Below are 576,716 nucleotides of genomic sequence, written 5' to 3' on the forward strand. Positions count from 1 at the left end.
AAGAAAAGATACATTTACACAGGGAATCTATAGCATTTGAATCTACAGTAAGTGAATGGGTATGGAAGGCAAGGAAAGAGAGGAATCAAGGATGAGCCCCATGTTCTTGATTTGGGCAACAAAGTGACTGATGGCAATCAATATGAAAAGGGCTGGTTGGGATCTGTAACTGCGAAATGTGATAACAAAATAGATCACAAACGAAAGAAATGGAGGACAAAAAGCGTCTGGATATAGAGTTCAAATCTACGCTTATAAGGTTTTTCAAGAATTTCCTAGGAAAGATGGATAAGGCCTATGAGGATATGAAAAGAGATCAACTAGAATTAATAAGGAGTCAACAAGAAATGATAAGGGATCAACAAGAAATAAAGGATACATTGTCTGAAATAAAAAATATTTTACAGAGTCCTAAAAACAGAAGGGAAGATCGCAAGAATCAAGTCAAAGATTTGGAACATAAAGAGCCAGAACACACTCCTCCACAGAAGCTAGAAGGCAAGAGAATCCAGAAAATTGAAGATAATGTAAGAAACCTCTGGGACAACTTCAAGCGAACCAACATCAGAATTATGGAGGTCCCAGAAGATGAGAGAGAACAAGATATCGAAAACATACTGAAAGAAATAGTGACAGAAAACTTCCCCCACCTGGTGAAAGAATTAGACTTACAAGTCCAGGAAGCACACAGAACTCCAAACAAAAGGAATCCAAAGAGGACCACACCGAGACACATCATTATTAAAATTCCAAGAGCAAAAGACAAAGAGAGAATATTAAAAGAAGCAAGAGCAAAGAAGGTAGTAACCTATAAAGGAGCACCTATACGATTGTCAGCTGACTTCTCAACAGAAACCATGCAGGCCAGAAGGGAATGGCAAGAAATATTCAAGGTGATGAATAGCAAGAACCTACAGCCAAAAATAATCTACCCAGCAAAGCTATCACTCAGAATCGAAGGCCAGATAAAGGCCTTCACTAATAAAAAAAAGCTAAAGGAGTTCATCACCGCCAAACCAGAATTATATGAATTGCTGAAGGGGGTTCTTTCAGAAGAGAAAGTAAACAAAGATAAAAATTATGAACAACAAATACGTAATTATCAACAAGTGAATCTAAAAACCAAGGAAATTAAAAAAATCTGATGAACAATATTAACTGTTGAATATAATAGAATCAGAGGTATGGAAGGGGAGTGAACTGACGATTCTTGGGGAAAAGGGGGGGGGGAGTGTGGGAAGAGACTGAACATAAACTGTGCACCTATGGATGAGGACAATGGGGGGTGGGGAAAGGGCAGAGGGTGGGGTGGGAACCTGGTGGAGGAGAGCAATGGTGGGGGGGGGGAAAAAGGAACATTTGTAATAATATGAACAATAAAAACTTATTAAAAAAAAAGAAAAAAGAAAAGGGCTGGTTGGGATGGTGTCCAGTTTGGACATATTAAAGTATTCATGACCTGCCAAAACAGGTTTGACTCAGTGGATGGAACGTCAGCCTGCGGATTGAAAGGTCCCAGGTTCGATTCTAGTCAAGGGCATGTACCTTGGTTGTGGGCATATCCCCAGGAGGGGGTTTGCAGGAGGCAGCTGATTGATGTTTCTCTCTCATCAATGTTTCTAACTCTCTATCCACCTCCCTTCTTCTCTGTAAAAAAATCAATAAAATATATTTAAAAAATAAAAATATTCATGACCAGAAGACATATACATACCATATTTTCCAGCGTACAAGACGACCCCCTAATTTTACAATTAAAAAATAGGTTTAGGCCTCTTTCGCTGTATAAGACTACCCCCCACTTCCGAGGCAACACCAGTTCTTTTTTTTAATTAAATTTTTAATGAATGACATTTTTCGAACATACCGTAATATACCGTACATTGATACGATAAATGGAAGGTCTCTTCACAAATGGCAATGCCATGAACTTGACCGAAAAACAAGAAATCCAAAAGAGAACATTAACAATGATGGCATCATCTGGCAAGAAAATTACATGAAGAACTTGCAGAAAACGCTTGTTTGTGACTAACTGGGATGATAAGAGGTTTTTCTAGGCAGAGGAGCATTGTGAGCTTAAAATCCTTCAAAATCCTCATCATGTTCTTCTTCTGACATCATAAGTTCATCAATGACCTCTTGTGGTACATTTGTAAGACAGTCATCATATGGATCAAATTCCGAATCAGATGGTGTGGCTTCAGCTTCGGCTTCCCCTTCATCTTGCCACAAGAAGTCATCCTCCATACCGTCCAAAGAATTTGATATGCCACACTTCTTGAAAGACCTGATTACTGTTTCTTCAGTAATATCATTCCAGGCTTTTATGACAAAGTTACACAAAACATCCAATTGTGGCGCACGCATGTTTCCTCCTTTTGTGAATAACTTTTCGCCGCTAACCATCCACTCATTCCACTGTTCTCTAATGCGATCTTTAAATGACTTGTTTAGGCACACATCCAGTGGCTGTACTAATGATGTCAATCCTCCAGGAATAACTGCCGCATCTGTGTTTATTCTTGCCAGCCTGTTCTTTGTGCTGGTAGTTAAATGAGCCCTGAACATATCCCACACCAGTAGGCTACGTTCTTGACGAAGTCCACCTGTTCGCCTACTCCATACATTATCAAGCCATAGCTTTACCCCTTCTTCATTCATCCATCCTTTTTCATTCACATGTATAAAAACTCCAACAGGGAACTTGATTTTCGGCCTTGTTTTTCTTTTAAAAATAATCATTGGTCTTAGTTTGGCACCATCAGCTGTACTTGCTAGTACCACTGTAAAACTGGACTTCTCATGTCCTGTTATTTTAATTAACGCTGTTTTTGCACCTTTTGGATTAACAGTTTTGTTTCCAACCATATCAAAATTCATAGGAGTTTCATCCATATTTCCGATCTGACTTAATGCATAGCCATGTTTCTTGCGCTGTTGTATTACATATTGATGGAAAAGACTTACTTTGCCATCAAGATCTGCAGGTAATTTTTGTGCAATTTTGGTCTTTTGCCTCAGTACCAGATTGTGCCTTTCCAAGAACCTAGTACTCCAGGATACAGTGGCCTTAAATCCTTTGCTGTTATCTGGGTTAGATTTGGCCCACTGAAGTGCAAACATATGTATTTTGTTTTGTGTCACTACATAACCATTTTGACGATGCTCAAGAACTATGTCTGCTACATGCTTTTTGAGTTCTGGCCAATAAGGGGTGCCTCTTCTTAATGCACACTTACTCCTTGGCATACTCTTTAATGCATCTTCATTTGCTTTCCAGTCTCGGACCATCTTTTCTGTTACTCCATATTGTCTTGCCGCAGCACAGTTATTGTGTTCCTTGGCAAAGTTTACAACTTTCAGTTTGAAACTGGCTTCACATTTCCTTCTTGCTGGAGCCATGATGGGTTCTTTTCTACCAGCCATTTGTTGTACACTCACTAATCTTTTAGGCCGGGGTTATACAGTACTGTAGCTTCAGCTACACACAGAATGTTCTATTACGGTACCTTTTAACTCACTGTATGTGTCCTGATACAGCAGCTTTGGCTACACAGAACATTCCTGTGCTGCAACTGTATGTACCACAGTGAGCCAATCACAACAAGCAAAGGTTCAAAGGTTATAATAGACCGCCTCTCTGACTCTGGCCAATCTGAGCAGGCTTTTTACTAGAACATAGTGTAGCTTCGGGTACAGAACATGTATAATTTGCATGCATAAAAAGCCTGCTTGGATTGGCTGAGTTAGAGAGGCGGTCCGAGCAGCCTTGCAGTGATTGGTGCGGGATCGAGTTGGAAAATTCGTTTAGCGGCATATCGAGACGTTTTTCAGGATATACTCGGTGTATAAGACGACCCCCGATTTTCAGTTGACTTTTTTTGTTTCAAAACTCGTCTTATACGCCGGAAAATACGGTAAGTAAGTAGTTTGAGCCTGAAGCTCAGGAGGAGAGACAAGGAAAGAGGTAAAGATTTGAGTCAGACATAGAAGCTTTGAGGGTAGATGGAATGAGATTAATCTTTAGGAAAACTTGGGCCCAGAGAAGGCAAAAATATTACAAAGATAGTGTTATTGGAGCTGGGATCACAACCAAGGTCGTCTAACTCCTTGTGTAATGATTTTGCTTAAAAAGCGGAAGGGAGAGCAACCCAGCGTGGTAGTTGAGAGCCTGACTCAGGAAGCAGAGAGACGTTTACTGGTAAATCCCATCTTGGCCACCGAGAAGCCAAGGCACATTGGCCAAATGAGCGAGTCTTTTTACGCCTTTCTTCCTAAGCTATATGGTACAGAGACAATAATATCAGCTTCAAGGGTGTTGAAGATGAAATGAGAAAGTACTCCTGTAGCATGTAAGTTAGTGTATGACACATAGCAGAACATCAATAAACAGCAGTTCTTTTTTTTTTGTCTTGCTGTATTTTTTTTAATTAAATTATTATCTGTGAACATATTTTAACATTACCCCCCCTCCCGTCTATACCCTCCTTCCCCAGAGTTTTATGTCCATTGGTTGTACTTATATGCATGTATACAAGTCCTTTGGTTGATCTCTTATCTCCCCCAGATCTCCCTACCCTCCCCACTGTAATTTGACAGTCTGCTTGTTGCTTTACTGTCTTTATATCTGTCTTTTGGTTCATCAGTTTATAATGTTCTTTAATGTCCATAAATGAGTGAGGTCATGTGATATTTCTCTTTCATTGACTGGCTTATTTCACTCAGCATGATGTTCTCTAATTCTATCCAGGTTGCTGCAAATGATGAGAATTCCTTCTTTTTTATGGCAGCATAGTATTCCATTGTGTAGATCACATGTGTCAAACACAAGGCCCACGGGCCAAATCCGTCCCGCCAGGCCTTGCAATGTGGCCCGCACCGTGCTGTCATCACTGCACTCCGCTGCGTTTCCATCACAATGACAGTTTATGACTGTTCAGTAAACCATTCGGCCCGCGATTTAGGCTGCATTTTAGATTTTGGCCCCTTCTCTGATTGCGTTCGACACCCGTAGTGTAGATGTAACATAGTTTTTTGATCCAATCATCTGCTGACAGGCACCTAGGCAAACAGCAGTTCTTACTGTCATGTTCAATAAACAGAAGAAAAGGGTTTATTTGAAGGTCAGTAGTACAGATTATGCTTAAGAGTATTGATTTTAATATTTCAATTTAAACTCAGTCAAGTTCCACTTCCAGTTTTCATGTTAATGGCTTAATTTTAATCTATACAAATTGGCACTTTTCCTTTACACAATAGTTGGACTATTGGGGATTGCTTGGCCAAAGATCAAACTTTCTAGAGATGCCAATTTGCATTCTGTTTTGGAGAAGTTCTGCCTACGCTCAGAAAGACACAAGAACCACTTACAAGGTCACACTTATTTACATTAGGGGCTACTGGGATTATATGTAAAAAAGAGTCACTCTCTCTACAAGTAGTGAAGTGCCATATTGGAGGGGGAAGTGCCTATAGCATAGGCAATACTGTTTAATCTATTTTGGGGGAAGAAAAAGCCCGCACTGAAAGAACATGATAAATATGCTAAGTTTATACAATGTGTGCTCCGTGATAAATATGCTAAGCATGCACTTCAATAATCCTCTCATCAGAGCAGCCTTGTTACCCCCACCATCAGCAGATACTGATAATTAATCAACTGAAACGAGTCTTTACAGAATAAACAAATCTGTCTTACATGAATGATGATTATGCCTCTTTCAGTGGTGAAGGCTTTTCATAACTTATTCATGCCAGTGTTATGAAGACTTTTTGCTGGGGGAACAAAATCTTGTGGGGTTTTTTTGCAAGACTTCTTCTTAGACCATTTCTGGTGTGATCAGTGGCATTTCGGCCATGTCCTGGTGGAAGTAGAATATGGTTTTTGTAGAGAACATACGAGGGTACTTGGGAGGGGGTAGCATTCCTTTCTATCCCCAGAGGGAGAGAGTGGGCCCCTTAGTGTCACAAACATTTACAGCACTGCTGGCAGAGCAGAATGGTTTGTTCTCATGGAAGTGGACATGATAGCTATCGTCTCCTAATGAGAGCACCCAGTTCTACCCATAACTCTCTGCGGAGGACACTTTGCAGCTTATCCATGTAGACATTAACTTCTGTGGCTAAGAAATGTCAAAAGAAAGTAGATGATGCCTGATCAAGAGAGACTTCAGGTTGGTCCTGAAGAAAACAATAGTCCCATAAATAAAATATTTTCAATAGATATACTTTAGTTCATACCCTTTTCATGCTCATATTAAAGCTAATTCTCCACAGGCCTCTCACAGTTTTGCACTTCTTATGGGTAGATGGGTAATTTGCTCCAAATTATCTCATTAGGACATTTGTGTAACAACAGCTTCGGATGCTCCTGGACATGGAACAGCATGCTTACTGCCCTTTATAAAAGATTCAGGTTCTCTCTCGAATTCAGGGTTTCTCTCCTGTAGCGCATCTCACTGTAGTGTCACCTGGGCCTCTGTGTGTCGGCCTGTGGGAACCTGGGCTTGGGGGAATCCATCTGGTATTCTGGCTTTGCTAAGCTGTCTCGGACCAGGCGTTTCACGTCCTCTGCCAGCATCCATGCAACTTGTTAGCTTGCCAGAATGGGGGGTTGGATCAACAAGAGGTCAGCTCTCCTTTTAAAGGGCGGTTTGCAACTTAAGCACTGGGTCCATCACTGTCCTTAATGCATACCACCCTCCCTACCTTCACCAGAGTAAGTGGCTTCTGGGGTTGGCTGGCTGGCAGACTGGCTGGCTACCTTAATGAATTAGGCCAAGAAATAGAATGATGGTACTCGATTGTGCCCCTTCAAAATTAAGTAACGAAGACACTGAGTCCTGGAGTGAAGAATTCCATTTTAATTTTAAACTTTGATGTCTAAAGATCTTTGCTGCATTATGACCTACAGTGAGTTAGCTCTGTCCCCAGTAAGAGTGCCTGGAGGTCAACCGTCCCGGCATCTGTTTCTAGCAGTGGATCCCTAATGGATTCCGGCAGGAGCAGCAGGACTTAAGATAAAGCACTGCCAAGGCTGCTGGCCCTGGGGCTGATTGTGTCCAAATGATACACTAGTTCAGGCATGAAGTCTGGTCCAGTGTCCTCAGATTAGAAACCCAGAGCAAACCCTAATAGATCATTCTTTAAATACTCGAGTGCTTTTGGGTTCTCTGCCTTGTTGGAGTTTAAAGTTCTAGCTTTGAAAAGAGATTTTTTCAGTTCTTCTAAATTGATCTACCCTTCCCCCATTCCCCAATTGCCTACCTTTGAAAGATCCTGAGATGGTAAATTTACATAACCAGTCTTCTCTGGAGAAGACAATACTAGAAGGAATAACTCTTAAATAGAATCACAGACTACTAGAGCTCAAAGAACTCTCAGAGGACCTGAACCTTCCATTCTAGTAGTCTTAATTATGATTATTACACATTCTTACGTACCAAATGATTTATGTACATTAAATTCAATATCATAGTCACCTTGCAAAATGGGTATTTTTATCTCCGTTTGACAGGTCAGGAGACTGAGGCTCAGAGAGGTTAAGGACTGACCAAAGGTTGCACAGCCTAAGTGGCAAAGCTGGGACTCAAATAAAGGTCTGGTGGATTTCTAACTCTCTGTGCTAGCGGAAACTGGTTAGACAAAGAGAAAGACAGATGGATGGGGAAAACAGTAATAAGGAACAATGCTAGAATTTACCTAACACAATTAATTATTTTTTCCCCCTATAACTTGGTAAGCTTAAAAGGGAGTGCAAAAGAGGGAAATATTATCTAAATAAAGTTTTTGTTCTGTTTGTTTTTTATCTCATTAAACCAGTTTGGATAAGATGGTTTTACAGGGCATCTAATTTCTTAAAATATTATGGAACTCTCAATCAAGAGTTTTGGGAATTCCTGGGAAAGAAACTGCTACCCTAAAAAAAGTGCCCCATGCTCCAGACGGCCAGGGCCACAGAGCTGGCTGTATGCATCCCTGGCTGCTGCTCTCCTTGCTAGTCAGCCCCAGGCCAGCTGAAGCACCTGCCTGTCTCCATGTGTTCCTTCTGAGTGCACTGAGGGGCCAGGGTGGCCTCAGCTTGATTCGCTGCTTCTTTGAGTGGTAAAGCTGGGCCCATCAGCCGAATTCATGAACATCCTTGGGCTTGGCGCAAGGCCCTGGGGACTCTGGTTCCAGGCCGCTCAAACTCTTAAGACCTTTGCTGCAATTCCTCTGACCAGACAGTTTTCCTTTACTGAGATCATATGGGACTATAGTTAAAGGTAACAAACATTCTACTCTAAGAACTATTAGTTCTCTAAGATTTGCTATTCCAGTGATAATATTTTCAGAACAAGCATTGTGGTAGGCGGGATAATGGCTCTTTAAAGATGTTTATGTCTTGATCCCCAGAACCCATGAATGTGTTACCTTCTGTGGCAAAAGAGAATTGAGGTAGCAGATGGAATGACACTTGCTAATTGTCATGGGCTGAATTGTGTCCCCCTCAAAATTCATATGTTGAAATACTACCCCCCACCCTAGTACCTCAGAATGTGACTATATTTGGACATGGGGTTTTTAAAAAAGTAAGTTAAAGTGAGGTCATTAAGAGGGGAGAGTCCTAATCCAATATGCCTGGTGTCTTTAAAGGAAGAGGAGATTACAACACAGATATGCACACAAGAAAGAACAGGGCCGAAGACAGCCATCTACAAATCAAGCAGAGGGGCAGCAGGGTAAGCTCACCTGCCAATGCCTTGATCTCAGACATCAGCCCAGTGATTTTCAACCCTTTTCATCTCACGGCACACATAAGCCAACTACTAAAATTCTGCAGCACACCAAAAAATATATATATTTTTGCTGATATGACAAAAAATAGGTAAAATGTTGATTGACTTACAAAAAAAAATAATAATAATACGAATAGTAATTACCTACCCTTTTTGCTCCAAAGTAACTTTTTAAAAAATTAGGTGACTATAATTGTACATAAGGATTTCTGGTATCAAGAATTAACTAATCAGGCGCAACCTTATTATACAATACAAGATGCAACTCTATTATGTGATGTCTATATTTATGGTTCAAGGCATGGCGTTTACACCTGTCTGCTGCTGTTGTGTTGGCTGTTGTCATTTTTTTCATTTGACATCCGAAGGGAAAAGAGGTCAGTGCCCCTGATGACACAGCCAGGCATGGCATGTTATGAAAATTCTTGCGGCCAACCTGTTGCAAATGGCTGTTTCAGCCTCTAGAATGGCGAAAAAATAAGTTCCTGTTGTTTAAGCCACCCAGTCTGTGGTGCATTGTGATGGCAGCCCTAGGAAATAAGTATACTGGTCAACTGACCTTATCAGCGGAAGGTTATCCGGGATTATCTGGGTGAGCCTGATGTAGTCACAAGGGTCCCCACAAGTGAAAGAGTAAGGCAGCAGAGGAGATCAGAGCCTTGTGATAGGAGAACAATGGGACCCATTGTTGTTGGCTTTGCAAATGGAGTAGGAGGGCCATGAGCCAAGGAATGTGGTGGCTGCTCAAAGCTGAATTGAGCAAGGAAATAGATGCCCTCCGAGAGGTTCCAGAAAGCAACACAGCCCTGCTAATACCGCAATTTTACCCATTTCAGACTTCTGCACTATTAAATGATGAGGTAATAAACTTATATTGTTTAAGACACCAAGTTTGTGGTAATTTGTTACAGCAGCAATAGAAAACTCATACAGCAGGGTTCCCAGCCTGTGTATAATAGGATGTAAGGCAATGGACTTGCTTCATTTGCACATCTGTTGTACTTGTACCACTAGAAGCTCTCCAAAATTTTCTGCTATTTCTTCTTCATCCCCCTTTCTTGTCAGTGTTGCAGAAGAAATCAGACATATTTCTCTCAGGAACCGGTGGCTAGAATAAGGCTTTGGGAAAGGAAACTGCTCTGGTCTAATACCTTCATGTAGAAAATTCTGAATATAGCTTAACATTGTGAGTGAAACCAAATAATCACAATGGCTTTAAACTTCTACTCCTTGGCCCCTGTGGGATAACCATCCTCAGTCATTGTAGACCTTAGTGTCCTAAGCATAGTAGCTCATGTTTTCAGTGCATACAGTGAACACATTTTTACTAAGTACCTCATAGTGCTGCAGGCACAGGACAGACAATGGGCCAAGAGAGATGCAATCCCTTCTGTTTTAATGGGAGTGTCAGGTGACAAATACACGAATGTATGCCAGGCAATGATGATGAGGGTAGGATAAAATCATGAAGGGGTTGGTGAATGGCGTAAGCCAGGAGACTTCTATGATATGGTGACATTCAATGAAGACCTGAATGACAGATCTGTAAATTCTCTGAAGGCGAGGATTATGTCTTCTTCACATTTGCTTTAGTACCCAGTGATTAGTCCTTACAGTGGAGGGCAGGAAGGGTGTTTAATACTTGGATATGAGACTAAGTTGGCAGAGTCAGCAATAGTTAGACATTGTGGAAGTACAATGAGTACATATAACCTCAGGAATATTGGTCAGCATCAGCTACCTGCCCGATCTTACCTGAGTCCTTTCTGCTCTCAGAATACACAGCAACCTCATAACTCCTTCAGCCTAGAGCTTTTTAGGGTACTATGTGCCATACATCCCCCCAAATCCAATTTAAGATACTTTTTCCAAGGAAACACTATAGGCTGGGGGACTTGAATTGAAATTGGAAATGTGTATTTATTCCTCAAATTGCAATGGCTGTATCGTATTTTAAATACAGCCTCCTGAAAAGTGCTATATAATTCCATCATTTGTGAATGTAATCATTTATCACTGAATTGGGTTACATGGCTACTGGCTAGGATTTTGTGATGAATTACATTGTAAGATTAATAATGTTGATTCTTTTCCCCCTGGTAGTCACTATTCTGACCCCACTGGCATTTTGAATAACTTTCAGTGCCCGCATTTTACATTTGGTGAAACTGAGGCTCTACTGTGTTCTGCAGAGGGCGAGGACAGTGTTCACGTGCCTGTGTGTGCCTGCTCTGCTCTCAAAAATGAGCTGTTCAAGGCCTTGCTCTCAGAGTATCATATCTCAAAGCTCCGGGGATGTGTTTTCAGTCAGGGATGTGTATCTCAAGGTGTCTCAAGTTTCCTTGTCCTGGCTCACTTGCCCCCCTCCCCTTCCTTCCCTTTTCACTCTACAAATGTTGACATAGCTTTCTCTTTCGGATCCACTAAGACACTAGGTCAGATTCATTTCTGCCCTACCTATAGCTTCCTTTCAGAGAAGGTTTATTGTACTTGATCTGACACTTGGCAGGATCCCAAAAAATAATCTGATAATAAAATAAAAATGACTGCACAGAAGGGCTCTCTGTGCCCTTGTGTTGCTGTCTCAGCTGCAAGGCCAGAGCTTGGGAGGTTGTCATTTACTTATCTCACGGGGCTCCTCGCGCTCTGTCACACATGTCCTTTACCGGCCCTGGCAGCACCTTTGCCAAGTGCAATCCACACAAAGGGTCCCTATTGCATTCTGTCCTCACCTGCTTGCAGTTTCCTACCGATGACATTCTTTGCAAGCATTCCTGCTGGCTGTCTTCTCCAGCAATCTCTCTGGGCGCGTGCTGATGGTGGTGGCAGAGCCCTTGCTTGCTTGTTTGTGTTTCATGGGCCTCAAGAAAGCTGGATAGTATAAAAGCATGGCCACGGACATCTACTGTGGACAGCACCTGGGAAGGCACCTGGGCATTCTTTAATTATTGTCAGCTGAACCCAAGGCGACAGGCAAAGACATGCCCTGGGAACACCTTTGCCAAAAAGGCAAGTGTATGGGGGCCTTCATTTCAGCTCAGGTGTCCAGAAGTGTGTTTTGATATGTAAATCCAGTCAAGCACCAGGAATGCTTGAGGCCTACTCATGAATGCAAATAATCTCCTTTGTCTTAACCTTTTGATGAAACTTCCTGATATTGGGGGTACAAAATAAAAGTGCTGTTTCGTCTCTGGGTCACTGTCTCTCCAGCAGAAGAGGAACCCACAGATTGAGAACTGCTAGCAGGGTCACCTAAGACCCCTGGAAAACACAGATATTTACATTACAATTCATTAACAGTAGCAAAATTACAGTGATGAAGTAGAAACAAAAATAATTTTATGGTTGGGGATTACCACACAGGAGGAACTGTATTAAAGGGTCATGGCATTGGAAAGGTTGAGAACCACTGCTCTAATCTCTGCCTTTTTCTTCTCTCCCAGTATGTCCCTGTGTCTTCTTATTAGGACACCAGTCATAGTGGGGTAAGAACCCACCCTACTCTGGTGTGACCTCATTTTAACTAATTGCATCTCCAATTTCCAAAATAAGTCACTTTCTGAAGTCATGGGGTTGAGAGACATAACTCAACCCAAACAGGGCTTGAAACTCAGTGTCGGCTCCTTTGAAATGGTAGGGAAGAGGGTGCTCTGGGGACAGACAGGAGGAACAAGTTACTTATCAGGAGGGAATCTAAGCTGCCAGGACAAGACAAAGTGGCAGGCGCCCAGCCAACTTCTATGTTATTCTCTCTGATGATGTCTCCTGTCACTCTATTATTTCCAGGCCCTGTGGAAATCCCAGAACACCTTTCCTGTTTCAGGGCTTGGGACAACTTAATTTTGTGAATATTTTATGTTTGTGGAAAAAAAAAAAAAAAAAAAGAGGGAGCTGAATTAACTGAGTCTAACTCCAAATGTAAATTGAAATATGTTTTTTATCCATCTGTGTACGCACTAGCCTCCATAGTGTGGTTGGTTTGGTAGATGGACTCAGGGCCTTCTCAAAGCTGCCCATAGCCTCATCATCAGAGCCTATGTATGTTACCTTTTATGGGAGAGTCTCCGAAGATGGGATTAAATTAAGGTTCAGGAGGTGTAGAGATTATCCTGGATTATTGGGGTGGATCCTAAATGCCATCTCAAGTGTTCTTATCAGAAGGAGGTACAGGGAAATCACAGACAGAAGTCAGGTAAGGGATGCAGTGGCAGAGAGAAGATGCTATGTATCCTGGCTTTGAAGATGCAGGAAGGGGCCATGAGCCCCTGGAAAAAGCAAAGAGACAGATCCTTGCCTAACTCTTCTGGAGAGAGAGCATGGCCTTACTAACACCTTGATTTTAGCCCAAAAGGCTCCTTTTTGGAATTCTGATCTCTGGAACTGTCAGAGAATAAATTCTGGTTGTAAATGATCTTTGTTAGAGAAGCCATACAAAATGTATACACATGATATGATTCCTTGTATTTAAATGTAAAAATGTGACTCTACGTATACATATAAATACATCAAGATTTGAAGGTTAGGAGTGATTTTTTTGTCATTACTCTTTCTGAATTTTCTAGGGTTTTAAGGAAAGAATCTAACAGATTCGTTTTATTTTCCTTTAAAAGAAAAAGGAATATTATTGAGTCTTAAAGAGACTTAAAAATAGTGTATTAAAAGTGGTGTATTATTCTATTTTTATGAGGCTCCTAGAGGAGTCAGATTTACAGCAACAGAAAGTAGAATGGTGATTGCCAGGGCCTAGGGAGAAGGAAGAATGGGCATGGTAGTTTAATAGGCACAGAGCTTTAGTTTTGCAAGATGAAAAGAATGCTGCAGATAGTTTGCAGAACAATGAAAATGTGCTCCAAACTACTGAACTGTATACTTACAACTGGTTAGATTGATTTTTATATTATGTATACTTTGCCACATTTACATTTTTTAAAAGTTTCTTTTATAAAAGGAGAGCTTCAGTGAAGACTTAAAATACATATGCAATATATGATATGATCTTGGTTACATGAAGTTGTATTTTCCCTGCATTTTCTGGACCCCTATAGAGCAGCTAGGGCCAGCTCTTCACATAAGCTTTAGACTTGTCTCTGACATCCTTTTCTCTATCAGTTCTCGTGGTTTTGCTTTTGTCTTTACCCTTTCACTCTTTGTTGGTATTTTCTCTCTGTCTACTAACATGTTCAAGTGTTTCTGGGCTTTCTTAGATCTCTTGAGTGCATTAGTTAATTGTTCCTTTTTGAAATGCTTTCTTTGGCTTTTATAACATAACTAGAGGCCCAATGCAGGAAATTCAGGCAGGGTGCGGGGGGTGTTGTTCCTCAGCCCAGCCTGCACCCTCTCCAATTTGGGACCCCTCAAGGGATGTCCGACTGCCTGTTTAGGCCCGATCCCGACTGCAGGATCGGGCCTAAACGAGCAGTTGGACATCCCTCTCACAATTCAGAACTGCTAGCTCCCAAATGCTCGCCTTCCTGCCTTCCTGATTGCCCCTAACCACTTCTGCCTGCCAGTCTGATCACCCCCTAACCACTCCTCTGCCAGCCTGATTGATGCCTAACTGCTCCCTTGCCAGTCTGATTGCCCCTAACTGCCCTTCCCTGCAGTCCTGGACACCCCCAACTGCCCTCTCTTGCAGGCCTGGTCCCTCCCAACTGCCCTCCCCTGCTGGCCAACTTGTGGCAGCCATTTTGTGTCCACATGGGGGCAGCCATCTTGTGTATTGGAGTGATGGTCAATTTGCAAATTACTCTTTTATTAGATAGGATAAAGACCTGTTGCATGGGAGGGGGCCATCAGATTTGCCCTGAAGGGTGTCCTGGATCAGGGTGGGGGTTCCATTGGGGCACAGGGTGGCCTGGATGAGGGGCCTATGATGGTTTGCTGGCCAGACATGCCCCCCAGCAACCCAAGCGTATCTGGGATTTATTTCTCTTCTATAATTGAAACATGCCCCCCAGCAACCCAAGCGTATCTGGGATTTATTTCTCTTCTATAATTGAAACTTTGTATCCTTGAGCAGAGGCCTGGGCCATCCAGGGTGTGCAGGAAGCTTGGCTTCCTCCATTGCCAGGAAAACCCAAGCCTCCTGCTTGCTCCATGACTGTAGCCATTTTTGTTGGAATTTATTGAAACTTTGTAGCCTTGAGTGAAGTCCAGGGTCAGCCAGGGTGTACGGGAAGCTTGACTTCCTCCATTGTCAGGGAAACACAAACTTCCTGTTCTCTCTGTGGCCTCAGGGTTAATTTGCATACTCACTCCTGATTAACTGGTGGGCGTGGCTTGTGGGTGTAGCAGAGGTACCATCAATTTGCATATTACTCTTCTATTAGATAGGAGGATTCGAATATTGCACACACACTCTCCTTACAGACACACACACTTCAAAACTGATCTCTGGCCTGGCTGGCCTGGCTGAGTGGTTGAGCTCTGGCCTATGAACCAGGAGGTCACAGTCCGATTTCCAGTCAGGGTGGCTGATCGGGTTGTGCTCTCCATCTCCAGTGTGGAACGGGCAGGAGGCAGATGACGAAGGATTCTCTCTCATCCTTGATGTTTCTATATCTCTCTCTCCCTCTCTCTGTACAAAACAAAACAAAATAAAACAAAACTGATCACTGGTGTCTGTCCAACATCCACACCCGGGGCCCATGTGCAAGACAATATGACTTCTTTCTCTCTCCCACCCCCACCTACAATCAGTCATCAAGGCTGACTAATTTTATCTCGAGTAGTCCTCTCCCATTTCAGGTTGCAGCCAGTCTTGTCTGGGAATTCCAGTAGTTCTGTCTTGCCTCATCCTCCCCATTAGCAAGAGCTTTCCATGTATCTGATAACTTACCACTCTACCTTTTGCCTAAAATCCCTTTACTTAAGGTGCATGCCCTTCCTTCCGCAGGGCCTGGCACCAACACTTTCCAGGACATGGTCCATACCTGCTTGTCCAGACTCCTACCAGTCCCACAGCTCAAGTTACTTTTCATGATGAATTATTTTCATACCGTATTTTCCGGCGTATAAGACGACCCCCTAATTTTACAGTTAAAACATAGGTTTAGGCCTATATTCGCTGTATAGGACTACCCCACACTTCAAAGAAAAGACTTACTGCCGTCAAGATCTGCAGGTAATTTTTGTGCAATTTTGGTCTTTTGCCCCCGATTTTCGGTTAACTTTTTTTCCTTTCAAAAGTCGTCTTATACGCCAGAAAATACGGGTAACTTGCTGTGGCTCCCCCTCAATTTCGGGACCTCCAGTCTCTTCATTTTCTCTGGCTGGAAAACCCTTCCCTTCCACCTCATTGAACTTAAGACACAGCCCCTTTACTGCACTTAGCTTTGGCGTCCCGTCCTCTAAGAGGCTTCCCCTAGCCTCAATGTTCCCATAGTGCCCTGGGAACAAGTCACTGCCTTAACGGCAATTTACAACCAGTGAGCAGCAAGAATATTTAAACACATTCACTATCTGACTATTTAGTCAGGGGCACTGACTTCTTTTCCGATAGATTGTCAAATAAAATAATGACAATAGCCAACACACAGCTGTAGAGTGTGAATGAATCAAAATCATACCTACGTTTGTAAAATCAGCAATATATATATATATATATATATATATATATATATGTATATGTATGATGCCATAGAACTTTAGTATAGTGTATATGTGCCATCAGATGATAAGGGTTGAAAATCACTGCCGTAACAGATTATATCCAAGTTAACAATGTATGTGTCTGCCTTCCCACTAAACCCTAAGCTGTTGAAGGGCTGGGACCATCTCAAGTCTTGCTGATTTACCAGCAGGTAGCACATACTGTGCCTGCAGAGTAGGCACTCATTCAGTGTGTTGATTAAAATGATTAGTTAAAAAAAAATAACCCACTTTCACTGGTAGGTTATATCCATAATCCACATAACATTTAAAGCCACCATTACCTTGACTATAAATTTTGATGGCAGAGACAAATGAATGACATTCTGATGAAGAGGAATAAGACCGATGGAGATTATACGTTTTATTTTTTTATTAAAATTTTGACTTTATTTGTTTTAATAGGTTATTTTCCTCCTCCCCGCTCCCCTTCCCCCAGTCCTAATATGCTGGGCTGAAATAAAATAGCCCTACAATTATAAATATGTTCTGCCAAGGTGTTTATATATCTGTTTAGCACATGCGAGTTTACCAGATTTTGACTGAAAGTAGGCTTGCCAGGAAAAATCACTTTGCTATCTTCCCTTAGACCAGTGTTTCCCAAACTTCTCTCACGATGAGAATCACCTGGTGGAGTTGTTAAACTACAGATTCCTGAATCCCAACTAAGAAGTGCTAAACTAAAATTTTTGGGAACATATAGGCAATATTGTATATTTAACTAGTGCTCTAAGACAGAGCACTAATTGTATATTTAACTAGTGCTCTAAGACACAGCACTAATTGTATACTAATTGTATACTTCACTAGTGCTCTAAGACAGAGCACTAATTGTATATTTAACTAGTGCTCTAAGACACAGCACTAATTGTACACTTCACTAGTGCTCTAAGACAGTCTTAGAGCACTAGTTAAGTATACAATTTTACCTATATGTTCCCAAAAATTCTAGTTTAGCACTTCTTAGTTGGGATTCAGGAATCTGTAGTTTAACAACTCCACCAGGTGATTCTCATCGTGAGAGAAGTTTGGGAAACACTGCTTTAGACTGGTCCATGCTTTGAGGTCCCTTTCCTGACCATGCAGAATGGAGACCCCTTGGAGGGAAACTGACAAGGAAGAAGCTGGCTAACCATGGAACTTAGTGGAGCTGTCAACTTCCCCTGACCTAGTGGAGTTGTGTGTCTTCCGGGCCGGTACCAGTTGGGCAGCCTGTCCCGAGGCCACCTGACCAAAGGAGAGAGAGAGGCTGGCACCCTGCCACCGCCCCAGGGCCCTCGCCTCCGAGACTAGCCGGGGTCACGTGCCCGCGTGCAGTCCACCGGCCGCGGACCCTAGCCCGCCCCGGCCGCGGGGCAGAGGCCACCGGATCACGCGCCCGGCGGCCCGGGCCGGCCCAGCCAATGGGCGGGCGGCGACCGCAGGACCCGCGCGGGCGGGCCGGCGGGCGGAGGGCGTGGGGAGGCAGGCCGGGCGCGCACGCCGCCGGGCCCTATCGCCGCCTCCGCCGCCTCCCGGACGGGAAGTGAGCTGCCCGGGTCCGCAGTGCGAACGCGCCGAGGGGCAGAGGGTCCCGCAGGAGCCCGCACGCGGGGCGAAGCATGGCGGCCGCCAAGGTAAGCGCAGCCGATGGCCCCGGGGGAGCGCGCTGGTCGGACCGGGCCCGGGGGCGCGACCGCTCGGCGCGCACGTGCTGGGCGGGTGCCACCCGGGACGCACATGCAGAGGCGCGCGGGGCGGCCGGGCCACTTGGCAACGGCGGGCGGACGGAGGGGACCGCCGCTCCCGGGCAGCACGGGCGGCCTGGGCGTGCTCCGAGGTCGGATCTCGCCGCGGAAACTTTGCAGGGGACCCTCCCCGTGGTGCCGGATCGGCGCCCGGCGGCGGCGGGCTGGGCTTAGGCGGGCGGGGGGAACCGGTGCGCCCGGGGCGGGGAGGGCCTGGGGGGCAGCAGGTCCTTGGGGCCGCCCCAAGCCCTCTCCTGCGCCTGGACCCGGGGTGGGTGGACCTGGGCTTCTTCTTCCCGGGGACGCACCGGGGCTGGAGCCGGATCCTTTTAGGTTTTCAAGGCCCCGCCCTCCCGCGGGCGGGGAAGTCACCTTGACTTCCGCTTTGGAGATGGCTTTGGGAGAGTTTGGCCCACACTTCCAGAGCACCCCCGCCCCCCACTCCTTGCCCCAACCTTTCTCATCCTTTTCTCCCCAGTCTCCCCATCTGACAACACTTACGTGCAGGCATTCTGAGCGTTTGAGAGGCTTCTTTTTAGAAATGACAGAACAGATTGTCCGGGGAGCCGGCTAAGCCCTGTGAAGTTCTACTTAAAAGGAATTCTGCGGAATGTGAATCATTCACTCGCCCAGGAGGAAAGGCAGCTCGGACAGCCTGACCTTTCCTTTTTCACTTTCCCTCTCTCTCGCTCTCGAAACCTGGACACCATTTCCATCTCTTTGGACTCCATTTCAACTTTTCTGGCAGAATACCATGTTTAGTCCCAATCACTTGAATCATTGGCATGTATTGCTTAAAAAAAGTTCTGGAAGGCAGCCCTTTAATCAAGCCCGCGCAGCTTCTTAGCTCATTTTAAGTGCAGTGAACTTAAATATACCCAACATTTCAAACATTTGTCCTTAATCAAAACTTCGTGATAACCCTCAAGAGGAAAACATGGCCAACACATCATAGTCCTATTTATTCAAGCGAACTAATCACATTTGCATTGGAAATTGTAAGCAGACAAATAATATTTAAATGCTGTTCAATGACTTAAGTTGCTCCAGGCTCCCCAGATCTGTAGGCATCTTCATACTCCTAGACTCCGGGGCCCTAGGTGGCCTTTCCTGTTTCAGTAATTACGAGTTCCATCTTTAGGAGTGTGCTGTGTATTGAGTGTGAACAAATGGAAATATACATACATATATATATATATATATATATATATATATATATATTATATATCTCCTGTTTCCCCAAATATAAGACAGTGTCATATTAATTTTTACTCCCAAAGATGCGCTAGGTCTTATTTTCAGGGGATGTCTTATTTTTCCATGAAGAAGGATACAGTACACATTTATTGTTAAATGAAAATAAAGGAAATTTATTACCTGTATACGGTACAGTAGTACAGTAGTTGTCAACACAAATCAGACAGACTGTGAATCCTACAGTATCAAGAATTTACTCATTTAGTCAATGACAATCATGTCATCATCATCTGGAACATTATCATAACAATCCAATTCCTGAATTTCCTGGTGAATTTCTTGTGACTCCATTTCTTTCAGAATCAGTGGACCAAATCTCTCATGTTTAGCCTGGGGGGGGGCTTATTTTCAGGGGATGCCTTATATTTCACTCAGAAGGAAACCTGTAAGTAGGTCTTATTTTTGGGGAAACACTGTGTGTGTGTGTGTGTGTGTGTGTGTGTGTGTGTACACACACACACACACACATGTATACATATATACATATACATATGTATACATATACATATACGTGTGTGTGTGACACACACACATACATACACACACAAACACACACACATATCTGTTTTAGGTAGACTCTCAGAGGATCACTGGGATTCATTTTTGGAAGCTACGGTTGGTTAACCCTTTCAAACCTTGGCTGTTTCTTTGCATTAAATTTGCATGCAATCAGAATACAAGGCTTGGTATGAATTGTTCCCTCTAGGTGAGTTCTCCCAGGAGAGTGGGTGGGAGTGGATACCTATACTCGACTGTCATTTTTCATATGCAGATGAGTGAAATCATTTCACTTAATTTGGGGATAAAGTAATTGAACTTAAATTGAGGAATATGCATATAATTGGAGTATCAGATAAGACTGATTAGTATGAAGTAAAACAGTGACGTGGAAGCAGGTTTAACTTTTGGGTTGTACTTTTATTGAACTGTCACATCATATCAATAAGTGCAGTTGAATTTTAGCCAAGTGAGAGTCAGGGAAGATGAAACATTTCGTTTTTACTGTTCGGGAACTTGAGTTTTATTTCTTTATTCATTTAAACTTGCTTCTTTTCAGGATATTTAATGGCTCACGTCATATGTACATGTATTTACAATCCAGTAAGACATCAAAATCAAGTCAGAGTAGATGAGAAAAAACAGGATAAAAGGGGAACATAAGATGAAGCCAGGGCTAAGGTTCATGGAAAATATGGATCTACTTAGTAGAGATGACTGAATTTTCTCGCAGCTAAGGCAAAGAGAAAACGATCAGTGAGGTCAGCTACTTGGGAGAGAGGCCTCCTTGTATTGCTATCTGAGGGCAGTCTTTTCTCACATCCTCTCACACACTGTGAGCAAACTGCACTGCAAACTACCCCCTGACCACAAATATATGTATGCGGGTTCCATAAGGCCATTTCTTACAATGTCCATCATTGTACCTCAAGGGCAGTGCAGTACATGGAGTCTTAAAGTGCCCCCAATGAGCTGTGCTGGAGTACGTGCATTCAAGGGTGCCCCTTACTTAGTTGCCTTTGGGCACAATCCTTGGGTGATTCTGTCACCTACAATCAGTGCTGGGTAGCCCATGTGAGTGACCACCCTCTTTGCTTTTTGCTGAGGTGCAGATATTCCATGTTGCTGTGTTGAACACAGAGCCATAAGGTTAACATTCTCAACCAAGGTAAGGTTGACATTATTCCCTCTTAAAGCTAGGAGAGAAGCTCCCTTTAATGGAGGGTCTAAGAAATTGGGCCAAGAATCTGGGACTCAACAATTGTAGGTGAATGCCAGCTCTCACTATGGTGACTTGTTTGACTCTTTCCAGCAGATTTGTTATTTTCTGGATGCACTTAGCCACAACTAGCAGTGTCTTGATCTCTTGTCCATTTATTCTTAGTTTCCTTGGTCTTTTAATGTATTCAAATGCAATGAATTTAATAGGAAGGCTGAGAATTTAGTCATTGCTTTTTGTTTGGATTTCTGCATGAAAAATAACACTTAATGGTGCAAGAGGTGTTTGTTTTTCATGAAGTAACATTGATCTAAAACTCCTGGTGTTTTGAGATGAACTGGAAAGAGCTTCCATTTGCTTGCTGCCTACTTTTGTAGGAATAATGTTGGGCTGTTAGATGGTACATGATAAGTGATGTGCTTGTAGTATTTGGGTTGTCTTGTGTGTTTCTTTGAAAAACTTCCAAACACTGCCCTGTATTATTGATACAATGGAAATGAGTTTTTTTGTTTTGTTTTTTAAACTTCTCCTTTTCCCTCTGCCCCATTTTGGTTGTAGTGAACATTTTCTCTTTGTCACTGGCTGAGTTTATACATTCAGAATGATGAAATTAAACTAGATGAAACTGTTAACAGGGAATGCTCACTCAAGTTCAGGCATGAGAGGTAAAGCACTGGTAAAACTGGCATAAGCTGGACATACTGAGGTTTTGGTTCTAGACCACTGCAATAGCGCAAGTCATAACCTTTTTGCTGATGGAGGGTCTTTCCTTTGGTTTGTAAGAAATGCACATCTGTAAAGCATGATAAGTGACATACAATAAAATGAAGTGTGCCTGCTGTAATGGAGATTTGGTCTGTAGGACTAGTACGTTTAGTATTGGTATTCCATTCTTGGATGAATTGTTGCTATCATCATAGATACACTTAAAATTGTGTACTCATTGAGTTCTTTCTAAATTCCACATGGGACTAAGCTGAGGATATGAAAGTGAATTGGGCCTTTAAGAAAACCACAGCCATATTAGCGGTTTGGTCCTCTCCTGGAAGAGCCCTCCCTTTAGAGTGAGTGCCCTAACAAGGGCTGTGGGAGCATCCGGGGAGGAAGGAGCCCGTTGGGGGGGGGGGGGGGAAGGGTGAGAGCAAGAAATGTCTCAAGGGCGGTATTTCGGAAGAAATGAATGTACCAGTGATAGGAAACAGCAAATGGAAGGCAGAGAGGTGAGAGCACATGCTACATTTAGGGGATGGCAGGTAATAAAATGAATTAAGAGCAGCTAATAGTTATCGAGTGCTTACGAGTTAGGAGATTTAATTTTAAAGCTTTTCATTATTATCTCCCTTCAATTACTTTTAACAGTCTTATGAGTTATATACTACCATCCCAGGTTTACAGATGAAGACTGGGATACCAAGGGGTGATCTGATAAGCAGGAAGTAAGGAGCTGGAGTTCAAATCCAGCCAGTGTGGCTCCAGAGTCTGTACTTTCACCCTGTCTGCTATATTGCCTGTCTGTTGGGATAGCATGGTACACGGTAGAGTTTATGGGAGAAGGGAGGAGGGGAAATTAGGTACTTTAGTATAAACCAAACTTTTAGTTTAGGACTATTTACATAAGTGCCTACTATGTACCAGGCTTTTTCCCTAAGGCTTTACAAGTAATCACTCAATTTTCATAATGCCAAAAAGTAAGTGCTCTTTATTTTTGTCCTCATGTTACAGTTGAGAAAACTGAGGTTCAGAGAGATTATGTCATTGTCTCAAGGTTGTACAGCGAGTAAGTTATACGGCCTGAGTTTGAGCCCTTCTAGTCTGTATTCAGAGTCTCTGCTCTTAATCCTTCTCTTCCCAGGCCTTAAAAGGAGTTCCATCTGCAAAGGTGCATGTGAGGATTCACACACCATCAATTATGAACACGCATATTTCCTGATGGTCCCAGTTCAGTAATTAATCTCTGTAGAATGCTTTGGCACTCGGCATACCTTTCATTCATATACTGAGTGTGTATATTTGTTAAATGGCTTTCAAACCACATCACACAGGCCAGGGATTGTCATGTACCATTTGCCATACAACTCATATACCATACAGTTCACCCACTTAAAGTGTACAATTGAATGGCTTTTTGCCTCATTACAGAGTTGGGCAGCTATCATCACTGTCGTATACTTTTGTGAAAAATTTTAACCCAGTATTTAACCTCCATTTTATGTGTCTCACCTGTGGTTTGTTATTGAGGATAAAATAATACCCTCCTCAGTGGTTTGTTATTGAGGATAAAATGTGATTGAGTTTATTAAGGATATTCTGCAGATTGAAGGTTTGATCTTATTGATGGTAAAAAATGGTAGGCATTTGGTGGTATAATAATTTCATCACGAAGCAGACTAGTTGTTTGTGGTAGGCAGGAAGAACTGCTTAAGTTAGTTTCGTGCTAACATGAGATGGTACGTTTCTGTGGCTTCACTGATGTTTGCATTAAGGGTTTCTTAAATAGATGGAGTTGGGTAAACCTTGGGGTATATGTAACACTCCTCCCCTCATCAATTCTGTCCCCCTTGCCAGGTGAAGAAATGGGGTCTCAGAAAAATTTATAATTGGTCCAGTTTCCCTTGAAGTCCCTTTGCATTTTGCACTGTTGTAAGTGAAGGATTCTCAGCACATTGTAGTCATCTGAACAGGGATAAAAATGCCGGCACCTGGGTGCTACCCAAAGGTTCTGATTTCATTAGACTTCAGTGTGGCATGAGCCTCAGAGTTTTTTTAAAAGCTCTCCAGGTGAATGAAATGTGCTCTAAGGCCACTGCCCAAGGCTGTTCTTGTGCTCTTTGCTTCAATTGATCCTCAGATGGTTCCTTCTTGGGATAAGGAAGAATGAATGCAATGGTGTGTCCAATAAAAGGAAGGGTGTGTGTGTGGGGGATCCCTATAAGTCCTCTTCTTTCCTGGCTACTTAATTTCAGTCCTTCTGCCCATAGCACCTTGGTGTTCAGGCATCGAGTTTATACCCTTTTGTAATTATCCTAGAATATAGGTTTTCTCACCAAAGTGGTTGAAAGTTCCTTTTGTCTCCTGTGAAGCCTCGGTGGTGGTGGGCGCCCGAGGAGGGAAACGTTGCCAAGAACAGCGCTGGTATGGCAGCCTTTCCCCTGGCAAACCTAGTTCCGTGTGGTCCCTGCTCCCCGGCTAGGTCATCAGGCTTTATAAGCTTTGGCCAGCAAATACAGAAGTGGGGGCCGGGAAGGGTTGAAAGTCAGTGTGTCATGTAAGAAAATCAGGGAGCAGGTCTTTTTGAATATTGAGTTCTTTTCTAAGATTTCTGGCTGAACCTGACTCCTGCACCTTTGACCTTTTGTCCTGTGACCAGCCTCCGCTTCTGTTAAGTTCTTTCCTGCCATCATTCTTTCTGTTCTCCACTGCCGATGAGGACGAGGCCTGCTGAGTATGGTCCCTCCTGTGCTCCTGCAGCATAAGCACCTCTCTTCCTTGCCATGTGTGCTTGGTTGCCTCTGGTGGGGTCTTGGAACAGAGAAATGTGTGCATCTGCGGGTACGTGTTGATTAGCTTGGGAGTAAGGAGGATGTACCTTGTCTTGTCACAGGGATGTATAATAATTCCCTTAGAAAAATATTTAACAACTGAGCAAACCTCCCCCCCATCCCCCCACCCTTAATTGCCCATTTAACCAGAACTTCTGGTTGGGTCACACTGACCCAGCCAATGGTGACTTTGGTCTGTTGCCTCAGAATTATTCCCAGTGGCTATTTTGTAGACCTGGTGGTCTGACCTGTTGATTGGAAAACTTTAGAAGATAGAGTACTCTTACTCACCATTTCTTTTGGAAATCTGCTGCTTGAAAATAGGCCTGGATGGTTCCTTGTGACCTTAGGTGCTGACAACATAGCAAAGTGGGCAGCGTTGAAAGTCTTAGCAATTCAGCCTAAATAAGCCACTCTATTTAATGACGATTATTAGGCTGGTTGCTTTGTCTTGATTTCCACATGTAGTCACAGCTTCCACATGTTATCTGGGAACATTGTGGATATGAGTCGGATATGTCAAAGGACACAGTTTTAGGGTAAAATATCTTCCGCATAAGACATTTGCAGTACAATTTCTAAGAAAATTGTAAGTATAGAAAATATAAGTAAATGTAGGGGAAGAAAAAGTTTTCCTCAGTCCTCTTTGGGTCTCTGGCTGGGTCTGAAAATTAAACTGACCAAGACAAATTAACAGGAGAAAAAGCATATCAATTGTATTGAATATTTACAAGCACTTTGGAGCCTTCACCCTACCTAATAAAAGAGTAATATGTGAATTAACCACCATTCCACTACACCCACCAGCCACGCCCACCAACCAACCAATCAGAGCGAGTATGCAAATTAACCCCAACCAAGATGGCTGTGTCCACAGAGAGCAGGAGAGAGGCCAAGGCTACCTGTGGCTTTAGGAGAAGTCAAGCTCTGCAGCCCTGGCTGACCTAGGCCTACAGAGTTTCAATTATAGAAGGTAAACAAATCCAAACAGAAATGGCGGCAGCCACAGAACGAGCAGGAGGCTTGGCTCCATTCAAGGCTACAAAGTTTCAATTGTAGATGGTAAATAAATTCCATATACCAGGGCCTCAGCTTGGATCACCAGGGGGTGTGGCCGGCCTGAAAACCACCACAGGCCCCTCACCCAAGCCGTCCCACGCCCCAAGGGAATCCCACCCTGATCTGGGACACCCTTCAGGGCAAACCAACTAGTCCCCACCCATGCATCAGACCTCTATCCTATCTAATAAAAGAGTAACATACAGATTGACCATCACTCCAACACATAATATGGCTGCCCCCATGTGGCCAAAGATCCTGCCCCATGTGGACACAAGATGGCCAGCAGGGGAGAGCAGTTGGGAGGAATTAGGCCTGCAAGGGAGGGCAGTTGGGATTGATCAACCCTGCAGGGGAGGGCAGTTAGGGGTGACCGGGCCGGCAGAGGAGGGAAGTTGGGGACAAACAGGCTGGCAGGGGAGCAGTTAGACATCAATCAGGCTGGCATGGGAGTGGTTAGGGGGTGATCAGGCTGGCAGGCAGAAGTGGTTAGGGGCAATCAGGAAGGCAGGCAGGCAAGCAGTTAGGAGTCAACAGTCCTAGATTGTGAGAGGGATGTCAGACATCCCTTGAGGGGTCCCAGATTGGAGAGGGTGCAGGCTGGGCTGATGGACATCCCCTCCTCCCCTGATGCATGAATCTTGTGCACCAGGCCTCTAGTAGGCTAATAAGACCCCAGAAGAAGTGATCAGAGCAAGAAGCTGTTATTCCTTTTAGACTAAGAAATAGTACTTTTGTGAAGAATTGACAGGAAAAAGGGTGTTAGGTTAAGGTTAGTAGATGGTGAAGAACTAACCAGGCAGATAAGGGGTAGTTTAACAAGGCTTGCTTGTACAGGATTCTTGACCCCCAATTCCCTATCTCTAGTGATAAAAATGTCTTCCCTCCTCCTGGTACAGGGAGGGTAACCGTAACCTGGGAATTTTGCAAACAGTTTCAGAGAAGGAGGGCGTGTTGGTGGTTGGGTAGGAGGTCACAGTGACCTTCCTGTTTCTGCTGTTTTTTTTTTTTTGTTTTGTTTTGTTTTTTCAGATATCTTTAGCTTAAGATATTCAATATGCTAAGGTGCTATATTTTGGGGTGGTGTGTTTAGAACTCCATCATAAGCCTATTTTGATGCATCTTTAGTGTTTTCTTCAGGGTAGACCCAAGATCCTATTCCCCCTGGAAGGTGATGGCTCCTTATTCACACTGCTGGTTGGAAACCTCAGCTTGCCCGCCTCAGAGATATTGCAGAGTCCGCTTACCTAGAATTGAATTTATCTCCTTGGTCGTGTCTCCTGGTCAGCCCGCAACGTCGTTTTCCTAAGTACCAGGAGAGACAGCACCTGTGAGAATTTGGATGTTGGCAGAGATGGGTTAGGTCACCTCTTCTTCTTCCCCGAGAGGCGTGTCCTGTCTCCTCCATCGATGTCCAGGTTGCCAGTGCTTTTTAGCCACAGCATTGCCATAGCTTCTGAGCTGGTCTTGCCTTTAATTGTTTCCCTGGACTTCGTCTTCATTCTGTCCAGAACTGTCAAAAGAAGCTTCTAAGATGGGCTCTTGTAGTCTCGTTAGTAGCAGTATTGTGTTCCTGAGTATAGATCTTCACAGTTTTAAAAAAAATGCTTTGAAGTGTGTTACTGGGACCAACCGTCTGCCAGCTCCTATACTAAGTGCTGGGCTTCCCCAAATGCTAAGGGTGTGTGTGTTTTCAAGAACTTCAGAGTTTACAGGGATTAAAGTAAACAGATAATCTGAAGACCCAAGTTTCATTATTTGACCTTAATCATCATCTACATTGTAGCAGGGAAGGCGTAACCTCTTTTGACAGAGAAATTTAAGAGTGGCCACTTGCACTTTTTTTTTTTTTTGTATTTGCAAATTACACAGCACTTTATTTCTCACACATATTCCTGGTGCCGTGGGTACAGGCTTAACGGGGTCCCAAGATGTAGCTCTCGTCTAGCAGCAGCAGTGGCATCATCTCTGGTTGGCCAGTCAGGTCAGGTACGAAGTTTCAGTTTCTCGATGGTGTCACCATCAGAGATCCTTGCACCTCGATGTGGCGTAGCATGGCTCCATCCAAGGCTCAGCCGTTCGTCTGTCTTCCGGTGCAGAGCAAACTGCACCCAGACTGGAGGCGATTCGCAAAGGCAAGCTTCCAGTGATCGAGCCACCAGCACAGCGCAGGGGTCAATGCAGTCAAGGACAGCAGTGTGTCCAGTGATCAAGCAATGATCGAAGAGGTCTCTTGGGGGATCTGTTTTTATAGCCTGTTCATACCCACAGTAGTCCAGATGTTTATCTTTACTTACACTTTTGTAACACTCATAAAAGCCAGGCACTGTGTAGGAAATAATTTAATCTTCACTACAGCCCTATGATGTGTAGTGCTGTGTCGTCTCCATTGCACAGTTGGGGGAACTCATCCGCATACTAGTAGAGTGGTTAAGTCTCTTGAGGCACAGAGAGATTAAGTGACTTGTCCAAGGTCACACAGCTTCTACGTGGCAGCGCTGTGGTTTGAACACAGGCAGCCTGGCTCCAGAGCCCGGGCACATGACCCCTGTACCACGTTGTCCTCTTTACCTTGCTACACAGTGTGGATTCATGTTGCATACCAAATGCGATTTAATCTCTCCACCCTGCTAACACGTCCTTGGCCTTGGCTGTGGTCGAACAGTCATTCCCTTGTTATGTCCTTCACGGCAGTTTGTGAATGGGACCTATCCAAACCCTGTTCAAATTCCTCGCCATAAAGCTATGGCAACAGCGTAGTGGGGGGAAAGGAGCCTGCTTGTTTAGAGATAGGAATGTCTTGGGCCATTTCTCTATATTGGTGGGCAGATTTTGCTTATTTTTTTAAAAAAAATTCTTTCCTTCAATTTTAGGAAAAGGGGCCTTAGTTTTATTTCCCAATTCCTTGAAGCACCTGTCAGTATGTTAAAAACCCACGCTCCAAGTTCATAGTTTTTACAGTTGGTTGGTTTCAATCAAGATTCAGACACAGTCCCCACGTGGCATTTAGTTGCTTTGTCTTTTACGTCTTGCTAGCCCAGTCGTGGAGGTAGGTGGCTCGCAAGGAAAGGCCGGTGGTATGTCAGGTCTCTTATCTGACGCTGCCGGGCCCACCGGCAAGCACTTTCCTGTCCCGTGAGCATGCACACGCTATTTCATTGCAGGTGAAGTTAACGCTGCATTTGAGAGGATTCCACTTCCTCCCATTGTCTTCCACTCAGTTCTGGAAGCAAAAGCTCAGCCCCTGGTTCTTTTTGACGGCGGTGCTTGAAGACTTCTGTTGGTCCGTTTTTGGTATCCACCAGCACTTTGAGAAGAGCCTAGTTTTGACCGTTTGCCCAATTTCCCATCAGGTTGTTTGCTTTTTCACATTGATTTGTTCTAAGGGCATTCAAAAAATTAAGAACCTTGGCCCTCTGTCCTACCTGTTACACTTTTACTTATTTATTTTTTTGCAATTGATTTTTAAAGGGCTCACTCTCACTTTTGATTTAAAACATTTTTATATTGCATATCAATTGTTTCCTTTACTGAATTCTGGGGTTGTCTGTCATGTTTAAACACAGCTTCCCACTTTAATATTACCCAAGAAACCACTGGTGTTTTTCTAGTACTCTTTATAAGCGTCTCTCCCTCTTTTTAAAGATTATATCCGATTATCTGCAGTTATTTTGATACAAGATGAAAGGTTAGGGGACCAGTTTAGTTTTTGTAGTTGTCCTTCAGCCCCAGGAGGTCATGAACTGTCACTCCTGCCACATCACCAGCCAGAGTGGCTGCTGCCAGCTCAGCCCAGACCCTCTGCTGGTTCAGATGCTTAAGGTGGAATCTGATTCATTCAGAAGCTGAGAGCCATCCCCTAGGGCTCTGCTGTCCACTGCTGACTGAGCCAATGGGCTTCTGTGAACATGGAAAGTATACCAGTCACCGGGGAGCCAGGCACTGCCAGCTTCTCTCCCAAGTTACCCTCCTTTCGTGCAGTCCTCATACTCGTGTTCTCTCTCTCACAGATGAGAAAACAAGGAGGTCATATTAATGGTTAATGATGGAGTGAGAGCTTACGGTACAATTGTAAACCCCACGAAGTAGGTGTAAACAGCATTCTTTGAGGGGAATATGGTTGCAGAATCTGGAAAAACTTCCTGGAGGGACTGGCATTTTTCTTGGGCCTTTTAAATTTACTTTCAACAATCAAGATAAATGTAGGAAGAAAAGAATGGCAGCATTGCCCTGGCCAGTGTGGTTAAGTTGGTTGAACCTCATCCCATGCACCAGGAGGTCGCTGGTTCGATTCCTGGTCAGTCATGTCACCGTCCATGGACTGTGGGAGAGGGTGGAGGAGGTGCTCACCCGAGTGAAATCATGCAGAGTCTTTGGGATGAAGCCAGGCTGTGCAGGGGGCTCCTGTTCTTTTTTCTTTACACGTCCTCTGAATAGTCCTTGGCTGTTCTCCAGATGTATGATGTTGATGCACAGAAGAATTGTGAACAGGTAGGGTACCATTTAGTGGAAGCAACTTGTCCATTGTCTTTGATTAGCTGCTTTCCCCTGCATTTATTAAGTTAGCTGTTTGCTCTCCGAAGCCATTTTAACTCTCTGTGGCAGTATCTGGGCTCCAGCCACTTGTGTGATCTTCTAAGTAGAGCCTTTCAGCACTTTATAAATATGCCATATACTTTTTATATTCCTTTGTTCCCTGTCAGGAACACACATCCCAATCTTCAGAACAGCACAATCAGTTTTTATTCATTTAAGGAGCAGTAGTAATTTGACACTTGCTAATATGTAACAAATTATATTGGGAGTAGTAATTACAATTTCAGCTGGTGCCTAATTATACTGTAACCTTGATGCTTAAAAAAAATTGAGACTGAGTTCAGCATATAATTCTGGAGAATAATGCTCTACATTAGGCAGGTCTGCCTTCTACTGAACCCTGGGCATTCATGTATCACTAGAGGCCTGGTGCAAGAAATTTGTGCACAGAGAGGGGGTTGTGTCCCTCAGCCCAGCCTGCACCCTCTCCAATTTGGGACATCCCTCTCACAATCAAGGACTGCTGGCTCCCAATTGCTCACCTGCCTGCCTTTCTGATTGCCCTTAACCGCTTCTGCCTGCCAGCCCGATCACCCTCTAACCACTCCCCTGCCAGCCTGATTGATGCCTGACTGCTCCTCTGCCAGCCTTTTTGCCCCTAACTGCCCTTCTCTGCAGGCCTGGTCACTCCTAACTGCCCTCCCCTGCAGGCCTGTTCTCCCTCAACTTCCTTTCTCTGCTGGCCTGGTCACCCACAACTGCCCTCCCTTGCAGAACTGGTCCCTTCCAACTGCCCTTTCCCACTGACCATCTTGTGGCGGCCATCTTGTGTCCACATGGGGGCAGTTATCTTGTGTTGGAATCATGGTCATTTTGCATATTACTCTTTTATTAGATAGGATAGAGGCCTGGTGCATGGGTGGGGGCCAGCTGGTTTTCCCTAAAGGGTGTCCCAGATCAGGATAGGAGTTCCCTTGGGGCATGGGGCAGCCTGGGCAAGGGGCCCGTGTTGGTTTGCAAGCTGGCCACACCCACTCCAGCGACCCAAGCTGAGGTCCTGGTATCTGGGATTTATTTATCTTCTATAATTGAAACTTTGTAGCCTTGAGTGGAGCCAAGCCTCCTACTTGCTCTGTGGCTGCTGCCATTTTTGTTGGAATTTATTTATTTTCTATAATTGAAACTTTGTAGCCTTGAGTGGAAACCAAGGCAGGCCAGGGCTGTGGAATCTTAGCTCCCTCCATCACCCAGGGGCAACTCAAGCCTCTTGCTCTCTCCAGCTCTGTTGCTGCGCCATTTTTGTTGGGATTTATTTATTTTCTATAATTGAAAGTTTGTAGCCTTACGTGGAGGACTGGGCCAGCCAGTATGTGCAGAAAGCTTGGCTTCCTCCATTGCTGGGAAAACCCAAGCCTCCTGTTCACTCTGTGGCCGCAGCCATCTTGGTTGGGTTAATTTGCATACTCGTGCCTGTTTGGCTGGTGGGCATGGCTTATGGGTGTAGTGGAGTGATAGTTAATTTGCATATTACTCTTTTATTAGATAGGATTACTTTCAGCTACAGTGTTGTCCGGTAGCACGATTCATAAGGATTCCTTAAGGTCTTTGTCTTTGCTTGCCAAATTTTTGACACATCCTCCAAGTATTATAATTAGTGTCAAAAACTGGACTTCAGGTTATTTTTGCCTCTATGATTTACTACTGCTTATTTAAGACGAAGGGTAGTGAGCCCTGTGATATTTAAGACTAAGTGTCTTAAATGCCTCGAGCTTCCTTATCTGAAAAATGGAGATATTAATGATTCTTACAGTTTTAGAGATTTTTGAATGAGATCAGATGTAAAGTCATTAGCATTACGCCTAGCATAGTGTCCAGGGCCCAGTCAGAGTTAGCTGGTCAGTGTTAGTTGCTAAAATCAATAACAAATGACCCAGCTTCAAAGACTTTGCCTCCCTCCATGACCCCTGACTCCACCAGAATTACGATCTTAGTTCTGCAACCACTCTACCTTGTGATGATGGCATGTATCACCATACACTTTGTACTAACCGCTTGTTGATACGTCTGTCATTCTCTGTGCAGGCAGGGTCTCTGGCATTGTCTCCTCAATGCCTGGCACTGGGCCTGGCACACTGTAGGCTTTCCCTCGGCGATTGTGCAGCAAGCATGAGCTAGTGGAGCAGCACCATCTAAGGCTGTGGTTCTCAGCTGGGGCTGGGGTAGTTTTGCCCCCTGGGATATTTGGCAATGTCACATCTGGGAGGAGGGGATTACTACTGGTACCTAGTGAGTAAAGTCCAGGGATGTTGCTCAACATTCTACAAGGTACCAGACAGCTGCCTACAACAAACAGTAAGTAATCTGACCCCAAATGTCTGTAGGTCCAAGGTTGAGCAACATCCCTGCATGGCTGTGGCATTTTGGAAAAGGGATGGGCTTGGAGCAGATCAACGTGTTCGGCCCGCAGTTTTTTCCAATATAAAGGAAGATAATCCAACCTGCTGTAAGGATTCTCAGAAAGAAAGGGAGATTCTATGAGTGTGTGCCTAGTGACTGCTTAGTGAGGTTCATCTTGATGGTCCTGGCTACCCATGATTAAAAAAAAAAATAGACTTTAGTTTCATAGCAAAATTGAAAGGAAGGTTCAGAGATTTTCCATATACCACCTGCTTACCCATATTCCTAGTCTCCCCCATTATTGTTATCAGACACCAACAGTGTTAACATTTGTTACAATTGATGAACCTACATTGACACATCATTATTACCCAAAACCCATGGTTTATATTAGGGTTCACTCTTGATGTACATTCTGTGGGTTTAAACAAACTTTATAATGACATGTGTTCATACTGAGTACTTTCAGTGCTCTAACAATCCTCTGCGCTCTGCCTATTCTCTTTCTCTACACCCTAGCCCTGTGAACCGCTGATCTTTTTCTTCTTTGCCTTTTCCAGAATGTCGTACAGTTGGAACCATACAGAATATAGCCTTCTCAACTTGACTGCTTTCACCTAGTAATATGCATTTACATTTCCTCCATGTCTTTTCATGGCTTGATAGCTCACTTATTTTTAGGTCTCAATAATTTTCATTGTCTGGAGGTATCATAGTTTATGCACTAATTGTCAAGATGTTTGTCAAATGTGTGCAGGTGTTTGTATAAATATAAGTTTTCAACTCTTTGGGTAAATACTAAGAAGTACGAATGCTGGCCCAGCTGATGACCCAGTTGTTGAGCATCTATCTAGCTATGAACCAGGAGGTCACAGTTTCATTCACTGGTCAAGGCACATGCTTGATCCCCACTGTGGGGTGTGCAGGAGGCAGCTGATCAGTGATTCTCTCTCATCATTGATGCTTCTATCGCTCTCTCTCCTCCCTTCTCTGAAATCAATAAAAAATAAATTAAAAAAAAAGAAGCATGAATGCAGGATTGTGTGGTGAGAGTAAGTTTAGTTTTGCGAGAGACCTCCAGTCTGTCTTCTAGAGTGACGGTACTGTTTTTCATTCCTCAGTCTATGAGACTTCCTGTTGCTGCACATCCTCACCAGCATTTGGTGTTGATACTCTTCCAGATTTTGGCTCTTATAACAGTTGTGTAGTGATAGTTCATTGCTTTGATTTGTAATTCCTTGATTGCATATATGATGGGGAGCATCTTTTCACATGCTTGTTTGCCGTCTTTATTTTCTTTGGTTTGCTTTCTGTTAATGTCTTTTTTTTTTAAATTCTGTTAATGACTCATTTTTTTTCATTGGGATGTTTGTTTTCTTATTTTTAAGTTTTACAAGTTCTTTATATATTTTGAATAACAGTCCTTTATTTGCTATTCATTTGCAAATATTTTATCCCAGTCTTTTCATTCTCTCGATTCATTCGCTTATCTTTTCATTCTCTTGATAATGTCTTTCACAGAGCAGAAATTTCTATTTTAATGAAGTCCAGTTTATCAGTTTTTCCTTTCGTGGATCATGCCTTTGGTGTTCTATTTAAAAGTCTTTGCCAGATCCAAGGCCATCTAGGTTCCTACTATGTCTTCTTTTCTAAATTTATTGATTTCAGAGAGAGAGGAAGGGAGAGAGAGAAATATCCATTTGTTGTTCCACTTATTTATGCATTCAGTGGTTGATTCTTGCATGTGCCCTGTTTGGGGATTGGAACCCGCAGCCTTGGCATATTGGGGCGGCTCTCTAACCAATTGAGCTACACGGCCAGGGCTCGATCCCCAATCTTTTTACATTTTAGCTCTATGATCTCTATATAGCTTTGAGTTTTACATTTAGCTTTATGGTCCATTTTGTTCCACAGATCTTGGGTATCTGTTCTGGGGAGTGTGTGTGTGTGTGTGTGTGTGTGTGTGTGTGTGTGTGTGTTTTCTCCCAATCTTTTTTCTTTTTGCTTTTCAATTTTGGAAACTTCTATTGAAATATCCTTAGTCTCAGATTCTCTCCTCAGCTGTGTCCAGTCCACTAATAGGCTCATCAAAACATTCTTCTTTACTCTTTTCAGTAGTTTTTGATCTCTAGAATTTTTTTTTGTTCTTTCTTAGAATTACCATCTTTCTGCTTGAACATTGCCTCATTTGTTCTTGCATGCTGTCTACTTTATGCATTAAACCTTTAGCACATGAATCATAGTTGTTTTATATTCCTGGCTTGATAACTTCAACATTCCTGCCATATTTGAGTCTGATTTTGGTGGTGGTTGTGTCTCTTCACATTGTGGGTTTTTTTTGCCTTTTGGGATGCCTTGTCATCTCCCTTGGTAGGCAGACATGCTATCCTGGGCAACAGGAACTGCTCTACAGAGGCCTTTGGTGTTGTGATGGTCGGAAGGAGATTTGGTGTCAGTCCATTAGAGAGCCTGTGTCCCTGGATAGCATATTTCACACGTGTTTCTCAGTGTTTCCTTCCTCTTAGGCAGAGAGGATGGCTGGAGATGTCCAGAGTTTGGGATTGCCTTCCCTCCTGTCAGTTAGGCTCTGATCAATCCCCACAGGTTAGGCTGTCATTAGATCATTTCTCTGGAGGGCAACCTTGGCATAAAGAACAGAGAGGTCTGATGGATTTCAAAATGGTTTTCTTCTCCTCCTGCTGGAAGAGCAAGGTGTTTCTTTCTCCGATGATTCCCTGTGGGGACCAGGTGGAGCTCCAAGAGGCGAAGCTCACCAAATGTGGGGAACCCCCTATGAATGGGTCCCCTAGAGTTTTAAAACCTCCATCTTGTCCACTCTTAAGCCTCTAGCAGTTCATTGTTTCCTGCTCAGACACTGGCTCCCACTGAGGTGTCCATTCAGGGAGTTCTGCTCTGGTCAGCGGTGATTCCCTGGTTCTGCCTTTCTGTGTGTCTAGTTTTGGGGGCAGTGGTTTTCCCGGTGACCTCACTTTTCTGACGGATCTAGGAAGAGTTGTTGATTTTTCAGCTTTTCTGCTTTTCCCTTGTTGGATGGATAGAGTAGCAGCTTCTAGGCTCCTCACCTGCTGGACTGGAAGCCCAAAGTCTCCATCTTTTGTCTAACTTTTCTGTGTTGGAGAAAATCTTCACATTATAAGGCCTGCCTGCCAGAAAGAATGAGTCAGAACTCAGTTCCCACCTTTCCTTGCAGCCAGAACAAAAGCACGTGATCTAGCTCTGCCACTTAGAGGCTGAAGCTTGGCTTTGATTTGGAAGAAAGCAACAGGAGGAAGCTGCTTGTGTGTGAAGTTTCCATGGCAGCTGACCTGACCAGGAGCCAGGCTACCTGCTTTTGTTGTGAGATGGGAGAGAGATTGCTCAGCAGGTGATTCTGGGATAGTTTCCGAATTCTCTGGTGAAAACTTAGCCTCAAGCCTTCCTAACAAGACTGATTATCCAATAGAATTCTAATAAACTATTTTTTCATCATTTATTGTTTGTTGCTAAGTTGAATACATACTGGATCTCCTCGCCTTACATTCCTATTTGGGATTAGAAATATCCTGGAGCTGTGCTATCAGCTTACATTTTTTAAAGAGTACGTAGCTAATAATCACTACCACCGTTAGCTGTCACTTTAGGATTCACAAAGTTGGTTGTTGTCGTTGGTGTTTTTTTTTTTTCTTCTTCTTCATTCTAATTGATCTTTTTGATATATTTGTGACATAAATAAATAGATTTTGGCATTTTACCCATTTTATAGATGAGGAAAGTCAAACTCAGAGTTGTTAACTGACTTGTCCAATGTTCAATTTAGCAGCACACTGAGATCCAAATATTTATTCTAAAGCTGGGGATGTCTGCTTATGTCAAGGTGAGTAAGCACCTTCAACCATCTCCATAAGAAGTCAAAAATATAAACAGAAAAATTCCATAAGAAGTCAAAAATACCTATTTCAGAAAGACTCAAATTGTCTCTTGTCAAATTATTACTCTTGGGAACATTTACTGGAATATTGGCTTCAGCTTAATATCAATAATAATAAACTCTAAAATTAGTATGCTTAAAGCTATTTTGGCATAACAGAACTCAGCTAAAATGCTGACATTCATTTTTTAACTGGGATACTCTCCTTGTGAATATCAGAGTTTTATGGTGCTGACTTTATGGTTGTTTAATATTTGTCTACAATAGCACAGAGTTAAATCCAACACATTTCACAACCTACTGAATCCTTTGATAAACATCTCCCACAGCCTTGAAATGACCCGCTTGTGTAATTACCCAGTGGGTTAACATTTGTGATGTCTGGTGCTTTGTAAGTCAACTGTTGAGTGACATGAACTTTTGGGATGGATTACACAAAAACGTTGTGGTTTAAAGAATACTTAACAAGGCAACTTATCTGTATACTAATTTATATTTCAGTAACTTTTTCCCCCCATAATTCCTACTTTTTTTAATTGGAAATTAGGGAAACTATAGAATAAGGAATGAGTGACTCAGTGAATTTAATTAAAATTATTTTTCTTAAATTTTATTAGACACCTCTTTCTTCCTTGCAAGTTAATGGTAACTGTGGTTTTGGGGAATTCTAAACTTTCTTTTGTAATTACTGATTGTATCAGTCAAGGTTCACTTGCAGAGAACAGAATCCACTGTAGCTGGGTTAAGCAGAGGGAGTTTTATTACAGGGTATTAAATGGCTTCCAGAATTTGTTGGGAAGGTGAAGAAACAGACTTTAGGTTGAGCTCTCAGGAATGACTTCAAGAGCATCACAACAGAGCAGGCCACCAAGGAAGTAGCTGCCTCTTGTGCAGTCATGAAACCACCTGTCTAATGGAGAGTGTTTCAGAACCGTGCTGCCATTGGCATGGGTAGGAGGTTGCCACTGGAAAATCAGACACTTTGTATGATGGTGCTTGCTAAGAAACAGCAAAAGCATGGCCCCTAACTTCCCCATCTTTGCTTTCCAAAACTCTGGCTTTTAAATCTCACCCAACTTCATCTAATAGGACAGCACCGAGACCACATAGCTGCAAGGGAGTCTGGAAAAAAGCCTTCCAGTCTTTATATTTATAGAACAGGAAGATACATGGGAAGATGCTTTTAAGTTGTTAGGTCACACCAGTTGTACTTTCATTGAGATTTTGTTTTACCTACTACACTACTTCCACAGGTACAAAAAAACTATGCAGGAACATTTCTCTCTCCACCTCCTATTCCTGCTTGTCACTGCATGCCTGCATGTATGTATGTGCACATTTTTCTCCCCCACAACCACCATCTCCCCCCTCCCCTCGCCACACACACACACACACACACACACACACACACACACACACAGAGTAGCCTGCTTTTGATGAGCTGTAATTGCTCCATGACAGTAGGGTTTTCAGTGTAAGCCTGTGCTTGTCTTGGTTTTCAGACTTTTAGGTTTGGCGGGGATGTGGGGGGTGGTGTTGGGGGAAGTATTGCTAAGTGAAGGCTGTGTTGTGCAGTTGGTGAAGTAGCAAGCTGAGGTGACAACCTTGGGATCGAACCCAGTGGTTCTCAACCTAGCCAAACATTATACTCTCATGGGGAAGCTTTAAAGATAGCCTAATTCCATTGGCCTTTGGTATAGTATTGACAAAATTTAAAAGCCCCTCAGGTGACTTGGATGAAACACAATTGGACAGTAGCTAAAGTTGTGGTTCTTAAACTTTAACAGGACTAGGATCAACTAGAGGACTTGTTAAACCGTAGACAGCATTCCCTTAATAGTGTATATACTTTTGTCATTAAATATACCCATATTCCTTATGATTGAGCTTGAAATCCATTGAGATTTCAGACCGAGTCATATCAAACCAGGGAGAAAATTTCCTCATGGGATGAGCACATGTGCTCTGGCAATCAGAGCTGGTGAGTCAGACTGCTCAAAGTGGATTTAATTCTTACTTTAATATATATATATATATATATATATATATATATATATATATATATATATAAACAATATTGATTTCAGAGAGGAAGGGAAGAGGGAGAGAGGATAGAAAGAAACATCAATGATGTGAGACTCATTGATCAGCTGCCTCCTGCATGCCTGTACTGGTTATTAAGCTGGCAACCAGGAAGCTTGCACCCCCAATGGAGGGGTCTGGCACCAGGTGCTCTGACCACAGAGTAGAACTGTGACCTCCTGGTTCATAGGTCAATGCTCAACCACTGAGCCACACAGTCCTTGGCCATGGAATCTATTCTTATAATGCAAAATTAAGAAATGTAATGATAAAATCATGCAATTAAATGTTAAGATTTATAGCTTTAAGCAGTTATATGCTGTTAGTATATGAGAAAAAGATATATAACAATGAAAATAAGTCTTATGAAAATAATCTAAAGTTTGCTGACTCTTCCAAAGCCTAGTGAACTAAAGCTTATCAAGTGATGCACACTGTGCCTGCTGAGCAGTTATTCTGAGTTGGTTCAAAAGGGAGGCCTCCTCTCTATGGTTCCCTCTTTCTAGCTCATAGAACTATCTGGGAATTGCTTTCACCAGTAGGTAGAATACATCTCAACACACCTTCAGAACACTGGCACTTCTGACTGCAACTTTACATTGTCTTCTATGAAGCCATTGAAATGACACTAAAAAAGAAGAAGAGAACAGGAGGTAGAAGAGAAAAACGGACATTTTGAGTGGCCACACAACACTGTGGCAATAGATGGGATTGGTGCCGAGGTGAGGCTCAGGAGTATATCTGAATCCACTTCCTGTTGAACCGGAGTTATCTGTGCTTCAGTGGAAAGTGTCCAGGACCCAGTACACATTTCAGTGGGCCTCAGGGGAGTGCCACAGTGATCGTTCACTATGTGCTGTCCCTGGGACTTTGAGTCTGTTTTCAAGAAGTAGCCAGCGATGGAGCTAGGATAGCAGGTGGAATGATGAGTTAGGAAGGCCTGTAGGTTCCTTTAGAGCTTTGGTGAATATTTTTGAAGACCCATGAGTTACTTTCTCCTCTCTCCTGATTTCTCCCTTCTCAAGTTATGAGCCAGGTTAGTCATCATTTAGACATTTTTAGGAGTAAGAATGATAGGATATAAACGCGTGGGTAAATAATACAAGTAATATAACCACTTATTGAGTACTTTAACTGTTTGGGGGTGTTGATGCTCAGCACTTTATGTGATTGCCTCCTATCCCCCCTCTAACCACCCAGGGAGGAGTTCCTGCTTTGTAGGTGAGGACAGTGAGGCTGAGAGGTCAGGGAAGTAGCACAAGGTCACACAGCTAGTTGGTTTAGGTTGGACCTGGCCCCCAAACGAGGGTGGTCTGGCACTGAAGCCATGTTCTTCATCACAGCACTGGATGGACATGACACATTGGTGGTGGTAGGAGCAATTGGGAGAGTCTTGATTTCTAGGCATGTACTGTGTTATGTCAGTGATTATCACAAGTTACCATCAGTGTGAAGCTGTATGTAATGTGGATCAGTCAAAGATGGAAGATTTGAGATCTGATTTCAAATACATAGAAATGTGAGTACAGATTGGTGCTAATCTGGTTTTGGGGGAAATAGTTGACCCTTTCTGAGTCTTAGTTTTCCTTTGGTGAAATGAGGATAATGATAGGCTCTCTCTGAGTTCCAGGGTGGCTGTGAGGTTCCCATGAGGTGAGAGTCATGGTCTGAACACCATGAAATGCTCTGTTGACATTAGGCAACATGCCTTACACGTGTTGAGTCACTCACTGTATGGGTTTTCTCCTGCGTCCGGGGGAGGCTCTGGGAGTTACAAAGGCAGCGCTCTGTTCCTCTCTCCCTAGGAGGCCTGCAGCCCTGGTGGTGAGCGCTGAGTGTGCGGTGGGGATCAGCAAGGAGAGGAGCGCTGTGGGAATTCAGGGCAGGAGAAACCCACTCTGAAAGAGCACCGCCCAGGGAAGGCTTTATGACAGAGAGAATTAATTACATTTTAAAGGATGTGGTGTTCCGAGGGAGCAAGAATAGTTCACTTTGTGGACACTTTCCCTTGTTTTTAAAAGGAAAACCAACTAAGTGCCTCAGGTCACCATATGCCTTTTAACAAATGTTACTTATGGACTGTCCTGTGATGTGGAGCTCGGAGGTAATGTCTCTGCTCTTAAAAGTTGAGGTAGAGGCATTTTTATGCTGTTCCATCCCCTCCCTATAGTGTTCATTCTCTCCACTTTCCTCAGACTGGACCTGCAAGGGGGGATCTCCTCCTGCAGCCTTAGGTTGGTTAGCAGGCTATCCCCCCCTTCTTAATTGAACAGTAAAGAACACTACCTAATTCAGGATTTTTAAAAGATCACAAATTCTTATGGATTAAAAATAGCACTGGTGGTTACAAGTGCTCAGCTGAAATTAAAAGAGTTATCAGTCTTTCTTTGGGAAAGAAGGTGACCAACCACTGGTTTCCAAAGAGTACCTCTCCCATTCCAGTGATTAGTTAATAAAATTATTCCCAACAGTGGTGGGCAAAGGAACTCAGACATTACACACTGAGAGACAGAGAACCCATTGTCCAAAGATCTCAGAAGAGTCTTTGCAAACACACAGAAGGGATTTAGAACAATTTGCATAAATCTCCCCGTGGCTCGAGTATTGGGGTGGTTCCAGGAACCCCTTTTGGCTCTGTCGTGGGGTGACGCTGTGCTTGGTGAGTATTCAGTCTCATGACGGTTTTGCCAGCAGGACTGGGTGATGGGACGCTGAATAAGCCCACTGTTTGGTTCCACATAAGGACTCTTTTGTGTTGGCCTGGGGCAGCCACGTTCAAGTTTGCCTTGCTTTTTCCCTGGTGATGATTTTGGACTTTGTGGGCTGGAGAATTAAGCACAACACCTATTCTGAGCTAATCTGTTACATTTTGCTCTTGAAAGGTAGCCATAGCCCCTTGTATTTCCAGAATGTGGAGAATAATAGCCATGCCTTTGGAGACCTTTGTCTTCTTAAATTCAAAGCCAGGGAGAGGAGGAGATTTCGCTTGGCATGCCCAGAGAGCTGGGACACTCCCACCTGCTCCTGGTGGCACTGTGGGAAGTAACCCCTTTCTGTTTGTTAATATGATTTGCCTTATTCACTAACTTCTTTAAGAACTATCTTCTCTTGCAGAGTTAACCAACAGATTGTACTTTAATATTAACTACTCCCCTATGAAAGGGTAGGGGTCACTCTGGAGTATAGTTTTAAAATGCCAGATGATTAAAAATCTGTTTCAACTTTTCTTTTTTCTTCTTCTTTTTGAGGAAAAAAAAAAAAAAAGGTATGCATTCAACACTACTACATATTTGGAGCTTTACCGGTTGCTTGCCCAGAATGTTAGCATTCATGAAGCCACATATGGAGTCTAATTTAAAATTCAGGAAGTAGGTTTTGTTCTGGGGAACTTACTGTTTAAGTACAAAAACTGAAATCCTCTAATTTCTGACCTGGAGTTTATTTCTTTCAGTCGCTCGCTAGCCTGATTTCTCAGCTTTGTTCTAATAATACAAATGTCTTTATGTTTATTTGTAGGTGGCTTTAACCAAGCGAGCAGATCCCGCTGAACTCAGAACAATATTTTTGAAGGTCAGTATAAAGGAATCTATCTTGTTTCTTGGTTGATTTGTGTTTTGTAACTTTTAAAGACTATTCTTTTAAGCAGCTCTTTATTTTATTGTTGTAGTTCTTAAGAATCCCCCAAAGTATCTTTACTTGAGACTCATAAAAGAGATCCTTAACAATTATACCTATTGTTTTTTTAAAACTTGTGTTATTGGTTTGTGATATGTTTACATTTTCATTTCTCTTATTTCACATGGTGTCAGGTATTGAAAAGGAGTTCCTGGGGGATTTAGTCTCCAACCCATTTACCTTCCCAGGTTGACTTGTGCGGTTTGATGGTAATGCTTTTTCTCCTAAGCAGTTTAAAGCTCTTTGTAAACACTTCAGTAATCCTTCTTTCATCCAGAAGCCCATCATCATCATCATTGTCATCATCATCATTTTATTACAGCGGTGCTGCCTGGTGGGGAGGCCTCAGTATGAGTAATGCTAGATGTGAGATCACAACAGACACCATGCAAGTTTATAGCCTTAGTTTCTTCTAGTTTCGACTACTTTGCCATATTGCACAGCGAATGATTAATCCTCTAGTAAAAGTCTACCTCAGGTTCCAAAAACTGAACCACTTTTAATGCCATTCAACTGGAATCAAATTACTCAAAAAAAGAGAAGGCCACTTTTATAAAGATAAATTTAAAAGTATAATATTTATGTATCCTTCTTCTAAACATACAAAAGGTAACTGTGTTATAGTATATAAAGAAGACCCAGGCTTTGAATAAGAAACTTAATAATCTGCTGTGTACTGAGAATATATGTCTTTAAAAGTTAAATAATTTTATATGCATCACTTTCTTCATCAATATGCATTTCCATTAAAAAATAGAAAAAGCCAAGACCGGTTTGGCTCAGTGGATTGAGCGTCGACTTGGGGACTGAAGGGACCCGGGTTCGATTCCGGTCAAGGGCATGTACCTTAGTTGCGGGCATATCCCCAGTAGGGGGTGTGCAAGAGGCAGCTGATCGATGACTCTCTCATCGATGTTTCTAGCTTCCTATCTCTCTCCATTCCTCTCTGTACAAAATCAATAAAATATATTAAAAAAAAATAGAAAAAATCAGGGAATTTAAACACTGACAGGATTATTCGAGATTGAGTGTTTATGAGAGCCATAAAGAATCTTTTTCTCTTATAGATACACACTAAAGTATTTACAGAGATTATGATATCTGAGATTTGCTTTTAAAAATCCAGTTTTGGTGGGGTAGGGAAAAATGAGCAGGCAGTGTAAGGATAATTTTTGAAATTGAGAAATGCAATATTAAGTTTTTATACTATTCTCTCTACTTTGTGGGCTTGAACATTTTCATAAGTTCCGAAGATTGTAAAGGTTCAATGAAAAAAAACCTTGTGAAAGTGCCCAGCACCTGATTTACATTAGATATTGATTCAGTAAACGTTTACAATGAAATAATTCAAACACAGAGAGACAAAGTCTCCAAAGGAAAGTGATTAAAAATATGAGCAGTTTTGGGGAGAGGGGAAAAAAGGGTACATTTACAAGGAGGCTTGGATTATATATAAGAAAGCAGAAACCTTTTATAAATTTATTCTTGGCCCCAAAGGACAATACAATATAGAGATTCTAAGGTGGAAAGTGATTCTGGATACTTACAGTCTGGGAAACACCTAGACCAGTGTCTGTTATGCATTTCGGGCCCAGATTGGGATCAGGTGTAGATGAGGGAACCTCAGATATTTGTAGTATGTATATTTAAGGTCTTTATCGAAAAACTTGAATGATGTCATTCTAGAAGACCACTTGCAGAAGAGCATGTGAGTGGGTTGCCAAAGAACCTAGAGAAAAGAGTCAAGTTCATTACCTTGAGCTGGCAAAGCCATAAGACCTATCTTTGAACTCAAGACCTGTCTGTTACGCATTTCTGTTTTCTAAACCAGCAGTAGTCACAGACATCCTTTTAACAGCTTTCCGAGTGTCTCAGCAGATGGTGCATCTAGATGTACTCACAGAGAGGAAGGGCGAGGGATAGAGAGTTAGGAACATCAATGAGAGAGAAACATCGATCAGCTGCCTCCTGCACACCCCCCACTGGGGATGTGCCCTCAACTAAGGTACATGCCCTTGACCGGAATTGAACCTGGGATCCTTCAGTCTGCAGGTCGATGCTCTATCCACTGAGCCAAACCAGTCAGGGCCTCACTAGTCTTTTGGCGTAATCAGTGGAGAGGCTCCAGTTAAAAGCAGTGTCTACCTTTTGAGGCCATGTGGCAGCTGGCAAGGCTAGGTTAAGATCCTACTTTGGGACAATATGTCCTTTCCAGATGCAGTTTCTCAATGGCAGGCAAGTCTATATTAGAAACAAATCCGATTGGTCAAGCAGCCCCTGGGAAGGGTAGGAATTCCATGCGGGGTTTTGGAGTGCCAGCTCTGGGGTTGCCGGGTAAGTGGGCCTGTGGGCTGGGGTGGGATCTATGGAACCCAGTGGGGAAGTGTTGTCTGTCCTCCCTAGGGGGTGGCTAGGACTACCTGGCTATTGAGCCAGACTTCAGTATGACTTCGAGTCCGAGGGGATGATGTGGGGAGACCCGTCCCTGAAGAAAATAGCGGTCAGCAGTTTCTGGAAGGGATTGTGGATCTGGCAAAGGTTCGGGTGACCTCATCAGGCCTGGGTAGTGTGGTACCGATGCAAATCCTTGGCTCAGCACGCTGGGGATCTCTTGTTTACCATCTACCGCAGACGCAGACGCTTCTGTGGTGGAGGAAGAATAGGAGCGAGGCGCCCCGGGGACTGTGCCAGGCACGTCTCCGCGGTGGCTGGGTTTTATAGTTAATTACGGACCAGCCATCAGCGTTCTGTAAACCTGACTACTTGGCGGATTTTCTGACTTTCCCCCTGATATTTCTTTCTAATAAATATCCCAGCCTTCTCTCTGTTAACCTGGGTAGAGGATTCTTCCGTAGCTTGGGGGATGTGAAGAGAAGCATCATTGTACCCTTGGACAGAAGAGCAGGGGACCTGGCAGCTGTGGAGATGGGAGAGCTAGTGGAACCGAGGCAGATGAGGAGAGAGGGGTCCTAGAGGACTAAAAGGGGCCCAATCCCGGTTTATGTTGAGTTTTTGAGTTAATTTCTACTTCAGTTTTTTTCTTCTTTTTTTTTTTTTTTAAGGTGTTTACTGTATGTTAAGTAGTGTGAGAGGTATGGGGTATATAAAAGTGTTTAAATTATGGCTCCTGCACTTAAATATTTCACAGTGCAATAGAAAGGTAAAGTGTAATAAAAAGATAAAGCCATTATATGGATGATAAGCATTATATAGCATTAATTAGCAGGAAGATGATAAGGGGCTAATTATATCTCCCTGGAGAGAGTCATTGAAGTTAGAGGGAGGTGGTGGTGGTTGAGCTGCATTTGAAGATGAGTAGGCGTTTATTTATCAAACAGAGAAGGAAGAAGAGCTTTCTGGGACAAAGGAAGAACATTCTAGGCAAAGGAAGAGCTTGTGCTCTGTGAGTACCTGGAGTGTGGGGTGGCCCAGAGCATAGGGTTTTGGGCAATGATACTGGAATGGTAAGTAGGGCAGGACTTACTGTAAACATTTCTCCGTAAGGCCATTGAGCTTCACTGTGCAGGCTGTTCTTGAGGTAAGTGCCGGCTAATGTTTTGTCCAGGAGTGGAAATTAAATCTAGGTGTGGTCAGTTTTGCTTCTACCATGAATTTTGTTGTCTGCTTAACACTTTTGATGCTGATTCATGTTGATTTAAACAGATGTGTATTTGATACCACTGTAATTAAAGGGTGTTATTAAAGGGTTAGTTATTAATAACAGGAAAGGAGCAAAGGGAAGGCTATATAGTATAGGCATGTCAACCACGCAAATAAAAATCATTCTCCCGTGCAGTTTCAGAAAATTATTCTTCTCAAGATAGCATAAGGACCCCAGTAGGAGATATCTTCATGTCTAGCTCCAACCATCCACTCATCCATCCATCCATCCATCCATCCATCCATCCATATTTATTATGAAGAATTGGCCTACGCCATCTATTATAGAGGCTGTGCAGTCCCATGATGCCTGCAAGCTGGAGATCCAGAAAAACTGGTGATGTAACTTGTTCAAGTCGGAAGGCCTGAGAACCAAGGAAGCTGATGATGTAAATCTCAGGGTGAGGCCCAGAAAAGGTATGTCTCAGCTCAGGCAAGGGGGCAGGAAAAAACTTTTTCCAACTTTTGTTCTGTCAGGCCTTCGGTGGATTAAATGATGCCCGTCCAACCCTGGGAAAGGCAGTCCCGTTACTGAGTCCACAGATTCAGGTGCATGTCACCCAGATACACTTTTTATAAGCCACACTCAGAAATGTTTCATCTGGGCACCTGCTGGCCAGTCAGGTTGACACAAAATTAACCATCCCATTTATAGCATATTGGGTTGTGCAAGGAATCCTAAAAGCCTTCCTATTCCATATGTATATGTTTAATTGTATTAAAACGTCTCAAAATGGTTAAGGAGAGAGGCTCAGGTCACTTGGAAAAGCTGTTCACTGTGAGCTCCTTTCTCTTCGGCCATCAGTTTGGCTTCTGTCACCCGCCTATCCCTGTTCTTTGTGTAGCTCACTGTCCTCCCTCCTCCACATCCCTCAGATCACTGCAGTGTCTCCAGGACCAAGGGACCCTTCCCTGCGCCACAGGAAAACATACGATGCTAAGTCATTTATCAACATTTCCCACAGCACCCGGGCTCCTCAAAGCAGGAATGAGCAGGTCCCAGCTCCACGAGCTGGAGTGTAACACGCTGAAGGCCAGACCTGGGGAACTCTGTGAAAAACCATCACACGCCACCTAATCCTTACTGACCATTTCTGCTCTAGAATGAAGAGGACTCTACTAGAGCAGCATTTCCTACCCCCTTCCTACAGCCATGCTGTTAACAGTCTCTTCCAGCTCAGCCTGTTTGTCATCCTTCTTCCTTTGTTTGTTTTTTATTTTGAGGGTACATTTTTAAAATGGGGGATAGGGGAACAAGGAAGGGCTAAGCACAGAAGAAGCAACAGGAGAGAACTAGGCTCATCGGGAAATCAAGTGAAAAATGGGGCCTTGGAGACAGGTTCGAGGGTGAGCCTGGGCGAGCTGCCTCTGCCCATTGCTCTCCTGGTTGCAAGTCTCCTGGGTTCCTTAGAAGTTAGGGGATGCATGCCTGGGAGGACGAGGGGAGGAAAGGAGAAGGGGGAGAGAGGAGTGCGAGTGTGTTTCCTGGAGGGAGAGGGTGCCTTGCCACCCTTTCTTACATCCTTGATGTCCTTGAACAGAAATGGGCAAAAGAATTAGATTATATTCATCTATGACTTCATAATTAAATCCCACTTTTAATAAAAGCCCTATATCCTTGCTAAAGAACAAGAAATAGGTTGTAATCCAGAATTTCTCAACCTCAGCATTATTGATATTGTGGGTTGGATACTCTCTTGTGCCCTGTACCACATTCAGCAGAACCCCTGTCCTCCACTAGTGAGGTGCCAGTAGCATTCCTCTCCCTGAGATATGACAATCAAAACTGTCACCAGACACTGCCAGGTGTCCCCCGTGGGGGAAATATTGACAAGCAGAGGAAGCTCGGAGCTGGAGAACTCCAGCCCCATGAAGGCAGGTTAACACGCAGACAGCTCCTCCTCACTGGTTGTACTCAGGTACTAGGGGCCGTTGGCATTCGCAAGCTGTCCATCAGACTAAGCTTCCCCCAGGAGAACCACTGGTATAAACATGAACCTTGGCATACTTATGTTTTCGCTTTTTCTTTAAAGTGATGGAAAATAGCTTTTGTGAAGTGAATATTATCGTATCTGATATGTTATCCTTTGAATATTTCAGCTTTTCCACCTGTTCATCTTACAATTGTGTACTTTTGAGAATAAAATATCTCTTCTCTCTCTTTTTTAAAAACAGTATGCAAGCATTGAGAAGAATGGTGAATTTTTCATGTCTCCCGATGACTTTGTCACTCGATATTTGAAGATTTTTGGAGAAAGCAAGCCTAATCCAAAGACTGTGGAACTTTTAAGCGGTGTGGTGGATCAAACCAAGGATGGGTATGTTTATTTTTTATTATCTCATTTAATATTTTTGCTTGAAACAGCTTTCTGTTGCTTTAAAGATTAGGAAGTCTGCATATACTTCCCATCTCTTAAGAGCATTTTCCTCTACATATTACAAGTAATACATTATTTTAGAAACAGCAATTTTAATATTTTCTAACGCATTTGTATCACAGATGTGGATTTTGCATGTGTATTTCTTAATACAGTTTAAAGTACTATTTATTGTTTCATGGGACTGTTGTAGTTGATAAGTGGTACGAAGATATCCCAGAGTGTTTATATTTATGTTGGTATTTTTCAAAGGAACTGTAAAATTGTGAGTAAATATAAAAACATAGCTCTAAGAATATAACTTTTTTCTAATATTTCCCTCTGCTCCAATAACTTTTAAATCTAACATGTGATTAAATGCTACTAGTAACGGACTGAGTAATATGATTCCAAATCCCCATGCAAAGTGTGCTAACCACGCTGGAAAAGAAAGACCAAACCATCTAAAATTCAGTAGGACACTTGGCAAAATGCCTTGGGATTGTTTTTCCTGCCAGCCTTCTCGGTTTACATTTTAAACAGGAGTCTTGCCTAAGCTGTCTTAGATTGCAGTCAGCTTTTATCACAAAGCACAGAAGTTTGGACTCCGCACCCTTACTGATATGAACACCAGCAAAGTCCCCTCAGAGCCACCTATAACCTACAGGAACCAGCCTCTCTGCCTAAACCATGGTGGGCCTCCCAGTCTTCCGTTCTTGCTCCTTGGACAGAATACAGTTACCTGCCATTCTGAGGTGGCTTTTTTTTTCTTTCTTTTTCTAGCTCTATGCCTTTATCTGTCACTTGTCGGATTTTCCCACATGCATTGGCTTGAGATACAGCCAACATGAAATCTCTTGTTGTGCCATGAATGCTCTCTGTTCTTACCAGCACTTCCCTTTTTTTTTTTAGTTATCTATCGGTTGTCCCATCACTCTCAGAAATACTGTTCTAAAATGAAGGTTTTGCAGAGTGGGAAGGAGTGGGGTGGACGTCGGCAGTTACACTCGCTGTTGTTTCCTGGAGGATGCCTGTGTTATGCCTTTTCTCTCTGACCCAGTAGCAGTTATTGGGGTTACTCTGTGTTCTGTCCCCATCCCAAGGCGGGGTGATTGCTAGATGGTACAGGGAGAGGCTGAAATATATTTCATACTAGTCCACGAAAGCAAAACCTAGATAGGACATAGAATTAGTCTAGCAAACATTTTTTATTTATTTTTATTTTTGAGAAAATTTGGTTGCCTCCATACCTTCTGTGTGAATGATTCAGATGAAGGGTGACCAACTTATGCAACATAAATGATCTGACTCAGTGATTAAGATCTTTTTCTTTTCCTTGATAGTTTAAAATTTCTTAAAGTATACAAAAATTAGAAGAATGCAATGAACACCCAGTACATGCCATTCATCTGGATTGACTGATTGTTAACAGTTTTCCACCTTTGTCCTCTGCTTTTACATCCATACTTTCTGCACACAAACGTGCTCACGCATAAGTTCCTTTTTTGGCTGGACTATTAAATTGTAAGTTGCAGCCATCATGAGACTTGAGCATTTATCTTCTAAGACTTAAGAACATTCTTCTACACAACCACCACACTATGATCATACCTAGGAGAATTAATAATCATGCCAAATAACATTTGATATGTAGTCCATTTTCAAGCATGCCAGATCTCTCTGTCCATCTCCTCTCTCAAATGCCTCATCTCCTTTTTCTAAAATCCAGAATCCAGTTAAGGTTTTTATATTACATTTAGTTCTCTCTTTCTCTTTCTCTCTCTCTCTCTCTCTCCCCCACTGGAGGATTTTTCCTTTTTTTTTAGAATGGAAGGGAGGGTTGGGGGTAGAGAGAGAGAGAGAGAGGGGTTGGGGAGAGAGAGAGGGAGAGAGAAAGAGAAACATCAATGTGAGAGAGATGCAATGATTGGTTGCATCCTTACCTGGGGCCCAGAATGTACGTGCTCTTGACAGGGACTCGAACCCTTGACCCTTTGGTTTGTGGGCCAGTGCTCTACCATTGAGCTACCCTGGCCAGGGCTGTATTAATCTAGAACAGATCCTTGGCTTTTAATGTTTTTTCATGACATTAACTTTTATTTATCTATCTATCTATCTATCTATCTATTTATTTATTTATTTATTTTAATATATTTTATTGATTTTGTACAGATAGGAAGGGAGAGGGATAGAGAGTTAGAAACATCGATGAGAGAGAGTCATTGATCAGCTGCCTCTTGCACACCCCCTATGGGGATATGCCTGCAACCAAGGTGCATGCCCTTGACCGGAATCGAACCCAGGACCCTTCAGTCCCCAAGCTGACGCTCTATCCATTGAGCCAAACCGGTTTCGGCTCATGACATTAACTTTTAAAATCTTGGCCCAGTGATTTTGTTGAAGGTCCCACATTCTGGACTTGCCTGATTCTTTCTTCACACCTGCCTGTTCAAGTTTGGGGTGTAGATTAGGACAGACTCTGCTACTTGTTGCATCTTCTCAGGAGGCACACTGTCGCAGCGTTGATGATTTCAAGTTTGATCAGTTGCTAATGGTGGTACCATTAGGTATTTCCATTGTATGGGGCCGTTTTTGTTTTGTAATTAGCATATAGAATACTTTGAGAAAGTGTGGATTTATTGTTTCATAGCAACTTTTCACCCAATAGTTTCTGCATCCATGATAATCCTTTTCTGAATCAGTTATTACACTGGGGTTTGAAAAATGGTCATTAAAAAAAAAATCCTGTCTGTATTGTTTGCCATTCTTTGGTGAAGAAAAGCTTTCTTACATCCATTACCTTTTCTTTCTTTCTTTCTTCACTTTTCATATCAGTACAAATTCATGGATTTGTTTATTTTAAGTGCAGTGTATTATAATCTATTGCTGTTGTTCCCTTAGATGCTAAAATTGTTCCTGTGTGGTCGGTGGGTGTCCCTTCAGGCTGGCTCCTGCCCCCTTAGCCTTTGAGTGCTCCTTGTTCCTGGCAAATAAGATGCTCTAGGCCCACCGTGGGTTTTTCCTCCCTCGGACCTGGAAATCGCTATTTTTCTCTAAGAAGCCCTGATTCTTTTTAAATCAGAGTGGTGCTTAGAGGCAAAAATGGAGCACTGGCTTATTGTTACTAGGGTGTTATTGCACCTCTTTCTTTTCAGTGGGAAGAGCTGGGAGATACACTTTAAAAATGTCAGAAGTTCATCGTGACATTTCCTATTTAAACTTAGCATAGTAGGATTTTTTTCTGTCTTTTATTCTCTATTTCTCTCAGTGAGCATTTTAGTTTGTAATTAATGTATTTATGGCCATTAATTTATGTAATTGTTATACCTTCTAATGTACTTTGCCTTCTTTTCTGTCATCACCCCCATCCAATGAATGTAACATAACCTAATAAAAAGAACACATTTTTCCAAGAGCTTATAACGCATCTGAAATGCCGGCTTTGTTTCCTGGTTTCGCAGATAAGGTAGCTGAGGAGCTCAGCAATCAGGCAGTTTTCTGCCAAAAGTCGTCCAGGCTTGTCTGGCTGCAAAGACCTTGACCTTTCCAATGTTCCCAGCCGCATCTTCTTTCACAATCTCATAACCCTCCTTAACCTGACATTTCCTTTCAGGCTTCCTGTTATCTTAAACCCCAGGGTTTCTCTGTGACAGAGAAAATCTCTGGTGGCCTCAATTTGTTGCCCTCTGGCTAACTTTCTTCCCCCGGTGGCAAAAACAATAGTAAGAGTGGGCACCTCAGTTTCAAAAGGGAAAACAAAACAGCCACCTGTAATCTTACCTTGACACGGGTATTTGGAACGTTTTAGTATCTTCCATGATTTGTTAACATGTGCGTCGATATTTTTCATAATTTGAACCCACATTAATTATGACTCCCTTTTGTGATCTTTTAGACGGTGTCTGTTAATCTTTATATTTCCGTATGCTGTTCCTAGGAGCAGGGCTAAATAGCTTCAGCATTTTCTATCAAATTAATGTACACTACTGTATGAAATTCTGCCCTTACTGAGTTATTTCCATTTCTAGTTTTCTGAAATAGATAATATTGGAGTGAATATTCCCCCCTCCCTTTCATTTAACTACTTAGAAAAAAATTTGAAGAGAAAGATTCCTGGGTCTAAGGATACACTATTTTATAGCTCACTATATATATTATGATAAGTCTTTCCAAGGGGACTAAGCAAATTAAGGAATTTATCCAAGTTATTTAAGCTCACTGAGGTAGTCGGGCCAGTGTCTGAGGCTAGGCCTGCCCAAGGCCCATTCAGGTGTTCACATACCATTTTCCCTAACCCTGACCCTGACCCACAATGCCTCAGTGTTTATTTCACAGGTAGGGAGGCTTTGCGCTCAAAGGTTGTTGCCGCTAGGACCTGTTGTCCTCACCCGGAAAGATGAAGTGGGGCCTGGATAATCCGGAGGTGCTGGTGCCTGGCCTCCTGGATTCAGGATGCTCACTGCCTGTCACAGGTCCGATTCCTGCGTGTGTGGCTCCGGCATCTCTCCCACGTGTTAGGATCACGTACAAATTGACCACAAAAATGTTTTCTGTCTCAAGTGTTATGCATGGGGTAAAAGGCTTGTTTCTATCTTTGCACTCCACAATGAAACAAAAGTTGGCTCTTCTCTGCAAAAGGGGATGTCAGGAATTCTGGTTTCTCCCTCCCTCCCCTCCCCTCCCTTCTTTCCTTCCAATACCTCACCAGAGGATATATTTTTTTTTTTTTTTTGAGCGAGTGGAAGAGAGAGGGAAAGACAGAGAGAAATATTGATGTGAGAGACACATTGATTGTTTGCCTCCTGAATATGCTTGACCAGGTACCCAGCTGAGGTGGTGGGGGGAAGGCCAGGGAGCCTGCACCCAAGGTACGTGCCCTTGACTGGAATTGAACCTGTGACCCTTCGGTCCACAGGTCCACAGTCTGACACTTTATTCACTGAGCCAAACCGGCATGGACAGGAATTCTGGTTTCTCAATGACAAACTGGCATGTCCATCTTGTTACCTTGTCAGCACCCATTTTGTTGACTCAGAATGGTAGAAATGGAGTCAGCATGCACAAGTAATTCCTTTCTATTCCAAGTCCAGAGATGTAGACCTGGGACAAGTCCCATTTTGAGGCAGGAGGAATAAAGGCATCAAAGATGAAAAAGATAAAAAAGAAATCTAGGGTTTCAAAACGTGTGGTTGTATCCATAAAGTGTGTTGTCTGCCTTTTCTGTGTATGCTATTTATCCTTCTGAGAAAAAAACAAAACCACGGCCTTTTAAATACTTCACCAGGTGGAGGATCTTATAATGGTGATGATGATAAAATCATCTTTATATACCTGTTTGCACTTTGGGAGACTGTGGCGATGAAACCCAGGCCTGGCCTCATGCTGAGAGCTAATGAGGTTTACAGCGGCAGTGCTTAAAGAGTATTAGGGGAATGTATTGAAACATCAGCCGTGCACAGACTGAAATACTCATCCTCTGTCCAACATATAGTCCAGAATCCACACGAGGAGTTCTTTCACGCCGCTGACAAGGCACGTTTTTCTGCACTTCTAGGGTGGACACAGATTTCAGATAAACACACGACATTCATAAACTGTAGAATTAAGCAATGGCATCTCTTTATTTAAAAAAAAAAAACAAAAAACCTCGATCATAATCACCAGCAGTCACCTGCAAAGCTTAAATTTTCTCCTTAGTCATCAGACTCCCAAATTAATCCCCCAAAACAAAAAGCCTCATTAGCAGCTCTCATTGAATCAGTGTTATTTTTTTCCTTGTTCTCTCAAGGTGTCTGATTAACCCCTTTTCTTTGTGCATTACTCACTTGGTGTTAATATTTGATGTCTGAAATCATAGAGGGGGGTGTGTGTGCCATGTGGTGGCTAGACACTGTCTGCAAGGAGTAAATTAAAAAAGAATTCTTAAAAAGGTTTGTGTTATGTCTCTGGTATATTAGACAACCTTTAGGAATGTCAGGTGCCTGGGTTTATTTTTCATTTTAATTCCAGAAAGGGTTGATTAATGTCAAGGTGCTGATTTCACTTCTCATTCATATGTAGGACAGCCCTTCTCCTCCCGCCTCTGCTTCTGCATACAATCCAGGCCCTTTTGAGAGAGTTTTACTCTCAAGGGAAAGGTGAGAAGTGGGGCCCTAGCCGGAGTGGGAGGAAGGTGAAGGAAGGGTCTTTTAAGGTGGCTAGATGACCGTCAGGTATGCTGATGGGGTTGACTCTGTAGAAGAGAAGAGGAGGTACTTGCAGGGTGTTGTCTGCGAGGGGGTGGCCTCCTGTGAGGACACGGAGAGGTCAGACAAATCAGCTGTTCTCAGTGTGTGGGCAGTGGCACTGGGGGTTTCTGAGACCTTTTCCGGGAGTCCTGAGATCAGAACAGGTTATGATAACGTTAAGTTGTGATCTGCCTTTGTCGCTGTGCGTTCTTGAAAGGACAATCCTAAAAGCACTGGTGGGTAAAACTGCTGGCGCCCGAACGTCAACCATGCGGTGCCGGCAAGCCAGTCTGAGCATCAGTGTGTTCGTCTCCAGCACACATTCACAGTGACCACGGTCATGACGGTGAGGGTGCTGATCCCACTTCCAAATGTTTCTGAAGAAGCAGTAAAAATCACATATTTTTATTCCGTCTCACCCCCGAGTGCACGTCATTTTAGAATTCTCACTGTCCTGGGACGGTTGTCTGAGGAAGTGAACTTGATCAGTTGTTTTGAGTTGCTAGCTGAGTTAGTCATTTTCCATATCACGAATCATCCTTTTTATTTGAAAGAATTAAAATTTGGATGTGACAGCTTCCTAATAGTTAAAAACTTTTTTTTTGATATGATTAGTGATGATATTAATGATGTGATTTTTTAAGTACAGTGCAATGAAATCTGCCAACATTTGGGAGATCTACATAACTTCGGAAAAACATATTTTCCAATTGACAAGACATGGTGTTATGCATGGGGTAAAAAGTCTATTCAGAGTGCAGGCTAGCCGCTGGATTTTAATAAAACAGAATGGGAAGAGTTCACTGCTACCGTTTCAGATTCCACATTGCAACGGATCTTTAAGAAACTCCACTTTGAGGGATTTGGTGGTGTATTATAGAAGAATACCCACAGTGGTCTAAAACAGCCATGGAAATACACTGTCTCACTATGGTCTGTGGAAGGCTGAGCTGCTCTGTATCCCTCACCCAACACAACATATTATAGCAGATTGAATGCAGCTGCCTTCGACGTAGTCAGACATTTGAGAGATTTGCAAAGACATAAAAACTGCTTCTCCCCTCCCCTCACTACGTGTTTTAAAAAATAGTTATTTTTCTTTAAACAAATATTTCTATTGATTTTAGAGAGGTGTGGATGATAAAATGTAACCAGGGGGTCTTGGGTTGCCGGTGAAGGACACGAAAGGCTTAGTCCTGGTAGGCTCCAGGTTGTACGCTCTGGGAGATGAGGGTCTGCAGAGAAGCCTGGGGAGGGGCAATTTTGTTCCTTGAAAAACTTTCAAATAAAAATAATCTGTGGAATTGGAGTTCTGCTAATGTTTTCTTCCTAGATGGTTAGACTAAAGGATGAAGGAAGCAAATAGTTACTGGCCACATAGAAGATTCCAGATCTGGTGCTAATGATTGCCACCCATTTTTTTAAATTTTTATTTAATCCTCATAAATCCTTAAGATAGGTACTTTCACCTGTCACTGCCAGAGGGAGGTGCAGAGTTTAAATAATCTGCTCCAAGTTGTATAGCTAGTGAACTAGAATTTGGATCTAGTTTTTAAAAATATTTGTGCCCAATCTGCTCTACCATGAGCTTTCTGTGTAGAGAGAAGAATATTAAATATAGAGCTTTGGTTCAGCGAGCGTGGCTCTGCGGTTGAGCATTGAACTGTGAACCAGAAGGTCACAGTTTGATTCCTGATCAGGCAGCCGATCATTGATTCTCATTATTGATGATAATCTTCCTCTCCCTTTCTCTCTGAAATCAATAAAGATATATATTTAAAACAGATCTTTGCATGAGAAATTTGCTTCTGTCTTTGCTTACAAATTGTGATGCACTTTGCAGGTTTCTTAGCCTCTAAGACTATTTGGCCAATGTAAAAGTACCCCCCCAACTCATCCACACCCACAGACTTAGGAAAAACTGTTGCCACATTCCTCGCACATTTTTTAAACCTAGGAATCGTTTTTTGGACTACTTTCCCTTTTAATATTCTTAGACTCAACCTTGAGGTACCATTGCACACATGTTCTCAGAATACTTATCGTTACTGGCCCAACCCTTCTGTATTATTCCAGGCATGTGAAGGTGCCCCGAAAATGTTTGGCAGAGTAAATACTGTTCCTTCCCACTTTCCTTGTTTGGTTGTCTGCTCTTACTTTACCTTCACCACAGGTATTTAAAACTCAAATCTAGCCTGGGTGATGTGGCTCCGTGGCTGAGTGCCGAACTTTGAACCAGGAGGTCATGGTTCCATTCCTGGTTAAAGGCACATCCTCAGATTGTGGGTTTGACACCCCAGTGTGGGGCTTGCTGGAGGCAACTGATCAGTGATTCTCGTCATTGATGCTTCTCTCTCTCTCTCTCTCTCTCTCTCTCTCTCTCTCTCTCTCTCTCTCTGAAATCAATAAAAATATATTTAAAGAATAACAACTCAGATCTAAAATTATAAAGGAAGGGAAATCACGTGTAAGTTCTGTTTCCTGGCTACTTGCAAATCTGTTCCTCTAACAATGTGAGTGTCATAGGCACGGGTTGTGGCTGTTGCTTAAATTAAAAGTGTTGTGCTAAGCTGTAAGGTGTTCCTGAAGTGAAACCTGAGGAGATTTAGTGCCTATTACTTTCCCATTGATTGTGGCATACTTGTCAGTGAGTCACTTCCTACTAAATAGAGTGAAAGTCTCAGATTAAAATTAATGAAGGTTTTTAACTTTCACAGATATTGTGGAATAACTTTGTATCTGAAATAAAAGATGTATGGTAAGGTAACATGGTTTTGTGTTACAAATTGAGAGAATCTTAATATTGGAAAAACCTATAGGTTAATTTCATATTATTAATTCATTTTGTAGTAGGCAGACATGAGCAGAGCAAGGACGATGGACCAGGTGCAGAGGGTCACCAGGATGGAAAGTCTCAGGTGCCTGGCATCAGGCAAAATTAGAAAAACAAGGACCTCACCCCCAGGATAAGCTTTACTCCTCTAGCATATCACCCATCATGTGGTTTAGAACCCCTGACCTTTCACTTCACTGGCCATGTGGTTGGGACCCTTCCCTGGCCTTTCCTCCTCTGGCATGTTGCTAGTTATGTGTGGGAACAAACAGGGAGGCCAGAGAATAGCCCTTCAGCATTAAGCTCCCAGGACAATGAGGTTCTGACCCATAACTATGCCACAGCAGACATCTGGACCAGCTGCATTGACTAATGACCCCCTCCCTGGCTCCCACCAATCGGCAGAGACCATGACCCTGGAAGGGCACACCTGGAAAGCTGATGAATATTCTGTTGGGATCCCCTGAAGGCCGGGACTCAGCACTGCTCTCTATGGAGCACGCCAGCACCTTTCCCAACCCGTCTCCCCAGGCCCTTCCTTGCCTCTTTCCTTCTCCTAAGCTCCAGGGGCCCTTCTTTTGCCTCTAATGTTTCCTGAGCCCATTTCTTCTACCACTCACATTTTCTACCTGTGAGACTCTCTAAATAAGTTTTCTCTTATAGTTTGTGTCTTGGCTCTGAATTCTTTCCTAGTTAGAACTCAAGTACCAAGGTTGCTGAATCGAGGTTTGGTCTGACCCCACTGGCTAACACTTGGTGCTGTTCTCGCCGCCAACAATTTAACAGGTATTTATTGGCACATAGTTCTTCTGTAGTAAGTAGACGATGTAAACCAGTAGATATGTATGATATGGAGGCAGCTATCTATTAAAGCAAAGGAGAGTTTTAGAGACCATAATCTGGCAACTATCTGTGCTTCTTACTTTGGGGTGGTCGTTGCTTTTGGGTCTTTTCAATGGCTCGAGGGGGGAAAAAGTCTTCAGTTCATACAGGTATATCGATTTCAAAGTTAAACAATTGACAAAATGAAATTCAAAATATTTTTCATTATTATATCTTTATTCTTTCATTGAAAGTGTTTGTTACCAGCAGCATTTACATACTTACATATATGCAAGATATAGGTTATATTTAAAATAACACCAGTATTGCTGCTAACAGTTAATTAGTGAATGAAGTTTAAGATGTGTTTTCAGCTCTATTTGTGCTTAGAATGTATCCCACTAAATATGTACAGTGAAAAGACTGTGTTCTTAGGTTATCTATATATATATATAAAAGTCTAAGCAACCCTTGTACCATTCAACCAATAGCTAATGACTTGCACTGACCATCACAGGGCAGATGCTCAATGCACAGGCATGGAAACATGGAACAGAATGATGAATCTCAGGGGGAAAAGGGGAGGGAATTGGGTGGGAAGAGATTAACCAAAGATCTTACATGCATATACTAGAGGCCCGGTGCATGGATTCATGTACTGGTGGGATCCCTTGGCCTGGCCTGTCGTGACCTGAGCCAAAACTGGCAATCCAACATCCCCTAAGGGGTCGTGGATTGTGAGATGGTGCAGCCAGGTTGAGGGACCCCACCGGTGCACGAATCCATGCACCAGGTCTCTAGTTTAAAATAATTCATTTCTCTATGTGGTTTTGCCACCAACTTGCTGTATGGTTAGTTTCATTCATTTCAGTTTGTTTTCAGTTTTTAAGGTTTGTTTTTTTTTAGACAATTTAATTTTTGAATATGTAAAACATAATGCTTCCCAAGTGAAAACTATTGTATAACAGAAGCAGGTATCCTCAGAAAAGTCTGACTTAACATTCCTGTCCCTCTCACCCTGTCTTCTCTCACCCCCTTAGAGTTCATTCCCATTAACTTTAGTTTTTGGCTTCTCCTTTCATAGGATGTTTCTTCCCCAAATATAAGTAAGTTGGTATGTATGTATATTCATGTTTATAATTCTCTCCCTATTTATACCCAAAGACAGGTATGCAAGTTTTCTAAATTATGCTAGAGGACTGGTGTGCTGGTGGGGACCCTCGGCCTGGCCTGCAGGGATTGGGCCAAAATTGGCTCTCCAACATCCCTTAGGGGTCCTGGATTGCGAGAGGTAGGTTCTCGGGTGATGCACCCTGAAATCGGGCTCCCACCTCTCTGGTTCTGAGTGTGTCACTCAAGTACTGCAGCTGCCAAGTAACCACAGTTCTGCAGCTCCTGCATTGAGGGTCTGCCCCCTGGTGGTCAGTGCGCATTATAGCTACTGGTCGGACATTTGAAAGGTCAGATAGTTGCTTAGGCTTTTTTATATATAGATTATATTATATTACATTTTCCTATGAGAGAGTATATGTATATGCATATGTATTAATCAGGGATCTCAGTATAGTGAGAGAGGGTGGGGACAGAGTGGGGGAGGTGTAGAAATTGGTCATGAGATTATGGAGGGAAGTCAGTGGTACAGTTCAGTCTAAATTCAAGAGCCTGAGAACCAGAGGAGTTAATGGTGTAAGTCCCATTTTGAGGGCCTTACCACTTCTATTCCCCTAAGATGGTCACCTCCTTAAGGTCTGTTCTGATGATGCCTCAGGGAGGCTTTCCCTAAACACACTGTTTTAAATTGAACCCCAACACCCCCTTTTACCGTAGCATTTCTCATAGTGATTCTCTTGTAAGAAAGACCTTAATGTTTGATTGTTGTCTCTTCCTGAACCTCTCGCACACACTTGACTGGAAGCTTTGGGACGGTAGGGACTGTGCCTCTTTTGTTCACTGCTAAATCTGCAGGTCCTTGAACAGTGTGGCTGGCACATAGCTGCACCCCATCAGTGCTTTTGAATGAATTTGAATGGATGCATGCATAACAGGCCATGAGTGTGTGAGGCACTGTTATCAAGATGGTGAGAGGATGGGATTCTCAGGCTGTCTTTTCTGCTCCACATTGGAATTCGGCCTGTTCAAGTCCCTGGTAGTCATTCCCCCCGCCACCCCCCTGGAGCACTAACATTTTACACAGTCTGTCTCTGGAACAGGTGCTGCAACTTTCAGCAAATCTTCTTCCTTCCTTCACTTTTATCCTCACCCAATAGTCTGGTACCACATAGTCTAGGGTTGTTCTCGTTTTTCATAAAATCCATTCTTTGTACCAAGAAACTACCCATAGGATGAAGTTCTTGATCTTGATTGAAACACATACCCTTCCCCGTCAGCCCCCTGGGAAGGCCAAGATGTTTGCTGCAGCTTGTGGTCTGGGGAGTTACAGCCTTCTGCTGCGGAATTAAATAAATGCATCCCTGTCTCTGATCTTTTACGAAAATTTAGTTTACCTTATCCTTCCAGTTATTCCTTTAGAATGTAATATAATGTTTAAAACTCACTAAAGGAGTTGCATTTCCATTTGGGGAAGACTCCCCTTGAAAGTCCCTGAGAATTGGCTGGTCATGTGATTCATATTGAAACCCTCTTTCTATCGCTTTATGGTTTCCTGATCAGTGCTTTCTGTTTTTGAAAGTCAGGAAGTAAAACAGTCACCCACCTACTGAAGGAAAAAGCTCTGATGTAGCTTTTCCACAATGAACAATAATTGTACCTAGAAAAATCCAGAGAGCCTCGCAAGTCTTGTAGCTTAATTTGCTTTTGCAAAAATATCAAGTACTCCCACCACTTTCTGACTTTGATTGTTCTTTACTGTTGCTGTTCTGTGTTGTAATTGCCTGCTTTAAAAAAAGCTTGGTGTTGTATGAGACCCTTAGGAACAGTGCTTGCTAATGGGTGCAGAGATGGCGTGGAATAGGATCAGAAACCACGTGGGTCACTTGGGACAGAAAATTTTTCTTTCCTTACCTGTTTTTCAGCATTTATATAAGTACTTCCAGGCAGTAAAATAAAATTTACCTAGATAGACCAGGCTCAGACAGTTATAATGAATACTTTTCGTTATTTTCAGAAGACCTTAATGTTTGATTGTTGTTCCTCCCTGGACCTTCTCACACAAGCTTGACTATAAGCTTTGGGAATCTACATTCATGGGTGTGCCATGTGTTAATAGGTGAACTCATTGTTCATGATCATTAGTATCCTGAAACAAAGTTAAATATGAAAAATTTATGGTTTTTTTTTTTTCTTTATTGGATCTTGGCAAGTGCTTAGACAAGCAAATTATGCTCATATATTTAATTTTTAATTAATCTGTATTGGGGATAGGTATGGAAATAGCATTTTGTTTATTTTGAATTTGGGGTAAAAGCCAGAAAGGTTACTTACTCAGAATATTGTAAGCAGAAATCACTGTTTATTTCAGTTCTCATTAGTAACGTTTCTTGAGTTACTAGGCTACTTTTCCCAGTAATGATAGTTATATAATTTAGTTTTAAGTTTAAAGTTTTATTTGAAATCCTACTGCGTCTTAGATAATCATCATTCAGAACACGAATTGTCATGGAAGCTTCAGAGAAGTAACTAAATCTTTACTAATTCCAATATATCTTGAAAATATTTTACCTAAAATTTATTGTTGGTATCAATTTGTTCCTCATGATTAACCTCATTTCAAAGCAGAATGCTGAAACCAAAATGGAATATACATTTACTATCACATAATTTTTTCTTTGCTAACCACACCTCTACCCCTGCACTGAACATGGTGATTGAGGTTCTGTTCACCTTTGCAAACAGCTGCTTGAATAATTGTGGATCAGTGGGCGGTAAAAACATACCACTAGCCAAGACTAAGTCACTCCCTTTCCTGTGGCCATTTCTTCCTTACTTGGGATTAGGACACAGATGTTGGAAGAAGAAAAAAAAAATCCCAGTTCATCGCCATAATTGTAGAATCTGGGATTTCAATCCCAATACCAAGAACTCATTGGTTCTGGGCAGAGATTTCTCTTTTTGCTATTCTTAAATTGACTATGGACAGTTTGGGGGCTGCCTCCTGAACCATAACCAGTTCTTTCACCCCCACTTCTAGGATTTTGGAGCCCGCCTTTCTCCTGTAAAGGGAAAGGTGAGAAAATGTATTGGAAGTAGCTTTGCCTATTTTGTGTCCTTTATCAACGAAAAGTTGGAGGCTCTTTGTAATGCAGATGACAGAGCACAAGCTGCAGTTGCTCAGAGGCCGAGCGCCTTTAGCTTTACATGGAATTATGATGTATCTCAGGAGAATTATGATTTCAGGGCTTAAAAGTGGTAATGTTGTTTGGAAAGGGAGAGCACTCTTAGGGCTGAGTCTGTAAAGCAAGCACATGGTTTTCCCTACACACAGATGCTTGTTCGGGGTGGCACGGGCTGAGGGGCTGATGGAAATTATTGGGAATGGCTGCTACTCCTAATGCTGGCGTTGCTCCAGAACAGCCTGTGTAAACCATATATCACCATACCTTAACTAGAGGACACTCCATTACATTTTTAGTATTTAAGATACTTTAAGTAATGCACAGTGTATCCTGTGCCTTCTATTTATTACTATGTGCTTTGGTTTTTAAATGCCTTATTCAACAAATTTATTGTTACTGAACTCAAGTGACCCCTTCCCCCACCCTCAGAAGGAGGGTGAAACAGTCTTTGATTAAGATGAAATTGATGGAAATATTTTACAACTTTGGATAAATTTTTAAACCTGATCTTCCTATGCTTCCCTTAACTATTATGACTCTGTTGATGAGAATTGTTACCCCTAAAACTAGGTCTGAGATCTCTTTTGGTAACAGAAATTTCTGCAAATTCAATTTGGAATCAACACGTGGGCACTTTTTTTTCTTCTCTTCTTTTTCATGATCAATTTTAAGCTTCCTATAAATGATGGAGCACTTGTTTATATGGGTAAAATGACTCTATCTAAAGTAGTGTATTGAAGTTCATGTTAATGTTTGCTATTTAATGACAGCTAATGATATTCAATGAAGGGTTATGCTAAACTGGAGAGAAAATGTGTTACCCCGGCAACTGCGGCAGGCAGACTTGGAGATTCGGGCATATGGCTCTGTAGTACACATTATTTCAGCATCTTTAAGCATAAAGAACCACACACGTAATTGACTGTGAAAAATTACTGCTCAGTTACTGTATTGTATGGTCATAATAGAAGTAAATGAATATGTCATTGTTGTTGGAACAAGTCTGTTGGGAATCCCTTGTAGACTCTACTATTTAAGAAGGAAAAATACAATAAGAAGAAAATAGCTGGTTTAATTAACATGTAAAATTGGGTTAATTTGAATTCAGCTGGCGCAGCAGATATTAATGTTGGCTGTTGTGTGCATGTGTGATATTCTGGCTCAAGCCTGTGTTCTTCTATTTCTTCCTGCCCACACCATGAATAATTTTATTTTTAAAAACATGATAAAAGCTGCTTCAGTCACTTAATGTTTGCTTTGCCAGTAGCTTATGCTACAATTACATCAAAAAAGGTTTCTGTGTGGGTCCAAAACATAGGATTTGTAGCTGAATGGAAGAACATGTTAAAATGTTCCTGAGTCATTGATAATGTCTCTCAAAGAGGAATCAGTAAAAGTGATGTCATGTAGTTTTCAAAAACTGAAAGTGGCACTTTTGCTCCACACTTTCGTGTCCATGCTTAGGTGCCTTTTGTTTTCAGATCTTGTTTTACTCATCATTTCCTTGCTTAAGAGATTAAGATAAACACTTTGAGAAAGACATTATGTTCCAGTTAAAAAAATAATTTAACCCAATCTTTTTTCTTTTTCTTTTTTCTTTTAAAGTGTTATTTGAGCAAAGAACATGCATAGATGATATGGCCATCTTTATTTATTTATTTATTTATTTATTTATTTATTTATTATTTCTTTTTAAAAAGACCAGGAGACCTTTTCACACCAAGCAGATTGGCAGACGTTTATTTTAAAATATATTTTATTGATTTTTTTTTACATAGAGGAAGAGAGAAGGATAGAGAGAGTTAGAAACATCGATGAGAGAGAGTCATTTATAAGCTGCCTCTTGCATACCCCCTTCTGGGGATGTACCTGTAACCAAGGTACATGCCCTTGACCGGAATTGAACCCTGGACCTTTCAGTCTGCAAACCGAGGCTCTACCACTGAGCCAAACCCATTTCGGCAATATGGCCATCTTTAAAAGTATGCATGAGAAAGTTCTGTCCCTCGGGCTGTCCTCTGTGCCTTTGGCACCCATGGTCTCTTGAGCTGGAGGGCATTTTTTGTGCTTTTCAGCTCTAAACCAAGGGAACAAGCGAGCTGGAGACTGAAGTCAGATAAACAAAGGGGTTGGCAGTGCCTGCTCTACAGGAAGCGTTTGAAGCAGCTTGTTACCCAGTGGCAATTGAACAACTAACCTGCTACTTTTTGCAGTGTTTGCCAGTACACAGAGGTCACTTAAAAAATGCTAGTTAATAAATTTAATTTGTATGCCTGCTGGCTTTCAGGTACTGGTTTCTTATCTGTGGCTTATCTCACTGTTATTGTTCTTCATTTGCCATTTCAATAAATTCGAAGCCTCCTCATCCAGCCTTACTTAAAAGAATTGGGAAGATATAGAAAACCTACATTAAAAAAAAAATCTACTTTGCTTGCCTAATTGATTTTCCAATATGGCTTACAACTGCTTTCCCTCTTTTTATGCCAGTGGTCTTTCTTTCCCTTTTAAAGGCAATCCCCAATTAAAAATGATGTGTGTGTGTGTGTGTGTGTGTGTGTGTGTGTGTTTGTGTTAACTTAGTAGATTTTTCCTTTAAAAATATACCAAATCTGTGGATAGATCTCAAAATACTGTTTAACTCATGATGTAAGTAAAATACAGAATATTTAAAAAATATATATATTTTATTGATTTTTTTACAGAGAGGAAGGGAGAAGGATAGAGAGTTAGAAACATCGATGAGAGAAAAACATCGATCAGCTGCTTCCTGCACAACCCCCACTGGGGATGTGCCCGCAACCAAGGTACATGCCTTTGACCGGAATCGAACCTGGGACCCTTCAGTCCTCAGGCCGATGCTCTATCCACTGAGTCAAACCGGTTTTGGCGCTAGAATATTTTTAATGCACCTTAAATTCTGCTCTCAATATTGGTAATTTTATAAAATAGGAAATAATATAATATGATGAGATAGTTTTCTAGTTTTTAAATACTGTCTATTAGTGATCCCAGCTTGGTGGCTCAATTGGTTGGAGAATTGTCCGAGCCACCAAAAAGGTTGCGGGTTTGATTCCTGGTCAGGGCACGTACCTGGGTTGCAGTTTCAACCCCCAGTTGGGGTGCATACCTATCGATGTTTCTCTCTCTTCCCTTCTCCCTCCCTCCCTCCCTTCTTCTCTTCTAAAATATCCTTGGATGAGGATTTTAAAAAAGGATGTCTATTAGTATTTAAATAATAGAGTATCTATCTAGAGTCTTACGGAGATAGAGTATGATTTGTCTCTAGTTTTAAAAAGCTTGGTGATTCTTCTCCTTGCTGCAGTATCAGTCTTGTGGGGATTGGCCAGGATTAGAGTGTCTTTATGACTCCAAAGTCAAAAGATACGCCATTGTGAGGCATATAGCAGGACAAGGGAACCCATTCTCCTGAGGTCGCCTGGCAGCATTATTTAACAGAGAGGGGAAGGAGGATTGGGGATAGAAGATGTGTAAGTGCAAGACTTGTTCTAGGGTGTAATTGAATGAACTATTAGCAACAGTGAAGTAGAAGGGATGGGACTCATCTGGGAAAGATGTGCGATCCCTCGGGTAAGGGAGAAAATGCAGGCGGTATAAGGATGTCCTCCATAACTCCCACTCGTTGGCACAGCCAGCCTCCGGCCGCTCAGATGCTCTTGGAGTTGAAATACGAGGCAGCGGACAGACAGGTAGAGCTGGAAGTGTGGGTGTATCACTTACTGCATTAAGCTCCCAAATACGAGAGCCTATATATTTATCTTTTTGTTTTTTGGCAATATGGAGGCAATGATATGTGCAGAGGCTGTATTTATAGGCTAAATTCATGATAACAGTACAGTAAAGTCTCTAATAAAATCTTTAATAGGTTTTAAAAGGCAGGCAGTAGTAACCTACTTGTTTGAACGCTATTCAATCTGCCAGATTTCATTGGAGCCAATGAATTTAAATAGGCCCTTGGCAAACGCCGCAGTGAGATTTGAACCCGAGTGAGCAGTCGAGCTGAAGCCCAGCTGGCCTCAGAACAGATGGACTCCCGGGAATGCCAATGCCAAGGCCATGCCAGAGCCAGAGTAGCACGGGAGGCTCCCTGTAACGGAAAGTGGAAGAGAATGGGATTGTAGAGTGAAAGGCATGGGAGACAGCACCTTTTATATATATTTTATTGATTTTTTACAGAGAGGAAGGGAGAGTGATAGAGAGTTAGAAACATCGATGAGAGAAAAACATTGATCAGCTGCTTCCTGCACACCCCCTACTGGGGATGTGCCCGCAACCAAGGTACATGCCTTTGACCAGAATCGAACCTGGGACCCTTCAGTCTGCAAGCCGATGCTCTATCCACTGAGCCAAACCGGTTAGGGCAAGACAGCCATCTTTCATAGATAGGAAAGAAGGCCTCCTCCAACTTGCCTTGCAAGATCAGTCAGGCAAAGGGAGCACTAGAACTCAGGTCTCTTTCCCCTTACTACTGATGGTTTCTAGAATATAAAATTGGTGATAATGCATTGTCCCTGTTAATAAATTTACATATCGGGGCTGTGAAGCTTAGATTGTTTGCTCACTGACCATTAACAGGCATATGACATAAAATCTTTATGAGCTCCGTCATCATCTGCTTGAGTAATAGTGTTCATCTCTTCAGGAACCTCGGGGCCTTAGAGTCTGCCTGAGATTCTGGCTGCCATGGCCCCTGCAGCCACCGGCCACCCAGGGTTCCCAGCTGGCACCTGAATTTCCTGCTCCTGGGCTTTAAAAACTTCCAGGACAAACCCCCCCACTCCTCCCACCCCCAGCTCTGTCTAGAAAACATATCCTGGATTTAATCATTCTCATTTATGTCTCTCCTTCTACAACTCCAGTCCAGCCTACTTGAGCCACTTTCTTTTCTTTTAAATATATATATATATATATATATATATATATATATATATATATATATATATATATATTTTATTTGGGCAAAAGAGGAAAGGGAGAGAAACAACAATGTGAGAAACATGGATCAGCTGCTCTTGCACGCCTCCTACTGGAGATGAAGCCCGAAGCACCCGGGCATGTGCCCTGACCGGTTTGGAAGTCAAACCAGCAACCTTTCAGGGCACAGGACCACTGACGGAGCCAGGGCTACCACAGCCACTTTCCGGCTGTGGACTCACTGCTTGGCCCTGTAGTCTGTGTTCCACAGGCTTCTGAGTAGTCATTTCATGAGATCACATCACTCCCCTGCATAAAACCCTCCAACAGTGGCTATTTCCCATGTTCCCTGGGCATAAAATCCAAGGGCCTTGTACCCTGCACACTCCTTCATCCCATGTCCCTGTTCACTTCCCTTCTCTAGTCTCCAGCCACTCAGGTGTTTCCTGGCCCGTGGAGCTAGTCCCATGGAACTTGGCCTGTCTCAGGGCGAGCTCTTGAACTGTTTCTTCTGCCCCAAATACCCTTCCTCCCGGTCTTCCAGTGCTTCCTTCTTTTCATCATCCGGATCTTAATGCCTCCTCCTTAGAGGCATTTTCTGACCACCTTAGGCAAGCAGCTCCTGCTCTGCCATCCCCATCATTCTCAAGCTTGGCTGCATGGTAGAATCACTAGAGAAGTTTAAAAAAACAAATGGTGGCTCTAGTCCTTCTCAAACCAGTTCAGTGGAATAGGTCCTGAGGAATACTGGTTTAATGCATTCCACATCTTATACAACAGTTACCTGATTTTGGAATCATCTTATCTTTTTATTTGTATGTTTTTCCTCATTGCTTACCTTCCCCACTAGACTGTAATTCCTTAGGGATTCAGATTCTGTCAATCTTATTCATTTTCATGCTATCCTTACTGTCTGGGCTATTTCCTGGCATATATAGGTATAGGGTATGTAAGTGCTTGGTGGCCTGAACATTGTATATTTGCAAGGCTTTGGGGAGGGAGATAAAAGAACTGGAAAACGCCCAAAGCTAATAAAGATGTTCAAATAATGGAGGCCAAAGCTCTTTGGATAAATGCGATCACAGGAAAGCCCAGTTGTGTTTTTTTGTGTGCTTCCCCCACTCCCCACACCCTGACATTCGTGGAACCTGGGTGGTCTGGTGGTTGGAGCCCTGTTTTTGGAGTTGGATTTTACTTTTATCTCTGCCATTAATCCCGGACAATTGTTTGGCTTCTGTTATAGCACACAGAAGAGTGTTGTAAGGAGAAGTTATTCTTGCGAAGCACTCTTGTGGTTAGGGACCGTAAGGAAAAGTGGTAATTGGGTTTTGATATGGTGCATTGTCTGCAACCAAACTTCCTGAAGTCTGAACAGATCAGATCCTTATGTGCAGTGGCTTCTTAAACTTTCATAGCCGCAGAGTTGGCCTGGAGATAGGAGCCAGGCTGGAGATGAAAGTGACCACATAGGGTAGGAACCACTGCCTCGGGAGAATAAGCAACAGCAGGAGAAATAGGAGAATGGAGGTTGTCCCCCTAGATAGCCAGAGGTAGTATGATTGTTTCAGTCATTTGTTTCTTCTTTTTTTAGTCCCTTTCCCCCCTCCTTTCTTATTCAGTCCTTCAAGTCATTACCCAAGTCTTGGTCCTTGCTGTTTTGCTTTATATGCATTTGTATTTTTTTTATATTACAAAAATATTATACTGTGTGTATTATCGAAAAGATTAGTAAATATGTAGCAAAAAAAAAAAAGGAAGCAAATTTCTAATAATTTAACTCCTGAGAGATAATCACTGCCAATACTTTGGTTTGCATCCTTCAAGCCGTGTGAGTGTATAAAATATTACTTTGGTCCATTTTTAACAAAATAGGACCAACATGACAACCATTTTCAGTGGTTGGGTAGTATTGTTGTATTTAATCAATCACATACTGGTGCATATTGAGGTGGTTTGCACTTTTTCATGATTATCAGTTATGCTCCGTGGGTAAAAGTTTGCACACATTAATTATTTTTTAGGATAAGTTCCTAGAAGTGGGGTGTGTCAAAGAGTGTGGGCAGTTGTAAGTCTTGTTGTGTTGTCACATTGTCCTCTAGAGATCATGGCACTGTTGACTCTTGTCTCTTTGTCATAGCAGCACATCTTTCTCCTTCAGGCCTTCATGGCTCTTTCCAGCCCATCTCCCCAGCTCTGGGCTCTTATCCTTTCAGTTCATTTATCACTCCTCTGCTGGCTTAAGCACACTGGAACACAAATTCGCCATGTCATTGAACATTTCAGACCCTTGTCTACCCTCAGAGCATGACCACCATGCCTTGCATTGCATGCACTTGCCCTCACTTCAGCGAACCGCCATGTCAGGTGGGATTTCACCTCCGGCCTTTCTTCCTCCGTTCCTGGTTCACCATCCCCCTGGACCACCAGTTCTTGGGGAGATACTGCATTTTCATCTGTGTATTCCTAGCACTGGCCTTTGCCCAGCACATAGAGTAAGCACCAGAGCCCCAATGCAGTTGATAGCCTCTTCTTCTCCCACCACCAATTGTGACTTCTTTCGTCCCCTACAGATAAATTACTCAATGAATTTTGAAGATGGAGGGATTATGACTGTATTGAGACAAAGGAGGAGATGGGGAAATTAGGACATGTCCACTTGGTCACTTCTTTCTAATTTCCCCATCTCCTCCTTTGTCTCAATACAGTCATAATCCCTCCATCCTCAGAATTCATTGCGTAATTTACCTCCAGTTCTCTTATATTACTACCTTTTCCATAGTATCAAAAGTTTACTGTCTGTATTCTTTATTGAATTTAAAAGTATCAGGCTAAGAACTATCCCTTATAAAGTAGAGAAGGGCATGGGTAGGAGACCAAAAGTGGTGCTACGATAAAAAAACAAAACAAAACACACTGTGATCGTTTTGGCGTGTATCCCTCCAGTATTTTTCTATGTACGGTATACTAGAGACCTGGTGCACAAATTTGTGCATGGGTGGGATCCCTTGGCCTATATGACAAACAGAACTGATCGGGGCTATCGGGACCAGCCAGCCAGAAAAAGGGACCATTGGAAGTTGGCCAGCCAGCAGGGGAGAGGCTGTGGGAGGTTGGTTGGCTGTGGGAGTGTACTGACCACCAGGGGGCAGCTCCTGTATTGAGCGGCTGCCCCCCTGAGGTCAGTGCATCATCATAACAACTGGTTGTAATGGTCACTTAGGCTTTTATATATATAGATGATATTTATTAATCTTGTCATAGTTGAATCCACTTTTAATCCCTGTCCTCTTTGGCTCAATATTTGATAGTAGTATGCAGTGTTTTCCCTGCTTTACCTGGACTTTAACACGTTAAGTGCCCAGCCTGTTTTGTCTTCCAGACGGGAAAGTATAATGTCAGTGACTGACTGGGCGCTTAATGTGTTAAAGGAGTTCTTAAGTTGCTGCTGTTATAAATGGCTTTCAGGAGGAGAAAAACAGCTCGAGTTTGGAAAACAAACATGACTTACTTAAAAAAAAAAAAATCTGGTAGCAGCAGAACCATAAAATCGAGTAGTTAGAAACCTGATCTCTGAGCAGTGTAGGTCCATGAAAGCATGACTTCTTTGTTTGCTTCCATGTTAGCTGGCCCATGTCTCATTATTAGTTGTTGCAGGTAAGCTTTAATGTCAAATACTTTTCCTTCGAGAGGAGGTAGAGTTCATCAGAGCTGTGTGATTTATTTTAAAAGACATCTAACATTGTCAAAGGCGTTTAGGGAGTGGAGGGTGGGAAGGGAACGAAGCGAACTCAGCAGCCAGGTCTGAACTTGATTAAGCTTGTATTCTTTGTTGTAATTTTTGTTAATACCCATTAAATCTGTAAAGCAAGACTGAAGAACTGTTTATATGGAAAACATATATAAATGCTTTTAGATACCATGCCATAAATGAATATAGTACTATATAATTACTTTGGTAGCCTTCTTGTCAGATTACCTTGAAAATCCAAAATAATCTTAATGAACAGTAAGACATTGTGATTTCACGGTTCATCTGTGTACCTCCTACATTGATGTAGAGTACTTGTATCTAACAGGATTACCAAATCACATACCTGTGACATGCCTAAAATACCAGATTATTCATTGGCCTGTTGTGGTTATGAGAGCACTCTGACGTTGCCAGGGGATTTGTTCACGCACAGCCATAGCCTTCAGGTTTCTTGTACCATTTTGAGAGATGTAAGATGCTCTTTTTTGTTTTATTTAAGGCTTTTCTTTATTTAAATCATTAAATTTTTAAAAATGTCCCTTCTCTAGCCCGGTTGGTGTGGCTCAGGGATTGATCTCCGTCTTACGAACCAGGATGTCACAGTTGGATTCCCGGTCAGGGCACGTGCCTGGGTTGTGGGCTCATTAGGAGGTGTGCAGAAGGCAGCCGATCAATGATTCTCTCTCATCATTGCTGTCTTTCTCTTTCTCTTCCTCCCTTTCCCTTCCTCTCTGAAATCAATTTTAAAAATATATTAAAAAAAAAAATAAAGTGTGCCTTTTCTAGATACCACACTGTATGTGTGATTCACTCTTAACTACTCTATCATCTGTTCAGGAAAAATCGACCAAATCAGATTATTTTCTGCCTTTTACTTGGCAGCAAGTGAACCTGGTGAGCCATGTGGCTGTGTGGCTGCTGGGGCCTGCTCAGCGGGGGTCATGGGGTGTGAGGAGGGGTGGTGAGAAGGAAACAGACAATCAGAAACACATTTTTTTCCTGTACTTCTTCAGTAGTCTGAATGTGCATCTCTGATTGAAATGCTCTGGGCAGTTTCATTCACAGCTTTAAGTAGCCTTTATTTAAAGACTCCCAAATCTTGGCCCCTGTATTAGTTTGCTAGGGCTGCTGTAATAAAATACCACGAGTTGAGTGACTTAAAAAAAGTATTGTCTCACACTCTGTAGGCTAAGATTAAGGTGTTGGCAAGGTTGGTTCCTTCAGAGGCACAACCTGCTCCATGCCTCCCTTTCAGCTTCTGTGGTTTGCTGACAATTTTCGATGTACTTGGTTTATAGACGCATCACCCTGACCTCTGCCTTCATCTTCACCTGGCATTCTCCTGGTGCATGTCTGTGTCCACATTTCCTCTTTTGATAAGGACTGTATTCACATTGGATCAGGTGCCCTCTCACCACCCCCCTACTCCACTAGGAGCTCATCTTAACTAATTATATCTGCAACAACACTATCTAAATATATATATAAAAACCTAAGCGACCGTCCGACCATTCAGCCGGTAGCTATGAGGCACAATGACCACCAGGAGGCAGGTGCTCCAACCAGTTACGATGTGCACTGATCATCAGGGGGCAAATGTGACTTGGGAGCTGTAGTTCTTGGGTGACACATCTGGAATCAGAGAGGAGGGAGCCTGATTCTAGGGTTCATCACCTGAGAAGCACCCTCTCGTAATCAGGGATCCCCGGGTGGGATGTTGGAGAGCCAGTTTTGGTCTGATCCCCGCAGGCCAGGCTAAGGGAACGCACCAGTGCACAAATCTGTGCACCAGGCCTCTAGTTTTTAAATAAGCTCCTATTCTGAGGTACTAGAGGTTAGGACTTTAGCATTGGTCTTACTCTCTCATTTCTCTTCTCTCCACCTATTCCTCCCCCCCCCCCCCCCTTATCTTTGGTGGCATCATCATCCCACTCAGTCACCAAAGTTAGAAGTGGTGGAGTGACTTGGCCATTGACATACAGTAGCTCCCAGGTGTTGCCATTTCTGCCTCCACTATGTTGCTCTTGCCCTTCCTCGTTTTTCAGTCCTGGTCCTCTAGCCCTGGGTGAGAACCCCAAGCTAGCCCTCGCTCTCATGCTATCTTGTTATCCTCTGTTAAATTCATCTTCCACACCTGTTCCTTTTCGAAAATAAAGATGTGAATCTTATATTTATCAATCCTACAACTTTCAATGACTCCTCACTGCCTGCAGAAAAGTCAAGGTTCTGTAAATTGGCCTTGAAGGTCCCTCACAGGTTAGCTGCCATTACAGCTCAAGCCACTTGTTTACTCCTTGTGACTGACATCCTTCTGGAAACATAGCATTTGTCCTAGCTTTGCTCCATTTCTATCTCAGGTTGGCACAGCCTCTCTGGACCCTTCTCTCTTCTCCCCATCTTCCTATACCGGTTGGAATCCTCTCTCAGTGAAATGGAAACCAGGACACGTGGCTATTAGGCCCAAATGCCAGAAGCCAATTGTTCACTTGATACTAGTCATTAAGTTCCCTGTTTCCCCGAAAATAAGACAGTGTCTTATATTAATTTTTTCTCCCAAAGTTGCGCTAGGTCTTATTTTCAGGGGATGTCTTATCTTTCCATGTGCTAGGTCTTATTTTCGGAGGATGTCTTATTTTCGGGGAAACACGGTAGTTCTCTCAGAAGTAAAATGAGGAGGTTAAAGTAGATGAGCTCTAAGATCTTGTCAACTTTAAAATGTCTTCTTTAAATGCCAGAGCTCTATGAAGCATTGCCCAATTCTAGGCAAAATAAATCTCCTTCTTTTGTGCCCTTTGGTGGTTTTATTTCTTCTTTTACTGTGACCCTCAGCTCTTGCATTCTGGTGGGTATATATGCACATGACTTCCTCTCCTTCCCTAAAAGGTTATAAGCTCTTTTAGGCCAATTAGAAAGGTTTGACTGGAATTAGCTCTCCTCCCCCTCCCTCCCCACCCCTGATCTTGAGCATAGATTCCCAGTGGAATGGACTGTGTAGTAGAGGATAGAACGTTCTGGGCACATATTCTTCTGTAACACATGCTGTTCTTGAATGTTCCCATGCACTTGTCAGGATGGTTTTGGGTGGTGAATGACAGAGATCGTGCATTGGAATACAACATGAGGTTCTCCTTTCTTTGTGACATTATTATAACCAGGTGACATTTGTGGGAACAGCTAAGATAGCTTTGTAAGACATTCTATAAAATATGCTCTATCAGATGTTTAGAAGTAGTTAAGTATTCTGTGAAACATTGGAACATGCTCCTGATTTCTTCTCCTCTTTATTAGCATACAGAAACTTGGACTCTCTTAATGTACCATTGGCATAGTTGGATATTTAAAATACAAAAATAGTGGCAAAGAACATTTTTAGAAAAGATTTTGTGACTTTGTTTACCTCTTGAAAGTCAAAAGCATCTCTGGCCTGTCGTGCTCTTCCTGTCCGATAAATTTGATCATGTCATGACCTTGCTCAGAAACTTTCAATCACTCCTTGCTTCCTGTACTTGTCTTTAGACCCATCTGTGGTCTTATACTTCTAGTTTCATTTCACAGTGCTCTCTTTAATGCATCCCACCGTACAGACCCAGTCTGTTTCTCACCATTCTCCTCATACATGCCCAGCTTTCTTGCACCTGCCTTGCTGCAGGCATACTCCCTGCTGAAGGTATCCTCCCTTAAAAAAAAAAAAAAAAAAAAAAAAAAAAAAAAAAATATATATATATATATATATATATATATATATATATATATATATATATATATAATTATTGATTTCAAAGAGGAAAGGAGAGGAAGAGAGAGATATTTGCATCAGTGATGGAGAGAGAATAATTGATCAGTTGCTTCCTGCACACCCCACACTGGGGATCGAGCCCACAACCTGGGCATGTGCCCTGACCAGAATTGAACCGTGACCTCCTGATTCATAGGTCAATGCTCAACCAGTGAGCAACACTGGCCAGGCAGAAGCACCCTCCCTTTTGGGCGCATGACCGCATACTTGAATTTCACTAATTTTCCAGCTGCAACAAAGCCTTCTTTGATTTCTTAGCAGAATTCTGCTTTCACGCTGTTTCTCTGTCTTACATTTTATCTTTCCTGCATACTATTTCTACATCAGTGTTATATCTTCCTTACCAGACTGCAGGTTCCTCGCTGTCACATTTTTTGTTGGATTTATCTGTACTCTTCCCCCTTTGCCACTATCATCCCTAGTTTAATCCACTCGGGTCAGTAGATGTCAATAATGAATGAATCTCTGTGAAGCATTCTTCCATAGTGTATAAAGAAATTATTAATGAATGACAAAGCTGCTCTATTTGCTGTTGTACAATCACATCTTTATCACTGTATCCAAGCTTTAATTCTGGAATCCAAAACTATGCCTGAAACAAAAGTGATAATGTTGGGGAAAAGTTACATTTGAAATTACCATATAATGTATCTATAATGTGTCACTGTATTCTCCAACCTGTCACCCCTTTTGGGTTCCGCACCTTGTCATTTCAGCCACTGTATATAAAAGGAAATGCTAAGTGTTTTTAGCTTTGAGTTTTATTTATTTTTTTCCTTAGTACATGTTTGCGTATGCTTTTGTTTTCTGCAGGCTACTGACTTTATGCTTTGTGCTTGTTTTATGTTGCAGATTAATATCCTTTCAAGAATTTGTAGCCTTTGAATCTGTCCTGTGCGCCCCGGATGCTTTGTTCATGGTGGCCTTCCAGCTGTTTGACAAAGCTGGCAAAGGAGAGGTGACGTTTGGTAAGGGGTGTGAGTGTGTGCACACCTAAGCAAGTGCAGGCCTGTGGGAGCCTCTCTTTTTCCCCGTGGAACGGAATGTGTGGAAGTGCTTTTAAGAAATTAGCATATCCCTTTTAGCTAAGCTATCGGTGTTTGGGGGCTGCAGTTTAACTGTCTCCTTGCTTGAAAAGCTCAGTTTCTGGCTTAGTAGTTTGATGCTCTAGTTTTGTTTTTTTTATGGCGAGTTAGGATGTGGCAGGGCTTCTTCCCAGAGTCGTAGAGCGTGAGAGCTAGATGGGACTTCTGTTCGTATCTTCACAGTTAGCGCTGCTTTCTTTCCACTGACAGAATGAGGGAGTTCATCACCTGCCCGAGAACAGGAAGTACTCTTCCTGTCCTCACCTTGTGCTCAGGGGATAGCTTCAGGCCAGAGGTGCTGCACAGGATGGCACTTCGGAGTGGTGCACGGAGAACCCTGTTCTAAACAGCACGTTCCCCCCGCAGCTGGGCGGGCAGCGTCTGCTGTGCTGCTGCTGCTGTCTTTGTTCTGAAAGGCAGAACCATCTTCGTGGATTAGCTGCAAAGCCGCAGAAAACCCTGAAGTCTTTTAAGTATTAGAAGAAAGGGAAGACCAGGAAGTGGCTGGGGCAGTCGTAAGTTCTTTTTAAAAAGAAACAGCCCACCGAAACCAGATTGGACCGAGAGCACTAGGCGTCCCTGGACGATGGGGTGTCGGGCATAGGTTGCCTGTGCATGTGAGCCTTCATACACAGCAGTGCCCGTGAAGAGTTTGGGAGCCCTTTGGGGCATATGGATTGTGCATTCAAGGGAGATGGCTAGTGCACCCATTTTTAAGGTCTTTATTCATAGTTTCCAAAGCACTTAGACCTCTTGGGCTCGTCCTACTGGATGGATTATGAGAAATGGCAGGAACCACAGATGGTGTAATAGAACACCATCCATTTTGGAATGGTTTTGGAATAGTTCTGGAACTGGAGAAACTTAGCCCCCTCCAACTCTGCCACTTGTGCCTCTGAGCCAAGTTAATCATCCTCTCCGGTCTTCCTTTTCCTTAACGGAATCGAAGAGAGCTGCACAGTATAGGTGAGAAGTATTGTATAATAGGTTTATCCCAGCGGCTGCCCCCTTTCCCACCCACTGTTCCATGTTCATTTGACATGACAGTTACTTAAGGCTCCATACTCGAGGGCAGAGGCAAAACATATGAATTTGCTTGTTTCATATAATCTGGAAGCTCAGATGTTTTTCATGAACATTTTCTGAGGATTATTTAATATTTAAAAATCCCTTGAATAATTTTAGTTTTTTTTGTTTGTTTGTTTTGATTTTTATCACCTAATTCCTCTTACCATCGCTGTAAATGGAACACCAATGGAAAATGTCCCCATTGAAATATTTAAGTAATAAACGAGCAGCTAGCTCATGGTGGCATTGAGATACCCAGTGGAAGCCAGTTTGGGGAAAATGTCATGAGAGCATTTCCTGGGGGTACACAAGCCGGCCTGTGAGTTTGAGTGTGTTGAGCATAGGTGTGTTCTCGGTCTTCCTCCATCTGCAGCACATCGGGAAGGAGAGAGCGGGTTGAGACTGGACACTGAGAAACTAACTTCAGATGTTTTCCTGCACCGTGATCCATCTTCCCTTCACGGCATGAAGTGCCAAGGGGCGTTGCTGCCACCAGCCACACCACCAGCTGGTGGAGGAAGGAAACCAGGGACTTTCGCCAGTGCTGGGCAGATGGGTGTTAGTGTCATTAGAGGAAAAGAACAGGTGAAGAGGCAGATGTCACCTGGGACTTGTAGAAAGAAGAACAGTAGCATGAGAACTGTTTCCGTCTCTCACTCGTGGTTTGCAGATGGGCAGGTCATTTCAACATCCTGAGCTTTATTTAGCTCTGTAATAATCTACCTTATAGGACCGCGTAATGATGAAAAGATCTACTCATATGAAGGTGCTATCTGGAAAACAAAGGCCTTTATAAAAATAATATCGCTAAAGGAAATAACTTGCAAGAACAAGGACAGGTCTACTCTCTCCTCCTCCTCTTCCTCTTCCTCTTCCTCTTCTGTTCCCTCCTACCCCCTCTTCTCTCTTCCCTTCTCTTCTTGCCCACCTTTATTTTTAATTTTTATTTTTTTATCCTCATCCTAGGATACTTTTTCTTGCTTTTTTTTTTTTTTTTAGGAGAATGGAGGGGAGGAAAGTGCTTGGGGGGAAGAGAGAGAAAGACATAAATGTGAGAGAGACACATCGATTGGTTGCCTCCCCTTCACACCCCTACCAGGAGGGCAGGGATGGAGCCTTAAATGGGAATCCAGCCTGAGACACATAGGTCTGTGGGCCTACTACACTCTAACCACTGAGCAAACTGTCCGGGACACCCTTCCTCCCCCCTTTATTTTTTACTTGCAGTTTAACCGCTAGCCTTTTACCAGTAATTTGCTTACCACCTGTTCTGGGTTGAACACTGCCCCATCTCTGAAGGCATAAGAGATTGAAGTGAGAAATTGGGGCTCACCAGGATGTAACAGTCCAGTCACATCATCTGTTGCCTGTGGTTATTGGAGGAGAACGCCCCACCCTCTCCGGCGCTGTGCCTTCCACAGGTGACGTGCTTCACAGTCAGCCTCTCACAGAGACAGCAGGGCACACGCTGTATCCATTTGCGATGAGCTGATGGTCCTCACCTATGGGTGTCATCAAATGTGCCCTGGGCTTTTTTATGCTCTTAATCCTTGTGTAGGATTAAAATGAAAGTGCTAGGCGTAGTACAAAGAAGAAACCCAAATGACCATCCAATTCCAGAATAACAGCTGACTTTTCACCACTTTTCATATGATAGGGTAGAGTCATCCTGGAGGTGGGTGCTGTGGGTAACAGGCTTTTGTCCAGGTAAACAATCCCCCATGGGGATTAGGGGGACCCTAAGGAGTGTTTCGACAGCAGGTACCTTTTAGAAGAATCTAGCAATTAGTGTATTTTTCAGGAAACTTATAATAACATTGAAGAATTTCTTTCTTCCTTCCTTTCTTTCTTTTCTTTTCTTTTTTTCTTTTCTTTCTTTTCTTTCCCCTTCCTTCCTTCCTTCCTTCCTTCCTTCCTTCCTTCCTTCCTTCCTTCCTTCCTTCCTTCCTTCCTTCCTTCCCTCCCTCCCTCCCTCCCTCCCTCCCTCCCTCCCTCCCTCCCTCCCTCCCTCCCTCCCTCCTTCCTTCCTTCCCTTCCTTCCTTCTTTCTTTCCTTCCTTCTTTCTTCTTATGGAGTTGGGCAGAAAAGAGGACTTAGTCAATCCTGGTCTCATTGACCCCCAGTATGAAGAGAGCCTCAGTCTATGACATGCCTGTCTGTCCATATGAGGTTGTTTGAGATACATTCATTGTCACTCACTCTACCTCTGGTTACTTCCTTAGCCCTTGTCAGTACTTCACCCAAGAAGGAGCCTTTTGTATTTCTGAAGGCTATCTACCTGACTGTGCGTCTTTGGGCCGGGTGAAGCATGGAATGGTGAGAGAGGAAGGCCTCCCTTTTTTTACCCCTCAGAGGGATAGAGAGCTAGAAACGTCGATGAGAGAGAAAATCGACCAGCTGCCTCTTGCACACCCCCTACCGGGGATGTGCCTGCAACCAATGTACATGCCCCTGACCAGAATCGAATGTGGGACCTTTCAGTCCGCAGACCGACACTCTACCACTGAGCCAAACCGGTTTCGGCCTTTTGCTTATTTTTATTTGTGATATTCACCCAGGTCTTTTTGTAATTTTACTTTATGTTTTTTAGTCTGTCTGTCTGTCTGTCTGTTTGCTATATAGGATTCCATTGTGTGACCTTTACTCTATTTACTTTTTCTAAATGTTGACAGACATTTGCACAATTCTGATTCGGCTGCTGCAAATAATGTGCTTACGTATACATAGATTTGGTGTGTGTGTGTGTGTGTGTGTAGGCATTTCTAGGAGTAGAATTGCTGGATCATAGAAAATGTGTATATATAGCTTTGGTAGATACTGCCAAGCTGTTTTACAAAGCGGAGGGTCCCATTCTGGGCTCACAGTTAGATTTTTGTCCGGGAACACCTGCTGTGATGAAAGTGAGTTTGGTGTGCTCTGGGGAAAGGGACAGGCTAGGTGGCAGGAGGAAATATGTGGAAACAACCCACTTCAGTCGCTTTGGTTCAAGTTGCAGAAAATGATGAGGGTTAAAGGTATGGAAATGAGAAGTTTTGAAGGCAAGCACCCAGATTTAATAATAAACTAAAAAGCTAGAGGAATGTAAGTATGGAATAGAAGAAAACAAAATGTTTGATGTAATTTTTTAAGCTCTCTGGAAAGAGGGAAATTTATTTCTTATCTTTGTAAAGAGTCTTGGAAAAAGAAATACTATTCAGAAAGATAAGGGGGTGGGGTACGGGAGGCGGTAAAGGAACATTATCAGGGGAATTTTCTATTTTGTTAATATTCTGATTTTGGTGTTTTACACATACAAAAATGTGTTAATATAGTATCCTTGCCCTATAATGATTTTACTTTATATAATGTTGGGACCTGTATATATCAATATTTCTTACCCACATTCCAATGGAGAATAAGACTCCTGGGTGAGATCAATGTGCTTTTGGAAGTAAATGACCTCCACGCTGATAGAGGTTATGGCGTGTCCAGGTACCGAGAGTCTCCCTGATTTCCCTAGGCTGTTCAGAAACTGTTCCAATTCATCGGGTCAAAAACCCTCTGTTCACGAAAGGCTAAATACGGATTTGCACGATTGACCATAATGGCTTCAATTTTGCAAGATAGTAGTATCAGAGAGCCCGTCCAGGTGGTGGGATAATTTGAAAATGGCCCATGCTTCTTCAAATGGCTAAAATATTGTCCATTTTCTTACCTCATCACTCCACTTTAAAAATAGGGAGTGGGCTCGGGTGGCGGAGGCCTGCAGAGAAGGTGGGAAGGTGTCACCTGGAGAGGAAGTCTCCATAGCCCTGGAAGCCCCTCCTAAGGTAACATCTGCTGAAAGCTACCTCTCTTCAGAAGACTGTGGGTGTGGAGAGGCCGGATGAGGGGCTTCTTCGTGTGTGAGTGTGTGTGTGTGTGTGTGTGTGTGTGTGTGTGTCTGTGAAGATGAAAGGAGAAGAAAATTTGCAGTGAGGAAAGAAGGCGTGCAGAGCACAAAGCTAACAGTAAATCTTTAAGCTCGAGGCACTGGGAAAATGTGACTATTTTAAACTGTACTGCTCACTTAAAAATAGTCAAATTATACCATTATTCTTTCCGTGTGTGAGAGAGAGAGAGATAAAAATACAGTTTTTCTAAATTGGAAAATTTGCTGTAATCTCGCTGCTAATGACTGATTTCTCCCAACAGTCGCGAGGCCGTTTTTGCTCTGATAGGTCCATCAAGGAAACAAAATCAAGAGCATACTGCACTGCACATTCTCGGAGAAAATTACAGTTTAGGTATATGTTGGAGGTGGATAGTTAGACATTTTAATTGAAATAAAACAGCTTTTCACTAATATGGGATCGCTGTGAGTGTACGTTTGTGGTACCTCTGCTCTTGAAAGCATTTCAGATGGGTGAAATGTATGGTAAAGCTTTTGCAAGAAAATTCCTTTTTTATAACATCCGTCTGAGGAAACTAGCATCACTTGGTTTTTTTTAAACAATATAGATATTATGTTTGCATTTAGAGGATGCATTTGGATTCTTTGCAGCCCTATAAGCATTTCAAAGTGCTGGTGCTTTTTGGTTAAGGACTTCTCTCCTGGCCAGGGAGCGTTCGGGGCAATTAACACAGCCGGTGATTAAGGCCTGGGCACACACCTGGAGGGTGACCACAGCCGTCTCTATGCCTCCAAACACCATTTTCACTGACCTACTTTGGGTGTTTTGAAAGAACGCTAATGATTTATTCTGTCCGTTTCGAAATAACTTCTTTTAGCAGATGGGTTGGAAACATCTCGGTTGGCCTCTGTTGCTGTTGGTTTAGGTGATGCTCAGTCCCAGCCAGCCTTTAACTTTTCCTGTTGTTAACCATCATTTGCTACTCTGACTTCAGTAGCGTATTCATCTTGATGGTATGTAGACCTATCAGGTTTTCGAATAGGAAGGATTCTTATCTGGGTGGCAGACTGCGGGTTCTTCTTGGGAGAGTGAGGGGGTGTCCATTACAACTGTCGACTCCCTGGCTCCGTCTCAGACCCACAGAATCAGAATCCTTGGGCCTGGGGCTTGGGGAGGTGTTTGAAGGGAGCTGTGCCTGGGCACGGGGTTCACCCTGCAGTTGAACACTGGCTGGTGTGTAGCTCACAGCTTTCGTCCACGGATGTGGGGACAGGCCCACAGATGGGAAGGTGACTGGTTTTGTAAGAATCACAGCGTTGTCTGCTGACGCGACTCGAAGGATGATGTTCTTTTCTAGGATGTCCCATGAGCTCATGCCGGGGAGTCCCATCTTTCTCCAAGTCCAGAACTGGAAGTTTTTATTATAGCCCTAATTTTGACCTGTGCCAGCATCACCCGTCACTTCAATGTAATATTCGGGGTGTGCTTGTTTTTTGAAAGACGCTCTCCACCACCATACCTCCCTGTTCAGAACCAGAATAATAGAAAGCAGGACGGCGGTTCAGCGCGAACTCATTTGAATGAGAAGGGCTGCGCGTGCAAAGTGCTCGTTCCATCCTTATGCTGTTTTAATGGCACCCATTTCCCCCCTAGAACTTCCTTACTCGAGTCTGAATTGTAGCCAGAACACTTCTGTCCTCTTCAGACCCTTCACTGTGATTAATATAAAAAGGCACTTGTCAAAAGGGTTTGAAATGGCAACCTTGCTATGGGAGCCCGCGGCAGCAGAGATAGGTCTGCATCCACTTACTCCATTATGTCATTTAACTCACGAATTCAACAATTTGTCTTTGCTCCCTGCTTAAAAGGCGACGGCCGCCTAAGCTGTTGTTAACCACATCAGCAGGGTGGAATATTAGTGCCCTGAGAGCGAAACCACAACTTTCTGGGAGGATTGAGCACACACTGGCGGAGGCCCCCAGCAAAGCTGCTGAGATAAAGGGCAGCCGGCCTGGGCAGCCGCTCTCCTTTTGCCTCCAAAGCCATTGCTTTCTGGTTTAACCCAAACAGCCTTTTTTGTGTTTATTGTATTAATCCATGAGAGAGAGAGAGAGAGAAAGGGAGAGATTATGGTGCAGGGTTTGAAATAATGTAGCCTGATGAAAACCTTTTTTATTTTAATGGGAAACTTTTCCGTGGATTTGCAGCTTCAAAAAGGGAATCTTTGGGAAATTAAAGCGCATTCATTGTGTTATTCTGTATGGAAACAAAAACATAAAAAGTTAACATTTGCATAAGTGAAGACCTTGATGATTTCAGATTGCAGTGTGGCAGAGGCTAAGGAATAAGAGCCCATAGAATTTGTAAAAACAAATTCAGTCTAACCACTTAATGGCATGTGCAAGTAATTTGCCAATTAAATATTTCTAGTTATCTGAAAGATCTTCAAAGTAAAGAGTGGAGGATCTTAATCTTTTTTAATTTCATACTTTCAGAATCATAATAGAGAATTACTTAGTTTTTCAAATCACTTGTTATTCAAAATTTTAATATGTAAGTCAAGAGAATGATGGATTTTAAATATTTGAGGAAAATTACTGCTTTTTGAGAAACGTATAAACTATGATATTTTCAAATCACACTGTGCCTGATTCTTCTTTATAGCATTCATAAATATTTAGTTCCCGGAAAACATCTTTGATTAAAATGAAGACTTTAGATTTTGGAGTTTTACCATTTAATGGTCACCTACTATGTTTTAGAACACTGTGCTGGATATGCTGAGCCCTAGGACAACCCTCTAAGATACATATTTTAGTCCTACTTTGCAGATTAAGTAAATAATTTGAATCACTGTAGGTAATTTGCCTGATGTCACTCATTAGTAAGAAGTAGAGCTGACAGTTTCAGGTTTTTTAAAAGTAGCTTTATTGCACTCATTTAAAGTAAAATTCAGTGGGTTTTTATATACCATATTTTTCGGACCATAAGACGCACTTTTTTCCCCCCAGAAGTGGGGGGAAAAAGTCCCTGCATCTTATGGTCCAAATATAGCCTACACATATACTTTAAAAAAAAAGGTTTTTTACTTGCCCGGCTCTGTGTGGTCTCTGTGTGCTTGCCCGGCTCTAAAATGGTTCTAAATGCTGCTGTTTACTTTACAGGGTTGATTACATGTGTTTATGACTGTGATGTTGGTTTTAATGCACATAAAATATTTTAGGACACTATTTGTTTCAGAATCTTTTTTTCTTCATTTCCCTTCTCTAAAAACTGGTGCGTCTTATGGTCCGGAGCATCTTATGGTCCGAAAAATATGGTATTCACAGATTTGTGCAACCATCACCACAGTCAATTTTAGAATAGTCTTAGGCAATCACTAATTTGCCTTCTGTCTCTATGAACTTGCCTAGTCTGGACATCTATAATAATAAAAGGGTAATATGCTAATTAGACCCAATGTCCTTCCAGACAAAGCTGGGGCCGGAGCAAAGCAGCCTGGGTCCCCGGCACCTGCCAGAGGTGGCCAGAGTGAAAGCCAGGTCCCGGCTGCCAGAGGAAAGTAGGTGCCGGCAACTGGGGGAAGGAAGGCCTACTCTTGCACAAATTTTCATACATTAGGCCTCTAGTTTCATATAAATGGAATCATACAAAGGGTGATCTATTGTGACTGGCTTCTTAGCATAATGTTTTCAGGGTTCACTCATGTTGTCACATGTAACAGCACCATATTCCTTTTTATTAATGAATAGTATTTCATTGCTATGGATAATCATCACATTTTGTTTATCCATCCTTCAGTTAGTGGACATTTGGATTGTTTGTATGAATAATGCAGCTATGAACATTTGTGCACAAGCATTTGGGTGGACTTACATTTTCATGTATTGGATATATATCTAGAAATGGAATTGCCGAGTCATATGGTAACTGTATTTAACTTTTTGAAGAACTCCTAAATTGTCCCAAAGTAGCTGCATCATTTTACATTCCCACCAGCAGTGTGTAGGGGTTTCCATTTTTTCATATCCTCACCCCCCCACACACATCTTATTAGTGGAGGTTAAATGGTATCTCATTGTGGTTTTAATTTACATTTTCTTAAAGGCTCATAGTGTTAAGCATCTTGCCATGTTTATTGATCATTTGTATGTGTGGTGGGTTTTTTTGTTTTGTTTTGTTTTTTAGGAATATCTACTCTAGCATTGGCAGGCATTACTGACCAGTCAGAGCATCAACCCATGCGCCTAAGGGTCACGGGTTCAATTCCCAATCAAGGGTACCTGGGTTGCAGGTTCAATCCCCAGCCCTGAATGGGGCGTAATCGGGAGGCAACCAATTCATGTAACTCTCTCACATCAGTGTTTCTCTCTCTTCCCTTTCTCCTTCTTTCCCTCCCCCCTCTTTTCCACTCTCTCTCTCTCAAAACAATAAAATAAACAAATAAATGGAAAAAAAATATCCTTGGGTGAGGATTAACAAAAAAGAAAAGAAAGAAATATCTACTCAAAATTTTTTAAAATTGGGTGATTTTTCTTCTTTCATTGAGTTGTGATAATACCTGGTATGTTCCAGAGTGCTTTATCAGCTAATATGATTTGCAAAATTTTTCTCCAATTCTGTAGTCTATTTTCTCACTTTTGTTGAATACAAAACTTTTAAATTTTGAAGTCCAATTTATCTGTTATTTTCCTGCATTGCTTGTGTTTTTGGTATCATCTCTAAGAAACCATTTCCTAATGTGGAGTACAAAGATTTTTGTCTGTTTTCTCCTGTAAGAACATCTCAGTCTACCCTCTTTATATTTAGGTCTTTGCTCCATTTTGGGTTGGTTTCTGTATGTGGTGTAAGGTGAGGTTCTAACTTTTTTCTTCTACATGTGATATCCAGTTGTCCCAGCATCATTTGCTGAAAAGGCTAATCTTTCCCTATGAATTGTCTTATCATCCTTTATGAAAATCAATAGACCATAAGTACAAGACTTTGTTTCTTGACTCTCAATTCTGTTGCATTTGTCTGTATGTCTATCTTCATTCCAGTACCATAGAGTCTTGATTACTAGAGCTTTGTAATAAATTTGAAATACAACTTTGTAATCCCCCCCCAAGATTGTTTGATTATTCTGGGTCCCTTATGAATTTTAGGATGAGCTTGTCAATTTCTGCAAAAAGGCCAGTTTGAATTTTGATAAGGATTATACTGAATCTATAAGTCACTTTGGGGAATATTGCCATTTCAACGGCATTAAATCTTCCAATCTATGAGCATGAAATGTCTTTCTATTTACTTGGGTCTTCATTAATTTCTTTTAAATGTATTTTATAGTTTTTAGAGAATAGGATTAGCATATTTGTTAAATTTATCCTTAAGTATATGGAATTGCTTTCTTAATTTCATTTTTTTGGGTTGCTTATTTTCAGTGTATGGAAACACAATTGATTTTTATATGTTGGTCTTGTATCCTTCAATCTTGTTGGACTCATTTAATAGTGGATTCCTTAGGGCTGTCTCTATATAAGATCATGTCATCTGCAAACGGCTTTTAAAAATCACAATCTTTCTACTACAACCGGGCTCTGTAGCCTGGGAAATTTGTTAACTTGGAGGAAATTAGTTGACTTTGAGGTTATATTTAGGAAAGAAAAGTTGCCACTTTGTAGTTGTCTTTTTGTCACTGAGAAAGAAAAATACAGCAGACTTTTAGGTCAAAACATTTGTAGAGAAAGCAAAGTCCCACAAATAAACTCAAAGAATCTTTGAGCTTATTTGGTGAAGTCTTGCTTTAAATAATACACCATTATTGGTGTGTTATGGGAACTTCCTATAGTCCTTCCAAACATAATTTGTTTGGCACAGACTGAAATAACAATGATTATACTTTAAGAGATAAGCATTCTAATTTGTTTTTACTTTAAGCAAGATTGGGTGAGCTATGAAAAATATGACCTTGAATATCCAAAATGTATAGCTAGTGAGCTAATGCTTCATTCATATTCCAGTGCTAATTCAGTTTTGCTTCTTTGCCTATGTGACCGCAATCTGGTGAGATTTTAAGAACTTGTGTTTTAGGCCAGGAGAGACCTTCTAATTCTTTTGAAGTGAATGTTAAGTCTGCCAAACAATGTTTATTTGAAAGCTGTCAGCAGGTGAGTTATGAGTTATAGTTATGTATTTAGTACACTGAAAATAAATAACCAAGAAAACCTAAAACATTTTGCGTTTCCTCTTTCCTCTCTGGGACTACAAGTCAGGTTTGCAAAAGCCAGGGAAATGTAAGGTTTAGTGATAGTATGGCCCTAAGGTTGATGCCTGGAGTTTTTCTTGGTAAAGCTCATGGAATTTCCCACAGAAGCCTGAGTATAGAGCAGAATTTGAAAATCATTTTGGTTTATTTGTTTCTGATTTTACCACTATAAGATAGGAGGCATATTCTTACCTTTCATTGTCTCACAAGGCATGGAGAAATCTGAAACAGTACAGGTCTATAGCGTTGACAGTTTGTAGAGTTGAGATGATCTTAGGAATCACATATTGCTCTCTCCTGTAGTGTGACTAGATTTTAGTACTTCAGGCTGGCATTTGCATTAGAGGTGAGCTCTGTGGAAGAGTGGAAAAGGCTGCAGCCTTAATACCTTCTGTTACTTTCCTTCATGGAAAGGAAGGACCTTATTTTTCAAAGTTAGCCTATGATTATTACATTACAACTTAACTTCATCAGGATGCTTGATGGGAAGGAATATTTATTTCACCGGGAATGCAGAAAAAATGGCCAGAAAGCCATTATTGTTTGTATAATATTTCACTAATGTTTTATTATATTTTAAAATTTTATTTACAGTGTTTAAAAAATTGTGGGTTTTTTTTTTTTGTTTTTTTTTTGCATCCTGGTCATTGGCACATCAGTTCTCATTAGATAACTTATTGTACTAAATTAGAAGATTAAACCTCTATTGGGCCTGCTTTATATAGAGCTATAGAACTTGAGGACCAGACAGGAGCTACAGATCATCTGAGTTAATATCTATTTTTATCACTGAAGACATCCACATTGGTAGCCATGAGAACAATACCTGGCACAATGTGAGAGCCTACAAAATGGCAGCTACCAGTTAGTATAATCTGAACCCATTATTTGAATTTGGTAAATTTCTTCTAGGGTGTTTTATTTATTTATTTATTTAATTTATTTATTCCTTCCTTCTCGGGTGTTTTAGAGCTGAAGAAAACTTGTGGTGTCTCCCTCTCCCTAATTCTTTTTGCTGAGTACCAACCCTCCATCTCTACAGATCCTCGGGGAGTCTTTCTATTTGTAAAAAAAATTCCAATTCTTGATTCATTTCATTTTTCTTATGTCCTATCTCCTTCCCCCCCTTAAAAGTAGAGAAGACAGAATAAATTCAAAGAAATTGAAGGTTGCCCTTTAAAACTTTTTATTTTGCTGTCAGGGCCAGCCAGAGGTTTTCTGCCACCTTTCATAAAATTTATGCCTGGCATAATTCTGATTTTTACTACCTTCTCTGTGCAAATACACACCCAACCTTAATGCTGGTGGTGGCACTACTATTTCTTCATGGCAAGACTTTAAAATTTTCTGGAAACTTGAAACTCATGGGATAAAATCTTGTGGGTGTCATGGGGGTGGAAATAGGAAATTTGGGGGAAACAGTGGAAACATATGCCAAAGTTTTTGGCATCCTTTATAGGACTAACGAACTTTGCTCTTTTTTTTCTTATTTTAGAAACAGTTACAACCAAAAAACAAGGTAGCAGGCACAGTTTACTCATAAAAATAAGCAGATTTGGTAGTTATATTTAACAATGTGAAGTCCAGGACAAATTTCATTTATATAATAATAATCTGTATTCCCTCTAACCTTCAAACACACACTTTTTTTTTTTTTTTTTTTTTTTTTTTTTGGCGGGGGTGGGTGGGTAGGTGTTGAGATTAGCAATAAAGACATGAAGCTTTAGAAAAGTAAGGTTTTTTTATATTGTTGTTTTCTTTTCTCTATCAGTCCTCCTACAGTTTTATAGTAGAGGCTAAAAAGAGGTGAAGAATCAATACTAGCACATTTGGTAGCCCATCTTAAAATGAGATAATTTGAGCCATTTGAGAACTGTCAAGCTAAACGTATGCCACGGAAAGTTAAAGAATTGGGCTGCTGGCTTTTCCTCCCACCACCTTTGTCTTCAAGTGTAGCTTGATAAATAGTGGAAATTTCTAAAGTTCAAAAAGGGTCTTAGTGCTGTTGAAAATGTGCTTTCAGATTTATCTAACTGATTTCTAAATCCTCAAAAACGTTTCAATAACTCGATAAAAGACTGTATTTAAAGTGTCATTTGTGTTTCTGTATGCACAGGGCTGGGCAAAAGTAGGTTTATACTTGTAATACACATAAATAATACAGTAATTAATAAATAATAATACAAGAAAAAACTCTGTGTTTTGTGTATTTACAACTGCAAACCTGTTTTGGCCACCTTGTATATGTTTCCTGCTACCAAAGATTGAATTATATCCATTATGCCTAGAAAATAATTTTTGTTGAAACAAAATATATGAGATTATGATATTAGAGATATAGCTTATTACTTTGGTTTAGTTTCCTACTGCCTTTTACATAGAGGTGTGTGTGTTGTTTCCCTCCTTTTATATGGTGGGATTATTATTATTATTATTATTATTATATATTTTATGATTTTTTTGCAGAGAGGAAGAGAGAATGATAGAGAGTTAGAAACATCGATGAGAGAGAATCATCGATCAGCTGCCTCTTGCACACCTCCCCACTGGGGATGTGCCCGCAATCAAGGTACATGCCCTTGACCAGAATCGAACCCAGGACCCTTCAGTCCGCAGGCCGACGCTCTATCCACTGAGCCAAACCGGTTTCGGCATATGGTGGAATTATTAACTTTGATTTCTCAACTGATTCCAACTTTTATTTCTGCCATGGTTTTGTAATCTGTTTTTTTAAGTTGAGTTACCTTTTTAAAGAAGAAATTAGCAATGTCCATTTAATAGCAGATTTTATAAGGATGAACCTGAGTGGCTTTGTTTTAATCAACCTTCCTTTTCTCTTTTCAGAGGACGTTAAACAAGTCTTTGAACTGACCACGATTCATCAACGTATTCCATTCAACTGGGATTCAGAATTTGTGCAACTACATTTTGGAAAAGAAAGAAAGAGACACCTGACATATGCGGAATTCACTCAGTTCTTGCTGGTGGGTCTCACTCTTGAAAAGAGTAAATAAATGAAACTGGGGTCCTGGTTGACTTTGGAACTCTGGACCAGACCATCCCATCTGGAGATTTCTCTAGCAGGGTGTAGAATGGCTCTTACAGATTGGGTAGAACCCTTTCCCAGGAAATTAAGTTATTTGATCAAAGATCATGTAAGTCAGGGGGGGCAAATTTGGAACTTCAACTCTTGACTGTGACTAGTTCCACTGCTATTTACCAATACGTCATTTTCCCCTGAGAAATGGGTAGATGTCTTTATTAGCATCTAACAATATTGACATTTCATCTGAGGCCTTGTGTAGACAAGGCACAGAGTCTGGAACTTGGCTGCATGTTGGAGTTACCTGGTGAGCTTTAAAACTGTCTTTGCTTGGGCCCCCGCCTCTAGAGATTAGATTTGGTTTGATTTGGGTGGCTGGGGGGAGGCAGCCAATCTGGGCATTAGGACATTTCAAGCCTCTTAGGTGCTTCCTTTGAGAACCACTGTTGAAAGGGCACTGGCTGTCCATGTCCAGGGTTGAACATTTCTCTAGGATGTGTCTGGCCTTGTCACTCTTGCTCCTCTCTATCCCTCCTCCCCCCCCCCCTCCGCCCCCCCCCCCCACATTGTGATCATATCACTAGACCACTGATAGTGCCAAAGGAAGAGTAGTAGGATTATAGTATACTTTTCCTTTTGAAGCATATTTTTAAAAATGTTTCAACCATAACATTAACATTTAGCTCCAGATACCATTACCTATGTGACACGTGGGTCTATATGATAAACCACTCTTTCTTTTAGATTTTCAGGCATTTGTTTTGTTTTTCTTAACAATTAAATTTGATATTTTATTAAATGTAATATTTTATAAATGTTTTATTGACTAATTTTTTGGAGAGAGAGAGGGAGAGAAACATTGATTTGTTGTTCCACTCGATGTGAATGTCCTGACTGGGGATCAAACCCACAACCTCCGCATATTGGGACGACTCTCCAACAAACTGAGCTACCCAACCAGGGCTTTTAGTAAGTGTAATAGTTTGAAAGAGTCATTTAATGGGATTGGTTTGCTGTGTTTAAATTCAAGGTCTTCAGGAAGAGTTTTCTAGAGAAGCCACCTTCAGTACGTTATCACTAGTAATGTCAGCAGCAGGTACCCTGAGGTCCCTGCCTCTCTTGTGTGCCTGAGACCTTGTCGGAGCCTCCTGAGGAGTGGTTGGAAACAGAAGCGGGGTGAAGGTGGAGGATATCAGGGGCGCACACAGACACTGCGCCATGTGCTCATTAGTCAGCATTTTGAGCCATCCATACCTTGGCACCAGCCTGTGCAATAGGTTGACTTTAATAGGTGCTTCTCATTTCGACTTCCGCTGGTGGTGTTACGATGTATGAAATTGTCATGCTGTTTACTCTGCTTTTATTTTCCTGGCCTTTGGAAGCTTACAACAAGATGTCTTAAACCTGCTTTGGTAGTATTCTTAAAAAACATGGCCATGTCTATGACCGGACCCCGATACCCCATGCAGTTCTGTGTCAGCATAAACCTGTATGAATAACTCAGGTGGAGAATGGAATTCGACTTGGATTCTTGCTGTTGTTTATACAAGACACTGGCATGCAGTCGGAGGTGGTATTCATTTTGATGAGGAATAATTGCAATAATGCTATTGAGACAAATGCCTAAAATGGACTTTATGGAATACAGCCTAATTAACTTTGAGTCTTAATGGGATGGTCGCAGTAGTAAGGTTGATCACGTTTTTTCTTTAAGCAAGTATCAATTATGCAGCACTGAGTCGGCTGTCTACTGCTCCCGGTGGCGTCTATGTCTTTCTCAAAATATGGAGAAGTCAATCAAAGACGAGATGACTCGGGTTACTTTCGAGGTTTCCTGCTTCACGTGTAGGGCATTCACTAGAATTTGACTCTACTCTCTAATGGTGAGTGGGCCCATCCCACAGCGTCCTGCATAGGATAGTTTTGACTTTGTAGCCCAAATGCACATGATCAGCTTTTACTAGGTTAAAACAGCTCAGATTGGGCCTTGCTTTTATGTCCCACTCAAGGCCCAGGTTGAAAGGAAGGAAGGGATGCATCATAATAGACTTTATATGAACGCCAATGAAATGCCAGTTTTGATGTCTACCATTGGGTCAACTCCCCTCACCTCTCCCAACCGCTCCCTCCGTGTGCCCCCTCCTTCCCCCCCCCCCCCCCACACACACACACTAAATGTTTTTGTTTGCTTCCTTTGAACTTTTGTCTGGATTCAGGGAACTTCTTATATAATAGATAGAAGGGAACTCAATCTCCTGCGTTTCAGATTCTTGCTTTGTCAAGCACGTACCCGCCCTGCTGCTCTAGGGCAGGGCTTGGAGACACAGGCACCAGCTCCCTGGCTGGCGCCAGGCTTAGGAAGGCAGACACTCAGCTGCTCGAGACGTGAAAGAACTGCCCCCGTGCATGCTGCTACCTGTCACCTGCAGTCAGAGGAGCAAGCAGCCAAGATGTGCGTGTGGTTCAAGAGTCTGGGCAGTACACAGAGACAGCACTGCGCCATCCCACTGAAGGTTCTGGAAGGTAGAGAGCCTTCAGCCACTTGAATCCGTACACTCTTGAGTGTTACCTATGCTTGTGTGGTTGGTGGACAGTGTCATTCTCTGCACGGTCAGATTTTCTTTTCTTCCTTTAATAAACGTTTTTGCTCTGTGATAAGCCACCGTGTGTGGGGCTGTGAGGACATCACATGTGCATCTGTGTACAGTCCGGACCAGCTGCCCACCCACTGAGGCATCCATCTAGTGCTGAGATGGTGTGTTGTTTCCTATGTTTTGGTTGTAAAGTTCATAAAGTGGTGGATATGTTTGATATTCTTTGAACTAAATTTACCTTTGTATATACTTCGCATTTAAAGTATAGTATTGAAGTGCGCATATCCCCCTTCCTGGAATTTTCTCTAGGGAAGGATTTCAGAAGGGGATGGGGCCACAGTCCTGTTACTGCATCATTGACACCATGGCCCTCACTGCTGCTGGTTTTCATGCCCAGGTCTATCATCGCCACTTCACGCAGGAGTGATCGCATGTATGTGTGTGTGAATGTGAACACCGTGTTATATGTGGATAAGGATGTGCATTTTAAAATATCCTATAAACGTTCCACTCACCTCTCTCTCAGCTCCGAGAGCAAACTCTACTTTTATGGTGGCTAAGTTGAATAATTCATTGTGGCATACTGAAAACAGTATTCTTAGAAAAGAATTTGGAGAAGATTTTGTGTTCGATGTCTGCCAAAATCTCCTTTTCATGACTAATATTAACATCAAGAAATCAGCAATGCTGTGAATTGGAGGAGATTTTGAAGTTGGGGCTTTATTAGTTAGCTAAGAACAGGATGGCTGAGTTGGGAGGGAATCAGACTAAACATTATCCATAATGTCGTCTCATCAAATAGCATTTAAGAATGAAGTTACTGACCCAGTGTAGAGCCCCAATCACAAAGGTGGTGTGAGTGTTTACCTGTATTCTGGTTTCCCTTTTGTCAGAGGGGTGAATCATAGTGGGCAGAGCTCAGGGTAGAACCTAGGAATAGAGCTGCATCTGCTGTCGCAGATTGGCCACTCGTATTGGTAAAAACCCTTGATGTCAGATCACGTGATCCCCATGGCAATCCTGTTGGGTACCAAAGCATATTCATGCTAATATGCAGCTGAACAAGTTTGGTTCATATACATTGCTTATATATGTTTCAGAGAGGAAAGAAGAGGGATAGAGAGATAGAAGCATCAGTGATGAGAGAGTCATTGATTGGCTGCCTCCTGTATGCCCCTCATGGGGGAATCAAGCCCGCAGCCCAGGCATGTGCCCTTGATTGGAATCGAACGTGGGACCCTTCAGTCTGCAGGCCAATGCTCTTTCCAGCAAGGGCAAGTTTGGTTCTTTTTGTGAAGTCAAATTGACCATTACTTTGGCTTATGGGTCGCCATGACCTACTAATCTGCCCAAATCTTCTCTGGGTAAAATGGACATTTTGGTTATTCAGGTTGCCACATATCCCTCGGCCACTGCTCCTAGTCAGCTGTGGTCTGGATTTTCTAATCACCGTCACTGTGGTTTGCTAATATGTTTTCATGGCATGCTGGTTTAAGACAAAACTTTGAACACAGAAGTTGTAGATGTTAAAAAAAAAATTGTTCCTCTTTACCATCAATCAAAACAAAACATAATCTTCAATCCCTGCAACGTCAAATTCTCAAGCGTTGGAACTGATGGAACATTTAGGTGTTAACAAAAAGCAATCCCTTGTACTAGACTTTGCTGAAGCCACGATGTTTGAACAGGTCCGTGGGTAACTGGCAAGGTCCTTGCTTCGGATTGAGTAACCTGAGCCATTTGTGCCTCCCCGTTGTCCCCAAACTTGCCATTTGTATTAGTTAAACTATCGAGACCATGGATCTCTAGTAGCTGGAGATCTTGGTTATGTTTGCATTTTTAACATGTGAGTGCTTTTTATGTTGATTTTAAGTCGAACCAGACGGGATCTGCACTGCAGGTTGGCTACTGTTTCATCAATACAGCGCCATTTGAAGTTCCAAAATGAAATAATGAGTAAAAGGAGCTTTTATGAGTAAGAGTTGTTTGCTCTCAGCTCTTCCAGGAGATTAGGTTGTGTGTTGTGTCCAAACGAAAGGCATTGCTAGTTTGGTGATGGGTAACCACAGAGGTGATAAGATCTGGTCACTTGGAGAATCAGATGCAGGACATTTCGTTCACACTACGTTTTCTACTCTCAGGGAAAAAGAAATCAGTGTTTGTTGTGGTTGTGTCCATGGTGTTAGTCAGCTTGCTATTCTGTGGAACAGCCGGTTGTGCAGGCTTTTACAGTAACATCCTGGTAAAAATGAACCTTCCATATGGCATCTCCCCAGCCGTTACTGACTGTGAAGTTCAAGGTTAACTCAGAAGAGCAAGGAAATTTAGAGGGAAAAGCTCAGTTCTTTGTTTCTGCCGAAGTGTTGTTTGCTTGCAGTGCCACAAACCCTGCTTCTAAAGACCCTTTAATTCAAAGGCCCCGTCCAGTGAATTGGGGATAACATTTCAATGTGTACTGACTACACGGGCTGAATATGGGAAGCACAGGAAGATGTTAAGAACGGGAACTACTTGTCTCTCTACCTGTTCCATTGCTGAGCTCCATTGTTACTCTTTAAAAATAGGTGGATCTTTAACTAGAATTTTTTTTTTCTTCTTCAAATCAACCCAGGAAAACAAAAATGAAGTGAAAATGAAAATGAAATGAATATTCATATATTAAATAGTGTGCAAGTTCTGATACTGGATGTAATACAGAATTGATTTGAAATAGGGCTCAATGTGATGCCATATTTATAAGCACACCTTCTTTATACACTTTTGCTCCTTGTTTTATAGTGACTTGCCATTTCCCCAGAATTCTTCTACACCCTCTCTTTCCCCCACGAAAGGAATTCTTTTGAATCATATTGTTACTGGTAACTCCCTGCCTTTTTATTTTTTTATTTTTTTATTTTTATAAAGTTTTAGATTTTCTTTTAAATTTCAAAACTGTACAAAACACAAAAATGCCAACTTGCCAGGGGTCTTTTTTGTTGTTCGTGGCTTTATAATACAAATCATCTGGGTAGGCCGCTTGTCTTGAGGGGCTATTGGTCTAGGTGTTTTTGTTCCTGATACATTGTTCTCAGGCCGAAGCACACACTTGCATGTCTGAATAGAGGGCGGAGGGAGTTTTTGCATTCAAAATATACCCACTTGAAAATTGGAGATTATTAAGGAAATGACAGGCCTGGAACTATTAGAAGCGTGAATGTTAGACCTAACGTGGCATAACTCCTCTATATGTTTATTTCTGTATAGCTAGCAATTGTGAAGAGTTTGATTTTTCCCCCTCCCTACAGCAATCTGAATGGGTTTGTTGAAGTCTTTGGAAACAGTGGCCTTAAAAGCCTATTCCGTTAATTGTATGCACTGGAATGGAGGGAACGGAAACAGGCACTGGCAGATATTAAAGAGAACGTGGACCTCCTTGCCTGGGCTGGGGCAGAACTGCCGTGACGATAGCTGTGCAGCTCCCCGCTCCAGGGGCGGCCTCAGGTAGAGGAGGGCCCTTCTCTTCCAGCACCCCTTTACCTGGCACTCACAGGAGCTCTGTCTGCAGAGCTGGGCCACCTCCTCAGGGGTTGCACAGTTTCTCAGCCGGAGACGTCACTGTCAGTACTCACTTGTTTAGGGATCAGTTCCTTTTTTGTCTGCCTGCTCTTTGTATGTGCTGTGGCATGATCCCATCTATTTCTACAACGGTTACTTTTCTCCTCCTGGCTTTTGGTAGGCCTGCCTCTGAAAAGGAACGCGGAGGTCAGTTAACTGGGGCTTCAGAGCCAGACCGCACCGGTGGGAGGCTGAGGGGTGGGAATCCAATTCCATCCTAAGCGTCATGTAATCCACAGCTTGCTCTTTACCTCACACTTCCATCTGCAAATTCCATCTGCCAAATGGAGGTGAAGGTCGGCCTACCTTATAAGGATGTCGGATGGATGCGAAGAGATGAAGGAAGAAAGCACAGCAGTTCCTGGGGCATAGCAACACTTAAAAACACTTAAACATTAGCCCTTTGGATTTCTCCCTAAAATCCTGCTCTCTACATCTCCCAGATTTATGTTTCTACCCGTACCTCTAGCTTTCTTTTGTTTGTAGCTTACCTTTTATTTATAACTTAAACTCATCTCACCCCCAAGTTTCTCATCATGGTCAACCAACCACATCGCTTTCCCCTCAAGTATTCACCTTTGTGGTAAAGGCTTCTGTCTCCCCCATCATCCACAGTGGGGATTCTTTGATATACATCTTGCTCCTATTTTTACATACAATCGGGCACTGCAACTTTTTCTTTAAATCTCTTTTCCAGCTATTTGCCCAGATCGATTTAGGATCCTTGGACAGAGATTTTACCCAGGGCAGCTTAAGTCAGTCTTGGAAAAATCTGTTTTGGAATCAGGCTCCTACTGGCTGTGTGACTTTAGACCTGTTACTTAGCCTTGAAGAGCTTCAAGTGCCTCTGTCAGATGAAGATAAAATTATTACTTCGAAGAATGATTGTGAGGCTTAAACGAAATACCGCCTTTGGCGTTCTTGGCATCGCCTCTGGCCAGCAGTAGATACTTAAACCTCCAGCTGTTACTGTCATTCCCCACCCTGTCTGGTCTTCATCTCCCGTGGCTGTTCAAGATGACTCAGCACAATGGCTGTTTCTTACTCATGATTTTTTTTTTCTTTTGAAGGACTCAAATGGCTTATGTTGGAAAGGACTGTAGAGGTTTTGAAACCATTCACCTCTACAAAAATCAAAGCTACCATTTACTAAGCACCTGTAATGCATGATGCCTCATTTTTACAATCCAGTGTAGTAGGTGTTGCTCTAAGATGCATACACAAGGCCCTGAGCCCTCCCAGCTGGGTGTGCTGGGACTGATATTTGAGCTCTGCCCATTCATTCCTGTTTCAAACTGCAGCTTTTCAAACTTCGGATTGTTGTCATCATAACATATTGCTTCCATAACCCCCTATATTAAAGTAAATAAAATAATGTCTTGACATATGTTCCTTAGTCGAACAGATATTTCCCATAACTGGGAGAGAACCTGCTACTTTGCAAGGTAGTCAGTCCCATTTATTGCTGAATATTTAGACAGGTTAAACACTTCTGTGCTTTGTGCTAAAACCCGATCCCTATATTTTCTCTCCATTGATTGATTTTTAAGAACTACAGAAAGTCAGTATAACATGTTTCTTGTCTTTTTTTTTTTTTTTTTTTTTTTTAAATCTGATAGTCCTTTAAGCTTTAAATATTTGAATGTAATGATAGCTTCTCCCATTGTTCTTACCCCCGCCACATGGATGAGGAGTTTATCCATTCTGGTCCTCTTCGCTTTACAAATGAACGTTATCTTATGTATTTTCTATTCCATGCATAGCAAACATCCTCTGTCCCAGTTTTATCCCTCTGGGCTCAGATCTAGGAACCAGCCCTAAGTCCACATTAGGTTGTTTATAAATAGCTTCAGAGGTGCCAGTGGAGAGCTTGAAGTCACTGCCATGTGTATGGAGTCTGGATATTTATTGCCAATGTCATTCATTCTCTAAGTATTTATAGACCATCTATGTGTGAGCTCCCAGGGCCTCCTCATTTGTCTTTCTCCTTCTCGGTCTCTTGGGATTATGAGGAAATGAGTCAACAGTGAGCGAGGACAACAGAAGCCTTTTAGATGTGGTTTCTGCCCTCCCTGGTATCTGCTGTTGTTGGGCAGACAATGCTGGCACTCTGAGCGCATAGTTTTGTCTTAATGAAAAAGTGTCAAGAATTTTATTGTTTTCTCATGAAAATAGGCAATAGGAAAATCTAGAGCATTGAGAATAATTTAAAAGAAAATTGAATTTTATCTCTTCATAGCTATTAAGGTTTCTAAGCGTAAACTTTGTGATCCGATTCCTGCCAGCAGCATTACTGGACTCCCCGTGCAGTGTAATGCAGTGTTAGGAGCATTGTCCGAGGGGAGGAACTGCGTGGGTTTGAATTCCAGCTTTGCTGCTTCCTGTCTGTGAGGCCACATTTTCAACCGCCACAGAGAATGGCATGGACCTTGCAGGGTTGCCAGGAGCACTGAGTGAGTTTATTACTATAAACTGCTTGAGAACAGTGTCCAACACATAACAGATGCTCACTACATGCTGTATCGTGGTGATTTGTAGCGTTTGAGGTAACAGTTTTCATTTCTTCACCCAGCAGAAGAAACAGTCGCAGCATGAACAGCTGTTCTTCGGAAGGCACCCACATCTGTAGTAAGCTTCTTTTAAGTCTGTGGAAACACCTCAATGTTTTCACTCTGGCCCATTATGTCGAAGCCTAGGTAGGTGTGGCTTCTTGTTTTTTCAGGAATTTATAGTGTCCCGTCTTTAAGGGCTGTGAGAAATGCATTCTTAAGTTGTTCATCATTATTAGGGTTAAAGGCTTTCTTATTCCTTGATCGGGGATCCCTGCCAGTAAACGTTTACTCCCGGAAGCTCAGGCACTCAAACGTGTAGTGACCTCACCCTCAATACAGGTGTGCTCGCTGCTTTGCAGGGCAGGCGCCACCTTGCCCCCCTGACAGTGCTGTTCCTCTCCCACCTGACAGTCTGGTCAGGAGGGCCTTACTGTGCTTTCTGAGGAGGTGGGGTGGCCAGGGGAAGGGATGCTGTTTTGGGTATCATGGCCTGAGGATCCTTAAAACTCTTGAGTTATAAACAAGGGAAAAGGCACATAACCTAACACACCTACTACCGCTGAGGAGTCATCTTGGATTAGGATAGCTTTAGCATTGGGTCTGGATCGTGTGTTCATTTATTGTCAGTTGAACACAGGCAGTCCTTGGGTTATGTTGGACTCGATGTACATCTTTTCATGGTTATGTTGCCATCTCCCATTTATTTATATATATATATAAAAAAGGTTCCATCATTTCGACGTATGTACATACGTGCTTTATGTTTTTTATTATTTATTTACCACAAGTAAAGGTCAGGAATTGTTATCTTTCTTTTAAATGTTTGTTACTGTTTCACTTCATTGCTGCTTTGTATGTGTCCATGTGAGTGACATAGGTGGGTTCCAACTTACAGCAAAAATCCTGTTATGTCGCACCATAGAAATGGGTCTCCGACATAACCCGAGGACCTACTGTGCGTACTGTGGCCATTCTTCTTCACAGGGCCTTTTACGGTCATTGTTTTTTCCCCCTCTTAAATTGGAGGCAGTTGTTCAGAGAAAACCCCCCCCCCTTTTTTTTTCATGGAACATGATTTACTTATTCAATTGGCTTTATAGTTTTTTTCTGATTCTGTTTATTCTCTGGTTTACCGAGTGCCCACTCTCCCTGAAGCAGTCTGCCTACACCATGACTGGGATGAGCAGGGCATAGAGTCTCTTTTCCGCTACAAGGGCGTAAGGGAGGGAAAAGGCAAGTCATACCATTGACGTTCAAGCAGGGGGCCAGGTGAGCCGTTGCTCTCAGTTCAGAGGCCTAGATACGTTGACCTAAGAGGTGGCATCTGAGCTGCGCCTGGTGGAGGCGGTAGGATTTCAGGGACTAGAGAAAAAAGCTGCCGTCAGCGCGAGGTGGGGGAAGAGTGTAGACAAAGGCCCGCGTGTGTGGAAGTCTGGGGGCTGGGCGTGGGGTGCTGGAGACAAGGCTGAGAGTGGCTCCTTGGAGGACCGTGAGCACTGTGCCCCAGAGACGGGTCTTCATGACGAAAGGCTGTTGAAGGTTTCTGAGGAGGGGATGGAGGTCGGATCTGAGATTCTGAAAGGCAGCTGTCGATGCGTGTGTGTGTGTGCAGGAGGGACTGCAGAGGTCAAAGTGCTAGCTGGCAGGTGCACCCACGGTTGAAATCAGGCATGGTCCGGGGAGGACCGGGAACAGTGGCATCAAGAGTGAAAAAAGAAGATGCATTTGAGGGAACTTTCAAGGTTTTGGTAACTAGCTTTCCCTGGGGGAAAGGAAGCTTGAAGAATTAAAATGGACAGATTTCTAGGTTGGCTGACCAGAAAAAACAGCATGCCAATAATTAAGCTCTGAACATAGGAGCAGGACCAGGTTTGAGGGCTGGGTGGGGGACATCTAATAGTGGGTTTACTGATGCGTAATTTTATGGCTTTTATAAGATACACACATGGTTATATTCTCTAAGCAGTAGGAATTCTGGTCCAGCAGACAGGAGCGAGAGATTTGAATCTGGGACTCAAACCTTCTAAGAACTCTTTGAGGTCTTGGGAGGGAGGCCTTGGCCTTTTCCCATCTGTTCTCAAGTTTTCTCACTGAGGACAGAGGACCATTGGCTGACATATGCCTCTCATTTAAGGCGTGAATGGAAGGGGCATTACAAAGATTAGGGTTTCAGAAGAAAGTTTCGGCAAGGACAGGCTAAGTCAAAACCAGCAATGCTGCCCTGGCTGATATGGCTCACCTATTTAACTTGCCCAAACTACCAATTGCGTCAAGGCTGAGGAACCCCGTAGTAGAGGAATCACATATTTCAGAGGGGAACTGCCCTTTCCAATATGTTGTTGCGTCATATGTGTGTATGCTGGGTTTCCACTGAGAATTCTTCTCTCTTTGGAGAGAGATGATGTCCCTGCAGGTGTATTTTCTTTGATCTTCTGTGTCACCTAAGTTGTTTTTTACTAGATCTTGGAGCCTACCAACCTTCATCCCACTTTATTGCCTTCGTGTCCTATGACTCTAGCAGAGTATGGAGGTGATACGGTGTCTTTGGTGGGAGATGTAAGGTGGAATGCACTTCTAGGACACGTTCACTGGGCCAAGCAACATTCTGTCTTTGGAAGAAGACAATAGCTTGGGAAAGGGGAGTGCTATTTTAACAGGCTGATGAAGCCAGTGAATCCAAGATCTCTTTCTTTACCCTAACTTGAAGTTGAGCCATTATCTGTAGTAATTGAGAAACGTAAATTATTTTAACTTTTTCGTTTGTAGGAAATACAGTTGGAGCATGCAAAGCAAGCCTTTGTGCAGAGGGACAATGCCAGGACCGGAAAAGTCACAGCCATTGACTTCCGAGACATCATGGTCACCATCCGCCCCCATGTCTTGACACCTTTTGTAGAAGAATGTCTAGTAGCTGTAAGTGTAACTTGCCCTAATGAAGTAATGTATTCTACTTGGCATGAGCTCAGAGAATAAGGGATTATAAGGCCAGCTCTTACATATTATTTAGAAGTTTTTCTATTTAAAAACAAACATTTTGTTAATGTGATCGCATACATTACTCAAGTTAAAGACAGAATATGGTTTGGCTAGCTTTAGTGAGTAAGTTAATTTGTTATTTGGACAAGAATATCTTGAAGAAAACATATTAGCTGGTTTTTAAAAAAAGGAAAAACAGCCAAAGCTGGTTTGGCTCAGTGGATAGAGAGTCGGCCTGCAGACTGAAAGGTCCCAGGTTCGATTCCGGTCAAGGGCATGTACCTTGGTTGCGGGCACATCCCCAGTGGGCTATGTGCAAGAGGCTGCTGATTGATTGATTTTTCTCTCTCATCGATGTTTCTAACTCTCTATCCCTCTCTCTTCCTCCCTGTAAAAAAATCAAAATATATTAAAAAAATAATAATAAAAAAGGAAAAACAAATTTATGATTGCATATTCTGTTTTATATTTTGAGGTGTGTCAAATACTCATCTTTGCTTTTATCTCTTCTCCAAGGCAAAAATATAGATATATTTTTAGCTGTATGTATAGATATATTTGAGAGGTCAGCAGAACACAGACTCTCCATCTCATATTTACTTGGTCGGTCATTCAGCAGTGACTCCTGATGGGCAGAGCCCTGCTGGCCTGTGTTGCAGAGTTTCCTCCTCGTAGAGATCCAGCCAGAAGAATCACCACAGATAATTATAAAAAATACCAATTCTAAGGTTCTTCCCAGATCTAATTCACCATCTACAGGTGGTGAGACCCTAGAACCTACTTCTGAAGCTTCCTTGATAATTCTGATGGTCACACAGATTTGGGAACGCTTATGCAATGATATGGCTCTGTTCATCGCAGGGAGAAGATATTTTGGGTGTTTTCACCATCCTGGGGGTTTCTCACAATGTTTCCCACAGGCGGGAGATTAGGCTAGCTTTTCATTTTTCCTTTTCTTTTCCTGGTACCTCTTTTTGGAAATGTGGCATTCTGACAAGGCTCTTTCCGCTCTGGCACTGTTAATCTAGCCCTTTCTTTTTTTTGTTTTGTTTTTTTGTTGTTGTTGTTGTTCCCTACCCCTTCCCTACTCCCATGTCAGCTATTCGAAATGATTACTCAGTGGAGATTTATGTGGTTGTTACATTATAAAGAAGTGCTTTTCTAATAAAAATATTTTGCCTTGTTAGGGAAGGCTAGAATTTGAAACCCCCAAACAAGTTCCATTCATAATGGGACATGCTGTCTGTTTCCCTTGTCCCCGGTGAAGAAATATGGGTTCTTACAAATTTTGACTATCAGAATTCTGACCAGTCTTAACCTTCCATCAAAGCATATGGCATCTCATAATTTTACCATCATACGCCTGTTTGCTAGAAATCCCACTGCTGTAAAGTCTTTACATAAATGATTATTTATTGCTAGTTATGAGTAACATGACAAATCATGATATTAATGTCAAATTGACCACTTCTCATATCATGTTTGTATTGGTATAATAGAGTTTTGCATGTATAAGCACACACATGTGTGTAATATGGTTTTGCATGTCTGAGCCTTTAAGAATTGCTCATTAGATGAAATAAACAAACTTATAAAACATTTCCAATGGAAATTCGAACTCTGTAAATTACTACTGGTCCTGTTGTTATAACCCTACACATGTATTTATTTAGTTTTCTAGGACTGTGAATGGAGAGTACAAGTTCTGGTCATGATTAGTTGCAGTTACTTCTAAAAATCATTTATAGATTTTTTTTTAATGTAACAGAAAAACACTTTTGGCTCTTTCTTCTTATACATGTATTCCTGATCACTGGTGTTTGCTGTTTGTACTTTTGAATCTTCTTCATTCTATAAATACTTTATTTGTCTTTATTCTTCTCTCTGTTATTTTCAACTTATTTAAGGCTGCTGGAGGTACCACGTCCCATCAGGTCAGTTTCTCCTATTTTAATGGATTTAATTCACTTCTTAACAACATGGAACTCATTAGAAAGATCTACAGCACTCTGGCCGGCAACAGGAAAGACGTCGAGGTGACTAAGGGTGAGTGAGAATAAATCTGAACTCTTGCCTGCAAGTATCTTGGTGTATCATTATTAGAGTGAAAAAGGCAACAAGAAGTTTTGTAGATTTTTAAATTTCATTATTTTATCTATTTCATATTAGCCCTATGGTATATGTGTGTTCTCCATCCTTTGATTAGAAGCAAACAAAGCAATCTTTGGCAAGTTGTGTGTTTTTTAAAAACTTATTTTTATTGAGTTCTGAAAGAAAGGAAATAGGGAGAGATAGAAAGATATGAGAGAGAATCCTTGATGGGCTGCCTCCTGCATGCCCCCTACTGGGGATCAAACCCACAACCCAGGTGTGTGCCCTGACCAGGAATCCTATAGTGACCTCCTGGTTCATAGGTCTACTCTCACCCACTGAGCCACACTAGTCGGGCTTCAGCAAGTTTTAAATAAGCCAAAGACAGTCTTTGAGGGAGGGAACTGTGTAAAGTTTCTTAAATGTTTTCAAATCTTGCAATAAACTTACACTGGTAGCAGTGCAAATTGATCTACAGTCTTACAACCAGATACCAGCATTTTTTATTTTTATTTTTATTTTTAACAATTTGCTTAGGAATTCCACAGCCTCATTGATATAACCTCTTGGGATCTATGCATATGATATTTCATAGTTGTTTCCTAGTTTTCCTTGACCTACAGTTTGAAAAACATCCTTGTCATTTATTCAGAGTCATCAGATGACACCAGACTTTGAAGTCAATGTTAGAAACACTCCTGAGCTCCCTCTTCCCAAACAAATGGGAGCACTCTCCAAGTGCTTACCCTGTTTGGATTGACTTGAATTCTGCCACTAACGACAATAACGTTTTGTGATGTTCCCTCACTCCAGTGCCTTGAGTGAGTGCTGCATGTAGTGGCTACTCTTTGAATCTTTCCCTTTTTGACTCTTTTTCCACACAGAGGAGTTTGTTCTGGCAGCTCAGAAATTTGGTCAGATTACAGCCATGGAAGTTGACATCTTGTTTCAGTTAGCAGATTTATATGAGCCACGGGGGTAAGTTGTGCCCCCCTCTTTTTTTTTTTTTTTTTTTAATTAGCTTAATAAAAAGAGGTTAGGAGGCGGGGGTAGGAGGAGGGCAGCATACTGGGAGAAAAATAAGCCAGATTAAAGATGACTCTGAAATATGGGAACCGAAAAAGGGAATGTTTTAAGGTTCTGTAAGGTACATCATTTAAATCAATTTGCATGTTGTTGTTGCTTGTTCTTGTTTGTTTTCCTCCTTCCAGACGGATGACCTTAGCAGACATTGAGCGAATCGCTCCTCTGGCAGAGGGAACTCTGCCCTTCAAGTTGGCCGAGGCCCAGAGGCAGGTGGGTGTGAGCTTCCTGGTATCTCTTTGGGAGAGGACCCCGACATCCCTTTTCCTGTGCCTTTGCCTTTCTGACGCTGGTGTCTGACCTCCCATTTTTCCATGTTGCACCCCAAATCCAGACACTTTGTAGAGGCTGAAAAGAAAAATTACTTGGGGATGTTGTGCTTAGCAGCTAGTGGGCATTTTTGCTTATGCCCCCCCCCCCCCCCCCCCCCCCCCACACACACACACAAAGGTGAGGTGATTTCCCAGTTGTATGGGAAACCTAACCCTCCAAAAACAGGCAGGAGATCCTTGCCTCTTCCCTAAGTCTCGGTTGTGAGATGTGGGGCAGGAGCCCTGTTCTGGGGTCGCTGTCCCAGCAATGCGACCTGTCACTAAGTGAGAGTCGCCTTTGCTCTGCAGAGAGGTTCTTCGCCAGCGTGTTGCCCACGGCCATGCCTTCTGTTTCGCCGAGTATCAGAAGGAGATAATTTTGTTTAGTCTGGAGCCATAGTTTGAAGGCCTTTAGACCTCTTTTTTTTCTATGAAAGGATTCGTAAGTTATGCGGAAACAATTCGAGGAATGCTACGTTTTATTTTATGGTTAACAGAAACCAATCTCTTGCAGGGGTGGGCGTCGGAAACTGAAGACCTGGGGACCTCCTCATATAACTCTTGCTCGCCTCTCAGTAGATCAGGATTAGAGAATCAAAGCCTTCATGGGGTGGTTGCCCTTCCATGGTGTTTGTAAAATAAATCCACTCACAGACCAGCGGCATTTTAGAAAAAGAGATCCTTTAAGGCAAAGCCATCTCTGAATCCTGTGAGACTTAACAGTTTTTGGCTGGGAGCTCTGGGTCTGTGCAGAGACGCCAGTTTGACCACAATGGGTTGATGCGGGCTACATTTTTAGGACTGGCAGGCCTCGAGCCAGGACCCCCTCCTTTCCGCTCCTTCCCACCCCAGGGCAGCGGCGAGTCTTGTGTGCACCGTGTAACTCAGAGCTGTGGGTGTGTGCTCAGTAAATCCTCACGGGGCACCTCTGGGAAACCAGCTGGCTGCTGTTAAAAGAGGAAGCCGATCTACCGAGTGCAGGACAGGGAACAGGATAATCTGTGCAGAAATGGAAGCAACCTTCACTCTTCTCCCTCTGATTTTTAAACACTGCTGACCAGTGTCTCTGCTACTAGTTGTAGAAATTTGGGGATTAAGAAGTAGGACTTTTATTTGTTTGTTTGTTTAAATATATTTCTATTGATTTCAGAGAGGAAGGCAGAGAGAGAGAGATGGAAACATCAATGATGAGAGAGAGTCATTGACTGGCTGCCTCTTGCACTCTCCTTGGGGGGATTGAGCCCACAGCCCAGGCATGTGCCCAGACCAGGAATTGAAGCGTGGCCTCCTAGTTCATAGGTCGGCACTCAACCACTGAGCCATGCCGGCCGGGCAGGACTTTTATTTTTTGTATAACTTTTAGATTCCCTCCTGTTCTCCAGCGTTTGAGAGTTTGCAATGGGTGTTTATTGATACTGGCCCTGAGTGGGTTTGAGGGGGTTGATGAGCTTTACAGAGGGAGATGGCTGGCTGCTGCTGAGAGGTTCAGAGCAATTCATGAGGGCCTTGCCAAGAATGTTCTTTACTCTGAGCCCCACTGGGCCTGACCACATTGACAGAGGTCGTCCACCTGGTAGGCTCCATGCCAACATTCATCCTCAACACAGGCGTGCAGGAGGACCATTCTTGCTTGTCTCATTCATGACCTGCTGCACTACTAGTGTCAGAAAAGTTAAATATAAGTCTGGGGTTTCATTTATTTAATCTTTTAAATGAAGAGTTAGTGATAGTGGTAGATTCTTCCCACCCTATTATTTTCAGAATATGTTCACTTGTTATTTTGATACCAGAACTTTGCTAAGTATTGCACATTTTTTTTGTCTTTTTTTTTTTTAGTTAAAGTACAGTTGGCATAGAGTATTGTTTTAGTTTCAGGTGTACAACATAGTGATTTGACATGTATGTATCTTACAATGTGCTCACCACTCTCAGGCTGGTAACCTCCTGTCACCGTGCAGAGTTACTGATCATTATTGACAATATTCACCTTCACCACTTTTACCTGTGTCTCTCCACCCACTCCCTTCTGTTTGTTTTTTGTTTCTGAGTCTGTTTTTGTTCTGTTCTATTTGTTCATTCTCAGGGCATATTTGTATCCACGTGACTAAAACAAATACCTTTCTTATAGCTGCATCTGTTAAAATGAAGTTACTATTGATGTCCGTCTGTACAGGGATAGAGTTGGAAATACCCCATATAATTTGCAGAAGAAATGTTTTGTGTTCATAAAGATGCCTATTTCTATGTAAAGTTCTTTTCAGTGAAATGACTTTGAAGGATATTGCAAATTACCTCATTGTGTTAGAATCGTGTTACTTTAGATAACACTGCACTCGGACCAGCCTAGAATTGTGTTACTTTAATAGTGACTAAAATTCATTGGGTTGATGGCTGGGGTTGGTAATTATTTTTGTGGCTCACCAATTTTAATTATTGTGGCTTTTGAAAAACCAAATTTTACCTAATTTTTTTACTCATTCAATAGGCATTTAGTAATAGGCACTAACTGTATGCCACTTTCCTTTGACAACTCTGTATACATGTAAGGAGGCAACTGATCAATGTCTCTCTCACTCTGTAAAAATTAATAAAAGACATATCCTTAGGTGAGGATTTAAAAGTTAAAATAAAAAAAAAAAGAAAAGAAAAAAACACCACTTACTGAACCTAACCCATTTCCTCTTTGACATTTCAGTTGTATCATGAATTTAGAAACTAGCGGGTGATTTAAAAAAATAATAAGTGCTCATTTATGCTCTGTCTTCTGTCTCCCTCTTTCCCGCTCTCCATTCCTATGCATGGGAAGCAGAAGGCCCCAGTCGATTCATCTCGCCCAGTTCTCCAACAAGTCGCAGAATCAGCCTACAGATTTGGTCTGGGTTCTGTTGCTGGAGGTAAATCATAATGAGTTCACCTTTTTCATGTTTATTATTCCTCTTATATTTCCTCTGGCTTCCCATCTTGAAATATTAAAACCAAACACCCTCTAGCCTGTCCCTTAGCCACTTGTCAGTCTGGACCTGTGAAATGGGACAAGAGCAAAGGGAACTGCCCCCTCTCTGCACCTGATTAGGGACTTAGAAGTGGCTTTCTCTCTTATTTATCTGCAGATGGGCTTGCTAGAGACAGATATTTAACAGTGCAGTTAGACGGTAGGGATGTGCTTCTTGAAAACTGACACTTCTTAGCCTTTCACTCAAGTGGAAATCCATAATTGTTAAGGGTAATTGTTAATACGGTTTCAAAATTTGTTCACGCAAAATTACCTTTTTTCTTTGGCCAGTCTCCCCTTTGACTTTGTCCTCCCCCCCCCCCCCCCCCCTTTCCCTGGACAGACCTTCATTCCTTCTGAAATGGTGGTATTATTTGATTTCAGCTGTGGGAGCCACTGCCGTGTATCCCATCGATCTTGTCAAAACGCGAATGCAGAACCAGCGATCAACTGGCTCTTTTGTGGGAGAGCTTATGTATAAAAACAGCTTTGACTGCTTTAAGAAAGTGCTACGCTACGAAGGCTTCTTTGGACTGTACAGAGGTTAGTGCCGCGTGCTAAATTCGTGCAAGGTGAAGCCGTAGCGAGAGGTTTGGTTTTCCATCGGAGTGCCTGAAAGGTATTAGAGAGGCTGTGCTGAAATGGAAATGCAGCACATTCTCAATTATCCATGCTAATGAGAGTGGGCCCCAGGCATCTGGGGCATGGCTAATGAAAACAGCCCATCATCTGAAAGCTAGTTACATTGCTTGTAATATGTTTTATTCCTTAAAATAATTGCGTTTATAAACATCTTCAGTGAGTTTTTAAAAGGCTCGTCGTTTGTGTCCTTGAAATAGCTCCACTCACCAGATCATAGGGAAAGGCATCCTGGAGACAGGACAGAGCCTCCTGAGGTTAATGAGTCTCCTTGAATATACACAGGAAGTCCATCAGGCGGGAACCAAGGCTCAGTGGAGCTCTCTTTTCTGCCTCTCTCTGAGTTCAAGTTGCTCCTTCCCTGCCTCTACCTCTGTACCCAGTGGAGTTGATTCACACGCCAGCCCGGTAGTCCTTCTGGACCCAGCTGCTCCTTTAATCACCTCGGGTTCATTAAGCAGTGAGAACAGGAGCAAAAAGTATGCCATCGCTCACAGGAAGAATCCCACAGTCCCTGACGGCTTTTCCATGGGCCTTGCCTGCTTTCCAGCCTCTCTCCCTTTACGATGGCCATCTACAGAGAAAAGTAGCAGGAGTATTTGTATCAGCTAGAGGACGGTTTTGTAAGGCAGTTCAGGCTGAGCCACTCTGCCCTCCTCTCCCTCATCCCTGCTTGCTCTCTAGAAGAAGGAAATAGTACTGAGTGCCCTGCAGAGACAGGCCTTCAAACTGGCAGCCAGGTAAGCCTATGCCTCTGTGCTTCTTCTGCCATCTGCTGACTCCAGTCTTCCTCTTAAGCATCTAACTATTAAAAAGAAAAAGAGGAAAGGAAAATAAAAAGACCTCTCATGAAATCTCTCACCTTAGCAACTAGGAGGCTTCCAACTCCAGAGGAGTTCCATTTTACAGGTTCTGCTGTGTAGTGGATAACCCCCTTCAAAGGCCCTTTGATCTTTCCTTTGCCCCCTTCCCTTCACCCCTGCCTCTTCTGACAATCGGGAAGGTCTTTGACCCCAGGTGATTGATGATGACCCTTGCAGGGTCACTGCCTTCCATTTGAAATACTTTTCCCTCCTGGTGACAGCAAACCTGGCAAATGAAACGTCTCCCAAGTAGTGCAAGGTTAATGTCAGAGCTCCTGCTTCATGGTGATTCAGGCAAAGACGGCCACCTTCCCTGGTCCCCTGGGTTAGCATCTGTAGGGGGCCTTGGACCTCAGGTTGGGCAGACAGTGGAGCCTTGGCGTTGCTTCACAAACTACTTCTGTGAGCTTTCCTCGGTCTTGGGGAAATGTCAAGGCTGTCTTTAGATAATGCTGAGAAATACTGGCGCCCTCCTGGGTGTCCTTCATGTCCTCGTGTTGACCTGGTTTGTTTTTAAATCTGTTTCCAGCTCTTTGACTACGCCGGGCAGGTCTTGATTCTTGGTTGCATCTGCATTTCTTTCTTTGACCTGTCCTCTTGACCCCATGGACCCAGCAGCCTGAAGCATACCTGAGTGCTGAGCCATTGGGGGGGGGGGGGGGCATCCCACAAATGCCTTGCTGTTGGAGCTATGACTTGTGAGAGACAGGGAAGGGGGAGCGAGCCATCTATTAGATAGAGATGGAGGCTCATTCTGAAACCCTGTCCCTGGTTTAGAAATAGCCATTTATCTAACCTGTTTGGGGTGCCAGCACCCTGAGGGGTTCTCTGTCAGAAGATGCTAAGTAGAGTGTGAATATAAGGACATCAGTTCTGGAAGTTACTTATGTTCATGTCTCCCTGATTTTTTTTTTTTTTTTCTAATAGATGATTTTAAAACAAACGATTTACTATAAAACTTTGTTTACCTCTGTTCTATTACTGGGATCTTGAAAGCAAAGAGATGATTGACAGTTCAGGTTTAAAACAATGATTTTCAATCTTGCTTCATAAATTACTTATTGCTATTGATTGGTTGGGGACCAATTCCCTTTAGGGCCTTGCACTTGATCCTTCATTAATAATTGTATATAACTGTATTTGTGGAAATGCTTATTGCTGGGCAAGAGTAAGATTTGATGAAAATGGGAAACCATCATTGCTAGCAAAAAAAGAATAATAAAAACAAAAAAGACCTGAAGTATTTCTGAGAATCAGTATTCTAACCTTTGTGTATAAAGTCAGGCTATAAAACACCCTACATGCGATTCTTTGACTATAAATCTCTCACTAAGTGTAATTTTATTGTTGTAAAATGCTATTATTCCCGGGGAAAACTGTTAAATTTCAGTTTTGAGAATTTAAAATTGCTGCTGTTAACGCTTCACCTAGCAGTATTTGAGAAGGTGTCAGAGTACATCTCTAATTAATAAACATGTTTCGAAATATTGAGCATATTTTTTCCTGTTCTGGAATTTTGCTTAACCTGTAATTTTCTGCATCAAGACATATATAATTGTTAATATTTTCTGAATAATATAATTTGGGAATGTTGCATAAGTAAGGTCCCTTCCCCATTTTAACATAATTTATATTTGGGGGGAAAGTTGGCAGTTGGCTCTGGAAGAAGGTGACAGCTGCGTGTCTTCTTCTTATAAGGTTAATAAGGATCTCCCTCCCTCTTTTTTCTTCTAAAAATAATACAGATTTATAAGGGGAAGCTGTGTTTGTGTTTAGGAGTAAGTCCTCGTGAAACTATGAGAGTGTGGGTTATTTTTAAAGAACTTTTTCAGCACTCCACAAGTTGTTCTCTTTCCTTCTCTGGCGGTGGCCAGCAGCTGTCAGATAGCACAGCGTGCGACTGTTAGTAGTTGTACTCAGTGAACACGGAGCCCTGTGCCTCAATGCCCCGTGCGATATTAGTATTGTGGTTGGTTAGGTCTTATTCTTCATATCTCTGTACTTCTTGGTCTCTGGAAGTCTCTTAATTGGGTGGTGCTAAGTCTTGGTTATTAGAAAAAGATCCTCTTAGAAGTTCTATGAGTCTGACTCTGCAAACCTTCTCTACAACACACACTAGTCAAAGGGATTGTTTTTCCTAGTTTTTTCTTTAATTTTTGAAAACCAGGCCCCCAGGCTAAGTCTCTCTGTATGCAGGGAAACACCTGAGATAATCCAGAGCTCTCTGAAGTCACTTGTGAAAGTCTTTCTCTGTTTCCTCCCCAGTCTTCCAAGTGATTAAACACACTCAGGTGTTTAAAACCCTTAATGAATTACCTGACAGCTCATTTGGTTTGAATGAATCGCATGATCAAGTGAGTCAGTCATTGGTCTGCTCTAGACTTGGCATATTAAAGAAAAACAATTGATTGGGTAATCATCCATAATGAAATGCTCTTCACGTTCCAGGAATAGCTAATTTCTGCCTTGAAGCTTTGCTACACTCTCCTCCCTTCAGTTCTTTAGGTAATGGGATGAGTAGCCTGAGAAATTGGAAAATGTTTTGGGGAGGATCTTAGGGAGAAAGATGGATTCAAGAGAAATCAGGATCCATGAGAAATACTTTTGAAAGCAAGGTTTTGATTTTTGTTTCTGCTGAAGGGAGAAGAAAATCTGTCCAAAAGAAAAATTAGATCATTTTATGAATTAAAGTGAATGTGGAGCACTGCATTATCTTTGAGATAATTGGCAATATATATACACGTGTGTGTGTGTGTGTGTGTGTGTGTGTGTGTAGTATTATTAATAAGCCCATTGATCCAGGCGTGCAAGGTTTCCAATGAGTCTATTTCAGGTTGTCTGTGTGGTAGCAAATGCAGTCATCTTCCATCCTGGAATGTTCTCAAGGTGACATCTAGAGGATATTGTGGTGATATATCGGGAAGTTATTGATATGTGTGCATTCTAGAAGGAAGTTTTGTCAGACAGCTCTTTTCTGCCTTCTCTTCTTGTGGTTAATGGTTCTGTTGAAGGGAATATCCAAATGTATGATCCACAGTGAGATCTCTTCTTGCATAATTCTTGTGGGTAGACATAATTTTAAAAACTCCAGCACCAACAGGAAAAGATAGGAACTCCTACAACTTTGTTTTGCATAACTGAGGAACCCATACATCTGGGAACCAACCATCTCGAATCTGTGAACTGTACTGACTTGTGGATGCCCACACATGCCCACCAAAGCTTCTGATGAGTGCAGAATGATTGGCTCGCGTTTTGTCTTCGTGGTCAGTTTCTGCACATTTTGAGGGTATCAAACTGTGATAAGATCAAAAGGCAGATATTTGGATCATAGGAGACCAAGCAGAAATGAACAAAAGACTTGGGCAGTCCCTGAACTGAGTCATCAAATCTCAAGAAATCTACCTACAGCGAGCCAGCTGAAGTGAGCACAGGGCATTTAAGGAGAATAAGGTAACACTAACTCAAACTAGGGCGGGACAGAGCGTTGTCTGAGGTTTGAGAAGGCTAGATGAGCTTAGAAAATTGGGAAAGGTGACAAAAAGATGAAACTAGACCTAGCCTGGAGAAGATTAATGACCGAATTAGTTCCAGGCCTCAAGAATGACCATTGATAACTAACTAGCTACTGTCAGTTGCTGAGACCAAAATAAGGGAAATAGATTCAACTTCAGCACCAAGGAAATCGTTTAGGTAGAAGAAAACTTTGAAAGTAGCATAGACCAGAGTGAAAAACTGAAGGAGAGGGTCCGATCCTTTTCAATGATCTTCCGCTTCTAGAAGGCCCCCAGACAGAAGAGAACTCAGTTTTTCCTAGAGTCTAGGACCTAGACCATAATCATGCTTTGACACTCCCAAAGGCATCCTGAGCCAGAGGTAAGATAACAGATGTTGAGTAAAACATTTACCCCAGATAAAGGAGCGTTTTAACTCTAATATCTGCATCTTGCCTCCCCGCCCTCCTTTCCCCAGCCCAAGTGTGGTCACCTTGGGGTGGGACCCTGGATTGCAGCGAGCTCTGTGAAAGGGGGCAGTGTCCTTGGGAGGGTGGCAGTGCCTCATGCCCAGAGGCAATATGAGTCAGAAGCAGGCAGACAGACACGTGGGAGGGGGCGGAGAGAGGAAGGAATTCGTGAGCAAGTGAAGAGAGAAGGCCACAGAAATCAGAGCTGGAATAAAGGCCTGGAGGCTGGGCGCAAGGAGTGCTGAGAGCTCCCGAAGGAAGGTTAATCTATTGTTGACAGCCGGGAGGGCTCTCTGGGAGGATGGGGCAAGTGGAGTGGCCCCAGTGGTGAGGTCAGGAGGGTAAGAATGTAACATCGGAGGGCTTGCCTCCGGGGTGAAACTGGATAACGCAGAAAAGTGCTGGATGTGGCTTTCGCTGCAGGAATCGGGGTATCTCACGCTTTTAATTTCCCCTGCCAAAGCCTACTTGTCTCTGCCCGGAGTGCCTTCTTCCTCCTTTTTGCTGCTCTGAGCTACCTTCCCAGGGGCTGGGCTGGCCACTCCTGACCTTGCTTTTGTCTAAGACAGAAACGCGGCCTTAGTTAGGGGATTCCTTCCTTGCCCTAGCCGCTCCACACCTGTGCTCCTGCTTGTCTTGTGCAGTGTGCCCTGTGTGGACATTTCCTACACTGGTTCCAGCGGTCCCTGCGCCAGCCCTGGCCCTGCCCGGCTGCTTTCCCTGAGCCTGTGCCCAGTGGGTTCCCTGACGACTCTCACCTGGGCAACAGGTCAGCACTGCGGCTTGGCTCTTATGTTGAGAAGAGCCTTATGTTGAGAGCCTGGAGAGAGTGAATTCAAGAGCCGTATGGTGAGAGCCTGGGAGAGTGAAGGAGGCCTGCTGTGGAGGCCCGCACAGAGCGACCGTCCTTGTGTGAAAGGTGTGCAGGGTGCTGGCCGCCTGGGAGTCAGGCCCGGGAGAAATGCCTTCGTGGGGCAGGAAGTCCAAGGAGTGAACAGGGAAGAGCTGAGCATTCGGGGGGTAGAACCCTGGTGTGAGTGCCAAGGTGGACTTGGGTTCGCTGTGAGTGCCACTGCCTAGTCACCAGATAGTCAGTGATGTGGGACAAGCTGCTTCACCTCTCTAGATTTTGGTTTCCATGAAGGAAGAGGAGAGTGAGGGTGATGATGCTGGTGAGGAGCATAAACATAAACAGCAATAAACACCCCCACTCTGTGAGAGTTGCTATGTACTTGGCACTGTTCTGAGGGCTTCCTTTTATCTTTACCCCATGAAGACGGGTCTGCTTTTATCCCCGTGTACAGATGGAGGAACAAAGGCACAGAGAGATTGGGGAACTCGCCCACAGTTGCACAGCTAATAAAGAACAGCATCAGAAGCCAACCCCAGCAGCCTGGCAGCAGACTCGGTGCTCGCCTGCCATGCAGTGGAAATTACATTGTCAAATGTTGCTTAGCCTCAGAGGTGGAGAAATGCTTACATTCTTAACGAAAACATTTTATTGTAGCTTAAGGACGTAGTTGGTGTGCCATATGTGTGTTGCTTCCTTATCTTTGCCCAAAGTAACTAGGGCCACTCGATGCTGTGAGACCACATGTGCCCTCGCTGCCCAGGGACAGCTCCTCTTAGGATGGGCCTGATGCCATGGCAACAGCATCATACAGAGGCCTTTCTGCCTACAGAGGGGTTACATACCGAGAAACGCATCGTAAATAGAAAATACCCTAAGTCAAAAATATCCTAAGTCAAAAATGCACCTAACTTCCCAAACATCGCAGCTGGGCCCAGCAGTTTCTGCCGAACGTGTATCCCTTTCACAGCCACAGCACGGTCAAGTCGAAAGTCTGAAGTCAAGGGCCCTCTGACCTTCTTACCTGACTCTGGACTGTGGCCATTATTCGGGGCACATCACCTCTTGTAAGCAAGAAGAGAGAGGGGGATATACCTTGGTCAGATAGTCAGAGAAAAGCATCCCATTTTTAAATATCTGAGTTAGGTTGTGAACAGTGTCTGGCTCTTTATATGCATTTACTCATATGATTATCATGATAAACCAGGGAGCTGTAACTAGTATCCTTGGTTTATGTTGAGAACCCTGGAGTTCCAAGAACAACATCCCCGAGGTCACTCAGCACGAAGGAGGTGCAGGCCGAGGCTTGCAGTCCAGATCTGGCTTCCCACAGAGCCCTTGGTCCAAGCCATTCATTTTGGTAAAAGTGATTAAAAAGCAATGGTTTTAATTAGGCCAGCTTTGTTAATAAGTTGTTTTTTGTTTTTTTTCATAGTATCTCCCAACTCTGAGACTCTAAGCCATTTTCTAAAAAGGTTTTAAGTGATAGCCCTCTGTCCCAGTGCACTGCTACTTTTGCGGGTGCTGGATGAAGCGAAGTTCGGGGTTCCTGATGTGGGCTTCGTTACCACTCCTCCAGCTCAGTTCTCACTGTGTTGCACCAGGGACTGGAATCAAGGGGAGAGTGTGATTTATACCTCAGCCCCATGGAATTTGAAGACCAAACGCTGTATTAATATTGTACCCTGTAAATCTTTTCTCGCATTAGCAGCCTTCTGGTAAAGTTTGCCAAGGAAGCACTGCCATGTGTGTGGATGGAGCTGAACTAAAATGAGAAGATTAGAAAACTAACCACACTAATAAATTTCATTTGAGGCCGTTGGAAAACAGACTGCTATTTTGACAAGTTAGAAACAACACACACATCCATTCTCTGTTTCTAATGGTTAAAATGAATTTCCAGAACCCAACAGAAACGCCTCATATTAGAAGCCTAATTTTTCTTCGGAGTCACCCAGATGTCAAACCGAGCTGTGCTTTAGGCTTCAGTGTGATCGCGTTGACGAGCCTGAATGAGACCGGCAGCTTTAGGATTATGGAGCCACATTCCCCTTCCCCCTCTGCAGTCAGGGAACCAGGAGGGTTATTGAAACCCCACCTCTGACTTTTCATTGTCCCACAGATCACAGCCCTTCCCAAAGGACATTGACCCAGCATGAATGGTGCCAAGGCCACATCTGTAGTGCCACTCCGATTGTCGTCCACAGCCACCTTTGTTTCCCTACCCACAAGAATGGTACTTATCCAGTAGCCCCCTGAGCACCAACATCTGGCCCAGGTCTTTTTTTTTTTAATTAAAAATTAAAAAAAAAAATATTTTATTTATTTATTTATTTATTTATTTATTTATTTATTTATTTACAGAGAGAAAGGGAGAGAGAGAGAGTCAGAAACATCGATGAGAGAGAAACATCAATCAGCTGCCTCCTGCACACCCCCTACTGGGGAAATGCCCGCAACCAAGATATATGCCCCTGATCGAAATCGAACCCTGGACCCTTCAGTCTGCAGGTTGATACTCTATCCACTGAGCCAAACCAGTTTTAGCTGGCCCAGGTCTTAGGACTGGATTTGTACTTTGGTTTTATTCTTACTGAGTGGACATTATTCAGTAAATATGGTGAAACCGGGGGCCTTCCATTACTTTAACTTCCTGATTACTCTTCCGGCCCTTCCCCTGCCTCTAGAATATTTTACTGATATTCACTCTCGGTTTTAAAATGAATTTGGTTCAAGCTCCTTCCCATGGCCTAGGAGAGAAGCAGTGCAGCGGACCAAGTAGGAGCCCCCTTGCGGCCGGACCGCCTGGTTGAGCCCTGACCCCCACCTGACAGCTGAGTGACCTTAGGCAGGCTCCTTGAGGTCTGTGGATGGGGGCAAAAATAACAGGCGCTGGTGTATTGGTGTTGACTTCCTGTTGAGCGGATTGAATGGGTTGATTCACACGAAGCACAGAGCGTGGAGCCTGGTGTGTGATAAGTGCCCCCAAGCCCTGCCTGTTGTCATTATCTCTGGGACTGTCCCTTATTGCCAGGCCTGTGACCTCACCTTCCCTAGCCCTGGATGTGCCATGGCCTTGAGATTTTTGCACATCCTCTTCCCTCTGCCTGGATCACCCTGCCCTCCGTATCTCTTTTCCACAGCGAGTCTCTGCTTATCCTCACAGATCCAGGTCAAGTGTCTCCTCTCTGATGCGTTTCTCCCTGCTGCAGGCAGGATAAGTGGTTCTCTCTGCTGTGTTCCCATCGCACTGGACTGTCCCTGGGCTGAGGACCTACCGCTCTGTCCCCTTGCTGGCACTCAGGGACACCGAGGCTTCCCTTGTCTTCCAAACGGAGAATTTCCCCGGGGGTGCAGGGTTCCCACTGTGTTCATCGCCCGCGGCCAAGCACGCAGAAGGCATTTGGTAAATGTTTGCTGAACAAATAAACACACGGTTTTCCTTTTTGTTTTGTTTTGTGTGTGTGTGTGTGTTTGCTGTTCACAGTGCATTACTAAATTTACAGCGAGAAAGATGAGTCTCAATAGCTTAAAAGGCTGCCTGAAGTGATTGTGTCTAACCAAGTGTAGTCATTTGGCTCTGTGGGCTGGTTTTTAATAGTCATTTAAAAAAGACTGTCACCGGATAGTTACAGAGACAAGAGATCATCATTTAAATCACAGTGCTTTCAACCCATCCATGGTGTTGGTCTACAATTTAATGACGAGGAAAATACATCTAGCAAGTAAATATTTAACTAAACATTTGGGCACTTGACTTGAATGCAGAGGGCAACACGGCAGTTGTAAATGTTAAGATGTAGTTTAACCAACTTATCCCAGCATTTTACTGGTAGAAATTAATGTTCTTTCACGAAGCAATAATACGGCTTTCTTGTCATATTACAGATATCATATCATCTCGTGTTATGTGATATAAGAAAAATGCTATAAGTGATCGAAGTTTAGGAGAGAATGCTCCCTTTGAATAAGAGCCCTGGCTTTGCCCAGGTGGTTTCCTAGTCACATTTTCTGAGCTGCTTTGGTTCACTCCACCAGCCCACTTGCTTTTTGTACTCGTGGCACTGACACAGACCACTTTCCCCACTCCACACGGGATCTCTGCAGGGTGTGTCTCTGTGCTGACTGGCTGTCACCTCCAAGGATGCCATCCCACTCTCGGGAGAAGGATCCTGACTGGCCATCATCACTTTTGGAACCAAGGCCTAGGGCCCAGGTCACTGAAATAATTTGCCTGAATATCTTTTAAGAGTCTTCCCCAAGTTCAGTCAGCTTGGCCCAAGGGATGAAACAAGCTCAAAACAGGGCTGCCTAGAGAAGATGTCACAGACGCCAGTGTCCGCAGGACGCAGGCGAGTTGTGTGATTGGACAGATGAGTCTGGGTGTGAGAGGCACAGAGGCAGGTGTGGTCTACAAGCATTGATTCTTGAGAATGAGGGCTTAGGTTTGAATCCCAGTCTACTTGTCAGCTGGATAATTCAGACCAAATTACTTAATCTCAGTATGCCCTAGTGTCCTATCTGTAGGGCAGTTCTAAGAATTAAATGAGTTTGCAAAGTGCTTTGAAATGGTACCCAACACATCATAAACAATGTTAGCTCTTTCTTAAGAAAATTTTCACTCATATCAGCATGCTCATCATCATTTTGTCCCACAATGAAATGAGCTTCCTTTTTTAAAAATACATGAAGCTCTCTCGGTCTGTGTAGTTTTTCCTGTTTGTAGAGCCACAAGCACGGAGAAATGGTTTCCACAGAGCGAGAAAAATGATGAAGACAGCTGGTACTCCTCTTCATCACTATATGGGCTGTAGGGCAAGCTGGGCACCACGGTGGATGGGTGCCGGGGTCCTGAATAAAAGAGCAGGGCCTTCCCCAATGGAACTGATGCTGAGAAACGGGCCCAGGCCTCTCACATCCGTCTGTCTTTATAATAAGCTCATATTATGTTTGACACTTGACACATCTGCAGGCTGGTACCGCCCTGAATCTGGTGACTTTTGGCCCCAGGCTGCTGCTTCAGGAAGATGGTGTGGGCAGGGCTGGTCTCTCAGAACAGGCGCCAAGTGGCCCTTCTTGTATGAACTAGAAGATTGTACTTACAGAGGGTAGGACCATGAAGCCCCTCCCAGGGACAGCAGTGTGACCTGGGGAACTGTATGGTCTGATCTTCCCTGTGAGATTCCTGTGTGTTTCCAAGAAAAGGCATCTGACTTTGATTTTATGTTCAAACGATTATATTTTTTAGTTCAGATATTACATCCACTGCCTTTCCTAGAAGTAGCTCTTTCATGTCCCAGGCCATCCCCTCCGCTTTGGGCTCTGAGTGTTAATTCCCTCTTATCTGTTACCCCACACCCGTTAACTCCCCAGGGCCTTCCTCATTCTACCCTGGTATTCTGGTAACAACTGAACAAGAGCAGTCAAACCCAGTGTCTGTCTGGCGCGCTCGCTCTCTCTCTCTCTCTCTCTCTCTCTCTCTCTCTCTCTCTCTCTCTCTCTCTCTCTCTGTCTCTCTCTCTCTCTGTCTCCTTTCCTGACACACACATGTTCATGCACACACACACACATGCTGCACGTGCACACACACACACACACACACACACACACAACATCAGTGTATCCTGTTTATTTTCTACAGAGCATGTGAAGTGGTCTTTTAAAAATATGAATTAGCACCTTCCCGTTTTCATCTGACTTAGACATTCTCAAGCTCAGGATCCTGGCCTTGGATGTGGCTGTAGCCCCTGGCCCCTTGGGGCCTCTCCCGGGGCTTGCCCCATGCTTTGTGGCTGTAGCATCCGGCCCGCTCCCTGCCTCTCCTGTGCTGCCTCATGTGACACGGCACACTGCTGTCTTCCTGCTCTGCTCTCTTCGTCCCATCGATTCCCTTTTCTGGAATGCAGTTTTCCCCAGTGGTTACTGTCTCCTTCCATCTGAGACCTGTCAGAGCAAGAACCTTGTTTGCCTGGTGCTTGTCACTGAGTCATCGTTGCCGAATGAATGAATGAAGAATGAATGGTTGAACTGTGGGCATTTAGGGGTGGGGGTATGGGGAAAGTGTTAGAAAATAAAGTAATCTATTCACCAAAGTTCACTTATGCAGAGGCAGGAGGGAAAGGAGCAAACTTGCCATGGCATGGGATTTCCTACATCGCTAATCCTGTTGATTTGCCTAACGTGCAAACGATGCCGCATGTGAGAGGGGATTGACTTGGGCCTGATGTGGCTGTGAGACCTTAGTCCTCAAAACATTCCATTTTGAGTATTCTCATTAAAGGTAATAGCAGAAAATTGCCCCAAAGATTGCCCCGGTTTTTCGGTGGTGATCCCTTCTTGAGAGCTGTTAATTTGTTTAGCTAATGCTAATTTATTTCATATGCTTCTACGTTCTGTTGTTTTCTAGGTCTGTTGCCACAGCTATTGGGAGTCGCCCCAGAGAAGGCCATAAAACTCACAGTAAGTCTGTTGAGTGGATGCTTCTTATTAAAGGAGTTTGCACACTCAGGAATCCAGTAGACAGTTCGTTTGGGAAGCAGCAGGTTGGCGCTGCCTCAGAGCTGCTGACTGATAAAGTTTGAACATCGGGCGCTCACCACACCCAGCTTCTCCTTTTTCCCCACTTCACACTGACCATCCAAAAACAGGGTGATACATTTGAGCAAGACCCTTAGTGGTTGCCGCCAGTGTCATCCCCCGCGCCATTGTGGTATTTCAGTCCCTACCCTACGAGGTTCTTTGCATGAATTACCTGTGACTGTTTTCATCTCCAGGAAAGTATGACTCAGAGTTTGCAGACAAGGAAAGTGAGACTCATAGGGTTTAAGTATTTACCGTGTTCACACCAGTTGTGAGTGGGAAAACTGGAATTCCAGAGCAGATGTTTCTGCCTCCAGGGCGTGTACTCATTCAGTTACACGTGCTGTCTACAGGACTCCTGGGTAGGCCATGTTCTGCAAGCATTTGCCAGAGCCACGTGTTGAGGGCTCTGAGCTCTAGTTGAGGCTGATCCTTCATCGGGTGGTTTCTCCAGTGTCCGCTCCCATCGGGCAGACGTAGGGATTCACTGAGTGTCGCGGAACAGAGAGCTAATGCGTGCACAGCACCCAGGCCATGAAGCCCAGGAAGTCAACTCCACTTTCAGATTGGGCTTTGTAGCTTTGCTACTTGAAAGTCTCCTTTTGCCATCTTATTACATGACCTTGGAACAGCTAATCTTTCCTGGCTCACAGCTTCCAAAAACACGTGATCGATCCTTAAAACTGCTTTTAGCGCATACTATTTTGAGACTATTTTATACTTAGTTAATTAACGCTATTGACGTTTTTTGAGAATGCTTAAGAAAATTTTTAGATACTGAATTTTGACTTAAGTTGAAAGAAAAAATCTCCTGAGCCAAGTTTGTCTCAATGATGAATGTTATTTTAGATTAAATCTTGTTAGAAGACTTGAAAGTGGTTTTTAATCAAACCCCTTAAAGCAGTTTTTAAGTTATAAGGCACATGTTTTCATTTTGTCTCTATTGTTAACATGTTTCTCTTTTTAAAAAAAATTGTTTTATTGATTCTAGAGAGAAAGAGAAAGGCAGGGAGAGATAGAAACATCATTGATGAGAGAGAATCATTGATTGGCTGCCTCTAACACTGGGGATCGAGCTTGCAACCTGGGCAGGCGCTCTGACCAGGAATCGAACCGTGACCTCCTGGTTCACAGGTTGATGTTCAACCACTGAGCCATACCAGTCAGACAATATATATCTCTTTTTATGCTATTGTAATTGCAGGACATATTTGAATTTAAGGATTGTAAGCCATTAACATTTTAATTTTTTTCTCCTGGAACTATCAGGAATATATATTTATATATATATCCTTTTGAAAACTATCTATATGCTATTCAGAGCACTTTCCAAACTCCTTTTAAGATTCTTAGTTAATTTAGTGTATGATTACTGTAATAAAGTGACAGAAAACAGTCACATCTATTTAAAAATGTATGTTTACATGTGTTTAATGGCTTTATTTTTTTCATCGGCTTCTATACATATTTTTTCTTCAAGGTGAATGATTTCGTGAGGGATAAATTCATGCACAAAGATGGTTCGGTCCCACTTGCCGCAGAAATTCTGGCTGGAGGCTGCGTAAGTACCCTTTGCAGATCTCTGCATTGAACAGATTTGTTTTGCGCACCTATCACCACCGTGCTAAACCCGTGTGGACTCTGGCTTCTGTTCAACTACAGATCCTGTGCCAGGCAGAGTCTCCTAGGGCTCCTCGGCTTTCCCTTGCAAGTGAGCCATCCTGAGGTGGAAGGGTAAATGTTCCCGATCTTTTGCCTGCGAAGCCCTGCCTGTTCCATTTCTCACTGCTTGCGGGCGGGTCGGCCACAGAAGTCATTTGGGGCAGAAGTATTTGGCCTTTGGAAAACCTTTTCTGCTAACCTTTTTAGGACGTTCTTTCCTCGGGCCCTCTCTACCGGGTCAGGCGGTTTGAAGTCGGCGGCCATAGCTCTCTGCTTTGCTTTAGCTCCCCGATGTCGGCAGCTCTCCAGGCTTCCCCATGCCTCCGGGAGGGGGGTCCCGGGAAGTAACCGGCTGAGTGCGCACTGCATTATCAAAAGCGCTTGGAATGAGTTGTTTCTTTATGTGGATGAACACCCTGCATCTTGTTCTTAAGCTCAGCAAAACACGTCTCGTTTTATCTCATGTTCAGGTTTGTTCATGTGAATGTAAATACTTTGGGTAAATTAAACTCTTACACAAAGAATGGTGCTATTCCAAGATAAGGTTGGTTAAATAAATGGGCTTTGATCACCAGGGCAGTGCAATAGTGGTGTGTGTGTATATATGTATTTTTTTTTTCTTTTTTTCTTCATGTAAACCTATGTTTCTTATAAAGAAAGGTGAGGTCACATTTACTTTTTTTTTAATTAGCTCATTCTGTTCAGGCAACGGTTTTCATAAAATAATCTTTGCTTGAAAATTGTTGAGTTTAGAAGCCGGGCAAATACCTCAGACTATTATGCCTTTGTTTGGCAAGGGCTTATTGTCCTGTTTAACATTGAATGTAGCAGGAGTTGAGAAGTCCTGGCTCCCGGTAATTCATAAGAGGTGGACGGACTGGGGCTGTGCCTGCCTTTTTGTTTGATCACTGACCTGTTGTAGGCAGCCAGGTAGGAGCTCCTGGTCCGGTAACTTTAGGAGCATTTAGAAGGAAAAAGGGATCCTTTAATGTCCTCAATAAAAAGGGTACACAGAATAATAACCAAAAGGAATATTAGGAGCTGCAGAAACTGCTCTTCATTTAACACGGTTTCCATTTGAGTAATTAGGTTTTCTCATTTGAAACAGGCACATCCCCAGGATGTACCCAGCCTGTCCTGCAGGCTGTGCCAGGGGGCCCGGGTAGCAGGGCATTTCAGTAGGTCAGGTGGGTTTGTTTTATATTATATTATTTTTTTTTAATTAAAGTCTGGTTTTAAACCTGCTGAAAAGACATGATTATATATCTCTGTTAAGAATTTAAAATGTGAAATTAATGATGTGATGTGGCTCAAGATTTTGGCAATAATCTAGAGATTTATTTTCTTTTGAATGAAAGCATTTTGCCCACACAGGAGTCTGGGTGCCAAGGAGATTTGTTGTGGCACGTAGTGTCTCCCCTAGGTGGTCTTGTTGTCTCCTGCGTGGTCGCCCACTTCAAGCACAAAAGCCCAGGTTGGCATCTAGAGTGGTGCCTCGTCATTGTAAAGAGGTGCAGCCCTCCTTCAAGCCTGATCTAAACACGGGCTTAAAATTGGAGCCACTCGGGCTTTACAGCTACTTAAAATAGCTGTGAAATGAGGTCTGCCATCCTTCATCTCAAAGGCAGTGGTCCTCAGTGTTTCAAGTCTCCTGTTTTGTCTCTCCCTTCACCCTCCCCACTCTCCCTCCTCTCCCCCTGGCATGGCTTTAAAAAGTAAGAGTTTATTTTGCAGGTAAGCAGTCCTGTAGGTAGCAAACAATCCAGTCCTCTATAGCTCCCTGAGGAGCAGGATGGATGAGTCCACTTTTATGGTGTGTTTTTTTTAACAGCAGGAGCATCTCCCTTTGCAGACTTTGGCAGTTTTCCTGATCATCCGGGCCAGCTACACACCTTAGAAAGTCCCTGTGAGCCCACAGCCTAGCCTGTCCGTCCTATTGGGAATACAAAGGGTTTTGAGAAGTTGTGTCACATGAGCGGTTCCCCTGCTTAGTTCACCCAGGCATTTCCAGGCGCTGACTTTTAAGCCCCTGGGCAGCTCACCTTGCTTCATTATTACCGAGAATTAGTACACATGGCTGGCTTCTGCACGTGTAATCAAAGCCACTCATTTCTTTGAAGAGGGCCTTTTCTGTGTTATGCTCTGTTTTCTGTAAAAACAGAAAATATTCAGGGAGGTCTTGGTCTCATAACCTTCACAGTGCTTAGCTAAAGTAAGACTATACTATAAGGTTTGATTTCTTTTTTCTTTTTTTCTTTTTTTGAGGTACAACAAAAATGTTAATAAATTTGGAGGAAAACGGAATTAAATTATTTCCTATTCATTCATTTATGTTTGATATAATAATATCCTTGAGTGAAGTGATTTAAAAATACTCTTCTCTTTCATTGACACACACAAAAGGGTGAATCTATTTTAAAAACTCATTTTTTGCACACTTACAGTTTAGAACATTGAAAAATTTGACTTCAGTTTTCCGAGCATTTGTATAGATTCACACTTACCAGTAGTGTTATATCCAACACAGTTCAAATGAAGCTAAAATGCTGAGCCTGGGGTTTATAGACTCTAAATCTGAAAGGATCTTATTATGTGTGTTTTTTCCATATGTTGGTTTAGGCCAGAAATTGTAGGAGTTTGGACAGAGACCTGGACCCTCAGGTGACTGTAATTACCTATATAATTTCTGGGTACATTGTTGTTATTGCTGTGTTGCTGTTACTTTAGGAAAAAATAACATATGTCATGCCATGTGGTCTGTAGGTTACAGTCCCTAATTCCACAAAATAAGTATGAATTGACTGTCTTCTATGCATCTAGTGGTATATAGCCAGTTGGAATCCGAGGGGACTGGAATTTTTAGCTTGTGATCCTTTGATCTTAATGTCATCAGATAAAATGGGGCCATGACTGGTTTCAAGGAGATATAAATATGCTGATCAGCTTAGTAAATGAAAACAAATGGAATAATATTCACCAGAAAAAAATGTCAAAACATATGAACCTCTGTCTTATAAAGCTCATATTATTAAAAATTATTCACATACAAATAAAAATAGTATTCTATAATAATTTTTGGAAAGATAAGTGAGCATGACTTTTGAACAACAATCTATAATAATTAAAGCATAATATGCTAATTAGACTGGACAGCCTAACAATGTTCCAGAGGACCTTCCCTAGCTTACCAATGAAGCTGAGGCTGCAAGGGATGAGGCAAGCCACTACGACTCCGAGGACCAAGCCCCTTGCATGAATTTCGTGCATGAGGCCTCTAGTCTATATATATATAAAAGGCTAAGTGCATGGCTAACCGGCTGACCAGCTGGTAGCTATGACCACACTGACCACCAGGTGGCAGATGCTCAACGCAGGAGCTGCTGAGCGACAGCAACTTTACAGAGTGCCCTCTCACTCTAGGACCCTCGGGGATGTCAGACTGCCGGTTTTGGCCTGATCCCCGTAGTCCAGGCTGAGGGACCCTACCTTTCGAAGGGACCCCACTCCACAGATGCCCTTTGAGCCCCTATGCCACTCCAGGTGCGGCCAGCTGGGGAGGGAGTGAGGGAGGTTGGCTCCAGGGCATGTCAGCCTGTCTTGCCCAGCCCCACCAAGCCCCTGCCCGCCACCTTCTAATTAATTTCCTTTCAATGTGCATGAATCTGTGCCCTGAGCATCTAGTCCTTTGATAATAGGCTCACTGTATTTTTCCATTGAGATACATACACACATACATGCACGTGTGTGTGTGTGTGTGTGTGTGTGTGCGTGTGTGTAAATATATCTAATGCTAATGGGAGTTTATAGCCATTTTAACTGGAAAAAATAATTGATATGCTCATGTTATTGGTGAAATTTATTCTCTCATTAGAGATTTTTAAGCACAGAGGACCCATAAGCCTGGCTTTGTGCTTTTAAATGATATCTTAGTTTCTACAAGGAGAATGGTTTGTAGGAGGGGCAAGAGTGGGAAGCAGGGAGGCAGGTCAAGAAGGACTTGTTGAGGTCCAGATAGGAGATACATGATTAATGATGTTGAGCATCTTTAAATATATCTGTTAACCATTTGAATGCCCTCTTTTAGGAAATGTTTATTCAAGTGCTTGCCCCATTTTTTTTTGGAGTGGATTATTTTAAATCTTTTTTAAAATTCCAATGTGCATTCAATATTATTTTGTATCAGTTTTAGTGGACAGCATAATGGTTAGACAAGCTTATGCTTTACAAAGTGTTCTCTCGATATTTCAAGTACCTGCCTGGCACCATGCATAGTTGTTACAACATTATTGACTATATTCCCTATGCTGTACATTACATCCCCATGACTGTTTTATAATTATAAAAATAAATTTGTACCTTTTTAAAAAATATTTTTATTTGTTTCAGAGAAGAAAGGAGAGGAAGAGAGAAAGAGAAACATCAGTGATGAGAGAGAATCATTGATTGGCTGCCTCCTACATACCCCTACTGGGATCCAGCCTGCAACCTGGGCATGTACTCTGACCGGGCATCGAACCATGACCTTCTGGTTCATAGGTAGACACTCATAGGTAGACCGGCTACGCGAACTGGGCTAATTTCTGCTTTTGTGATCTTTCTCTCCCCAGGCTTTTCTGTGGACATGTGTCTTCACAGCAGTTTTCTTAAGACAGAGTTTTTATTTCTCTGTGCAAGTCTCTGTGCACATATCCTAGTTATAAATATTGAATGACATGAGGCTTACTCATTAAATTGAATTTCTTTGGGGTTACTCTTATGTAGCATGTCAAGTAGCCAAGATTTATTATGTATTATGTTGATGCTTGGGAAATAAGGTCATTTTTTAAATGCTTACATTTTTATAATTCATTTGTAGTTTAATGAAAATCTAATTGGTAGTTGTATCAAATTTTATTATTGCTATTATTTGGGATAATCTCTGGGGTGTATTTTCTGCCTACTCCGAAGAATGTAAGACCGTATTGTAAGGGTTTCTTTTTGTTTTTAGGGTGGTTTTTTTGTTGTTTTTGTTGTTGTTCATTAATGGCAATTTTTATTTTAGTAGTTGACTTACAGCAAGATTAAGTGAATTAAATTAACTTTGCTTTCCTAAGTTTTACATTATTTGCAATGCTTTTCATTCACTTCCATGCTTTTACAAACTTAAAACATACATATTTTAGTTAAGATCATATCACAGACATTTACTGTATTTCAGTATGTTGTAATTATGATTTTTAACTATGAAAAGAATAATCATATTAAAGCTGTGGTAGAAAACAAAGCAAAATAAGCTGCCCATATTTCCTCAGTTCTAATAGTGTAAATTTCCTTACTTTGTACTTAAGGTTTATTCCTGTTTTCCAACTCTATTGACTCTAAGGCTTAGAGTTTATATGACCTGTTATCTTGTTAGTTAGGGTCCTGCTGCCCTGGTCGGGTGACTCAGTTGGTTGGAGCATCATTCCTTGCAGGTTTGATTCCCAATCAGGTTGTTTCACAAGAAAGGATTTCCATGCTCACTCAGTGAAGGAACTAACCTTAAATATTTCCTATTTATTTTTTTTGTTTCTCAGAATGGCAAATAAATGAACCACCAGATAAATGTAGAATCTTAAGAATAGGATGCGGGCAAGCCACATGGGGTATTTGCTATAGCTTATTCATTATTGCCTATGTCTTTAGTAGAAAATATTTTATTGAGTGGGTAATGGGAAATTATGATGTCAGAGTCATGAAGGAATCATAAAAAAGAGTTGCTTTAAAGCAAAAAGAGACTAACAATAATGGCATACTACTGCACACCTATTAGAATGGCTAAGATCTGAAACACTGACAATAGAAGGCAAAGTATGAATGGGTGATTGTGATGTGTCAGTCACTTGTAATACAGATGCCACTCTGGTGGGAGATGTTGATAATGGGGAAGCTATGCATGTCTGGGACGGGGCATATGGGAAACCTCCATACCTGAAACTGCTCTAAAAAAGAAAGTCTTTAAAAAATAGAGAAAGAGAGAGGCAATAACTACCAATAATATAATAATAATAATAATAATAATAATAATAATAAAATTAGTCATGGCAATATCTAAATTTGGAGGTTTTTGAGAAGCCAATGAGGCATCTCCATCACAGTTTGCCCCAAAAGTCTTCTGGGACAGGAGTGGGACTAAGGCACTGGGCTGGAATAAGAATTATGTGGCCTGTCTTCTTCTATGAAACGTTCTTTCTCTAGACTTCTGCTTGGCTCTGGGCAAAAATAAAGAGATAGCTGATGACACTGAGGGTTCATAGGGGTGACCTGCCTGCCCAAGGGCTGCCTTGGGTGGTTCAGAAATGTCATTTTATTAGAGGGAAGTTCAGCTTTTGATGGACCCTGAGCCAGTGAGGTGTCTCCTTTCTGTTTTCCTCCCTTTCCCTCTTTGGGGAACGTCTTAGAGTTGTTTGATTTAACACAGTTCCAATGTCAGGCCATCGTTCTGGTGTTCTAATAAATGGGGGAGGGCTTTGTCGTGATATGAAAATATGAAGATAGATTGGGTCATAGCTCTCACACAGTTAAGGTACTGTAGACACTGAAGGTCTGTGAATCATTAAACGATTCTGGTCATAGTAGTCAAAATAGACATGTCTGCCAGGCAGAGCCCACGCGTGAATATATTTGACAAGTCTGTAACTTAATGGCTTTTTAGTGTCAGTCAAACAAATTCTACTTTGGTTTCTTGGCCTGGCTTCTATAGTCCTATGAAAACCCTACGATAGCAATTTTCAACTGGCGTGCTGCAAGAATTTTTAAAACATGCAATACCTGATGATGTAGTCAGGGCCATTGCCTCATTTCCCTTAGATTGTCAAATGGAAAAATGACAACAGCCAACACAATAATAGCTGTCCGGTGTGAATGAATCAAAATAATACTTTTTTTTTTTTTTCCAGATCAGCAAAAAGTATGTTTTTTTGATGTGCCACAGAATTTTAGTAATTAGGTTGTGTGCACCATGATGAAAAACGTTGAAAATAACTACCCTATGAAGTTGAAAATGTGAAATTTAATATTTATAAAAGGTGTAAACAGTATAGCCTTTTTCTGCCTTACCATGCAGTTAAGAAATTAAGAACGGGAAATTTCACTTTGGTGCCTGTCTCAAAAACATTAAAGTGGTGAGAATCTATTCTCTTTTCAAAGTTCTTAAAAAATGTAATGACAGATTTTTTTTTTCTTTCCTTCAGAGCTTAATTTACACAGCAAATCAAGGGAGAAAATTCTGTATTGCTTTATTGGAGATGTACATTTATGTACAGCCTAACTAGGTATATGTTAGTTTGTTGGGACTGCCATAACAAAGGACCACAGGCTATGTGGTGACTTAACAGAAATTTGCTTTCTTACACTTAAGGAAGCTAGAAGTCCAAGATCAAGGTGTCCACAGATTTGGTTTTTTCTGAAGCCCCTTAGCTTTGCTTGCAGATGGCCATGTTCTCACTGTGTCCTCACATGTTCCCTCCCCCTCCCTCCGCCTGTGTATTGTCTGTATCATAATCTCCTCCTCTTACAAGGACTCCAGTCTGATATGACCCGAGTTCTTATGACCCATATGATTCCATGTTACCCCAAATTACCTCTTTAAAGGTCCGACCTCCAAATACAGTCTCATTCTGTGATGCAAGGTTAGGACTTCAACAAAAAATTTGGAGGGACACGGTTTAGCCCATAACACTAAGGGTCAAAATGAAGTTGTTGTTTTCCTCAGCTGTCCAGGTGGACTTCTTCCTAATTACAGAAGAGGATGATGCTCTAGCAAGGCACCAAGTCTGACATTTCCTTGCAGAGCTGGTTGGAGCCGATGAACTCTGGGCCTCATGCTCCTTCAAGTTTGCTGGCTTCTCTGTGGGTTGGTCAGTGCTTGTTTTTAGTGCTTATGAACATCAGTTGACTTCTTTTGGGGACTACATTTTACTTTTATTTATTTATTTTAAATACATTTTTATTGATTTCAGAGAGGAAAGGAGAAAGAGAGAGGGAGGGAGAGAGAGAGAAACATCAATGATGAGAGAGATTCATTGACTGGCTGCCTCCTGCATGCCCCCTACTGGGGATAGAGCCCACAATCAGGTCATGTGCCTTGACCAAGAATCGATCCGTGACCTCCTGGTTCATAGGCCAGCCCTTAACCACTGAACCACACCAGCTGGGCAAGCACTGCATTTTATTTAATTTATGCACTGCTCTCTGCTGACTATTTGTTTTCTACTTGCGGTTTTTATGTATGATGATAATACCAGTACTACATACAAATTATTTTCAATTCTCCATTTAACACTGAGTTACTCAGAGGGTAAATGGGAAATGTGTCGAAGGTTAGATTTCTTAAGAAATCTTTATTTTTCAATTTATTAAAAAATCAAAAGTATCATCACATAAGCATGCATTTTATATGTAATGAAAATCATTATATATTTACTAGTGTAGACCTTTTTTGTAGTAACAAATTTATTTGTATCTAAATAATCAAAATAATGGACTTGGGTTTTAGTTTTTAAAAAATTCATATTTCATAACTTCATGTTAATCTATTTTTGACACATGTAAGCACACATTTTAGAATGTCAGTGTGCAATTACATATTCTTAGCACATGTCATTTGTGAAAAGCACTTTAAATCTAAGTACATTCAATTGAGCATAATTAAAATATCAAGATACATATTCTTCATATACATTTTGCCACTTAATTTTTTAAGTAGCTATAAGTATCTACCATGTGAATTCAAATTAAAGGGAGGTGATTAAATTACAGTTATCATTAATGCTTTTTAAAATATAGCAGGAATTACACTATGTTAAAAAAATACACTGCTATTTTCCGTGGACAGCAGATTAATGATGAAATTGACTTTTTAAAAATACAAGACTTAATATTCTCTGCGTAGTCTCAAGATTTGCCTCTAATGGTTGTTGTGTATGTGGGGGAGGGATCATAAGAAAGCATGCTTTTCATCTTACAGGATTTATTTGATTCAACTCCCTAGGTCATGAGAAAATATGTTCGGGGATACTATCTTGATTAGTAAAGCGTTGGAGAAAGTTCGTAACAGGTGAAAGAAAATGGTTTATGGGGAAGTATGAACTGGGGATCCTAAACTGATCCATTTGGTAATATATCTAGATATTTTATGCCATTTCCTGTGGTAATAATGTGCAGTCATTTTTAAGGCATGGATAGCCTTAAAATATAACTTGTGCCCTTGCTGGTGTGGCTCAGTTGGCTGGGTATCATAATGTGTACTGCGGGGTTGATAGTTTGATTCCCCGTGGAGGGTGTGCAGGAGGTGGCCCATCAGTGTTCTGCTCTCACATCTATGTTTCTCTCTCTCCTTTTCTCTCTAAAAATCAATTTTAAAACTTTTTCACAATTATTAGACCTACAGTATGTTAAGATCATTTTTGTGAGGGTCACTATTCTTGGAGTGGAGAAATTAGGCAGTACATTAAGATTGTGTTGCCTTTTTAAATATTTTATTTCTTGAAATTCTTTCCTACAATAAAATTATCTATGCAGAATCAGGGTGTTAACCATGAAGTAAATCATTATAGAGCTTGGCAAGAGGAGTTGGGACGGCAAAATTGTGGAAAAGAAACAGAGAAATAAAGCTAACCTAGGATCTGCGATAGAAGCCACACTTCAGATTCTGTGCAGACTGTCTGCCTAGCCCATTTCAGAGAGGAGGTATTATAAGAAAAAAACCTGTATTTTACTCCTAGCCATGAGGACTGTATCATGTGAAAGATTATAGGCCCTTCTTCATTTGAGAGGCCTGATGCTAGGGGTTCCTGCTGACATAGTTGTAGCGTCAACAGTCCCATTACCTGACTGGTTGCTCTTGTGGACTTTAGATAGCAATCACGACAGCTAATTCCGTCATATGGACATGTGAAGTCTCATTTGCACTGATAGCAGGATGAGGCATCCAGCATCCACTTGGGGGGATAGCTTTAAAAGCTCCCCAAATCAGAAGTTGTCTTGACCATTAAGGTCAATGTGTTGCCCTCACTTCCAGCAGTCACGTTACCTGGCCAGAGGAATGCATTGGGGGACCTTTTGTGCTACACACAATATAGTCTCCCTTTCAGTCCCTTTGTGACAGTGCTTCACGTTTTCAAGATGATTTGCAGTGTTGGGGGCAGTCCACACCCCAATGGAGCAGCAGACCCACAAACATAGTGTGTGTGGTGGAATATGCTATTGTAGTTACCCAATCAGGTTACAATCTGGCCATTGACTTTTTTACAGCTTCTCCAGTAGGGTATGGCTAACCATTTCTCAGTCACAAAAGTATGTCAGAATTAAAAATGCCCACAATTTATTGAATGTCAGCTTAAATTTAATTATGTTGAGCTTTACTACATCACCCATTACTCACTAAGGTGTGTTCTTCTCCCTCTCCCCTTCTTTCTTTACCTGGCATAGCTACTTTTATTAATCCTCAGTATAACTGTGCTTTCCTCAGAAAGAAAGGTTAACTTACAGGTTTCCAGGGAAAGAATCATTTGAGAACTCATTTGTACTTACATTAAAGGAGTTTGATAAGTTAAGTTCACCTACGTAGAGTTCTATCCTACATTAATTCATAGTAATCAATACCATTGATTGAGCACTGCAGAATGCTAGAGACTGGGATAAAAGCTTCAGGTATGTTTTCATTTAATCCACACATACTCTTGTAAATAACAGCTAAGATACTACATGCTTCATGAGGGTAAGATCTTTGTCAGTCTTGTTCATACTTACTAACTAGTGGACACAGAGTATTTATGGAAAGCATGAAGAGCATTAATGTCCATGTGCCCATTTTACAGATGGCATCAGTTTGGAGTGGGTAGGTATAGAAGTTTTTCAAAGCCTAGGCTGTCAGCCGTGGGGGGGGGGGCTGCTAGGTCAGTTGCAGCCCCCCCCCCCCCCCCCCCCCGGCAGTTCCTAATTTCTTGACCCATTGCTCTGTGTCAGTCACCATGCTGGACAGTTGGTACTTTCTGCCTTAGGAAGCCCTCAGAGTGAGTCTGAATTGGTGTCAACTCTTTGGTCCAAATGAGAGATCTGAGTTAGCAAGGAACTGCCTGAGGTCACAGACAAGGAAGTGATAAAGCCGAATTAAAATCCAGGTTCTTGTGACTCCATTGCTATTATCCTGAGCCCCTGTGCTATATTTAGATAAAACTCACACCAGTGTAATTCTTTTGTAAGCCCTTGTGAGTGAAATTAAAAATATGTCCTAGTTGTACATGTCTGAGTTTGAACTATTCCTCAAGGATTCAGACTTGGCAGGATTTAGGGATTTTACTCCCTAAGGACTTGGGGCTTCCTTAGGATTTATTGCCAAATCTACAAAGAAAAGTTTGATGCATCTGATGAAAGTCTATCATATTGTACTTGGGAGAGAAAAACCTCTCCTCCATATTTCTTGATGTACTTTAGTGTCTCTGAATCATTTATCTCTTCCAATACAGAGTCCCTTCAAGTCTCAGGAATTCAAGTGTAAGTGATCAGGTTAACCCAAGATTCAGGCAGATACTTTGTTTAAACAAGAAAGAAAGAAAAAAGGAAGAAAAAAAAAAAAAGCAACTTAAACGAATCGTTTTCAAGCACAGACTTTTTGACACTCAGAAAATCAATACAATGGTTCTGAGCTTGGGTTAGGATTCAGGCCAGCCTTAGGTTCAAATTCTGTCTCTTCTTTGGACAGCGTTCTGTGCTTTTGTGTTATCATCTCCGGAGTGGCAGATGGGAAGGGAAGGGACACGAGTCCTTACTGGGCTGTCTTTCCCTCTGCTGGGAGAGGCCTCATAGGTCAGGACCCATGGTTTGGAGAACATAGGCATTGTAAAAAAAATCCTTACAAACTGGTCAGTGAGAATTCCCTTACCAGTCTTTGAATTTTAAGCAACAAAATCTGGCCTCTCATTTACCTTCAGGCTCTTACTTTCTTGTAGGACCTCTTGGTTAACAACTGTTCTGTAACTAAAGGGTAAAAAGAACAACTCCTGAAGCAAGAGGTGACACAAGCTGGAGACTCGCTCAGAAAGGTGGATTAACTGTATTCTGCTTCGAGCTCCATGGGACTGATGCAAAAATGGATCAAAACCAGTCCCTTAGTCAAGATTAGAAAGCTGTAGTGATTCAGGATGCTCCCAGATCCATGAGTTGGGCAGAAAGGGACTCCTAGCTACAGACAGAAAGAGATCTGCTCTACCATCCACTGTGCCATGAACAGCACTTAAATACCTTTTCAAGGAACTTAAGGCCCAACATATCTCCGCTTCTTTTATTTTTCTAGTCTTGGACTCCATTTTTAAAAATTACTGACTCTGTAAATGGGTGTTAACGTATACTGATGCAAAGGTCTCCATATGACGTTTTGTTCAGAATATTCCTGACTTCAAACATCTTTAAGAAAAATTGTTGAGATTTTATTTAGGAAGATTGCTTTGACTTTTAAATGAATTTATGGAAAAATTGACACCTTTACATTTGACTATTATATCCATTTATAGGAGGATTGACATTGTTTACATTTGCATTTTAAATTATCCTACTGGAAAATTGACAACAACTTTTTATTTTCTGGTCTAATTATTAATACTTTTGTTTTTCTAGTATTCAAATACTTGTGTCCCTTTTTTAAAAAAAATCTGTATTTTTCTTAATTTTTACTTGTAGTCATTTCATGTTAGACCATTATTTATTAATGCTACTTATAAAACAATGTTAATGTGAAAGATATTTTGGTATAGTGGTTCCATATTTTTCCTGTAAAGATATAATTAATGTATGATTTTGGTTTTTATTTTCACCTGATGATATGTTTCTATTAATTTTAAAGAGAGGGGAAGGGAAGGGGGGAGATAAAGAGAAAGAGGGGGGGGGGGAGAAACATCTATGTGAGAGATAAACATTGATCCATTGCTTCCGTAAGCACCTTGACTGGGGATCAAACCCACAATATAGGTATATGTTCTGACCAGGAATCAAACTTGCAGCCTTTTAGTGTATAGGATGATGCTCCAACTGACCCACCTGGCCAGGGTGATATATAACATCTTTGATTGCCAGGTTCCTTTGGTAATAGGCTGGGTACAAACCCACCTGTTATTCCTCACATGGTCTTTTCTCTACACACATAGGTGTCTGAATCTTAGTTTGCTCTTGTTATAAACACTTTAGTCACATTGGATTAGGGTCTACCCCTATGACCTCGTTTTTACTTCAATTACCTCTTTGAAGGCCTTGTCTCCAAATATAATCACATTCTGACTCACGAGAGGTAGTATTCCACTGTTTAAATTTTGGTGGAACACAGTTCAACCCAGAACAGTTGCCTTAATCTTTCTATGCCTCCATTTCCTCCTAAGTAAAATCTGGAAAAAATACCACTGCTTGAGTGGACTGAAGATGTACATATAATGCATGCAAAGCAAGATGCTGATAGTCCATGATGGATGCTTAAGGAATATTTATTATTTTACTCCTGTTTCAAGCTCCTTGAGAACAGAACTGCTTTCTCACTCATCTTGTGTCCTCACAGTTCCTAGGACAAACTTTGAACATAATTGCTTATACATATTTGTTGGGCAGACACATAAATGAATTGATTAGATCTCAGAAACAAGTCTGCGGTCATATATGCATTTCTCTTTAGATGGGCCCAGATCCTGGGTAGTAACTAAAAATTTCAGTAACAAAGAATGTTCCAGGAAACCTGTGGAAAAGTCAGTGTCCCCACGGTAAATATAATATTGCCCCACAGAGCCAGTTCTAGTATGGAAAATCTTCCCCTGTCCTCCATGCCTCGCACTCTGGAAAGTCACCAGGAAATGATTTGTGGCAAAATTGCCCACACACAAAAGGAACCGCATCTTCACACAGCCGGAGCTTTTAGGTGATGAGGGACACAAAGACATGGCGCACAATAGGTGTTCCTGTCCGTGGATTCGGCTGCCTTTGATCTCTGCAAAGGAGGGACCCGGGCAAAGTACTGTGAATGGATAATAGACCAGGAGGCAGCAGAGCAGCAGGCAGTGGGCTCAGTGATCAAGTCGTGGTGATGCCCGGACACCGTGCATCTGATAAGCATCTTCTCTTGGTGCCTTGGAGTCTCATTTCCTTCCAGCCTGACTCCAAAGGACCCATTCATCTCTGGCACCTCGACAGTGTGCCACTCGGAGTCTGTAGGTTCTTTATTTCCGAGCCCACCAGAGGTAACGAGGACATCATTATTTTCCCCTCGTATCACTGTACTCTTTCTTCCCGCTGCTTCTGTTCCCTGCAGCTCTCTGGGGTGGATTTGACTTCTGTATCATCCTTAGTGATTAGAATTCCCTTTGTTGTGCTGAAAGAACTGATACCTATGGTTTGGCCTGGGGTGTGGGGAGTTGAGTCTACATTCTTATTTTATTGTATATAATGTTAACGTTTACAGGCATTAGTAAAGATGAAAAAAAAAAAAAAAGAAGAAAAAGGCATCAATTCTATATGTAAGGATTATACCCTTTAATAGTGGTACCACTTGGATATGGATGAAAAGTTTGTTATGAGGTCAGATGTAAAAACATATGAAAGTTACACGGAATGCTAGAATTTGAAATCACAACTTGAAATAGGCCCTATAAAGCAGTCTCGAGATGGAAAGGTATCCTAGAGATGATGTAGTGAATGGAAATGATTCTCAGCTCCCTTGTACATCCAATCACGAAGGAACATTTTCAAAGGGCAGATACAGAAATTCTCAATTAATTTGTCTGGAGTAGGGTCTAGAAATTTTTTTTTTAAATGTATTGACAGTATTTTACAGATGCCTCCCCCTCTCCCTCCTCCCTTTACACTCTTCTACCAGGCTCTTGCCCCACCCTGGGCCTTCCCCACACTGTTGTCTGTGTCCATGGGCCATGCATATCTCTCTATATAAAAGCCTAAGTGACCTGACGACTGGATGACTGGCCGGTAGCTATGATGTGCACTGTCCACCAGGGGGCAGACGTTCAATGCAGGAGTTGCCCCCCTGGTGATCAAGGTGCTCCCACGGTGGGAGCACTGCTCAGCTGACCAATGAGGGCCAGGCTCAGGGCTGGCAAATGCATCTGTGGCGGCCTGAGCCCCTCCCACCTCTGTGGCAGCGCTACTGAGCAGAGGCAGAGGCAGAGGCAGAGGCAAGTGCTGCAGGGCTGGGATGAGTGGGAGTGGCACAGTGCCCGCCTGGGCTTGGGCTCCTCCCCATCCGCTTGCTGCTTCATGCACTACTATATTCCTTGGGGCGGTGTCAGGCTGCCGATCCCCCAAAGGGTCCCGGATTGTGAGAGGTCACCGGCCAGGTGAGGGACCCCACCTGTGCATGAATTCGTGCACCAGGCCTCTAGTAAGCATATACATTTTTTAGTTAATCTCTTCCGCCCCTTCTACCTTCTCCCTTCTCCCCTCTGAGATCTGTCAGCCTGTTACATGCTTCCATGTCTCTGGATCTGTTTAGCTTGTCAGTTTATTTTGTTTATTAGGTTCTACTTATGAGTGAGACCCTTTGATATTTGTCTTTCCTTGACTGGCTTATTTTACCTTGCATAATGTTCCTCAGCTCTCTTCATGCTGTCTCAAACAGTTAAGAGAGTCTTCTTTTGTACAGCTGCATAGAATTCCATGCTGTAAATGCAGCAGAACATTTTTATCCACTCATCTACTGATGGGCACTTGGGCTGTTTCCAAATCTTAGCTATTGTAAATGAAGCTTCTGTGAACTTAGGGGTGCGCATATTCTTTCTGATCGATGTTTCAGGATTCTTAGAAGTGGGATTGCTGGATCAAACAGCAGTTCCATTTTTTATTTTTTTGAGGAAACTACATACTGTGTTTGACAGTGGCTGTACCAGTCTGCATTCCCACCAGCAGTGCATGGGGATTCTGGAAGTCTAAAGCTCTGAAAAGCGATTGTAATATGCAGCCAGGAAGGAGAATCATGAACTTAGAAGCTGGAGGAAACAACCAACGTGTTCGGAGTCACTGCTGTGTCTTGAGCACTGTGCTGGCTGCAACACAACCGCCCTCTCTTTGATCCTTATAAGAAGTGAGATAGTTTGACAAAAAGGGGCAGAGGCTCGGTCCTCACCTGGGGCACTCGGCTGCCTCCTTCCCTGCTGTTGGCAATGCTTGTTAAGTGTGCACCGAGTTCCTGCCTTGTTCTTCAAGATCAACATGCACCGCCCACTATCCATCCTACCCTTGGTAGGCATGGTCTTACCCACTTTTGAGCTTTTAGAAATCAGCCTCTGGCTAATTCTAGATCAGCAAATCTTTCTGAGCAATCTTGCCCCCCCAAAATTATTTGTTTTTAATTTTTACTTATTTGCACAACCTGAGAGCCCAGGTCAGAAGCACAAACATAATCTTTACTGTGTGCTTAGCACAGATCCTAGGTCAGGCCATTTCATCTCTTCATCCTGCCACATTGGATTCCCTTCCTGTCATGTAGAGAGGGGCAGCAGCAAACACACAAAATACTCAAGGGCTGTAGCCCGTGAGGCTTGGTCTCCTGCCTGCCTGCAGGCTGCAGCTGCTTGGAGCACAACCTGGCTGCGCTGGGGCCTGGAGGAGTGGGAGCAGAACGCCCTTGTGCGGACCGGAGGACCAGCTCCTGGATGTGCTCACCTCCTTTCCACGTCAGAAGGGCCTTTCTCGGGCCTGAATCTTGAAGAATCCAACCCAGGTTTCTCCTGCCAAGATTACTTGCTCCGGAGAGTCACCTAGGAGAGATGGAGGTGATGGGCGAAACACAGCAGAAGCGCATGCGGCAGTGTGGAAGTCTAGGCTCAGGAGCCCTCCGCTGCCTTCTGTCTAAACCAGTGGTTCTAAGCCTTCCTAATGCCGCGACCCTTTAATAACTGTTATTAAATATGTGTTTTCTAGTGGTGTGAGGCTCTACACTATATAGACCCACAGGCAGAGAACCGCCAGCAGGGTCACCTAAAACCATCGGAAAACACAGATATTTACATTACGATTCATAACAGTAGCAAAATTACAGTTATGAAGTCGCAACGAAAATAATTTTATGGTCGGGGGTCACCACAACATGAGGAACTGTGCTAAAGGGTCGCGGCATTAGGAAGGTTGAGAACCACTCGTCTAAACCGTTGTAACGTTTAATGGAGAAAAGGAAACTCTCAGGTCTGTTTTCAAGAACACGTATGTCTTGATTAAGGTATGAAGTTGGTAAAAATGGGAAAACAATTTGATTTAAAGAGTTAATGAATGCAAATTTTGGAGTAGGAGGAGATTGCCATGTGTATTAAGTTAGGCAGAAGTATGTAGGTTTCCTTATAGAATAACCGCATGGTCTGTGTAGAAGAAATAAAACAAATACAGCAGAAAATAAAATAAACCGTCTGTAATCTGCCACCTCAGAAGCACGGGTGTGGTGTGTCTCTCCCATGTGATGTGTGGGCAGAGCTGGGGCAGGTGACCATGCATTGACACAGAGTTTTCACTTCACATAAAAGTGAGCGGTCGCCATCATTTTTCATTGGCAGGATAGACTCTCGTTGCATGGCATACACGAATTCACTTAATCCTCACCTTACCGCTGGATGTTTATGTTGTCCCTCATTTTTATTCCTCGGTGTTCTTCAGAGACCATTGCGGTAGCTGGTTTTGATTAGTGCAGGCTATTTCGTCCGCGTGTGTGCATTGGTGAATAGGATCAAAGGCTCTAGCGAGAAGTAGTTGGAGATGATATTGACCCAAATTGTGCCCGTTGCCATGGCGGCATCTCCTAAGCTGCATGTGCCGTTGTCTGTGGTCTAGTTCGGTGCATTCGCTACATAATAAAGACTCTGAACTAGAACTGTGTGTCGACCTCAGTTCGGATGGTATGAAAATGTAATATATTTGTGACAAGGAATAACAAGTTGAAGTACAGTAAGAAGGAATGTAATTGCTTATGATAAATATAGGCTTAGCTTCAAAATAGCTAGCTTAAAATTTCCCTTAGAGTGCACTTTAAAGATTTCCACTGATGATCTCGGAGGAGTGGCACCCAGCCATTGCTGGAATGAAATAGCACACGTTGTTCAAAGTTGGGGCCGTAATTGATTTAATGCATATTTTTGCTACTTTGACATTTATCTTATATGAAAAGAATAATTCTATACACAGGTAATACATAAATAAAATCATAATACTGTGTAACTCCAGAAAATAGTGTTTGATGATTGCCCTGATTTTTTTTTTAGGAGAAGAAAGAAATAGCTTTCATCTATTATAAGTGTTCATGTTTACTGGCTACGTGTGGGTCATTGAGGAAATCAGGAAGCCCTTCCTATTCCGACGGACACTGTTGGATTTCCATTTTATCGCTGCCTTTGTGACCGTGGCTTTGGGCCCTGTGATGGCAGTTGATTGCCTTTCAAGGACTCTGTCATTTGAGGGTGAGGTCTCTGGTGAGGCCAACAGAAGTCTCTCTGTTTTCAGCTAAGTCTCTGGTCTTTGCTTTCCTTCGACCTTCACACGGAGGAGATAGGGCCTACAATGACCAGAGCTCACACCCCAAAGTGACAAAGAGTCCTCAAAGGGCAATCAACCGCCATCACGCGGCTCAAAGCCAAGGCCCCCTTGGCAGTCACTGTATTTTGATTTGAACTCATCATCACTGACTGTTTTCGTTGATGGGACAAGGATAGAAAGTGCGGCCTCTTGAGGCTAGAATATTCAGAGCTCCGCTGAGGATGATCACTCACCTCTTCCTGAACCGTTTGCCATGACCCTGCTTTGATCATACTTTTCTTTTTTCCTCTTTAGGCAGGCGGTTCCCAGGTGATCTTCACAAACCCTTTGGAAATCGTCAAGATCCGCTTGCAAGTGGCTGGGGAAATCACCACCGGCCCCCGAGTCAGTGCTCTGTCTGTCGTGAGGGACCTGGGGTTCTTTGGGATTTACAAGGTAACTTTCCTTCCTGTCATTTGTCTGACTGCGTGCTCGTCTCCTAAACCAGTCCCTGTTCGAAACCGATCCCTCATGCTTCCATGCCTGGAAAGGGTCATTGCCATGTCTGTGGTCTGGTGTGGTGCATTCGCTACGTAATAAAGATTCTGAGCTGTAGCTGCTGCCGTCCACAGGGCACCTTCATGCCAGTGAGAAGGAGGTGCCCTTCCTGCCCTCCACCAAAAAGCTGTCCTTAGAAATACACAAGTCAAGGCTGGCTGGAGTGAATGGTGCCCGCTGGTGCTGTTCAGCGCGCAGGTCTGTGCAGCCACACTGGCTGGAGCCTTCTTTGGGTTTGTTATTGATACAGCGATTCCCGATTCTCGGTGTTGTCCGCCACGCAGGAGAGATGCCCGATCCCAGGGGACCATCTCTAGGGAGGTATGCTGAGCCCAGGGTAAGAAGTCCACCCCAGATCAAGAATGTATTTTCTGATCCTATACATCCCAGTCCTGTCCATATATGGATAACTTGTCATAATTGTGTTGAATCTTAACCATTTTTTCCCGTAGAAAATAGTTTTTTTCAGAATGATTGGGAAACCAAATTTTTAGAAGTGTCTTAAAATTTGTGATTCACACTCCTCTCCCAAAGAAGGTATAATGGAACATACTAGAACTTCTTTCATATACACCCAAGCACACATGAGGTGTCATCAGTTTTCAATGAGAAAAATTAAAAAAAAAATTAATAACGTTCCATGGCCAACTTGAATAAGTAAACCTTTCGGGATATATATGGGATGAGAAGGCCAGTGTCTACTTAACATAGGTTTTGTTTATTTACATAGAATGTGTGTGCCCTTGACTGGGAATTGAACCCGAGATCCCTCTGTGCTCTGGCTGGCGCTAACCACTGAACAGCATTGGCCAGGGCCACTTGATCCACTTTCTGACTCAGTCACCCACGTGGTTTTGCAGTGTTTCATCTTTATGCCAGGTGGCCACTTCTGCACTCTGTGCACACAATGTCAGGGCGGTTGTTTTCTTTTTGCCCTGTCCTCCACTCATCCTGTAGAAAGGTACACTGCTTTTTGCCGTGAACTTTAAATGCCGGGTGTTGACATTCAGCATGGCATGTTGGGAGCTCCTACCCCCACGTGCACTTTTTTGCCCTTTTCCTTATTACTCATGTCTGCAGCTCACCGTGCTACACATCAGTGTTCGTCATAGTTGGGGTTGTTTTCAGTTACATTCATTTGCCTTCCTGTACTTCTCGAAGTCGAATGAGGGAGGAGTACCCCATCATCTGAGACTCTGTAAGGATCGAACATAATGGGATGCCCTCTTTTCCGGTGGCTGGTTTTTAGGGCGGGTAGGGAACTTGCCTTATAGTTTGGAGTCTGTGGAGCTCTGGGATAGATAACGCCGATTTTTTCAATGTAGCCCTTAAAATGCTCAATCTGTGAGTGTTTGCGGTGGAACACAATATTCTAGCTATTTCACTTACCACGTTATTGTCCAGCTGCAAGGAATAAACAGAATTGTCAACAGGCACAGCATGGATCATTTTGGGGGGGGGGGTAAATCAGTTTCTTTTCTAAATTTCTGGGTTCTGGCGGACTAAAACACAATGCAGCAGAATGTAATTTTGACAAGATGCCAAGCAGTCTTTCAACAGGTTGTCTCATGGAAAACACTTAGGTACTAACGGTAGTGACTGCTATGGAAATGTCTAGATGGATAAAATGGTAGAAACTTGTTTGCTGATACAGAAACAGAGACTGTTCGACTACCTGCGCATGATACGAGACTGAGACGTAGTCTTTTCATCTTCACGGCATTTCATAATCTTAATCCCCTTTAACAACCCCTGGAAGTCCCGGGCCTCCTGATTTTGTAGTTAGGGGAGCAGAGGCTGCCAACGAGGGTATCTGAGCTGAAATCGAGGATCAGAAGTTTCTTGTTTCCACTTTTGTGCTAAAATTGCTTTCCTGAAATGAGCAGGATTGCTCAAGTTGGAGCAGGAGACCTCTCCCATATAAAGTTAGTTTAATTACTAGTCTGGCGGTTTAATCCAGTTCAGAGGCATTCCTCCGGGCTGGGTGCTGCTTTGGTGCCTGGGTAATTACCAGGGGAAGTCGCTGGCACTCTGGAGCTTCCGGAAACTTGATTTCATTGCACGGGAGTGATCTCGCAGTCCTGTCCTTTCTGCTGGCCAGCGGTGTCCTCAGTTGAATTCCAGAATATCTGTAAGCCCTGCTTCACTTATCAGAGGTCACAGCTCCGTTCAGGCTGATCATCTTTATTGCCTTCCCAGGCGGTCCTCATTTATATCATCCCAGATGCCAGCCTTAGGTTCTGCTTCCTGTGACTCTCTGGGCACCCCACCTTACCCCACCTCTCCTTGGTCAGAAATCACATCAGCAACTCAACGTCCATTGTCTCATGGTTGTCAGAGCTTTGCTTTGCTGTGTTGTTTTTGTTGAGGATAGAACTTCTTAGTAATAAAGCTCTTCACTGACTCTTGTCTTGGTTGGGTAGAAAGATGCACAGGACTTGGAGTGACCTAAGACCTTTCCACCTGATATGCATCCCTCCATCTTTAGCTGGGACAGGTAATCTGCCTTCCTTCCCGGGTCCTTTTGTTGGCCCTTGTTAACATGACAATGCGGGACCCAGGAGGGGGGAGTGGTGGTTCTGTCCTGTGTGTTTAGGCCTGCGGTGCTTAACCTCCCTAAATTGGACTTAACCTGGCTTTCTATTTTCCTCCTGAATTGACTTGCAAAATAGCCCACTATTCTGTGACTTCCCTGTGAATGGTAATTAGAATACTTGCTTTAGAAATACATTTACAACTGAAAACAACAACAACAGGGGGATGAGGTAAACATTTCACATTCCTGAGGTTAGAAATAGTTCTAGCACCCTGTAAACAAAGACTCCTCTTTGGGTGCCATTTAGAGAGGTTTAGTTACAGCATTGAGTAGGTAGGTGATTGAAGTAAAGGCAGGATAATAAACTGCCTTTGAAAGAGCTTTTTGAATGTAATGTAGTTTTCAAAAAATCTGCAACTATACTGCTTTTCTTAAGAATGCATGAGGATGTGTTTCCCTTTCTCTAGGTAACTTGTTTTATTACATAAGCCCCTAGCGCATGAGATATGTAAAATAAATCATCAGAGAAAAGAAAGTGGCATATGTGGACTTGTGAATATTACCTTTCCTGTAGGAGCCAACAAAGGTTTGCTGAGGAGATGGATTGCACCCGAGGAATGGAATGGAACTTACTGTTTAACATTGAGTGTCAGCACAGCTCATGTAGGCTGAGAGATGCTTCCATAAGAAGCAAAGGAACAGTTTCTGTCTCTGAGTTCAGGAAGCGGGCAGGGAAGCAGTGACAGCCAGGATCCATCATGCAGTTGAAAATCATTTTTGGATTGTACTCCTGTGCGGTGCATTGGCTGCTGCCTGGAAAGTCACTGGCAAATATGGGCTGTATCTACTGTGTTCTAATCAGAGGTCTTTGTCCACTGCATTCTAGAGTATTCAGATATATAGTCATCCATGTACATACTTGTGCATGTGTGTTCATTCATCGTGTATGTGTCGATGAATCGTTGGACTACTGTCCACAAAACCAGAAAGCAAGTAATGATACATGTTCTTGATTATTCTGCTTGTTATCTCAAAGGGATGTCATTTGTTTTTAATGTATTTTTATTGATTTTCTTGTGGAAGAGAGAGAGAAACTTCAATGATGAAAGAGAATCATTGGTCAGCTGCCTCCTGCATGCCCCCTACTGGGGATTGGCCTGAAACTGGGACCTGTGCCCTGATCATGTGCCACATACATCCACCGAGTCACAACGGCCAGGCCTATTTGTTTGTGTTAAAGGGAATACAATTTTATGTTTCAAAGAAAAATCAGAAATGTCTGAAAGTAAAATTCTCTCTACCCCTTTTATTTTATTTTAATATATATATTATTGATTTTTTACAGAGAGGAAGGGGGAGGGATAGAGAGCTAGAAACATTAATGAGAGAGAAACATCAATCAGCTGCTTCCTGCACGACCCCCACTGGGGATGTTTCCAAAAGCAAGGTACATACCCTTGACTAGAATTGAACCTGGTACTCTTCAGTCTGCAGGCTGATGCTCTATCCACTGAGCCAAACTGGTTAGGGCCTCTCTACCCCTTTTAATCCCATTCTTTCTTCAAAGGATAACCATTGCTTGTGTTTTTCATATTATCTCTAAGAAAATAAAACCTACTTAGATCAATATTTACCTCTCTCCTCCTTCCTGCTTTCTCTTTCTCTCTATCCCTAATTGTATCCCTATAAGAATCTTGTGTGTGTGTGTGTTTTAGCAAAAATGGAATCTTTCTAAGTATACTGTATATCTTAAAGCTCTTTCCTCGTTTTATTTAATAGCCGTAGAAACATTTTAAAAATATTGGGTATTTATATTGATGGGTATTTATATTGTTTCTAGTTTGGGGGTGTTATAAGCCATAGCAGGGGGACTATCCCTGCATATATTTGGATATACTTTTGTGAGTTTATCCCAGTGATAAATTCTAGTAATGAAGCTGTTAGGTCATAGGACAGGTGCATTTTTATTGTTCATAGATTTTGTCAAACTGAATCAGTTTTTTAATTTTATGTTGGTAACATGTAAGTACACAAGAAAATTTCTCTATTGCAGCTTTTAAAGAAATACTCTTTATGAGCTCATGGCTCCACATGAAGAAAACACCTGTTGAGTCATTAGTGCCAGGAGCTGGTGCCATGCTAATTCTCTAACCCCCAGCGAGATGCTATGGCTTTACCACCTCCGCAGTGACAGTTCCACCCCTCTTCTCCCACAGGCGGCTTTTCCCTGGACCTCTGGGAAAGCCTCCTCACGGGTTTGACTCCTGACTCTTCCGAATCCATCGTCCACACAGCAGCCAGGTTGATCTGTTTAAACTGTGAATCAGATTAATTCACCTACTCAACGCAGTTCTGTTGAGAGCCGACTGTATGCCCTATTCTAGCCATTTAGGGTATGGCTATGGAATCCAAGTCCCTGCTCACACGTTGGTTGGTAGAAAAAGTCAGCCATCCAGATATGTGACATCTGTTGGTGCTAAGAACCTTGATGAAGAAGCAGGCAGGGCAGGGTGAGGGTATGGAAAGGGCCAAGGCAGGCAAGCACTGAGGGAGGGGGTGCATTGCAGTAGAGTGGTCAGGGAAGGCCTCTCGGATGAGATGGCACTTGAGCGGAAACTATCATGCGGTACAGGAACCGTGTCCTTGCCCAGAAGCTTCCTGCTGCACCTGGAACAGCACCCTCGCTCCCTCCCTGCTGGCCTCTCTTACCCTGTACTTTTGTTCTCCCCTCCCTTTCCGCTGGCTGCCCTGCTGCCTTTCCTTCGCTCAGACTCTCCAAGCTCATTCCCTCTCACTTTTCCGCCTGCATGAAGGCCCTGCCCCTCACGTCTTCGCCCAGCAGATGCCTACTCAGAAAGACAGCCAGGTCACTGCATGGCACCTGTCACCACCTGATAGATTTCTCTCTGTGTGTGTCTCCTTATCTGGAGTGTGCTTGCATATCAGAGACCTGTCTTGTTCACTGCTGCTGGCAACAGTTTCTGGTACACAAGTGGACAGTTGATAAGTATTTGTTGAGCCCATGAAGGGTAAGCAAAAGCCACGTGTTTACAAGTTATCACAAGAATATGAGAGCACTGACAGTGAATGAATGTGGGCAAGTAATGACCAAAGAAGACCATGATAATGGGGAAGTCTAATGCAAAGAAAGGAGACATCCATCCATTCACCCAGCAAGCTCTGCCCTGGGGACATGAAGGTATATCGATAACGCATTGTTTTATAAGGAGTTTACCCTCTTGTGCTTCACACCCCTACGGGGGATTGAGCGCAACCCCAGGCATGTGCCCTGACGAGGAATCGAACCATGACCTCCTGGTTCAACCACTGAACCACACTGGCTGGATGAAAAATATTATTTTTATAAATCAGTGACCAAAGGAGTTGAATATGCAGACGGGGCTAGAAAAGTTTCTTAAAATTTTTAGGAAGTGATTAAATTTTTTTTCATCCTTCCATTCATTCACCAAATACTTGTTAATGATTAATTCTAGTAGGTGCCAGAGTTACAAAGATTGAATGCAGTATTATTGCCTTCAAAGTGATGAGTGTTAAGGGAGGTGAGAGACTATAATCATTCCAGTGCCATAAAGTTCTTTCAAAAAAATAATTCGATAGACAGTATAGTTTTGAAAAGAAGAAAATTCAGATATACAAGAGTAGGTAACAATAAAAGGTTAGTGTTCTCATCCTGTGCTGCAGATAGCCTTTCCAGAGACAAACATTTTATTATCAAGTTCATGCTTTGTTTCGTTGTTATTTCTTTCTTTTGCTAAGTGCCTGCAAAATTAGTTTTAACACAGCGCTTCTTTATTTCAGCGACACTTGTATAATATTAGCATGCTAGCCTTCAGGTCTAAAGTCTTGAAAATGCTGCCACTCACCCACTGTTTGTGGAGAGCTCTGATTATATTTACCAGCAGTGACGTAGATATCTAACAATCTATTCTTACCTCCCTCTCGTTTCTAATTGTGACCAAGGTATGCACTTAAAAGATGGCCAGTGTAAGGAATGTTCGCTAACTGTAAATTAAGGTGATATGTCCCATGTGGGATATGATCAAGTTAGCAAACTATTGAAGCTTATTTGGTAGGATTAATTCTTCCGACAAATAAAAGATTGATTGGTTCTTACCTGATAAATGTAGAACTCTACTGTGATTCAAGTATGAAACCACATAGGAGTCCTATGCCAGCTTCTGTTTAAGGAATATATTAGCTATTTCTGTTTTCAGCTTCAAGAAGAAAGTGTTGTTGTTGTTGTTGTTTTTTCCATTGATTATAATAATTATCTCTATATCATCACCTTATATCGATGATCCTTGGACTAGGTATTGTTACTAGATCCTTTATATGAATCATTGGATATAAATTTAATTCTGATATCAATACAAACATTACTCGCATTTTAGAGATAAGAAACTGGAGGCCCCGAGAGCGTAAGAATAAGAACTGTACCCACCATCAGATACCAAGTGGCAGAGCAATACTTTGAGCCCAGGTCTCAGTGTCCTGCTGCGTGAGAGGAGGCAGGATGCAGGTAGAGAATCATAGTAAAGAGGATTTATTTTAAAGTACTTCTTTGAATGCAGCCTGCTTCCTCTCTGAGAATCATCCTCTCTAAGAATTGCAGTTAGAAAGGTGAAACACGAAGAGACTCCCCAGCCACAATTGCAGAGAAATGGCCTTCGTTGGGTGCGCTGAGGGACTTTGGAATAAAGAGCTCTCCCTTTCTCCCTGGATCTACACCAAGGAGAATAGAACAGAGGAATGATCACACCCATTGCCCGCACAATAGTGGAGGTTGAATGAAACTTGTCAAGAGGATGGTTCAAGAGCAGACCAGCTTGAGCACCTCCTGGAGAAGGCATTGGTTCTCTCTGGAAGGTTTCTAGCCAATGAGCGCTGTTGGCAACGCAGCGTGTGGTGGTAGAAGGATAGGGAAGAGCCAACACTGGCACTAAGGAATTTCCTACCCAAAATCTCAAGTTGCCAAATGCCCTTCTTAAAAATGAAATTCAGGAGAAACCTATGCCCTAAAAGTCTCTGGAATCAAGAGAACAAGTCATAGCCATTGCTTTTTTACCTTAAAATGGAAGTCCTTTCAATGTCACTGATATTGAGCCTCCAGTTGTTGGCTGGTTTATTCGGTTCTAACTCCAACAACACAATCACATACCAGGTCCCGGCACCAGTGATATTTCCCACCCTGCCCGAATCCCAGCCTCGTGGCCCTCACCATCCCCGGACTGGACAGCAGAGGTGCTGCCAGGCTGGGAGCCACGGGTTAACTGGCGTGAGAGAAGCCAGGAGGAATGCTGAGGGATCAAGACATGACATGCTGCCCATTGTGTGCAGCTCCAGGATCAAAATATACAATTTTACATGCCAAATAAATCCTCAACCTGCACGTTAGGGAGAGCGGGGTGGCTCTGGCTACAGGTGCCAGGAGCATTAAATAACTTTCGCAGACAAGGTGCACCACTGTCGTCTTGAGGGCTGCAGGGTCCCCGGTCTGGCATTTGCCCCCCACGCTAGACAATGTGCATTCACGGCAGGAGTCTCTGTTAAGCCTCCGTCTCCCAGACCTGCTGGCTCCTGGTGCCCAGCCCTGACACAGAGGTGCCTTTGTGAGTGTAATTACCTTCCCCTGTATTAGCCACCGTCTGTTTAGAGCTGTGTTTGCAGGTACAGCTAGAATAAGCAGGAATTAGCATGCGAAAAGACCTGCCCTGGCCCTGACTTCTTTATCAGCAGCCACGCTTCAGGACTGTTTTTTCTTTTCTTTTTTTTCTACCCCTCACATTGATTGGGCAGGTGTGATACCAACCGAGATGAAGAGCTTTAAAAGAAAAAGGAGGAAAAAGACATTGGAGATAGCAGTGTGTGTGTGTGTAAGATACAAATCCCGTTGTGTTATATCTCTCTTGACAGTTTCATGCCAGACAGAGCTGCCAGAGTAAATTTGAGTGGATGATTCCGGCAACTTAAGAATTGATTAAAGCTCCCTCGGGCTTTCAACACAGTGGCCGCATCCAAGAAAGCAGGAGACGCAAAATAAATTCCTTTGCCGCAGGGATACCGTGGCCAGCGTCTCTCAGCCTGTGGCACGGGCTTGTATCGACTGTGGACTCTATAACTTCAAGTTCAGTGAGGCCTCTCCCCAAAGAAGCTTTCCTGGACCTTAACTAGAATGATGATGAGAGACTTCAGAATGATACAGAGTTAGCGTAGAGCAGTGGTTCTCGACCTTCCTAATGCCAAGACCCTTAATATAGTTCCTCGTGCTATGGTGACCCCCAACCATAAAATTATTCTTGTTGCTACTTCAAAACTGTAATTTTGCTACTGTTATGAATCGTGATGTAAATATCTGTGTTTTTCTGTTGGTCTTAGGCGACCCTGCTAGAGTTCTCAATCTGTGGATCGTGACTCACAGGTTGAGAACTGCTGCTGTAGAGCCGTAGAGTCCATCATTAAACTAGATCTGAGTTTTGATTCTAGTCAATTACATAGGGGCCTCCCCTGAGATGCCTCTTATAGTTGCTGGTAGGTTATTGTGGGTCTTTTATTTAAAAGGAGGAAAAAACACACACACAATAATGCACCCTCTTTGGAGAAAGAGGGCTTTAATGAATAGTAAGAGATCAGACAATCGCATTTTGGCTTTATTAATTTTTCCCTGGTGACTTTACCGTGTTTAGAGGACATTCAGGGCTAACCAGGGCTGCCTCGGGAACCAGGGAGAAGGAGAGGCAGGAAATGTGGGGATTTTCTTATGCAGCAAGAAAATTATTTACTGAAAATAAAAATCTCCAGGTTTATTTTAGGTGGCACACACTTTGTAACTTATTAATTTTTTGAATGGCCAAAGTAATTATTTTGTGTGTGGCTGACGCAGGCACTTGGGCAGCACGGAATGTTTCCCTTTATTATAAAGCTGCTGTTCAAAGTGGCTGATCACATTGTAAATATCGCAGTGGGGGCACACAGGATTCAAGTCAAACAGGTTTCTGTTTTGCTGTAGGACAGGGAGTGGGTGTTCACCACCCATGTGAAGGATTTATCAGGGAATCCGGAGAGAGGCCTCCTCTCTGTTGGGACTTTAAAAGCCTTTTCACATCCTGCTTCCCTTCTCATTGTGGAGAGCCACAGGTCAGGTATTGCCTGGGGCGGCCTTACAAATTGGCACCTGCCTTTGTGCCTTTGACCTGTAGGAAGTGGTGAGGAGAGGAGGCCGGGGAAATTTAAAAAGTCTGTGCCTTTTTCTCCAACCTTCTGCAGAGTTACTAGCTTTCCTTGGGAACTGGGCTCCCATGCCTGGGGAGGGAGAGGCTTGGGGCAGCCCCTGTTCAGGCCAAGGATGTGTGCCTGGAGGAGCCTGAGCAGGTGCTGGGCTGTGAGGGATGCAGCAGGGGAGAGGCAGGGAAAAGGGCCTCCTCCTCCCCCCTGCCCTTCACATGTAGTATATGGCAGCAGGCACTTCACAGGGACTAACACAGTCACCACCTCCTTTACTCCTGAACCCCTGTTCCCTCCCAACCCCCAGAAGAAGGCAGCCTTTAGTATGTGTGACAAATGAGGACGGTTCAGAGCTTGATTTCTCCCGATGCTCATTTCCTGACCCAGTGGTAGAATAGAGGGGTGTATCATGGGTTCTACATGCCTCCATCAGTAGACATTTGCGTTTTTAAATGGTGGTGGTGGTTGTTGTCTTTTTATAGTATATTTGTATTACTTTCAGAGAGGAAGGAAGAGAGAGAGATAGAAACATCAGTGATGAGAGAGAATCATTGATTGGCTGCCTCCTGAATACCCTCTATTAGGGAGTGAGCCTGCATCCCTGGCCTGGTTCATAGGTCAGCGCTCAACCACTGCGCTGCTCCAGTCTGGCGAGGTTTTAAATGTTTTAACTGGCTGGCAAGGCTGTCCTGCTTCTGCAGGGCAGAGATGGAGGCTGCTGCTCACGTTATCTTTCTTCCTTGGCTTTGCCTTTTCACATTTTCAGAAACCTAAGACCTCTTACGTAGTTTAACATTTGCTCCAGTACACACAAACTACTTGATTTTTATTATGCACTGTCGCATCCCCGATAGGAAAAATGCAGCATAGTCCTGTCCGTTTTCCCTTAGATTTGTTCTTTTTGTTTGTTCATTTGTGTTTTGATTAAGCCATTTTTTCTTCTCAGTCATCTGGGGCTGTTTTCAAACATCTCTTAAAGCACATCACACCCATTATGAGGCACTTGTTTTCACGCTGGTACCTGGTTGATTATCCTGATTCCAGCAGAGAGAGCTCCTTCTGGGGAAAACCCACTGCTGCTTCCCGTGGCCTTACCCTTCTCGTGTCCCATGGTGTTTCAGATCATGTCTACTCGGGCCTTCTGGCCACAATGAATCCATATCAGTTAAGAGGGGCTGATATCTTCCCCCCCTCCCCCCTCCCTCTCTCGTTACCATTCCAGTTCAGAATTCTCCACAACTTCCTCCTCAGCTCTGTTGTATCCACAGCAAATTACATATCTTTGTTTGAAAAACAGAAAGCTTGGTTTTGGTCTCTAGTATAGTTTTCCAAGAAATGAGTTCGTTGTCCTTGCAGAAACCTGACAACATAGCCCAAAGCCTCTCATTTCTCTTTTTAGTTGTGGTTTTCTCTGTATGACTTGGCAAAGCTAACTCAGTGTCACCAGGAACGTGTCTTGGGCCCCACTGACAGCCAGAGATTTTGCCGTTTTCTAAGTTAAATCAGACAGTAGTTCCTGGCCCCTGGTTGCTCACACCCTGAAACAAGCCAGGCTGTTCGAGGCAGATGTAAGAGCGAGAAGAAAGCCTGGAACAGCACTGACCAAGTACGGACAGCGTGGAGCCACGTGGAATCCACTCCCTGTCTACCTTCTGGATAAAGGATCCCCAGTGGAAAAGGGTGGCATTTGGGTTTAAATGAATGAAGAGCTGGTATTTAAGAGGTTGGTGTTCTCAGCTTAAAAATTGTCCAAGAAGATAGGTCCCTTGATTAATCAGATGAATGGGCCATTGAGTAGCTTTACCTGAAAGGAATCAAGCCAACCAAGGAGAGGAAAACGGGAAAGGAGCGTCATTACAAAGCTTAGAGAGGATGAGGATACCAGGCCTAATCTGTAGGACAACCAAGACCAAAGATGGTGGAAGTTTTTGAAATAACAAATAGAAAGAAAATTTAGTCATGGTCCCAACTTTGGAATGAATGGTGGTTGATATTGCTGTTGATTGAAATGCTCCAAATGTGTACAAAAGTTGTAGTGGTATCTCTAGTGGAAATGAGGAGTGATTTCAGTTTTCAGTACTTTTCTGTATTGTCTATGATAAATACTTAATATTTCATAGTCAGGGAAAAACACATTTTAAAGGGGGAAGTATTTATCAGCAAAACAACACAGCATATGGACTGAGGTTTGGCTCTAAAAATTCGAAGATGTGGGGAGGTGCGATTAAAGTAAAAACAAATGGATTTAGTAAAAAGCAAGGTTTGTAGGAGGAGGAACTATATCAGCTTAAAAAATTACTCCAGAGTGATTCCTGTAGAAAGTCAGTAACATGGCAGTGCTTCCTACCAAACTGAGGGAGCCAGGCACGAAGATTTAACTGCTCTTCACTTGATTTGGTTCCTTGGTATCTTATTTGAATATCTCTTGGACAGAGTCTACATGTAAACAAATAACTGACAAAACTTACAGGAAGGTTTGGAGGCAAAATAAGAAAAAGAAAGCGAAACTAGAGAAACAAATGGGTGGTAGTTCTTACCCTTACACAGTAACTACCTGCATGATCACTTTTTAAAAACTAATCATAGAGAAAATATTGGATATTATACATGGGCATTGGGGTTATACTATACTTCTTCCTCTTGAAAAGCTGGAGGACAGGGAAAGAGCTTGAGAGTCCTAAGTCTTGGACTTGTCTCTGGCACTGTCTCCAAGGATGTGCCCTGAGCAAGTCAGCAGCATGGGCACTAATAGTTATACAATTGCTAGATTAACTGTCCAGGGTATGGTGGGTGTTGTGGTTTCTCTTCTCACTTAGGCCTTTAACAGTTTGGGGGTAGACCAGATAGAAAGGTGTGGGGTGTATAGCAGAACATGGTGTGTATTCTCCTTTTTTTCAAGAAATAGCTGCTCAAAGGGGACAGAGGCATCTGAATCGCATCTATGAGTGAGTTGGCTGAGAAATAAGCAGCATGACAAGGTCCAGATTCCAAGAATTTGTTCTGGTTGGAAGGATGGGCCAAAGCAGGAAGAAGTTTAATAGGATTAAACATGAAGTGCTACTTAACGTTACTTGTTGAAGGCATCTAATTGGGTTACAGGAGACCTGGGTTAATAGCAGTTCCTATACAGAAGGATGAAGGGTTTTGTTACCCACGAGCTCAGTTTGAGTCAGGAGTGTAATGTGGAGTCAGAAAAGCAAAGCTACAGTAATGAATGTGCAGTGTTAAGGAAGTTTGACAGATTGGAGGCCACAGCCCCAGATACCCAAGATCCAACATCCTTGGACTTCAATAAATATCACTGGGCTTAACTGCATCTGGTGAATTTGGATGGGATCATTATTTTCTTTAAGGAATCTCTCAATTTGGTGGAAAGCTTTAGGTTTTACAGATCTGTAAGAGAAATGCTATTAAATCATAAAGTTGCAAAAGGGTGACTCCTTTTCCCTTTAGCCTACCTAAACACAATATACATCTTGTGGTTTCCATTAGACGATTAACTGTTTCATCTAACCGCGCATGCATCCATTCTCAAGACCTTCCTCCCGTCACCATTTTGACACCAAACATTATTTGTTGAAGACTTGGTTCTAGTTGTTCATTGTTCTGCAACCAGGTATTAAATGTGTAGGAATTATCGTAAACATTTTAAGGCATTTGTCACTGTTTCATAAATCCTGCAGGGCAGGGGGTAAGTATACTGAGTAAATTAGGGGATCCATGAGCCCATTAAAAAGGTATATAATTTTTTACACATGTGTAACTTTTTCTGGGAAGGAGTCCAACACTTTCAACAGAGTCTCAAACAATACAAAAAAATAAGCTCCTTTCCCTGCCACCTATCTAATTGTTTTACTTCCTATTTGAACAAAGAAGCGTCTTGGCTGTGGCTGCCCATCTTCTGAGAACAAAACCTCCTTGAATTTCGAGTGACCTGCCATCCGTAGGGAAAGCATGTCACAGACAAAGTCCCAAAATCACTTGAATAGAAATCTTACTATTAGAAAAATTGAGCACTACCCCCTTCCTTCATAAAATGAGTTTTCCTTTAAAAAAAAGGGAAATTTAGATTTATTACTTGCAGAATTTGGGTGATACTCCTTTTTCCCTTTTAACTTGTGAGTACAATTCAGTCTTCTCAGGGAATATTTTGTTCCAAGGTAAGTTCCAGTGAAGCTTGATCTTCTCAATGGGACATGTGTTTCATGTAGTTTTTCTCCCTTTTTCCAACGGACAGGGTGCCAAAGCATGCTTTCTGCGGGACATTCCTTTCTCGGCCATCTACTTCCCGTGCTACGCTCACGTGAAGGCTTCCTTTGCGAACGAAGATGGGCAGGTGAGCCCTGGAAGCTTGCTCTTGGCTGGTGCCATCGCTGGTGAGTACCCCTCCGAGAGCTCCATGCCCACCCACACCACTACACTGGAACTTTGCTTCCAGCTGCTCACCGGGCACACAGGTCATGACTGGCTATATGTTGCTGTGAAGAGCCACTGAAAAGAATGGGAAGAAAGTAGCCTTACTTCTGGCAGATTACACTGTTGGACAAGTTGATTTCTTAACTCCAGAAAAGGCTCATTAAAAATTGGTGCGATTGGTGGTATTACTGGATTCCAGTTCAAGTTCCATTTAGTTTTACTTCATAGCATGAGAAGGAGAACTAAGTCGGAAGTTTAAGAAATGAATTGTGTTTTAGTGGTATCTAAGCACAAGCATGTATGACCAGAGTTGAAGCAATTGTATTATCATTTAGAGCAGTGTTTCCCAAACTTTTGACATACGTGACCCCTTCTATCATTTCGTAACGCTGAGTACCCCTCGTACTCATGAGAACAGAGAATTAGGCGCAGCTAAGCACAGTGCAGTGAATATCCCCACCAAACTCCTGTGCAATGTGTACCCCCACCAAACTCTTCTCGTACCCCTGGGGGTACGTGTACCACACTTTGGGAAACACTGATTTAGAGAAAAGAAATGTAGTACCGCTTGGTGCTATTAGACACCTGCTTCCTCCTCGCCGTGTAAGATCAGAGGAGCTGGGTGTGCGTGTTAATTGAATCCCAGGGAGAAATGGCTGTCATCTTTTTTCAGGGCTACAGTGAAAATATCAGAAGAAGATAAATAGAGGTGGAGGTTGGTTTTCTCCATCGCCATGTAAATCCCTAGAGGAAATTTGATTATAGCCACAGCAGGGATCAGTGTGTTCTTTGATGCTACTCCTGGTGCAGAGACCCTAAAGGCCGGAACAATCTGGATTAGCTCTCCAGGTGTTGACAAACATTTAATGAGTTAACAAACCCTAAGGCAATCCTGTGATGCTTGGGTCCAAACAGTTTTGATACAGGTGTTGTTCTCATCAGATATGTGGCTTAAGTCTCCTGAGACCAACTCCCGGCTTTGAGAAGTTGCTTGCTGTTTTGTGGGCTCCTTGTCCTGCCTGTAGCCTGGGGAGCCCCTGGAGGAAGGAACCCAGGTAGCTGCTCTTTATTCTTAATTAATTCTTTTTCTTCAAAGGCAGTGATATTGGAATAGGAGGCAGGATTGATCCTTCCTGGCTTCCCCGGGGGAACCCTGGTGTAAAAGTAGCAATGAGATCTCTCTACCTGTATCAGGAAATCATGATTTCAAGACAAGAATATAAACTACCCACACTTAATCCCATCTTGCCATTGACTCACTGTGTCCTTTGGGTATCATTTACATATATATAAATGGTAATATTTTTTGAGCCAAAGGTTATCATACAGTTTGTTTTAAATGACTGACTTGAAATAAGGTTGAACACCTAACAGGGAGAACTGACCACGTAGTAGTGCATGACCTTGCTCAAGTCATTTTATTTACTTATTTTTATTTTATTTTATTTTTTTAAAATACATTTTATTGATTTTTTACAGAGAGAAAGGGAGAGATATAGAGAGTTAGAAACATCGATGAGAGAGAATCATCGATCAGCTGCCTCTTGTACCCCCCCCCCCCCCCACTGGGGATGTGCCCAAAACCAAGGTACATGGCGTTGACCAGAATCGAACCCGGGACCCTTCAGTCCACAGGCCCACACTCTACCCACTTAGCCAAACTGGTCTCGGCAGTCAAGTCATTTTAATCTCCCCTAAGCTTTGGTTTTCTTGGCTATAAATGGAGATAATTACCAACTAGGAGGCATGGTTATGAGGCTCAAGTGAGAGCAACCATGTGCCTAGATATAATAAATACTCAATAAATGTTAGCCAATTGTTTATTGAATCCAAAAGAGTCTGTCTATAAATCACTACAGAAATCAATTGTGAAATCAGAAGAATTAAAGCTCAGATCAAAGTCTAAGACTTTGTTTTTTCTTCACACCACAAAAACATCCCCTTTAATTCTTCGCTTGCAGAAGATAGCTACTCAGACATGATTTCATCTCTGGGTGGTATTTTCTAAAAACCCACACAACCAAGCTATAGAAATTACTAGTTGATTTTTTTCTCTTTTAGGTTTTTTTTTTTTATGTTTATGAAAATAGCATAAAGGTTAAGTAAAATATTACCCATTATATAAGCATAACCAATGGACGGAAAACTCTGGGGAGGGAGAGCTTGTATGGGAGTGGGGGTGGGTGGGGATTGGTAAGGTATGTACACATATAATAACTTAATTTTAAAAAAGGAGAAAAAAATAAAACCAAAAAATAAAATATTACCCATTATTTCATGACACTGTAATCACTATTTAACATTTTTGTTAATTTTCTCCCCCTTGTTTGGTTTTTAACAGAGTTTTAATAACATTGTGTGTGTGTGTGTGTGTGTGTGTATATATATATATATATATATATATATATGTATATATATGTGTGTATGTGTGTGTAGTTTTCACTTAATATCATTTCTGAAGCATTGTTAGCCATCACAGCAAAGAGGTTATGGCATGGATCATGGTGTCAGACTCCCAGGTTCATATTCCAATTTGTTCACTTAGAATCAGTGGTTTGGAAGACAAGGTACAAAGAAATACCCAATCAGAGCCGAAAAAGCAAAAGTAATTTTAAAATGAGGATAGTTTAGGGACGTTTGGGACAATATGAAGCGTAACAATGTCTATAGGGGTACCACCAGGAGGAGAAAGAGAGCAAGGAATTGAGAAACTATTTGAAAAGGAATGATTGAAAACTTCCTTTACCTCGTAAAGGAAAACGACATACAAGACCGAAGTAGAGTCCCCAAAAAAGATGAACCCAAAGAGGCCTACACTAAGACACATGAGAATTAAAATGGCATAGTTTAAAGACGAAGAAGGAATCTTAAAAGCAGCAAGGGAAGACAGTTAGTTACCTACAGGGGACCTTCCAGAAGACTGTCAGTTGGTTTCTAAGCAGAAACATTTCAAGCCAGAAGGGATTGGCATAAAACATTCAAAGTAATGAAAAGTAAGAACACACAACCAAGACTACTCCACCCAGCAAAGTTGTGTAAAATTGAAGAAGAAATAAAGAGCTTCCCTGACAAGAAAAAAAAAAAAGAAGAAGTTAGTTACTACCAAGCCAACATTACAAGAAATGTCAAAGGGTCTTCTTTCACAGGAGAACATAGTTAAAAGATTAAAATAGCAGTAAATATGTATCTATCAATAATCACTTTAAATGTAAGTTGCTTAAATGCTCTAATCAAAAGACATAGGGTACCTGAATGGATAAGAAACCAAGACACCCAGGTATGCTGTCTACAAGAGAACCACAACACAACGAAAGATGCATATGGACTAAAAGTAAAAGGATGGAAAACGATACTTCATGCAAATGGAAAAAATAACCCACCCTATTTCCCCGAAAATAAGACAGTGTCTTATATTAATTTTTGTTCCCAAAGATGCACTAGGTCTTATTTTCAGGGGATGTCTTACTTTTCTATGAAGAAGAATACGGTACATATTTATTGTTAAATGAAAAAAAATTTATTACCTGAATATGGTACGGTGGTACGGTAGTTATCAACACAAACCAGACAAACTGTGAATCCTACAGTATCAAGAATTTACTCATTTACTCAATGACAATCATGTCATCATCTTCTGGAACATCATCATAACAATCCAATTCCTGAATTTCCGGGTGAATTTCTTATGACTCCATTTCTTTCAGAATCAGTGGACCAAATCTCTCATGTTTAGCCTAGGGGGGCCTTATTTTCGGAGGATGCCTTATATTTCACTCAGAAGGAAACCTGTAAGTAAGTCTTATTTTCGGAGGATGTCTTATTTTCGGGGAAACATGGGAAGATAGCAATACTTATACTGTATCTGACAAAATAGATTTGAAAACAAAGCCTATGGTAAGAGATAAAGAAGAACGCTACATAATGATAAAGAGGTAGCAATCCAACAAGAGGATATAGTCCTCATAAACATTTATGCACCCCACATAGGAGCACCTAAATATTTAACTCAAATCCTGATGGACATAAAGGGAAAGATTGACAGTAATAGAGTCAGCAGGGGGTTTTGACATCCCATTGACATCACTGGATAGATCTTCCAGGCAGAAAATCAACAAGGAAATGGTGTCCTTAAATGACACACTAAATCAGATGGATTTAATTTATATTTTCAGAATATACATTCTTTTCAAGTGCACATGGAACATTTTCTAGGATAGGCTACTTGTTAGGACACAAAACAAATCTCAGTAAATGTAATAAGACTGAAATCATATCAAGCATCTTCTCTGACCACAATGGTATGAAACTAGAAATAAATTACATTCCATAAAAACACACAAAGACATGGAGGCTAAATAGTATGTTTATAATTGCATCCAAAAAATAAAATGCCTAGGAATAAATTTAATCAAGGATGTAAAAGACCTCTACTCATAAAACTATATGTCACTAAAAAAGGAAATTGAAAACAATACAAATAAGTGGAAGCATATACCATGTTACTGTTCAATTGTCCATACTTCCCAAAGTGACTTACAGATTCAACACAACTCCTATCAAGATACCAATGGTATATTTCACAGAACTAAAACAAATATTCCAAAATTTTATATGGAATCCCACAAGACATCAAATAACCACAGCAATATTGAGAAAGAAAAGCACAGTTGGAGGAATCACGCTACCTGAGTTGACTACAAGGCATAGTAATCAAAACAGCATGGTAAAGGTAGTCTGTTCAATAAATAGTATTGGGAAAAATTGGACAGATACATTCTCACACATACAAAAAAAATAAAGTAAATTAAAGACTTAAATTTAGACTCTAAACCATAAAAATCCTAGAAGAAAACATAGGCATTAAAATCTCAGACAAAAAAAAAAAACAATCTCAGACATTCCTCATAGCAATTATCCCCGATACGTATATCCTTAGGCAAGAGAAACAAACAAACAACAACAACAGAAAAACAGATGAGACTACATCAAACTGAAAAGTTCTTGCACAGCAAATGGAACCATCAACAAAATGAAAAGACAACCCACTTAATAGGAGAATATATTTGCCAATAATACATCTGATAAGTGGTTAATATCCAAAATTTATAAAGAACTTATAAAACTCAACTAAAAAGAAACAATCCAATTAAAAAATGCACAAAGGACATGAATTGTCAGTTCTCCAAAGAGGACATACAGATGGCCAATGGACATATGGAAAGATGCTCAACATCACTAATCATCAGAGAAATGCAAATTAAAAACCACAATAAGTTATCACCTCACTCCTATCAAAATTGCTATCATCCATAACAAACAATTGTTGATGAGGATATGAAGAAAAGGGAACCTTTGTACACTATTGGTGGGGATGCAAATTGATTCAGCCACTGTGAAGAGTTTCCTCAAAAAAGTAGAAATGTAATTGCCTTATGACCCAGTGATTCCACTTCTGGGAATGTACCGCAAGAAACCCAAAACACTGATCCAAAATGAGGTATACATATTCATTACAGCACTATTTACAACCATTGGACCTGTGCACAAAATTCATGCAGGGGGGTGGGGGCGGTTCCTTCAGCCCAGTCTGCACCCTCTCCAATCTGGGAACCTTTGGGGGACATCCTTCTCACAATCTGGAACTACTGGCTTCTAACCCTCTGCCTGCCTGCCTGATAGCCCCTAACCTCTCTGCCTAACTGCCTCTGCCTGCCTGATCATCCCTAACTGCTCTTCCCTGCTGGTCTGATCTCACCCCCAACTGCCTTCCCCTGTTGGCCTGATCTCATCCCCAACTGCCCTCCCCTCCCAGCCTGATCTATCTCCCAACTGCCCCCCCCCTCCCCCTGCCGGCCTGATTGCCCCTAAATTCCTCTGCCTTGGCCCCTACCATTCAGAACATGGCCTGTCGACCTGGTCTAATTAGCATATTACCCTTTTATTAGTATAGATTGATTATATAGGATAGAATTGCTTAAATTGGGGAGGGGGGGCTTTTCAGAAGAAGGATATGCTCTTGACAGACAAAAATACATAATGCCTATATTTGGACTGATAGCCAAACATATGCACTATACGCCAAACTGATCATTAAAAAATTGAACTGCTTTCTTACACCTTACACCACATGTGTCAAACACAAGGCCCGCGGGCCAAATCCCTCCCGCCAGGCCTTGCAATGTGGCCCGAACCGCGCTGTCATCACTGCACTCCGCTGCGTTTCCATCACAATGACAGTTTATGACTGTTCAGTAAACCATTCGGCCCGCGATTTAGGCTGGATTTTAGATTTTGGCCCCTTCTCTGATTGAGTTCGACACCCCTACCTTACACCAAACAGCTGTTGCCCTTAAAACCCCTCCTCAGCCCCCACCTTCTCAGTTCTGCCTTCGCAGTTCACCCAGATTTGGTTCTGATTGGTTGGTAAAGCGTCTCTGGGCCTGATATCTATCTATCTCTCTCTTTCTCTCCCCTCTCCCCTCTCCCCCTCTCCTCTCCCCCTCTCTCCTGGCTGCTGGCAAGGCCCCGAGGGAGGGAGAGAGAGAAGCAGGGTCCGATCCGCAGCCTCAAGATTGCAGATCAGACTCTGCTTCTCTATCTCTTCGGAGCCTCGCCAGCATCCTGAGTAGCCACTATCAGCCCTGCCTCTCTCTCCCCCCTAGAGGTCAGCAGTTCAGCCTGCTCGCCAGTCCCTGCTCACCGGAGCCTGCTGTGTGCTCAGCCTGGCATTTGGTAGAGCCTTTGGTCATTCTGGACCCTGGGTTTTTATATATTTGGATAGCCAAGATTTGGAAGCAGCAGCCCAAGTTTATCAGTGGATGAGTGGATAAAAAAAAAAATTGTGGAATATTTACACTCAACCGTAAAAAAGGAGGAAAAAATCCCCTTTTATGATATCATGGATGGACCTGGAGAGCATTATACAAAATGAAGAAAACCAGACTGAGAAAGACAAGTACCATATGATTTCACTCATATGTGGAATCTGTTGAACAAAATGAACTAACAAACAAAATGGAAACAGAGTCATGGAGAACAGACTGACAGCTGTCAGAGAGGAATAGGGTTTGGGGGCAGTGTGAAAAAGTTGAAGGTAGCAAACAAAAAGAAAACCCTCATAGACAGACAACAGAATGGCGACTACCAGAGAAAAGGGGGCCTTGGGTGGAGGTAGAAAAGGGTAAAGGGGGGTAAATGGTGATGGAAGGAGATTAGGCTTCGGGTGGTGAATACACAATACAGTATAGAGATGACATTATAGAATTGTACACTATATAATTTTACTAACCAATGCCATTCGATAAATTCAATAAAAAAGGGAAAAATAATTTAAAAGCAGTTCTTAGGTTATTTTTTTTTTTAATGTAATGGAGAGATTAGATCAAGGTAATGAACTGAACATATTCATTTGCCTTTCCTCCTCTCAAATACTTAAAATGTCAAAAAATACATTTTTAAAACTCCTTGCTGACACTAGAAAATGTCAGCATTTCCCTTAAAAGGCAGGAAGCAGAATCATAGTGACTCTGAAATTGGACTGAAAGATGCCACAGAGCAAAACACTGGTAGGAAAAAGTACTTGTAGTAAAAGAAGATCCAGAGAATTCCGCTGAATGAACAATAGAATGTCTGGAGTGTGGGGTGGAGGTTTCGGTGTAAATTATGAGCAAGGGTTAAAGAATTTCATTTCCTTGCCTGAAGGTTAGGCATAGTCATCATCCCCTCAGCCCCCCCCCCCCCCCCCCACTCCCTTTTTTATTTGGAGCTTCAGGCAACACTTGCTAAGAGGGAGATTGAAAGAAAGCTGGACAAGCAAGGTTTAAGATAATTCTAGGCCTTTACCACAGGAGGGTGTGTGTGTGTGTGTGTGTGTGTGTGTGTGTGTTAATGGCCACTCTTCCCCATAGGGGTGTAAAATAATTCCCTCTACTTCCAGAGTGAAGTACTTCGTATTTCAGCGGATTTGGAAGGTCCTCACTCTTCAGCTAACTTAGCTCCTTGCATCCAGTTAACAGGCCCATGTCTCAAAACCCATAGACCATCCTCCCATTCAAGAGAGGGGCCTGTGGGTGACACTGACCTAAGGTGACACTGGTAGAAGCCTCCACAGCACTAATTAGCCTGTCCTTTGAACTTGAAAATCAATAGACAGACAGAGGTCCTCAGACAAGACTGAGCTGTAAGGCAAGTAAACAGATGAATTAGAGAGAAAACAGGCAATTCAGGGAACAGAGGAGAACTTTGAAGAACTATAATTAAGGTCCTCGGAGAGATTTTAAAGGAACGATCAGTAAAGAGGCTTCCTTGAAAGCTAATAACAGGATTGCCAAGATTAAAAATCCGTAGATGGTCTGAATGATAGAATGGATTTGATCAAAGACCAAATGAGGCATCTGGAAAATAAACTCGTGGGAGAAAAAGGACAACAACAAAAAAGAACACTCTAGAATATGGAGCAAAAATCCAGAGATGAAAAATGTGAGCACATTTAATGTAGGATTAATCCAGGATGTCTAATTCAATAAGGGAGGGAGGACTCCTCACCTGCAGTCCCGGGTAGCTTCAGAATGCCCGGGGAGAATGTGTCAGACTTGTTACATTCCCAGCACAGGAGCGTTCGGGGCAAGCTTAAGTGAGTTTCTCCAGCCCAGGGCTCAAAGGCTACCCCTCACAGATTTCTGAGTCAAAATGGAAAGTACATTTAAGAAAGAATGTGGGATAGATACATGAAATAGCAAGTGAAGTTAAACTTGAGAATCTGAGCAAATAACTGTTCACTTTGGCACACACGTTTTTGTACAAGAGTTGTCCTCGGGAGGCAGATAAAGCAAAGGAAGGACGAAGGTGGATGTGTGCTGGTGAGGGATGTCCACGCTCGTTACTTGTGCACATTGTCCACATCACACCTGTGTAACAAATGCACGCGGCATTGGAATACATGCGGCAGGAAAGGGTGGAGTTCAAGAGGGAAACAAAAGCAGAGAAAATTAAAGCCGTAATGTAGGGCGGCAGAAATAAGTCTCTTCACCACAATCACAGCTCCTAAGTCAAAACAGATGCCTTCCGGTGAGTTCTGAAAAGAAATCTAGTCACCTGAAGTTTGAGAAAACAGAAACATAGAAAAATGGAAAGAGAATGGATTGAAAACCATGTACCAGGCAGATACCAACAGTAAGCAAGGTTAGCAATGTCAGTGTCAGACTAAAGGGAAACCAGGGCTTGAGAACAGAATTCGGAAGTACAGAGGCATGTTTGCCACTTAGATTAAAAACTCACTCACACCAGCCTCTATTATCAACATAATACTATCTTACAAAACCCCAACGGAAAAGTATGACAGGGACATGGAATTTTCTCATTCCAAGTGAGAATCTCCACACTTTTCTTAGAAGCTGATACAAGCAGGTAATTCAGATAAGGATGTGAAACTTGTAATCTTGTTCCAAAGTAAATAGGTATAAACTCTGAATGCCATAACCAGAGAGGCACGTCCTTTACAAATACTAATGGGATAGTGAGGAAAATGAAGGATGACTTGCCCCAAGGTTGTCATTTGCTGGTCATGCTTTCTTTTTGTTGAAAAACTTCTATTCTCTAGCTGCTGTGCCCCCTTAAAGAGGGGTGTTTTTTATTGGCTTAGAGAGCACCCCAAACGGTGTCTGTCACTGAAGCCTCGGGTTCCCTCCCTGTTGAGGAACCTAGAAGAAGCCTCCAGTTCTAGTTCCCTCTTGCCCACCCTCATCCTTTGGAACAGAGAACACTTGGCCTTGATCACTGTAGCCATTGCCTTTCAGAAGCCAGGAGGGACCAGGCTGGCTACTAGCCTTTCCCAGCCTTGCTTTGGAGCAGCCTGTTGCTCTCCAGGTTAAGAGAAAACCCCTGCCTACAGAGATACAGATTCTCTGAGGGTAGCTGCCTCCTCTGAGAGACGGGAGCTGGGGATGGAGAGGGTGAGAGCCTTGGGCAGGCTACTGTGTTTCCAGCATCCCCCCCAACACACACACATGAAACTAAACATCTTATGTTTACTAGATATCTTACTAAACATCTTATGTTTCTTTTGGCAATTTTATTCCACTAAGGAGGATCTTTCCTCTGCCACCCATTCATCCACCCCCTCCCTCCCGTTAATGCATCTCTCTTGTTGTTGTTTTTTTGTTTGTTTGTTTTCTCCCCATAACAAGGAACTCTATACGAAAACTACCCTAACTTGAAGGAAACTCTCTCAGTCTCATTGTTTGTGCATCTGTCACAGTCACACTCTGACATGCCTGCCCAGCACTGTAAGGAGGATTTTATTGGATGTTTACGGCAGACGGCCTCGCTAAAACTCTTTCTGAGCCAGGAAGTAAACCAAAATCGGTGGTGTGAACACCGTGGGTTTCTAAGCATTTTTTCCTGTTTCCTTCCATTATGTTGGAGGATACATTTCTGGCTCCAAGTGAAAATAATCCCAGCAAGCTCCGAGGAAATTCAGGACGACGTATCTAGTGAAGCACTGGAATCGAAAGTGAGCTCTTTGCATGCAGATAGGTGATGGGCTTTATAGAAACGGTGACCCGAGATGAAGTGTGAGGGGCTCAGTCCAGAGGGGAGAGGAAGAGCTTCAGCTGCGTGAGGAAAGCGCAGACCTGAACCGGGCCCGCTTCCCCGGACGCGCGCGCACTGTAGCTTTAAAGCTGTCTGTTAGAAGGATGGGATGGCGCTGCGAGCCAGACCACGTTGGTTTGGACAGAAATCCTTACAGAATTATTAAGCCTTAAAAAAAGCAAAGGAGATTTATGCATCTGCATCTGACCAATTTGGTTTGGAGTGGGTTCATAATGGAAAAGTAATAAAACCAGAAGAGACAGTGTCTTCTGAGCACAGTCTCGCTTTTAAAAAATCTAAACATGGGCTGCCCCATTTTGGATAAGATGACTGTAGAAATATTTCCCATTGGTAATTAGGGGAGGGTTTTTGTTGTTGTTGTTGTTCCTTTTTTCATTGATGGCCAGCCAGTATAAACCTTAAGCTTTCCAGCAGATATTTTTCTCTAGGAGATGTCAGTCTCTGAAAAAAGGAATCCTAACGTGTTATCTATGCAAGTCTCCTCCATGGTCACCTTTACACACACACGCACACATACATACATACACACACACACACACACACACACACACACACACAGCACCCAGTGTTTGCTTAGCTACCAGTAAAGCCTTTTTCTGGTGTAATGAGAGGTCAGGGTTTGAAGAGTCCGGGGTGGTTGACTGTGTGCGAGAAGGCACCTCCTGTGACTGCCAGCAGCCACAGAAAAGCATGAAGAGGAAACGCATAACAGGCGTCACCTCTGAAAAAATCAGATCTAATAACTTGGTGAGTTTCTGATTTCAAAAGGAGAGCAGGGGTGGGGGGGAGGAGAGGGAGGGCAGCGTGCAGAGATCCAAAGACTGTTCTCTCTCCTCTGCGTTTACTCTCACCCCCTGGAAGGAATGTTATTAAATCATTACAGCTATTTAAGAAATAGGAGTACAACAAGTGGAGGTGATGGGGAAGCGGGCGAGGGGTGTCCATGGATGTGCGGGAGCCTCCATGGCCGCAGACACGATGGTGAGGGTGATAAGTCCCAGAGAGGACAAATAGGCATCTGATTTCCTCGGATTCTTAACTTTCCTTCCACGGGCCAGCTGTCCAAAGAGCAGTTATTTTTTATATAGTGAGAATGTGAGCAGACTGCCACGGCGGTGTCTTTCCCGCAGGTATGCCAGCGGCATCTTTAGTGACCCCTGCTGATGTTATCAAGACTCGATTACAGGTGGCCGCCAGGGCCGGCCAAACCACTTACAGCGGCGTGATAGACTGCTTTCGGAAGATACTGCAGGAGGAAGGCCCCAAGGCTCTGTGGAAAGGAGCTGGCGGTATGGAAATAATTTGTCCTTAACTAAACCTTTGGTATCAGGTAAAGTTTTTAAAAAATCTAATTATACCTGATATTCTCCCCCCCCTCCCCCCACCTTTTTTTTTTAAAGCTCGCGTGCTTCGATCCTCACCCCAGTTTGGTGTGACTTTGCTGACATACGAATTGCTGCAGCGCTGGTTCTACATTGATTTTGGAGGCGTGTAAGTGTCATCATGCTAAATTGAAGCTGCATTTCAGTTGCTTCTTGTACTCGGTCATCCTGGAGACAGGTACGCCCACCTCTGGGCTGAAATGGAGAAGATGTAGGAACCACGTCTTCAGACCAGATCTATGTCTAGTCATACCGCTGACTAGAATTCCACTGCTCCTTTATGGCGCAGATGCTCAGTGTTTGGGGGTTGTGTTTACGAAGTTAAAAAAATAAAACAAGACTCAGATTCTCCACTCTCTTTTCCTCTTCCAGGAAACCCATGGGCTCGGAGCCAGTTCCTAAATCCCGGATCACGCTGCCTGCTCCCAATCCTGATCACGTCGGGGGCTACAAACTGGCAGTGGCAACATTCGCAGGGATTGAAAACAAATTTGGACTGTACCTACCTCTCTTCAAGCCAGCAGCATCTACCTCAGAAGTTCCCAGCGGAGGCCCCTAGGAGGCCTGACGGGGGCGGGGGGAGTTTCAGAAGCTCTGTTGTTACATGGGGAAAGAATGCCCATCTCGGGTGGAAGCAATAATTCATTCCTTTCACGTCTATCTCTTCTTTAAATTCAAGTCCGGGCCTTTTTTTTTTTTTTTTTTTTAAATCATTCCTTTTCTTTGTGTTTTCTTAACCAGATCATTGTAAAATTATTCATAATTACTTACCGGGCCTCTGCTCACATTTGTGCCTGACATTTGCTAGGATTTGGCCAGCTCTCACATGATTTGGGGGAAGGAGCAAATCAGAATAGAAATGAGAGAGCTGTTCTCCCTGGGTTAGGATTATAATCCCAAAGAGGCTACTGAAAGGCAGTCGCAATGCTCCACGTGTTTTATGAGCATGTAAGCTGGTAAGAAGCTGGGTGCGTATTTAGAAAAAGCGTAAAGCCCTGGAAGCAATGAAAAACGTGGCCAGCAGCAGCCGGCCCAGCCTGGCTTCAGATTTTAAACGCACACTGCGTCTGGCCTCTGGATTATATTATAAAGCTTTTATGTGAAACATGTTTTATTTTTTGTAATGAAAACCACATTGAAGGTATTTAATAATCATATTCTGTTACCGGTACCAAGACTGCTGGCGAGAAGGCTTGCACTTTAGGGAAGTCCTCTTGGCATTTTCTGAGGTGGACGGAGATAGCCGGAGACATCACACTTCTGGGCCTGCTTACTTGGGAAAACTGCTCAAAGGCTGCACCTGTGCTGGTTCCTGGCTGTTGCAATGAACACTAGGAAAACGCATGCCTGTTTCTGGTACCTGCCCTGATCCTCTCCTGACTCCTCGTCCCCCCCCCCCCCCAAAGCTGGCACCCATTTGCTTTAAAATCCACTCTATCTTGAATCATGTAAGACAAATGTACTCTCAAATTTTTATTTAATTTGTGGTGCCTTCGATAACGGTCAGAAGGCTTGTCGTGAGTGTGTGACGAAGGAAATAAACTATTTTCAAAGCTACTGAAGTGTTTTCTTCATTTGTATGTCACCTGGTGAATAATGACCATTATTGGACGCGATGTGTTTTGACAGGGAGATTTTATTCACATTTGGCACGGATAGGGACCCTCCTGGTCTTTCAAGGTAATGCATACCCCATTTTCAGCGTGCCATTTTCACAGTGAGGAAGAGAAACTGCATTTAGCCACCCCTAAGCAAGGGACCTAGCAAGCCGACCACCCTTTTGTTCTGGTCAACCCCAGCCCTTCCTGCCGTTTCTAATCCTGGGAAGTTAAAGCAATATAAAGTTTCGCTGGAAATTGGGCATGAAGATTGGTATGAAATGATGGCAATTGTGTTTTCTCTGACTCGTTCTCCCTCACACCAAAACCTTATACCGCTGTCTCCCACGCTTGGTAATTTTTGGCCGGCGCTGTAATGGTTTGGGGAAAGAAGCCTGAACAGAATGTGGGGCTCCTCTTGTCTACAGGCGTGCCCCCGAAGGGGCTGTGATGAGTCCGTCGGCAGTCAGCTCGAACTCTCCCCTCCACAGGAGACAGCCATTGTCAGTCTCAGTTGCTGGAGGTCAATAGGTTGACATCCAGTTACTGTTCAAAATTGGAAACAGTCAGTGCCATCCACAAGTCTGAATTTTTTTTTTTTTTAAGCGAACAAAAGCTTTGTTACCCTCCTAGAAATAGCGCGCATACATACGTGGCTTCCTCTGTGGTTTCGGTTTGGTAAAACCGAAAAGAAAATCCCGCCTCCTAACCTCCTTCTCCAGACCCCACGGGATGGGATAAATGATAAATGTGTATATTTGAATCCCAAAGGCAAGTCACGAAACTCCAGATAGACCTTAGCCGTGTGGGCGGTGCTAGAATAACAAGGCCTCCGAGCGTGGGCCGTCTGGATGTGGAGAGAAGCCCCCATAAATCGCTGCATTCCTTTTCTTCACTTGCGTGAAATTTTATAGGAGATCCGATTTTCATGGTAGAAGCACCGACCCGAATCTCAGACATGGCGGCTGCCCTGCCTGCTCCTTTAAGGGCGGGTTGCATTGGGCGGGAGAGTCCTTGGCTTCACCTGGACCTACCTGCTGCTGAGGGCTATTTAGTCAATGAGAAACCAGAGGTATGAGGAAGCCAGAGGCACGGGGACCACAGACTGAGCTGCTTTTCCTTAAAATCCTCCCCCTTTTTTCTGCTCAGAGACGGGCGATGGCTTGACTCACGTTGAAGGAGGCCTGACTTCCGTCTGCGTTCTGCTCAGTGGGTGGCGTGACTGTGACATCCTTGAACAGGACTGCAATCACCCTGCGGTGGAAACCACGTCAAATTTGTTCTGGGTTTTCCTTCTTCCTGGAGTGACAGCACAACACGTCGCCAGTGCTGTGGCTGCAGCCCCCCACCCCTCCGTCGCTTCCCTCCCCAACGCTGAGGAGCTAGAAAATGTGTAACTCCAACCTGCTTGCCTGCCTATCCCGGGAGAGGGGGGGCAGCCCCTCAGCCTTTGGCTTGCCCTTAGTCTTTCCTGTGATTGCTGGGGTGGAAGGGAGGCCTGACTTTTGTAGCCCCCCCCCCCCCTTTTTTTTTTTGCAAGGAGGGGAAAAATTTGAAGCTGGCCACAAAGTGAACACACTGATTCTTGGGTTCCAGTCGCGGCTGGGCTTCTGGAGGCTGGGTGGCACGCTGTCGCCAGGCTCATGCTGCACCTCATAACCCACAACCATTTGCTGAGCTCCCTCGAGTCGCCTTAATCCCAGCAGCCCAGGGCGGCACAGGGGAAAATAAGAATCCTGGCCCAGAAAAAGGAGCCGTTGAGATGCTTATTGCATTTCAAGCTTCAGTTTTTACTTAGCTCAAATATTTACCATTGCTGGAAAACAATGTTTAAAATGTTGTGCTTATATGTTATTTAACGGTGTGGCTATGTAAACCTCGGGATGCTTACGTTTTGACAGTCTTCTGGAAATGCTTAACAGCACATACCCCGGCGAGCAGGGAGTGAAAGCAGAAACAAATGGTGCTTGAACATGTTTGTAACCCTCCTCCAGCCAGGTATCCAGCAAGGCGTGTTGGGATTTTTCAGGTAAAGGGGAGAGCATCTCGGGGAAGGGAATTTGGCGAATCCTGTCCCAGGGCCCCCATGGATCAGCCTTGTCGATACGTGCCTTCTACCGCAGAAGCCATGCTTGTGGGAATGAATTTGTAGCTTTGCCACGGAGCAAAAATCTCATTTTAAATCCAGGGGAATCGAATGCTTTCAGGATGTGGATTTTTCCAAGGACACGTTCCCTGGTAAGAACAGCGTCATGTTCTTTCCACAAGTGGTGCTGCCCACAGAGGCGCGTGCCTTTTGTGTTACCGTTTGGGAATAGCCCGACCCTCACCAAATAGTCTACCTTCAAGGTGATGGAGTCCACAGGGCTCACTGCTTCATGGAGAACCTCTGAGGCCGCTGAGAGCACGGCTACCCGTATCTTTTAAAACCGGGGCGATCTTTAGGTTTAAAGATCCATGGGGGCCGTGACCGTGTCCTTCATGCTAATTCTAGAGCATCTGGAGCTCCGTGGGCTCCTGGTTATTATTTTGAAGATGGAGAGGTGGAGGGGTAGCTGGGAGCTTTGAGGATTTTTTTTTTTTCCCAAGAAGCATTCTGCAATCTTTATTATTTTCCTACTGTTTTACAGGCCGTTTTTGCCGCTGAGTTAAAACCATAACTGAAAACAACCACAGTCTTCTATAATGTCCGCTTACTTTTAAAGCCATACATATAGCTCTTATTAAAGCGACGGCAGCTATTTACAATTGGTTTTATAGTTGGTTACGTTGAATCGGGAACTGTCACGTAAACGCTATGATATTTAAATTTCCTGATCACGGTTAAAAGTAAAGCCTCGGAAAATGTATTACCCTTTGAGATCAGTGTTACATTGGGCCTCAGCTACATCATTAAACCCGTTGTCCTGATCCATGAATCTTCTTATTGACAGCTCCCTCCCTCTGTCCCTCTCGCTGCCTGGCATTTATGTGCCCTCCGGAGCAGTGGCGAAGCTTCCTTTAGAAGCTGCCGAGGACGAGGGGCGATGGGAACCCTTGTCAGGAGGGTTTGTCTTTAGCTAATGCATTAATTGCCTCCAAAAGAGTCCAAATGGAGCTTGCTGCTTTCATCTGCTGGGGTAACCTAATAAAATAATGTTTGTTTTTAGATTCCCTGCCGTTAAAGGGGTTTTGCTCAAGGCAAAACCAAGGTCCCCGCGAATAACTTCTTTAGGAGGGAAGTGGGAGGACGCACTAATTGTGCCTGTCTGAGGCTGCCTTTCCCGGGCCCAGGCGCTCCCCTGCACGCGGGTTCTCAGTAGAGGGATAGGCTCCAGGGCCAGGGCCCAGCCTGCCCCGTTGGAGGCCTTGTCATTTTGCAGCACGGCAGCTCTTACAGTGATCTTTACCTGGACACAAGCTCTCAGAACAGAGTTGAGCAAGCACGCCCCATCCGGTGGGGAAAGGGAAACACAGATTAGTGAAAAAAGACTGATTAAAACACCCTTCCTTCCGTCTTCTTTTGAAAATATTCTATTTAGGTCCATTGCCCATTTTTTAATTGGCTCATTTATCTTCCTTTTATTAAGTTGTATAAGCTGTCTGTAGGTGTTGGAGATTAAACCTTCATCAGTGATAACATTTGCAAATATGTTCTCCCATACAGTGGGCTTTCTTGTTTTGTTGATGGTTTCTTCTGCTGTAAAAAAGCTTTTTATTTTTATGTAGTCCCATTTGTTTATTTTTCTCTTTAGCTTCCATTGCCCTAGGGGCAGTATCAGTGAGGAAGTTCTTTTGGCATATGTCTGAGATTTTGCTGCCTGTGGATGCCTATAGTATTTTTTATGGTTTTCCATCTTATGTTTAAGTCCTGTAGCCATTTTGAGTTTATTTTTGTGTATGCTGTAAGTTGGTGATCTAGTTTCTTTTTTTTTTTTTTTTTTGCATGTATCTGTCCAATTTTCCCAACGCACATGAAAACATGCTCAAAGTCACTAACTATCCAAGAGATGCAAATCAAAACGACAGTGCGGTACCATCTCACACCTGTCAGAATGGCCAACATCAACAAATCAACAAACGAAAAGTGTTGGCGAGGTTGTGGAGAAAAAGGAACCCTCGTGCACTGCTGGTGGGAATGCAGACTGGTGCGACCACTATGGAGAACAGTATGGAGCTTCCTCTGAAAACTGAAAATGGAACTCCCATTTGACCCAGTAATCCCACTCCTAGGAATATATCCCAAGAAACTAGAAACACCAATCAGAAAGGATATATGCATTCCTATGTTCATAGCAGCACAATTTACAATTGCTAGAATTTGGAAACGGCCTAGGTGCCTGTCAGCAGATCACTGGATCAAAAAACCATGGTACATCTACACAATGGAATACTATGCTGCCATAAAAAAGAAGGAATTCTTATCATTTGCAGCAACCTGGATGGAATTGGAGAACATTATGTAGACTGAAATAAGCCAGTCAATGAAAGAAAAATACCACATGATCTTGCTCATTTATGAATAATAAAGAACATTATAAACTGGTGAACAAAAAGATAGATACAGAGACAGTAAAGCAACAGACTGTCAAATTACAGCAGGGAGAGATCAACCGAAGGACTTGTATGCATGCATATAAGCATAACCAATGACGCAAAGCTCTGGGGAGGGATGGCATATATGGGAGTTGGGGTGGGGCAATGGAAAGATATGCACACATATAATACCTTGATTAAAAAATATATGAAAAACAAAACAAAACAACAACAAAAAAACATTTCCTTATCTGTCATCTCCCCTCCCTTTGCTACTTAACCTGGTCTCTCTCTCTCTCTAATAATATATTTTATTGGTTTTTTACAGAAGAGAGGAAGGGAGAAGGATAGAGAGTTAGAAACATCAATGAGAGGGAAACACAGAACAGCTGCCTCCTGCACACCTCCAACTGGGGATGTGCCCACAACCAAGGTACATGCCCTTGATCGGAATTGAGCCTGGGACCCTTGAATCTGAAGGCTGACACTCTATCTACTGAGCCAAACCAGTTAAGGCTAACCTGGTCTCTTATTGGGCTACTTTCAAATGAGAGAGGGGCAAGTAATTCTGTCCCTACCGTGGAGTTCTTTGGCCAGCCAGAACTCATTAAATATGAGACCAGGTATCATCTCATTAAATCCCCAACCCCTTCAACTAGGCAAAATAAATCTTCGCCTAATGTCATTGATAGGTTCTATGACTCGAAGCAAAATGGCATATAATGAAACCAGTTTTACCACAGGCTCACTGATTAAAAACAAGAGGTAAAGGTCCTATGCCATTCTATCTTTGTGACAATGAAATGATGTTGAATGAAACAAAGTTATTCAAGGACCCCCAGTGCCATTTTCCCTGTGCTACAGACGAGGAAGCCAACATGCAGAGAGGTGGCCTATCTTGCTCCTGGTCTCTCCGCCAGTGAATGAGAGTTTAAGGATTTGAGTCCAGGTCTGATGGTGGCCGAAGCCTTCTTTTCCGGTGGAGGGTTCCCAGGAGTGCTCAGAACAGAAAGTCCTTATGACAGCCTATGCCCTGAATGCCTCCTTGTCCCCCAGTCTCTGTATCAGATAGATCATTCCTAGCTCAGAGTAGAAGGGAAGGACAATCTCTGATTATTTTCCATAATTAGTGTATTTATCTCAGAGAATCCCAGAGCCTGAGGATCAAGCAAATCCTGACAAGCCTTTTGAGGTTGGTCTTAAAACTATTTTACAGCCTATTTAAGTCAGTAAAGAAAGTATTAAGGTAAACTCAGAGCATTTGCCCCACGGGTTTAAAACTGGAAGGTAATGTGGAAAAAGCAGAGGTACATTTGCACACTGTTACAGTGCAATGTGATATGACACGAACTGAACTCAATCTTCAAGATCTCTGCTCATAACTAGAAAATGCCGTGCTTTCCCCAGACGTTGGAAATAATGGAAAGCCAAGTTAAAAATAAATATCTATGGGCACTCCACCTCTGAGTGTGTCTGGAGGGAAGGGAGCCAGTTTACAGAACGTGGGCTTTGCTGCAATTATTTTTAGACATAGAATCGCCATCATCATGAATGGCGGCAAAGTCTTACTCTGTTCCCAACGAGTTTCTTGCTATCCCCAAAGTTAAGTGAGAGGCTCTCTGCCACAGCCTTTTGCTGCCTTCTCCCCTTTTTTTATACTTCGAAAATTGAAAGCAGATTACTGACTGACCCACACTAAAAATTTACAGCATTTTCTTTAGATAGTGTCCCCAGAAATGTCTGCACACACTGAATAATTATAAAGGCAGTGCTTATTAAAATACATTGCATTTTCAAAATTGGAACTATCAAGCTGTTAAAGTGTGTTTACGTTTTGGGGGCGACACCCTGTAACATATGTATTAAAATGTCTTAGTCTGTTTTTCAAAAGAGTGATGTATTTCAAAGTGTGCCTTTTTGTTTTGAGGCAGGATTTAGCTACGTAAGTTCTCTGTAGAGAGATATGCTCCATCGATTGGAGCACTTACGGTTCCTGATAATTAGCCTCGCCATGTAAAAGGCTGCCTTTTGTGATCACCCCTTTCTGTCTATTATGAAAGGCTCAGACTATTATGAAAGGCTCAGACGCCCTTAGAGTAAGGTCAGAAAAATAAAATAAAAACCAGGGGATGAGGAACATGGAAACAGGCATTATTTTCTTCTTCTGGAGACAGAAGTGCAGAGAGAGCCGGTGTTTGTTGAATTTTATTCCTGTGGAGAGTGGGGACTTCTGCACACCTTCAGCCTCAACCTTTGTCCTGCCTCCCTGTGTCAGGTATACAACTCGTTCTTCCTAACCGAAGAGGCAGTTCTCACTTGACCTGGGACCCCCAAGTTCCCTGGACTGCTACTTACAAAGTAAGGGGTTTCTTTCTTTCTTTTGCCAGTTTGCCTGTGTGAGAGCGAATGTAGAGAAGCCGTCAGTTCTGGCTCATGTTGGTACTTGAAGGTAAAGCATGGAATTCTTTCCGTTTATTCATTTTAGAAGGTGGCTTCAGCTGCCTTAAAAAGTTAGCCTTCTAACCACCGCATCAGGCTAAATTATTAAAAATTATAATGGCACTTGACATGGGTTGGATGTAAGGGATAACTGCTATCTGTTATAAAGGATATTTAAAACTAAATTTCAAAATAATCATAGTAGTGTATCATCGACATCTGGAAGTAAATATTAAGCAAATGCTTTGGCCTCTATAGATACTGAACTCTTGATTCCCTGTGCCTTAAAAAATTATACTTTGGCCCTGACCAGTTTGGCTTGGGGACTGAAGGGTCCCGGGTTTGATTCCAGTCAAGGGCATGTGCCCTGGTTGCTGGCACATCCCGAGTGGGGGGCATGCAGGAGGCAACTAATCGATGTTTCTCTCTCATCAGTGTTTCTAACTCTCTATCCCTCTCCCTTCCTCTCTGTAAAAAAAAAAAAAAAAAAAAAAAAGTGCAGTGAGAGCCGGTGTTTGTTGGAATTTTATTCCTGTGGAGAGTGTAAAAAAAATCAATAATATATATATATATTTAAAATAGTTATACTTTGGAGAGATTTCTGCTTCTGGCCTTATAGTTAGAGCATGAGGCAAACTAAGACTGTGGACTCTGACTGAAAACAAGATGAGACCTACTAGTGCACCAGCTTACTGGTTAGGGACAGTTCCCAGTCCCTGTGCAGGGGCGGGCAACCAAAACAAGGCCCATAAGAATCCCCAAATTGAAGAAATGCAGATCACAAATCAGGGAGGACAAAAAAGCTAGAATGTGTAAGACAGAGCACCAAACAGGAGGGAGCTGTTCTGGGAGAGAGCTCCCCAATCTTCGTGTCTTGACCTCTGCCTTTGTGAGAGAAAATGGTACAAGAGCTGGGAAAAAAACCATTAGAAAGGAAGAGGCAGGAAAATTCTGAAGCTCACGGAGGAGAAGTGGTTTGTGTTCTCCCGAGCAAGTGTAGAAAGTCTTTCATCATAGATACACCAGGTAGGACCTTCAGAAAAACGCTGTATTACAGAGGGAGCTAAATTCGTCTTATGATAAAGACTTTTCTGCCTTTACCGAACTTAAAAAGCACACCTCCCAGGGACCCAATTGATTGCCAGCACACAATCTGATACTACTTAAAGCAACATTAGAAAATACTACAACCCACAAAGTAAAAATCTCAACTTAAAAATCTAATAAAAAATAATCTCACAAACCAGGAATAAAAGGAAACTTACTCAGAATCAGGCCATTATAAAAAACACACACAAAACTTATAGCTAATATCATACCGTATGTGAAAGACTCAATGTCCTAGCCAGTGCAATAAGAAAAAACACACACACATAAATATTGAGGAAAAAGAAGTAAAACAATCTCTAATTGCACATGAATTAATTATTTATGTGGAAAACTCTTAAGAAATCTGCATAATTACTAAAAGTACTAAATGGATTTAGCAGGATTCCAAGTCAATATATAAAATTCCACTATATTTCTTTGTAGTACCAACAATATCTGAAAATAAATTTTTAAAAATAATCCAGCAAAAACAACATTAAAAAATAAAGTTATTATAATTCAAAGCAAAATGGACCAAAATAGAATACAGAAATAGGCCAACATATATATATTCAACTAGAGGCCCAGTGCATGAAATTTGTGCACTCGGCAGGGGGGTGGGGAGGTCTCAACTCGGATTGCAAGAGGGTGCTGGCCAGGCCCAGGGACCCCATCAGAGCACGATCAGGGCAGTGAAGGGATGCAGGATATTGGCCAGTTGGGAAGGGATCGAGGGAAGGCTCCAGGGCATGTCTGGCCCATCTCACTCAGTCCCAATCAGCCAGACCCAGCAGCAAGCTAACCTCCCCGTTGGAATGTCTGCCCTTGGTGGTCAGTGTATGTCATAGTGAGTGGTTGAGCAGACTTAGCATATCATCAGCATATTATGCTTTGATTGATTGAATGGCCAACCAGGTGACTAGACACAGCATATTAGGCTTTTACTATATAGGACTAGATCTATATAATAAAAGCCCTCTGCAATCTGGGGCCCCATGGGGGATGTCCGACTGCTGGGATTGGGCCTAAACCAGCAGTCAAGACATCCGTCACACAATCCAGGGCTGCTTGATTCCAACTGCTTGCCTGCCTGCCTGATTGTCCCTAACCACTTTTGCCTGCCAGCCTGATCAACCCCTAAATGCTTCCCTGCCAGCCTGATTGCCCCAACTTCCCTCCTGTGCCAGCCTGATGGCCCCCAACTGCCCTTCCCTACAGGCCTGGTTGCCCCCAGCTGCCCTCCCCTGCAAGCCTGGTCACTCCTAACTGCCTTCCTCTGCAGGCCTGGTCGCACCCAACTGCCCTCTGCTACAGGCCTGGTCACCCCCAACTGCCCTCCCCTGCTGGCCTGTTTACCCCAACCTTCTTCCCTTGCTGGCCATCTTGTGGTGGCCATCTTGTGATGATGTCATGCGAAGGTGTGATACCACTTAGGCTTTTATTATATAGGATTGATTTCCAACAGGGATGTCATAGTATTTCAAAAAGGAAACAACAGTCCTTTCTAAAATGGTGCTAAAAAATTAGCAATGTACATGAATAAACTAATCTTAACTTACCACTTCATACACAAAATCAACTCAAAATGGATTCTATAAGTAAATCTGAGTTAAAAGTATAAGTATTTCATATGAAAACATTTTTTTAAAATCTTTGTGATTAAGCAAAGATATTTTAGATAAGACATGATTTTAAAAAACATGCTTAACGAAGAAAAAACTGTCTAACTAGAACTCTACATCCAAAACTATAAGCTTTATAAATAAAGGCAAAATAAAGACATATTTAGACATATAAAACTGAGGAAATTATTCTCTTGCAGAATCTCACTACCTGATATGCTAAAAGAATTTTATTGGCTGAACAGAGTTGGCACTAGATGGAAAGCCCAGATATTCAGAAAGAAATGAAGAGAGCCAGAAAAGAAAAATATAAGGGTGCTTTAAAAACCTTTAAAACTTATCTTTATTTTATAAATATTGTAATCCTCACTGAAGCAAAAATAATAACTGTTGTGGAATTTATAGCAATTATGGAAGAAAAATACATGAGAATAAGGGGGCAAAGGACAAAGACAAATGAATTCTGTGACCTAGTGTGTGTGTGTGTGTGTGTGTGTGTGTGTGTGTGTGTGTGCGCGTGTGAAGTAATATAACATGATTTGGAAGCCATTTATAATTAGTTAAACATGCATACCATCTTACTGTGAAACCACTAAAAATAATGGAAGCCAACACATGAAATGTAATGTAAAACTAAAAATCATTTGATCCATCAAAAAGAAGACAAGAGAAGAACAGAAGAATAGAAGAACAAAGAATGAATGGGATCAATTAAAAAAAAATACCAATACAAAACAACTTTCAACTATGTTAAAAGTTGCATTAACTGTACATGGACTAAACCCTCTAATTAAAAGGCAGAAACTGTTATGTTTAAGCTGTTTACAAAAACCACTTCAAATATAAACACAAATTAAAAGTAAAAAGGTGAGAATGCTATCAGCCAAAATGCAAAAATAAGAAACTCCAAGTTCTGCCTCTCCTTAAAAGCAATAAAACAAAAAATCAGGCCAAACTGTCAAAAGCAACTCTTCTTGAACTCTGAGAACTAATCAAAGATTTATAGCAATCAGGGGAACCCTGGCTGAAGACAACTGCTGATCCTCAGAAAGAATGGTGAGCTTTGTAACGTTTTAATTTACCCTAGTCCCAAACCCCCTCTCCAGGCCAGCAGTCACTCTGCATATAACAGTTCACATACCTGGTACTGCAGAAAGCAGAAACTACCTCATTCACAAAGAATTCTAATCCTTGTTCAGAACTGTCTGGTACTTCCCTGGTAGACCTATCTTTACTTCACCTAACTCCTGAAACTGGCTTACTGCTAATTGCTTCCTGGGAGACATTTGTCAATACCATATCTTAACTGTACATGGACCAAACCCTCTAAAAGGCAGAAACTGTTATGTTTAAGCTGTTTACAAAAACCACTTCAAATATAAAACACAAATTAAAAGTAAAAAGGCGAGAAATTATTGCTGCTGAGGCAATAAATAAATAACAACTAGAGCAAACAGTGGACTAACCAAACACGTGAAAGCACCAGCTAGGGAATGAGATGTCTGTAAGGACTTTGAATAACTCTGACATATTCCTGGTACTCTGGGAGAACACAAACACATACTCAGAACTGTGCGCGTGTTCAGGAAAGAACTGAAAAGACCCTAAGCTCTCAACTCCTGCTGACCTTGGGGCTCTAAAAAAAAAACACCAGGAAATGGAGGCTAATGTAATTGCAAATTGCCGGGCTGAGTGGTGAAAGTATACCTCAAAACACACATGAGCCCTTTGGCATAGACTGGAAGAATTTCTTGGTTCCAGGCATTAATGGGGGTTTCCTATTAATATTATAGTTATTGGGTTTATTACAATACCTAGTTTTCAACAACAAAAAATGTACACATGCCAAGAAACAAAGTATGACATATACATTGAGAAAAAGTTATTGGAAACTCTGCCTGAGAAACCTTACACACTTAATATAACAGAATATACTAGACCAAGACTTTAAATCAGCTATTTAAAATGTACTCAATGAATTAAAAGAAAAAAAAAATCTCTAAAGAACTAAAGAGAAATATAAGAATGATGTCTCACCAAAAATTATCAATAGTTAGGAAAAAAAATTTAAAGCCAAATAGAAATTTTGGAGTTGAAAAGCATAACTCAAATGAAAATTTCACTAAAGAAGCTCACTAGCAGATTTGAATAGGCAGAAGAAAGAATAAGCAAACATCTAAATTATGCAGTTGGAAGAACAGAAATAATAAACAAGGGAGAAAATTGAACACAGACCTGTGGGCACCATCATGCATGTCAACATACAGGTAATGGAAGTTCCAGACAGAGAAAGAATACTTGAAGAAATAATGGCTGAAAAACTTCCAAACTTGATGAAAATCATTAACCTGCATATTCAAGCAGCACCACAAAGTCCAAGTAGAAAAAAAAAATCAATCTACTAGAAATGTTTTAAAACTCATAGTTTAAGGAATCCCTACCAACAAAAGACCATGGAATTTCTCTTCCTAAAAAGCTGATTTCCAATTTTTGCATGACTCAACCACTATTTATTTTAATTCTCTCTAGGCATGAAATGGCTTTGTGAAAAAAGTATTTCATTAAAGTTATTTATAGACATATGTCCTAGTCCAAATGCCATAAACATATTTTTTTTTCTGGTGTGAATAAAAATGAAAAATAATGAAATGTGTAGCACATTTGGTACGTGTGCATCTTAACTGGTTTTTCGTACTCTTTTGGGCAAGAGTTGCTCTGGTGAAAGAGATAAGGAGAGCTTTCCAACAAACCACCCACATTCCCTCATAAAAATGAGGCCCGCCTTGGTTTCAGTCCAGCCAGGTTGGCTGCCTGTAATTCATTATCAATCTTTCCCAGAGCCCTATCGCATCTCCCCCACTCCCTTGTCCCAGCACAATTCCAATCAGGCTCCCCCCCCCCTCCCCCCCAAGCGGAGGATTTCTCCATGCTGGCTCAGACCTGGTTTGGAACATTTTATTGGCAATACCGGTGTCATATTCAGGAACCAGAGACTTTTTGTCAGAGTGGATTAGATTGAGTGACAAGTATCAATGTTCAACTAGATTTGAAATATTGTTCAAGTCCCTAGGAATAATAGGCATTAAAATTCTTTCTGTTCACTGCAACAAACCTCTAAAGATTTCATGTCCTCAGTGGAACCGGCATACTGTAATTGCTATTTGGAACTCAGTGTAACCTCAACAGCAGTGGAGACAATACAGTCCTCTCATTACGTACATGCTCTAGGATCGTTTATTTTAATGCTTTCAAATAAATATGTTCCATGCAGCACACCACAATAAATAAGGAGCAGCAATGTTCTCCTAGCAAATCCATTCATAATGTGAGTCACCATGTAAAACACCACATCGCAAGTCTTTGGCCCTGGACCATATCATGGAGCACACCACATCTGCACCTAATCATATCTGGCTTCATATGGATTTAATAGGACTATGCCAGAAGTGCATGTAAGCACAAATTTAACCAGAGGTTTCCAGCTATTAAATACAGCTACTAAGTAGTTGAAAGGCAACAACTAAACCCGTAAAGGTCCCCCCCCCCCCCCAACCCCTACCCTTAATTTCGAGGCAGAAATATAAAGATAAAAATGCTCTGGTGAATTTCAGGTTAGTGGAGCCAGGGTGGGATAGATTTAGAGCAAAGCTGGCACGATACGGCACCCAAAATGTCACGGCAACACTAATACTGAATGGACACAGGTTACGGTGGGAGGGAGGACTGTGGAGGCTGAATTCTAGAAGGAGGACTTGGGGGTGGGGCGGCTCACTTCCACTAGGCAGCCAGCTCCACGGCGCCTTCCTCCTCGCTGTCAGCTCTGTTAGCACGGATCTCCACGAGGGTCCTGGCAAATCGGGTCCATTCATCGTTGTGGGGCACCGCAAGCTGCAAAGCAAATGAATGGGAAACGGTGAGCAAGATGGAGTTTCACCTGAAAGCCTTGAAGCCGGCAGGACTGCTGCTCCTGAAGCTGGCGTGGCCCTCGGAAGGTAAAGGAAACCAGATCTTCATCCTTCTTCCTTGAATCAGTTAGATTCCCTGAAGTATTGCTCTGAAACCAGCAACGTAAGGGAGCACCATCAAGTCACTCTGAGAAGCAAGATCACTCATGGAATTTAAAACACCTTACAAAGCTATGTAAAAATATACTATTACATGTAACAGCCACATTAAAGCACCTAAACTCACTAAAAATGGGACTTAAAAATTTTCCTGAAGACTATCTTCTTCTGAGCACCATTTAGTGAAGAGACATTATCCCCATCCAATATGAATTGCATGCAGACATTTTCATTAGTTGATTTAAAGGATAACATTTTTTCCCCCCATAACATCCAAAAATGAATTGCTTAAAGAAACCAGGAAAGTGATTGGAATAGAATTATTTGAAACTGAGAAGCAGGGTCAAGTAGACATCTCAATGGTTTTCAGATAGAATGAAATTGATTTAGAGTGTAGAGCCATTTTCTTGGAGGATTACTCTATAAAATGGTATAATCCATCTTTATAGGCACGAGTGTTACATGCTCTATCCACATTTTATATAAACATTAATACCATATTCATTCCAATCAATATACATTATTTTAAACTATAAACGAGGCAGAAAATAAATCTAAGGTTAGAGATCACTTCCACAGCTGAAAAACTACCCACTATGTAATAGAACCAAACAATTAGAACTTTAAACTTTTATTATGGGGGATGAGAGTCTCAGATACTATCTGTCCAAGACAACTTACTGGAGAATGGCATCACCATTCTACAAAGTATGTCCTTCAATTAATGTTCTGATACCAAGGTTAAATGTTTCGAGAGTTTAAAATACAGGTGGGGGATATAAATTCTACTTATTTTGAGAAAGGGTATAACTAAGAATTCTCATTTAGTCATATGAATGTGTTTTTGAATGGTTAAATACTTCCCTGGTTATTAAAATGAATCCAAATTTGTGTTTTCACAAATAGTATTGATGACACTGTTATTCTTTCACTCAGTCCATTTTCTTACTTTGAGCTCTTTTCCTAGGTTCTGTTATTCCTCATTTTTCTCTTCAATTTTAGAAAATATTGCACTGGGTATACAAAACCCAGTAAATGATACAAAAGAGCTAACAAATGATACAAAAAGAGCTAACAAAAAGCAAAAGAAGGATAGGGTTGGAATCATATGTATATGAGATAATAGGTCCATTTCTTTTGTCTCTTCCAACTCTTGACCAAGTCTTCCAAAAGAACCACACATCAAAAGCCCAAGAAGAGACAAAATCTAATCATGATAATATATTTATAACTTTTTTCCTATAAGGAGTATATTGTTCATAAAGATCAATATGCTCTGGGAGTTTGGCTCCCAATCATGACTTTATTATTGATATATTCATACAAATTTAAGTTAACATATGATGCCATATGTAATGTTTTATTGATATCAACATCTAATAACTATACACTAAAATAAGAAAATAGGTAAATATGTTTACACAGTTTCATGTGGTAGTAATGGCAATACTATTAAGAAATGACACCAATAAAAATTATGAAACATTAAGTTTAGGACATGTGCCCAGATACAGTTGGGGAAAGAATTGAGTATCATATAACATACAGAGTTGCACATCTAACTTTTCAAAAATAAATTTTATTAAATTTAAATGTTTATCATAAACAAACAAAAAAAAATACCCTACAATGGAACTACATTTGACCTTCTCCATGGAGGTGGAAATAGTAGTTCTATTATACCAATATTTGTCCTTAAAAATACAGATTATCCCTCACAAAAGTTTTCACAGTATTCTAACATATCTTGTCCTCCTTTTGATTTGTGAAAGTTTCACTTAGTTTGGAAAAACATTAGAAGGTGTTTTTCAAAAAACAAACAAACAAAAACTCTGTTCTGTAAGTATTTTCCTCTCCAAACTATCATAAATAACACAGAAATGCTAGTTTGTTTCAGTTCACACAAAAAATTCTAGAGTTGAACACAATAGAAACACAGATGCTTCCAAAGACTTAAATTGACCTACCTCATCCTATTATATGTTTTCAACTAGTTGACTATAAAAATAACCCAAGATGATTGTAATGTTAGATTTAGAAGGTGAACTGCAGACTGCCCCATTTTTAGAATTATCACCATCAGGAAGCACTTTCAGTATAATCTTATCTTGAATGTGTGAATGTGTACTCATAGGTTGTTTTCATACCCAAAGTAATAATTTTGGGCATTTGAAATTCTTGTGTGGAAGACCAAGCAGGTGTCCTAACAAGCAAGACCTCTGTACACTGAACAGCTCTGGCTGCAGTAGCCTCTTTCCGGACAGCACTGTCCTTCCTGTCCTTGGCTGTGCCTGGCTCTTCTCACTTGGTCCTTTCTGATTAGAAATTGCTAGAAAGGAGTCTCACAAGCATAAATACACCTGGGACTTTCTCGAGGTGACTTTTAATCCAATAATACCTCAATCATTAAGTTAAAAAAAAAAATTGCTCATGTTTTTTAGTTAAAGAAAAACTGCCCCATATCCTTCTAACCAGTATACAAATGCTTATTCCATCAGCATGGACTGAGCACCAACTATATGCCAGGCACTAAGCTAAGAACTGAAGATACAACAGTGAATCATTTTTGTCATATGACAACCATGAAATACAGATGAAAATTAATTTATCATATTTTCTAAGGTCAAAATGTGTGAATACTGGCATAGGATTTTTTTTAAAAAAAACTTACTGACATTCAAAATATGAAGAGCTAAAAATCTACCTTCTTACAGTGACAATTGCAACATTTCCAGGTATGTGTCATGTGTCAAGCAAGTAGCAGGAAACGAATGGCACGGTAATGACATGACTTCTGCATCTTCAAGTTTCTATCAAGGCATTAAAGGGTGAATCTAGAGTATCACTATGGCTTTCTCTCCTAAAAATAATAGTTTAAAATAATTTTCAAGGAATATATATTTGTGATAGGAAAAAACATCCACAAGTTTCTAACGGTGATGATTAATTTAAATCAATTACAAAGTCTATTGGAAGCACCATGAAGAAAATAGCCCACAGTCATACCATAAGAAAAAACTCAGAGACTTCCCAGGATTGTACTGAGTCAGAGCGGGTCTGGAAATGTTTTCCTCCTTCAGATTCATTGGCCGAAGCCCACATCCTAGGTCAGGATGACTCAGATTTTCCCTCTGCTTCAGATATGGCTGGTTTGCCCCCAGCCCATTAGGTGACTGTTTTCTAAAATTTTGCTAAATGGACAAAGCATATATTTATGCCCCAAACTCTCAAGGCTCTGATGCCTAAGATAACAGAATCTTAGCTCTAAGAGTGTCCACCTTTTATAGATATGATATGGCCCTATTTTTACAGCCCAAGACCAAAAAGGTAGTTTCTGAGGTAGCAATTTGGCCTGAGGAGGAGGTAAAATGAACCTCAGATTTGAACAGGAGACTTAAGTCCTGTTCTCATCTTGGTTCCTGGCAATGGCGAGGCACTTAACCTCTCACTGCCTGAATTGTAAAATGGGATGATGATGTCTGACCCATTTATCAACAGAGATGTGGAGAGGATGAGAACAGTAATCTAAGGGGAGAAAATACCATGAGTTCAACACAGACTAGTCATACACTCTTTTCCTCTAAACCGTCACTCAGATTGAACAGGTTCTTAAAAATGGTATGTAAGTGAATGTTATCCATTCCATAACATTTATGTGGTTTTGGTTTTTGTTTTCTTTCAGAAATAATTCTGCTATTTGCAATGGGAGGGCTTGAAGGAACAGCATGGACCTCTCTCACAGGTAAGAAACAGAAGTACGGGATGCTGAACGATTTGCTAAGGACAACAGAACTTTCCCACGTTGTTCTGGTCATGTGGCGCAATCAGGAGCCTCACCCTTTTAAGAAATGCCAGCATACCAGGCCAGGAGGGCAGGCAGCAGGTCATGTGTGTTTTGAATCACTTGCTAAAAGATTCTAAAGATTATTTTTAACGTTCTAAGATTCCTGCGAGATGAAAGGTGATCTTAATAAAATGCAAAAGTGCCAATGTTGTAGAGAAATCATGAAAATGGAAGATTTTAGTCCCTCTCTGCCTCACTCCTTCTGAGGCTGTGTCATGGATCTGTCCTCTCCCCTCTTCCTGAGTGGCCCGGAAGATTCCTCTGGACTCAGCTCCACTCTGTCCCCAAACAGCTCATCAACTCTTCCGGGGGTGTCTTGCCTGAGCTACTGGTGCAGGTCAAGGGAGGTACAAGCTGCAGAATAGCTCCATTTGGAGAATGGAGGCAGATCACGTGTTCTGTCCCAGCTGCCACTCATTCGCTGTGTGAACTTAGGAAATGTGTTTTAACATCTCTGATCTTCAACTTCATTTGTGAGCAAGGATTTTTTAAGAGTCAGCTCCTAGGACTGTTGTGAATAGAAAGTATGACCAAAAACAGAGCATAGCACAGTCCTTGGCACAGTAGAAACCCTGAATAAATGATGTTGTTTTTCTTTCTTAATGCTTATTTCCCTCTCCTCCATTTTGTCCTTTTTCCTCTTGTTTTTGCTCCCTTCCCTCTTTTTATTCTTTCATTGTCTACTTTTCACCTATACAGAGCTGTATTTTTAGAAGCATTCCTTATATTCTATCGCATTTGATTTCTTTAAAGCCCACCTAACTCATTTCCTAAATAGTCACACTTTTAACCACAGTTAAGTTCCAGGAGCTCGGCCTGCGGAAGAGGTTCTTTCCATTCACAAGGCAAATTCTGTCAGAGTACTTTTCATGGCTTAGTTCGAACACCAAGCGTAGAGCCACTATTCTCTGTAAATATGCACAGATGTGCACACACACATATGTTATTTTTTATTTTTTAAAACAGGACCAACACAGCTTTAGCTAGCTATTTCCTCATTACAGCACTTTCTGCAGTGGGCTTCTACATTTTTAGCTCAAGTCGGAAGGCCTTGTAACCACCGGACCTGCTGTTATAAAAATCAAATGACTTTTTATAACCAGGGTTACACACACAAATATCATTCATGTGTCCCCTTTTATAAGCACCCGGCTAACCATTCTCAACAGTGCTCAGTCAAGCCTCCCTCATTTGTTAGTAATTTTAAAGGGTTTACATTACCTAGCAACTGATTTTAAATAGCCGCCTTATCTGCCCTCGCTCCTACCAGCCCAATGCTGTATTTTCTTACAGTTAAAAATACGTGTCCCAGGCATTGCTTAGTATAAGAGTAGATTAATTAAAAAAAAATATTTTTTATAATTAAGACAGAAAAAATATTCCATAATTTCTGTTTGGTGTCTTGGATATATTACGCATGGCAGGCAAATTAAAGTGAGTAGGACTCTAGGCTTCAGGATAAATATTCCATGGGTGTGTGGTTCAACAGCATCTTTATAATCTTTCAATTACACGAAGTCATTAAAAAAAAAATGTCTAGGGTGATTATGTTAACCATGGATTCCGAACAGACACACCACAGTTCATCTCCTGCAGTAACCTAAATATTAAAAAGTTTTCTGTTAGAAAGATATGTCACAAATTACCTTTTCACTTTAATACACATTGATTTTTTTTGTTTGTTTTGTTTTGTCAGTGCATTTACAGAAACCAAGGAAGCGAATGTGGGTTTCCACAGAACCACTGCTAAACCCCTTTAAGCTCTAAAAGCTTTTTTAAAAGTACAATTATTAATGGCCCCCCAATTCAGGAGATTGTGGAGTTACTGGTATACAAATACATGTTTGTGTTCGGAGGAAGCCTATACTTTTTAGGGCAATTCCCTTTGCCACACACACAGATGGAAGCAAAGTGGGAGGTAATAAGCAATGAAACAGCCGCTGGAACGACCAAGCGTACTCACTTCACATAAATACAGCTCCACTGTATTTAACTCTTGGGAGAGTCTAGCATCACTGGTAACAATGGATGAAACCACGGACCAAAATTCCAAGCCAGAATGCAGTACACAGAGGGCGAAAATATACTGCAGTGTTCTACCACAAAGAGATATACTGTGTGGTAACTTAGCATTTACAGCACTTCAGAGAAGTCCAGAAAGCAGAAGTTACATTATTCTCCATCCTGTAGCATCTGCTGTTAACCAGCAAGTGGGTTAAAATTCCTGTAAAATCCAGCAGCAAGCTAACCTAGAGTAGTCTGAAGATATCTGACTACGTTTGGTTAAGGAAGAATTTCTTTTATCTGAAAATCCCATTTAAGGGAGCCCTCATCCACCCATGAAGCTTGCTCTCTCTGTGCTTACGATCCCTTCCTTGTATTTTTAAATGAGTGGTTGACTTTTATAGCATGTTTGTTGGAACAACACTTTTAAAAAATCCATTACCACCCAATTAAGGAAAGAAATAAAGGTAGGACATAAAGGTCAAAAGTAAATAGTAACAAATATGGGTCTATATCACTTTCAACAAGCCAACAAACATCAAAGGGAAATACTTAATTTTTAAACACTATACTCAAAAAAACTACAACGAACCCTTAAAAATATTCTTCATGTTAAAATTTAGCGTTATAGGAAGCATGGCAAAATTCACAAGTTTTTGCCTGTGAAGGAAAAAAATAAATCACAGCCCTGGAGAAGAAAGAGCCAATTCACTAAGCTTTAAAGATGACCCTGTTCACATTTGCATAAAATCTTATCACCCTCCTTTCTTCAGAAATTTCTTAAGCATTATTTTTTCCCCTATTATTTGTAACAATCTATTTCTCTGTCCAAAAGATGGGGAAAATGCTAACAACATTGGCTGATGGGCAATCATGGAAAATAAACTTTTTAAAACTTCCATGACCACTCTTTTTCCATAATAGAAAAGACCAAGGAAATGACAGGAAAATGAGAAAGCATGCGCTACTCAAGCAGATCTGTCATATTAGCTGACTAAACATATATCCCTCCTCTTCCTGATATTTATTAACTATAGGTTTTCTAGTAAATTCCTAGCAACTGCTGCATCTAAGCAGTTTTGACAAAGAGAAGGCTTATTGATAAACACCTTAAAAACATTTACCAAGGTAGTAAAAGAAATGTCATTTCCTCCTACTGAATGTTTGGGCATAAAAGAGGTATTTTTATAATGTAGCTCATGAGTTACCATATCGATAGTGTCCAAAAAAAGCACAATGAAAACGAAGCATTTTTCCAGTGGTTTGATAACTATTTGAGTCAACTGTTAGGCTTTCATTACACTAGTGGCCAATTGCTCACTTTTACAAGCACAGGACGGGGGGAGGGACTGGGACAGCAAAGGGAAGGAAAGACAAATACGCTTTTCTAAATGTATTTTCTATATACCCTTTCTGTGCAAATACAGTGAAAGGGATTATTTTTTTTCCTGTTCATTCATCTATAGCCAACTTGGAGGCTGTATTCTGAATGCTTTACACAACTAAGCTTTCCTTTAACCTTCAACTTTCACATGTAAAACTTTCAATCACCCAACTATTTATTGACTGCTTGTTACTGGTATCAGCCAGGCACTGTGATAGACTCGGATGTGGAACTGAAATAGACAACTGTAAATATCTACTTTGGGTATGTATCTGTGCATGTTTCTAATCTCTAAAGATTAGACACTCTACTGAGGAATGCGATTAACCCAAGGAAGTCTGCCAATGTGGTTTAGTCCCTCTAAGTCAACAGGTTGGCTGTCTTTTAGGACCCCAGAAGATGTTCACTTGTTACCTAAGAATCCTTCATGCAAAGACAAATAAACATAAAAGATTTTGTCTACCTATTGAAAAACTGTTGGCTGGCCGTGAGGAGCCAGATCTTAGGGAATGAACCACAGATCAGTTTTGTTTGCCAGCGAGAAAAGTAAGAGAGTGCAAAATTTCTTCTCTAACGATCAGCTTTGAGTTTACTGAAATGATAATTCATGTTTCCAAATGTAAAAGATGACCTGGTTCCCAACATTCTCAAAAATGTGTGCAGACCTTCCTTGAAATTAGAATGTAACGATTCATTTACTTCTATATTCTGCGAATCCAACCTCTATGGTATCTAAATATTACACACACACACATGCCTAAGCAGATATTTTATTTCTTATTCTGTTTTGGATATTCCAGTAAAAGCATACACACTCATGGAAGAAACCCATAACTCTCCATTTCTGTTCAAGTCAATGTTCATCGCCTCACAGATGACTGGAGCCGCTTCATGCTCAGCTGGTCCAAGCCGTGATTTGAGGCTACTGTTCGAAGCAGTCATTTTTCAAGATAAAATTGAGCAGTTTTGGAATTCTAAAACTAAACATACTTTTCTAGCCATAAAAAAAAATAAAAAAATTAACACTATAATTAGCGACTACTTCAAAATTCAAACTGCTATTGAAAATGACAGTTTGAAACCACAGAAGAATCATAAAAGATGATTAATTATACAAACTGGCACTTGTTTCAGAAGGTTTATATTCATAGGCCACTTGCCACCAAAATGGAAATATATGAAGTTCATTGACTATTGCAAATTACTACACACACATTAATTTGGTTTTCACAAAATTAAATGTTAGGTTTTCTTTTCACAGAATCAACTACTCCGTAATACATAAAAGTCATAAGTATTTTCTTATCAATTAAGAAAAAAACAGTGCCTTGCAAAGATATTAATCCTCTAAATCTATTTTCATAAACTAATGCTACCTGAATAAGCACACTATTTATATAATAATTAGTTTAATCATGGTCTTTTACATATATAATGATCAAAATGAAAGCCATTGCTACTACATTCACTATAAGATGAATAATTATAACATCAATTGGAATAGTGCTTTTCCTTTTCTTTTTAAATTAAGCTCTTTTCCTAGAAGAAATCAAGTTAATACTAAAATGACAATCATACATTTTAACTAAATTATTTTATCTCAAATATGTATAATTTATTATGGCAAGAAAGTGAATTAATATATTATTTCAAAGTAGCTTATTTTATGTAATTACATTTATTACCACCCCAAATCTGCCCATACAAATATGTCGTTGTGCTTTTTAACTTAATTGCACCGTGTTGTGGCTACAATAAAAATTCAGGCAGAACCTGAAAAGTGCCGTTGAGAATTGCAATGCTTAGTTTCTCCGTCACCACATATCTAGATATTAGCAGAGCTAAGTATGTGCACTTTCGGTTTTTATCTCGGTATCTGGTATGATGGAACAGTGTATGCCAAAGCCTTCTTTAGCATGGAGGGAACATCAAAAGAGGTGCTTCTCATCAGCTAAAGAGAAAACACTTCTTCATTGAAGAATAAGCTGGCATTGCAAAGACCTTCAAGCATCTTGCAACTCATGGCCACACTCGCTTAATGAGAAACACAAGTGTTTGGGGTGATTCTAACTGGACTTAGGAAAGCTGAGCCCAGCCCCACTCACTCCTGCTTCCGGAGGCTGCCAGAGCACGGCGGGCAGGCTATCGGGTTCATGGGCAGCAGGGGATGATGGCCTTCATAAAGCACAATAATCAAACTGACTGATTGCTTGTGAATGTCGCTCTTTTTCATTAAGGAACTCTTACTTGGATTAAACCACGAAATCTCAGCCGAACTGCATATTTTGCGTTCCCTCCTCCCCCTTCCCCACGGAGGGGGTTGTTTCTAGTCAGGGCACCAACTTCGTGTGGAAAACTGATGAAGGCCCTGTCCTACGCCAGGTAGTTCCATGAAGCAAACAATTACTGCCTAAGTGTAATCCACTTAAAACCATAAACATATTGTATTTGTTTTGTGTCACTCAAATCCTATTTAACTCCCAGCACTTCCAGTGTCTCAGATGCAACGGGAGCAAAGCGCTATTGAAAGTGCCAGAGGCAGGGCTTGCCGGAACCTTTTATTGTTATTCTAGCTGGCTGTGAAAACTGGGAGGCACTTTGTAATGGTCCTTGTACATGATACCTTGACCGCCATTCCAAACTGTATGACCTAGGTCATCTTTCCTGGTGGGACTCCTAATAAATTCTTCATTCTAAGTATTCATTTCAGCTTTAAAATATATTTAAATGAACACTGAAGTCATGCTTTATGTTTCCAGTAGTTATATTGGATCTCTCCTATTCACCTGCATTTTACCTGTTTAAGAATTTTTCTAGGACCTTTTCATATACTAACATGTGTCAAATGTATTGTATTTACTGAAATGTGTTAATGAAATGACCAGCCACCTCCCCCCCCGCCAATAGTCCTATCAAACAAGGTGTCTGAAATGTTGCCCAAGTTCAGGGTTAAGATGTAAAGGCGAACACACGTTTTCTTAGGCAATGTGTGAGTGGGATACCAAACAAATAAAGTCAGGGCTGTAAGATCTGTTCACCTCCCAAACTACAGATTTCAAGTTGCCGTTTTATTTTCCAAATTCTTCCTTCAGCTCAACCCAAGTTTGGAATTTTATCACTTGACTGCGCAGCAATATAACCAAGGGATTGGAAACTTCGGTGTGTTTTCCACAACTGAACACAGCATCTTCCCTGGAGGAGGTTAACGGAAAAAGAAATCAAAAGAGGTGGACAATATACTGCGTCTTTCAAAATGGGAGCTGCACACAGCTCTCTAATTCAGAGACGCAGCAAACGCCGTGGTGAGGGGGCATGCATGACAGCGGCGGCTGCGTGACAACACCCAGGCGTTCACAGTGGCAACGGGCTTTCCCTCAAACACATCTGCAAGGACGACAGGCAGATAGGCCGACTATCAATCACCAGTACACGTGAACAATTCCATCCTCGCTGGCCCATGTGCTGTGAAAATCAGCTCCGCAGATGTGGAAAAGCATGCTTTTCAGTCAAGGAGCCATGGCAGTGAGTAATTTTTATGTTTAATTCTTTAGAGTATGTGTTCACACATCATTAAAAAAAATTCAACCATGATTAACAGCTCTCTACGAGTGGATTCTGAAGCAAAACGCACTCAACATTTTCAGGTCATATTTGCAGTTAATTTATGACTTGCTATCTTACCCGCGTTTCAGTTAATTGAATGGAGGCATACAGCTCCCAAAACAAACAGGCTGCAATCCCATAGTCTGGAGAGAAAAAGCCTCAAAACTATTTAAGCGCTAGGCTCAGTTTTGTTTTTTTGTTTTTAAATCTTACAAAATTTAAATGGTGCATGCAACCACTGTCCATGGGAGTAACTGTTAAGATGCACAAATAGAATAAAATTATAGCCAAATCATACAAGGGGTCGCCTCTGTGTTCATTGATTTCACAGAACTTCCATTTATGCTAATGGAATTAAGCACCTGCTCAGCAAAGAAAATAGACCCCTATCTGTGAAAATAAGTGTGTACAGTATATTTTCCAGATACAACGCTGAAATCAAACAACCAAAAACGCGGGCTACATAAACAAAGCATCATGTGGCCTACCTGAAAACACTGCTGATTTATATTTTGCCCTTGAGTCACAGGCCCAGAGATGATACACATGCCTTTGCCATTCCAATGTAACAAAAAGAAAAAGAAAAAAGAAAAAAAAAAAAAAAGGCCTGGGGGAGGAGATGGACAAACTCAACCCAGTGATTTCAGTGAGCTCATACGCAATCCTCCGTTTACATCTTCAGAAGTTCATGATAAATTCTATCAGGAAATGTGGATTCCAGCCACTGCTTTCTGCCATCATCTGAAAAGCCCCAAAGGATAACTGTATGTACTAGAGGAGGCATGCTCATAGGGACACTATGCTGGACAGGAGGTGAGGCAGACGGCTGTGAAGGACTGGTTGACACAGGACTTTTGAGCATGCCTTCTAGCTGACCCCTAGGCACGTCTACCTGGACCTGAATGGCGCTGTCTCCATTGGTAGTCACAGAAGTCTCTTGTCAGGGAGTTCTTGACAATAAAGTGGATGGAGAAAGGTTGTCTCTCTCTACTCCCATTGCAGTGGGCAGCACAGACACCTTCCCCCAAACTCTATTATACTTTCAGCTAAAATGACAATGCGATCAGAATAGGGTTGTGGGGAGAATCAGAATATCCACTATGGTTTCAGCTCTATTTTTATTGGCCTCATGATGTTTATAATGTAAAGTCATTGCTATTTTCACTCAACCTTTTCAAATAGTCTTGAGAAATAGGTAATAACAAGAAAAACATATGGCATGTACTACATTTAACCACATTTCTAAAAGATTTCTCCTTCTTCGTAACGGTCTAGGTCAAGGTCAGAATTTGCCATTTTTGATTTCCATCATGAGGGATATTAAAAGCAATGCTCTCAATGGACAGGACTGGCTACATAATCTGCAGGGCCCAGTGCAAAATGCACACGCGGGGTGCCTCGTTAAAGATCTTCTGAACAATTGCAAGACAATGACGGCAGAGAACTAGACCGAGCTCAGGGCTCCTCTGAGCACCGGGCCCACACGACGGCACAGGCTGCACAGCAGGAAGCCAGCCTCCCTCTTGGAACATGACCTTGGCAACAGACAGCCTGTTGCCCGCTGCTTTCTCCTCGGCCTAACAGAATTCCCAGGGGCATCAGCCATGGGAGAGTGAATGTGCCAGGTCTTCCCACAGACACCTCTGCGATGTTTGAGGTCCAAGGAAAATGGATCAACAAAGTGTACTCTAAAAACTACCATTTAGTGTTTTATACAGATTGTATTCTGAGGCTCATTTAAAAGCCTTTCATCTTCTTTCCCAGAGGGTTCCGCAGAACAAGGTTTTCCATCCAAAGGCCAGCATGACCCTAGTGAGGGGTTCATTTTTAATGGGACCAGCGGGCCAATTTTGAATATGGATAATGGTAGCACAGTCTACTAGCAATTTGATCCTCAATGCCATTATTTTTTCTCTTCCTCTCTCTCTATATTTTTAAATCACATCCTGCTCAAACCCCCTTCCCGCCGGTCAGCCTTGCATCAGCCTTACATTTGACCTCAAATTCTAAAGTCAGATAACTTGGAAGGTTGGGCAGGGGCTGTGGAGAGGGTACCCTTTCCTCCCAAGCAAGTTATGCTCTGTAAGTTCTAGGCTGGGGATGGAGACAGCAATCCCGGCATCTGCCCATGAAGGGAACTACCACCTCTTTAGCTGAGCTCAGCTGTAGACAAGCCATCTTTCCTTTCAGTCCCTGGAGCCTCTACAGAGCTGGTCTTCAGAGGTTTAGAACAGGGTATAGAGATGAACGAAGAGAAAAAAAGACTCCTTCCCTTTTCTTTCCCGGAAGTAAATATGAGGTAAATTTGTAAATGCCTTACAAAAATACTGAAGGAAAATACCATAGTTAACACAAAATTATCTTGTTAGGTCTGAGTTTTTCTAAGCTGTAGATGGCTCTGTCTGAGATCAAATAATACAGAGAAGATGGTGCAAACGTAGAAGCCTACCCTGAGGTTTGGTCATTCGGAGAAGGGCTAGAAGATTATGAAATTACCTACTCTCAATAAGGTGGTATATCCTCTCCCCCACGGTCCCCCCACTGCCTCTGGTGGTGAATTTGTAGGGATAAACAACCCTACAAATTGTTTGGCCTATTATGTGTCACAGAGATTTTTCTATAGCCTGTCTAGACTCCAGACAATAGGCGAGACTGGCCTATCATTGCAGACATTTCTACAGTCTGTAATATCACTTAGAAAAGTAAGGCAATAATACAAAAATGAAAACCAGCCTGACCTGCCGGTATGAAGGTAGAAATACAAGTATAACAACACTTACCAATTTAGAAATGATGGTAGAAACCTAGCAAGAAGTTTGAGCAGCCACATATCAGCCAAAGCAACTTTTGCAAAATCCTTGATACGCCCCAAATGAGGCATAGTCAAGTAATTGTGTCCACAAAGTATAAAATCACTTTCATCACAGAAAATTCTGTATATGTTTTGTGTTTTCTTATTGCATATATGTATATAGAGAGTGTGTGTATATATATTACATATAATATATATCAAACCACAGATATATGTATATTTATAATATTTGTGGTCAACATACAGACTTTTAAAAAGGCCCGTCTCTGAATAAAGTAGGTTGTTAAGCTAGTCTGCTTTCCAGCCCTCTTGCATATAATCTTACAAGAATTAAGGGACATATGTATAAGCAAGGGAGGTGGAGAAAGGGTGTTTTTCTGTTTTTTGTTTTTTTAATTTCGCCTATTTCCTTCCACTGCATCTCTGAGCATGTCTCCACATCATCTTCCTCTCCCACAATTACATTTGTTATAAATAAAGGAAAGAAAAAAAGAGAGATGGAGAGAGAAAAAAAGAAAAAGAAACCTTGCTTGTTTCTTTATATTTTCCTTCTATGCTAGCTTTTACATTTTTTAGTAAGGAACCGATAAAGAGTACTTGTTTTTGTTGTTGTTTAATTTATGGACATGATGACTAATCAAAAGATGCACTGAATGTAAAGAACACACGTTGAAGAAAATATTGCTGGAAAGCTATCAGCAATATTTTCAATTCAGAGGGTCTTCGCTCTCCCATAGACTCCAAACTGTGTCAGTGCCCACCAGACCCGTTGCATCTCCCACATGGGGGAGATAGGGGGAGATATATTAACCGTCTCTGGTGCTGCTGGAATGGCTCAGCTTGTGGAATCAGGGGCAATTAGGGGGTGGTGTCTAATGAAACAGAAAAGGTGCAGTAAAACAGAGGGATCCTTCCAGTTCTTTTATGTAGTTGTACCTCCCAAATAGAAAACCCCTATTTCTAAAGTCATTCCATGTCTGTCTTTGGGCGAATTTTTAAAAATTCCCAAAACAGCCCCATTTAGTTTGTTTCAACACAACCAACTCTACCACATAGCAGTATGTGATATATCATCAACAGTTGCAATCCATGTTGGATTGCCAAAGTGACAGGATGCTGATGGATGAAGCCGTGCAGAACCCTTCCTGGTGTGATCAGCTAAGTCCATGGTCTACCAGGCATCACAGGGCACTTCCCATGTTAACACGTGTATGGATACAGATGTGGTGTATCTCCCCCTCCCCCCCCCGCCACTCCCACCCCCCCGCCCGCCGCCAGGACGCAAATGTTAGATTCATAGCATGCCAAAATAGCTTCACACAACACTCTTATTTTGTTTTGCTGGAAAGTCCAATATTTTCTGTCTTTAACCTCAATGGAAATGAAGGTTTTTGCCAACATTTTCTTATAGAAATTTAAAAATAAACAGATATGCTTCAGGACAACTGATTGATAATGTGATATTAAATATAGCCTAACGCTCCAAGGAGATTTTATGGAAATAAAAAATGTATTTTTTTTTTTTAATGTACCACGATCTTCAATAATACTTAACATATAGGGCTGGCAAAAGTAGGTTTACGGTTGTTCCTATGGAAAATAATACAATAATTAATAATAATAATAATAATAATACAAGAATAAATACCATATTTTGCGTATTCACATTTGTAAACCTACTTTTGCCCCACCTTGTATCACGTAACAAGACATACCAGACCCTTAGGCTGGTGTTGCTCAGTAGATAGAGCATCGTCCTGTGGACTGAAGGGTCCTGGGTTCTATTCCAGTCAAGGGTTGTGGGCTTGATTCCCAGTGGGGGAAGGGGACATGCAGGAGGCAGCTGATCTGTGATTTTCTCTCATCATTAATGGTTTTTATCTCTCTCCCTTCCTCTCTGAAATCAATTAAAAGTATATTAAAAAAAAAAGAGAGAGAGAGAGAGAGATGCCAGAGAGGTCTAGCTTTCCTATGATAACTTTGAATACCATAAAAAAAAAAAAGGTACACAGTTCTGATTCACCTCAGCCTTTTAACTAAGAGTAGTGGTTTTTGTTTTAACGAAACACATCAACTAAAACTTGACTTTTTGAAATAATCAGCAAAGCCCAGATGCAGCAGCAGCGCTAGGAATTTGGCAAACTCGCACTGACGTGAAGTTGGTGGGAAGGGCATGCTGGGCCCCGGGCAGCGGGAACCCTGCGGTGCTCCGCGGTGAACCGGGGCCATGCCCTGTGTGTCCTGCTTGGCGGAGAGAGGCCAGATGAGGCCCCAAAGGACGTCTTGCCCAACTCCCACTGAAGTCAATGGAAATGGGCAAATGCACTCAAGAGGGCTCTTGTGGTCCACAAGGCCTTGTTAATAATTTCACTAGGTCTTTAAACGAGATGTAGAAGTAAAAAGTAACAAATTATATATATATATATAATGTACCTCTCCAACATCGTAGATCCAAATACGCCCTTCGGAATCCCCGACGGCAACCTCTCTGCCAGCCTGAGCCCAACGAACACGGTTCAGGGCGGACGCCCCCTCAATGGCCACACTCGCCGTTGGAACCTGCCAAGGAGGTGAGGAAAGAATCTCTGAATATGAACTTAAATATACATTTAACTGGATGAGTCACCACTGCCTTCATGGGCATGAAGTAATATGCGTCCCTGCAGAAGTCAAAGGATCCATTGTTCTCACATCAGATGCTCCGCTGTACGAAGGGGGACAGGGGGAGACGCTCGAATGAAAAAACGAAAAGAGGGAGAGTCTTTTTCCACAATGAATGGGCCGTGAGTGACATAAACATGCCTTCAGATGATGCAGGGGGCACACCCAACGTCCAGACCCACACAACAGCTCCATGTGCTCCTTCACCACCAGGTCCTGATTTATGGATGGGGAGAGATTTCAGGATTTGCCAGGATTAAGGATACTCTTAAGAGGCAGGAGGGAGGGTGCTGCTTGGTGGAATAGAAGTCATAGTACTATGAGTCTCTAGGGGGAAAATATGGACTGATCCCGCAAAACCTCATCGGGGAGGGGCTGATCAGAACTAGAAAAAGCCAGCAGGTGAAAAACTTCAAAACCTCAAATTTTCCTCTCTTTTTTTCTTTATCCCCCCCACTCCCCACCCCCCGCCTTTCTGTTTTCCCTCCTCCTGGCGGCCCCGGGTCCTAGGAAGTGCTCATACCTTTGGACAGACGCCAGGGTGACGACCTGATAGAACCGGGCAGCACCTTCTGGTAGAAAAGGTCTTACAGCTCCTCTAAAGCACACCTGAGACCCCTCCACGCTGATAATTGAAACAACAACAGCTCTTAAAGGGGGCAAAGAGTGCCGGTGTAACTGAGGTGCTTGTTCCGGGAACCTGAGCATTTGGAAAAATAATTTCCGTGGGCCTGCCCCTTTGTCCATTATCAGTTGTGTAAACTCCCGTCTCGTTAAGTTTGAAGGTCTATTCACAGACAGAGCAGATGCCAAGAGAACCTTCTACAAGAATGTTGAATAAGAAACGACAACGGGCCATTAAAGAATTGAAAAGGTAAATGCTAAGACAAAAAATTAAGAAAACAAAAACAAAACTGTAGTGAAAAGAGGGCCCGGAGCTCATCTCACGCCGTCTCAGACCTGCGTTTGGTACACACCCCGGATAGGAGGGAAACACGGAGGGAAACACAGCGTGCACTGGGCCTTGGAGCTCCTGGCTCTCCCTGATTCCAGGAATTGGAACCATCTGATCTGTTTACACGTGATTATTGACCCAATCCCTATCTTTAAAAGAGCAATAAAAACTCCATCATATGTCAGAATCTATGCTTACACACTTAATCTTGAAATCAATAAAATTTCTTCTACCCGTTTAAATCACTTCATGTCAATTATGTGCAAAAAATGTAAACAAAAGTCCCCAGCTCATTTTTTTTTCTTAAAATACACAATTTCTACAATAAAGGTACCTGCTGTAAAAGCTGGAGCTTGAATTTGTAACCAAACCTTTCAAAGGCCAAAACAATGTGAATTTAGATGGGCTGTAATTCTGTCGATACATTTTATTATTAGTGTGCTACTCAGAAGACAAATCAGAGATCCACTAGGGTTTTCAGAATTAATTCTTAACTCCATAAATGCAGAGAAATCAAACAGGATGATACTTTACCTGATTCTATTCAACATCAGATTTTAAAAATGAACACTTTCAAAGATGGAATAAAAATGTTAAATCTTAATATGAGTTTGATAAAAAAAAATGAACCACTCTGAAAAATTAATTTTTTGATACACTTTAAATTATGCCTAATACATTTTAAATAATTTTATATTTATGTGGAATTAAATGATATAGCAAAGTGAATCAATTCACATTCTAACCATTTAACAATACCTTCTTTTCATAGATATTATAAGAGGTAAAAAAAATATGGCTATCACACCTTATAATACATGCTAATAAATTATTGGATACATGAAGGAAATGACTAAATCTATTTTATTAGCCTGACCAGTAACGGCCTTTCAAAAGTTGGTGAACTCAAAATGAAAATAATCCTTATATTGCCTCTTTCTTTCTTACTCTTGTATTTCAGCTTCATAAATATTTTCACATTTTTTGAGGCTCAATCATTTTATTTGCAAAGACAGGACCTATACAGCATCAATTACTACACTGTGCAGAGGTAGGTGAATGTAAACTATCCTTGGATAGGAGCAGTTGGGACAACTTGGTTTAAAAGCACAGGACTTTGAATAACAGCAAAAACACTGGGAGTTCAGGTTCTTTAAAAAAAAAAAAAAAAAAAAAAACCCCACAACAATTCTAATTCCTAATCTCACAAATATTTGAAAAATTTCGTTTAACTTGATAGAAGGCAAAACCAATTTGAGGGTTTTCAAAAAAGCGTTTCGTTCATTACTGGATTTGAATCAGACGCTGTGTATCGGCTTATTACTGTGAAAGCAGAATTACGGTTACCACAAAACTAAGCGGTTCGCATGCCCAGCGATGATTTTTTTGAAAGATTTAGCTGTAACACTTTTATGTGGTTGTCTCCTGATACCTAGAGAAAAAGGAGGATGGGGGAGGAGAGAAATGACTGCTGGCAATGATGAGACATCCATTTCATTTTACCTAAAAATCCTGATTAAAAATAAAACAGTAAAATAAGAATGAGTAAGGAGGTTAGAGAACACTCATTCCCATTGCATTGTAGTTGGGTTTTACCTAAATGTCACCTCTACCAAGTCTGGTTTCTGATACTGACTTCTGATACCCCAGTCAATCTGGAAAACCTGTGTGTTTTTTTTGGTTGCTTTAAGTGCATGAGTTTTAAGCAGACAGAGGCAACGTGAGATGAAAAACTTTGGGAAACCGTTCACATGTGGAGTAATAGCATCTTTCTATTAAAAGCAGTAATGTTATAGAGCATTTCCAAATCCCAAACGATGGGCATTGTATGTACTCAGGCCTTGAGAGTACTTTTAAAGATGCTTTCTTCCATAGCCCCTGTGCTTGTCCCATGCATAGTTCTTATGGCCAAAAGGAAAAATAGGCTTCAATGGAAATATTTTTAAAAGATAACAATTGGGCAATGGATATAGGATGCTACATAATCTTGCAAGATACATCAGTTCAATAATAACACCTGAAGGCTATCGCCCTGCGCCCTCCCACAAAAAAACAACTCAGGGGAGCCTGCTCCTCCTTATACCTCCAGGTGTAGCTTCCTAATTAAAAAGGCCGAGCTGTTTCCTGCTCAAAACACTTCAAAAGGGCTCGCTCTAGTTCTCCACGTGACATATAGTTTGCAACACTTGTTCCTCTTACCTGTCCATTCTTATTTATGGAGAGCTGCCCTGAATCAGAGACCAGGAAATGATGGAGATCATTTTATTTTTATTAAGTTGAAAGACATTTTATATATATATATATATATATATATATATATATATATATATATATATATATATATATATTTTAAAAACCCACATAACCAAATGAGCACCTCAATAATTTCAAGTAGAAAAAAAAGGGGGGGGGGAGGGAGGTCACATAGCACAATCTTGAAAACATCTATATGTAGTTTAATTATTAAAAAAAAAATGTTTCCTTGGTAAAATGTTGTTTTTTGAAAACGGCTCTTTTTCCCTTGTGAAGCATTCTAAACGTGACGTGTTAAAACTGCAACTTCTAAAGCACACCGGGTTCCGCACATGTGTTCAGAGTTAGGAACCATTGTGGGGAGCCTGCCTGTGAGGTGAGCATCTCAGACAAGGACTGTCTGCCTTGTAAAAACTAAATGGAGGCTGGGTCTGGATCTGGGCATAAACAGCCAACAAAAATCATCTCCTGTGGGTTCCAAGCAGGAATTGGACACATAGTGAATACTATCGAATCGCCCCTTGAAAAGCCCAATCTAAAGTCAGTGTCCAACAAACAAACAAACAAAAAGTCAGCGCCCACACATCTTACTTTTCCAAATGTTTGCCAGTAGAGTTATTCCAGCCCCGCTCTGAAAGGTGCCTGCGTGTTCCTTCCCTTAAGGGGAAAGCGTGAACAAGTATCGTTTTTTGCTCTTTGCAAAAAAAAAAAAAAGGGGGGGGGGGTCGTCAATTGTGCAGCATCTGCCACGGTTTAGGGATGAAGTGAGATTAAGTGATTTTTGGCCATGCATCTGCCAATTCCCTTCAGAGCTGTCCAGAACCCAGCTGCAATAGGAGGGTCTGTCCAAAAAGGGACAGTTTTTTTTGCAGAGAGAGGGGGTAGGGGTGGGGATGTGGGGGAGAGATGGAGAGAGGCTGACTGCGCTCCCTCCCAGCCCTCCCGCCCGGCGCCTGCGCCGCCGCTCACCTCGGTGTCGTTGTTGAGGTTCCAGAGGTCCAGGCGCCCCATCCCGTCCACGCAGGCAAAGAGCGCGGGGTGCACGGGGGACCACATGACGTCGTACACATAGTCCGCATTGTCTTCAAAGGAGTAGAGCGGCTTGTTGTGCTGTAAAGCAGAGGGACCGTGAAGACTTTGTGGCGCTGCCGCCGCCCCGGGCTGTCTAGCGGGGCCTAATTAAAAACTTTGCACATTCACAAAAGTGTCATAAAACTTCCCCGAGATGAAAGTCCTCGAGAAGGTGCGCCTCAGCTTTAATGTGACTGCAACTGTCCAGTGGCATAAATAAATGCCTGGCCGAGGGGGGTTGCTCCAACCTAAGGGCCCGGGTCGGGGGAGGGCGGTTTCAGGCTCCATCGTCAGAGACATTCCAGGCAGGTGGACGGGGCTGCCCCTGAGCTCGCAATTCCGGCCGGGCTACCTTTTGCGAGCCGCTCGGGGAGCCCAAACCCAGTCCTCTTGGTCCTCCTGCAGGGATCCTACCTGCGGGGATGCTCTGCAAAGCCCCGGCGGTCCCGGTGGCCCCGGACCCTGTAAACCGAAGGCAACGCCTGCCACCACGTGGTCATTGTGTGTATTGCAAGCCTGCCTCCAGTCCCAACTGGGGACCCAATCCCTACTTGAAGGGTTCCTTTTGCGGAGGGGGGAATGGGAACGCATATTTTAAAGGTTTTTTGTAGTTCTTCTGGGAAGTGAAAAAAATCTCGCGTTTCTAAGACCTTCTCTCTCTACGTAGGGTCAGTCAGTGCACCCAAGCCAGGTGAACTGGCGTGGCTCCATTTACTACCCTGAATCTTCAAAGGTGAACCACATTTTTCTAAATCCCCCAGTATTTATTTCCAAGAGCCCCGAAATTGGTGTTTTCCTGGGGGAAATGCATTTGTACACACCCCCTACACACACACTGCATACAAATGCTTGCACACTCTCTGGAGGGATACAATAAATTAAAATGGCACTCTTGATTTCCAGTGAATATTGTCACATCAAAATAGCACAGAAGTCAGAGGCAAGTTTGAAAGTACACCAGAAATAAAACGTAATTGGACTTCATGAATTATTCATTCCATCTGTCTTATTCTAATTTCTGCATAATGGATTTACTAATCCCTGATCAATTAATGTAAAATGAAATTTAAATGATAATGAAAGCCCCAGAGATAAAAAGAAATTAAGTATTCTTATATCCTCTGACAGAAATCTAAACAATGGAAGCTCCCCCCCCCCCCCCCCCCCGTGTCTTCTTTATCCAGTCAGCTGTCTGTACTTGGGTCCCACTGAATGCCTGTACAGGCCAGAGTAAAAAGACCAAATCAAATTTAATAATATACAATATGAACAATCTGCATAGGATGTTCAAAGAATGTATCTGCAAGGGAAGCAGCTTGGACAAAGACTGTTATTTCCAACTCCCAAAGTGCACTGATAGTGAATGTAAAATGCACAAAAATGCATGTGGTGACATCAAAGGGAACAACGTTAGTGAGAAGGCAGTAACAGGTCCATAACCTAAAAACTAAGGCAACATTTGTTAAGGAACTAACGATAAGTGGTTTCTTTCCTTGAATTAAATGACTTTGGCGTTGCTTAGAAGTGGACACAATTGTAATACTAGTAAAGCTGTACAGGAGAATTTAGATGGCCCGCTGTGTGTGTGCATGTGTTGGTAGTGTATGTGTAAGAAACGTCTTATTTTTAATTCAAAAAGTATCTAAGGGGGGAGTGAGTTGAAAAAATATACTTATGCATGACATTGAGATCTCGATAAGAATAGAGAGGACATTAAAGCCTTAGAGTTTGGTATCTTAACTTGCTGTAACTCTTCTATGCCAACATTTTTATTATATGCATGTCTGCACATGGATTTGGAGCTAAAATTGCCTCTTTGCTATTTATGTAGCTTCTGTCTTCCTCACACTGTTTGGACTAGGTGATTCAAACTACTTTCTCCTGAAAATCCATCTATCCAATGATGCTATATAGCGTGGTTGTATCATTTTTCCTTGTTAATGCAGAAAAAAAAGGCAGTGTGGAGGAGCTGGGTTTTCACCGACCACTTGTGAATACTAAGTTCTCACTCTCACAGAAATGATTCTTGCCCAAATTGTTGATTCTGCAGCAAGACAGTCAAGATTTGTTAAAAGAACGTAACATGTTCTTCTTAAAGTTAAAGGGTAGAAGAGACCTACACATGCCTAAAAGAGTTAATTCTCAGTATTTTCTCTCAATAACCCAGCTGGTCGTAAAACTGATGACATAGAGGCCTAGACACAGATATACACAGGCAGACATACAATAAGCACATAACACTCCTATGGTCCATTCCTGATTGGATCAGAAGACCATCCAGCTTTAGAGGGCCCTTTTCTAAGGAGCTGATATTATTTGATATGTCAGTTCTCTCAAGAATTAGCCTGTTCATCTCTAGTACTGTTTCCTTTTTCCTTTTACTGGCTTCTTCTCTGAGAAACTTAGTTGAGATTATCATCTATCCTGGAGAGTTTGCTGTTTAAACATCTGGAAATAACTGTTATTATTCATGTTACCAAAACCCAATCTTCTCATGTTTAATAGCATTGCCTTGAAATGCCATTATTATTCTCTAGCTCACCCCCCCCCCCAACTTCCTTAACACCCCTCACTCCCAAGACTGAACCTCCCATTTAAAAGTCACTGTGCAAGTAATTCTAGGCTACAGTATGTGCATGCTTGGGGAAAGGAAGAAGGACTTATATTTTCAAAGGCTTTGTTTTAACCTTCACTGGCTGGGAAGGTCTTGGTCAGAATCATATCCATTATCAGCGTACCATGGACTGACATCTACCAACCATTGCTTTCCAAATGTAATGATAGACATAGGCGAATGCTACTCGTACAACAGTAAGCTGTGCTATTTTGACTATTAATTGTACTTCTTTCATTAAAGAAAATTTTAAATTCTATTTCATTTGGGGCCCAAAGGATAATCTGAAAACCCAGTTAAAGATTTGCCTCAAATGCTTGATATAAAACATTTTTAGAGGAAACACATACATCATGAAATATTAACATTTTCATTAAATATATCAAAAGCATCCGGGTGGAAATATTCTGGTTTTGAATTCTGACACATGCATGTCTGGAGCCACAGAGTCAGTATTACTTGCTATTTGCATCCTCACTGACTTGAGAATGCCACAAGTTTTGAAAAGGTGGAGAATGCGGGGGGCAAATTCGACCCACAATTTTGAGGAGGATCCTGTAATGCCATTTATATTAAAGCCACAGAAGCTTGGTGATTTTAAATATTTACTCCGCAAAATACTCAACGCCATTTAGTAAACTAAATATTATTCCACAGCATGTTACTGAAGAAAGGTTTTGTTTTTTGTTTTTTAAAAAAAACAATCAAATTTCACTGGTAAAAAAAAACACCCCGTGTCTCTTGTTCTAAGGCCGTGTTTAGTATCAGTCACCTGTTAAAGAGAAAGAAAAGGAGAATAGCACTGTTAGGCAACCTACTCCACGTGTGACACATCGCAGTGAAATAGAGCCGTGACTCCATCGTTTTAGACAAGCTTTCAGGACCGGGCCGAAAAGGCTAAACTACACAGACACAGCTCAACCTGATTGTAACGCCCCATCTCACAAACAGAACGGAGAAGCAGCGCCCAGTAACTTCCCAGACAGACTCGAAGGTAAATTGTTGGGTGTTTGCTGTGTGCCCGACTCTATACACACATTGTCTAATTTAATCCGCATAAAATCTCTGTAAGGTAGACGGTATTTACAGAAAAGAAAATTATAGTTCAGGAAACTTAGTAACTTTCCCAAGGCCACGGAGGTTGTGAGCGGTGGAGTTAGGTTTGACGGGCTGGTTTTTCTTGCTGGCCCTCTCTTTGCTGGACCAATGGGGTCCTGTACAAAACACAGCAGTGGTCTTCAGTCTTCACCAAAGAAATACACAGATCTGCTCCCTTTCCTTTTGGCTATCCTTGTCAGTGCAAGCTCAGTGTGTCCTAAACACACAAGACGTAGCTTGTAGAAAGAGTTTTAAAAAAGATCCACAATCAGAATGTTTATTTCATCGCCTAAATCAGTTATTAATAACCCTGAAGATGTTACCCACAGAATTACAGAAATCCTTAGCACTTTGTGACAGCAACAGGTACCTTTTTCTCCTGAAAACTAGGAAACAGGATGGAAATGGCCCTTTAGCTAGCTACGATTACAAATAGACCACACATGAGAGTAAAATGAAATGATGCTAGAAGGCAAAGATTTGGGTTCCAGTTCAGTCAATGTCTCTACCACGCTGGGTGGGGAACTACCATTGAAGTATCTGAAAGATGGGGATAACAAGAAAGGCAAGAGGCGAAAGTGGAAAAACTACAGACCTCGGGATATTGAACTTATCCTTGAATCTTAGAGTTTTCCAAGCTTTGTATCCTAGTGACTTTTTCACTTAGTATTTCACCAAAATATAAATATAAAGTGTACCGGGGTGTTTTTTTTTTTTATTACATTTTTTAAATTACAAAAGTGGTAGGCTTCCTCGTTCACCAACTGTGAAAGAATAAATAATATTAAATTTACATAAGAAAGGCAGGTCGTGAATTCTGTTCTACAATGAATCTTTACCACATCCATCAACGTTTTGCAATAAAGACCTATCTCTCGATTTGAGCCTTGATTTTATAAGTATCCTTCTGACAATGAAGAGGGCTGCCTATTTTCCCAATCAGTTAACTATAGAATGATTTCATGAGGGGTGAGTTTCTGTCCCTGATGGCAGAAATGTACTGAAGTCACATCTAGAAAATATGCTTGTTTTCTTTTCCTCTGTATGTTTTGTTTTCCTCTTAACAGGTACCTCTCAGCACCCAATAGGCTTCGGTATTGTGAAGGATGGTGGATAGAAAGAGTTGTGTTAAAATGCCTAACACTTTTTAAAGACTGTGGTTGCTGAGGCTGCATTTGCCTCTACATGATTAGCTTTCAAAGCTGACTTTGTAGAAACATTTACACGATCCTTGAACATTTCTTTTGGAGCGGAGGGGAGGTGGGGCAGAGGGTAACACATGGGTAAGTGGGTTGTGGGCTGAGAACTAATAGGATTTCTGAATTTTCATTCTGAAGTAAAAGGAAAACCAATAGCATCTTACCTAGAAGACTGTATCCTGTTGGGGGGAAAACGAGGACCAAAACACTAAACAATGAGTAATAAGATAATGTCCTTCAAAAATAATCCTGTGGGTTGCTCTGAAGTAATTAAAATACACGGCCAGCCAGTTCTTCCAGGAAACATGAACATGTGAGACCACAAGATCGCTTTTCAAAAACCACCAACGGACCCCAAAACTTCAGGCTCACACAAAATGGATGCCTCTTCCAGAAAAAGAAAGCGCGTAAAGAAACAAACAGACCGAACTCACAAACCAAACCAAAACGCCCCTTCTCTTGGCCCAAAAGAGGTGTTGCAAATTGGGTACGATCACTGGGAAACATTATTTGCAGCTTCGTTGGGGATCCTTTTTAAAAGCATAACGCACTCTGTACTCCTCTTAATTTCTGTGCTACCATTAGAACAATACTCGTGATGCCTCAATGATGCTATCTTTATCTGTTTCTATCACGGTCAGAAATTCAAAATTAGGCATATACCCTTTGGGTGAACAGAATCTGTATGGTGGGTCTGTTTGTGTGTGGGCATTAACCAAGAATGTATCAGGGTTTTAACTGGAATTAGTTCATTTAAAATAATTAGAAAGAAGGTTACAGCAACCCAGGAGTTGAACATTTGTCTCTCTAGAAACGGGGAGGTTTTGCTAAGTAAGACCCGAAGCCACATGAAACGTGCTCTTTGTTGCAAGACCTTCCTCTGCTGCTTATTTGCATGGGAGAATCCTCCTAATCCAGGAGGCGCCACCAATAAAGAAGATAATTATCCATATAAAAGAATGTATACATATTCACAGGTTTTGACTGGTATTTGGGTGTTTAAAGCCACGGAAAAAACTACAAGCTTTGCCTAATTCATAAAAGGAGTATTTCCCGACCCTGGCATGATTTTTATGAATATCAGCTCCACCTAAAGGTTCTTCTTTATAAGGAGCATTTTAGTGGCACAGCTCTGTACAAAACACTGTGAGAACACTGAGCGAGCAGGGTGCTCTCCTGAGCTGCCGTTTTGCTCCTTTGGTGTGTTCTGCCTTCTGGCTTAGTTGAGTTGAGGAGTCGAGGCAGGGCAGAGAGGGTCATTGCACAGTTGGCTTATTTGTGCAACTGGGTGGATTCTCTCTCATTTCTCCCTCCCTCCCTCTTTCTCCCCCCCCCCCCCCCCCCCCCCCCCCCCCCCTCCCCCCCCTCTCTCTGAAAGACCATGTGGCTATAGCAGGCAACCAGCAAGTTCAAAAGAGCTCCCCAGTTCCTTCAACTACGGCTCAGTGGTTTCATGTCCAACATGATATTAAAGAAAGAAGCATCTGATATCTAGGTAACAGTCAGGCTGGACATTGGTATTAAGGATTAGGAGGTGTTGAGGGATGATAATGGGCCAGAACTAGAAGCAGCAAAAAGCATGGCTGTATTGGTTCTGTGAAGACTTGAAAGTTACAAGGATGAGCAGGGAAAGTGGTATTTGCAGGCTCAAGCAGTTCTGTTTATTTATTTGTTACTAATTTGATGTGCAACTATGCAACTGCACTTTATTAGTGGGTAGTTTAAGTGGCAGAACATTTCTAGGCTGGTCCTTAAACTGTCAACCATTAGCACCTGGCTTAGCAACATATATGTAATTCTTTTAAAATACTTCCATAATTTCAAATTGTCCTAGGTACCTGGATTATACCTTGACTCACACTTATGTTTAAGTTTCCAGGTTAACACCTGCCAGTTCCCAGAGCAAATCTGATATGGTGGTGTCAGTACAGTTGTAAGTACAACATGTACACAGATATCATTTCTTTTCAAGAAGTCATATTCCCAAATATCCAGATTTGTCCCTCACACAGGTTTAACCTCAAGTGGTAAAATCACTGAAATAATTAAATTTTCAGTTCTACTTCCTGCATCAGCAATTGATTTCCTTTAAGAAGGGTACATTCTCAAAGGATCAAAGCAGTATTTTGTGCCTCTGCTCTCCTGTACCTCCTGATGCTCAATGCAACGTGTCTTTTACATTACATGTAAAATCAGGGTAGCCAATACTTGCATTTATTTTCGTGGTGGAGAAAGGGGCACGGAGAATCTCACGTACACCAATCCCAACAGTCTGTTCGAATGCAGGATATATTTGCCATGCCTCCTGCTTTACAACAGGTTTGCTTATTGCTTTATTCTGTTTCACCCAAACCAAACTGAAATGAATTTTAAAAAGCAAACACAAGTTAACCATGAGGTGAGGTAATTCGGGACATTGGAAAATGGACATGGGAAGATAACCGAGTCAAATGACAAACCTTGGGCAATGTACAAGGTTAAAAAGTCCCATGAGGCTGGCCAACATGGACCCACATTGGTTTGGTTCAACAACAGTTACTCTGGCAGAGAAAGATGAGTTTTATTTCATCTCCGGCATCAGACATAAAATTCAGGTTAGATCAGGAGGTGGGGGATGGACGTCTTTTTGGATCTCATAATCATGTAGATAGTTGGGTTTGCTACTCATTCTCTCTTTAAACATCACTGCCTGGAAGGAGAAGGCCAGGGAGGGCAGATCGTGTAGCATATCATTGAAACAAAAAGGCAAACATTTCCGCTCTGGCTAAAAGAGCAAAGGAGAGCGTTTGGCAAGCCCTTACTTCTTGCACAGTGTAAAGCCCAGTCAGCTGGGTGAGTTTCAAGTCTCAAAAGTGTTTGTTCTTATATGGATTATTCAGACATGCCTGTATAAATATTTAACAGCTACAGGTAGGTGTCGGCGGGTGAATGTGTGGGGAGGCTGGGACTGGGATGGGGGGTGGGGGGGTAAAAGGACAGGAAGTATGAACACAGGCTAAATCTGGCTGTGACTTGATGATTACATTCTTGTGGTTTCTTTCAAAGTTATTCTCCCTGGGTGAGCTTAAAAGAGAAACCCCTTTCTCCTCCCTCCCGCTTCTCCCCCCAAAAAAAGTTAGACAGAAAAGAATTTGATGACTGGCACAGGTAGTTTTATTGAAAGTCAATTTTAATATTTGCTACTCTGTGTTGGAACAGGAGAAAAAGGGGAGCGAAATGGAGGATAAGGAAAGAAAAGACGCTACCTGAATGTGGGATTTATTAGGAAGGCAGCCAGCAGGGCTCAGGGCTGTGGGAGAAAGTGTACTGCTATCGGGGAAGTGCTACTGGGAGTAAACTATTGATTTTGCTAGTCTTCTCACCTGTTTTAAGTACTATGTGTAGCTACTGTAATAGCTAAAATAATAACTTTTGATTTTTACTGTTGTTCTGATACTTTAAACATTTAACAAAATGCAGCAGAAATACATGTGGTCAGACTCCTTTTTAGAATTGTTTTTAGGAGATATTTCCATCTCGGTTTAAAATAACCTAACCACCGAAACCGGTTTGGCTCAGTGGATAGAGTGTCAGCCTACGGACTGAAAGGTCCCAGGTTCGATTCCAGTCAAGGGCATGTACCATGGTTGTGGGCACATCCCCAGAAAGGGGTGTGTAGGAGGCAGCTGATTTATGTTTTCTCTCTCATTGATGTTTCTGGCTCTCTATCCCTCTTCCTTCCTCTCTGTAAAAAATCAATAAAACATATTAAAAAATAAAAAATAAACAAATAAAATTACCTAACCTACTTTAACAAAGTAGCTACTTCATTTAGGATATCCCGAAAGAGTAATCTATCAACAACGATTTATTAAGGGCCTACCGTCTGCTTTCTACTTTAGGCATTCAATAGAAATCTAAGCTCTGACTGGTCTCAGGGCCTCACAATCCAGGTAGGAAAATAAAAATTATGAAATAATAAGAGAAGAATGTTGTTTACTTGGGGGGGTGTCTATTTTCTCACTTTGCTCCCAAAGGATTTATGGCACAAAATGAAGGGTAAACACACAACAGTGGCAGATGGGACAGACAGCTATTACCAGGATCCCAAGCTAAGCTGGTTATTACAATCTGGTAACAGAGATCTCTAAAGGTCCTGATAACTAAGGGGAAAGGGAAAACACCAACTATCACAAGGAGGCAAGTAGATGTCACCATCTGAAGGAAGAAAGAATAGAAATTCCTCCTCAAAGACACATTGTTGGGGAAAATTCAAGGAGGAATTTACCATGTCTGCAAATCCCTGGGAAAAGAGACAGGTTTTCTGTCTTGTTTACACCAAAGAAAGAGAACAAGTATGCAGCCAGGTGCTAAATTCTGCGGTACAGATGTTCGGTGCCAGAGGAATTCGGAGATTTGGAGGGGTGGCCTGTGGGTGGTTACCATGGTCTGATGTGGTCAAGGAAGGTATTATCTAGAACAGGTGATGGGAACCGCGTTGAAAGACTCATAGGCTTTGATAGATGGCAAGGAAGCCAGTCAAGGAGAGGAAAGCAAAACATGCAAGGGCCTGGCTGCGTAAATCGGCATGGAAATCCCAGGGAGCTGGGAAGGTGAGCAGTGGGGACAGCCCTGTGGACTCTGAAGATTTGTCCTCAGGAAGGAAATAATTTTGGTTTGGGAAAGGCAGGGATGAGAACATGTTATGAACGGCCTTGAGTATAGAGTTAAGACTTCTTGAAGTCATAGCTATTCGTTGATTAAATAGGTATTGATACATCATGCTGTGCACTAAATGGATTAAGAGATGTCTAACATTCATGTGACCATTTTTCAGCTTTTCTAGCATGGATGCCTGAGAGATGAATGTCCAGAATCAAACAGAGGAAGGAGCAGAGTTGGGATGAAGATCTGGTTTGTCATTGAAACATGGTACAGCTTGTCTCTGGAGACCACACCCAGGTTAAGAGGGCCGTGGGAATGTAGGTCTGGAATAAAAGAGAGGCTTCAAGTTCATTCTGAAGAAGGACTGAGGGCGAGGAGAAAAGAGGAAAAAGTCCTGGGCCAAGAGAGAGAAGGGGTGAAAACCAATGCAGAAGTTCAAGGTGAACCAAGAGACCATAACCCACACTGCAAGAATGGGTAGTGGACAGTATGATGAGGACTAAGAAGACACCAGTGCATTTAGCCATCAGGGTTCACCGATGGCCTAGGGGAGAGAAGTGAAGATTGGTGGAGGGTGGTTGGGAAAGATGGCAGTGGTCATTATGGATGCATTGTGGCTCTTCAGGTGGTTTGGCAAACTAATCCAAATTTTAGGACCTGTCTGTGGCACGTTAAGCCATCCTATCCACCCACCATCCACCAATCTCTAAGGGAATCCTAATATCCTTGGTGCTTGTGTCCAGCACTACCTTCTTTTTTTCTTAAGAAACCCACTTGCCATTTTGATATAATTTCCCTGACTTTTGGACCATTTCTTATGTAAAGTTATATCTCGAGCATTCAGCATCAAGCCTGGCAGACAAGATGTACTCAAAGTGGGTGATGAAGCAGGTAGCATCTGGGCCCAGTCCCATTTCTGCCTGATACCTGTAAGCAGAGCCCAGAACTTTCTTCTAATTCTTTGGGATTGTTATTCTTTTTTAGTCTCTCCATGGCTGAACCTCTGCTTTCTCTGGTGGATTTCTGATTCAACATTTTCCTTGGTCTACCTTTTGTTCTTCTAGCACGCTACTTTGGTTCAGAACCTCCCCCCTCATTCTGCTCTCTTAAATATAATCTCTGAAGAAGGTCATGATTGCTGCCCAGTCACAGCAAAACTCTGAGTATCCTTAGCCTGTTTGGCTCAGTGGATATAGCATTGGCCCACAGACTGAAGGGTTATGGGTTTGATTCCTTGGTCAAGGGCACATGCCTCGGTTGCAGGATCAACCCCTTAAACCAACCGATGTGTCTCCCCTTCCCTTCCACTCTCTAAAAAAAAACATCAAGCCCTATCTAGTTTGGCTTAGTTGATAGAGCACCGGCCTGAGGACTGAAAGGTCCAGGGTTCAATTCCAGTCAAGGGCACATCTCGATCCCTAGTGTGGGATGTGCAGGACGCTGCCAATCAACGATTCTCTCTCATCGTTGATGTTTCTATCTCTCTCCCTCTCCCTTCCTCTCTGAAATCAATAAAAATGTATATATTTAAAAATCAATGGAAAAATATCCTCAGGTAAGGATTAACAACAACAACAAAAATCTGAGCATGTTTGTACACTATGGACAAGGAGAAAGAAAGTGATATGAAAAAATAAGCTATAATGACTTGATGGTAGGATATCTAAGCAAGGATTTCCTGTATATTACAGGAATAAAGTGTTGGGAATTAAATGTTTGATAAATATTATCTCATTAAAAACAAACAAAACTTATCCTTGGACTTAAAACATCCATATGTATCTGAAATTTTTTGTGATACATAAATTTCAATCGGTGTGTGTGTGTGTGTGTGTGTGTGTGTGTGAGAGAGAGAGAGAGAGAGAGAGAGAGAGAGAGAGAGAGAGAATGAGAGAGAAACTAATTTTTCCATTGGATCTTATTAAATGTTTATTTTGAAAAGGGAGAATGGTACATTGACTATAAGCAAGCCTCAATCCAAGTCAGCACCACAAAGCAACTAGACATCCTGAGGCAGTGCGCAAATGTACTCCGAACATGGTAATAATGAAGAAATGGGTCTTTGATTCAGCATCAGCAAAGTCACTCACATTAGTCACATCACATCAACTGCTCCTACCACTTTCTCTCAATATCCATGGGTCCTTCAGGGTTCCACTGTCCTTGGGAGTCAGCTTTGAAGGGATGAGAGGCCTTCAGGCATTGGGAGTGGGGTGGGGGTGTGTGTTCCTGAAAGGACTTCCTGGGAAGCTCATTATCATTAACTTTTTGTGCCCATAGCCAAGGGTCAATCATGATAATAAAACATCCTTAGCTCTGTTATGGGCTGAAGCATGTCAGCCTCACAATTCATATGTTGAAGTTCTAATACCTCAGAATGTGACTATATAAGAAGCTGGAGCAATTAAGATGAAATAAGTTCATACAAATGAGCCTTAATCAATCTGACTGGTGCTCTTATAAGAAGTAGCAGTTAGGACACAGACATGTGCAGAGGGAAGCATCTGTGAAGGCACAGGGAGAAGGCGGCCATCTGCAAGCCGGGAAGGGAGGCCTTGGAAGAAACCATCCCTGCCAATACTTTAATCTTGGACTTCTAGCCTCCAGAACGGTAAGAAAATACATTTCTGTTGTTTAAACCACCCAGTCTGTGGTCCTCTTAGATGGCAGACAAGCAGACTAACACAGCTCTCAAATGAGAAGAGGGGAGCTCTCTTTTCTTGGCCTCTAATGCACATTCACACGGGCACATTTACCCTACAATTCTGCATTTCCAAAACTTCCCCCAGGAGTGCAAGGCAGAATGCTGTCTCTGAGCAGCCACATCTCTCCTTCCCGAGCCTGGCCCTTGTCTCTTTATAACCAACTGGTGCTTTCCTGTGCCTTCCACTGAAGGGGATTGCAGTGAAGATAGAAGAACACCCCTTTCTGGAGCCTGCAGAGCCTCTTTTTAATTTTTCATTAGGCCCGGCTAGCATGGCTCAGTCGTTGAGTATGGACCTATGAACCAGGAGGTCACAGTTCGATTCTTAGGCAGGGCACATACCCAGGTTATAGGCTTGATCCCCAGTGGGGAGCGTGCAGAAGGCAGCCAATCAATGATTCTCTTTCATCATTAATGTTTCTGTCTCTCCCTCCCTCTCCCTTCCTCTCTGAAATTAAACAAAAAAATAAAATAAAAATTCCCCTCTTAGCTTTAAATCTTTTCTATAGTTCAGCTATTTTGCTGAGATGATTGGGGCAGGTGAGGCTGGAGAATGGAAATCTATATGGACTTCAAAGTGATCACATTACAAACGGGTCACACCATTCCAGGGACCCAACTACACTTGAACCGGAAATTACAGTTTTGTTCAGTTCAGTCACGTTTGCCTGAAGACAGAGTTCTTTTCCTGAGACAGAAGTCTTCTGTGCTGGAGGTTTGGAGTTTAGGTTGTTTGAATTTTGTCACCCTCTGCAGGCCCAGCCTTGGCTTCCCGTTCTTTGAGAAAAGGCAGTCAGAGGGTGAGATGGGAGGGTGAGGTGAAAGGGCAGGAAAAGGCCAGGCAAGCAGGCAAAGGAGATGGAGCACGACAAGGGTCCTGAAGCTGAACCCTCTCGTCAGAGGCTGGGGCTGACCTTTCAACCCCAGGCAGGCCCCTGCCAAGCTCTCCGTATCAGCCTTCTCAAAGGCTAATTATTGCTGAATGGGTTCTCGAGTTTGGAAAATTTTCAAAGAATTTTTGAATAGGTTTCTACAGTTCTTTTCTCCTAACAATAGGATCCATCAGCCAGGAGAAGGCTCTATTTAAAGGCGCCATCGGGAGAGCGGAAGGCTGTGTTTGATTGCCAAAGTGACTCATTTAGTTTTACACAGTATTAACGATGCTACAATAACCAATATCTATAGCCCGGTTTTGACAGTTTATCACAAGGGTTCCCATTGTTTAAGAAAGAAGAAAAAGGAGGGGGAAAGAAAGAAAGTACGAGAAAGAGAGCTCTTTATTTTGCTACATTTCCATTTGTTAACAAAACTCCCCGTAAGCAAAACCAGAGGTCATTAGCAAACAAGCAAAACATGCCTGTCTCCAGAAGAATGCAATTCCCTTCATCACGTAAAACACAGCTCCGCCGAAAACCCAAATCATGACAAATCCTTAACATGAAAAATTCAGTGCAGGCTCGAAACCACCTGACTTCACTTTGGGGTTGTGCTCCTTAAAATTACCTAGAAAACACCATAATCTTCTCTTCGTGCAGCTGGATGGGGGCCAGGGCCCTGGCTCCAGAGGCAAAGGGCAAACTAAAAATCATGTCTGAGCAGACAGCTCCACCCTCTCTCCCAAGTCCGCTTGGCCTCGTGACAGAAAGTGAGGTCTGAAGCACATTCATCTTGAGTGTTGGCCAAGACTCAAGACTTGTACAGGACAAACAAAATGAAATCCAAAATGTTATCACTCCCGCCCGAAGAAGTCAAATGGGCTTCAATGACGGCCCTGCACATGGTGAGGCCTTTTACAGTGTAATAGAGAAGCAACAGAATCAAATTAAAATGTAGGTTTTTTTGTTTGTTTGGTAGAAAGATCCTTAGTTGAGAGTTTAAATTTCAAAAGTTATTTTTTATAATCGTGTGTGTATGTGTGTGTGTGTGTGTGTGTGTGTGTGTATAAGAAAAACAGAGATAGAGAGAGGGATGGAAGGAAGGGGGGAGGGAGAGAGGGAGAGAAGGAGAGATTTCTATACCAAACCAAATAGGTTGTGAGTGAAAGACAAAGTACAGAGAGGATGGGAGGGTACAGGGACTCCACTGTGGGTGCCTGCTTGCCTGGCATGGATGCCCCAAAGCGGTGGGTAAACTTCTCAATGCCTTTCACTCTCCTTCACACAAAGTGTCAGTTCCCAAGGACTCACTCTCCCCAATGCCCACCCACTCCGACACCCTCACGCTCGCTCACGCTTTGCATGGGTGAGAGCCAGGAGAGGCTGTCAAGTAATTTTTACCTCCTGCCGAGCTAGTGACAGGCTCAGAACAAATAGCTACATTGAGAAAGTGCCTCCGCGCCACAGATGCCTCGGCCACGCTGCAGCAAGACAGTCTGGGTCTGTGAATACCACCGTGGGCCCCCCTGGGCAGATCGGTGCTGAAATGGCAGGGCCAGGCATTGCGGAAGTGGTTTCCCCTCACCCCTTAATCAGAACCCTCTGCTCCAGCCGGTGGGCTGCACTCACAATCCCTTCTGCACACCATTCCCTGCGGTCCCCCAGCTCTGCTTCCACCTTGGAGAAGGTTCTGCTGTCTTCTCTCCAATCACTCCAGCCCTGTGACCCGATCAGAACCCACTTACCCCTTATGCCTTCTCCACCACTTACATGCACAATGATGTCTCCTCCCCAAGGGACCAGCCATTGCTTTCTGACTTTTTAGGTGTTCTGGGCCTGTCTCGGAACCTTATGCATTTATATTTAAACTAGAGGCCAAGTGCACAAAATTCGTACGTGGAGGGGGGTTTCCCCTCAGCCCAGCCTACACCCTCTCCAATTGGGGACCCCTTGAGGGATGTCCAACTGCTAGTTTAGGCCCGATCCCACAGGATCACTGGCTCCTAACTACTCACCTGCCTGTCTGCCTGATTACCTCTAACTACCTCTTCCTGCCAGTCTGATAGCCCCTAACTGTCCTCCCCTGGCGACCTGATTTTGCCCCCAACTGCCCTCCTCTGCTGGCCAATTTGGTTCTGACTGGTTGGTTTCTCTCTCTCTCTCTCTCTCTCTCTCTCTCTCTCTCTCTCTCTATATATATATATATATATATATATATATATATATATATATATATATTATTCATTTTTTACAGAGAGGATGGAGAGGAAGAGTTAGAAACATTGATGAGAGAGAAACATCATCAGCTGCTTCCTGTACACCCCCCACTGGGGATGTGCCTACATGCAAGGTACATGCCCTTGACTGGAATGGAACCTAGGACCTTTTAGTCTGCAGGCTGACACTCTATCCACTGAGCAAAACCAGTCAGGGCTTATTGGTTGGTTTCTATGCCAGTCAGCATCAAAAGCTCTGCCTCCTAGTCAGCCAATGGCTCCACATTTGCTTCTGATTGGTCAGTGTCTGCCAGTCAGCATCTCTGGGCCTATCAAAGGGGCCTGATCAGAAAGGCAGGGCTAATCAGCAGCCCCAGTAAAAACGTGGAGAGAAATGGAGGTGCTGTTGACCAGACTGGGAGAGAAAAAGAGAAGCAAGTGCTGATCAAAAGCTGTCACACAGGCAACAGATCAGTCCCTGCTTCTCTCTGGCTCTGATTCACAGCCCCCTCAAAAGTCAGTGTTGGAGCACCACATCTGCATGGAAGCAGTCAGCGCTGGGTTGCTATGGCAGGACTGACTTCTGTTTGGTTGAACCTTGGTCGTTACTGGATGTTACAACCCAGGGTTTTAATACATTAGGATATACTTGCCTGGCCAGCATGGCTCAGTGATTGAGCATTGACCTATGAACAGGAGATGATGGTTCAATTCCTGGTCAGGGCACATGTCCAGGTTGCAGGATAGATCCCCAGTGTGGTGCATTCAGGAGGCAGCCAATCAATGATTTCTCTCTCACTGATGTTGCTATCTCTAACTCCCTCTCCATTCCTCTCTAAAATCAATAAAAATATATTTTAAAGTATACGTATCCTTACTGAATTTCTGAAATTTAATAAGCTCTTGATAGTTAGGCATTAAATGAATAAGTATAAGGAGTGTTACCTTGTTCTCTGTCTATATTACATTACATTAGAATGAATAAAGCAAGACAGTGAGGTTGACAAGGACATTTTTACTTGAAAGAAGTTCTATTCTTTACTTAAGTTTGAGTAGGGAGATGTATACTATGCACCCATTTGATCAGGGACCATGTCTCATTTCAAGGCCTCGGCATGAGGTTAAAAACACACTAACCTCTTTGTAAATATTGGCTTAATGAATATAAAATCGGTCAAATGTAATAGCAATTTGATTAGAAGAATAAATAATGTGATACTAGCCTTTACTTACCAACAGAATGTTAAATAAATGTACACTGTTATCAAGAGAATTAGAAGACAAACCATAGACTGGGAGAAAATATTTGAAAAGATGCATTTGATAAAGAACTATTATTCAAAGTGTACAAAGAACTTTTAAAACTCAACAATAAGAAAGCAAACAACTTGACTGAAAAATGGGCCAAAAACTTTACCTTACACTTCATCAAGTAAGCATATGAAAAGATGCTCCAGATCACACATCATAATGGAGATGCAAATTAAAACAAGATACCGCCACACACCTAGTAGAATGGCCAAAATCCAGAACACCAACAACACCAAATGCTGACTGCCTAGGATGTGGAACAACAGGAACTCTCATTCATTGCTGATGGGCATGCAAAATGGTGCAGCCACATTGGAAAACAGTCTAGCAGTTTCTTTAAAACTGAACATACTTTTACCATATAATTCAGCAATCATGCTCATTGGTATTTACCCAAAGGAGTTGAAAACTTATATCCACACTAAAACCTGCACATGGATGGATGTTTATAGCAGCTTTATTCATAAATTCCAAAACTTGGAAACAACTAAAGTATCATTCAGTAGATGAATAAACTATAACACATCCAGACAACTGAATATAATTCAGTGCTAAAAAGAAATCAGTTATTAAAGCATGAAAAGACATGGAAGGAATGTAAATGCATATTACTAAGTGAAAGAAGCCAATCCGAAAACCCAACATACTACTTGATTCCAACTATATGACATTCTGGAAAAGGCAAAACTATGCATATAGTAAAAATATCAGTGGCTGCCAAGGGTTAGGAGTAAAAGGATAAACAGGCAGAGCAGAGGATTTTTAGGCCAGTGAAAATATTCTGTATGATATTATAAGGATGGATACATGTCAGTATACATTTTTACCAAACCCATAGAAAGTACAACACTAAGAGTAAGCTTCAATGAAAACTAGGGACTTTGAGTGATTGTGAAAAATTTGCAATTATCTTCATGCATGTTTTGTAATGATAACATATAGGCTGATATGTAAACATTTATGTCTTTACATTTGTGTACAATTAATTGCACAGAAGAGGAAATGATCAGTGGAGTAGAAAAAAGGTGATAAATGGAGAATCTAGTTGTCAGAAATATCAATAAAGAACAGAGATGTCTTTACAGGTCCATGGAATATTCAATCACTGGGTGCCTGAATGAGGATTGAAATAAATTTGCAATAAATTTATCTGATCATTAATCAACAATGTAACTGCTAAAGGCTTAATTTAGTTTATATGTAAATGGTCAATAACATAATCAGCCTATTCCACCTAATAAAAGAGAAACATGCAAATTGACCATACCTTTGCTATGCCCACAAGCCCCAACCACTAGCCAATCAGGGTGACTATGCAAATTAACCCAACCAATATGGTGGTTAATTTACATATCCAGGCCAGAGCAAAGACAGTGTAGAAAGAAGCCAAGCGCTTCAGAGAAGCAAGCAAGTGGGGTGGGGGAGAAGGGAGGAAAGCAGGTGGGGCAGTGACCACAGCAGGAAGCCCTATTGCAGGAATCTTCCTGCAAGGGGCATCTAGTCTATTTATATAAAAGCCAAAGTGACAGGATGACCAGCCGGTAGCTATGATGCGCACTGACCAGGGGATAGACGCTCAATGCAAGAACTGCCCCATGGCAATCAGTGTACTCCCACAGCAGGCATGCTGCCCAGCTGAAAGACAGGCTCCAGATGCTGGGCTAATGGCTGGAAAGCACAGCTGCAATGTGGACCTCTCCTGTGGATACTCCCCCTATGGGGCTGGGATGAGCAGAGGCAGCATGGCACCCAGCCCAGACTCGGGCTCCTCCCTGCCACCTGCCACTTCGTGTACTACTTCATGTTGTCTAAGAACAACATGGACAACGGGCTAGTGCCTGACAATCTGGCAGGTAAGGCTGGGCTGTGGGGGGCACAGTGGTCCACTGATCCCTGCAGGCCAGGCAGAAGGACCCCACCGGTGCACGAATCTGTGCACTGGGCCTCTAGTATTATATATGAACCATGTACCACCCCAACTAAACCTGTGGGGAATAGAGAACCAATGTGAAATATGACCACTAAACTAAAGAAGCTCAGCTCGGTGGAAAGAGGAAGATAATTAACAAATAAATACAATAAAAGATCTTAACATTATATTGTATTCACGTTTTAGATTTTTTGTTTAAAATTATTATGAGAATGATTTTATGACTATAGAGTGATAAATTATTAGAAGAGATGAAATGGTAAATTATTCCAGCATCTGAGTCTACTCCTAAATGGCAAATAAAAATAAGCAGACAGTTCAAAATATTAAAACTGTTGCCTTTTAACACTCTGATTTCAAACTGACACAATTACAAGCAATGTGAGTGGAAGAAATCTAAGGCTAAGAGGGTGTCCATATCACCCATCCTAGACATTGGTTTTCTTTTCTGTAAAATGAGGGCATTCTCTGCAAAGTACTCCTCAGGTTTGCTTTCTGTGACTTAACCAGATTTTCTCGTCTTTCTTTCTTCATTCCAGCACATGGACTTTGATTCTGTAAAGGGCAGAAAGAGTGTCTATAGAAAGATAAGTGGTATATTTATTTAATCACTATTCCTGTGGTGCTGGCACTGTACCTGCCTTCATGGAGAGCCATTCCATGGTTTTCAGATCCTGATATGCTTCCATCTCAAAATACTGTTTCTGGGCGCTTAAGTTTTCCTTTTTTTTCAGTCCCTCTCTTCCCTTTCTCTCTAGACATAGTCAAGTTTAATCATCTCCACTCCTACTGATTTTATTCTTGTTTACTTGCTTGACATTATTAGTGGGAGTGCAAATGGGAAAGATAGAATTTATAACTTGTGAGACTAATCGCTAGATGCTTGTCCAAAAGCGTGGAAAACCTTGAAATGCAGGTTAAAGTATTTGAAATGCCTAGGAAAGCAAAGAGAGTAACGTCAGAGTTTCCAGACATCTGTTCCAAGGAATACTGTTCTCTCAGCATTCTTGGGTCAAAATGAGCCCCGTTATCCACATAGGTTTTGGGATATCAGTCTGTTCCTGAGGAAAACATTAAAAGGTCTCCCTGCTAAAGATCCTTGTTTAACTCTTTCTGTACTGTTTTAAAATCATAGAACTGCTTTTAAAAATGCCAGTTAAGATCCCACAGTATAGCAACACTCTTTTATGTTGTCATATAAGGCGATGGCATAATGAAAGGTGTATTTTAGGGAGATTATCTAAGATAATGGCAGGAAGAATGAGCATGGGGGAGATAACAACTTCGGAGTGACTGATGGTAATAACTATCACAAACTTGATAACAAAGACACAGGCTATTTCTGCTCTTTAGGAGTTATTGTTTTTTTTTAATGGATAGACTTTTTTAGAGGAGGGTATTAAGAGAAGAGAGTGACTATTCTAGATTATTAGAAATCTAGATTAACATAAAATACAATAAAAGGAAGAAACAACATCACACACATGCAGATGCTCACTGACATAAAGGCACACTTCATTTGGACAGTCCATGAATTGCCATGCTAAAAAAAATGGTATTAAGAGCAAAAGTCAACTCATTGACTGAACTTTATAAAACAAGAGGTGTGTGTGTGTGGGGGGGGTGGATTGAGGGAAAGAAAAAGCAAATTTATCAGGCATAAAGTAAGTTCCATAGGTGGGTGGAAGCCAAGAGTCTTAAGCAAAACCCTCCTGGATTAGTGACCCATTATCCCTCTTAATGCACTGGGCCTGGCAGAGTGGTAAAAGGGAAATCTGGTTTAAAAGTTAAGTTTTTAATCATGAAAGAAGGTCCTAAGTGAGAAAGAAACTGACAACTTATAAGAGCCTTCTTCTTACTTTTGACTTGGGCTTAGTTCAAGCCAATGAACCAGGGGACAGGAGAGAAAACTATTTCACTCCACTGCCAATTCCACAACATTCCTCTCCAGAAACTTCCACAGAGCTGGTGAGCTTCCAGTAGTAAACACTGAGGTCTGTTTCCCCAGAATTTATGGGAGGGCCTGTTACTCCACTTTGGAAGAAAAAAATGAGTTTTCAATGATTAATTATACTTATTTTTCCTCTACAAAACTCTTATTTATTCTTTACAAAGTACTAAAGAATGAGAAAAATATCTCAATTTTTATTGTCCCAAGTTGATAAAGTAATGATTTTTCCTAATGGTCAAACTCTACTCATTCTATATTGTTTGTAACACTGGCAAAATAGCATATATTAGCCAAAACTGGTTTGGCTCAGTGGATAGAGCATCGGCCTGCCGAATGAGCGGTCCCGGGTTCGATTCCGGTCAAAGGAATGTACATTGGTTGCGGGCACATCCCCAGTGGGGGATGTGCAGGAGGCAGCTGGTCGATGTCTCTCTCATTGATGTTTCTAGCTCTCTATCTCTTTCCCTTCCTCTCTGTAAAAAATCAATAAAATATATATTTTTTAAAAATAGCATATATTAGCTCTAACCAATTTGACTAGGTGGATAGAACATCGGTCTGTAGACTGAACGGTCCCAGGTTCAATTCTAGTCAAGGGCATGCACCTTGGTTGTGAGCACATCCCCAGTGGGGGTGTGCAGGAGGCAGCTGGTCAATGTTTCTCTCTCATTGATGTTTCTAACTCTCTATCCCTCTCCCTTCCTCTCTGTAAAAAACAACCAATAAAATATATATTTTTTAAAAAATTTTTTAAAGAAAAAGGATGGCCGAAACCAGTTTGGCTCAGTGGATAGAGCGTCAGTGTGCAGACTGAAAGGTCCCAGATTCGATTCTGGTCAAGGGCATGTACCTTGGTTGCGGGCACATCCCCAGTAGGGGGTGTGCAAGAGGCAGCTGATCAATGATTCTCTCTCATCAATGTTTCTAACTCTCTATCCCTCTCTTTTCCTCTCTGTAAAAAAAAAAAAAAAAAATAAGAAATTAAAAAAAGGATGAGGAAGGGAATATGGTTATATTTTGCTCACAAGTTTAAAAATAATTATAAATTGATACAGAAAAGTCCAGCTGAATATACAAAGGAGGAACAAGTAAACATAAAGCCAACAGAAAGGTCACATGAGACAATTCTGCAAGATCCATTCAAGATGGGGGTCACGTGGCAGTAGTTTTACAAAAGTATATTTAGAATTACGTGACATCACCGTGCGTCCCATGGAAGTTGAATGCAACTTCTATTATTTATTATTATCATGAATATCATTGTAGTCTTTATCATCATGATTGAGCATCTGAAAATTTAAGAGGAATAGTAATTTGGGAGGGAAGTTTCATGAAGGATTGCAAAAGTGAACATTCTGATCAATCAAGATGCTCCATTGAATATGTTAGAACTAAGCCATCAACTTCTATTGAGATTGCTCCAGCCCAACTAAATCACTTTAATATCAAAATAACAATCGCAACAATAATGATTTAAAAAATTAAAAAAATATATATTTTATTGATTTTTTACAGAGAGGAAGGGAAAGGAATAGTGAGCCAGAAACATTGATGAGAGATAAACATTGATCACCTGTCTCCGGCACACTCCCACTGAGGATATGCCTGCAACCAAGATACATGCCCTTGACCGGAATCAAATCTGGGACCTTTCAGTCTGCAGACTGACGCTCTATCCACTGAGCCAAACCGGTGAAGGCAACAATAACGATTTTTAATAATAATAATAGAATGACTACTTTTTTCACAGTGCTTATCCTGTGCCTGGCACTATTCTAGGAGCTTTATGTATATTAATTCATTTAATCTCCACATGTATCCTATATTTTAAGTCCCATTGTATAGATGAATAAACTGAAGCACAGAGAGGTTAAGTAACTTTTCTAAAGTCACAAAACTGGAATATCAACTATTCCATGCTTCTGTTTTTAAATATTCTTTTCCTTTTGTGTAAATGCCCTTCCTTTCCTCCCTTTACCTAACTAAATAAACTCTTTCATACTTCAGCGTGGATGTCACCTACTTTGCGGAGCTTTTTTAGAACATTTCCCTCTCTATCCCAACTATACTGCTTTAATTCAAGTTAGAAATTTCTCATATAAACTATGGTTTTGAGAAGAGTCAAGCCCCCTTTTACTGGAGGGAACCACATCCCACAAGAGACAGCGTTTCCCAGGGATAGCTTTAGAAAGAGCCTTCCTGCATGTAACTAGGCCACAGTGTACTAAGGGGTAACTGTCCGGAGCCTCTCCCCTTGCTCACTTGGACAGACACTACTCTCTTAAGTGGAAGGGGTGGCTAAAGACACACACTGTGTTGCCCAGCTCTTTAGATCATTCTCACAGACTAATGGGAATTCTACTCATCTACTTTATAAGAAAAATATTTAGGAGGCCACTCTATTCCTGCCTGGATTGTTGCCTTAGGTATTTTCCCCCCAAAATTATAGCTTCTTAAATATCTCCTAATAGAATTTTAAAAGCTTAACCTCAGTTTTCTAATCATTATATTTCTAAATTATGGCTATGCATTTTTACTGCTCGAAACCACTGCTAACTAAATATTTGCTACAATATTTCTTTCATATATGTGTTTTGTTTTAAAAACCCAAGGATTATTTGTTCATGTATTAATTCAATGATTTATTCAATACCTACCAGGTGCCAAGACTGTAAGGTATTGGGGAGGCAGACAAAATAATATGGGTCTACTCTCAAGGATTTCATAGTCTTAAGGGGAAAGGGCAAAACTTCTACATATACTAAATGTGATTCATTGGGTAAGACAAAAGTATTTTTAGTACATTATCTATAATATAGCCATGTCTAATATTTCAGTACATATTCATTTTCAAAGAATATGTTTAAATATAATAAGTAATGTTTTTCCTTAGAAACAAAATTTTTGCCTTTCTTTTATTCATAAAAGCTCAAATTATCATTCCTTTCTAGTTGGTAAGAAGGGGGAAAAAATCAGCCAAGATAGTCATCTTATATTTTAAACTTGGCAGAGGATGTAAAACTGAAATAGATGATACTTATTACTTGTTGATTTCACAGCACTTGTTTGAAAACTGAAGACTACCTTTCTAATTTGTACTAAGTCATCACCACTGAGTCACTTAGAAAATGGTGTTTTCAGATTCACTGTTTTGTTAAAAGACTAGAGGACCAAGATGCATGTGAACTGCTAGGACAGCATATGCAATGTCAAGTCATAGTTGGAGGAAGCCAGGGATTTCCATCAACCAAAGGTGTGTCCTGAAAGTTTTGTGGATGATCACACCTCAGAGTTCTGTCCAGGATCACCATCAAATACCAACACATGGGAAAGTCATGCCATATACCGGACCAGTCAACATAAAGGAATGGAACTTTAGGGCCAAAAGTTCTAGTACAGGAAGGATTTAGAGGATATGATCAATATGAGCAGAAGAAACATGAACCCTTTGAAGTTGAAAGGAAGGGTCTGAGCTGGCAAACACACGAAGAGTATCAAGAACCTTAATCCTTGTGAAGCTGTACCAGGACCAAAATCAATATTAACCCAATGTTTAATTGGAATTCACTGAAACTTTCCAAACTGGATGCAATGATCAAAAGCCCAAAGACTCATAACTTGTCCAGCCACTAAGCTAAGCTACAGCACAGGAACAAAATTATCCCAAACCTCAGCAAATAGAAGAGCTGAGTGGAATAATGAATATTTTCGTCCAGTCAAGAATTCTTACTTCATTTCTGAGCATCAACTCCAGCATTTCTTGATAGATGCAAAATTTAATGTGCTAAGAGTAAAAGGTAAAAGCCGGTACTCAAGAGAATTTATTCAGGCAATGCATTCTTAAATAAAATATATTAAAAAAAAATTTTTTTTAAAGGATCACAAAGGATAAACTTTTAAGTATGCGGCTTTTTAATGTTCTCTTAAAAATAGCCCCATTGATGTATGTAAAGAAGAATGTTCAGGGGGGACTAATCAACATGACTGACACAGCAAAATGACCATAGGAAAATGACATGGCAACAGGCAAGAAGGAGGTCAGGGCAACTTTTGAAGGAACAGGTTTAGTGGTGAGCATAGGGATGCAGGTAGACTGTAGGATTAAAACTGAAGTTTGGTGGGAAAATTCGTAATGAATACAGGATGGAAAAGGGACAGCAAGGTCAAGGGTGGGTTCTGTGTTTTGCTTTGTTTTCAATAAGTTGGAGGGAAGGGGAAGTTGGGCATATAGAGATGGGAGGCCTCATGTGAATAGGTAGAGGACCTACGTTCTGTTTTTTAAAAATGTTTTTATTGATTTTTAGAGAGAGAGAAGATAGAAACATCAGTGAGAAAATGGAACATCCATCATCTACTGCCTACTACTGGGGATCAAGGCCATAACCCAGGTATGTGCCTGACTGGGAATTAAACTGGTGATCTCTTGGTTCTTGGGTCAACATTCAGCCACTGAGCCACAGGGGCCAGGCTAGAGGACCTATACTCTTTAACTACCCCACTCTGCCCCCACATCTTAATTAGCACACATCTGATTGTTCCACTATTCATTTGGACTCTCCAATGTATTGCTTATAATATGCTAAATAATCAACATAACAAAGCACATGATTCTATTTTAATTCTTTATCCACTGAAGCAAGAGTCATATAGTTTATTTACTTTGCTTGCATGAAGTTAAAATAAAATATGTTGATAATTAAGGTGATAAAGAAAATTTCTATCACTATCAAAAATGGTTGCATTATTGTAATTAAAGTTATGCCTTTTAATTATATTGCCTTAAGTTTCTGACAAAAAAGGAATCTGCCTCTATTACTAAAACACAATTATTTATCTTATTCAGTCAATTAAGCTAAGGAAACCAGAAAATAAATCATTTTAAAATTTCAAGATTTTATAATACTATTAGATAGGTTAATTTTCCACCAGTAATCAGTGTGGCTATTTGATGCTCAAGAACTAATTCACTCTTTGGGGACTATTCAGAAGCCCAAACCTCCAAAATATTCAGCATTATATTCTTCCTTTAGCCTTTCCAAATCAAAAGTTCAGTCTAATCTTCATGGAAAATTTAAATAAAACCATATATGAAGATATTTGTAATATTAAGTTTTCAAATCACAAAGAAGAATTGACAGTGACTACATTCTCTCCAAATATACTTCTTCTATTAAACTGTAGTGTTTCTAATATCCTGTGTAGAAAAATTTTATTTTTTAGTCTTGATTTTAAAATCACAGTTCTCTCTTTTTAAAAGTGTGAAGTGTTATTGTCAATCACATTACTTATGCAAAGTGCATGGATTTGAACTTTCCTATGGGCTTCAAGATTAGATTCATTTCACTCAGTATGCTAATTCCCAGTATAACATTCTCCCTTGGACGACAGATTTTCTTTCCTAATATTTTATCTCTGTGCTAGATATGTGAATTCTTGGTCAGGGGAATGTACAAAATTTTCCTATTGTTTGGCTTTCCTTTAAATTTCCATTGGTTATCTTTTTTGAGCTATACTTATTTTTATGCACAAAGTATCATATTAAAGCCACATTTTAAATTTGACTTTTGTCTAGTTCAAAATATGATTTCTCTCAGCACCAACTCTTTCTACACTTTGAAGGGTTCTTCCTTATGTTATTTGATTTGCAGTTTGGTATGATTTGAATGTTTGTGGCCCCCCATATCTCCCCAAAAATTCTTATGTTGAAATCCCAATTCCCAAAGATGAGAATAATAGGAGGTGGGACCTTTGGAAGTGATTAGATCATGAGGGTGAGGCCCTCACCAATTAAATTAGTGTCTTATATGAGACTTCACAGAGATCCCCAATATCTTCCAGAAGAGGGGACACAGTGAGAAGGAGTTGGCTATGAACCAGGAAGAGAGCCATCACCAAAATGTGGCACCTTTATCTTGGGCTTCTCAGCCTCCAGAACTTTGAGGAAAAAATTCTGTTCGTTATAAGCCACCCAGCCTATTGTATTCTTTACTGCAGTCTGAACAGACTTAAGTGTGAAGGTATCTTAAGTGTGAAGGTATCCCTACCTCAATTATCCAGTATGCCTCCACTAACTTTCTTCAGCTTTGTTTAAATGATTAGAGAACTCCAAGTTACTGAATTTAAAATAAAGATTACTGCCAAAACCAGTTTGGCTTAGTGGATAGAGCGTCAGCCTGTGGACTGAAGGGTCCTGGGTTTGATTCCGGTCAAGGGCATGTACCTTGGTTGCGGGCACATCCCTAGTAGGGGGTGAGGAGGCAGTTGATCAATGTTTCTTTCTCATTGGTGTTTTTAACTCTCTATTCCTCTCCCTTCTCTCTGTAAAAACTCAATTAAAAATAATAAAATAAAATAAAGATTACCACCGTAGCCATTTTAGTCAGAAGGTACTAAACTATAATTACTCATCTCATTTTTTTTCTCTCTGCTCTGCACCTATCTGAAAATGTTTTATTGTCAACAAAACAAAACAAAACAAAAAACACCCCAAACAAACCCAAAAGCTTTATTTTCCACTATTTCCAAATCAATATTTATATTTTCACTTTGCCCTTTTATTCAAATAAAGGTTCTTTTCAGTCAGTCTTGCAAAAGTGACCAGTAATTTTCAGAAATGGTGCCACCATTTCCTTTAAATTTTATGCATGTTCAGATTAAGATGAGGAGAAAGACCAGCCAATGTTGTTAAGAGTATCAAAGTGCAACCATTGTTCCCAGTGATAACTTTGGTGTTTCAGATATACTCACAGTACAACCCCCTCACCAGAACAAGCAGGGTGTTAATTAGATCAGGAAACATGGTTGGAGTGTGGGACACCGGTTTTCATTTTCTTGTCTGAACCCTGAACCCTAGTTCCCAAACACAACCCTCTGCTTCACTGAGAGGAGAAAGGAGGGGCCCTCAAAACAATGGAACTGCCCCACTTAGTTCTGCCAGATGGAAAATCTGAAATAAAACTTCGAGTTGGTTTAGAACACAGCTCTCTAAATTTTAGCAGCGTCAGGATCATGAGGATCACAGATTGCCAGGCTCCACCCCCAGACTTTTTGATGCAGAAGGTATGGAGCGATACCAAGAGAATTTGCATTTCTGATTAGTCCGAGGTAATGCAGCCCAGGAATTACAGAGAAGTGGTGCATCTCCCATACCTGAATTTGTAGACCTGCTATAGTCATTTGGGGATGGGTTGTGGGCAGCTTTAAATGTCAGATTCAGAAGGTTTCTGAAGACCTAAGAGATTCAATGATGGGGATTTTACACAATTCCTAGGGCTCTTGTACAAGTTAAATTAGACACCACCTGTAAAATGTATCTTTGATATTTAGCCCCAATTGCTTCTTAAGTCTGTGATGTTCAGACATCCTCTGGAGTCAGGGCCATGTCCTATCTCTTGCAAGACCTGGTCTAAGCCTTTCTCCTCTCCCTGCCACATCCCAGCTCCCATCAGTGTTAGCAGAGAAGTGTGCTTCTGATCTCAATGAGAAAATAGAGGCCTGCTCTTATTCTCCACTTCCCCTCCACTTCCACTTAGCTAAACCTATCCTTAGTCTTTCCTCCAGTCTTAGCTGTATCCTACCTCTTCTCCCCACCCCAACCCCACATGGACACCTGATATCACCTTTCTCAACTTTTCAAACCACCCACTATCAATCTACAATTTTCATTGGCTCCTTCTCTGCAGGCCACCAACATGCTCAAGTTTCTCCAAAAGTATAATAACCAAATCCTTCCTTGGCCTAGTTGTCCCTGCTAGCCATGCTCTATCTCCTTCCACTCACAGCTCAGTGACTGAATGAGGAGTTTATATTTTCTGTGCCTGCTGTCTTCCCTTCTCACTCCACAAAGATAGAGCTGCAATCTGTCCCTACTGCTCCATTGAAGATTCTCACTGAGGTCAATGCCACCTTCCTCTTGTCTTTCCAATCAGTCTAATCCTTCCAAACCTGAAGCATCAGTAGCTCCAAGACTGTGCCCTGGTCCTCTTCAAATTCACATTCTACTCATAATTTTCTCCCTTGGACTAACTATATGCTGATCACTGTCATAACTATATTTTTAAACTAATTCTTGCCCCTGAGCTCCAATATTTTTTTTTTATTATCTTTTAGGAATTTCCAGACATGTTCCAGACTGCTCATTTTCTACCCCCATTTCAGCCTCCCCCTCCTCCTCCTTCTGCTTCTCCTCTTCCTCCTTTATTTCCTATTTCCATCACTGGCACCACCCTTCCTTCACTCACATGCCTAAGGCAGAAATATCAGAATCGTCATTGATTCTCCTCACAAATCAAATGAATTGGTCACCATGTCCGCTGGATTCTTTCAGACCTGTGTTCTCTATATAAGCCATGCCCCCACCCTTGCCTTGCCACTGCCAAAATTCTGGTTCTTACCTGGATGGTCAAACCAGCTTTATAACTGGAATTCTTGTCTCTAGGCTGTTTTTCATACAGTTAGGAGCCAATTTTGTCCTCTTTACATAGTTCTTCTCCATGTACCCATGAAGTACAAACAAAAAGAATCCCAATTTTTCTATTTCTTGAGCTGTTAATTGTAAATTCCCTTTTCTAGTTTTCCTTTTCCTGTTTGTTTCCTAAATATTCCTCTTTCTCTGAATTGTGTCTTAGCATTTCTTTTAAAATCCACTCTTTGGAGTGTACTAATCACTGCTATTCTGGCCGCAAATAAGTGCATGTCTACAATCCAGTACACTCTCTCTGCTTCTGTCCAAACTGCCTGCCGAAGACGGCAAACTGTGCCCCAGGCGCCTTAACTTCCTACCACGCAACGCTCTTCCCTGACATGCCCTTGCTGATGTTCTCCATCGCAGTGAATGCTGCCACAAATCTCCAGCTGCCCAGTCATTCACCTGGGTTTTGTCTTGACTTCCTCTCTCACCTTCCTTGTATCAAAATCAATTGCCAGCTTTTGTGACTTCTATCTCTTAAATGGTTCTGACATCCACCTACTTCTCTGCATCTCAAACTACTGATCTAAGCCACTGTCCTCCCTGCACAATTACTGCAACCACCTCCTAGGTGGTTTTTACTTTATCATGCTCCCAAACATGGTCTGAATTACCTTTGAAAACACAATAATATAGTGCCATTTACTAGCTTTAGTACAAAGACTGAAACACAAAAACCCCAAATAAAAAAAACAAAACCAAATCCCAAGTCATATTATTTCCATAGGTGAAATATGTATGTAATGAAGGCTACAAAGCTTAGGGCAATCAACACTGAACTGACAGCAGGGGTTACCTCTGGGGAGAAGGGTGGGATGATAAGCAATGAAGGGGGTCTCACACTAGTAGATGGGATTAGTGTTGCTGAAGGAGAACTTCCATTTTTATCATTATTAGAATTGCTTAAATTTTTTACAATTAGAGTGTTTTCTGCACTGTATCATTAATCTATTTCAAAATAAATAAAATAGACCAAGGAAAGGAGTCTTGAGGCAGATGGGGCTCATTAGCAAGTTGTACAAATTCCAGTGCCATGTCGTCACCTGGATGAGACCTCTGATTCCCTACACCTTTGCGGCACCCCCCCCCCCCCCCCCATCCCAGGGAGCAAAAATTGTCCTCTGCACCTCTGTGTTACCTGAGAATTTCTGTCCAGGAATCCTTACCTTCGTGGTCCACAGTTTGACAGTCCAGTCAAAGGATGACGTGACAAACAGGTGTGAAAAGTCCACGGGGCCCACTGCCATATGGCAGTTAATTCCCGTCACTGGCCCTTGGTGTCCTTCGAAGACTTCCCCGATACCTGCTTTGCTGCATGAAAAACCGCACATGAGCAGAGCGTCAGGGATCTTTGCAAGATTAAGATTACTTTAAAAAACAAGTTTGTCTCTGCATGACTACGTCCCCAAGATTTACACCACCAAAGTGAAACCACTTTCACGGTTATGTTGAAAGAAAGAAAATACCAAACTAATTTTGGTAATTAAAAAAAAAACACACAATAGCATGCAATGTAATCTTTTTCACCTTCAGAATGTAAGATAAAATGATTTCCAGGCCCCTCTTCTATCACACTCTAGTCTGCACACAATCATGCCCAATGAGAAAATATAGCAAAGTGCTGTACGTTAGAAACCCATGTGCTGTGGCAAATACGTAAGGATTGTAGAATCTAAATATGATGTCACTGAGAGTGAAAATGAACTGAGTTATTAAACCATTTGGGCTTCTGGAGCAGCAATAAACGTCAATGTGCTGAGCAAAATGTGCAATCACCAGCCAAGTGCTGCAGCGTGTGGCCCTGCAACAGACACCAAACTGCCCAGCGACACTGCCAACAGCAGTTCCCACGTGCCCCTTTACGCATGTGACTCTTTATATCTGTGCTAACGAACACGAGGAGGAGCTGATCTTTGAAGTGGCCCCTGGAGAGGCTCCACTTGCCCTTAACAGCATCCTGAAAGGGTTTATAGGGTGCAAACTGAGGACTTGGTTTAATTTATGGAAGTAGATTTGCACCTTCTCTGAATTAGGCCAGAAACAGAAATCCCCCACCCCCCCTTCCCTGCAGCCCTCTATGACCCATTAAAAATTACTACAAAGCCAAATGCCTGCTACTTTACAACTTCACGCAGAGCTGTGCCTTCTATTTCAGATGGATGGGCCAGTATAGAGCTTGATCAATGGGCGCTGTAAAAAGATACGTGGTGTGTCTCACAGACACCCTTTTTGTTTTGAACTACAGTACATATTCTGTTTGTGCTCGGAAAGCACAGTAGCCACAGGACAAGAATAGTCATCGTGGAAAAGGTTACTCACATTGCAGAGTCCAACAAATAAATCTGCAAGTTATCAATGAACAGGCTCTGCAGCCTTCACAGATAATTAAGGTCCTGGATGAAGTCAGTGGAGCCTATGCCCTGTTGATGGTAATAAATGTTCAGCCCAAGCTACGACTCCTGTTTGGCCCACTGCTCTATCGTGCCTCTCTCATGCCTCCTGTGACGCTTTACCTGTATTGCAGAAGGTTGTGTGTTTACCTTGCCCACCGTCATCAATTTCTTGAAGCTAGGAGCCAGGTTTAAAGGATGCTTGCACAACCGGCAGTATCTAGCAGTGCACTCTGCTCAAAGGAGGTGTGCAGTGAATGTTTGCATGAATGAACAACTTTATCAGATCTTTTTATGCCTTGATAAGACTTTCATGCATGGTTTTAGCCAGTTTTGATGACGTAGGACCATTCGACATGGAACCAGGAGGCAGATCTTCCCAGTCATCTTTAAACCATGTGAGCAAGGCAAATACTGCTTGTTACTAAGTGCAGAACAGTAGGAACGTTGCAGCTCGTATTGTGTAAATGGAAAAACCACAGAGCTGAGCCATGGGTGCTTGTTACTTCTGCAAATCACACAAACACAGGAGTATGAACTTGGAACAGTTTGTGGTTCCTCATTACGTCTAAGTAGGCAAGGATGAGTGCAAGAGATGAAAAAATCACTTGAATTAGAACAAAAGTGAGAGAAATTATGCACCAAGGTGAACACAGTGAACCTTTCAAAAGATATAAGGCTACTCATTAAGTCTTGCATGCAATTTTACAATCTAGTCTAAATTACTGGATTCCACTTTACCTGATGGCTTTCCAGGGGGCATTGGACAATCTCTCAATCAAGACAGAGTTTTTAGCACCTGGAAACTTCATAGTGGTTTATGCATCTCATACTATTCCAGCCTCTGTGACTAGAGGAAAGGGCCCTAGGGCACTGCTCTATAGTATTAGGATATTGCCATTTCTTTATTCCCCATTTAGATTTTTAGTTCCCCACTTTAGTATATGCCAGGCACCAGGCAGGGAATTGATGATGAAATCAAAATAGTGTAGTAAGATAAAAATGGCAAATGAGTGAGTAATTGAAATAAAATGAGATTAATATTATTGTAGAAGCATACATAAAAATATATAAAACTAGCTGAAACCGGTTTAGCTCAGTGGTAGAGCGTCGGTCTGTGGACTGAAAGGTCCCGGGTTCGATTCCGGTCAAGGGCATGTATGTTGGCTGCGGGCACATCCCCGATGGGGGATGTGCAGGAGGCAGCTGGTCGATGTTTCTCTCTCATCAACATTGACGTTTCTGGCTCTCTATCTCTCTCTCTTCCTCTCTGTAGAAAATCAATAAAATATATGTATATATAAAAAAAAGTACAAATAACAAAAAAAAACAAAAACAAACAAACAAAAAAAAACTAGTGGCTCCGGGCACAAAATCATGCATGGGAGTGAGTCCCCTCAGCTTAGCCTGCACCCTCTCCAATCCGGGACCCCTCAGGGGATGTCTGACTACAGATTTAGGCCTGATTCCTGGGAGTCTGACATCCTTCTCATAAAATGGACCACTGGCTCCTAACCTCTCACCTGCCTGCCTGCCTGATCACCTCTAACTGCCTCTGCCTGCCAGCGTGATCACCCCCAACTGTGCCCCCCCACCCGCTGACCTGGTTGCCCCTTACTGCCTCCCCCCGCCCCCCGCCAGTCTGGTTGCCCCTCACTGTCCCTCCTGCCAGCCAGGTTGCCCCACACAGCCTGCTGTTTGGTCACTGCTTGAGGGTGTCCCAACCAATTTGCATATTACCCTTTCATTATTATAGATAGCAAGTCTATCTGACAGCCTCTAGTCCTATCCCATTTATCCTACTTTCATATCTCCATAGTGCATAGCATCTTAAATCTTATGTTTACTTGTTTATTGTCTTTCAAGCTCAATCAGAATATGAATTCCATATCTGTTTTGTTCCTTATGATGTAATGGTGCCTGGAAGATGGTAGGTGCCTGGAAGGTGGTAACAAATATTCCTCGAAGGAATGAATGAATAAAGGAATGAAAATTCTATGGAAACAAAAAGGAGGGAATAATTTCCTTTGCCCAAAAGAGTTTGGAGAAAATTTCATGAGGCATGAGCTCTATGCTGGCTCTGGAAAATGAGGAGGAATTATCCAGGCCAATAGGAGAGACACACCAGTCCGATAGGAAGAAATTGAATGTACAAACTCATGGACTCTTATCCCTACTGGGTGCGTGGCTGGAGCTGAAGGCTGAACCTGGAAATGAGCAGGGAGTCCGGGTTTTACATGGTTTGCTGAGAAGCTGGGGACTTTTTCCTCAAGGCAGCGTGAGCCATCAAAAACTTACAAAAGACTAATGACCAGAGCACATGGATGCCATACAATCCTCAAGACTTGAGGTGGGGCTTGCATCTCTTCAGAGATACCTCGCTCGGAATGCAACCCAGAAAGCGACACAGACTCTCTCGGAAATGAGGCACACGTCATTGGTAAGCAAACAAAATCACCTTCCGTGACGACAGGCTGTGTAGACCGTACCCTCCTCACTGCCAACCACGAAGTTATTGACGTCTCCAGTCGGGAAAGCCATTCCGGTAACAGCCACAGGCTTGGACTTATTGTACACCAGCTCCATGCTCTCCTACCAAAACACGACGCGGTTACATTCCCTCTGTCAACCCCTCGCCATGCCAAAGACAGCACGGAAAAATCATTTGGCCAAATCGTCTGTTTGCTTTTCACGCAGCGTTACAAAAGACCCTGGCTGTGCCAGAAGCCCCACCGCGGGCTTCTGTGTGTCTCTGGTTTCAGGCGGCTGCGTTTCATCAGCGCGGCTGCTGCTGAAGTCGGGCAGAGATGACAGGTGAGAGTTTTGAAACTAATGGTGCAGAAACTAAAGATAATACTGTAATGGTTACACTTGTCAGCCCCAGGCTTTAATAAAACACACAATACCCTTGTATTTACAAACATTTTCAAAATCAATTGTTCGTGAGATGACGCATGTATTAATATCAGATTACTCCAGCCCATTTGTCAAAGCCAAGTGTGTGTCCTCCACCGACTGAAACCAGAAAGTTGTCACTCAGGCCAGGAAAAAGCAGATTGCCACCGGGACTAGATTTCCTCCAGGGTGGCCACTGGGTGCACAGGCTAGAAGCCCGCGAAGAACAGTCTTTACATAAGGGTTTAAAGTAGTAAGCCAGAGTCTCTATTTTATCTAAAATTATTTTTTTTAAATAGGGACCTAAAGTGCATTTTAAAACACATTCTGCTGAACCAAGTGTAATGACAGGGAAGAGTAATTGTGACTAATACCCATGAATGTTTTTGCTATTTATATCAAATACCGTTTCCCCAAAAATAAGACAGTGTCTTATATTAATTTTTGCTCCCAAAGATGCGCTAGGTCTTATTTTCAGGGGATGTCTTACTTTTCTATGAAGAAGAATACGGTACACATTTATTGTTAAATGAAAAAAAATTTATTACCTGAATATGGTACGGTGGTACGGTAGTTATCAACACAAACCAGACAAACTGTGAATCCTACAGTATCAAGAATTTACTCATTTACTCAATGACAATCATGTCATCATCTTCTGGAACATCATCATAACAATCCAATTCCTGAATTTCCTGGTGAATTTCTTGTGACTCCATTTCTTTCAGAATCAGTGGACCAAATCTCTCATATTTAGCCTAAGGGGGGCCTTATTTTCAGGGGGATGCCTTATATTTCACTCAGAAGGAAACCTGTAAGTAGTTCTTATTTTCAGAGGATGTCTTATTTTCGGGGAAACACGGTAGCCTACTATGTGCACATGAAGTAATTTAAAACCAAATCATTCTAGGGCAGTGGTTGGCAAACTCATTTAGTCAACAGAGCCAAATATCAACAGTACAATGATTAAAATTTCTTTTGAGAGCCAAATTTTTTAAACTTAAACTTCTTTTAACATCACTTCTTCAAAATAGACTCGCCCAGGCCATGGTATTTTGTGGGAGAGCCACACTCAAGGGGCCAAAGAGCCACATGTAGCTCAAGAGCCACAGTTTGCTGACCACGATTCTAGGGGATCATGTTATTATAGCTGCTTGTGAATTTAGTCCTTTAAAAACAACAACAACAACAAAAAAAAAACCAAGTAAATCATATGAGCTCAGCCAAGGAGTCCATAAATGTGAAGCGCATGCTCAGAGTCTGGACAGCACAGACCAGGTGCTCACACGACATGCTCCCAGTACTGAGATCCACAGGGTAAGTGCATCAGTGAGGGGGACCCTGGGACAACATAGAGCAGGAAACGGGACTATCCAATGGTGTGCTCCATCGACAAAAGTAGCAGCAGGGAAGGGACAGTCTCTTGGTCTCCCACTTGAGACAGAGAGGGACCAGGCCTCCAAGAGAGTGTCATGCATGAAACCCTCAATCTGTATATGGAGCCAGTAGTATGTCACTGTAAGAAAACCATGCAGGCATGCTAGAACTAACAAAAACGGTCTTGTCGCCCCTGCACCACTGGTTTTAAACAAAACAAATGCATGTTTAATCAGCAAAATGGGCAATTAAAAATTCCTAATTAGAGAGCTGGCTCTTGTATCTGTTTACAATCTCCATGCTTTTAAAAGAGCATATTGAGAATTTTAAGACAAAGCCATAAAATACCCACCCACACACAACTCCCGACTTCCATAATGTTCAAGTCAGCAAAAATAGAGTAACTTAAACTATAAGATGCTTATTAGCTCCCCTCTCCCCAAAAAGGTATTAAAAAACTTATTTAGCCTTCACATTCTGTATTTTGTGGAGACTTATGGGAGGTCCTTTATAGTTTCTACATTTCCTTATGTATCTTGAAATGTCCATGTTTTCTAAAACTGCGGGAGAGAGATTCTTGGGTCATTCATTGTTCCAGAAAAGGGAATAGGAATATTGAAATGGAGAATCATCTCTTAGCTATCTTTTATAATTTTTTTCATGTTTCCTCACTTTTTTTTTTTTTTTTTTTTTTTTGTCAAATAAATTCTTCTCTGTGATTTTTAGCTGGAAGAGAGTTACTTTTCCCCCACAAAGAAATGTGAAGAAAAAAAAAGTGTGTTTACATATGTGTGTGTGTGTGTGTGTGTGTGTGTGTGTGTAGGTAGTGTCTTCCTGAGTTTATGTATACATGCATATATTCTGAAGGTTGCATTCAGAAGCCTCCACCCATGCGTCTCTTGCTTTCTATTCCTTTGTTTGATTCCCATTACTATAATCAGCAGTGGTCTGAAACCTTTGGAACTGTTTCATTTTTGACTTCTCGTTCATTGAGCAAGGAACGGCAGCAGCCATACTAACAACATTCCAGAGGAGAAAACAGATGGTTTGACAAATTCTTTATACACACAGGCAGTCATCTGGGCAATGAATACAAGGAAGGGCCTGGGTGTCTGTTTTGCTGGGATGCCTCTTCTCAGAGGGATTGCTCTGTAGATAGAGCTCCCGCCTCCTTTGCATCTTTTTTCACAATCCCGTAGGGTAGGTAGAATGCATACCACAGGCAACTTCTATAATTACTATGCTTCAAAATGGATTATTTCATTTTCACTTGAAACTGACCTAAGGATTAACGTCTTACAATAATTACATGATTTGTGGTAAAGGAAATGGGTTTTGGCTTCAAGAGGAGACTGCTGAAAGCAGGCCCCACGCTTTCAAGTGCATCCATTGGTTTTAGCTCCTATAGGATGTGGGGGTTTGGCTTTTAGGAACTGTGTTCCATTAGGCAGGCATCTCTTTTAACCAGGATGCTCTTCTGTGTAGGGGAAAACAAACCCACCTGTGGAGTCGAGAGCATATCCAGGCTCCAGGAACACATTTTACCATCAGTAGAGACGGTGATGAGGTTATGAGCATTCTGGGTCCCAACGACATTTACACAGTACACGGGATGCTGTGAAAACGTAAACATGGAGGATCAGACACCGATCCAGGAGGAAATGCTTACATTGGAGTGCTAAACACATGACTCTAAAACAAGGATTAAAGAGGGGCATAATCCTACAATAACACAGGCCTCAGGTCATTTGCCACTTTTGATTTGAACCTGATTTCTTTCCAAAAGCCCTGGCAGCAACACACAGTATTGGAAACGCAAAGCTTCCCAGGGCTCAGTCAGCTGCAGTGCAATAGAGCTGAAGGAAGCCACATAGAGCAACTGAGGATTGGCGGGTAGAAGCCATGCAGGGAGGTGAATCTGGATTGCTTGAATGAGTCTCTACTGCACAGCTTGGCTTCTGAGCTCACCAAGAGTGATGGAAAAAGCCATTCTTCAAAAGGGGAGAACTATTGGCTTTTGGAAGGAATATGTGTTACTAAATCTGGAGTTGAAGGCATTACATTATGCCAAACATTTGTTAACATTCTTTATACAAAGTGGTTAATATTCATCAGCCTTTTTAATTTGAGGGAGAGACATTGGTGGTGAAAACCATTGGCACAATGTAACTCATGAGATAAAATTAGGTTCTTTTGTGTTACTGCAAAATCTAAGAAAATGGTAGATTTATTTTTCAAAATGTCATTTGCCATAGTATGGAGGCTTAGATTTAGCCAGGACCTTGAGAAAGGTCACATATATACCCCAGGAGTCCTAAGAAAGAGGCTCTCTAACCTTCTGTCATAACTCTAGTAGGTTATCCCACTCTGTAGAATCCTAAACAGTAGCCTAAAATCATTTGCAGCTGCACATTAAATACTAAATGGAAGGTTAGTCTGAGCAGAACCTAGCAGCAATTTGGGTTAGATTTCAAGCAGCTTAGCCATCAGTGGCCAAACCACAGCTTAGTTGATGCTTCTCTGTGCAAATAGCTGACAGTCTAAGTCTTACTCTTGATGAGTTACTGTCCATTATACCTAGCCACAATGACAATGAAACAATCTTTAATATTGGAAAGTTGATATTATATAAAGAACGGTTCCCAAGCTGTTATTATCATATAAACTCCTGGTCAGAAAGGACCACAATAATCATTTAGGCCAGCTGCTCATCTGCCTTTAGCAAGCAGTGGTCCAAACTCTGCCTAAACACCTTTCTTTGGGGTAGTTAGTGTTAGCACCTAATTCCTTCCACCAATGGAGCAAAGAAAGCTCAAAGAGATATTTTTAGTACGGTGCCTTTAGTACGGATTATATTTGTCAAGTCAAAACAATATTTAGTTTGTTATCATGCCCTCCTCCCTCAGTCTTGTCTTACTTAGATTAATCATCACCAATTCTTTCAATTGTTCCTTGAGTACTAGTTTTCAATACCTTCCCCATCCTGGTCACAGTCTTTTGAATATGCTGTATTTTGTTTGAATTCTCCTCAACATTGGAGTTGTGGGGGGGAGAGGGGGGCAATCTTCCCATACTCTGATGGAGAGAATCTAGAAATCCAGGGAGTGCTGAATAGTCACTTCTCATGTGATTAAAAAATATGCCTGTATTAATGCATCTTAAGATTACATTTGCTGCTGTGGTGATCATATCATCTCTTTTACCCAGTTGATGGACAGCCAACTAAGTCTCTATGCCTTTTCCACACCATATATCTATAGAAACTTTCCAATGAACCAGCTCTAGTGGATTTGGGGCATGGGAGATCTGAAATTGAATGTTATCCTGATCAGGTCCCTTACTATCAAAGGGCCTAACTGGTGGGGTGACTGTGGACAATGCTTTTCCTCAAGTCTCTCCTGGGGTGTGTGGGACCTGAAGCAGTATGCAAACGCAAGCCCTGAGCCACACATCCTACAAAGTTCTGCCCAAAAATCAAGTGGGAGAATGGGTGAAATAAATTCTCACCTAAAAAGAGCAGACTTAGCAAAACTGAAGTATGGCAGACAGAAAAGGTCAAGAATCATATGTGGAATATAAAAGAAAGAAAGAAAGAGAGAGAGAGAGAGAGAGAGAGAGAGAGAGAGAGAGAGAGAGAGAGAGAGAGAGAGAGAGAAAGAAAGAAAGAAAGAAAGAAAGAAAGAAAGAAAGAAAGAAAGAAAGGAAGGAAGGAAGGAAGGAAGGAAGGAAGGAAGGAAGGAAGGAAGGACGGACTAGGATAAACAAACAAAAAATCTCAATAACACAGCCAACAGTATAGTGGTTACCAGAGAGGAAGGTGAGTGGGGGGAGGTTGAAGAGGGTAAAGGGGGTTAAATGCGTGGTGTTGGAAGAAGTCTAGACTTGGGATGAGCACATGATGCAATATATAGAAGATGTATTATAATAGTGTACACTTGAAATGCTTATATAATCTTATTAACCAGTGTCTCCCCAAATTTTTTAATTAAAAATCCTTGAAGATGGGAAAGCAAGGTCCAAACAGTGTTATGGACCTAAAATCTATGTAGGGTTTTCAGCAAGAGTCCACTGGTTTGGTTTTGTTGTTAGCCATGGAGTATCAACACAAATCAGCGAGACCCCAATATACTGGGACTCCCATGAATGGGTACAGTAGGGAAAAAGGCAGCTAGAAGAATATGTAAAAGCCAAATGCCTAAAGAAGGAATATGTGTGGTAGGCACTCCCTGGCTTTAATCAGTACTACTGGCCTCTGCTTTCATGAGTAATAAAACTCAGTTTAAAAGAAAAGAGAGATGTAAAGAAACCAGAACAGAAGCAGACACGTGGGCATGTCTACTCATACACAGACACAGACATACACAACTCTACTTAATGAAAAGAAAAAAGCAATGGCAGAACTCATTTTTCCTGTTTAGATGCCAGATTGTTTTTATTTATTTTAGGAATAAACTTACTGTGTGGCAGAAGGCTTTTGCTTTAATTAGGATTTCCTGTTGTCTCAAATACATATGTGTGGTGGGTGTGAAAGGAAATTAGTTAGTAATCTGTGGTGGACCTCTTTTTCCTTAACCACTTTTGATCCTGGTACCAATCAGCCAGGCATTAGTGGAAGTTGAAAGACAGTCACAAACTTTTGTACTTTTTAAGCTATGGGTTCAACAAAATACAGCAAAAGAGAAGAAGAAATTGTTTTATTTTCTAACAGAAATAATGTCACTGTTTGGCAATAATTGTCTTTTCCTTGTGATGCTCACAACCTAAGCTATTTGAAAAGGAAAGGTGAACTCTTTGGAAGAGCTCCTGGATTTTGATTCTCCCCAAAAGCTTATTGCTAAATAATCTAACATTTGGCTTTGTAATTTTTTGAAATTTCAGAAGGAATGCTCACAAAGACACCAGATAGACACACAGAGCCAAGAAGTGTTTTCACGCTACTTGAACGAACACTTGTGCCAAGCCCATCTTCTCATGGGTCACAATTTTCTGTTATTAGTTTGGAGAAATGGGGTAGGCATGAGCCATTTCCCAAGATCCCCAAGAACTAGTTTCACCTGCATGTGTCTTGGGCCCCAGTCAGTAAGAATTAAGACTAACTTGGTATTTGTCATTTCCCATTGTCATTCTTACAAGATGGAAGAATTTTCCTCTCCATGGTCTAGCTGAAACAGCCAACGGTCCCTTTTTAAAGCTAGAGTGGTTTTGAGGTCAGCAGATGAAACAAGTGAGGCAACCACATTAAGGAAACTGAAACAATAGTAGAGCTGTTTCCATGGGCATAATTTGGGCATTTCAAAGTAGGAACATCAGTTACCCTGAATGTCAAGGTAGCAAGGATTGATGGAGACATGCCTGTCTTCCCATTCCTCCTAACAATCGCTAAACACACCTGTCAGTCTCTTAAAGGAAATGACAGAGTCGTTGTCTTCCAAACACTATACTAAACCTCTTCTGCTAAATTATGGGTAATGGTTTTGAGATGTTAACTTTTAACCTTAGGGATTATTTTGTCACTGCAGACTTCACTGTTGAGACTTACACCATGCATTCCAGAATTTAAAGCCATAGCACTCCCTCTAATCACAAGTGGAAAAGGACTATTGGCAAAAGTCTCATGTGCCATTCAGAGACATGAAATGCTTCCTCTGTTCATGGTCTGTTTGAGGACTTTCTATATTCACATGTAAATGTGAAGGGTTTGTTTAGGGAAACAATTTAACAGATGCCTTTCCTAAAGTTTCTCCCTCTGTCCAGTTTTAGCTTGAATCCACCCTTACAGGTAACCTTTGGAACATCCAAAGAAATCCCTTCTATGTGTAAAAACTTGCAGAATATTGAGAGACTTCTCTAAACCCAGTGCTTCCTCCGCCTATTTGGCACCCGGCTTCATTTTAGTCAGTCAGGATACAATCACTATACATTAGATACTTGGAACTTGGAGTTACTGAAAACATTGCACTTTTGTCAGTTATCCCTCCTTTCAGGGCTTGGATGGCCAAAAGGGGATGTGACAAAAGCTTGACTTACTGTGTGGGCAGCAGCAGACAAGGGTGTCCGCTGCACTGGCGTCCTCCGATGACTGCGATTATCCCACAGGACTATCTGGCCCGAGTACGTCCCACCAACCACCAAGTTGGGATGGAACCGAGCAAAGCAGACTGACATCACGGAGGACTGTGAAGAAAAGCAGAGAGAGGAGCACTGTGAAAGGCTTGGAGAAAGCTAGTTTCTTCCCGAAGAGAAAACAGTTCATTACATAAACTCAACACATCCTGGAAAACAAAGGAATGATGAAGTGCAGAGTGAGTAGGACATTTTGTACACAGACTTTCCCTTGAGAGGGTGACCAGTGGTTACCCCTTGAAACTTGAAATCTGAAGTCCTGGCCATGTCATCCAGTAGGCATAAAACCTATCTGATGCACATCATTGCTTTGTGGTCTGGAAAGCTTGCTATATAGACCTCTCCCACTGACCAATAAAAGTGTGTCCGAGCTAATATTAATCCTCCATTTCACAAAGCCATCCTCTGCTTTAAGGTCATGGACACATCAAGTTATACTATGTACAGTGTTGGCAAGGCTTTGAAGGCTTTCAAGATGGGGTGCCTTTTCTGTTTTTGGCTTCGTGTAAACTTCTAGGAAGCGAACTGACCTCAGGCTGATCCAACCGGTTCCTCCTCCAATTCCCTCGCCTCCCATGAGCATTCTCCTGACCTTTATCCTGCCCACTTCAGACAATTCTTAATGTTATTCTTTGCCTATTTTAACAAACAGTCAGAAACGGATTTCAGTCCAACTCTGCCATGGCCTGTCATAGCGTCGTGAATGTGGTTTTCTGAAATTCCACAAAAGACTACTGGGCACAACATTTTATAGGAAATTGCTTAGTGGAGACAGAACCATGATATACTTAAACTCAGACAAGTTGGCTCGTCCACATCAGCTCAGAAGTCCATTTTGTTTCCTGCAGCGGTTTCCATGTTTGTGTTTATGTGTGGAAGTTATTGTTTTTAGTAAATACATTTCATCCCTTCAATTAAATTTAATAAATGATCTTACGTGTAAGGAGGGCATTGTACCAAGCATGAGGGTAATACAAAGGTAGTCATTGCACTCCATGAACTTGTGCCCTGGTAAAGGAAAAAGGCAGGCAGGCAAAGTTGCTGCTAATCCACCGTGCCAGGCCATGCCTTTGTATGAAGCGGAAAAAGATGCCCCTGCACAGACTCAGTCATGCAGGTGGTGGGTACCATGGCAAGCGGAGTAAGGTAAATTTTTGTCCCACGACATCCTGCAAGTGAATGTGGTACATGCCATGACTAAATCATAGGAGCACCTGTGTGTGATGGGGGAAGATTTGTTTTAGCTAAGAGAAGAGAGGAGCGTGAAAAACCTCATGGAAGGACATGTATATGAAGTATGAACATTCAACAAAGAGAAAGGAGCCCAGCTTGTATGGCTCAGTGGTTGAATGTTGACCCAAGAACCAAGAGGTTGCCAGTTTGATTCCTGGTTGGGGTGCATGCCCAGGTCGTGGGCCCCAGCTCCAGTAGGGGCATGCAGGAGGCAGCCAATTCATGCTTCCATCTCTCTCCCTCTCCCTTCCTCTCTCTCTCAAATCAGTAAAATATATTTAATGCCCCCCCTCAAAAAAAAAAGTTGGGAGGGGATAAGAAACAAAAAACAGAGATGGATAATGGGAATAAAAGACTAGAGGCACCAAAACAGAGCCTGATGAAAGGCCCGCAGTCTGGTTTGGCTGGGAAAGAGGTTGCATGGAAGAGGCAGGTAGTAGGAAATGTGACTGAAGAGGTCACCTGGGCCAGACAAGACAGGGCCTTGAGTGGCAGGCACTATTTGGGTGTCTTTCTGTGGACAACAGCAAGAAATCATAGCTTTCTGAGCAACAAAGAGGATCAAAGGTTGTAACTGACAAGCCAGCAAAGAAGTGATTGGGGAAAAAAATTATGACCTCTTTCTGACTGGGAAGCTAAACACCCATTTCTAAAAAACTCGGATCTGCTACCAGCCTAAGGCTTTCTAGTCAAAAACAGTCTCAGACACTCTGAGGTAGATTAAAGAATGTGGACTATTTTTCAATGTCATGTTTTCCTAGTTTGAATGATTTTCAGTTCCAATTCCTTGAACACATTTCAATGGAGAACATGCATGTGTGCCCCAATCTGGTTTTCATAAAGTTCAAGAATAACTCTCAATAATGATACTGAATTAAAGAAAAAGAAAATAATGCCGGTCAGCTTCTTGTTTTACACATCCCACAGAAATGATTCTTAGTTTTCAATTGATGAAATTCTTATGTTGCTCAGGCTATGCTGAAAATGTTTTCTTTAAAGCTTCAGAAAGACTTAAAATTATCCAGGTGGTACCAACAATTGAATTTACCAAAGCTCCAATCAACATGGACAAAGGAATGTCATTAAATTAGAAAAATCCAGAATTCGACCACTTTATTGCATCTACATTTCAGTTAAATCCCAGCAAATACTGCTCCAAAACTTATACAGTTTTGTTGAGAGACTAAACTAGGGGAAAATGAGCAGTGAGGGTATTTCTATGAAACTGAAACACCTAGTTGGCTAATCAACTAGACTCCAACCCCACAAAGTGAGAACTCTACTTCTTACTTTTTTATTCATTCATTCATTTACTCTTCATTCATTCATTCATCACAGTGAGTGCCCACTAAGTGCTAACCCAATTACTTCAAAAAATTGTGTATGTCACAAAAGCCTTCATCTCAAATTCAGAATTCTACCTACATTTGATCAAATGTCAAATTAATGCTGAGAAAGGGTAACAACCCCTAGGGGCACTAGAGTTCTGCCACCAGAAGCGACTCTGTTTTTCTGCAGACCAGTGTTTCCAATATCTCCATGAGGAATGGAGTGGACATACTTACTTTATATTTGAAAGATTAGACATGGAGGAGTAGTTATGTGATTCAACATGCTCACTTATTTTTAAGGCTTAATGCATTAATTATATTAAATAGTCTATGTGTTATAGGATATATATAAAGACTCAGACCAGATCTTCAGGATATGCCACATTTGACATGCTATCATTCATATGGAAACGTTAAGGCAGTATGATCTCAATTATCTAGATGTAACGTCTAAAATTCGGTCATTTCTTGAGATTTTTTAAAGTGTCCTGATGTTTGATGTAATGGTGGCAAATGTTTGGATGACTGACTAAATTTTTTATTTCTCATCAAAACATTTAGGTTCCTTTTGAACAGTCCCACAACTCAGCACTGATGGAGAACTCAGCTCCTCTTCTCATTTGGAAAGTATGCATCAACCTCCTGGGAGCAAAGTGTCTTGGAAAAAAAACTCCTGCAACCTCTGGCTGTTCATACAGCTACCGATCTAGTTGTTGCTGCCAGTTGTCATGGAATTTATAGACTGTCAGCACAAAGAGCAAAGGATGATATTGCCCTGTCAGTTACATCCATGACTAAAGAGTAAAAAGGCATTCCAGAAAAATTGATTGACACTAAAATATGTGATTTTTGTTGTTCTCCTTTTTAACAGTACACTTTCTGAGGCATATTCTATGAAAAGCATTAATAATATCATTTTTACACAATTTAATCACTTTCCTAGGCATTTAACATTTTGTGTTAATTTAGTTATTCAGTGTCATAATAAAGCATTATTAAATTACATGATGAATACAATTTAGACAAACAAAATCAACTGGAAATGAGAAGTTTCCCTACCTTGTTTTTCTTGGCTCTATAAAAATCTCTCTCAACTTTTTACTTGTTTTATTTTATTCTTTATAATACTAGAGTCTTAGAATTACTTTGAGAAATAATATATGGACTTTACACAATCAAATACAGTAGTTTACCCAAGTAGAAAAATAATGATTAAATTGACAAGAATTTTTGGATGATGCTATCTAATCAAAGCTTCTGTCACTCTACATTTGGACTCTGCTTTCAGAGGGCCAGTGATTTCATTGATGTGGCCATGCTGACAATCAACTCAAGAGCCTCAAAATGCAAGCTCAGATGTTAAAGGCCTGATATAAAACTGATGAGCCTAACCGACTATAGTAAAACTAGTAACACCTGAGGTATAATTCCAGGACAAGTATCACATTTTGATGATTTGGATACTGTATAGGTCCTGAAATTACGACAAGCAAGGCGTAGGCAATGCTTTCAGGATCAGGTCTCTAGAAATAGTGACCATTTCTAGTATCCTCTGCAGAGGTGGTGCTCCTTTTTCCCCGTATTGCACATGTCCACTTGAACACGAATCGACCCAGGAAACTGGGTTCCACACCCTCATCATCCATTTTGAGACAAGGCAGTTTATGTTACCCCATTCACCGAGGGAATGCCACTGAGAGGAGACGGGTGGAGACTTCACTGTCAATGTCTCCCTCTGCTCACTGCACACCACTGTGCTCAATTGCAGTCGGCTCAACCCCTTCTTAAGTGGCTGTGGGGGCTGTTTTCTATTTTATGGAGCTAATCCAGACCAGCTTAGGGATGGTACCTCCCCTTAACCACAGACCCAGCTGCCTAGGACAAATCACCTTTGGCCGTCGCTGGCTGGGCAGCCGGTCCCCTATGTTCCCATTTGATCTGGTTTGTTCTTCTGTGTATGGCACTCAGCCCACTCCCCAGCCATCATGCCTGGGTGAGAGCAATAGGGGTTTTGCATTCAAAAGTATCTCCTATTTCAAGTACCATCTCTTCTGGGGAGACGCTGTTCCCGGGAGAGGGAATGGCCATATTGTTGCCATATGCTGTTTAATGGTGGCTGACATTTTATTTGCCTAAAAGCAAATGCCTAACTGTCAGTGGGCTCCGAGGCAGACAGATCAGATGCTTCTGGCTACTAGTGAGCTAGTATGTATTTCTGCAAGTACCTCAGGAACTCACATGGAAACACATGGAATTGGAGAACACTGCTGTCGAAAACCTCCCTTCTAGGCAATCATGTAGCACCAGGCATCTGACTGCATGCAAGGCGTAAAGGTGCTAAAGCCAACCACAGGGGTCACAAGCCGGGCACTTAAACTTGAATGGAGATGAAGGGAAAGGGTTTTGTTTCCTTCTGAGCTCTCTTTTCCTTTGCCTAAGTTTCTATCCCAGGTGCACATGTCATTCTAAACTCTAAGAAGAGTGGCCATCTACTGATAGTTATCACCCCATTAGAAATTAACTTGCATGCTACTTCTTGACGGAGTTTGTTTTTTTTTTTTTTAAAAAAAGGCAGCTCATTCTAAAATACAATTTCCTAAAGATTAGAAGCCAGACATTCTGAGACTTTTCTTAGAATCCCTTTCAATTTTTATGCCTTTCAATATGGAGGCTATCGTGTGCCTAGACCTGTGTGCTGAGAATACAAACATTAGTGATCAAACCATAGTGAGATGCCACTTCACATCCACTAGGATGGCTGTGAGGTTAAATGTTCACATGTCAATTATATCTCAATAAAGCTGGGGAAAGAAAAAAAGAAAAATAACAAGTGTTGGAGAGAATGGGGATATAGGATTTATTTGGGGGGAGTGGTGACAAAATGTTCTGGAATTAGATAATGGTGATCTAACAACTTTGTGACTATACCAAAAACACTGAATCATACATTTTAAAAGGGTGAATTTTATGGTATGTGAATTATATCTCATTTTTTTAAAACGTTAGTGTGCAGACATGGTTCTGATCTCATGGAGTTTATCAACCTTTTGTTATCTTCAGGACAACTTTGGACAATTTGATAACTTTTTTCTTAAATAATTATTCAATTCTCTTTACTTTCCCCAGAAAACCTTCAGTTTCTGAGCCACATGAAGCACTGAGGTGGAAAGAAAAGGGTTAACACACTTGAGGTCCCCAGAGCTAACTTCTTGCTCTGAAACCTACTAGCTTTTAATTTTTTTGGGGGGGGAGGGAAGGAGAAAAGATTTTCAATTTATTTATTTATTTAAATTTATTTTTCAATTGTAGTTGATGTACAATATTTTATTTTTTCCAGAAGTATAACATAGTGGTTAGACATATTCCTTATGAAGTAGTCATCTTGATAAATCTGGTACCCATCTGATACCATCTATAGTTATTACAGTACAATGTTATTGTCTGTATTCCCTATGCTGCACTTTACATCCCTGTGACTGTTTTTATAACTGGAAATTTGTACTTCTGAATCACTTTCACTTTTTCACCCATTCCCCCAAATCCCTTTCTACTTGGCAACCATCAATTTGTTCTCTGTATTTATAAGTTTGTTTCTATTTTGTTTATTCCTTTTATTTCGTTTTTTAAATTCTACGTATAAGTGAAATCTGGTATTTGTCTTTTTCTTTCTAACTTATTTTACTTGACATAATCCCTTCTTATGTCAGTGATATTCAATTGCAGTGGGTCACAATACATTTCAAAACACTTTATACCTGGTTATGTAGTCAGAAGAACTGACCTCTCTTCCCTTAGATTGTTAAATAAAGCAATGACAATAGTCAACACAATAGCTGTCTGGTGTGAACAAATCAAAATGACACCTATTGTTTTCTGGTCATATTGGCAAAAAAAAAAAAAATGCAATTTTTGGTGTGTTGCAGAATTTTAGTAATTAGTTTATGCATGTCATGAAATAAAAAAATTGATAATTGCTGCTCTGAGTCCATTCATGTTATTGCAAATGGTAAAATGTCTATTCTTTTTTTATGGCTGAGTAATATTCCATATTTAGTTGCCTAAAAGGAAAAGGGTAGGGAAATGGGTGCAAAATGGTGAAGGAGAGCAAGAGGTAAAAACTTCCAGTTATATAATAAATAAGCCACAGGGATGTAGTGTACAGACAGGGTATATAGTTAATAACTTTGCTCTGTGACAGGCGGCTGTTAGTCTTACTGTGGTAATCATATCATAAGGCTTATAAATGTCAAATCATTATATTGTTCACCTGAAACTAATATAATACTGTATGCTGCCAACTACACTTTAGTTAAAACAAAACAAAACAAAAAAAAAACCACCAACAACACAGATTTCCAAGTCCCAGCCTGGGTCTACTTAATCAACATTTTGAAAAGACTGTTGGTCTGTGTGTTTAACAAGCACCCTTGTTTTTGATAATTTTAACTGTTTTGAGGAGTACTGGTGGTCGGGTATTTCCTTGAATGTCCCTCTATTTGGGTTTCACTTTTTTTTTTTTTTTTTTTTTTTTTAACTTTTGATTAGATCTAGACAAAAATCTTTTTAGGTCTTATAAAACATAAGGACAAAAAAAAAAAAATCCAAGATTTGAGGTCAGTTGATAAAAAGGGAGTATAACAGGCACACACACATATATTTAATTTTTATTAATTTGTTTGTTTCAAATTAATAAATAATGGATAAAGCAAGGTGGGGATATGCCATCATATCTGACAATAATGGCCACTGAAACACACCCAGGTCAAAGAAGCTTTTCTGGTACAGATTTCCAATCCTTTACTGACCCTTTAGTCTCTCTCTCTCTCTCTCTCTCTCTCTCTCTCTCTCTCTCTCTCTCTCTCTCTCAATATGAAACCCAGGTTGCTATGTGTAGGCTGGAAGGCTGGAATAAGGATGAGTCACAATCTGAGAGCAAACTTTCACTTTATAAAAAAAAAATAAGAAGAGATGAATATATGGCATGCTTTAAATGTTAAAAAGCACTAGCTTTCTTCAAATCAAATGTCTAAATCCTGCTTAATTAAAAAATAGGAAGTTGATATTTGGGTATGGCATGGGTCGGCATCCAACCCTTTGATCGATGTCATATGAATTAGAAAGAAGAGATTATTTGAGAGAAGAAAAAGCGTTCCAATCTGACAGGAAAGAGTGTAGGCAGCATTAACTCCAGTGCTTGTTAAAACAGGAAGGATTAATAGCAAAAAGAGAGGGAAGAATCGTGAATGTCTTTAGTTTAGTATCTTCAAAAATGCTTGGGGTTTCTGAGAATGGCTCACCCAAACCACATGAAAGTGATGTTAAGGGATTCAGCCACACGACTTCTCTAAATCAAGAGCTGGGACTGCTCCACTTTCACCATCAAACCATCTTACTTGAAGTGGAGCCACAAATTAAATTTATTTTTTATTGAAAAAGCACTAAATCCTTGCAAAGGGGGCAGACACAGCATTCTGAAATATGGGTCCTCCCCCTTCCCTCTCCCCCATCCCCCCTCCTTGAGAAAGTTACACCATGTAAAAAGAGAGCCAGCTTCTTTGTCTATGAATTCTTCCTTGACATGTAAAAAAGGTGGTAATGGCGTTTAGCTATAGAATCCAATAGAATTCATTTATCAGGTGTCTTTTTTTTTTCCTCACAAGCACAATAATAAGCAGGCTAATCAGATTCAGAACTATTGTTTTGGCAAGACTGTCTAAACACAATTGTATGATAGAGAGATCTATGTATTGCTTTGTGGGCAATTTCTTTCTGAATTTGTAGGATTCATGATTTATACTTGAGGAGGTTGAAAAAAAAGAACATTCAGTCTCCATATGTCACTTAACAACCTCCTGCTGATAAAATAAGTCTACATTTGAAGGGTCCACCCATAGAGTCATGAAATCTCCCACATCAGCTCATTACCAAGCCACTTAGGTCAGAAATTATAGAGGGACCATTAACAAAACCCAAAAGCCTAAAGTGTCTCACTATGCATAGACTCTTCCCTTTTTTTTTTTAGTTACTGTGGTGGTTTTGCCAGCTGTGACAGTCAGTGCATGGCATTAGTCTAAATTTAGAAGGAAAGTAAAAGAATTCAGGCAGAATAGAAAAATAAAGAATTCACATTAAAACTATATGGTGAGTACATTTTTCAGAGAAGCAAAGGGGAAATGAGGTCTATAGCCAAGGAGGCAACTGTGGTTCAAAGGCAGCAGTGTCTTTGTCTCTTTTTATCTGCCTGGAATTACTTAGATATTCCTATGCCTAAGGCACTGAGATGAACCAGATGACCCCTTAGGACTGTGTCTAGCTTGGTGGTTCTATTGATAAACTGCTACTTTGAAGTACTGAAGAGGACTAGAAAAAACTGGGTTTAAGTGCTTGCTGAAAGATCAATGCTAGAGACAAGAGTAAACTGATTTTTGTGATTGTCATCCAATACCAAGTCTCACCCACCCCCCAATTTCCACACCCAACCTTTTCCCAATGAGGATTCTTTGATGTTTAACGAGAGACCCAAAGACTGAGGGTAACTAGAGTGTGGAAAGGGATAAAAATATGTCATGGTGGTTCATTTCTAAGCTGAGATAAACCCCCTCTTATGGGAAGCATTTATGTAGAGTTGGAAACCAACAGATAAATAGATATCAAATGCCCCAGTGTTCAACCTGACGTAGTTTTTAAAAGAAGAACAAAATAATAAACAACTCAGAGACAAACAAAAATGCATGAATACAAATTCCTTTGGAGTCAAATGATTAAATTTAGGGCACCTCAGGGATTTTTCTCTGTCCTTTTTGCCCTCCAGGGGAAACACCACCTAAAAGACTTACAACACACATTTTCAAAGTCCACTTACATAGAGTTTGAAGTTTCTGGAAAGGCCATCTGTCAATAGAATCCTGTCTTTCATTAAATGATGTGTGTGACAGTGCTCATCAGGTAGAAGAAATGTGATCACCTATATTAGAGTACACTCAATAGTCAGTCAATTATCACAATGGAGCGGAATATTTTGCATTGTGCAGATCAAAATAAAAATACACTAGGACAGCCCTAGCCAATTTTCTCAGTGGTTAGTGCATCGGCCTGGGTACTGAAGAGTCTCGGGTTAGATTCTGGTCAAGGGCATGTATCTCTGTGGCAGACTCCTCCCCAGCCTGGGACCTAGTCAGGGCTTGTGCAGGAGGCAACCAATCGATGTGTTTCTCTCAATCTGATGTTTCTCTGTCTTTCCCTCTCTCTTTCACTCTCTCTAAAAATCAATGGGAAAATATCCTGGGGTGAGGATAAAAAAAATAAAATTAAAAAATCAATGAAAAACTATCGCTAGGTGAGGATTAACAAAAACAAACAAATTTTAAACATTCACAAGGATAGTATTTTTCTTTTTCTTAAAAATATATATTTTATGCAAAGAACAGGAGCAATTTTCATAGTAGTCTGAGTTTTGTTTACAGACATGTGATGATTATTTTATCTCTGAAATGGGTGGCTGCTGAGATTCAGAAAGTGCCCCATGAACTTCTATAAGAATTGAAAAAGGAGAGGTGTCCAATGTTCCTTGGGACCAAGGAATAATATGAAACCAGATAATGAAGAGTTAAGCAAAATTCAGCCTGCTAATGAACTCCATCCTGCCTTGGTGAGACCACCCTCCTTTTAAGTAAGAGGTAATTTAATATGCATCTAACTCAGTTGTGTTTGGGCTTCATCCAACCTAAGAGTATCAGTGTGATAAATTATAACGAATTGTCTGCAATACTTCACAGAGTGACTATAACAGACCTGAAAAACAAGATCCGCAAGCCTGATTTTCCAGCTCTCTTCGAATACTTTTCGCCTTATTCAGACCCCTCCAAAACTTGAAAATGTTTCTTACAGCTCTCCCACACAGAAAGCTCTGCGCTCTGAGCCCCATTTGATTAGATCCACAGTTGTTGGCTGTCTCTATTAAATCAAGCCCCACACTTGAAAATGACACCAACAGTGAGACCAGCCAAATAACATAAGGAGAGAACTAGCATGGCTCCTTCAGTTTCCAAAGGGTTTCTTTACATGTTAATTTCCTTTCCTAACCCACACTGGGTGTGCTGAAAGGTAGGTTAGTGACATGGACTTGATTCCTATTTCAGATTCTAAAAAAGCACCTGGATCCAGGCACCCGGTGTCTGTGGGGAAAATGGGCAGAGGCTGAAAAGGAATCAAGAAACTCAAGTTCAAGGAGGGCCTGTCACTACTTTGTTCCTCTCACTTAACTTCTTTAGGGCACAGTTTCTTCATTTAGGTTAAAAGCCACTGCCCTGGAGAAAAGACCACCTCCTTTTCTTTCAGTGGCTTTCCATTGTTTCAGCTCTTCAAGATGCAAAGGCAGGACTGTTATCCTAAAGACATCATTCATAAATAAAAGCGATTGGATTGGTATTAAGCAGTTTCCTGTCCTGGTCAGAGGACAGCCGTCTTTAGGGTAACACACAAAATTTGTGTCCAAGAAGAGGCGGAATGGGATTTTTTCCTCTCTCTCATATTCACATGGTGCAGATGTTGTTGCATAAAGATCCATAAGCTGGTACTTGAGACTGATTCTCTGGGTGAAAATCATGCTAATTATATCAGCTTAATTTCCTCATGGGTCAAATAAGATGGGCACTTTGAACTTGTGAGCCTCCCAAGAGCAGGAGACCACATGCTTCTCTTTTTTCTGTGCTGTGTTTTGTGCCTAAGACGGTTCCAGAGAATGAGTAGTTTGTACTCATTTCCTATCGTGGTTGTAACACATAACCACCCACTAAGCGGCTTCAAACAATACACATTTATTATCCTACAGTTCTGGAGGCGATGGCAGGGCTGCATCCTCTTCTGGAGGCTCGAGGGGAGAATCAATTTCCCTGCCTTCTTTCCAGCTCCTTGAGGCCGGCCTCGTTCATTGGCTCATAGCTGGCCACCTTCTATCTTCAAAGCAGAAATGGCTCCTAGAGTCTTATTCACGTCACATCACTTTGATTTCGCTTCCATCATCCCTTTTCCTTCTGAGTCTGACTCTCCTGCCACCCTCTCACATATGGAGACTCTTGTGGTCCCATTGGGTCCACCCAGATGATCCAGGATCCTTAACTGAATCCCAAGATCCTTCACTGAATCCCATCTGCAAAGTCCCGTTTGTCATATAAAGGAACATATTCCCAGGTTCCTGGGATTAGGAGGTGGACATCTATGGGTGGCCATTATTCTGCCTACCACAGCATTCAATACATATTTGATCAACCTCTAAGTATTTTGAGAAAATGGTAAACTAAACACTTTGAATTATTTGTATGTTTAGCTAATTCCCATGACCCATCACTAGCCAAAGTTAGGATCACATGCCTACTGTGCACTTCTGATCCCTCCCAGACACAGGGCCTTCATACTCATTTAATCTCATGATCACTGGACCCTATTTTGGCTCAAAAAATACACTCCGGTTCTATTTTGCCTGGTGGACAGACTATCGCCTGCTGGTGGACAATAACCTGCTGTGACATATTTTCCTAACCAAGTTAAGTGACTAGCTTACTGTCATATAGAGACAAAGATAGAGCCATAATAGAGATTTAAAGCTCCTGTCCACTTCTTTTTGTATCTAGGTTCACATTAAACTCCTTTCTCCAATTACTATTTCAATCATATCAACCAACAAAAAGAAAAGCTGGTCATCTTCAGGCAGGAGTAGAGGTACAGAGCATTTTGAAAACCTATCAGAGAAAACCAGAGTTCTGCCATTATTAGCAACCTCCGAGTCTTATATCTTCTCCTTCCAAAATAAACCCCACAAATCTTCTTGGGAGCCATCAGAGTTGAGACAAGCAACTCAGTCTTAAAGAAAATAGAATTAAGTTCCTTCTAGCAGAAGTTTTGCGGTGCCCTGAAGGTTTGGCCAGAAGATAAGATTAACCTGCCGCTTAGCATCTTTGCAACTTCCCCTTCCTGATCCTCCCCCCCCCCCCCCCCTAGATAGCCCAGCCTTGGAATGTCACACCTTGGAATGTTACCCTGCCCTGGCAGTTAGCCAATCCTGTGTTGCCAGATCCCTTACCACCTTGTCACTCAGTGCCTAAACCAATTATACACTGCCAAAGACCCCTCTGCATAGGCAACCCTGCCCCCTTTGTTTCTGCTGTATAAATACAGCCATTTCAAAGAATAAAGTTGAGGCTTGATCAGAACCTTGTCTTGCCTCCATTCTTCAGTGTTCCTTGTTTGTTTCATTCTCTTAGGTGGTTCCTGCATACCGCCGTTGTTGCCCCGTGGGTCGGGACAAAATCTAAGTCACCATCACCTCTCCCACGAGAGGTGCTACCAACCTCTCATCATGTCAATCAAAGTCCATACATCTCATGTCAAACTTCCAAATTTGTCCTAATAAGTTATCTCCAACTGCCACTCAACCCTTCTCCCACCAATGTAGTTTCAGGATAATTTTGGCAGGCAACCAATAGGAACTTTAGAGAATGACAATTTCATATTTTCCTTTGGAACTGTTGAAAGGAGTTTTTAGGGGTAAAATAAGAGTTTCTAGGAATAAAATAGACAGGTTTAGGAAATTTTAGAAATTAAGTGGTCCATGGAAAAAGCAAGAGCTACAGAGCTGCAAAGGGCACATTTCCATAAAATAAGGGGGTTGGACAGGAGAAGGGATATATTTATAAAATAAAGGGAAGGAAGGCCGACATCCAGAAGGGAAAGAAGAAAGGCCAGAGGGAATAGGGAAACAATAAAGGAGAAAAAGGAGGGACCCTCACATACTGCATGTGAGGCATGAGCTCTGGAGTTGCTATAGTGACCAATTTAAGGGGGATAGTGACTAATCAAAGTGGATATCAAGGCACAAAGATCTGCAGCCTTTATAAATTGTAGAGAAAAGGGACTTAGTGGGACTCTTTTCCTCTCCCCACGTGAGAGTCTATGCTTGTTTCTCAATAAATTTCCACCTTTTGCTATAACACTTTTCATCTGTGGTTTCATTCTTCGACTCTACAAGATAAAGAACCCAGACCCATCTGCCCAGGTGAATATCACGCATTCCAGTCCAATTTTCCAATTGTTTGGAAACAACTGACATTTTAAGCCTGTTAGTCTGTGTGACTTGGTTAAACCAGTTCTCAGTTAAAACAACCACAGGAACCTCATGTTATCTTTAACTTAATTATAGTATTCAGAAAGGGATGACAACCTACTATATTTGTCCAATGCCAGTTCTATCAATGTACCTTCTGTAACTAGTGTCAAAGAGTAATTTGGAATAATTGAAAATTAATTAAACACAACACTATGCTGAGAGAAAGAGATAAGTATTAAAAATCAGATTGACATGCAACAACACTTCGGGATTTTATACCCCCGGCATTTTTCTCTTTTAAATCTGGCAAGGATACCATGTTATATCAGTTACAAAGTCCACAGATTTACTTATTGATTATCTTAAGTACAAACAGAATATCTCTCTCTCTGTGGCCTAGAGGGGGGAAATTGTGCAAGACTCATAAGGTGTAAATTCTCCTGAGCAATTTTCTCTGTAATTCTTATAGGCCATTAAATATTTAGCATCTACTATTTGCAAATATAAACCTAAGGGGGGGGTGTTAACAAAGCATATAGCTCTCACTGAAGAATTAGAATTTTCCATGGGGAAGTCTAGTTCAAAGGTAAATAAATTTCTATGTATTTTTCCTAATTTAATTCTGTATTCTTGAACATAAACCTTAAGATGTTAAAGAAAGTGGGCAAACTGATATATATATATATATATATATATATATATATATATATATACATACATATATATATATATGGAATTGATAATATTTAATATCAAGAAGCAGGACAAATAAACACAAAATAAAGTTGAACTTCCAGATCACTACTTATGGAGTCAAAAAATGTCATAACTTGATGGCAATAATGTCTTTCATATGGAAAATAGAAGGTACTGCGGAAAGTTCTGTGTCTATATTTGCCAGGTCAAAGGCAAAGTTGAAGAAATTGATTGAAAAGCAAAAAAAAATTTTTTTTTTAAATTAAACTACTTTTTCCCAAGGCAGTCAGACCAGGAAGGCAATAAGAGTTTCATTTTCCTGTATACCTGTTTTTCACCCCACTCCCTTCCAAAATGCAGACAAGGGCTCTAGCTAGCTACAAGTGGTCACACATCTGGAAGACTATTTTAAAACACATTCAAAATGTTTTGACTACATGATGCCAAGCATCTGGCAATACAAACTTCTCTTAGGTATTTTTCTTCTATAGAATTCAGTCTTGTGTAGACAGTCACTGTGCCAGATTTTGAACTACACGTTTTATTTGTGGAATGACAGAAATACATATGCAAAGGTAAGGTTTTCCTTATGACTTTGATTTAGGTAGATCTGAATGATGTTAACAGAGTCGCCATTGATTCTTGCATTATTTGAACTCTCCCTCTGCCCCCAAAAGCCCTTCAGTGGCCTCTACTGGTCATTCCCACCCCAGGAACATTCTCTCCCAGATGAGCAGCGCTCGCTTGTCTAAATACTAACTGGCTTTATTGGTTTCATTCCACAGCAAAGATGAGGAAAAGCAAGGCTTCTAGTTTTCCCTGTCTAATAGGAACCAGCCTTAGGAATACCTGTGGTTCACCAACCATCCCCAAACCATTTGCAGGATCTTGAGGTAGGAGGTAGGTATTCTTCATGTGAGGTCGCCTCCCACTAAATGCAGACTAGCTCAACCTTTCAAAGGCCTTTTCCACAAACTAAGCTCACCATCCCTATCTCCACTCCATTTTCAACTTTCATACTAAGCCTTAAGTCTGATGACACCACCGTGGGTAAACTATGCACGAATTATCTGAGTTTTGTAGCTTGCAATCTACCGCAGATCACACATTCTTGCTTTTGAGCTTGGAGAGGAGGGATAAATTCATCTTCACACCATCTTGCCACCTAGCACAGTGCTAGACACCACAAATGTCTGCTGAACAGTTCTGGATAAAATACAGTCTGCTCCAGATCACCACATTTTGAGCATGCAATAAAATTGAACAGTAGCCAGGTCTGAGCCTAAGCAGTGTTCACAATTTGGACAGTCATGGATAGCTGACTAGTGGGACAGGTCTGCCACAACCCTGCTTGCATTAGGGTTCTCCTGAGAAAATACAAAGACTATATGCATCATAAACTTTGGAGACAGTGGCATACAGGCTTGCATTACTTGACAAAGAATATACATTGAGGGGGGAGGGGGAGAATGCTCTGTCTCTTTCTTCATGAACATTCCCTGACCTGTCTGGCTTAAGTTTTACCAGTCGCGGAGCTGGTCAGGGTGCTGGGGCATGATCAGGAACGATGGCACCACACCAGTGGAGGCGAGCACATGGTTGTGAAGGCCACTTTGGAGGTGAGTGACGGCCAGCCCTGGGATGCTGGGTGGGAAAGGCAATGGGGCTTGGATGCTGGAGTCCAACGAGCTGCCGTTAGCATTGCCAGTAGTCCTCGGAACCCCTTGCAGCCTTCTTTGGGAGCGACCAGGAAAAAAAGGGGGGAGGAGGGGAATTTGAAGAGCTCAGAAATCCTAAATTGCAGATGAGGTAACAACGACAGAAATATGGTTTATATTGTTAACAAAAATCTCATTTAACTAGTCGTGTATGATCTAGGAAAATCTGGATTTGATCAATGAATTTCATACTAAGATAAAAATAGAAAAAGCAAACTTTATGACATTAAGCAACCTATTTTGCTATTTTAGAACATACATAATAGCATAAAATATTGCTATTTCACTTTTAAATATATGTTAAATCAAGTATTCGAAGCAGTTTAATGATCCTCTAAATTAAAAACTACCTCAGAAAAATGTAGAAAGTGTCCTAAAGGGTTAATAGTTTTAAGACAGAGAACGTACTTTAACTCAGAATTCCTCAAGAAAATCAGCTTTCTCTGTAGGTTTTACAAATAACAGCAATTGGTGGCTAATCTTTCTAACCTTAGTCAGTTTTGTGTTGATGAAAAAACAGAATCAGGGATTATCACTTCTACAAGGACTGTTTAGACATCGAAGTGACATAATCACGATATAAAATATAATTCAAATTATTTCAGTTTAAACACTGCCTAAGAGAGTAAAAATCATTTCATTTTCTACCAGGAAAACTAGTTTAATAATTTTAACTGCTTTTCAGATTACATCAACTCTTTGAGATGAAGTATGACGGAGAATCAAAATAATCTCTGTAAATTGAGCTCTATTGCAAAAAATGATTTCCATTCTCCAGCAGGGATATTAAGGGATAACCTTTCGAGTGTCTTTCCCATGTAGTTCTCTTCTTCCTCTACCTCTCCTGTCTTTCCCAGCTCAGAGCAAACCTGACACGTGCAAACAGACTCTGCTTAATGACCCCCTTCCCTCTGCTTTCTCCCATTCTCTTTCATTCTCATTCCCAACTTTGCATCTCTCTTCTCATTTTCCTTTTTTCTTTCCGGGGAATGACCACCTCAAAGGATTAATTCAGAACAGGCAGCAGAAAATGGTAACAAGAGTGGGCAAATCAGGATGTGGATTTAAAATCAAGAGGTATTTTCAAGGAGGAGAGTTACTCAAATTAAACATATGTTAAGAATATGGGTTTGTTGTTCATGGCATACCTGCTGCCTGTGATCCCACCCTCAGCGGATCAGCCTTCAAGGGCAGAGCATTCCCTGGTGGAATAATAAATACAGCGGCTTGAGTGGATAGGAATCTAAGGGGCCCAGCGAGCTTCCTTTCCTCTCGGTCTGACTTCACTGTTGGAACACAGGTGGTAACTGAACTAGCTGAACTAGTGAAATGGATCGTGGCCCCTCTGGCTCAGAGCCAGAAAGAATAGAATTCAGGCTCCAAGTTATCAGGCTCTGGGCATATATAAATTCTAATATAGGTCTTGGCCTGGAAAGCAAACTTCATTTTAATGGATACTGCCTGTTTTCCAACCCATCATCTTTCTTACCGTGATACATGGGAACTACGCAGTAAAAAAATCCATTCATTGGTCACTTTAAAAACACGCTGTGCCTAACATTAGAATGTTTTTCTTGGGGCTAACCTGACATCGATCTGAGGATAGGGAAGATTGTGTTCTGCAGGTAAAAATGAAAGCCTTGACCTATATTCTATACTTTCATTCTTCCCAATGTAATGTATTTTGCGGTCCTCGGCTGTCCTGGAATTATGTACCCAAATATTATTGATATGAGCTAGTCAACTATACTTATTAAAAGCAGAAACTATGTAAAGTAGAAATATATTATTTATTTGCTCATTTATACCCTTCTTTACTGTAGAGGTGTTTTGAGGTTCAGAACAGTAATATAATATATTTATGGGCCAAATTCATTCTGCTGATAGGTAAGATTCTACAGTCGTGGGTCCCTCAAGATAAGAATCCACATTATAGACAGCATTAAAACATCCATAAGTGTTTTGAGGGAAATATTTTAAATCTGGTATTGAAATAATATGGGTCTGAGAAGCTCAAGGGGCTCTTTCCCCCTGTATTTTGATATTATTCCTAGAACATAAGAACTACCTATGAAATTGTTACAGATTTATAAAGGGTAACTGGTTTCCCTTTATATTATCTATAAAAAATGGTACTTGGCTAACTAAATGAATGGTGTTGGGAAATAAATACTTTCTAAGTCCCTCAAGCATTTCATAAATGTATGTCTATGGACTATAATATATAAATAACAAAACATTTCTAACTCTTCATTTAAGCCATCAGACCCTTAATGTTTGATTACTAGTTCAGGTTATCACACTCTTGGCGTTGAAATATTTTCCCTACAGTAACAACATCCCAAATCAGCAGATATCATATCAGCCGTCCTGATGTATGAAAATAAATTTCTATTTATACAAAGGATAGTGTGGAGAGTGCGATTATTTACTTTTCAAAAAAATATTCCTTTAGTTATCTCCTTTAGTGAGCCATGGATGATTTAAGAACTGGCCCTCTTTCTTCCTGTCATCTGAATGCGTGATGTGTTCCAGAACTTGGCTCAAATGTCCCTATTACAAAGGAGAGAACACACTGTAATGTTCTAACGGCAGGAGGTTTATGTTAAGCCTGTCTCAGTAGCTTTCAATATATAGAGGGGAAATTTCAGTTCCAAAATTTAGCAAGTCTTCACAATTTTACTAAGTGCATTGAAGGACATGGCATGAAACACAAAGAGAACATGGTCAGAAGTCTGGTTGTTGGGGGGTAGGGATGATGGGCAGAGCACAGGTAGGTCTTTGCTTTCCCTGAGCATCTTCCCCTGAATTGAAGTATTTCAAACAATTTTCACAGCAGTAGGGCTGACACAATGTTATTATGCCTTTGATGAAATGATGTTCAAGGAAGCCAGGTTGGGGACAAAAGTGGTGAGACACAGGAGGAAGGTGGTGGAAGAGGACAGGTGGTACTGTATTTGGATGCTCATGCTCACCCAGCTGCCCTGCTCGCAGACTCGGTCCCTTTGCTTCTGTTCATGATGAGCAATCTTCTAGGATGGAATGAAAGGTCTCCAGCACCAGCCAGAGGTGGGTGGTTTGCCCTGGGATGGCAGCATGAGCCGTGTTCAAGCAAGATACATGGTGACTTGGCAGGGAAGACGGACCATTCAAAAGAATTCAGAGTTTGAATAAGTTGGTCCAGAGAGCCACAAGTTTCTCCGAACTCTGAGATTCTACAATTCTATATATTAATAGTCTCAAGAAGAAAGTATTATGTCATATATGAGAAACAAACATACACAAAACAAGCAAACAAACAATCTCCCTTCATTCTCCATATGGTAGAACATGGTTAATCTATCTGAAAATAGGAGTTTGATCTAAGCCTGGGGTTTACATTTCCATTTACTTAAGAAATGACGAAAAGAAAAAAGATAAATATATTCTCTGATTACAAATATTAAATGGGTATTGATTCTGAACTATGGGTCAGTAGTTCAGATTGGCTAATTACAATGTCTCTGTTGCTAAAACAAAATTAAATTAATTTTATAATGGAAATCTTCAGGAGTCCAGAGAAATTCTGTGCACTTCTGTCTACCCATATTTTTCTTTGTGTGTGTGTGTGTGTGTGTGTGTGTGTGTGTGTCTGTTTGTATGTGTTGTCTGCGCACTTTGCTGTTAAAGGAACACATTTGCTTTGATTGTGGACTCTTTCCAGACATTAAAAGCCCTGGTTTCTAGTTTTTATGTTTAGAAAATGCTCAAAATGCTCCCCCGTTCTGGGGGACAACTAAATGTTGTGCCACCTCTGAGAGTCAAGCCCTTTGAGCCCATCAACTGTGGTTGGAAACCTGATTCTATTTTTGCAGAATCTTTGTCCCCTGCTTTCTGAAAGGCACAGAACCCTTAGATGAACATTCTTCTAGTGGCAATTTTAACATAGCTGCATGCTTTTATTTGTGCCGCAGGTAGCACACACAGTAAAATACATCATTAAATCAACGCTGTTCCCATACAGAAGCTCTTTCCCAGGAGTTGTTTGCCGGTTGCCCCGCTGTGGGATCCAAGGGTGGAATACATTTGATTTTAGGCATAAAAAAAGGGGGTGGGGGAGCCAGGCTTTTAGTGACAGAGCCTTTCAGGGGCCTAGGGTCACTCATACCTCTTGAGCCACAGACCACAGTGTGCAACCTCGCTGTTCACACAGAGCCCCACCAAGGTTAAAAAGCACATATAAGAGAAATGAATTTACTAAAATGTGCACAAAGAGCAGAAGAAGCCAACGGGAAACTTGTGTGTAAGCTGCTTATCTGCTCTTCTTGGGAAGGTGAAGGGATCCTGGCAACACTTTGTGGGCTTTGAGGATATTTTGGCCTCTCTCTGCATCGTCCTCTGGAGCTATTTCTTCCATTTTTTTTCATGCCGTCTCTGTAACACAACCTCTTTACATAGTTTATCTCAGGAAATGACAATTGGCTGTCGAATCCCATACAAATTGATTGGATCTGACAGCTTAAAAGGAATAAATCTTCTACAGGGAAGAAAGTTTTTACTTATACTCTTGTATTTTCAATCTCTCTCTCTCTCTCTCTCTCTCTCTCTCTCTCTCTCTCTCTCTCTCTCTCTCTTACCCCTTTCTTGCTTAATTTTATTATTTCAATTAGATCATTTAAAAAATCAACACATCACATACCAACCTCCCCTAAGAGCAATCATAAGATTTGATGATTTTTCTGATACACAGGCTAGGGTTTCAAATTTGCATTATTTTATCTACTGAATTAACTATGAGTTCTAAACCAAACTAATGCCGCCATGTGTTTTTAAACATCTCTAATCTAAACCATCTGCAGAGGCACGGTTTTGCAAAGGCATCCCTTTCAGGACACTCTGTGGATTTTGTCACTGCTTGAGGTTTTGGCAAACCATCAACATTACTATAATTCTCTTTCATGAAATATAGCTTTTGACTAGGATTTTAGAGTCTTGGGTGTGTGTGTGCATTTATGAGTGTGGGTACTTGTGTAAAATGTTTGCGCCTGTCCCTTTCTCTTTTCAGAAGACCATATTTATAATAAATTTATTTTAAAGAAGTCAAGGTTTGTGTTGCATATAAAAATAAATTTAATTTTAACTACTGAACATAATGCAATAAAAAAACACTGTGAAGTAACACACGTTATTGTATGTAGGGGCTGGAAATACTTTTTTTTTTTAATCAAAAAAAATCAGCTTTAGAGAACCACCACAAGAGAAAGTTCAGTTATTTTTTTTAAAAAATGATTTTGGCAGCAATGATTTATAGCAGGTAAGATACATAATCAGTACATTTATGAGAATACAAATAAATATTGACTAAATCTTACACTTATGCAGTGTGTCTCATTTAATTCTTTGTCTACCACATAAACATACTATTTAAAAATTATAATCAAATCTAAGCATCATAAAAGCAAAGTGTACACTACTTGTTATAACAAAAGTTAAAAATTTCCCCAGAAGTAAGGATGATGATTCTACTTGCAAAAACTCTATCTGCTAATAATGTTTTCAAATAACTTCAAAAATCAATCACAAAAATGGAAAGAATAGATTTTTGCTGAGAGCCACTGTCTGAGATGAATTAAAATAATAATGTGACTATTTGGGAATATTAATGTCTCTGTATTTATTAATAACACGATATGTTCAAACAACCCTTTTCATTCAATAGTATTAGGCAAATTACACACACACACACACACACACACACACACACACACACACACACCAAAAGGTTTTAGTTAAATTTGTAAGGGGGAATAATAAGGTTTATTTATTTGTTTTAGAAGTAGATGGCCAGAAGTCCAAAAGTGGGACTGTGCTTAGAATAAGATGGTGCCAAAGCAATGGAGAGGCAGCCCCTCAGAGGTGGTGGCAGCCTAGAACACTCTTGGTAGGTGCTAATGGCCTGGGCACACCACAGCCCACCCCTTGCTATTCCCTGATTCCTTCCCTGAGATGGGATCCTCTATGCCCACATCTCTGAGGATAGGGTTGCCCTTCTAAAACTTTCCACTTATATCACTGGTATATTTAAAAACCTGCTTCTGCCATATTAAAATGTTGTAGGATAAGGGAAAAGTACAATCTGATATTGCAGAGAATGGAAGCCCCACTTAGAGGGCCAGGATCCTATGTCTTTAGGAAGTACCATTCCTAGCAAAGATGCTAAACTGGTCTTAGATGAAAGGAGAACATTTGTCAGCCCCATCTTCCTTTCTCTTGCTCCAGGTTCCACAGAGTGAGTTCAGCGTGGAAAATGGCCAGCAAGTCTATATAGGCTTCATTCAGTGCAGTCTTATTAGCCATGTAGCAACCAGAAGGCTCTTATATGAGGCCTCTGCCCAAGGCAATTGGTGAGTAATCAAGCCTTGGAAGCAAATGCATATGTACCTAGCACAGGGTGGAAGCAGAGTACCAGGGATGATACATAAGCTATGCTCACCAGTGCATCACCAGGGACTAAGATGTTGAGATCACTTTGTCCTTGTTGGTTAGATGCTCTCCTCCAGGTCCTCCCAGGGCTCCGCTGCTGCCTGGGCACCCTGGCCACTCCCCCGCTTTACAATCAGCAACTAAAGGTGTAATTCCTGACACATTGGGAGCCTTAATCCATGCTATTGGGACAGGGCCATATAGATTGTTACATCTTTTGAATTTCATTTTGGCATCTATATGTCTAAGCAACCGATGACCAATCAACCAAATGCCCAGTTGCTATGACATGTACTGACCACCAGGAAGCAGATGCTCAATGCAGGAGCTGCCACTGGTGGTCAGTGTGCTCCCACAGCCAACATCCCGAGGTTCTTCTCCCTGTACCTCCGTACCCCTCATCAGGATTGGGCTAGACAGCCCTGATCACCAGGCCGAGGGACCCCACCATGTATGAATTTGTGCACTGGGCCTTTAGTATTAAATAATAAATGTAGCTGACATTCATTAGTTACTTACTCTGTTCCTGACACTAAAAGCTTTGCCCCAACTGGTTTGGCTCAGCAGATAGAGTGTCGACCTGCGGACCCAGGTTCAATTCTGGTCAAGAGCATGTACCATGGTTGCAGGCTGCTCCCCAGCTTGAGCCCTGGTCAGGGCTCATGCAGGAGGCAACCAATATATGTGACACATCGATGTTTCTCTCTGTCTTTCCCTCTCTCTTCCACTCTCCCTAAAAATCAATAGAAAAATATCGTCGGGCGAGGATTAAAACCTCTTAACCTGTTAACCAAGCGGGACCTATAAATACGTCAAACGTAAACAATATCGGGAACGGGTAGGATACATCCTTGAAATATATGTTGTGCCCTGAGAGGGACGGTATATATTTTTTGTAATCTTTTATTTTATTTTATTTTATTTTATTTTATTTTATTTTATTTTATATTTTATTGATTTTTTACAGAGAGGAAGGAAAGCGGAGGGATAGAGAGTTAGAAATATCGATGAGATGAAAGAGAAACATCGATCAGCTGCCTCTTGCACACCTCCCACTGGGGATGTGCCAGCAACCAAGGTACATGCCCTTGACCAGAATCGAACCCGGGACCTTCAGGTCCGAAGGCCGACGCTCTATCCACTGAGCCGGTTTCGGCTATTTTTTGTAATTTTTATCATTGTTTGTAAAATTTATAGTTTTTTAATTCGATGTGTCCATTTTTTTTTGTCGGTATTCTTTTCTATTTTTTTTGTAATTTTGTATTTTCCTTTGTGCTTTATATATATATATAAATAAACGAAATATATATATATATTTCATTTATTTTCATTAAGTATAAATAAATAAAAATAATATGAAATTACGTCCTCCGGGCGTGACATACTGACACATCCTAGTGAAAGAGTACGCGCCCCTTACAGGTTGCGTCATTAAAAAGGGACGTATAAATACGTCAAATGTAAACAATATTGGGTACGGGTAGGACATATGAATACGTCCTTGAAATATATGTTGCACCCTGAAACGGGCGGGACATATATTTCCGAACAACAAAGGTATTAGTCATCCATACATGTCTTGACATGAATTTAAGACATGGAGGGAATCAGTATAATTTCGCTATTGAGAGTTTGGGTTTGTTCTAGGTGAGCAGTGACGGGTACGTACTTATACTTACCTACCTATTTTCGTATTATATATTATTTACTTATATTTTTTATATCTCCAACCTTTATATAATAGAAAAACATATAAAATTGATCCAATCATCAATAATTTGTCAGAAAAGTTTAAAAGTTTTTATGTATGTGAACGAGAAATATGCGTAGATGAATCTCTTTTATTATGGAAAGGGAATTTATCTTGGAAACAATATATATATCTACAAAAAGAGCTAGATTTGGAATGAAGTTGTTTATTTTGAGTGAAAGCCAATCTGGATACGTACAAAATATAATTTTATACACAGGCAAGGACACAAATTATGGTTCGAACTACCCACAAAGAAAACAATCAACAAGAATTGTTTTGGAATTAACACATGACTTACTGAGTAAAGGGTATAGGATTTACTTAGATAATTTCTATATGTCAATTCATTTGGCTGAACTCTCGTGTCAAAACAATACAGACATTGTTGGAACAATGAGGATAAACAAAGTTGGAATCCCCAGTAAAATAAAAACAAAAAAATTACAGAAAAATGAACATATAGTAAGAATCAAAGACAAACTTATGGTTTTAAAATGAAAGGATAAAAAAGACGTATTGATGCTCAGTTCTATTCATAATGACGAAAAGACAGTGATTGAAAAGAGAGGAAGAAGGCAAGAAAAACCGAATGTTGTCCTGGATTATAACAAGAATATGGGCAGCGTAAATTTGGGAGATGGAGTTATGGTGGCCTACATGGCTGCCCGTAATAGGGTAAAAAAATTTTATAAAAAAATTTTTCTACGATTAATTGATATGTGCTGCTTCAATACATATTTTATATACAAAAAAGATAAAGGTCATTTGGATCGATTACACTTTTTGATAGAATGTGTAAAGAAATTGGTAGATAACAACATAGTGAAAACCCACTATGACATCAACAAGCAGCTCTATATCTAAACCATCACGCTTAGTTGAAAGGCATTTTCCAGAACAAATGAAAAGCGATATAGGAAAAACTAAATCCAGGAAATGCCGAGTTTGCTACAAAAAAGGTGTTAGGAAAGAATCTACATACTGGTGTCCGGATTGTAAGGTAGCACTATGTATCAACAATTGTTTTAAAATATATCACACGGAAGTTAAGTTGAATTTTTACATCTATATTTCAATTTTTTAAATTCAATATTTCTATTTTATTTGTGTACTTTTGTTTATTGTTCTCTAATTGTTAACTTTTTAATATTTTTTATTGTGTATAAAAATATAAAAAAGAAATAAAAATATATATTTTTGTAATCTTTATAATTGTTTGTAAAATTTATAATTTTTTAATTCGATGTTTTCATTTTTTTGTTAGTAGTCTTTTCTATTTGTTTGTAATTTTGTATTTTCCTTTGTGCTTTATATATAAATAAATGAAAATATGTATATTTCATTTATTTTAATTAAGTATAAATAAAAATAATAATAATATAAAATTACGTCCACTGGGCATGACGTATTGACACGTCCTAGTGAAAGAGTATGCGCCGGTTGTACGTTGCGTAATTAAAAAGGGAACTCCCCGGTTAACAGGTTAACAAAATAAATAAAAGCTTCATATGCATTTATTTATTTTACTCTCACGTATGACTTGACCAAGGTCACAGAACTTCCCAGTGGTGAAACTCAAATTATAATCCCAGGCTGTGTGACCATATTGCCCAACCATAACCCCAATGTGCTTAATTGCCTCCCAGCACACAGTAAATTATCACCATCATTTAGTTATGAATGAAATGCTTAAATGATTGGGACAAGAGAACTTTAGAATTACTTCAGGTTCTGTTGTTCACTTGACATTTGTATATAAAAAACATACGTAGAAATTTGACTAACGTGAGAAGGGCTGGTCAGGTGATAGGAATTAGGGCATGGTGGGGACTGGGAAAAACTGAAAGAGTTCTCATGGAGAGAGTTCTCTTCTCAGCTCCAGCCAATTGCTACTCTGAAGACCTGGCCATGGTGGGTACCCCATAAATATCTGTTGAATGAATGAATGATCCTAAGTTAGGTGAAACTTCAAGCAAGAAAAAAATGTACGTTAAGGTTTAAGCTTCCTCTGAAGGGGCTCCCATGCAATAATAGTGAACCAATCAAATGTAAAGAGAATACTTTATCTTCTCAAATCATGATCACTTATTATATGCACTGAATTATGTTCCACTAAAATGTGTATGCTGAGGCCCTAACCCCCAATACAATGGTATCTGGAGACTGGGCTCTCATGATGGTTTTAGACACCAAAAAGCTTGCTGTCTACTTCTGCCACTTGAGAAAATAGCTAGAAGGCAGTTGTCTTTAAGACAGGAAAATGGCTGGCACCTTGATCTTGGACTTACAAGTTTCCAGAACTTTGGGAAAATTATTCTGTGGTTTAAGCCACCCAGCCTATGATATTTTGTTACAGCAGTCTGAGCAGACTAATACACCGATATTATTTTTTTTATCCTCACAATAATCCTCAGAAACAACTAGAACTCCATCACCATTTAGCACAGACCCTTGATAACACCCGTTTGCCTTAGAGCATGATAAGTGGCGAGTGGCAGGGTGGTGAGGACCAGGGAAGTGACAGGCCAGAAAACTCTCATATTGCCATCTGGCTCTCACTGCTCAGCATCAATAATTCCCGAGGCAATTCCTTGGTAAAGCACAACCAGAGAAAACCCAGTTCGGGTAGTTTTAGCACAGGGCATGGGAAGGAAAGGGCATTTAGGGAACTGAATAAAACTGCAACGTTGGGGTCTTACATCTCCAATATATGTGCACATTAATGGAGCAGAAAAATGCTCAATCTTAGATAGTTTTTGCAATACTATTAAGCTTATTGCAATATGACATGGCAAGACAAAGAAAACAATATTTGAAAACAATTTGTTCAAAGGTGTATTTTCATGGGCATCCCTCTCAACTGGCTTTCTCAGACACTTGTAAAGTACAGGGTCAACTACTTGGCTATTTTCAGATAAGTCAGTGGTCGGCAAACTCATTCATCAATAGAGCCAAATATCAACAGCACAATGATTGACATTTCTTTTGAGAGCCAAATTTTTTAAACTTAAACTTCTTCTAATGCCACGTCTTCAAAATAGACTCTCCCAGGCCGCGGTATTTTGTGGAAGAGCCACACTCAAGGGGTCAAAGAGCCACCCGTGGCTCACGAGCCCCCGGTTGCCCACCACGGAATAAGGAATCATTTATGATACAGTCTGTTGACTCTAATCCTGCTGATAATTCTAATTTTCCTAGATAAATCCCAATGATCAATACTGTTTCTTCTCCTGTTGCTTTTTTTGGAGAAAATTCCAGAAAGAGGACAGATAAAGAATGAAAGCTGGCAAGGCAGTTTCTCTGCTTCCAACTTCCTGGGGCATACACAGAAAAAGAAGTTCCTGCTGTTTGATTTAATAAGAATCAGTGTCTTACTCAGGACTTGGTCGTTGGACTAGTCAGGCTCAATTGGAATAAAAGAAGTGTTTCTGAATGTCTGCACTTCATTTCAGCACATAGGTTAGAGCTCCCCCGTGCCTTTTCCTAACGGCACAAATAGCACTGCTGAGCTCCTGTTCCTCTCAGCAGATCCATATAATTTGCATCTTTTATGTCCAAGCTTAATTTTACCTTTAGGTCATCTGCATTCTTTAATTTTCCTTAATTGTATGCTTGGATATGTGTATCACAATCTACATGACAATGGTTGAGGTTTTCCCCTTCTGGGTTTCTCACTCCTTAAGTAGATACATCTGAAAGCCACTTGGGTCTTGCTTATGTTAGCCAGAATGTTCCTGTCCATGGACTTAGTTTCCAGCTACCTAGCACCTATTGTGTCTTTCCTTTTGTCATCCCTGGGACACATGTTGAACATGGAACCCCAGTTGTCAAAGAATGCTCTAGCATTCATCCCCTTCTCTTTTTTGACTTCTACTGAGTAACCACTCCTTGCCACATCCAAGAAAAAAGGTTAGAAAATTCCTATTCTGTTTTTATTTTTTAATCAGCCAGGCCATAAGAAAATCGCCCTCCCTTTATTAAAATAATAATAATAAAATCCTTAAATTACATTCTAACCCTGCTCTGGTCATAATATACATTGGAAATGCATTTAAATTCATGTATGTCTTTATTTCTGTAGCTGTTTTGTTTATTTGGATTATGGATCACAGTCTGGGCTAGGGGAAGTACAAAACTGATAGGAGGAAAATCAAGTTTATTGAAATGAACTTCATGATTCCCCCAGAGACAGGAGCAACAAAGGTCACAACTCCCCGAGGTCACTCGGCAGTGTGGTCAGCGAGAAGTGGAGCTGCAAGGCCTGACTTTCTGTCCCTTCTCCTGACCACCATCACGTCCCTCCTGCATCACCGTCACTCCTCATGGGGGTGGGGGGCAGGGGTAGTGGAGGGCTCTCTTCAAGGTCAGCGGGGATCTCACGAAGAACCAAACTCTGCGTGGCTAAAGCTGTGAGGTGCAACCTCATCTCTAACCTTTACAAACGCTTGATGAGACGCAGAGCCACCCATCGGGAGAAGGTCAACCGAGGACTGTAAACACTGGCACAGATGAGCTTAGTTAGTATCACCCCACTTCACATTCTGCTTTCTCCCCAAACAGGGAGGGTTTCAGGTCACGTTCAGTTTCAGGTCAATGTCAGATAATCCTTAAAAAGGGAATGCTAAGAACAAAGAAACCAGACCAGGAAAAAATAAAAGTAAAAATAAAAACCTCTGACCAAGCCAAGCCTCTAAATATAACTTTTCCACTTACCTCAATGCAGATAATTCTAAGATATATATTTCTGATTCTATTCATTCTGTTTAAACGAGAAAGACCACACCAGGGTGAGCAAGGCAGGGTGGTCAGGATGCATAATCTAATGACAGTGTGTGGAAGCCACTACAGAAGATGGCAGGAGAGCTGCCAGAGCGTGCGGCGAGGCTTGAGGCTGATTTCTACGCAGAGGCCACGGATATTTTCCAAGCATGGACAGCTCTGACTGAAAATGAAAATAGAAAATGCAGGACCAGAGCCCACACTAAATATTCAGTTTAGTAAAAGACACGAAAACTGCCCGTGGAAGTGGGAGGTATTTGGCTTTGCTATTCTCAACAAAGAAATGAGCCTACGTACTGCAATATTTTCATGATTAGGCAAAAAGCCTGTCAGTCTTTGCTAAAGAACATTGAACTGATGTCTGTTTCTTGTGCATTTGCTTTCTAGTCCTCAAGTGATACTTTTTTGAGCCAAAATATTTGTTTGCAATTATATAGTGTTGTTTTTTGTTTGTTTGTTTGTTGTTTGTGTGTGTGTGTGTGGGTATGTGTGTGTGTGTATGTGTTTTGTTAATCCTCACCCAAGGAGATTTTTCCATTGATTCTTAGAGATAGTGGAAAGGAGGAGGAGAGACACACAGAGAGAAACATCAATGTGAGAGAGAAACATTGATTGAATGCAGGGTTCCAGCCTGCAACCAAGATGTGTGCTCTTGATTGGGGATTAAACCCAAGACCTTTCAGTCCATGGGTGGACACTCTATTCAATGTCCATATTCAGCAAAACTAGCCAATTATACACTTTCGAAAAACATAAAGAATGCACAGAGATCAAAAAATGGATAGCTAATGTGATTATTCAAAAATGATAAAAAGTAGCCCTAGCCAGTTTGGCTCTGTGAATAGAGCATCGACCTACGGACCCAAGGTCCTGGGTTTGATTCTGGTCAAGGGCATGCCCCTCAGTTGCAGGCTCCTCTTTGACCTGGGCCCTCGTCGGGGTTTGTGCAGGAGGCAACCAATGGATGTGTTTCTCCCACATTGATATTTCTCTCTCTGTCTTTCCCCGTCTCTTCCATTCTTTCTAAAAATCCATGGAAAAATATCCTCAGGTGAGGATTAAAAAATAAATAAATAAATAAAGTGCAATCAACACCAGGCACCTGTTGCTTCTCTTTGTTCATGGTCCTCTTTCCTATTAAGGGGAATGTTTACATGAAATTATTGCCACATCACAGGACACTGTGGAAGCACAAGCCACCTGATGTCAGTGAGACAATGTCGAAAGGAGCCCAGGTGTATGTACTAGTAAGCTTTACCAAAGATCAGAAAGGATACAGAAAAAAACTCATAGGTCAGTGAGTGGGGGTTAGGTTTTACTCATATTGATTCTAATTCGGTGGGCTCTCCAAGGTCCCCTTTAGGTTTGGGAGAAGTTGTTACCATCCATCCATTAATAAGAAATGCACCAGGTAACTGAGAAGGCCCACTCTTCCTGCCCCTCTCCACATAAGGCAGATGCAAGGCAGCAGGAACTATATTTGGTCTAGTAGGAGATTCGTGATGGGTATTCCATTAAACCAGCTACAAAAGAAATTGTACTCGCCAACTCTCCAATGCCCAATGTCCCTCTGTCACATTGAATGTGGTCTTGGAAAAACAGCTCTGGGTCTTCTGACCATCCACTCCCAGAACAGATCAAAGCAATGAATGAGCTATAGGAAATATAAGAGTGTGTCTCTGTGGAGGGGTGAAGGGGACAAGGTAGGAAGGAAAAGAGGAGTTGGTTAGAAAATTTCTCAAGTAGGATGCAGTAGGAGATCATCATCAGAGTAATAAAGGCAAGAATTGCCACTCTAGTTTGGGCCAAAGAGCAGCAGGGAATTGTGGGGCAACATTTCCCTCTTAAATAAAGAAGCCAACTACTTTTGTCACCTTGTCATCCCCTTTCTTTTTTCCTCTACATGCCATTGTTTCCAACTATAATTGCATATTCAAACCACCACAGGTCCCTAGAAGGTTGTATACAACTTCCTCCCTTAGAGGGACCAAAACTTTTCCCTTTGCACTTTCCCTTTGCATTCTGCCCCCTGCAGTTAGACCAGTTTAAGATAATTTAATCACAGAAGCAAGGTATTATAGTGGTATTCAGCAATTTAGATTTTCATAAGGTTTTCTAAGTGTATTTTTAATGAGTAATAAGGGTCATTTATGTGACTACTTACCATTCGTGTCTGAAGTAGCATAATAATGATTTTCAGTATTTTTAATCCTGTGTTAGATTGAGTAGCTTTTATTTGGTACCTAGACTCTCCGAGTCCTCATGGTCTCTTGCACATGTCACTTGATCAACCCAAAGTTTAAAAGTATTAGAATTCTCACTTTTCTTCTATTAAGAATACTAAGTAGAGTTGAGAGCCCCATCTGCTTCTGGTCACCAGATGAAATGAACATAGTAGTAGGAATTCGGGGGACACATAGATATTTTAGTCAGCATATATTGTTAGGATATTCAGAGTACTTCTGAATTTGGTTTGGTCTTTTTTTAAATCAAGAGTGTATTTTCCTCTAAAATACATATATTTGATTATTTAATGGAAAAACTAAAAATAAAATTATATGCATGTTGGTGAGAACTTTAGTAAATACTTCCAAAGATACCACAAAAGGAAAGAGAAGATACTCTTTTCAATTAATACTGGTATTACAATTGTGCAATAAAACAGGTAATTTTAAAATTCCAGTTATTTCCGAAGACCTTTGAAAACGGTTCTTAACTCAGAATTATTATGCTCCCACTGGCCTGTTTACTATGCGATGTTGTGAATGTTAACCATATTATCAAATTGTTTTTCTCACAGGCTACCAATAGTCAGTTAATATAAATCTTGATAAACAGCGTGAACATTAACTAGAACAATATATTATTACTTCTTTTTTTAATACTCAAGATATGCTTATGTAATATCAAAATAATTTAAATGGCACTGCTGTTTTAAAAATGTGCTTCTGCTTAACCCATAAGCCTTTTAGTATTTTCCTGGTAATTCAACAAACTTCTTAAAATTGAGCAAAATTAAGATTTTGTGCTTCTATGTTTACCAAAAGAGCATATCACACTGACAAATTTGATAATCTTATATATAAAAAAACAAAAAACCAAGAAAGGAAAACTGTTCTTATTTCAAAGGTTAAAAAAAAAAAAAAGGCTATTTACTATGCAGACCTAGAATTCTTGTTGTTTTAAGATAGCAAATTAGAAAAACATGGCCTGGGTCAGAGGCTACTCAATCAGGTTGAGCTGGGCCTTTCATTCCAGCAGCTCCCATTCCCCAAATTATATCTGATAATATCCCAAAGTCTAAACATATTTCAGTTCAAAAAGATACTCAGCTCTGAGATAGATAATGGCACTAAACTTCCAAATATCAACAGGTTTACCCACCCTTTTCAACTGACGTATTTGTATTTAGATTAAACTGCCACTCAGTACGTTTGAATTGTAATATTTGAGGAACTGAAACTTTAAGCTAGAACGTTTGTTTTGCATTTTCCTGTGCATAATCACAGGATAGGAACATTAATAAAGGGGTTGGCGCCTGGGCCACTACAGAGGCCTATTATTTAGGCAGAGTCATGGCAATGGAGCAAAGCTGAATGTTCATGAGTGCAGTGTAATTTCAGCCTGTATTGTGTTGAATGGACGAGAAGACAAATGCATCAGCAGACATAAGGAGTAAACTACCCAAAACTATGTGGAATGCTCTCTGCATTTGCAAACTGGAAACAGCATCTATATTTCTCAACAAGTCGGGAAAGATTCACGAGAGGCATTCCCTTAAACCAACTACAAAAATATTATTAACTGCAAGCAAGATGGCGCCCCTCAACTTAAAATTGGCAAAACCCCATTGAACTACATTTTAGAGAGAGGAGGGAGCTTGAAATGATAGTGCTTTGCGGATGTCCATGTGGGTGGGCAAGCATATGCTGCTGCTGAGCAGAGGAAGTGGTACACCAGGATTTCTTCATAAGTGTGAGGTCTTTATATAAACTCATCTCTATGGGAGCGGTTTTAAATAGAAAGAAAATGACACACAGTCCCCAACCAGGCTTCCTAACTGTTTGGAGAGGGTTGCCACTTTCCCCAAACATTAGGTTACTGTGGGGAAATTTTCCAAAACTGTTAACAATTCCATTTTTAAATTCAGTTCTTCCTCTCCACATAAGACAGATGCAAGGCAGCAGGAACTATATTTGGCCTAGTAGGAGACTTAAGTTATTTTTACGGGGCTGACTCCTACCTGACAGTGGAAGACATACTCTGGTGTGGTTTTCTTGAACTTCATGTTCCAAACCAAGGCCACTCCATCTGGTTCATGGGGAGCATCTTCATTGTTGTTGTAGGAAGCGACCATCAGCTCGGGGTACTGAGGGGAAAGGGTCACAAGAATGAATTAGGCCAAGATGACAACACAAAGAATACTTTCTTAATTTCTACAGACACATGCTATACTCCGTACTTTCAATGTCACTTTAATTTTAAGCTGTGGCATACTTGAAACCTATTGCAATCTGGTTTCTGCTGCCAACATTCCACATGTGCTTGTCATAGTTGCCAATAACTACCAAACTGCACACATTGTTGGACCTTTCTGTATTAGATGGCATGTAGGCTAATCCTTCCTTTTTCCTATGTTGGCTTCCATTACATATTAATATTCCTCTCCTGATTTTCTTCCTGCCCACTCTTCTTAGTTCCTACAGGTTCTCCATCTGTTATCTATGTTCCATGGAAGCATTTATGCCCCACTTTTCTTTGGTCTTTGTATACACATTTTCCCTGGGCGACCTCATTATCTCTAACGGTTTTAACAAGCATTAATAGGCTGACAGTGTTCAAATCTATACTTTTTAAGCTTGATTTCTCTCCTAGCTGCAGATCCTTATATCTGACTGCCTCCTGGGGATTTCTCAGGGCTGCCCACAGACACATCGGATGCAACTCATAGACAAATGAGCTCATTGCCTTTCATAAAATCTACTGCTCTTTCAATGTTGCCTCTTTTGGTGCCTTTCACTAACATTTGCCTAGTTGCCCAGCCTGGATACTCCACATTCATTTTTACTGCTTCCTCTTTCTAAACCCTATGTACTCTTTCAATGCTTCCTCAATACCTTTCAAATGCATGTTTTCTTCCCATCCTTAAGGTGGGAGCCTCCTAAACTAATTTATCTGAATGAAGGCAACAACTTCCTAAATGGCTCCCTGCTTCCAGGCTCTCCTGGCCCTACTTGCACCTACTTTGTCAATATGACTTTACAACAAACATCTGCTAAGGCACTCTTCTGTTTAAAATACTATAAAGGCTCATTATTACTTTTAAGATAAAATGCAGGTCATATAGGATCCTTCTGTCATTTTCTAACTCCTCTACTTAATCTCTTACAATTCTCCCTCCTTTTGCCCTCCTCACACTCTGTGAGCCAGCTTTGTGGTCACAGGTATGGCGTCTGTACTTATGAGTCTGCTACTCTCATTGGAATGCCACTTTTGTGTGGTAGACATCATTAACTCACTCTTTAAGACTCAATGCAGGCATCTAGTCCTCCAGATAATTTCAACTAACCATATACCACCTCCCCTTGCCTCTCATTGTCTCTTTGAGCATTATGTGTATGTGTCCCCCGCCCATTAATGCACTTGTCAAATTGTATTATGGTTTCCCCCCCACCTCTGTCTCTTACAAGGTTGTAAGCACTCTGAGTGCAAAGACTAGTTTTTATTGACTTCTGAGTCCAGGGCCTAGCAACTCCTAGCACATGCTAAATTTGTGCCAAAATCTATTGAATTACAGATGCTTTTTAAAAATTTTTAATAACTGTGCTCAGTGGACTTTATGTTTAATTCCTCGTTATAAAATAATTCCAACAATTAAAAGCATAAATGCAGGAAACACAATCAGTAAAACCATTAGGACTCCACAGTGGATAGAAATACCTCCTCACTCTATGATATCTCTGTGCTGTGTGTTTAATAAACAAACTGGGGGGTGGACCTCATGGGAGATACAACATTTCATAAACAGACCACTCCTACCTGGGATTTCCATAAGGCAGCCACATTAAAAATTGTATTATTACATATGCAATTATATTAGGATTATAACATATCCTATCACCCTTCAGAGATCATTTAATTTCTCTCCTATATTTCTCTATGTGGTGTATATATTTAAAAATAGATTATCCTTATAAATTTGAACATCAACATTTTTCTATCTAGAATAATTAAACCTAAGTGTTCCCTGTGGCTTTATTCATTCATCCCTCAATTTAAGAAAACTACACAGAGCGACAACTTGCTGGTTGACGCAGAGGAAGTACAAGCCTACAATGCTTGTATGCGGCCATCATTGGATGTAATCACTCTTTACCAGAAAGCACTCCTCAGTAGCTAAATCCAAGGCCCATTGAAAGACACTACATCTAGATAAACACAGAAGTCTCCAGACTGTCCAGCTGAAGTTTGAGTACGTTGCATGTAAAAAGGCAACTCGATAAACATCAACACCACCACTATCAGAGTGGTCAAGGAGCAGCCAGATGTGTCTTGAATAATATCCCACAGCTTCACATCTGGGTTTCATCGTCGGCTCCCACTTGTAGCTTTTCTTTTTTCCATTAAAAATATTTTAAGTTACTTAGGTTTAAACCCCCTTTAGAAAACAGGGAGAGCTTTAGTAAAATACCAGGGAAATGTCTTTGGTGGTAATTTCTATAATTGGGATCATAAGTCCTAAAGATACTACTTTAACTCTTATTGCGTGTGAAATTTTATGAATTCAAAAATCTCCTCTGGTATGCCTTTTTCTGTTATTTCTTTGAACATGACTAGTCAAATTTGTTATTATCCAATAAAAAATAAATTTCTGAACAATTATTTAAACCTTAAATGTTAAAAGTATGAGTTTAAAGAGAATGCGAACAAGTATGAAGTTTGTGATTACTAATGAGGCTGGATTATCTAATATTTAATGAGGAGAATTCTTACATGGAAATGACCAGATCTGCTCTCAAGCTGTTTGCTGGTATAGAGAAATAAAGTCTAACTTTTATTAGAGAGAAAGGAAACAACATGTTTAAAGTGCCCTTTATGTGCCAGACACTGAGCTGGGTGATTAACTCATTAGGTCCTTGCAATCTAAACTAGCAATGGTTTTTCTATTTCTACAGGTGTAGAAACTGAGTCCCTGGGTGAGTAACTTGTTTCTAGTTATGATGCTAATAGGTGAAGACGTGAGAACCCTATTTAAAGTCTTTTTGGCTTCTAGTCCATTTTAGCCTGCATCAAGTACTTCCTATGCATTTGTAAGGCACAGTGCCAGCTAAAATGTAACAACAACAGGCTTTGCTCTATAGGAACTCTCCACTAAGTAGAGGAAAGTGAGACACATGCATGTGTAATTATAATCTATCTATCTATCTATCTATCTATCTATCTATCTATCTATCAAGAGCCTAATATGCAAATTGTCCCCACAGGAGTTATACCAGGAGACCAATTGCTCGCTATGATGTGCGCTGACCATTTAAGGGGCACTGCAGAACAAAGGAAGGCCCTGGTTGGTAGGAGAAAGACCACAGTTGGCTCTGACTGTGGGTCAGGCCTATGGACCCTACCTGTGCAAGAATTTCGTGCACCAGGCCTCTAGTACAAACATAAAAGCAGAACATGATATGTGCTAAGATAGGAACATAAACAAGTACAAAGGATAAAATAACCGCTTTAGTTGGGGTGCTGCAGGGGAAAAAAATTGAAAAAGATTTTTAAAAAGAAATGAGAGTTGGGGTTTATCAAATGGGTAGGCAATCAGGAGAAAAGGGAGAAGACAGAATGGACAAGGGTACCAATATGGGTACAGGATATTTCTCTTGGGTGTCAGCTGGCTCAGTGATGCTCCCATGTCTGGAGATACCTCAGTAAACAGCTGTCTAACTTCCCAAGGACAATACATTCATTGCAGGGCTGACATCCAATGGGCTAAACACATTCTCTTAGCTGGCCATTGTAAATTTTGAACAGACACAAAACCTGTGGGTTGGCAAGTGAGTTAGATTATGAGAGCATTTTATTGCTGAGGTCCTCCACGCTGTCCAGATTTCTACTCTTTCTGACTCCCAGTTCTTTATCTTTTCCATGGATCCCATAAGTACCCGAGTGGCTCTCCAATTCATTCCCTTTTGCTTAAGCTAGCCAAAAGTGAAGAAGAATAGGTTCAGGAGACCTCAGAAGATAGCATATGGCAGTGAGCCAAGATGTACTAAGAGGTAAGGCAGAAGAAAAGTTGTAAATATTTCAGGGCATTCTCATAGAAGTTACTGAGTATAGGCTAATCATTTTAGACTTTACTCTGGGGTGGAAGGAGTCATACATTGCAACTATTTATACTTGTGCTACTAATACTCTCTCCACTGTCACATGTATTGAGTACTTTTTATGAAATAGACATTTTTAAAAAATTGTAAGTGCTTTAAAACATTAACTCATTCAATAGTCACAATAAGCATGCAAGTTAAATATTATTACCATCATTTTATGAATGAGAAATCTTAAGCCAAGAGAAGTCAGGCAATATGCCCAAGGTGATATTAAGAGCATATAAGTAATCTTTACAAGTGTTAATCTTGAAAGAATACTTATAATTACTCAACAATATAGAAACTTGGGTAGGAACACCAGTTAGGACGCTATTTCCAAAAGAAGAAAGAAGTAGAGGGCACGGCATAAAGTAGGTGTCAAATCCATATGTTAGCAGATTTGAATTGGTGTCTGTGGGTGTTTTCTTGCTATTGTAAATTTGATTTGGCAACTGAAAAAAAACTGTCCAAAATTACTCGAGTTTGAATAATGATGACTAAAAGATTGGAGAATGTAATTTACATGTGAGAGGAGTACATTATCATAGGAGTAAGACCATGAGTCTGGTTTTGTACCAGTCTATCACATGCTAAGTGTATAGTATTGTTGACCCTCTCTATTACACAATATCCAATGAATGACAAAGTTGATGTAATTCTCCAAATGCTCACATTTCTTCCAGGAAATTATGTGTGGTGGATATTTTGCAAATATAAAGTGTTCTTGTTTAAGAATTTTAGGAGAGCAAAACAAAGTTATACAGAAACCTCATACAATAGATCCTCGAGTAACATTGTTTTGCTGTTATAACATTTATGAGATGCCTTAGGAATTGAACTCTTGTTTATATCAATTAGCACCTGGTGAAATTGGTTTCATCCTATGTCATTTTGTTTAAAGTCACAGAACCTGCTTATGTTGTTAAGTGAGGACTTCCTGTAGTGTTTTCTTTTTTTCTCCCCTTTTTCCATTCTGTTCCACTGAGGTAATCAATAATCCTAGTGCATGTGTCCCTACTAGGGTGTAAGGGTGTGCTTCTGCCCCTCTTTGTTAATATCACTGGGTTGCATCTGGATCTATTCAGGAAGTCTCTTCATCCTCTACGCTAGGGGTGTCGAACTCAATCAGAGAAGGGGCCAAAATCTAAAATCCAGCCTACATCGCGGGCCGAATGGTTTACTGAACAGTCATAAACTGTCATTGTGATGGAAACGCAGCGGAGTGCAGTGATGACAGCGCGGTGTGGGCCACATTGCAAGGCCTGGCGGGACGGATTTGGCCCGCGGGCCTTGTGTTTGACACATGTGCTCTACGCATATAAAAATGGTCCTATGAACCCCACAGAAATGTTATCATGTAGGAGCTGAGGGTTCTAAACCTTTTTCTCGTGCTCCATATGAAGTACATTTTTCAGAATTGCAAACCTCTTTATCATTATGTAGGTGAACAGCTTACACAAAAATGAGGAAAAATAAATATGTTTTCTCTATGGTAGAGTTTCTGTCCTTTACAGGTTCACTTCCTGAAACAAAAAAACATCACACAGAATCCTGCATGGAAGCAAATCCATCATGAGCAAGAAGGAGCTGGCCTTGCCACTCCTCAGGGAGTACTGTCAGCCAACCCAGGGACAAGTTCACGTTACCTTTGAGGAATGTTCAGATAAGGTTCCTGTGTAATTTCCAGACTCTGAACAAGTGAACAAACTGAGCTAAGTGTTTCCTTAGGCTTGGATCTGATTTCTGTGCACACACCAGAGTGCACTCACAGACCACCCACATAGCAGAGGGATGCGGCCAGGCAATCCCTGCTGGTATTAGTCTCTGCTCCATCATGACATGCTTGCTCTGCTATTTGGATGTAAAAGGGGGCTCAAGAGGAGAGAACACTTAGCCACTCGGTGGCTGATGACAGTCCGGTTGTGGGGGATTACTCTCCCCTTCAGTTCTCCAGCATGATTAAATGGAGCTCTTCACACCATCTGTTTAACTGCTCTGCCTGGAACACCTTCTTCTCCCCCCCACCCCCCATTTGTCTGAAATCCCAGTTTTCTGAGAAGCCTTGTCTGACCAGAAACAGATACCAAACTCCACTGCATTCTGAAACACTTGCTACCTGCCGTATGTCATTTAGCATTTATAACCTCTTTTGGTGCCAGATTTAGTGCCATTTGTGGGAGGCAGTGGTAAAGAGCATATGCCCTAAAGTACTGAAAGGCTTGGGTTCAAATCTCTGTTCTACCACAGCCTAGCTGAGTGACTTGGCAAATATCTAGTTTCTCTGAGTTTCTATGTCTTCAGCTATAAAATGAAACAAGCAACAGTGCCCACCTTATGTGAAGTTATGAGGGTGAAATAGGATAATGCCATCCGAGCAGTTGGCACAGCACTTAGCATGTAAGAAACACAAACTAAAAGCTAGCCATGGTTATTCTTCCTAATAAAAGCACAGGATACAAGGAAGCAGAAATGGTGCTGGACATAAATGGCCAGAACTCAGCATTCCTATTCTCCTCACTGCTATTATGCCATTGTCATTGCAGGAAGGAGCACAGCATGGTCATCGAAAACATGGGCTCAGGGCTCAGACCATCTGGATTCAAATTCTGCCTGGACCACAATCTAGGGGGTGGAGTGATCAGATTTGAACTTTAGAAAGATTATAGTTGAACCTTGAACAACATGGTTTGAACTACACTAAATATATATAGCCCTTCCTTATCCCTGGTTTTTGAATCCGCGGTTGGGAATCCATGGCTGTGGAGGACTGACATTGTTCTACACTGTTTTATTAAAGGGACTTGAGCATTAATAGATTTGGTATCTGTGGAGGGAAGGTTAGAGTTGGTACTGAAACCAATCACCCACAGATACCAGGGAAAGTTATATGCAGATTTGGAAAATTATATGCAGATTTTTTACTGTGTGTATGTGTGTGTGTGTGTGTGTGTGTGTGTGTGTGTGTGTGTGTGTGTCTGTGGTGGGGGTGGGGAGGGGAAGATCCCTAATCCATGCATTGTTCAAACTATATTTGACTTAATGTTCAGAAGATAGGTGGACAAGATATAGAAGGTTAGAAATATTAGAGTTGTAAGGTGAGGGATATATGAGTAGAGAAATAGATGGTTTTAGTGACCGATTGGGGTCTAGAAGATAAAGGAGAAGTTGCTAATGTTAATGATGAAAGTTCTGCTTTGGCCCTTGGGTATGGCTTTAACATAGAGAGAATGTAGTGGCAAAAAAAAAAAAAAAAAAAAGATTTGTAATATGTGGAAATAATGACTTAATGTTATGTTTGAGATTCTTTGGGGCACCTGAGTGCATCTGTCTGGTAGGTGAAGTGGAATTGAGGAGGGCTATTAGGTGGGAGATAGAAGCAGGCTGCCCTCGTGGTGGTTGGATCCATACCGATGGAAGAAATCTCCCATGGAGACCATGTCAGGAAGAACAGTGAAGGGATGGCCATGAGGACCACAAGGATGGAGGAGAAAAAGATGCCTTAGAAAAGCCTGAGAATCAGAGGAGAACAGTGTGTGGAACTCTGTGGAAGGATATTGTTTTTAGAAGAATGAGAAAGCCAACTAAACTGGAATGCCAAGGGCAAGGAAGGCTTAACAATAGCCATAAGATTTGACAAATAGGAAACCACTGGTAGCCTTAATGAGAGCAGATTCATAGACAGAACAGCCGGGTCCCTGTCGGGTACCTGGCACATAGTAAGTACTCAATGTAAATGGATAACAGAGTGTAAAATTGAAACTGAAACCTCAGGAAAATAAGAAAGACACCCAACAGGCATGGAAAAAATTGTAGGTTAATGAGCATATTCAAAGTAGTGGACAAATCCCTCCTCCTCCTCTTCCTCCTCCTCCTCCTCCTCTTATTCTTTATTCTTTCTTCTTTTTTAAATACAAATGCCATGAGAACACAAGCTCAGTTTGTTCCATCCTAGCAATAATTCTTACCTGGAGAGACCAGTCCATACAGGTGACTACTCGGTGCTTGGACCAATGCTCATCATAGAACTGACGGTTGAAAGAAAGGTTGGCTCCAGCCTGGACATCCCTAGGAGGGTTTAAATATCAAAGATAAATATGATGCTTCAGAATGAGGCTTGATCTCTTTTGCTAATGCTGAAAGAATGACATGGAAAAGCATCGTACACCATATTCCCTGAAGCCAAAGCATCCATTTATATAACAAATTCTGTTCGCAAATTAACTACCGAGGGTCACCTTTATGAAAAGCTCTTCTAACCTGGCCCAGAAAAGATTTCCACTTGTTGTCCCAAGCCTGGTATGAAATGTCCAATCTGTTTCAGGTTCTCATCTTGTCCGGTGCTAAAGGAGTCCTCTCCTCTCAGTAAGTTCTATCCTAAAGCAGAGTTTACTAGAAATGTCCCTGTTGTCAAGGGAGCACACACACTTGGAGAGTCTTGGAGACCAGTGCCCCCTTGTCTGGCCTTAGACCAGAGGTGATGTGCATGTTTCTCTTTACCAGTAATTTCTGATGAGCTGCAGTGGTTGCCTCCCTGCTCAATAGCAAGAGGCAAGTTCCACCATGAGACAGACATGCTGGAGGGTGGGGGGTGCACCAAGTGTATGAGATGCTACACATAGACTGAAACAGCTCCGGGGTCTGGGATAATTACACCTGGGCCAGTGTTTACTTGGCTGATACTCAGCTGGCCACCAAACCTCCGCTGAAGAGTGCTTCCCTGGTCCTGCATTTGCTCCATTGACCGAGTGTTTAAATTGAGTCATGCTTATTCTCTGCCAGCAGCTTTTGGATGTGCATAAAAAAAACTGCCTACATTTCTTGGGCTTTGGTTCAAGAATTTCCACACACTCACCTTTTCTTCCCCGTTCATTTGCTTCATTCCGTTGGCTTGCATCCCGCATCACTTGTACTGGGTGACCTGGTTTCAGGTTATTTACTTAGGCTCTAATCAGCTGACTTATTCTGAGGTTTTTTTTTGTTTGTTTGTTTGTTTTGTGTGTGTGTGTGTTGTTTTTTCCCCCCCTCCTGTTAACCCTTTTGTATCTCCAACCCTGCAAACTCAGGTAAGAGGTATATGCAGCCAAGTAACTTTCAGGAAGCCAGAATAGCAGTGGGCCAGACACCCAGAAGGAAATAGCACCTAGAAACATAAACTGAGCCACAAAGTGGGCTTTTATAAAGAAAACAAACATTTCACAACATGTATATTCAAAACACTATTATCTTTTTAACTGTTTAGGGCATTTCAAAACTCCCTTTTGAAACTGTGTTTGGAGCCTGTGCTGTATTCCTTTCAGTGTCTTCAATGTTGTCCTTTGAGAATGTATTTAAATTTTAGAAATAAAAAAACTCAGGTCTGATGAAAAAGGCAGGTGATCTCACCTTTTCATATTGTTCTTGGCATAAAGAAATTGGCGACTAAAAACCAGCTATTTCTACTTCTTACGAAGCTCATAAAGTGCCTCTTTATTATTCCCACGATGATGGTTAGCAGCCACTGCCTTTTACAATGTATAGGTTGCAGTCACAGAGAAAGTCATTTGGGGCCATTTGCTTTTATTGATTACTTTTTTTGTTTGTTTTATCTGTAAATATATCCCTGCATATGTGTTTCTTAAAAGGCAATAGACACAGAATCTTATGGTGTCTAAAGAGGAGAACATTTCTAGTTCCTTTTCACTGTCTTCCACAACAGTTAAGGTCTATCACGTGTTTATTTTCTTCAGTTTCCTATTTGCTTAGACATAAAAACACAGATCTACTGGATATAACATAAATCTCCTTCTGCTGCTTATAAGGGTGTTTTGTCAGAGGACCAGGTACATACGATTCTGCCAGTCTCTATCACCTGGCCTGTTCCCCAGATATCAAGTTCAAAAGCATTTTACGGAAGCACATGATAATTACAGGGAAACTCTAAGCCAGAAGATATAACCAAAGCCCTTAGTCAAAGCTGTTTAGCAAGATCAACCCTGGAATTTCATCCTCCTCTGATTTGTTAGATTCGGGATTTGCAATGGTGACTCACACATGAATTTAGAATCAACAGATAAGTTATTACTGTTTTGTTTTTTATTTTTTAAATGAACACAAGAAACTAACCCATCTTTTTCCTCTAACTCTCGACCACTATAGTCAAAGAAGATGTCCGAGTCTTCGGCCAGCGCTCTTTCAATGACTCGGATGGTCCGATCAAAAAAGATGAGAAATTCCTCTGAATGAAGAATCTGCTGTTTCTCTTCTTCTGTCAGTTCCCTTGGAGGGGCTTTATATGTAAAAGAGATCATTAGGAAAGAAAAAAACAAAAAGGACAATTAAAACATCTCAAGAAGAACCCAACTATTGAAAGAGACTGCTTATCAAAGGAATGATAAGACACGGAGATAAACCCTTGTAAATAGCCAGTCTAAATTACTCCCACATTCACACGGAACTTTTTTTTTTTGCAGACATCTTCTTTGCCAATTTTACAAAAAAAAAAAAAAAAATCTCATACTGCTTACTGTTTTGAAGAGCTAAAACATATTACCAATGAAAATATATTGGTGGGTTCTAAGCAATCAGTTTTGAATAATGTTATTGTCTTTAGAACTAAACTGAAAAAAAAAAAGCTGAAATAATCAATATTAGAGAAATCTAAAACTATTTATATTAGAGACTATTTTAAAGTTGCACACATTAAATAATTAAGAACTAGCTATGCTATAAAACCTGTCCTCTTTCTCTGGGTAAATTCATTTTATTTTAGATGGTAAGCTGATAAGGCTGACTACTACTATATAAATTCCACTCAAAACCTGACATGTCCTTCCAAACCCCAAATATCTTCACTTTGTACACAAACACATGGAACAAATAAATGCTTCTGTAAGACACTCACTATCGCTTATATGCCTCACTTTTCTAGCATGGTTAAGCTTATCACGAATCCTGAAGATGCAAAATAATGAAGCAAAGAAGATGAAAAAACCAGCAATGTGTCATAGTATCTGCAAGAAAGTTCTCTTCAGAGTCACAATTAAGTTACATAAACTGTTTCTTCAGTAGCAGGGTTTATATAAACTGATAAAGGATTAGGAACTCTCCCAGACTGAGAAACCCTCAAGGACAGAAGCTGTCAGCTGAGCCTTTGTGGTCCTTCCTGAACCCCATTCAACTCTGGGCCAGGAGCCTTCAGTCCACGTTTGATGGATGACACTTTCCATGGCACCAGAAGTGCCTAAAGTTTAAACTACGGAAGGAGCAGTGCATTACATTTACAGGTGGGTCCCTGGTGGAATCACTCACCCACTGACTTTTCCAAACACTTCTACCACCATCCCTGTCTAACCAGAACCAATGTCCATATGGCCACGTGCTCAGAGGACTCTTTCAGGTGCAGACCTGGAGTATAATGTTTTATGCAAACATTACTTGCTTCTGTTCATGGTATCTCAAAGCCACTGTTCTGAGAAATGGAAACTGTCCAAAGCTCTTCTGCAGAGCCATGGAGTGGAATGCAAACTTTTCATGTTCATTATGCCTCTCCCCTTCCCAGCGCCCCTTTCCTGCCCCAGACCACAATGCAGGAGGTCGGGAGGGATGGAGTCAAAAATCTGTCCTTGTACAAGAAACTAGCATGACTCTGGTGAAGTTGGTTCACACCTTGAAAAATGCTCTCCAGGTAACATTATAACGAAAAGAATGATAAATCCACTCCAGTAGGAGATCTCCAAAAACAGCCAATCCCATAGTTTTTAAATACAGTTAGAAACATTTTTTTTGCTGCCGAAGTCTGCAGAACCTGAAAGATGCCAGTGTCTGCTAGGACTCTCCAAGAACCCCATCAACTTCTGCTGAGCAGAACTGCCCAGACACTGGCCTGAGAAATAGTGAAAGGACCGTAACAAGAATTCTACAAAACCAACATTTCCTGTGCCATATGTTAGCTTCGATTCTTCAAGCAGTTAAAGATCTAAGTCTGATTTAAGGGTTAAAGATAAGTACACTGGGCAAATAGTTAAGTATTTAATCATTACTCTTTAGGTAGCAATTTAGAAGTCTACTTCTTAAAACTCCTATATATTAGTATAAATTTGAATTTTTCACCTGTATGTAAATTCAAGAAAACAGTAAAACTACTCAATGTAACTAGGCAAAATAAATAAATAACCCTACAAAATGTGAGGGTTATTTTATTTTGGTTAGTACTGTTACATCAATAAATAAACTTCACTAAACAAGGGTACTATAGGACCAAGAAAAATGTCTTATTTTAATAGCCTCATTTAGCCTTAGTCACTGTTGATGGATGACCGAAGCACCCTTGAAATTAGGCAGAGACAGGAATTTTCCCCTTTATTCCATTTCTATAATACTAAACAAACAAACAAACAAACAAACAAAAAACCCTTTATATTCTCTATCTTCTTCAGTATCTTCTATTTCACCTGTATCTTTCCATACTGGTCCATTACCTTGACTAAAAAAATAGTATCTGTGTAATTTTCTGTAATTTTTTTCTCCCCCGTAGCTTATTGTCACTTTGATCTCATCTTTCAAGACATCAACTTCTCTCTAAAAGAAACATAAATGGCTGATCAAAGTGTATTAGCAAAGGCCAAGCTCAGGTAGGTGAAGCAGTAGCCTCTTCAGAGTAGCCTCTTCAGATATTATATCTGACAATACAATATTTGGCTTAAAATTAAATTGCTGCTGGAGCAAAACAAAGGATATATCTTACATGAAGCTTTGATGTCTAACAGGGATCAAATGACAAGATTTGTTAGCACAAAATAATAAGATGCATGTGCAGACAAGTAGTTTTTTGACATCATAAACAATATTCAACTTAGGAGTTAAGTAGGACCACAGGTGTTTTTTTGGGAAAACACACACACACACACACACACACACACACACACACACAAAAGAAACAAAACAAACAAACAAAACAAACTTCTCATACTTAAAAATCTTTAAAATGATAAATGTTGTTACAATGAAATGAAAATATAATGGAGTATCCAAGAACCATACTCAAAAGCTATATTCAGAGATGAAACCTCTCCAGACATTATATTTTATGAAAGAAAATTGGTTGATTAATGGAATCCAGAAGGTTCAAAATATAATTATAAACAATTAGAATCAGAATAGTTTTACCCCAGGATCCCCAAGTCCCCCTGAAATATCTGTTTCTGCAGCTTTTCCCTATCACTGGAACCTAGTCAAATTTTTAACACGTTCGCTGCATGCAAAGAGCAGGATTAATTTAATAAGGCATATCAGAGCAAAATATGGGCATTATAATATTTTATTTTCTTATAAGAAATATTATAGGTTTGTTTTTTTGTTTTTGCAACAAAATTTTTATTATTTCTGCCAAGAGCTAACAATAATTTTTGCATTTAAAGTGACCTTAAAAAAAGGTTCTTTGTAAAAAGCAGAATATGTGAAATTGACTTACATGTGGTCCAAATAACATGACAGATTTCAAACTTGCAAAATTTACCTGAACAGTTATATTTAGCTTGAATAACAAGTATGAAAACATGTGTTGCTTTCATGAAATTCAAAGTTTAGATGGCTGCCTAACTTTGTGAATTCATGTCCTGTAAACTTAAAATCTAGTATAAATTTTATTTCAGGGTTTACTTTATATTCTATTTATTGTAGAAATGTTAATTTATCTTGGTTTTACATACGAAAATGCTTTTTTGTGTCTTTCATGATTAGCTTAACCTATTTTCTTGAGTTTTCTTACCAGCCTTAAGGTGTTTTGTTTTTTTTTTTTAGTTTCTTTTTAATTTATTTATTATATAGTACAATTAGAATCAGAATAGTTTGGTTTATTGGGTTGTTGGGATTTTTTTCCTCTGTAAAAATGTAAAATTCTTCATGAATTTCACAATTCTATTGAGTCTTTTACAGTATCATTTTTTTGTGTGAAAAGTTATTTTAAAAATATTAAATTGTCTTGCCTTGTTCCTATGATGTTGTTTTAAATATAAAAATTACATCTTTTAATGTTTTTCAAGAATATATTTAAAAGACTAAAATAAAATAGATAAAACCCCACAAAGCTTAAATTTAAAATCATATTAAATAGGAGCATGGCTCTTACGAGAATTTTACAGGGAAATCAGTTCATACACAAGCAAACCAAACCAGACTAACAGAGAGGGCATCCTCCACGGACGTTACTGTGAGGTTTAGGAGCTGACATGCGTTTACAGAAGTGAGGTTTCCGGTGCTGTTGTTTCAAACCTCCAAACCTGAAGACACAGACACTCCCATATACAAATTCCCTCCGTTTTGATTAAAAGCTAAAATGTACCTGCTGTTTTTCTCTCCTCTGTTGTGGAAAACAGAGTGAAAACAGTCATACAACAAACCCACATTTCTTTATTGTTTAATGCATTCTGATGTCACTTGGGCAAAGATGTCAAAAGCTAGTGAGCGCTGATTATTTTCCCATCTCCCTCGCCACTTTTTTTTTAACTCTAAAACAGGCCAGATTTCTCAAAAATGTGTTCACTGGTTTGAAACCATGTATGTCAAGTTTCAGCCCAGAGCAAATTTTTATGGCTGAGTAATAAATCCCTACAACTCAAGGTTCATAATGGAAGTGCTGACACAGCCCTAACTACCATGCAGCCATGTGAATGGCGCCACGATTATATCTGCTAGAGATTCTCTCAAAAGTTTGCAAAGTACTGTCTTGCTTTGGAAAAAAAAAAAAATGCCATTGATGCCATCATAAGCATGCTTTTAACCCATTATGTGCTAATTTGCAGAAAAGCCATTAACAGAGTCGCACCACGCAGCAGTAACAGAAAATGTATTGCAAACATCTTCTTGACTTTTAACAGGACTTTAATCAGTTCCATGAAGCATGAGTAACAGTTGAAATTAGAGAGTGTTTCTGCTCAGAAGTGAAGAAGGTGGTTGCAATGTTTTGCCAGAGTAGACAATTTGGAGGTTAGGGTGTGTGTGTGTGTTTGTGTGTATGGGGGGGTGATCTGTGCCAAGACACGCAAAACATGCCCCATCTCCTTATCCCCCAGTATATCTTAAGGATATTTTGCAAAAGCAAGAAGAGGGTATCTTAGTAAATTCTGATTTATTTTGTCTCACGCTACACCTGTGTCAATGATATTTTACTCACCAGCTTTAAAAAAGCTTGTTTTTAGTAGAAGTTTGGATGTGAAATCTCTTCAATCAAATCCATTTAGAATCTCTCACGAAAAGTTTTGTCCCTCCCGTGGATGCCGCTATAAAAGATGAATCCACTCCTTGCCCTCCATTGTGCCCCAGAACTTGACCGTAACCAACCTCGGTGCCTGAGCAGACTAAAGTGAGTACACGTGACCAGTATGTACTCTTTCCCTCAAACATCCCCAGTGACAACCATGTGACACACATTGTGCCAGAGCCACATGTGTCTTTAAATTGTTAGGTCAAATGGGCTTCTAATTAGTTATGTTGACCTATATGGTGGGCATTCAGTAGGAAATATGAAAGGATCTTTTAAATCCACACTCTGTCCTCACAGACACTCATTGGTCAATAAGAATGACAATTTCAGAGTTCTTTTTTATCTGCAGGGCTGAGAATCTCAAAGGGATAATTTTTTAGGGAAACAGCACCTGTAGTATTGTCTTCCCCTTTCTTTTCCGTTGTTAAAATTTTTAAAAATTTCAATTACAGATAACATACAATATTATATTAGTTTTGGTGTACTGATTAGACATTTCTATGCCTTCAGAGAGTGATCACCCCATAAGTATAGTACTCATCTGATACCATACATAGTTATTACAATATTATTGATTATATTCCCTATGCTATACTTTACACCCCATACCCATTTTATCTTTTGCTTTAGTTTTCTTGTTTGTGGGTTGTTGTTGTTTTGCTTTCTTGTTGTGTTATCATTGGGAATATACAATAAAGCTTCTAGATAGCACAACAATTGGTAACAAATGTCTTATTTTCTCATTATTCAGTAGTAATTTCACTGAAATCATGACTGGATTTGTTGCTGGAATTGTGGATGGTTTGCACTTTATTTGCCTCTATCAGTCAAAATTAAAAAAAAAAAGTGACTATTGCTTTGGAGATTGAAATTCATGCTGCTAAATGTAATGTATTGAACAATCATAGAAAACTTTCCCACACAGAGGGTGCACATTTAATTTTGACTTACCTCTATAGTCCCTTAATGACACAATGTATCTCCCACACCATACCTTCCTTCACTTCCTGTTTTTTGTCTCCATTTTCCAGTTCTGAATCGTGGCCAATTTTAGGTTCCACCATTTCCTCATCATCTTCATCCTCTAGAAAAAAAGAAAGAGAGCAAGAGCAATGCACTATTATTGTTCCTTCAAATCAAAGCCTTGGTTGATGGTGGGAGGTAGGGGCAAAGGGTAAAGTTCCAATCATTTAGGGCAACTTCTAAGTGAATCAGTCCCCAATGAATGCCCAAGATCTATGTTCATGAATATATAAATAAATTATCTCCAAGAGGAGCCTCTTTGAAAGTACCCCCAAGTTGCTGAGAAAGCCGCCCTGAGTCAGCACCTGCTACCTCCATCTCCAGGCCCTCACCACATGGGCTGTCTTGGAATTGCCTCTCTGACCTCTGAAGCTTCTTCAGAGATGGCCCCAAAACAGATCTTAAAATGTTTCCACCTGGGGCACATTCTCCACAGGGGACACCTGCTGTACAGACGACTCATTTCCAATTTAATTCTCACCAAATTAATTTGTTTTTGACCTACAGGAAAGGGTTAAATACAAGTCTGACCCCAGGTCAAATGCCATTGGCAAGTAAACCACCAGGGGTAGGGCCCCCAAAAGTCATTGCCATTGGCCTCTGAGAAAGCAGCCAACCCACATGGCATTTACACATCCAGAGCAGCTCATGCATTAATGTGAATTTAATGAGCACTAACAAATGGACCCAGGAGGCTACCACTGCCAGATGTTATAGTGCCCTTCCTGCCCTATGCAAATGTGTGCTCACTCTCTGCTCTCAACCTGCCTGACTCAGAGGCCCCTTTCATTGTAGGCCTTTTGGAATCATCAGTCACAATTTAGGGGAGAGTCCAAATGTCACAAGAAAATCCAACTTATAAAAATAAAATGACCCAAAGAACTAAAACTTGCTTTCACAGTTTTTAATACATTACCCCCACTCCTAAGTATTATATTCATCGAAAGTTACTAATTTTGTTGGTTCAACTGGAGTTTAAAATAAATGACTTCATTTCCTTCCCCCATACATTCATTCATATATTCATTCATTCAACCAATAGTTACAAACCTTCTATGAGATCTAAAGCTCTATATATAGTTCCATTTCCATCACAATAAATCCCGACACATATCAACTCAAAACTTCAGCACCAAATAATTATAGAATGCCCTATAAATGCATGTATAAATGTCCAAATAAATAAATATGGATAGCCCAAAAAGTAACTCCAAAAGTTCCCACTATATTAAGCAAGTGATTTGTGTAAGGAATATCAATTTTTAAAATATGGATGTATAAAGTATAGCAGTGCAATTTAGATAATTAAATTTTTAACTGAAATATATTACTCTGTACACATCATCAACCTCATTACCTTATAACCACATTATCTATCTATCTATCTATCTATCTATCTATATAAAGAGGTAATATACAAATTAGCTGAGAAGCCATAACAGTCATGACTGGTCAGGAGGAGGCTGCATGCAGGTGAGGCCTGGAGCAGAGACGGAGACAGAGACAGAGGGGCCTGCCCAAGTCACCAAGGCCAAGGGCAGGCCCAGAGAGGAGAGGGCAGGCCCGTCTGCAGCCTCCTCGGCAGAGTGGAGGCCAGGAAGGGAGAAGGGAGAGGACCCGTGCTCAGCTGCCAAGGCTGAGGGCAGGCCCTCACCGGTAGTCCTGGCTCTGCACATGAGCCGCACAGGAAACACCTTTTCTGACTGCTCATTGGCTAAGCTCCCTGTATGCCACTCGCAGTGTTCTTGATAACCTGCCTAATAAGAACCCAAGAAGGTGATCTAGGGTTTTTCCACTACACTCCTGGGATAAGAAACAAAGGTCCGCTGCTAGAGGGTCTAAGAAATGTCATATCCTGCCCTAGTTGGATTGGCTCAGTGGATAGAGCCTCAACCTGCTGACCGCAGGGTCCAGGTTCAATTCTGGTTAAGGGATTGTACCTAAGTTGCAGGGTTCCCCCTGGCCAAGGCCCAGGTCAAGGTTCATGCAGGAGACAACCAATCAAAGTGTCCCTCTCACATTGATGCTTCCCTCTCTCTTCCAGGCTTTCTAAAAATGAATGGAAAAATATCAAGTGAGGAAAAGAAAGAAAGAAAGAAAGAAAGAAAGAAAGAAAGAAAGAAAGAAAGAAAGAAAGAAAGAAAGAAAGAAAGAAAGAAAGGAAGGAAGGAAGGAAGGAAGGAAGGAAGGAAGGAAGGAAGGAAGGAAGGAAGGAAGGAAGGAAGGAAGGAAGGAAAGAAGGAAGGAAGGAAGGAATTAAGAAAAGAAAGAAAGAAAGAAAGAAAGATCATATCCTATGAAACAGACATCTTGAAAATGCCTAAAGAAAGTTGTCATTTTTTTGTGGTGAAGGGACTTGGCAGCTGCAGTGCCTGGCAGTGGCACAGCAGCAGTGGGGTGACGAAGATGGTGCCTTCCCCTGATCAGTTGGGTTGCCTCCTGCAGAGAGAGGCCAGACTGCAGCTTAGGCCTGCTCCCTGGCTAAGTCGCCAGTAGGACATCCCCTCAGGGCTCTTGGACTGTGAAAGGAGGCAGTCTGGGCAGAGGGACCCCCCCTCCCCCAGTGTATGAATTCATGCACCAGGCCTCTATATATACATATCAGAAGAGAATGTAAAACTCTTTTAAGGAAAACTGTCATTTATTAATAATATATTTGTTAATACATATTGATGAGATAAAAAGTTGTTCTGAAATTTTGAAAAGAACACAGATTTTTAGATAAATAAATCTTTATAATGTTAATAATGCTTCTAAGACCTTACCCCTGTATAAAGATATTACTGCTATCTACCCACTGCAAACCTGCTTGGAAATTCCTAAAACATTCGCCAACATATGTTGTATTTTCATGATCCAAAGACCTAACACAAAGCCTGGTGAGGCACTGGCTGGAGGGAAGTGTCCCCTTCTGCTAACCCTGGATGGGGAAGCAATTTTCCAAAGGACTCTCATTTGCTGAGAAAAAAATGGCCCCATTTCTAAACATTCTAGAGGCTTTTTCAGAAAATGCAATGGATTCAGCAGCAACACCCTGAAGCTTACTAAATGCCAGCAACTCCAACAAACAAAGGTGGGTAAAGCCCATGTTGTTATGTGTTGAACTGGGCACCCCCAAATTCATATGTTGAAGATCTAAACCCAATAGCTCAGAATGTGATCATACTGGAAATAAGGCTGTTGCATATATAAGTAATTAACATGGAACCATACTGAAGTAAAATGGGCACCTATTAACCCTATAAAAAGGGGAGGTTTAGACAAAAACTCACACCCAGGGAGAATGCCCTGGGAAGATGAAGGTAAAGACTTGAATGATGCTTCCACAGGCCAAGGAACACCAAAGATTGCCAGCAAGCCGCCAGAAACCAGGGAAGAGTCATGGAAAAGTTTCTTCCTCAGAGCCTCAGCAGGAACCAACTCTGCCAACACCTTGGTCTCAGAATTCTACCATCCACAGCTGTGACACAGAAGCTCCTGTTGTTTAAGCCACCCAGTTGCTGGCACTTTGTTCCAGCAGCCCTAGCAAACGAAAATGCCAGATGAGTGCATTATGTCTATGATCTGTGCCCTAGTAGAAGAGATACAGGAGATACACAATAATAATACCTATGGCAGTGATGAATGCTTTACATGCATACTCATGTATCGGAACTTGGTAGCATTAGGCTAATTTTAATATAGATGAAGAGACAGAGTGATGGCTCACCCTCCACCAAAAAATACCAAAAAAAAAAATAAATAAAATAAAATCCTCCAAATCATGTCAAGCCATTACACATGCTGTCCCCCTGCCCACAACACAACATGAAACAGAAATACTAAGGAAGAGAAGAAAGGTCTAAAGTACAAGCAGGTACGATATTCAGTTGCAGTACAAGGAAGGGTTCATGGAGGTAGATGTCGCATGGCTTCAACATGGACCACTCTTCCACATAAGGCTGAGCTGAGGAGGAGTTAGGTTTCACATCATGGAGAGCTACTCGATGGGTGGTTTTATTATTCAAGAACATACATGCTGGCCCTAACTGGTTTGGCTCAGTGAATAGAATGTCGGTCTGTGAACTGAAGGGTCCCAGGTTCGATTCCGGTCAAGGGCATGTACTTTGGCTGCGGGCATATCTCCAGTAGGGAGTGTGCAAGAGGCAGCTGAATCAATGTTTCTCTCTCATAAATGTTTCTCTCTATCCCTCTCCTTTCCTCTCTATAAAAAAATCAATAAAATATATTAAAAAAAAAAAAATATATATATATATATATATATATATATACACACACATACATACTGCATCCAAATTCTGCTCTCATTTTCATTTCAGAACCCATGGGTGGGAGCAGGACGTCAAGAGAAGTAAGTGAGTTTGAAGCTGGGTTCTACTACTTGCTAGCCTTTTGATGTTACACAATTCAGAGAAACTCTGTGAGGCTCTGCTTTCTCCTTTGGGGATAATAATCCTTTCTTAAACCATCAAGAGAGTTGGGAATACTCCTACCCAGAAACCTTCAAACTGGTGGTGCCTTAGCTTGTATGTCAATGAAGATTTATTGAGCACTTACTCAATATACCTGTATATACCGGTGCTGGGAATGTGGCAAAGAACAAGACAGACAAAAATATCTGTGCTCAAGGAGCTTCTATTCAAGTTGCTAAAAAGAGACCTCAAACCAATAAAAACATGCACTGTATTAGGTAAGTGCTGTGGGGACCAGAAAGCTGAAAAGCGAGTTGGGCATGCAGGAAAGGGGAGGGAGAATAGAGATTTAAAATGGACTGGTCAGGAAAAGCCACACTGAGGTGACATTTGAGTAAAACATTCAAGGAGTTAAGGGAGTGAGCCGAGAGAAGATCTTGGGAAAGTAAAACTAATAACAAAGTATTTCATCTCATTCACCAATGGGTGAAGTGAGACAAATTCGACATTAATTTATTATCACTTCCATTCATTATGGGGTTGTACTTTTATCAGAGCCATGTGGGTCTCTACATTCTCATCTTCTAGTTCTTGAAATGAAGCCAGTTTCATCAAATGACTTGAATTATTCAGCTTAAATAGTATCAAGTTCTCACCGTTCACAAATATAAGGGCTTTTGTTTTAAACATTAATTCCTGAAAAAGTAAAAAGCAGCATCACGACAGAAAGTGGCCCATAGGATTTATTGGAAAAATATTATTCTATAAGGGCTTGGCCATAGAAAGAGCTATGTTTGTGATAACAATGTGCTAGTTTATCTATTATGTTAGGTTATCTAATTCTTTAAATAGAAAATCCTCCCCCAGAGAATATGTGTTTGATGAGGTTTAAAAAAAAACACCAAAAAACAAAAAAAAAACAACACAAATATCTATTGTGTTAATAATATGTACAAAGTCCCATACTGAGATACTGTGAATAAGAGAGAAACAAGTTTTTAAAACAGTGCCTGCCCCTTTAAAGTGGTTATTTACCAGTTTGTAGGCATTAGTTTGTAGTGGCCACAGAACGCTTTGTCTATCAGTCTTTCAAAGACACAAAGTAAGAGTTTCAGTGGATTTGTTAAGGAAATAACACAAGAGACTGGTTTGTTTCTCTGCATACTGATATGTTTGCCTTGCTCAGCAAAGAGGGTGTATTTTTCTTTAAGACTCAGGTTTCCTTTCTGGTGCAGTTGGAATTACTTCTGTTGGAACCATTTTCAAAACAGTTAAATAACGTTAAAGAAAAGGATTTATGTAGACCCACTACAGACTACTGATATATGAGTGGTGCCACTAGTTCATACCCGGTTACATTTCCTCCGAGATCGGAGGGGGGAAAATTACCACCCATGTGTGGTTTCCTGTACCAGGTCCACACCAGAAATTAAACCAGTGGCAGGAGTTAATGACCTGTCAGTGACGGGGCTAATTTCAAACAATGGCATCTTTTGGACACATTATTTTACTTAGCATCCAAATTCTGCTTCTCCCGTTGCTGCATGCATTCCCTCTAACGTTGGGAAAATCTTTAGTAACCACTGTCCTCCTTCCTTAAGTGTTTCAGAAGGCCCACGAATGAATAATTGCATGTTCAGCAGCAATCTGTAACGCACAGCACAAGGCCGGACCCTGTGTTTGAGCTCCACAGGGCTAGTTTCCTCTCCCAGTCTGTGGTTCCAATGAAGCCAACGTAGTTGATTTGAATATGCCGTCGTTGGATTATTGAATTGCTCTGATGGCCTCACAGACCCGAGACACTGGAAAGGGAGGGTAGTGGAATGTTGATACTGCTTGGCAGTACAATATAAGAATACCCTTCTGTCTGGAGAGGGGGCATGGATCCCCCTGGGGTGCTTACATGGTAGGCCCTGCTTTCTTCTCCCGAAGCCCAAGGGAAGACATTATCCTACACTCCATCTCCTGGTGGCCAGGACACAGGTAGTTAGTTACCTGGCAGTCAGACCAGGAGCTCCTCACTGGGGCTTTGTCTTTAGAGCCAGGAGACAAAGCTGAGGGGATGTTAGGATTTGTTTTGGTTAACAAGCCATAGCAGCAGTGGTGTCCAGCATCTTGATCAGATTGCTAGAGTCCACTGTCCGGGCTGGTCCTTGCCATTTTCCAAGCTTGTTCCTTCAGCCTCCTGTTGATTCAGTGAGCGCCAGATTTCCTTCCAATAAATCTCACTAGAGGCAGTGTCAGCATGAGATTTCCTTCTAATAAGCCCCACTGGACTTGGTGCCGGTTGCTTGCAACCAGAACTGGAGTGACACAGGGCAGCCCTCTGTGAAGAGAATGTCTGTGTTTTATAAGGTCAATGGGATCTCGCTTTCCTGAGCTCTCCCAGGGCCTGCAAAACCCCATTATAAGAAGGTGTGAATGCCCGGACCGAGCCCTTGCTGCCCTGTTCTTGGCTTTCCATGAGGGGACTGTGGCCTTTCCACGAGCCATTGCATGAGAGACTGCTAAGTCTGATCAGGTGCAGGACAGCAGGGAGCTCAGTAGGCCATTTCACTCTGCCCTTCTCGATTCTAAAGGCCACCTTGCTGCTGCCAACAGGTGGAGGCACAAGGCAATTACCACATGATTCTGAGTTGAACAGGCCAAGGACTATAAGATGCACGATTACTATATGTACAGTAAGAAAAAAAATGATACTGCTAATTAAACCATAACACATCATCAATTCTAATGTGAAAAATTGTGGATGTTGGCGTTGATAAAGTAATTTGTGGCTCAGAAATAAATAGAAACTAGTTTCCGAAAGATAAAAGATATGGCAAAAACACAGTCAACTCTAAACCAAGCTTATTGCCGTGCTGTTGTTGGTAGACAGGCTTGGAGTGATACAAAGGCACATTGATGTTTTTATTTTTTATTTTATTTTTTTCATTTTAGATGTATTGCTTTCAATGTCAGAACAAATGCCCTAGCCACTTTTATATAATTCTATGTATAGACGCTTCGGATGGTAATCTTTTTATAACATATTTAAAATATTTCAACAGAAAAAGAGTAAGCACTCAAATATAAATTTGTTTTCAATAAAAATAAAAAAAGCACTTTAGTGAAGAGAGTCTTTGCAGCTCTGACTTTGGCCTCATTGTTTCTCACACCCAGTGCCACTCTGGTTGACATTTGTGTCACAAATTGGTATCTCCAGTTGAGATGGCCCTTCGGGCCTGTGCGGTACATTCCAACACAAATGTTCCACAGGCACCTCACACCTGTCATGTTCAGAGCAGAACGCCTGCCTTTTGCAGAGACCTGCCCCTTTGATTGCATTCTCCATCTTGCCTCATGGGGACCTCTATCCACACGCGGTCACAGCTGGACACCAGGGTACCACTTTCAACCACCTTCAAGTCCTCTTTTCCATCAGAGCCAGCTAGAAAGGGCTCAAGCCCCTTCAATTCCTCTTTTAAAATCTGTCTCAAGTTCACCTCTGTCTTTAATGCACTGCCCTAGTCCAGGCTATTACCATCTCTTGCCTGGAGTATTATAGTAGCTTTTTTTTTTTTTTTTACTGGTCTTCCTCCCATTGCCCATATTGCTCGTTTAAAAAAATATCCCTTCTCCATAAAAATATTTTTCTGTAGCTCCCTAAAAGTTTTAGTATAAAAGCCCCATAGCTCCTTTTCATTCTTCCAGCTCATTTACCGTTGTGGGCAATGCACAGTCACCGGATGTCCCAGTAGGTTCATGCCTCAAATGCATTGTACATTGGTTTTTTTCTGCCTGTGTTGAGCTTCCCTCCAATATGCAGGAGGTGTCATTACTAGCCCTTTAGCATGCAACTCTGGAGCTTTATACTTCCCCCCAAGCAGATCTGTTGAACCCCTTCATTATTCCACCAACCCACCTTCTACGTATCTCTATGACAACACATTTTAGTCCCCTTGAAATTAGGTTCATGTATCTATCTCTACCACCAGATGAAAGTCCCTCAAAACCTACTCGTATTAGTCTCCTCAATGCCAAATACTGAGACTAGTACTATAAAGACGGGTGATTTTTCTGGAAAGGGAGGAGTTTTGAAGCTCACCATTTAGGACACTTGTAGAACCAAGCAAGTTTGAACTTCTTTCTGAAGATTAGTTTCTCATTTTTAAGAAACACAGATTTCATTTAGTCCCTGAGTGTTATTTAAAATTCCAGAAGAAATTCAAGGTGTTGATGATGCTAAATATAGTTTTTGAAACCTCATTTATCTCCTCCCCAGACAGCCCTTTATTCACATTTTGATATATCTCTCTAAGGGGCCACCTGATTCTTAATGGAAATACTGCTGCCAACCAACCCACAGAGAAACTGGAGGCTTTTAAAAACACAGTGGACAAAGTCTGATTTTGTTTAAGAACATGGAGACAATGTGGAGACAGCAGGGCAGTGGGGGAGCTTGGAATGAGAGGACAGTTAGAGGGTAAGCTATAGCTGTAGTCCAAGCAATGGGTAATGAGAACTTGACTTAGGATGGTTTAGTTGCTAGTGAGTGTGATGAATTGAACTGTGAATTTAGACCTGTGTTTGTACAGCAGACATTGAGAACTCACTCAAGTCACCCTACCCTTGGACCAGCTTCGTGTACAGCTTGCCAACTTTGCCAGGCTTCCAAAGAGAGCCACCCTCCCTATACCTATCACAGCAGCCAAAATAAAGTATAACATGCACCACTGAATGCTTACACAAACCAAGGTGAGCGCCTCTGTGCTTTAAAAATATGCAGGAACGGCATATTTTGTGGGATTTTCAGTAAGCACTTTGTTAAATATACTACATGCTAATATTTAAAACACCTTCACTTTCTGGTCTAGAAAAATCTGGCCCGAGTAAAGAAAACATACATTTCTCATCAAACAGAGCACTCCTGTTAACACTCTAGGCCACATCAGTTCTCTCCGAAGGCTCTAACATGACAGTACTTGGAAAGTTTACTTCCTGATGGAATGTCACCCAAGGCATTGCAAATGAGAGGAAATGAAAGAAAATATTCAAAACGAAGAGAGGAAGCCAGAAAATAGTACTTTTTAGCAGCTGTTTCTGAAACTCATAACTGTGCTGACATATAATATGCATGCAGTAAATATATGCTTTGAATGGAGTTAGTGTGGATTAGTCGGCTTGCACTGGAGGACAGAGACTAGGAAAAGAACAATGCTCTTGTCAGAGATGTCCATGGGTAACTTCAGCATTTGATGTTTGGGATGGGAAGGCTGATTGATATGTATTTTCATTTATTTTTCTCCTTAAACATCTTTAATGGCTCCTTATTTCCAAGATTAGCTCAGCATTTAAGGCCCAATCATTATCTGACTCCAATTTAATTCTCCAACACTGCTCAAAGCAGAAAAGCCCTTGACTCAACTGTGTATGAAATAGGCCAAGTTTGTTGACAAAAACTACCCCTTTCATCTTTCCTTTCACTTAGTCTTTTACATTTTCAGGCCTTCATCTCCCAAACTTTCTAAGAAAGTCTTGAAGCCTTCAGCCATAGAAGAAATCAGTTAGATGAACCAATTGATATAATGGATTAGAAAATGGTAAAAGAACTTAATCTCTAAGGGAAAACTGCAGTTCTTGCAGAACCTTAGACAGATATATTTTGAAGGAGTATTAGCCACCCCTCAAAGCCAGAATCATCCATGGCACAGTTCCAGAAAGTAACACTGCCATTATACTTCATGTGAATAGGCCTCTCGAGTTGAGTAGGGCACAAACTCTGTCTATCCTTGACAGCTTTATTTATATAGATAACAAACACACAGGGGGAGAGACAGAGACAGAGAGAGAGAGAGAGAGAGAGAGAGAGAGAGAGAGAGAGAGAGAGAGAGAGAGAGAGAGAGAGAAAGAGAGAGGGAGAGAGAGAGAGAGAGAGACAGACAGACAGACACTGGGCAAAATTCAAAACACTTGAAAATGCAAAATAATTCTTGGCTGCTTAGAAAGAGAGAAGGGACTCCAAGCTTTCTCTTTCAGACTTAAATGACTTTTGCTGCTCATTTTAGATTTTGGCTAACTTCATCCTCTACTTTTTGTTTCCTCTACCATTTCTTCCAAATATGCAAATCCTCTTAAAAGGGAACATTGCCTGTGGAAAAGAAAACTTGGGTCACAGAACCAGAGATATCACCATAGATAACTTTCAGCAGCGACTGGAGATATGTCCCCAGTAAAGTAAAACCTTCCAAGTCTCCAGGTACTAACACAGTTATTGTTATGTTAATTAGCGAAAACTAGAATAAAGGAAATAAAAATCATTTATAAATACTATTTTACCTGTAAAGAAATTGTTTGTGAGAAGAGAGTGTTACCTTCCATCACTAAGTATCATCAATTCTGTCTATTAATGTCAGCAGTCATCACATCAGTGGCACATCTGTGTCATCCCACTCTTACATGTTCTCTAGCATTCATTTTATTAATAGGGTCAAATCTTGTTAATTCTATTTCTTTGTATCCCCTTCACTTTCACCTCCTTCTCTTTGGCTAAGGCCACTATGACCTCTAATGTAGCCTATTATCATAGCCTCCAAGCTGGCATTCCCCCCTCCAGCCTCTCTCCATCATTTGCCTTGCTACAAAGAACACTCAGATTAATCCACTTAAAACAGTGAAAGTCCCCAAAAATAGTGCACATGATGTGCAAAACAAAAGCTGGATTCCTTGTCTAGTGTTCAAGTCTTCTAGAATCTGGCTCCTACCTAAATTTCTTCTGCTGTGTTCATCCTTCCCTGCTCTTGCCCACACACATACTCCAGTCAGCCAACATAGGTACTTTACTGCACAAACTCCCACATTTCCATCTGTCCTTTGGTTTATGTTGCTCCCTCAGGCACTATTCCAGGTGCCTGTTCAAATTCACATAATCTATGAAGTCTTCCCTAAACAATCTGTATAATACAGCAATATGCTTCATGCCATTCTACCCTCACATAAGACACTTGCTCTTCCCTTACCCTGATTTAAAAAAAAAAAAAAATTCATAGCACTGATAACTATCTGATTTTATAAATGTATATATGTATGTATTTATTGCCTTTCTCTCACCACTAGAAAAGGAATTCTACAGCATCATTCACTGTGTCTCTTCTTTGCTGTTTCCAAAGCACCTAGAAAATAGCTGCATATGTGGTAAATGGCAATAAATATCTGTTGGATCGTAAGATGACTGAATGCACCAAAGAACAGCAAGGCAATACTGCATCGTGAAACCCACACACACACAATTCCAACCAGCAGAGAAAAGACATCTTTGTTCTTAAAATTAGAATCCCTCCTCTCATTATGGGTGCTAGAACCCCACAGATCTGGTTCCTTGAAATTAGAATTATCTATCTCTTCAGCATTCATATTCTCTAGAAAATGGAAATAAGGTCTTCTGAGTGCTTTGTGCTGACTTCTAGTTCAGCATTTTTTTCATTCTGATGTCCAATCCCCAGCCCAGAGAGAACTGATATATTTTCCATCTGGAAATACATCAGAATTTGTCACAGTCCAATTCTCAGGGAAGATCATTAACACATTTGTTTGCTTTTTTCCTGATATTAACCACTCAATTTGGGGCTGAATTATTTCCCCTGGTTTCAATGTCAAGTTTTCCCATCAAATACAAAGTCCCTTGTCTGTCAGTGTAATAATTTTCTATTAATTATAAAAGAAGAAAGTTAGCAGTTTGAGAGCCTTAAGAAAAGCATTTGTCTAATCCAAGCGACTGATTTTTCCAGTTACTTGGATTATGTACAACTCTCAGTTGTGGTCAGATTCGCAGATTTCAAAGTGCCCCTTGTTTTTACTTTCTGGTCAGTCTAGACAGACATGTTTCTTTCCTTCATTTTTCAAGCTGTTGAAACATCAAGATGGTCAAAAGAATCTGAATCTCTAGAGAATAAACTGTGCAGCACTTCACCGGAGACTTCAAAACCTTCTACTGAATACCCCCCAAAACAGAAAAACAACCTCAGTGGTACCAGGAGAGATTTCACTTCAAAGGCTCAGTGTGAATGTGAGAATGAAACTGTGACAACAAAAATAATGACCATGACTGTCCTATTCGGAGTGGAAAAAAAATAGTCTAGTGGTCAGAGCATGGGGTTCTGAAAATTTTGCTTGTTCTCAGCTATTTCAGGTTCATGCTGGGTGTCCTCACCCAACCTAAATTAACCCCTTTAGTAATAATTCTTCCATTCATTGTAATTGGACCTAGGTTCTTGAGAAACTGCTACATACAAGGCATGGGCTACATCCTATGGGGCCATAGAATTGAATAAAGAGAGATGCTTGACTTCAAAAGGTCTTGCGTTTGGGCAGGGAATTGACAGTTATTTATAAATTTCTACATGATAAGGGAGAGTGCTTAGAGGTGTGTGATGGGAATTCAAGAGGGATAAAATCAACTTCTGGCAGGGAGAGTTTGGACAGAGAGAGAAGAAAGGGAAACAGACATTTTAAGGAGTTGGGTGTTGAGGAATGGTGGGATCTAGGCAAGGATGTAGAGATGGGAATGCAGAGAGTACTATTCCAAGAAGATAAAAGAGCATGTGCAAATGTGTAACAATGGAAAGATATGTACACTGAATGGCAGGTAGTTCAATAGAGGAAATAATGGAAGGCCTTAAACATCAGGATAATTAGGGTCAGACATATTTGCTATTGGATTCTTTCAGCTCTGTTGAGAAGCATCATAAATCCACATTGCTTCAACTCGTGTCAAAAAGAGAGTTTTAAGGATCCCTAGATACTTACTTAGCAGTGCCCAGGAAGACAGTTTTCCCATTAGAAATTTTGTGGTAGATAAATTTCTGAATTTAACTATATATTTCCCCCCAAAGATACTATGACCTTTTGTTACAGGATATGTAAAAGATAGGTGTCTTGGCTACTTTAAGATTTACTTTATAATCTGTGAATAAGGGATAGTAACTTCTGATAGTAACTTACATAACAAAACTGTGTGTGAAACAATGACATAATGAAAGTAGAAATGCTTTGCCAGTGGTAAAGGCTATAAGGAGTGTTATTAAAATAGGGTAACTGTAATAATAATAATAATAATAATAACAATAATAATAATAATAATTACAGCTTCTTGATGACCAAGGCCTACCCAGACACAAAAATGTGCAAGGTAGGAAGAGGGTATGCAACAGAAAAGAGAAGGCAGACATTCCAGTTAGGGCTCATTATAGAAACAAAGGGCTGGAAAGATGTACAGTTATAGCTACTATTGGATGGTGATAGGATTTGGGGATGATGAGTGTACAGCAGCTAGGACAATTCAAAAGAAAGAATATAAATCATGGTTCAAGTTATATGAGACAGACTCTAAATCCTGTTGAGACTAGAAAAAGCATTTAAACTAAGGAACCCAGATGGGTATACAGGTAGAGCTGGGCTTATATCAGACATGAACTGGGCTTTAAACGACAGGTATAATGGGCAGGGAAAAGGGTGTTAGTATCTGTCTCGTCTAAGTTAGATACTCTGGACTCCCATTGCATTCTACAGTTTGTTTTTAAAGGCACATAACTATGGGACACTTGATTAAGTATTGTCTCTGTACTCCCAGTGCTAAGCCCAATGTCTGGCCACAAAAGATGCTCCTTCAATCTGTGTTGCCTCAATCTGGGTACATGATAAAGAAAGGTGTAAAGTCAGCAGAGAATGGACATGCTGTGCAAGAAGGCAGCAAAGGACAGGAATAGTGGTCAGGCGGGGAGATATGTGACAGTTTGGAGCTAGGCTAAGGCCTTCAGTTTTTGATGGAAGAGTGAGAGCAGGGACACAACTAGATTTAAAGTAAGTGTTATTTGGTACCCATATACTTATTACAGCCCTGGCTGTAATGCAGTCCTCAGGAGGAACCACAAAGGAGACCAAAACAAAATCATGGCCACCGTGATTTGATCATGTGCTCTAGTGAAATGGGACTTTTTCTCCACATGTGCCAATCCCCGCCCCTATCCTGCTTGTGTCCATTGCTGAGGTAGCCTCAATGTTTTAAAATATCGCCTCCTATTATACAGGGAGGCTTTGTCTCCATCTTCTTCCATTCCATACTATTTATAGAGCTCTCATCAATGCAGGATCATAAAAACATACAGCTGAGAAGACCCATAAGAGCTATGGAAGTACTTCATTCTCTCCTCCAACCCCCCCCCTCCCCCCCCCCTTCTCCTCCTCTCTCTCCTCCTTCCTAATACCTAGTTGAGTCTTTCACTGAGTGGATGAGCTTTTGCAAGCCATGGAGTTGCAGGCTCCCACATTCACACAGCCAGCTCTGATCGGAACATTCTGATGATTCTGCCTCCAGAGCTCTCCCCACTCCTCAAGGCTGTGGCAGCAAAACTGTCGCAGAGACAATGAAAAACCCCAATTCCAACTAGATTTGAAGCAAAAATGCATCTCAGGGGAAGATTATCTGACAACACTCTCAGCAAGCCTAACCTGTCAAGATGGCTACCGCCTCATTTATTTATTCCCCTTCTCTAATCCAAGTTTTTCTTTCTGAATGAAATCATTAAATTATACAAAGTCATTGAAGCACCCCGCTGGCTACCAGCCAAGCCACTGTGGGCCATCAAACCCTCACTGCTAGAGCCCATGTTTGTCAGAGGGAAGTTTGCAAACACAACTCTGTACCATTAAAATTTGAAGATTCTTTTTTGGACAGGCTAATTAGACCAAATCACTCAAACAGGTCTAGACAATGCTGAACAGGGTTTAGTATCTGGCTTGGAGCCTGCTGTGGTCCCCAGGGCTCCGCTGCTCCTCTCCATCTGCAAAGGCACATCCTTCCCTGCTTTGCACAGCATTGAGCGTTGGCCTAAACCTTCTGGATCCACATTATCTGTAGCTGTGAGGACCAACTAAGAGGAAGCATATTTCATGCTGATATACTTGGAACACCTCAAGTTTCTATCACTCTACATCCCCCTCTACTTGGAAGCAAGCAGATCAAATTGGCCAGCTGAGTTTTCTATATACAAGGAAACTAGAAAAAGGAAGACTTTAAGGGCCCTTTCTCCTAACCGCTCCCTATGCGGTTCATTCATCCCTCCACACTGCTGTGGAAGTGATCATGCTAACATGCAAATTGGGGCATGTCACTTCACCGCTTAAAACCCCAGCATTCCCTCATTCCTCATTTAGGACCAAGGCCAAACTCCCTAGCCTGGCATATAAAACCTCCTGTGAACTAAGCTTTGCCTAATTTGTCATCTTTTTACCACACCACTCCCCCTAATGCAGACTATATTCTAATGATTTACTTTATGTGAACTTGCCCCTAGGAGGCAGTCTTCTGGAATGATTAGGAGTACAAAGCTCTGAGTTGGTTTACTGGGCTCCATGATGCTGTGGCACATACTATGCTGACACCATCTTCACATGTTGGCTAACATGTATTGAGCATGTACTAAGTACCAGGCACAGTTCTGCCTGATGGTTGTCTCATTTAATCCTTACAATTACCTACTGATTCTGAAATCATAAGCAGCAAATCCCAACTCCCTCTGGAAATTTTTTTTTAAATGTTCTAATGAATGCTGGTTAATCTCTGGGTATAACATTTCATGTAATGAATGTTTTGCCTTATTTTATAGTACAATGTTTCACTATCATGTGGTCATTATATTTCTTCTAATGCAAATAAGTATTCTCATTTTAGAGCTGAGAAAGAACCATATCTCAGAATAAAGGTTTTCTGGTTATGCAACAAGTCACTGAACTCAACATATCCAGGACTACAGAACAACCAGATGAAGCAATGATTTGGTACTGTACTGAATGAACTGAACGACTAGCGCACTCATTAAATGTTTGTCTTGGTAGCATCTTGTAGTGCCAATAGTCAATTAAATGAGGAGTCTTACTAAGCATCCACTGTGCAACCCCAGGTTGCTTACTAAGCATCCACTGTGCAACCCCAGCTTCTTCCCTTAGAGAGCTCAGAGTTTAATCAGATAAGGTAGCAAATAAGCAACTCAACATGAATGTGCCCTGTAGATGCTTGTCCTTGTGCTTAAAGCATTTAAATGTGGCCAGGTACCCAGGGAAGGAACTGGAACTAGCTAAGGACATTCCTATTGTAGGATACCAGTTTCCATCACAGGGAAACATCTCCTATGTTCTGAGATACAGTTAAGACTCATCATTTTTTCAATTCAAATATTGCAGTGTATTTCAAATACTAGTAGAAGTGACTTTGATTAGCTAAAGCTCACATCCTCCTAATTTGGCCAAATGCAATAAACAAGCACCATATCTCTTTCAGGAACAAGCACCCATCCCCCTTCCTCAGGTCCAAGCTTCCTGAGCTAGAGAACGCTACAGAAACGTGGAGCTACATTTATAGAAAAGAGCACCCGGAACTAACACCCTTTAAATACACTGAGGCGTGAATGAGCAAACTCCTGCAGATTATATTCACAGTCATGCCAAATAGGAATAGATCGAATAGAATGTTTCGCTCTGAATTGAGCTTTTGTTCCTTTCATATAAGCTGGTCCCATCTGAAATCCTTAGGTGAACTGATGAATGTGTTTCCAGAGGTGAAATTTTTCATACATATTTGCTTCTTAACTCTCTGTGGTGAAGGGGCAGTTTCTTTCTTAAAAAAAAAAAATTCTGTTGTGTCTCAGACCTATCTTTTTGTAAAATACAATCAACGTAAATGACCAGAAGTTGCAGCACTTCTAAATCCCCATGAAAATGTCTAAATTCTTACTCTCCACATCTCTGCCTACTTCATTATAGATTGATGGCTTATGGTTTGTGGACAGGATCTTTAGGGAGCACATGTTGTGTAGTACTGACATACTTGACATTCAAGGACATTTAAAAGACATAACAAAGAAAGTAACATCCATGTCTCTTCAACAGAAAGGCAACTAATATAAATATTCAGACTGTTCATATGAAAGTATGTATTCAGCTTTTACAGCCTGTATCTTTTATTTTATTTTGAAATATATTTTATTGATTTCAGAGAGAAAAAGAGAGATAGAAACATCAATGAGGACAGAGAATCATTAATTGGCTGCCTGCTGCCTGCCTCACTCTGAGGATCAAGCCTGCAACCTGAGCATGTGCCCTGACCAGGAATTGAACCGTGACTTCCTGGTTCATAGGTCAACACTCAACCACTGAGCTACACCAGTCAGGCACAGCCTATACTTTTTAAATGCCTGATCATTGTAAAGGTGCCAAGTGGCCAAAGACTAAAAGGTGTTCCACAAACAGCATCTACAGCAGCACTGTCAACTAGGATGTCCTGTGATGTTGGAACTGGTCCGTCCATCTGTCCACAAATCGATTGGGCACTTAAAACTGGATTGGTGCAATTAAGGAACTGGATTTGAAATTTAACTTAATTTTAATTATTTTCCATTTAAATAGCTTCCTGTGGCTAGTGACAACCATACTAGATAGTACAAGTCTACTAGCAGCTAACGACAGCAGTAGAAATATTTTTAAATAAACTATTTTTTTTAAAGAGGTGGCATAGAAAATATTAAAAAGGGAACGTGAGAGGACTCAAAGGGAAGGTGGGGTGGGAAGAGACTAACCAGAGAACTTATATACATATATGCATAACCTATGGAAACAGAGAAATAATGCAGAGAAGGCTTGGGGTGGGATGGGAACTGGGTGGAGGGGAAAAATGGGAGACATCTGTAACGTTCTCAACAATAAAGATTAAAGTAAAGTAAAGTAAAATAAAATAATAAAAAGTGAAAGTGCCTGGATAATGCTTTTGGATCCAGAAAGTCTACTGCTGCCTCCTCCCTACTTCTGGTCCTCGCCATTCTGGCCTCATTGCTGCCTTGCAGTTCATGGTTTCTTTCAGCATCCACGGGGCTGTTGCCAGAGCAGTGAGTGACAGCCAGAGAGCATGGGAATTCCTTTTCTTTGTAACAGCTCCAGTTAATGAGATCTCCGCTGCTCTCAAGACAGTCAAGGCTGCCTGGCCAACGTGTTGAACCAAGGTGTGTGTGCCTGCACAGAATTAAGTCACAAGTAAAGCACTTATTTCTGACAGCAGATTTATAATAGGAAAATCTCAGCAGGAATAAAGAGTTGGAGACCCCAACCACAGGCTTTTCATAAACTTTGCCTTGATTTAGTGGCTCAAACAACCAGCAAGGAAGGCAAACTGCAGAGGTAATCCTATCATCTTTTCTCCAACCAGCACCATTCCATCTTCTTGGCTTCCTCACGCTGCTACCATGAATTCAAATCATCTGTGTTTAAAGTTAAACTCTGTGATTGACAGCTCCTTATGGTCTCAGTCCTATTGAAGATTATTCTAGATATCTATCAGTTATTACTACAAGCGCAGTATGATATTCAATACCCACAGTGAAAACTGTTTTTAACAGTGTAATGTCTGATCTGTTTTGAAAGCGATTTTAAAATAAAGAACTAACCATAACCAGGTGGTGAAAATCCAAACATGTTTCTTTTTTCTTTTTCTTTCCTTTTTTGGGGGGGAAGTGTGTGGTGAGGCAAAGGAATGGGAGAAGAGAAATTAACAATGTCCTGCAAAAGGCTATTCCACTCACATAAAAAGAAACAAAATATAATTCACTTGGTTTTGCAGTATTTGTTTCTTTTTAAATATGTCTAAAACTGAACAACATGCTTACAGTCATTACAACTTTCGGGATTTTGTTTCTAAAAGATGCTTGAGTCACTTGGAAAATAGACTAAGAATTTATGAAACTATATCCTAGCATGTGAAGGGGCACCTGTCTGTTTGGTTCTCTACACAGGATCCTCAGAGCCAAATCAGCCAGCCCACAGTAGGTACAATCATAGATAATTGCTGAATGAAGGCATGAATGTGTTGAGATACAGACCTATCGTTATAACACATGACTATTTAATGAAGGCTACTTTGACCAGTTTCCATGGAGACCAGAGTTGTTTCGCTGTCTGGCTTTAAGCTGGGCTCTGCCGGATGAGGAGACCTCCTCGAAGGTTCGATGTGATCAGTCATTCCCTAAATTCCCTCTGAACTCAGCCACACCTCAGCAAGTCCGAAATGAACAAAAGAAGAGACAAAGCAACACGATGAGTGAAAGAAGGACCCAGAAAGGACAGGAAAGAGGAAACAGGATGGGAAAGTGGGAATACATAAAACTTTGGTTTTTCTCTGAAAGCTTATTATGCAGCACCTACAAATTGTATATCTCCACTTACACAAAAAGGTTTCCTGCCCGGTACAGAAGTAACACATTATTCACTTCAAAAGAGCCTGCGTGTGGGAGGGGAAGGTAAAAGCATTGAGCGGGGCCCATGCACACCAAGGTGAGGAAGTCGGTGAGAACCTCCAGGTCAGGCAGTGGAAAGAGGTTACTTAGCTTCAGCTAGTCAAGTGGGAATAAAGGGGGAGGGGAACACAGCATCTGAGCTTGAACGCACGTCTTCGTCTTGATGAGGCAGCTCTTGTTGATGAGTTCCCAGTGGCATTTTCAAGATTCCTGTAATCACTAGTTGTCACTCTCCGCCATTAGTGAAGGAAGGGAGTTGCAAGGGGGAGGAAAAGATAAGCTAAAAAAAAAAAAAAATCTACCACCTTATGTCAGAAGTGATAGATGCATTAACAGCAATTTGGAACAAATCTGAGAGTCAGAAGGACAAAAAAATGCCATCCCGAGGAAAGGAACTCGAGTGGGCCATCTGGGGGCACACTGGCCTGAAGACTTCGGACCCAGAGCACACATTTCAGGATCAAGCAGGCGAACAAAGGCTTATTAGAGAAAATGATCCTTCCCTGTTTGTCAATTTGCTTCCCCTCCCCATCTGCAAATAATGAAACATAAAGGGTTCCGAGGGAGTCGGAGAGGAATACATTCCACCAGGCTGTGGAGAACCACAGAGAAACATACAGAAAAGAAGCGTCAGGGCGGGGTCCTTCCTGAACTCCACTTGGCTGAGTGTCTGGGCGAAGTCTGCAAGGCGAGAAGCATGAAAGCTCTTACACAGGAACCCCTTCGGAAGCGCCACCCTGTGCGGCACAGAGACCACAACACAGAGAAAATCTGCTGTGTAGGCATGCATTCCTCCCGCTAGAAAAAAAGATGAGTGTACCATCGTGTCGTGCGAAGATTTGCCTTCGTTTTCTGAGCTGCAGGCATTTGAAAGTGGATAAAGCAGAAGGTTAGGATTGTGCCATAAGCAAAGATACTTTACACTTAACCTCTAATTAAAAGATTGTATAGGATGTGTTATTTAAAACTGTAACAGACAAGTACTAGTAATGAGAGAAAAGAAAAGAAAAAAACAACTTTCAGGTTCCAAGCAAACTTTCAAAAGTCAGAGAAGACTATCCCAAGTTGATCCTCAATTGGACTACCCCATGTTTTGTCATAACTGAAAAAATATATACTAAGCACCAACGCCTTTTCTGTAGCATAGCCCAGTCTTCCTAAATTCTGCCCATGACGTTTAAGGCCTTAAGAGCTTTGTGAAGAAGAAGGCCAAGTCTACAAAAAGGACGAGATGGAGCGAAGTCATATTTTCTTCACCACAAATCTGGGGACAAGCCTGGGGAGGAGAGTTGGCATCTCATTGAAGAAATATCAAACATGCTTCTTAGCAAAAAAATGAATTTCAATTATATCTCAAAACTTCTGGAACTGGTGCTGCCCACTGAGCAGAAAAAAATGATAAGAGTAAGGTGCTATTTATGAAAACGTTAAAAGGTATAATCAGTGTCACCAAAATACACTGTCTATTTTATTCAACCCTGTTCATTCTTAGCTCAACAGACTATTTTATTTTGAAGAGTTATGAGACCAGTCTCAGGGAGAGAAAGTCTAAAGGAAACACTGACACTTTGCAACAGGTAATGGCTTTTTTTTTTTTACATACCCTAGGGTGGAGGTGATTAGAAACTTTATTCTGTCATAGTTACTCTACATTGGATTGATTTCCATGATCTTTATTGCTGGGTATTTCATCATGTGCTTTTGCTGGTGTTTCTGAGCTGATCTTGATCCTGATTTTCAGTTCTGTTCTGTGAGTGTGATTGTAGCGGCACCTTTCCCCACTGACCTTGACATTGCTTCTCCATGCTCCTCCTGTCTCTAGGACTGAATGTGACCTGCTGACTCTCTGGTCATGACCCCTACTTCAGATTTGACAAACTCTGCCAGGAGAGTTGCAGATGTCAGAGCAGAACTGATAAAGGAAAAACTCATGGTTCATCATTCCTTACAACAGAGACTACATACTTCTATGAGACTCAATGGCATATACTGAACAGATACACCAATGAGATTTTTCATTGAGTTTTCCACACTAAAGTATTTTTGGTCAGAAGGGAAAAAGGAGTGAACATGGATGAGTCAATGCCAACCCATTCACATTTATGCAAAAAACAAACAAACAAAAAAACCACCAATAAGCAAATAATACCAGCCAACCAAAACCAGAACCAAGCAAAACAAAACTTCCAAAATGTGCATTTAAATGTTCTAAGCAGCTTTTTTTCCTTTCTTTCTTTCTATTTCTTTAATGGGACACTTTTCTCTATAAAAGAAATTTCAAGTTGCCTTTTTCAAGTTGCTCTATTTCAAGGGGTGTGATCAACATTTACCAAGGGAGAAAGGGAAAGGATTCAATGTGAATACATCTCAAAATCAAAGCTTTCTAATTTTGTAGATGATGTTACAAAAAAAAAAAGATGGCAGATAAATGACAATCTAGTCCAAGACCCTTTATTAGTCCTCAGGCCAAGAGAACATTAACAGGTGCACTACTTTTGCAAATCTACAGAAAGTATCTGTCCATTCAGGTCCACTTTGGTTAAGATGGACGTAGGTTTTAAAGGAGGATACTTAAATCATTTGGAGGAAAACACATCTCCATCTTTTCCACTTACCTGGTAATTATAGTTCCTGGCTATAGTATAGAATCAGAATAAAAACCTCTTAAATCCCTGCTACTGAGAGCTCCATGCTGAATGACTTTCATCTTAGCATCGAGAGGAAATCCAGGCAGGCTCCTGAACAGCCCTCATCTACCAGTTCTAACAATCCCCTGGGATTTACCTTTTCCTTTTCCATAAAGCTTAAGAATTTTTTTATTTATTATTATTATTATTATTATTATTATTATTGCAAGAAAGCAATTCCTCATTAAAAGTCAGCTACTCTGGCGAGTCAGGCTTAAGTTAATGGCCACTGAGGTCCAAACATTCAGCAGATGCATGCATCCCTTTCCCCCCACCCCTCACTGGCCCCGCCCATGGCAGTAATGGGTAGAGGTATTCTAAGGATCAGTGCCCTTGCATGAGTGGGTATATACATTCCCATAAGAACAGACCCTGAAATGGATCTCTAGAGCTACACTGTGGACTAAGTACGTGTACAAACACCTGCTTTTAACACAGACCACATTCTTCTTTTTTGTTCACCTCAATGATTTTTGCTTAAACTCAACCCTCGTTTATTTCTCTGCAAAGCCCAAGTTTTCCCCAACTTTCATCATCGTCATCTTCCACTCTTGCCTTTAATGGGACACATACCCTTCCAGGCAGCGTGGAGTTGCGAAGACAAAGACCTGCAACATGAGAAGTGCTGACTCGGTCTAACAGGAAACATCAGACAAATGTAAATGAAATTACATTGTCATCCTATAAGCCTGACGAAGACACTAGGCATCTGTGTAAAGTTAACAGCCATCTGCTATTGAAGACTTGCTGAATCGGTTGCTTCTTTAAGTCCTACTTATCCTCACAAAATTTCCCCTCAGGACTTATTTATTCCACATGCTCCAGTTTCCCAAAACCTGTCTTCAGCTCAAGTTATGGGTCCTCATTTAGATATGATAATTAGTACCGCCCTCAAAAGGCTGTGAGAACGAGATGAGTTAATCCATATAAAAGTCTGGCTCAGCCTTTCCTCACACGAGATACTCAATAAATGTTATCTCTTATATTACAGCTAACTTATGTTTAGCCTGGGAAGCATACAGTCCAAGGCAGATACCCCAAACTTACTCTTCTTTTGTTCCAATGAATTAAAGGTGTTGACTCAAGACCAAGCCAGTGAATTATTAAGGTTGACAGAACCATTCCCACAGTTTTGCTGATTGTGGTCTTGGGACAATGCAATTTCAGGTTACATACTGGTCCATTCTAGGACATTGATAAATATGGATGTCTCCTGTCTCTTATATATTGAATCTAAAGGACAAAATAAATGGACAAATAAAACTGAAACAGATTCATAGATACAGAGTACAGACTGCTGGTTGCCAGAGTAGGGGTGGAGGGAAGAGGTAAGGGGGTGGGTGAAAAAGGTGAAGGGATTAAGAAGTATAAATTACTAGTTACAAAATAGTCACAGGGATATAAAGTACAGCACAGAGAACATAGTCAATAATACTGTGATAACTATGCATGATGCCAAGTATTGTAGATTCTGGAAATACTGGGTGAAAAACTTTGTATTGTATATGATTGTCTAACCACTATGCTATACACCTGAAACTAATCTAAAATAATATTGAATGTAAACTGTAATTGAAAAAGAAAATTTGTAAGATCAGATTTTTAATCCACAAGAAATTTGTCTTAAAATATAAATATCTCACTTTTATAAGATAAATATAAAAGATATAAATATAAAACTTTGTCTTAAAATATAAATAGCTGCAAATCCCATCTAATAAAAGAGTAATATGCAAATTGACCATCACTCCAACACACAAGATAGCTGCCCCCATGTGATCAAAGATTGCTGCCCCCATGTGGACACAAGATGGCCACCACAAGATGACCAGCAGAGGAGGATAGTTGGGAGGGACTAGGCCTGCAAGGAGGGGTAGTTGTGGGTAATCAGGCCAGCAGGAAAGGACAGTTGGAAGGGACCAGGCCTGCAAGGAAGGGCAGTTGGGATGATCAAGCCTGCAGGGGAGGACATTTAGGTGTGACCAGGTCTATAAGGGAGGGCAGTTAAGGCAAACAGGCTGGCAGGGGAGCAGTTAGAAATCAATCAGGCTATCAGAGGAGTGGTTAGCTGTTGATCAGGCTGGCAGGCAGAAGCGGTTAGGGGAAATCAGGGAAGCAGGCAGGCAAGCAGTTGGGAGCCAGCAGTCCTGGATTGTGAAAGGGATGTCAAACTGCCCATTTAGGCCCAATCCTGGGGCCTAAAAGGACAGTCGGACATCCCTTGAGGGGTCCCAGATTGGAGAGGGTGCAAGCTGGGCTGAGGGACAGCTCAGCCTGCACCCTCTCCCACTCCCCATGCACGAATTTTGTGCACTGGGCGTCTAGTATAAATATGAATATCTTAAAATATATAGATATGAATATATAAATATCATGTTAATAGTTTATCTATTTATAGTAACCCATTACTAATATTTCTCTACTTTTATTACTATTTATGCCACTGCTACTGTATCTTACTACTACTACCACCACCACCACCACCACAACCCCCACACCCCCATCACTAGCACTTCATAATTTACAAAAAGCTTTCAGTACATGACCTCATTAAATCCTTGTCACAGAACTATGACATTTCCATATATAACTCCTGATCCATGCAACAGATGAGGAAACTGGGTAGTGAGAATCAGACCCTGGTGAAGGTTAAATAGTAGCAGAGACATTATTTGAAACTGGGTCTATTTGATGCCAAGTGGTCTTATTCAAATAAAAGAGTCTACATTCCAAAATAATATATTGCCTTAAGAGATTGTTCCTCATTTTCCCTACTATGCTAACCACGCTTTTACCCTCTGTCTTTATCTCTTCAACATGAAAAGCAATCCTTTATTGCATTAGCTGAAATGCAATGTGGCCGCAACCAATGGGCTTCTGTCTTCAGAGACTCAGAAAGTTTATCAAGTTCACTACCACCACTGGGAATGTTATTTTAACTTGAGAAATAGGTACCAGTTTATCAGATTAGTCTGCTAAATAAAGTATTAGTGAGCAAAGATAAGCAACCAATTTGTTATGTGTGAGATTTACCCATCAAGATAAAAATACTCTTTGCCCTTCTGGGCTAATGTAAAGGAGAGAAAATGTTAGTGACAGCATGAATGATAAGAAAGCATAACAAACCACTAAGGTCTCATCAAGAGGGAATTCAGAAGCACTTTAAAGGAAAGCCTCAGGCACCAGGAGGAAGAGATGTACCTGCAAAATAACAAGTAAAACTCCTTTCACTGGAGGAGATGGGAACAATAAATCAGGGTCCCTGCATATAGTACAATGCTAAGTTCACGCATTAAAATTATGTTTTATGTAATTAACGTTTTTAATGTGAAAAGATGTTATATTTATTTTTTTAAATATATATTTTATTGATTTTTTACAGAGAGGAAGAGAGAGGGATAGAGAGTTAGAAACATCGATGAGAGAGAATCATCGATCAGCTGCCTCTTACATACCCCCTACTGGGGATGTGCCCCCAACCAAGATACATGCCCTTGAATGGAATCAAACCTGGGACCTTTCAGCCTGCAGGCCGACACTCTATCCACTAAGCCAAACTGGTTTTGGCAAGATGTTATATTTAAATTACCAAAAGAAAAGTATGTATGTGAATATATACTAGTACATACATTATGTGTATTACATATGTATGAATATGTATGTTATAAATATTTTAGTACATAATAAGTTGTCCCCCCAAAATGTATACACACCTTAATAGCTTGTTTTGAAAAGGAAATGTATTTTAATAAACTCTGCCTTTACAATTATTCAAAGTATTTGTGTACATTTTGGGGGACACCCTATATATCATCAATACTATATATGAATACATAAAGTGTTAGCAGTGCTGGGATGAGTTGTATTCAGGTCACATTTTATTTCTGTATTTTCAACTTGTTCTATGTTAAAAATGGATTGCTGCCATAAAAACGGTAACATGTAATAAGATGTTTGCCTACTTTTGTTCTAATATATATATTGCTGAACCAATTAGAATGTTTCAGATATCATGACACACCTCATCCCTGATTAGTTCAGCGAGCATCTCATAAAGCAAGCACATTCTTCTACTCACCTCAATAATACTATTACACTAAAACATTAATGATACTATCCTAGTATTTTCTAATAGCCAATCTACATGCCACGTTGCTAACTGTACTTCCAATGTCTTTCTTTTTGAACCAGGATCCAATGAAGATTCGCACACTGAGGTAGGTTGTGCTGCCTCTATAGCATCTTCCAAGCTAAAAGAGCCCTGTCCCCAATGTTGGCCCCGCTCCTCCCATCACAGATCTGTATTTACATAAACATTTACTTTTAGTAACATTCACATTCTTGTAGAATGTCTTGTATTCTGGCTATGTCTGATTATTTCCTCATGGAATTTTTGTTAAATTTGAAAAACTCTTAAATTTGAAAAGTCCTCTGTTCTTTGTCACAATATCTTATTTTATGAGTATAAGTTCCTTTCTTGTTACTCAAAATATAGGGTGCCCCCAAAATGTATACACACACTTTGAATAATCATAAAAGGCAGTGTCTATTAAAATATACTTCATTTTCAAAATTGAGCTATCAGCTGTTAAAGTGTGTATACATTCTTTTGGGACACTCTGCATATTAATCATGGCAGTCTTCTTCTGTTGGTTGCATTATCTTTTTCCTCCAGATTATTTTTTTTTCTGTTTGTTTTTGTCTCTGCTTCAAGTATGCTTTCTAAATAAACACACCTTGCAATAAACTGAAAACCAGATACAGATGAAAACCCATCCTTCTGCAGTTGTCTCTATAAATCTGGGCAATATGTTAATGTCTAATTCTCAGAGTCTATGAACATTCCAGGATCTTATTTTTAAGAACTGTTTAGCTCTAAGCTATTCTATTTGCTATTATACCAATACCAATAGGGAGATAATTCATTGCTAACAACTTGGCCACTGATTGGCATTTCTCTCTTGTTTCTCTTCCCTTCTCCACATATCAGCTTTGTATATACTAGAGTCCTTTTAGGTTCCTTATTTTACTTGGCAAATACACATATCTCATTAATTTCTTTTCTTCTTCTTTTTAAATCCTCACCCGAGGATATTTTTCCATTATTTTTAGAGAGAGTGGAAGAGAGAGAAGGAAAGACAGAGAGAAATATTGAGGTGAGAGAAACATATTGGTCCATTGCCTCCTGCACGAGCCCAGACCAGAGCTCAGGTTGGGGAGGACCCTACAACCAAGGTACATGTCCTTGACTGGAATGGAACCCGGGACCCTTTGCTCTGTAGGCCGACGCTCCTTCCATGGAGCCAACGTGGCTAGGGTCATATTTCATTAATTTTTCACTGACTACTTCCCTATAGTATCTATTTTTATTGCCTTTACACCATTCGTGACTTTAATATTTGCTTGCCAATTTTAGTAGCTGAAGAGTATTGAAGCAAATTTGAACTTTATGTGTCGCATCTGATTAGCTTTTCTAGAGCAACAGGGAATAGATTATCTGAGCTATCGTACACCTCAGCTAAGATACAAATAAAATAAAATCACAAAATCCCCAAACCAAAAAACCAAATGTTTCAGTGTGTTGTTGTTTTTTTTAAACTGAAAGAGCTACATATAGTTGTCTTTTAAATTGTGGTTTCATGTATATTTACCTTTTTATATTTTTCTTATGCTAATATTCAAAAGAATTTGTCAAGTGATGGTGTGAGGTGGCAAGTTGAAAATTCAAGGAGAGGTAAGGGAGAGTCAGGCTGGGATTAGAAAACTTGATGAGTCAAATCCACTAGGTGGATAATATTTTTGATGATTTTGGCATTTGGCCTTAAATTCCCTTCTCATTTGGGGAGCGGGGTTCTTTATTCTACTGCTTTGGTGTTTTATTCTATAACTTTGGTTTTATTCTATGAATGGTTGCTTTCATGTGCTGTCTACACGAAGCCAAAACAACAACATAATTGTGTTCGTAAGAAAGAACTATTTATCAACCCGTTTTATTTGTGGACTATAACTGATTAGTTTTCAATGAGCTATTTTATTATTTTCTATGTTCAGCCTCAGTTTGAAATAATGGAAGCCTTTAGAGTATTGCTCCTAGACCTACTAAGAAGAAATTCCTTCTTGGGTCTTGATTATGGTTTGTTTCCCTTGCTTTTTCCCCAGCAAGGGCTATAATTTGGGAAACAAAGCTCCTGTCTGTAATTTCATATATGCCCCCAAATACCAAATAATGTACCTTATAGGAACTCTAGCAATAATTAATCTGACAAAAAGTCCAGCATTGTTTCATAGCCCCCAGTCACTGAGACTGGCCACCGTTGGTTGTTTTTGGGCTGTTCGCTCTGCCTCCCCCATGGTTTCTAGGCCAAGAAACTGAATAGCAGAATGTGCTCCAGTAATTTCCCTTTCTCTTTGTTCCAAGACCACCAGGCAATTATTGCTGGCACTTACATGAAAAATCTATTTTACTGTATGGACTGTGATTGCTTTCTAGGCAAACCTCTCATTGGCACCAATGGTGACCCCAGCTGAACTTGTGAATTGAGAAATAGGTGGTTCTGAGTATTGGGTTTCATTTTATGTTACTTCTTTTACTACCATCAGGCTCAGAATACATTAGCTAAGAATAGCAAAGGAGGAAAGGGTGTGAGAAGCATAGCAAGAGGAACTTAAAAGGCGAGAGTCTCATTAACATTAAATATTTACCTGATTTTTACACGAGGTTCAGAAGAAACACCATGTCACTACCTTTAGTGCAGTTTCATGTCAGGAGCTTGGATTCAAATGGTGTGTCTATCATGAACAAAAACTGTGACATGTTTAAAGGTGTTGCTTTGAGCGAATGCAGGCTTTGTCAATTGTTGATGTCATTTCTCAACTGCCAAAAACTTTAATTCACATGAGCCTCCATGGGTATTTTTGCTTTACTAGAAGCAATAATTTCCTTACCACTCTAGAAAATGCTATTTCTGTGTTGGATTAACCCTTTGAGTCACAGCCATGTGCCAAAATGACTGCAGAGAGGTTGCATGTACAAGTGGCCCGCCATTGTCAGGAACAACAACTTTCAAACTGCTTAGTCATTGGTCAGTTGGGACTGTTCTTTATTACGATCCCTGAGGGGATATCACCTAATATGATCAGAAAATTTCATATTTAAATCATGTGTTTTAAAAGGTTATAGATACAAATACTCTGACAAATTATAAAATTTGCAAAGGACATGCTACTCTAAATCTTACTCCTCCCGAGTTATAAAAATCAGGTCTTTCAATTCTCCGGCTACTGGAGTTGGAATCTGTTGACGGGCCAGGTCATGGACAATACTACCGGTATCATCTTGAATGCATCACTTATCTTTGTGAGTCTTGGTGCTCTCATCTAAACACTGAAGGGGCTCAACTTTATCAGTGTGGATGTTCCCAGAAGCTTGACATTCATTGGTTTCATATTTCTAACCCTACACTGCAATCCTGACATTTTCCCAGACTACAGTTCAAGTGAGGGCAAGCTTACAAATACCCTGCTCAGGGACACTTCCAATTCTCTCCTACATCCTTAGGTAAAAAGACTTTCAAGTTCACTCAGGCCTTTTCCCAGAGTAGGCACTGCCAAGCAACAGGAAGCTTACATGCCTGTCCTGAGGATGCCCACAGCCGTGCTTTAAGTTACTGAGCAAGTCCATTAACTCCTATTTCCTTTCACATGAGCCATGGTTATCATGAAACTTCTCTGTTGTGAAACTGTGATAGGATTTTCCAATACAGGTAGAGAAAAATAGAGATTATGGACAGTTTTTATTGCAAAATCCTGTATAACAGTAAGAGTTGAAAATAAGCTACATGTTCACCAGCAGAGGATGATAAAATAAGTTTAACTCAGTACAACTGTAGACAAGATGCAACAGCTAAATAAACATAATGAAAATGAGCAACATTTTGATGTGGATGACAGTTCATGAAGGCAAATTATTAAATGAAAAAATGCAAGGAACAGAACACTATGTACTATGTGATGTGATTTATGTAAAATAAAAAATTATATGTATACATAAACACTGCATATAAAATTATCCATTACTCTAAATACATAAAATTGCAAAGAAAATAATACCTACTACAGGACTCAGCAAACTTGTTCTGTAAAGAGCCAGTTAGTAAACATTCTAGGCTTTGTGGGACTCTGTTATAGCTCCACAAAACAGCTAGTTGCAATGTAAAAACAGCCAGACATCATGTGAATATATGAGCATGGTTGTGTTTCAATAAAACTTTATTTACAAAAGCTAGCAGGGAGCTAGATGGGTCCTGGGTCATTGTTTCCTGACCCATGACCTAGCACAATACTAACTGATGAAAGAATTGTCCATTGGGAGGAACCAGGACTGGCCTAGAATAGTCAAGGAGATTTTTCTCTTTATCTGCGTTGTTAGATTCTGCGTTTACATGGAGAATGTAGTCATGAATTACTTGTGTAACTGAAACCATATTTAAAGACGAAGAAGAATTATTAAAAGAATGATTTAAAACTATTTCACCTGCCACTTCAAGTAGCAATATTGTGATTTGACAAACTTTCCTAAGATCTTTCCAATTTGCATCCCAATAAGCCATCTTCCTCCCAAGGCTTTGTTCTCCTATCAGCTGTCCTTCAGGCACATTGAAGAGTGGCAGCCCAGAGCCTGCAGAGGTAAAGGACCTGGAACACTGGGCAGAACCCCACTCTGCAAAGCTCAAGGAGCAACCAACCTCTGCAGTCAATGAGGACAAGGTGCCCTGTGTTATGTTTCCTCTTTAAATATTTTTTTTTACATCAAAAACACATTGCAGGGCAGTAAAGACTTCAGGGGCATCCTACAAAAACAGCCAGCATAATTCTGATATTGAAAGCCAGCCTCATTTTAATTACCTGCCAGTACTGAGCCACATCCTCAAGCTCGAGATAGCCAATAACAATCTTGTAATTTCTAAATGTGAATGCCACTCAGGTGAAGTCCAAATAGTGAGAGTTTCAGCTTACCTCTTAAAATGTAAACATGAAATTTCAGATTTCCAAAGCAGCCAGACCTACCTTCACCTTAGACACCTTCTTAAAAAAAAATTTAAAAAAGTTGGGGGGAGGGGAGCATTTCTATGGTGGGTGGCATGTAGACAGTTGCCCATTAAAATGATAACATCGAACTATAAACAGCCAAGCCTTTTCATCATTTATTGACAAACGACTTATAAGACTGCTAGTAAAATCCTTTAAAGACCTTTTCAGACGCCAGCAGCAAGTTAGACTGACAAGTAATTACAATTAATGCCACCACAATCATTAGTAAAATACATTTCACTCTATGTTTGTATGCCAATACTTAATACCAAAACAGAATTCTAGGCATGCCACCGTGCCCCCAAATCACCATGCTGATTTGTACTCACTGAGCCAACAGCCAGGCTAGAGAAGAATAAAGAGCTCATGGGCTGAGCGACCGGGGTGTTCCTGGCTCAGACCATGCCAGCTCTGGATATTGGGAGCCCTGAGTCATTGCTCTTTTCAGAGGGTGAGAAACCAGGGTTGCCTTTCTAGCATTCATAAATTTAACCTCTGTTCTGTCAGCTCTTCATTGGGAAGTGTTTCTTAAGAGCCAGATGTTATTATTCAGTTCAGTCCATAAAATATAGTTACTCTCCAGTGTAACATCAGTGGTAGAATGGACAAATAAATGGTATGTTTACACCATGGAATACTACATAGCCATGAAAGTAAATGAACTAGAACTACACACAGCGGTATGAATTAATCTCAAACTGTTCTGTAATGTTGGAAAGTGGGACAGTGACTGCCCTTGGAGGGAATGAAGACTGAAGATTGGTTTCTACGTTTCTCCTAATAGTCTCCTTAGGTTTCTCCCAGGACTTGATCTGGAGGCTGGCACTGGTATGTTTGCTTTGTAAAACTATCAAGCTGTACATTCCTAAATTTTTGTGAGCTCTCCATTTAAATTATTTTTAATTTAAGTATAGTTGGCATACAATATAATATTAGCTTCAGTTGCCCAACTTAGTGATTCAACATTTATATAACTTACAATGTGATCACCATATTCTACTCCTGATTTGAGCACTATTCTATATGTTTATCACACTTTCAAAGAACTTACAAACAACCCAAACACAACACTTATTGAGCAGCACATGTGCCTGGAAGTAGAACAAATATGATAACCTTTATTCTCCAGAAATTTATAGTTGAGCAGGGGAGATAAACTGAAAAACAAAACCATATTATTTCATGTGGTGTGAGCTATTAAAGAACTAGTAAAAGGCACTACAGGAGCAATTTCTTCTGTCCTTATGTTGAGCAAATGTCATAGAAAGTGATCCTGAGCTAAGTCTTGAGTGATGGATTCAATAAACATAGAACGAAGGTAACGGGCACTGTCGCTGAGGGCTTGGTAGGATGGAAGGGCAAGATACACAGTGTTAGAAAATGAAAATAAGCACCAGGGGTGGGCGTGGACAATTAAAAAGTACTCCTCCTTATTCTTTGAGTATTCAGAGTTTTCCAAAGAGCGCTTTCTTCATAGACAACGAACTGCAAGGTTCCTGTCATCAAAGAAGTATCTCTACATGGGGCGGAATCAACGATGCAACAGTAGTAAGTTTGGGGAAGAAAGGACAGAAGCCAAGCTGGGAACACTGATACTCACGACAGGCACATCCACAATGGCAGTCACAACCATTTATGCTTCACGCTTGATATGCTCATATTCCTCACACCTATCCAAGGAGCCCAGGACTAGTATTAGTCCATTCAGTAGGTGCCACAAGGGAGGCTTAGTGAGGCTGACTACCTGTGGCCATCTGCACAGCAAGCAGCAGAGCCCCTGCTGGAACCTGGTGGGTCTAGGCTGTGAGCACATGGAACTGAGCTGCCCCAGGCCCTGGAACATCAGCCATTAGCTTTCTACTGCAACCTAGGCAGCAAGGGGAGCTCATGAGGAGGGCACTTCCAGACCCACCACAGGCAGGACTAGGGCTTCTCTGGCTTATAGCTTCCGAGGGAACAAATGAACACCTTGGAGACAGTGGGAAAGGCTGGTAGATGATTTCCTTCCCTCCACTCCCCCATAGCCATCCTTCCCAGCCTCAAGGGGACAATCTCCATCACTGTTTCCAATTCTGCTTTCAGGGCTCCCTGCTGAGAGGGGCCACAGACGGGCACTGTGCACACCTCCTCCAATGGGGGTGTCTACCCCTCCTCAGGCTAATTTGGGGACCGAGTTCCTCTCTGGAGTATTCTTCTCATGGCTCTCGCTACTGAGGGGTCCTTAACCCTGGGAGCACTCTGGAAATGTGTATTGAATAGCCAGGTGAAGTGTGTGCAACAGCTCGCGTCTGAGCCACACTAACTTCCCGGGAGGAGATTATCTGAAGACCAGAAATGAAGACTTGGCATCCTTTTGCCGAAGACCCAATTTCACAATGATGACAGGGAAGAGACTCGAGTGCCATTTGGGAAATATCTTTAAAGAGACATGTGCTGCTCTGAGGGAGGAGGCAAGACAACTTTCAAAGGAAAGGAGGAAGGTTTTGTTTCCTAAGTCACACTCTGTTTGATTTGTCCTAGCCATCTACTCCACCGTGAAGGGTCTGACAGCAAACTGCTCAGACAAAGCCAAATCAAGCCAAATGCGCTGGGCAGGGCACCGGCTCCCAGCCCACCCCACAACACAGCCTCCTGCTATTTCAGGCCTCAGAGTCTGTAAAACAGACGCCTGCCCTCCATCCTGGGTTGTGTGAAATTATGCGGTGGTTTGGTGAAGTCAACAAATAACTAGAATGAACCACACTGGGGGGAAATGAAAAAGCAGCTGGCATCGGTCTTGTCTTCAGAAGGCAGTAAATAAGGACAGTTACCCTCTGTTGCCTCCTATCTGAGAGTTGTTTGTAAAAACTTTTTATTGGGAAATTATTGCAAATGAGAAGATAAATTATAAAAATAAAAATAGCACAAAAAGCTGAAACCGGTTTGGCTCAGTGGATAGAGCATCAGCCTGCGAACTGAAAGGTCCCGGGTTCGATTCCGGTTAAGGGTATGTACCTTGGTTGCAGACACATCCCCAGTGAAAGGTATGAAAGAGGCAGCTGATCGATGATTCTCTCTCATCAATGTTTCTAACTTTCTATCCCTCTTTCTTCCTCTCTCCAACTTTCTATCCCTCTCTCTTCCTCTCTGTAAAAAAATCAATAAAATATATATTTAAAAAATAGCACAAAGAATACCCATATGGCCTTTATCCAGATTCACCTATTGTTAATATTTTACCCAATTTACTTCATTATTTGTTCTCACTCTCTTCCTCCATTCCCCCATTCCCTCCCCTCATAGTTCTTTTTGTCTTTCCTAACTAAAGGAATATACTCACATAGAATCACAGAACAGTTATTGACTTTAGTACATTCACATTGATACAGTATTTTTAACAAATTTTCAACTTTGTCAGTTAGCCTCATAATGTCCTTCCACAGCCCAACACAAATGTTACTGTTGGTTGCCATGATCCTACCCCTGATATTCCTCTCTCTCTTTGTGATGTACTGTGTTAGCCCTTCAATTTACTTCTCTTGTGACTATAATTATGTCCTGCCTTGCACTGTGTGGACATTTCCCTCTTCTACTAAATCGTAAGCTTCTTGAAGGGAAAGCAGACATCTGTTGGATGAATTGCCAGACACACACACACACACACACACACACACACACGCACACAGAGAGAGAGAGAGAGAGAGAGAGAGAGAGAGAGAGAGAGAGAGAGAGAGAGAGGGAGGGAGGGAGGGAGGGAGGGAGAGAGAGAGAGAGAGAGAGAGAGAGAGAGAGAGAGAGAGAGAAATGACAATGGAGTTTTTGTATTAGATGTTTTAAGACTTCTATGTCATTTAAAAAAAAAAAATGTTTCCCTCTTAGCCTAAGAAGATTCACATACATACTAACCTTCAAATGGAACTATTAAACTACTACAGTCTTCACTTAAGAGGTGAGTTTGCTGAAATGATTTTACAAAAATTTCATAGTATCGTCATTTGTTTGGGGCATCTGAAAAGATGGACTACAGTTCCAAAGCATCATCACGAATGAAAGAAGCAGTCTGACCCGCACAGTTCATGTCTGCCCATTCACGGAGCATTAACTTAACGATGGTATGATGTGGGGACGTGGGAATGATGACAAGTAGTATCGATACTGAAAGAGTCACAAGGGATCACCATGTGATTGTAAAAAGACTAAGGTCAACCAAGTAGCTAGTAAGGCAACTACTACACAGAACAGTTGGTCTGAATCAGAATGCAATTCCTTCTATCCCTCACTTGTGTTGTACCCTCACTATCATTTTTCATCTCACTATAGAGGGATGAGGAACACCTGAATATGCTCAAAACAAGTTGCAGAAAACTGTCCAGGAAGCCAAAGCTGTTGTTTTCAAATGGAAGAAATAAATAGATTTAAAAAACGCTCACAATTCTAACACCCAGAGGTAACTACTATGAATATCTGAGTAAAACAGACATTATCTCCACAGTATCGAATCACATTCACATATATTTGTGTAACTTGTTTATTTGGAGACATGTTTATTTTCACTAAAAGCATTTCATAAGCTGTCATTTTTAATAGCTAAATACTGTTACATTGCATGGATGCACCTAAATTTATATAAGTAAGTTCCCTAGTAATTGGTATTTCTAGATTTTTAAATGTTTCAACTAGGAAGTTAAAAAGCAGCTGGCATCAGTTTTGGTCTCCAGAGGCAGTGAGTAAGGACAGTTCTCATCTGTTTCATACAATCTGAGAGTTTGTTTTGGAAATTTTTTATTGGGAAATGATTTCAAATGAACAGATAAGTTGCAAAAACAAATATAGTTCACAGAACTCTCTATACACCTATTGTTCCCATTTTAAGTAAAACTGCAATGAGAATTCTTGCAGTTTAATCTTTTTCTCCTTCTTATTCTTAATTACTTCCCATGGGAATCATTCCTAGAAATGAAATTGCTTGGCATGTATACTGTTTTAAGGCCTATAATGCGTGCTGCCAAGCTGCCTTTCAGCAATATTGTGACAATTTTAACCCCTGCAGCCACGTCAGAGCCTCTTTGCCCATATTCTCGCCCACCCTGGACATTATCTATGACGGTAAAATATGTGCAACATGGCTCCTTGTTTAATTTGAATTTCTTTCATTTATAAATCAGGTTCAACATTAAATAACTTAATTGAGCATTTGTGCCCTCCTCTTAGGATTTGGGGGGGCTATACGTATTTAAAAGATAAAAGGATAAACTAAAGCAGAGAAGACAATATCGAAAAGCTCTGTTTCAGATTCAGTGAAACCTAATTTCACTCTGCATAAAATAAAGCGAGCCTGAGGAGAGAGAAGGAAGGTTTGTTTCAATTTTTTAAAGCACCATGTTACCGGCGAGCAAGGCTCTTATTCTGCACCGACGAAGGATCGGATCACTTTGCAGAGTGCCTGTCAAATTTTGACTATTTTCTATTTCCCAGAGAACTGAATGTTAAAAATCAGTAGAAACCTTGAAGCCTCAATACCACTTTTAGAAAGGTTAGACAGACTCACGCCCTCAACATTCAAAGCCATTGGTTTAGCATCTTGGGAAGAAACCTATTTCCCAACTTCCAGGAGCACTGCTGGCAGGCTGTGATTTAGAGTGGCACACAGGAGAGAGCGCATTAGTCCATTACCCAGCTGTAAGTTGACACCAACCTTTGGAATTGCTTTCTCGGAAGAAATGTTGAAGAACCTATGCCTCCATCATTTCCAATAGGGCTGGGGAAAACATTCAGACAGCCCATTAGATCCTTTCATCTCGCACGTTGATGATTTTCATCAAAAGGGAGGTGGAAAGGGGATGATTAGACACAAATTTTCACTCTGGTGAGAATCCAAATATATTTCTAAGCTCAAAGACATTGATAACATATTGGCAAGTTCTTGTCGCCGCGATCGTGAACCATACCAGCCACCCCCAATACCCTAATGGTAATGAACATGTTCAGCAAGAGGGGGTGGTGAGCAGGCACTAAAGCAAACATTGCAATCCACGTTTGACAGTCAAAGGGCATTTTCATGAATACCAACAAAAAAACGGAAGTCACCAAGGATGAAGTTTAAGGTTTTCGGTTGCTGAAGTCTATGCTGAGTGGCGCTCTAGCTGGGAGCACAGAGGATTGTTCGATGCAGGTGTAAGAGTCTGCAGTGGTTACACGGGTTTGACCAAGGTCGAGTTACTGTCAACCGGGGGACTGTGAAAGAGCCGGCTTTGGGACAGGTCAAAGGTACAGCTTCATCTCTGCCCACGTAGTCAGGATGGTTCTGCCACAAGTCAGGATAGGCCAGATACGCTGCCTCCAGCCACTACCAAATTGATCAGTTCTGAGCTCTGTCTATGAACAAACATAACTTGATCTGCATCTGAGACTCACATCAAAATTAGCTGAAATTTAATGGACATTAAATATTTTTTCCAATGTGTGACCTAATATGTTTATTCATTCCCCATTTTCATCAAAAGCACAGAAATGAAATGCTGTCTGTTCTCTAGCCTAACTCTATATCCAATGCAAATACAATGTGAACCCCACCTGTCATTATAAAATCTCTAGTAGAAAAGATGCAATAAATGTTAATGATTATTAGATTTAACATAATGCATGTAACATGTAATTTCAATATAAAGCTAATATAAAAATTATTGACATCATCTCCATTTTTTTTTCCATTTAAAGTCTTTGAAATCCAGTATGTGCTTCATGGTTAACGGTGCATCTGAATTTGGATGAGCCAAATTTCAAGTGCTTAAAGCCCCATGTGCCTCGTGGCTACTGTATCAGAAGGAACACAGATCTGGAGATTAAAATGTGGATCAGGACTACAGAAGCAAAATAAGGACAATTCAAGAACCAAAGCATAGAAGGCTATATCTCATGACCACAATAGTCACTTCCTAAACTCAGCAATGCAGAGAAAGTTGGGGGAAGATGGTCTACGAATCTGCTATGAGAATAGAGTCAGGAGAGAGGTTCAATAAGAAATAACGAACTAAAATAGAAGTCTTTAGAAGTCACACTGCTCAAGAACTCAAATTCCCATTTTCAGGAAACAAAATAGAGAGAGAAGCCTACGAAGGCTTTGAAACTTTAAAGTAATTAATTAAATGGCTCCACCTTTTTGAAACATGGAAACGTTTTTTCAAAACCTGGAGACCTGGTTTCACTGGGTGCTGCTTTTCCTCGGTGTCTACTCTAAAAGTCAAGAAGGAAAATCGGAGGAACATGTTGGAGCATGGAGTGAAAAGTGTACCACTTGGCTAATTATATATCTGCTACATATGTCCCAGCTCGCTGCCTCATGCACAAAAGTGCTGGGAAAATCTGGGTATCACAAAAATAGCCCCAGCATGGAAACGGGGAAAGAACGAGAAGGGCCTGAACTTCATGGGTGGCATTTACTTTCTCTTATTGTAAATGCCACCCATGGAGCCTGGTAAGAATGGCAAACCAAGCGAAAGAGGTTTTGGTTTCCTTAGTTAAACAGCCCAGTATAGTTGGAAGCACCCTCATGCCAAAGCAAGCTAACCAATCAGTCCTTCTCTGAAGCCTTTCGCCTCTGTGTCTTATAGAAACAGAAAGGTTACCACTCACTTTGGAGTTACAGTCTATGTACATTTCAAAACACACTGAGCACATTTAAGGTGGTTCCTGAATTACGAAAACCACCTTCCAACCTACTGATACTGAAAAAGAAAAGAAAAAAAAAATTCTGGAGAAAAAAATTTGATTTGCCATTTGATTTGGGTGAAGATTAAAAATATACCCCAGCAGCTGCTTAAGTTTATGTCATTGAAATTCCAGTTTCATATTTTTAATTGCTACTGTGAAAAATTCTTTGATTGCACTTGATGAAATTAAGTTTTGCCTTCTTAATGATTAAACATAGGAAAATTCAAGTGTGTTCTAGTTAAGAATTTAAATTATTGTGTGTGTTTAAGCGACGAAGTAAAATCTACTGGGACATTATTGTATCTGGAGGCTAGATACAATACGCAGTAATTGCATACAGTGCTTGCTCGCTCTCAGTTCTTTCAAAATGACTAAAATATCCCTTCAAAGAATAAGACAGCAAGGATTTACTGGGTTCCAGGAGAGGAAACTATAGGCTTACACTGCTCAGAACTGCATGGTGACACGAGTCATTTTAGGGAGGGAAAAATGACACATTCATCATTGGTTGCTACGTGATGGTCTCATGAGTCATTGGTCAGTCAACACACTTGTAAATGTGGTGCACATTCTGCTCCCAGGATAGCGTTTCATTTTGGAAGATGCCCAGGGTGTTTTCAGACAAGAGGACAACCAGGGGGAAGTCATTGGTTCTCCAAAGCCCCCAGATCACACAAACATGTTTAATGATGAAGCCCAGACCATGTGTTTCTTGCTACAGGCAGAGAAATCTGTCTCAGGCTGTAGCTGAACACTAAAATAGGAAAAGTGAAAGGAGTTAGTCTTCGAATATGAAGGAAATAATGAGTGAGAAAGGGGACCATTTAGGCCACACAAAATGATTCTCCCAGAATACGTCTCTTTGTTATATAGACATACGGCATGTTGAGAGATGTGTAATAGTTTTGAACTTTAGCAATCATAATAACATACTATTTATAGTTATAGAATAAAAAAAGTCTCAAAATGTTTTGATAGGCTTATCTATATTCATGATAAATTTTACATCTCTTACGAACAGATACAATTTTGGGGTGAAAAATTCATTACTTCATTTCAAAGGGAATATATTTTACTTTCCCTTAAAATATTTATCAGTACAAGAAAATACAATGCCATTGTGATACAGATGACAATGAATTTGATTTTATGAAGGCACCTCTCATTTAGCACAAAAGGATATATTATTATTTCTAAACCACCAACTTAAAATTATGTAATTCTTGATTGAATGGTAAAGTGGCCATTCACCACTAAGTTACTCAGTCTCCCTCTCTGTGGGTGGTCATGGCAATCCTAAATATGGGGAGCAAACTTTCCCAAACCTTGGATCCTAATAAACACTCTTCATAAAAAGCAGACTATCCAACCTATTTTTAAGCCAAAGTAATCGTAATAGTCATAGCTCTACAAATGGCATCTTTCACAACTACAAATATATAAAGGGGTAAAGTTTGGAGAACATGTCTTCTTGTATCCAATTTAAGGCCATATCTTAAAATTCAACCAAGTATTAGGAAAATAACTACATTGAGATGTAGGGCTAACATATGATAATTTGAATTTTTTTTTTTAAAGAACTTTTAGAATCGTTTTGGTTTCACAGAAAAATTGCAAAGCTAGTACAGAGTTATCTCATATAACCTTCACCCAGCTTCCCCTATAGCTAACATCTTACATTACTATGCATTTGTCACAACTAATGAACTAACCCCTTATTATTACCCAACGTCCGTACTTTATTTGGATTTCCTTAGTTTTTACTTGATGTCCTTTCTCTGTCTTGGGACCCCATTCTGGATACTGTGTTATGTGTCTCCTTAGACTCCGCTCACCACTGACAGTGTCTCAATTTTTTCTTGTTCTGATGACCTTGACCGTTTTGAGGAATCCTGGTCTGGTGTTTTGTATGATGGCCCTCTCCTGGAATTTGTCTGATGTTTTTCTCATGATTAGACTGGGGCCATGGGCTTGGGGAAGGAAGACCACAGAGGTAAAGTGCCATTCCCATTGAATCTCACATGCTGTCAACATGGTTTGTCACTGCTGATGTTGACCTTAATCTCCCAGCTGAGGTAGTTCCTCTAGTTTCTCCATCTCTCCCCTACCCCGCCCACACTCTCTACACTATGGAAGGAAGTTATATGTGAAACCAATGCTTAATGAGCAGGGAGTTCGGGTCCATCTCCTTGAAAGGTAGAATCTACATAAATTATTTGTGATCCTTTTGTATGGGGAATTTTGTATGGAGAATTTGTCTATTCTCCTTGATTTAATTAGTTATTCCATCATTTATTTGCATCATTGTGGACTTATAGATTTGTATTTTACACTGTGTGTCCAACACCCAACTGTCAGTCATGATCCAATCCAATCCAATGATTTGCTATTTATTTGTTGCTCAAATCATTCTGGCTCTTACTGTTTGCTCCTAAATATTGTTTTTTTTAAAGAGATAGCTACATCTTTCCTATTTTTACGTTTTCTCCCAAGTTATATATGAGAAGGATGTACCAATTTTCATGTAGATTTTGCAGTCTTTTAAATGTCAAACCCAGGCACTTAACTTTGGTTGATGATAGCTCCCAGAAAAGATCAGGCCCAGTTCTTTCTTGTTGCTGGACTATCAGATTCTTGTGTGAACACAACTGTTCCTCACAATGAAGACAATGGACCTTCCCAGCTTTTCTCAAAAATCATCATAAATTTTTCTTTTCTTTTCTTTTCTTTTTTTTTTTTTACATATTTTCCTATAACATGTTCATGCAAACAAGCTAGTTTTTAAATGTTTACAAATGTGAAACTAACCATCCTTCTTAACTAAACCTGTGTTTGGGATATATATATATATATATATATATATATATATATATATATATATACATATATATTAGATTGAACATTGAAAAACCAATCAAACTGGTTGCTATGACATGCGCTGACCACCAGGGGGCATGCATGGAACATGGCAAGCATTGGCAGCACTGGGATGGTGGAGTAGGTGAGCGAGGGCGCTAGACCAAGGCGGGGTACTGGTTACCATCATCAGGGCAAGCCCTGGTGGTTCCTGAAAATTCTTTGGTCCTGTGCACCGAGGTCCAGCCCTGTGTTTGCACTTTTTTCCAGCACCAGAGCCACCACTCGCACCCACTACTAGTGCCTGGTGCTGGCCCCAATTGCTTGGTGCTGTCAGTGGGTGCAAGCGGTGGCTGCCAGCCCTCAGGGCTTCTCTACCTCCCTCTTCTTCTGAAGGGTAATTGAGGCAGTAGCTGTTGATCGCACCCGCTCTGTGCAGTCAGCGGGTGTGAGCATGGCTGGTGCTGTTAGCACATGGGAGCAGAGGTGGGATTGGGGCTGCCAGCGGAGAGGGGACTGAGGGCTGTGGCAGGAGGGGTTGGGCAGGGGCATGAAAGATGGGCCAAGACCTACCCCTGTGCCCACTGCAGCCTCGCAGCCCATAGTTCCTTTCAAGGTGCACAAATTTGTGTACTGGGCCCCTAGTTAGCATATATTTGTGAAAATAGAATGGAAATCACTTGACATTTGGAATGGAAAATAGCATGCCATATTTCTAACTAGACAACCAGAACTAGTTTTTCTCCCTCTTTGCAAAACCTCTGTATCGATAACACAGAATTTCATGTCTGGTTTTTATTTTACTTCTTTTGGATTCTGTAACTTATAAAAAATATTATTTAAATGTTTCAGTATAATCAATTGCTAATTTATAAGAAGGCATGGACTTATATGCTAAATGCCCAGTCATCTAGTTGGCCATTCAACCAATCAAAGCATAATATGCTAATGATGTGCTAAGGTTGCTCAACCACTCACTATGACATGCACTGACCACCAGGGGGCAGAGAGCCAACTAGTTGACCAGTCACTATGACACACACTGACCCTCCAGGGGCAAATGCTCAATGCAGGAGCTGCCCCGTGGTGATCAGTGCACTTCCACATGGGGAGTGTGCTGTTCACCCAAAAGCCGGGCTCACGGGTGGCAAGCACAATGGTGGTGGTAGGAGCCTTTCATGCCTCCGTGGAAGTGCTAAGGATGTCCTAATAACAGCTTAGACCCGCTCTCCTTGGGCCTAAGCCATCAGTCAGACATCCCCCTAAGGCTTCCAGACTGCAAGAGTATGCAATCTGGGCTGAGGGGATACCCACTCCCCACCCCTGGAGTGCACAAATTTCATGCACCGGGTCTCTAATGAATATATAAGAATACACAGTGAAATTCTGAGTTTACTACTACTGCGAAAAACATCAGCCTGGTGCATGTAATTAAATTTTCATTTCATGGGTTGCCTGCTCAGTGTAGAAATAAAAGCTTTCTCAGGGTCCTTCCCATCTCATCTTTCAAGGTTACAGTCTGTGAAACTGTTGGGCAGTACTCGAAGACCTCCAAGATTTCAGTTCTAATACATTGCCTAATAAAATGGAAAAGGCATGAATTCAGGGATTCTAAGCTATCCCCCAACTGAAAATATTTATGATATTTGTTTAAAGGAAATAATATGAGAGAATAAGGAGATGGAAAACAAAACATTTGTCATAACAATAAAGATTTTAAAATAAGCAATACAAAGAAGCTCAGGGAAAAGTGAGCTCTACATAAATATCCCCCAAGGCCCTGCAACCTTCTGTTCACCTCTAGGAAGTCAGTCCATTCTTTTTCCTAAGGAATTTCTGCAACTGGCTGTTTTTAAAGGTGCCAACAGCAACAAACCACACCAAAAAACAACTGCTCAAAGACACACAGACATAGACATGCATGAGCATGCGCACGCGCGCACACACACACACACACACACACACACACACACACATCCTTATTCCTGCTTTCTCTACCATAACTTCATAAATTCCCTCAAAAGCTAGAAGCTGTTTTGCCACCCCCAGAAAGGGTAGAAGCACCTCAGGCCACCTTCCTTGGCTAGTAGGAGAGGGAAGAGGATGCAGAGCAAGGAAATAGCCCAAAGAAAAGCTAAAAACTTACAGCCAAATCCCAGCACCTGGGAGCCTTTACTCCTGGACATTTCAACCTCAGGCTGGAGGGCTAAGCATCTATCTATAAGTTGTGGAGAGCAAACCTGGCTGGTAAAAATTAAATTAGTTCACACTGGGAATCAAATTGATTCTTCTGTGAAACAGGAAAGTAAGGTGTGTTTGTCGTTTGTTGTTGTTGTTTGCCCTTTTTTTTTCCTGATTTGAAGAAAGGGAAATGGAGGCAGAAAGGTCAATGGACCTCCTGAAGGCCACCCAGAGAGCCTTGGGGCCTCAACCTCTCTTCCATGTAAAGGTTTACCTTTGATACTCAAATAGAGATTTTTAAATGTTTGCAAATCCAAAACCTCAACCACTGGTCCCCATGTTTATAGTTCAGGATTATACAAATTTGCTTTGGTCCTCCGAGGCCTCATCTCAGAGGCTTGATTGATGCTCTCCTGCAGCCCCAGGCCAAGGGACAGAACGCTTCCCGGAGAACACAGCCATTAGCTAATGGAAGACATTCTTCATCCTGTGGAAGGACAGACAACCAAAGCCAGCTCCAGGGCCAGCCAAAAGTAGCACCTACCAGCTATGAAGGACAGCAAGTGCCCAAAGCCCAGGTGGCCAAGAAAAACCAGACTAAGCAGTCACCGAGAACTTTATCAGGGTGTTCCTGGCACTCCACAATATCCCCATAAAGGTGATTATCGCAGCCTTTTTGGTTATTCTATTTCACTGCCACACCTTCAACATCTTGTAAATGTTCCTGGGAAGGGTCTGGGGTTCGGCAGAAGACCTATTTTGGTGGCGGAGGTTCTAGAATTTTTGTGTAGGACGGGCTTAGGTATAGCATTTTCTTTGGAAGGCAACTAGGGAGAGAGTTGGCTGAGAAACTGTTTGCTTAGCAGTTTATAAAACATTGAGGGGCTGTCAGTAGTTCATCTGAAGGAATGGAGGTCTTAGGATTGCCACTTTATAGAAGAGAGATGATTGCACAAGAGGAGAGGATGCTTTTGAATCTGTAAGATGATGCTCACCTTCCATTGACCTTCTCCCTACCAGGGCCCCCAACACAGCCTCCCCAGAACCACAGGGATGGAGGGCCGAGCTTGCACCGATATGTTCTTGACATTGTACCAGGTCAGGGGATAAGCTGGCAAGGCTAGCTGGAAAGTGAAGGTGTAAACAGGTTTTTATTTTCTCCTTCTTTTGGCTCTCCATGAATAGAACTTTCACATAAGAACCTCAAGCCGATGGAAAAATTAGATAATCACACCCGGTTGCCCTGAACTCATCCTCACTGTGGGTCAGCTAAGGGCTCTGCAGATGTGTGAAGAAAAACTCATTGTCCAGTTTTATTGCTGCCTTTTGGGTAGCAAGAAACATGAAGAATTGACAATTTTAAGACAGGTTTTTTTGTGTTATTATTATTTTTGTTTGTTTTTTCATTCTGATTGCTTTGACTGAATAAAAAATAATTTCCATGTATGTTTTTAAGGGCTGAAATCAGGCAGAGCTGTTTTCTCAAAAGTAAGCCACCATCGCCCTCTTCTGGCTGTTTTTCTGTAGTGTGCAGGATTGAAAAGTTGCAGGGCCAAGCAGCAAAGCAGAAATTAAGAGACATGGCAAAACATTCAAGGGAAGACTGTGTATGTCGTGGAAACATACTGATAGTCACATATACTAGTATAAGGTTAACTGAAAAATCATAGCTGTGTCTAAGTACTATGTATTAATACTCTACCATTAGACGTGACAACTAAGCGCTTAGAAAATACAGAACAAAAACGGAGAACATGTAGGTTTAATAGAACACAAATGTCTACTGATTATTCTGTCGTTTTCATAAATAAACATATTCAAATATTAAACAAAATTTCCCCCCGTACAAATAAACACACAGTGATATTGCTGAAATTCACATAATTTAAGCCAGTTTCCCCACTCATACCTAAGCTCTGCTTACATACTCCAGTTTCCAATGTAAAGCAAAGAAAAGCTCGCCAATCAAAGGTTTTCTTTGGCAATGTAAAATAAGGTCCCAAAGCCCACCGCTAACTGACTTTGTGTGGGAAATATTTGATTGTGAGAAATGTTTTTATACTTGAGAAAGATAATTTTTAGTTAGAAACATTTCCATCTGTGGCTAGTTTCTTTTAAATAAATATTTTAAATATGGGACCGGTATGGCTTCTAAATGTTCTTTGTTGGGCATTTCAGACAATATTACAGTAACGAGCATATACTCCAAGATGCTAATCAGTTCTTAAAGTGTCACAAGCCCACGGATTCTTAGAGCAGGGATAACTGATTATTTACTCTAAGGCAAATCAATCTTTTTGCATTTCGATAAATTCACTTTTTCTCTGTTGTTGAATTGATTCTAGTGAATACCCAGCACAGTTTGGGTTTGTCTGCCTCTGAACAGGAAAGGGAATGCTTTTTATTGACACATCCCAACATAAACAGAATATTCTAACCCAAATGTAAAGCAGACAAGCAAAATATTCTGATTTTGTTAATGTGGGGATTTGTATTTTATGAAATGTGTAGCCCTTTAAACTGAAAATTTCTAATTTCACTGACAGAAAGGAATTCTGTTCTAGGCACTTGCGGGTTTAACTTGCCACAGAGTTTGGTAGGCAGCAGGCACTCAATAAAATACACGGACTATTCTGAAAGTTTCTCACACAGGTCAGTCGGCGAATTTTTTAGTCATGACGGGACAGGAGAATCATTTGCTCTAACCCAGCACTATCAGGATGTGACTCCTTTCAGTGGCCAATAAATTATTTCAAAAAATAGCTTTTCCAGAAGTGTATAGAAATAAAACATCAATAGTCATGAATGATTTGGGCTCATGAAATACAGATTAAATTTAAAAATAAAAGCTTTGGAGATATACCTATCTTTCATCCCAGCAGTCCATCTCCTTATAATTTTGTGATTTCTCACCTGCCAGGGCCTGATCTGTTAATACTTTGCAGAGTTGTTGTATTCAATATCATATATGCCAGGCCCTGGCACTTAAGCATTCAATCAATGATAGCTATATTTATTGTTATTATGAATGCCTCCCTGGCTCTCTTTGTGACTATGCAAGAATCTTGTGCTTTCTGAGTTAGGAAGAGCTTAATTATCTAGCATGGAATGAAATGCAAGCACATGAAAACAGAGCTGATTTTCATATCTCACTTAAGATGTAACTGAGATCTTTCATTCTGGGGTCAAACAATATACCTTCAAGGACATAGAATAGAAAATAAAATGCTGCCAGATTTTCCCTTAAGTCAAATATCTCATTTTGATTAAAAAAGAAAACAAGAGAGTCCATTTAAAATAACTGACTAGGCAATTTTATTTGCTCAGGTTCCTTTTAGGGACATCTGGCTGCTCCAGCGAGACAGCCGTGGGCCGAGGCCACGGGACCATGTGCCACAGCCTGGCACCCAGAGGAGGAAATGCAGAGAAGATCTGCTGAGGAATCTAAGGAAAACACGAGCTAATGCTGATGCCAGCTCCTCACAGGCAGACTTCATTCCTAAATTGCACACCAGCGGAGCCACTCATAAATTATTAGGTACCTTCATTTTGGAAGGCCTGACCAACATTAACCAATTTGGCCATATGATATTTTCAAAGGGATAATCATCATTCTCATCTTGCAGATGGGGAAATAAAGCAGGAGGATCATCACATTGAAAAAGGAACATCATTACATAATATGACTAATATCACATTCAGTAGCCAATGTTATTAAGGGTGAAAATCCTCTGCATACAAAAATGACATGACTGATCCAACATGGCCAGGCGTGTGTTTACAGTTTTCTTTTTTAATTATCAATACTTGCTCCCTGCCTTACCCACAACCCACGGAATAGGATTTCAAGTGACTTATAAACAGAACCTAAATGCAAAAGGGCAAAATAAGTGAGGAATTTCTGATGACAGGAAATAATAACACCACAGACAAGAGGGGCAGCCCCATCCTGTCCCGCTGCTGGAGTGGGTAAGAGCTTCCTCACGGGGTTAAGGAAATAACAAAGCGACTCATCCTGGCCAGAAGGTAAATGTGCGTTGACTTGCTTTTTCCAGGAGTGACAGGTCAGTGGCTTCTACTAGGCTTTCCTGCCTGGTTACCTGTCAACCCAACACCTTCCTGGGCCAACGCGTACAGTTTTGGCCATGAAATAGGTCTAAGTGAAAGGCTGGGGCGTGAGTCAAATATGTGATTCTGCTCAAGATCAGAGCTTCCTGGCAGGTGTGGGTTCCCTAATGGGTTACTAATGAGCTACTGGCCTCCTCGGCCTGGGAAGAGGATGGGGTTACCTCCTCCACTCACCTCGGTGTGCCACCCCAATACTGTAATATTGATATGAGAAGTACTGGAAGCCCAATTCTAGACAACGGAACTAATAGAGCATAGTTGTATTAGTGAATAGACTGAAAATCAATCTCAATCTCACAATCCCCAAGACTGGCGAGGATACCACTTGCTGTGAGTGCATGGCTGGAACACCCATGAGCTCCTTTCTATTACCAGAATCCAACCTTCCCACCCCCCTTTTTCCCATTCTCACATCATGACTGCCTTACTTGGAGGCAAGGGTCAGTTTATGGAATAAGGTCAAGGTTCAACTTCATTCCAAGAGAATTGGCAAATAATATCCCTCTATAAACCTGAAGATACAATCCTGAGACAGAGCCATGAACCAGGCTCTGAGTCCTAAGTAGAGCTGTCCATCATAGAAAAGATGCCGGTTTGCCTTAAGCAAACAAATTAAATGAAAAGACCTACATAAAAATATTAATGGATTGTCTCTGCCAATAGGAATAGAGCATGAATCAAGGGCACTTAATTAGCCTGCTTTTCTACCGACTTGCACATGTTGGTTTTCATTTTGGAAGCACGGGGGAATAGCTGTTTCCAAAAATGCATAAAACCACCCATGGCCACAACAGTAACACACAGGAAGTCCTACTTAATCTGTGCCCCACAGATCTCCTGCCCTGAGGACATACTTCCCCAAGTTCAGAAGCTGATCCAAAGGCAGAGGAAGCTGTGGGATGTCAGCCTCTGATCAGAGCTAGTGCTAATGAAAGTTAAGACACAGACATGGACACAGTTTCCTGCCTCTGCCTCTGCCTCCAGACCTGGACGGCACCTCTCCTCACAGTGGTTCAACGGAGAGGCAGGCACCATGCCTGCTCGGGACAGGTCAGCTGGAGAGCTGCCTTAGGGAGATCCTTCTTGTGGGTGAATCTTCACATGATCCAAATAAGATTGATCTCATTAGTAATTATGGGCTCTTTATGCCATTGCAGATCAAAAGGTGGGAGAGACGCCCTTTCCAACGAGAGCTGTGTGCAGCAGGAGGCAGTGAATGTCATCCACTGAAAAGTCACCAGGCTCTGGAATGCAGAACAAACTCCTTCCTCCCTAGATTTCCTTTCTTCACCTTTCTCAGCATCAGGATTTTCAAGTGATTTGTGCTAAATGAGAAGCCTGAAAGCTGGTTTGGGTTAAACAATCGAAAATGGGTGCTTGGGAAATTATCTTTAAGATGAAGGGTATCCTTTAGAACCTCTGACATTTTTTTACAGATAATTTATAACTAGCTGCAGTGGCTTTGAAACATTAGTTGCATGTACCTTTTTTAATTTCTCTTAATAGCAGTATAGCAGGTTTTCTAAAGATGTCCTTTTATTCAACGTCATTTCATCACGACATTGATGAGAGGCCATAGGAACTTAACTGTTGCTTGTATCAATGAGCCTGTGGGGAAACTGATCTCATTATACATCATATGGCTGCAGATTTAAGAGCCTATCAGTGCCAGGACATTAAGGGGAGATTTACTGTATAGCCCTTTTCGGGGTGGTTGTTCTCAAAATAATGTCCCTGGACCAGCAGGATCAGCGCCACCTGATAATTTACTACACATGCAAATTCTCAGGCCTCATGCAAGACCTACTGAATGGGAAATCAGAGGACGGGGCCAGCAATCTGGTTCTTACAGTCTCCAGGACATTCTGATGTTCCACTCGCTTAAGACAATTCTTTTCTATCTCTCTCTCCTAGCTTCAAATCACTTTGGTCACAGACAAGTTCAAACTTCCAAACCATGAGCTTTCCCTGGCTTCAAGCCCTGCCCTCTGCCAGTTTTTGGAAACCATGGGGTTGTCCAGCCTTGTCTGCCTGCCTTGTGTACTCTGTCTGGCACTCGTAATTCTAGTTGCTGCTGAGTTCCAGCTGCACGTGTGTGTGAGGTCACCTGTCTTATACTTTTCCAAGCTAACCTCCTGCAAGAGTCAAGGCCCCAAAGCATAGCTTTCATCACACTAGCCCTTCTCACCTCCCACTGTAATAGATTACAAATCTTTAACATTCACTACTGGCCGGAGGAATATTGATTATGACAAACAGAGTGATGATGAAGACGATGATGGCCATTGTTTATATATGCTAGTATATATGCTAGTCCCATGCAGCATTGAGTCCCGGGCAGTATCTAGTTTCAGTTTCAAAAACCTGTGAGATATTATTGTGGGAAATCTAGGTGCTTTTCCCACCCCAGGTAGGTAACTAGTGGTAGAAACAGAACTTGATTCTGCCTCTAGCTTATACATAATCCTAAAATTGATCCCTCAACTTCCAAATGCCTTGATAAGTCATCAAACCCCCAACACAATTGGATTTTCCACTATTTTATGGAGACACTTGCTACTTACCCCACATACTGCCTTCAAATCCTTGCTAAGGCAGGACCATCTCCCATGGGACCCTACCTTTCCCTTGAGCCTCTCTAAATCTTAATCCATGCCTCAGAGCCCAGTTTAAGTTTCACCACTTCCATAGAAAAATGTCCACTCTGTGTGGATCATACATGTGTGGATGAAGGGCTCAAAGAGACAGTGTGGTTTCCATTTGGGGAAACCACATATGCCTTATTAGGAGGCTAGAGAGTGACATGAAATGAGGAGGGGGAGCAAGGCTCGATCAGGTCCCAAAGGACATGGTAAGGAGTTTAGATTTGATTTCAAGGGCATCTAGGAGCCATGGAAGAGTTGTAACTAAGAGAGTGGTACGATTTATTTATATTTCATCAATCACTGTAGCTTCACCCCTCCTTCTTCCTCTAGTTCCTGGTCTTTCTCCTTCTTCTCCTCTTGTTCATGGCTCAAGATCCAAGTTCCTTTGCATTCTGGAGGGGCAGACAGTGTGAGCATGCCTGTGTAACCCAGCTCCAGCACAAGGGAGGCATGCAGAAGATGCTCATTAAACATGTGCTAAATTAAAGAAACACTGAACATGGACAGATCTTCGGCTCACATGTAATCTGCATAACAATGTTCTTATAGCTAAGCATGTAATTAAAAAAAATTGCTAGTAAATACACCTTGAATATTTTTAGAGCTCATTTTTTTTTTCCTCTCAAGTTGTTCCAGAGTTTCAGCCATGCTCACTTTGCTGTTTAATTACTGAACTCCTTTTCTCCTTTCCATGAACTTTTGTCCTGCCATTCTTCCCCTTTCATTTAGAAGTGTTTGTGTCCCAAGTCTCCCTTGGGTATTTCATCATTCTTTACATCCTCCCGTTTCTTTCTGTTCCAGTAACAGCCCCAGTCCAGACGCTTGTCTGAAGAGCCATGCCCAACTCTTTAATTTTTTCCCCTTGCAGTTGCAAAGACATTTCCCTCAATCCCTACTGCCTGTCTTGTAATGCACTTTATGCCTTGTCTTAAAGGTAGTCTTTTGTTTGTTTTGTTTTTTAAGGTTAAGATCACATTTAACAAGGTTCATTTTACTACTCATTCTGGATGATGCAGAATGCTGGCTTTCCAACATTGCTCCTCTGGGAGTGTCTTGCAGAAAGCTCTGCTCACAATGTTAAGCTGGGTGGACTCCTTCTAAGCCAGATGCCAAGGCAAAACACACTCAGGAATCCCAGATTCCTGGGCTGCTTATGAATCCTCAATGGCTGAGGATGACCCTCTCTATCTGGGTATGGAAGAAAACCCTTCACCACCACCACACCCACCACCACTAAAACAGGCCAGATCACTGGCTTAAATCCTACAGATCAGCTAGAAAATTGCTAGGAACAGCAGAGTTGAAGAGATATTCAACCAGTAATATCCAGCCATTTGGTGTATCACTTCCTTTTAAAGCAACACCATATGTCATTTATTTCTTTATTGCTTTTTGCCACAAAAGGCTACATGAGTTCCCCCAAAACATTTTTAATTTTTTCATTAATAATGCCTATCAAGATATTTAACATGTTATATGTTTAAGGGTATAACATAATAAATGCTAAATCTACTTATAGATCACATGTACTAATTGATTGCTTTTGGGCTGAAGTGCAAAAATATGTTACTTGCTTATAAGTTCTCCATGATATAGTTCCAGAAAAAAAAATACTTTCATTGTTTCATGGAACTACACATAAAATTGTGTACATTTATATTAAACTTCAGAGTGTTATCAGAAACACCACCTCCCCGCATGGCTGCTTTATGGTTAAAGAGAACAGTGTATGATTTTCTTCTTTAAATAACATACAGGCTGTTTAACTGAATTTGCCAATACCTCAATATAATTTTGCATCTATTAACATATAAGTTATAAAAAGTAAAGTATATTTAACAATTACAAAAATTTTCATATATTCCATTTAGTTAAATTTTTACTTGCATATTTTCTAGACTGTTTTCATTGCTCTTATTTCTTATCCCTCATCTTTAGCATATTTTGTTTTTAAAAAACTGAATACAATTTGCCCATGCTTTTCTACTTTTTCATCTGATAATTCTGTTAAACAATACTTACTGAGCGCTGAATATATAAAGTACTTTGTGACACACACACAAAAAAAGTTTCCCTCAAATAGATTGCTTTCTAGTTAAGAAGTCACAGAACCACCGCTGACTCCTGACACAGTCACAGTGAAAGTCAGAGTGAGGACATGAACTTGGACTGGGGAGGGCTAGGAAATCTTTGTGAGAAATGTGTCTTGGGCTACAAGCAATGGAATGGACAGGGCTGGAGTAATTAAACAGTAGAGGGAAGAACATTTGAAAAGAAGAGCAAACAACAAGACCACAGGCACAAGGACAGGAATGTATGTGGATTTCAGTGAAGAGTGAAGAGCCCAGGATAGCTGGAGCCAAGGGCTCAGGTGTGGGAAGTAAGGGGAGGTTAGGCAGGCAAACTGTAAAAGGTTCGGGTGCTTGTTTATTCTCTTGGAAGACAGAAGCCTTGACATTTCTTCCCAAAATGCAAAGTCATTCTGGGAATTATGTGGCAGCTTATGAAAGCATTCAACTCATGAGACTATGTCCCTTAAAACATGAGGCAGAAATATATGTTTGTATACGAATATTTTCTGCTGTCTTTGCATGACCTGAGAAGAATGGGACAAGCAAAAGCAAGTAGCTCAGAGCTCCACAGCCCTGTCTTTGACTGAGCTGGAGATTTCAAAGAAGATTCTCTGTAGGCAGATCTCAGTAAGGAAGCGGGAAGCCAGCTGCTTGGAGAGCTTAAGTGATTTAGCTTAATTCCTCTGTAAACTGTATTTTAAATGACTAGGAAACCACATTGCTGTGACTGGTATTGTTTAAGGGGATGGAAGCCCAGATAAAATGCTTTGGTTTTCTTTCATAAATATTCAGGTTTCTTCTTCTGAGACTGTTTTTTTTCTTCCTTAGCAGTCTCTGGAAATCAGTCCCTTACAAGTCATCAGGAGCCTGGGCTACCCACCGTATGTCTTAAGGGCTCTGTTTGGCGCATGGGTCTTATTTCCTCAGAGACCTAGTGGACTGTGCTCTTTCCGGTTGCTTGATGAGGTGGCTTTCTATAACTAAAATAAGTAAGAGCAAATTCACCCTGATTTCCACAGAGAAATGATACCCCTCCCCCAGCCTCCTGCCCTCAGATATAAGAATAAAGCTTAAAGGCCAGTATTGCAACCCTATTCCTCAATTTTATACTGAAGAAAAAAGCCTCTAATAGGAATAAATGGAAGAAGCAGACAAATCCTTCACTATGGTCAGGGAGCAATTGTAAGCATGTGGTAAAAAACAAACAAACAAACAAAAAACAAAAAAAACCTCTAAAAGCAGTGTTTTAAAAACCTTCAGAAAAGTCTGACTTAAAAAGGAGAGCTACATAAAATAAAGTTTAGTCCTGCTGGTTGAGCATCAACCTATGAACCTGGAGGTCATGGTTTGATTCCTGGTCAGGGCACATGACTGGGTGGCAGGCTCGATCCCCAGTGTGGGGCATGCAGGGGGGAACCATCAATGATTCTCTCTCATCATGGATGTTTCTATCTCCCTCACCCTTCCTCTCTAAAGTCAATAAAAATATATTTTAAAAAATAAAATAAAGTTTTAAAACAAACAAACAAATAAAAAGGAAAGCTACATGTGTGGGGGAAAAAGAAACGGCATCAATAAGAATTAAGCTTCTCACTCTGTGTCAAGGAATCAAGACCTTTGACCTACTCCTCATTTGATTTTTATGGTTATCATATGCACTGCTTTCCCATTTACAAATGTGGAAAACAGAGTTCTAAGAAGGAGATTAAGTATCTTGCTCAAGGTCAGAGTTATACGTGGGCAAACAAGAAAGGAAACATGAGTCTTGCTGGCTCACACCAGCCTTCATGGTATTCATTGCACCACATCAAGGAGTTTCCTGGAAACAACAGAAACATCAACACATAACTGAAAAAGTTTTACTGACTGAACATGTCTGTTAGTAAACTTTAAAACTGTCCTCTCTCTCCAAGAAAAAAAAAAATGTATGTGCCATGAAATAATCTAAATACATTCCTAGTGGGAAGTCTTACTGATAAGCACACCCCCAAGAAGTATACAAGCTAAATGGACAGCTTAAACACAGGCAGATTAAGACAGCAGATTAAAAGACAGTTTATAAAAGACAGGAAGCATATCATTAATATTGAAACGAGTGAAACAGATTATAAAATGTTCTGGTTGAAATGAGTGCCACTGGAGAGGTCAAAGTAGAGATAAAATTAGGGCTTAACCTTGGAGGAAGGGCAAACCTTTAACCTGTTCACCATGTTGGCAGGATAATAAAATGTCATCCATGAAAAAAGAAAAAGCCTGGACAAAATAAAGTGTCATGAGGCACCCAGTCCCCACCTCTGCCCTGAGAGACAAAGCCCCCAGAGAACCACTTAGGCGATAAAGTGGAAGGTAAATTTTAAGCATGATCAGGGCCCCATTGGAGTGAAAACGCAGACCAGAAGAAGGGCTAGTATTAGAATGAATCTCTAAGTCTGATGTAGATAGGTTTGGGGTTGGGGGTGGGGTTGGGGAGAGAAAGCAGCCTCTTACTTGGAAAGGGCCCAGGGAATAATGATCCGTAGCTGCCGCAGGTCTAGAACTCAAATTATATAATAGAACCTTGTCAGCACTCTGTTTTTTTTATTCCTTGGAGCTCTCCAAGGTACTGACTGATTTCACCCCAATTTCTGACCCCGTGGACCAAGGTCTGTCCTAGTGTGTCTGTAACATAACCTTGTAATATAGCACATGAACCTCTTCATGACTCTCAAGCTAACTGCTATTTGCGATCTCCGTTACTTACCAAGCCAACTTACACACTGCCTGCTGCCTGCTATAGTATATAATTCTAGGCCATCAATTTGACACTCCAATTGGCATGCCACTAGGTTAAAAAAAAAACAGTGGAAGCATTTTAGGTGAAAAAAAATTCAAACAAAGGTCAGAAACAATAAATTGACCCATGTGTTTAAACTAATTATACCTATAGGGAAACCATAGAAATGAGCCTTTGAAATGTCGGTTGAAACTGGCTTATTGTAAGTCTTGATTTGGATGACAAGAAATTTTGGCTTATGCAATGGGCAGTTTCAAAGTTGTGAAAGTTATAGAATAGGATGTTGATGTCACAAAATGGGTTGAGGAAATTAATGTGGATTATCATGCCAATGGGTTAAAGTGGAAAGATTCAAGAGGCAGGCTGATAGCTCCTCTCCCCCTTGGGACTAAATCACTTTTTGGAATATATATCTTTAACTGATAAAGTCTTTTCAGGGATTTAGGATTTCGGCAAAATACAATAATTTCCCAAGAATTAAAGATCATATTTCATTTTTCTATGTACAAAAGTGTACCCCATGAATCTGAATTTTATAGGTTAGATTCAATCAGCTTGTACAAATAATGTTTTTCTGTTTTGTCCTGTCCTGCTCTGCATTTGACTAATAATGTACCTTTTCATCTTTAAGTCTTGAGTCATTTTTTTGTTGGTGGTAAATAATCTAATTTTTCAATGCTAAATCTTTTACTTTTGCACAATTCTCCCAGGCAAAGCCCTTCACCGAAACAGCTTCCTCCTCTGTCCAATAGTTCATCCAGCAGTTTCTCCAAATCCCAGCCACCTCTATCTCTATAGGTGGCCAGGAAAAGAGAAACTGGAAGTCAGAATGCCCTCCAGGTCCTGGGGAACAGGACGGTGGCAGGATGTATGTAGTGTGGATCCTGGATGCTGATGATCCTGTACCATCAGGAAGCTGCCAGTCATCTGAGTCCTATAAGGGCTAACCAAGCTCAGTTACCAACTCAATAGTATCTATGCTCAACCAGCTAGGTAAAACTGGACCTGAAATCTTTTATTCTAGCTACAAAATGTTGCTAAATGGCCACCACACCCCCAGGATCCCTGCTTTCTGGCTGCCTCTGTCTCTAGGTTCTCTTTGGTAGCTGTTCTCTGCTCTAAGCCAAGTGCTCCCAAGGAGCAGCCACTATTTCCTAGAATCCTGGCCTTCCGCTAACCCCGCCTTGCCAATCATGCACATTCCCACTCTTTGGATTGAAATTCTGCCTCTCTGAGTAGTTGAACAGTCAACAAGCTGTGCAACCTCTCAAAGCCTCAGATTCCTCACCTGTCAAAGAGGAATGCTTAGTCATACATCACAGACTTTTTGTAAAGATAGAAATTAAATAAAGGAAGCAATGCACTTAGCAAAGTCTGGAATAGGGAAGCATTCAATACACTGTGGACTGGGATGGTAATGAGATGATGATGATGATGCTATTATATTCTGAACTAGTGGCCTGGTGCAGGAAATTCATATGTGTGTGTGGGTGTTCCTCAGCCTGGCCTGCACTCTCTCCAATCTGGGATCCCTGTGGGATTGGGCCTAAACTAGCAGTCAGACATCCCTCTCGCAATCCGGGACTGCTGGCTCTTAACCACTCACCTGCCTGCCTGCCTTTTAGCCCCTAACCACTCTGCCTGCCAGTCTGCCCACCCCTATCTGCCCCCACTGCTGGCCTGCTCGCCCCCAATTGCAATTGTCCCCCCACCCCCATACCAGCCTGATCACCCCTAACCACCTCTGCCTTGGTCCTGCCCCCATGGCTTTGTCCAGAAGGACGTCCAGAAGGTCTCCTGATATAATTAGCATATTATCAAATCACTCTTTCATTAGTACAGATATGCACAGAAAATCCAGTTTTCTTGGGCTGAAACACTTCAAATTTGAAATCTTTCCTTTAGTCTGCCCTCTGATGTATGGTGACACCTTCTATCACAGCTCTGTATCTTTTCTTCACTTTTACTCCATCTGAGGTCCAGTCCTTGGCAGGGGTTCCTACTCAGCTAGAGCCAGATCTGACTAGCCTTTCCCCCACCTGCTGGAGACAGGTAAGCTTTAAAAGATCCATGGTGCCTTGCTCTCCCAAATGAACAGCTTTGCACACAGGCTTGAAGCATTGGGGTAAAACAGGGCAAAGCACTTTGGGGAGAGGTGGAGTTTGACCTAAACCCAAATCATGTGAGCAGGGGAGGAGGGAAATACAGGTGTTTTTTTTCCCCACCTTCCATAAACATACTACCAAATACTATAGCTATAGTCAATTGTCCTATGCGAAGTTTCTTCTCAGTGGGGGTAAAGGTAGCCAAGAACACCTGCTACCAAAAGAGGGCTGTGGAGCACTGTGATGTGAGCATTACAGGTGGGGCTGGACCACTGGGGCATTTCGAGGCCACTAACAATGTCACTAAGCTCAATGCCATCAATGGAGGTCATCGAGTCAGTGTGGAAACAGCCAATTCTTTAAAAAACCAAAAGACATTGAACCGACTACAAAGGTAGCATTCATACTGTTCTCCATGGAGAAAAAGACGGAGTAAAATGTTCACATGTGAATTAAAACAAAATGAAATAAGATAACCCATTGTCTTTAATAAATGGAGGGCACACAGCAGGGATTTTTCCTTGGCAGGAATTCTAACGGACTGAATAAAGAGCACGCTGAACTCCCTACTTTGGGGAGAAATCACTCGGACTATTTCGTTAGGAGAAGGAGACAAGTGGATTTAAACCATGCCATGTTCTCAGACGACTGTTTTCCTGGCGTGGACGCACAGTGTAAATATTGCTTTAAAAAATGCCATGGTTCTGAAAACGCTATGCTGCCCCCAATGTATAACATGAATGTAAACAAGACGTCTGTCAGGCCAAGCTGTAACACACCGCTCAGCACACCGCACTTACAATACGCACCTATTATTCTCAGGGCTCTTAATGAAAGAAACTAAAGACACTGCATAAATTCTTCAACACATGTTTCATTTCTCCAGCTGCCCCGCGCTGGAGAACATCATGCTAACAAGAACTGATGCTAACAAGAAGCTAAAACCAGTGTAGCAAATGGGGCATTTCAGTATATATAAACATACTGGCATGCACAAAGAAAGGGGCTGTTTGGGGGGGGGGGGGGGGGGACTCAATGGATCCCTAGACAGACATATTTCAGGTTAACATTCTGGGTATTTTTCTGCAGGCTAACCATTTTGGTTCTTTCTCAATGGCAGAAAAATCTTCTGTTAGAGAACAAGACGTCAGCAGGCAATTATCTCCCGGACTCCTATTCGAAACACAATTATTTTGGAGGAAAGGGTAACAGGCAGCCACCCGAGTTTTACCAAATTTCTTTCGTCACCTCAGGGCCATGCTGAAGCACCAATATTTGCAGATTGTGGCGAGAGAAACAAAAGACAGCACTGAGTATGCTGGACAAATCACCGGGTAGCTCATGTGCACTGGGGAAACTTGCCCACTTCCTGCACTTACTGGCCCACTGGTGTTGCAGGATCAGCCTGAGACCTCACTCCTTACCCTCCTAAATGCTCCCCAGGGACGTCAGCTTTTGCTGATGAAGGCTAAATCTCTATAGCCATCATTTCTGGCCAAATCTCTATTAGCAGTCATTTCTGGTATAAATTCTCAGAATGAAGAAATGACTGGTCTTTTCACCCCAATGATCCAGGTGGTTGGTGAACACTTACGTAAGTGGCACCCTCAGCTAACCATGCAAGAATTCATTCTTCCATCCAGGCCTGCCAGATGCCACGGTTTTCAGCAGTGAGCGTTATCAGTAAGCAACTGCGTGGCAGAGAACTGAACATCTTGAAAATGGTATATCTTTTGTCAATGAAAGCCAGCCTCATATTAGGAGGAGGATTTAGGGTCCACAAAACGCAACATACTGAAAACAGTTCAAGAACAACTGCTGAAGGAGTGGAGTAGGGAGGTGGGGGGAGGTCTGGGAAAGAATACAAACTATTCTTAAAACAAACTGACCTATTAAACATATACACTATTAAAAGTGATGTTCAGTGTACACCTTGCTTCAGCCTAGAGACTGCAGTATATGGCCTCATTCATTCACTAGTAATTATTCTTTAATGTGTTAAATGGAGCAAGCAGATGCAATGACGCGTCCTACTAAATATTCAGAGAACTCTGTCCCTTTGACAGCAGCCTGTATAATGCCTCGGGCTCTAGGATAACCAGTCTGATTTTGGCCCAGCACTCACAGGCAGTCAAAGTTGGTCAGAACAGGTTCCAAAAGAACTCTGTTCCAACCCAACTGGGCATTGGTTAATTATGGCAGAGCATCATTTAAGCAGAAAGGGATGATTACCCAAGCCTACAATCAGCTGGAAACAGAGTTGCTGCCATGTCAGCAGTCTGCCTCTCCCCCAGGCTCCAGCACACTTAGTCTGGCTCTTTTGTCACTAGTCATTTGCATCCAAGCTGACGTGGTTGCTTAAAAAAAAAAAAAAAAAGAAAAGAAAAGAAAAAAAGAGAAAAGAGGATGCCAAGTTTGTTTGTCATGCCTTATTTCTTCTTCTCCCCCCTCTACATCCAAGAAACAACCGAAGAGGGAATAAAAGATTTTCTTCAGATGTCATATATTCTTTTAAACCAACTCAAAACAGGGAAAGTATTTCATTACGAACACTCAAGTTTCTTTGGAGGACCCAAAGCAAAGTATAAACTGTTTGTTATTCCTTGAACGATGTACAGATCATTTCCTATATGTTACTTACCATGAAACTCCCATGGAAGATACATGCGATGTATCTTCTCAATGAAACTTCTCATGCAATTTTCACTGGGGATTCTTTTAGCGACAGAGGGTGGATGGCAAAGATTAAATAGCATCCAACCTCTTTTCCAAACAAACCAAGACTTTTCAGAAAAGCCCAAGTCTGTCTTGGGATCAAACCCCTGTATTTTCCTGCTCTGATATCACTCAAAATGAGTTTTAATGGTGAGTGGATAGCTTCCATGAGGCAACCATTTTCCACACGGATTTCCAATTCCAGATCTCCTCAGCAATGACCTCAGCTTGACTCCAAATTTAACTGTACACATCTAACCTCAAGTGCAGTCTCCCCAGCAAACCCCAGGTTATCCTTATTTCGCTTTTTGAAGCAATGTGTGTATTGTAACCAGTCCATGGTGGTGGTGATTATTATATTAATAAAGCTACTGTTCCCTGGAGATGTGGCTTTGTGGTTTCCAAAGAAGCTTCCATCCTAGCCAAGAAGAAGGCAAAGTTCTTGAATGGGTTGTTTTGCAATGGTTTGTGGCAAAGAACAGCAGAAATGTCATAAGAAGGAAACAAGAATTAAAAGAGAAGGGAAATTTGAAGAAGAACACAAACTAGGATTCCTTTCCAGCAGTATGCTGAACACAGGCTACGGAGCACTACTGGAAATAAAGTAGGATGAGTCTCCAATCCATTGTAGCCTCAGGCGCCCTCTAGAGATGAATTCCCAGAGCTCCTGGCCTGAGAAGGCAAGGGAAATACATATGCAAACTCTTTCCAGATCATTGTCGGGGCAAAATCATGTGCTCTATGGCACAGATCTATGTATCTTTCTGTGCATATACAGATGAGCCCCTACCATGATAATAAGCATATTATTTACCTGCTATTTCTGCTCCCCCGCACCCCCAAGCAGTATGGAGCATTCTGTGGGGACATGTTCTCTGTTGCCTGTGATTTCTTCTTGGCATTCTTTCCTGCAGACCTAGATTAAGAGTATTAAGAAATACACTCTAAAGGGAAGGAGCCTAAACAGAGACCTAAAGGGCAGGAAAGAAACATGTAGCCCTTTGTCATGAAATGGAATAAGAACTCATGCCCAAGTGTTGATTAAACAAGATTTTCATTAGCCGTGGACAGTTGCAACTTAATTGGCAGGTAGATTGCTTTCTATGCAGAGGAGTAGATGGGTATGTGTTCATTTTTTTTTTTCAATGTGTTCCAAACCTTTACAGTCGATTCTTTTCTCTGTAATAATGATATGCTTTTAGTAGCATGTCATTTTCTTCAAAAGGGTTTTTACTCAGTCACTCGAGACAAATTATATAACATAAATCCATTTTCCTAAAATTTACACAGTGCCTTTCCACAGAGTTCAAAGGGGGCTCAGAACTCACCCTGGTTTGTTGCCTTTCCTGCTTCCTGCTTCGGAACCTGGGGATGGATGTTAACGACTGTGTGTTCATAAATGGCCCATGGAAGAGGTTATAGCTCAAATTCCACTTTTCCTCACCCAATTAGAGGCTTCCCTTTTTCCTAAAATGCCAAGAACCCTGGGATAGCCCTCCCATTTTAATGGATCAAATCCTAGTGTATCAACCTCCACTGATAAATTCGAGACTAATTTTCCATGATGGTCACACGTTAGATGGGATGGCACTGAACGTGTATTTAAAAATCCAACTTTGAAGTGATTTTTGTTATTCTCAGTATGCTACATTCATAAAATCAGCATGTCTAGAAATATTTACTAATACTTGACATAAGACGGGTTTTTAGAAATTTCAGCAAAAGCCTTTAAGTGAACACAAAGTATAGTTTGCTTTTTCGCTTTTGAAAAATAGTGAAATAGAACATTATCAGAGTTGATGAGAAAAAAAAAATCATAGATTGTCAATCTAGGCTCCTGGAAGGTAGGGATAATAATTTATAGCCACTTGTCATTCCCATAGCACACACCAGCACCATGAAATAATAACCTACTTGCCTTCTGACTTCTTGCTGGCCTTTCCCATATTGATTTCCAGGTCACATGACTTAGAGCAGTGGTCAGCAAACTCATTAGTCAATAGAGCCAAATATCAACAGTACAACAATTGAATTTTCTTTTGAGAGCCAAATTTTTTAAACTTAAATTTCTTCTAATGCCACTTCTTCAAAATAGACTCGCCCAGGCCATGGTATTTTGTGGAATAGCCACACTCAAGGGGCCAAAGAGCCGCATGTGGCTAGTGAGCCACAGTTTGCCAATCATGGACTTAGATGAAAGAGTATGAGATTCTAATTCAGATTAAGCCATGTGCGAACCACTCCCAAGCATTCAGTTGTTATGTAACTTTAGGCAAATTTCTCATTCTCTCTTTCTCAGCTATCTCAATTGAAAGTGGGAATAACAATAGTACTTCATTCATAAGGTTACCAAGAGAATTAAACAAAACATTGAATTTAACCAGTATCAGACTTAACATATAGCAACTAAGTAACAGAAACTAAATGCTAGAATATACTTATTATTATTAATGTTGATAATAACAATCCTCTCCAGCACAGTCGGCACAGCTCAGAGGTTGAGTGTCCACCTATGAACCAGGAGATCAGGGTTTAATTCCCAGTCAGGGGACATGCCCCTGTTGTGGGCTTGATCCCCAGTGTGGGGCGTGAAGGAGGCAGCTAATCAGTGATTCTCTCATTGATGTCTCTGTCTCTCTCTCCTTCTCCCTTCCTCTCTGAAATCAATAAAAATACATTTAAAGAAAAATAATCCTCTCCAGTTTACCTCTTTGCATCATATTTTGCCATGATGTTTATAGCACACTCAAACTCAGTACACTTCACTAACACCTTTCTTTTAGATAAGTTGACATGAGCTGACTCAGGGATCTTCACTGGGCAAGTCTTAGATGTTCTAGTCCCATCGCTATCCCCCATAACTGTTTCTGGAATTACTGACAAAGCAGCCCTCTCCATTAAGCAAACTACTGCCAACCCTACTTTCTTTGCAGTGCCATGGTTCTTGCTATAATTAGCCCAGCAGCCAGGATGTCATAGACTGTGGAGATTAGTGCCTTCTGCTGGCTCTTCCTGCAAATAACTCCTAGAAAGGGAGTAGACCCTGAACTCAGAACCTTTCTCCAGGGCCAGCCAGCCTGCTTTCATTGTGGACCCCTCAGGTCACAACTGGCATAAGCCAGGACTCTTATACTACTTACTGCTGCTGCTACTATTACTACCACCACTACTACCTAGAGGAATCTATTAAAAAATGGTAATACACAGGTTTAGGAGAAGACACACACTTATAACACTTGTAGTGCTAATAATTTTGGATCTCCAAGGATGCTGGGTCTTAAAAGATGAGAGACAGGCATGTGATCACAACATCGTAGGACAGTAATATAAATATCAACATGTTAAATAGTTAGAAGGCTTCATCAGACCTTCTATTTGTTTGGGAAAAGGTTACCCATCAAGGGACCAAATAAATGTTCATTTCACTTCAAAATCTTTATTTCAACCCTTCACAGAACAGATTGTCTCAGGAGATTCCAAATCCAATTCTCCAAGTCCAAACCCAGTCACACACTGCTGTTTCACTTAATATTTTTGTTTTCTGTTCTTCCCACTTGGCTTTGTTTGACATCTGTCTACATTAACTGTATTTTCCATTGACATTACAGGTTTTGGCATCTTAAAGAAAGAAACGCTTTGAGTCTGGCTGTGCTATTCTTCAGCATTTCCTAGATCTCTGGGTTTTGCACCCTCAGAAGTCTTTGATACCTAAATGTGTATGCTTGGTAGTTGACATTCATAGAGTGCCAGCAATGTGACAGACCCTGGACAGAAACAGGAGTAAGTATCATGTTCTCTCAGCTAATTTATGAGACTCATGTCTTATTATATTGAACTTCAAGGGAGTTATTGGGACATATGTTTCACATTTGTCATTTTTAGAGTCTTAAACAAAAGGACTACATATTTACAAACCAAATTTTATGACAGCTGAAGGACCCTTTTATGTAGTATTTCTCCTAAACAGACACCAAGTACTTTCCTATGCTTCCTTTCTATAACAGCATTATTTACCATAGCTAAGATATAAAAACAGCCCCCGTACCCATCAGTAGGTGAGTGGATAAAAAAGCTGTGGTATATTTACATAATGGAATATTACAAGGAAGGAAATCTTACCCATTGCAATAGCATGGATGTACCTGGAGATTATTATGCTAAGCAAAAGAAAGACTAATACCATATGATCTCACACATATGCAGAATCTAATGAACCAAATAAGCTGACGAACAAAATAGAACCAGAGGCATGGATACATGGGAGAAACTAAGATGGCAGAAGGATGAGTGATGGAGAGGCTGGGTAAAAGAAGGTTAAGAGATTAGCCAAAGAGCATAGATTCTTAGCCCTTAGACACAGACAACAGTGTGATGAAGGCCAGGGGGAGAGGGCAAGGGCTGGTTGGAGGTGGGTGGGCAAAGGGGGGGGGGGAGGGAATAGGGGACAACTGTAATAGTGTCAACAATAAATAAGTTTTTTAAAACCCCAGAATAAAGAATCAATAAAAGCATGAATAAGATTTTCTTATGTCACAGGTCCATACTGCAAATGCTAATTAACATACTCACTTATTTATATTTCTCAAATTATCTTTATAGCTGAATTTTTTCTCTGACTCCTCAATATCATAGCCCATCCAGGTGAAAAGTACACTTTGGAAATTAGTCTGCTGTGAGAGAGATCCAAAACATGCTAGTGTTTAGCAGCTAAAACTGGGAAGGTATTTTTAACCCTCCTGTTTCAAAATCCACTGCTCCCAAACATATAGTTATTTAGATATGAAGAAAAGGTGAAGCAAATTTAAAAACTTCAAAGACTGCATTTCTCTGTTTACTTCTCTTGCTTTACAACTGGTTCTGATTTTTCTTAGACCAAATGCAAAACAGTAGAATAAGCTTTTTAAATAGCTATTTTCTTTTGATACCCACAATCTGTATTAGTTTGCTAGGGATGCCATCTCAGAGGACCCAGACTGGGTAGTTTAAACAACAGAAACTTATTTCCTCACAATTCTGGAAACTAGAAGTCCAAAATCAAGGTTTTAGAAAGATTGTTTTTTGTTTGTTTGTTTGTTTGTTTTTTGAGAACTCTCTCCTTGGCTTGTAGATGGCTATCTTCTCCCAGAGTCTTCATAACATTTCCCCTCTGCAGGTGTCTATGTCCAAATTTCCTCTTCTTATGAGTATGCCAGCCATACTGAATTAGGATCACCTTAATAACCTCATTTTAACTTAATTGTCTCTTAAACACCCTATCTCCAAACATAGCCACCTTCTGAGGTATGTCATCCAACATATGAATTTTGGATGACAATACACCCGTAACACCCAATAAAAATCCTTTGCAGGTACACCTTCTATTACATCACTGATTCGTTTCTTAAAGCTCTGTTCAAATATTAATAAACAAGCACTTCTTCAACTGTGGTGCCTCGTAGCATTAACTTCACCAGAGAAAATATTAGAAATGCACATTTTAGGGACACACTTCCAAACTTCTGAACCAGAAATCCTGAAGAGACAGGGGCTCAGCAACCTGTGTTTTCACATACCCTCCAGGTGAGTCTAATGCACGATAAAGTTTGAGAATCAGTGGAATGAACAAAATGGCAATTTCATCATTCAATAAGGGGTATATTGAATGTAGTTGAGGTAGATTCTTTTGTAAATCGAAGAGCCCTTTTAAACATGTGAATGATCACCTCCTAAAGTTTGTATTTTGAAAATTCTGAATTTTATTGCTAGCCTTTTTGCATAGGAAGGCACATCAGTATGTCACTTAAGCCTGTTTATTCTTGAAAATTGTTCTGAAGCATATATACATATCCAGGGTGTCCCAAAAAATATACACAATTTAAGAGCCGAGAGCTCAATTTTGCAAATGAAATATATTTTAATAAACACTGCCTTTATAATTATTCAAAGTGTCTGTGACATTTTGGGGACATCCTATATGTGTATATGCGCACGCACACACGCGCGCACATACTGTTAACTCATATCATTAGCTTATTAATTTTTAAAATATATATTTTATTGATTTTTTAGCAGAGTAGAAGGGAGAGAGATACAGAGCTAGAAACATAGATGAGAGAGAAACATCAACCAGCTACCTCCTGCACACCCCCTACTGGGGATGTGCCCACAACCCGGATACATGCCCTTGACGGGAATTGAACCTGGGACCTTTCAGTCCGCAGGCCTACAGTTTATCCACTTAGCCAAACTGGTTTCAGCTAGCTTATTAATTCAATAGCTCTTTGCACTCCCTGTCCCCTCTCAGGGGACATCGGAATTCTAGCATATCACTCGGATGTCCCCTCTCAGGGGACATTGCAGTTTATTAGTGATTACGGGGAATTGAGTTATTTCAACGCAACTTTTTGAGACATGCATGTTTCCCTGAAGTTTTATCTTGAAATGGCACAAGAAATTAAATCAAAATATCGTAAAATTACTAAGATATATACAAGAAATGTCAGCGGGTTTTGTGTCGGACGAGAACGTGAGATGCGTGCTCACGACGGTCCGAGCACTTCGCGACACCACTTGAAAAGAGTGATAAGGGGAGTTTGTAGAAGAAAGGTCGGTTTTCGAACATAGCGCGCACTGTATAGTGAGATATATAATTACAAATAAACAAGTCTACATCTGGAGGAAAAGATTTTCAAAGCTGAGCTCATTTTGGTTTGAAGCTTCGAGCAGTGCACATAGATCTAACGAGTGAGAAAATCGGAAAAGTGATTCTTTTCTTAGTGAATAAATTGTTTGGTGAAAGCTATTTTCGTAAATATCATCTTGTCAGTTAGTAATAACAATTAGAAACTTATCATACTGTACAAAATTATAAACAATAAAATATTGGGGTTTTTTTTGCAAATATACATTCCTCGATGTCACCCAATTCATATAAGTCCAATATCATTATAATACGTTACTTGGTTCCAAAATTATACTAAATAACACGAGGGTCTGTAATTGCACGTTTCCGCCGCAAAGTAGCGTCGAGAGTAACTGGTAGCCAATGTCCAGAATGGTTCGGAGTGCAAAGGGATAGGTTCACTGGTTAGTTTTCCCTGTGTTCTGTTTCTTTTTTATTCAGGTCAAACCTCCAACTACTCCCAACCAAGCATTTCTCCTTCCTTGAAAGGAGATCTCCCATGCTGAACTGAGCACCAATCAAGGTTCCTTACATCACATTACTTCAGAATTACCAAAATTACAGATTTAAGTGGCAGTCCTTCCAGTTTTTCCTCTTACATTCTAGAATTACAAATCAGTTCAATTGAGAAGACAGGCTTTCTTGGCTGTTTTGTGTCCAGAAATAGAACAATTACTTCTAACAGCTACTAAGTCATGTTTTGATTGTTGTTGTTTCAGTCCTAAATATTTCAGCAGCAAATAATGAAACATAAGAGGTGGCCTGCCGAAATAAATTTTATTCCTTTTGCAGACAAGTAGAGATTTGGCAATTTTTGTCCAAGAAAAATTATATTTTGGTAAAACACTCATACAACACACACACACACACACACACACACACACACACACACGTGAGCGTGAGCACTTTTTTCCTGTGAGTTACTGGAGGACAAGGGCAGAGCCACTGTACTTTTATTCACTCAGGGTGAAAATTCACACCTTTTTTGAGCCAATATCAAAAGTACCTTTAATCTGATTTTTATTTTCATTTTAAAAATATTCTATCATCCAAATGTAGGTGCTATTGAGCCTTTAGTGTTTAATAACTTCTTTAGACAAATGATATTTTCATGAAGGCATTCAGCCTAAATGGAGTTGGGGTGTTCTAAAGCATAGCAGGAGGAGGGGGGAAGGAAGGGAGGGATGGACTCGGGGAGGGAGTAAGGGGCATAGAATGCTAGTGACCAGCAAATAGGGCCGCCTTGATCACTACATGAAGAGTTATGGGGCTTCATCCTCCAGGACACGAGCTCTTAAGTCCGTGGATCACAGATGGGCACCTTTGAGGCTCTAAAACTATGGAACTTCTCCTGTGAATAATCCACCCAGGCCCATAAATGATTCTAAATACAATATCAAGGGCTTGCAGACCCTAAAATAAGAAGTCTCACTGTTATGGAATAATGTGGAATCTAGTCTTGGACTCAATCCAGGCATCGTCAGAAATGAAGGCATTAACTCTTTCCTCCAAGGATCTGTGTAAAGATTGTTTGCAACATTTGGAAGATATGTATTTCATTTCTTACTGAGCCTTTGGTGTATAAACAAATCAGTAAAACCTAGTCCCCTCTCATGAGGAAGGGTGACAGGAGGCTATGACAGGAGCTATAGATGCTCTGACACGGGCATAAAGACATTTTGTAAGAATTTAAATGAGAGACAGAGGGCATTCCACTAAAGGTGAAGGGACCAAGAAGGAAAGCTTAGAGTCATTAGATAAGCATCGTAGAGGGTGAGAAGAATTAAAAGATGGAGTTGGCCAAAGGAGGTGAAAGGAGAGGAGATAGGAAAGGTATTTCAGGAGGATGGAAGAACCTCAGTAAAAAGCACAGAGTTGCCGGGACTGGTTTGGCTCAATGGATAGAGCGTCGGCTTGGGGACTGAAGGGCCCCGAGTTCGATTCTGGTCAAGGGCATGTACCTTGGTTGTGGGCATATTCAGTAGGGGGTGTGCAAGAGGCAGCTGATCAATGACTCTCTCTCATTGATGTTTCTAACTATCTCTCTCCCTTCCTCTCTGTACAAAAATCAATAAAAGATATTTATTAAAAAAAAAAAAAAAAAGCACAGAGTCATTTTCAGAATCTACTTTGATTGGAGCAGTGATCCTTAATTCTGGCTGTGAATTCTAACTACCTGGAGAAATCTTTAAAACCCCACACAGACCATTTATACCAGAATTCTTATGGGTAAAGCTCAGCATCTGTATCATTTTAAGCTCCCTATGGGATTCTAATATGTAGCCATGGTAAGGAACCACTGGACCAGAGCCCTGTGACTGAGATGTGGAGCGTGGGAGATGAGACTGGCTCGGTAAGTTAGCACCATGCCTGGGGACCTCCTGTGCTCCCACGGCACTCTGCACTTAGCCAGAAGTCAGAGAAAAATTCTAGGTGGGGGAGGTGACATGATCAGAGCTGTCTTTTTTAATTACTTTTTGCTGAAAGCTGCCCTGTCATATACATTAAGCACATACAGATCAAGTCCATGAAAATGGGGCACAGACTCTCTCTTCCTTGTCTAGTTACCTTGGAAACAGAATACCATCACTCATGAAGGGCATGTTTCCAACTTGTTCTCTGTGATGAGTGCTGCTCTCTTCCATATGTTCTTGAAGCAGAGGCATATTTTGCCTATTGTGTCTGGATTACCTAGTGTCTCCTCAACCTTTCTTCACTTTTTTTTTTTCTCTTTGCCTCCTTGACAAGGGGGTGTGCAAGAGGTCAGTCAAGCAGCACAGCAAGTCAATTCACTAATGTCAAAATAAGATAACCTTGAAAAATGTGTTCTCTTCTAAAGGAAAGAGGTTTGGGCAGAGTGGTATTGTGGGGTGAAGCTTAAAGCCAGGAAGCTCAGAGTGCAACTCCTGGCTTGACTACATATCAGCACATGAAGCTTTCTGAATCCTCATTTCTTTAAAAGACGTGGAAGAATGCAGTCTGTGCGGGATGGGAATGAGAACTCTGGAGAACAGTGTGTGGATAGCATGTCCCACTCAGCGAGTAATAGGAGCTCCATAAAGGATAGCTGCTGTTGTGAATTGGTGTCACCCAAATCTTAAAAGTAGGGTTCATAATATGTCCTCTACTAGCTCATCTTTGCTTTGGAGAAATTATTTTCAACCCTCAAACTTAGGGAACAAAGATGAAGTGCAAAGAACAAAAATTTTGTTTATTGTTTTTCTATCCTGTCACTCAATAACATTTTGAGAGAGCTACTACTATCTAAAACTACTTCAGTTTTAGGAAGCTGAGGCCAGGTGAATAGCTCATAATAAAAATTCAAAAATAACATGCCATCGGATCTGAAAAAAAGACAGGATTCCTAGAAGGGAGAGGATATTTAGTGATTCTGAATCCATATATGGATTATTTTATGGCACCATTAAGACATCCAGTTAGAATTCGTGCAAATGGTAATTTTATGGTAAAATTTATGAGCACTTCTAACAAGTATTGTGCTAAGCATTTCACATGGACTTTTCTTTACATGGACAACATTCTATCTTAATTCCAACCCTCTGAGGTAAATGAAGAAATGGAGCTGAGAGAAGGAACCAAGAACACTGCTGGTAAGCAGCCCATAAGCTGTTTTGCCTCTATTGCCTCTTCAATCTCTTTGTTGTTTATGCCAGTTGTCCCTTTCGTTGACTTCTCAAGAGATCACTGTCCCAGATTCCTGTAATCTTCATTTATTTCAACTCTCTTCCCAAGGAAAATTCATTGTTCTTCTCCTTGTTCACTGGACTCCTCCACCCTGAGCTCATCTCTCTTACCTGTCAACTCCGATGTACAGGAAATTCTTCCCATCTTGTTACACATCTTTACAAGTGGAGCTTTCTGCCTCCCAATGGACCACTTCCTCTCTGCAATCTTTCAGAACCTCCTAACCTCAGCCCTGCCGGGCTTTACAAAATCATTAGATGTTTTGCTATACACTTCATAGAGAAGACAGAGAAGATTGAATTCCTCAAGTAGTGTTTCGACATTTTAAAAGATGAGGGGAAAATACTCAAGATGAGTGTTACTTCCCTGCCGTTCTCTTACCATTATCATCAAAGATCAATTTCCAGAATCACAATTTGAGTCTATTCAATCAGAAGGCTTCATTGGCCTCCTCCATAAAGTTTTATTAAACAAGTGCTTCTTTTAAAATATTAAGAAAATGCAATGGATGTCTTTATTTCTTTTAAAAAGACAAAGTTCTATCACTGATATCTTCTAAGACTGTTTCAAGTTAATGCTGAGAGCCATCTTTATATACAACTAGAAGCCCGATGCATGAAATTCATGCAAGGGGCTCGGCCCTTGCAGCCATAGTGGCTGCCTTGGCCCTTGCAGTCCTGGCTTTGTCCAGGAAGGTTGTTCGGCCGTCTGGTCTAATTAGCATATTACACTTTTATCATTATAGATTCTTGTTTGTTAGGAGAGAATCATTAAAACTAGCTTTCCAAATGAATACATATTAAGAGGAAGTGCCATAATGCCCTTTTTGTTATACTTCAAAGAATAATACATATAGCTGATTGTCCAAAGTGTTGCCAGATTTGAATTTCTTAAAAATCTTCCACTGCCAACGTATTGCTGGTGTTGAAATACAATCCATGTCTCTCACAGATTCAACAAACATATTTCACACATTTGTGCATATATTGCTTAGTGTAAACATGACTCACTTAAGTAGAAAGGTGGTTTTTTTTTACTATTTTAATATTTCATCACCATGTCATTCCATGGAAACTACCTTGGGGCTACTATGAAGGGGTTTCAAACATCTCTTGTGTAAAACATCATTACACATGAGCAGAAACTCCATTCAGTCAAGAAGAATGGCATATTGGCTGGAGGCAACTCTGTAAACCGCATGCAGTTTTAATTAAATTCATTAAAAATGCTGTGTCTCTCAGTAGATTTGAGGGCAGATAGAACCACTTAACAATAGCCAAGACCTAATCCAGTTTGTCAGAACTAATAATAATACAAATGCAATTTCTCACACAGGGACACATCCAAAAAGTTCACGAATGAGCAATTGAGGTGGTATTTTTTAAAGTAATATTTATAAATTATTGCAAGATGTTACCAGCCTCAGACCCTGGTTGCAATGTCTAATTCCAATGATTTGATAAAAGGTGCTATTAATAAAAAGGCACATTTGGGGCAGCTGACATAACTAATTGATCAAGTAATTTGAGTACAAATTCAAGACTTCACTAGGAAACCCGGACAGGGATGAAATCACTCAATTTCCAAAAGCCAGAAGGCCTTGAAAAAATAGAAGACCACAGAATACTTTTATGTCTAACCAAAACCAAATAAAATGATCCCAACGTACAAATAGGCTTCAGATGGTATAATGTGACGAGAGATTTCAGCTATGTAGGCAAACCTTTCATTTTCTTACCCAAATATGCCAAGCCAAGGATTACCAAAATAGGAAGGAGAAGAGTCCTGTTTTCTCAGTGTGTTGCCTCTGTAAGGGTAGCAAGGAACAGTTGCCCCTCCTCTTCAAATTTCAGCATACCTCCGTAAACTAATGCTCAACATAACACTTGGATTTTAAGATCTGGGTTGAATCAAAACCAAATAAGATAAAATGGACCCAGATGAACATGAATTTACCTACACTGACACTTCTAATAATGGTTATTGGAAGATACCTCACCACCAGCCCACCCAAGAATCCCTCTGGCAGACAAAATCACTGCTTGTCCTGGGCACATGAAGATGATTGGACCACGACTTAGTCCTTCTAGATGACCCTGCTGAGGTTACCACTGTGCAAGCAAAACAGCTGCTTACACTTTCTAAGTACGTAAGAAATATGATGTAACACTCTGTACTCTTTTTTTCTGGGAAAATAGGCACATCCCCAAACTCATCATTACTGAGAAACTCCCAATTTTGGCAAGAACACTGTACTGATCCATTTTATGAGGGAAAACTGGTATTACATATCCATTTCCTCAGTTCTTCAGCAGCAAAACTAATCTCTGTCACAGAGATAATAGTTTAATGGAAGGCATTTTCTAATCATTTTCTCGTTGATGGTTGTAATGCCCTCTTAAGGGAAGGATTGGAAAAATATATAAATTGTGTGATGTCTAAACAAATCAAAATGGTTGCTCAAGAAGAGAAAGATGATGATTTTGTAAGTAGGAGCTACAGCAGAGAAAATAGGAATGGAAGGATTTTTAAATGGTACCCCCGAAGATAGGAAAACACGTATCCATGTGGTGTCCTCAGCCAGAGCAAGTATGGAACTGACAGAAATTATGAAATTAGTGATACACAAAACAAATTCCACTCTCTGTGAACAATTAATGAATTAAAAACTCATACAACTTCATTACATTAGTACACATTTCATTATATTTTGCCTTGAAACTAATAACATTTAGTGTTCCATTCTATGCATGACCATATGCCTGACCCAATTGCATATTAATTAGGAAATGTGAATGGGCTGTGAGGGCTTGCCAAATATTACAGAGAATACTTAGGTAGAATAAATTTCAGATTAGTCTCATTGTCTTGGAGTTATCAACTCAATCTTGCTTTCCAGTACTAGAAAAACATATTAGCCACATCCTAAGTCTCCAGAGTCACATTCACAGTGAAAATAACCATTTGCTCTATTGACCACAAGGAAACAAATTTCACACTATGAATTTGGAGCTATTACATGAGGTCAACTATTCTCTCATAGTTCAAAAAACTAAAAGGAATGCTTCTCTCAGTCAGATATGTGCTTTCTGCAACAGAACCATCTAAATTATCAAAACTGGAATAATGTGCTGACAATTTTATAGGAAGTCTTTTTTCTTTTTTTCTTTTTCTTTTTTTAATATATTTTATTGATTTTTCACAGAGAGGAAGAGAGAGGGATAGAGAGTTAGAAACATCGATGAGAGATAATCATCGATCAGCTGCCTCTTGCACAGCCCCTACTGGGGATGTGCCCGCAACCAAGGTACATGCCCTTGCCCGGAATCAAACCTGGGACCTTTCAGCCCGCAGGCTGACGCTCTATCCACTGAGCCAAACTGGTCCCAGCAGGAAGTCTTTTTTCTTATTAGGGCTCTATGATGATAGTGATAGGGGTTTTTATTTGTTTGTTTGTTTGTTTGTTTCTTTTTTAACAAGTCATCAAGTGTCAACAGCCTCCCTAGATCCCACTACACACAACTCCAGAACTCACATACATTTATGGAGAATTATAGGAGTTCAATGCTCAATATTAAGTTGACTTTATTCTGTAAAGGAGCTCTTTCCTTGCAGCTGGAATGTAAATCTCTCCCCTTGACATCAGATACTCTTTTTTTTTGTTGTTGTTGTTGTCAAATTACCTATTTTAAAATTAAAATATTATTATCAGTTTTTTCATCTTTCCAGAACTGATATCTTGTTGAGATTCTTAGAGGATCATATAGATAGCACTAAATAAAAAGTAAGATAAAGATAAAAATGGAGCAGATCAACGTTTTCATCATGGAAAAAGACTGAGTGAGAATACACTAACTGGCCAGATTATTATGATCTCGGAGTGCATAAAAATCTGGCCACTAAGTTACTTTTCTTCAGTATCTTATTTATTTGATAACAAAGATACTATAAATCATGCTCCTGATCAGTTTTCCCCTTTGCACTGGCTGATAGAAAGCTCAGGGCAAATAGGTGGTTGATCACCAGCAAAAGTCTAAAATACTTTTGGTACCCATTTGAGATACAAATACACTGAGTGGCCAGATTATTATGCATTCAGAGATAATAATAATCTGGCCACTCAGTGTATAGTCTACTGAGAAAGCCAAATGGACCTGTTAACTGACTTCCAAAATTAGGCAGATTTGCCTACCCTTATAGGTAAGGCCAGACTTGACAAGTCTCTCTACTTGAGTAATTTGAGTATAACTAATGATAAAGAAGAGGAGAAGGCAATTTGTGTGCTACAGGTAAGTTTGCCCCCCCCCCCAACACACACACACACACACACACACACACACACACACACACACACACTGGAGCTGGCCTAAGACAAGTCATTGTACCTTCTCTGGAGATGGAGACTGAGGGGTAGGGTGGATGAGTATAGGGTGGCAAGAAGTCAGGAGTTTTACACTAACTGAACTTCATATTATAGGAAACATCAGATATGGCTGAGAAGTGCACTCAATTGATAGAATTCTCTTACCATATAGGAGGCTTGTGTTTAATTTCTAGACTATGCACCAAGATGCCAGGTTTTCAAAGAGTAAAATTAATAGCATCACTTTTTTTCCTGTCCATGTTCTGAATTAATCCTATATAATAAAAGCCTAATATGCTAAGTGTCCAACTGTTCATTCAACCATTCAACCAGTGGCTATGATGCGCACTGACCACCAACAAGTAGGTTATAGCTTGCTGCTGGGGTCTGGCCGATTGGATTAGGTGAAACTGGCCAGATACGTCCTGGAGTCCTCCCATAATCCCTCCCCAGCTGGCCAACCTCCTGTGGTCCCTCCCCAGCCCCAATCATGCAATTATGCGAGGGACCCCCAGCACCAACCCTCTAGTTGAGAAATAAGATCAGGAATAAAACCAAGGCCAAGCTCTTATCATTACTACTCTAAGGGATAGGTTGGCAATTGTAACTAACTATGAAAGTAAAACTAAACTTGCTGCATCTTCCCCTCCACACCCCTCACTCATCCCCCATCTAGACCCAGGAGCAGTTCATATGTGGCATATCAAACATTCTTACTTATGTCACTTCTTTTAACTGATCTGGGGGTGACAGTATTATCAAGAGACAAAATTTCCAATGATTAAGACTGCCAGGATTCTTGTTCTGGCATTAAGAAGGGTTCAGCAATCTGAAGAAAGGTTGTGTGTAACTTAAGAGTCCAGAGATGAAAGATAATTTTGAAAGGCATTGGGGGTCAGAGGAGCCTAGCTAAAGAAATTAAGTTCCCCTTGTCTCAGGACCCCTTGCTTTTTATTAACATAATTTGTCCTAAGGCAATGTGGAGATATACACTTCAAAGTGTAGGGTTTCATACAGAGTCCATTGTCAGATTGGGGAATTGCCTTGGCTATTCAGGTGTCTGGCCAACAGGAGGCAATAACATGTGGATTAAGATGCCCTGGGCTGTCTAGTAGCAAACAATCAATTTAATGCATCCTTTTCAGGTTTGGGGAAATGCCTTTAGCCACTCCAGCAGGTGATAAAATATGTGACTCAGCTCTTGTTGAGTCCTCAAGTTCCATCAACCTTTTGATGAAACTCTTGCAATTATGACATGCTGGAATTGGCTTCTGGCATAGGACCACTGACAAATTAGTTATATCCAATTTAAAAATGTTGGCCAATAATTACTGTCCACCAAGCTTCCTAAAACTTTACCCCCATTTGAAGAAAATAAAGGCATAAAGTTTGGAAGAAAGCTCAATCTTTCTGGAAGCCAGAAGAAGGGTATGGTAGGCATATCCTTTATATTATACCCACCATTTTTCCATAAACACTGGGTTGTTTAGTTGAATTTCCGGTGTTTTCAACTGAATGTCCCAGATTTAAGCCCCTTGCCTGGGTGTCTAAAATGTATGCAGACCAATGGAGCTCTCCTGATCTCACTTCCAAGTCCTGGACTAGTTATTTGTTTACAGCTTGCTTGTTTGCTTTATGCTATAAGAGCTGAGCATCCTTTCTGTCTACATTTTGATTGCTATCATTTGCTCTACTTTTGCAGTTCCTTTTCCCTGAAATTGTTTGTTCTTTGCCTCCTTACTATCCCCCAAATATAATCTCATTTTCATTTAAGATTTTTAATGCTAGTTACTATAGACTACAGAAAAATCAGCAAATAGAAGTAATGGACATTGGAGAATTTCTTTAAGTAGCAAAGTATTCAAAAGAGCTATTCCATAGTCTATATATTATAAAATGTGAATAGTAACTCTGAGATTCTCATTGCTGCAGTCCTACTTTAAAAATAGTTTCAACCAGTGTTTGTTAACAAGAGGAATGCTTGCTTCTCATCCTATGCCCTGGGAGATATCTTTAACTGAGATGAGGTAGAATGGAGGCTCAGAATCCTCAATACAACCATTTAGAGATAGTCACTGCCAGTATATTTCAGTTGATCCTCAAGATATAACATATTTCTATTTTGGCTAGCCTTATACTGTCATTTTTTTTTAACTTATCTATTATCAGAGTTTCTTGACACTATGCTACCTTCACATGCAATATTTTCTACCACCTTAGGATTTTTCTCCATTTTCCCCCCAATGCTTTCCCAATTCCCTTTTCTACTGCAAACTCTTTATAAGCTATTGGGAAGAGATTCTGAGCTTTTTTATGGAGTGCTTCTTCCCTGGGGCAAAATCAGAGCCAGAACTTTAAAGCTGGGGGATGGGACAGGGGTACACTTCTCTGAATGACATCCCTACTTGAAGAGCTGGGTAACCTCTAATTGACTGAACTTGCCTCTCCCTGAATAGAACCTCCGGTTTACATATGAATTTGGGGTGGGGGTAATTGGGGCTCCAGTATTTTTTGAATGCTGAACCCAAGGTAAATTTTCCATCTCTCAAGTGAGAACTGGGCTGAAGAGGAGAATGCCAAGGTCTCAGCTGCACTTGCTTGGAATTTAGGCTCTGTAACAAGTAGGTTGGGGCAGAAATGGAAATGCTAAATTCCTGCCCCTCCCAGGAAGATACTATAGCCTACCAACTGGAAGTTGGGGGAAGAGGTATCTCTCTGTTTTCTGATGCACCCATTTAAAGTGAAGTCTGCATCTAGCTGAACTGGTAAGAGGGAGGGAGTTAGCTGTAGTTCAAACACCATTCACTGGCTCTGTTCTTACCAAGCTTTAGTAAGATGTTTTGAGTAATTTTTTTTTTCCATTTTTTGTATGTCCTGGGACCATCTCCAGAGACTTTAAATATTTTTTAAAACGTTTTTTTCATTTGTCTTACTGGAAAGAAGATCCACAAAGTTCCCCTGTTGCCATGTTGGAAACGGAAGCTTTACATACTTGAGTTAGTCAACATATAAACTACTATCCTCAAAGGAATAAAAGATTTGATATATCCCTTAGTGTTGTTTAATCCTACTATTTCTTGACTCTATCATTGCTCAGGAGCAATGAACAGAAACAACATTCTCTTTGTTTTGGTGTACAGTGGGAGTTATATTTGAAAATTATTAATGTGTTTTTCTATTTGTCTTTCTGAACATAATGATCTTCAGTCTAGCCTACCTAGGGCAGGGGTGGGGAATGTCTGGCCCAGGGGCCGTATAACGTCCATGAAATCATTTGGTCTGGCCCTGCCAGAGGGGTGAGTTAACTAAATGTTTGACCAAACATAGTAAGGCTCATTTTCAAGTTGATAATTTTGTATGGCCCTCAAGTGATGTTATAAATATCCAAATGGGCCTTGACAGAAAAAAAAGACTCCTCAACCCTGATCTAGGGCATTCAATCATTGGATTGCTAGAATCAGATACAAAATAATGAAAGTAAAACAGCTAAAGATTCAGCTCCCTTCTCAAAAACTGGATTTTGGAATACCACAGTAGGGTGAGAGCTAGGTTTAATTAAGGTAAAAAGGATATTCCAAATTCATTTTCCTTAATATTTAGAATGTCAAAAACCATAAAGATCACTCCTTCTGTCTACTCTCCTAAATCTATGATACAGAAACTAATAGAACACAGTCACTTGGGGAATTGGTGTTATTTACCCTAATAGGGGCTTGATTTATTTTCAGATAAGTGACAAGAAAAGCACTATTTATGGAGAAAAAGAAACGAATTTCAGATGTATCTGGATTTCCACTTTCTGGGAAGAAGCACTGGGAATGGTGGAGTGTTAGATTACTGAAAAGAGAAATGAACACAGGAGCCCTTGAACCAAATTCCTTGTTTGGGAATCTAGAAGGAGACTATTATGCAACCAGCCTCATTCATCACAAGGTAACCCAGCCTCACTGGAATCGGTTGGCACAATAGGAAAGTGATAACTGGTGAGTGCTTCTGAGCCTCCCTCTGATCATCTGAGGCACAGGCAACTGAATTGAGAGCCAGTCAGCCAAGGGATCTACCATGATGGAATAAGGGATTATGTGGCATGGGCTGGTCATGGACTTCTAGGCCAAGGGTTTGGTAGAGACCAGGGTATTGAATCAAAGTCTGGAGACAATGAAAGCTGAGAGGAGGCTAAGTCATCAAGAGAGAAATGGCCCATGTTCCCTAGAAACATTGCCAAGCCTAAAGAATAGCCACCAGCTCACCAGCTGCATGCTATAGCACTGGGTGCCAGAGTGCCAGTGCCCAGGGGGGCAGAGAACATCAATCTCAGAGAGTACGAAAGTCAGCCAGCACACTGGGGAGGACTGGCATGAGGCCAGAGTACCTCTAATCCCTCTCGACTCCACCAGGACCACAGGTCAGGTAAACCTCACCTCTCCCCTCTCAATACTTGGCCGTGACCTTAGGCAGAGAAGTAGTTGAGAGTGAAGTTTCATGAGAATTTGAGCATTTCCTTCCAATTTTAACTGAACATACCAATTGAGTCTGTTTAACATAAGTAAGAGATTGTGCTAAGGCTGTTTATTTTGTACATTTTCCCCATTTTCTCTGACAGCCAGTAGTATTGTAGGCAACTGGGGACAAAATAAGAGCTGCCTTCTCTCTGCACTTCTAATTTATAAGGTGAGTAAATTCTGTAGCAACACTTCAAGTGCAGTAATATACATGAACGTGCCAAGCACATAATAAATATAATTTCTATAATTTTTCTGTTTACCTACTCTTTTTTTTTTTTTCTTTCCACACCAGAGTGGGCATTTTTACATTTCGGGGGCCTGCCCAGCATCTGAACAACTTTTATTGGAGGGGAGTATCCCAAACTAGGTCAAAGTAAAGCCATAGCTTCCCCTAAGATTACAGAGGCTGGGGCAGGATAGTTATTTCTCTGCCTGGCACAGCTAATGCAGGGCATGTGACCTAGGACTAGCGATTGGACTTCCTAGTGGCTCTTTACAGCTTGAGGGAGCACTGTCAAGGTGCTGGGAGAGGTAGAGGCTTGAAAGGCAACAGTGACTAGAATTTAAATCATTATCATCATGACAGGAAGTCCAGGAGGTTTAGGTCCTACCAGGCTGACCAGGTTCAGTGGCATGACCTTGCTGTGTTAGCTACTGTCCCAGTCTGCTTGGATTCCATCGCAAGATACCATAGACTGAGCAGCTTAAACAACAGACATTTATTTTCTCACAGTTCTGGAGGCTGGGAAGTCCAAGATCAAGTTACTGCATCCGATTCAGTTTATCATGGGAGCTCTCTTCCTGGCTTGCTGACTCCCCCACACTGCGTCCTCACATGGCCTTTCCTCGGTGCATGCACGTGGAGAGGGAGAAAGACAGGTCTCTCTTCTTCCTCTTATAAGGCCACCCATCCTATCAGATTAGGGTTCTACCCTGATGACCTCATTTAACCTTGGTTATCTCTTATAAGCCCTATCTCCACATACAGTCACATTGAGGGTTAGGGCTGCCTTCTCTCTATTTCTGACCTAATTCTCTAGCTTTTGTCAATGCTATCAAGTATCTCATATCTTTTCAACAAATCCCTTTTCTAATTAAGTTAACCAGAGTCAGTTTCTATTGTTGATAATCACGAACCCCAACTGGTACAGAAAGTGGTACTAGAAGACAGTCATCTGGGGAACTGATGTTGGTTATTTGCCCTAACAGGGGCTAAAGAAAATGAAAATGCAGTTAGAGTTCAGGAATGGGAACTCATCAGCTGTAACAAATGACTAGATGATTTTTTTCTTCTGTGGAGATCTTTAATGAAGTGTCCATTGAAAAGAAGGATTTAAGGGATCAAATTGTCACTGCCATTGAAGAGTGTGAATGGCATGAAGAATTTAAAGATGCTAGGGTGAGGCAGTGGCTTCTAATGGGACTGGACAGCTTAAAGAAGAGATGACAAGCTTAAATCTCTGTATTTTAGCTCAAGGCACAGGTCCAGGCAATTTCTCTGGTTGTGATAAATGTCTATGTAAATGTGTGCCAGAATCAAACCCAAATTTAAAATTTTGTGGGATCCTGGCTATTCTGTAAAATGCAGCCTTACCAGCTCATTTACGTGAAGACCACGAAAAATAGAAAATTAAATATTGGGGAGAATACTAAGGCCTGAGATTACATTCTACATGAAGCCTTGCTTGACAGCCAAAGAATACCCACCTCATTTCTCTTTGCATCTTCATCCTCTTATACCAGGCTTGTACCAGCTCTTGGGATCTATTTGTAGACCTTGATAATCTTACCTTCAACACAGAGCATCATGCCAGCAGGATCTAAAGAGTAACCTGGATTGGTACCTTCCATATTTTGCTAAGATATAGATAGGCTAGGGGATGAGAGGAAAGTCTTTAAAATATAGAGACCTGCTACTTCAGGAAAGTTTCTATGGGTCTAGTGGTCTGGTCAACTCCAAATATCAATACATTACAGCAAGTACCTAGATTCTATTGTGCAAAGAACCATATTGCCTGGTGGGCTGTTCTGGCTTTTGCAGGCAACACATTCAACGTTTCCATGTACTTATTGAATCCATTTACCAAGTGACTCAAAAAAGGCTTCTACTTTTAAGTGGCCATACTACTTAGAATTATAATCCAGCTGATCCAATGATGTCCATAGTGTCTATGGCAAATTGGACCAATAGCTCTAAAAGGAAAGCACAGAACAAGTCCTTAAATTTTTGAGCAATAATGTAGCCATTCCATTATGTTGTTATTCTTTGGAGAGATCGGTGTTAATTTGCCATTGAACCCAAGGAGAAATTAAAGGCTTATCCTCTGGCATATCAAGACTGGCTAACATCAAGGCCAATATAATTTTATTTTCTAGCCTAAATCAAGAATTAAACCATTGAAGCTCTCCTGACTAACAGGTGAAAAGGTGATTCAGAGAGAGGGAAAACGATCTTTGTGTGGGTTTTTTTTGTTTGTTTGTTTTGGTGTTGCTTTTTTAACCAGAACATTCTAACTACTCCATATAAATACTATCTTAAAAAATAATGCCTGAAATTCTATGTTCATTAGGTAGCTTTTTTGGGGGGTAGGGATGGGGGTGGGAGGAAGGGTCTTTCAAGAGACTTGCCAAGATATGAGATTAACATTGTATAAAGAAAACTAATCTCTTGGGAGAGGGTCCCTCAATCCCTGACCTCATTAACATGGGCCCCAAGGCTCTACAGTTTGTTCTCAGAGGATTAACACTTTGAACCAGTGTCAAAGGGGAAATAGTAGGCATATTTCAAGAAGAAGAAGGAAAAAAATAAAAAGGCAGATGTCAATCTCTCCCTGGAATCGTGTCAGTCCTTATCTAAGGAACAGAAGCTAAAAATAAGATTCATGTGTGTCCTCTTCACTAGGGATTTTTAATTTGCAGCCCAGATGCCACCATGGCTTGTCTCCAAACATATGATTGCTTTAAATAATAAGTTCAGAGAAAGAGTATAAGGTCCATGAAATTGGGAGCCAATAGAAGAGCTGGAGTCAGGTTGTAACACCACTTGTTTTCTCCCAAGTCATCTCCAGGTGTTTCAGGAATGGCTCCCACTAGAAAACACGATCTCTAAGGATGCTCTGATTACAAATTTAAGGTTCCAAATAAATATTTCCACTTAGATTCTCTGGAATGTTCCTTCATCTGGCAATTTTTGAAAACATATTTTTATTGATTTCAAAAAGGAAAGGAGAGGGAGAGAAATAGAGACATCCATGATGAGAGAGAATCATCAATGGGCTGCCTCCTGCATGTTTCCTACTGGGGACCAAGTTTGCAACCCAGGGATGTGCCCTAAGTGGGAATCAAACTGTAGCCTCCTGGTCATAGGTCTACACTCAACAACTGAGCCATGTGGCCAGGCCCTTTAGCAATTTTTTATAGAAGTATTATGTTCCTGGGGCCACTGGAGTGTAGGAAGCTTTAAATTTAACTGCGGGGGACAATTGAGAAATCAAATCTTTTTAAAAAAAAATATATTTTATAGATTTTTTTTACAAAGAGTAAGGGAGAGGGATAGTCTTAGAAACATCAATCAACTGCCTCCTGCACACCTCCTACTGGGGATGTGCTCGCAACCAAGGTACATGCCCTTGACCCGAATCAAACCTGGGACATTTCAGTCCACAGGCTGACGCTCCATCCACTGAGCCAAACCGGTTAAGAGAGAACTCAAATCTTAATGTTGATCTCTCCTCACTTCACATAGAAGGAGAGGTGAGCAGCAGAGGTCTAGACACCTTACAAGGAGGTCATACATGGTCTTTGGCAGTCCTTTGGGCAGTATGGAGACAGAATAAAAGGAATGAATAGCCCAATGGACATGTGAACTATTAACTAAGAAGAAAAAACCCAGGGGCTTTCCACACTGCCTCTATGATGACAGGATAAGCCTTATTTTGGATTTGCCTTGCTGAGGGTACAACATTGCTTCTGTCCAACGATATAATGAGCATTATAGGTGCCCTTGGGTATGGAGTAATCTATGGTGTAATCATTCACCCAGAAGTGTTCTCTACAATTCAGGGAGGTCTTCTCACCCAAGGCTCTCTGCTCAGCCATGGTGAAGTGACTGCCAGTGCAGTTTGGAGGGTAGACAGTATGTGCAAGTGTATTAAGTCATGAGGCTACACAGCACCTTGGAAAATGCAAGAAAAATGGTCTTTCTTGAATACTAGAAATGGGGTGTGGGAAGAAATGAAGTGAAAGAAGAAGGGTGACCAACATGAAGTCACTAAGTTCCAATTTATAAGATATCATGAAGAGAAGGGGAGGGCCAGAGAACTCTTCAAAACTATCAGCAGGTTATATAAATCTCTTTCTCCTCCCCCTTCTCCCCTCCCCTCCCCTTTTCCTCCCTCTAGAGTGGTCTGCATCTTTCTAAAGTGAGTTACTAAATTCTTTTGCCCAGGGGTCATTACTGAACTTGGAACTTCTAAGATGCCTGGGATCATCTTTCTCACTCAGCAGCATTTGTTGGATGCCTATTGCCCACTATAATTTAGATGCAGAAGACTGGCTTCCTAACTAATATCAGGACCTCATAGTCAGTAAAGGGAGATATTAATAACAGGCAAGGCAGAGGTAGTTTGTCAATGAACCATATTTTTTTTCCTTTCTTACTACTTGGGGATAAAAAGCATCTGTTTAAAATATTTGTGGGTAGAGAGACCCTGCTCCCCACAAATACGGTGTTTCCTATTCTTCTTTCTCTGCAACTAATGACCTATAAGCAGAGAGGGAAGGTTTAAACTGACTTAAAAAAAAAAGTTCATGCAGACATCATTCCTAAATCTTTCTGGTTTAAATTGTTCTCTGGAGTGTTTCTCATAACAGACCATTATGATCACAAATTAAAGAGACTATTCACTTTAGTACACAGTGGAGAAAACAGTTAAGCTTGGGCAAATTCCAAATATCTTCCCTTTCATTTTAAAGAATAAAATGAGAACATGTAAAAAACCAAACACACAAAAATTCCATTAGATCAATGCTCTGAGGTCATTAGTTTGAATATATTAAATTTTCCATAGTCGCTTAATGACTTTAAAACATAATCATCATTCCTTCATACACTATGGGCAGTAATGAACTAAAATAGGTCTTATATATGCCACAACTTTGAAGACAGTCCATTTGAGAGACTCACTGTGTAATGAATTTAGTAGTTCATCGTTTCCTGCCTCTGAAAGGCTACAGTTGCTAATGACAACATTGTCAGGGCTCAAGACCCCAAACTGGAAGCCAACCCAAATCTGCCTCATGGTAGATCCTTGCTGCCCCTACTCTCGCACCACTGCCCCTGGCTTCCCTCTGGGATCTCTCTTCACAGAGCAGGTGAAAGGCAAGCCCCAGGCTCCTTCATCAGCCAGGAGGCTGGGCGACTCCAGGCAGCCAGAGGTCAAGGAATCATCTGTGGTGACAGGACACTCTGCTGAACCCAAATCTAACGTTCTTCCTGTCTAAACTCTTCGGGGACTGCTTTCATGTCTAGAGCTACCGTAGCTAGTTTTGAATTCAAGTCTGTATTGTGGACTCTGAACCACTGACACACCCATCACCACAGAACACTCTATGAGTCATGTTAACAAAACAGAGCAGACTTCTGCCAATATCTAAGAAATAAATGCCTTCTCTCCTGCTGCTTGGACCGCAGTGTAACAAGGGCTCCCAAGCTCTCTTTGCAGTCGTAAAATGAATGCACAGGCTTTTCCTTTTGATGAGTCCAGTTTAAAAGTTTAGAGTGGATGCCTGTTCATCCTTAATTTATCTTCCCTTGTAAATATTCCTGTGCCTTTTCCAATATCTGGAGTCTACACATTTAAAAAACAAGAATTCACTCCTTCTCTTATTTCAGTTGTATAACTTTATGTTATGAGTCAAATTTGGGGCTAAATAAACATACCTCAGGCCACAGACTGCAAATATCTCTGGCAGTAAATTAACTCAAACAAACGTTTGGGTTGGGCGGTGAGGTTGTTTTTTAACGAATCTTCCCAATCTGCTGGAGGCCCAAGGAGAGACTAGATGGGCTCCCCAAGGCTTTTCTAACTGTCTTTCCTGCCACATTAATATACACTGAGTGGTCAGATTATTATGATCTCTGAACACAAAGTAATCTGGCTACTCAGTGTATATCCTGTATAATAAAAGGCTAATATGCAAATTGTCCCCTCGACCAGGAGTTAGACCAGCAGGCAGGCTGGCCAACCACCCATGTCCCCTCCCCCTGGCCAGGCTGGCCAGACCCCACCCATGCACAAATTCATGCACTGGGCCACTAACACACACACACACACACACACACACACACACACACACACACACACAGAGTGGCCATATTATTATGCGTTCAGAGATAATAATAAATAATAACCTTGCCACTCAGTGTACTAGTACTGGTCTCACTTTGTTGAAGTGGGTGGTTTAATATTTCACCACCAGAGGGAGCTACTTGTTTGCTTCTAAAAACTTTCAATAGCAGACTTGAAAAATGGAGTCCCTGTTACCAGAGAATCACCCCACACCAGCCAGCATCACCCAGGAGAGGTTCTCAGAAGGCCTGTAGTCAATCCTCTACTTCCAGGCATCGATTTCACTTTGCTGTTGACATTATGTGTTTAAAAGCGAAACTGAAAAACACTAGCTTGCACAAACCAAACTGCACTAATTTATATATTTGCTGTAAACCATGTAGGAAATAGGAACCATTTTTCATTCTCATGACTTTTGTACAGTATTGACTACATAACAACAGTAAAACCAGACTTCTGACATCCTCTTGAGCACACCAAACAGCAAAACAATATATAAAAGAAAAGAAAAAAATAAAAGAACAAGCTTGCCTATAACAATAATGCTGTTCTGCAATCTGTGCTTTCCTATTTTAAGTACACACAAGTCCCTCTTTTGCTTTGGTGTAAATTTTTACTTCCAGGAAGCATTCTGATTTATCAGCTTTAACTTCTCTTATTCATGTATGTATATATTTTTATCCACTGAGAATTGAGTACAAATTTTCCACTTGATGTTTTCCTGTATATACGAAGGAGTGTGGATTCAATTCCCATGCACCTCTGATAAGCTTGCATTGTAAAGGTTTTTAAATAATGGCAAGAAACTCTATGTGTTGTCTTCTGAATTGGCAAAGCAAATCAGGGGTCAGCAAAGTCTTTCTGTAAAGCGCCAAATTACAGTAAAGATTTTGGGCTTTGTGAGCCATAAATTCTGTCACAACTACTCAACCTTACCATAGTAGCCAGAAAGCAACCATATCAACATGCACAACTGGGTGTGGCTGATTCCAAAACACTATTTTGAGGAACAGGTGGTATACTATAGTTGGCTGACTCCTGCAAATGATGAATCTTAATGTACACACTCTTCTTATTGATAACATTCAGATCAGTTTCTATTATATCACCCTTTGACAATTCCCCCTGCTTCCCACACAGTTTTGACAAAGTGGGATATTGCTAAGTTATCCATGTTAAAGTTCATGGGTCCTTGGAAGAGAACCACTGGATTCCCTCTCTAGAGACAAAGAAGATGTAAGCCTTGGCATGTCATTATGTTTGTGACCTGTAAAGATCTCGTACGGTAAACTATGAAGTCAAAAAGAAGGATGTGACTCCCAGGCAATTTCTCCAAAGATAATATGGAAAGTAAATAAAAGACATAGTTCACCTTCAGACTGATGTGTAGCCAGAGGAGTCTGAGTCTCCTTGGAGTAGGACACTACTTCCCTGGGCAGGAAGTCCACCTGGGTAACCTTCGACACTCCCAGTTTGTGTAGTCTCCGCCTATAAGTAACAAAGTACACAAGCTTAGAGAGGGAAACCATTCCATGCAGAAGGGCTATCAGTGATCAAACAAAGGACTACACCAAACCCCAAATACCCCTCATTTACAGTACAAGGGTCAGGGTAAGCCAGTAGAACTGACCTTGGAGACACTTGGGTTCTTGGCCCAGTTTGGCCCTAATTTGCTGGGTGATATCAGATGGGACCCTCAGCTGACTCCTTGGTTTTTCTATCTATAAAACAAAGGTCTTGGTCCAGCTCAGATAAGACCCCTTCCATTCTGAGCATCTCTGAATTTGCTTGATTTAAATTCATAAGGAGAATTTTTGTTTGTAATATAAAATTCTAGTCTCTTAGGTAAAAGAGACAAAAGAAATATATGCTTCTCAAATGTGAAGAAAAGAGAGATGGAGTAACATGTTCTCTGTGACAAAAATAAGAAGTTATTCCAAGGGGGAGTGTAACACCTCTCATTTCTCCAGAAAAGTAACTGACACAGAACAGCATGTGAATCTGTTTAAAGACTTCCTGATACAGCATGGAGGAGTGAGGAGGACACTAGGATAACAGTGATAAAATTCTACTTTGGAATTCCCAAACGAACCATGACCATGTAAACAATCATTTCTGAGTATTTATGTAGCATTTGAAGTGTTTTCAGGGGTCTTTCACCTCTATGAGGTGGATGGACAAATGTTATTATTATCCCCACCTTATAGATAAGGAACTTAAGAAATACCATTGGCCTGAGTCCTGGTCTGTGCTTTTCCCACTGAAACCTAACTCCTACCTACAGTTCTCGATGGTGATTTCTGAGTTACAGCAAAAGCCTAAAGTGCCTCCTGAGTCACCCAGGAAACATCCAATCATGGAGGCAGAACAGTCTGGTGGTCAATCACACAAACATTAGTCACACCATCTAGCTGTGTGTGTGATCTTGAACAAGTTATCTAACCTCTCAACCTCAGTTTCCTCATCTGTAAAATGGAGATATTTCTAGCACTTACTATTAGAACTGTTATGGCTAATGTATATGAACCACATATATATTATGTAAAAATTATGTATACATACATATTTTACAGCCATATATAGCTTATGACAGTTTCTAGAACAATATTTTTTGTATATACATTTAGTATTAATATTGAACATATCCTATTACCAGGTGTACCAGTTAATAATGAGGATTTTCAATAGAGGAGTTACACATATGTTGATTGCATATTATATATGCGATTTGATATATATGCTATTTTGTTGTATTTACAACAAGCTTCAAAACTTCATATGTCAAGTTTTCTGACAGTGTTAACATCATAGATATTTTTACACTTAAAAAATGTCAAATTTCATGCCAAAAAAGAGCATTTGTGGGAAGTTTTAATTTATTACTTTATTTTGAAGAAACGTGCTGCTGAAAGTTATATTACACTTCGGGAAGCTTATGATAAACATGCTCCATCTCAAGATACTTGTGAACACTGGTTTAAATGCTTTTAAAATTGATGATTTTGATGTGAAAGACAAAGAAGGTCCAGGTGAATTTAAACCACGCTTTGATTGTAAAATGACTAGAATGGGCCAGAAGACACGGCAAAGTAATTTTGCTTCATGATAACGCACCATCACACACTTCAAAACCAGTTAAAGATACATTAAAAGATGTTACCTGGGAAGTATTAACCCACCCTCCGTATTCACCAGACCTTGCTCCTTTAGATTCCCACTTGTTCTGATGGATGGCACACGCACTTTCTGAGCAGCACTTTGAAACTCACAAATAATTAGAAAATTGGGTCTCTGAATGGTTTGCCTCAAAACAAGAAAAGTTCTATTGGGACGGTATCCACAAATTACCGTAAAGATGGGGAAATTTGTAGCTAGCAATGGACAGTACTTTGAATAAAGCACTTTTGATGTTTCTCTTGAAATTATCGGGTTTTCTTTGATTACAAAATTTGCATTATTAACCAGTACACCTGGCATATTTCCTAAAAATGTACAGGTAGACAGTATGTGGGTAAAAGACAGAGGGAAAAAGAGAGAAAGATGAAATAAAAATTTGTCCCAAATCATACATTTCTAGCTCTCTAGGACTAGTGGAAGCACGCTCTGTTCACATTGTTGTTTTTAATTATTACTAGCAGATGGCACACACTCATTGCGTTTATTTTTTGGTAGCAGTCATAATAAGATGAAAGAACATGCATGGCACAGCCAGCAATTTCTATGCACAATTTCCCAAGCATTCCTGGGAAACACAAATTTCCTCTTTTCTATGAGTTACTATAACAACTGAGGTAAAATCTAAGATGCACACAAAGTAGACACAAACAAACCATGGTTGGCTTGGAGAGCAAGCCCAGCTGGCTGTCTCTGCAGGCCCAATGAGCATGACTGCAGCCCCAGCCATGTGGGCCTCATTCACCCAGCAGTCTGGACCAGAGTGTGAAGGAGGGTCAGGCTGGGTCCCCCAGCCCTCCAGCAGCCTCCCGCAAAAGAATTAGAAAACACTTTGCTTTAGTAACTTATGTCAACTCTTTCCATATATTATCTTGTTTTATTCTTATTTTTTAAAATGTTACATCATATTCCAATTTTACAGAATTGGAATTCTGTAAATTCCAAGAGAAAACTTAGGCTCAGTGACGTTTTATAATTTGCTTAAAATGGCAAAGGCACTGACAGACCTAGACCTTGGCTCTGTCCAACACTACCAAGGACCATGTTTTTAAAAACTGTGTTCTTGACCTTTTCTCTTGCTTTTTCCTAATGCCTTATGATCATCCACTGATTGAGGCACAATCTTATAACCAATACAATAGAGGTCCAAGCACCTGCCCATTTTATAATCATGAGAAAGGATTCTTGGGAAGCAGCCAGGCATAGATTATCAGGACACACTGAAAGGATCATGTTTCCAAGGTAAGTACCACACAATGGTTCCCAGCCATAGCCAGTATACCTTTTCAGAAATGCCTAATTCAAATTCTTTGCCCATTTTTAAATTGGGTTGTCTTTTATTGCTGAGTTTTAAGAGATTTTCATATATTTTAAATACTAGACCCTTAGCAGATATATGACTTGCAAATATTTTCTTCCATTCTGTGGGTTGTCTTTTTACTTTCTTGATGGTGTCCTTTGAAGTACTGAAGTCTTCAATTTCATGAAATCAATTTATCTATGTTTTCATTGGTTGCTTGTGCTTTTGGTGTCATAGCTAAGCCCAATCTATGAATTTACACCTATTCTTCTCTAAAGAATTTTATAGTTTTAGCTCTGATATATAGATCTTTGATCTATTTTTTAGTTAATTTTGCATATGGAGTGAAGTAGGGGTATACTTTCACTCGTTTGTATGTGGATATTCAGTTTAATTTTTCTTACTTTTCAGAGGCAAGATTGACCTTGGGGAGCTGAGAAAGGTTTTTGTAATGAACATCTGCTGCCCACTGGCCTCAACCAGTAGCCAAATATGACCCTGTGAAAATGGATTCAAGAGGGTCACCTGAAAGTTTCCCAAGGCACATGAAAGAGAACCTGAGCGTGTCTTCACCACTGGTATGAGCATCAACAAATTCCTCCTGAATTGGTTAGATACAGTTCAGCTCATGCTCTAATTTCAGACCACAGTTAATTATATACAGCAAGATAAGGGAATAAAACTGCATAAACACTGCTGTACTATCTCCATTATCAGAGAACTGGCTTCAGGTAGCAAAAGCTTTAAGCAAGATGGCTTCCATGAGAACATCACGGAATTATCAGCTAATCCTCTGCTACTGAGCCTGACATTAGTAGAATTTTGTTTAATGTAATTGTGCAGGAGACTCTGTAAAGACATAGCAAAACCAGAATAGAGAAACTTCAAATATTAGAAATTGTAAATCTCAGAAGACTCTCAAAATTGGTCTTTGACTAGAAGTCTCAGCATGTTCAATGAGTGGAAATCATAATGTTGATGATGTATTGGCTAGACCTGGAGGCAGGAGAGGAGTGCAGGTAAATAAGGTACAGATTCAGGAACTTGGGTCAGAAGCCAAGAAATCAAAAAGGGTCATTGTAATAACGGGCAGCCTCTAGAGCAGGGAAGGGACCTGGAAGTCAAACAGATGAAACCAGGAACAGATGTTCCCAGAGACAAAGAGTTATTTGGCCAGATGCCAAAGTAGGCCAAAGGCAAGGAATAAAAGAATGTCTGCAATGGGCCCAGATTCAGTCCTGCTGGGTTTTATGCCTAATTATTTGCATATGACTATTTCATCTCCAAGACACATTAGTGCTACTACCAGAGATTTTTTTCTGTGTGCTACTTACAAATTTCTGAGGTTTCTCAAAGAAGAGGCCCCTAAAACCGAGGGAGTGATAATTGATACCATTTTCTTTTTTGTCCAGAAATCCTATGCGTACCTACCATGTCCTTGACAACAGGCAAAGGCCTACATCAGCCAACATTATTTTCAGCAACCTTAAGCAATTTTTGAAGCCCAGCACAATGCTGGATGCTTATAACATGGGGAGAATGAGGACACCAAACATAAACATTAAAAAGAAAACAAGAATGAAAGGTAGCAAATAAAAAGGGGCAACATGAGAATTCACAAAGTAAGTGGGACAGGAGAGTCTAATGGGCAAATTATTATGTGTTTGGGGAAACAAAGCAAGTTTCACTGGGAATAGAGGCCTGATGTGAGTCTTTGAAGGACAGGCAGGACTCAGTCAAGTGGAAAGGAATGAGGAGGGCATTCTGGGGAGGGAGCTCTGTAATCTAAAGATTGAATTCATATTTTATGCTTGAGGGACCAGTTTTTCAGGATGAAAGTTTTAAGTTGAGGAATAGTGGGAGATAAAATTAGAGAGGTACATTGAGGCTAGATGACTGAAGAACTTCAAATCACAGGCTAAAGAATTTGGATTTGACCCTGTGGACAATGGGGAATTTCTAAATGTTACTAAGAAACTGACAGCTTCAAAGAGACATTTAAAATGTATTATTATGTTGGGACCGGTTTGGCTCAGTGGATAGAGCATCGGCCTGCGGACTGAAAGGTCCCGGGTTCAATTCCGGTCAAGGGCATGTACCTTGGTTGCGGGCACATCCCCGGTAGGGGGTGTGCAAGAGGCAGCTGATTGATGATTATTTCTCATCGATGTTTCTAACTCTCTATCCCTCTCTCTTCCTCTCTGTGAAAAATCAATAAAATATATATTTTTAAAAATGTATTATTATAACAGCTATGTGAAGAAAGGAATAAAAATTTTGTTTGACAAATGAGCAAGCAGAGGTTACATGTGGGACTTTAGAAGCTGAGCGTGGAGAAAAGGGGGAATTGAGAAAGGATCTACAAGCCAATGGTGGATGGGTTCAGTAATTACTAGTAAACAGAGAATCCAGGCAGAGGATTAATTCAAAAGAGACAGTCTAATTGATGATTACAAGGAGACTTAGTCCAGGGTGTTGAGAAAGCACTCAAAGGTGATATCACTGAGAATACAAAGGAAACGTTGCAGTTCGATGACTCTGGAAAAGAACTAAGGGTAGACCTTAGCAATTTACTTGGTATGGAAGGTAAAAAAAAATAATAATAATAAAAATAATAATAATAATAATAATAACAGACTAGAGATTACCTCAAAATTTCATGCCTTATGGGAAGAAAAGTGAGTGGTATAACCAGAAGACATAGGGGAATTCAGAGAAAGTTCAGGTTTGGGGTAAAAATGAGCATGCCAGTGGATGAGTCTTTGGTAAGAAGTTTTCCAATTGTATGAGATATAAGAAAAAAGCTCAGAAAGAAGCCAAAACAGAACGTGTAGCCCTGGGAGCCACTCACTGAGACTTATCCTATCTAATAAAAGAGTAATATGCAGTTTGACCATCACCCCAACACACAAGATGGCTGCCCCCATGTGGACACAAAATGGCCACCACAAGATGGCCAGCAGGGGAGAGCAGTTGGGAGCAACCAGGCCTGCAATGAAGGGCAGTTGGGGGCAATCAAGTCTGCAGGGAAGGGCAGTTAGGGGTGCCCAGACTGGCAGAGGGGTAAAGTTGGGGGCGACCCAGGCTTTCAGGGAAGGGCAGTTGGGGGAGACCCAAGCCTATAGAGGAGAGCAGTTTGGGGGGACCAGGCCTGTAGGGGAGGGCATTTAAGCATCAATCAGGCTGACAAGGGAGTGGTTAGGGGGCGATCAGGCTGGTAGGCAGAAGCTGTTAGGGGCAATTAGAAAGGCAGGCAGGAAGCAGCTGAGAGCCAGCAGTCCTGGATTGTGAGAGGAATGTCCAACTGCCGGTTTAGGCCCGATCCTACCAGCAGTTAGACATTCCTCGAGGGGTCCCAGATTGGAGAGGCTGCAGGCTGGGCTGAGGGACCTCCTCCCAGTGCACGAATTTCGTGCACTGGGCCGTTAGTATGAAATAATGCTACATCCATAAAAAAAGATAATACAGGGAGCTAAGGGCATGGAAGCGCATGCAGTATGTAAGAAGTGTTAAAAAATGATGAAAGGTTAATTTGTCTTCTAAACACCATACGCTCATGTAATTAGGTGTCAAAGTGTGACATCTCAAGGACTGATTTCTGGAGTTGGGAATGGGATACCACCAGAGGAAAGGGAACCTGGGCCCCACACAGAGGAAGTGAGCCTGGTGTGGCAGCCCCTCACCACACCTGAGTTATCATTTATGTTCAGAGTGGGTGTTTTCCTCCAAGGATTGAGACGCAGCTTGATGGGTGACCTTTTCTGATTACATCAAGAAGGATGAGTTTCCATTTTCTATGTTCATAGTTTTAAAAATCATTTAAGGAAGTATTTATTTCACTTCCATGATATTTACTTCTTACTGTGCAGAGATATTAGTTTGGCAGCTAAAGTATTTTTCCTGAACAGAAGCAAATATCAAATCTAGCTCAGTCAACAGGTATAGCCAAAGGGTTTGCTTTGACTTTCATAGCACAAGTAAATCTCACAAGTTTCTGGGAAGAAAGAAGAGTTAAAATAATCATGGTTATAATAGAGCTTGACAACATTGGTGAAAGGTGTACTATTAAGTGCCTTCTTCACCCCCCAAAAATTAAAAATTCAAAATTGTCAAGACAGAAGGTTCAGAAGTTTTCTCAAATATTAGTACATACAAACATATAATAATAATAATACAGAAATATTATAGGAATGGCCTTTTATTTTGACATTTATAAACAATCTCCTATAGAAGTTTTAACATATAGCTATAACATTATTGAATTTTTCAAGATACTGAGTACAAACATATTAGCATTCACCCTTACCAACTGACTATATTCATTTTTCTGAAGTAGAATAAAAAAAGGAATATATTTTTTTAATCCAGTTGCTAGTGTGGAACAGAAAATATCCCATAATTGCTTTTACAAGTTTCTTGAGGGCAGAAAACAAAGATTGGCTCTCAGCAGCTTCTCCATAAATGTTTGGAGACTGAACACATGAGTATTTTAAGAGGTGGGCAAAGTGCTTTCTCTCACTCTCATGACAAAATTTTTATTGCATCTGTTAAAACCAGTTTTACTGAAGTTTTTCATGGGTCTGAATTTATTATATGTTTACAGATTCTGAGATGCATTTACCATTACATTTTGATATAGACACACATACACACACACACACACACACACACGCACGCATGCACACAGGCAGGCAAGCAAGTGTGCACATGCACACAGTATGAGATGCTGTTCCACATTTCAATTTCTGTAGAAAGTTTGATTAGGTGTTATTCAAGAGTCAAAGATTGTCAGTTTGCTCAAGAACACAACCCACAACATTCTCAAGAAAATACTTTCCATGGGCATTATTACCAGAGATTAAAACATACTACATAAGAACATTTGACAAATCTTGGAGAATAAGCCAAAAGAAGGTTACTTCATCAACAACTAATGAGTTATTACTATTCTGTTAAGCAAATGGAAATAACTTTAAAACATAAATATACTCTAGAACTATCTGGCCAGATTTTCTCAAATACCTATCACCTTATTGAAGAACATAGGTTTTTCTAGTACCTTTATGGAGAACCAAAGACTGGTTCTTTGACAAGAGCAATAAAATTGATAAACATCTAACCATTCTTATCAGGGGAAAAAGACAAAATTTACCAATATCAGGAGTGAGAGAGGTGACTATATATAAAGATTATGTAGGTATTTAAAAGATAAAATGAGACATATGTACTACTATTTGTAATACTTTAAACAATAAAATAAAATGAAAAATGATAAGGGATTACATACACAATTTTAGGCCAATAAATTTAAAAATGGAGAAGAAATCGACATATTACTTGAAAAACACTAACAATGCTTACTCAGAAAAATACAGATAACTACAATAGCTGCATTACTATTACAGCTATTGAGTTTGTGTTTTTAAACCTTCCTCACAATAAAATTCCAAATCCAAATGGTTTCTCAGGTAAATTGTATCCTAACAAATACTTAAGGAATCATTGAAGTTATGTCAACAAAAGCATGACTCATAAAAGGACAAATTTGTAAACTGGAATTAGTCAAAATTAAAGTGTCTTAAAGGCTTTTGAAAGAATGAAAAAGATAAGTCACAGACTGGGAGAAAATATTTATAAAATTTTACATTAAATAAAGGATTGTATACCAAATATATAAAGAACTCTCAGAACTCCAGAAATAATGATAATTATACAATCAAATTAAAAAACAATAGGGAGCCGAAACCGGTTTGGCTCAGCAGTAGAGCATCGGTCTGCGGACTGAAGGGTCCCAGGTTCGATTCCAGTCAAGGGCATGTACATTGGTTGTGGGCACATCCCCGGTAGGAGGTGTGCAAGAGGCAGCTGGTCGATGTTTCTCTCTCATTGACATTTCTAGCTCTCTAGCTCTCTCCCTTCCTCTCTGTAAGAAAAATCAATAAAATATACTTTAAAAAAAAAACAATAGGGAAAAAGATTTAAGTAGACATTTCATCAGATAAAAATTCAAATAGGAAATGCACACATCGATATTCAACAGTAATCACTAGGTAAGTGCAAATCAAAACTACAATGAGATACCATTACACTCTTTTACTTGTGGTTTAAAAGTGTTTGAAGTCCAAAATAAGTATTGTCAAGAATGGGGAGGAACTGAGGCTCTCATACCCTGCTGGTGAGAATGTGTAATGGTGAAAAGAGTTGGAGAGATCTTAAGTTAAATGTACACCCACTAGATGATAGATAGATAGATAGATAGATAGATAGATAGATAGATAATTCAGCCATTCTACTTGATGTTACTTACGTCTCCCCCCCAAAAAAAATATATATATATAAAAGCATATATCCATAAAAAAAATTGAAGTTTTATTTTTAATAGAAAAAACTGGAAACAACTTGAAATGCACATCAAAGGGTGACTGGATAAACCAACAGTGGTATATCCATACAAGGAAATACCCCTCAGTAATAAAAAGGAAGGACCTACTGATACACAGGGAATCTTGAAATAATTGTTCCAAATGAAAGAAGTCAAAAGAATACCTATTGCATGATTTCATTCCTATGACATTCTAGATATGTAAACTAACATATACTGACTACAGAAAACAGGTCAATTGTTTGAGGGAATGGGGAAAAGTTGGAGTGAGGATTACAAAGGGGCATGGGCAATGTTTGGGGATGATGAATACGTTCATTATCTTGATAGTGGTGATGGTTTCATGGCTGTGTTTACATTAAAACTTACCAATTTAAATATTTTAATGTGTATGATTTCTTATGTCAACTATACTCAGAAAAGCGATCTTTAAAAAAAAAAAAAGTCAAGTGACAGAGCAAGTTATATCCAATTCCATGGCCAGGATCAAGAAGAGGAAATAAAAATTGTTTAGCCTGAAGTATATTTCATAAAAGTATGTATGAGATCAAAATTTTTCTGTACATAAATACTACCAAAAATGGAAATTTTTCCTTAAATCACTATTTGAAATTGTAACATGGCTAAATAATCTCCTCTCTCGAATATTCTGAATGTGCCTTCCAAACTGTCTAAGATAAGCTACCCAGTAAACAGAAAGTCTCATCTCTGTCTCTCTCTGACTCACTGGTCCACTTGGGAGTAAAATGTGGCAGACAAGGTGGGAGCCACCAATGCCGTCTCCACAGAAAGAGTCACAGTTTTCATGTGCATAGTCAATTGAGTTTTTGCTTGGAAAACAGGTAAAAATGGGAAATTCCTAACTGTTCCACATCAGCAAGTGTAATGTAACAATGCCACAATCTGTCTGAAAAATCTGTTAATGTAAGGGCATAAGGTAGAGTCTCTGCCAGTGCCATCCTCGTTTTCTCAAGCATAATGATATATTGAAAAACTGCACTCTGAAGTTCCCCTGAACCATAACATACCATATATCCATTGTTTCTCTGCTCCATTTAAGCTATATTTCTTGGCTATTTAAATAATATGAATTTAAATACCGGTATAATACAATGAACTATATTAATTAAATTGCCAAAAAGTTATAATATTTTTCAAAAGTAATATATCAGTTACCTAAAGTGTTAAAATGTTTCCCTGTTCTAGCAGTGTTGTGAGTCAGCCAAGAACTTTTGCAGATACAAAGGGCCATGGGCTGAGACTTTGAACCTAACATGCAAATATCCCTCCAAGCTCCTCATATACCTAACAGTAAGCACTGACATTGACAGAAGCCAATAGACATGTGGCCCCAAATTTCAGCAATCCAAAATAAATAAGTAAATAAATAGTCACTTTGGAATTCATTGAGTTACATTTAGGGAAAAAAAATCAGTAGTTTCATAAAATATTGAAATAAGATATGCTATTGACATATTAAGGCAACCGAGTGCCGTGTTGATAAATGCTTAATAACTGGCTTGGAGAAAAGGGAGCAAGCATGCTTTGTAGTATTTGCCAATTTTTGTGGTGTAAATACTCCCCCCGTGACAGATTTCAAGCTAATTTCACAGAATGCAAAGTGAGGAAGGGAAGCACAAGTCTGAGCTTGAGCAGGAGCTGGTACAAGCACCACACTGGAAATATGTCATGTGTGACCATCGCTAACTTCAATCCTATAAAAGAAGTTAATCAACTTTCTGGGATATACATGTGTGTTTTATTTTTTTTTATTGAGCACTAATGGACATAGCATGCTATTAATATCAGGTGTGCAATGTAATGATTCCATATTTGTATATACTACAAAATGAGCACCACAATAAGTCCAGTTTACATCCATCACTACATATAGTTACAATTTTTTCTTGTGATGAAAACTTTCATGATCCACTCTCCCAGTTACTTCTAAAAATGCAACACAGTATTATTAACTACAGTCATGCTGCACATTACATTCCCATGACTTACTCATTTTATAAATGGAAGTTTACACCTTTTGATCCCCTTGACCCATTTGGGCAATTGCCAACCTTTTGTCTTGGTCAACTACCAATCTTTTTTTTTTTTTTTTTTTTTTTTTTATCTATGAGCTCATTTTTTATTTCAGATTACACATAGGAGATCATATTGCATTTATCTTTTTCTGTCTGACTTATTTCACTAAGCATAATGTCCTCAAGGTCCTTCCATGTTGTTCCAAATGGCAAGATTTCCTTTTTATGGCTTAGTAATATTCTATCATGCATATATACCATATTTTCATTCTGAAGTTATCTTTTAACCTGCGGCAATACATTTCCATCTGAAAAAAAAATATGATCTTTAGGATGTATAAGACATTAGCCATCATCAAATATTTGTGATTTTTTAATATTGAGGAAATGGACAAATGCATTTTCTTTAATAGGACTCTTTTTATGTTCATACTCAATTCAAATTAAATGCTTATTGTAAATGTCCAGAAAAGTGAAAAGGAAAAGGAACCAAAGAGACACAACATTTTAATAATGATTTAACAAAAATTAACTTAAGGCCACTTGTTAGTAAAGTTGGAAGGACGATTAGGATAAATGCAAACGTATTTCCCATTGCAGAACTTGTGTTCTCCACCTAAAAAGAGAGGTGTGGGTACGTGTCTATATTTTTTTAGAGCGGGAAGGGTTGTTTTGCAAATAATAGGAATTAAGGAGTGGAGATCAAAAGCCACCTTTTTGTGGTATTTTCCACAAAGAAGGACTTTCTCCAAAGCTTAAGTTTAGAAGGCAAACTAACAGAAGGAAATAAACTTATCAAACCGGAAGTTCAACAAAAGGGGGAAAAACAAGAGCAGCAAGAGCTCCAGCATTTCAACAGGACTGTAGCAAAGAAATAATTAAAGGAGTAACAAAAGAGCAGACATATACCCAAGTTCTGAGTCTGACTGCAGCTGGAGCACTGAGGGGTCTGTGTCCCACTGCAGGGTCCTAATCGTGCAGCACAAAGGAAAAAGAACACAGAATTAACAGAAGGGGAGGGGAACAAACCGAACGAAACCATGTCATTCATGGAGGCAATGGCATATATGATGCATACACAGAACATCTCCCACTTCATCCCTCCCCTTCTACCCACCACCCCCCCAACCCTCAGTGCAAGGAAGACATATCAAGTGACAAGAGAAAGCAAGAAGCCAGCCTTTCCTTGGAACATCTGTCTGATACCGGAAGTTAGGTTTGTTTTCAAGGAAGAAAGCTCAGAGCTAAATATTCAAATTCCACACAGCCCATCTTTTTATTTTGTTTTGTTTTGTTTTGCTATTCCTTACTGAAGCCTGATTGATTCGAGAATGCAGCCAACTTCAAGTACCTCTGATACCCCAGAGCCCATCCACAGCTGGGAGCATCAGGCATCTCCCATGCAGAGAAAAGAACCAAATGCAAACGTACAAATGGGCCAGAGCAGGAGCATCTGGGGAGGTCAGGCCAGATGGAGCATAGCTCCAGGGCCTGCTGACTAACTGGCTTCCTCGGGTCAGTGACTGCGAATATGATGCACTGGATTTCAAGGCCTGTGGGTATTTTGCTGTTTTGTTTTGTCTTTTAACTTTTATATCACACCAAGATGGTCACCAACCATATCATTTGTCTCTGTCAGGGATATCTTACTCTTTTAAATGCTCCACAAGCAACAGCACAAATTGATCCACAGTTACCCAGGCATTCACTTCTCCTTCGAAATAAAGGATAAAGAGCTCTTCTGTAGAGTGCACACAGGGACCTCTCTCAGACAGGTCCTTTCCATTTCCTGCACTGAAGCAGTTGCAGGTAAATCTGGAGGGAGGTTAGGAGACTAGTAACTGATGCACAGCAGGGACTTAGGAGTCAGGCGCCTGTGTTTCCTGGCTCTGCAACTTACCAGCTGAGTGACATTGGACATGTTGTTTGTGTCCTGAACCTCACACCCCTTTTGTTTCCTCTAAGTGTGGCCCACACACCAGAAGCATGAGCATCTCTTGGTCACTTGTTGGAAATACAGACTCCGCTCTCACCCTGGACTCACTGACTCCTCACTACAGTTTAAGGTTCCAGGCGATTCCTGGGCACCTTAAAGTTTGAGGAGTCCTGCTCAGTTTGTCTCTTATGATTTACCATGGCTTCCAGGACAGTTTATGACCAGGCCTGCAGCTATCTTCAAAACTCATTTCTACCCACTGTGCTCCTCTCTCATGATGTCCCCTTGAGTCCTGTGTCCTTCCTGATATTTTTCCCTCAAAGAGCTGAGCAGCTGGTGCCTTTGCTTCGTCCATGTCTTGGCTCAAATGTTACCCACTCAGGTTTTCTTCTTCCACCACCCTTTCTCCAGTAGCACTTCCTTGTCATACTACCTCTTACCTTTTCCTGCTTTACTCTCTTCATAGCACTTATATTTACCCATGAATTGATAATAAACCAGTTTATTGTTTACTTTGATCTGTTTTAGCTTATAATGGCAAGGTAGCTATATCCTTAGATTACAGGGCTATGCCTAGAACTGTGCCTGGTATGTATGCTTATAGAATACTAGAGGCCTGGTACATAAAATTCATGCATGGGTGGGAAGTGGTCCCTCAACCCGGACTGCACCCTCTGGCAATCTGGGACCCCTTAGGGGATGTCTGACTGTTGGTTTAGGCTCAAGCCCATAGGGATCCCTGCAGTGAGACATCCTTCTCACAATCCAGGTCCACTGGCTCCTAACTGCTCACTTGCCTGCCTGATTGCCCCTAACCACCTTTGCCTGCCTGCCTGATTGCCCCTAACCACTTGCCTATCTGCCTGGTCACCCCTAACTGCCTCTGCCTGCCTGCCTGATTGCCCCTAACAACTCATCTGCTGCCTAATCACCCCTAACCACCGCTACCTTGGCCCCACCATTACAGCTTCGTCTGGAAGGATGTCTGGAAGGTCTTTCTACTGTCAAGTCTAATTAGCATATTATGCTTTTATTATTATAGAGATCATTAGTTGAATATATGGATAGATGCATGAATGAATTGATGGATGGATGGATGGATGGATGGATTAATGGATGGATGGTGGATGGTCTTTCTATGGTCTTCTACAGAGATTACATAAAATTATAACTACAAAGCACAAAGCATATGATAAACAATAGCTGCTCTTACTACTACCACATATCTACTACCAAATATTTCTTTGAGCCAGTGACCTACCTACCTATGGGACAGATCTAGGGGACACAGATGCTGCCAGTCTGTAGACCTCATCTGAGCAGCAAGGTCTGGACTTAAAAAGTGGCTGGCAAACATTGACGTGAATTGGAATGACCTGGAGGGCTTCCTAAAAATACAGAATGCTGATCACCATCTCCAAAATTCTGATTCCATAGATTTGGTGTGGGGTCTTGAGAATTTATATTTTAACAAGTCCCCAGGAAATGCTTATGGTTCCCAGGAAACCACCTTTGGAAAACAAGTGGGCTGGACTATTGCTTTCATTAGTCAGCAGAAAGGAAGCATCACTGATGCTCAAATATGTCAGCATCTAAACCTGTGATTAACAGAAGCCTGCTTTCAGACCAATTAAATCATAAAGTGTGGGGCAGGACCCAAACATCCGTGTTTTTAAAACTCCCTACGTGACTCTAACATGCATGCTGGGGTGAGCAGCAATGCTCTGGACTCATTCTCTGCTCAAGGAAAGCAGCCCTTCCTGGTTCTGGGCACTGATTCCTTCCACTTGTTTCAAACAGAAGAAGTAATGGGATCCATTAGAGTGATTCATGTTTGCCGTTCACAATCTCTGGGGATCAAACCTTTTATCTGTAAGGGCATTTCTTTGGCTCTAGACAGAACAGCTGCCTCTGGCTCTGGCTGACTGTGAGAAGCATTCCCTCCTAAGGGTTGGGATCAGCTGCTTTGCCCTCAATTTGACCGGAGATTTCTGATGGAATGACCTTTATTGACCTTTTCCACTTCTGCCAGGCAGGTGAAGAATGCAGCAGACCCCAGGTGGTTGGGCTGCTCTGTTGCTTATCTGACAGCTCACTGAACGCATTGTACCTGTCAGCAGTGCAAATGATGATTCCATCAGAATCATCCCCTTAAGTCCACAGATTAGCAGCTGGAATTTGCATTTACTCAGCCAGAATGATAAAGGGGTCCATGTAACTCACCCACCACGCTCCTGACCCCACAATCACACACATATTATTCAGTAAAAGAAATCCTAGCTACCGTCAGTAACGAGCAGTAGGTAAGTAGTCAGCCAAGGATGCTATCAAGTGTCCTGGTTTTATTTTCATTGTTCCCGGTGTTACCTGTGGGGTGTTCAGACTTGCACTTTTTCTTTGAAAATGAACTTAAAGCCAATATATTAAATGGACAAAGTTGTTTGTGTTTCCAAGGGTAGCCTAGGAAGTTGGATTAAATGTTTGCTGAATTCCTTCTCTGTAAGCTTGTAGAAAACCTTCCCTGTAATGGCAGCACCTTGGAGAGGGCCACGCCTGGGCCAGGTTTGTGCGCTGGACACTGCTGGACTTTGCAGGTAGGAAAATCTTTGGTCCTCAGCCAATGAGGATGCAGGCAGGTCTGGGATCCTTAGGGGGCCTTTCTGCCCGATTTTTTTTTTAAAGCATCAGATGATTATTAAACTGCTTTTCAGCTTTCTTCCTCCAAGTTGCTATATTTTATTTAACCAATTGACATCAGTCTTGCTTTCCAAACAAGTTATGGTGTGATTGAAAATAAAATGATGGTTTCCCCACAGCTTCTTGAGCAGTTTAAAATCTTACCAGGTAGTGTATGTTTAAAATGAAAGAAGTAGCCGGGACCGGTTTGGCTCAATGGATAGAGCGTCGGCTTGGGGACTGAAAGGTCCCGGGTTCGATTCCGGTCAGGGGCATGTGCCTTGGTTGCGGGCACATCCCCAGTGTGGGGGGTGCAAGAGGCAGCTGATTGATGACTCTCTCTCATCAATGTTTCTAACTATATCTCTCTCCCTTCCTCTCTGTACAAAATCAATAAAATAAATTTAAAAATAAATAAAAAATAAAATAAAATAAAATGAAAGTAGTGAAATTGTAAGTAAAGATATGTGAACATAACATACTAGCACAACATACTAATATTGCCACATAGACATCACCATAGTATTGTCATATAGTACTCAGTTGTAGTTTTCAACCATTTCTAGAATGGACCAGTTAATGTATGCAGAGAGAGGATTTTTTTTTAATGAAAACACTCATTTACTTACTCAAAAAAATATTTTTTAAAGGGCTAATATGTAAAATATTATTATTTGGTATTAAAAGAGTTCTTAAGGCATCTGCCAGTCTTATGGAGAGATAAATCATACATAAATAGTTTAGTAAAATAAGGCAGAGAGTAAAATATGCCATGTAAGTGGCCCCACAGGAGTGCTATGGGACACAGAACTTGAACCTAAGAATCTTACTTTTTTTTAAAAATATATTTTATTTATTTTGTACAGAGAGGAAGGGAGAGAGATAGAGAGTTAGAAACATCGATGAGAGAGAGTCATCAATCAGCTGCCTTTTGCACACCCCCTACTGGGGATATGCCCGCAACCAAGGCACATGCCCTTGACCGGAATCGAACCCGGGTCCCTTCAGTCCCCAAGCCGATGCTCTATCCATTGAGCCAAACCGGTTTCGGCCTAAGAATCTTACATTTTAGTAGAAGAGTGAGACATGAATATTTATAACTAGTGATATACTGATAACATGTGCAAGGAAGAAAGTCATTTCATCACTTGCATAGCGCCCGGCACAATTTAAAGCTTCCATTAATATTAGCTGGAGAAAGAAACTAAATGCCATAAGAAAAATTAACAATAATAGTCATAATTTCTTTTCAATGGTTATTGTCTCTGTGCCAGTCAGGTAGATGTTAGACTGTACTTTCATCATTCTTTGGAAGACAGAGCAAGGAGATACACTTTCCAAAAAAGATCAGAGATTCCACTCAACTTAGTTTTAAAGGAAAGGATGGAATTTGTGCCCAGTGTATTGGATTTAGGTGGCTGGTCTAATAAGACTCTATTAATGATGCCAATTTACCAATTTATCATGAGAACAACAACAGCCTTCAGAGAAATTATACAATCCTGACAGCTTCTCTCCTTGAAGGCCAGCTTCCCGGGAAGCTGGATGGCCGCAGTGTCTTTGAATCAGAGCAAATAAAGCTGAATGTTTAACTACTACAGCTTCTCCCTGCTTTATCTCTCCTCCCCTCCCCCTGCCCACAGTTACATCTTTCAGCAAGGCCAGACACACCCCCTCACTGCTGCCAGTCTCCAATTTCCCTGATTCCTGGGATGACCAAGCCAACCCTTCCTGGTTGATGTAATAGTTCTTTAACTATGCAATTAGATTTTGTCTAGTGCTCCTGTATAGGAACCACCTGGCTTTATTTGCTTATTATGAAGAGTTGCATTTGTCCGCACTGGTCAGTCTTAGTTACTTCATAGGTTAACTCTCTGAGGGCCTAAGGGAGGATATCTGATCTCTTTTATAGGGACCCTGCTGTTAGCACAGATCTTGAGTAACCCAGTAATTCCTTACTCTGGACTAAGGGGCACTGTTATGGTTCTGTGGTCCCACAAATGGATTGCACCTGCCAATGAAGGTCACATTTCCCAAGTCTGCTTCAAAATACTAGGAACAAAAGTTTTCCACACCATGGAAAATAATCATTCACTTATTTCCTAGTAGCTCTATTCATGCTACACATTGTGGCTTCTATTAGCTCATCTAAAAAAGGCCCACCATGTAACAGTTAGTTTATAATTTGGGAGGACAATTTGATTGTCCATACTTCTTTTAAGAACAGCAAAGCCATTCTGGCCACTTTGTTGTGCACCTGAAACTGATATGAAATAGTGTTAAATGTAAACTGTAGTTGAAAACTAAAATAAAATTTAAAAAACATGTGAAACTATTTCAGAAAAAAAGAATAGACAAAACATCAAAAGTTTTCAAATTAGCAGTAATGTACTGAGACACTAACAAAACGTTATATTTTAAATCTTCTACCAATTCATCACTGTCCAAATTCTTAGAAAATTCTCCCTTCATTGGTCTAATTTTATCTGCTCAGTTTCAGTTTTAGATGAGGTAAAATTTCAAAAAACAAAAACATTGCCGAGCCAACTGTTGAAATTATAACAGGAGTAAAACACATGATATCTGTATTGCATGTACCTTGCTTTGATGAGGTAACTTCTTCCTGTTAGCTCTTACCAATGCCAAGTTGGCAGTTTCCATTATTTTCCCATAATTATTAGACCTCAGAGTAGAAAGCCTTCAAATTCTTCCCTAAAGAGTATCTTTCCTCTTACCTTTTGTGGCTTTTGGTTATAAGAAAGAGATATATTGTACTTGGAAGGCAGTATTTGCTAATGCTAACACTCAGCATGACTAAGGCACTGTTATACACTGCTGGTGGCATTTAAAGTCAGTACAGTTCTTCTGGAAACCAATATATCAAAATGTAGCAAGAATCATAAGCACAATAAACTCCTGGACTGGTTTTACTTCCAGAAACTCAACTTACAGAAATAAAACAACACAAGTAATAATAGTAGTTACAAAAATGATGGGTGATGATGATGATGATGATCATGATCATGACTAGAACAATGCCAAACCATCAAATCCCACGACCAATTTTGGCAGGGTCTTTATTCTTTCCATGGTGGCTTCTTCTTTACTTCCATCTTCTGCACAAATAATCCCAAAGTCCTCACCACTTTACTACATGTCCATTTGTATAGCAGAGTCATTTTACCTTTCCTTCTCTCATCTGCCTTTTATCGATATTTCCTTTTCTACTCCCACAACTCTAGTTTCAGTCTTTTTTATTAGACTAATGGTTTTCCCTAAGTAGGCCTCAGATCTTGAAAACATTAAAAAATTGCAGTGTTCCAGACCTCACCTCAGACCAGTGACGTAGGTGCCTGTATTTTTAACAAGCTATTAAGTAAAAATTCTTCAAATTAGCACCAGGTAAAGCAGCCAGGGATCTCAACTATCTCAAAAGTCATACCTGTCTCCCAGATTCTGATCTCTTTTGACACTTCCCCCTTAACATGCATTTTAAAACCCATATTTCTCCACCCTTTTCCTTTGTTTATGCCTTTCCCATCATCTGGAATGCCTTTTCTCCCACCTGACCAAAGCATATACATTCTTTAAGGCCCATCTCAAATGGCTTACTCTATAAATATATATTTCCTAGATAGCCTCATTCAAAAATAACTTGATTTCTATAAAATAATAAAAAAAATACCTTTCCACAGTTCTTATTCCACAGTTTGTTTGTTTTGTTTGTTTGTTTGTTTTTAATGTTTATTGATTTCAGAGAGGAAGGGAGAGGAAGAGAGAGAGATAGAAACATCAATAATAAAGAAAATCATTGATTGGCTGTCTCTTGCATGCCCCACACTGGGGACTGAGCCCACAACCCGGGCATGTGCCCTGACTGGGAATCAAACCATCACCTCCTGGTTCATAGGTGGATGCTCAACCACTGAGCCGACCAGTCTCCACAGCTCTTTGCCAATCTAGAATCCACTTGACCTCAATAGTAGCCCTCTATCAAGTTTTAAGACCAAGCCTGAGAAGGTCTTCAGGAGGTAATGATCACTGTTGCAAAGCCCAGAGCCTCAGCATCGAGCCAAACACACTGCTAGTCCCATTCTGACGTTCCGCTTTGAGCCCGGGAACTGGAGTTCTGACTTGTTTCTGTGAGGAAATCCTTGCCTTGTTCCTCAATCTTATAACTACTGTCCATGGTTCTCCTTGAGTCAAGTCCACCTTCAGGCAACTTGCCTAGCAACTTTGAACTTCCTTGTTTTTATCTTTGTCCTTATCCCTCCACTCATCTTACACCCATCCCACCTAGTTTTCTGCAATCTGTGCATATGCATAATTATGTATGCAAGCACACATGAATGTACACACACACACACACACATCAATAGACATTTATTTACCAAGAACCTAATATGTATTAAGACTCTATGTAGGGTACTAATGAATCAAAATCACTTGTCCCACATGAATACAAATTAATTATAGATAATTTGGAAATAATGGTTTATGATACTATTGCTTATAAAATATACAAATATTTGAGAGCTGTAATTTCCTTAGATGGCTTCAAATTAAATCTGTCAACTTACTGGAATCAGGCTCTTTAGAAGAATTGTTATCTTTATATTCCTGTCAGGTTTAACATTTAACATTTGTTGTGTGTGCTGCACACAGTAAATTCTCAATTATTTATTAAATTAACACATGAATGAATAAATGAATGATCTAGACTTGCTCTTTTGTAAATGGGTCTGAAGTGTGAAGGAAGGTTGATTCCCCCAAAATAATTTTTACTTTAACTACTTAAAAATGAAAGAATAAAGCAGGACATGTTTGTCTAACACTCCCTGCCCCCTTAAGTTCTACCACGCCACTTAAAAGGAACTCAGTGTTGTACTGCATGATGTCACCACACAGTCCCAGTAGAATTTTCAGACTTGTTTCCATATTGAAGAAGGAAAGCCTGTCTCTAAAATGCTGGTTTGTGCTGAGAGAGAAAAAAAAATAGACGAAGTCCGGCTCTCTTTTCCATCAAATGAACTTAGCAGTTAGGTACATTAGGTAGTCCCTGAAGCAAGTGCAATGCTTGGAATCTGACTTTTCCCATTATGCCTCTCCTCTTTAAGGTGGAGAGATAGCTTAAAGGCAGAATAGTGAGTTCCCTTGAGTCCCACAGTTTCTCTGTCAAACAAATCACTAGTCCCTAATCAGATGAAGAAAACGGTGTGGGCCAATGTGAGCACAGTGCCCAAAAGAAAACCTCCAGTCAATGTCACCATCAAATCTATTTCCTAAATGCCATTTCCAAAAGTATAATATGGACATTTTAAAATCCATCATAAAACTCAATCTGTCGCCGTCATTAATTAAGGATGGCATTTAATTAATGAGTTAATATTTTACATCCCAACCTTAATTATTTCCTTACTTAGGACTGGCAATTATATTGATAAAGATTTTTCGATGTCAGGAATAAAAACTGCGACAGTGCGACAAATATTGATACCAATAAATACTCTTTTTTACAAAAGACTTTTTATTAATTTACTGCATGAGAATTTCACCTGTGACCTTGCATTAAAGCCCTGACATGGTATGGGCCACACTGAGCCATACAGGAAGTCCATCGGAGTAGAATTCAGAAGGAAATGTAAGACTTCCCCTCAGAGAGCTGCTGTCAAGCAAGCCTTTTCTCGGGAAGAAAGTTCAGCAATCCCTTTGCTAAAAGAGATGCTTCATGTGTTGCTATGACCACATGTGTGTACACAGTACACTCTCTGGAAGACAGAGTGACATCAAAAACATTTAACTAATCAGGCAATGTGCTGGTTAGTTAAATGTTTTTGACAAATATTTGTATATTTCTTAAGCAATAGTATCATAAACCATGAAGAGAAAACCCTACAGAGTATATTTTATACTAATTTCCAAAGATACTGATTTTTTTTACTAGCCTTGGATCAGTGATATTGGTCTCCCTGGAGTCCAATTAGCTGGTGGCATCCTGTTGACTTCTCTTTACATGATGATAATTTAAAGAATTTCATATATAGAAAATTGTTATAGTCTTCTTAAATTTCCTCTAAGGTTTTGCATTATTGTATTGTATTTCACTTTTACTAAAACTTTATTGTCCTCCCTTTAGCCTTTGTTTCATCAGAGTACCTTAGAAGACAATGATGTTTCCACCAAAAAAAGGGTCAGAAGTTCTATGCAGGTATATATTTATAGTGACAGAGAATCTTATGGACAAAGGTGGAAGCCCCAAAGATTTTCTCTTTGGCATTAAGCCCATGTGGCCTCTTAGCATGTTTTACTCCACTGGAATCACCAAGTAAATAAAGGGAAACCAGGATTAAGATACCTGGGAATAAACTTAACTAAGGACGTAAAAGACCTGTATTTGGAAAACTTCAGGACATTGAAAAAAGATATATAGAAAGATATAAACAAATGGAAAAACATACCATGTTCATGGATTGGTAGAATCAACATCATTCAAATGTCCATACTATCCAAAGCAAAGCTACAGCTTCAAAGCACTCCCCATTAAAATACCAACAGCATATTACAAAGATATAGAACAAACTCTCCAAAAATTCATCTGAAATAAAAAAAGACTCCAAATAGCCACAGCAATCCTGAGAAAGAACAAAGTTGGAGGGATCATATTACCAGATATCAAGTTATATTACCAAGCCATGGTTCTCAAAACTGCCTGGTACTGGCACAAGAACACACATATACACCAGTGGAACAGAACTGAGAACCCAGAAATTGATGCAAGCTATTATGAGCAATTAATATTTGACAAAGGAAGCAAGAACACACAATGGAGTCAAAACAGTCCCTTTAATAAATGGTGCTGGGAAATTTGGACAGATACATGCAAAAAAAAAAAAAATTGAAACTAGATCACCAAGTTACACCATACACAAAAACAAATTCAAAACGACTTAAGGACTTGAATATAAGACAGGAAACAATAAAAATCCTACAAGACTCCATAGGCAGCAAAATAGCAGACATATATCACAGCAATATATTTACAGACACAGCTCCTAGAGCAATGAAGACTAAGGAGAAAATAAACAAACGGAACTACATCAAAATAAAAAGCTTCTGCACAGCAAAACAACAAGAAAGCCCACAGCATAGGGGAACATATTTGCCAATAATATTTCAGATAAGGGTTTAATCTCCAAAATTTACAGAGAACTCATACAACTTAACAAAAGGAAGATAAACGATCCAATCAAAAAATGGTCAAAGGACCTAAATAGACACTTTCGAAAGAGGACATAGAGAAGGCCCAGAGACATATGAAAACATTCTCAAAGACACTAATCATCAAAGAGATGCAAATCAAAACAACGAGAAACCATCTCATACCTGTCAGAATGGCTAATATTGACAAATCAACAAACGACAAGTGTTGGCAAGGATGTAGAGAAAAAGGAACCCTCCTGCACTGCTGGTGGGAATGCAGACTGGTGCAGCCATTGTGGAAGACAGTATAGAGCACATGTGTCAAACACAAGGCCCGCGGGCCAAATCCGTCCCGCCAGGCCTTGCAATGTGGCCTGCACCGTGCTGTCATCACTGCACTCCGCTGCGTTTCCATCACAATGACAGTTTATGATTGTTCAGTAAACCATTCTGCCCGCGATTTAGGCTGGATTTTAGATTTTGGCCCCTTCTCTGATTGAGTTCGACACCCCTAGTATAGAGTTTCCTCAAAAAGTTAAAAATGGAACTGCCATTTGACCCAATAATCCCACTTCTAGGACTATATCCCAAGAAACTAGAAACACCAATCAGAAAGGATATATGCACCCCTATGTTCATAGCCGCACAATTTACCATAGCTAAGATTTGGAAACAGCCTACGTGCCCATCAGCAGATGAGTGAATTAAAAAACTATGGTACAGCTACACAATGGAATACTATGCCACTATAAGAAAGAAGGAACTTTTACCATTTGCAACAACATGGATGGGACTGGAGAGCATTATGCTAAGCAAAAATAGCCAGTTGGAGAAAGATAAATATCACATGATCTCATTCATATGTGGAATATAATGATCAACATAATTTGATGAACAAGAATAGACTGATCTAGACAAATGGGGGGGGGGAGTGAGAGAGCAACCAAAGGATTTGTATGCATACATATTAGCATAACCAATAGACACAGACACTGTGGCGGTGGGGGCTTGCCTGGGGTGGGGATGGCTAGGGGGGTCAATTTGGGAAAAAGATATATGTAAAACTTTAGACAATAAAAACAAAAAAGGTAACCAGCCCTATGGTGTGGTTCAGTGGTAGAGTATTGACCTATGAACCAGGAGGTCACAGTTCGATTCCCAGTCAGGGTACATGCCCAGATTGCAGGCTCAATCCCCAGTGTGGGGCGTGCTGGAAGCAACCCATCAATGATTTTTTCTCATCATTAATGTTTCTCTCTCTTATTCCCTTCTCCCTTCCTCTCTGAAATCATATATATATATATATATATATATATATATATATATATATATAATAAAAAATAAATATATATATATATATGATTTATATATTTTTTTTATTTTATTTTTTTTTTTTTTTTAAGAAAGGGTAACCAACACAAATTGACCATGAACAACTTATCTCATTTTCTTATTTGAGAGCTCACTAGATGGTGGTCAGAGCAAGGCAGAGTTTATCAAAAGCCTGAATTTTACCAAAGTATTCTGTCAACATGAAATTTGATATTTACTGCAATGAGGCCAAATGTATACACTGAACAATAGAGATCTGCAGACATCTGTACCTTCATCCCAGACTCTAATCTGGAAAATAAATGAAACTAAAAGCCTGAGCGGCCTCTAATCTATTTTTTTGTACCTTTGTTCCCCTATTTAGGGCTTCAAAAAACATATCTTCATCTGCTGCATTGAGGCCCCTTGGGAGAGACCTCACCTCCCTAGAGAAATCTATAGATGTAAGAGTTTTGGTTAACAGATGCTGATGGCTGGGAGGCCAGATATCAACTTCTTTATATATAAATGGCATTATGTTGTAATTGGGAAAAATTAAAGGTAATATAAATATTAGATAAGATGAAAATGCACTAAAGTGGAAAAATAGATACTTGATTAGAAAAGTATGTTTAACAGTTTGTATAGTTTAATATAATTTATTACATATATGGTGGCATATATATGTGTGTATAATAGTTGATTCATTCAATAAATATTTATCAAATACCTACTATATGGATACAACTCAAATATCACTTACTCTCTGCCATCAAGGAACTTGTCATGTCTTAAGAGAGATGTGTATTCTACTAAACATGTAAGTCTTTCTTATTTAATGGCCATAAATTACTAAATGCTTTACTCTTATGAATAAAAGAGGTAAGCTATTAGTTTGCAACTACTATTCACTATATTGAGAAAAAAATATTTTTATTCCTACTTTACTAAGTTTTAAAACATGGGGATAGATGTTTAAATTTCTCAAGTGGCATTTTAGTATATATTGCAATGATTTTTCCCCTTTGATCTTCCCATATGCTGAATTATGGAAATACATTTTCCAACACTAAAATATTTTTGACTATTTAAGTCAATGCTAAATTACTCATAGCATGATATCCCACTAATATTGTGCTGAACTCCAGTTCCATACAGTATAGGTAGGGTTTTTTTTATATCTATGTTTATAAGTAAAGCTAGTCTTTCACATATTTTATGAATAATACTGAGCATTGTATTTGCCCAGTATAATTAACTGAGACATGATTAATTAGTTCTGCCAAAGTTGTTTAAGACAATGCAAAATACTACAAATGTAAATTATAAGTGAGAAGCAGGCCATAACAGCAGAAGCAGAAATTGCAAAAACAAATTGTGATACTTCAAATTTACAATAATTAAATCATGCTATATAATTGAAAATTTATTATACATTCCAATTCTCTTTTAAGTCTTTTTAAAAATTAAGTCAACTGCTTAATTATTTATAAATTAATAAGAGAAATTTTGTTACACTTGATTTTTTAAAAGCTAACTTTTTTTTTATAACATGTATAGCCCAGATGCCAGTTTTCAAATTAACCACTTATAGGGATTATATAAGAAATGTTTACCAATTTGACTCTGTAAAAAAAATGTCAATTTTGGTTTGAAATATTGGCAAATGAATGACAGAATTTATGTGCTCCTGTAGGACCAGATGTGTTAATTTGATGCATAAGTTATCTTCTGTAGGATTTTCCATTTTTTAGAGTCCAAATTCCACATAAAAAGTCAAATTTATGACTGCAGAGTTATATGCTAAGGAATCACCATGCTCTTTTCCCAGTCTCATGTTTTATGAAGTGCTAATCAGAATTGTTTCAGAGATGTTTCTTCTAAGGAAAATACATTCCAAGTGGAATTTTAACAACAAATATAATATTCTCCTGAAATTTGACTCTCATGTCTATTTTATGGGAGCAAAAACATAAATTTGTGTGGAATTTTCCTAAGTTCAAAACAAGGGCAAGACTTACTAAGCTTTCCTCATGCCTTCTCTTCAAGCAAATTTTGTGCTTAGTTTTTCTGAAAAACCATCATTTCCTCAATGCCAATTTTCTTGCCTTCCTATGAAACCTACACTTAGCAAGGAATTTAATCATCGACTTCAAGTTGTCTCTACTCATGCCAGGACGATCCTAAAAAGAACTGAAGCTAGTTGGAGTTTGTGTGGGATAGGTCTGGATAGCACTTCCTCCAAAGTGATTTCTTGAGTTAATAAAAAAGTCATCTAAGGAAGGGGGAAATATGAAGAACGATGGTTTCTGAGAAGGAGAAATTGCTGCTGTCCCCAGAATGCTAACAGCTCTCTCTAAAAAGCTTTCAAAAGGGTTCATCAACTGTGAACTCTGTAACAGGGCTTAATACTGCTAACTGCAGCCCTTGAAGCTAAGCATTAATGGACACTACACCATCATTGCATAGAAAGAGGCAAATATATTAACTTAATGATAGACCCATGAACCCACTAAGGAATGTGATTATATTATGCCAGCTAGCTCTTACAACAATATTAGATCTTACATAACTGTGTTGTTATTATTATATTTTCTTTCCCCTCAAAGACCTTTTGAAGCATTTGAAGAGGAAGATGAGAGAAGACATGTGCCGCCCCAAATCACAAAGGCAATTTGCTAAAATAAACCACAAAAACCTCTACTTTCATTCTTCTCAAATTGAAAGCAGTGGCCATTGGTTTTAAAAGACCCTATCAAAACAAAATACATACTCAAGTCTGAAACACACCAACAGGCTGATAGGGGTTCAGTAATTACAATCTCACATGTTGGTTTCAGAAAAAAATAAAGAATAAAAACAACAGACATCCTACACTTCAGGCTAATATTAAACTATACCTTTTCCATATTTTTCTCTGCCCACATCGACTATATGGAGACAGTGCTCTTTCAGAAGATAATTCTTATGATAATGTATCAGAGAAAAAAGAAAAAATGCAAAATTTTATAGCTTGCTCCCAGTAACACATATATTAATAGTAACAAGAATTATATACAGGTATACAGGGTTAATGGTCACAAATTGCCAACCCACAGGCCAATTCTGGCCCACAACTACTTCTAACAAAGTCATGGCCATTTAACTTTTAGGAGGTTATTGCACAAATACTTGAATTTTTAGCTTCTCGTGGAAAATGGAAAGATGTGAAAAACTGGGTCCATATTCCCACATAAGCTCAACCAGCCTGAGCTGTGAGGAGACCATCTGGCCTTTATAAACAAGGTATTTGCTAACTAGTTGCCACAAGTCCCCCAGGCCCACTCACATCAGCTGCATATGTGCACCTGCTTGTGGGAATCCCGGTGATGGCAACTGCATTAAGAAAGTTACCAGGACTCCACATATATCAATGAGCCTTCTCCTTGCCCTCTTCACATCTTTACCTTTTGGATATCCTTTCAGGGGGATCAGTTAAAGAATGTCTAGATCTGTTTTCAGAAGTTATATAATCTTCCTGGAGCCACGGGGTAATAAAAAATTGGCAAATTGACTAACAAAACAGAGCAGTGAACCCTGGTGATCATCATAATGAGTAATAACAATAGAAACACTTTGGGGACTGAGTTCTCAAATTAGTCAGCTCTAGTAAGAAACTGGAAAGATGCTTGGAAAAATGAAACTCAGGTTCAGAAAGATTCTCATGGAAGCCAGCACCGAAGGAAGATAATGAGAACACAGGTATACATTCATTTTGTCCTGGGTCCTTCCCTGCTTCCTTTTAAACCCAAGCTAATGAATATGTTAATTAGCTCACTCAAGGAAGGATTATATATATATTTATAATTCCTATTGTTCAAAATCATTGCTATACAAATAAAATAGCAAGCTGTCATCAAGTTAAACATAAAATGACTGAGTATACAGGTGCATGCATACATGCCCATTTGTAAAGGGACAATTCTTACCTTGTTATGGGTCCCAGGTCACCTGAGTCTTGGCTTCCAGCTTCACTGGGAGTGCTCACTGATTTCGAGGAGGGAGACATAGGGGTTGGGACTAAATAATGAAAATCACAGGTATCCCATGTTAAAAAATGCAGCGACTGCACTGAGAAGAGCAGTGTCAGACAAATCAAAACAAATGGACCCAAATTAATGTGGTCATATGGCCAGGAGAAGTTGAGATGGGATATGGAAAACCAAACAAAAAAGGAAAGAAAAGGAAGAAAGTCAAGTGAATTTTATATATTTTGGAAATGAAAATCTGAAATGAATTTAGACAGAATTAATGTAGGGATTCTAAGGCCATGTCCACCTTAACAAAATTAAATGGAGAATCAAAATAGTTATCCAAATAATTCAAGTCAAAAGTCTCTCTAGTATGAACTATCCAGATAATTCCAATTCTCCACTTGATTTTGTTAGCATAGATGTGACCTATTAAAAAATAAAATGGAGTGTCTGTAAAACTTTACACGATGATGAAATAAGTTATTCTGGATCATTTAAATGGTCAAAAAGGTTCGGTAAATTCTGTCTGCACTTGGAGGGAAATCTATCATCCGTGGACTATAAACAGCATTTGCTAAGAGAAGCAAAGTGAGGAAGGAGGGGTAAATGCTGAACCTGGTAATTTAAAAATCTCTTTCAAAACAAAGAACCATGTCAGGATGCTTTATTTTTACATTTAATTAATAGTTTCATCCTCTTGTACTGTTTACTGTGTTTGGGACTTGTGTTGCTCGCCTCTGGCAGCTCTCAATGGCACTGCCATGAGCACACAAGCAAACTGCCATTCTGAAGACAGGAGACAAAAGTTCAAAGGTCAAGGTCAGTGCGAGCTGAGAAGCTGAGAGCAAGGATAACACAAGCAGAAAGCTAAAGAAAACGCAAATGTATTTTTTTTTCCCCCTCTAGCTTTCCAGTAGGAGCCAAATGTCCATCAAGACAGAAGCTGCACCAAATAAGCACGGTGGCTCCAGGCCAGGCAAATTCAATGGGTTCTCAATCTCACACGTGCCAAAGATGCCAGGTGGGCAGCAAGACATGCCAGTCCCTGAGTGCAGATTCCCATTTGGTTTCAATCATGTGCAATTTCCTTTTATTTATTTAATAGGGGAAAGGGTTTAACTATTTTGTCCAAATCCTACAACACAATGGCAGATCTGTCAAGAAACTAGGAATTTTCATGTGGTCCCACATAATTAATTCACTGATTATCCTCACAGTAAGTCAGAGGGTAAGTCAGGGAGATGGATGAAAACTCAAAATGGGGTCCACGGTTGCCAAGGCCTGTTGGTTGGGATGCAGGGACAGTTCCCTAAGCTACAGTTTAGGGATATTTAACTGTTTTATCCTTAAAGTTTATTTACTGGCTTTATGTGGGGCAGAGAAGAAGAGAACATATTACTATTGTGCTTAATACATATAGTGTTCGTTCACTTTGCAGAAAACTTTCCAAAGCTATTTTAAGGGGAAAATATAATTGATTATAAAGCATCTAATTTCTATTGCATGTCAATTAAATACAAATAAGTTTGTCAACCTCCTCAAACAAAGTCCATTAGTCATATATCCCACAGGTTATATCTTCCACACCATAAGAAGCTCCGCAAAATAATCAACATCTTATTGGGGCTTATGATAATCATTATTAGATATGACTTTACCTACTACATCTTGAGGTTGACTATAGAATGCTTTCTCATGGTGTTTTAGTTTTGTGTGTATATATTAAATTATACTCAGCAACACTTGATAATTTGTAGGCTTATAGCATACTGCTCTTTTTCTTATCTACATTGATATAAATACTTGTTATTGTATTGCACATGGGATAATTTTTGTTCTTAGTTTAAGTAACTATGGAAATCAGTAAAAACTTATTTTAAAATAAAAGCCAATAATAAAATTCATGGAAAACAGACTATTTTTAAAAAGGGACCTGATATTGTACTTATTTATCTGTATTATTTTAAGAGTTTTTAAAACTATATTGGATATTACATAGTTTTACAGACACCCTAAAATTACTCTGAACTGTAAAGAAAGCAAATGGATAAAGAAAAATTCAAAATAACTTATCCCATAAGAAATATATAGTTAAGTGACAGAATAAACATGTTATGTATAGGTTACCTTCAACACAAATAAAACAAAGAGTTCAATATCCAACCCCGAGTGATAAAATGAGATCATGGACAATTAGTTAGGAATGAATGAGCTGAAGGAGAGATATTACAGTAAAAATGCCAATTAGCAATAAAACCAAGATATACAATAGAATCAAATACATTTAAACTTGTTAGCTGATCACCTGCCATTTTAAGTTTTCCTTCAAATTTCCCACTGAGCATTCCATTTTCATCAGGGGATAACTGGGTCTGTGGTTATGAAATTCATAACTAGATTTACCATAGTTGCGGGGTTGGAATTCAGCAATGGAAATGAAGAGCAATTTAAGACAAAAATTCCAAGATTTCTTGTATTTACCACATGGCAATTCATTTAACAAATATGAAATAATCTAACACTGTGCAGACAGTTGTCCACATTATCGGTCATGAAGCAGCAAATTGTGAACAACTCTACAACCCGTCCTTCTCATGGCCTTCCAGCCTCCTCAATTCCAAAAATAAATACGCCTGAAGCATAAATGAGCCACAGAATTTCTTAAAAAATAAAAAAGGCATAAAAGAATAGTAAACGCTGGACATGGTATATCCCATGCAAGTCAAATTTGAGGAAACAGGAACACAGAGCACTTTCAAGTACCTAGAGGGGGCTCCGGGGAAATGCCGATGCTCTGCAGCAAAGCCTCGGTCTCTCGGCGCTTGCGATCCAGGTCTGTGTCATCCTGAACAGGTTCTTTCTTCTGCTGCATATCAGCCTTTAAAAAGTAGATGCCAGCAAGAAAAGTTAGTAACCAAACTGCCTGTGTGCTTTTCCTGGCTGAAACTGAAATGGTAAATGCTTGGGCAAACACCCTAAATAGACATACTCATGTGTATCAAGGATGAGAAGACTGTGACTGTTCCACTTCATAACTGCTAACCTCCCTGTCCCTTCTGGGAAAACATACTATCAGTTCTTGATGGTTGTGTGTTTGTAATACTCACCCCCATACCCTTCCCCCCTCATATTCACCCCCATATCCCTACCCCCCACCATGTTTGAGATTATGCAAACAAGGAATTATTGGGATCTGGTTAAAAAATAAAATTGGCTATGAAAATAAATCACTGTAAAACACGCTATTTGTGCCAGCAATCTACATTTACCATGATTTACAATAAACCGGGCTAAAATGTTTTCAAGGCATGTAAATAATATTAATGTAAGTCTTACTACTTGTTACTTTTGACTTGCATCGGCTTCCATTATACATATTAACTCAGGAGAGAATATTGTAGTATAGAAAAATATAATACAAAAAATCATGTAGGAGAACTTTCTTTGCCAAATTCTGTCTAAAAATATATCTTGTATGAGCTTCTTATGGTCAACCCTATGCCCAGTATGCATTTTACAGGATAGTGACAAGTCAAAACACAGGTTAAAGAAGTTCAGTGATTGGGTTCTGGGGGAATTTAAACATTGAGGGGTTTTTATGTTTGTTTTCTGTGAGGTTTTTTTTTTGTTGTTTTTTTTTTCCATAACACAGTTACTTCTTAAGACAAAGCATTTCCCCCACATCTGAAATTGGATAACATCCTATTTGGTGTGCAGTTACGTCCCGACAAAACTTTGTGAGTTTAGAGAGTTGAGAGTGTCCTAAAGTTTGTAAAAAACCAATGATGCAGTTATCAGACCCACTTTCTCCCCACGGGCAAGCTGGGCATCCTAACAGGGACATTACCTCCTCCAGGAGTGCAAAGGACATTTTGAAGCAATGAACCATAATTTACATCCTGGCATCTACAGCAGAGAGTTCGTGCACTTCTGACTTACTCCCAGTTGGTAACCTATACCCGGATTATAAGCAAAATGTATCTTTGCACATAGTGCTGAGCTCAACACTTGTGATTCTTAGCCTCTGGCTTAAAGCACACTCTGAATTTTGAAATCTACCTGTCATTAGAGGAAAAACAGCCATTATAGGGGTGGATGAGGGCTAATGAGAAGTGCAAGAGGATTTTCAGCAATCTCACATGACCCAAGATTCCAAAATGGCAGTTTAATCTATTAGTGAAGATAGCACAGTTCATGTTCTTTTCTGATTGTAACATTTAAACTACTGAAGCAAGTGCCAAAGTTTATGCGTACAACAGAAACAAAGGGAGAACTAAGATGAGAAAAAGGACCTTGCAGAGTGAGGGTACCAACATTTGCATATCACAAAGTTAAAAGAAAGGCGGAAGGAAAAGGGAGGTAATAAAAAAAAAGGGGATTACCATAGCAGCTACTGAAATGCAAACGAAAAAAACCAAGGTAAGCAAAATTCATCTTAGGAAGCCAATATGGAATTGTAAAATTGGTTTTAAAGTAAAGAGGTAAGCCACAGCTGAACCATCAGCTTTATTAAGAGCAGATTACGTGTTTCTTTTGTTCACCACTACAGCCTCACATCTAGATCAGAGCCTGACACATAGTAAATGCTTGATAAAAAGTGTGGTGAATGAATGAATGAATATCTGACCTTGGAAAATGTTATTCTATAGTTATAGAATGCTTTACAATGGTACCCCCTTCAGAAAGCCCTTTACAACACCACTGTTGAAATTTTAGTCACCTAAACTTTCAGTGACCCCATGCTCATGACAAAGCCATTTCTGTATTCTAAGATCAAAAACAAGAAATTAACCTTCCTTCATTCTTTCAACAAAAACTTATTAAAGGACAACACAGAAATTCTAATGCAGCTTATATAGCATGATCAGATAAACTTAGGGCATATTATCTATAATTATCTGTCATGTATGTCCTAGGCAGAAAGGCATAGGATCTGTTTCTTTTTCATTTAATGTTAATCACTAAGCATTCAAGAAACATACTATCAGGTAAATCACATGTCAACATGCATGCATTGTGCAAAAAAAGGACACCTGAATTCCACCTCCAAAATTTCACTGCCAAATACAAGGTGTCTCTAAAACTCATTCCTTGCCTTCCACTTTTTTTTTTTTTTTAAGATTTTTGAATTGATTTTTAGAAAGAGGTTAAGGGAGGGAGGGAGGGAGGGAGGGAGGGAGGGAGGGAGAGATAGAGAGAGAGAGAGAGAGAGAGAGGGAGAGAGAGAGAGAGATACATCGATGTGAGAGCAAAACATGGATCAGCTGCCTGCTGCATGCTCCCTACCAGAGATCAAGCTTACAACATGAGCATGTATCCTGACCAGGAATCGAACTGGCAACCTTTCGGTGCATGTGATGACATTCAAGTGCCTGAGCCATAACAGCCAGAGCATACCTTTCTTAATTCCTAAGGAAACAGAGAATATAATATACATATACATATACATATACATATACATATACATATACACATATACCTATATATATACCTATAGCCTAAGTGACCAGATGATTGGATGACTGACTGGCCAGTAGCTATGACATGCACTAACTACCAGGGGACAGATGGTCAATACAGGAGCTGCCCCTTAATGGTCACTGCGCTCCCATGACGGGAGTGCCGCTCAGCTGACAGATGGGTGCCAGACACCAGGCTCAAGGCTGGTGAGCCCAGCTGTGGCAGTGCAAGCCTCTCCCGTGGGCACTGCACCTGCCAGCCTGAGTGATAGCGGCAGGCACAGTGGGGCCAGGATGAGCGGGAGTGGCACTGCGCCCAGCCCAGGCTCGGGCTCCACTCCGGCTGCCTGCTGCTTCCCGCACTTCTTCGTGCTGTGCAGGATCTACATGGACAGCGGGCTGGAGCCTGAGGAGCTTGTGGGTATTAAGGCCAAGCTGTGGTGATGCAGAGGTCCACTGATCCCCGCAGGCCAGGCTGAGGGACCCCATTGGGCCTCTAGGGACGTATATAAATAAGGAAAAATGTCCATCTAGGTGTAACAGAAGCTCAACAGGAAAGGTATCAATGTTCAAAGTTGATTATGAAAAATGTAAAATTAGGTTACTGGGGCTTATCTATAATAATAAAAGCATAATACGCTAATTAGACCGGACAGCAGAACGACCTTCCAGACGAAGCTGGGGCTGTGAGGACCAAGCCCCTTGCATGAATTTCATGCATTGGGTCTCTCGTTGAAAATAAAGGCAGGTTCTGTATGCTATCAATTAGCACCTTAAACTAAACAAAATTTTACTTCATCTAAAATAGTTACACCACGTACCCTAATCATGAAACTTTCTATTTCTTTCTTGTAAATACTACAGAATCCTAATGTGTTTTAATGACTTAATATAGAGTGATTTCACAGTACTGGTAATTAAAACTATGCTAGAGGTGCCTTCCCCGGGGAATGACATTTCTGCTTGTGAAGGGTTATTACAGCTGAGATCCAGAGGGAATAATCATACAAAGAAAAATGATCAGCTGAGAATTATCAGTCACTTCTCCAAAGACAGCTTGGAGGGTATCAGAGGAACAAGCGAGGACAGGCCAGGAAACGCCTGTCCATCCTACCCTGCAGTCACTCGGCAGAAGGCCAAGGACAGACAGGGTGGCCCCATTAAGCACACCTCATAGCACTGAGGCCAATTTTTCATGAAATTGGGTCTGTGTCTTGAATGGTGGCCACTATATTTATTTTAAAATCAGGTTTCATCCATAATGCCACAGCCAAGAAAGCAGTTGACATGCAAAGGAGCGGAGAGTGGTAATTTTATACATGTACACAGTTTTCTGGATTCTGTGGAGACGACAATCAAGCTGGGTGGTCCTAACGCACACTAGGTTTCAGTCATGGCAAAAACAGTTAGGCAGAGTGGCATCAAAGTTCACTTTGTTCCCTTTTTATTTCAAATTTGTTTTATTTACAATATGAGCCCAAAGAAAGTTAAAAGGCAAACCTATAAGCTTAAGGCTATTTCTAACTGGTTATAAACAGCATACAAACTAGAGAATCTCCAGGAGTCAATGAAAGTAGCCAATCGACTAGAGTATCCCATAGACTCAGGATCAGAAGTGTCCAAGTAAATCTGTAGGACATAATCCCAGATGCATGGGAAGGATGTCAGTAACCTAACATCTGAGGTCTGCATCTGAGGTCTGCATGCAGACCAGCATATGAGGTCTGCCCTAACAAGTTTATATATTCATTCATTCACTCATACAGCTGTAATACAAATCAATAATATAGTAGTAAATAATAATACAAGAATAACCTCTTGGGCGGGAAGATCAACCAATGAACTTCTATGCAAATATGCATAAGCCATGAACACAGACAATAAGCTGGTAAGGGCCTGGGGGTAGGGACTGGAGTGGGCTGGAAGAAGTTAATGGGAGAAAAGTAGGACCTATGTAATACTTTCAACAATAAAGATGAAAAAGAAGAAGGAGGAGGAGGAGAAAGAGGAGGAGGAGGAGGAGGAGGAGGAGGAGGAGGAGGAGCAGCAACTGTTCTGTGTACTTAAAACTATAAGCCTACTTTTGCCCACCCCTGTATAACCTTTAACTAAAGGCCTACTGTTAGAGACAAGACCTACACTAGATATTGACTCAATGATAAAAAATAAAAAATAAAAAAAAACCAGCCCTGTTCTCAAAAGTTCACACTCTATTAGAAGAGGAAGACAAGTGAGGAGGCAAATCTAGTGCTCTGTGCTAAATGGTTTAATAAGGTCGAGGATGGGGTTCAGGACTCAGTTAGTCATGGAGGCAGAACGGCACCCCAGAAGACTTCCTGGAGGAAGCGGCATTTGAGAACTGAAAGACGTGGAGTTAACAGCCAAGGGAAGAATACTTGAAAGAAGTAGAACAGTAAAAGCAGAGGGAGAACATTCACAAAGCCCAGTCAATCAGGAGCAGGGCCCACAGGGGATGTGTAAGTAGCTAAGCCTGTCTGGAATGTGGGTTTTAGGGAGAAGGAAAATCGGGGTGAAAATAGTGTGCCTGCCCAGGCCCTGATGATCATTGCAGTAAATTGGAGAAGGGAGTGGTGAAAGAATTACCCCGGATTTCTGCTTTGGACAACTGCCTGAAAGGGGGTGGGCCTGAGCCTAGAGACAGAGGGTGGCTACCGAGAAGGTTCAGGCCTCTAGGATTTTAAGAGCACCTGAAAAGGAGGGATCAGAATAGATTACTTCCAGGTTTCTTTTCAGCAACAAAATGGTACAATCCCAGGAGACAAGAGGCCTTGAATGATAAGATTTTTCCAATAAGGAGGGCACTTTCAGAAAGTGGTCCACCAACAGCAATCCTAATAAATGCACACAGCCAATCTACGGGACTGTCTTCTCCTCTGGCAGCTGATCTCAGGAGCAGAATCACAGCTCTGTGTCTTTCCCTGTCCTACAGTGTCTCCTGGGTCCTCACAAAGCATGTGAGAAAGGCATCACTCTTCTCTCCATTTCACAGAGGAAACTGTCTCAGAGCATCCCACATCCGCTCAGGGCAGAGCTGTGAAGGGCAGAGCCAGCTCCCAGCAGGTCTACGCAGACCCTGAGGTCACTGTCTTTGGCCCACTGGCTGCTCAGACAAGCCAAGTCTTCCCAGTCTAAAAAGGTGCTTAGGCTGAACTGAGGAAAGCGCTTTTAGGGGGGGAAGAGTTGTCGGCGGGTAAGACCCATAGCCAGGGCCAACCTTTAAGATGATGTAGTCCAAGTGAATCCCCAAATCTGGCCCCATTTGGATCTTTCCAATTAAAAACTCTGAGATGGGCCGAAACCGGTTTGGCTTAGTGGATAGAGCGTCGGCCTGCAGACTGAAAGGTCCCAGGTTCGATTACAGTCAAGGGCATGTACATTGGTTGTGGGCACATCCTCAGTAGGGGGTGTGCAAGAGGCAGCTGATCAATGATTCTCTCTCATTGATGTTACTAACTCTCTAGCTCTCTCTCTGTAAAAAATCAATAAGATATATAATACTTAAAAAAAAAAAAAATCCAAGATGGGAAACTGTGATTCTGTATTACCAGGGAGTCATGGGTTTAAACCACCCTGTCCATGGGGAAATGAGGACAGGAAGACTATGGGGCTTGAACTCCAGAAGTAGGTAGAGGCCCAGGATCGCCTACGAACCAGGTGTCCCACACTCCCAGCCCTGTCACCCCCAATCTCCCAGGCTCTGTCTGCTGTGCCACAAGCCAACTCTCCAGCCGGCAAAGCTGCTCCGTGCCGACACAGAAAGGGTGGCCTGTTTCCATCAGCCTGAACTGACAAAGATGAAGCAGACCATGCAATTCCGAATCAGATTTCCCATATCACACGGCATTTTTGTGGTAATTCTGTGAAATTCAAGTTGGATATTAGAATGTCAGTTTAAAAGGAAACTGGTTATTAGTAAAGGAAAACAGGTGCTTGAAAACCACCGTGAACGTTGGCATGTGAGGGAAAGGAAGCATAACTTAATGCTTTTTTTCCCGCTTTGCGTGTAAATGAATAGCCATTCCCTGTCAATTCTCACCTCCACGCCACTCAAGACTGTGTGTAAACCAGCAAAGATCTCCAAAGGAAAAACATTATGCACACTGTCAAGGACAAATAAACTTCGGCATCAATCACAGTGGAATGGAATGGAGAAATGCAAGATGCCAGAAGGCTAATATGCAACTGTAATTACGCTTTACTTTGTCGGAAAATAATTGTTATAATCTGTTACTTGGGTCTCCCAAGTCTTTTACAGGGGTGGGGGATGTCTGGCCATGGACTGAGCTGTCTGAGGCCTGCAAAATCATTTGGTCTGGCCCTGCCAAGGCATTGGGGGTGAGTCAATTAAATGTTTGACCAAATACAATAGGCTAAGTCTTAAGCTGATAATTTTATATGGCCCTCAAATGTTGTTATAAATATCCAACTGGCCCTAGGCAGAAAAAAGGTTCCCCACCCCTGCCTTAAGAGTATGAAGCCACACTTATTTAGATTATGAGGCATCAAAATACATTCTCTTTTCCTCTAAATTTTTCTTTTGTAAGTAAGGAAGCAGCTCTGGTTTCTATACACACAAGCATCTACTATACAAAGTTTCCTTCTTGGAAAAGTATTCCAAAATATCTTTAGCACCTGATTTTTGTACAAGGTGTGGGCTATTTCTACACTTCATATCAAGTGTGATAAGAGGTTTTTTTTTTTAAGAGGGTCCTGTTTATCAGTATGACCCACCCCTCAGAATTAAGTAATTTTCCTTTCCGCACCCAACACCCCGACACCCAGGATTTACCTCTTTTTTTTTCCTCTCCTCTTCCTTCCTCTTCTTCTCTTCTCTTATCTGTGCCAAGCGCTGTTTTTTGCGCTCTAGCTCAGCTTTTAAGTCACTTTTGTCAGACATGTTGGTTTCTTTGGAGGGAAACAAAAAAAACAAAAAACATGAATTTATAAAAATAACTTTTCTGCATTATCAGTGCAAAAATTATTCAAAAGGAAACCCAACTTTGGAGCAATAGCAGGTTGTCTTCTTTAGCCTATTTCCCAGAATCAAAGAAACAGGTTACGTTAGATCTGGTCTCATGCTATATAAAATCTTCCCCCTTTTACATATATATAAATATTTTCAGAAATACAAATGTTATAGTCCGTTCTGGTCTGACAGATAACAGTAATTTCAGAATAAGCAGCACATTTTCTGTAAGAGTTTCTTAAATAAACAAGCGATACTAAGTAAAGAGAACCAAAAAGAACCATCATCATGACTTTCAATTTAGATGATAATGGATCAATTCATGCCCACGTGGAAAAAAGAAAATAGACTGTCATAAACCCTTAGAGACATGTCCTGCTCAAATTCCTACAGACTCAATAAACATTTCTCCACTGACCTTGGACACACGAAGATTTCATGTTGCTTAACGTTATATGCATCAGGGAAGACAGCCACTGAAGGCCAAGTATGTTAATTTTCTTTTTCTGCAGAATTCCTCCTGAACTGTCACAATTAATTTCATTCGCCAGCACAACCCTAGTTCTAGAAAACCTACATTTACATACTGAATGCAATATTGCTTATTCTGGCACTTTGCCTTTTCAAAGCAAAAGATGTTTGTGAACACATGACATGGGAGACAAATACCAAGGCAAATTCTTGGGAAAAATTTATCTGAATGAGATCTAATTTCAATGTTAATGGTGATGGTGATGGTGATGCTGGTGGTGATGGTGCCAGGAATATTTTAAAATAAAATGAGTTTGGAGAAAATGCTCAGCCATCACCAATGATGATGTTTAGTTGGGAAACTAAGAAAAATGGAAACGCTGAGAAATGAAGAACCTCCTATGACCCAAATTTCTAAAGTAAAGTATAAAAAAACTAACCATAACTGTCATGAGTACTCATTTGCATATTTTTTGTATATAACTATGATGAACGTATAATATATATCCCTAAGAAGATGAGAGAGCAATAGAAAGGGGGGAAAAAGAGCCACAGATTACAAAGTAATGAAAAAATCCTTACACTTATCATCATCATCTTTAGAATATAATCAAATCATCATCATCTTTAGAATATAATCAACAACCTGCAATCACCAAAGACAAATAAACCTGATTGAGAAGTGTCCCTTACTACTATACATATTTCTGCTCATATTGTGATGGCAAAGATTTGTAAAATGATAACAATAATAATTACAATAACTGATAGCTGCCATTCATGATCACACTCTGTCCTTATTTTTCAACAACTGTTTTTGAATATTTAATCTGCGTCAGGAACTCTATAAACATCAGCATACAAAGATGAGCAAAGCCAGGTCCTCTCCTTCAAGGAGTACATCCTTCAAGTGTGTGGTTGGAGATGTTCTCAGAGATACTGGCTTATTGATTACTGAGCGCCATGCACCTCACACTTATTTTCACATGTAGTCACAATAATCCAAGCAGACCCATGTTAGGAAATGGTTACAGGATACCAGGGCAGGAGGAATAGGGAAACTGAGACAGGAAAGCTAAAACAAGGTCAAACAGTGTGGGCAACTTGCAGCCAGCTTGTAATTAACAAACCATTATCTTCCCCAGCCCAGGACAGGAGAGTAAATTTGGTTAAACAACAACAACAAGAAACACTTCGCTAATGAGAGAATGCAGAAGTGTGTGTGTGTGTGTGTGGGAGGGGGGGGGGTGTGAGGGAAAAGAAAGGGCAGTTTTACCCCCTAAGCAGAGAAGCCAGCAGTCTCAAGGCTTGGTAAGATAAAGTTGCCAGGTGCTTCTCGTGAATTCTGGGAAGGCCACAACAAATTACAAAAAGAGACCTTTAGAATGAATCTGTACCAAAATCGTCACCAGAGGAACTTTGAGACCTACAGACAGGAGGGGATATAACATCTCAGACCTGCACCCAACCTGCTCTTCAGAGTAGCTGACAGCCTGTCTGTACTTCATAAGGTTTGCTTCACAAGGTTTGCTTGCTTTCCTTCCCCCTCCCGCCCCTCCCCTGCCCCTTAAAGGTGCATGCTTTAATTGCTTTAATAAACTGGCTGTTCCCAACTTTGGTCACAATGACCGAAGTTGGGAACAGCCCCCTCCCACTGACGCAGGGCTGTCCGGTTGTAACACCTCTCTGATGTCGATGAGAGGTGCTTATAACAGAACCATCAGACTGAGTACAGGAGATGCAGATGAACTCAAGTCAAGAAATAGCAACTTGCGTTTGTAAGAATGGATATGTCCAGGCAACTGGTGAAGCCTGAGGAAAGAGAAAAGTGAGTTCTGTTTGGGATAAAGAGTGATGGGAAATCAGAGCAACATTTTGTTTTGTTTTTAAATATATTTTTTATTGATTTCAGAGAGGAAGGGAGAGGGAGGGAGGGAAGGAGGGAAGTAGGGATGGAGAAGGGAGGGAGGGAGGGAGAGAGGTATGGAGGGGGGGGGAAGAGAGAGAAAGAGAGAGAGAGATCAATGATGAGAGAATTATTGATTGGCTGCCTCCTGCACTTCCCACACTGGGGATTAAGCCCACAACCCAGGTATGTGTCCTAATCCAGAATCAAACCCTGACCTCTTGGTTCATAGGTCAACATTCAACCACTGAGCCACACTGTCTGGGCTCACAGCAACTTTTTGAAAAGAAAAAAAAAATGACAAAAGAAAAATAGAATTTGCTTAATTAAGCCTTTTCTTGTCCCTGCTTGCAAATAGTTGGGAGCAGAAACTAGAAAGAAGGCAAGCTGCTACAAGGCTGGTGCCTCATCTCTCTGGACTGACTGCACCTGCACTGGGATGGTAGGTGAATGTACAGTCAGAATGTAGGGGAATGTGGACTGGAGAGAGCACAGTCAAGAAGGCAGAAGTAAAGCCTGGCCTATATGGCTCAATGGTTGAACGTCAACCTATAAACAAAGGAGGTCATGGTTCAATTCCCTGGTCAAGGCACATGCCCCGGTTGTATGCTCAGTTCCCAGTGAGGGGCGAGCAGGAGGCAGCCAAACCATGATTCTCTCTCATCTGATGTCTCTCTCGCGCGCCCCCCCCCCCCCCCCCCGCTTCCTCTCTGAAATCAGTAAAAATATATTTTAAAAAAGGAAAGAAGGAAGAAGTACACTTGGTAGCTGTTAGATATGGAAGTAAAAGATAAAGGTTCAGTAGCAATTGAACTTTGAGAGATCAAAAAGGATGGCAGGAAATTGGGAAGAGAAGACAAAGAAGGAAATGATGAAAAAACAATTTGGGTGTCAGTGAGACTTCTGGGCAGAAAAAAATGCATAGATGCAATATACGGACAAAATAAAAAGACGGAGGGGACTGGAGCTATAAAATAGAACTCAGAGTCACTCATCTACAAAGGTCTTTTAAAATCTGAATTGCAAATTCATAGTCATACCGGGGCCATGAAGATAGCATGAGGGAGCAAAGCAGAGGTCAGCCATAGAAGAAATCAAATGCCAATGGAAACAGCTCTATCTAGCTACAAGTGATGTTTGACATAGAAAAGTATGGCCTCTAGCAGTCAGATCTTCTAATTTTCTTGTTTCCAGAGAAGCCATAGAACTGATAGAAGTCACATTCTATCTAATAAAAGGGCAATATGCAAATTGACCCTAACAGCAGAATGACCAGAACAACTGCTGGACCAGTCATTATGAGGCTCACTGACCACCTCTTGGTCTCCAATCACTTGATGGCCACCTGCAGCGCGAGTGGAGCCAGCAGGCAGGCAGGAACAGTCCACCTCTTTGAACTTTTCCCCATCCATCAGGCACCAATCACCCAATGGCGAACGGGGAACTGGGGGTGAGAGGCAGCAGGGTGCAGGGCAGGCTGCCAGCAGCTAGGGAAGATGGTCCTGACCACAGGCTAGGCCTAGGGACCACAACCATGCACAAATTTTGTGCGCCGAGCCTCTAGTTTATCAATCAAATACTGTTGACCAATAATTTTCAACACCCATGAGCAAAACTTACTGACAAGAAAAAACTTGAAACTAATTCCAGAAGCTATCTAAGAGGTTACACATACACTTCCGAAGTGGGAGCCATTTTGATTTATGTTTCTGACACTTTTTCTGCTGTCGAAAATGAAATGAACAATCAGAAAAATCACTGTTAAAACAATAGTTGTGTCACTCTATGCTGACAGCAGCCAGTGGAAACTGATAAGTTTCCCTCTCCTCTACCTTTCGCCAGCTTTCTTCAACCTTTCTCAGTCCATCAAAGAACAGGACTTTGGCTAAGGAGCAAACCATGTAATAAGGATGTCCTATGTTTTTGGCGATTTTCTTGTGAAGAACTTCATTCCCCAGTGGGAAGTATGGTGTAGTCTTGGTGCATTTCTGAAAAGGGCAGAGGTCTTCTTCAACTGCTATGTCTAGCAATGTTGGTCATTTAAGTTGGCATTACCAGCCATATAGCCAATATTTTTTAAAATAAGCAACAAAAGCACCAAGGGAGCTTTTAAACAATTATATTAAGTGATGATGTTTCAAAAAACACACTTCACTTTTTAAAGTAGTAGAGGCATAATGTTAGACAACTAGAGAGTGCTTTCTTAACTATTTTTGGTTCTATTCCAAAATAAGCACTTTGCATCAGCCCTTGGGACAGTAAGAATCTCAAGAAAATGCCTCATAAAGGGTTTGGAAAGCACACAGCAGAGTAAATGAACACATAATAAAATGGTTTAAACAGGGGCATTAAATGTAACTTCAGCACCGAACACCACAGGTTGAGGGCAATGCCATTCTAATCCACTAAATGCCCCTGCATAGCAAACAAGGCAAAATCAAGGAGGAAATCACAGGGAGTTATAGAACTTCTGGTGACTAATATGGGTCCTTGTAAAGGCAGTTCTGATGCTTTTAGTTTAAGAAAATGCGAGTCAGAGCTACCTGCTGCTAATTATTGTTTACTTTCTTCCAATACATACAAAGCTGGTCTCTTTCATTTACAAATGGTAATGTTAGAGAGGACAAAGGTTGCAAGGTAAGAGCAGTCCTAAATGCTATACTTGCTAAATGTTAAAATGTAGCATAACTGTATTTTGCAGATGCCTCTGTAAAAAGGATGACCTCAAGGCATAAATATAGCCAACTGCAAAGAAGTCACATGTAATTGACCACATAGAATATATGGGCAACTGCTAAAGCTCTCTTTCAGGAAGCAGAGCTTTGGATATGAATCCCCCGCCTCCTTTTCATGCAAAAGGTTCAGTAAATAAAAGGTTCAACTAAACAAAACTGCCTTGTGACAAGCACACCTTGTTTTTGAATAGTGGTGACCCCCCTGAGTTCAGTAACAGGAAGGGGTCAAGTAAACAAATGAAACCCACTTCTATGTGCAAGTCTCCTCTGATCATTAACTCACTCTCACCCAACTGCCAACTCCACACAACTCCACTCTGGCTTAGGAACAATTACCACTCAGTCTCCCCCAGCTCCATCCATTCCCATCCCGTACTCAGCTACAATTGTGTGTGCCTGCTCAGCTCCCCTCATGGCAGAATCCCATATTATAGACTTGCTATATTATTATTATTATTGCTATTTTTTTTCTTGCCAACTCTTGCCCCATCATTAATTTCACCCTAATTCAATAACCAAAGTCATCACTCTAAGTTCATTGCAATCATTTAAAAAATGTTTCAGTAAGAAATATATGAAAGGTATATGTAGCATGGTACTGATTTAATAGTAATACAATCAGGGCAAGAAAACCCAATGTGCACTCCTAGAGATTATCTTAAGGCACTTCAAGAGAATAGAAGAGTCTTCTTACTCTAAGCGGGTTATAAATGTGGTTAAAGAGGTGTGATGCAAAGAAAAAGTATTTTTAAAAATTAAATGTAGTCATGGAATTTATCAGCAATAAAATTCTTCTCAATTTTTCTGTTGAACACAGGAATAGCAGATCAAGCAGTCCCAGGTGGGCATCTTCCCTGTCTTATCCACTTGGGCCCAGAGCCTGGAGAGGCACCTGGAAAAATAGCTTCTTGGAGTTTCATCATAGAAACGGTTCCTGGACCTTAATCTCAATAAAATAAAGAATGGGGAGATGAAAGAAGGAGACCAGGAGAGGAAAATATGAATGTTAAGAAGGGAAGGAACAAAACATAGGTCATGTTCACACCGACAATTCCTACCCACTTCCCTTCCCAGTTAACCTTGCATTGTCTTCATGTGTCTTGCGTCCATACACATCCATAAAGAAAAGTTACAGCTTTTTGGAACCCCCAAATGAGATCTTTTGCCTTCATTTTCTTTTCTTTTTTTCTTTTCTTTTTTAATATTTTATTTTATTTATTTATTTATTTATTTATTTATTTAAACTCAATCTTTATTGTTCATATTATTATGAACAATAATAATTTCATATCATTTCTTCCCCCCTCCACCAGGTTTCCACCCCACCCTCTACCCCCTCCCCACCCCCCATTGTCCTCATCCATAGGTGCACAGTTTATGTTCAGTCTCTTCCCGCATCCACCACTCCCCCTTTCCCCAAGAACTGTCAGTCCACTCCCCTCCCCCTCCCATATCTCCAACTCTACTACAATCAACAGCTAATATTATTCATTATTCATCAGGTTTTTCAATCTCCTGTTGTTGTTGTTGTTGTTGTTGTTGTTGTTTAATTAATAAACTTTTACACTTCTAAGAATAAATTTTAAAGTCTAATAATTTTAAATCTTGTTTTTTCTGCCCTGGGAAATTGAGAAGCAAACTTGTTTACATGTAAACTTGCCCTTAGGCTATCAGAAGGTGTAGCTATTCAAATGTAAATGAACACATTGTTTAAAGATAGCTGCTGGTTGGAATTGCATTACCTGTTCTTGGTGGGAAGGGCTTGTCCTCCCCTTTCTCCATTAAAATTAAGGTGTTAGCTTTAAAACCTCTTTTTGGCTAGAGACCTTAAACTTTCAGAACTTTAAATTTTTCAGATAGTAAATCTGGAAATGTCTTTTGTGTGAAGTGTATCCTTGGGCATGTGGAGGTATTATTGATTTGAGAAAATGTTAAGTAACTGATTTACTATTTTGCCTTCATTTTCATGTCTGCATAAATCATCATGGGATGGTTTGGTCCTGTCTAGAACCCTCTGTCTAACAGAGGGGAAGCAAAGGTTTAGTTCTGTTTACACAGCTGCCAAGTAGCAGAGCCTCCCAAGATTAGCTTTTGAACAATATACAATAGATCTCTATTTCCTTCCAGTTCTCTAAGTTGGCAGCCATTTGAGATTCCATTTCTAATGCTGGCATATGCAAATTACTTTTAAACTTAAAGTCAGAATCCTAGTAGGTTTAAAATTATTGCCCAGCTGTTGCCAGACTCATTGTAACAAAGAAAAAGAAGAAAAGAAAAAAACAGAAACAAGTTCTCTCTTCCTGCCTGAGAACAACTGTTTTTGTCAGCATTTCACTACCAGTTACTGAACGTCTCTTCTGCCACAGGGTAAGCCGGAATTCCATCTTTCACAGCCTTGTTTCACCTGCCATAAAAGACAGCTGCCTCCTTCCACCTGGATAGGAGGCCAACGGATGAATAGACCACAACCCATCCAGGGGTCCTCAAACTTTTTAAAGTGGGGGCCAGATCACGGTCCCTCAGAGAGCTGGAGGGCCGGACTATATGAACTACTAATTCCTACTGTAACACCTCGGCTGCACTCACTGCCCAAAAAACCTGGCGGGCCGGATCAGACTCCTCTGCGGGCCGCATGTGGCCCGCGGGCCGTAGTTTGAAGACCCCTGCCAGTGATAGTCCATTTTTACAGCTTTATCACAGTCAGTAAAAAGAGGGCTCCAGACCTCTAAGGAGGAAGAACATGAGAAACATGAGAGGGTTACTTGTGAAATTTTTACAGCCATCAGTACTGTGAAAACAAAATTGTTAATAAAACCCATCTCATAGCAGGAAGGTACCCAGGCCTGGTCTACTTATACTGTAGATGAGCAGTTCTCAAACATTTTGGTCTCAGCCTCCCTTGAAACTCTTAAAAATTATCAGGGGCCTCAAAGGACTTTTGCCTATGTGGGCTACATTTATTAATTTTTACCATGTGAAAAATTAAACTGATAAAACCTTAAATATTTAAGAATCAATTTTTAAATAACAATGATAAACTTGTTAATCATTAACATAAAGTGTTTATGAAAAAGAGCCAGGTTTTTTTAAGACCAAGGAAAATAGTAAGAAGAATGTAATTCTCTTCATTTTCACTTCTCTCTTTAATATCTGATTAACTAGAAGTCAACTGGATTCTTGTAGCTGCTTCTGCATTCAGTCTGTTTGGTATGATGCTATTTTTGTTGTGAAGAAAAATCAATGAATAGCTTTAAATATATATATATTTACTTTAATATATATATATTGATTTATATATATATAAATTACTTTAATATATATATTGATTTCAGAGAGGAAGGAAGAGAGTGAGAAAGATAGAAATAGAAACATCAATGATGAGAGAGAATCATTGATTGGTTGCCTCTTGCATGCCCCATACTGGGAATAGAGTCTGTAATCCGGGCACGTGCCCTTGACCAGAATCAACCTGGGGCCCTTCAGTCTGCCGGCTCTACCCACTGAGACAAACCAGCTAGGGCACTGAATAGTTTCTTGAAATAATTGTGGTATTCTTTGATGTAACACCAGAAGTCCACAAATAGCAGATTCTTAAGGTTTAGTTGCAATGTGAACATGGAACTATCTCAATCAATTAACTTTTTGTACTATTATATTAAAACCTACTGCTCTATCTTAAACAATGAATGAATATTTTATCCATGGATGATTTTAAATCATTATGCATTCATTGTTTAAAAAATTATGCAGACTTTTCAAATGCTGATACATTTCATTGTACAATATCAAAAATCAAATTTGGTAATATCACTACCAAACACTTCAGATAAGTCTGTAGGTATGATAAAGCTGTCAAGCTCATGCGGCAGATAAAAGTTTCCCCAAATTCTAAATTTTATGTGAACCTCAAATTCTACCATTAGCAAGAAATATTGTTAATTGTATTTCTGAAGGGATGAGTTCATGCCATTGGTTTTTGAAGTAATTTCTGCCAAATGCCAAGCCTAAATAACCATAGTTTGTCTGTGAATTGTGTTTTTTTATATTTTTTAAAAAAATATATTTTATTGATTTTTCGCAGAGAGGAAGGGAGAGAGATAGAGAGCTAGAAACGTCGATGAGAGAGAAACATCGACTAGCTGCCTCTTGCACACCCCCTACCGGGGATGTGCCCGCAACCAACGTACATGCCCCTGACCGGAATCGAACCCGGGACCTTTCAGTCCACAGACCGTCGCTCTACCGCTGAGCCAAACCGGTTTCGGCATGTGTTTTTTTTTTTTCAAGTAAAAAACAACTGTGGGAGGGAAAAAATGCAGCTAATTCAGCTTGCAACTCAAACCAATGCACAAATGCCTCCTCAAGATAACCACTGAATAGGTAGGTAGCAGAAGTACCTTATGTGTCTCTATTTGTCATAGTATAAACTAATGTTCAAGAATAGATATTTAATATAACTAATATTATTTCCAGCTTCATGAAAGACACTCTTAATTTTTTGTTACCTGTAAGTGTGTGGCAGTGAAGTTTGATGCCACTGTCTCAATTCATGCTAAGGTACCAGCAGTTTTACCCATCACTGCTTTTTCACCATCATTGCAAATGTCAATATAGAGAAAAAGACAAATAACATTTTATATTATTATGAAAATAGTTTTGACCTTACAGCTTCTCAAACACATCCTGATCCCCAGGGATCCTCAAACCAAACTTTACCTTATCCCACTATGGAGTGTAGTCTAAAACCTATAGAAATGTTTATTGACAAAATTGTTCTTAAGTGTTATATGAATAACCTAAAGAGAGGTGGTTAGGACTCTTTCTTTTAAAGAAAAGAAAAAGCACAGCAATATCAATGAACATAGAAAATTCAGGTTACTTTCAGATAACTATAATTATTTAGAAATTTCAAATATCAGTTAGAGCCAAGACTTCTGGATAAAATTTAAGGAAAACTTAAGTTAGAAAGAGTGAAGCCTCAAAAAAAAAAAAAAAAGTATCATAAAACTGTATGAAAGATTTCTCATTTTCTCATTCCTCACTTGCCTAAGCCAGGTAGTAGGCAAGAAAGAAAAACTAAGAGCCTTCTCTCTATACCCATTCTCCTTCTCCCCCAACTCCTCACCCCCTCCTCCCACACACAAAAATTAATGGCCCTTAGCCTACCTAAGTGAACAAGATGGTTGTTGATAAAATATCAACTTTTTTTTTGTATGAAAAGTTTTATTCTTTTGTACTTTTAATTTTGTTAAAGTTACTATTATACATGTTTATTTCAGGACAAGACCTTCAAAAATTATATTATCCAATATCGGTATTTTTTTCCCTTGAAAGGGGAAACAGAGATGCAGTTATCTAAGTTCCCAACTATTAAATGGATGAGTTTGAAGGGAAAACACCAGGTCTTCTTCTTGAATACTTCTACTAAATAATGCTTCATTTTCAGTGTTTACTTATTCACAATTGTATTCATTTTAGTCAAAAGAGAGCTCTTCAGCCGAAACCAGTTTGGCTCAGTGGTAGAGCTTCGGTCTACAGACTGAAAGGTCCCAGGTTCAATTCTGGTCAAGGGCATGTACATTGGTTGCGGGCACATCCCCAGTAGGGGGTGTGCAAGAGGCAGCTGGTCAGTGTTTCTCTCCCATCGACGTTTCTAGCTCTCTATCTCTCTCCCTTCCTCTCTGTAAAAAATCAATTATATATATATATATTATATATATATATATATATATATATATATATATATATATATAGAGAGAGAGAGAGAGAGAGAGAGAGAGAGAGAGAAAGAGCTCTTCTTAAAAGGCTTTTATGGTAGATAGATTCCATCAGTAGGCTTCCTGTGTCTAGTCTTGTGATCACTCTCTATCACCACCTGGTGGCAGTAATCATAAATTGCATGAGAGAGCTGGCAAATAGAGCAAAACTTTGTGAAATTCCCAGTCTCAGCACCAAAGCCAATACTACTGTGTAGAGCCAGACGCTCTAAGAGTTTCATCCACATATGAAGGATCTATTTATATTAACTATTATTTTGGAGAAGGGGGGAATTTCAGTACATACATGCAGTTAAACATCTATGTTAATCTTTCTAAGCTCCTTTCAATATTATTCATATTGAGTTAGCTCCTGACTGGGAAATCAGGCAATAGTTCCAAATTAAGTCTTTAGTATCTCTCTTGTTGGCTTGTTGAGCTATATTTAAGATTGCTGTGTCTGCATATTTCCTCTAGTCCTACTTTCACTACTTCACAATTCTGAGCTACCCAAATCAGACTGTGTAAGCTGTAACACGAGCAGCAGCAGCAATTGTGGCACATTAAACAGGAGAGACTCTCAAGCACTCAGCACAGAGGCCCATTATGCTAGAGAGAAAAATCAATCCATAGGGCATCAGCTCTCTCATCTAGTTAACAGTAGAGATGAGAGCTCTTCAAACTTCAAGGGCTCAAAAGTCAGTCATCTTTGCTAAAAAGTTCTGAATTTTTTTTAAGTTATTTCTGACCCCTACTGTGCATTCAACCATTTCATTAGAGACTCAACATAGTTCTCTTTGACAAAGGAATTGTTTTTCAATTAAGAGAATCAGTCATTCATGTCTTAAGAGTATCTTCCTTCAGGAAATGCTCAGATGCTATCAAGAGTCCTTAGGAAATGAACATTTCAAGTAGCATCCTTGAAAGAGTATGTAAAACTAAAGATGGGACTGTTTGAACAACTAGGGGGCAGTATTTTGACATTGGATCCCTAAAAACTAGGGCAGGGAAGGAACTGGAAAATAGAACCAGAAGAAAGGGCTGGTTAAGAAAACTAGAGTGAAGAATGAGGCACAAAGAATCCTGTACAAACACCTAACCTTGGGTCAAAATAGATGGGAATGATGTGACATTTACCTCAGTCAGGTATCAAGTAAAGAAGCCACAGTGGGTAGAGCGTCGGCCTGTGGACTCAAGGGTCCCGGGTTCGATTCCGGTCAAGGGCATGTACCTTGGTTGCAGGCACATCCCCAGTGGGGGGGAGGGGGGTGGTGCAGGAGGCAGCTGATCGATGTTCCTCTCATCAATGTTTCTAACTTTCTATCCCCTCTCCTTTCCTTTCTGTAAAAAATCAATAAAATTTATTTTTTTTTAAAAAGAAGCCAAATGAAGAAGGCTCCCACCACTAGACTTTGTATAATATGAGACTAGGTATCTGTATTCCTTGAGGTTTGAAGGCACTTCAGAGCAAAGAGAAAGGAGCTTCTCTATATAAATGGGCACCCAAGGAGCACTTTATAGCGGGCAACTTTTCCATAGACCATGATATGAGCTGCCTTTGGAACATGCACTGTGGTGCCTCATATTGAGCACGTGGTAGGCATTCAGTAAACACTTGCTATTAGAAGAATGTGTTAATGATGAACTCTGTGTATTGGTCCCTATGTTGTTTACTTCTTCATAGCCAGCTAGGGCCATTCATTAGCTTTGAGTTCCTACCGGCATATCCAATTGCTTTAAATATACCTCAAATAAGTATACTTCTAGCCATGTAGAGCTCACCTGCATTTCATACCCTGTAAAACTGCACCCAGTATCTGCTAAACTTAGATGGGACAACCCTGTGGCTATAAGAAACCTTTAACTGCCGCTGCCCTGGGGAGTTCTCTGGCCCAGAGACTCTCTACCTTTCTGCTGAGTGGATACATAGCCTCCCTCTCTGATCCCTTCATATCTCTCTGGAAGGTTTCCTGCTATGAGCCATATTCCCTTTCATCCAATCCTACCCAAGTACTGTCCAGTAAAGTATGTTGTGCAATGCCGCCACCTCATGGTTCTGTTCTTTCCTTGATCAGCCCTGAAAAACTTGAACACCCCACACCTGAACTGTCAATTTTCACTAGCGCCCTCAATTTTACTACTTAATAGTTCCAAGTCTGCCCTCACCTATTCATGCCTATTCACACTGCCCCATGCCTGTCTTCACAATGCTCATCTGACTACTTCAGTTTGTTATAATTAACTTTATTTTTATTTTTAATTAAATTTATTAGATTAACATTAGTTACTAATCTACACTAATAAAAGAGAAAAATGCTAATTGACCATACCTTCGCTACACCCACAGCCAATCAGAGCAAGTGAGCAAATTAACCAAACAAAGATGGTAACCAAACTGAGGGAGGAAGGAGTGAAGACTGAAGACAGCTTAGAAGGAAGAGGGAGGAAAATCAGAAAGCAAGGTGGCTGCCAGAGGGAAAGCTAGCGTGGGGCAGGGCATGGCCAGCGGTGGTAGCAACACATGCGGCTGTGGCAGCTACTTGCAGGAATCTTTCTTCAATGGGCTCCTAGTATTAAATAAGTTTCAGGAATACACCTTTATAATACAACATCTATATACTTCATGTGTACCATATGACCCAGTAATCCCTCCTTTGGGTATCTACCCCAAAATTTGAAAACACGTATTTGTAAAGATATATGCATCGCTATGTTCATTGCATCACAATAGCCAAGATACGAAAACAACATAAGTGTCCTTTGACCAACTGTTGGATAAAGAAGACATGTTACAGATATACAAAGGAATACTACTCAGCCATAAAAAAGAGGAAATATTGCCATTTGTGACGACGTGGGTGGATCTTAAGCATTATCATATTAGGTGAAATAAGTCAGATGGAAAAAGATAAGAACCACGTGAGATTTCACTAATGTGGGATATAAAACAGAAAGCAACAAATGAAAAAAACAAACAACTCACAGGTACAGACAACAGAAGGCTGGCTACCAGTGGGGAAGGTGGTGGGGGAAACAATGCAATGACCTTCCTGTCTCCGTGCTAACATTGCTCCCTGGTGATCCTCCACATCTTCCATGTCATGGAGGGTGATCTTTCTGTCACTAAAATCTGATGAGTCTGTTGTCCTCACTAAAACACATCAACGACTGTCTGAGTTGAAAAATGGGTCCCACTCTCCATCATGGCATATAAGATGCTCTCATTGTCCATCTCTCTATTCACTTACTCCTCCTCTCCCTGATTCATATTTTACTGGCATGCACTAAAGCATAACAACCTCCATCTTGAATAAAAACTGCCGTTTGAAATTCTCTGCTATTGTTAGTCCCTTGTTTTGTAAACTCTGTCATTTTTTGGCAGTCTCTTATTCTATGAAATGATTTTTTTATTTTGGATAATAGAAAAAATAATCTGTCTGACCTTGCAAGCTAGCCATCTAACATAATACACTAATATTGATAATAATTCCTATATTTTTATGCCAACTATTGGTTCATTATGCATTCAAGATTATAAACTGTCTGTAACAATAACCTATACAGAGCTCTTTTTGAAATCTTCAGACAAAGAGATCAAAGGTATAAATAGAGAGAACTTCCTCTAAGGGTTTGTTCAGAATTTGACAGAGATATTCTGCTCTGAACCCTTGCACAATAAACGACTCCTAATTAATTGGCTTGTTAAGGCGTCTGGTATCTAGTGCGCTGATTTACGATATAACAGTACCAAACTGTTACCTTCCTTTGTACCTTTGTAAACTCCAGAAATGTTCTCCTCACCGTTCATTCCTTGATGACTCCCACTCATGTTTCTGTCTCAGCTCAGTCACTTCCCCTCCAGAAAGGTCTCGTATCAGACCTGGCCCAAGTACCCCTCTGGAGCATCCTCTCCATCGTCTGCTGCAGCATGTGTGACATATTCCATGTATGCATGTCTATGTTCTGTTTGTGTGGTTCTCTCCTTCTGTTACCCTGAAAGCTTCTCTAGAAGCAGGATTGTGTCTAATTTCTCTCTATACTTCCGGTGTTTAGCAGTGAGTGCTCCATAAATGTCCCCTGAACTGCTAATGAAACATGAGGCAGAAACATGAAATCTCCCACAATTTCATTATCAGCATCGTTCTAATAATCATTACATGGGGTCAATACAGTAAGCTTTTAGATAACCAAATCAGAAAAATTCTTCCTTACTATGCAAGAAATCTTTTTTTCCAATGAGGGGTGTGTGTATGTGAGGGGGGAGGGGGTATGTTGAATTCTTTCATTCATTAGTACAAATGTACAACAAATACATAATTAATTCTAACATTGCCTCATCTATCGAGCTATTTTTTCCTAAATCACTATCATTATGTACCTATTGATAGTAATGCTTTCCTGCCTGCTTTACATTTTAAATTTGTTTTCCCACTCTAAAAGGATTATTTAGCAAAATCTATTCAACTTATAATTGACAACCTCTATTATCTCAATCATCAAATTCAGCAATCTACAATCTATCACCCCATATGCCAGGATAAATCTGCTGGTTGGGCTTTCTCTTTAAGCGATGTAAAAATACCAGTGCCGTCTATTGTGCTTAAAGCTATTTCTCTGAGTTGCTAAAATGTTAAATGAACATGTGGGGCTGATGTTTAGCTTTGACTCTTGAGTCCTTGGCCTGCTATCCCGAAAAGAGGGCCAGATTTTCTGTGCAGCAAAGTTAAATCAAGACAGTCCTAGCCAGTGGGCCTGCCTGGAGTGGGCATTCTATCCTGATAGCAAATGTAGGCAAATTCAAACTGCCCAGAAGTTCTTGTAATTCAGACAGAACAAATTTAACTACCATACTAAAAGAAATAAAATCAAGACACATTAATAAACATAAGGGAAGGGAACATTTTAATGCTTAAACAATAAAGTTAAAATAGATCTTCTCAGTATAAATCAGCAATATAAATGTTCAGAGTCAATTCATTTTAATCACCTAAAAATATGTTAAGAGATTTCCACATCATAAAACCACTTAATTCAAAATTCTGCAAAATACTCATGAAGTTGTAATGAAGCCTACCTCATTTTTAAGGACCATTGATTCCCCTTGAAGTTATGATGAGTGGAAAAACGTAGAGAAGGGACCTGCTAAGGTAATACTCTACCCTCTCACCCAAAGCAAACGATTTTGACATGTGAAAAGCCAAGATTCAAACCCAAAGCCCCAGAACACACGCTCTTAACTCCTGCATTTGCCTGTCATCTTATGTTTCTGATCTTCTCTTATCCCACACTCTAGTGTGTCCATGGAAAAGGAGAGCTTGAACACTTGACTATTGGTTTATTTCATTTCTCTTATATTCTTTCTTTGCTGTAGTCACCCACTGTATATCAGCAGTTTTCCTTCTCAAGTTTGTTCTGCATGTGATAAAGAATCAGACAGCTGAGGAAAACACAGACCTACTAAAGATTCCATAAATATATAGTCTGTGCTCACAAGAAGGCAGTGAGAAGGCTCATAGAGTGAGTGACTTATCAAACCATCACAGAGGAGGACCAGACCTGCGGAAAGCAGAAGGTGAGGAGACATCCCAGGCAGAGGGAAGCAGGGAAAAAGGCAGGGAGGTAGAACAGAGAATGGCCAGTCTATGGAACAGGTAATTAGACTTGGATGGCATGTTGAGTAGAAATAATGATGGAAGAAGATGAGGATGGAGGCGTAGCCAGAGATCAGATCCCCAAGGGTGAGTGACTAACCATCCCAGTTTGCTTGGAAGTGAGGGGTTTGCTGGATACAGGACTGTCAGTGATAACACAAGGAAAGCCCCAGGAAAACCTAGATGAGTTGGTCACCCTACAGCCAAAGGTCCGTTATGCTGCACTTTATAGGTGTCTGAACATCTATTATATGTAGGGAAACAAGAAAGGATCTGAGCAAGTATAAGGCCAGATTATTTATTCCCAATTGGTAACATACACCACACCAGCCTTTTAAAAAAAACGGTTGCATGCCCAGCCGGTGTGACGCAGTGGTTGAGCATCAACCAATGAACCAGAAGGTCATAGTTCAATTCTTGGTCAGGGCACATGCCCAGGTTGTGGTTAAATCCTCATTGTGGGGAATGCAGGGGGCAGCCAATCAATGATTCTCTCTTATAGTTAATGTTTCTACATCTCTCTCTTTCTCCCTTCGTCTCTGAAATCAATAAAAATATATTTTAAAAATGGATTGCAACCCACTGGTGAGTCACTAAATCAAGTTAGTAATCATAGGCACCAGTTTTTTATGAGCAAGAGATTAGAATTTTTAGAATGCACTGCACATGGAAAGAGCAAGACTGTTTCATGGAACTTATTTAGGACACACACACACACACACACACACACACACATATTCAATGTTACATATAAAATTATTTATTATTGCTAATTACAGTTTAAAGGGTTTGAAATATATTGGCCTATATCAATTCCAAAATTGGTAAACTATAAATTTTTCTCTGCCTTTGTCCTTTCTCAGCCAACATTCTGCATGACAGATACCCACAGATCATGATGACATTTGCTCAGGAGTCTGACCCAGGCTCTACTACCCTGAAAACCAAGAGATTAGTAACCAGGTACATATGTAACCTGTAATCATTTGCAGAGCACTGGTGGGAAGCTCTACCATAGGAAGACCAATGCAAGCTCAGCTCTACTTGTTTAAATCTACCAGAGAAAGAAAGTGAAAATAAGATAAATCCTTGAATGCTTCAAGGCACACACACATAGGGTTACAAAGATTTACCCACTTTTTCAGCTACCCGGGATGCCTATAAAAGTGCAGAAAATCAATACTGCCAAAAATGCAGGGCCATGGCATATTTCCTACTATGTTAGCACAAATGCTGAATGACCCCAGGATTTGAGCATTTCCTATTTGTCCCATCAGCACAACCTTTATGTTCCTTTTAGAAAGCAAATGCCCATCTGAAAAGCTGGGCTGCAAAGTCCGTCACCCGGCCCAACATGCTGCATTCTGTACGTGAATGGGTAACTCGATGGAATGAGGCAGTATTCAGAACAGATTCTCAACCAGTCTTAAAAGGCTTAAATCCTTCTGATACGCATCTGTATATTTTAATTCAAGACTTAAAAACAATTTTTCTTAGCTGGAGTCAAGTTTCAACCATCTGTCTCTTTGAACAAAAATAGAATGTAGGCTTGTATATATTAGCTTTTGAAGAAAACGGATTTTGGCAGAAAAAAATTAAAGTGAAAGAAGAATTGTATCTCAATTTTCAAGACCAGGCTAAGGAGAAATAAAATATCCAAAGTATGAAGTAACTTACATGCACACATCTATCTCCTTTTCTCCCTGTTAGGCTGTCCCCATACCTAGCCATTCCTTGATTGACGATCACTGCAATTAGAACTTGGCCACCCAACCGTAGTTTTGGGAAGTGGCAGAGCAGAGACATGAAAGTCATTGCCCTGACTAGAGTGACAGCATTAGAGGTGGTGGGAGATGACGGTTCTGGGTACTCTACAAGAATTTTGGAATGAATTCAAATATACCCTGATCATTTCTGAGAGTAAAAAGAGAAATTATCTTAAAACAGAGGACATCTCCCTGGTCAAAATTACCATGACGGTATCAAAACATCACTTCTAGAGTTGACCAAATGTAACTGAAAACCACTCTATAATTTGTGGTGAACAGTTATTAAAACAATTACAATGAAAGGAGCACGGGGTCTGAAATGACAGGAAAGGAAGTGTGCATTCTTCAGATTTCCTCTAGTGTGTCCAGGAAAAGGGACAGCCTGACCACTTCAGATCATCTTTCCGGTGCATCTGTCAGCAGTCACCACAATGGCACCAGGCTACCAGTGAAACACCAGCTGTGACAGCTGTTCCACATGCTCTGGCTCCATGTAGATCCAACCTCCAGTCTTCCACACTTCAGTTAAAATCAACTCCACCCTTCCAATGGACTCAGGCTAAATGTCTTGGAGTCTTCACTAATTTCTCTTTCTATCAATCCCACATACAATCCACTAGCAAATTATTCAGGCTCTCCTTTCCAAACATAGCCAGAATCTATCTACTTTTAACCACCACCCCTGACATCACCCTATCCCAGGCACCATCATCTCTCATCCATATTAATGCAAAAGCCTTCTAAGCAGTCTCATCTCTTCCCTTGACCTCCCTTGCAATTTAGTCTCAGTTGCAATAGTAATTCTTTATAAACACAAGCCAAATCATGTCACTTGTCTGCATAAAGCTCTCCAATGGGTCCTGTCTCAGAGTAAACACCAAAGTTATACAATGGCCTTGGTGGCCCTACACAATCCAGCCCATTGACATATCTGATCTCTCTCTAGACCCACTTCCTCCCTGTCCCTTACACACATCAGAGACACTCCCTCCTCAGGGACTTTGCATCTACTATTCCCTCTTCTTGACAGTATTTTAGCCTCGATAGACATTTTGCCCTAAATACCTGAATGACTTGCTTCTTCCAAACTTAGTTCAAAAATTCATGTCATTAAGGTCACACCTATTTAAAAAAGCAAACATCCCGGCCCTGTATTCTCCAGTCTTTCCCATTGCCTTGTTTTTCTTCGTTATGTGTACCACCACCTAGCACATTCTATAACATATTTAAGTTGTGGGTTTTTTTTTTATTGTTTGTCTATCCTTCTTGAATTTAAGCTCCAACAAAGGCAGAGATGTTGTCCATATTGTTTCCCAATATGTTGCCAATATTCAGAAGACTGGCACAGAGTAGATACTCAGTAAATATTTTCTGGATAAACAAATTTGGCTTCAAAAATGAATCGTGTGAGCTTCCTCTTCTCCTATCAGTATTGATTTCTATAAAAAGGGTCAAAGCTCTATTGGCTTTGATCTTCTCCGGGGTTAGCTCCTGCACCCTCCCTCTCATCCTTTTGCTGTGATCTGGTGTCCTCAATTGTCACATTATTGCCACACCTAGATTTTGCCTCCTCCTGGCACTTTTGAATGTATTACATAATTGGACCATTTGCATGATTTTTCATCAGCAATGTTACTGCTAGACCGAGCCTTCAGGATTATCCTGAATGCTTTCAGGGTAGTACTGTTCCAACCAACCCCAGCTCAGACCGCTGAGGCCAAGGCCCTAGGAACCTGACTTCTCGGAAGAATTCAGAACACTGGCTCATAAGCAAAGGCACTGTGATCCCATGGAAATTAGGTTTCTTCTGGCAAGCCAGTAAGCTGGCACTTTATGTTTGTAGCCTAATATATAACATATACTTGCACTGAGTTGTATGAATTCATCACTAGTTGCTAGAGAATTTTGGCTACATAAGAACAATCAATACCTAGACCCTCAAAACTAAGATTCAGAACTTAATCCTGCCAATCTGAATAGCTGACAGCTGGCTGTCCCAGATCACATCTGTCGCCACAGCTGCAATATGGCACCTGACTACGATAAGAATGTTGATGCCCAAGAATGTCACCAGCTCATGTTCTCAGCATGTGAGCATGTACCCACACATATATGCACAGTCACCTAACTCCAAATTGCTCTGGTAGATCACAGCATGCTTCTCCCCATCACTCCAGTCTCTGCCCCACCCTTTGGAGGAAGGGAGCAGGCGACAGCAGGGAGGAGAGTGGGATGATATGCCTGATAGACATGAGGCTGCCTTGGCTCTCTGAGCAAGGTCTGCCCCCCCCCACCCCCCCCAGAATTGTAAATAGGGAAAATCTCCCTAATACACCAACTTTTCTAATCGGCTAAGAGCCAGGGAACCCAAAAGGTTGGCACCATGATGCGAAATTTCTCTCTGTATTAACGCAATTGAATGAGTACTTTGTGAGCCGCTAAAAGTACAGAGTGCTATTCTGGGTGCTGTGAGTATTACACAAATGATCAAGATATCACCTGCCTGTAATAAGGTAGGGTCTGAAAACACCAGCTCCATGGCGAGGGAGAATGGGATGAGTACGTGATAGAGGTTTAAAGCATGAAGCACAGAGTGTAGGAACTAGAACATGCAGTGGGCCTCATGAAGGAGGAGCCACAAGAACCAGACACTGAAATGTGTATAGGATGTCCCCTGGGGAAGCATTTCCTGTGGAAGGAGAGCGGCCACGGGAGAAATGACAGGGGCAGGCGGTGGGCTGCATTTGAGGAATGGCAGCCAGTTCCATTGGACTGTGGCATGTGGTCACATGGGCTCCAGGTGGTGTCACTGGAAACAAGCAGGAAAGGTGTGTTTGCTGCTCCACGCTCGGGTCTCAACTGGCCCCAGGTCCATTGCTTCTGCCCTTTGGTTCTGCTTCATTTCACAAGAAAGTGGTTTATTTTTAAAACATGTGAGAGTCTAGATGAAAATCAACCATCTCCATATTAAGCCAGCCCAATCTATTCAAATGTGTTAAGCGATGCAAACAACTGGTCTTAACACTTCCCTTACACATCACTCCTTTGCTGTGTATAAAGAAAAAAAGTGAAGATTAAATGCTCAAAATAGAAATCTTAGAATCCGCCGGGACTGGTTTGGCTCAATGGATAGAGCGTCGGCTTGGGGACTGAAGGGTTCTGGGTTCGATTCCGGTCAAGGGCATGTACCTTGGTTGCGGGCATATCCCCAGTAGGGGATGTGCAAGAAGCAGCTGATTGATGACTCTCTCTCATCGATGTTTCTAACTCTCTATCTCTCTCCCTTCCTCTCTGTATAAAATCAATAAAATATATTAAAAAAAAAAAAAGAAATCTTAGAATCCGTAATATACTCTTTGCATAAAACAAGCATTCAGGGTGGGAACTCTGCCTCCCAAATCATCTGGTAGTTTTCGTGTTTTTCACACTGAAAAAAGAATATGGGAGCTGAGTGTTTCTGGAATATGCCTTTAAACAGCCTCTCTGTCAAGCCCCTCCTGTTAGCAGGGTGGATCTGACTTTGATCATCAGGGCACATTAAGAGATTACTGAATGAGCAAATAAACAAACACAAGAAAGCGCTCAACTGCAAGATGATGTGGCCAGTTTTGTCTGCAGTTAGAGCAAAGCATGCTTTTGTTTGTTTTAAGGGTTGTCACAGGCTGTTAAGTTTCCTGCAACCTGGCCTGACACTGCGACAGCAGCTTCTCCAGGGTCAGGCAGCAGCTTAGAGGATGTTTGTGAATGAAAGAGTGGATGAATGAATGCTACAACATGAACAGTTCCATGGGAAACAAGCAGACATGGATTGTCATATTTATTATTCCAGTTTGGCACCTGTCCCCTTATGTATGTTGCCTCCAAGTGAATGGCAGAACCTGGCCAGAGGGAAGAGGGATGCAAGACTCCCTCTAGTATACAAAATCACAGATTCTCAAATTTGGAGAAAAAATATACAGAGATCACGAAATAGTGGTCTGACTCATCCCTTCACAGACAATCCTCATTTAGTGGTGGCATCCTGAACCCTCCGGGGTCCTGAGAACTCACTATTTTGAATAGCTTGAAGCAATCAAAGGATCTCCACTACATTGAACTCTGCTTTCTCCTAGAAACTTGGGCTTCAACAGATAAGTGTACTCAAATCTATTTGTCAAAGTCCTCATGCCTTTACTGGCTGACAGCCCACAGCTCTTTGCCTCACCAAATATGACATTCGCCCACTTTGTATTTAAGTAGGGGGGATGGGGGAAGAAGAGCCAAAGAAAAGAGAAAAGAGAGGGTGTACATCTACCAAGACGTGTCACACAGCCTCCCCTCCATCACACCAAGACTCTGGCTTATCAAACTCTTAACTGTGGTGCTGGTCCCAAACACGTGGCCCTTATAACTTTCTGGCTCAAACAAGCAGAATGCCTCCATGATGACACCACAGTGGATTTGTACCACATTAGATTTTCGTTGAACATGACCTTGGAGTGGTGGGTTTAGGTGCAGGTAGGCGAGGAAATGTGTCCTCAGCAGACATGAATTCCAAGATCAGAAAAGAGGCCATTTAATACTCTCGAGGTCTCTAGACTAAGGTTGCCTCACAAGTCAGGGAAAGTGCTGACTGACCATCTGGCCCTTATAAGGCACTTACCTAGAGCCCTGTGGTGCTTTATTGATCTTGAGTCAGGAAGGTGAGGCTCCCAGCATTCCGGGATTTACCACCTCATGTTTATTTTTGGCCTAGATCCCCAACAGGTCAATGTCTGTCCTAAACACACCAAAAATGATCCAAGGGGAAACATTTAAACCCTGGAAGAAATGGATTTATTCTTTCAAACCTTGCCACAATATTAGGAAGTCGCAATATTGCCATCACTCCTGTTTTACAGATGAAGAAAATGAGGTACAGGGAGACAAGGTCACTTGTCAAGGTCACATACTGATAGCTAGTAAGTGGTGACACTGGGAGCCCAGTTTTAGCAAGAGTCCATATAAGTCAGTTTAGCCAGAATCCTTCACCTTTGATATCTGATCACTAATACCTAATCAATATCTGATTGGTTCCTCATCCCTTGTCCCACATGATATGGTATCTACTCACCATGGCCTGCCTTTGTTCGGTTTAGCCTGAATCCCTCCCCCATGAACCCTGCAGGATGTTTCCTCTTAGTAATTTTCCATCCACTAACTCCACCCTGCTTTCTTGGCTATAAATTCCCACCATTCCTTGTTGTATTCGGAGTTGAGCCCAATCCTTGTCCCCTACTACAACATCCCATGGCAGTGGTTGGACATCTATAAGGACAGGCCCCTGAGTAAATAAAGTCTGCCTTACCCTTTCCTTAACAAGTGTCATGATGCCAAAACCGGTTTGGCTCAGTGGATAGAGCATCGGGCTGTGGACTGAAAAGTCCCAGGTTCGATTCAACCAAGGGCATGTACCTTGGTTGCCGGCATATCCCCAGTAGGAGGTGTGCAAGAGTCAGCTGATCGATGTTTCTCTCTCATCAATGTTTCTAATTCTCTATCCCTCTCTCTTCCTCTCAGTAAAAAATCAATAAAATATATAAAAATAATAAAATAAAATAAAAAATAAAAAAAACAAGTGTCATGAATAGCTTTTTCTTTAGGGTCTAAAGACCAACAAAGTACTAAATATCATTGTTGTTGTTGTTTTTTAATATATTTCACTGATTTTCTACAAAGAGGAAAGGAGAGGCAATTGTTTTGAAAACCGGTTTTTCTATCCACTTTAAAATCTAGAACCTATGGGCCTTCAAATTTTAGAAATGTATATTTCTTCACTTTAAAAACAAAGGGTTCTCAAGGCAAATGAGTACAGCCCTGCACCCCTGTCACTCCCCACTGCCACCACCACCTCTTAAATCTGTGGCAAAAGATATAGGATTTCATGTTTGCTAGTACGCCAATTGCTTTTCAGCAGCATTTGAAAATATTAAAAAGCTTAAACAAGGAAGCAAGAAAATCTGAATTCAAAACCCCAAACCTGGCCTTTACAATGTCCCTGGGTGGTCCATATTTGTATTGGAAGATTTCGTTTGGCATTTTAACTTATGCAAATAGATTCTCACTTTCCTCTGGGCCTGAAAGCCATTCAAAGGGCAAAGATCCTCTTTCCAAATCAGCAGTAACCTATACCTTCTGAAAGTGAACAAAGTCCCGCTTTTCAAGGAAACAGGCAGAGACGTTTTTGTTATTCTTTCTTCCACAAAATACACACCAATTCCCACAACCCCTTGCTATTTTTATCCTAAAGGGGCCGGTGGTGGAACAGGAGACCAGCCATCGTTTTAAAAGGGACACTGTCAAAACACACAGTCCCCACAGGGCCTGCTTACCTTTTCAACCACCCAAACCCACCAACTACTGAAATGCCACAGGCTGATTCTGAGACAGAATCTCATGTCATCCCTTATAGTGGGCTCACTGTAACACTCAACAACTTGATCAATGTTTAAAGGCTTCCACATGTGCAGTATGGGATCTAACTACTTTCAAATGGAGAGGGCTTCATTCCATTTCCATTACTAACATCTTCAACTTGTCAAACAAAGCAATGGGTACTATGTCAGGTTAGAACAGAAAAAAAACCTGCACTCTAAAAGGAAACCGACTGTAGGCAAAGAATAGAAAATATGGCATTATTATTTGTCCATTAGCACTATTTAAAATATACATATTGCTCTTGGCTTCATTCTACACATTAGCATAAAATAGAAATCTGAGAAATGAATCAAAAGTCCCCCTCTTTCCACCAGAAAGGAACCAAAGTGCTGTACAGCTCATAGAAGAGTGTCAGGTCAAAGCCAGATCAAGAGAATTTGCCCCAAGCGTTCATAAAGGAAAACAAAAGACTCAAATCATCCTGCCTGTCACTTCTGGAATGAAACGTTGTCCTCCTCAAGACTCCCTCACTCTCAGCAGAAATGCTCAATGTGATCTTGATTCAGGAAGGCAAGGCTTCCAGACTTCTAGGCATTGCCAAGCCCACATTCAGTTGTGGCCCAGCAGGCCAGTGTGGTTCAGTGGTTGAGCATCCACCTATAAACAGGATGGTGGTGATGTTTCAATTCCTGGTCAGGACACATGCCCAAATTGGGGGCTCAGTCCCCAGTGTGGGGCATACAGGAGGCAGCTGATCAATGAGTCTCTCTCATCACTGAGGTTTTTTTTCTCTCTCTCTCTCACTCCCTTCCTCTCTGAAATCAATAAAAATCTATTTTTAAAATACAGATACATAGATCATGGAAATAGAATAGAGAGCCCAGAAATAAACCTATGCCTACATATTCAACTAATCTATGACAAAGCAAGATTATACACTTGGGTAAAGACAGTCTCTTCAACAAATGATATTGAGAAAACTGGACAGATACATGGGTGGGGGTGGGGGGATGAAATTAGACCACTTTCTTACACCATATACAAAAATAAACTCAAAATGGATTAAAGACTTAAATATAACACCTAAAACCACAAACTCTGAGAAGAAAATAGAGCCAATAAACTTTAAGACCTCATTCTTAGCAATATTTTTTTGGATATGTCTCCTATGTCCATTGCTGTAATAGCCAAGAAATGGAAGCAACATAAATGTCCATTAATAGATGAATGGATAAAAAAAAATGTGGTATGTATATATAATGGAAAATTCACAGCAATAAAAACTAATGAAATCTTTCCATTTGCAACAACATAGATGGACCTAAAGGGCATTATACTAAGTGAAATATGTCAAACAGTGAAAGACAAATTCCGTATTATTTCCATATGTTTTAGATATGTGGAATCTAAAACAAACAAACAAACCTATATAGATATAGAGAAAAACTTGATGGTTGCCAAAGGGGAGGAGGAAAGGGAATAGGAAAATAAATAAATAAATAATAAATAAATAAAGTGCTTTATAGAATGCATGGGAGAGAAACAGTATTGAAGCATAGTGAAGCACACTGGTATCTATTTCCAGGCAGATCTGTTGATCAAATGCCTCCAAATGAAACAGTGGGTCATTCCACAAGATTACAGCAAGCATATGGATGAAGCATAAAATGTTAAGGATTAAGTTTTACTTTGGAAACACGAGCAGATGCTTACGAGCAACTCCAGATTGATACCGGCCAAAAAGGAAAAGGCCTGAAAGTCATCTGTTAAGCAGAGGTCCTCCCAGGATTCACTACCAAGTCTGTGTTTCTGATCACAAGGCAGCCACTGTGCCAGGCAAGCCCAGAAGACTGAGCAGCTTCAAGTTCAGCTCTGAAGGGAAGTCATCTTCACAGTGAATCAAGTCCTAGCTTGCAGCCACCCTTGCAAAAATCCACTCTCTGGCTGTCCTGGTTGTGGACCGCTATGTGTTGCTCAGCAAGATTCCTGGTGACACGTGAAAACCAAATGCATGGGGATTCCACACACCTCAAGGGACATGGGGCTTGCTCTCTGCCACCCTGAGTTAGACGTGTCTAAATTTTCTTATTCCCCTTGGATCACACATTTAGACTCTGCCTATCAGCGTGTGAACAAGCTCCTAAAGGACTCTCTGTCCTGCCACAATAAAAAGTTACAGGAAACAGTATTTTTTTTAGCATCCCACATTGAAAACAATGAGATAGGGTGGAAAGAAAATAAACAGACTTTTTCAATTTGAAACACAGCTCTTTCACTAGCTGGCTTCATAGAGCCTTGACCATGTGGCTTAATGTTTCCAATCAACAGATTCATTGTTTAACAAATGAAGATTAAAAATGTCAGCCTTACAGGGATGTTGGGATGACTTGATGAACCATGAATATGAACACGGTAAGTGTACAGTGAATGGCTCGCAGTGCTGGGAGCCCTCACTTGGTGGCAGCTTGTCTTAGTGTGTGTTGTACCTACACCTGGGGACCTCTAGCAGGTGTTGGCTAGCTCCGGCTGAACAGATGTGCCTTGTTTTCAACACATTTTAGCCGGGTGGCCTCTGTTCCTCCCCTTTTTCCTAAAGAGTGCACTTAAATCACTGGTTCTTAATCTCTTTCTAGTCTCAAAAGCCCTATATTTTCCTAGAAAACTTCATTTATACACCAAGGCATACAATTTCTCATCAACTTTATTGATGAAAACTAACATGGGCCTTGTCCATCACAGTGCCTATGACTCCTGATTAAGAAGCCTCCTTTATGCCCAGGAAGGGGGGAGATGGCAACACTGCTTCCCACAACCACATCAAAATTACAGCTGAAATACAGAATCATCCAGAACCACTGGGAAGCTGGCTGAATGGAAGTACTACAACCAGAGAAGTAAAGAAGAAAGCACACTGAGATTGGTAGGATGTGCAGAGGTGCGAAACAGGCTGGGCTGGCACCCAGGTGTGGCCCCTTCTTAATTGGGAGGGAGATTGTCTCTGCATAGGCTGTCCAGAGGAACAGGGATCCCAGCCCCACACCAGCCAAGGGTCCCAGAGTTAGGAAAAGAAGTCCCCATGGCCAGTGAAAACCATGGCTGTAAAAAACAGTGCAGATTGGAGCTCGGTGACACAGAAGCACTGAGTTCAGTGACACAGAAGCACTGAGTTCTGCACTGTTGGTGACCCAACTGCTCCTCTTAAAAAGCAGGCACCATGAACTGAACTTACAAGGTTCCATTTCCTCTGAGATCCAGCACCAGAATGAGGCTTTGGGGAGCACAGACACATACAAGAAGGAACTGGATTGTCTGGCATTGCAGCAGGAACTCAGGGACAGCTTTCTCCCAGAGTTACTCACAGGGATCATTGTTCCTATGCAGGGACCTCCCTGATCACAGGGTTGACTGGCAGCCATTTCTGTCTGCTCTACCCCTTTGATTCCCTAAGATCCTGCCTCATCCAATTTAAAACTCTACCCAAGCTATGTGCAGCAGCTTTTGCAAATGAATGCCCTGTCCTTACTCAAACAAGCTGCAGCTGAGTCAGGGAGCCCCAACCTATCAATAAAAGGTCCAAGATCTGGAACTAACACCTGCCTGCTTTCCTTCATAGTTGGGCCTCATCTGGGCACTTCCAAACCCAAACAAAGAGGAAGAATCTAAAGATGTCTCTAGCCGAACCGGTTTGGCTCAGTGGTAGAGCGTCGGTCTGCAGACTGAAAGGTCCCGGGTTCGATTCTGGTCAAGGGCATGTACCTTGGTTGTGGGCACATCCCCAGTAGGAGGTGTGCAAGAGGCAGCTGATCGATGTTTCTCTCTCATCGATGTTTCTAGCTCTCTCTCTCCCTTCCTCTCTGTAAAAAAAAAAAAAAAATCAATAAAAAAAAAACAAAAAAAAAAACTAAAGATGTTTCTGAAGCTCCTGCTGGGTGGCCCCAGGCAATGGCTGACTTTGCACCTCCTTGGAGACCCAAGAGCCAGTGTACCCAGTGGTCAGTGTCAGACTACACCAGATTACAACTAGACACATCCATAAGAGTCACTCAAGGGGCAGACTCAGTGAGCACCAAAGCCCCTCTGAAGCAAGTCCTGCTCCACAGAGGTATCTCCTGCACAGTAGCTCTCCCACTGTAATTGCAGCAGGTCCAGAGGTCAATTCCTCCTGTGACACCAACAGCAATCAAGTCTCAACTACACCAAGCCTATGCTCACAGACAATAAAGGGGTGCACCTAAAGCTCCCAGCTCAGGAGACTGAAAAGGCTGAGCCACTAGGCCCTATAGAGCACCTACTACACAAGACAACTCTACCAACTCAAGGAGACATAGCAGCTCTACCCAATACATAAAAATAAACAGGGAAGCAGCCAAAATGCATAGACAAAGAAACATGTCACAGAGGGAAAAAATGGAAGAAGGCAAATTACTAGATATAGAGTGCAAAACCATGGTTATAAGGTTACTCAAGAATCCTCTAGAAACCTCAAAAAAGAAAAAATGGAAAAGGACCAGTCATAAATTAAGCATACACTGATTGAAATAAATAATAATATACAGGGATTCAACAGAATAGTAGAGAATTCTGAGAATCAAATCAATTATATGAAATATGAGGGAGCAAAATACACCCAACCAGAAAGGCAAAAAGAAAAAAGAATCCAAATATATGAAGATAGTAAGAAGCCTCTGAGACAACTTCAAGGGTACAATCATTCACATTATGGGGGTGCCTGAAAAAGAGAGAGAGCAAGGTATTGAAAACCTCTTTGAAGAATAATGACAGAAAACTTTCCTACCTGGTGAAAAAAAATAGACTTATAAGTCCAGGAAGCACAGAGAGTCCCAAAGAAGAACCCAAAGAAGACCATACAAGACACATCATAATTAAAATGCCAAGGGCTAAAGACACATCATAATTAAAATGCCAAGGGCTAAAGACAAAGAGAGAATCTTAAAAGCAGCAAGAGAAAAGCAGTTAGTTACCTACTAAGAAATGTCCATATGATTATCAGCTGATTTCTCAACAGAAACTATGCAGAGCAGAAGGAAGTGGCAAGAAATATTCAAAGTGATGAATTGCAAGGACCTACAACCAAGATTACACTACCCTGCAAAGCTATCATTTAGAATTGAAGGTCAGTTAAAGAGCCTCACATATAAGAAAAAGCTAAAAGAGTTCATCACTGCCAAATCAGTGTCATATGAAATGCTGAAGGGTATTCTTTAAGAAGAGGATAAAGAAAAACTCAAAAATATGAACAACAAAATGGCAACAAAAATATTGAATTGAATCTAAAAACAATTGAATCTAAACATCAACAATTGAATCTAAAAATCAAACTAAATGAATAAGAACTCTAATGAACAGAATAAACTGGTGAATGAGATAGAATCAGAGGCACTGAAATGGAACAGACTGACACTTTTCAGAGGGAAGGGGACTGCGAGGGGTGGGGGGCCTAGAAGAGATTAAACAAAGATCTTATATGCATACTAAATGCAAGAAATTCGTGCAAGGGGCTCGGACCCCACCACTGTGTGGCCGCCTCTGCCTCACCTGGAAGGTTGTCTGGAAGGACATCCAGTCTAATTAGCATATTATGCTTTTATTATTATAGATATGTATTACCTATGGACACAGACAACAGGGTGGGTGACGAAGGCCTGGTGTGGAGCGGGAACCAGATAGAGGGAGGCCATTGGGGGGGGGGGGGGACGACATCCATAATCATTTCTTAACAATAAATATTAGAAGAAGAAGAAGAAAGAGGAGGAGGAGGAGGAGGAGGAGGAGGAGGAGGAGGAGGAGGAGGAGGAGGAGAAGCCTCCTCTAAACAGTCAGAAAATGCTTTATGAAGATGTGGGTTCCCCAGGGTTGGTGTCTGGGCAAACATGCCTGTTACACTTCAATCTTTAGTCTGACATTCTGGTGCCAGGCTTTCTTCAGAGAGGAAGCAAAGGAAATAAGCATAGGATGTCGATGACAAGTTCCAGGTCAGGAAAAATAATTTTTACAAGGACCTGGGAAAAGGATATTTATAAATTCAAAGAAATAAAATGAGAGTCAAATGAACTTAAGTCAATTCTCAAAGAATTAAGCCTAGAAGTTCATTGTCTCATCTAAGTTCTCAAAAGAATATATTTTCTCCCATATTCTAGGGGATGTAGAAGTCACAAAGGTTTCTAATAAGAGGGATCCTGGGACAACTACTGGAAACCACAAAGTATTATAAGGAATTAGCAGTTTTTATTAGGAGATAGATCCAAAGCAATATTTGCTTCCAAAAGAGCTATGGTCATACTTTGGGTTTGCCATGTCACCCACAGCTATCAATCAGCTAGTTTAAAAAAAAAAAAATGCTACACTTGAGTCCTAAAAGAAATAATGAAATAATAATGGCTCACAGGAAACTTTAGCAGCAAACCTGAAGGAAATGGACAAGCATGGCATTCGTGTTTCTCACAGAGAACACTAGCTAAAATGGATGAGTTCTGGTTTTAGAGTCAGATCTGATTTGAATCCTCCCTCTGCAATTTATTAACTATTACTTGAGTATGTCACTTAACTCAGTTTTATCATCTGTAAAATGTGGTAATAATGTCTACTTCAGAGGATTAATATAAGGAATAAAAGGAGATAACATAAGAAAAGAGCCTGATATTCAATATATGATAATTAACCAATATAATTGTTCTATAACATGGAAGAATAGTCAGATTGCCTGGGATCAAATCCCAACCCTGCAATTTCCTCGCTGAACAATTTTCAGAAAGGTATTTGGCATCTTTGTGCCTTAGTTTCCTCCTCTGTCAAATAAAATTGCAAATAATGTAATACCTAAGATTTCGGTGAGGATTAAATACATTAACACATAGAAAAGTCGTTTAACAGCAGGTAATGCCTGCTCAAGCGCTATTGGTAAGACAACACATTTAGTAAATTTGGTGTAATGCAATTACTAAATGTACTCAGCACAGGTAACGTGCTCAATATATTATCCATCTTTGTTTTATTTAGTGGAGCAAAATGTTGGGAGGAAAAAAGTAATAAGACAATATCCTCTGACCTTATCAATTGATGCAAGATTAAGTGACAGAAAGAAACAGGGTGACAAGGGAGAATGAACGGTCCCTTTAGGTGACTAGCTGTGGACAAAGCCTATGCAGAGTCTGTGCTAAGAGGCTGGGTTTCAAGACGTATGTATTCCACAAGACTGGTGTACAGGGCAGTCTTGTGGAATACATACAAGTATGGACAGAGCGACACCAGGATGGGTCCCCGAGAATCACTTGACTCAGCACTGGGGTCAAGGGAAGAGCTTATTTTTATTAACTGTAGACTCAGGGAAGTGTTTGGGGATGAAGAGAGGGCAGGAAAAAAGTTACTAGGACCCCCTCTCAGACATAAACCAGGCTGACACAATGGCAGGTGACTTCCTCCTACCACATCAGAAGTTAGTCAGAAACTAGTGACCAGGAACCACCACACACAAAGACCTCTGTCCCCTTGTCCCATGAGTTGAGTTTCTTTCCTCTGCCCAGACCTTAGGGGTGATGACACCTAATGGAGAAGACCTTTCACACTAAAACAGCTTCAGATCAAGTTTTCCACAGGACAGGAGGACAGGCTGGGTGTGAGGAGGGGCTGAGCCATCCCTCTCCTCCAGGGCAGTGGTCGGCAACCTCATTAGTCCACAGGGCCAAATATCAACAGTACAACGACTGGCATTTCTTTTGAGAGCCAAATTTTTTCAACTTAAACTTCTTCTGATGCCACTTCTTCAAAATAGACTCGCCCAGGCCGTGGTATTTTGTGGAAGAGCCACACTCAAGGGCCCAAAGAGCCTCATGTGGCTCTCGAGGCGCAGTTTGTCGACCACGGCTCTAGGGCATAGTGCTGCATCCCAGGTTCAAGGGGGAGAGGAAGCAGGTAAACCCAGGCCTGGGGCCAGAGACAATGAAGAAAAAGAGATGTTCTGGCCCCAACGCTGGGCCAAGAGCTGGACAGTCTGGGAAACGCCTGCCTTGGGTCCCTCACTGTATTATACAAACATCCCTATCATGATGCGATGCTAGAAGATTTTTAAGAGAAACAGCTCTTGGAACAACTAGATTCCCAGACCTTAAGAAATACTAGCCAAAACCGGTTTGGCTCAGTGGTAGAGTATCGGTCTGCAGACTGAAAGGTCCCAGGTTCGATTCCGGTCAAGGGCATGTACCTTGGTTGCGGGCAAATCCCCACTAGGGGGTGTGCAAGAAGCAGCTGGTAGATGTTTCTCTCTCATCGACGTTTCTATCTCTCTCTATTTCTCCCTTCCTCTCTGTGAAAAATCAATAAAATATATTTAAAAAAAAAAAAAAAGAAAAGAAATACTGGAGCGTTGGTTCCAATGATGAGAACATTTGATAACTTAGTGAAAGGAGTGAGTGTCTGATGGGTGAGAAATATGGTCAGAAGGGCAGAGTTTGGGCTTTGTGCCTCACCAAAACTTTCAGAGAAGAGTTGGCGTTTTTTTAAATAATCAGAGAAAGTATTGCTCTCATTCCCACTGGTACCCTCAGGATGCAACTTGCACTGAATACTCCATTTCAAATAGACTTACACGGATCGACAGCTTTCTCTATCTTTCCCACAATGAAACTACGTACATATCCCTGCTGACATGAGCCCTGTGATGTCTCCTGCAGGTAACCAGGTAACCATGCTTCCCTGTTAACTACACTTCCTGTTAATCTGGAACATTTAGCAACAATTTTTTCACAACCTTGCACTACAGTGTGTCCACGATGCCCACTGGAAAGGCATTCCAGGCAAGAAAATGGCTGGCTACTTTCCCCTGCCCTTTACCTAGATGTGGCAGAGGACAGGATAACGACTGTACTCCATCCTTTGCATTTGTTTTTGGTCGAGTCTCTGATTTCCTCAGTAATTTCCTGCCTTGATCTTGGGTTTCTGCCTGACCTTATTAGCTGAGGAGGTGCCAGTCATGACAGGTGCCCGCCATCAGCGCGGCCGGGATCCCTGCCCTTTGGATGACGCACGGATTTGTAAGAGCAGAGCGGTTCCTGAGTGGGAGTGGGGGTTAGGAGAGCCACGCCGCCAGGAACTGTCTCCCCTCCTCCCCAACAACAACAACAACCACACTTCTTTGCCGCAGTGAAAAGAACCGGCATCTTCTTGCATAAGTGCTCATGAATGCTCTGCTGGAAGTGCATTCGCTCCCTCCGACTTGGGGGGGGAGGGAAGGTGGAGAGGCGAGGTAAGCAACAGCATCTCGGAGCTTTGCAGACAGCTGACCATGTAACCAAGCAGCACCCTCTCCCCTCCCTCTGCGCTTCCTCTGCCCCCGGGAGCCGGCTGCCGGTTGCTCGGAGGGCGCGGATGTCACCGCCGCTGGCCTCCCGCCTCCCAGGAGGCTCAGGCTCAGGCGGGGTGCACCGCACGCCCCTCCCAGCCCACAAGGGGCGGGGGGGCAAGGTGACGACCCCGCCGGGGCCCCCTCCTCTTCGGCACTCACCTCTGGGCTCTGCTGGGGGCGCTGCAGCCGCGGGGGGACCTGACTGCCTGGGGAGAGCGCAGGGAGCGCCAGGAGCTGGGGCGGCGGCGAGAGGGGAGTCCGGCTGCACGGCAGGGGCCGCCCCAATGCCCGGCGCCCAGCTCAGATGCCACCACTGGGTGGCCAAGATTGAGGAGGGGCTCCGAGGCGGCGGCGAGAGAGGCGGGAGAGCTCGTCACCCCCCTCTGTTTACCTGGACGATCTTCCCGAGCGCAGGGGCGGCGCTCCGGCCGGCGAGGGTGCGGGCGAGGTTGCGGGCGCGGCGCTCAGGATGTGCTGTCTCACGCTGCGCCCGCTGCTCAGCTCCCGCTCCTCCTCGGAGCCAGCACCTCCTCTCTTCCCGCGAGCCCGGCACTGACAGCGCCTCCGAGCACCCATCGCCCCGCCCCGGCCCACGCCCTCCACGCCCTCCACGCCCTGCGCCCTCCAGCCGAGCGCCCCAGCTCCCTCTACCCACCCGGTCTCTCCAGGAGCGAGTGGCGCCGGCCCAGGCTAGTGGGGAACGGGGACCGGAGAAGGTCAATCCTGTTCCTGAGCAACCCCCAGGACTCACCTAAGTTGCTCTTGTGTTAGGAGCTCCTGCCGATGGGGCTAATATCGATAGAGCAACTTTCCCTCCCAGACAGCCACTTTAAGGGCACGTGAATAGAAATGGAATGCTCAGAGCCATCTGCCACCCACAGACTTACAGATCTGACTTATCCTTCTCCCCACCCCCAAAGACAAAACGGCACAGCTTGCCTCCACAGCTTGGCTTCTTGGAGGCCTAGCTTAAAAAAACCTAGGGAAACATTCTTGGGCTTCCGCAAAGCTGACCCTAACCGAGGAGGCACAGAGATGTTATGGATTCTAATCAGTGCAGGTGTGGCACTAATCGTGTTTCTTGAATATCTGTGATAAACATTAACTTGGGTTTGGCTGGTGTTGCATAGTGGTTGAGCCTTGACCTATGATCCAAGAGGTCAAGATTTCATTTCCCATTGGGGCACATTCGGGTTTATGTTGGCTCGATCCCCAGGAGGCAGAGGATCAATGATTCTCTCTCGTCATTGTTTCTATCTCTCTCTTCATCTTCCTTCCTCTATGAAATCAATAATATATATATATATATATATATATATATATATATATATATATATATATAAATATTTTTTAAACCAATAACTGGAACTTTAAGGGAATATATTCAATAGTCTGGAGGGTGTATGGAAGGAGCTAAGGCTTATGGAAGTTCTGGAACTCTATGTAATGGAGAGAAGCCTACAGGAAGAACTCTTTGCAACAAAGCTCTATGGTTCTAACTTCCCCTTCCCTTCCCTTCTATTTTCTCTTACATAAATACCCCTCCATCTCGGCACTTAGGCCAGAGTGTGCACGTGACCTGCCATGTTTGCATGCACTGGGTTGCAACCCTTTCCCCCCAGAATAAATCCTTCTTGGTGACAAAACATCTAGTTGGTATTATTTTTCAGTCAACATGTGGGGTCATTGCATACCTTAGAATGAAAGTAGAAGGCAAGGACTGTATCTCATTCATTGCTGTATCCCCAATACCTACAACAGTGTTTGGTGCATAATGGTGCTTAATAACTAGGTATAAATTTATTTAATTGGCAAGTACTACAGTCATTTCAAAATAAATATAGATCTGGTTGTAAATATAATATACCTATTTATAAAATGGCCATCCTTGTTCCAATTCTGCCTATCTGGCAAATCATTGTGACTGTAAGTATGGCTGAAAAAAAGACAGGTGAAATATTTTTTTAGATAGAATGAACTCAAGATATTCCAGAAGAAAAATTATATGAAACAAATACTTGCCTCTGCCATTATCAGGTGCTTAATACAGTCATGTGCTGCTTAACAATGGGAATACATTCTGAGAAATTCATCTTCAGGCTATTTCCCGATTGTGCAAATATCAGAGTGTACCGTTAAAAAGACAAAAGTCAGCTGAGTAAATTTAAAGGTATAATTGGCTTTATTCAGCGATTCAAAAATCCAGCAGAATCCCATTTAGTAAATAGAGGGGTACTCTCCAGGAGGGGTTGTACAAAATAGAAGGGTGAGGAAGCTTTTAATAAAAAAAGGAAGGATTGTTTTTAGACCAGTACAACTTGGGGTGGGGAGAGGGAATGAGAATAGGAAAGTTTTTTTTTTATCATGCAGTTGCTTCTTCTTGCTTTGGGTAGAAGGTGGAGGGTGGAGAGGGTCCATGTGACAGATCACTTCATTGGTGCTGACCAGAAAATTCCAGACCGGTTAATTAAGAATGTGTTTCTAGTTTAAACAGCAATTAGGTCAGGCATTAAATCTAGGTTTGGCATCATGGGGTTTTAGCACAAGTGAGACCATTTTGGGCCTGTGGTTTTCTCTTTAAAAGTATTTATGTAAACCTATTTCACACATAGGCTATATGGTATACAGCCTTTCGCACTGTAGAGGAGGAAAAATAATTTTACCCTTTCCCTCTGGGTAAGAATAAAATTACCTTTACCCAGAGGGTTCTTGGTTGAGCATTTGTGGGACGAAGTTAAAAGAGCCATCAGGCAACTGGTTCTACAACCATCAAATCTCACAGAACTGGACAGTGCTATTTATCAGACATGGTGTCAGATTCCTGGCATCTCATGGAGTCAACATCTTGTGGAGTCAATGCCAAGAAGAATCACCACAGTATTGAAGGCAAAAGGTGGCCCAACAAAGTACTGATGGGGTGGTCATATTAATCTGGCCACTTAGTTGTATATGCCAAATAAAACTGTATGTTACACTTGGTTCTTGGCTGAGACATATTTGTAATAACAGATGAATAAACAGGAGGAAAAAAAAGCTTAATAACATGTATATCTCCTGCATACATGGGAATGGCTCAGGAAAATGGAGTTATAATTCTCTTTTATGATCATGTACCCAGGCATAGTATAGGTAATGGGGTATGGGAATGGAAATAAATTAGAAATGAATGGTCTCTATATACTAAAGACTTAAAATCTAATGAAAAGATACAATTGGCTTTAATGCCAAGCAGACTAGGAAAAATAGAATAGTTGAAGGCATTTGCCAAGAGAGATGGAGAAAAGGAAAATCCATTCCAATTGGGAATCTTTATGATCTGGAAGGCCTTACTGAAGAGCTTTTGGGTTGTCTGTCTACAGGAAGATATATATTTTGACAGGTGGTAATATGAATTCGAGAACAGAGTTAGAAAGCAGGCAAAAAAGGAGTCAGAGCCAAAACCGGTTTGGCTCAGTGGTAGAGCATTGGTCTGCGGACTGAAAGGTCCCAGGTTCGATTCCAGTCAAGGGCATGTACGTTGGTTGTGGGCACAGCCCCGGTGGGTGTGTGCAGGAGGTGGCTGGTCGATGTTTCTCTCTCATCGATGTTTCTAGCTCTCTATCTCTCTCCCTTCCTCTCTGTAAAAAATCAATAAAAAATATATATTTAAAAAGGAGTCAGAGACTTTATTTTTATTGGCGTATTTTTTAGAGCATTTTAGGTTTACAAAAATATTGTGAGGAAAGAACAGTGAATTCCCATATACACCCTAAAATTACAAACTGTTCATTGCAAATATACGTATTTCCCCTCTTCATCTAGTTATTGCTCCAAAGTTTGAAAGATGGCCTCCAAGAAGTGCTCAAGTGGCTACGACAAAACATGTTCGTCAATTCCTAACTTGCTAGTCATTAAGAGGTTGCTTTAGAATCCTCCAGACCATGGTGTGGCTAAGTCCTCCTACTCTGGGATCAGACTCTCCATCTACCACTGATTTGGTATATTTGCACATGGTACCAGGGTCCTCTGAGACTCTAATCTCCTAGAAGTCAAAAGGGGGGTGGGCAATAAAAATACTTTGCTCCTGAGATATTTCTGTAAGTTAATCCACATGAAGCACTTGGCACAGTCCCTCGAATATAATTAGACATTTTCAATAAATGCTAACTCTAGTTTGCTATTCAGACTGCATGAAAAGTTCAAACAGTAGCTTTCTTACCCTCTAAATTCAGTGTGCGTTCTGTGACACTACCAGATTTCTGGAAACACTCAGACCTTGGGGCCACTCTTAGCCAAGGCAGAGATTCCCCTGCCTCCATGCGCCTGTCCTTCATCAGTGCTGGATCCAGGTCTGGCCTCACAGCGGGCCCTTTGCCTGCCTTACCCTCCCATAGCCACACTTCACACAGATTACAACCACATTCCCATTCACCAGATCCTTTCACATCTGCCTGAGAATCTCCTCTGGACTTTATTCTCCATTTCATTATACCTTGTTTACAGGAAATAAAACAGAAAATTCACCTCTGTGGACCAGAGGTTCTAAAATCACAGAAATGTGCCACCTGAATCAGTTCTTAAAAGCTTAAGGTACCAAAGAAGAATGAAAATGCTTGGAAATACTCTCTGGTTAAGATGATATGAACTCTCCATCATGCTCAGAATAAAGCCCTGTGAGGAAACTAATTAAAACCACTGCCCAGTGTAACATACAGTTTTGTTTGGCATATACACTGAGTGGCCAGATTATTATGACCACCCCATCAATACTTTATTGGGCCACCTTTTGCCTTCAATACTGCGGTGATTCTTCTTGGCATTGACTCCACGAGATGTTGACTCCACGAGATGCGAGGAATCTGACACCAGGCCTAATGAATAGCACTGTCCAGTTCTGTGAGATTTGATGGTTGTGGAACCAGCTGCCTTATGGCTCTTTTAACTTCGTCCCAAAAATGCTCAATTGGATTGAGATCTGGTGATGGTGGGGGCCACCTAAGCAAGGTAAAGTCTCCTCATGTTCTTGAAACCACTCCTGCACAATATGAGCATCGTGGCATGGCATACTGTCTTGTTGGAAGAAGCCATTTCCATCGGTTGATCCAGTTCATCAACATAATAGGATGAACTGGATCAGCAATGATGCTTAGGTATGTTGTGTTATTCAGATGTTGTTCCACATGAATTAAAGGGCCCAAATCATGCCAGGAAAACATGCCTCAAACCATAACACTGCCCCCACCAGCTTGAAGGGTTGTACTCATGCATGTAGGGTGCATGCTTTCATGCTATTTTCATGAAATTCTCATTCTGCCATCTTCATGATGCAACCGTAATCGTGATTCATTTGACCACATGACTTTTTTCCAATGCTCAACTGTCCAATCCTTGTGTTCCTGTGCGAATTGGAAACGTTTTACCTTGGTAACTACAGACAGCAAAGGTGTTTGAACAGGCCTTCAGCTTCCATATCCCATACAATGTAGTGTATGGCTAATTTGCCTACAGATGTCAGGTGGTCATAATAATCTGGCCACTCAGTGGGATATGTTTTACTAATATTTTTATATTATATGACTAAAGTTGGTCTGTTTGTGTCAAATCAAAACAATGACAATAGATGTCCAAAAGCAGGTGTATTATTTGTTTTGGCAGAGTTATAAAATCAGAGTGACTTATGGGGAAATCAATTATTCCAATGTCTAAATCAACTACTGGTTTTTGTCCCTGGACACTTTTCATTAAGGGATGTTGCCTATGGTTTTATAAAGAAGGTTCAAATAATCTGCAATAAATAAATACACACACATAACATTTGCCTTCAATTTCAGGAGAATGAATTCAGAGTTATCTGTTGTATAGTTGTAGATTTTTCTAAATGCTTTCTGAATAACTTCCCAATGTAACCCCATTTATACTATAACTAGGTTCCCAGTGCACAAATTCATGCATCTTGAAAGAAACTGTGGTCCAGGAGGCTGCAGTGGGTACAGAGGCCGGTCTGGACCCATCCTCTATGTCCCTCCCACCATGGCCCCAATCCCTGTATGCCACCAGTCCTGCTCCTGTTGCCACCGCTCCCACACACTAATAGCACCAGCCCCGCTCCAATGTCTAAAGCAGACAACACAGAGCAATTGGGGCCAGCCCCAGCCACGGATGCAACCAGAGGCTGGTTCCATCAGCAGGTATGAGCAGCTGCTGTCCCAATCGCCCCTCAGGAGCAGAAGGAGGTGGAGAAGCCCTGAGGGGTGATCAGGGCCAGTAGCTGCCACTTGCACCCACTAACAGCACCGAGAGACCAGGCGCTGACTGTGGGTGCGAGCAGGGGAATTGCTGGCAGTAGGTGCAAAAGGCAGCTGCCAACCCCAACCACCCCTCAGGAGCAGGGGAAGGTAAAGAAGCCCTGAGGGCAATCGGGGCCAGCAGCCGCTGCTCGCATCTGCTGGAACTGAGTGATCAGGGCCAGTGCTGGGAGCTGGCAGTGGGTGCAAGCAGTGGCTCTGGCACCGGCAACAAGTGCAAAAGCTGGGTGGGACTGTGGCATGTGGGAGCAAATAATTTTCAGTAACCACCAGAGGCTCACCCAATGACAACAACTGGTGCCCTGCCTTGGTCTGGTGGCCCCCTCACCTGTTCCACCATCCTGCTGTGGCAGACGTCTGCTATGTTCCGTGAGCACCCCCTGGTGGTCAGTGCACATAATAGCAACCAGTTGTTGGGTTGTTGGGTTGTTCTGCCATTTGATGTATTTGTTAATTAGGGTTTTATATATATATATGTACTAGAGGCCCGGTGCACAAAGTTTGTGCATTTTTTTTGGGGGGGGGGTGTCCCTCAGCCCAGCCTGCTCCCTCTCACAGTCCGGGAGCCCTTGGGGGATGTCTAACTGATGGCTTAGCACTGCCATGGAGGTGGAAGAGGCTCCCACCACCTCCACTGTGCTCACTAGCCATGAGCCTGGCTTCTGGCTGAGCAGTGCTCCTCCTGTGAAAGTGCACTGACCACCAGGAGGCAGCTCCTGTGTTGAGCGTCTGCCCCCTGGTTGTCAGTGTGCATCAAAGCAACTGGTTGTTCTTCCATTCGGTTGATTTACATATTAGCCTTTCATTATATAGGCTAGATTAACATATATGCATATGTTTTTAATAATCCTATATAATAAAAGGGTAATATGCAAATAAACCAAATCACAGAACAACTGAACAATCAATCAAAACATAATCTTACCTAATAATAGAGAAACATGTAAATTGACCATAGCTCTGCTACACCCAAAGCCAATCAGAGTGAGTATGCAAATTAACCCAACAAAGATGGAGGTTAATTTGCATACATACCTGTGTCCCAGGAACTTCCTCAGCATCCAGGTCACTCCCAGCTGGCCATCGGGCAGAGGCTTTAGACTTGGGAAGGGGCCGAGCCTGGAATCGGAGGGAAGGGGAAAAAAATTAATGGAAACATATCCTCAGGTGAGGATAAAAATAAAAATAAAGAAAGAAGTCTCATATCCTGGGACTCTTTCCCCTCCTTACATGGATGTCAGTCTGTGGGACTCTTTCCCTCGCCCAATGTGGGAGTCTATACTTGTTCTTCAATAAATTTCCACCTTTGCAATACCAAAAAATAAAATAAAAAAATGTCATATCCTATGAAAGACACATCTTAAAAATGCTTAAAGAAAGTTATCATTTTTTCGTGGTGAAGGGATTGGAGTCCATGTTGATGAAAATACCTTGGTGATCGTGATGACTGGCAGTGGCTGCAGTAGCTGGGTGATGGGGCTGGTGTCTTCCCCTGATCAGCTCAGTTGCCTCCCTCAGCCATCAGTAGGATATCCCCTGAGGGCTCCCAGGGAGTGAGAGGGGACAGGCTGGGCTGAAGGACCCCTCCCCAGTGCACAAATTTTGTGCACCAGGCCTCTAGTATGCTAATAATATGCTAAGGCTGCTCAACTGCTCCTTATGACGTGCACTGACCACCAGGACACAGTTGACTGGTCTGACCACCAGGGGCAGATGCTCCGACTGGCAGGTTAGCTTGCTGCTGGGGTCCAGCTGATCAGGACCTAGCAAGATGGGCTGGATACCCTGGAGCCCTCCTGTGGTCCCTCCAGGCCTGATCATGCACTAGTGGGGTCCTTCAGCCTGGCCTGCGCCCTCTTGTAATCTGAGACGCCTTGGGGGAATGTCGGAGAGCCAGTTTTAGCCCGATCCCACAGGCCACTCACCTTGGGAGGGTGCCAGATACAGGGCTCATGGCTGGCAAGCACTGCTGTGGCAGCATGAATTTCTCTCAATAGGGACTGATTGGGCACTAGCCTATGGCAGGCATAGTGGGTCCGGGATGAGCAGGTATGGCAGATAGGAACCGCAGGTAACATTGGACTGTAGGTTTCAGCCCAATTCCTGCTGGCCACCCAGAGGGATTCCCACATGTGCATGAATTCTTGCACCAGGCCTCTAGTCAATAATAAAGTGCAACCATGAAAATATCTACAAAGCAATACTAAACACTTTTAAACTTTAAAAAAGTATTTCAAGCACTTAAATTTATGGGATTACAAAACATAAATTATTTATGTTGTTTTGTTGTTTTAACAAAGTGTAATTTTTATTTTTCCCAACTATGAAATCAGTTCCTTATATCCTTCTTTGTGATCAGCCTTCTTACTTATTATTTCAAATTTATATTTCTAGAGATCAAATAAACTCACCCTACCAGAAGAAGCTAAATCTCATTTTTGATAAACTACTTCCCTATATTATTTCTTAGAAACATATTCCACTCCTTGGAATGAATGATCCTAATAGCTCTACCTGCCACAGCTCTTCCAAGGCTTAAAAGAAGTCATGTGTATTTATTTGTAACTAATTAAATGTATATACACTAGTACTGTGTTTGTGCCTTTAATCAGAAAATCTGAGCATTTTTCTTTATGGAGCTGCATCATTTGTTATTTCTCATGTGCTAACTCTTCATATCATTTGACTATGTAAAATGTGAAGTCTAAATATTTTATGTATTTTAGAATGCAAATTTTATATATTATGTGTTACTTATCTTCCTTATTATGCTTACTGCATTACAGAGTTAGTATACTTTAAGAAGAATTATAATGCAGTTTGTTTAAAATAATATAATTTTAGCTCGGTTGGTGTGGCTCAGCAGTTGAGTGCTGACCTAGAAACCAAGAGATTGTCAGTTCGATTCCCAGTCTGGGCACGTGCCCAGGTTGCAGGACCAGTCCCCAGAAAGGGGCGTGCAGGAGGCAGTCAATTGATGATATTCCTCTCTCATTAGTGTTTCTATCTCTCTATCCATCTCCCTTCCTCTCTCTAAAAACCAATCAAAAATATTTAAAAAATAAAATAATTGGGAAGGGTGTTGTGTGTGTGTTTTTTTAAATAAAGCAACAACTTAATAGTATTAAAGGAATATATAAATCAATAATATTACATTGAAATCAAGAACACAGACTCTGAAGTCAGGCATTGGTGGGTTAAAACTAGTTTCTATGATTCTAGCTGTGTGATTCTGTACAACTTATCTAAACCCTTTAAACCTCAATATCTTTATCTGTACAATAGGCATAATAATGCTTATCTCTTAAGATTCTAATAAAGATTAAATTATATAATGCTTATAAAGAAGTTGTTTAGAATAATTGGCACCCAGTAAACTCTAAGTGAATGATAGACATTGTTATTATGTGGATGTGCATAGAAAAAAGACTGAAGATTACACAAAATGTTAAAAGTGGCTTAGCTCTAGCTGGTTTGGCTCAGTGGATACAGCATTGGCCTGTGTACTGAAGGGTCGCAGGTTTGATTCCAATCAAGGGTACATTCCCAGGTTGCAGGCTCCATCCCCAGTAGGGGGCATGCAGGAGGCAGTTGATCAATGATTCTCATCATTGATGTTTCTATCTCTCTCTCTCTTTCTCTCTGAAATCAATAAAAATACTTTAAATAATAAGTGAATAAATAAATAAATAAATAAATAAATAAATAAAGTGGCTTAGATTTTGGGGGTTATTGGAGTATGGTGTGTTGTGTGTTTTTTTCTTTTAACATTACCTTATTTTCTAATTGCTTCACGATGAATATGCATGTGTTCCAACAGATATCTGTTAGATATCAGGGAAAATCCAGAAACAGCAATAAGTCACTTAAAAGCAATAGAGGTTTTATATTAAAAACTTTTCCTCTGGAAACTCCCTGATCATACACTAAGTCTTATCACTTGGGAGTGGTTATGACATACATTTTAGATATTAGAAAGGATAAACTGTGGCTAAATGAAATGCTGCACCTCTTTGCTGGAAAGGGAGTCAGGATAAGGATGGAGTGAGGATGAATGGTGATGACCATGCCCTCTCATTTCCTAGATAAACACTGAGTATCATGCTGCACATCACTTCTAGCACATACCACTTAGGTGTTTATCATGCCTCTCTGGTTCCATTGAGATGCAGTGAGCCATGAAGGAATCCCTCCCCGGGGATCCGATAATGATACACTGCCACCTTCTCAGGAAATAGAAAGATATGCTGCCCTGTCTATCCTCCAGGCAAGTGTCCTTCATGCTGGTGAAGATAGAGCCAGGTGACTGGTGGTATCCTTGTGGCCTCCAGGTCCTTACTGGCCTACCTTTGCTAAGTATTCAGGTGAAATTCTTTGTGGAGGGTATGTTGGAGAAGGTCATCTAGATGATGTATCCCCAATTGACATGAGAGCTGGACCTAGGCAATTAGAAGCTCCTCATCTGCTCTACTGTCCTTGTAATAGACCTTATGCCCATAGTGGAAGCCATTTGCAAGGATAAAGCCTGGAGAGAACAATGTGTTATTGAGACAACATGACCGAACTCCATTAAGACCGCTATGTAAACTTTTAATGAATCTGGTGTCTGTCTAAGACAAGTATCATAAGATCCTTGCTTACTAAACTTGCCACCCACTAATCTGGAGTCGCCTCTTCCTTAGGTCTCTCCTTGCCCTCCTTGCTTCTGGCCCCATTTGCAAACCAATAGGGTACTACAATTCACATTATTGACAAGATGATTTCTAAAAATATAGCCTAACTGTCAAATATGTTTAATTCATGAATGGGAAGGTAGTTAAAGAAAGAGACCATTTTCCACTTACAATTTTAGCATGAAAAACCAATTAGCACATGAGAAAGCCTTTAATGCTTTAATGTTCTCCTCTAAGAATAAGGTCTTAAGGTTAACTTGAATTATTTCTTTGCCATTTGGATGTGTCTATTATATTTTGAAAGATTTCACAATCAACATTTTAAATTGAACTCTTTATTGCTGCAAATACTGTGTATGTGTATTCAAATCTTGAATAATGGTCTGAGGTTGATTCATAACTATTTTTACAAGAGCTTTATTCCATTTGTCATTGGGTCTTGGGGTCATCTTTTGCTTTGCTCTTCTAAATTTGCATGAAACTACTTAAATATAGTAGTTAATAAATATTTTTAAGAGTATTTTTTAAATTTAACTTTATTTTTTTTTGTTAGTAAAATTATATTTAACAATCTCTTTTTAAAATAATTTTCCATACAAGTTTTTCTTATGGACTAAAAGTAGTAGGAGATACAGTATCATAAGATGCCTAAAGCTATTGTATGTCTTTCATTACTTTGATATCCTTAATATTGTTAAGTCAAACTTTCCCCCTCACTAAAGCTCATGTTGATGGAGATAAATTGCTGAACTGTTCGAATAATTTCTTAACATCCTAACTTGTCAAATATTAATAAGGTCATACAAGATAATATTAAATGAACTGATTAACCACAACCTTTAAAAAATATATATATATTGATTTATATATATTGATTTCAGAGAGGGAGGGAGAGACAGAAACATCAATGATGAGAGAGAATCACTGATCAGCTGCCTCCTGCAGCCCCCTACTGGGGATCGAGCCTGCAAATCAGGCATATGCCCTTATAGGGAGTCAAACTATGATTTTCTGGTTCATAGGTCAACCTCAACCACTGAGCCATGCTAGCTGGGCCTTTTTGTTTCTTTACAGTAAAACAACTACAAGCACAAATAAATATGTGTCTTTTGAGAAAAATCATTTTGTAACATTATATGCAGGTCAACAAATTAATAAAAATCCAAGTTTTGTTCAACAAAGCCAACAAATAAGAATATATTTTATTTCTATGGTAGAGTTGAGAAAAGAAAGACAGTTCCAAAGAAGATGGAAATCTGGAAAAGTTCCAAAGAAAAAGAAATAAAGAAAACAAAGAAAAACAGATATAAGGAATTCATAAACTCTGAGATTAGCCATAGTATAAGGTGAGGTAATCCTGTTTCATATTATTTTAAACCCATTTGAACCTTATATCAATGTTAATTGGCTTATTAACAATTTTAAAATATCCCCATTTCCTTTGGGAAGCATGTGGTTTGCTTTTACTTTCAAACATCAAAGTTTATTATTAAAGATTTATTTTCCAACGGAATTCTGGGCATCTTATCCATACATGAAGGAATAACTTAAAGAGTCAACACATTCACTCAACTCCTACAAGTGTTCTCTCCATGAATTTCTAGATACCAATCCCTAGTAGCTTTTTGAATTTCACAGCTCCTTATATTGTTGTTCTTTTTTCTGTGTGAAATCATAGCCACGTCATTCAGTATTTAAAGTCTGAATCGGAATCTATTTAATATTTTTCAGCCATTTTCTCCAAATCAGATATAGAGTTTTGTTCTATAAATGTTCTATCTGTGTAACATATGCATCAACATTATGAAGGCAGAAATAACATTGTGGAAATCAATATTTTAACCACCATTCACAAATTGCCGACTAATCTTTAAACCTTTGCATATCCTGTGAATAATTATTGGTTATCACATCACCACTGAGGAAATATCAGTGTGCTTTATTCTTTATGGATAAAACCCATCTAAAGGTTATATCTCAAGTGTTGGAAAAATGAGAAAGTTTAGAAAGAATAGAAAGGCCATCAGGTTTGGTTTTAATAAATGGCAATTATACTATTCTTGTTAACATATGCTCTTCTATTGTAACAAATAACATTAAATAAATATTTTTCAAGCACCTACTATGTGCTGGACTCTAGGGATGCAACTTCCTACTAAGTGCTAGGCTCTTCCCTATCTGCTACTGTGTTTCCCCGAAAATAAGACATCCTCCGAAAATAAGACCTATCGCGTGGAAAAATAAGACATTTCCTGAAAATAAGACCTAGCGCACCTTTGGGAGAAAAAATTAATATAAGACACTGTCTTATTTTCTGGGAAACAAGGTAGATACCATCATCACCCCCCTGGGTTTAGTGTCTGTAATACATGGGAAAGCTGAGATTCAGAGACTCATAGTAACTTGCCTAAGCTCTCACAGCTTGTAAAGCCAGGATCCTAAGTCAGGATGTTTGACACCAGAATCTAAGTGCTTCACTTAGTTCCCTTATTTATTAAACCTGCCATCTACCAATCTGGAGTGGTTGGCGTCTTTCTCTGTGTGAAAAGATTTCACCCAGAGTTTGCAAACCAACACCCCCTCCCAGGGTTGCCCTGATAATTAAATGAGTTAACATGCATGAATCTTTAGGAAAATGTTACATACATAATGAGAACTGTTATTAAGTCTTGTGAACTATTTATTATTTAGAATTGTGTTCTTATAGATGTTCATTCTCTAGAGATATTTATTTGCTTTTTGTTTGCCTGGGTTTTCCATTCTCTACTTCTAATGTTGGAAGATGGTAAGAAAACAGTAGCAGCTGTTCAGCTGTGAGTGTTAAAAGAAGAAAGCTGCAAAAACAGGCAGTGGAAAAACACAATTATTTCAAGAGATATCAAAAGGAAGAAAAAGAGAGAATAATATTGCATGTCAGAAGGAGGTTTGTACAAGCTATCCTAGAGTAACACACACACACACACACACACACACACACACACACACACCCTAATCATTGTTTTTATAAAAATCAAAACCTAGGGAGTTGATGATACAAATCCAAGACACTAAGTAAAAGGGGTAGGGTGCAATGAGAAGGATGTAATAATACAACCACATCCTCAGAGACTGTTCCCGCACTTGTGGCCAGCCATTTTCTTCCTGCCACCTACTCCTGTCCCTGATGCCGTAACCAGGGCTACAGTTAGCTGGGTCTCTGGCCTCCCATGACCATGTTTGAATGCTCTCCCTCCCTGTCTAACTCCACCTGCAGCCTTTGCTACACACTGGCTCTTTTAAGGTTTTAAAAAGTCACTGATATTGAAGTTTATTCCTAACAAAGGTGGTGGTCAAAATAATGAGAAGTTCTATGAATACTAAACGTGTTCAGCCTTGCGAATAATTTTTTTTCTCATTTATTTATTTATTTATTTATTTATTTATTTATTTATTTATTTAATATATTTTATTGATTTTTTTTGCCCCCCTCCCTCCCTCCCTCCTACACATCCCCTCCCTTCCCAGAGTTTTGTGTCCATTGGTTGTACTTATATGCATGTATAAAAGTCCTTTGGTTGATCTATTATCTCCCCCAGATCTTCCTCCCCTCCCCGCTGTAGTTTGACAGTCTACTTGTTGCTATACTGTCTCTATATCTATCTTTTGGTTCATCAGTTTATAATGCTCTTTATTATCCACAAATGAGTGAGGTCTTGTGGTATTCATTGATTGGCTTATTTCACTCAGCATGATGTTCTCCAATTCCATCCAGGTTGCTGCAAATGATGAGAATTCCTTCTTTTTTATGGCAGCATAGTATTCCATTGTGTAGATGTACCATAGTTTTTGGATCCAATCATCTGCTGACGGACACTTAGGCTGTTTCCAAATTCTGGCTATTGTAGATTGTGCTGCTATGAACATAGGGGTGCATATATCCTTTCTGATTGGTGTTTCTAGTTTCTTGGGATATATTCCTAGAAGTGGGATTACTGGGTCAAATGGGCGTTCCATTTTCAGTTTTTTGAGGAAACTCCACACTGTTCTCCACAGTGGTTGCACCAGTCTGCATTCCCACCAGCAGTGCACGAGAGTTCCTTTTTCTCCGCAACCTCGCCAACACTTGTCGTTTGTTGATTTGTTGATTTTGGCCATTCTGACAGGTGTGAGATGGTACCACATTGTTGTTTTGATTTGCATCTCTCGGACAATTAGTGACTTTGAGCATTTTTTTCATGTGCCTTTTGGCCTTCCTTCTGTCTTCTTTTGAAAATGTTCTATTTAGGTCCATTGCCATTTTTTAATTGGATCATTCATCTTCCTTTTATTTAGTTGTATAAGCTGTTTGTAGATGTTGGAGATTAAACCTTTATCAGTGGTATCATTTGCAAATATGTTCTCCCACACTGTGGGCTTTCTTGTTGTTTTGTTGATGGTTTCTTTTGCTGTAAAAAAGCTTTTTATTTTGATGTAGTCCCATTTGTTTATTTTCTTTTTAGCTTCCATTGCCCTAGGGGTAGTATCAGTGAAGAAGTTCTTTTGGCATACGTCTGAGATTTTGCTGCCTGTGGATGCTTCTAGTATTTTTATGGTTTCCCGTCTGATGTTTAAGTCCTGTATCCATTTTGAGTTTATTTTTGTGAATGGTGTAAGTTGGTGATCTAGTTTCATTCTTTTGCATGTGTCTGTCCAATTTTCCCAACACCATTTATTGAAGAAACTGTCTTGACTCCATTGTATATTCGTGCCTCCTTTGTCAAATATTAATTGAGCATAGTGATTTGGGTTGATATCTGGGTTCTCGATTCGATTCCATTGATCTATATGTCTGTTCTTGTGCCAGTACCAGGCTGTTTTGAGAACAGTGGCTTTGTAATATAGTTTGAAGTCTGGTATTGAGATCCCTCCTACTTTACTCTTCTTTCTCAGGATTGCTGTGGCTATTCGGGGTCTTTTATTGTTCCAAATGAACTTTTGGAGAGTTCTTTCTAGGTCGGTGAAATATGTCGTTGGTATTTTAATGGGGAGTGCATTGAACCTATAGATTGCTTTAGGAAGTATGGACATTTTGATGATGTTGATCCTACCAATCCATGAACATGGTATGTTCTTCCATCTCCTTACATCTTCCTCTATCTCTTTTTTTACTGTCGTGTAGTTTTCCGCATATAGGTCCTTTACTTCCTTAGTTAAATTTATTCCTAGGTATCTTAATTTTTTTTGGTGCGATGGTAAATGGAATTGTTTTTTTAGTCTCTGTTTCTGCAGTTTCTCTGTTGGTGTATAGAAAAGCGATGGATTTCTTGGCATTAATTTTGTATCCTGCTACATTGCCAAATTCATTTATTAAGTCAATTAGTTTTTTAATGGAGTCTTTTGGGGTTTTTATGTACAATATCATGTCATCTGCAAATAAGGATAACTTTACTTCTTCTTTTCCAATTTGGATGCCTTTTATTTCCTCCTCTTGTCTAATTGCAATGGCTAGTACTTCCAGTACTATGTCAAACAGGAGTGGCGAGAGTGGGCATCCCTGTCTTGTTCCTGTTCTTAGAGGGAATGGTTTTAGTTTTTGCCCATTGAGTATAATGTTGGCTGTGGGTTTATCATATATAGCTTTTATTATGTTGAGGTATGATCCTTGTACTCCCACGTTGTTAAGAGTTTTTATCAGAAAAGGGTGTTGGATTTTATCAAATGCTTTTTCTGCATCAATTGATATGACTATATGATTTTTATCTTTCAATTTGTTTATGTGATGTATCACGTTTATTGATTTGCGGATATTGTACCATCCTTGCATTCCTGGAATAAATCCTACTTGGTCGTGGTGTATGATCTTTGTGATGTTCTTCTGTAGTCGATTTGCTAGAATTTTGTTGAGGATTTTGGCATCTATGTTCATGAGAGATATTGGCCTGTAATTCTCTTTCATTGAGTTGTCTTTTCTGGTTTTGGTATTAGGGTGATGCTGGCTTCATAGAAGGAATTTGGAAGTGTTCCTTCCTCTTGGATTTTTTGGAATAGTCTGAGGAGGATAGTTTTTAGTTCTTCCTTGAATGTTTGGTAAAACTCTCCTGTGAAGCCATCTGGCCCTGGGCTTTTGTTTGCTGGAAGCTTTTTGATGACTGTTTCAATTTCTTCCCAAGTCACTGCTCTATTGAGATTTTTAGATTCTTCCTGATTGAGTTTTAGAAGTTTGTATTTTTCTAGGAATATGTCCATTTCCTCCAGGTTGTTCTGTTTGTTGGAATAGAGTTGTTCGTAGTATTTTGTAACAATCCTTTGTATTTCAACGGGATCTGTTGTTATTTCACCTCTTTCATTTCTGATTTTGTTTATTTGGGTCCTCTCTCTTTGTTTCTTGGTTAGCCTGGCTAGAGGTCCATCTATCTTGTTTATCCTTTCAAAGAACCAGCTCTTGGTTTTGTTGATCTTATGTATTATTTCTTTGGTCTCTATGTCGTTTATCTGTGCTCTGATTTTTGTTATTTCCTTCCTTCTGCTTACACTGAGCTTTTCTTGTTGCTCTTTTTCTAACTCTTTGAGTTGTAGAGTTAGATCATTTGTTACCATTTTTTCTAGTTTTTTGCAATAGGCTTGTAGGAATATGAACTTCCCTCTCAAAACTGCTTTTGCTGTGTCCCATAGATTTTGGATAGTTGTGTTTTCATTGTCATTTGTTTCCAGGATGTTTTTAATTTCTTCCTTGATTTCTTTGGTAACCCAGTCCTTGTTTAATAGCATGCTGTTTAGTCTCCATGTGTTTGATTTCTTTGGATTTTTTTCATTGTAGTTAATTTCCAGTTTTATGCCACTATGATCTGAGAAGATGCTTGATATGATTTCTATCTTCTTGAATTTGAAGAGACTTTGCCTATGTCCCATAATGTGGTCTATCTTTGAGAATGTCCCATGTGCACTTGAGAAGAATGTATATTCTGTGGCTTTGGGGTGGAATGTTCTGAAGATGTCGATTAATTCCATCTGGTCTAGCGAGTCATTTAGGATTGATATTTCTTTGCTGATTTTTTGTTTAGATGATTTGTCAAAGGGTGACAGTGGGGTATTAAAATCTCCTACTATGATTGTATTGCTGTTAATCTCTCCCTTAATGTCCTCCAGCAGTTTTTTTTATGTATTTGGGTGCTCCCGTATTGGGTGCATATATATTTACCAGGGTTATTTCTTCTTGTTTGATTGCTCCCTTTAGTATTATGAAGTGGCCTTCATTGTCTCTTGTTATGTCCTTCACTCTGAGATCTAATTTGTCAGATATAAGTATTGCTACCCCAGCTTTCTTTTCATTTCCATTTGCCTGGAAAACCTTTTTCCATCCCTTCACCCTCAGTCTGTGTGCATCTCTTTTTCTGAGGTGGGTTTCTTGTAGACAACAGATGTATGGGTCTTGTTTTCTTATCCAATCTGTTACCCTATGTCTTTTGATTGGAGCATTTAAACCATTTACATTTAATGTTATTAATGATAGGTACTCATTTGATGCCATTTTTATTCTATACCCCTGTGTTCCTTCTTCGCTTCCTATTTCTTTATTTTTACAGTAGACCCTTTAGCATTTCTTGCATTGCTGGTTTGGTGGAGATAAATTCCTTTAGTCTTTTTTTGTCTGTGAAGTTCCTGATTTCCCCTTCAATTTTGATTGATAGTCTTGCTGGGTACAGTATTCTTGGATTCAGACCCTTTTTTTGCATGACTTTGTATATTTCATCCCATTCCCTTCTGGCCTGATAAGTTTCTGTTGAGAAATCAGTTGTTAGTCTGATGGGGGTTCCTTTATATGTAACTTTCTGTCTCTCTCTGGCTGCTTTTAAAATTCTAACTTTGTCATTGGTGTTTGCCAATTTAATTATAATATGTCTTGGCGTCGGTATTCTGGGATCCATTTTGCTTGAGACTCTGTGAGCATCTTGGATTTGTGTGGGTTTTTTCTTCTCTATCTCAGGAAAATTTTCTGTCATTATTTCTTGAAATACGTTTGCCATATCTACCTCGGTTTTCTTTCCTTCCGGAACCCCTATTATTCGAATATTGTTTTGTTTTGCATTGTCCCAAAGCTCCTGTAGGCTCTCCTCTTGAATTTTAATTTTTTTTTCTAGAAGCTGCTCTAATTGGGTATTTTTTTTCCATCTTGTCTTCTAGCTCACTGATGCGATCCTCTGCTTCTTCTAGTCTGCTCTTGATGCTATCTATTGAGTTCGATGTCATTTTTCATTTCATCTTGAGTCATCTTCATTTCCTCTTGGGTTTTTTTCATTTCCTCTTGGGTCTTACTCATATTGTCAAATTTGTCTTCCATTCTTTTTAGCCATCTTAAGATCATTACTCTGAATTCTTGCTCTGGTAGGTTGCTTGCCTCTATATCGTTTACTTCCTTTTCTGGTGAAGCCTGCTTTTCTTTCATATGCGGGCTGTTTTTTGGTCTCCCCATGATCTAGGATGTCTGGTTGTGTAGTTCTTCTCTCCTGCTTTGATTTAAAGGCACAAAATACAACACAACCAGGTACAACACACAAGGCACTGAATAGAAATGTGTTTACGATATTAATAACCACCAATAAGGGTGACTAGAACCCAGCTAACAAAAACATACAATCAAACAAAAAGTATAGGCAAATCAATCTTATAAAAGAAAAGCATACAACTTCAGTAAAGTTAACATTCAGCAGTCAGAGAGAAAGACTGTTTTGTTTTTTTTGTTTTGTTTTGTTTTTAGGACAACTGCGAGGGAGGTGTGAATGGGTTTGGAGCAGGTAGTTGGAAATTAGATATATACAAGTAGGGTGAAATTTTAGGAGGGGGTAGACAGAAGGAATGGGGGAAATCTAGAGCAGGAAAGGGTTAAGATAAACAGGGTATCAAAGGAAAAGATTGGAAAGAGGGTGAAGGCATAAAGGTAGGGTTGAGATAGAATAAAGCATTGGAGAAAGAAGGATAGATAAAGACTGTAGAACAGTAATCCTGAAATTTAAAAAAAAAAAAAAATATATATATATATATATATATATATATATATATATAATCAAATGAAATAAAAATAAACAAAAGAAAATAAGATGAAAAAGGTAAATTAGTAGTAGTAATAATGTTGATTACATATACAATGTAATAATTATCAAGATAAAATCAAGTGAGGAAAAAGAAAAAAAATAGTTTCTTGAGTAAACATTGCAAATAATGAAAACAAAAATAAAAAACAAAAATTTAAAAATTAAAAAAATAATAATAAAATTTTAAAAATTTAATTAAAATTTGCAGTAATGAAGGTCATTCGCTTCCTCTATTGTTATGGTCCAGTCCTGATTTTTAGGCAGGTTTTGCTTTGTTTTTATTACACTAGAGTCAATTTGTGAATTAGCCTCTGGGGGCAGTGTTTCTAGGTTGACTTCCAGACTCTAGAGCACACATGTCAAACACAAGGCCCGTGGGCCAAATCCGGCTCGCCAGGCCTTGCAATGTGGCCTGCACCGCGCTGTCATCACTGCACTCCGCTGCGTTCCATCACAATGACGCGCGGTGACATAGGAGGCTTGTGATCTCGCCGGCCGCCTCGCCGGCCACTGTACTTGCTATCTATTACGCATGCGCATAGATAACAAGTCATGCGAGATTCAGGAGGCATGACCTATAGTCCGCATCTGATGTGGTTGTGTGGGTGGCAGAGCAGAGGAGAGAGTGAGTGTGCGGGCATAAAAAATACACAGCAGAAGCTGCCAGTTCCTGGCATAAAGTGCAGGCATAAAAATCGCAACAGGATCTGCTATCTGTACCCAGCCAGGCATTTATTGACTGACTTTTTTTTTCTCCACTCCATCTGCCAAATCAAGCTATCCCTGTGCAGTTTTCAACTTTTTCCTTCTAACGCAGATTTCCAATAAACTACATCTTTTACTGCCAATATTGATCCCAAAATGTCCAGGAAAAGAAAAGTTGACGGTGAAGGCAGACAATTTAATGACAAATGGGAAAATGAATACATGTTTGTGCTTAGAGAGGGCAAACCAGTGTGTATATTGTGTTATGAGACAGTGTCGGTGATGAAAGAGTACAATATATGTCGTCATTTTGACACCAAACATAATGTTAAGTATGGCAAATATACTTTGGAAGAAAAACATAAAATTGTTAAAGAACTAAAAGGCAAACTACAATCACAGCAGCAAATGTTTACAAAGGCTACAGCGAAAAATGATGCTGCAGTGAAAGCAAGCTATCAATGAAAGCACAGACAACACTGATACAGCGCAGCTGTCCATCTTTATACGTGCTACGAAGACCGACCTCTCTGTCACTGAGGAACTTTTGGATGTAGCTGCCATGCATGGGACGACGACTGGTAGAGATATATTTGAGGTTGTGGAGAAATCTATAAATAATTTTAAATTACCCTGGGAAAAGTTGGTGGGGCTAACTACCGATGGCGCACCTTCAATGTGCGGAGAAAAGAAAGGCTTGGTTGGACTAATGAAGGTAAGAATGCAAAAAAGTCACTGCCACACACCCTTGATTACTTATCATTGCATTATCCACCAAGAAGCTATGTGTGGAAAAGTTCTGGACATGAATGACATAATGACCACAGTCATTAAAACTATTAACTTTACATGGGCACGTGGCCTGAATCATAGCCAGTTCCAGCAGTTTTTACAGGAGGTGGGTGCAGAGCATGGAGATGTGCCATACCACACAGAAATAAGATGGCTGAGCAAGAGCGCAGTCCTCAAAAGATTTTTTGAGCTCAGAGAACAAATTGCTCTTTTCATGGAAAGTAAAGGAAAGCCCTTGCCTGAACTGTCGGATCCCGCCTGGCTATGTGATTTTGCTATGATGTGTGACATATGCGAGTATCTCGCCCAACTGAATCTGAAGCTGCAGGGACGCAAACAAGTCATCACGAAGATGTCTGACATGATCACAGCATTCCAGCGTAAACTTCAACTATGGAAGTCCCAACTGGAACAGGACAATCTTGCCCACTTTCCCGTTTGTTTGAGTATCTCAACCACTATTTCTGGTACTTTTCCTTGTAGTCGGCTGGCTACCAAAGTTAGCCGTTTACTAAGTGAATTTGAGCGGCGCTTCTCTGACTTTAGAACACAGCACTCAGTCTTTGACATCTTTGCCAATCCTTTTACAGTTGATGTCAACAATGTGCCCCATCACCTTCAGATGGAGATAATCGAGCTTCAGTCTGACAGTGGCCTGAAATCAAGGTTTCAGGATGTTGAAATTGAGGACTTCTACCCTCTACTGCCCCCTGACTCAATGCCAGAGCTCCGACTTCATGCTGCCCGTATTCTATCCATGTTCGGGAGCACCTATCTTTGTGAACAGATGTTTTCAATAATGAATCTGAACAAAAACAAGCACAGATCACACATTACCGATGACAACCTCCATGCTGTTTTGCGGGTTGCTACAGCCCAAGAAATAAAACCGAACATTGACTCATTGATCCGGGGAAAACGGTGTCAGACATCTAGCCAGAAAACAAAACAATGAGCATTTTAGGTACATTCCAATATTACTGTTTTGCTTGATACCAATATTACTGTTTTGCTTGATAGCATGTGAGTTGGTTAACAGCACTGTTAAGGAAAAGATTGTTCCACTCATTTTAAATTCACATTTCTGGTTAACACTGTCAGTTTATGACTGTTCAGTAAACCATTCGGCCCGCGATTTAGGCTGGATTTTAGATTTTGGCCCCTTCTCTGATTGAGTTCGACACTCCTGCTCTAGAGCCTCTCCAGCTTTTTTTTTTCTCTTTTTTTTTTTTTTTTCTCGTCCTCTCTGAAGCTGGAACTACGGAGGGGGGGAGGGGGCAGGTCCGAGCAACTGGAATCTCCCGCAACTCTCCGATATCCCTCCGAGCCGGATCCAAATGTGTTGCTCTTCAGATATCTCCCCAGTTAGGAGCCCCGTCCACTTTCAAGGGTGACAACAGCCCAACAGCGGGGGCTTCTACTTGTAATCACCGCCCTTGGCCTCCAGCTTCCGCGAGCGCGCTCCGTGCGCACAGGCTTTTTGTTTTCGCCGCGAGCGCTCTCCACCCTCTCCCCATGAAATCTGTCCTTTCCGCCGAGCAGTGGGGCACTCCAGTGCAGCCAGGTGTTCGCACCGCCTGGGATCCGCGTTCTGGGGGTCACAGATGCTTGGTGGTCGCTGCGGCTGTGGATATTCAGGCCTCTGACACGATCCTATCTTCCTCTCAAGATGGCGAGGTTTCCCCGTCCAAGCCGGTAGGTAGCTCCGGGCAGGGACACAACCCTCGTGGGTGCTTCCCTGTGAGGACCACCTCTGACAGCAGCCCCCCAGCAGTTTCTTCTGGTGTTCACTGTCTCCCAGCTTGCCGATAAACACTCACAGCACAAGACCCTCAGTTGCTCTCTCTTTCTGCTTCGGGAGAGGGTTCAGAATCCACCCATCTATTCTTCCGCCATCTTACCTCCTCCAGCCTTGTGAATAATTTTTATGGGCTCTTTTGCAGCAATGGTTGGTAAGGGGGGAAAAGGTATCAATTCTAGCAGCAAATTGCATGAGACTGGTTATGTATGCCTACCCCCAGCAAGGTCAGCAGACAATAAGATCAGTCTCTAGGGCTCACAAACACTAAATCATTAAAAATGTTCTTTCAACATTTCTCTTTTCAGGTTTCATTCTTTTTACGTGTGTGATGAGCTTAAAACTTGTTTTTATGATTTTGACTCTTTTCTCTGTAAGATTCCTAAATCTTATTTTTTTTTAAAGACTGTGCTTTTTAAATTTTTTTTAATATATTTTATTGATTTTTTACAGAGAGGAGGAGAGAGGGATAGAGAGCTAGAAATGTCGATGAGAAAGAAACATTGACCAGCTGCCTCTTGCACACCCCCCACCGGGGATGTGCCCGCAACCAAGGTACATGCCCTTGACCGGAATCGAACCTAGGACTTTTCAGTCCACAGGCCAGTGCTCTACCACTGAGCCAAACCGGTTTCGGCAGATTCCTAAATCTTATAAGGTGCTGGGAGGCACTGCCTTATAAGATGAGACATACACATGGCCAAGAGAGCACTGGGTCCTCTCATGAGTGTCTTGAACCTGTCCAAATGCTGTAGTCCCTCTCCACACAACAACCTCCAGGCACGTCAAGGTCCTTAAAAACAAAGACGACTGGGAGACAATGCACAGATGGGGCTAAAAACATGTGCAGGGTTCTGGGTAGATCCTCCACCAGAAAAAAAGCTATAAGAGAAAGACTAGGCAAACACAAGTCTATAGTCCAGTTCAAGCAGGGCACCAGCATTCACGTGTTTGCTGTGTAGGTGCAGGTGTTATGGAAGCCGTGAACAATAGGAGAGACTAGCTATGTAGACCTGTGCTCAGGAACCCGGTCCTCACTATGCAATTGTGGGGTAACTCTAGAGTTGTTACAAAAGAAAACAACAAAAACAAAAACAAAAAAAAACAAGTTTATTTTTAACAGTGTAATTAACAGCTCTACCCAATTATATTCAGTGATAAGAGCACTAGCCCACGGACTAGTGGTGTGTGGGTCCCACCCCTCAACAACCATTGGGTGAGTTTAGAAGTTGGTCCTGCCCATTAACTACCATTGGGTGAGGTTAGAAGTGGGACAGGCCCTCTCAACAACCATTGGGTGAGGTCCAAAGTGGGTCACACCTCTCCACAACCATTGGGTGAGGTTGGAAGTTGGTCCCGCCCCTCAACAATCATTGGCTGTGGTTGGATGTGGGTCACGCCTCACAAAAACCATTGGGTGGGGGTGGAAGTAGGTCCCACCCTCCAACCCAATTGGTTGAGGTTGAAGTGGGTCCCGCCTCTCAACTGTCATTGGGTGACATTGACAGTGATCTCACCCCTTAACAACCACTGGTTGATGTTGGAATGGGTTCTACCCCTCAACAACGATTGGGTGAGGTGGGAGATGGGTCACGCCTCTCAACTACCATTGAGTGAGGTGGGGAGTGTTTCCTGCCCCTCAACTACCATTGGGTAACATTGAGAGAGGGACCCGTGCCTCAACAACCATTGCGTGAGGTTCATAGTGGGTCCCGCCCCTAAACAACCATTGGGTGAGGTTGGAAGTAGGTCCACAAGGCAGGGCACAAATGAATTACAGAAATACAGACCTCTCTGAACAACCCCCCTTTTTGGGCCCAGCCCTTTTGACTGGTCCCACCTCCTCCTCACTGCTCATGGCCAATCTAACCTCAAGGACCAGGGGCAATTGTGTCATCCCAAAGCACTTCCCACCTCCTCAGCCTTCCTCCCATTACCAGGAGGCACTGTGTGTCTCTCCCAATACTCAGACTGTGGGATGGAAACCACTGCAGGTGTACAGTGAAGAGGCTGGCAGACACCCCAGGATCCCAGCGACTGAGGTCAACATCAAAAGGGATCCATGGATAAATCGTGTTGGTATCAAGTGCCCTGTCTCTGTGCAATGAGCATGCTCCACACCATGGGTGCTCTTCCCTAAACACCAGTGTGTTATGAGGAAAGCATCAGAGAATCCAAAAGGCATCCTTCAAATCACAGGACCAGCACTGTGTACCCAGGCACCGCCCAGGATGGCCCTAAGAGGGGGTGACTAAAAGGCTTGGAAAAGACATACCAGAGAATGAAAGCTGTGTCTCCATCGCATGCTGCTTCCTGAGAGACAGCAGCCAAGCCCACAAGCCAAGTCTTGATTTGGCAGCAGATGCCACCAGGCAAAGTAAGGGTTTGGTCAATATGTTTACAGCATTCTCAAGGGTTTTGATCCTACTCCATTACATGCACTAGGTCAAACTTGGTTCACCTGCAGCCTATATCATGCAGGCACTTGGGGCCACGTGCTCAGACTATAGGTACAAGCTTACAACTCTAGCTTTACGTGCTCAGACTATAGGTACAAGCTTACAACTCTAGCTTTGGATGTAAGTGTGCTAGGACAAGCACATGGCCAAGAGAGCACTGGGTCCTCTCATGAGTCATAGTCTTGAACCTGTCCAAATGCTGAGGTCCCTCTGCACACAACACCCTCTAAGATCATCAAGGCCATTAAAAACAAAGACAACTGGGAGACAATGCACAGATGGGGCTAAAAGCAGTGTGGGGTTCTGGGTGGATCCTCCAACAGAAAAAGGCTATAAGTGAAAGACTAGGCAAACACAAGTCTATAGTCCAGCTCAAGCAGGGCACTAGTGTTCACGTGTTAGCTGTGTAGGCGCTGGTGTTATGGAAGCTGTGAACAATAGGAGAGACTAGCTATGCAGACCGGTCCTCAGGAACCCGGTCCTCACTATGCAATTGTGGGGTAAATCTAGAGTTGTTCCAAAAGGAAAAAAAAAATAATACTTTATTTTTAAAAGTGTAATTAACAGCTCTGGCCAATTAAGTTCAGTGGTAAGAGCATCAGCCCAAGCACTGGTGTGTGGGTCCCACCCCTCAACAACCCTTGGGTGAGTTTGGGAGTTTGTCACGCCCTTCAAACTACCATTGGGTGAGGTTAGAAGTGGGACTGGCCCCTCAACAACCATTGGGTGAGGTTCCAAGTGGGTTACACCTCTTCACAGCCATTGGGTGAGGATGGAAGTTGGTCCCGCCCCTCAACAATCATTGGCTGTGGTTAGATTTGGGTCCCACCTCTCAACAACCATTGGGTGAGGTTAGGAGTGTATCCCGCCCATGAACTACCTTGGGTGAGATTGGCAGTGGTCCCACCCCTCAACAACCATTGGTTGATGGACCCACACCTCAACAGTTATTGGGTGAGGTTCAAAGTAAGTCCCACTCCTCAACAACAATTGGGTGAGGTAGGAAGTGGGTCACGCCCCTCACTACCATTGGAAGTTCACAGCTGTGGACAGTAATGTCCTATCTAGGCCTTCACATATACTCCACCCCTCACCCACTACTCACGCAGAGAAACTTCTAGTCCTCTGAGGTCCATTCATGGTAAGGGCACTATTCAGGTGTACCATTTTTTATCTTTTATATCATATTTTTACTGTACCTTTTATATATGCCTAGATATCTTTAGATACACAAATACCATTGTGTTACAGTTGACTACATAATGAAGATATATTCATTATGTACAATACCATGCTGTTCAGGCTTGTACCCTAGGGCAATAGGCTATACCATCCCACTTAAAGAATATCAGATATTTCCTTCCATACCTGGGATTTTTTAATGTGGAGGAGAAAACACAGATACAAAAATTTATAGATAATTTGTGGTGGTAGAGTCAAGCATTGTGCCCAAGCACTGCAGCTGGGTCCTAACAGACTGTCCCGATGGGGTACAACCTTGGATGTGTTCTGTTTCCCAGTCTTGTTGGAATCGTTCCCATTAGCCAAAGTCTTTAAAATCTGTGAGCTATGTCTTGGCGTTGTAATGAGTTCCCTTTCTCTTTAGTGTAGCCAGAGAGGTCAATCATCACGCATTTCCTTAGTAACCTGAGGTGATATTGCTGAGAAAGTACTGGCGCCTTTCATAGCCCACTCATGAGGCATTGCAGTACCTTCTAGAATCCCTCATTAATTAGCATCAGTTGTTACCATTTCCAGAGTAGGATTTTGGCTCTTAGAGAAGGCCTAGCTTTTTCCCACTGGAAGAATCCACCACTCTGTCACCCTGACTCTTCAAGTGGGCTCTTTCTCAGACTTCCACTCTCACTATGCAAGCTTTAGATTCTTTCTTCATGGCTGCTGAAAGGCAGTGCAGTCTTCAGGATGCAGATGTTTTCCATCCCAAATGGCAAGCTTTCCCTCAACAGAGACAGTATCAGAGATTTGAACCTGGTATTGTAATGGAGCATCTACATTTTTGTTTCTCAGCCTTGACCAACCATAAAAGTCAATAGAACAGTTTCTAGAACTGCTATCCATTGCTGCCTATTCATGCCCAATTTAGCACTGGTAAGGACATTAGCAGTGGTATGATATAGTTTATACTACAAACGGTATTATAATTCATACAAATCTTAAAATATAATCACCATATTCTTTGTCACACCTAAGAATATTAATAAGGGGGTAAGAGATCAACCAAAGGACTTCTATACATACTGTGTTTCCCCGAAAATAAGACCTAGCACATGGAAAGATAAGACATCCCCTGAAAATAAGACCTAGCACAACTTTGGGAGAAAAAATTAATATAAGACACTGTCTTATTTTCAGGGAATCACGGTACATATGAGCATAATCAATGGGCACAGATGGGGGCAGCAGAGGAGATGAGGGCTTGTGCCGGAGGGTGGGGGTGGCCAGGGAAAGGTCAAAGGGGGGGTACATGTGTAATACTTTAAACAATAAAAAATTTAAATTGGGGGGGGGGAAGAACTTGCAAAACTTAAGAGGCCACCGACTAGACACATGGTGTTCATGTAGCACAGAGAGTCCGTTTTGCTTCATGCAGAATAAAACCCTCTGATTTCACTGTCAGGTGTGCAGGTTTAGCTTTGTGACAAATCCAAGCAGAGGGCCATGCTATGTGAAGGGGAAGATAGGGATAAAACAGAAAAGTAAAATTCTTCCAGGGCCATGAACAGGCAGGAGAAGGTGAGTGGCAAGTGTTGCAGAGCCAAGTCTGCATAGCTATTCCTAGCACAGGATGACACCCTTTTCTGGCCAGAAGTGGTGACATACTAATTTCTAGCACTCTAAAATCCTGCCTCCTACCTGTTATGCAGAACACTCCTACTTTTTCTATTTCTCTAGTTACCTTGAGGCCATAGCTGTCTCTCATATAGGTGCATTTCCAGTACACCCAACATTCCTGCTTTTAGCCAGGGTGGCTTCTGCAAAAGATTATTCCCATCCATTGTCTGTCATTATGTTTTTTTTCATACTGTCACCATTCAAGGGTGACCTAATTTCATGGTCCTAGATGGCACCTTTCTGTAGTTTCCAACAGGCTATTAAAAAAAGAATATTAATTTATGAATCAGGTAGCAACTCCAATTGTGAGTTGAATCAACCTAGCTAATTCTACTTGAGGGTACTCCTGTTATAATACTACTCCAAGCCTCTCAAGTTGGCATTTATGTGAAATAGTATTAGTGTTGAGAAAAGTCAATATACAACACAATCCTCAGCAGGGCAGTTCCCAGGCTTCTCTCTTTCTCTCTCTCTCTCTCTCTGTCTCGATTTAGAGGCCCTCAATATTGTAAATTCAGAAATATTCCCTGGCTCTGGGATCATCCCCTGTTGAGAAACAATGTGTTCCTCATAGTATGTCACAAACTCGAAGCAGGGCCAACCTTTATCAAGGTCATTTCCAACCCCACCTCCACCTCCTGCCGTAGTCTACATACTCGACCTCCTCCAAAGTCTCTATAAGGACATCATAAGTTTCAAATGTTTCACATCCTCTTCTGTTATTGAAATATAGCTGAGTCTTAGAAATACCCTGAGTTACTCTTTTAGAACTGAAAAATTCTCAGGGTGGTTTTTCTAAAATATATTACCTATTGTGTTGTCCTTCTCTGTAAATTCCTATTCTTTTCTCCTAGATTATAGATTTACCTTTAATAATTCCCTGTATCCTTTGGGCCCCAAAGAATTACCAAGGACAAAAGTAATATCTGAAAGCCCTCTGCACTTCCCTGCTCCCAGCCACATTTATAGGCCTGTTGGCATGAGTACACAGAATGTGTCCTGAGAGTATGGCTAACAGCCCAAAGTGACTAGCACCCAGCCCTTGTCTTAGTCTGGGTGTACCAGAAAGCGGAGCCCAAAGAAAAGATTTATGTGCCAATACCTTATTGGGAAGTGTGCCCCTGAACGCAAGAATGAGAGGTAATAGTAGTGCAGCAAAGAAAGAGAAGATATGTGATTAGTCATTTATCACCATGTGTGACTGGTTGTTCAATCCCATGAGATCACTTGGAATATTAAAATTTCCATTTATTTCAATCTAGTTTAAAAAATAAATATTAAATTCTCAGAGAATATGTTATTTGACCACAACAATATTAAAGTTAAAAATCAATAACAAAAACTGGAAAGACCTTAGATATCCTTCCATGAGTGAATGGTGAAACAAACTAGTACTTCCATACCATGGATTACCACTTAGCAATGAAAAACAACAACAAACTATTGACCAATGCAACAACTTAGATGAATCTCTGGAGAATAATGCTAAGTGGAAAAACAATCCCAAATGTTACCTATTGTAATGATTCTATTTATGTCATCTTGAGATGACAACATTATAGATGTGCAGAACAGATGAGTGGTTGCCAGGAGATAAGCAATCTGTGGATGAAGAGGGCCATGGGTGGTGAATGTTCTCTAACTTGACTGTACCCATGTCCATATTTTGGCCATTTTACAAGATATTATCATAGAGGGGTAAGGATACATGAGATCTCTCTGATTTCTTACAACTTCATGTGAATCTATAATGATCTTAAAATACAAAAAGCTCAATCTAAACACATGGGAAAAGTTCATATATTATAGTTATCATTAGTTCACTATCATGCAAGTGCTAAAGCCTAAGCATACCGCCAAATCTTACTTTCCATGTATCTCACTCCATTACACCATAAATGAGAACTGTAGTAATAAAAATGCCATCGCAGGCCAGGCGTTATCACTGTGCTACATAACTCAGGAACGGGCTGCTGACTGCCATAGGACTTGTGCATGAACCAGTTTCAGAATCCCATCCTGAGGATCTGGTTTCAAGGGCCACTGCTAGTACCGAACATTGCAGAGTCTGAGACCAAGCTTAAATGCCAAGGTGAGAGAGAGGGAGAGCAAAGCAGGTGAGAACAGAGAACTAATATAAAGATGGGTCGTCAAGCTGGACACTTGCATGGGCATCACCTTGTTGGGGAAGATGCAGGAGAAGCCAATAAAAGTAGTCTTTCTACTTAGGTCATAAACCTTTGCAGATAGGTTACAGGGGTGGAAAAAAGATTTTTCACTACATTTTTACATTTTAGGAACCGTGTAAATGCATTATTTACTTAAAAACATAAGAAATGCCTGAAAAATGAAAACATAAAAGAAAGAACTCTAACTAATTTGTTGGCCCAATAGAACTCTAAATCCACGTGAGACTTATGATCCTGAAATCTAGGTTGCATAAAGTATGTGATCAGTCCTTTTTCTTCTTTGAGAATTTCTGAGTTGTAATAGAAGTTCTGAGAGCTCAAAGGACATATCTACCGGTATGGTGAGGGTGACACCTACAGGACAAAATGAGAATTGGTCGATTTACTTGCATGAGCAGAAGAGCACTACACTTGGGGCGTGATTTAAGGTGGGTGAGCATGGATTTCCCATCCAAACTGCTAGACAAAGAAGTTTGCATACGCACGGATGGCATTTTTATAGAAGGTGTCCAGGAAAGGCACTTTCTACTCATTAGTTGTATCTTTCAGCAAAGGTGCTTAATAGCCTCAGACACAAGGTTCCTACAGTTGTAAGATCTGGGGGAATGAGGCCCATTTTCCAGAGTTGTATGAATTTGGAATGAAGTTCATTGTTCAGCTCCTGACACATTCTAGATAACTGGTGGTTATTGGGAGGAACGAGAGAAAACCCAGATTAATTTCATACATTCCGAGGGTTCCATCAGAATATTGGGTGGGGAGGGCGCGGTAGGGAGGGGAGCAAGGACGAATGGGGCAGTTGCGGCTTATATGCCATTAGGAACTAAGGAAAGAGTGTAGTGATTTGGGACTTCAAAGGAGAGAAAGGTATTTCCCATGAAGATGAAAAGTAAATGTTTGGTAAACAAAAGTTTGCTGGGCCACACCAAGGCTCTGCTGAGCCTCCCCCACCACACCTAGACCTTATTCTTTGTCAGTATCTCTGGGGATAGTGCTACTGGGGGAAACAGGTCCTTTATCTAAGTTACTTTAGGTAGTTAATGGGGAAGGTAATAAGAAAAACATACGTAGTCTTCTGTTTCTTAAAAATAATCAACTTGGGCCCTAGCTAGTTTTGCTCAGTGGATAGAGCATGTGCCTGGAGACTGAAGGGTCCTGGGTTCGATCATGATGGACACATGCTCGGGGTTGTGGGCTCCATCCCCAGTAGGGGGTGTGCAGGAGGCAGCCCATCAATGATTTCCTCTCATCGTTCATGTTTCCATCTCTCTGTTTCTCTCCCTTCCTCTCTGTCAATAAAAATCTATTTTAAGGAATAATGATCAGCCTATGGTTACCAGAGGAAGAGGCTACCAAAGGAACTGGGTAAAAAAGGTGAAAGTTTTGAGAAGTACAAATAGGCAGTCACAAAATAGTCACAGGGATGCAAAGGACGGCATAAGAAATATAGTCAGTGCTATTGGAATAACTATGCATGGTGCCAGTTGGGTACTGAAAATATCAGAGGGCACACTTTAGCAAGTATTTGATTGTCTAAGCACTATGCCACACACCTGCAATCAATACAAAATAATACTGCACACCAACTGTAATTAAAATTAATTTAAAAATTTTTAAATGTAAAAAATCATCCTAAATTAATCTTCATGTCAAAGAGACATTTTGGGATGCCAAATTCTGCTCCCCTACAATAGCCACCGTTGGCTATTGTTTTAGTTAAATACATGTGAATACTCTGGTCACAGCCTGAAATATATAGTTTACTGTGGCTAACAGTGACTAAGAAAAACATTGCCTTTGGAAAAACTAGGGAATTTCTGTAGCTAGTAATTTTTGAAATAGAGGAAGTGAGAGGGGAACAAACTCACCTTTTGGAAAAAAACCAAACACACACACAATAAGGTTATTGATGGTACCTTATCAATTCCCAGCCCAAAGTTGCTAATAAGCATTAGAAGAATAACCTTCTTCAATAACCTGAAGATTTTCTGATCATAGCAATCTCTTCTGAGTAAGAAGAGATTGCTATGATCAGAAAATTAAAGGATGTAGCCTCAAACGTGCAAAAAAAAAAAAAAATCTTGTTGGAGAATGTTAAATTAGATGGTTTCTGAAGGTCACAGCACCCGTGAAACATATGCTGATTTATTTGGAAATGGCGACCTCTAGTGGCCTTTTGTTAGAACTGCAGCAAAACATCATTATTCTTAATATTATAAATTTTAAGATTTGACTTTGGTTGACATCATAGGTTTTGGAAACAATAAAGAAACTTAGAGAATTTAATTAGGTATATTTGGATCCTCCTAATACTTATTTCTCACCATTTATTTTCCAAATACTTTTATAAATAATATCTAATTTGGTTTTCACAATAATTCTGTGAGGTAAATATTATCACTTTTATTTCTTAAATTTTGTTTTTTAAAATTATTATATTTTATTCTATTTTCAAAGATTTATTGAGGTATAATTTACACATAAAAATTGTGTATATTTAGGTTGTACTTTGTGATTTTTTAAATGCTTTCTATTTTTTTTTTTTTAATCCTCATTATTGAAAGTATTACATATGTTCCCCTCTTTCCCCCATTAACCTCTTCTAGCCCATCTCCACCCCGAACCCCAGGCTTTCACCACCCTATTGTCTGTATCCATGGGTTACACTTTGTGATTTTTTTTAATAGTATATGTGAGGACTTAATGCGCATATACATTGTGAAATGATTATTGCGATAGAGTTAAATAAGCCATCCATCACTTCACATAGTTATTTTTTCTGTGGTGAGAACATTTAAGATCTACTCCCAGCAAATTTCAAGACTACAAGACAGTATTATTAACGATAATCACCATGATTGCATTAGATCTCCAGAATTTAGACATCTTTCAACAAACATTGGTGCCCTTTGACCAGCATCTCCCCATTTCACCCACCTTCTGTCCATCAGTCTTCTATTCTCTGGTTCTATATGAGTTTAACCTTTTTGAATTTTATATATAAGTGACATTATACAGTATATATCTTCCCATGTCACTTAACGTAACGTCCTCCCAGGCTTGCCCATATTGTCACAAATGGCTATTATCAAAAAGAAGAGGTAAGTGCTGGTGAGAAGGTGGAGAAAGTGGAAGGCTTGTGCACTCTTGGTGGGAATTAAACTGGTACACCATTAATGCTGAAAGTGTGAAAATTCCTCAAAAAATTAAAAATAGTGCTACCAAGTGATCTAGCAGTCCCACTTCTGGGCATATATCCAAAGGAAATAAAATCAGTATCTTGAAAAGATATCTGCACCCCTATGTTCACTGCATTATTCACAATAGCCAACTCATAGAGACAACCTAAGTCTCTCTCTCTCTAATATATATATATATTCTCTCTCTCTCTCTAATATATATGATGGTATATTATTCACTTTCATTTTGCAAATGAAGAAACAAACTCAGGAAATAAAGTGATATACTAGTATCTAAAAGCAGAAACCTAGAAAGTGGAGGGGCAAAATATAAAATTCAGGACTCTGATACCCAGGCCAGCAGCTGTTCTAATAAACTACAATCAAACTAGTGTGCCTTCTCTTAAGCGAAGAGAACTTGGAGATCACGGACTTAATCACAAGGAAAAATTATTAGAGTCGAGAATCCCATTTTTTTCATCCCTAAACGGGGGAAAAATAGAGGCACAGAAAGGAGAGCCCATTGTCTGGGGTCACATAGCTATAAACCAGCAGAAGCAAGGTTAGCATTCCTGTTTCCTGGGAATTCCTTTTTCTTTTTCCTTTTTTTAAGGAGTTTTTTTTTTTTTAAATGTCTTTTATTGATTTTAGAGAGAGAGGAAGAGAGAGAGAGAGAAACATCGTTCAGCTGCCTCCTGCCCACCCCGTTACTGGGGATCTAACTCAACCTTTGATCTCACAACCTGGACATGTGCGCTGACTGGGAATTGAACCAGTGACCTATCGGTACATGGGACAACATTCAACCCAGTCACACCGGTCAGGGCCCAAAATGGTTTTTATTTATGTATTTATATATTTATTTATCGATAATGTAATATCTATATATTTATCTATAATATTTATTGTTTTCAGAGAGGAAGGGAGAGGAAGAGAAAGAGACAGAAACATCAATGATGAGAGAGAATAATTGATTGTCTGCCTCCTATATGCCCCCTACTGGGGATTAACCTTACAACCTAGGCATATGCTCTGACAGGGAATTGAACCATGGCCTCCTGGTTCATAGGTCAGTGTTCACCCACTGAGCCACACCAGCCAGGCCAGAATAGTTTTTTTAAGAGAGAGAGAGAGAGAGAGAGAGAGAGAGAGAGAGAGAGAGAACCTGCTTAGAAAAAAAGGCCCTAACTATTCTAGATAAAATATTTAAAAACAAAATTTTAATTCAGGAAAGTTAATTTCCTAAAATTCAAAGTTGAAATATTTTAAGTGAAGGCAGAATAGAAACAGAACATTTCAGAGGATAAAAAGAACTGAGCAAGGTAATCAATGAGATGAGAAATTGAGCGGCAGAGACTGCTCAAAGGGCATCTTAGAATTACAGTGACCTTCAGTTTTCTACCTGATGTCCTCACAGGACATGAGAGCAGAAAGCACACCTTCAGGTCTCCACAAGATAGAAATTCAGACAGGATCTCACTGCATAAACCCAGGATTCCAATGGAGTAAACACTCAGTTGGAAGGGTGTGTTTAAAAATCAAAGACATTCTACAAACTAGAGCAGGGAAAATGTTTGCCTTTCTCAAACTTGGTGCTGGGTCGGGAGAAGGGAGTGTAGGGAAGCAAAATTTGCCTCCAAAATGTGTCTCTTGGCATGAGAATAATTTTATTTTCAAAAAACAAAAGAGTTAGGAAGAACCTTTAGCCTTCCTCCGAATTGCCTAAAAGAATTTAGACAGGGGGCCTATTTCAGGAAATAGAGCAATCACCAGCACTACTTACAAAGAATTTGGGACAGGTATGGAGCGAGAGACTTTGTAGGGGCTAGAAGTCAGAAGCCACCTCGTGTCCCCTTGTCTCTGCAAGGTCCAGAAAACTCTTGTTTACTAAATGTTTGCTCTTCCATCTCCATGTGATTTGCCTCCTTTCTCTTTGAAGTCCCAAACTACTACCTTCCTCTCCTTAGGTTAAGATGGCTTATAAGCCTCAACTGCCCATTTATCAGGTCCTAGTGCAATGCCATTTTGGTTGGAGAGCATGCCTATATATTTTTCTCTTTCTCTGCTGTTCAGTTTGGTTAATTTTAACTATCTTCAGTTCATGGATCCTTTCCTGTTTCCTCCATTCTGGTTTGAACACATCCACTGAACGTTTATTTCAATTATTGTATTTTTTCAGTTGTTTATTCTTTGCATCTTCTATTTCTTTACTTTTCATTTTCTTTTCAAAGCTTTCTATATATATATATATATATATATATATATATATATATATATATATATATATATTTTTTTTTTTTTTTTTTTTTTTTTTTTTTTTAAGCAGGTCTGTGATCACTTGTTCAAGCGTTTTATCATGGCTTCTTTAAAACCTTTTCCAGACAATTCTATAATAGCATTGTTGTCACATTGGTGTTGATATCTATGAACTGTCTTTTTTTCATTCAGTTTGAGGTCTTCCTGATTCTTATATGACAAGACATTTTCTAATTAAACCTGAACATTTTCATATTCAGTTATGAGATGCTGGATCTCATTTAAATGTTCTGTGTGAACTGGCTTTTCTGGCATCACTTTGTCAGTATAAGGAGAGCGCCTTCTTACTGCTGATGGTAGCAGAGGTCCAGATAGCTCTGACTCCTTGTTGCAGGGGGTTTCATTACAAGATAATAAGAATGAAAGTTCCACAAACTGTGGAATAGTAGAGGAAAAAGCAGGGGAGGGTGGATGGGTGAAAAGAGATCAACCAAATAACTTCTATGCATCTACACATAATCTATTGCTATGGGCAATAGGATGGTGAAGGCTTGGGGGAGGGGTCCAAATGGGTTAGATGTCAATAGGGGGTGGGGGAGAAGGAGACATCTGTAATAATTTCTTTTATTTTTAATGTATATTTTATTGATTTTTTACAGAGAGGAAGGGTGAGGAATAGAGAGTTAGAAACACTGATGAAAGAGAAACATCGATCCTAGAACTAAGAAGTGAGGTTAGAGCAGGATCAAAATATACAAAATTTCAATCATATTTCTATATACTAAAAATGAACAACTGGAAGTCAAAATTACAAAGATAAAACCAATTAAAATCTCTCAAAAGATTAAATATGAGGCAGAAGTCTAACAAAAGATTGCCGGGGCTATATGTTGTAAAGTATAAAATGCTGATGAAATGAATAAAAGAAGCACCAGTGCCACACCCAGCATGGCTAGAGTTCAGGATCTGAAGAAGGGGCTTACACACAAATGAAAACACTAGACAAGAAATATGAATTTAGAAGGCCTGGGGGAGAGGGGTGTGGAAACCGCTTTTTAGTAGAAAAGCTCACTGACGTCTAGCCAGTCTGCTTTTTATTCACTTTTTTAAAAAATATTTTTTATTGATTTTTTAAGAGAGGAAGGAAGAGGGATAGTTAGAAACATCGATGAGAGAGAAACATCTATCAGCTGCCTCCTGCACACCCCCTACTGGGGATGTGCCCACAACCAAAGTGCATGCCCTTGACCGGAATTGAACCTGGGACTTTTCAGTCCACAGGCCAACACTCTATCCACTGAGCCAAACCGGTTTTGGCTTTTTATTCACTTGAATACACATTTTTCCTTTAGGAATGCATTCAGGTATATCAAAGGTAAAGTTTGGTAAACAGTGAAAGGATTATCAGGTTAGCACAGTGGTTGGCAAACTCAGTCAACAGAGCCAAATATCAACAGTATAATGATTGAAATTTCTTTTGAGAGCCAAATTTTTAAAACTTAGACTTCTTCTAACACCACTTCTTCAAAATAGACTTGCCCAGGCTGTGGTATTTTGTGGAAGAGCCACACTCAAGGGCCCAAAGAGCCACATGTGGCTTTCCAGCTGCAGTTTGCCCACCATGGGGTTAGGGTATTGCCTTGAGCCATTGAGGCAAAAGCCTGGTATTATTATGCTGATTTTCAGCTCTGCTGAATACCAAAGTACATTAGCCTTCAATGGGTCTTTTTGCATTAATATGCTAACTACTGTTGGTTTTAGCCTCTGACACACTAGTAAAATGGAGAGACATATCATGCTCATAAACTGGGAACTTCAACATAGTAAAATGACAATTTTTCTTATATTTATTTATAGATTTGGTGCAACTCATATCAAAACCCTCATAATGTTTTTTTTATATATACCTAGTCCATCTTAATATGAAACTTATATGAACTAGTAAATAAACTAGAGTAGCCCTGACCAGTTTGGCTCAGTGGATAGAACATGGGCCTGTAGACTAAGGGGTCCTGGGTTTGATTCCAGTCAAGGGCATATACTGTGGTTACGGGCACATCCCCAGTGGTAGGTACGCAGGAGGCAGCTGATCAGTGTTTCTCTCTCATTGATGTTTCTAGCTCTCTATCCTTTCCATCTCAGTAAAAAATCAATAAAATATATATTTAAAAAATAAAATAAACTAGAGTAGGCTAACTTATTTTGAAAAATAAAAATAAAGTTGGAAAATTAGATTACATTGGTATAAAACTTATAATATAATAATCAAGACAGGATTATAAAAGTAGAGAGACATATAAATCAATGGAACAGAATAGAAAACATAGAAATACTAGTAGACCCATATAAGTATGGCCAACAGATTTTTAACAAAGATCCAAAGGCAATTCAATGAAGGAAAGTGTAGAGAGCACCTTGGAAAGGCCCCTGAGATGATTGCCATCTGAATCCAGTGGTGTCTGCAAGAGCCATGCCCTGGAAACACACCTTGCCAGAGGCAGGTGTATTGTCAGCCTGACCTTTAGCTCAGGCATCAGGGGGTGGGTTTCATTATCTAAATTCAGCCAGGCACTGGGAGAGGACACATTATCCAGGCCCAGCCAGAGTGAAAATTACAAAGAAGCCACAAAATTGAAGAATTCCAGATTGATCTTTAACCAAGATTTCACATAATTTCCTTTATCTTAAACTTTAGTAAAACTTCCTAGTATCATACTGTACAAAATAAATGCACTGCACCAGCTTTGGGTCACTGTCTCTCCATCAGAGAGAACAGCATCCCACCCTGCCTCAGTATTTCCTTTCTGTTTGTGTCTCATTTTCTCAATCCCCAGGCGTCCCTACTCAGGATTCATGGACCACTCTTTAGCTGCTCTTGACACAATAAAAAAGAGAGAATACTCATAGGAAAGAGTATTTTCAACAGATGGTGCTAGAACAATTGGACATGCATAGGAAGAAAAATCAACTTTGACATAACCTCACACCTAACACAAAAATAACTAAAAAAATGGAACATAAATCTACATGTAAAAATGTAAAACTATAATACTATTATAGTAAAACTTGGGGAAAATTTGTTTTTTAGGGCTAAGCAAAGAGTTTTTAGATATGATGGCAAAAGTACAATCCATAAGATAAAATTAATTTCATCAAAATGAAAAACTTTTTGCTCTGTAAAAAACCCTGTTAAGATGTTAAAAGGACAACCATCGACTAGAAAAGCCTGTTTAAAAATCACATATCTGATAAAAGACTCATTCACTTAAATCTAATAAAATAAACTGATGAACAAAATAGATCCAGAGACAAAGAAACATAGAACAAACAGATGAATCTCAGTGGGAAGACAGGGGTGGGTTAGTGGGAGGGAGATATTAACCAAAGAACTCATATGCATAATCCATGGAGAGTATGATGAAGACTATAGTGTGATGAAGGCCTGGGAGGCATGAGTGTGAGCTAGAAAGTGTCAATGGGGGGGGGGGGGGAGAGGAACATCTGACATCTGTAATACTTTCAACAATAAAGATAATTTTAAAAAAGACATATTCAAAAGATATGAAAAACACTCTAAGTAATAACACTAATAATCCAATTTTAAAAAGGGTAAAAGACTAAAACATACACTAAATCTAAAAGAAATTAAGGGTTGTAAATAAAGATAAAAAGAGATGTTCAATATTACTAACTATGCTGGGGAAAGCCAATATCAAAGGTTACCTATCATATGATTCCATTTATATAATGTTGAAATGACAAAATTTAAAAATATATATCTTTATTGATTTCAGAGAGGAAGGGAGAGGGAGAGAGACAGAAACATCAATGATGAAAGGGAATCATTGCCTCCTACATCCCCCACACTAAGATCGAGCCAACAACCAGAGTATGTATCCTGACCTCCTGGTTCATAGGTCAATGCTCAACCACTGCACCATACCATCTGGGCTGAAATGAATTAGATCCTTTCCTTTATTCTGTGAATGTATACCTTCTGCAGCTCTACAATTCTGTGAATGTACTGTATATCTTCGGGCAGCTCCTATCTTTGCAGCCCAGTGGTTCTTCCCATGAACCCCCTAATTCTTAAAACTTCCTAAACCTGCCTATTTTATCCCTAAAAACTCCTTTCAAATCTATACAAGAAATAAAGTTTCATAGAACTACACACACACACACACACACACACACACACACACACACACAATATGGCTGGGCTTTTTTGCCTTTTTTTTTTTTTTGAGAGAGAGAGAGAGAGAGAAAGAGAGAGAGAGAGAGAGAGATTTGTTGTCCCACTTACTCATGCATTCATTGCTGTTTCTTTTTTTTCACTTTAAAATATTTTTTATTAAATTATTATCTGTGTACATATCTTACCATCCCCCCCCATTCATAACCTCCCTCCCCAGAGTTTTGTATTCATTGGTTGTACTTATATGCATGTATATAAGTCCTTCGGTTGATCTATTATCTCCCCCAGATCTCCCTACCCTCCCCGCTGTAATTTGACAGTCTGCTTGTTGCTTTACTGTCTCTATATCTATCTTTTGGTACATCAGTTTATAATGTTCTTTATTATCCATAAATGAGTGAGGTCATGTGGTGTTTCTCTTTCATTGACTGGCTTATTTCACTCAGCATGATGTTCTTCAATTCCATCCAGGTTGCTGCAAATGATGAGAATTCCTTCTTTTTTATAGCAGCATAGTATTCCATTGTGTAGATGTATCAAAGTTTTTTGATCCAATCATCTGCTGACGGGCACCTAGGCTGTTTCCAAATTCTAGCTATTGTAGATTGTGCTGCTATGAACATAGGGGTGCATATATCTTTTCTGATTGGTGTTTCTAGTTTCTTGGGATATATTCCTAGGAGTGGGATTACTGGGTCAAATGGGAATTCCATTTTCAGTTTTTTGAGGAAACTCCACACTGTTCTCCACAGTGGCTGCACCAGTCTGCATTCCCACCAGCAGTGCACGAGGGTTCCTTTTTCTCTGCAACCTCGCCAACACTTGTCGTTTGTTGATTTGTTGATGTTGGCCATTCTGACAGGTGTGAGATGGTACCGCATTGTTGTTCTGATTTGCATCTCTCCATTGCTGTTTCTTGTATATGCCCCGATTGGGGATCAAACCCAGAACTTTGGAATATCAGGACAAAGCTCGAACCTAGTGAGCATCCAGGCCAAGGATCTATTTATCTTTTAAGAATAAATGTTAGCCAGAGCAGTGTGGTTCAGTGATTGGTTGTTGAGCATCGACCTATGAACCAGGAGGTCATGGTTCATTTCCCAGTGAGAGCACATGCCAGGGTTGTAGGCTGGGTCGACAGAAGAGGGTAGCCAATCAATGTTGTTGTTTCTTTCTCATCGACTTTTTTATCCCCTTTTCCTTTCCCTTCCTCTCTCTCTAAAATCAATTAAAAAAAAAACCACACAAAAGAACACATATTTTTAAAAAAGAATAAACTTTACTCAAAGAAATAAAGACATTTCACAGCCCAATGTGAGTAATGTCCCAGGTGCCAATTCTGCCTTTCCAATAGAAATATACACTGATCAATGGATTCTGTTTTCTCCAATATCTTGTAAAGTTCTTAAAAATATGTTTTTATTGATTTCAGAGAGAGAGGGAAAGAGATAAAACATTAATGATGAGAATCATTGATTGGTTGCCTCCTGCACGCCCCACCCTGGGGATCGAGCTCTCAACCTGGTTACTGGAACAGAATCGAACCTGGTTACCTTTTAGTCCACAGGCTGACACTATCCACTGAGCCAAACCAGGCTCTTGTAATTATTTTTTTATTATGTCTGTTCCAGTGACTCATTCCACATTTGAAGACTTCATCATTTCATTCAGAGTAAGGATACTTCATAAATTCTGAGAAGGCACCTAGCCAGATGATCTTAGGACTCATTTTACCAGGACTCCTATAGCTGTGGTGCTTCCTCACATTTAAATCTTTCCCCTTTCTGTTGTCTTTATGCATACTTGGGCATTTCTCCTGAAAGTACTGATATTTCTAATCTTGTATCTAGTAATCTTAACATTTCTATTTAACTACATTTTAATAGATAACATAGAGCAAATCTCCTGAGCTGGGAAGACAAAAGAATGCCAAGTTTCTAGTTTAGAGCTCTTTTGTTTGTTTGTTTTAATCCTCACCTGAGGATATGCTTATTGATTTTCAGAGAGAGAGAGAGAGAGAGAGAGAGAGAGAGAGAGAGAGAGAGAGAGAGAGAGAGAGAGACCCATCAGTTGCTTCCCATATTCACCCCAACCAAGGATAAAAACGGAAACTTAGACATATGCCCTGAGAGGGAATCAACCCTCAGCCATTGGTGTACAGGATAATGTTCCAACCAACTGAGCCACTTGGCTAGGACTAGGGCTCTAGGTTGTTTCTTTAGCCTTTGTCTGAGTTTTTCCCTGTTCTTTTTTTTTATGAGGACAGCCAATTCCCTTTCTGTCTTTGTTGAAATAGACAGGTTCTTTGGTTTGGGACTGCATGACAGTCATTTATCCCTATGTGATCTATTTTTCTGTCTTGTGTCCATAAGATGGGTATAATCTATTTGTTTCCATGTCTAAAATAAACTGTAGGTCTTCCTTTTCTTTTCTATTAATAACACATTTATTGCTATGACTTTTTTCATATTTCTCTCAAGTCTATTCAGGTATGCAAATTAATTCTCTCCATATCTTTCGGTCATCTGTGTCCTGACTGTGTTTATTTCATCTGGGACACCATTACAACCTCCCTGCATTTTCAGTTGCTCTCACAGTCATAATTCTTTCCTGGGGAGACCCTGGCTTATGGCGTTCTAATCTTCATTTCATCTATATTTGTCTGAACAACAATGCGTTTTGTATGTGTGCATGATGTCCACACTCTCTCTCCTGGCTCTGTCAGTAGTGTTTTGCTTTCCTGTGATCTTTCCATGGTTTAGCTTTAAACTGTTGTTTGGGGTGGGACATCTAATTTTCCATCCTGTAAATACCCATTTCAGTGATGACTGTCTGAATGTCAACCCTCTCTTTGTTTTGAACTTTAGTAGTATCAGGGAACATGATATCCATATACTCATAGATAGCCATGTGGTTCCTGAATTCTCCAACTTGACGTCTGAATTCTTTAGCAATATTTTGTAATTATCAATATTATAGATTACCCCTCTATTTGCCAAATTATGTGTTTGCTAGTCTGTGCTTGAGCCTATCTTATGGCCACCACAGCACAGATTTCTTAGTAATCATGACTAGTCACTCTCTAATTCCCGTCATCTGGATTGTTGAAATCCCCACTAGAGTGTCATCTGACTGGCCCAGAGCCCCCTGGGTCATTATCTGCACCGCAATATTTATGATATGCAGCACCATCTGTTTGGAAACAAAAGGTTCTTTCTTCCTTGTTTCTCCCCCAATTCTGTCTAGATTCTGCACTGCTTCAAAACTAGTCATCATCCTTTACAGTCTCATTTTTTCTTCTCTACTTGGTCTAAGCATCACAGAAGCAGCATTTTAGTTTAGGTTTGTATCTATTTTCTAAAGTTTATTGAATTCTTTTTTTTTTACAAAAATCCTGTCTAGTTTTTATCCTAGAAAATATTCCTTCTACTGAGTTACAAATTTATTCTGAATTTATTCATGGCTTGAAATTACTAATTAATTTCTTTCAGCTCTTGACCTCAAATTCTACTCTGCTTCAGTCTTATAGGAGCATGTCACATGCAAGAGTGCGTCACGCTAAAAACATAAGGTCCACATAGATTCAGACGAACTTTTATCTTCTGAAGGTGAAGAAAGGTCAGGCTCAAGCTTAATTAGTCCCGGAGGAGAAAATGTCATGTCATGATGTGGATAAATACATGTTAGTGTCATGTTTTAAAAATGTGTATACATAACTTATGACATATTTTTTTTTCCTGAAAAGTGAAACAGACCCACCAAGAGTTTAAAAAAATTGGCCCCAAATCTGAGCAGTGGAGCCATGGGGCTGTGCTGGTTTGATATTAAGAGATTCAAGAAAGCGAAATTGTGCTTGATGGGAGGAGCTTGCTTGTGGAAAGTTGAGAAAAGCTGACTATACATCAAGGTGGGGTTGAGTTGAAATAGGGTGAGTCTTATAGGGCCATTAGCCTTGTGAGTGCAGTGACACTGTGGGTTACTCAAGGTGTTTACTGAGTTTACACTGGTTCATGGCTATTGAAAAATGACCGTGAACCAGGTTCTGAATGCCGCACACTACATGCACTCTCTCTAATACAAAGGGGGCGATTTGTGCATATGAAGGCACTAACTCAGAGAGGCTGAGGTTCATTTACCTACCGTGACAGGGAGAAAATATGAGGCCAAGTGTAAGAAGCTCTGCAACCTACATTCATCTCACCACTCTGTACTTCCTGCCAGCATGACATGTAAATATATCTTTGGTTACAATTTCATCAGTCATTATTAAAACTTTTCTGCTTACCAATTCCACTTGGGGACTCAACATTAAAAAAAAAACAAAAACAAAAAAACACCAGGAACCAATATATAAAAATTCTCAGTGTGTCCTGCCGGTGCCACCATAACCATAGAATATTTCTTTTTGGCTCCTTAATTTTGATCTCTTAGAGCTGCGATAGAACAGAAATTCTAGACAGTAGAAGTCAATGTATGTATCCTACACCAGGGATAACTGTGTTTTAGAGTATCTGTGACTCATAAAAGACGTGGGCAATGGAATCCCAGAATCCCAAGGGTTTGCTTCCTGGGGACATTTTTTTAGACCAATTACTGTGTAAGTCAAGGTCCCCATGGAAAACAAATGTTTTAAGAGGGATGATGTATTAGTTATGGTTCTCCAGAAAAACAAAACTCTATGTGTATATAATAAGAAATTGGCTCACATGATAGAGGCTGGCAAATCTGCAGACCCAATGTTCCAGCTCGAATTTGAAGGTCAGAAGCTGCTGTAGAACTAAGAAGAGATGATCTTCAATTTGCAAACCTTCGGCAGGAGAATCCTCTTTTACCTGTGGTTGCGAGTCAGCCTTTTGTTCTGCTCAAACCTTCAGCTCTGCTCAGGTTCACCCACATTACAGAGGGCAATCTGCTTTACTCAGTCTACCAATTAAATGTCAATTTCACTCAAAAAACACCTTCATAGAAACACCCAGAATTATGTTTGACCAAATATCTGGGCACCTGTGGTGCAGACACGTTAAAATATAAAATTAACAATCACAGGTGGGTAAGGCTAAAGGAATTGAAAAGGAATTAGCTACAGCGGAAATCTGTTAGCAGCATTTGGCCTGCTCGCACATGGGGAAGAATTGGTGTCATTAAAATCTGGTGATGGCAATAGTCCATTGATATTGGTGGCAGAGACATTGTGGTGGCAGAGACATTGTGGTGGTAGAGACACAAACCCTCTTCTAGAATCACTCCTGTCAAGGCAGGAGTCAGTAGAATAAATCTCTTGACCTCTCTCTTCCTCTCCCTTTCAATCTCTAGCTGTGGTGCATCCTTCAGTTAACCCAACCTAAAAAGAAGTCAGAGGGTAGAGGAACCTGTGTGATACACTAGATAAAGGTCAGCCTCCTGGACCACACAGCATGGCACAAAAGGACTGACAATTGAAATGGGGTGAAGAGTTAGAGAATAACCAGAACATTAGTCTTTCTTTAGTACAGAAATGTATATATCTTAAATTCATGGACGTGGCGGACTTTCTGGGTCAAAAGATAGATGCATTTATAATTTTCATGTAATTTTTAAGCTTCCCCCATGAGGGATCATAGCAACATACATCCCATCCAGTCCTGTGTATGAATGCCCTTACCCCATAGCTTGTCCAAGCATTTTCTATCAAATATTGGGGTTTTTGTCAATACAGTAGGTGAAAAATGTTATCACTGTGTAGTTTTATTATACACGTCTTTTTTTTTTAAAATAAGGAGATATAACATCTTTCCATACAGTAAGAAGTCATTACATACAAGGGGTATAAAACTCAACTTAATCTGGTTTTAGCAACAGAGAAAAAAATAACAATCACATAGAAGAAATGTCAGTGGGTATATATAGAGACCCACCTTGATACAAGGACTCCAAGGGTGTCATCAAGCCCAATCCCATTTCTTCTCTCTCTCTTCTTTCCCCATTTTTTTGCTCCATTCTCACCATTGCACCTCTTATAGGGGCCTCAGGCAGCTCCAGACTTTCATCGTTACAGCTGCAAGTTCAGTGCAAAGACCAAGGCCTGACTCTCAGTGACTTCAGTTGAATCATGTATCTGCCCTTGAATAATCACTGATCACAGGGGAATGTGCTGCTCCATTTGCCCAGATTTGAGTCATAGGACTACATACCCTCTACCCATGCATGTATCTTCAAAGATGACCATATCCATACAATACAGCTGTACTACGCCCAATAAAAACTGCTTATCCACAGCCCAGACTAAAAAACAAAACAAAACAAAACAAAAAACCTCAACTTCATAAATACACTAGTTATTGCTCCAATCCAGAATTTTCCTGGTTGGGTCCTAATATGGCTTCTCATACATAGTACAACAAACTATGTTGTTGTTGTTTTTCTTTTTTTAAATATATTTTATTGATTTTTTACAGAGAGTAAGGAAGAGGGATAGAGAGTTAGAATCATCGATGAGAGAGAAAAATTGATCAGCTACCTCCTGTACACTCCTTACCGGGTTTGTGCCTACAACCAAGGTACATGCCATTGACCGGAATCGAACCTAGGACCCTTGAGTCTGCAGGCTGATGCTCTATCCATTGAGCCAAACCAGTTAAGGCAACAAACTATGTTTAAATGAAAACCACATGCCCATTCTACACTTATAGAGAGGAGTAATGGCAACTGAAATTTTCCAATTGGAAAATAGGAGAACAGGAAATAACTCACAGTGGTCCCAGGCCTCAAACACTTACTAAGTCCCCAGCCTGGGTGATGTGAGCTCATTAGTTATTCAATGTATCCACCCTTGAAGGTTCTCTGTTTTCTCCTTATCTTCCATGACCCTTTTTGGGGATCTTTGGCAATGGTGTCCCTTCTTTGGGTTACCTCTGTTTAGCATTTCATTTCCTGAAGGACTAGTGGGGTCCTGAATAGCCTGAGACTGAACAGTTGCATATACTGCTTGTTGGGTTTCAGATTTTTCTGGCAGTGAATGACCCTAAAACAACTCTGCAGACAACAACCTTGAAGGTAAGTATTATTGTCTTCATTTCTTAAATATAGATTCTACAGCTGAACAATGTTAAGTGACATTGCCTAAAGCCATACAGCTGGGCAGTGGCAACACCAATATTTGTAACTCTACCTCAACCCCTCTATTCACACTGCTTCCCCATGTACCTTATATAAAAAAAAAGTTTCGCTTGCAATATCTTTATTATTACTATCAAAACTTTTATATCTAGCAATTCTAGTGGGAAATTTATGCTCACTGTCCCTTCTACATGTCAGTCAGAAAAAAATAATGAAAACAAAACAAAAACAAACAAACAAAAACAAAAACAGAAAAATTCTCACATTGTGCTGCAGGTGCCACCCTCCTCATAGAGCATTTATTTCCAGCTTTTCAGCACAGATCTCCCATGGGTTCAATAGGCCAAGACATTCTAGAAGATGCAAGAAGCCAGCTCATGTAACTAATGCAGTTCAATGCCAGCACTCATAACCTTTCTTTATTATTCTGTAGCTCCTAGGTCCTAGTTAGAACATTTTCCATTTTAAATTTATTTAATTTTTGAAAGGTAGTGTATTCATATGATTCAAAAACAAAAAGCATAAAAATAATATAGTGAAAAAAATGTTCATTTCACTAAGTCCCTGCCAAAACTTACCAATGTAATTAGGTTTTCTATAGTTCCAGAGTATGCTTTATTCATATATAAGAAATATTTTAACTACCTTCTTATCATTTACATGATGATATACTATAACATTTTTCTCCATCTTGATTATTCCATATACTAGCACTGTATCTTATATATATGTAGATATAATTCTCTCTAACTTTAGAATATTCCTACTTTATGGATGCAACCAAAATTTATCAGTTCCGTTCTCTACTGATAAATATATGTCCATTTTTGCTATAAAAATCAATGCTAAAATAAGTAGTCATATATAGTTCATTTTATGCATGTTAATATATTTGAAAATATTTGAGGATACATGCATTTGTGGTGTTTCTAGGCATTTCCAAATTGCCCTCCACAGGGCTTGTATTAGCTTATGTTCTGCCAGCCATGTATGAAATTGTCTATTCCCCCACAACTTGGCCAACACAGTGTGTTTTGGATTTTTGCCATTGGAATGAGAGTGAAAAATAATGGCATCTCAGTTTAACTGTTTATCTTTCCTATTATGTGAGTTTGAGCATCCTTTGGCTTAAGAGCTGATTGAGCGAGTTAGAATCATTTTAAATGCAAGTGATAGAAAGTCCAACTCTATGGCATCAGCCAGAGGATATACTGTATATATGCTGGGGTTCTTGACCTAGCATTAAGAAGGGGTTCAGCAATCTGGAGAAAGGCTGTGCATCGATTAAGTAGTAGTCTGAAGATGAAAGATAGTTTTGAAAGGCATTGGGGGGTCAGAGAAGATTCAGCTAAAGGAGCTAAAGGCTCTCTCCTTATCTCAGGACCCCGTGTTTTTTATTAACACAATTTCTCCTAAGGCAAGGTGGAAATAATACACTTCAAAGAGTAGGGTAAAGAAGCATTTTCAGATTGGGGAATAGCCTACAACTGTTCAGGTGTTTGGCCAACAGGAGGCAATAACATGTAGGTTAAGATGGCCTGAGCTGTCTGGCAGCAAACAATAATCCTATTGTTGTTGGAATTGGCTCCCAGCATATATGTTTCCATGACAAAAAACTTTGGAGGTAGAAGTAGAATTTCCAGTGGGCCTTACATCTAAAATTTAAATGTCCCCAAGGCCTGTGATTTTCCCCTCTTGCTCATTTTTTTCTCTTTCTGTATCTTGCTACTTTGCTTGCTCCCTCTCCCTCCTTGCTTCAGCTACTTTCTTTCTTGGCTTTATCCTCAGACAGTCTTCGATCACCCCAGTTCTCACTAAACCTCATTAGACAGGGAAGGTAGTGCTCTGATTGGTCAGGCCTGAGTCATGTGATAGAGTGGAAACCCCCCAAACTAGATGGATTGGGTGAGAGGGGATTCTACTATGAAGAAGGATAGATAAGCACTGGCTGGTGAACAGCAGACTGGGCCATAATGAATGCACCCATTTGCCAGCTCAACATCCACACACGTACCCTTCTCCTCTTCCATGTCCCTTGAAAAAAAAACACTCAGATCATACCTGTAATGAAGCTATAATGACATGCTGTAAAAATCACCCCCAACCCACAGGGTGACTACAGACTGACTCATCTAGTTACTGCTCCAAGTTCAAGATCTCTGAGTGATATGTAAACTTCTTGGTCAGGTTCTGATGTGGTTGCTTGTGGCCCCACAACCTATGGTTCCAGTATAACTACAACATATAACTAAAGTTTGGACAGAGAAAAGACAGGATAATTACAACAAACTTCCATTGGGTAAGAAGGAAAATGGAAAACAGCATAAAGTGGCCTTTGGTAGGACAGGAAGAGCAAGGTTCCTGACCTGGAAGCAATGTGAACACCTTAGTCAACTTGGCTGATCTGGTTTGTGCTCTGGAAGGACTCCTTTGTCCTGTCTTTCCATGGCCCCAAGAGCTGTAACCTGTGGAGGAGGAGCTTCCTCCTATGGATTATACCTGTTAAGCAGCTCTCTTCCAGCTAGGATAGACTTAAGGTATTTGGAATTGCTTTAAGGGTTGGATTATCACAGACTGTTGTTTGTCAGACTTGGTGTTTCTCTGGCAAGATAAGTCTCTTGAAACGCTGTGAAGCATTAATCTGCAACATAGATGACATATTCCACATTTTACAAAAGCAGACATTATGGCTCAGAGATGTTAAATTCCATTAGCTAAGGCCACACAGCTAGGGAATAACAATGAGTGAGTGGCAAAGCCACTATTAATCAGGGTGTTTAGCTCTGAGGTCTAAGCTTCTAATATGTTTATATGAAAAATTATGTTTGCAAAAACTAGCAACTCTAATGGGAAAAAAAAATAACCATTCTTCACCCATGCCATGCAAACTGCTGTTTCCCTGCTCCTCCCCAGCACACACACACACAAAAAAAGTGAAATATTCCGTTTGTCCTATAGGTGCCGCTGTAACCACAGGCTATTTCCACCTCCGCAACCTGATTCTCAAGGCTGGAAAAGAACAGGATTTCTAGAAGATGGCGTCCAGTCTGTGTAAAATTTAGTCTAAGGAACCCTCCCGATGGATTTCGAGTTCCAGCGCTCCACCTTATGTTAGGACTCTTCTCTCCTGACCACTGCATTTATTACAATTTTGAATGGGTTATACAGTAACAAGGTTCAAAAATGAAAATGTACCAAAAAATAATATTATTGAAAAAATCTCCTTCCTTGTCCCTTATCCATCAATTTCCTCTGTGTAACCTGTATGATATGGTCCTTCATTTTCTTTATCTATTCTTCCAGAGATTCTAATACAATTGCAGCTAAATATGAACATAGATTCCTTCCTCCACCAGTTTTAATGCCAGTGGTTGCTATTTACATTTCTCTATTCCTTTATTTTGGTTCTTTCTCTACAGAGCTTTCCATTTTCAGTTCCTAAGAATACTTACTCGTTTTAAGGGATTTAGAATCCCCACAGTGTGAATGAAAACCGATTCTCTTGTGATAAGACATTTACGTTGATTCCTATTGTTTGCTTTTCTGAACAATGCCTCACTTTGCATGTGGATATATATCTATTGGACAAAACACTCAGAAGCGTAATTGCTGGGTCAAAAGCTGCATGCATTTGCAATTTAATAAATATGCCTTCTTTAGGGATTGTTAATCACTCACTCTCACCAGTGAAATAAACTATTTCCCCCACAGCTTAGTGTCTGATCAATGTTAATTTTATTTTTTGTCAATATAATAAGCCATCTCGGTGTGTGTGTGTGTGTGTGTTTTAATTGATTTCAGAGGGAGAAAGGGAGAGGGAGAGGAAGATGGAAACATCAGTGATGAGAGAGGTTGAGTAACTTTTATATGAGTGAGGATGAGTAACTTTTATATGCAGCATTGGAACTGGTTAGGAGTCTTCCAATGACAAGCAAAATGAATAAGAATAATCACAACAACAAAAAGACAGCCCTCAATCTGGCTCTTAGAAAAATGAAAAGTCAGGGGTAAATTCAGAGCTTCCAGCCTGGGTACCCTCAAGCCCTGCTAGCTTTCTCTTTATCTCTCTCACTTGCTCCCAGTATCCCTCCCTCTCTCCTGGCTCCCTTCACCTATCCCAACTTCCCTGGGTACCCTCCCTGCCCCTCTGTAGGCTCAGAGCTCTGGGGTTGCCTTAAGCATTGAGCAAACACAGGCCACTTGGAAGGGCAGCACTGGTATTGTTTCAGGCGACACAATTCACGTAAAATATTAGGAGGTACCAATATGATAGGTAGGTACCATTATTCACCTTTTATGACTGAAGACACCTTGGCTTTTAAAACATATGAGTGCTTTTGCCTAAAGCTACAGACCGTCATTGAAAGGGACAGTATTTGCATCCAAGGATATCTGACAGTGAATCTACAGTGATTAATTAGCAAAATGCTTTGGTAAAGGCACTCCACTGGAAAACCAAGCACCACTCTTATTCAAGCCTTACTGCAGAAAAACAAACATTAAAAGAGAGAAAGAACAAACGGAAAGTTCTCTGTGTGGCCTCCAGGTGCCGCCACTGCCCTGGGCTATCTCTTTTTTTATCTGCGCCACAAGGATCCCTGGAGCCGAGATGCTAGAAGATGGTAGAAAGCCTGTTTGTTTAGTTTATGCGGCTGACATTTCAATGCCAGCATCCCACATACAGCTCAGAATTCTGGAACGTCACTGTGTTGTGATGGTATTTTTCTTGAGAAAGCACAGGTTGAAAGTACCTGTAAAGAATTTATATTGTTCCAAAAAAAATATTACTACAAAAAAATAAAAATACAGTAAATATCTCCCTCCCAATTTTATTTCCTAAAGCACATATTCTAGTGCCCCTACCCAGTGAATAGCTATTTCTCTTCATTTATTTCCCATTTTTCCTGAGGCAGTTATACACATACAAACAGATATGAAAAGGTATTTCCTTTCTCCCCCCTATTTTTATACAAATATTTTACACAAATATCTGCAGTTAAAATTGTTTCTCTTAACAGCATTGTCTTGGAGATATATCCATATTAGCATAACCTGAAACTCCTCATTCTTTTTTACAGCTTCACACATTCTCCTCTTTAGTGAGCCATATTTTTCATTTATCCAGACCCTCTTGATGGACATTTACAGCAATGTTTTACTGTTACAAACAATGCTGTCATGCATAAATGTTTCTTCATTTTACGTGTACAAGTTTAACTGTGGAATAAATCTTAGAAGCAAAATTGTCAAGCTAAAGGTAAGTTCATTTGCAATTTTGATACCTACCACGTGGATTGTATCATTTTAGCACTCTGACTAACAACATATGATAATTCCTACTTCTCCATAAACTGTTCCATATAGTGAGTTATTAAGACATCTGACAGTTGAAAACTGACATGTCAGTGTGAGCGATGTTTCAGGTTAAGTATCTTTTCATTGAATGAAGACCTAGTGTAGCTAGTTTGTGTTTTATTTTATTTTATTTTATTTTTTTCAGTTGCAAGGGTTAGAAAATCCAACTCAGTGGCTGAAGCAAAAAGAAGAAATTTATTCACATAGCTGGACATGAGTGTTTTGGGATTTCAAAATCAATCTCTCTCTCTCTCTCTCTCTCTTCCCTCATCTCCCCAGCCCTCAGCGTTTCTCTACCTTAGGTAGGCAGTTTCAGGGTCATAACCCACAGTTCCAGCATTAGCAAAAAAGTTCTGGCTTTTTTCCAAGTACATATTTAAAATATTGTAGCAATTTATAGTAAATCAAAATATCAATCACCCTTCATCAATACACAAACTACTCACAGAGAAAGGACCATAGAACTGTAATAAAAACTCCATTGACTTCACATAAAATGGGAAACACGCAGTGGTTACTAGAACATCACCCATATTGTGTCCTAGAGTTGCTTAGTGATATAATCTGGCCATTCTTCTTTTCTCAGAAAGATTTTCTTTGTGTGAGGTGGTCTTTGTTGGGTGGGAGTCTTTAGTAGCTCACTTCCTGTGGGAGTGAATTTGGGGGACCTGGGATCACCTGAAGGGTTGAACACCACTGACCAATTGTAGCTTTGAGTTTTTAATGAAAACTTCAGGGAGTAGCACATTCACAAGGAAGGCAATATAGTCTACACCACATGTGTCAAACACAAGGCCCACGGGCCAAATCCGTCCCGCCAGGCCCTGCAATGTAGCCCGCACCGCGCTGTCATCACTGCACTCCGCTGCGTTTCCATCACAATGACAGTTTATGACTGTTCAGTAAACCATTTGGCCCGCGATTTAGGCTGGATTTTAGATTTTGGCCCCTTCTCTGATTGAGTTCGACACCCCTAGTTGTGCAAGGGAGGAAACTAGGCCTGGAAGAAGTTAGGGACCTCTGTTTAAAGTAATAAAGGGTGACGGAGAGCGTTAGGATCCAGGCATGGGTATTTCCTTCTTCAGCACAGGGCCACCTCTACCTCCTTTCTACATCAAGCGGCTGTTTGCAGTGCTCAGGGCAGTAATTATCAAAATGTTTATGTCTAGCAACAGAGCAATCCAAGGTCACAATTCCCAACCAAGTTCGAACCTCTTCTGCACTTAAAAAGGAACAAAATAAGAAAAAATTCTCAATTCATCCTCTGGAGGCCACTTGAATCACAGACTGTCTTTGATAACTGCAGCCCTCATCTTCAGGAACAGCAATAGACCAGAAATTCTAGAAGGTGGGAGAAGCCTGATAAGTCAACATATGTTGTCAACAGTTCAGTGCCTGGATCCCTGCACTCATGCTGAGTTCTAATGAATTAGTTAGAACTCTATTATTTTCTTTTTTAAAAAATTTACTCTTTTTTGAATAAGTAATATACTTATAGGACTCCAAAAGAAAAAAGAAAAAAGGGATGTTCAGTAAAAAAAAATTCTCCCTTCCAACCTTGTTCCTCATCTGCCTCATGTCCTCTTCCCAAATATGTAATGACTCATTAGTTTCTTGCATATCTTTTTTGAGACTTACAGATATACGAATATAAATTCATTTTTATACAAGTGACAGCATAAAATGAATTGGTTCATAAAGCAACTTATCTTAGAATATTACACATAAAAATAAACACTATTGAATCTTTTTTCTAACTTCTTTATGATATTCCACCATATGGATGTACCATACTTCATTTAACCTCTTGATGGGCTTATTCATATCTCTCAAGAGATTAATTCCTAGCTGTTATTGTTGCAAACAATACTGCAATGAATAACCTCATGAATATTTTGTTTTTCACAAGTGTAAGTACACTTGTAGAATAAATTCCTGGAAGTGGATTTGCTGGGGTTAAAGTTTACAATTTATTTCAACTTTATTTTGCCTTTCATAAACATTGCTACTATCATATCTCATCAGCAGTGTATGAGGGTGCCTGATCCTCACAGCTTGTTGAGTGTTTTAATTTTTAATAGGATAGATTTAAAAAATGGTATGAGCCCTGACGAGTTTGGCTCAGTGTATAGAGTGTCGGCCTGCAGACTGAAAGGTCTCAGGTTTGATTCTGGTCAAGGGCATGTACTTTGATTGTGAGCACATCCCCAGTGGGGAGTGTGCAAGAGGCAGCTGATTGATGTTTCTCTCTCATCAATGTTTCTAACTATCTCTCTCCCTTCCTCTCTGTAAAAAATAAATAAAATACATTAAAAAATAAAATAAAATAAAAAATGGTATGACTTTCCATTTTAACTTATTTTTCTTGTTTTATGTAAGGTTGAACAACTTTTTATAAATTTAAAAGAACTGAAAAAGTTAGGACTTTTCCAGTGAAAGCACCAGTAAACCCAATACCATGAAGCTTAGAAGGAAAAAAAAAATTGTGTTTTTGTTGGTTTGTTTTTGTTTTTAAGACCATGTAGATACTTAATTTCACCTTTTAGATTCCTGGGGCCTTGCTTATAAGTAAACGGAATATCAGGGAAGCATTTGTCTAGGTTTGGTCTATCCCTCAGCCCCTGTGACAGTGATCACTTCCTGGTCCTGGTGTTGACAGATCACTATCAGATGTGTGACTCTGGGATAACTGGCTTGTATGGAGGTGTTAATGAGCTACTCACATAACTGGTTCCAGATAAAAGTCAACTTTTCTACCCATTCCTTTGCTTCTCCTCAACCTGTAGAGAAAATTCCTCAACCTGTAGAGTTAATATCCTCAACCCAGACTCCATGTGAAGACAGTTGCTGTAGTCACCATGCCACCCTAGGAGGGGAGGGTTTTCTCCTTATCCCGAAGCCAGCAGAAGCAGTCTCCACCAAAACACTTCTACTTCCTCTGCTCTCTTTCCCAGAATAGAATCTTTCCTCCTTTCTGCTCAACCATTTCTCCACTCATCTCTTCCCTCCACCACCCCCCAACACACACACACACATAGCCTTGCATTTTTCTTCAAAATCACCACAATATACACCTATCATCTCGTGTATGCTGTTGTATTTATTATCCAAAACCATCTCCATTCATTTGTTTCACTTACCTGGCTTCTATAAGTGTCTGTCCTTGTGAACTATAGTTAATCTTTTGTGTGATTCGAGTAAACAAAGCACGAGAAAAGCCACACTTGGACATTTCAAGTCCAAATGGAAAGAGGAAATGACATTCTGGAGTGTAAGACTATACCCACACTGATGCCAGCTAACTATTTACAAAGAAAACTGGTATCCCTCCAAGAAATTCAATTGTTTATTTCTTTCTACTAAGCTGGTTTAATTGACCAACTGTTTTGCTTTTAGATAAACACAACCTCAGGCTGCTATTTTATAAATTAGTTATAAGCCACAGATTACTTAGAAAAGCCAGGAAATCCATGATAACCTAGAAAACATTTCAAAGTATCAGAGGAGTTCTTTCAATGCCATCTTATTATTGTCTTTTCACAAAGCATCTTTGAGCAGAAGTTGCATATGTTAGTATGGGAACAAAATGAGTTTTGGAACCAGCATAGATCAAGAATAGCCTTGGACACATGTCTTCCCCCTTCCCCCTCATGATGTCTAATAAATCAGTAAAACTCTATAAGCCCATCCTATCTAATAAAAAAGTAATATGCACATTGACCATCACTCCAACACACAAGATGGCTGCCCCCATGTGGTCAAAGATGTTGCCTCCATGTGGACATAAGATGGCCACCACAAGATGGCTAGCAGGGGAAGCAGTTGGGGGGGACCAGGCCGGCAGAGGAAGGAAGTTGGGGGCAAACAGGTTGGCAGGGGAGCAGTTAGGCATCAATCAGGCTGGCATGGGAATGGTTAGGGGGTGATCAGGCCAGCAGGCAGAAGTGGTTAGGGGCAATCAGGAAGGCAGGCAGGCGAGTAGTTGGGAGCCAGCAGTCCTGGATTGTGAGAGGGATGTCCCACTACCCGTTTATGTAGTCAGACTTCCCTCGAGGGATCCCAGATTGGAGAGGGTGCAGGCTGGGCTGAGGGACAACCCCCCACTCTACCCCCATGCACAAATTTCGTGTTCCAGGCCTCTAGTATATGAAATAATTAAGAATCTATTTTCATTCTGTAAATATTGAGTCCACCATCATGTGAGCTCCATGACATTTGGGACATAGAAGGTAGACAATGGCATTTGTTGTGGCATCAACGATATCCTAGACATTGTGTAAAAGCTAATGTGTATAAATGATGACCAAGTCAGTTCCCTGTACTCAGGGAAGTTCAAGAACTATTTGGTCAACCAGATAAGAAAGCAGGACATTTCAGTACAACCAGGAGTGGGTGCAAGTAAGAATATGAATTTGGGAAACTACCAACAACATCCAGATACCTACCCAGTAGCATGGGGTGGAGAGGAATAATGGGCCGTGAGTTTGGAGAGGTAAGGCAGGGCTTATATCATGAAGGGTCTGGTGGGCTTGATAAGGGCATTTGGCCTCCATCCTAAAGCAAAGGGGAACCCCTGAAGGGTTCTAGGTACATATGTGTCACGATGAGATGTGTGTTTTAAAATGTTCACTCCAGCTGCTGTGCAAAGAAAAGATTGGAATCAAGACTCTATAAAGAAACCAATATAGGCAAGAAAAAATGGCAGCCTCAACCAGAAAAAGGCAGTGATGATGGGGAGGAACGAATGAACGTGAGAGACATTAAGATGGAGAAAGCAGCACAGTTTTAAAACACGGTTTGTTTGTTAATTTAGAAAGGGAGGGACTGAAACATGTTTACGTGCTGTTGAGAGAGCCCAACAAAGAGTGGGTTTGTAGGTAAGAGAAGACACAAGGAAATCCGATGAAGCCAGGCACCTGAAGAAGCAGGGAGGGCTGAGGGGTGCTCACTCTTTTGAGCTGAGCTCCTCAAATTCGAATTATCTCATTCAGATGCAGATTCTGACTGGGGGGGTGGGATTCGCATGAGGTCTGAGGTTCTTTTTTTCAGATGCTGCTGCTGCTGTCTGAGACCTCAGGTTGAAAGGACTCACTTTGGACAGGAGGAGGGGTGGGTAATGAGAGGGAGTGTAGTTATTTTGTGGGGAGGGTGGAAAGAAGTTGAGGAGTCTTTTCTTAAGTGTCTCCTGCTTTCAGTGCAGTAGTGTTTGAATGTATCTGCTAGGAGTTATGACCGAGCCTTGGAGTCGGTGAACACATGGAGATTTGGGGAGAGTGGCTGGCTCCACGCCCCTTCCCACACATCTTGCCTATACATTTCTTCCATCTGGTAATTACTGAGTTATAGCCTTTCATAATAAACTGGTCATCTAGTAAGAAAAGAAAAAAAAGGATAAAGGCAGTTCGGTAAGATATTTGAGGAGAATGGAAAAAGTGTGTAAGAGCTGTGGTAAGTAGTGAAAGTTGGCTAGGAAAATATAAAATGGTCAGGCAGCATAGACAGTTTAAATGAGGGGAAGACCATAAACTGGTAGGGGTAGACCTGTGTGGTCCTATAGTTTTCTCTAACAGAACTCAGCATCTTAAAGCATAGAAGCCCAGAAACATAGATGATGGTTTAATTGTTTTGAGTAAATAAATTTGATTTCATTCAGAGTACCTAATGCATTGCCTGGACCTAGAAGGCCCACCAACATTTTAGCATCTACTTCTCAAATGGAATCCAGATATGGTATAAAATAATGTTAATAACGGTTGGGGCATGCCCAACTGCCCTTTTACTGGCAAACCCCTCTTACTTTATGTCAGTTAAAGTCGTTATACCTTTTACTGCCCATGCTCTCTTATCTCGATAAAATGCTTTTCAACTTTGCCATGCCTGTAAATAATCGAGGGTGTTTGTTAAAGTCAGATTTTACCTGTTTTAAGAGAGTCCAGCTCGACAGATTTGGAGGTGCATATCTGTGATGTTTAAAACATTCCAGATGTCCCCTGATGCAGCTGATCCCTGACAGCACTGAGAAATATGAGAAATAATGTCCTCAGACAGGCCCCTTTGCTACCAACTTTAATATATTTTATTGATTTTTTACAGAGAGGAAGAGAGAAGGATAGAGAGAAACATTGAAGAGAGAAACATCCATCAGCTGCCTCCTGCACACCCCTTCCTGGGGATGTGCCTGTAACCAATGTACATGCCCTTGACTGGAATCAAACCTGAGACCTTTGAATCCGCAGGCCGACACTCTATCCACTGAGCCAAACCGGTACCGGCTGTAGCCTTTTGATGGAGAAGACTACATGGCGATGTGCTCGGCAGTATTCTGTGCTTGCTCAGTATGTCCTGTGACCTTACGTTCCCCGGGCTCCCATCAGCACTTTAGATGGCAATCTCCCTTGGCATGGGGACCTCATTTCTGACCAGAGCACTGTCTGACCCTGGAAGCTATTCAGCAGCTGAAAACAGAATGAATAGACAGAGAGGGGAACAAATATGAGTCTGTGCAGAGAACGGAGACACAGAAAAGTTGATGGGGATGCCAAAAGCAAGCAATGGATTGACAAATACAGATGTGAGCACCAGAACAAAGTCAAGAAGTAAAACCAGCCGAAACCGGTTTGGCTCAGTGGATAGAGCATCGGCCTGCTGACTCAAGGATCCCAGGTTGGATTCTGGTCAAGGGCATGTACATTGGTTGCGGGCACATCCCCAGTGGGAGGTGTGCAGGAGGCAGCTGGTCAACGTTTTTAACTCTCTATACCTCTCTCTTCTTCTTTGTAAAAAATCAATACAACATATTTAAAAAAAAAAAGAAAAAAAAAAGAAGTAAAACCAGCAAACTAACAAATCAGGTTCTGCAGGAAGAGAATTATTAGAGCCTGGGAGACAATGTGAGTGATTTAGTCACAAATAATTGTAAGAAGCATGAGAGAAGGAGTCTGTAGGCAACTGGAAATAGAGACTCTTTAAGTACCTGACAAACCTGAGAAAAATAGGCAGCGAGAAAAATCAGTGCATCGAAACCCAACAAAGCTTCAATGTTCCATCCCTTTTCAATCACTGGGAAGGAAAATGATGTGTTCCGTACATCCTCCTTCTTCATGTTTGGGCCTTTAAACAGGGTGTTTGAATTCACAGACTGTAGCCAGCTCAGATTGTCTCTCCTTCCAGCACGCGGCTGTACTTTCTAAATGACACCAGCCTTCTGAGCAAGACTGATTGCAAACTTGAAAAGGTTATATGTGATGTTATGAATAACACATGCTACTCGCTCAAGCGCATCTCGGGAACAGCACACATCCAGGACCCTGTATGTTCTAGAAATTTAGAAAAGACTGGGGAGAAAGCCTGCTGGCAGGCCAAACGAAAACGTCCCTATTTTCCTCACTTAATTAACTGCTGTATCTTGAATTCATTCACTCAATGAGTACGCAGTAATTAACTTGGACTGTTTTGTCATTCCCTAAATGTTTGTGAATGCATGGCGGAGGAAGGGATATTAGGTGCTGGTCACGGTGCAAGGTGCTCTGAGGATAGGAAGATAAATGCGGGACTTTGCTGTTAATGGAGATTGCATCTAATAAGGAAACTGACATAAATAACGCTTCTTCAGAAATATGTAATAAGTGCCAGTACAGAGATACACATTTTAATGTTAGAATGCAGAATACGAGGGAACGAGGGAGTACTTGTCATTGAAGTGCTAGAGAAGAACTTTTGTAAGAAGTTTTCTTTAGGCTGAAGAATTTGGATGTTTCAGGAAAGTCATTTGGGACAAAGGAAGGACATGAGGGGGACTGTGAGAGATGGATGGAATATGGAGAAGAGTTTACTTTGTAGAGCTGGGCTTTATGAAGAACAGTATTGGGCAACAATGTTGGAAAAGTTCATTGAGAGTTTGCGTTGGAGGTGGTTTCTTTTTTTATCAGGTTTTGTTGTTGTTGTTGTTGTTTTTTAATCCATGACTTAACACAGGATAGTGAGCTGCTAATATTTATTGAATACCTACTATGGGCCAGGCACATGTAATTACATACATTATTTCCATTAAGTTTCCCAATAACCCCATATGTAGTTTCATGAAGTATTTCTTATAAAAATATAATTAGTACTAGGAAAGACCAGTTATCTCACTTTGAAATGAAAACCATAATTTTATGATGAACAGTTGGGTAAAAAAAAATGTTTGATTAGAATATTATCTTTAAAAATATTTTTTTATCCAATCTACAAGTTATGATATAGCAATCTCTGTATTGATTCATAAATTATTTAGAAGTATGTTTTAAAATTTCTAAATGGAGAAGGCTGGCTATCTTTTGGCCATTCATTTTTATTTATTTTTTTGTTTTGCATTGAGAATTGAGATTATTACCTGCATGATGTAGAAATATAGATTTACTGATATTTATTAAGACTTGTTTTGGAACCATTATGTGGCCAGTTTTGTAAATGAGGTATATTTGTTTATAAAGAATATGTGGCCCTCACTGGTTTGGCTCAGTGGATAGAGTTTTGGCCTGCAGACTGGTCAAGGGCACGTACCTTGGTGGTGGAGACATCCCCAGTGGGGGTGTGCAGAGGCAGCTGATCGATGTTTCTAACTCTCTATCCATTTCCCTTCCTCTCTGTAAAAATTCAATAAAATATATTTAAAATAAATAAATAAAAAGAATATGTGCTCTTTAACTGTTGGGTGTAAGGTCTATATAAGTATGTTAGAGCAATTTTTTAAATTTTCATGAAACATATTTTAAATCTTTATATTTTTTGCTTGATTCATGAATTATAGAAAACTATATTAAAGTACTATAATATATGAATTTTTCATATTTTAATTGTAATTTTGTCAAGTGTTTTTATTATTTTAGGTTTATTTTTTTTCATAGAATTTTTTCCTCTTTAAATTAAATTTATTGGGGTGACATTGTTTAATAAGATTATATAGGTTTCAAGAGTACATTTCTATGACACATGATCTGTATATTGCATTGTGTGCTAACCACCCAAAGTCAATTCATCTTCTGTTGCCATATATTTGACCCCCTTTACTCTTTTTTAAAAAATATATATTTTATTGATATTTTACAGAGAGGAGGAAGGGAGAGAGATAGAGAGCTAGAAACATCGATGAGAGAGAAACAGCAACCAGCTGCCTCTTGCACACCCCCTACCGGGGATGTGCCCGCAACCAATATACATGCCCTTGACCGGAATCGAACCTGGGACCCTTCGGTCCTCAGGCTGATGCTCTACCACTGACCCAAACCCCCTTTACTCTTTACTACCCCAGTCACCCCTTTCCCTATTCAATCAACGGTTCTGGGAAAATTGGAAAGCTATGCAAAAATATGAAACTAGACTAGCTGTTTGGCCTTATATACAACAATTAACTCAAAATGTGCCATATTATCTATTTTTAAAATTTAATATTTTTTCTATCACCATTTATCCTAAGTTTATTATTTTTAAATTTAAAATTTTTGTATCTTCTTGTTGGTTTTGCTCCTTAGAGTCACTATACAGTGTGGATTTTTCCCTAACATATATATTTTACTTTTATTTAAAGACTATTTTGTTAGATGTTATAGCTATGCCAGTTTTCTTTTGGTTAGCCTTTTTTTCTGGAATGGTTTTTCCGTCTACTCTTTCAGCTTTTTTTGTGGCATATTCTAAATGCATCTCTTATAGGAAATATAAATGATTTTCAAAAAATCCACTCTAATTCCCTATCTCTTAACTATTGATTTTAGTTTATTTTCATTTATTACAATTATTGATATATACGGATTGATTTCTGCCACATTATGCATTCTATTTGGCATACTTTCTTGTGTTTCTTTATCCTTTTCAGTTTTCTATTTAATTGATAGTTTTCTTTATCTGGCATTGCTCCTAGTTTGAAAGTTATGCACTCTATCTCCTTTTAGTGCTCTTTAAACGTTTAGCATGAATTCTTGATGTAACAATGTCTAGGCTCAATCAATATTTTACTCTCTTTTGAAAATGAAAGGACTCTAGAATTCTTTCACTCTAAACTTGATTTTTTTTTTTTTTTTTTTACATTCTATCGTTTTCTAGGACTTTTTCGTCTTATTTTTAATCCATAAATTTGTCACTCTTGCTTTTGCTAATATTGTATATAACCATACATTTATGAATGTGACTGTTCATTATTGTTATTTTTATCCATTCCTTTATGAATTAAATTTCCTTCTTTTTGAAGTATATAATTAAGTTCTTTTTAAATTTTTTTATTTTTATTTTTTTTAAATATATTTTATTGATTTTGTACAGAGAGGAAGGGAGAGAGATAGCAAGTTAGAAACATCGATGAGAGAGAGAGTCATCTATTAGCTGCCTCCTGCACACCCCCCACCGGGGAAGTGCCCGCAACCAAGGTACATGCCCTTGACTGGAATCGAACCCGGGACCCTTCAGTCCCCAAGCTGACGCTCTATCCACTGAGCCAAACCGGTTTTGGCTAATTAAGTTCTTTATAGTCAACATCTTCAAGGGATAAACGTTTCTAGTTCTTTGCTGGAAACAATTCTTGAATAAAAATGTAGCTGAGTTACAAATCTAGGTTGATAGTTACTTTCCTTTAGTACTAGGAATGTATTATTTTATATTTTCCTGGTATTTACTTTTGCTGTTGACAAGTTTCTTCTTATTTGCTGTTGCTTCTGAGATTTTAGGTTCTGTAGCTTCACTGTGATGTATTTCGGTGTAGAGTCCTTTTTATTTATCATCCTTGGAAATTATGTATTCTTTTTTTTTCTTAATACATTTTATTTATTTATTTATTTATTTATTTATCTATTTATTTATTTATTTATTTTTACAGAGAGGAAGGGAGAGGGATAGAGAGCTAGAAACATCGATGAGAGAGAAACATCGACCAGCTGCCTCCTGCACACCCCCTACTGGGGATGTGCCCGCAACCAAGGTACATGCCTTTGACTGGAATCAAACCTGGGACCCTTCAGTCCACAGACCAATGCTCTCTCCACTGAGCCAAACCGGTTTCGGCAGGAAATCATGTATTCTTGATTTAATGAATTCATATATTTTATCATCTCTGGAAAAATTTTAAAGCATTTCAAGAGTGCTTCTCCATTTTCTTATTTTTTTATCTGGACTCTTGTCAGAGATATGAGAATCTTCTATTTCTACCTTTCATTTTTCTTAAATCTTTTTTCGTTTGTGTTGTTTTGCTAATCCTCACTTGGTATTTTTTATTGATTTTCTTTTTTTTTTTGAGAGAGAGAGAGGGAGGAAGGGAGAGGGAGGAATTAAGAGAAACATCAATGTGAGAGACACACATTGATTGGCTGCCTCCTGTACACACTCCAAACACACTCTGGGAAACTTGCAACCCAGGTATGTGCCCTTGACCAGAGCGGAACCTGGGATCCTTTACTCCACAGGCTGGCACTCTTATCTACTGGGCCAAATTGGTTAGGGACATTTTTCTTAAATCTTAATCTGCTTCTACTTCATAATTTTCCATTGCTACATTATATATAACATCCTCAGATAGAGTTTCTAGTTCACCAGCTCTTTAAATGTCAATCTACTGTTCATTCGTCAATTTAAATAAACTATTTGCTGTTTTTCTTTCCTTGTTCTTTTTCTAATATTTCTACTTCAAAAATATGTTTACTCGTTCCTTCCTAAGGTTTCAATTATTACATGCATTTTAAAATATAGTTTGTATTCTGCTTCAGATTGTCATTCTATTAGCTCAAGTTATGGGGTAATTAATAATTCTGCTGCTTTGCTCATTCTCACTCACAGTGAATGTGTTCCTTGTGTGGTTTGTAATTTTTTATTTTTTATTTGTTACCATGAGCTCTCTTCTCTAGCATAACTACTTCTTCCTATGAAAATCCTATGTGGCCTGCATTGTGGAAATGTCCCTCTAGAATGCTTGGTTTTGACAGAATCTCAGAGTATTTTTTGCTTAGAGCCCATTTTTATGCTAATCTCCCAACCAAAGGTTGAAGGTTTCAACCTACTTGTGTAGGTTAAGTCTATTTGAAGCAGAGGTCTGCGGTATTAACTTAAGAGCAATGACTCTTTTGTTTTGATTTCTTTACCCAGAGCCCAGGCAGAAGTATATATACATATATTTGTTGTCTCTCTATTTCAAGGAACAAATTTATCCTTTTGGGTTACCTTATCACTGAAGGTGTAGTTCTTATAGGGCATCAGCTTTATGTGAGAAAATAATTCCAAAGTTTTTCTTTATGTGGGGCTCTGTATTAGTGTGCTTGAGCTGCTATAACAAAATACCATAGATTGAGTGGCTTAAACAACAGAAATGTATTTTCTCACAGTTGGAGAGACTGTAAGTATGATAACAGGTGTCAGTGGGACCAGGTTCTGGTGAGGGCTAACTTCCTGGCTTGGATGAAGGTGGCTGTTATGTCCTCGTATGGATGAAAGAGAGGTTTGGCAGAGAATGAGGGGGGAAGAGGTGGAGGATGGAGGTAGGAAGCACTCTGGCATCTCTTCTTATAAAGGCATTAACCCCGTCAAACCAAGGCTCTTTCCTCAAGACCTCATCTAACCATAGATAATTTCAAATGCCAAATCTCTGTATACCATTATATTAGGAGTTAGGGCTTAAACATATGAATTTGGGAGGACACATCCTATATAATAAAAGACCAGAGGCATCATGACCAAAACGACAGAGACCAGACCAACACAGCCCCTCGTGATCTGGCCCCTTCCCCAAGCAAACAGTTAGGGGCAATCAGGCAGGCAGGCCAGTGGTTAGGGTTGATAGGGTAGGCAGATGGCCCCTCATAGGGCTGGCAAAGAAAGGGGGAGACCCAGGTCAGCCAAGCCGTTGTACCCTAGCGTGTTGCCTGCAGAGGGAGACCACTACTAGCAGGGGATGCGGGGCAGTGCTACACAGATGGCAAGCAGTGGCAGTGGCAGGGGTGGGGCCAGCTGCCTGCAGCTGGGGAAAGGAAATCCCCGAAAGGACCTGCTCTCAGACCTGACCTAGGAACCCTACCTGAGGGGTCCTGGATTGTGAGAGGGTGCAGGCCGGGCTGAGGGACCCCTTCCCCAAGGGCATGAATTTTTGTGTGCTGGGCCTCTGGTTCAGTCCATAGGCTCAGTCTTGTGTCTACTGTCCCTTTATGGGAAATAAAGCTTGACTTCTAGTCTACCATGAGCAAAGCCCTCACCCCATACCCTGTTGCAGCATTAGCTCACACCCTTAGTGCTCTGGTCTATATTTCAGCTACATTTCGAAAAAGAGGAACTTCATTTGCTTCCTGTGAAACTGTCCAACATGCATAGGGTCTTTGAGGTCTTCTAGTGTTATTTTATTGCTTTAACCAGAAGTCTCACCCAGACAGCTTTTGTCTTTCATTTGCATGACCTAAACAAGTCTGCTGAATTTCCCTTCCTTTCCTATTAAAAAGGATGATGTACACAAATATAATTCTCATTCATCTCATAAGTAATTCTGAGAAAGAGCAATTAGAGATAGCAATATGTTGCAAATTAAAAATGTTAAATATAGCAGAAGCAAATAGAGTTTCTTTAATAATGAATTTTAATTATGATGCATTGATATAGCACATTTTCTCTGAGAGCATTAAAGTATATTATAACTACATCATAATTTCTTGAAGCGATCATGAATTTTTCTAACCCAGCAACCATAGAACAATAAGACCATTTGAGATTTGATTGCAAATTAAGTATTACTGACTCCTTTTTAAAGATTATAAGTACAATTTCTAGAATGTTATACTATTAGTGCAATGAAGGGCATTTTTATAGGACATGAGTTGAATAATTAGAGTGACTTATTTCAAATATGATTCCTACAGGGTAAACAGTTTTGAGAAAAGTGAGGAGTTAAATATACAATATTGGTTACAGGCAGTATAAAAATCTTGGTTAGGGGGCCCAGGGGTACATTTATTATCTTGCTATATCCCAATTGGCTCTGGGATAGATTATATTCTCCCCTTGCCTCCCTCTTTGTTCCAGAAATAAAGAAAAACAAAATTCATTGAAAAGTATTTGCTATTAACTATGAGGTCACATCTAATGTGGTTAGTACTTGGACAAGTTGAGTGTAGAAACTAAGCTGGACTTCTCTATAATATATAAAGGCAGAGTCTGTTTGGGAGTTTATATCCATGGTAAGGTTAAGCCTTCAAATAATCACAGAATCAAGCTGACTTTTCTGGTGTCCTCTAGAACTGTAATTAGTTCAAATTCAAGGCAGACTTGCCTTTGGAAGTAAGGCTCAACATTAAGGATAAATTTACAAAACTCAGTCTGGGAAAAGAGCCGATACCAAATATCAGAAATATACAAAATGATGAATAGCAAGAACCTACAACCAAGATTACTCTACCCAGCAAAGCTATCATTCAGAATTGAAGGTCAAATAAAGAGCTTCACAGCCAATAAAAAATTAAAGGAGTTCATCACCACCAAACCAGTATTATATGAAATGCTGAAGGGTATTCTCTAAGAAGAGGGTAAAAAAGGTAAAGATAAAAATTATGAACAACAAAGTGGCAACAAAGATAAAAATTATGAACAACAAAGTGGCAACAAAAAATATCTATCAACAAGTGAATCTTGAAATCAAGTGAATAAAAAATATGATGAACAGAATAAACCGATGAATATAATAGAATCAGGGGCATAGAAAGGGAGTGGGCTGACACTTTTTGGGAGGAATAGGGTGTGGGGGTGTGGTAAGAGATTGGATAAAAATCTTACACCTGTGGATGAGGACAGTGGGGGCGGTAAGGGCATGAGGTGGGGTGGGAACTGGATGGAGGGGAGCTGGGGGGCGGGGGGAGAGGAACAACTGTAATAATCTGAATAATAAATATTTATTAAAAATAACTGGAAAAAAATAAATGCTTGCTCCCTGCTGGTATTTAAGGCATTTGTCCCCATTCTAAATACCTAAGGATTTTATTCAGCCAATTTTAAAGCCATACCAGTTGCTTAAATATGGAAAGACTTCTCCTATACCAATTGGTAAAAAAAACAGCTACCCTGAGTATACAAAGGGCCCTGGCTTACGCAGTCCCTTTTTAGTTTCCCTGCCTCTCCAAGCCACAATTCTACACACCAAAGATGAACCCCTGCTACAGCAGCCCCAGAGCCCTGATAGGATGGCATTGTCCCACTGAGTGCTTTGCATGTTGCCCTAGTCTGTGCCTTCAGTCCTGAATTGAACCAAAGCCTCCTGGTTCCAGCCGTTAGTGTTTTCAATGTACAGTGTATCATAATAATCTGATTGAATAGGTGTTTTAGACTTCGGCTTAAAGAATTTACTACGACTTTTTCAACAATATATTTTTATTGATTTCAGAGAAGAAGGGAGAGGAAGACAGAGATAGAAACATCAATTATGAGAGCAAATCATTGATCAGCTGCCTCCTGCACATCCCACAATGGGGATCAAGCCCAAAACCCAGGCATGTGCCCTGACTGGGAACCAAACCATGACCTCCTGGCTCATAGGTCAACGCTCAACCACTGAGCCACACTGGCCAGGCCTTACTATGATTTTGTACCTTTTGGACCATCACTGCTGCATGTTCTCAATCCCAATGGATGCTAGCAGTTTATATTTCATAGATTAAATAAGCATATAAATCAATGTTTAAATGCTTTTCAAGTTGGCATAATCTTATCAAATTTTTATCCTGCCAAATAAAGAACATTAATTTTTTTTTAAAAAATTTCCTGCCACTATTATACTGTGTTTAAAAAAAAGAACAGAAGGACACAAATTGAGAATAAAACCCCCAGAAGAATTTATCCTCTGAAAAATGAATTACACTGTCTTTCCATTTCTCATTTCATCAAGGACTTGTGAGAAATTAATCTGCACTGTATTTCCTACACTCATGTTTCCAAGTTTAGCCCTAATGAAGCTAAATTGTTTTATTTGCTTCACACTTGGGCTTGGTGTTCTAGATGCTGCACCCGGACTCTAAGGTATAAAATAAAGAGTCTCGGTGTTGGGGATAGCCTGTCCTTCCTCCCACATGGCTGGAGATAAGTAGGAGCCCTGCAACTCTGATATTTACATCTGGTTCTCGCCAGAGGCTGTACAGAGTGTGCAGAATTTTAGATCCTGAACTTTTCTCCTTTCCCTGTGCCACAGTGGAATTGTGCCTCTATTGACATGTGTATTATCGAATAATATTGGCGCTTTTCTGGAACATGAATTGCTCTACTAACAAGATGCAAATATATAGCCAGGCATGGATACCAGGGCACAACAGTATCTTTCCTGTAGAAAACAGTTCTTGGCTTTGAATAAAAAGTACCTGTCCTGGCTGGTTTAGCTCAGTGAACAGAGCATTGGCCTTTGGACTGAAGGGTCCCAGGTTTGATTCCAGTCAAGGGTAAGTACCTTAGTTGCAGAATCCTCCCTGGCCTCAGGCCCTTGGTCCAGACTCAACCAATCAATGTGTTTCTCTCACATCAATAATTCTCTCTTTCTCTCTCTCTAAAAATCAATGTAAAAATATCCTTGGGTGAGGATTTAAAAAAATAAAGTACCTATAAGGACCTTTCATTGCTATCGTCAACTACTTTGAAGAATAAGTGCTCTTAATGCATATTATAAAAGTGCAGGGGGAAAATTCATATGATTTTTGGTAATTTTGCTAAACTATGTGTGGAGAAAAGCAGAGGCTTCAGTAGCAAAACAGAAAGGCACAATTGACCCCAGAATTGAGAAGCCATCACAACATGAAAGAAACATCATAAGAACATAAGAAGATTCATCTAACAATGTTTTTCCAACATCAATAAAATTAGTTGATTTTTCAGCCGTGTTGTGAAATTTCTGATTTGTTTTAGCCTTGCCTATTATTCTATTATGGCATGATGATTTTCATTATGCCTCCCTAAACCCTATCAAAAGATAGAGTCTAGACTTTAATTATCTCTATATTTAGTCAAATAGTCAGGCTTCATCTGTTTCCAGAACAGTTAATGTATTTGGCTCATTAGTCTGAAAACACTGAGTACAATTTAACTCACTGAAAATGCATCCAGCATTAGCTTGTGTAAGGAGCGTACAGGTCCTCTGTGTGATAATCTTATGCTTTTCCTATAACAGTGAGTCAGGAAATGATAACTATTATATTTGATCACTGACTATGTACCAGACAACATGTTTACCTTTTATATGCATTATTCATTTAAATGACAAGAATAAATTCTTAAAATAATTTTTTTAAATTGATTTCAGAAAGGAAAGAAGAGGAAGAGAGGGAAACATCAATGATGAGAGAAAATCATCGACCAGCGGCCTCTTGCATGCCCCCTACTAGGGATCAAGCCTGCAACCCAGGCATGTGCCCAAACTGGGAATTGAACCATAGGTTGATAGTCAACCACTGAGCCACAGCAGGCAGGCACAACAACAAATTCTTATTCACATTGTACATATTTAGAAAGCTGACCTAGAGTCACTCACCCAGGAAGTGGTAGATCCAGGACAGTCTAATTTCAAAGACTGAAGTCTTATAAGAAATATTTGATTCCATACACTCATTATGCTGATGTTTGCACAGACCACATGCATTTATGCCTACAAAGAGATGGAACCTAGTGCTACTGCCTTGACATGAGGCTGCTTTGAATGTAAAGGTGGCATTAGTTTTAATTTATTTCTCCAGGAGGGTTATTCCTCTGCTCCACATCCTTGAATAAATTTCCGTTGCTCTTGGATAAAAATTCCAAAGTCTGTGAGTTCCCGAACACTAGGACTGTCCTTCACTCTAGGATCCCTCACTTACTTGGTTCGACCACTCAGGATTTTTTTTTTTTCCTCCCCATCTAAGTCTTATGGTTTTTTACAAAATGTATTTTTATTGTTGAAAGTATTACAGCCCTAACAGGTTTGGCTCAGTGGATAGAGCGTCGGCCGGTGGACTCAAAGGTCCCAGTTTTGATTCCGGTCAAGGGCATGTACTTTGGTTGTGGGTACATCCCCAGTAGGGAGTGTGCAGGTGGCAGCTGATTGATGTTTCACTCTCATCAATCTTTCTTTCTCTTCATCTCTCTTCCTCTCTGTAAAAAAAATCAATAAAATATATATATTTTTAAAAAAAGTATTACAAATGTCCTCCTTTTTTTGCCTCCATTAACCCCCTTCACCCAACAACCTACCCTCCCCAGGCTTTCACCGCACTATTGTCTGTGTCCATAAGCATAATATATGCCTATTAGTCTTTTGGTTAATCTCTCCCCACCCTTGCCTTCTCTCTGAATTGTCAGTCTTTGCCATGCTTCTATGTCTCTGGATCTATTTTATTCATTAGATTCCACATATAAGTGAGGTCTATAAGGTTTGTATTTTTTTTTTTTAGACCTACTAAACATTAAGTGTACAGAAATAAGTGGGTTGAAAAGTGGAGGACAGGGAGAAATGCTCCATTAAAAATCTACTTCATATTTTATACTCTGCCATTGAAAATTGGCTTTTTTTTTAATTACAAAGATAATTCATGATCGTTATAGAAATCTTAGGAACATTGAAAATATAAACAAATCTTTCAAATCCCAACAATTTCAAGAAAATCTTAGGTAACATATGGTAAATTTCCATTCACTTTTTTTGATGCATATCTTTTAAACACAAATGCTATAAATTTGTATCATACAAGATTGATTCTAGTTTTTAAACACCTTTTATGATTTATAAAATGAAATATGCATGCAGTTATAAAATACTTTGGGGGAAAATAGATTAAATAAAGCAAAAAGTGAATATTACTCCATACGTCACTACCCACAGATAACTCTGCTATTCTTATTGTATTATGTTCTTCCAATCTTTTTCTAGGATATTTTCTTAAGTTTTTATACCCTAGCATATATATATATTGATTTTATATCAGAGATAACACAAACATATTCACCCATCTCAGAATGTTGCAGAATAATTTCTGAAGGCTAATAATTTGCTGCCTATTTTATTGCTGCCTAGTCTACCCGCAGGGCTCAACAGAAAAAGCATTGCGGCATCAAGCATTGAATTTTCTTTATTGATTTGAGAGAGAGAGAGGGAGAATAAGCATTGAATTTTAAAACTCCTTTTATTGATCTCATGAGTGGGTTAATACACAAGATCAGATTGTCAAAGCAGACTCCCTAGAAGGGGGCGCAAGCATTAATGAGTTTCAGTAATAATTTCAGTATGGGCCATCAAGAGGCACAAAGTGGACAGAGGTCTGGGACATCAAAGGCAGCTCCATGGACCCTTCTCTCTACATCAGACATGTACTCTCTGACTCAGCGTAATAGATGAGATTTCAGATGAGGTTTGGCAGGTTTACCTCTCATAACTGGAGAAGTGCTTAAATTATGAAATGTCTCCATTTTATACTCCAGAGAGTTATGTAGCTTAGGTGATATTCTTTGGGGCATCATGGGTCATAGATCTATAGATTCTGGGTTTACTCCTAAGTAATCTTTAGCAAGGACATTCTACTAAGACATGGTATAGATAAGAATCTTTCCTTTTAGCAAATATTATGAGTCTATTTATCTGGAGTTCAGGTTGATAAAAAGAGATTAGACTGACCTAACCTCCTTTTTTCTTTCCTATGGAAGAATTTCTCCAGACACTCCCAAAGAAAGTAAATGGACCTCAGATCAGCTATTGCAGCTCTTTCCTTCTCAGTGAGCAATAAGGAAGTAAAAAAACAAAAAACAAAAAACAAACAAACAAAAACAATCCCTGTCATTTGCTTATTCTCCTGCTCCTAATTCCTGTACAGAAGTGATTTATAGTGGATATTCCAGGGTATTTCTTCCTCACCTTTATTTTTAAAAACTTTTTAGCCATCTTATCCCCAAATGTTGCCTCTACTCTGTTCTCTTTTTCCTATCCCAACTATACTTCAATAAAAAGTATATTAAAAACTCCTACAAGATAACAGAAAAAAATCCTAGATGACCTTGTGTATAGTGATGACTTTTTAGATATAACATTGAAGGTACAACATAAGAAATAATTGATAAACTAGATATCATTATTTTAAAACTCTGCTCCATAACAGAGACTGTCAAGAAAATAAAAAGACCAGCCACAGACGGAGAAAAAAATATATGCAAAACACATCTATAATAATAAAAGCACAAGATGATAATTAGACCAGACAGCCAAACGACCTTACGGACATCATTCCAGACAAAGTCTCAGACGAAGTCTCAGTGGCGGGGACCAAGGCAGAGGTGGTTAGGGGCAATCAGGGAGGCATATAAGCAGTTAGGGGCAATCAGGCAGGCAGACAGAGTGGTTAAGGATGATCAGGCAGGCAGGCAAGAGGTTAGGAGCCAGCAGTCCCAGATTGTGAGAAGGATATTTGACTGCCATGGGATTAGGCCTAAACTGGCAGTTGGACATCCCCAGATTGCCAGAGGGGTCCCAGATTGCAAGAGGGTGCAGGCTGGGCTGAGAAGCAAATTTCATGCACCAGGCCTCTAGTCTCTGATAAAGGACTATTATCCTAAATATACAAAGAAGGCTTAAAACTCAACTGTAAGAAAACAAATAACCTGATTAACAAATGAGCAAAATATCTGAACAGAAACCTCACCAAAGAAGTTTCACAAATGTTTAGAGCAGCTTTATTTATATCTGAGAAAACTCAGAAGCAACAAAGATGTCCTTCGGTAGGTAATTATGTAAATAAAGTTTCCCAATTAGTAACATCTTGCATTAGTGTGGTATATTTGTTACAATTGATGGATCAATATATACTACTACTAACTGAAGTTCATAGTTTATATTAGGGTTCGCTCTCTGTGCTTTCTGTTTTTATGAATTTTGGCAAATGCATACTGTCACGTATTTGTCATTACAGCAGCATACAGAATAGTTTTCCTGCCCTAAGGCTCCCTGCACCACACCTATTCATCCCTTCTCGCCATCGCGGAGACCCTGCAATCACCGAGGTTTGTTTTTTACTTGTCTCTATATTTTGCCTTTTCCAAGATATATTTCAGACTTACTTCTTTCATCTTAGCAATATGCATTTGAGGTTCTTCCAAGTCTTTTTATGGCCAAATAACTCACTTGTTCTTAACACTGACAAAGATTCCATTGCAGGGAAGTACCAGCTTGTTTAGCTGTTCATCTAGGGAAGGACAGTGTGTTTGCTTCGAAGTTGTGGAACGCCCCACCTCCTCACCAGCAGTAGCAGTAGCAGTAGCACTTTGGGTTTTGGTCGTTCTCATAGGTGTGTAATAGTATCTCATTGATGTTTTCATTTGTATCTCCTGATGACATAGGAATCTGAGCATCTTCTTACATGCTTATTTGCCATCTGTATCTCTTCATTGATAAGGTTTCCTGTTTGGATGTTTTTCCTGTTTGGATGTTTTTAATTGTGACCTTTGCTATCCTGTAATGGGGTTTTAAGAGTTTGTCCACTTAGTTGTTAATGATTATTATAATTTCTATTTCTAAAAGTTATATTTCATTCTTTTAAAATCTGCCCTGCTAATTTTTTATAGTTACTTATTCCCTGCAGGTATTGGCAAGATTTTCCTTTATTTATTTAAAGTTATCAAATATAAATTTTTGTAACATATTTGTCAATAAATGCTCATCTATTGTCATGTGGCTCTGTTTCTGTTGTTTTTCCATTGCTTTCACACCTGGTACCTTGTTTTCTTATATGCTGTATGATTTCAGACTGTAGGCTGCATATTGTCCTTGAAACATTTTATGTGGAGAATCTCTGAGGCCTTGAAAGAAGGTGTTTTATCTCAGAAGGCATTTTTATTTATATTTCAGTCAGGAGCCTGGAGGCATGACTAGTCGAAGACCATTTAGATGAAAATTAGACTAAAATCATGGTTTGATATTTTATGAGCTTCTGAGATGATGTGAATGCAGACTGTCAATTCTCACAAGCACCAGTTTATCAACAGCTTCTAATGGAAAAATTTTATTTCCCCTCTGCTCTGCCCAGCACCAATGCAGACACCTGGGGTGCTTTTGGGTGGTGGTGGGAAATGAATGACTTTACCTCTTGTCCTCTCTCACGCAGTGCTGCGGTTTTTTTGGGATCTCAGTTAGTGGGGAGAGGGTTCCTACACGGAGCGTGCACTGGAGACTTGATGTCAAAATCAAAGTCCAACTCTGCAGAAATTGGCAAAGTCCCCAAGGGCAATAGCACTGAGTCTCTGGGCTCCTGTTTTCCTCCTAGGCCTAATAATCCTGAATCTCTTGTCAGCTCTTTGATGCCTTAATTTGCATGTGTATACCTTCTTTATCATCTTATATCTCAAAATATTTTTTATTTGATCCAGAATTTTTAGTTGTGGGAGGTTTTTATACTTGATATAGAATAACTAAGCTTAGTGAAGGATTGGTGGCACCACGCTGGTCTGCCTTAGTCCCAGAAATGGATGTCTTCCTCATGTCTTCTAGATCCTCTGTGTTCTGGAATAGTCTCTTGCTATATTTGTCTTGAAACCTAATCATGCTAGGCCAAATTCTAAATGTCACTACCTCCAAAGAAAACATCTTCCCTCTTCAGCTTATTATTTTTTTTCCTAATACTCCTAGCATCTCACATGTCAGACTGTATGTACCCTGTAAGATTGATTTAAAGTTTTATAGGATAAAAGTGGTTGCTTATTGGTAATTTCAAATGAGTCAACCTAAAACCTAGTTGCATAAAATTAGCATGTACCCAATGTTCACCTAAAGAAGTAAATAAACATTTTGACAAAAATAAGCAATGCTGTCCAACCATGAAAGAAGTTGTGCCTAATATTTTCAGAATAAGGATACTTAAAATTTCATCATCCCTCTAAATATATGAAGAATTGTCAGTGTGTAGAGAAATACATATATATACACAGTAAATGAAATTGCCCAAGGAAATCAGAAATCATCTTGGCTAGAGTACAGAAAAGAATAAGGACAGTGAAAGGAGGAGCAAAGTTTGCAGCTCATAGTCATATCAGAAAGCAGGATGGAACCGATAACCTACATATATCTAATTCAACTTTAATTGAATGTGAGTCATCCTTTAAGAACCAAGTGTTGCTATTGCCAAACTAGTATTGAAAGCACCATGGGGTAATTGCAAGATAAACTCAGGAACTGTGATTTAACTTAAAAATAAGAAGAAATTCATTGAACAACTCTCTTGGCAAAAATCTACTTCCAAAAGCCAGATTAGCCAGATTGTCCATTAACATCGATCACATTTGCTAGATAATTGCCAAATCGCCATCTTTCGCTGTGGGAATGCCGCAGAATGGGAAAGTAAGGACAGTGTATCTTGACGTCTAACATACCCTTCCCACATAAGCCTCTTATAAAATTCTTTAAAGCAATCTTCTCTGCCATGTCCCTACCATGGGACAACTGCTTTACATTACATAAGCAGGGAACTGGGCCATTAGTCAGGACTTTTCGGTGCCTCTGCTCTGCCTTCTCATGTAACAAAGGACAGAGTTCACAGATAAATATGAATGGGCCTCTGCCAAGATGGCCTTAGAAGCACCCGTAATAAAGACTCTGACCTGGAAGGCACTGTCCACCTCCCTTTGCTGACCTGGCTAGCTCGGTTGATAGACTGAGGCTTTTATCACCAGGGAACAAAGAATGTACTTTGAGCTCAGTGCCATTCTTCTGCAACTCTCCCTCTGAAAATGAGGACATTTTGTACCACCTGCAGAACAAGAATTTATTAAACAGTAACTGAAACAGATGATTACATCTTTGATACTTTGTTCAATGAACTGATACATATTCAGCTATCAAATCAGAAACCTTGCCTGTTTAATAGGATATTTCATAAAAATAATTATGGTGATGGTTTTATATTTGTGTGATATGTCACCTTTAATTTGCTCCAGAGGGTACCATTGGTGGAAAAACTCTAGAATCCTTCCATTTCAAACTAAAGACCTTTCAGATGTATAGTCGATGGCCATCCCGGAGACTTGCAGGTGTTATATAAACTTTTAGAGCATGTCTCCTGGAAAATAAAATAAAAACCAAAATCACTGAATCAAAGGTCCAATTTGATTTGCAAATTACTACCATTGGGTTACATAATACTGAGCAAGCTTTTAACCAATTTTTTTAACCTTATTTCCGGTTCTATAAAATAAAAATGTGACTATGCCCTTCCTGCTTTATTACGATGCAAGGTGGCAGGCATCCATGAGGTATTCCTGTTGTTAATTTGTCTTGCAGAAAGTTAAAAACGTAATGAGAACAAGAAATGCTGTGGGAACGATCGGTGCTATACATCACTTAATAGCAGGTTGGTTTCATTCCCCAGATTACTTTCTCTCGCCGTTCTGCTACTACATTATTCAGACTGTTAAGGGAAGATGGTGCGTCCTGTGGACAGGATTATGAATGGCTTCTTCTGTAATGCAAGTGAGAGCTCCATCCTCCGACTGCAGCATTATCATCTCCCGTTCTGGCATGCACGGTAAATCACCCAGCAGACTGAAGACAGGGCTGGATCCTCAGGTAATCTGTGAACAGTGACACTCTCCACAGCAAGGTGACACCACTCTGCCCTCAGTGTGATGGGGAGGAGGTGTCACCAGCACACATGGCACTCCATTTCCATGACACAGATAATAATCACCAATAAAAGGAGATCTATTTCCATTCTGAGGAGCAGCTTGGAAAAGGGGCACGATGAGGAAGACAGCATCAAACAAAAGAACAGACTAAGAAGCACAAACTAATACTAAACTAATAAAATCTTACACTTGTAGGGCATTTTTTTTGGGGGGGTGGGGAGGGGTGATAAAAAATAACAACTACAACAAAACAGAGCTTTCTCATGAATGATTATATTCGATGTTCATGACCATCTCATGAAGTAGGTAGGCAAGTTACCTTTATTGATATTTTTACAGGTATTTAGACGGGTTCAGTGAGTTGTCCAAGCTCTCAGAAATTTTCTGATTCCCACTATAATTCTTGGCAATATTTCTGATTATGCAAAAAGAAGAAAACAACATTGCACTGATTGTGCTGCTTTATTAACATTTTTGTCTTAACTTTTCAAATAGAGTTAATGACTAGGTGAAGGCAATGTGAAGTGAAAGGAGAGTCAAGAAGAAAACATAAAAATAGTGTTCTTCAAGTTGAATAAAGTTGCAATGTATTATGCTCACCCATTCTATTCTGGAATAGCCATCTAAGGTGAGTGTGTGGCATCCACTAGATATTTTTCTGAAATGAAGATTAATTTTATTTCAACATTTTTACTGTAACCTTTGTGTAGGCACCTTAAGATGCTTTGAAATAAAAAGTGCTATTAGTTGTTTTTAATGATTTCCCAATCATCTGGATTCCTAACATGCCATTGTCACATATGCTACTTTCCATGCCACACACACCAAATACATAAATGCAGCCATGCATGTGGTAAGAATTTATACTTGGTCAGATCATTTTCTTTTACAAAAAATGATCTCTTTCATTACCTTTGGAAAATGTGTGGGGGGGGGGCGGTGGCGTGGAGAGAGGGGTTGACAGAAGAAAGATCTCTTTAATTAGGGACCTGAATACTTTGGGAAACAATGCTTGGAAAGTGTTGAACTGAAGAAAACCCAATGAATAAGGATAATACATAAAAATAGGAATCCTAAAACTAGACTAGAAGAGTGGGGGCATGACAGGGTTTGTTTTTGTTTTTATCAATCTTTGCTCTTTCCATACCTGGCATGGGATAGGTGCTTGGTAATTGTTTGCTGATGCTTTGTTAGATGAATGGGTAAATTAAAAGTGACAACACTCCAGGTGTAAATTTCTTTTAGACACTGCATTTTAAATTTATTTTGTACTTTTGAGCTTCAAACTTGGCCTTGTAGGCCAATCTTGGGCAAAATCATTAAAAATAACATTCTTTTTCACTTCACCTCTAATTCACTTTCATGACTCTTTGCCTTACATGAAAGCACTAAAGAAGATGGTAACATTTATTGATTACAGAATTCCAGGCAGAGGAAAGAGCTGAAGCAAAGCCAACAAATGTGGTTTTATATCGGCCCAGTGCATGAATTTGTGCATGGGTGGGGTCTAGGGGGAGGGGACATGGGTGGTTGGCCAGTGCAAGTGCTGGTCAAACTCCTGGTCAAGGGGACAATTTGCATATTAGCCTTTTATTATATAGGATATACACTGAGTGGCCAGATTATTATGCATTCAGAGATCATAATAATCTGGCCACTGAGGATGGATGGATGGATGGATGGATGGATGGATAGATAGATAGATAGATAGATAGATAGATAGATAGATAGATGATTTCATTTAGCTTACAAGGCAAAGGTGAGGGAGGGCAATGCAAAATAAGGACGCAGAGATTCTATGACCTTTATATCAAATCACACTCTTCCTCTTTGCCCCCTGGTTGAAGCAGCCAGGGTTCTGATTGTCCTTTGCTGATGTGTTCTGAACTGGTAGATTGATTCTTAGAGGATTTGAAAACCAACCTGTTCAGACCTGTCTGCAAAAGCTTAGGGAGGTAAAGTAGTGAAAGGTTTATATGAGCACCCAATCTGTCTCCGACTTAAGATTGTACAGGAGAACAATTAATATCCTAAATCTTAAATTTAACTAGTTTCATAATTATTTTTCCAAGCAGAGTTCTACCCAAGTTAATAATTAAGGCATGTGGATGAAAAAGGCCACATGCTAACCTGACTAACTCAGTGAAGACCTGTGTGACGGCCTTGCAAACTCAAGAGACCTAAGTAACCACAAAAGACGGTCTGAAATGAAAGCCTTTTAATTAAGAAGCAGTTTATAGTGGGTAGTCATGTCCTAGGCCAGTATCTTCCCTGACAAAGATCAATTTCCATTTTTACTGAGCCTAATGTCTTTTTGCATCTAAGATAACATACCTGTGGAATGTCAAGGTAACTTGTAACTTCCCTTTTTCAGGATGGAGCAGGACAAATGGGCGCCAGGGTGCTGACCACAAATTCCCTCATTGTTATTGTTACCATGCCAGCTGTTGACTGTTAACTATCCTGTACCCACCTGTGTAAAGGAAACATGTGTATCATTTTACTTTTTATCCAATCCCAGAGGTTTTCCCACTTTGCCTTCTCCTGTCTCCCTAATCTATCACCAATGGATTTCATGTGGCCCACTTACGTCTCCTTGATTGTAATGTATAAAACAAGCTAGAACTCTTGCACACCCCCTACTGGGGATATGCCCGCAACCAAGGTACATGCCCTTGACTGGAATCGAACCCGGGTCCCTTCAGTCCCCAAGCCGACGCTTTATCCATTGAGCCAAACCGGTCTCAGCTAAATTAGTAAATTCTTGATACTGTAGGATTCACAGTTTGTCTTGTTTGTGTTGACAACTACCATACTACCGTATCATATACAGGTAATAAATTTCTTTTCATTTAAAAAAAATAATAATAAATAATAAAAAAATAAAACAAGCTAGAAAACTGCCATTCTCCAAAGTACTGTATCAACACCTTGAGATTCTGCTTTCAGGCAATTGTCGATAGTTTGGCTCAAATAAACTCACAAAAGTTCTTTATAGGTTTGAATGTTGTGTGTTTTTTAGGTTTTTGCTTGTTTGTTGTGTGTGTGTGTGTGTGTGTGTGTGTGTGTGTGTGGTTTTTGTTTTTGTTTTGTTTTTTTTTGTTTTTTTTTTACATTAACAGAAGTATGTAAAGTATCTGTGAGAAAAGAGGTAACTTTTTTTCAAGTGTCCAGTATAATATCAAATCCTAAATGCCATTGCTTGACAGGGATATTACTTTATAAGAGGGCAGGAAATTTTCCTGGAAAAATATCATGGTAAAAATATATAAAGTTTCTTTTTACAAAACAAATAAAAATGCATAAATATCTTAAGGTAATTATTTGAAAAGATAAGAAGACACTAATAAACAATATTAGGAATAAAATAGATATTTCAAAGATAAAAAGACAGTAAGTAGGCATTATGAATAACTTTATGTAATGCATTTGAAAACTCAGATAAATGAATAAACCTCTAGAAAAAATATGACTTATCAAATTTAGTTAGGGAGAAGTGGGAACTATAAACCGTCATATCACCATAAATGAAATTGAATCAGAAGTTTAAAATCTTTCCTACAGAAAAGCAAAGTCCAGAAGATTACTTCCAGCAAATAGGGAAGAAGTAAGTCTGCAAACATAGAAGAAAAAATAATGTCAATTTTATACCACCTATCTTGGTATATAGAAGAATAACTCTACCTTACTTTATCAGGTGAGTATGACTTTGATACAAAATCCCATATAACATGAGAACAAAATCACAGATCAATCTGGCTCATGATCACAAATACAAAAGTTGGAATATTAACAACTGCAATCCAGAAGTGTGTGCATGTGTGTTGTGATATGCATCACTTGGTTAATCCCAGGAGTGCAAGTTTGATTTTACATAACAAATTAATTAAATTAATTTTCAAAATAAAAAATTTAAGAGTAAAATTTTTATTTCAACAAATAAATTTCAGCAAATAAAATAAAAACTTTACAAGATATTTATAACTTCAGAATTATAAAATATCTAAGAATAACTATAAGAATTGTTCAAGAAATTTATGAAAAAAGTATAAAACTTTATAGAAATACAAAGATAACATAAATATACATCCTTTATATACATAAAAAGACTTGCTACCACACCAATTCTTTTAAAATGATTGATAATTTTAATGATATTCCCTTCTAAATTCTAACAGGCATTTGTCATACTTGACAAGCTGATTTAAAAATGTATATGGGCCAAAACCAGTTTGGCTCAGTGGATAGACGAGCATTGGCCTGCGGACTGGAACGTCCCGGGTTCGATTCCGGTCAAGGGCATGTACCTTGGTTGTGGGGCACATCCCCAGTAGGGGTGTGCAAGAGGCAGCTGATTAATGATTCTCTCTCATCGATGTTTCTAACTCTCTATCCTTCTCTCTTCCTCTGTGTAAAAAATCAATAAAAATATATTTTAAAAAATAAAAATGTATTAGAAGAGCAAAGGGCCAAGAAGAAGAAAAAGAGGTACTTACTTTATCACCCGTCTTAGTTCTAAAAGCATAATTTGCCGAAACCAGTTTGGCTCAGTGGTAGAGTGTCGGTCTGTGGACTGAAAGGTCCCAGGTTCTATTCCGGTCAAGGGCATGTACATTGGTTGCGGGCACGTCCCCAGTAGGGGGCGTGCAAGAGGCAGCTGATCAATGATTCTCTCTCATCGATGTTTCTAACTCTCTATCCCTCTCTCTTCCTCTCTGTAAAAAAAATCAATAAAAATATATTTTAAAAATAAATAAATAAATAAATAAATAAAAGCATAATTTATGGCAGAGGGGTCTTGTCAAATGAAACAGAATAGAAAGTCCAAAAGCCGATCTACTCATATGTGGATCTTTGATATATGACAAGAAATGTATAGCAGGTCATTGAAGAAATAATGTACTTTTCAATAAATTATTATGAACAGCCCTAACTGGTTTGGCTCAGTGGATAGAGTATCAGCCTGCGGACTGAAGGGTACCAGGTTCGATTCCAGTCAAGGACATGTACCTTGGTTACAGGCACATTCCCAGTGGGAGGTGTGCAGGAGGCTGCTGATGGATGTTTCTCTCTCATTGATGTTTCTAACTCTCTATCCCTCTCCCTTCCTATCTATAAAATCAATAAAATATATATTAAAAAAAAAACAATTATGAGCACTTGGGTATCCAGATTTAAAAAAAAAATTCCTCATCACATATTGCACTTAAAAATCATTAAAACCTTAGATGAGAAAGACAAAAAGCTAATGACATATGACCTCGATGTAGGGAAGAATTTCTTAAAACAAACAAAAAAACAATACAGGAAAATGTTAAATTCTCTAATCTCATTCAAAAGCTATAAAAATAATTAAAATAAAATATAGAAACTTAGAAAATATATTTTAACACAAAAAAATCTGAAGCAGATTAAACAATATATGTTTAAATCAAAACAAACCTCCTGCAAATCAATTAAAAAGAAAACAATTCAATAATAAAAGGCAAAATCTTGAATATGAACATTACAAATAAACATAAGTGGGAATAAATATAGGAAAAGGTGATCAACTTTATTAGAAATGATGAAGTGTAAATTCGAAGTACGGTGAACTGATATCACACCCACAATGGAAATCAGTCAGGCAACATTGCATGCAGTTGAGAATGTGGGAAAGGATGGATTTATACTGCTGACAAGAGGCCCAGTGCATAAAATTCGTGCCCAAGGTTGTGTGTCCCTCAGCCCAGCCTACACCCTCTCCAATCTGAGACCCCTCAGGGATGTCTGACTGGCCATCTAGATTGGGCTTAAATAGATATCCCTCTCACAATCCAGGACTGTTGGCTCCCAATTGCTTGCCTGCCTGACTTCCTAATTGCCCCTAACCGCTTTTGCTTGCCAGGCTGATTGATGCCTAACTGCTCCCCTGCCAGCCTGGCCAACCCTAACTGCCCTTCCCTTGCAGGCCTGGTCACCCTTACTGCCTTCCCTTGCAGTCCTGGTCCCCCTCCAACTGCCCTTCCCTGAAGACCCAGTTGCCAACCCCAACTTCCCTTCTCTGCCAGCCTGGTCACCCCTAACTACCCAACCCTGTAGGCTTGAATGCCCCCAACTGCCCTCCCTTGCAGGCCTGGTCCCTCCCAACTGTCCTCCCCTGCTGGCCATCTTGTGGTGGCCATCTTGTGTCCAAATGGGAGCAGCCATCTTTGACCACCTGGGGGCAGCCATCTTGTGTGTTGGAGTGATGGTCAATTTGCATATTACTCTTTTATTAGATAAGATAGAGGCCTGGTGCACAGGTGGGGACCAGCTGGTTTGCCCTGAAGGCTGTCCCAGATCAGGGTGGGGGTTCCCTTGGGGCATGGGGCAGCCTGGTTGAGGGGTCTGTGGTGGTTTTCAGGCCAGCCATGCCCCCCAGCAACCCGAGAGGAGGCTCTAGTATCTGGGATTTATTTATCTCCTATAATTGAAACATTGTAGCCTTGAGTGGAGGCCAGGGCTGGCCAGGGTGGGCGGGAAGCTTGGCTTTCTCCATTGCTGGGGCAAACCAAGCCTCCTGCTTACTCGAGCTCCATGGCTGCTGCCATCCTGGTTGTGTTAATTAGCATTCTTGCTCCTGATTGTCTGGTGGGCGTGGATTGTGGGCGCAGTGTAGGTATGGTCAATTTGCATGTTTCTCTCTTATTAGATAGGAGTATCCTATAGTTGCTCTAACCATTTAGAACACAGTTTGTCTTTTTCTACTAAAGTTGAAGATGTGTACACCCTATGACCCAGGAATTCATTCCTGGGAACCCATGCCACATATGCACCAAGAAAAATACCCAAGAATGTGCATAGTAGAACTATTGATTATCTCAACAAGTTCTGAACAACCCAAATGCCCATCAATAATAGGAAAGATAAATAAGTTGTGTGTCACTATAGTGGATTACTATGTATTTGTGAAATGTAATTTTTTTTTTTAATTCATGAAGTTTTAAAAATTTTTTATAAAAATATATATGACATTATCATATATAATTTCTGTTTGTAGATTCAAGTAAAAGGTAATTTTATGATGGGAAAAAATGAAATTATAAACACAAAATGCTGAATCATAGTTACTTGAGAAAGGAAATGGAATCTGATGAAAAAGGGACATATCAGAAACTTAAACATTCTTGACAATGTTCTGTTTCTGGTCTAATCAGTGGATAAGAGGATATTTACTGCATTTATCCTCTATAACTTCTACATATTCCTTAAATACTTTTATATTTACTGAACACCTCACTTTAAAAACTCTTAAAAACTGTTTGAATATATCAACCACAATAACAACTTTTTCTGAGAGAGTCTGTGTCCTGTTCCAAGGATTCAACCAGCCAAAGTCTGCAGCAATAAAATCTCAAATGCAAAAATCAATGCATCAAACTATTGTAGCCTGTCATGCCTAGTCACCTCATCTAATTTCTCTTGTTTTAAATCTTATTTTGCCAACCCATCTCCCAATTATGAATTTAACATCCCACATAGATTTGCCCACAGGGAGAAAGGGTACCGATCAACAAACATGAGTCACCAGAGAGCTTGACAGCTCCATTCCTTGCTGTAATTTAAAGCTTGCATTCTGGCTGATATTTCAAGTTCTATAAGCACCCTCAGGGGACAATGTATGCCTGCTGAAGAGAAGATGGGAAGATGAATCATTCCAAGGACAAGTGGAGGGGGAAACAGAGAAGGAGGCAGAAAAGCAGAAGGGATGAACTGCCATCTAAAGCCACAATTCAGATCTCATTACACAAGACTTTATTATTAAAGGGCACTTAAGCTGTTGCAAGCTGAAATTTGAGTGTTTACTAAGCAAGCAGACGACTTATGAAGTATAAAGTAGCAAGCGTATTTTACTCTTTACAAAGCAAATATACAACTTGTAAAGCAGTAAATACCATTGTGGAAGGCAGCAGTGGAAAAAACAAAAGTTTCTGGAGTTGAATTTGACTCACATTTTGGCTTGCTCCCTAATGAGGAAGTCTGTCTTAGTATATCTGCCTGTATATAAAGATAAGATACTATATGGCAGCTCTTCTCACAGGGAGGCTATTTGGTAAAATGGAGGAGCTTGAATTTTGATGTTAGAACCCACCTGAATTCTGGCTTCCCTACCTTCTGGATATATGATCCCCCAAGACTCATTTTTCTCATCTATAAAATGGGGTGATGAGACCTATCTTGGGGATGTCATGACACTGTGAGGTAATAAGTTCACTTAGGAAATGTTCAACAAAAGTGACATAATATTACTGTTCCTGGATGTTCATTCTGTTTAAAAAGCAAGATCAGGGATGGCTAAGAATGAAGCCATAGAGACTCCGGGACAAGGAGAAAGTATAGATATAGGAAAAGGCCGTTGTCATGAATTAGCTGAGGCAGGTGGCAGAGAGGAGTAGCCTTCAATGGCCACCTATGGCTGGCTAGGGTGAAGTAAGGAGGAAGTGCCAAACAGGAAGGAAACTGACCTTGGATTGGTCTCGTTCTTGGCATCAGTGACTTGAACAAGGGGACTTCTACTCAAGGACAGATCTCCATTCACTGGAAAGGAGGGCAGGAAAAAGTAGAACAGCCAGTTGATCCCAGAGAAACTTGGGGAGAGATGAGGAATCAGGATAAGGACTCTGCCTCAGATGGAACTGAGGGGCTGGTAAGATGCAGATCAAGATGGTGAAAATGTGGCACACGTCATAGTATATTTATCATAATTCAAAGCAAGAGAACACAGTATCACACAATGCTGGCAACTCAGAGCTGCGTTGCCATATGATGTAATGACTATGTCGTTACTAGGTGACAGGAATCTTCCAGCTCCACTACAACCATATGGGATCACGGTCTATATTCGGTCTGTTGAACAAACATGTTGTTATGCAGTTCATGATTGTAATTATTCTCTCCTCTGCGAAAGGACGTTCAGGAGCTCTGTGTTGACCTGGGGCACGATGTCTGGGGAATTCATGCTGGCAAGAGGATGAAGCATTGCTTAACCTGGGGCTATAGTATGTAGAGCAGAGGGGAAAGTTCTGAGAGGCAGCAGGTTGGACAAAAGCTAGCAGCTGGCCTGCCACACCCTCCAAGCAGAGCCCTTGGCATTAGGACGGAAAGCAGGTTTAAAACTAAGGGTAAGACTTGTGTTAGCAAAGGTTTCTACAGATGGTATTTTATAGAACTTGGGGTGAAAACATGAGGAATAAGATATGAAGGGGATGCTAAAACCGGTCTGACTCAATGGATAGAGTGTCGGCTTGGGGACTGAAAGATCCTGGGTTCGATTCTGGTCAAGGGCATGTATGTACGTTGGTTGCGGGCATATTCCCAGAAGGGGGTGTGCAAGAGGCAGCTGATCGATGACTCTCTCTCATCGATGTTTCTAACTATCTATCTCTCTCCCTTCGTCTCTGTATAAAATCAATAAAATATATTTTTAAAAATATTTATTTAAAAAAAAAAGATATGAAGGGGAACAATCAAAGTCACAGAATGTGCTTGATACCTCAATGCAGGGGTCTACAAGTCTTAGTTGAAAAATGAGTAGGTTTTATCTGCAAGGAGCCTAGCACATCCCACCTTCAGAATGGCAGGGATTGGCAATAAAGGCCCACAGTGGATCTGATGCTCAAAGCATGCTCCAATCCCAAACCCACCGACCTTGGCTTGAGCCAGTTCTCTACCAGTTCTTAGGAATGACTGTGCAAAATGCTATTGATGAAGACGGCTGCCCCCGAGTTCCTGGCTGTGCTGGAGTTTGGTGTTTGAAGAGTAAAAATCAATTTCCTGAAAGAGTTCTGTAGAAGAGTGTGTCATTTCAAAGTATTATTAAGACTTCTATTGTTGACTTGGAAAATCACTTTGAAGGAAACACAATTGAATTTCTTGAATAGAAAACTAATCCAATTTCAGCATAACTTTTTCAAGAACATTTTTCTTCCTACTTTACCTCTCACCGAGGACCTCAGAAATGTTCTAACACAGTAAATATTTGTTTGCAGCTGCACAGGTTTACTTCTTAGCTTTAATTAACTTCAACTCATGCTTTATGGTTTGAAGTACAGATTGTCGCTTGGCTTAAATATGATCCCCTCCTCAGGACACCAAAGAGTGCTTACGTTTGATAAGGACAGATAGTTCTTTCTGATTTCACTCACAATCTCTTTGATTAATCATAAGCATTGCCCCAAATCATCTCCATGCTTTTGAGCATTAATAACAAAGATCTGCTCTCCCCAATTGCCCTTTAACTTGAAAAAAACTAAAGCCTCTCAAATTATTCTCCCCACAACAGGAGTGAGGGACTTATTTCATCATTCATTCCAGTGGGGAGCAAATTCTTGGGCAAATAACAGCTTTCTAATCCCAATGTAAAAGGCTTAATGTCTGAGTTCCCAATTCAAGACTTTAACAATACTGTTCATGGTCCTTCTACTCACCATTTCTTTTACTCGGTTAAATATTCTAAAATGTCTATTTATTTCACTGCACATGAGATCGCTAAACCATAAGATGCATAGTAAAGTCATCATACTTTCTGGTGCTTGGTTCTCTCCAATAAACTGGGGCCAGGAGAAGGAAGTCCTTATGTCTTTCCTCTGTTCTAGCTTGGAGATGAGCTTCAATATGCTTCCATTAAAAAAATCTATTTCCACTCCAATTGGTTTGGCTCAATGGATAGAACATCGGCCTGCAGATTGAAGGGTCCCAGGTTTGATTCTAGTCAAAGGCATGTACCTTGGTTGTGGGCACATCCCCAGCAGGGGATTTGCAGGAGGCAGCTGATCGATGTTTCTCTCTCATCGATGTTTCTAAATCTCTATCTTTCTCCCTTCTCTGTAAAAAAAAAAAAAAAAAAAAAAAAAAAAAAAATCAATGAAATATATATTTTTTAAAAATCTATTTCCAACAGCTTTACCCTCTGAATCCATCTTAAACCTTGATATTTCTATGGAATACTCCTTAGGCTTCAAACTAGCCCCAAGCCTATTTTGAAGAACTGAACTTTTGTTTATGTATGAGGAAAATAAAATTGCCTTTTTTTTAAAAAAAGTAGACACCCTGGAGCTATGTTCTGAATGAGCAGCAGAATTTATCACTTTTATTTGGGAAGATTTGTTTTCGGGTCTTATTGTTATTCTGTTAAAGAACTGCCTGTGGACTAAACTGAAAGAAATAGAGCGAGAAAAAAGCAGGAGCTGCAAATGGTGTTGCATAATGAAATTACAGAGATTTTTGAATTGCCCTTGAAAAATGAGGACCCCCACATTCTGGGACATCAGGAAACAGGAAGAAGTGGGCTGGCCGGTGGGAAATTGCGGAGCTCAGCAACTAGAGGCATTTGGGACTGAAGAAAGCGATGGCCCCTCCTGGATCCCCCAGTGTAAGGATTGGCCACGCTCTTTAGAAACAGCGAAGTCAGCCATCCAGCGAGCATCTTCTACTGTACTTTGACCCCTTTATTATCCCTCAATTTTTATTAAAACCTTATGGCAGACGAAATAATGAACAACATAAACTGATGAACAAAAACAGACCCAGAGAAAGAGAAGCATAGATCAGACTCTCAAACCTCAGAGGGAAAGTAGGGGAGAGTGGGGGTAAGGAGAGGAGATCAACCAAGGGAATTGTGTGCATGCATATGGGCCTAGCCAGTGGCCATGGACAACAGAGGGGTGGGGGCATATGTAGGGAGGGGTTTGGGATAGGAATGAGGGGGATGAGAACAATTATGTGATACCATAATCAATCAATAAAAAAATTAAAAATAATTAAAAATAAAATGGAAAAAAATAAAACAAAACAACCTTATGACAAATAGAAGCATTGTGGATGAGCTGCTTTGGGGACTGAAGAAAAGGGTGGTTTGTGCACATTTGATGCAAAGATGAAGAAAGAAGAGATCAGACAGCAAGTAAGCATAGTGGCAAAACATGCACAGGTGACTGAGGCAGGGCCAGGAGAAGAAATTATGAGGGACAGATGACAAACACAACCAGAAGAATGTCTACTTCTCCCATCCCAGGAGCCTCACAAAGTTTACAGGAGAGTAGTTACATGGTGTGGGGGATGTAGTGGACATAAGACATGCTCCCAGACTCATATTGATGACCTGTTAACGTAAACGTCTTTTTCCTTTTTTAAAAAGTCAATATCACTTCACCTTCTGGTGATATATATTTGCAAAACACTTATTGTCATGCTCCTTATGGTTTATGTCTTCAATCCAAGGAAATTAGTTATTCTCTGCTAGTCCAACTCATAAAAGACACCAACAAAATAACCTTGTTCTATTTTACATCTTATAAAGTATCTAAACATTCTTATAAGAGAGAACGTGTAGAGTTAAATTGATTTCTGGATATTTCATTAGACACCCTCCTCCTTAACTCTACTCCTTTCAAAGATGGAAGCCAGGACAAAGTTATGACTCTCTATGTCCAGATGATGTAAAACGAGGGTGAACTTTAAAAATGCCACAACTTCCACCTCACAGATACTGGATTCTTGGCTAATAAGTCCAGAATCACCTTCTGGATTCTTAATACCAGACCCCCAGCAGTCACTAGGAGGCAGCTAGAATGCACGTGAGATGTGGTGGACTCCTCCTTATGCCCTGTGTCTTCCCCTTGGCTCATCTTTTACCACAGACATTGCCACAGCCAGCACCTCTGCTCACAGGTGCATCTTGATAGCACTTGGCATTAACTTTATAATTTATCTCTTCCTTTCTCACCTATCACTTTCCTGCTAACCCTTGCAGGACTCTGGGAATCTGTCACACTCCCTCACATTTGCACCCTGGAAGCACAAGGAAGTTAGTACTCACAGGACAATTCTCTTTTTTTTTTTTTTTGTCTAAAGTTTTATGTATGTCTCATTTTTCCCTGATTGACACTTCCCCATCCCCACCCCTGAGAGCAAGACCCCATTGCCCCAGTGTCTGTGTCCATTGGTTATGCTACTATGCATGCATACAAGTCTTTTTAGTTGATCTTTACCTGCCCTTCCCCGCCCCTCTCTCCCCCACACACACACACCTCCCCTGCCATTTGTCTCTGGATCTATTTTTGTTCATCAGTTGATATTGATCACTATCTCCCACAGATGAGTGAGATCATTGACCTATGGGGGCATGGGCCACAGGCCAAATACCCCCTTTTCCATGTTCTGGGTGGTTCACTCTGAGGCACAGTCTACAATGCTTGTCAGAGAACACCAGCTGCCCACAGCGATGACCAACTCAAGAATGCACCCTGTGCTGGCTTTGCCTCCTTCCCTCTCCACTACCCTCTGCTCCTTCTCCCTGGGACCACTTCCCAGAATGAACCACCTACATCCAAGCCCTCATTTTTTGAGGGGAAAACCAGCCTAAGTAAACTGTGCATTACCTAGTGAAACAACAGTTAGTTTTATATATAAAACTAGAGGTCGGATGCACAAAAATTCGTGCAAGAGTAGGCCTTCCTTCCCCTGGCTGCCAGCACCGGCTTCCCTCCGGTCCCTCTGGCAGGCACTCAGGATCTGGACGCCTTCCCTCCCGGCCCGGCTTCGTTTGGAAGAATGTTCGGTCTAATTAGCATATTGCCCTTTTATTATTATAGATAATTTAATTTTTATTTTTGTTATGCTTCTTTCATAGTCTTTCCTTCAATAAATCCAGAGGGGATTTAAACATATGGTATGACAAATTGTCCTTTATACCTCTTCTTTGCCTGACATAAAACATTGTCATGCCAATTAATTTACTCTCTAATCAATTTGTTTCGCATTTGCATTTTCAAAAATAATCCAGAGATGTTTAAAATAGTTGCCCTTGGTTTTGTTGTTGATGATTTAAAGTAAGTAGAACTTTCTACTTATCTATAATAATAAAAGTGTAATATGCTAGTTAGACCAGACAGCCAAACAACCTTCCAGACGTCCTCCTGGACAACCTTCCAGACAAAGACGGGGCGGTGAGGTCCAGCCGGGGCAGGTGGGGCTGTGAGAAACAAGCCCCTTGCACAAATTTTGTGCCTCAAGTCTTTTAATATTATTTTAGATCTTGCTTTACATTTATTCTTACTTAGTATGTTGACTTAGTTTTATACTTGACACTTGTTTTTATGGGTTGTCCAAGTAGGTTTTGATAGAACGTGTCCAGTTAACTGGAGCTGTCCCTGCCCTCTTAGAAATGCTGGCTGTTAACGCATGTCCATTTCTCCTTATGCTTTAAATAGAAAGGAAGGGTCTTGGATACTTGGAACAATAAAACTTAGGTTTGTTCTCTGCTATGGCTGCCTAGTTTCTGGAAGTCCATGGAAATGCGAGTTAGAAGGTCAAAAGTAAATAATTATGATCTAACCTCGGTAGCCAATTTACATTGCCTTAACTGTAAAATGTAATTTTATATGCTGTAAAATTACACTGTAAAATTGTAATGTAAATGTAAAATTTAATGTCAATGTAAAAACTAATATCTATAACATTCCAATTCCAAATCTTAATATTAAAATATTGCCCTTCCCATCTGACCAGTGAAGGAAAGAATTCCAGTGACTTATATTTGAACTAGAGGCCCGGTTCATGAAATTTATGCTCTCGCGGGGTCCCTCAGCCCAGCCTGTGCCCTTTCACAGTCCTGGAGCCCTTGGGAGATGTCCGACTGATGGCTAAATCCAGCAGTTACACATCTTTAGCACTGCCGCGAAGGCAGGAGACGCTCCTGCTGCTGCGCTCACCATGAGTCCAGCTTCTGGCTGAGTGGCGCTCCCCTTGTGGGAGTGCACTGACCACCAGGGGGCAGTTCCTGCATTGAGCGTCTGCTCCCTGGTGGGCAGTGTGCATCATACCAACCAGTCATTCTGCTGTTGGGCCGAAACCGGCTCTCTGACATCAGTCCCAATCAGCCAGATCCCAGCAGCAAGCTAACCTACCAGTCAGAGCATCTGTCCCCTGGTGGTCAGTGCACATCATAGCAAGTGGTTGAGTAGCCTTAGCATATCATTAGCATATTACGCTTTGATTGGTTGAATGGCTGGTCAGACACTTAGCATATTAGGCTTTTATTATATAGGATTCTATATACACACTGAGGGTCAAGGGATTATCAGGAGCCTAGAGCATAGCATTCTACCAGGTCTCTAAGCCCCTTTCCTCCTACTCCTTTTACTTGTTTTTGCTTTTAGTATTTCCTTCCCCCTACACCCTCTTCAAGTCACACCATGCATTCAGCAACAATACTAATTCTTCCTCTCAATTCATATATGTTATAGCCTGAATTATAGTGTATCTAGTTATTTCCATACCTAAACACTGTGCTTTCCAATAAACTTTTCTCTGTTCCATTACACCTTGACTATGGGTAACTTACTTAAGCACTCTAAAAAAAACACAGTGAAAATCTCTCTATAAGGGAGAATTTGAATATAAATAACATGGTTGGAAATGATTTCCATCCTCTGATCAGCCCCTTCTCATTCAGGAAAGTAACACTTATTTGGGTAGAAGAACAGGGAAATAGCAGATCATCTCAAGCCATTTGGGGAAAGCAGAGAGAGGAAAATGGATCCCAGAATCCTGAATATTCTCCTGGCCTAAAATGGGCAACTAATGGAAAATCCAACATTTCAAACTTCAACAGGTACTCAGCAGTTGTGGATGGCATATTTGGACCCTGGAACTGACTGCATTTCAATAATCATTCAATAAAAATGATCCTACACTTTACAGGACTGGATTTTCAGGCCTCACTTACATCATGGTGGGGGTTTATTTAAATATAGAATGAATTTTAAAGCCCTTTAATACATCATCTAATTGGATTTTCAAAATAACTACCCCTTTTAACAATAAAAGAGAAACACAGACACCTCTGAAGAAAGTAGCAAGAGCTGGAACCCCTACCAGTTTTGATGACAACTGTACTGATTTTTCCTGGACAGCATGCTTCCTTCCCCAGGAGACTTCATCAGGACTAGATAACAGAAACTTGTTTTTCCTCCAAAACACTTACTTGGATCAACACTAAATTAATTATCCCTTGTTTCACCTGGCTTGTGTCCACATGTTTCAGAAACAACACGGAGCTGGGCCTTCCTATGGGTGGCCTACAATTGCAAACTGGGTCTAAAAAAAACACCTGGTAGTTTGGTAAATTCAATCAAGCAAGCAGTCATTTCAGTGAAATATATGGGATTTTATGATAACATGAAAGTGGAAAGTGGGTAAAAACTGATTCTGTAGGGATCCACTGGCTAAGATATGGAATAGTAACAATAACAGATGCTTGCTTACTATAATCCAGGTGCTGTGCTAAACACATATAATTTAATCTCAACTAGAAACAGTTTTATAAATCTATTTCTGTCTTTTTCATCATAAATGAATACTTTGGCCCTAGCCAGTTTGGCTCTGTGGATAGAGTGTCGACCTGCCAACTGAAAAGGTCTTATGTTGGATTCCGGTCAAGGGCACATACCTTGGTTGCAAGCTTGATCCCTGGCCTGATCAGGATGCAACCAACTGATTTGTCTCTCCCACACTGATGTTTCTCTCTGTCTCTCCCCTCCCTTCCAATCTCTCTCTTAAAAAATAAATAAATAAATAAATAAATAAATAAATAAATAAATGGAAAAATATCCTCTGGTGGGGTTACAACAAAAAAGAATACTTTTGCATTGATGGTGAAATAGCTAACTTAAAAACAAACCCTCTGGGCTTTGATGCCTACTACCTGTTGTAATGAATAGATGTGCATAATTAGGACTAAAACTTCCAGTACTACTGTCATGTAGAAGAAAAAGAACTACAGAAATGACTGTGACATTTAATTTAGTTTAGCTTCTTAAATGAACATTGCAACATTTGTTTTCTCCATTTGTCTATCCTAGTGATTTCCAAGAATTATTAAAATATGTAAAACTGACTATTTAGTTAGGGCCACTGACCTCTTTTCCCTTAGATAGTCAAATAAAAAACAATTACAATGGCCAACAGAATAACAGCCATAGGTGTAAATGCCCTGTCTTGAGCCATAAATATATTGGTCATATACTAGAATTGCATCTCATTGTTCACAAAAAAAATAATAAGGCTATGTGAGATTGGTTAATTCTTGGTATCAGCAATCCTTATACACAAGTACTAGAGGCCCAGTACATGAAAATTCATGTACTAGAGGGAGTTCCCTCAGCCTAGCCTGCCCCCTCTCACAGTCTGGGAGCCCTCAAGGGTGGGAGGTAACCTGGAAATCAGGGCAAGGTGGTACCCCCATTACATCTCTGCTGCTGCCACTGCTGGCAGTGCAAGCCTTAGCCATCCCTGATTACCTAAGCCTCGGACGACCCTGGGTTGCTAGGCGACTTAGCAGCCGCCATCTGAAGCTTGCCTGCACCTCAGACCGGCCCTTGGTGGCTGGGGAGCTGAGGAGACTGGGGGACTCCGGAGGCAGGTGCATGGCAAGGTCGGGCCTGCCCCTAGGGGTTGAGGGGACTGGGTACCACCATCTTGTGGCTGTGGGCACTGCCATCTTTTGTGATGGCGTGAGGGTCAATTAGCATATTCCCTCTTTATTAGACAGGCTAGGCACCAGATTTTTTTTTTAAGTCACCTTAGGTAAAAAAGGGTAGGCAAATTCTATTATTATTTTTGTAACTGGACCATAATTTATACCTATTTTTGTCAGATTAGCAAAAATAATTTTTTTTGTGTGCCACAGAATTTTAGTAATTACTTTATGTGTAGCATGAGATGAAAAAGGTTGAAAATCACTGATCACTGGTCTACCTTGTGGGTATAAGTTAATGTCTGTTACTTGTTAATGTTCTATACTGACTACTTCTCATAGGACAGAAAATACTTATATGTCTTTCAGGAAACACCCTGTTCTTAGCTAGAGCAAGTTTCACTATGATAATCCAGTGTGATTTGCCTGCTTGTGCATTGCTTTCCTTGTATTCTCACAAGTAACTTCAATCTGTCTTCTAGATAAGTAAGGATATTGGAGAAGTTTCAGTCTTAAGGTTAATGTAGCATCATTCTTTGATGAGAATAATTATACTTAATCCCAAAGGCACATAGTCTGTTTGTATGGTCAAAAAAGGGATTGGAGGACCATAACAAAAACATTGGCCATCAAATGACAGATTGTATGTTGGCATTTTGACCATAAGCAGCCTGGGTTTGAATCTTCTTTCTGCCATTTATTAGCTGTGTGACCTTAAATGTTTTACCTGTCTTCTTTAAGCTTTAATTTTCTCATAACGAAAATAAGTCCTGGCTGGTGTTGCTCAGCTGGTTGGGCATCATCCTGTGCACCAAAAGGTTGCCAGTTTGATTCCTGGTTAGGGCACATGCCCAGGTTTCAGGCTTGATTCCCAGTATCGGACATGCAGGAGGCAGCCAATTGATGTTTCTCACATCAGCATTTCCCTCTCTCTCTCTCTCTCTCTCTCTCTCTCTCTCTCTCTCTCTCTCCTTCTCTCTCTCTCAAAATCAATTTAGAAAATTTAAAAATAAAATAAAAATGAAGACAAGAACAGTGTCTCTTTCATAGGGTCAGTGTGAGGGTTCAGGAAAATAAAACACATAGATATGTTAGCATAGTACCTGGCACATAATAAGAGCTTAATAGCTACTAGTTATTAGGACACTTCTCTGATATACAACTTTAGCCAAGTTATTCACCTCTGTAATTTCTGATTCCATAAGGAATACACTAGACCTACACAGAAACTTTAATAAAAAGAACTTTACCTCGTTCTACAGAATATCCCTAATTTCCATAACTATTCTCTTTCTTTTTAAAAAAGTTACTTAGGCCCTGCCCACAGGCCAGAGCTCCCCTCTGTACTTTGGTCCCCTTCGACATGGCAAAAATGCCCAGCCCTTCAGAGACCTATTTCCAAGAATTTCTTAATCTTTTTTTAAAAGAGCTATAAACATTGATGAGAGGAAAACATCCATCAGCTGCCTCCTGCAACACCCCCTACTGGGGATGTGCCTGCAACCAAGGTACATGCCTTTGACTGGAATCAAACCTGGGACCCTTCAGTTCAGAGGGCGACGCTCTATGTGACGAAGCCACATTGTTAAGGCAGTGGTCAGCAAACTCATTAGTCAACAGAGCACCAAACCATGGCTCACAAGCTACATTTGGCTTGCAAGCCACCGTTTGGTTAGGGCGAATTTCTTAATCTTATTGGTGGCATGGCATTAGTTTGCCTTTAGCCATTCCTAGAAGCCTCCGGCCCACCACCTTCCTTCCAACTTCCAAATGACCATCATCCCCTCACAGACCACGCAAACTCTGAGCCCACTGTACCCACCATCCCATGCAGGCACCCTCCTGCTGGTGGTACTAAAACATATTTTTGAAAACACACCAATAAAAAATAAAGTTACTAAACTTAATATATTAAAAATAATGCCTTTTTCAGAGTAACCAAACCTATGAGAGCAGTGAAAACGGTCTTTCTAAGCAGCCACATTTGCACACCTCCGGATTGTTTAGAAAAACTGGAATTCTTTAAAAGTCTGCATCCATATTTTATTTTCTTTTGTAAATGAAAGTATAGTTGACATCTTATGAGTTTTGGGTGTACAACATAGTTATTCTACATTTATATGCTGCAACTAAGAAAATAATGCTGATAGGCACATGTCAAGGTCGTTTTATTAAAATGATTGAATTTAAATGTGAATTTTAAAGCAAATAAATACCCGTGATTCAGCTCTCTAGGTCATTTATCAAGATGGAGTGTTCCAAGCCATTTATGATTCAGATGGAATGCTGGAACAGAGACCAGTGCACCGTAACAAAAAAGCCAGATGAGAATCTCAGAGGATGACTGTTGACCTAGTCCAAACAAAATATCTTCTGGTTCCACTGGCAGTTGCCAAGTCTCAGTAGAGAGCTAAGAATAAATATATTGCAGGAATGGACAGGGGTCTGCTTGTCTTTCTGTTTGTGACTGTTCAAGCGGATGAGTGATAGGTCTCTGAGCTGATCTCTGTCAACTGCAAGGAAGCCATCAGATCACTGACGTCAATGCTCAGAAGGTGGTATGCTATGAAAACAGTTATCCTCCACAAGATAAAAGGGAAAAAGTAAACAGTGTGACCTGCAGAAGAGAATCAGGCTTGAGGCAATGAGTCAGGTCATTGAGCCAAGAATAATACTTAACTATATCAACAGTCACCATCCAGGGAGGCCCTGCTTGGACACCTGTGGGTTTTCCTGAGCAGAAATTGCATGGGCACTTGGTGGATGGCGTGAAGAGACACTTAGCAGTTTAATATTCCTATCAGAAGAGTAATGACTCAGGTATTACCTGAGTGTCAGAGTGAGGTGCATTGTATAATTTACAGGAGGCCTGTTTTCTCCAAAGTCTGGTCAAGAGTTGGCCATTTCATCTCATAGTCAATCTTCCTGGTATATATACCAATCAGTATATATTGAAAATACTGATTTTTTTTTTTTTTAAAAAGGCAAGTGTCCACGTTTAATAGCTGGCAGTGACTCTAGAGTAGATGTAACTAACCACCACCACAGATATACTGAATAGATTACCTGCTCTTCTCTTAGGGTCTAGCAGTCAGTGAGAGAGTCACTTCCACTAGGAATAGAGAACAGGGAATAGGGATGGGAAAAGTGAAGTGTAACACCTGGAGAATGGAGAGAGGGGCAAAACTCATCCTGAGATTATTCCTTGCTAGTGTATAGAAATGCAATTTATTTTTTTATATCCTGCAATCTTTATTTGTGTGACCTCAAGGCAAGAAGGGAGAGGGAGAAATAGAAATACCAATGATGAGAGAAAATCATTGATTTGCTGCCTCCTGCACACTCCCCACTGGGGATGGAGCTGGTAACTCAGGCATGTGCCCTGCTATGGAATTGAACTGTGACTTCCTGATACATAGGTCAGTGCTCAACCACTGAGACACACCAGCTGGGCTTCATACTCATTTGTAAAAAGATTATAAAACAATAAAATATATGTAGCTACTGTGTTTATATATTTAAATGTTTTGTGGGTATTTTTGAGAGAGGACAAGGCTATATAGATGTACTTGTAAGTAAAAAGAAATTTAGAAGACCAGAGATCATTTATAGTGATTATATCTGAGTGGTTGAATTTTGAGTGGTTTCTCAAAATCATTTTCTGTATCATATTTTAAACTTTTGTTACTGAAGCATAACACAAAGAAAAGATGCAAAGCATAAATGCACAGGTCAATTAATTATCACATGTAACTACCCATGTAATTACCAACCAACAGCCACTTATGCCCCTTCCTACATGCCTCAGACCTAGACTTTTAGCACTAAAGTTTAGTTTTGCTAAATTTGATATTGATGGAATCATAGAATATGAACAGCCTGGGTTTAACTTCTTTCACAGTGCCTCTTTTTGACAATTAGGTCTCATTTTGGTAGTGGCTGAAGCAGCAAAATTGTCTCGATTCTTATCCATACTATCCATGCAAATAACATTATTTTTTTGTCAGCTTATTCACATAGATGCACATGTTAGCCTAACAGACTCAGTGAAGCAACTATTCTGTCATCATTATCCTCAATTTTTGAGGTAAGAAAACAGAGGTGCAAGGTGATTAGGCAAGATCCCCATAGTCTTAAAATGAATTATAAGTGGAGATGGAATAGGGTTCCAGACTCCCGCCTCTGAGTCTAGACCCCCTGGCACCATGCACAACTATATCCTCTCACATATTCAGAATAAAGTCTGACCCAGTCTAAGGTATAGTGTGACATCCTACAAATTCCCCTTTTAATTTAAAAACCATGACCTGCCTACACTGCTGTGGGGGAAAACATCTTGGGACATTTCCCTTGACCTGTATTGAACAAAGAAAAGAAGAATTTGGCTATGTGTGTTCCCAGCCTTATCTTGCCTCACAAAACATATGATCTCTGCTATTGTTAATTTTCCTTCCTTCTTTCCTCCCTTCCTCCCTTCCTTCCTTCCTTCCTCCCTCCCTCCTTCCCTCCCTCCCTCCCTCCCTCTCTCCCTCTCTTTCTCCCTCCCTCCCTCCCTTCCTCCCTTCCTTCTTTCCTTTTTCCCTTACTCCCTCCCTTCCTTCTATCAACAACTTATTAAAAGTCTACCATGTACCTTCCACTATTCTTACTACCTACTATCCTGAAATAAATAAAGCAGACATGGCCCAGCCTGTTTAACACTTACAGACTAGTAAACCATGGTCATTTGCAAACAAAAGAATCCCAAGTGCAATAAATATTGAACGCATGGAGTGAACCTGGCCCAAATTAAGAGGTAAATGTTGATCAATGAATCCAAGTTTGAATGAGTAAACAAATGAAGAGATGGATTGACTGACCTTTAAGATTTTATAGCTCTGAGATACTTACCAGAGCAGGATAATTAAAATATTTTTCTAATACTCATTTTCTATTGCTATATTGCTGTGAGTGAAAATGTCGAGGAAGAATTAAGCTAAATCTGTCAGTCAAAAAACTTCATAAGAAAATCAATTAAGTAGCTCAAATCACTTCTGTACTTTCAGAAAAAAAAGAAACTGCCTGATGATAATTTTAATTGAATTCAGAAGCTATTACCTACAAGAACCTTTATTTTATTCTTACCCAGTCAATCGAAAACAATTTAAGCAAAGCAAAGTCTGTTTTCTTCTAAGTTGCAACTGAGCTGAGAGCTGTCATGCCAAGTTTCACCCAGTGTGAATTTCAGCAGCTGAATGACAAACACCAGTAAAAGAAACCCTTTTCTAGAATGCCAGCGGGACAGCTTTAACCAAGTTTATGCTACTAGGCAACAATCTGAGAAAAGCAATGTTCTGCTGCTAATGGCCCATCTAAAAGGCTAGAGAGAAAAATTACAAAAAGATGCACTCTTCTTAATAATTCTCCCATTCCCACATTCTGAATCATCTCTTACCCAGGAAAGGGTGAAGTGGAAGTTTCAGAGAACTCCAGTTCTCATTAAAGTGGGGAAAGAAAGATTGCCTCCCTAAAGGAAGAGGGCTAGACGATTCTATGTAAATACCCTCCATATAATAATTTTAAAAACTGGCTTCTTTCAAAAAGTGGTCTTGATGGTTGCTTATAGTACTAGTGGAGATCTATCATTATCAGATCAATTCACAAAATTTAAGATTGGAAAACGACGCAATCATGGAGCTATCACAACCATACATTCCCTGGCATGGTTCTACTACATTTACTATACCTGCTCTGTGAAGAAAAAGTATCTGTGGGGCAGTAGGTTATAGAAAGACTCAGCCTATTTATCTATTCACATTATACATTAGCATAAATATGGTTCTGAAAGTCCTATGGCAAATAGGACTTTTTTTTAATTTTTATGCTACCCTTTCTTAAGCTATTTGGTCACGGGATACCTAGCAGAACACCGTTTGGGAATTGCTTAATTAGTTGATCAATGTCACTATGAAGGAAAATTTTTTAGAATTTTTAATCATCAATATTTATTTTAAATCAGAGAGGAGTGATTCAGAGTGTAGCATTTTTTCATATTTATTTGAGCCTGGTACCCTTTTTTTCAACTGCACCTTGCAAAATTGGTGTTATATTCCATTTCCTTTCAAAACCAGTTTTTAAGGGTTCTTCCAAAGAGCTGAATCCTTGATTCTATTCTTACAAACAAGTTGGTCAGGTGGCAAAAAAGGATTGTCAATTTTTCAAGTGACACAAACTAAAAAATAAAAATAAATAAAAAATAGACAATACTATAGAATTTTAATTTATTAAGAACTGGATAGGCAAGTTTGATAAGATTAAGAAGAACTCCATTTGCTTTGAAAATTCAATAGTTAAATGTATATGTTTTGTGTGGGACAAAGGAGAGCAGGCTTTGGAGTTTTAGTGGACAATAAGCTCAACCAGAAATATAAGGTTGCAGCGTTAGAAGGCAATTCAACCCTAGTCTACACTATATTAAGAGAATGGTGTCAAGAACAGTAAGAAGTAAGAAGATAATTAAGTACCACTATAGATTTACAAGACGGTGAGAGGTCTGGGAATGATGGCAAAAGAAGAACACCTAAAGTCTGAAGAAAAGCATACACAAGCATCAAGGCAGTTGCCTCTAAAATATGTGGGAAAATTTCATGGCATGTCATTCAGGCATCTTGACTGCTAGCATCCAACCTATTTTTAAAAGCTCTGATGGTGCCTAAGCAGTACTATCTCAATCAGAATGAAAAGTTGTTCACAAAACCCCTCGGGATGTGGCAGGATGGAGATCAGAAAGGATGAAGGGAGCTCCCTGAGACAGAGCAGCCAAAAGCCCTGCAGAGGTCACTGTAAGTGACCAGCACCTGCCCCATGTTCTTGTAGTTAAAGCACTCACTCAAGATACAAAACCCCATTTGAGAACACTCAAGAAGAAGCCGGGCCAAAATCACGTGGTCAGCCCTGGCAGGATTTATTTTTAGTTCTTCCAGAGATCAAAACAAGTAGTGATGAGATGTCCATTGGTCCGAGACACTGTAAGGATGTCCCTACTTGGAGAAGGTGTCTATACGAAATGAACTCTTAGCAAAGATTCCTTGTCGGTGTGGAAAAGGCAACTATTACTCATTCAGGGAGAACTCTAAATCAGTGATGGACAAATGAGATTTTAGAAGTAGAATGTACCTTACAGGTCATCTGCAACAACAATTAATTTTTATTGACAGAGTCAGAGCAAATGTTTGTTTTCCCAGGATCTGTCCATGAGTCAGTCTCAAAAGAAACACAGAACCCAAGGTCTCCGTGCCTTCAACCTATCCTTCTCTGTTATAAAATACTGCTTCCCTTTTCAACTGAACAAGCTCACTTCGTGGTGGAAATAGAAAATTTATTGATGTCTCCAAATCGCATTAGTGTGAACACAGAATGGTGTGGTCCTGTGGGGAAGGGGAGTAGCTGATGGGGGAGGTAGAGACAAGATGAAAAATCTGTCCACCAAACCAAAATGGATTTATTTTTCTGATGTGACCTATAATTTACCAACATGTCCTTGGTTTTGATGCTGACCTTTTCCGGTAATTAAAGTTTGAGTGTTTAAAGAAAAACAATGCCTTTGACTACTGCAGCCCTCAGGAAAATGTCACTGTGAAGGCAAATTATTTTTCATCTGCTTAGTAAACTTTTCAACTGATGAAAAATCAATACTTCACCAATTCTCTTTCCAGGTGTTATTCGTCTGGTATGTCTCCTATGCCACCTGGAAACAACAGTTTAAACACTATTTTAATGAGAAAAATTGCCCTTGGCTGGCCTGATAAACTCTTAAATGGATTTGTAGCTGACACCTGACTGATAAGATGTTTGCTTGAAACATTTTCTGAAGGACAAATCCATTATTTGTTGCCACTTTTTCAAAGGTCCACAGAGAAATTAGCCTTAATTATTCCTTTGGTTGCCAGAATATAGCAAATCCTCCTTTCTTGAGAGAGAAGGATAAACACTACCAGTCACTGAAAGCAATTCTTTCATAAATCAAAATGTTGAAACTAGTAGATTAAACCATTAGACAGTTTCTCTAAAGGAAAGGGCACATTATATTAATTCTTCCTCCTTGATGTAGAGGCAAATGAATAATAAGGGTTTCCTTAATCACTGTGTCAAGATATCAAGATAAAATGAGGAAACCTCAGTCATTCTGAGACTCTGGGTAAAAGTAGATTAATAATAATAATTAATAATACAATAATACCTCCTTTTGCCCAGCCCTGTGTATCTGTGGCCTCTCACTTCCTTTCAAATTGATTCTCCCTTCCTAAAACATAGTGTCCATTAACAGCCAAAGAAGCAGCCTAACCCAGAAAGCACTAATTTAAAATAAAATCAAGATAAAAATAAAACTAAAAATGAAGAATTAAGGGAAAGAGAAGCCACCAGAAAATTGGAGTTCCTCATCACTGTTACTATTCCCTCCATATAATTTCTGGGTTTGCTCTCAAATAGAAACTCAATGATCCTCTATTCTTTTGCTCAGCATCCCCAGTGGAGATGCCCCTTCTCCTCAGAGTCTGAATCCTACCATTTGTCTGACTCTAGACATTGTGAGTGACCGCCCATTTACCACTGTGTAATAACACAGGTCAGAAGGGTTTGGTGGCTCCCTCTTTGATAGCTCCGTTTTCTTCTAGTAGGCACAATTCCAACAGATTTGTAAGCAAGCAACTTCTTTCTCATTAGAATTTTACCATTAATTCACGTTGGGATGTTTGTTGGTCATTGAACACCCTTCACATCCCTGAAGTTTCAAGAGGAAAATATTCCTTTTGAACCAATTCTGGGAACCATCTGGGAGCAACAGTGTTTACACAGCACATTTCGAAATAATATCATGGCCGGCTTCCCAATTCATACTCACAACATCCGGTGGAATCAGTAAAATTGTTTACAAAGCCACTGGCCACTTTGAATTAGAATAATGCTATGGGAGCTCAGGGCAGCAAAGCATTTATTTCTAGAATCTATAATAGTGACCCTCTTCAAATAGATCTGAAACAAAAGTCTGACTCCCTCCAAAAAATCTCACTCGGCATAAGCATGCTTCCTCCCTCCCTCCCCTTCTCTATTCTGCCTTATTTTAATGCTGTCTATGACCCATTAAACTGATTTCATGACCCATTAGCCCAAGACCCATAATCTAGAAAGCACTGCTCTAGAACATGGAGAAATTCTGTCTTAATCTGGAGTTATTTGAAACATCCATGTTGTAAAGATTCTAAAGTAGTTCTGTTCTTTAGACCCACGGGCCTGAGATGCTCTATAAAAATTACGATGTCTGGGTCCCTAACTAGAGATTTTGATTGAATTGAGACCAAACACAAGTCACTGGTAAGAGTGCTCCAGGTAATTTTAATGTATGGCCAGAATTAAGAACCATTGCTGCAATTGAGATGATCATGTGATTTTTGTCTTCCAATTTGTTTATGTGATGTATCACATTTATTGATTTGCAAATTTTGTACCAGACTTGCATCCCTAGAATAAATCCCACTTGGTCATGGTGCATGATCTTTTTAATGAGTTATTGAATTCAATTTGCTAATATTTTGTGGAAGATTTTAGCATCTATGTTCAACAGGGATATTGGCCTGTAATTCTCTTTCTTTGTAGTGTCTTTATCTGGTTTTGGAGTTAGGCTAATGCTAGCCTTGTAAAAAGAGCTTAGAAGTGTTCCTTCCTCTTGGATTTTTGGAAGAACAAAGTTGGAGAAATCATAATACCAGATATCAAGTTATACTACAATGCCACTGTATTCAAAGCCTAGTACTGGCACAAGAACAGGCATATAGATCAATGAACAAAACAGGGACCCCAGAAACTGACCCAACCATTATGCTCAATTAATATTTGACAAAGGAGATGAGAGAATACAGTGGAGCAAAGATAGTCTCTTTAATAAATGGAGTTGGGAAAACTGGACAGGTACATACAAAAAAATGAAACTAGATCACCAACTTACACCATATACAAGAATAAACTCAAAATGGATAAAAGACCTACATGTAAGTCATAAAAACCATAAAAATCTTAGAAGATATCATAGGCAGCAAAATCTCAGACATCTCTCTTAGCAATATGTTTACTGATACAGCTCCTAGAGCAAAGGAAACTAAGAAGAAAATAAACAAATGGAATACATCAAAATAAAAAGTTTTTGCACAGCAAAAGAAACCATCAAAAAAGTGAAAAACAAAGTCCACTCCATAGGAGAACATATTTTGCAATGATACATCTGATAAGGAGTTAATTTCCAAAATATATAAGGAACTCATACAACTTAACAAAAGGAAGACAAACAATTCAATAAAAATAATGGGCAAAGGAACAAAAATTGACCCTTCTCCAAAGTGGACATACAGACAGCCAAGAAACATGAAAAAATGCTCCAAGTCACTAATCATCTGAGAGATGCAAATGTCAAAACAAGGAGGTATTACCTCACACCTGTCAGAATAACTATCATCAACAAAATAACAAACAACAAGTGCTGGTGAGGATGTGGAGAAAAGGGAATCCTACTACACTGCTGGTGGGAATGCAACTGGTGCAGCCACTGTGGAAAACAGTATAGAGTTTCCAAAAAAAAAAAATTAAAAATGGAACTCCCATTTGACCCAGTGATCACTCTTCTAGGAATACATCCTAAGAAACCTGAAACACCAATCAGAAAGGATATATGTACATCTAAGGTCATAGTAGCACAAATTTTTAAAAAATATTTTATTGATTTTTCACAGAGAGGAAGAGAGAGGGATAGAGAGTTAGAAACATCGATGAGAGAGCATCATCGATCAACTGCCTCTGGCACACCCCCTACTGGGGATATGCCCGCAACTAAGGTACATTCCCTTGACCAGAATCGAACTTGGAACCCTTGAATCAAACTTGGAATCCTTCAGTCTGCAGGCAGATGCTCTATCCACTGAGCCAAACTGTTTCGGCAGTAGCACAATTTAAAATAGCTAAGATTTAGAAGCATCAAGTACCCATCAGCAGATGAGTGGATTGAAAAACAAACAAAACAAAACAAAACAAAACAAAACAAAACAAAAAAACCTGTGGTACATTTACACAATGGAATACTATGCAGCAGTAAAAAAAAAACAAAAAAAACACCTCTTACCATTTGCAACAGCGTGGATGGGCCTGGAAAGCATTATGCTAAGTGAAAAAAGCCAGTCAGAAAAAGATAGGTATCACATGATCTTACTCATTATGTGGAATCTAAATGAACAAAATAAACTGCTGAACAAAATAGATTCAGAGATACAGAACCAAAAACAGACGGATGAATTTCAGAGGGAAGGTGCGGGTAAGGGAGAGAGACTTACCAGGGAATTTATAAACACATATGCATAGCCCATGGACACAGACAATAGTGTGGCAAAGACTTGCTAGGGGTGGGTATCGGGAGGAGGGGATCGATGTGGGGAAAAACAGCAACAACAAGAACAAAAAACAAACAAAGCAGACCTCTGCAATACTTTCAACAATAAAGATAACTTTAAAAATAAATAAATAAAATTGTCAGTTAATTTAAAGAAGAAGAAAGATAAAAAGGACCATTGCTGTAGTCTAGAGACACTAATAATTTCTTTGCTGCATTACACTTTTTAAAAGAATCTCTTCTCGTTAAGCTGTTTTCCATAACATAAATCCTCCAGTCGCCAGGTTGTTTATCACGGAGCCAGAGTCAGTACAGGGTGATCTTTAAAGCACTTTATGATCTGTTTTTCCACTTGAGCAGCAGAATTCCTAAAGGCCCGGAAACCCTCAGGCTTGGCCTCTTGCCTCGGACACAGCCTGGCTTATTATAGAGCTGGGTAATCACAGAGCTGCCTCTGGTCTGCGTGACCTTTCCCCCAGTGAGCTTTGTTTCCATGAGCAGCAACCACAGGTCTGAGAGCTCATGGGTGGAAAAGAGTCCGCTTCATAGCAATGACCCTTCACCTACTAAACTTCCCCTCCTTGGCTCCACCTCCAGGCAGGGCGGCCCAGCTGTGGGTGTGGGACTGACCTTTCACCTACTTTGCCCGGCCAAGCTCAGCATCTGCTTAGTTTTTACAAGACAAGCTAAGTTTCTTCCTTCCAACATAATGCTGATGAAAACTGTGAGAGAGAGAATCGTTTCCTTGTTATTTTTTTTTACCAAGAAGTGAATCTGTGAAATAGTGCCATCGCAAAGGAAAACAGCCCTTTTGTTTCCAGACACAGTGCATGCTGAGGTGCCTCTTTGTTGAAAAAAAAAAAAAAAAAAAAAAAAGGGGGGGGGGGCGCGAATCCTACTCTGAAAGGGACTCCTACCAAGAAACAGCCAGGCCCTTTTCATCAATTAAGAACATAAACATATTACCCAAACTCAGCACTGTCAGATCCTCAAGTTTATTTTCAAAGTGGAAGGAGTAAGTTGAGGAAGAAGTGTCTGTGTTATTGCTGTAAAACCTAAAGGCAGTCTAGTTTGCTCTCTAAGTCTCGCTGTTGCCCTATGTATGAGGGGGGACCGCGGGGGGCAGGGGAGGGGATCAGTGTTGAAGAAACAAGCTGTTGAGCTCCCAGCATCTTTTTGGTTTGTTTTCAAACTCAGTTTCACCCACTGGCCTGGTTTTGGCCAAGAGGAGGAGCAGGCATTCTGAGTTCTAAAGTGTCTGAAAGGCTAAAAAAAAAAAAACCACAAAAAAACTTAGACTTCCCAAGCCTCAGGGGAGTGTGCCCAAGATTTATGTTGACTCTGAAGAGTAGCTATGTGAGTTAGGAGACTTCGTGGTCCTTTGCTTCAGTGCTCCCTCTGCAAGTGGGAGTGTTGGACTTTGCTCTTTGCTGGTAATGGTCTCACTAAAGGCAGTTCAGGGCATAAGATGGAGGTTTGGACCCGCCGCCACCAAAAAAAAAAAAAAAAAAAAAAAAAATCACAAGAGTTTGCATCTTCTAAACTGGATTCGCTGACTCACTGATCTCCAGAGTGCTTAGGTTGAGAAGAATCCTGAGGTCAAACTAGACGGGATAGGAAAATATGTTATCACCTATGGGTGCCAGTCACAGCTGGAGAGGAACCAGTCACTTGCACAGCATGTACTTGCTGAAACCAGTGTTTTCAAACAAGCAGAAGATGGTAGTGTGGCACCAGTGTGTCCGCCCTTTGATTGCTAAGCATATGGACGAACTGAGCACTGCACATTCTAATAGGCCGGTACGCATACATCAGTTGAATTCGCCAGACAATAAGGAATGTTTGTACTAGTATGAGTGAGTAAATGTTTCCACTTTTAAGTGGATACCCAGTGGGATGGAAATACAAGTTTTGACCATCCTCTGCACTGAGTTAAGCAAAGAAATCACCAAAGGAAGTAATCTCTAAAATTGCCTTTCAGATGACCTGGTGTCTGATTGTGTTTCTTTTATTATATGGAACACCAGAAAAGGTTGTCTGAGGCAGTCAGTCAGTGTTATACAAACCCAAGGCTGGACTTGAGCAAAACCTGGAATTTTCAAAGTAAGAGATTTGTATTTGGGGTGTGTGCGTGTGTGTGTGTGTGTGTGTGTGTGTGTGTGTGTGTGTGTGTGCAGGAGGAAAAGAAATGATCCACTGGTGATAATCTCAGGAAATCTAGGCAATGATCAGCAATCAGAGAAGAGGTAAAAGCCACAGAGCTGTTTCAGCTGACAGGTAGCTCGATGTCAGTCTCCAGAAGACAAAGGCAGGAATGATAAGGAAGAGAAAGGCCTGATTTTGGGCTCTTCAGGTCTGGAGTCTCCAAGCTTCTTGGTATGCCCAGTGGGGTCAGAAACAGAAGGCAGAAGAGCAACTGACCCACTTCCCTGTCCTGATTCTGCCTTCCAATTTGGTCAAAAGCCTGTTTTGAACAGATATCTGCCAGATTCTTCTGCCTGTCCTTTTGCCACATCTATTTTCTCTTTAACTTTTGGGGAAAATATATTTTCCTTATAAATAAGAAATTATACAAGTTTCATTCTTTAACACTTGGAAAAACATTAAAAAAAGCAAGTATAAATACTGATAGTTTTACCACCCAAAAAATTACCACTATGGACATTCTTGGCATTTTCTTCCTACATATGTTATGCATATGTATAAATTATTAACAATATGTATTTCCTGGCAATATTTCCTATAAACCTATGACCCACAAAAGAAGCCAAAAGTGTTTACACAAGTTTGGGAAATCTGAGAAATGAAGATACAGTTTTTCTGTTTACTCAGATCCATGAAACTTACTTACAGTTCTATGACCCATGCACTAACCCCTCTTAGGGTTCATATGAGCTATTGTCAAGTTCCCTTTAACTTTTATCCTCACCCTCACCTCCAAAACCAGAGAACTCTTCTAGTTTGAAAAGTAAGGTGGCAACCTTGATGTGTATATGCACATATATTTTTAATTGCTTCCTTGAAATATGTTCCTAGAGGTGGAAAAGTCGAATAGGTATCTCTTTAAGGGTCTAGATGTATTTTATTAAATTGCAGATGCCCAACCCTCTGGAAAAAGCAACTTGCATTTTTAAAACTCTACCAGAGTTTATGCTACTAGATTTTGCCAGGCAAGCTGGTTAGAATTCATTTAACACTAGGCACACGTGCCCCTGAAAATTTCAGAAATTGAGTGCTGCTAGCAGAGATGCTGCATTAAGCACTGTGTACAGGGGGGAAGCTTTTAGTGTTACAGAAAACTGGAGAAGAACCAAGCAATACTTAGAGAGATGGAGTTACATTTATTACGTGTGCAGGTCCAGAGAAAAATGTCTCAAATTCTGAGCCCCAACATGGAGGAATTTTCCCTATTTATATGTTTTTGCCTTCTTAGTCTCCCAAATATGGGGTGTTTCCGGCCTCCTTTGCAAGATCTTAAAGAGCCCCTATATGCTGGGGCCTTGAAACCTCAACCAAAGGGTTGGCCTGGTGCCAGCACTGATAATTTTGTCCAGGGAAGGTTTAATGACCTCTCTGAAGTGGGAGTAGTCTTATTTTCCTTGTTATTTAAGCAAGCAAGCATTTACAGAAGCCAAGTAGCAGGATTAAAATCTCAAACAGCAGTTTTTATATAAGATGGATGCTTTATTAGCACCAAATCATTTGACAGTCCTCTCATGTTTACCTTTACTCAAATGAATGCGCAGATTTGTCCATGCCCTTTGCCTCCAAATAACTCCCTTTGCTTTATTTCTGCAGTACCTGGATCACCTCCAAGGATCTGTGGCCAGCCTGAAAAATATCTCTCTTCCTGGTCACATGCTAATCGTGGCACAGGTTTCCCCCTCTACCCAAAAGTAGAGCATCTTTATGAAACATTTTGAAAGCTGAAGTGGCATAAAGCGAAGAAGCAATTACTGTTAACTTATATGGAAAAATCGTTAAGAGTTTCCCTACCCCAAAATTGCCTACCAAATCATACCAAATCCACGTCATGACATCCAGTTTTACGCTAAGCATAAAACCCTTATAAGCTCTCTTAGGTTTCTCTGGCACCTTAGGACACATCTTCCTAGCAGATGTACAAAATAAGTCATGGTTAAGCACAGATGGTCACAGACACAGTTCAGAGTGATGGCAGCTTGATGCTGAGATGTGCAAGTGTAGTTTCTGGGGGAAATTGCTCTGGGTACGTGCTGCCTCTATACAGCTTGCTAGGGAGCAAACACAGAATGCTATTTTTTGCTTTTCCCTTTTTACTCATAAAAGTGAAAATCCTTTTCAGATTTCTTTCCATTAGAGAACACAGGTACAAGTCTTTCATAAAAACAAAGTGACATAATGGGAACTTTCAGAAAGCAGGGGATACCGGTAATACATGGTGGTTTAGCCAACTGGGTAAACCATTTGACCTGCTCTTCCAGTCCAGCTACCACAAATGTTGCCAATGATAACAATAGTTCCCATCATGGAGTGACATTAAAGAATGGAGCTCATGGGGAGAGTAACCTGATATTGGTGGATGGGATGACATGGAGACACAAGTTTGGTGGCGGAGCGCAGTACACATTTAGCTCTTAGCCGTCTTTGTGAATGTCATAAGACTTCACCTGACCTTGAATCATCACCCAACTCACAGGGCGATAGTGCTGGGTGAGCCAGGCCAAGAACTCAATAGGGTTTTCCTAAAGTAGAACTCCTGTAATGTATCATTTCCACTGTCTTTCCTCTGCAGATTAAAGAGTATAATTCTTTTTTTTAATTGTTTAAAATATTACATAGAGTAGTACATATATCTCCTTTTTGCCCCCACTGACCTCCCCCCAGCAAGAGTATAATTCTTCATAATAAATAGTTTGCCTACTCCAGATCCCATACACATGACAAGAAAAAGCAAATGCATCCTTTTCTATTACTTCTGATTTTAGGATGTAACCCAGGAAAAAGAAGGGATTTTTTACCTTTACTTTCCTCATCCAAGAGAATTTTATTTAGTCTTTTGGCTCCTGGAATAATTTTTATTTTTTATTTTTTTGCTTCATCAAGCTAGGCAAATATGTAACCAAGGGTTCAGAAGACAAATATATATATAGTAGTATCAAGTCCCACCTCCAAGTGGAGATGCAATTTGGGACTTCCCAGCTTTTCCCCAGCTTGAACAGTAGGAATCACAAAGATGCATTCAGCATAGTCGCAACTCTAATGTCTTTCAGGGTGTGAGGTCCAGGCTGGAGGAAGCAGTGTGTCCCATGCCTCTAGAGGTCTCTAGTTGGGTTCCTAGTCAGTGTAACATCCTACCTGATCCTCTTGGGGGTGTGCAGGAAACAGGTGATGGATGGTGATGGTTCTCTCTCTTCAATGTTTCTCTCTCTTCTGCTCTCCCTAAAATCAATTTAAAAATATATTTTTTAAAAGAACATAAATAGCTGCAATATAATGTTGTCAGTGATAAAGACCACATGTGGAAGGCCGGGGAGAAACAATCAGGGAAGATCTCATGGTTCGTGCTGGGCATTTGAGGCCAGAAAAGAATGTTTTGGGCAAAGATTTGGATTAAGGACATTTCATACAGGGGAACAGAGCCAGCAAATTCCTGATGGGAAAAAGAAAAGGAGAGTCAAACTGATAAAGCGATTCATTCTTTTTATGTTGTTTTTTAATCAACAGAGTGAAGCCTAATGGAGAGAAACAAATTAATGGCCTTTTATTGCCACAAGGAAGTTCATGTGTTTTGGCAGCTTCTGGAGAGCCTCAGTGAAAAGTACTTCCAGTCCCTGACGCACACAGTTCTCCTGCTGGAAGAACTCTTTAGGTTGCTCATACCCATCGCTGTCCAATGGCAGAGCAGCCCATACTTTTGCACGCAGCTCACTGGCTACTGTAAAAGACCGCTCTGAGCAAGAGCCAATGAGCACCCAGAGCTCAGATTCTTGGAAATAGTTTCTGGCCAGGAATGCGTGACATTGAGACAGCCTTGCACTTGTAAACAAGGACGAGTCTGGGCCGGCCTCCAGCCCACGCGATCCGGGACACTGTCCCAAGCGGCTGATCCCGAGCCTACTTACCTCCAGATGCCCACGTAGCCTCCCCCCTGCCCCTCACAGCCTGGGCACCTGTGCCAGGCCACTCCTCGGGGGGGACTTTGCAGAGGGGGGCCGGTAAGGAGGAGGGGGAGGGCAGGGAGCGGACCCAAAGTTCTTTTTCTAAGCCGATTGGCCAAGTCCCGGGACTTGCAGTCTCTGAGTCCCGGTGACTCCTCCCCTTTGGGGTTGGGGGAGCGTCCCGGGGAAATAAATAAAACCGCCCAGAGAAGCTGGGGGTGGCAAGACGAGCTCTACAGTCTCAAGCCACTGCTTCTCTGATCCACTCCTCTGCTCCGGAACACCCCAATCCGATCAGATCTGATCCTCAGCCCACACCTGGTGCGCCCCAGCCGGCAGGCTCCCCTGCGCTCCTCGCCCAACGCGCCTGGCAGCTCTGAGGTCCCGGCTCTGCCCCTCGCAGCCTTCGCCCTCCAGCCAGTGCAGCCACTCCGGACCCGGCCAGACCAGCCCCTCAGACCCGGCCAGACCAGCCCCCCAGACCCGGCCAGACCCGTGCCATCAGGATGAAGGCGGTCCGCTTCGTGGTGCGCGGTGCCGGCACACTGAGCCGCGCCAGCCTGGTCCCCCGCGAGGTCGAGCATTTCTCCCGGTACAGCCCGTCCCCGCTGTCCATGAAGCAGCTGCTGGACTTCGGTGAGCGGGGACGCGGGGCTGGGGATGGGTGGGCGGGAGCTGGGGGGCTGCCTGAACTTTAAGTCCGGGTGCTGGGAGGACTGGTCTCACTACTTAAAAACAACTTGGGGCTCCTTTTCCTGCTGCCCCCGAGCCCCTCTTGCCTGTGCACCTTGCCTTTCCTACCCCTGGCTTCCTTCTGACAGGTTGTACCTGCCTACAGGTAGAGGCCACTTGCAGCTTCAGGGGATGCCTAATGCTTTGAGCTCATCTTTCCTCTTCTATCCGTCCAAAGCTTCTGTCGAAATACTTTTTGCTTTCAGTCAACATTTAACAATGAACGAGGAACTTTCATAGTACTTCTTGGAGAAGGTTCCTAAAAGTATAAAATAGCCTCAAATTAATTGAGATTTTTTTAATCCCTTAGTCACCCTCCACAGGGTACACATCTCTGCGTTCCGAACAAACTTTTTATCAAATTAAAGTTTGTCATGTATTTACATTACTGCTGAAAATATTGACCGACTTTCTGCGATAACCCTACAAGGAAAATGCCAAGGATTTAAATGTGATGTTGTTTATTATTAGTCTGGAAACATCAGGACGTCCCACCCCCTTATCTCCCGCCCCAATTTCATATCTAGAACTCTGAACATTGTGATGTTGACTGAACCCTGCTATCTTTTATGACTATTAAGAACTGAAGGGTAGTTAGACTTCCTGGAAGTGAATTCTCTTCCAACACTAAACAACAATTCTCATATTGATAACTTTAAAACTAGAAAAAGACTCAGAAGGCACTTTTGAATTATTTATAAACAGTAAATGAAATGAAGGTGAAATATAATTTTATAATATATGTGTGTATTTAATATTGTATAGTTAATGCTATTCATATATACCATTTAGTCATACTCGTTTCCAAATACTAAATAAGTGTTATTTATTATAGGTTCGGAAAATGCATGTGAAAGAACTTCTTTTGCATTTTTGAGACAAGAATTACCTGTGAGGCTTGCCAATATCCTGAAGGAAATTGATATCCTCCCTGATCGATTAGTGAATACCTCTTCAGTGCAGTTAGTTAAAAGCTGGTAAGTAGTGAACCATTCTGAAACAGTCTCTAGTTTTAAAATACCGTATTTTCCGGCGTATAAGATGACCCCCCAATTTTTACAGTTAAAACAGGTTTAGGCCTATATTCGCTGTATAAGACTACCCCCCACTTCCGAGGCAACACCAGTTCTTTTTTTTAATAGACTGCCTCTGTGACTCTGGCCAATCTGAGCAAGATTTTTACTAGAACACAGTGTACATGTTCTGTACCTGAAGCTATGTTTTAACTGTAAAATTAGGGGGCTGTCTTATACGTCGGAAAATATGGTAGATATCTAAGTATGAATTCTTATAATATATTAACATCATAGTTGGAAACAGGTGATCTGAATAGTAATACTTTTTAAATATGTAAAGAATTGTTTATTAATTTAGATTAAGTTATCATAAGGGCAGTTATAAAGTGATAAAAGCAGAAACAGACATTTTTATCCTGAAAAAGATTATTTTGCAATATAATTTTTACCTCCAGGAGAAATATGAAAACAAATTGACAATTACAACTTGTTTTGTATTTTAAATAATAAAAACAGTTTGATACTGTGAAAGAAATCCTATCCTAGTAGATATAAATGACTACTATTCAGCGAGGCCCTATTCTTTTTTACTTACAAACCAATTAACAGAGCATGCTCTGAGTTCAAATCCTGCTTCTGCCTTTTCCTCATTGTGGAATGCTTGGCAAATGTCTTAAAATCTCTATGCCTCAATTCTCCTATTTTTATTGAGGAGAATAAAGCATATGCCTCAGAGGGATATTTATGTGTAATTAAATGAGGTAATCCATTAAAAAGCACTTAGAAAAATAGCACACAGCCAGCACTCAGAGTGTATTATCATCTCATTTTATAAATAAGGATGTTGAGGCTCAGAGAGGGTAGATAACCCAAAGGAGCAGATTTTCAGAGAACAGAGCCAGAATATGCACTGAGGCAGATATGCATCAGAGCCTCACTAATCGCAAAATACACAGCTTTTTGTTCATTGATTCAAGGAAACTATGTATTTCCCTACCTGGTTTTGCTCAGTGGATAGAGTGTTGACTTGCAGACCAAAGGTTCCCAGGTTCAATTCCAGTCAAGGGTACATGCTCAGGTTGCAGGCTTGATCAGGTTGTAGGGGGCATGCAGGAGGCAGCCCATCAATGATTCTCTCTCATCATTGATGTTTCCAACTCTTGCTCCCTTCCTCTCTGAAATCAATAAAAAATGTATTTTAAAAAATATGTATTATATGTCCATTAATCACAATCTGAAACACATATTCAATCCATAGTAAGTTGTGCTCCCACCCCTCTTTTCTTCAAATATATTGTTTTCCAAATGTCCTGGAGTTTTTAATTTTAAACATAATACTATCTCTTTTCAAATCCTTTGAAAAAGCTACTATATTTTTAGCCACTTGCATCTGACTATTCAATTTAAAATCTTAAAGCACACCTGTCACTTTACAGGTACATCCAGAGCCTGATGGATTTGGTGGAATTCCATGAGAAGAGCCCAGAAGACCAGAAAGCATTAGCGGAGTAAGTCCTCTGCCTTAGAATAAGTGTCTAAAACTTTGACTATTTCCAGACATACTCCTCTAATAAGTGATATGTGCACTTATAATTTAAAAAATATAAGTGGCAGAACCTTCCTTGAACTTTCACTAAATATGTGTTTTGCCTTAGATTTGTAGATGCTCTCATCAAAGTTCGAAATAGACACCATAATGTAGTTCCTACAATGGCACAAGGAATCATAGAATATAAAGATGGCTATGCCTTTGACCCAGTCACCAATCAAAATCTTCAGTATTTCTTGGATCGATTTTACATGAACCGCATTTCTACCCGGATGCTAATGAACCAACACAGTAAGTTCATCACAATCATGATACAAGAGATGAGGGTAGACTATAAGCCATACTCTAACTTGATATTTTAGTATTTGGTGGGTCTCATTCTTTTTCAGTGGTGTTCTAACCATGATTGTCCTGGTTTTTATACAATTTTTTTTGTATTTATTTTTCAACAGTTCTTTTATTCAGTGACTCGGAGTCAGGAAACCCAACCCACATTGGAAGCATTGATCCAAACTGTGATGTAGTAGCAGTGATTGAAGGTAATTTCTAGATTTCTTCATTTCCTTTATTGCAAATATACACTCAGTAATTGACATATGGTTGAGGTGACTTTTATGAATGAATTTATATTCAGAGTTTACCCTTTATATTCTTATAAGTACTGTCATGGAGGTCATTTGCTTTTGCAGGTCAGGGGTTTAAACACTCATTTACAGTACTATAAAACGATCCAAATAGCAGTGGTTAATGTATATGTAGCATTTGATCTCTGACATGTGCATATTCCTATAGTTATAGCAATACCTTAAACAATGTCATAATTCTTTCTTTAATAAAATATTAACACTGCACTCTAATAGATATTTTAGGTTAAGGGTAGTGTACACAGTGAAGATCACTTGACAGTTGTACTTGGCAGAAATTCATTTCAACATTGTGAAAAAAAACCTTCTATTCCAGATGCCTATGAGAGTGCAAAGATGCTTTGTGACCAGTATTATTTAACATCTCCTGAATTAAAACTCACACAAGTGAACGGTAAGCTATAAATAAAATATACTTTAATCTATGGAAAATTCAGGGTTCTCCCAGTATGAGTAATACTGCAAATACAGAGCAATATTTGTGTTCCATTTTCCCCTTCCGAACATGCCTAGATATTGTACACTTCTTTTTTTGAAGCTAAGGTTCTCTTTAAGTCAACTGAAAAGTTCCCATTGAGCACATTTAGTTGCTACTAATAATTCATAAAGAAGAATAGCTTGAACCAACAGTTTGGAATGTTGAGTGAGATAGGAGACTAGATCTGGGAGGCAGCACTTGGTAGTGGAGGTACATCCCTCCTAATTCCAATAAGGTTATCCATAAGGTCTGGAGACCGAAATAATTGAAATTGCATTGTAAGAAACAGGCCAGGAACAGAAGGACAAATACTGCATGATCCTACTTACATGAAATATTTAAAATATCTCAAACCCAGAGAAGCAGAGAGTGGAATGATGGTTGCTAGAGGCTGAGGGGAGGAAGAAATAGGGAGTCACTATTTAATGGGTATAACATTTCAGTTATGCAAGATGAATAACTTCTAGAAATCTGCTGTACAACGCCTTGCTTATAGTTAACAATACTATACTGTATACCTAAATACTGAAGAAGGTAGCTCTCATGTTAAATGTTCCTAGCAAAAGATTTTTCAATTGCACTTTAAGTATATACCAGTTTGGGAAGCAGAGCACACCTTATTTAGCAGCTTCAACGGCAGGGAGTACCTGAACAGGTAATAGTCTTCCCACATTGACTGAAACGATTGCAGGAGGAATGCAAGGCATCATTTTTATCCTATTCCATAGTTGCTTCTCAAAACATCACAGTAACATTCTCATTTCAATTCAAAATAGACATCTTTTCCAAGTAATAATTACAACATTTGTTGGTGGTGAGAGTGAAAATCAAGTTGCTCCAATTCTGGGTAGCCTAACTCATGGGTTGGGATTATGCAAATGTAATTGATTGCTAAACTAAAAATTAAAGTGCAAATAAAGGTTGAAAAATGTCTCTAAGCATTAACAGCATTGTTGCATAACTTGTAGATAAATTGCTTGAACTGTTTGATTAAAAATAAAGAGGGCATTGAGTCAGACCTTGTGTTTTCGAATTCAAACTTTGCCAAGGCCTGGCAAACCAAAGAATAATTCCTCTATTTTTCTTTTCAAACAGTAGGATGAGGTTTTTGTTTCTCTGTTTTCTTTAGTCTCTTGGTGAAATTTGAGCATAGTGAGTCTATAACATTTAATGTTTGGGTGATAAAAATTGAGAATAATCAGAAGTGTTATTTTCCCCTGCATCATTGAGTAACTTTCCAAGTGTTATTTCAATTTCAAAATATGAAAATTATAGCTGGCATACAATTTGATGTTATACTATAAACAAATTAATTTTTTTTCTTCCTTACAATGCAAATAACTTTAATTCTGAAATTGTCCAGTACAAAATTTTTGAAAATAGAAACAAATAAGCCATATAATCTAATTTATAGCACCCCTGCTGAACACTTCATCTGCTTTATACATTTGTAGAGAAATGCAAAACTTAGTTTTAGAGCTCTAGTTAGCAACAGTAGTAGCATATTGAAAGGAAGCCAGTTGTGTTTTCGGTTTAAGAAGGAAGGTTCTAGGGTAGGATTTTGGAGTGAGGAAGATGGGAGGGAGTATTCCAATCCTGTTTTAAGTCTGGAATATTAGTTAAATAGATATGAACGTTTATTTTAATGAAGTATTTGTTTACCAATTCCAATGGGTTTAATTATCTTCTAGGAAAATCTCCAGGCCAACCAATTCACATTGTGTACGTTCCTTCTCACCTGCACCATATGCTTTTTGAGCTGTTCAAGGTATGACTTCACAATGAATGCAATTTTGTTTTGTTTTTTAAATTTCCTGTTTTCTTTTTGATGCCCTTTATCCTTTCTGACTAAACAGGAGCATCACTATCTTCTCCCAAGCAAACTTCTGTGCTCCTCATAGGAGGCTACAGTCAATGCTTGAAAGGGTACACAGAGTTCCTTGTGGTATCAGCATGTATTTGAGAATGTACAATATGATTCATGGTCTCAAGGGCTGCCTAGTCCCATTATTTGTTCAGGTGCCCAACAAAGCACTATTCATCAGTGCATTCATTAAGAAAGTTCACGGGGTGAACGTGTTCTTCATGGAATGAGGCCTTGTTCCTCCCACTCCCCCAGGCTGGTCCATTTCCAAATCCTCAGGTTCAGGTTCAGAATTACTGTACGTGGCAGGATCTCAATCTGAGTCAGAGGACAGTCCTTGTCCATTCCTTCAGTGATCTACTTTAACATGCATATGAGTCACCTGGTGGTTTTGTTAAAATGCCGATACTCATTCAGGGGATCTGGGCCGGGGCCTGAGATTCTGAATTTCAGCTAACACATGTTGCTGCAGGTCCACAGTCCGAGTTTCATGGCAAGATGGGAGGGCAGTGCTTCTCAGCCTTCCCTGTGCTTTAGAATCACATGGAGGGCTTGTGAAAACACATCCTCTATCTGCCCCAGATAGAGATTTTGATTCTCTACGTAAGTCTGAGAATCTGCATTTCTACCCAGCTTTCAGAATTTGCAAATGTTAATGATCTGGGGTAGCCAGGTGCGGGAATCAAATCCTGTCCTGGGTTCTAAGACCAAATACAGCTTGGTACTTAGACCAAAAGATAGGTAACGCTTTGCCATGCTTCCAAGAGTTCTCTGGACTGCGGAGGAGGAAGCCCGAAAAACGTGAAATTTGCTTCTAATTCTGATATCACTCTTCCCAAAACATTCTATTTCCTAACTTATGTTTAGTACAATGAGGCAATGATTACACTACAAACATCTGGCCTATTTTATTTCACATTAGCTAATGATTAGAACGTCATATTAAATGGAAACCAGAAAGCAGATAATTTTCTAGAAAGTTAGAGAGGAAAATGGGTGAAATAAACCCAAACTATATCTGAATGAGAATCATCCAGTTGTCTGAAAACTTGAGATTCTTCTCTGTTAAAGGACAAAAGATACTTTTTTGTTTGATTGATTTACTTTTAAATTGAATGATCCAATTCAGATTTATTTTGCCATCATTGGTGAAAGTTAAGATGATAATCACATGTAAATGGACATTTAATTTAGAATTATTTACTATCCTTTTAAATAGTAACAGTCTTTTCCCAGCAAATTTTATAAAAGCCAACAAGTTGATTCAGTGATTCACTGTTCCTTTGTGATGTAATAATTTTTGGTATTTGGATGTAAAATGTAATGGAAAGACAGAAAAGAGAGAACCAGGAAGTGGGTTATAAAAATCAATTTTACATTTAAATTAAGTTTAAAAATAAGCACTTGACAA

The 576,716-nt window shown here is 40.7% G+C and overlaps 3 protein-coding genes and 1 long non-coding RNA gene across 9 annotated transcripts in view; 3 read left to right on the forward strand and 1 right to left on the reverse strand.

Annotated features, from left to right (window-relative positions):
* Positions 1-17,872: 17,872 nt before the first annotated feature.
* SLC25A13 (solute carrier family 25 member 13) lies at positions 17,873-169,882 on the forward strand. Of its 2 annotated transcripts, XM_045578417.1 has the most exons (18): positions 17,873-18,046; positions 42,189-42,242; positions 48,183-48,325; positions 75,870-75,985; positions 90,131-90,270; positions 101,836-101,982; positions 103,953-104,091; positions 105,021-105,114; positions 105,348-105,432; positions 108,340-108,424; positions 108,907-109,065; positions 121,245-121,297; positions 122,898-122,978; positions 141,896-142,036; positions 156,154-156,292; positions 168,074-168,232; positions 168,344-168,434; positions 168,698-169,882. In XM_045578417.1, exons 1-18 carry the CDS (start codon positions 18,032-18,034, stop codon positions 168,882-168,884), a joined length of 2,028 nt encoding a protein of 675 aa, XP_045434373.1. In that variant the 5' UTR covers positions 17,873-18,031; the 3' UTR covers positions 168,885-169,882. The 2 variants fall into 2 exon arrangements, with proteins under 2 accessions (XP_045434373.1, XP_045434374.1); XM_045578418.1 differs by lacking the exons at positions 17,873-18,046; positions 42,189-42,242; positions 75,870-75,985 and having other exon boundaries at positions 48,192-48,325.
* A 12,647-nt stretch (positions 169,883-182,529) lies between these two features.
* Positions 182,530-456,772, reverse strand: DYNC1I1 (dynein cytoplasmic 1 intermediate chain 1). 5 transcript variants are annotated; one of them, XM_036429361.2, is made up of 17 exons: positions 456,655-456,772; positions 422,277-422,393; positions 414,771-414,885; positions 411,963-412,053; positions 395,781-395,840; positions 383,352-383,467; positions 295,700-295,789; positions 289,569-289,731; positions 287,432-287,531; positions 279,350-279,475; positions 245,938-246,084; positions 241,412-241,525; positions 238,097-238,230; positions 234,415-234,559; positions 204,138-204,278; positions 199,733-199,858; positions 182,530-183,476 (listed from the first exon to the last, which is right to left on the reverse strand). In XM_036429361.2, exons 2-17 carry the CDS (start codon positions 422,382-422,384, stop codon positions 183,366-183,368), a joined length of 1,887 nt encoding a protein of 628 aa, XP_036285254.1. In that variant the 5' UTR covers positions 422,385-422,393; positions 456,655-456,772; the 3' UTR covers positions 182,530-183,365. The 5 variants fall into 5 exon arrangements, with proteins under 5 accessions (XP_036285254.1, XP_036285253.1, XP_036285256.1 ...); XM_036429360.2 differs by having other exon boundaries at positions 411,963-412,104; XM_036429363.2 differs by lacking the exon at positions 395,781-395,840.
* Positions 289,739-294,261, forward strand: LOC123651958. The gene is made up of 2 exons (XR_006740971.1): positions 289,739-290,443; positions 290,538-294,261. It is a non-coding gene; the product is annotated as an uncharacterized LOC123651958 (long non-coding RNA).
* A 112,705-nt stretch (positions 456,773-569,477) lies between the features above and the next one.
* PDK4 (pyruvate dehydrogenase kinase 4) overlaps positions 569,478-576,716 on the forward strand; it is a 12,102-nt gene continuing 4,863 nt past the window's right edge. The window contains exons 1-7 of the mRNA XM_036429379.2: positions 569,478-569,658; positions 570,590-570,731; positions 572,207-572,278; positions 572,426-572,610; positions 572,772-572,858; positions 573,280-573,357; positions 575,133-575,209. Of these exons, the coding sequence (XP_036285272.1) occupies positions 569,529-569,658; positions 570,590-570,731; positions 572,207-572,278; positions 572,426-572,610; positions 572,772-572,858; positions 573,280-573,357; positions 575,133-575,209 (771 nt within the window). The 5' untranslated portion in view covers positions 569,478-569,528. The remainder of the gene's footprint in view (positions 569,659-570,589; positions 570,732-572,206; positions 572,279-572,425; positions 572,611-572,771; positions 572,859-573,279; positions 573,358-575,132; positions 575,210-576,716) is intronic.

The sequence above is a fragment of the Pipistrellus kuhlii genome, unplaced genomic scaffold (assembly GCF_014108245.1).
Source record: "Pipistrellus kuhlii isolate mPipKuh1 unplaced genomic scaffold, mPipKuh1.p scaffold_m20_p_10, whole genome shotgun sequence".
Classification (NCBI taxonomy): domain Eukaryota; kingdom Metazoa; phylum Chordata; class Mammalia; order Chiroptera; family Vespertilionidae; genus Pipistrellus; species Pipistrellus kuhlii.

Excerpts from the sequence above, each read along its gene's own strand:
- SLC25A13 (XM_045578417.1), top strand. Across the intron at positions 121,298-122,897 it reads AGAAGGCCATAAAACTCACA|GTGAATGATTTCGTGAGGGA; the intron begins GTAAGTCTGTTG and ends TTTTTCTTCAAG. Across the intron at positions 156,293-168,073 it reads CTTGGCTGGTGCCATCGCTG|GTATGCCAGCGGCATCTTTA; the intron begins GTGAGTACCCCT and ends TCTTTCCCGCAG.
- DYNC1I1 (XM_036429360.2), bottom strand. The coding sequence starts at position 422,384 with ATGTCTGACAAAAGTGACTTAAAAGCTGAGCTAGAGCGCAAAAAACAG. Across the intron at positions 412,105-414,770 it reads TTCCCCGGAGCCCCCTCTAG|TGCAGTCGCTGCATTTTTTA; the intron begins GTACTTGAAAGT and ends TGCTCTTCTCAG. Across the intron at positions 199,859-204,137 it reads ACCTCAACAACGACACCGAG|GTTCCAACGGCGAGTGTGGC; the intron begins GTGAGCGGCGGC and ends CCTCCTTGGCAG.